Source organism: Dermochelys coriacea, chromosome 4, assembly GCF_009764565.3.
Source record: "Dermochelys coriacea isolate rDerCor1 chromosome 4, rDerCor1.pri.v4, whole genome shotgun sequence".
NCBI lineage: Eukaryota > Metazoa > Chordata > Testudines > Dermochelyidae > Dermochelys > Dermochelys coriacea.
In genome coordinates this window covers 92,821,450-93,398,165 of record NC_050071.1, presented here as the reverse complement: position 1 = coordinate 93,398,165, position 576,716 = coordinate 92,821,450, and the positions used below count along the sequence as shown (strand labels likewise).

Below are 576,716 nucleotides of genomic sequence, written 5' to 3'. Positions count from 1 at the left end.
GGAAGGACCCCTCCATCGCCTCTCTGTCACGCGTCGCCGGCGGCAGTTGAAGCTGCACTTGCCGGTGGAACGAGAGGACGTGACGGAGGGCGGGGTCTTTGCAGCCCAACGGGAGAGGGCTGATGACAGAGATGGGTTTCCCCAGGGTAGAAAGGGCGGGTAACAGGGCGGCATTGGGGAGAAAGGGAGGTCAGGACCAGGCGGACGCCCAGGTCCTCTAGCGGCTCTAAGGGGACGAACATGCCCCCAACTGCCAGGCCCTTCTCCACCGCCTCCTGGGCGGCGGCCTCCGAAGTTAAGAAGAAGACGACTTTGCCATACATTTTGGAGGCCTCCACAATGGCCGTGGGCCCCACCACCCTCACCAACGCCCGCACATAGGTCTCCACATCGGGCGAGGCGGGCACCAGGAGGCAACGGACGCCGTGCTTCCTGGTCATGGTGGGAAAGGGGCCCCGGCCGCTATAGATGGTAGTGGAGGCAGTGGGCTGGAGAAATGATGTAGCGGCAGGCGGGGGGGCTGCCGCCACCTGGGCGTATGCTCTGGGGGCCGGGGGAGGGACACCTGCAGAGCTGCTGGAGGGAACAGCGGGGAGGGGCGCCCCAGCTGGAGATGGGGCCGGGGCATTGGGGGCAGCCCCTGCCATGGAGGGCCTGGTCTTTTTAGCGGGGCCCTTCCCTTTCTTCTTCCCCTGGCCCTTCCCGCCGGCTGGGGGGATTCCCCCCGAATCTGAGGGGGTGAGAGACGTGGCAGCAGTGGAGGTCATCCCGGTGCCCATCGCTGCTGGTGCCCCAGCGGAGGCGGTGGCAGATGGTTCGGCAGCAGAGGTAGAAGCTTGGGGGGGTGACGGAGGGGTAGGCGTGGGAGGGGGAGCTCGGGCTGCTGGAGGGGTCCCACCCATCTCATCCCTGGCCATCATGAGCAGGGAGGGAAGGAGAGACACCAGAAGGAGGAGGGGAGAGGGGAAGCAGGTCGACCACTCCTCCCCGCTAGGCTGCAGGCAGGGGAGGAGGGCGCCAAAAGGGGTGGGCTGGACGGGGGGCAATCAGGGGTTAGGGTTCAGTCACCGACACAAGGTGGAATTCCGGCTCCTCTTGGTGCACTAGGGTAGGGGGGATACAACAACATTCGGGGTGCAGTGAAAAGGGTTGAAACTAAAATGGGGAGTTGCACAAGCGCATGGGAGGGGGCATGGGCACACGGAGCGAGGGGCTAAGCGGTCTGGAGGTAGAACAGGGAAACCAAGGGGCTAGCTTCAGAGGCTGGGGCGGGGCAAACAAACAAAGGCTGCAGAAGGAAATGGGCGGAACAGGCAAACAAACTGAAGCTAGTAAGGGGTCTGGGGCAAAAGAGGAGGCAAAGCTACAAGTGGCAAATGGGGCAGGTAGTAAAGGGCAAAGCTGGGGTGTAGGCAGTCCGGAGGGGGGCACATGTGCCCACGTGCACTTGCACAAGTCTTTTTTAAGCTGCCTGCTGCTTCTGGCCCAAAGGGTGGAAATAGGGCGTGGTAAGCCAAGCAAGCAGCTGAGTCCAGAGGCAGGAGCTGAGGCAGAATGTATACAGCCTGTGGGGGTGGTGGAGGAGGCAGCGGTGGTGGTGGCAGTGGTGGGGGTGGGTGGGGGACACACAGATGGATCGGGGGGCAGCTCCACGCCACACCCCCTGTGTCCCTGGAAACACAGTCAAGACCCCCCACCACAAGAGCACAGTTTGAAAATTACTCAGTCTTAGGGCACCCTCCACGGTGGTCTGCAAAGTCTCTAGGTGCTGCCCCACTGGCAGATGGTCCTCTTCTCCTCCTCAGGGCTTCAGCAGCTCCAGGCAACAGACTCCACAGCAGCAGCAGCTCCAGGAACTCCAGGTGGTGTTCCAGGCAGGCAGAAAGGACCCCCTCAGGTGATGGTGGTGGTGGTATCCACAACAGCAGTGGTTGGGGTCCCTCACTCCTCCTCTCTGGGGAGTGGGCTAGCAGCCCCCTTCCCCCCGGGGCTGCAGTTGGAGCAATAGCAGCACCCGAGAGTGGGGGGTCTAGCAACCAGGTAGCAGAGAACGGGGTGGGGGGGTGTCTGGCCCAGCCAGGGGAGCAGCTGGAGCAGCAGGGAGAGCTTAGGGCCTAGCAGCAGCAGGAGTAGCAGCTTCCCACCTCCCTCCAAGCTCGAAGGCTATGGGAGAGTCATGGGAGAGAGAGAGAGAGAGAGATTCGCTCCAGGTTAAACAAATCCCTGGTACCACGATAAGTGAAATGACAGCTGCTCCAGGTCAATTAAGACACCTGGGGCCAATTAAGAACTTTCCAGAAGGCAGGGAGAAGGCTAGGTTGATTGGGACACCTGAAGCCAATCAGGGGCTGACTGAAACTAGTTAAAAGCCTCCCAGTCAGTCAGGTGGGTGTGTATGTCAGGAGCGGTAGGAGAAAGTTGTGCTGTTGGAGAGACTGAGTAGTACACACCATATCAGGCACAAGAAAGGAGGCCCTGAGGTAAGGGTGAAGTGGAGCTTGAGGAAGTGAGGGCTGCTGTGGGGGAAGTAGCCCAGGGAATTGTACATGTCATGTTTCTAAAAGGTCAGCTACCATAGCTGATACTATTAGGGTCCCTGGGCTGGAGCCTGGAGTACAGGTGGGCCCAGGCTCCCCCTGCCTTTGCCCCCGATTAATCACTGAGACTGGGAGACAACAGAGACTGTGCAAGGAAGGATAACTTCTCCTCACCTCCGTCACTGGCTTATGATGAAAATGGCTCAGTAAACTGTGACCCTTGTCTCTAGAGAAAGAAGGGTTACATGGAGGGTCACAGTGAGTCTCTGAGGCTATTGAAATCTGCCAGGAAACGTGAGACCCATGGAGGCAAGGGCAGAGCTTTGTCACACCTATCACATTAGACCAAGACCCAGCACCAAAATCTCTGCATCTTTTACCTCTGGGAACTATTCATTTTATTCTCTTAACTGCACTGGTCACAGTACCTCAATTAGGTACTAAGCTTGTTTCTACTCAACCCACTGTGGCTTGAAAATGCTGCTAGGAAGGCCAAAAAAAACCTCCCAGGTCCTCTGCCAATTGGCCCATTGGAGAAAAATTCCTCCCTGACTCCCTAAAGAGGTGATTGGCTAGATCTGAAGCATCTGTCAGTCTGGAATCCTGCTCCTAGTTCGGGTGTGTAGGGTGGGCTGGTGGAATGGAGCTGAAAGCGGCTTCATGTTGCCCCTCCGTGGGGCTAAATCCTGAGAGCTGAGAATTGCTGGTGAATCCACACTCCTCACCCCTAGCTTGCCAATGGGTGCTATGGACTCTCAGCTAAAGGAGCTACCTATTGTCCCTTGGTGAGTGCCTCCCTCAGTTGCTACTGGGACTGTCCCTCTTTCACCGCTGACCCCATCAAGTTCCCTCACCCGTTGATGCAAGAGGGTGGCATTTCTGTTCAGTGGGAGCTGGATTTGGCCCTTAATAACTCTTTGCCTTAAGACTGATTGGTAGGAATGAAAATTGTAAGGCTGTTTCTTTTTTCTTTTTGTGCATTTTGCAGGCACAGATTTCAAGAGGTAATGAAATTTTGAAACCACTCGGAACAGGAGGAGGAGAAAAAAAACAAACAAACAAACCCCCCACCATGTTAGACTGGATAAACTGAAGTTTGAAATTATAAATGTGACAATATGCCCATAAAAAGTACAGGATCTTTTTACATGAATTTTAAAATGCAGTTCCGACATGTAGTACTCAAGCTCCTACAAACTTTACATGTCTTTTTTTCTTTTTCTTTTTCTTTTTTTTTTTAAAAGTGTGTGAAAAATCACAGGCATCCACTTTCAATAAAACAGAGCAGGAAATTTGCAATAAAACCTTAAAAATATGCACACGCAACAGGTGTCAATCTCTGCAATGATGTAAAAATACAGTAAAAAAGTTTCACTATCATCCAAAAGTGAACTGCATCTAGAACATAGCACTTGTAAACTCTTTGATGCCAGCAGCTAGCATGGATGATAAAGATGAGGAATGTTGAAAAAGAGACCAAAAAGCATGTTCTGGTTCATCTCAGTTGGCAAGTTGACTCAGTTGACCCCAGTGTGTCATTTTATTTTGTTTTGATTCCATTTCTTCTCCTCCAAAGGAAAATCTGCCCAAACTCTCGAATACAACATATGTTTTACCATAAATAGTGTGGTGTGCCAAATTCAGCCATGGTGTAGTCCCATTGGATTCAGTGGAGTTATGCCAGTGATGAGTTTGGCCTCAGTCATCTGGACTTCCTTTTGACCTATTTTAAAATGTTGAACTTGCAAGTAAAATTGGGAAAGCCAATTTATACATGCAAGAAAGTTCTCCTAGATGTCAGTGAGTCTAGAATTATTTGCAACTTGCCTACCACATTAATCAATGTTATTGATTTGTTTGAAATTATATTGCTGGATTTTCAGGACTCTTTTTACTTCCTCCCTGTTGAATTTCCCATTTGAAAAGTAAATCAGTGACATTACAATATTGAAAAGCCAGTCTATCTTATTTTAACCAACTTCAACTGAAAGCAAAGCACTGAAGGTTACACATCTTCATTTCTTGCCTTCTGTTTTTGTAGAAGCAGTGAAAGAATTGGCTGGTGATGCTGGAGAGAGGTTACTAGTTTCAATGACAGCCTGGTGACAGAAGCAAAAAGCTGCTGAACGTGGGAGAGTTGAAGTACACAGTCCACTATCGCATCCATTTGAACATCTCTATCTGAATCTTAATTAGAGTAGATGGTTCTGTTCAGCTGCCTGGGATGGCTATTGGGATGGCACCTTAAACATGCATACAATTGATTTTAAAAGGAAAACTTCATGGCAGCCACTCCTAATCCTGGCATGCTGATTACCAAAGGGACACCATTAGAAGAGGGGTTACATATGTGACTGCACTCTTTGTACAATACTAAAACATTCTTGATAATATATATTATAACTTTGACACACTAAAATAAAAATTCCTCCCCCTGAGCCCTGGCTACTCTTGGTTGACCTTGAACTTCTTTGCAAAATGCATTTTGGCTTAAGCAGTATAATATATATCCCTCATAGTGCTTTCTATATAAACTCAACCGCATTTCAGGTTGTATTGGTCAGCTACAGGCCCCTGGGCAGAGTGAGGGTTATTGGTCCAATTCCCCTCCAGCCAATGTACATTACACCTGGGGCCGTGCACTCTGGAATAGATTAGAAGAAGATGGCCTAACCCAGGGCCACATCAAGTCCCAACTGTCCAATTAACTGCCAGCCTTTTCACAAAGTCTCATTAGTATTGTGTGAAGCAGAAGTGTGGAGAGGGCTGTGTTAGCAAGCTTTGATATAATAGTACCTATGCCAAGGATTTTGCTGCGCAAGATGGAATAAATTTGTTTTTGTCTTTTAAAACTTTTTTTAATTTAACCATTATTTTCTGAGTGTGAGTAGTACTATAGAGGCTTTCCTTAAGAGTAGCAAGCAGGGAGGTGTACCAGTGTGGAACAGCTGTAAATGATTCCACCATGAAACAGACCTTGGTGGGAATCTGAAAGTTACATATGATCTGCAGCTCCTTTCTCTGGCAAGAGCTGCAATCTCACTCTCCACACTTGCCCTGTGTAGTTTTAAAAGTCCACTGTGCATATTTGAAAGGCAATAGCATTGAAAAATGCAATACATTTCACAAAACAAAACCAAAAAACTTTCATCTGATCGGTCCAACAAGCTATAAGTGAATATTTGTTCCAGCTGACTAAAAAGCTGGCACTTTTCAAAGCCAGCCAGATGGGAAATTGATGACTAGCAAGTCAGTACAGTTAATAATGGAAGACTAATACACTTCATTTTTGCAATGGGAAGTGCAGGTGATACATTATCAGAAAACAAAACAATAGTTTGAGTGGTGCATGCCTACCTCCTCTCCCTTTAGATTTCTGCTCCCCCTATCCTTCTGCTCTGCCAGCGATGCCAATTTTGACACCCTTTTCATTTCTTCCCACACACATCTGCTTCCTTTTATCTATGTTATCTCCTGCATGTGAATGCTTTCTGTTGTGATAATGGGACCAACCAAAAATGGGCTCACTTCGAGAGAGACTGAAACAGATTTTCAGGCATTTGTACAGTAATCCTAGGACTTTAAGGAAAGACCTACAATCATTACCAAAGTCATACCGAGAAAGACTTGATGTATGCTGGAAATCTTGTTTTGATATCTGTGCATTTGTTGAAACGTTTTGGACTTTTTAAGGTCATATGTTCCAAAGCTGGTAAAGCAGGCATATATTGAAAGTGTTCAAGGTTCCCCTGTTTTCATGTTAAAGGTATCAGGGTTAAAATGCCTATTGGAAACTCTAGAAGGGTTTCTATGAATAGTCCATTAGCTGTGGACTGAAACACATAAACCCCAGATTGACCTGTTCAAAGAGCGAGGATTTTGCTTGTTTGGGTTTTTTCATCTGTCTGCTTTGCTTGTGTGTGTGTGTGCGCGCGTGCACACCAAGAGGCAAGTCTGAGGGCCAAACCTGTTGAATTTTAGTTTAGAGTGAGTTACCCCTTTCCTCTTTTCTAGTATGAAGGAAAATTTAAGGACTGTTTCTAACTTTTGAAAGATAAAGAATACTAAACTTGTCCTCTGTTTGAGGAATATATTGCCCTGGTAGAATGCTGTCTTATATAAAAAGATCAAGAATCGGCTTGATAAATACAGCTTTTATGCTACCTGTACTACTCTTTGCCTTTTGTCATGCATCCACACATTTCCAGTTGAACTTGTCTCTGGCATGTCTTCCTGGATATCTCATCTCAAAGACTGATAGGATGAAAATTGAGCTCCATATTTTCACTCCTCTCATGAAAATTCCACCATACTCTCCTTGTTGCCTATACTCACAATCTGATGTTGTATTTGGTACCTTTCTCTCCCTCCCCCCGCTACATGCAGGCTGTTGCCGAACCTTGTTAGTTCATCCTCTCTAACATGATTCTAAATTCCATCTGTTCCACTCCAGGCCTATCACCAAAATGTATGTCTGTCTGCTCTAATCCTCTCTTGCTTTGAATATTGTAAATTGTAATTTGCTATGGCGTGCCTGACACTCCATCGACTATGCATCTACCAAGGTCATCTTCCTCACCTATTTCTCTAATAATTTCACTCCTCTTCTTCAATCTCTTCCATGACTTCTGTTTGCATTCTGCCTCAGGTTTAGGATCCTTGTTTTCACCGGCAAGCCAGTGCACCACTCTTGTTCAACCCACGTCTTTACCCTCATCTCTTCCTACTCTGTAAAAACAGACTCCAACGAGAGACTGCTGAATTGGAATTAATTTGCAAACTGGATACAATTAACTTAGGCTTGAATAGAGACTGGGAATGGATGAGTCATTACACAAAGTAAAACTATTTCCCCATTGGTATTTCTCCCTCCCACCCCACCCCCCACTGTTACTCTGATATTCTTGTTAACTGCTGGAATTAACCTACCTTGCTTTCAGAGTAGCAGCCGTGTTAGTCTGTATTCGCAAAAAGAAAAGGAGTACTTGTGGCACCTTAGAGACTAACAAATTTATTAGAGCATAAGCTTTCGTGAGCTACAGCTCACTTCATCGGATGCATTTGGTGGAAAAAACAGAGGAGAGATTTATATACACACACACAGAGAACATGAAACAATGGGTTTATCATACACACTGTAAGGAGAGTGATCACTTAAAATAAGCCATCACCAACAGCAGGGGGGGGAAAGGAGGAAAACCTTTCATGGTGACAAGCAGGTAGGCTAATTCCAGCAGTTAACAAGAATATCAGAAAAAAGAAAAGGAGTACTTGTGGCACCTTAGAGACTAACAAATTTATTAGAGCATAAGCTTTCGTGAGCTACAGCTCACTTCATCGGAAGCTTATGCTCTAATAAATTTGTTAGTCTCTAAGGTGCCACAAGTACTCCTTTTCTTTTTGCGAATACAGACTAACACGGCTGCTACTCTGAAGAATATCAGAGGAACAGTGGGGGGTGGGGTGGGAGGGAGAAATACCATGGGGAAATAGTTTTACTTTGTGTAATGACTCATCCATTCCCAGTCTCTATTCAAGCCTAAGTTAATTGTATCCAGTTTGCAAATTAATTCCAATTCAGCAGTCTCTCGTTGGAGTCTGTTTTTGAAGCTTTTTTGTTGAAGTATAGCCACTCTTAGGTCTGTGATCGAGTGACCAGAGAGATTGAAGTGTTCTCCAACTGGTTTTTGAATGTTATAATTCTTGACGTCTGATTTGTGTCCATTCATTCTTTTATGTAGAGACTGTCCAGTTTGGCCAATGTACATGGCAGAGGGGCATTGCTGGCACATGATGGCATATATCACATTGGTAGATGCGCAGGTGAAGGAGCCTCTGATAGTGTGGCTGATGTGATTAGGCCCTATGATGGTATCCCCTGAATAGATATGTGGACAGAGTTGGCAACGGGCTTTGTTGCAAGGATAGGTTCCTGGGTTAGTGGTTCTGTTGTGTGGTGTGTGGTTGCTGGTGAGTATTTGCTTCAGATTGGGGGGCTGTCTGTAAGCAAGGACTGGTCTGTCTCCCAAGATCTGAGAGAGCGATGGCTCGTCCTTCAGGATAGGTTGTAGATCCTTGATGATGCGTTGGAGAGGTTTTAGTTGGGGGCTGAAGGTGATGGCTAGTGGCGTTCTGTTGTTTTCTTTGTTGGGCCTGTCTTGTAGTAGGTGACTTCTGGGTACTCTTCTGGCTCTGTCAATCTGTTTCTTCACTTCAGCAGGTGGGTATTGTAGTTGTAGGAATGCATGATAGAGATCTTGTAGGTGTTTGTCTCTGTCTGAGGGGTTGGAGCAAATGCGGTTATATCGTAGCGCTTGGCTGTAGACAATGGATTGAGTGGTATGATCTGGATGAAAGCTAGAGGCATGTAGGTAGGAATAGCGGTCAGTAGGTTTCCGATATAGGGTGGTGTTTATGTGACCATCGCTTATTAGCACCGTAGTGTCCAGGAAGTGGATCTCTTGTGTGGACTGGTCCAGGCTGAGGTTGATGGTGGGATGGAAATTGTTGAAATCATGGTGGAATTCCTCAAGAGCTTCTTTTCCATGGGTCCAGATGATGAAGATGTCATCAATGTAGCGCAAGTAGAGTAGGGGCATTAGGGGACGAGAGCTGAGGAAGCGTTGTTCTAAGTCAGCCATAAAAATGTTGGCATACTGTGGGACCATGCGGGTACCCATCGCAGTGCCGCTGATTTGAAGGTATACATTGTCACCAAATGTGAAATCGTTATGGGTCAGGACAAAGTCACAAAGTTCTGCCACCAGGTTAGCCGTGACAGTATCGGGGATACTGTTCCTGACGGCTTGTAGTCCATCTTTGTGTGGAATGTTGGTGTAGAGGGCTTCTACATCCATAGTGGCTAGGATGGTGTTTTTAGGAAGATCACCAATGGACTGTAGTTTCCTCAGGAAATCGGTGGTGTCTCGAAGATAGCTGGGAGTGCTGGTAACGAAGGGCCTGAGGAGGGAGTCTACATAGCCAGACAATCCTGCTGTCAGGGTGCCAATGCCTGAGATGATGGGGCGTCCAGGATTCCAGGTTTATGGATCTTGGGTAGCAGATAGAATACCCCAGGTCGGGGCTCCAGGGGTGTGTCTGTGCGGATTTGTTCTTGTGCTTTTTCAGGGAGTTTCTTGAGCAAATGCTGTAGTTTCTTTTGGTAACTCTCAGTGGGATCAGAGGGTAAAGGCTTGTCACCATGAAAGGTTTCCCCCCCCCCCCCCGCTGCTGGTGATGGCTTATCTTAAGTGATCACTCTCCTTACAGTGTGTATGATAAACCCATTGTTTCATGTTCTCTGTGTGTGTGTGTGTATATAAATCTCTCCTCTGTTTTTTCCACCAAATGCATCCGATGAAGTGAGCTGTAGCTCACGAAAGCTTATGCTCTAATAAATTTGTTAGTCTCTAAGGTGCCACAAGTACTCCTTTTCTTTTTAAATTCTTGTGTAAATGGTGGTGTGGGGTTCTTTGAGTCCTTTATAGCAGGTGGTGTCAGGAGGGGTGGGTGGAAACCTGATGTCTGCAAGTGTTTATTCTCATGACTTATATTTGTCTTCTACTTGCATTCCCTCCCTCCCTGCAAATCATTTGTCTGATGGTTGAATAAGCAGTTTAGTGGATTTTGTTTGCTGGCAGATGGAGGTGGTTAATGATCTTTCATTAACAGATCATTAATGGGATCATTAATTAGAGATCAGTAATTAACTGATCAACTAACAGAGTAGTAATTAACAGATCATTAATTAGTGGGTAACATCCATGTGCTTAGTCTAGAAACCAGAGCAAGGAGTATTGAATGCATTTTTTATAAAAATAAATTAGTAAGTGATGGAACAATTAGTTTTTCAACATGCTTTATTCAGTACTATTCTTCCCAAATTCAATATGTCTAGCCATCTGATTATCATAATGATATTTGCATAGTTCTTTTTTCATCAAAATATCATGAATCATTCAGCAACCTATTACAAACTATCTACAGAATTCATTTTATCTGACACTGAGCACATCACTGATATGCAGTCATTGCTGGGATGGAACAGAGCGTTCTTAAAAGAATATAGTGGCACTATGCAAAACCTTAGAACAGAAAGTGAAGAATATTTTGTCCATTTGAAACTATGGGGGAATTTTAGGTAAAAATAATAATAAAAATAATAATAAACACCTAGCTAGAATTTCAGTTGGACACCAGGATTAACACATACACAAAGTTCCATGGAAGTTAAAAACAAACAAATAAACATGAATGGTCAAGTTTTGATTTTAAGCGTCAGCTAAAATACTTGACCAATTACTAAGTACTGTGTTTAAAAATACCCATATTATGATATTTTTCCAGCCAATTATGAGATGCAAAGCAAAGTCTATTCTACTGCAACTTTTTCCAGACTTTAGAAAAATTGCAAAAATCATCTTGGGTCTTATTAGTTGCCAAGTTTGTCTGAATCGCCTCACAGGGTATGACTCAGACAGCACATTTCCTACCATTTAAGCAGAGCTAGTTGAGCAGTGTGAAAATGCATTATTAAAACAATTATTTTACAAAAGCTGAAGTGATCCCCCAGTGCCCTGAGACCTTTCAGTCAAGGTGAAACTATTTAAAAATAGAGAGGGGGCACAGGCACAAACTGGAACATTGTATTCACTCCTGAATTCAGATATGGATACTTCATAATGGGCCAAGACACCTTCTTTTTGGAGAAGTTTACACCTCAGGCTGAATCCAGGTCCAAACTATCTCTGATTGAATTGGAAAGTAGTTATTTCTTTCACGAATAAGAAGGAAAGTTTGTTGACAAACCAAATCTGATTTGATTTCTTGGAAGGTCCAGAATACATTATGGAAACCACCAAATATAGTGGGTCCCCACTAGTCTTTCTGTCTTTCTTTCTTTCTCCCCATGGAGAAGGTTAATCTGACAAGAAGTTCTGAATATGTTTAAGATCAGTCTTCTCCAATCCCATGGTAGCTATGTTTTTCAAAGGATTTCTTCACCAACATCCCTCAGAGATCCAATTCCTATGGGAGGACCTTAACATGGTCTTAGCAGCCCTGATGGGTTGTCTGTTCAAGTCCCTAGCATTTTGTACCTTTCCACTCTTGTGTCAGAAAACTGCGATCCTGATAGCGATAATATCCACCAGGAGAGTATGTGAGTTGCAGGCTCTGATGGCAGAACCTCTTTATACACAATTCTTCAAAGGTAAGTTGACTTTATGACCACACTCAAAATCTTTGTCTAAAGTGATCTCTGTTTCATTTGAACCAGGCAGTATACTTACTCGTATTCTTTCCTAAGATGCATTTGTCTCTGGAGGAGCAACATCTCCATACATTAGATGTCAGGCAATGTCTAGGATCTGGATAGGACTAAACCATTTTTTGCTTCACCTCAACAGTTTGTGTCATATGCAGATCACATGAAGGGTCTCTTCAGAACATCTCTAAATGGATTAAATTCTGTATCAAGACTGTATAGGAGGCCTTGTCTACACTACGGGGGTAAGTCGACCTAAGTTATGCAACTGCAGCTATGTGAATAACGTAGCTGGAGTCGACATAACTTAGGTTGACTTACTGTGGTGTCTACACTGCGCTGGGTTGATGGGGAAACTCTCCAATCGACTTATTTTAGGCTTCTCATTCCGGTGGAATACTGGAGTCGACAAAAGAGCGATCTGTGCTCGATTTTAGTGGGTCTTCACTAGAAGAAATCGACCCCCAATGTATCAATTGCTGCAGCATCAATCCCCGGTAAGTGTAGGCGTGCCCTCTGAGAGCTTCGGCTACACTACCCTCCGCGGATTTGAGCTTATTTGACGACAGGGCAAGCAATGTCAATAGCATTCCTCAGTGACATTTCCATGTTGGACATTTGCAGGGCTGCTACATGGTTGTCCATACTTATATTTATGAACCATTATGTTATTACCGCATCTTCCAGGACAGATGCAAGCTTGGGAAGAGTGGTCCTGCAATCCTTGTAGACTCTGAGCCCCACCTCCTAGGGTGGGTACTGCTTGTGAGTCACCTAAGTGGAATAACAGCTGCATTTACTTGAAGAAGAAATGGTTACTTATGGTAACAGTGGTTCTTTGGGATGTGATGCAGACATGTATTCCATGACCCACCCTCTCTCCCCACTGCATTGGAGTCTCATTTCATGGGTGTTCCATGCAAAGGAACTGAGTGAGGTTGGGACAGCACAGCCTCATATAGCCAGGGGAGGGGCTACGGCCACGAGGCATGAATGCTGCCCCCCTAAGGGTACTGCTAGGCAAAATTCTCCAGCTCCAGCATGATTGGTGCACACACACCTAAGCAGAATACATGTCAGCATCACATCTCGAAGAACCACATTTACAGTAAGTAACCATTTCTTTTTGCCTGTGTTCCTGTCTATGCTTTTATCTTGGCTGGGATTTTCAAGACAGCCTAAAGAGAATTAGGTACCCAAATCCCATAGGCTCCCATAGCTGGGTGCTTAACTACCTCTAGGCTCCACCTATAACTCTTTTTAATCTGAAAGCCTGCTACTTTTTGAAATTATTGCTGTCCTCAATGTGCCCCTCCTCCCATTCAGCTGTAATTTCCATCCAATCCTGTACTCGTTGCAGAAATAGCTTTGTCACTAACACAGAATTATCTCTGCATCCAGTACAGGCACACAGGACCTAATCCAAAGTCTGAATCAACAGGAATCTTTTCATTTATCTCTGAGAGTTTTGAATCAGGCTATAAAGCTGGTGCATATGACAGGCCCATAGAAATCCTATGCTTTGGTTCACTCACCTTGCACTCACATTTTCTCTTTTAGTAGCTTTTATCTCTTTATAAGGCTGTTGGCCCTAATTAGAAAAGCCTTATCCTGCTTGGTACCTGAGTTACCTTTTGAAAATATATGAAAACTTGAACCTGTTTTTAAAATGTTTCCTTTCAAAGATACATTATGATTTTACTTTATCCATAGCTTGACTTTTTAATACAGTGTGTACGCACTGATCTTGTAGTTTGTCCAAATTGGAACTGCACAGGGAGGCACCCACACTGACACGTCACCAGTGACTTATAAACATGTGGCAGAAAGATGACAAGCTTTATGTATCAAGGAATATAAAATCCAAGTGATGGAAAAATCCACTTCCCTTCCTCTATTTCTTTGGATATCTTAGCTACCAAACCAATATGATGCTGGCTAGTAACTTAGAGAAATAAATTTAAAGTAACACCAACAAAATAAATTGAGCAAACTTAATGCAACATACCAAATATCTGAAAATGAACCAAGTGAAATAATTAGGTGTGTTACAGTCTATCCCTCTACTGAAGCCTTAGGCTGCTGCCTTATCAGCTAATTGTCTCATTAGGTATGCCTAATACTAACTCTGTTTCAAAAATGACAGGTTTCAGAGTAGCAGCCGTGTTAGTCTGCATTCGCAAAAAGAAAAGGAGTACCCGTCGCACCTTAGAGACTAACAAATTTATTAGAGCATAAGCTTTCGTGAGCTGTAACATAAAGCTGTAGCTCACGAAAGCTTATGCTCTAATAAATTTGTTAGTCTCTAAGGTGCGACGGGTACTCCTTTTCTTTCTGTTTCAAAAAGTATTTCATGCTAACAGGGCAAGGTGCTACATCATTATACCCTGTGGGGAAATAAAAGTAGAGGTTGTAATCTGTGCCCTGTATTACTGATTAGCCAGTACAGAATAACATCCCTGAGTCACACTGGGAGGTAACAGAAGATCTACTGTTATTGAAAACAGCCTTTTATTGTAATGAAAAAATTACTCCTACCTTCTGCATCAGATGCACTGTTCCTAAATGAGTATGATCTTTTCTCACTTTTTTGTTTCAAGGAAAGTGGAAATGTGTCACTGGATGATGTGGCACGCACATTGCATGTAATACCATAGAAAAGTACATTCCTGTCTCCAGCTCAAGATTTCATGCACTATGACCATCTAGAGTGAGCAACCAATATCTCCACTTTAACATTTCTTGTTGTAAAGCATGGCAAAGCGCAATGTGAGTGCTAATTATTATTATGAACTGTTAATTAAAGCAGCAACACCAGGAAGCCAACAGCAGGGAGAAGTCAGTCATAAAACTGTAAACCAAATGATGGTTCTTCCTTTCCCTTTTTCAGGCGAAAACAGACAAAAGTCAGATCTTCAGCTGATTGTAATTGGTGAAGTCCATTGACTTCAGTGGAGCATAATGCTAAAGCACACCAGCTGGGGAGTTGGCCCAAAGATTTCCCCATGTTGGAGCATGCTGAAATGTATCAGAGCTTTGCTGCTGTTTTCCAGGGGAGCAGTAGTGGCCCCTTGATGATTTCTGCCTGCTGTGGATGCAGGGACTGCAATACAATTGGGCTTCAGAAAAGAGCAGCTGCAATCAGAGGTTGTTGGCCCTTTCACTAGTAAGATAATCTCTAAAAAGGAGACTGCAATGAGTGGCTTTTGAGATTTGTCTTGGTGTAGAGGAGGCCTCAAATGTATCAGGAGCAGCACTGTCACTCTTGCCATTTCCACTCTGGCTTGGTAAATATTATAGTAAATAATACACATTAGGGCTTTATTCTTAAAACACTTTTTTTCAGTTGGAAAATGATTATGTTGGCACATAACTGACAACTCCTGGCAGCTTATCTGAAATGTGAACCAGCCAGTTCCCTAGCTGAAGTCAAATGTGCTCATGAAGAAGGTGAATGAAAATTGTGAGTCAGAACAAATGGTTGAATGAAAAGATCAACATAATGTGGAATGTTGACTCATCTTGTAACTGGAGAGAGCCCAAATATCAAACGTAGGCCTTTAAATAGATGAATTGACTAAAATGTTTTGAAGTAGCTGATCTGAGTATTTGAAATCCTTACCTTGAGTAGTATGAGCCCCATCTTGCAAACAGTTATGCTCCTGCACAGAGGCTTAGGATCACTCACTATACTTATGACAGAGTAAGCTTTCATCTAAGGATCTCAACGTACTTGACAAAAGTATTAGCATTTTCATTTCACAGAGAAATTGAGGCACAGAGAGGTTAAGTGACTTTCCCAAGATCACAGTGAGTCAGTGACAGAGTGGGACTAATTCACCGCCAGATACTGATGTGTCCCATTTCAATCAAAGGATTGCTGGAGAAGGTTTTGTCTTTATTTATTTATTTATTTTAAACCAGTGCTCTGAGAGCTGTTGAGTGTAATTTTACTGAACACTTGCTTTTAAATGTGCAGCAACAATGATCTAAGGCCAATGTTTAAAACAACAGCAAAACCCTAGTGATTTCTCATGCCTCAATTTTTGGGTGCCCAACTGGAGACACCTTATAGGGGCCTGACTTTCAGAAGGTGTTGATCACCTAACCTCTGAAATCATGGCAACTTTAAGGTATATGAAGTTGGCACCCAAAATAATAACAGAGGAGAAACTGTAAATGATTCTGAGTTGATTTCCATAACCTATTTTCACAGTCTCTGTTTCATGAATCAACTTTTTTCATGTCAGTAAATTAGAGCTCTAGCACAGCATAACATCAGCTCATTGAAGGATAAAAGTAAAACTGAAAGGAGGAAGCTCCTTGGTAATGAGGTGTAGAGTTGAAAGATATGCTGAATATTGGCCTTGGAGAATAAGTTCTGCTGATACCAAGTACTTGCATTTATAAGATTTACAGCATTGTTTATCATTGACCTGCTATGTCAGCAGGTCCTCTAGCAGCTGTTATTGAATCTAAGTCCAAGCACACACTGTAAAAGAATAATTGATATGCAGCTTAAAAAAGAAAAAACCTTTGGGAATCCAACATCTGGGTTGGAATGGTCCTGGCAGGCTACCCCCTGTGGGCTGGTGTAGGATAGGAAAACAGGAAGTTTTATTCATCTTGCTTTTTCAGTGTTCCGAGTTACGGTCTCCAGCTGTTTACATCAACTTTGTTTTCTGAAGAAATGACCTTTGTAAGAATCATAAGTCACAAACTTTCTTTAAAGTAGCCCTTTGTTGAAACCCATGTTGTCCTCTTTTTAATTCCTGAGTAGTCTTCCTCAATCTTTTCTTCTTTTCCCAAAACAAATATCTCTTACTCAGCTTCCTTCCAGTCTGAAAGATAGCAGAAGAAAGCAAAGAAAAGAGAGCGAGATTGGAGGAAAGTAGGTTTGTTTATATCCAAGAAATGTGAATATGTAATGCCAGACCTGGGGATTCTGCCAGATGTGACAAATGAAAACTCACTAGTGCAACATCTGTTGGCCAGCAGCGAAACTGCAGCAGATGTGTGAGGACTTTTGCCATTGGTCTAAAATTAACAACATTTTACAGACAATATGATATAACATTCCCAGATAAATACAGACTGCAGCATTTATCCTTATTACTTGAGACCATACGTTCCTTGCCTGCATAAAAATACTTAAAACCACATTGATTTTCATATGCAGAAACTGGGCTGCATTCTGTACTTGCTTCCTTTGCCCTGGGGTAGGCAAAGGCTAGAGCCAGAAACGGCTGGAAAAGCTGGGGATTTACAAGGAACCTTGTTCTGAACCCTTGTAGAGCAATTGGCTCCTGACCACTGATAGCAGTCTTTGACACCCCTGATGGAAATAGTTAATGTTGCAGTTTTCTTCCCTCTACCTGTTCCTGTTCCTGTTCCATTTTCTCATGGATCCATGTGAAATCTTTGTTTTTACAGAATATCTACAAGCATCTATGAGGTAAAAGAGCAACCTTTATAGCTACCTTCTCCTTTTGTACATCCGGTTCACTTTTTTCCCCCCCATGATTTTGTTCTCAGCTGTGCTACAGAAGATGAGGAAGAGCATGGGGGTCATCAGCTACAATACTCCACTATTTAATCATCCAGTGTTAGGGCCAAATTATAAATTCCCTTGTATGTGACTTCAATAGGAGTGCTACACATATAAGTAAAGGTGAAATTTGGCCCTTAAGGTTGTATCTGGGTTTTGATGCAGCTTATTGTCATGTCTGTTCTTACTGGAGAATGTTTAGATATTGGAGCTATCATGAAAGGATTTATGCCTTGGATTTTTATTCATATTATAGGTAGGGCTGGTAGCATTGTTCAGGTTGCCCGACACTTTCCATTATATTTGCTTATGATTTTGCCAAACTTTAATTGTTTGGGCTGAAATTTTCCATGCTGGGTACTTGCATCAGGTTGAATTATTCTGGGGAAACTTCAGCTAGAATGGTCCAACCATTTCCAAGAATGAGGCTAGGGAAAAGCATGTTTTGCCCATCTTGAAAAATGAAGATCTTTTCTTTGAAAAGCTCTAGCCCTTCCAATGCTTTGGAACAGGAAGTAGAAATCTGGCAGAGTTGGCAGCCTTAGCACAGATGTATCCCTGACATCAGGAAAATCCACCTAAATTTGGCCAAGTAATCAGCCTCTGAAAAACTGAAGTTTGTTCATATTCAGGTTAGACTTGCTAGAGCTTAATAGCTAAAAGTCTCTGAAGATTCCATCATCCCCTCCCAGCTCTTAGTGTTGACAGACTGCACATGTACCATCCCTAAGAGCAACTGAGCATGCCCCCTGCAGCACAGGGCTACAGGAATGAACCCAGACTTTCCCTGTAATTCCCTCACCCCAGGCTGGGGTGAGGCTGGGCATGGGGAACTGACAGTACAGCCTGTCTCTCCTGTATTCTCAATGATCCTCTGCTAGAACCCAGACAGCCTGGAGGAGGAAGTCATCTGGTTCAAATGCAGAGTAGATAAAAAATGGACCACCAGGGAAGAAAGGAGTAGATTGCAACAAGGAATCTGGTGTGATTCGTATTGGGGTGGGGAGAATGCTATGACTGAGAATTTAGGTGTGTGTGAGGGGGCTTAAAACCCCCACATTGGGATAGAAGAAGTTAAGGACCAGTTCGAAGTTGTGCCCCACCACACCTGTGACAGCTGGAGGAGGACTTTAAAAGAGAGTCAAACTGCTGTGGGTGGTGATGGAATAGCACATAGGGTAGGGGGATGGACCTATTCTGATAGCTCTTCAATTAGGGCACAGTAGGAGTTCTTGTTGCAGGGAAATGGTGTCTGCAAGTGGCAGCTACCCTGGGCCCTGGAGGAGAGACTAGCTTGTTCTTAAGGTTTAAGGAACTCTTTGCTGTATCTTTCCTTGGATTGTTTGTGAGATTGTGACCAGGTCGTGGACTGGGAAAATAGGTGGTAGGAATTAGCCCAGGGATGCAGCCTTAGAGCACTCCTGGGTGCTTGATATTGCTGCTACCAATAGGGCCCAGTAGAGAAGGAGGGCCAGGATGCCTCAGCCAGCCATGACAGTGCATAACTTTCCACACTTTGAGATAAAGCTACTTGAAAGCCATGAAGTAAGGATGTGAGGCCTTCAAGAGCTAGGCCAGAAACCCTCTTTTGGAGGACCCTGAACTGCTATGTTTTGTTGGACTCTTTTACCCCAGGAAAGAGACAGCTTCCATGGTAACCTGGCTGAAGGGTCTAACTACTGAAAGAGAGACCGCTACCATGCTGGAGCAACCACTGGCAAGGGACGCTGGAGATGGTGGAGAGTTGTGACCCAGGGACCTAACCATGAAGTGATACCACTGGTAAGCCTAGCTCCATCACTAGGTTGAGCAAAAAAACCAGGGCCAATGACAGAGGCAGTGGGAAGGGGAATGGGAGCCAGTTGCTTGTGGGGAGGAACACTGAGATTGGATGAATAGCTGGGGGAGAAAGAGTAGGAACCAGTGCTGGGGGAATGGAGTAGGGGGAGGGGAAATGGACCTGACATGGAGTTTTGATAAGGTGGGGGGTAAGACCTGGGTTGGCTGTGATGCTCCCCAGGGGTACCCAGGATTGTGAGACACCTCAACACCACCTGCCCTTAGTGTGAAGGGGTCCTGTCTGTGCCTGCTGTGGATCAGCTCCCTGAAACCACCAGCCTCTGGCAGCACAAGCACTGCCTTCCAGGCCTCCACAGGCCTCACCCTCTCTGTACAGGTAGCAATAGGCACACACCAATCTCCGAGTTCTCGGAGCATTCCCTGCAGTGTCCAGCCCCTTATCCACTGAACAGTCACAGAGTTACCAGGTCTCCTGTTCCAAACAGTACACACCAGGTTGTAAGATTCAACTTATGTAACTTTCTCTTTGAGATCAACTATTTGCATGAGAGTTCTACCATTTCAGGCTATATCCAACCTGAATGAAGAAAATAGATCTTTGTTTTGAATCTGACATGGAGCCAAAACCATATGGGCAGGTTTGGATCCAGGGAGTTCTATCTAAATGCCACTACTATTTGATCAGGATAATGGGGGTAAAAGTCATATGGGAAGTCCTGGTTTGGGCTATTTTCTACTTTTAACAATGATTTGAGACCATTTAAAAAAATTAATCAGCTCTGTATAATCCCCATTTAGGCAGTCTTTGCTTAAAGAAGCCCAAGAGGGGAAAAGGAGGAATGTTGAAGGTCAGGAACAAAGTACCAGAGGCAGATTACAGTTTGGTGGGGCTCTGGACCAGAGCAAGTGGGGATACCTCCCCACCCCTCTGACTGCAATGTCCTCTGCCCTCCCCCGGTACTCCTGCCAGGGAAATAGGGTCAGGGCCTGGGGGCTTCCCCCATCTGCACGGCACTTCTGCTGGGGAGCAGGATTAGGGTGCGGAAGGAGGGAGGGGCTTGCTCTGCCTGCCCTGGGCTCCTACTGGGGAATGGGGTCGAGGTACAAGGGTTCTCTAACTGGTGATTGGGACCCCTCAGAGGGTCACGAGGTTATTACATGGGGGGGGGGGGTCGCGAGGTGTCAGCCTCCACCCCAACCCGCTTTTCCTCCATCATTTATAATGGTGTTAAATATATTTTAAAAGTGTTTTTAATTCATAAGGGGGTTCTCACACACTGAGGCTTGCTATGTGAAAGGGCTCTCCAGTTCAAAAGTTTGAGAACCACTGACCTCGTGCAACCTTATGCTAATAATCCTTCATATTAAATTGCTGTACAAAACAAATTAACATTACAAAAATAATAAAACATTCTCCATAAAGTCTTTCATTTGCAAAAATATGCTACAGAAACCAGGTCTCTTGATATGGTGAGCCTTGACACATCTTCCATGTTTCCACTATCTTGTTGGACAGAAATCAAGAGTTAAACAGATTCATGACTATGATGTGTGTTTTTAGTGTGAGAGTGCTTTTGACAGGCATGTTTTTTGGTATTTCTAGTCTAATGTTTTATTGCCTCTCCATTGCTGTAAACAAATCTGGAAGGAAAAGGAGAGGCTTTAGATTTTAACTAATGGCCATGAAAGCTAAAGAAAAGAAATGAAGATGAATAGCTGGTGACCTTGCTTTATTCATGCGCTCTCTTATAAGTCAACTGTGAATTATTCAACTGATAAAACTAGTTCATTATCAATCCCAGGGTGGAATTGTACAGCAGTTGCTTGGGGACCCACTGTTTCTAGTAACTCGTGGGAGGCCGATTCATGCCCAGCAGTCAGTGTGGCTTGACTCTATCTTGGAATCTTCTGCAATAATTTTAAGAACAGACTTTGGTTAATTGCCCGTTTGGGTGAAATTGAAGGATCTCAGCACTTTGGATGATTGTGGTTTTGATATGTTTGGTTTTGAAATAGAGAAAGTGGGAGGATGAGTTCCTCAGCCAAAACACTCTCAAAAGTGGATTTTCACCTCCTGTACTGCATTACAGCTGACTTTCACCACATTATGTAGAGATATCACAACATCTTGTGTGCTTTGTCTAAATTTTATTCGCCAGCTGCTGTAACAGTATCTCCTTGTAATGTGTTGATCCAAGACCATAACCAATGCCCCTTTTAAGCTCTAACCAATAGAATAATGATTAAAGAGCGTAGGAACTAATGCTCATCTCAGTTATGCTGGTGTGAATCTAGAGCTATTCTATTGACATCAGTGGAGTAACTCCAAGTTTACACTGGAGTAAATGTGATCAGGGATTTTTTTTTGTCCAATAATTTATTAGTTTAGGTATTTTTCTGTACATAAGAACAGCTATACTGGGTCAGACCAATGGTCCATCTAGTCCAATATCTGGTCTTCCAACAGTGGCCAATGCCAGGTGCTTCAGAGAGAATTAACAGAACGTACAGTGTTGTCCAAGTGGTTTCTCTCCAGAATTTCAAACCCTTTGTGGATTAAAATGGTACTGGGATTAATTATTATTAATTATATGGCTCGACAAAACAGTAAAAATAAATAATAAATTATGCATTATTGAGGTACATTCTGTTAAATTTCTTTCCCAACTAAACAGTAGATAATGAAAAAACTGTCTCTGGGCAGCTCCCAAAACCCATTTCCCTTCTGCAAATAGTTGAAGGTCTATTAAAAAGCATTGCGGGTTTTTTTGTTTTGTTTTTTAAAGAACCAGGATTTCATAGTAGAAATTTAACAACATATCTCCTGTGTTTACTCTCTCCCTTTGCCATCAACTGTAGTTTTGTTTGCCTTTATCCAAAAGCAGTGCTGTCTCTAAGGAAATACTTGGGGTAGGCAAAGATAATATGGTACACCATAGTTTGTGACTCGGAGTGTGGAACCTATTGAGGAATTACCTTGCTATCTACAGAAGGGAAAATTCTTGTCTGTATCCTCTTAAACCAAGTACTTCCCCTTGCTAAGGAAATATTTCCAGAATCTCAGTATGGTTTCAGACCATCCTGTGGGACAATCGACATAATCTTCATTGCCCGCCAAATCCAGGAATCCAAATCTCGGGAGCAAAATCAGGACCTATACATAGCTTTAATTGATTTGCAAAGGCCTTTGTCAATCATGAAGCCCTGTGGAAGGTGCTGGTCAGATTTGGCTGCCCTCCAAAATTCATTAAGGTCCTAAGGCAGATCAGATGACTGCCATGGTTCTCTGTAATGGCCTTGAGACAGAATCTTTCATCATCAAAACTGGGGTTAAGCAAGGCTGTTGTTGTTGCCCCAACCCTGTTTTCCATCTATGTAGCAGTCATTTTGGTCCTTGTTAAAGATCACCTCCCCAATGGAGTTGACATTCAGTATAGAATGGATGGGCAGCTCTTTAATCTTCAGTGTCTCCACCTGAAGTCTAAAGTCTTCAGGGTGTCCATTACTGATCTTCAGTATGCTGATGACTGTGTCATCCTCGCACACACTGAGAATGACCTTCAATCCATTCTGGATTTTCTTGCTCGAAGCCTAGGACTCTCACTCAATATTGGGAAGACTAAAGTGCTCTATCAACCTGCTTCAGGCCTTGCACATGACCCACCACAAATCATCATCAAGGGTCAGACTTTCGATACAGTTGAGCACTTTTGCTACCTCAGTAGCCAACTTTCTCAAAATGCAAAAATCGACAGTGAGATGCAGCACAGGATCCAGTGCGCAAGTGCTTCCTTTGGGAAATTGCTCCAATGCGTTTTCACGGACCGTGACCTATGGCAGGTCACTGAGATCCAGGTCTATAAGATAATTGTTGTTCCTACACTCCTGTACGGATGTGAAACCTGGGTGACCTATCAACAGCACCTCCAGAGAGAGGTATCACCGGTGATGTTTCCGGAAGATCCTTCGCATCAAGTGGCAAGATTGCCACACTAATGCCAGCATCCTCACTGAAGCCAATGTCACCAGCATTGAAGCAATGATCCTCTGGCACCAACTTCGCTGGGCTGGACATTGTATGCGGATGCCAGACTCTCACTTCCCAAAACAAGTCCTCTACTCTCAGCTCACCCATGGTCAGACATGCTGTGGTGGTCAGAGGAAACGCTATAAAGACACCCTGAAAGCATATCTGAAGAAAACTGATGTGGACATCACAAGCTGGGAAGAGCAAGCCACCAACTGACCCCAGTGACACCATATCCTCCATCAGGCAGTGGCCCACTTCGAGGAGAAGCACCTTGCCCTCGAAGCTGAAAAGAGAAAGAGGAGGAAGGAAAAAAGAAATAACTTTTTCCCAGCAGGCCACTGGCCTGCCACAAAATATCTGTACCTACTGCGAACGGATTTGCGGTTCCAGGATCAGACTCCTGAGTCATCTCTGGACCCATATGTAAATCCATGGTGGAGATCATCCTCGAATCGAGGGATCGCCAATCAATCAATCAATCTGATCATAGTATTTAAAACATGTATAAGTAATATTGTACCTCAACACATTCTCTTTATTTGTATACATTATGAGCTCTTTTGTTGTTTTTACAGCCACCCCCTGCATTTGAGGTGGGTGTGTGGAGGCAACCTGACTCCGCTGCGTTTCCTAGGAATAGTCTGGCTTTGTATTTGAGTTTTCTGAGGGAGATACAACAGCCTCTAAAAGGGTGCAGTGTGCCTGGCCTTGGCTCAGTATCCCAGCCTCGGATCACTGGCCAGTGGCCTTGGCTCTTTTTAGGTGTCACAAGCTACCTCCTCCCCCCCCCCCCGCCCCTTAGCCTTTACATGCCAGGAGAGCAAGAGAGGAGGAGGACAACTCCTTACTCTCTATCCACCCATGTACCCACAAAAGGTTAGCTCTAATCCAGCCTGGTCTTCCAATAAAAATAAATGAATCCCAAATACAAGGAGCAAAAGGGGAAGGGAGCTGTCATAAATATAAAGGGAAGGGTAACCACCTTTCTGTATACAGTGCTATAAAATCCCTCCTGGCCATAGGCAACATCCTGTTACCTGTAAAGGGTTAAGAAGCTCAGCTAACCTGGCTGGCACCTGACCCAAAGGACCATTAAGGGAACAAGATGCTTTCAAATCTTGTGGGGGGAGGGGAAAGGTTTTTGTTTGTGCTCTTTGTTTACGTGTTTGTTCTCTCTTGGGACTGAGAGAGAGGCCAGACAGAAATCCATCTTCTCCAACCCATCCTAATCCAAGTCTCCAATATTGCAACCAGTATAGGTAAACCAGGCAAGGCAGATTAGTTTATCTTTTTGTTTTATGTGAATTTTCCCTGTGTTAAGAGGGAGGTTTATTCCTGTTTTCTGTAACTTTAAGGTTTTGCCCAAAGGGGGATCCTCTGTGTTTTGAATCTGAATACCCTGTAAAGTATTTTCCATCCTGATTTTACAGAGGTGATTCTTTTACTTTAATTAAAATTCTTCTTTTAAGAACCTGATTGATTTTTCATTGTTCTTAAGGTCCAAGGGTTTGGGTCTGTGTTCACCTGTACAAATTGGTAAGGATTATTATCAAGCCTTCCCCAGGAAAAGGGGTGTAAGGCTTGGGGGGATATTTTGGGGAAAGACGTCTCCAAATGGTCCTTTCCCTGTTCTTAGTTTAAAACGCTTGGTGGTGGCAGCATACTGTTCAAGGCCAAGGCAAAGTTTGTACCTTGGGGGATTTTTTAACCTAAGCTGGTATGAATAAGCTTAGGGGGTCTTTCATGTGGGTCCCCACATCTGTACCCTAGAGTTCAAAGTGGGGAAGAAACCCTGACAGGAGCGGAGCTTTAAATTATTCACCCACCATCCTCCTCCTTTGGACCAAATAGATCCCCAGCAATTGTAAAAAGGAAACAAATACTTTACAGTGGGCTCTTAAAAAAAGTAATTTCCTATTGGTTCCAATGGGAGGTTTCCAGCATGGTTTGTGAAACTAGATCTAGTGTTTATAAATAAGCATTTCTATTTTCTGTATTTATATAATTTCAGGAAAAAACAAAGCGATTAGTATCTTTAGTTTTGCTTGAGAGCATCTTAAGGAAAAGATCCAAGTGTTATAAAGTGATACAGTGTTCTGCTTGATGACTCGCTTCATTTCTTTATCGGTAAGATTCCAATCTGTTCAATACCATCATAGCAAGATGGACCTCCAGAATCCTGCCCAATATCTGGCCTTTCTGCATTGAAGTACACAATCTAAAGAAAAATCAGGCTTGTTCCTGAAACAATATTATCATTGGCTTTAATGTGAATTATGATACAGGATTGGCTGCATTAATAGTAACAATAAAACCCAAATGATTTTTACCCAAAAATAATTAATGCTGCTAAAAGAGCAATGGAAACAATGAATATAAAGGTTTCAGAGTAGCAGCTGTGTTAGTCTGTATTTGCAAAAAGAAAAGGAGTACTTGTGGCACCTTAGAGACTAACAAATTTATTTGAGCATAAGCTTTCATGAGCTACAGATGAAGCATCCAATGAAGTGAGCTGTAGCTCACGAAAGCTTATGCTCAAATAAATTTGTTAGTCTCTAAGGTGCCACAAGTACTCCTTTTCTTTTTTAATGGATATAAAGCAACTGATGATAATATGGGATTAGAAAAGCAAATTAAAGTACCTTAAAATATGTATTAAGGAACTTGTATGTTAAAAAGAATGATACATGAAATCACTTAAATTCTGCAGCTGTTTTATTATCCAGGTAGTAGTACCCAAAATAGATATCATGGCTAACCTCATTCTTACTCTGCAGAGGTGCATATGCCAAGAAGAGTTGGCCAAGATGAAGCAGGTCAATTCTGCACACAACTTCTCCTTAATCATAGGAAACATTCAGCCAGTGAGCAATGATGCTTGTGCAAATGTGAATTACTCTTCCAAGGATTGTAGTAGTGTTTCCAATATTCTTTAGCAAAAACTCCACTTCAGCACTTTTCATATAGTGTGTCTCATGCCTGGAAAAAAATACAGGAATGAAACCAAAAGAAAAGAGACTAACAATAACTAGGCTGGCATAACTGTATTTTTATTATGTGTTTTGGTAGTGCTGAGAGGCGAGGGCCCTATTATGCTAGGTCTCATACAAACATAACAAAAAGACTGTCTCTGTTCATAAGAATTTGGCTAGTTTGAAGCTTTAACTTTGAATGAATAAAAGGATAAAAAAATCAAAAGTCTCTAGTGAGCATGTGCAAACTGCAATTTTTCAAAGGTTTATATCTTGGATCAGTTTGGGAAAATATTCACAGGAACAATAAAAGACAAAGCTCTGAAACAAAGGCCACCCCTGGCCAAATTTCAAGTCCCTCTTCCAAAGCACGGGGGGCACTAATGGTGTTCAAAGAAAAAGTTGTAAGAATTTTTTAACATGGGCAAATGAATGCATTTTCCCCTCACCTCAGTCTTAGAAATGGCTGAACTGTTTTGTCTGAAATTCCCCAAATAAATTCAGCCTGAGGCATGCCCAGCATCAAAAATTGTAGCCCAAATGGTTAAAGATTGACAAATTAATAAGTAACTGATATCAGGGTCCTATAATGGAAACTGTCAGGCAACTTTAATGAGAGGCAGCACTAGCAGCCATTCTTATAATAAAATTAAAATAAATTATATTACAGTAATGCCTAGAAGCCACAGCTGAGGTCAGGGTCCCATTGTGCGAGGCACTGTACAAACATGTAGTAAGAGACTGCCCCTGCTTTGGAGAGCATAAATGGTGGGAGAAAAATAGTATTATCCCCATGTTACAGATGGGATGCTGAGGCACAGAGAGATTAAGTGACTTGCCCAAGGTCGCACATGAAATTGGTGATGGGAAACTGAATCCCAGTCTTCAAAATCCAAATCCAGTGCCTTAGCCACATGACCATCCTACCTAGTGCTTTTTAAATTTAAAAAAAAAAAAGTCAAGATGAAAAGTGTGTTTCATTGGCGTCCATCTAACAGGCAAAACAATAATAACTTTCTTGCAAATATTCTACACCTTTGCAAAAAAAATCTAAACATTAGAATGTCTGGGAATGAACATTTTAAGAATCTATTCAATTCTCCACTGCCATCTAATCCTTCATTCTTCACTACTACCCTACCCAATTTACACTGTCCACCCAAACATCATAAAAAATATACACGAAGGTCAAAATAATAAATTACTAGGCAAATAAGAAATGTACTTTTTTATAATCTCCTCTTGTGACCTTTTTATGTATTTGATCTTCAGGGCATGTTGTAAGATTCACCTGTTTGCCACAGTATTTTCAGTGAGTGGGGATGGTTGCCTGGTGAGAAGGTGGCGGAGGTCTTTTTCAGGAGATTCTTTCAAATATCTTCACCATGTTGTATATCTGATTATTGTCTCTATTCTGACGTATGTTTGTATATAGAAAAGCTCTGCTGTAAGCAATATATAAATCGAAACAAGCTGAATGTTGCAGGGTTGCATGTTTGTCTGGCTATGTAGACTCCCTCCTCAGGCCCTTCGTTACCAGCACTCCCAGCTATCTTCGAGACACCACTGACTTCCTGAGGAAACTACAGTCCATTGGTGATCTTCCTAAAAACACCATCCTAGCCACTATGGATGTAGAAGCCCTCTACACCAACATTCCACACAAAGATGGACTACAAGCCGTCAGGAACAGTATCCCCGATACTGTCACGGCTAACCTGGTGGCTGAACTTTGTGACTTTGTCCTCACCCATAACTATTTCACATTTGGTGACAATGTATACCTTCAAATCAGCGGCACTGCGATGGGTACCTGCATGGCCCCACAGTATGCCAACATTTTTATGGCTGACTTAGAACAACGCTTCCTCAGCTCTCGTCCCCTAATGCCCCTACTCTACTTGCGCTACATTGATGACATCTTCATCATCTGGACCCATGGAAAAGAAGCTCTTGAGGAATTCCACCATGATTTCAACAATTTCCATCCCACCATCAACCTCAGCCTGAACCAGTCCACACAAGAGATCCACTTCCTGGACACTACGGTGCTAATAAGCGATGGTCACATAAACACCACCCTATATCGGAAACCTACTGACCGCTATTCCTACCTACATGCCTCTAGCTTTCATCCAGATCATACCACTCGATCCATTGTCTACAGTCAAGCTCTACGATATAACCGCATTTGCTCCAACCCCTCAGACAGAGACAAACGCCTACAAGATCTCTATCATGCATTCCTACAACTACAATACCCACCTGCTGAAGTGAAGAAACAGATTGACAGAGCCAGAAGAGTACCCAGAAGTCACCTACTACAGGACAGGCCCAACAAAGAAAATAACAGAACGCCACTAGCCATCACCTTCAGCCCCCAACTAAAACCTCTCCAACGCATCATCAAGGATCTACAACCTATCCTGAAGGACAACCCATCACTCTCACAGATCTTGGGAGACAGGCCAGTCCTTGCTTACAGACAGCCCCCCAATCTGAAGCAAATACTCACCAGCAACCACACACCACACAACAGTACCACTAACCCAGGAACCTATCCTTGCAACAAAGCCCGTTGCCAACTCTGTCCACATATCTATTCAGGGGATACCATCATAGGGCCTAATCACATCAGCCACACTATCAGAGGCTCGTTCACCTGCGCATCTACCAATGTGATATATGCCATCATGTGCCAGCAATGCCCCTCTGCCATGTACATTGGCCAAACTGGACAGTCTCTACGTAAAAGAATGAATGGACACAAATCAGACGTCAAGAATTATAACATTCAAAAACCAGTTGGAGAACACTTCAATCTCTCTGGTCACTCGATTACAGACCTAAGAGTGGCTATCCTTCAACAAAAAAGCTTCAAAAACAGACTCCAACGAGAGACTGCTGAATTGGAATTAATTTGCAAACTGGATACAATTAACTTAGGCTTGAATAGAGACTGGGAATGGATGAGTCATTACACAAAGTAAAACTATTTCCCCATGGTATTTCTCCCCCCCATCCCACCCCCCACTGTTCCTCTGATATTCTTGTTAACTGCTGGAATTAGCCTACCTTGCTTGTCACCATGAAAGGTTTTCCTCCTTTCCCCCCTGCTGCTGGTGATGGCTTATCTTAAGTGATCACTCTCCTTACAGTGTGTATGATAAACCCATTGTTTCATGTTCTCTGTGTGTGTATATAAATCTCTCCTCTGTTTTTTCCACCAAATGCATCCGATGAAGTGAGCTGTAGCTCACGAAAGCTTATGCTCTAATAAATTTGTTAGTCTCTAAGGTGCCACAAGTACTCCTTTTAGTATTTTCACTGTTACTAAAGATTTCCACACTGCAGGTGGGCTGTGATATTTTGTAAGAGTGTGTGTTAGGGCACATTTAAAAAGTAACATTAAAAAAGTGTACTGTGAAATAACCACAGTTCTTTACACAAAGTCATTCCAGTCACCAAATTCATTATCAAAGAAATGGCTTTTGTCAGCAACAAGAGCAAGGTGGCGTCATAGTAAAGGCAAGAGAACTGACTCAACAGGCTGCTAATTGTGATTCTCTGAATGAGGCTGCCATTTCTGCTACCTCTTTGTCCTCTGCTTTGGTGCCACTGAATGCTGCCAGGTATGGCTCCAAGGGGTACACTATTTAGGGAAGGATTGCTGGTGCAGTTGGTTACAAGTATGAAAGGAGAACCCAGAATTTGATCACTAGGTGTTTAAATAGATAAATAGGTATTAAAGTAATATTATTGCATTTCACAAGTATTAGTTAATAAATACCAGAAGAAGTTTCAATTTTCCTGTGGGTATAAATTCCTGTTACTGCCTGAACCTTGTGTTTTTAGCAGGGCACATTGCTGATTTAAATCAAGCAGAAACCCATGATTTAAATTCAGTTTTAATCTTGTTTTGCATTTGTACATTTTGGTTATTTTCCTAAAGAAAGGTTGATTCTCACTGGTTGGTAACGATTAAAACAATTAAATATAGCCTTTATATGAAATATGGTGCTTTTTTCTGCTAACTGTGAATATACATTATATAAATATACATTTATGTAAGCAGTTATATAGCTTCTTACATTTATTCAGATTCTTAGTTTTCATATTTTGTATTATGTTAGAAAATGGTAAATGATGCACTTCTAAGTTAATTGATGAGGACTTTTTTTTTTTAAACTTATGACTTGGTCAGCATGTCCTTTCAGATTTTAGAATTAGTAGATCTCATCCTCTCGTTCCCAATTTTTATTCATGGTTGGAAGAGGAAAACAAAATTTCCTGCATTTATTTAACTCTCAATTGCTGTGTTTTAAGTCTGAATGAATTAGTCATTGAATTGAACTAGTTGAATAAACTGAAATGAAGAAAATATTCTTCTCACCTGCAGAAGATGCTACTGCTATCAAAAACTAGTTTAGCACTTCAACAAATGCTGATTCCAGGTGCTTAGCCAGTGACTTCAGTGATTTTACTTTTTCTTTAAAACTACTAGTAAATATGTAGTGCTTAATATTACTTTTTTAAAAATAGAATCATAGAATCATAGAATCATAGAATATCAGGGTTGGAAGGGACCCCAGAAGGTCATCTAGTCCAACCCCCTGCTCAAAGCAGGACCAAGTCCCAGTTAAATCATCCTAGCCAGGGCTTTGTCAAGCCTGACCTTAAAAACCTCTAAGGAAGGAGATTCTACCACCTCCCTAGGTAACGCATTCCAGTGTTTCACCACCCTCTTAGTGAAAAAGTTTTTCCTAATATCCAATCTAAACCTCCCCCATTGCAACTTGAGACCATTACTCCTCGTTCTGTCATCTGCTACCATTGAGAACAGTCTAGAGCCATCCTCTTTGAAACCCCCTTTCAGGTAGTTGAAAGCAGCTATCAAATCCCCCTCATTCTTCTCTTCTGCAGACTAAACAATCCCAGCTCCCTCAGCCTCTCCTCATAAGTCATGTGCTCTAGACCCCTAATCATTTTTGTTGCCCTTCGCTGTACTCTTTCCAATTTATCCACATCCTTCTTGTAGTGTGGGGCCCAAAACTGGACACAGTACTCCAGATGAGGCCTCACCAGTGTCGAATAGAGGGGAACGATCACGTCCCTCGATCTGCTCGCTATGCCCCTACTTATACATCCCAAAATGCCATTGGCCTTCTTGGCAACAAGGGCACACTGCTGACTCATATCCAGCTTCTCGTCCACTGTCACCCCTAGGTCCTTTTCCGCAGAACTGCTGCCGAGCCATTCGGTCCCTAGTCTGTAGCGGTGCATTGGATTCTTCCATCCTAAGTGCAGGACCCTGCACTTATCCTTATTGAACCTCATTAGATTTCTTTTGGCCCAATCTTCCAATTTGTCTAGGTCCTTCTGTATCCTATCCCTCCCCTCCAGCGTATCTACCACTCCTCCCAGTTTAGTATCATCTGCAAATTTGCTGAGAGTGCAATCCACACCATCCTCCAGATCATTTATGAAGATATTGAACAAAACGGGCCCCAGGACCGACCCCTGGGGCACTCCACTTGACACCGGCTGCCAACTAGACATGGAGCCATTGATCACTACCCGTTGAGCCCGACAATCTAGCCAGCTTTCTACCCACCTTATAGTGCATTCATCCAGCCCATACTTCCTTAACTTGCTGACAAGAATGCTGTGGGAGACCGTGTCAAAAGCTTTGCTAAAGTCAAGAAACAATACATCCACTGCTTTCCCTTCATCCACAGAACCAGTAATCTCATCATAAAAGGCGATTAGATTAGTCAGGCATGACCTTCCCTTGGTGAATCCATGCTGACTGTTCCTGATCACTTTCCTCTCCTCTAAGTGCTTCAGGATTGATTCTTTGAGGACCTGCTCCATGATTTTTCCAGGGACTGAGGTGAGGCTGACCGGCCTGTAGTTCCCAGGATCCTCCTTCTTCCCTTTTTTAAAGATGGGCACTACATTAGCCTTTTTCCAGTCATCCGGGACTTCCCCCGTTCGCCACGAGTTTTCAAAGATAATGGCCAAGGGCTCTGCAATCACAGCCACCAATTCCCTCAGCACTCTCGGATGCAATTCGTCCGGCCCCATGGACTTGTGCACGTCCAGCTTTTCTAAATAGTCCCTAACCACCTCTATCTCTACAGAGGGCTGGCCATCTCTTCCCCATTTTGTGATGCCCAGCACAGCAGTCTGGGAGCTGACCTTGTTAGTGAAAACAGAGGCAAAAAAAGCATTGAGTACATTAGCTTTTTCCACATCCTCTGTCACTAGCTTGCCTCCCTCATTCAGTAAGGGGCCCACACTTTCCTTGGCTTTCTTCTTGTTGCCAACATACCTGAAGAAACCCTTCTTGTTACTCTTGACATCTCTTGCTAGCTGCAGCTCCAGGTGCGATTTGGCCCTCCTGATATCTTTCCTACATGCCCGAGCAATATTTTTATACTCTTCCCTGGTCATATGTCCAACCTTCCACTTCTTGTAAGCTTCTTTTTATGTTTAAGATCCGCTAGGATTTCACCATTAAGCCAAGCTGGTCGCCTGCCATATTTACTATTCTTTCGACTCATCGGGATGGTTTGTCCCTGTAACCTCAACAGGGATTCCTTGAAATACAGCCAGCTCTCCTGGACTCCCTTCCCTTTCATGTTAGTCCCCCAGGGGATCCTGGCCATCTGTTCCCTGAGGGAGTCAAAGTCTGCTTTCCTGAAGTCCAGGGTCCGTATCCTGCTGCTTACCTTTCTTCCCTGCGTCAGGATCCTGAACTCAACCAACTCATGGTCACTGCCTCCCAGATTCCCATCCACTTTTGCTTCCCCCACTAATTCTACCCGGTTTGTGAGCAGCAGGTCAAGAAAAGCGCTCCCCCTAGTTGGCTCCCCTAGCACTTGCACCAGGAAATTGTCCCCTACGCTTTCCAAAAACTTCCTGGATTGTCTATGCACCGCTGTATTGCTCTCCCAGCAGATATCAGGAAAATTAAAGTCACCCATGAGAATCAGGGCATGCGATCTAGTAGCTTCCGTGAGTTGCCGGAAAAAAGCCTCATCCACCTCATCCCCCTGGTCCGGTGGTCTACAGCAGACTCCCACCATGACATCACTCTTGTTGCACAGACTTCTAAACTTAATCCAGAGACACTCAGGTTTTTCCACAGTTTCGTACCGGAGCTCTGAGCAGTCATACTGCTCCCTTACATACAGTGCTACTCCCCCACCTTTTCTGCCCTGCCTGTCCTTCCTGAACAGTTTATAACCATCCATGACTGTACTCCAGTCATGTGAGTTATCCCACCAAGTCTCTGTTATTCCAATCACGTCATAATTCCTTGACATCACCAGGACCTCCAGTTCTCCCTGCTTGTTTCCAAGGCTTTGTGCATTTGTATATAAGCACTTGAGATAACCTGTTGATTGCCCCTCATTCCCAGTATGAGGCAGGAGCCCTCCCCTCACAGACATTCCTGCCTGTGCTTCCTCCCGGTATCCCGCTTTCCCACTTACCTCAGGGCTTTGGTCTCCTTCCCCCGGTGAACCTAGTTTAAAGCCCTCCTCACTAGGTTAGCCAGCCTGCTGGCAAAGATGTTCTTCCCTCTCTTCGTAAGATGGAGCCCGTCTCTGCCCAGCACTCCTCCTTCATGGAACACCATCCCATGGTCAAAGAATCCAAAGCCTTCTCTCCGACACCACCTGCGTAGCCATTCGTTGACCTCCACGATTCGACGGTCCCTACCCAGGCCTTTTCCTTCCACGGGGAGGATGGACGAGAACACCACTTGCGCCTCCAACTCCTTTATCCTTCTTCCCAGAGCCACGTAGTCCGCAGTGATCCGCTCAAGGTCATTCTTGGCAGTATCATTGGTGCCCACGTGGAGAAGCAGGAAGGGGTAGCGATCCGAGGGCTTGATGAGTCTCGGCAGTCTCTCCGTCACGTCACGAATCTTAGCCCCTGGCAAGCAGCAGACTTCTCGGTTTTCCCGGTCAGGGCGGCAGATAGATGACTCAGTCCCCCGGAGGAGAGAGTCCCCGACCACCACCACCCGCCTTCTCCTCTTGGGAGTGGTGGTTCTGGAACCCCCAACCTCAGGACATCGCATCTCATGCCTCCCAACCAGCGGAGTCTCCTTCTGCTTACTCCCCCCAGACCTATCATCTGGTCCACTCTCCGCAATGGTACCTGTGGAGAGAACATGAAAGCGGTTAGTTACCTGTGTCTGTGTTACTGGAACCCGGACATTCCGCTTACCTCTTCTGGAGGTCACATGTTGCCAAGCTTCTTCACTGGCCTCTTGGCTCCTCTGTGCAACCTGCTCTATATCTTTAGAGCTTTGTGCCCTAATCTAGTCTAGTAATCTTAATCTAGTCTAGTAATTTAATTTTAAAGAGTTTATAGTAAATGTAGTCCTTATTATAGGTTGCCATAACTTCAAATTTAATTTTAAATAGGTTACATATAAAACTGTATTCAATTTAAATAAAAAGAATCTGATTTAAATAAACTGATTTTTTTTAATTTAAATAATTCATTTTTATCTGCCCTGATTTTTAGCAAGAGATGACTAATCCAAGGAGTTTAGGATGCTGAAAGAGTGCAGTTTTCAGTCTTCACATAATTATATTTGCCAAAGAAAAATAGAAAGTTATTTGAACATTTTGTACTCATGTGGTAGAAATAACTGGATTTATAGTGTTGGAAGCATTTAGAAACATTAGCTTCTTAACACAAGACTTAATCCTGCTGCAAGGATTCCTGCAAGGTGCTGAATGTCCCCTGCGAGTTCCTAAGTGGTCTTGATTCCTAATGAGCTCTCATAGGATCAGGCCTCTAGACAGCAGTGCTTGCACATTCCATGCAAAACCAAGTATTCAGCAAGAAAAGTAGTGTATGCCCACGCAGGAAAATCTTCAGAGCTATTTTATAGTAGTTGTTATTTCAAACCATTTTGCTGGCTTTAGAATGTGGTTATTATTTGGATGGACTCAAATAGTAAAGTGTGTACCTGCAAGTGAATCTGAATCCCAGCTTCCCCGAAGTTTAGTAATAGTTTAATTTGCTGTTTGGTACCGCACATTATAGAAGGCTGCTCAGAGTCAAAGTCTGGATATGGATCCAGATCCAAACTTCCCCCACACTTGAGGTTTTCCAATCTGAGCTAATTTATAAATGAATGTTCAAGTGTAGACAATATGAGTGACAGCAGAGGGCAGCAAGAGACAAAGATGACAATTTTATAAAAAAGGTCAAATTTGTTTTCTGAGTTTTGCTCGTAGAAACATTAGAATGTAATAGTTTAAAAAATTGTCCATAAATTCTGGTGCATGCTTACAGTACATTCAGGGCTCTGTATCAGTCAGGCTGAACTGTATAAACTGTGGGCCTGAGGCCAATTTATTCCCTGGTGCAACTGTTTAAATCAATGGAGAGAGTTTTTGGCTCATTGTGTTTATTATCTCAGCAAAAAGAAGTTGCACTGAAAAATAAACCATGTTGAATTCAAAGAATATAGACTTAACTCTGTTACAAAGATACCATGTGGCATTTTTTTATGTTCTCATGCTGAAAAGCTTGTAGAAATCCTAAATTAGCTATGGGTAGCATTCACCTCACAGTAAAACGTATCATTTTATTTTCCCTACAAACAAATGTTTTCTTATATAATCACAAGAGTTGCTGAATTGCGTCACCTTTCTACAATATTTTGCAAATGTCTGAAAATGTTTTTGTTTGTTTAGTAAAATGCAATCCAGGTATTGCAAAGTTGAGATGAAGGCCTGCTACTGTTCCAAGGTTTTAAATAACAAATTCCCCTGTTAAGAAAGGTTTATAGTTTGTCATAGTGCTCATGGAAACTGACATCTTCTGTTTATTTAGCTACAGATCACACATAGCACATGCAGCAGCAATGCCATTTTCCCCGGTACTGCCTATATGTGCCTTAACCCTGACCTGGAAGCATCATCTCTAAGCATAGGCACCAACTCATTGGGTGCTCCTTGGGGAAAAAAAATTAGTGGATGCTGAGGACCCATTGGCAACCAGCTCTCCCCTCCCCCACAGTGTCTCCTGCCCGCTGGCAGCCCTGTCAATCAACTTCTCCCCTTCCCTCCCAGCTCCTGCCACAATCAGCTGTTCCATGATGTGCAGGAGGTGCTGGAGGGGGAGGATGGGGGACGGGGCACGCTTCGGGGAGAACTGGATGGGAAGAGGTGGGGTGGGGGTGGAGTGGGGGCAGAAAGAGGTGGGGTAGAGGTGGGGACTGGGGGAAAGAAGGGGTGGAGTGAGGTGGGGGTGGGGCCTGGGACAGATCTGGGGATTGAGCACCCCCGGGGCCTGGAGGAAGCCGGCATCTGTGTCTCAAGTGTGACAGGTATGAAGGGTGAATCTCCATTTTCCCCATTCAGTTATTGTACTCTTTGCTGACATACTGCTAATTAAAATCAGCAGTTTTCATTTGGGATGACAATTTTTCTGATGAGGGTACCTGTCCACTAATAAATGGACTAAAACCACCAGTTTGTTTCTGCTCCACTCCCTAGCAGAGACCTTGTTAGTCTCTAAGGTGCCACAAGTACTCCTTTTCTTTTTGCGAATACAGACTAACACGGCTGCTACTCTGAAACTTGTCTTTATATCCATCTTTAAAGTGTCTAACATGTCGATGATGATATATAGATAACAATAGCACCTCCCCTTAGAGGCACATAAGCTATTTATACCAGAAAGCACCTACGATAAATGGGGTGGTTTTGTTTGTTTGGCTGATTTTTTTTTTTTAGCAGAGAGCAGGAATTTGTGCTTTTTCATTTACTTGAGAAAGGGACTAGTAAATGAAGTAGATGACTTCAACTCTTCCCATGATTAAGCTTTTTTTGCTGAAATAAATTCTTGCACTGAGCAAATATTTATTTACTTGCAAAACACAAGATAAACTGCATGTTATAGACATTGGAACTGACTGTCATCTCATTTACACCAGTGTAACTCCATGGATTAATTCCTGGTTTACGTGAATATAATGGAGAGGAGGATTCGACCTTATCCTTTCTAAAGGCCTATCTTCTTTCATTTTAAGGGAACAGATGCTTAAAGGAATAAGTTATATAAATCATAATGGAAGAAATAGAATATACAAAACCAAATATGGAATAGTGTCTTATATTCTTTAAAATAATATTGTGAAAATAAAGCTTTTGATTTTTTTTTGTATTGCCCTGCAGTGCTGGAAACTCTGACGTAATAAGACTGTACCAGTGCTTAAGCCTCTGAGTGCAATATTCTATAAGCAGAATGTGAAACTGGCTGTTCTAATTTTATTAAGCAGATTTAAATGATGTCTATGCTTGCATTTAGGGATGTGATTGCTAGTTCACAAAGACATGTACCAGCTGTCAATGAGCTAGCATGCTAAAAATAATCGTGTGGATGTGGTCACACAGGAAGCAGTGAGCATCAGCACAGGCTGGCTGCCCCAGTAACAACCCCTCTTGTGGGTATGTACTTGGGGTGGCTGCACTTGCTGCTGCCAATGCTACCCAGCTCTCCTACTATTTTTAGTGCTCTAGTTCAATGAGAGCTAGTGTGAGTATGTCTATGCAAGCCCGGATTCCCCACCCAACTCTGAGTGTTCATGTAGCCCGAGTGAAATTCAAGAAGTAAACAAACATCCCTAATCCTTAAAATCAGTATAATTTAAAAATATATTTCATTTTATGTAATTTAAGATGGCTTTTAGTATGAATTTTTTAATGTATGCCTTTTATCTCTATAGGTGCTGTCTCTTTCTAAGACATGTCACTGGCACTTTATCGAGAAGGAGTTGGAAAATGTGGACTATAAATAAGTGGATAATAAATATTATTTATGTTCCTATTAAGTGTGGTAATACCATTGTGTTGCTTTGAAAAACAGCATACCAAATCATATTGTCTGCCTTCACGGTGAACAAATACTTATTGTCTGATCCATATCTATTTTATTTTAATGTGACAGATACCAGATGTTCAATATTGAGCATTTCTGAGATCGGTCTTTGGTTTTGAAACTGCAGCAATCATATAAAACACATTAATCTCACTTTCCTTTAAACCTGAAAATTGAGTAAATGTGCAAGTATAAGACTTGGGCAAAGGCATCTTTGAACAAACAAGTGACATGCTAGAGATTCAACATGACAGAGCACACTTCAGTGATATACAGAGACTATTTTTTGTACCATTACACATGCAAAAGCCCATACACATGCTTACGTTGATTCCAGTGTATGGGGACAAATGATGTACTTACTTACCTGGGACCAGATTCTGATAACGTCACTCCTGCTAAATAGCACCTAATTCCATGAGTGATTCCATTGAAATCAATATATGTCAGTTAATACATGTTAATTAGTACCTTGGTCCACTCATGAAGAAGTATTCTTGTAATAGTACTGTATAATAACAGGACTAAAGGTCTCTGTATCTGGCCTTTAGTTTTTATTCCATTCTTACTTGGGGGAAATGCCTATTGAAGTGATGGAAGTTTGCTTAAATAAGGGGCTGTTCCAAGGCCCAGGGGAGTCTTTCCATTGACTTCAGTGGCCCTTAAGAATGGAGTAAATACTAAGTGGGATTTCAGAATCTGGTCTCTACACTTTGAATAAGAATCCATCACTAAATATTAATTCATTTCTTATACATCCACATGCAATGCTATTAATCTTTCATAAGTTTCCATATCTCGCTGTTTGTTAAAGATAGTGCATGGATGAAATTTACTTTATTAAGCTTTGCCATCAGTTGCTTCAGAGCTCCCGAAATGATATGCTGAGGTCATTACGTTCTCTGAAGAAATACCAGTTTCAGAGACTCCACTGCATTCAAGAACTATTAATAATCATAAAGGACCTCTCACAGTGCTATTTACAATACTGGTGTCAACAAAAAGTAGAACACTGGGTCCCTATCCCAAAGAGCTTGCAAGCAAAGGCAGTTTTGTCATTGATCTTATTAGGAGCAGGATTAGGCCTAAAATCTGATTGTGACTATGTGCTGCAGACACATGGTGATGATCCAATCTTTTAGCTTTAGGATATTGTGTGTACTTTTAAATGTATCTATTATTGGTAATTACCATGAAATGACTTTGCAGAACAAGTGAGTGTCACACTGTTACACTAATAAAAATGATACCAACAGGATCTTGTAAGAGGGACAAGGCAAATTGCCATGTTTATTGTAAATACAACAAAATATTCCTATATGCAATTTCTATATAGATCCCTTCACACACACAGACATTCACACACAGGTTCTGCAAAAAGGTTGTTATAGTTACCAGCCTAGACGTTGCTCGTGCCAAGTCATTGGCCAGGTGGCCTGGACACGAGAGTGGAGCTGAGTCATTGTCAGATGCGCATCCAATGCTCCTAGAAGGTGGTCGTAGGACCAGACTCAAAGAACACAGTCCCTGGACCCAATTTTTATAGGTCTCTGGTTCAATACAAGTCTATGGAAGTTGCTTCATCATGCTGAATTTACAATTGAGATGACCATCAATCAGCTCAATCGGCAGGTTGTACATTCATGACGGCTCCATGAGGGCTAGGTGTTATCTTCTTGTTCTTCATTGATGTGTTTTGGGTGAATTCCGGTTCGCCCTCCGGGGATCATCCGGTTATCTCCATTTTGAATATTCTTCAGCCCATTGATACCAAAGTTGAAATTCTTAGGATTAGGCTGGCACCATTTACTAACCAATTATTTCCCTGCTTCAGGCTCTCAAGTCCATGCAGTCATCATTCATTCTTTTACTTAACAAAACAATCTATGACTCTTGATTTATTTAACAAGTTTTATCCCACTATCTATTTTTCCCTCTTTGGAGACCAAGATTTACATAGGCATGACAAGGGGCCTCAGGGTTGCTTTAAAGAACAGCATTGTTTCCTCAAAGTTCTTATCACTTTCCAGCACAGACTCTTTGTCCTGTAGCGGCCTGAAATAATTAGCACTTTGGCCTTGCATTTGTTACAGAGTGAAATTCAACAGCATGGAACTGATGTTCATACCTTTTTACAATACCTATATATTCTTTTGTCTATCTTTATTTCTACTACTACATAATTATAATTCTATCATACTTATATAACTTTGAGGGCGACCCAACATCACACTGAAGTGTAAGGGATGTGACCTAGTGACTGGAGCAGGAGTCTAGCCTAGTGGTCAGAGCAGAATCAGAGGGCAGAACCAGAAGTGTGGTCAGGAGACAAGTCAGTGGTCAGAGCCAAGAGTTAGGAATCAAGAGGTAGGCTGGAGCAGAGCAGGCAAGGGGTAGAGCCTGGAGTGGACTGGAAGGCAATCTGGTGTAGCTGTGGGCTTAGAATGCATTAAGCAGCCACTATGCTGCTGTTGCTACTGGTCTTAAATGGTGATCTGTTGTCTCTTCTGACCAATCAGGTAGCACAGTTACTTAGTGAAGGTTTATTGGGCCCTGCTGAGCTCATTGGTAGGCACTGAGCCTGGAGGCAGCTGAGTTCCTGACAAGTTTTAAGGAAGAGGTTGAATACAGAGAGGATTGTTGCTTGGTGAATGCAGATAGGAGTTCCAAGTGTAAGTGGCTGTATTTCAACTTTTTACTCAAAAACATACTCTTCATGAAATTAACTTTTTTTAAAATCAAGAGATAGGTATTGGATATTAAGCATTGCTTATATGCTGTGATGAATAGGCTATAGAAAAACCTTTAGATGGGTAGATCAGACATTCAAGATATGGGATGAAAATAAATGAAGCGTGAAGTGAAAAAACAAATATTTAGAGTTACTGTACACTTTCAAGAGGTATTTGACATTTTCACTGTACTATATGTATCTATCAAGAAATAACAAATAGGGTGTCTATCTAATATAATGGAGACTTCCTTGCCTTGTTCAGGAACATATTTAGAATGCCAGCAGTGATGTAAGTTACAATCAATCTTACAAAGCAGTTGCTAGAATTTTATGCAGTAGTCTGCAAACAAAGGAAAGATGCACTGACTTTTTTTTAAGTTAACAACCAAGAACAAATAAGAGCTTGAACTCAAATGGATGTTAGATAAATGTCCCTGTCCTCCCCTCAAATATACAATGTGTCAGGTATATCAAGTGATCTCTCTCTCTCTCTCTCGTTCACGCACACGCACACATATTTACTATTTTTGCATGATCCTTTTCATTTTTTGAGTAAGCCTCACATCATCTTACCTATTGTATTAATATAAATTTCAATGTTCAGCAAGTTTGTGGGGTACAAAATTAATGCTGGAAAGTTAAATACTACTTTTCTATTCAGCTGCTAACAAATGAAAGGGAAAACAAACTAAAATTGTGATTTCATCTTTTTAGACACTTATGGGTGAATATTTCTCATAAATATGATCTATCTGGGCAGAGTTTCTTATACCTCTGAATAAGATACAAGAAGAAATTAAAGAATGGAACTTAGTTACTCAGAGTTTCAGGCACATTTCTGAAGGCAGCGTTTGGTCCTACGAAAATGCTCCATAGATTTTAATCCACTCTAATATTTTCCAAAAATGGATGCAAAATCCACCAATATTTCTTGCCATAATTTTCCTTTTACTAAACTTATCCCCTTAATAATGTTTTACCGAGTGATTTCCACGCCTGTCTTTTCACTGAAGTATCTTTGCATGGTGAAAGACCCTCCATACTTATTAGTGAGATGGAAGAAGTGAAGTCTTTCCCTGCCTTGAGGCATAAATGTATAATATCACTCAATGCTACTAACTGCTTACAGAATGTTCCCTGCTCTCCCTGTTCAGGCCATAGATTGCTTGCTGAACTTTGTCTTCTCACCTGAGGCAGGAATCTGCTGCTTGGTAAATCACCAGAACATGTCACCCACATATCAAAATAGACTTATGCCACTCAACTACAAAAATGCCTTTCTCCACCTGGAATTTAACAGTGATTGATTTCCTACCTAAAGCAATTAACTCCAAAGTGAATCAGAAATTTGATTGGCCTCCCTTCCAGTTAGGAACCATGTGGACTAGGCATTTTAATAACTAGCCCTTTGTGTTATGCTAACCTTCTGACAAATTCAGGTTCTCTCCCTTATTGTGCACATCCTTACCAAGCAGCAATATATTAAATGCTAAAATCTGCATTAAATCTATGTGAAAGGTCAGACTTAATACATACCAAAGCAAAAAAAATTCAGACTAAAGTCAGCCTTAACTGCTCCCATTCTGCTTATTGTAGCTCATGGAATGTGAAAAAACCTGCACTTTTCTGGTACCCCCTAGATATGGTGAGGGCACGGGGCTGTTGTACAGGAGACCTGGGCTCTAGCTTTAATTCTGCCACTCGCTCACTATGTTGGTTAGCGCAAGTCACTTAGGCTAAAAAAAGTTAGTGTCTAATTTTGAATGCCTCCAGTTTGGGTGCCTAATATGAGACACTCGGGGCCTGGTTGTCAGAGGAGTTGACCAGTGAAGCTCTAAGTGCTCAGCACCTCTGAAAATTGAGTCCTAGTAAAATTACTAACCCCTCTCCCAAGCAAGGAGGAAAATGTGCACTAGGCCATACAAAGGGCTTTTGGCAAAGCCACATGCTGTCTCACAGTGAGTTAAACTGATTTATGTAATGCAATTGTGATTTTTCTGCTGCAATCTTTTAATGTCAGATTGAAACCTGCTCTCCCTGAAAATTATTCTCCTAAAAAAAATTAATTTGCCCTTCTAGATTTAATATCTTAAATGGTGCCTAGCTACTGCAGTTTTGAGTACATTAGAAATGTCTGTTAGAGCTGGTCAAGAGAGTCTGAATCTCATTTAAAATAGTTTTGGAGATGGGTATGGGAGTTCTGCTGCTTTATCGTTATAAACATATCTTAATGGATTACAACATCTCAAGCAGGAAACATTTTGCATCTGAATTGACAATTTTTATACAAAGTTTCATTCTGATTGCATGTAAAACCGTTAAGATAGAAAACTCCTCAAACAATAATTTACAATAGAAATTATGTATTTATCTATTGGAGCTATGTGCCACAATGTGCTGGTTGTCTGCCTTATGGACAAAAAGAGTTGACAGTCTAAAGATGAACATACGGATCAGGGTTGGGATGGAGATGGATGATAGGTGAGCTCAACAGATGAGGGGAATGGGTCAAGGTGGTGCTTGGGAAAGTTCTCCAGAACTCAGCATCACAAATTCAGAACTATAATATGGTATTCACCAAGTTTTGCCCACAGTTACTACCCTTCAGGTTGCATAAGGGATAAATGAGAATGGTCTTCGGCCTGATGTCCACTCCCAGGTAAATTGCTACACATGCTGGGCCAAAATCTGATCTCATTTACATCTCTGCAACTCCATTGGAGTGAATAAACTGTGTAGCTTTTGGCCCATGATTTTTCTGTAAATGCTATACCATATCAACAATAGCAGTATTCTCTTCCTATACTGTATATCGCGTACTGTGATCTTTTTCTGTGTGTCATGCACTGCAATCACTTCTGCTTTTGTACTGGCAGATTTGAATGTATAAATAACCTTGGAGCTGAATGCTGATGGCTACAAACACTGCTATGTGTGAATTGCAAGCAGTACATTGTTTGCAATTCAGTGCTGAGGCAGTCATTCATTTCGGAGATTCTCTATACCATACATTCCTAAGCCACTATAGCATACCCTCAAGACTGATTATATAAAATAACTCCACTGATGAAGTGTGGGACTGCAAAGTGTAGGACTCCATTGCTGCCCAGCCAAGATTCCAAAGAAGTCCCTTATTAAACTAAAAGATGGATTAGAAAATTTTAGAACTGATTGGGAAATGAATTTTTTCCTGTAATTTTATTTTTCACAGGAAATTGTGGAATGAAATGAAAATGCTTCTTTCAGGGCAGTTTTTGAAAACTTTCAGGTTTTGGATTTTCAAGTTTTCACTGTACGTTTCTCTTCCTTTTTAAAATTTACTTTTTTTTTCTTTTTTAATTTTTTCCTTCCTTTGTTCTACTGTAAAAAATAAAGGGATGGGGAAAGTTTAAAAAAAGAGAAATTAGGGAAAATCATTTTCAGACATTTTTCACTTTTTTCCACTGGAAAAGTGTGAAAAGAGTTAAAATATAAAAGTGAGAGAAAGTGTCACCTTCTCTCAGTTTTAAATGATTTTATATATTTTAAAATCTGAGATAAACTAGTGCTTTCCCCTCTCATTTTTTACTTTTTGCACATTCTTGAAGTGGAGACCAGTTTTTTCCCCCCCCTTAAAGTTTGGGTTCTCCTCCCCTCCACCTCCCCCACACTGTCTCTGATTTTTACCTTTCCCATACCCATTTTGCTACTGGAAAAGGGGAAAATAAGTAAAAAAGAGAGGGTGAGGGAAGGAAAAAGCCCACCAAAAATTCCAAACCTGGACTTCAAAACCAAACAAAAAAATTAACATCAAAATGATTATTTTCTTTTCATTTAGAAATGTTATTTGTTTTTTTTTTTTTTAATTAATCCAGAAACAACATTTTCTCCACAGACAAAAAAATTGTTTAATCAAAAACTTCATATTTTGGGAACATTTTTTTAATTGAAAATTTTTGACTATCTCTTGAAAATATAGCTCAGATTCATGTTAGGCTCTGAAGGGGTGGAAGCCATAGCAGAATTTAGCACAGGACCACCAACATCAGAAAATCCAACACGAGTGGTAGGGTGGGACTAGAATGGCAAAGGTATAAACTGGGTCAGCCCAATACCATTGTAGCCTCCCCTATGGTCCTCAAGTGTAGTTTCAACTGAGTTTCCATGTGATCATCCCATTGGAGATGCAGGTGTGCAACACCAATAAACAGGCAATTTTTTACTAACCAAAATCAATTTAGAAGAAATTTTTTAGAAGAAAATTTGACAACTGAAGGATGAACTTCTGAATTATTTTATGATAACATGCAAATTAGTGTCCCCATCCTATGCAGCTTGCATTTAAAAATTACAAATTCTAGGAGTATTTTCTAACTGGTGTGAGTGTACTGTTTTGGTTCCTCTTGGTTTATAAATTCATAATTTTGATAGGTTGCATATTGCTTTAATTGAAAATGTTTGATTCTTTGCATGATATTCTAAAATAGGTAATAAACTGAGCAGAACACTTAAAATAGTAATATAAAGAAATAATACAGAAAGGAGGAAAATATGTATTTCTGGCATGATGAAAATGTAATAAATAAAATGAAAGAAGATAACTATGCATATGATCTAGATAGGCTGCATGGTGCGTAAATCACATGCCTTCACCGTGCCCTGTGGCTTGCTTCACAGCCCATACATAATATATGCGGCAACATGATGTACAGAATATGGAGTACATTTATATGTCTTTTTCAAATGGCAAAACCTCACCTTCTTGCTCTTCAACAGACAAAAAAAGTGAGTGATACCCATACTGCTAAGAGTCGCTCTCACAATATACCACATTATTTGAGTGAAGCTAATCCCTTGAAAGTAGCTTCCAATTATAAGCCTGATTTAGGGACTCTCTTCTTCTATATTTGTACAGCACCTAGCAAAATGGGGTCCCGGTCTGTGACTGGGTCAGATGTACTACTGTCTTATTAAATCTGCCTTGCAGAAAACCAGCTCCAGCCAAACAGAAACAGCAGCAAAGGTATGAACTTGCCCCATTACCTGAGTATAAGGTGGAACTCGCAAATCCTTATATGGACCGTTTCTATACTAAAGTTATTAAGCATCGGCAATTTCTCTTTGTTTAGAAAAGAACTCATGGGGGCTCCCCAGTTTAAATATAGCCTGTATCTTGTTAGATTCTATAACAGATCAGGACTGCAGATCAAGAAGCAGACTTTTGCTGCATATATTGTATGTTATTCATAGTAGTCTCAATGGGTGCTCGGTTGAACTTTGATGTTCAGACTTCTTGACTGGAAGCTTTGGTGCCATAAACTTCACATAGTCAGTAATGGTGTATTGGAGTTGATTAGCACTGTAAGTGCTCACATAAATGAATGCTATTGGGCATCATTTTTCTGGTTCAGAATAAACACACTATTTTAATGGTTTTTTTAAATGAAAAATGAAACAAACTACCTTACAAATGTATCACATTTATAGTAAATAAATATATCCCCCCTCCACCAAAATACAACTATAAGAGACAGTTATTTACAATGGCAAACATACTGGATGTGCATATGGTTGATATTTATACAATGCATAATTTTAGACTAGTTGGCCCATACTTCTCTGTCCCTTGCCCTCTCCCACACAAAATATTTTTTGCTCCTGGAAATTAATCACATCTTAGGTCTTGATATATTCTGGTACACAAATATATTAGGACTGTGTGTCAGTGCCTGTTCATCAAGCATATGACGTATAGCCTAAAGCACTCTAGGTTAATGGTATGTGAAGATTACACTGCTCTTACAGATTCATCCTGCTAACCTTGACCAGAGGGCAACATTAATGTTTTGATGAGTGACTGGAAATAAGTGTGTGTTTCTGAGAATGCTGAAGTCATACGTCATCTGCATGCTAGGCTATTGCTATGATTTGCATTCTGGAAGAGCAGTAGACAAAACTAGGTCAATAACTTATAAATGGATTTTGATTTTAAGTCAAAAAAGGACCAATGAAGACGAAATCTAGGACTCTTCAGATGTCGGCTACGTTCACTTGGCCACTGTCAATCATTTATATTTAGATTTATTTTTCCTTCAAGAGATGATGCGTTTGAAGTCAGGGAATGTTTAGAGGGTTATTTCAAAATGTTTTTTCTTTGTACATGGGTGTCCTGTTGTTTCTGATTCTGTTTTTAGTACTAAGTGTTCCAAGACTCCAATACAGAGGCAATTTGATTGCTGCTTAATGCATAAGTGTAAGTACATTTCAATGTAGTGTATGACAGATTTCATGATAGATTCAGTACAGCTGAATTAAAATTGCATGACACTGACTCCTGGATACTCAAGTAGTTTGGAACGTTACCCAATCATCCATTAAAATTCCAGCAAAACAGTGGAATCTTATTTCTAAGGCTGTGGCTATAACACATTACTGTGTATTTTTCTCAAAGGAGAGCCTTTCTTTGCAATTAGAATAAGCCTTTATCCTGAGTAGATCTGAAGATTTTTATCACAGGAGATATAAAACAGATGATCTTATATTCTACTCTTTTATTACATTACCATCTAATAATACCCTAACCAATACCTTAAATAGAGGCAACACAGTGAGCTAAAACTGGATAAAAGAGAGGTCAAATGGAAGCTAATATCACACTGAAATTCAAGATGGAGCAGACCAGTAGTTGTTCTGCACAACCAATGCTTGGGGTTGATCAGATCCAGAACCCATTTACCTGAACTGCCCAGATTTAGAGTAGTTCAGCTAAATGGTTACAGCTTTGTCCCATATCTGTTCCAATAGGTTGGGATTTTAGTTTGCAAAGCAAAAAGCAGGGGATTCTGGTCCCATTTCTTTGAATCAAAAAGTCTGAGACTGGAGAAGCTTGGGTCCATACATTTGTCCATCACTTTCAAATATAAGAGTGGCAACCTTTTAGGGGTAAGTATGTTTTTATTCAGCAACCCCTGTTAAAATTGCATGTACATTGTAATGAACTGGCTGGAGTGAGTGTGCACCACCGCTCTCTATTGAATGGAATCAAAACTGCTCAACAGTGTTTCGTAGGCACCTATACTGCTAATAGCTAACGGAGATCCTCAAGTGCTAGGGGGCCATGTTTTTGAAGCTGGTGGGTTTGGGGGCTATGATCACTGCTGCCAGGAAGTTCTGAGTGGCCATTGTGTTCATAATGATGACTGATTTTAGCTGCACACATTGGCTATGGTTCAGCCATGGGTAACTTTGCTTGAGTAGAACAGGTTTAAATGAATGAAGAAGCCTGTTTTTGGCCCTTAATGCTTTGCCCCTTGACTTTGAACATTGTTTTGATTTGAAAAACTTTTAGGTCTGCATTATACTAAAGAAATGATTTCAGCAGTTACTCCAGGAATGAATTTGGCTTAATCTCACTATGTTAAACTGCTAGTCAAAAATAAGTGAAACATCAATTTAGCAACTTTCACTCCCCTGTGCCATACATAAGTAGAGCCCTTACTGGCATGGCAAACTTCTTGTGGCATTAATGAAGAGTGGGAGGAAGAGGAGATGAGGGTTTAAATGTCCCCTCCCCCACAGTCAGTGGTGGGAGAGAAGGACCTTGAGCAGATTGATGGGGATGTAGCACAGTACCTGGAAAATAGTGGTTGGTGAGGGACATAAACATGCAGCGTGGCTAGAAAGTGCTGCCCCTACCACAGGTCTGCTGCCTTCCCATTGGTTGGGGATGTGGGACCAGGTTAGCCAATAGGCTTTTGCATGTCACTCCTCAAACCCCTGCATATTTAAACTATCCTGGGCTTTTCAAAAGCCCCTTTCTCCTTCTAACTGCCATGCCCTCCCTCCCTCCCCTTAGGTGTAGCATAGGAGCTGTGTTTTTAGGATATTGCAACTCTGATTGCCTGTTTCGGGATGAGGAAGGAATTTTTCCAGTTGGACCAAACTGGCAGAGGTCTAGTGAGGTTTTTTCCTGTATTCCACACAGTATCACTGAGGCAGAATTGGGTTGCATGCAATAGGACTTGAAAGTTGAATATTCAGAAAGATAAGAATTTTGAGCTTGTCGCAACTTGTATCCAGTGTGGATAGAAGCTAAAAAGGCCACTCACAGAGGAAAATGAGACCTGGGATTTAACTTGTAGACCCCGTGCCTATAAGAGAATGGAAGATCCGAAGTCTTCATTGTTTGAGGTCACCTCCCACCCCACCCCACCCCACCCCCGATTACCCCTAGGTGTATATTAATGCAAGAAGTATGGGGAATAAGCAGGAAGAACTCAAAATGCTAGTAAATAAACACAACTGTGACATAGTTGGCATCACAGAGACTTGTTGGGATAATATGCATGACTGGAATATTGGCATAGAAGGGTACAGCTTGCTCAGGAAGGACAGGCAGGGAAAAAAGGAAGGAGATGTTGCCTTATATATTAAAAATATATACTCTTGGACTAAGGTTGAGATGGAAATAGGAGACAGACTTGTTGAAAGTCTCTGGGTAAGGATAAAAGGGGTAAATCACAAGGGTGATGTCATGGTGGGAGTCTACTGCAGACCACCTAACCGAGAAGAAGAGGTAGATGAGGCTTTTTTTCTTTTTAAACTAACAAAATCATCCAAAGCACAGGACTTGGCGGTGATGGGGGACTTCAACTACCCAGACATTTGTCGAGAAAATAACACAGGAGGGCACAGATTATCCAACAAGTTCTTGGAATGTATTGGAGACAATTTTTTATTTCAGAAGATGGAGACAGCTACTAGGGGAGATGTTGTTCTAGATTTGATTTTGACAAAGAGGGAGGAATTGGGTGAGAATTTGAAAGTGGAAGGCAGCCTGGGTGAAAGTGATCATGAAATGGTAGAGTTCATGATTCTCAGGAATGGTAGGATGGAGAACAGCAAAATAAGACAATGGATTTCAAAAAGGCAAACTTTAGCAAACTCAGGGAGTTGGTAGGTAAGCTCTCATGGGAAGCAAGTCTAAGAAGAAAAACAATCAAAGACAGCTGGCAGTTTTTCAAAGAGACATTATTAAGGGCACAAAAGCAAACATCCCACTGCATAGGAAAGATAGGAAGTATGGCAAGAGACCACCCTGGCTTAACCAGGAGATCTTCGATGATCTAAAACTCAAAAAAGAATCCTACAAAAGTGGAAACTAGGTCAAATTACAAAGGATGAATATAAACAAATAACACAAGTATGTAGGGACAAAATTAGAAAGGCCAAGGCACAAAACAAGATCAAACTAGCTAGAGACATAATGGATAACTAGAAAATATTCTACAAATACATTAGAAGCAAGAGGAAGACCAAGGACAGGGTAGGCCTGTTACTTAATGAAGGGGTGGGAAATAATAACAGAAAATGTGGAAATGGCAGAGGTGCTTAATGACTTCTTTGTTTCGCTTTTCACCAAGAAGGTTGCTGATGTTTGGACGTCTAACATAGTGAATGCCAGTGAAAATGAGGAAGGATCAGAAGAGGGTAAAATAGGGAAAGAACAAGTTAAAAATTACTTGGACAAATTAGGTTTCAGAGTAGCAGCCGTGTTAGTCTGTATTCGCAAAAAGAAAAGGAGTACTTGTGGCACCTTAGAGACTAACAAATTTATTTGAGGATAAGCTTTCATGAGCTACAGCTCACTTCATCGGATGCATTTGGTGGAATGCATACGATGCAGTGAGCTGTAGCTCTCGAAAGCTTATGCTCAAATAAATTTGTTAGTCTCTAAGGTGCCACAAGTACTCCTTTTCTTTTTGGACAAATTAGATGTCTTCAAGTCACCAGGGCCTGATGAAATGCATCCTAGAATACACAAGGAGCTGACAGAAGAGATATCTGAGCCATTAGCGATTATCTCTGAAAAGTCATGGAAGATGAGAAAGATTCCAGAAGACTGGAAAAAGGTCAAATATAGTGCCAATCTATAAAAAGGGAAATATGAATTACAGACTAATCAGCTTAACTTCTGTACCTGGAAGGATTATGGAGCAAATAATTAAGCAATCAATTTGCAAACATCTAGAAGATAATAAGGTGAAAAGTAACAGTCAGCATGGATTTGTCAAAAACAAATATGTCAAACCAACCTGATAGCTTTCTTTGACAGGGTAACAAGCCTTGTGGATGGGGGGAATCAGAAGACATGGTATATTTTGACTTTAGTAAAGTTTTTGATACTGTCTCACATGACCTTCTCATAAACAAACTATGGAATTGCAACCTAGATGGAGCTACTATAAGGTGGGTGCAAAACTGGTTGGAAAACCATTCCCAGAGAGTAATCATCAGTGGTTCATAGTCATGCTGGAAGGGCATAATGAGTGGGGTCCCGCAGGGATGGGTTCTGGGTCAGGTTCTGTTCAATATCTTCATCAATGATTTAGATAATGGCATAGAGAGTACACTTATAAAGTTTGTGGACAATACAAAGCTGGGAGGATAGGATTAAAATTCAAAATGATCTGAACAAACTGGAGAAATGGTCTGAAGTAAATAGGGTGAAATTCAATAAGGACAAATGCAAAGTACTCCACTTAGGAAGGAACAGTCAGTTATACACATTCAACATGGGAAATGACTGTTTAGGAAGGAGTACTTTGAAAAGGGATCTTGGGGTTATAGTGGACCACAAGCTAAATATGAATCAACAGTGTAACACTAGCAAAAAAAAAAAAGCAAACCTCATTCTAAGATGTATTATTAGCAGGAGTAAGTTGTAGCAGTTGTAAGCAAGACACAAGAAGTAATTCTTCCACTCTACTCTGCATTGATTAGGCCTCAACTGGAGTATTATGTCCAGTTCTGAGCAACACATTTGAAGAAAGATGTGGACAAATTGGAGAAAGTCCAGAGAAGAGCAACAAAAATGATTTAAAAGTCTAGAAAACGTGACCTATGAGGGAAGATTGAAAAAATTGGGTTTCTTTAGTCTGGAAAAAAGACTGAGAGGGGATGTAACAGTTTTCAAGTACATAAAAGGTTATTAGAAGAAGGGGGGAGAAGACCTTGTTCTCTTTAACCTCTGAGGATAGGACAAGAAGCAATAGGTTTAAATTGCAGTAAGAGAGGTTTAGGTTGGACATTAGGAAAAACTTCCTAACTGTCAGGGTGGTTAGGCACTGGAATAAATTGTCTAGGGAGATTGTGGAATCTCCATCACTGGAGATTTTTAAGAGCAGGTTAGATGAACACCTGTCAGGAATGATCTAGATAATACTTAGTCCTTCCACGAGTGCAGGGGACTAGACTAGATGACCTCTCGAGGTCCCTTCCAGTTCTGTGAATTGTAGGGGTGGGCCTACAAAGGTCTGCACCGAGTGTTCTTGTTTATACAGTGGGAGCCTGGTAACCCCACACTGGACCCAATTAAATGCCTGTATGTGAAAGCAGGGCAAGGACACATAGGTCCCCTTCTAAGTGTTAAGTTAATAATGTTGCAGCCTGCCACTTAAATCCATTCCATATGTCTGTCATTTATTCACCTGCATGGCCTGATCAAAAGATAGAAGGGTGACTTGTCTTTTAAAGATACCAGTAGTTTTATAAGTGTTCTTTTTGTATTTTGCAAAACAGTTACAAATAACTAGCTGAGCACATTCCTCTTGCTCATTTTTCTTTATAAAATACAACCATTCATAAGGGCAAATTGTACACTTTTATACAAGTGTCACAATATGAGATAGCTTGGTGTGCCAGAAGGGATTTTAAACATGTTGCATAAGCTGTTGGTTTTTGGCAAACAAATTAGATAGAACGATCCATGTCAGAAAGGGCTACAGTCCACTTGGGTTGTAAAGTGTTATTAGTCTTACTTTTTACATATACAGCCTCCTAACAGATCATGGTGCTTTACAAAGCAATTAAACTCTGAATTCCTGTTTCAAAGAATTGACAAGAAAAGAACAAGAGAAAATAACAATACGGAGAGAGAATTATGGAAATACCCCTCCCCATCAAAGCACTTTAATATGTACCCAGTTGGTTTCAATAGGCCTACTCACATGCTTACAGTTAAGTATGTGCTTTGCTGAATCAGTACTAGTGTGAGAATGTAGTCCCTTAAGAGAATAATGCACCTATCTTAAGGGTTACATGTTTTGTTAGGTTTTTTAAAATTATTTGTGTATTCATTTTTTGTAGTTAAAATTTTTGAACCTGATTCTGATCCCTTATTATTATAAATCAAAAATAACTCCATATCAATAGGATTTTGCCTGGTTGCGAGAATCAGAATTGGGCTCAGGAGATCATAAGTCCCCTTGAACAAGCAAATCTTATTATTTAGTGGGCAAACAGCATGCCCACACATATCCAGGAATAAAATACTCTACACTTTAAAAAAAACAAACAAACAAACAAAAAAAAAACCCCAACAACTATGGGGAGTAAATACAAGCAGCTATATAAACAGCAAAATCAATGCTGGTGGCTGAAATATGAAATTGAGCTTTGTTCCATTATTTATGCAGGGCTGTTTAAAATAAATTGCAGGATTGCATACATGTTCCTTTGAAGACATAGTTAAAATGTTAATAAAGGCTTCAGATTGTGTGAAAAACATTTACATAACAAGAAGTTTACTAAGAACTGGGTTGCACAATATGTTGATGTGTTCCATTGATCTGTTCCTCTTAATCCCTTAGTGCTGGAGCTGGAAGCTTTTACAGTCCGAATGACCTTTATAAATCTTTTGAGCATTACGTCTGAGATTTTTCAAAGGAACCTAAGGTAGTTAGGTGCCCAACATCCAATGAAACTCAATGGGATTCAGGCATTTTTCAGATATGATTGTTTGCACCCTTTAAACTCGGGATTCAAATGTATCATGTTCACCCAAATGTCTTTTCATGGCACTTAACTTACACTAGTATTACTGTCCCTAGAAGGCAGTATACACATTCTTCAGCTGAAACAAGAGAAAGAAAAAGGTAACAGACACCATATCTACCTACTTGAGCAAGCTCCAGTAGCCTGGCATGACAAGCTCTGATAATAGAACCAATGTGTGATGTGACATGCATGATAAAAAATAATTGTTTGTTCTGTTTTGTATACTTCCTGAATTTGATTACAAGTCTGTGGAAAACAGGTCATGATTACCTCAGACATCCTGCTAAATTATGGGAGGATATAAATGATATAGTGATTTTTATTTTATTTATTTATTTTATTTATTTATTTTTTAACCATTTGGCCAATGGTTCAAACGTTGTCCCAGGTGGGTGGAAACTGAAAATTGTTAAAATTTGATGTTTTCTTTCATATTTAGTAGCAATTGCAAAAGGAGTTTGTGGCTTTTTTGTTTCTTGTGTGGCTTTTTTTTTTAACTCTAATTTTTAGTGGACAAGAATCCACATCACAAAAACTACTAGCGCATCTAGCACCATTGTTATGGCAAGTCTCAGCAAATAGATGGGGGTGGATAAGTGTAGAAATATGGGTATGAAATCTCCTTTGCCCCAAGAGGTGGTCATTTTATGTGAGGATTGAGGTGCATTGTTGTTCCTTTTCTGTTGCTAATTAGACAACTTCATTTTCCTGTGACATTACCTGTGTAGCTTTCATGAGCAAGGAGTTCAATGTAATTACTTTTTTTAATTAAGTAAGCTACTGTACAGCAAGAGGCAGATTCTCAGCTGGTAGAAGTTGTCATCATAGCTCCAAATGAGTTCTGACCATTTAATCAACTGATGATTTACCCCAGGCATTTCTATCTGTAATAAAAAGTAGCCTTTTAGTTTTGATGCACTTTAGACAAGTGAAATCTATAATCCCATAATGGACCACAGTGCATGACTAGCATGCAAGAGAGCTTGCTTTGGTTTATGGCTAGCATTTGATTATGTATTATTTGATGCTAGATTTCAAGATATAGAGGTCTCTCATAGATGAGAACAAGTGTAAACTAATCCAGGTCTTGTTCTCCAGTTTTATTCCTTTGATGTGACATGGCCTCCTATTGAGAGAGTCATAGCTTGTCCCAGGAGATGTGATAACATTTTTTAAAAATGTCTGAAAAGAATATTGCTTCTTGCCTTGACCTATGATTCTCAGCTTCATAGCAGGATTGCTATAATCGGAGGTTTACCGTCTTGAAACAAGTACACTATAAAGAAAGTTAAAAATGATTGAAACAAAATATGATCACCACCTGCATTGCTAATCCATTGTTTTGCCATGGAAATTGAGAGTGTTTTATACATTCTCATCTTGTAGGAGACCACCTTAGAATATCTGAGATGTAAAGCTGAAGTACAAGCCTTGCTTTCCTGAACTGCAAACTTCAAAGAGCACAGAGAAAGTCTTTGAGTATTTATTCATGTGTTTCAGATTCATACCCACAGAGTGGGAGAAGCTGATAGTTTTTGCTGCAACAGACCACTAAATGGCTTCTTTTTCTCTGTCACTAATTGTTCCTCAATCAGACTGTCCCTAAAAAATCAACTTGATATGGCAGAGACAGAGATATGATTGACATATATGGGGAAACGCTCCTCTTTTTACAAACTGGAAAAATTTGTTGTTTGGTGTTAATTGTTGACTTTCTTTCAAATAACCGACAGAAATTACTGTTTACAGTGAAAGATAACTGAAATTCCAGTTAAAATACAAAAGAGGTAAGGGAGTTTTAGGATAAGATAGTTTGTAGGAAACTACAACATTGACGTGCTTTGATTCTTTTTTTTCTCTCCAACACACTGAAAGTTTTAATTGCCTGTCAACTTGTTTTTTACTGGAGTTTGAATATTCAGATATATTTATATTTTGGATTGATTACATTAATTTGGATGGTATTTGATGCAGGCACAGATCTGAAACATGCTTAAGTATTTTGATTCCAAGTATTTATAAAGACAGATCATATCTGCAAATATGTCATTTACCTGGTACCTGTTACACAGTAGAGGGTACATGAGATGACTGTATTGACGATTTTGCAGATCAAGGAAGACTAGAGTCTAACTTTTGTTTTATGTATTTATTATTTGGTGCAAAATTTATAAAAAGTAATGGTACAGTGAAACCTACCTTCAGCAACCACGCAAACTGTCAACAAAAATTGATTGCCTAGAAGAGGTGGATTTGGTTAAACAAAATTGTGCTGGGGGTGTAGTAGGTGAGAAAGCAACTGCCTTATAAGTTAAGACAGAGCCACAAAAGTTAATGAGTTTTCTTAATATGTTGGGCAGTAGGTGGCAGTGCTGCTACAACAAGGGGTCTCTTACAGAGAGTAGAGAACCTTTAAATAGACTGATAGACAATAGCTCAGAAGCATCTCTGTGCTGTTCCTCTCTTTTTTTTTTTTTTTTTCAGAAATAATGAAAGCTCTGAACCGGCTCCACTGAAGTCAATGGGACTCCTTCCACTGACTTCACTGTGTGTTAGATTGGCTCCAGTTGTGCAAGAGAAACCTTGGATTTACTCAACTGGCTGCATAAGACAAGAGATACCTGTTAGGAAAAGCACTAGCACAAGGGCCCTTGTTCCAATTTCATTTCATTACCCTACTCCATCTATGTTCCCATATGAAGGGATCAGGTGCACATTTTGCAACCAGAGTGCAAAGACAGGAAAATGGCTGATTATTACTTAATATATTTCACATAAATCATTGCAACATTAACTGTTTTTATACAACTGTTTCTCTGATTCTTGCATTTGTGCTTTAAACTGCTATAGTAATAATAACAATAGACACAACACTGTATCCTTGACATTGATTTTTGCATAAAGCTAGGGCTGTCAAGCAATTAAAAAAATTAATCACGATTAATTGCACTGTTAATAGTAGAATTGGATATTTTCTACATTTTCAAATATATTGATTTCACATACAACACAGAATACAAAGTGTACAGTGCTCACATTATATATATTTTTGATAAATATTTGCACTGTAAAAAACAAAAGTAATAGAATTTTTCAGTGCACCTAATACAAATACTATAGTGCAATCTTTTTATCATGAAAGTTGAACTTACAAATGTAGAATTATGTGCAAAAAAAACCTGCACTCAAAAACAAAACAATGTAAAACTTTAAGGCCTACAAGTCCACTCAGTCCTACTTCTTGTTCAGCCAATCACTCAAACAAGTTCGTTTACAGTTGGTGAAGATAATGCTGCGCGCTTCTTGTTTACAATATCACCTAAAAGTGATAACAGGCATTTGCATGGCACTGTTGTAGCCAGCATCACAATATATTTATGTGCCAGATTCATATGTCCCTTCATGCTTCAACCACCATTCCAGAGGACATGCGCCCATGCTGATAATGAGTTCTGCTTGATAACCATCCAAAACAGTGCCAACCGATGCATGTTCATTTTCATCATCTAAGTCAGATGCCCCCAGCAAAAGGTTGGTTTTCTTTTTTGGTGTTTCAGGTTCTGTCGTTTCCGTGTTGGAGTGTTGCTCTTTTTGTTCGTTCTTCTCAGATTTTGGAAGGCATTTCAGATTCTTAAACCTTGGGTCAAATGCTGTAGCTATCTTTAGAAATCTCTCAGTGGCATCTTCTTTGTGTTTTGTTAAATCTGCAGTGAAAGTGTTCTTAAAACAAACAACGTGTGCTGGGTCATCATCTGAAACTGCTATAACATGAAATATATGGCAAAATGCTGGTAAAACTGAATAGGAGACACACAATTCCCCCTAAGGAGTTCAGTCACAGATTTAATTAATGCATTTTTTTTTAAAGCGAGCACTATCAGATGGAAGCATGTCCTCTGGAATAGTGGCTGAAGCATTAAGGAGCATACGAATGTTTATGAATCTGTCACATAAATACCTTGCAATACCAGCTACAAAAATGCCATGCTAACGCCTGTTCTCACTTTCAGGTGACATTGTAAATAAGAAGTGGGCAGCATTATGTCCCATAAATGTAAACAAACTTCTTTGTCTTAGCGATTGACTGAACAAGAAGTAAGACTGAATGGACTTATAGGCTCTAAAGTTTTACATTGTTTTGGTTTTGAGTGCAGTTGTGTAACAAAAATAATCTACATTTTATAAATTGCACTTTCACCATAAAGAGATTGCACTATGGTACTTGTCTGAGGTGAATTGAAAAATACTATTTCTTTTGTTTGCCATTTTTACAGTGCCAATATTTGTAATAAAAATAACAATATAAAGTGAGCACTGTCTACTTTGCATTCTGTGTTGTAATCAAAATCAATATATTTGAAAATGTATTAAATATTTTTGGATGTTTTTCTACATTTCAATTGGTATTCTATTAACAGTTTAATTAAAACTGTGGTTAATCGCGATTAATTTTTTGAGTTAATCGCGTGAGTTAACTGCAATTAATCAAAAGGCCTACATAAAGCTTCCATTGACTGTAATAGAAATTCTGCACATGACACACTGGCAGATATGGCCCTTGGTTACCTTTTTGTATTTTACACAGTATAGATCAATCATATCAGACTTTACCATTTTTATTTATTCTTACCTAAAGGCACATCAGCATTGCCTGATTAGATTACATGATGCTTACTTAATATCCCAATTTGTTTAGGAAAAATAGGAGGGTACGGATTGTCACATTTTTTGTGTGTTGCATAGAAGGATAAAATACTCCAGTCCTATGCACTGTCTACACTGAGATGATACCACTAAGGGTTAGCAATTCTGTATCTATCGTCCTGTCATTCAAGCCTATGATAAATAATCAGCTACTGACATGAAATAGCGTGTGGCTCTTACTTAGACTTTACTGCACAGGATCACAGGAAGCTGCATTCAAAATAAAACTACTTGGATCATGGCAAAAATGCAGATGTGGGAAAGTTTTATGTAAATCCCTGGAATTTCAATTATCATCAAAATCCTACAGGTAGATAACATTTTGTTCCCTCTTGAAAACAGGAACCAGTTTAGCAGACTGGGGGAAATAAATTTAATTCCTTTAAAAACATTTTTTTCTCTTTTTGAAGTGTGAAGGTTGAGAATGTGTGAGCTGTAGAACATGTGGACAGTTATCCTAGCTGTAGTTAACCTTGTGCTTTTATGCCTAACGATAGGGTGGTGCGGTAGCGTAGAGCTTTCACCTCTGGAGAGATGGGTGCACATCTTGCCTTAGACCATGTGTGAAAATGAATTTGGTGGTTCCCTCTCACTCTTCATGTGTTACTGATTGAAAGATTGTTGCTCTGCTTCCTAGATGCAGACCTGGACTAGCACAGGTGCTATAAGTCATTTCAATCCAATTCAATGGAAGTCAGTCCAATTTCCTCCCTCCATGGTCTCTTCCTCAGCCTCATGCCACCTGCTTTCTCTTTTCCTTTCCTGTCAGTGTCCCATTTCTGTTCTTGTAGTTCCTTCCCAACAAAACCCCCACACACTTTTGTTTATAAAAAAAAATATTGTTCAGCCTGCTTCTGTATGGTATCCCTTCCAGCAGCCCTTTGTCTACCTGGCGTGTTCAGACTTAGGCTCTTCAGGCCAGAAATGGTTTCTTCCGATGTGTTTGTACCTAGCACAATGGGCTCAAGCCACTGCTACTAGTTCCTCATTTCTAGAAGTATTACATTTACAGACACATCCTACTCTGTGTATGTGTGCAATTAGGCCCCGTGACTGCATAAGTCTGGACTTGCCCAGGGCAGCCTGTTGTATAGAATTCCAGATTGTTGCCCTGTCTGGGGAACAGTGTTTTGATATGTGCGTGAAGGGCTGTCACTGACAGCAGTGTAACTGGGTGGTATGGTCCCGTACGCCGTACCAGCAAGATATTTATAGCTGGTACGGTGTACCAGAAAGAGGAGGAACAGAATACAGGGCCACCGAGTGGCCCCACAACTGCAGCTTCTCTGGTCTGGCTATACCGCCCCAGCCCTTCCATGCAGGGTCTCCTCCCTCTGTACAGCAGCCCTGCCAGAGGGCAGGGGGTGGGGGGTCAGGGCTGGAGCAGGACAACTGCTGTCAGTGTTCTGCTCCTTTCCCCGCTGCCCCTCCCAGTGGGGCAAGGAGCAAACCCCTGCCTCTCTCCAGCTCCCAGCAGCAGCCCCACCAGTGGGCAGGGCTGGGGGCGGTACAGCTGCCAGAGGAGCTGCTGGCGTTTCTGCTCCTTTCCTGGGAACCACAGCCACCGGGCGGCCCCATGCCGGCAGCTCCTGCGGTGCGGCTGCTGTAGTGCCCCCAGCCCTGTTGTCTGGTGGGGCTGGCTGTTCGGATGGAGGAGACCAGTGATGAGCTGCCAAAATCTTAACAACAGGTTCCCTCCTCACCTGACGAGGGGGTTGTTGCCCACCCCCACCCCCCGGGACTCCTGCCCCATCCAACCCCCCCGCGTTCCTTGAGGCCCCTGTCCCCTGAATGCCCCTCAGAACCGGGCAGGAGGGTCTTGTGGGCCACTGTAGTGGGTGCCCACCCCACCCCTAAGAGCCAGAGGCACCTGCCAGGGGGCGAGGTGGGGAGTCCCGGCAGTGCTTACCTGGGGCAGCTCCCAGGAAGCATCTGGCAGGTCCCTCTGGCTCCTAGAGGCAGGGGAGCGTAGCTGAGGGGGAGCGGCCATTCCCCCACTGATCACATCAAAAGTGGCGCCTTAGGCGCCGACTCCCTGGGTGCTCCAGGGCTGGAGCACCCATGGGGAAAATTTGGTGGGTGCAGAGCACACACCGGCAGCCCCATACCCGGCCCCAGCTCACCACCACTCTGCCTCCGCCTCTACCCCTGAACGCGCTGCCCCGCTCTGCTTCTCCTCCCCACCCCAGCGTCCCATGAATCAGCTGTTCGGCAGGAAGCCGGGGAGAGCTGAGAAGCAGGCCGCGGCTTCCTGCTCAGGCTGAGGGTGGCAGAGGTGAGCTGGGGCAGGGAGCAATTCCCCTGCGCGCCTCCCCCGGTTACCTGCTGCAGCGCTGGCGGCCCTTCTCGCACACACACCCCACCCCTGCCCGAGCTCACCTCTGCTCTGCCTCTCTGGGCCTGAGCGGGAAGCCGCCACCTGCTTCTCAGCCTGCCCTGGCTTCCTGTGCAAACAGCTGATTCGTGGGAAGCCTGGGGGGGTGGAGAAGCAGAGCGGGGCGGTGCGTTCAGGGGAGGAGGCAGAGCGGAGGTGAGCTGGGGCTGGGGGTGGAGCGGGGAAGCTGCTGGTAGGTGCTCTGCACCCACCAAATTTTCCCCTTGGGTGCTCCAGGGTTGGAGCACCCGTGGAGTCGGCGCCTAAGGCGCCACTTTTGGCCGGTTAAATTTAGAAGCCCTTTTAGAACCGGTTGTCCCTCGCGGCTTCTAAATTTAACAACCAGTTCTAGCGAACTGGTGCGAACCGGCTCCAGCTCACCACTGGAGGAGACCCTGCATGGAAGGGCTGGGGGCGGTTCTGCTTCTTATGCCGCTGAGATATCAAAGTCTCCAGCGCAGTGGCAGGAGGACAGAGCCCCGCCTCCCCAGGTAAGGAGGTGGATCATGGGGGGGGACGGGTAGACCATGGGGGTCCCTGGCTGAGGTCAGGAAGGAGTCACATGGAGGGTCATGTGAGGAAGTCACATGCCCCCTGTGGGGGGCTAGGGGTGGCCCATACCGGTGGTAAATGGATGTGGAAGCCAGTGACTGAGTCCACTTGCAACAGATTGGTGACCATACACTGCAGTAGTGGGCCAGTCTGTAACACTCTTAAAATTTTAGAGTCACAAAAGACAATCCTGACAGGTTCCAAAAAAAGGGTCTAATCCTGTTCCCACTGAAGTCAAAACTCTGTTTATAAGGCCCCAAATAAATTATCCAGTTATTACAGTCTAAATGTAACTTATTAGCTGATAAATTACATATAGATAAAATGAGACAGAGCTTAGAACAAGATGCTTCAAAGCATAGAAGTGTATATTATTCTACACCTGGCTGGTTGGGAATAGGAGGGATTTGTCACCTCTCTCCCTTGCTTTCTCACTGCCAAACACAACACTGACTGGAGCATGCTTTGAGCCAGTCTCCTCTCCACAAACAGGAATCAGCATTCACTGTGGGGAGGAGCTCCTTAAGTGTACTATTATCCATGAAAAACCTGTTTTCCACAATGTTTTAGGAAGGGGTGTGAGGATGTCTTTCTTTGAAGCATCTGAAACCAGGCTCAAATGTAAAATAAGCAGAAAACCATCTTAAATGAAATTAAAATAGAAACATCAGTAAAAGGCACATCATAAATGGGTCAGGAGAGAGGCTAAGCAAGGAGTAAGATGAGATTCTCTGTATTTATTTTGGGATAATAGAATTAAGAATTTCTCAGAAGAGAGCAGTCAATCCGAACAGAGTCTCACTGTGGTAAGGGGAAAAGATTAGACTTTGATCCATGCCCCAGAGTTCAGATAGACCCATGCTTCCCCAAAATTTAGCTGATGTTTGGTCTGGATTTAAGTTCAACCCATAATAGAAAGAAGAGCTAGCTATAAAATTTGGATCTGGATCTAAATTTTGGGGCTGTTCATATCTGGACCATCTCTATTAAAGACAAGTCTAGATTTTCTTGGCTTTGTATTCTGAGCTCCATTATGCCTAACTGGGACAAAAGAAACTCAAAAGGATCTCCATGAAGACTAGCCATTAGTCACCATCCAGGGAAGAGGAAGGTCTCTTTTTGTCATTTATGGAAACAAATCTTATCTGGGCAGTCTCAAATGCCTATGCCACAAAATCCACACACACACACACACACACACACCTCAAATCTTCTTACAGTCCATTACATCAAGCTTTCATCTAGCTACTTTTAAAGATAATTTTTAGGGCTGTTAATTGATCGCAGTTAACTCATGTGATTAACTCAAAAAAATTAATCATGATTAAAACTGTGATTAATCTCATAGTTAAGCTATAGAATACCATGTGAAATGTATTAAATATTTTGGATGTTTTTCTACATTTTCAAATGTATTGATTTCAGTTACAACACAGAATATGAAGTGTACAGTGCTCCTTTATATAATTTTTATTGCAAATATTTGTGCTCTAAAAATGATAAAAGAAATAGTATTTTTCAATTCACCTCATACAGTAGTGCATGTAGTGCAATCTCTTTATTATGAAAGTGCAACTTACAGATGTAGGGGTATTTTTTTTATTACATAACTACACTCAAAAACAAAACAATGTAAAACTTTAGAGCCTACAAATCCTAATTCTTGTTCAGCCAATTGCAAAGACAAGTTTGTTTGCATTTATGGGACATAATGCTGCCTGCTTCTTATTTAGAATGTCACCTGAAAGTGAGAACAGGCATTCACATGGCACTTTTGTAGTTGGCATTGCAAAGTATTTACATGCCAGACATGCTAAATGTTCGTATGCCCCTTCATGCTTCGGCCCTCATTCCAGAGGACATGCTTCCATGCTGATGACACTCGATTTTAAAAAAAAAAAAAAAGGGTTAATTAAATTTAGGACTGAACTCCTTGGGGGAGAATTGTATGTCCCCTGCTCTGTTTTACAGACATATATTTCATATTGTAGCAGTCTCAGATGATGACCCAGCATATGTTTGTTTTAAGAACACTTTCACTGCAGATAGGACAAAATTCAAAGAAGGTACCAATGTGAGATTTCTAAAGATAGCTACAGCACTCAACCCAAGGTTTAAGAATCTGAAGTGTCTTCCAAAATCTGAGATGGACTAGGAGTGGAGCATGCTTTGAGAAGTCTTAAAAGAGCAACACTCCGAGGCGGAAACTACAGAACCCAAACCACCATAAAGACAATCAACCTTCTGCTGGTGGCATCTGGCTCAGGTGATGAAAATGAACGTGCATCGGTCCACCCTGCTTTGGATCATTATTGAGCAGAGGCCCTCATTAGCATGGATGCATGTCCTCTAGAATGGTGGCTGAAGCATGAAAGGACATATAAATCTTTAACGCATCTGGCACATAAATATCTTGCAACGCGAGCTACAACAATGCCATGTGAACACCTGTTCTCAGTTTCAGGTGGCATTGTAAATAAGAAGCAGGCAGCATTATCTCATGCAAATGTAAACAAAATTGTTTGAGTGACTGGCTGAACAAGAAGTAGGACTGAGTGGACTTGTAGGTTTTAAAGTTTTACATTGTTTTATTTTTGAACGAAGGGATTTTTTCATAATTCTACATTTGTAAATTCAACTTTCATGATAAAGAGATTGCACAACAGTACTTGAAAGGGGGGAATTGAAAAATACTGTTTGTTTTTACAGTGCAAATATTTGTAATCAAAAATAAATATAAACTGAGCACTGTACACTTCATATTTGTGTAATTGAAATCAATATATTAATGTAAAAATACCAATTATTTAAATACTTTTTTATTTGATTATTGTTTAACAGTTTATTTTTTTAAATCACGTGACAGCCCTAATAATTGTATGTGCCCATAAATACATTATTCCAGAGGGGAATGTTAAGTGTTATGTTATCATTTTTTAAAACTCTTTTTCAGAAGCTCAGAACACAGGAATGAAAATGAATGGGTGGTGAGGATTTTCTCCATCTGTTTCTTCCAATCAGACTTGGTGGAGTAGAGTGGATTTTTATTAACATTTTGCTGATGATACCATAACCGTTAAATAGGGCAGTGAATGCAGAATTTTGTACCAAATTCACATTACAAGGCCACTTATTAAACATGTCAGTGGCATCATTTTTCTTAAGAACAGATAATAAACATAAATCTCTTCTACTAGGATGAGAAAGCTTATAACCATATTCCCTGTAAATAAAAATAGCCCCTGATTTATGCAAGCATCGGGATGTGTCAGGTCAGGCATTCATTAATCTACTGAAAGATCAGGGGAACTTGGAGAAACCACAGATATAAGTGACAGAAGGGAGAACAAAGATCTTACCAATAGTGAGTGTTACTCTACTACACAACTTGACCTTCCCTCCTCCCCAAATGAACATTGGTGACAGCCACTTTGCATCAGTTGCATTTCACAACTTCAATGATATTGTCTTGGATTATCTACTGTGGGCCTTTGACCATAAGGCATGTAAAGGGAGCAAAATAACCATGATAAATACGTGTTTAACTGCCTCAGCATGTTGCCCAGCAGGCACTTCCGATGCATTGTGTACATTAAAATGCATGTCAATTAGTATAATAGTTTTATATTGGAATTCACCTGTGAGACAGATATTTGTACATTCAAATTTAAAGCATTAAACAAATCTGAAAATGTATTTGTAACTTTTTAAGATAATTTTGTTTTAAATGGGTATTTTCAGCTACTGCTCCTTTCCCTGGGGTCACTGCCGACATTTTTGGTCTAGAGCTGGTTCTTTAGAAATCCTGCTCTCACTTTTGCTGATGTAAATCTAGAAGCATACTACTGAATCATGGGAGTTACACCCATGTAACTAGGAGCAAAACTTGCCCAAGCCCCCACCATCACTATAGGCATTTTAGGATCACAATGAAGATTACTTGGGGGTGAAAAACCCTTTTATTTTCATTTTCATTTCTCTTTAAATATGGACTTGTGCCAGTTTAATGAGTTTCAAATGGGTCTAGGATGTGAGATGCTTTGAAGTTTGTCCCATAGCTGCACCTATATTTACATACTGGGAACATGCACATTTCAGTGGTCACACCCAGCAAGAGAACATGATGAACTGGAAGCAGGTGTATACATGGTCTTACTCCTGTATATAGCCCAGTAAATTGATATAAGGAACAGTAGGTAGTTTTATAAGATTATTACATCCTTCACAGGAAGATGTAATTGATCCGACTCTCAGAACCTGGAGCAGAATATTTTATGAGGCTGGAAAGGAGAATTAGCAGCACCAAGGGATTTTCTGAGCAACAGCAAAAAGAATGACATGGAAAAGGTATAGAGTTGAAGAAAATGAGAAAAGGAGTACTTGTGGCAGCTTAGAGACTAACAAATTTATTTGAGCATAAGCTTTCGTGAGCTACAGCTCACTTCATCAGATGTATGCAGTGGAAAATACAGTGGGGAGATTTATATACACAGAGAACATGAAACAATGGGTGTTACCATACACACTGTAACCAGAGTGATAAGGTAAGGTGAGCTATTACCAGCAGGAGAGTGGGGGGGACCTTTTGTAGTGATAATCAAGGTGGGCCATTTCCAGCAGTTGACAAGAACATCTGAGGAACAATGTGTGTGTGGGGGGGTGAGATAAACATGGGGAAATAGTTTTACTTTGTGTAATGATCCATCCACTCCCAATCTTTATTCGAGCCAAAGTTAATTGTATCCAGTTTGCAAATTAATTCCAATTCAGCAGTCTGTCGTTGGAGTCTGTTTTTGAAGTTTTTTTGTTGAACAATTGCCACTTCTAGGTTTGTAATCAAGTGACCAAACAGACTGAAGTGTTCTCCAACTGGTTTTTGAATGTTATAATTCTTGATGTCTGATTTGTGTCCATTCATTCTTTTACATAGAGACTGTCCAGTTTGGCCAATGTACATGGCAGAGGGGCATTGCTGGCACATGATGGCATACATCACATTGGTAGATGCGCAGGTGAACGAGCCTCTGATAGTGTGGCTGATGTGATTAGGCCCTATGATGGTGTCCCCTGAATAGATATGTGGATACAGTTGACAACAGGCTTTGTTGCAAGGATAGGTTCCTGGGTTAGTGGTTTTGTTGTGTGTTGTGTGGTTGCTGGTGAGTATTTGCTTCAGGTTGGGGGGCTGTCTGTAAGCAAGGACTGGCCTGTCTCTCAATCACATTCCCACACTGCTCCAAGCAGTCTGACATGCTGTATTAGTGTCTAATTTGTCCTCTTCCTTTGTTAACAACGCAACTATTAACAATAAAAACATGAATTCTAGCCAAAGCTTTCTCCCCAGGCCTGGTGGTTCTTGTAGGACTCTTCCCTCTGCCTCAGGGCCATGCCTGCCTCTCTTATATCATATCAGGGTGAGGTTAACAAGCCACACCCGCCACAGTGAGGAATCAGGAATCAATTAGCATTTTTCAGCAGGGTACCTGACCCTTCTGTAGAGGTTGGGTCAACAGAGAATCGCTGACATCTGGTACAAGGAAACAAGCTCTAACAGGTTTGGTTTTTTTTAAATGGTAAAAGCCACAGAAAATTATGGAAAGGGGAAGGCTATTGAATTGCTTGTAATAAAGATTATGAAGAGCTTGTACTATGTGGAAACATTGTAGCAAAAATGACTGTACTCATGGAGCAGATACACGGCTACATCAAATCCATGTCCTCTATAGGGGCCAGATCTTATTTAAACAGCGCTCCTATTGAAGCAGAATGGTTAGTGAGAGAATTAAGCCTGGAAAAAGAGACGGTGATTGAGTTCAATTTACAAGGGAGGAATTGTTGTTAAAGGTTAATTCTTGAATGCAAGTGTATATAGATAAGAGTGCTGCTACCTTAAATTTCACAGGCATAATCTTTGCTTACCTGACTTCATTGTTTATCAGCATTTGTTACAGTATTTAACTCCATAAAATATATTGGGATTATGTGGAAAAACTATATACCAAGCAAAGTTGTGTAGTTCTACTTACCTGAGTTATCTCAGGGAACTTGGGGGAGAAAAGGTGTCACCTGTGTTACAGTTTGATCCAACTTATTATGATGGCTGTGACCCTTTGGCTATTATTAGAATGTTGAATATTAAATAGGCACAGGGCCTTTGGGAAAACATGCTTCAGCCCAGAAGTTAGTGAGCCAAATTCACTCATAGTGTGACTACATTGATTTAATTGGATTCGGCCAAATCTGTATGAAATAATGCACCAGTTTACATACCAAATATCGTGTTCAAATTTTAAAACTTTACAATGGGTTGAGATATAAATGGTCTCGATCATCAACTTGTTTTAAAAGTTATGCCTCCTTTCCGCCTTTCTCAGCAAAACTAGTATTAATTTGTATCTTAGACACAATAAATATAGTAATTAACTCCATTATGGCATCTTCCAAGGGACTTGCTGTACCATAGTTGACCATAAAAATATTCAAATTAAGTTCACATCCACTTATTATTTAAGCAGTACAAAGCATGTCAGAAAGAATGGTTGTTAAAAGCTAGTTTTACACAGTTTCCATGGAGATTTTTCAAACAGCAAGAACAAGTCTTAGATTTGCTTTTACTTAGAACGATCTTTCAGTATGCTTATGGATTAGAACATACTGTGTTTGAACTGTAATGTGTCCCAAATGACCAAATAGCATAAAATAACTATATGTAAAATGTACAGGGCAGTGTTCAAATATTTCAAAAGACCACCAAAATAGTTCTGAACATGTTGCTCAATATTGTTTTTCAGAGTTAACACACACACTAGAAAGGAAAACTAGTTCTGCTAGTTTAATATCTCTTGTAATCTATAGGTGGTGCCACAATTTTTACATTAGGCTACCTTCTGGAATGCATTTTGGCTGTGCCATTTCATAACAAAATTAAGAAGTTTATCATGTGGCACTTAAGTCTTCCTGACAACGAAGACTATACATTGGCAACCACGCAAGAGCCCCAGGGCAAGTTGGAGTTATAAGCTTACCTACCGTGTTAAAGTGGAAAAAAACAAGGCACGCAATCATACTATTTGCTCATACTTAAGTCTGGCTAAAAAAATAATAAATCGCTTCTTATTTGAGTTCGCTAGCAACCAGCAACTTCAGGCAATAATGTTTCTGCAATTACAAACAAAGGCCAACTTGTACAGGCCACGTGTTATATATGACTTTGTAGGTTGAACTTTGAGGCCCCCGGACTTAATCCATCCAGGACAGCTATTTGTAGTACATTGCAGGACGAAGACCTTTCCACACACCCTTGTGAGTTATATGAACAAATTCTCACTATACTTGCTCTGCATGGCCTACAAAGCACTCAAGCATGTGCATAACTTTAAATGTGAGTAAACCCATTTGTGCCAAAGGAACTATGTAAGAGTTTAAAGTTATGCACATGTTTAAATGCTTTCCTGGATGAGGGCCTAAGTATTGATGGGGCTAGCGCACCATTAGTGAAGTTTATCTTTCTCTCCACTTATAACATGTTGTACTGACAGGGCTTGCTATCCCCAGTGAATCAAAAATTTGGGAGTATTTATTGCTGTGTAATCAGATTTTCACAAGTCTGATCTGTCATATAATTAGGAGATTTGGGACTTAATCCTTTAAGGGGCTAATTGTCCTTCACCTCTGCCTCAGCATCTTGCAAGATTGGGCCATTGGGCCCACATCCTCAAAGGTATTTAGGTGTCTAACTTCTATTGAAATATAATAGGAGTTAAAAGTGCCTAAATACCTGTGGAGCATCTGGGCCTTAGTTGTCAAGAATTACCTCAGGTTTGTACCCTAGGCACCAAAACCCTAGCAAGTTTCTAAAATGGAACAAAAATGTTTAGTGTTCTTTAGTTGTGAATTACAAATGCTGCAGATGGAGTTTTTTCTACAGCTAGACTGCAAGAAAAGCTACACGCATGTACTGAGATTGACATTTATTTTTGTTTTTGGCCTGTTGGTGTTAAAGCTTGCTTCTGTTGTGGGCCCCTGCGCATTCCCACTCCTTTGGAGACTGCTCCTACACAAATTGCGCTCAGAACTGTGAGTTGGCACAGAAGGTTTTCTTTTGTTGTATAGTTACTTGTTTACTTTGGATGGCTGAGGTGAGGCTAGGGAGATTACAATACTTGTATTAAAAAATTTTCTGGATGCCTTTCCTTATTGGGAAAAACATAGTATCACCTTCCAACAGAACTCTGGGGCAAATCTTAATCTATTTGGGATGAGTGCCTAAAGACATCCTCTCCACAGCAGCAGAATTGCTACACAGAAAACTCCACACTATTCTGTACTGCAGAGCAGTGCTGTGTGATGGTTTGCTCCATGGCTCCACAAAGGAGGGGCTAGAGATAGTAGTATAGCAGGGAAGGACTAGTGGGCCCATGACTACAGAGATCCTTAATCAAAAACCTCCATATAGAGGACTTTAGAGGCATCTGTGTAGGGAGGATTCTTTCCCCCTTCTGAGCCTGTAAAGATCTCCTTTTGAAAGCTCATTTACTCAGACTTCACACAGAGGGTCAACATTTGGTCCAGAACATTATGTGGGTGGTATGTAGGCCTTAAATCTGTTCAGAAGGGAAAGCCTGATTCTCTATTCCATACACCCATTTTATGGGGGTGTGTTTCTGCTGATTGCATTGGACTTGCACAAAACAGGTGTAACAGAATGGAGAAATTTTGCCAAATCGAGTGTGCAACTAGCACTTGTGTGGAAATTCCCCATTCTCACCAGGCAAATTTCAAGCAGTAAAATATGAGGATTTCACTAAAACTTTCTTTAATTTAAAAAAAAAGGGGGGGGAGGGGCACATTCTCACCCAGGAAAAGTGATGAGTGTTTGATGACCATGACTGACTTCACTTTAGTTATCTGCTCCCTCCCTCTCCTCAGTAACTAGTTGGATATAAATTTGTGCGAAGCCTGGGATTGAAAAAAAACATAAAGGAATTCATGAGACACTTTACATGTGTGCGTTGAGCCGTCCTTTGAATGCCACATCTTCGCTTTGAGCTGGCTTTACTGAAGGGCCACCCAGCATTCTGTAAATGTTGACACAATTTGTCTATTTCATCTATTCAGCTGCTTTTCTAATACTGCCATGTTCATATCAAAGTATCATATGCAGAAGTAAACATTGCATCATATGCAATCCAAAATAGTCCTAAACTCTCCATTTCTCTCTTTGTAGCTGCTCTCCTGAGATCAGCTTTGATTAAGGGAACTGATACGAAACTCTGGACTGTAAATATGTTGGTCTTAGTGGTAACCATGAGTCCATGAGCTTAAACCAATAAATAGTATATGCAGTATATGTATTTTTAGCACAATAATCTATGGCTCAGAAGAAAGGTATTGCTTAGGGTTACCATATTTGAACATTCAAAAAAGAGGACACTCGACAGGGGCGGGGAAATTGGCTCGCCCTGGCCCTGCCCCAACTCCATTCCAACCCCTTCTCTAAATCCCCATCCCAGCCCCACCTCCTCCCCTGAGTGCACCACATTCCTGCTCCTCCCCCCTCACAGCCCAGCCACACAAAACAGCAGCTTCACGGTGCAAGCGCAGGGAGCTAGGGGGAAAAAGTGGGCACTCTCTCGAGTGATCAACATTCACTTTCTTTCTCGAATGATCAACATTCACTCTCTTTCTTGAATGATCAACTCTTCTTTGGGGAAAAATAATAATGGCAAAATCCCGGACATTTTTAGATATTTAAAAATTCCTCCCAGACGGTGATTTAAGAACCAAAAAGCCGGACGTGTCCAGGAAAATACAGATGTATAGTAACCCTAGTATTGCCATAAGGAGGCCAACTGTTACTTCTAGGGGAATTCTGTGCCACTGTGCACATACAGAATTCATGTCCCCCACAGATTTCTTTGCTTCCCTGCAGAAAAATTACTTTCTGATCGGAAAGCAAAGGAACACAGCAAAAGCGGTCACATGCCCTGCCCCAGCAGTGCAGAAATGCCATTTTGCACAATCGGTGGAGTGGTAAATCATCGCAGGGGTGGGGGTGGAGCGAGGGATGCCCTGGCTGGTGGTTCCTACCCTGCGCCAGGCTCAGCTGCTAGTCCTGTCTGGGCTGGGGTTGGAGGAGGATGGGACTTCCTCTTCCCCTGCAAGGAGTGTCTGCGTCTGAATCAGACCCACCTCCAGAAACCTTCCCTGGCTGCAGGAAGCTTCGTGCTCCCCCCATCACTTCCTGCCCCCATCTCTCCTTAGCCATAGAGGGAGGGGTCCCTGAAAGGGGAGCTGATCCCCTGTCTGCCCAACCCCTACCCTAACCCCACACACCAAATGCCCTGCACTGGAATCCCCACCCTACTGAGCCTCACCCCACTGCACCTTTACCACCCCAATTAGTCCCTCGCACCTGGACCCTCACTCTGCTGAGCCGCAGCCCCCCACACCCAGATACTTTCTTCTAAGCCCCAACCATCTTCATCTGGACCCCTCTGCAGAGTCCCATTGCCCCTACACCCAGACCCCTCCCCCCACAATGAGACCCTGTGCATCCAGATCCTTTCCCCCCCCCTGGCACCCAGATCCCCACTGAGCCACCTGTACCCAGATTTCCTCTCACCCCATATCTCGATCCCCGCACACTGAGCCCCTCCACACTTGGATCCTGCTGGGCTGAGCTTGCCTGCCCACACCTGGTGCACCTGGCGTGGAGTGGCAGGGCTCTTGCGCTGTGTCAGAGTCCTCACTGTTGAGTTTCTGGCCCGGGGGGGAGGGGGCGGGAGGGCTGCAGGGTGATTTTTCCACCTCCATGCCATGCTGAAGCCTCCACATTTATTTATTGATAAATAAAATTTGCAATTTTTTTTATTTTTTTAGTGCAGAATTTTTAATTGTTTGGCACAGAATTCCCTCAGGAGTAAACTGTAGAAACACTGACATACAAATCATTGTTGGTTATTAGAGTACTTAATTTTAAAGTACAGAGGAACTCTCTTCAATTAAACACAGAAACAAGAAGCTCTGGATTGTTTATATAATGCAATATGTACAGCTGAATACTGCAGCTAAATTTACCTTGACATTACACCAATGCATAATTGTAAATAGCAGAGGCAAGTTATAATGCCCTGGCCTTGTTTCCTTACTGTCATCATAATTACATTGCAAAAGAGCCTTCTGGTTTGCTTTGCTTTGCTGTATGTCTGACACTTCAAATAAACAATGCAAAAATCTCCAAGATTAATTCTTATCCTTTTTGTTCTTATGAAGGTTTTATTATTGGCAGGCATATAGATGTTGTTACTCAGTACATGAATGTTAAAAGTTGAACAGCAAAGCAAATAAAAATAGCATTTTTTTTTTTTTGCTTCAAAGAATTGGCTCAAATTTTATTTTAAAATGTTCTGTTTGTTTTTTTACATTTGAAAGATCAGCTCTTCGCATCTTCATTTTTGCCTGAGGACCTTTGCAATTTACACAAACAGAGAATTTGACCCACTGCTTCTGATTTACTCCATTATTAAACCTGCAGCGTTGCTCTGCTTTTTTCAGTGTAAAGTGTTGTGCTACCACAGTTTGTCCAAACAATGGGCTTGATTCTCACTTACACTAATGCCCCTTTGCATTGCTGGAATGCTGTAAAGGGAATTTGCTCTTCATGAGAATCAGGCTTAGTGGCTTTACTTTTGTGCCAGTTTTTGAGAGGAGTATGTAGTACACTTACCAGTTTGGAAGACCAGGTCATAAAACAGAACTCCACAAGTAAATACGGTAAAGTCTTTAAGTAGAGGAGAACAAATAGAAATCATGTAAGTTGTAAACTATAGTCTTTATGATTTATTTTTAAGAAAAAATCTTTTTTGAGATCATTGCTACCAGGCAAACAACTTCTAGTTAATAATAAGAGAAACATATGGAAATGAGTTGGCTCATTTTAATAAAGCAGCAAAAGTTAGTGATCTCTGAAACAGATGATCGTTTTAATTTACATTAAACTCTCAGCATGATAGAGATCATTGGTTTTCTTCTGAGGACTCACACAGCTGACATTGAAATGTTAGCAGTTTTTCTGAATGTTTTGTTTTAATAATTCAACACAATAATTACAGTTCCTCTGGTGTTCCCTGGCTCAGTCTAGATTTGCAAAGGAAACAGAGGTAAAATTGGATAGACTTGTCCTTGGCTGGCTTCTGCTGTGGGCAGAAGAGATTATTTTTATATTCAAACAATTTTCAGATGATATATCCAAGTACTGAACTTGCTGAATGATCATGTTGTGCCTGGAGGGCTGTGGAGAACAGAGTTCTTAAACATTTTCAAACAAAATAAGGAAAATGTTTTTGTTTTTAAGTGACCTTGTCAAGGTTTTACAGTCCTATCACTGAACTATCTGAAAAGTGAAAAAAAATCTGACTGAAAAAGTCTTTGTTTCTATAGTAAATATCTAGGAGCAGATCTTAAGGTAGTGTAAACTGTCATCACTTTTTTGAAGTCAATGGAGTTATGAGAGTTTACACCTGCTGAAAATCTGTTTCCTAGACACTAAATCTTCCTGCAGCTGGGGGGAGAAATTTCGGGGTGGGTCTGACCTGGCCCTGGATGCCATGCAGGGGAAGAGGAAGTCCATCCTCTCCAGCCCAGCTGGGAATAGTAGCTGAGCCCAGCGCAAGGGTAGGAGCCATCAGCCAGGTCTTCCCGAGTCCGACCACCTGTCCCATAGTGATTTACCTCTCTGCCAGCTGCCCTGGGCATCCAAAACATACTGCTGTGAAGGGTCACACGACTGCTCTTGTGGCTTCCCTTTGCTTCCCTGTCAGAAAATCATTTTTCTGCGGGGAAACAAAGAAATCTGCGGGGGACATAAATTCTGCACATGTGCAGTGGCACAGAATTCCCCCAGAAGTATAGAGTGCATATGTGTATGAGAAAATCAGAAATGCAAATGATCTTTCACTTAATGTTTCTTTACACCATTCCTGAGCTGCTGTGTCTCCTGTTATTCCAGCATAGGATATCAGTTGTGTCATATTCTGCTCTATTGCTTTTATACTGTTGTCTGCTGTTAGTGTCAGATCATATTTCAATATTTCTAAAGCTTGGACCAGCATAAGATACACTTGGTAGTGAAATCATATTAAATACTTAAAAATGGAATTGACCATCTTAATCTCCAGTGGACAGACTATTGAAGAAACCTAATTTTTCACTGGCAGTATCAACTACACTATTGTTACAAGTCTTATGTATTTTAAAATGACAAATTGTTTTCTCTTTATATGTGGTGTGATTAAAACTTGCACAATATTATCGTCTTTGCTGAATCAACAGCATTTGGCTACACCTTTGTGATAATCTAAGAAATCCTTAAAGTAGCACTGCAGTTGAAGTTACAATATACTACATACATACAGCAGTTACTGCTGACATAACAGTGGCATAAAAAGATGTAAAAAAGGTATTGTGTATGGGGAAAGGGAGATAATTACAGAATTTTTAAAGGTTATAAACATGGATAAAGTTGTATCTTTAAGAAACTATTTGGTGTCATGAAGAAAAATATTTCCAAGCTCGCTTTCAAGCAAGTGGATGATGGTTCTGTAGAATTTGGACTCCATGCCTCTAAAAATTCTAGAAGGAGAGAGTAATATCACTTAGTAATTTCACTTCTAAGTAGGAGATAAGTAGGGTGACCAGATGTTCTGATTTTATAGGAACAGTCCCAATTTTTGTGTCTTTTTCTTATATAGGCTCCTATTAACCACACCCACTGTCCTGATTTTTTTATATTTGCTGTCTGGTCATGCTAGAGATGAGGAGCAAAAAGAATGACAAAGACTGTATGAAAGTGGTAACAGCAGAAGCAGAGAAGACAATCTATGGCCAGTAAATATAGTCTAGGAGACAGTGCATGTTTCATGCTGTACTAAGGCCTTGTTCCTGATCCTTGTGGGAGCAGGAGTCTGCCAGCATAAATCAGCTTGAAGGACCAGGGCCTAAGTGTTATACCTTGAAAATAAAGAAAGAGTCAAGTCTTCTCCTTTTGTGATGCTATTTTTTCCCCCTTAGTTAATATAGGTTTGGATGATTTTTTTTTTTTTTTTTTTTTTTTTTTTTGCCCCAGAAGGAAATGTTTGGGGCTTGTCACAACTGCAAGACTGCAGGCACTAACCAGGAAGAAAAAAATAGATACTCTTGGGGAAAAAAAACACTAAAATTGCATTGAATTTGCAATTGCAAACAGATGTTTAAAAAAATGGGTCGAACTTGCTCTAGAAAATCTGCAGTGTACATCACGGACCACAAGGACACTTTCATGCTAAATATTTAAGCTGAGATGAAATTTATTCTAAGCTAAGAGAGAACTTGACAGTAGGATTTGTCCTCGTACATGTATTTACTCCTTAATTTGACTCCCTATCTGATTAGTGATGTATTTCTATTATAGTAGTGCCCAAATACCCCATTGTGCTATGCATTGTATAAACACATAGACACAATCCTTTCCCAAAGCTCTTACAATCTAGACTTTTGAATTGATTTGCTGTTACTAGTCATAACCTGCGAATGCTCTCACCGCACCAATTCTGGGTTTTAATGTTTTCTTTTCCACCATCTCCAGCTTCGCTTCTTTTAGTCAGTCTTTTATACTGATCCCACCACCTTTACCACCTGTTCTCTCTCTCCCCCTCTTTTTCACTCCTCTACTTCCCCACAAATCCACATCCCACCTCCACCCCAGCCCTCCCTCCACCCCTCCCTTCTCCATCTCTCTCAACCTTCCCCAACATAACCTTTCACCCTCCCTCCAGCCCTTGCCTTTCTTTACCAGCCTTGTCCCTCCCCTTTTCCTGATCCCTCTGAAATGCTTATCCCATTTCTAGCAACCAGATCCTCCATCTCCTCCATTCTCCATTGCTAGGGGCTCACTGAAATCTGGTTCCCTTCTCTGGCAATGCCTTTGAGCTGTTTTCTCTCCTGGTGGTCTCTCCTCACACACTCCTTGCCTTGGCTTCCACTCCTGCCACTTCCAGACAGTCCTCATTTGTTCTTCTCTTTGGAACAACGTTTCATTACATATGGTTCTCCCCTCTCCCTCCATGTTGCTAACTACTGACACCTAGCTGACATCTCCCCATTCTCTTTCTTCTCTGACTTTGATACCTGACTCTTTTCTTCTCTTCACCAAGCTCTACCCTTCACATTGCAGTATGTACTGTATGTAACCAAAAAATAGGCAGTAACAAGCTGTAGAGGGGTTTGACCGGAGCTCATCCCTTTCCAGGCAGCGGGGAACCATACCGTCTCGCTACTTCCTTTCAGTTGTAACAAGGAATTAGCTTGGCTATGGGAGTCTCTCTCCACGACAACAGTAGAGGCAAAACACAAACAGTTATTCATGCCTGGTTGGTGGGCAGTAGTGAGTCACAGCTGTTATATAATCAGCAGGCCCAGGCCATAGATCTGGACAGGGAAGCAAAGAGTCAATGGCTCAGGCTCTCAGGCAGGGGCTGAACAAAGGCAGGTAAAAAGCAAGTCCAGTCTCTTGGCTCCGAAAGCCTGGGAGAGGGGAGACTGCTACCCACAAGTTGGGTGGCAGGGGAGACGCAGGCCCACCCACTCCACTGTGTCCCAGCCCGGGGCCCTAGCAGCAGCAGAAGGCCCGCTGCTGAGTCAGTGGGGATCCTGGCCACAACACACTGACATAGGCACTGGCAGTGCTGCAGCCAGGCTAGAGCCATCTGCCCCCAGGCTACGTCCTAACTCCCCCTCTAGAGGTACCTGGGTCTGGACGGTGTCCTCCGAGGGGTCAAGCACCATGGGCTCCTTAGGGTACCTGGCAAGGCGTAGGCTTGGCAGCTCCTCTAGGTAACTTGTGAGGGGCAGGTTTGACAGCTCCTCTGGGCTCCGGTCAGTGTCAGGTGCCAGCAGGTTAGGTCAGTCTCTGGGTCCACCGCTGGTTGCCAGAGTCTCCCAACCAGGAACTAGATTGCAGGCATCTGGCCTCTCTGGCAGCTGTTCCTTTAGTGAGCTCTGGGGTTGGGCTTTTATACGTCCTGTCCTGCGCCTTGACCTCTGGGGGTGGGCGCAGGATTCACTGGCTCTGCCCACTTTGGTGTCCGGAGAGGCTAGTCCCTCTCCAGGGCAGCGGGGAACCATACTGCTTCGCTATACAAGCCTAGAAGAGGACTCCGTTGAGTACATTGGTGCATCATAAATGTCACCAGAATCCCTCAATGGAATTATATTCTCCTTAGGTACATTTGGCAAAGTTCAAAAGTATTAGAAATGAAACAGGCCTGCTCAGGGAATTCAATCCAACCTTTTCTACTCCAGGATTACATCCTACAATTTCTTTTCTATTATATTAGCTGGCCTGGTCTTAAATGTCTCACACAATCACTCCCTTTGAGTCTTCCACAGACTAAAAGATCTCACTGACAGGAAAGACTTCCCAATATTCAGTTTAGGTTGCACTGTTATGGACTATTCATAATTAAGGTTGGAGTCTGTGCTTGTTTTTAGTTTGCCTTACCTAATTACCACTTGATGTCAAATTTTGCTTTTATTTTGCTTCTCTTTGTAATTTGACTTCACTCCTCTCTATTTTATAAGCTGCTCAATCAGCACCATTTTCTAGGGTTTGAACAACAGTGGCCTCTGCAGAACCAGACACTTTTGCTGTCTTGCTTAACAAAGCACTAGTTGAACAGTAATGGTATGTTTCCATTGCAAATGTCACTGTTTTTTCTCCACCCACATGATGAAAGAAGGGGGTAATTCTTCAAATCCCAACCACCGCCAGTTGCCACCGCATTTCCTTGAGGCACAGATCCATTAGCAATGGGGAAAAAATGCTTCAATGACCACAATCACTGGGGACCCCATACTAGACATTAAGGGAGACAACCAATAAATACAGTAAAAAATTTCAAATGAAATGAAATTGCAAAATGCACAGAGGGAAATAATTATTTTTAGTCATGTTTTTAGACTGGACTGACATGGCCCCTCTTGCTACAACGTCTGTTGTAGATTAAAGCTGAAGGATTTCTCTGAAACGATGCACTTACATAGTGTTCACAGCTGCAGAACTAACCACGCCTACTAGTGTTTGGTCAGTCCAAAGAGGTCTTGACTTAAGATATGTATTTTTGAATAAATATTTTAGAAATGGGGTTGAACACCAACATGCCTTTCTCCTGGTCCCACCGGTTGATGATAATATCACTGCTAACAGCAGACTTTACCACTCTGCAGTGTCAGGAAGGAGGCTGATACAAGTCTGTCTGGCTGCCTGTAAAGTGTCCTCTTACAATAAAACTGGAATGCATTGTACTTTAGCTTTTAAGCCTTTTGTTGCAGATTTTCATTTAACTACTGATGGGTCCCATCAGGTTGGTTTGTGAAAGGGACATTCAGCATGGAAAGCTGGATAAAGCTGCCTCCATGATAGCATATGCATCTTCCCCATCAAGTTCTGATATCTCAATGAATTACATTCTGGCCCTTTGCATAATACAGAAGCAAAACTATGGACTGGATCTATGAATGTTGTCGTCAAGAAGTTTAACAGTTGTTAAAAGCATATGTACAGGGATACTGTGCACCACTCAGCAATCACCATTAAAAACATCTCACAAAAGACACAGCACTGTTACCATTTCCTGTTCTATGAGGTCTGAATAGTGGCTCCCTGTTGAAAAACTGAGGTATGTCAGATACCATCATGCAGTAACTGTTAGGAAAAGCTGCCTTTATAATGCCTATTGCTCCAGGTCCAGTTCTGCTCCCATTGATTTCAATGACAAAACTGCAGGACTGAATCTCCTATGAGGAAAGGAAGTAGAGATCAGATAGGTGTATTTATTCATATGACTAGGCAGCTAGGTGCACTGCCATAGGATTCAGACTGCTGACTCAAGATACTTAAAGCCAAGTCTGAACCCAGCGGCAGTGCACTTTGTCCATCACTGACCTGAAAAAAAAATACACCATGATAACAGGGAGCCACTATTCAGACATAATTTACATGGGCCTCATTCTAATATTGTACTGTCTGCATTTCCCACCTTTGAGCCCTTATGAGTTGGCAGCTTTCTTCAAATCATCCCCAGGTGAAAGGTTTCTGAAACACCTAATGCTGTGTTGTGCCAACAGCAGGATCTTCTACACCAGAGCACTCTAGTTTGAAAATCTCTGTCTTGAAGATTTTAATGTAACTACTATAGGTGGTACCTAGTAAATGAATTACCTGCTTGGCCCAGAAGTTTCTAACAAGTCCACTTCTTTGGCTTATGAAGATTCTGCTACCTTTGTATGTAAAGAAAAATTGTTCATTTCCTATATCTTACTTTAGTTAGGCCAGTTTTCTATTGCTTTGCACTGGAAGTTCACTTTTGCTATTTGTCTGGAAATCTTTCACTGTACCTTGGTTTATGCTTTGGGTTGGAGCACAGGAAATGTCTGGACTCCAAAAAAAAGACTAAATATTTTACACTTGTCTAGAAAGCTCCTGGTCAGCATTGACTTTGTCAGTTATAAAACATCCTAATGCATCCATTGTAGTAAGAGAGCATGGTCCAGTTTATCTTTCTTAGAGGGATAAAAAGGCCCATTCCTGCAAACACTTAAGCATATGAGTAACTTTATGCATGTGTGTAGTCCCACTGAAATTAATAGAACTGCTTGTGAGCAAAATTGAGCACATGCATAAGTGTTTGCAGGATCTGGGCCAAAGTTTGGAATGCACACGTAATGTGGGGGGAACAGATAGCTGATTAGTAAGGTAGAGTCAATCGTGTGTCTGTGCTGACCGCCATGAAGCAAGCCTGTCCCCATAGGATTTTTGAAACATCCTTCCATCAGGCTGTGAGTCATGAATGAAAATGAATAACAGAATAAAGTTAATGTAGGTATATGAATGACTTTTAAAGGTTATTTAGATGCTTCAGGCAATATTTTGGATACCATTGAATGTTCATATGTATTTAATATGAAATTACTGTCTTTAAAATAGCATTTTGGCATTAACAAGGTAATTAATTTGTGGCATGATCCTCTTCTCAGTAAAGACAAAGGAAAATATTCACTGACTTCAGTGGGAGTAGAATTGGGCCCTTATAGATAAACGTGTTGAAGTTATGCCAGCCCACCATCAACATAGCCAATTTTCTGCATATCTGCATTCTCAGCATGTTCCTCCAGTGTGTGTTTCCACATTTTTCCTGTTAATTAAGGAGGAAAACAAAATATATAGGTTAGTGGATTCGCTCAACATGCCAAAGCAAAACACTAATTCTCACCCTGGAAATTCATAGGCTTCACTCATGAATGCCCTGTAATAACCAATTTTTTTTTTCATTTTACATTGTCATGTACCTGTGGTGATCTCGAACTTTTATTTGTTGTTGGATAAAATCATCTTGATTTTTCCTCTCTCTGTTTCCTGGTGTTACTTACTTCCTAATGAAAAAAATAGCACAGTTTATTGCCGATCCTTTCACATTTCCAACCATGAAGGTTAGTCATTCTAGTGTTCCGAAATTATTCTCAGATTAATCCCTTACACTTTGGATAGGACTGTATTTATTTCTTATGCATTATCAATCTTTATTATACAAATTCCATTAATTTTCCTTTTGTGTATTTGATTTCTTCCTACTCTTGCTTTTCCATGTAATTTTTTTAAAAATCTAAAATAGTTATTTGAACAGTTCTGTTATGCAGGTGGGGTTTTGAAACTCCAAACTATAAAAAAGAAGACGTATAAAAATCAGATCTTGCTTTCTGGATAAAGTAATAAGATTTAATTTAAGAACCATTTCAGAAAAAATATATAAATTTGAATGAATGAATGAATGAATGATCATAAGGCTCTCCATGGGAATGCGAGCAATTCTGTGCATCAATAAGGTGATAAAATCAACATATGGAGTAGGAGGGAGGGGGGAAAGCAGAATCCAGATTACTCCCCAGGGACCAGTAGCATCAAAGGCAGCACTGAAGGTAGCTAATTTAGTAATGACTGAGAGATGGGGAACAGCTTAACATGGAATTAATTATGAAAGAGAAAACCAGAACATGACACCCATGTTGCAGCATTTAAACAGAGACTCATTCATTCCCAGCATACACCAATATAAGCACAAAAGCAGAGCACCTAGAGCTGGTGTTTACCTTAGTCTACCTACCCCATGGATAAGTATATTTTTGCCTTGCAGACATACAGTTCTCAAAGCGTGGAGAGTTTCGTACATGAAACACTCATTTGTCAATATCTACAGAACACTATTCACTCAGAGGTGAATAAACAGAGAGAGCTGACCCTTTTTTGCAATTCTGATGAGAAGGTCTTTATCATTGAATGAATCTGGGATGAGTGTTAGCCAACGCTCAAGTTGGCAAATTAGTTTACTGCATTGCTCAGCAGAGTGGGCCCCATTTTATATTCTTCATGTAACATTATGTGTCCAAGAACTTGCTTTTACACAATTGTTTACTACCCTTGTCAGCCACACAGCAGCAGCTTTCTGGAACACATGGACTGTCTCTGAAAAGCTGCCAAAGGCGCATTTTTAAATGTCATAGGAAAAACAGAGCATGGTGGTCGCTGAAAGCAGAGTGAAAGAAATGTATGTGGGGGATTAAAGTTCTTCTCTAACAGTTCATCTATCCAGGTCTGCACAAAATCAAGGAGTGGGGTAAAAAATGCAGCTTTGTTTTTGTTTCCAGTGATTGCTTCCCATTATCTGTTAATTATCAAATGAGCATTTCCTACAGCTGGGACATTTCATTCTGTGCTTCATGGCTCAATACAGAAAAGTACCAAAGGCAAGTGATAGACTTTGGTGAGCAGACGGAGGGCACTTCTGCCATCAGATCACATAGAATATGACAGGGACAAGAGTCTGGCAAAGCCGGTGTCTTATGTCAAAGTCCTACACATGGTGTGAGGGAATGGATATCCAGGCATATGAAGTCACCTGAGAACCAGGGTGTAGTAGAAAGTACAAAAACATACTCACTCATAGGATGGTAAAATTATGACTATTTTTGGCAGCTATGAGTGGTCAGAATAATAATGTGACTCATAATATTAATTCAAGTCTCCCAAATTACCAGGAAGACAGGTATGTACAACACAGTGGTTTCTAAAAGCTGATCTTGTGAGCTCAGCAATCAGGCCCCATAAAGCTTTGTTGCAGGATGGAGTGAGGGCTGAAATGAAGGACTAAAAGAACAAACTGTGACCGAACTGAACACTGTCTAGGGTCTCTAGTCACTGCCTCAAGGAGCCAGCGGTCCGTTAGGTAATATTAATCGAAAAGATAGTTCACGATAAGACTAAGATGCCTGAGGTCACTTACCACAAAAAGTTTATTCTTCAGAATAAAATAGCTTGATACACTATATCTGACTGACTGTATCCTATTGTCCGTCATATACACCACTGTACAGTTTTAATAAAACATATATCCCTTACCCCTCCCCCAACCCAAAAAGTGCTGTTTATGTAAAGCTTCTACAACTCTTTGAAAAAGTAAAGCTATATGGGTGGATTCTAGATATCATCTAGAAATACCTAAGATATGGTACATACATTCGCTAGAAAAAGTGCATGGCGCTAGTATTGTATACATGCCATAACATAAAACACATGACATATTGTATTATATGATGTAAATTAACTTCTGATCTTTATTGCTTACTTCTGTGGCTCTGAAGATTATGTCAAAACCTAAAGTCCACCTTGTGCTCTTGTCAGTGAATGTCTTCTGCCCCAGCTTCTTTGCCATCTCAAACGTTACCTGGAACACAATACTCTTAATCACTAGTCTCTAAATGACATGTCTAATGAAAGACTTGCAGAAGCTACCATTGCTCCTCATCCTCCTCTTAAATTGCTCTGTGCATTCTTTGGATGAAGCTGAGGGTCTGGACTGCTTTCTTTTTTTTCATTTATAATAGATTTATTTGTAAAACAGTTCCTCACACCCACACACACACAACCCCTCTTTAAAATACAACAAAAGACTCGTTTAACTATCATTTTTTTAAACTTTCATGAAGAAGTCCCTAGCCGAGCTACCTATGAACACAAAATACAATGAAACCTGTCTTAAACAACTACTCAGACTAAAATGTGCTTAAAGGAGATGTCTTTCTATTAGATGTGAAAGAATTGTACGCAGAAAAATTGGGGATACGCTGGTGTTGTCAATGAAAACAGAAGAGTGCCTAATAACCATGATGATTTGTATAAGTTTCACTGTTTAAGAAAGAAGGATGAGATTGTGATTACCATATATATTTCTTTTTTCTTAACCCCAAAACAGATGGATTTTTATAAAATTTTAAATTTACAGACATAGATGTCTAATCTTGAAGTCTATACTTCAGCAAAATTCCTGCTGATCTCAGTGGAACTATTTAGATGCTTAAAGTTAACATGCTCTCAAGTGCTTAGCTGAATTGGGGTCTTAATTTTTGCTATTATATTTGCTCGTTTATCTAATTTTTCTCCTTTAATCTAAAACATTTTTTTTAACAATACTGAGCAATAAAAACTTTAATGAAATTATTTGGAATACATCTTTGTAGATCTTTTTTGAGAAGTTTCTTTGTTTATACAGTATGTTACAAAATGCCTTTCAACTCTACAAAATGTTCCTAGAAGTCTAAAATAAACCATTTGAAAGCTGTTTGACAGAATAGTGCTGAAAGGGGAGCAGAGGGTGAGGTGGAATGTCATTTATTCTAAAAATTTCCAGGCATAAAACAAAACAAAATTGTCAAGTTATATGTGACGGGTCTAATCCCCAGACAGTGTTAATCACCCAGCGTGAATTAAATCTGTTACAAAGTGCTGCTTGGTATAGGATTGTTTTTCTTCTCATTCTGATCACCCATACTGCCATTCTAGCTGGACTCTCTGCATGACACCCACCACTTTAAAGATGGTGGGAAGTATGGGCTTTTCCCTAAAAAGTCTAATTCTGGAACAGTGAAATAGTTTGGACTGTTGATAGATTTAGACAAAAGCTGCCTACAAAGCAGACATTTTAAAAATAGAAAAATCAAGTAATGGTGTGGCAGGCTTAGACTCTTGGGAGTCTCCTTATGCCAGTTATCTCTCCATATGAAGTGGAGTGTACCAACGACCATGTCACCTGAATACAAAAAAATGGAATAGGTGCACACTAGTCATAGCCCATCATCAGTATCATTCTTAGAGCTGCTTGGAAATTTTCTGACATTTTTCCATCAGAAAATACCATTTTGTCCAAATTGAAATGTTTGTGGAAACACAGCTATTTCACAAACATTTCCTAGTGGGGAAAAAAAATCAAAGCAAAGTGTTTTTAATCCTGCTGAAACATTCTGCTTTGACATTTTCCATATGGAACATTTTGATTTCTCGTTTCAAAACAACTTTTTTAAAACATTCTTTTTAATTTTAAAAACTTTTTAAAATTATTTTCAAAAGTCAAAAGAAGAACAAAAAGTTTTGATTATTATCAAAACAAAACATGCCAATTGACCAAAAACAAATTTTAATATATTTTCATTTTGCAGGAAAAAAAATTGTTTTTGTTCGAATTTGAAATGAGAATAAAATTTGAAATGTTGGAAATTCTGAGTTCTGACCAGCTCTAACCCTTCTAAAGATCTAGGTTGGTGTCTGATTTGGCATTCTGCAATTTCTGTGGGGCTCCACAGTGACGTGAGGACCTAGTATAAGAAGAGAGCAGGTGTTCTTTGGGGGCCTGTGTGAATTCCCATGGCTAGGAGTTGCCTCCTAGCAGCGACTCCTGCAACTGTGAATGCACAGAGGTGATTCTCAAAGAACCAGCAGTGGCTGGTAAGTGGCTTCTTCTGAATAGACAGAACTAAATTAACTGAATAACATACTTTTGAGGGCTGAAAATCACCCATTTTAATCTGAAGAATGAAAGTGATACAGTATGTTTACAGGAGAAGGGTTGGGATGGATGGCGGGAAGCAGGCAATCTAAGGACATGAAGTACCAATGGAGAGCACCCTGATGGATGGTTAATCCATTATAGTATGTACAGAAATATGAAAGGTGTTGGGACAGCTGAAGGATCCTTGGCCAGAATTTAGGTTTTTAGGACACAAATCAATAGTTAGCAATAGCCTGGTTAGGCTATTGGTCTCTTGTTAGCAAGTGCCAGCCAGACTTTTATGAAATTTGATCCTCCACAAAGTAGCATTCAGAGCTTTTAGCAATCTCCTTCCTATGATTTGAGTTGGTTAACAGTTTAATAATCTGTGATCAGATAATGGCTTTGGCAGGAAGCGTAGCTTCTGCATGTGTATGCAGAGGGCAGTCGTTTTTTCCTTCCGACTCACTGTAGCTCTGACCTTGATTGAACCCTGAGCTCAGAGAAATGTTCTGCTTCTGGTTCCAGGGGAAGCTTTAATCTTTCTTTCTTTTTTTAAAAAAAAAACCCACGTAATTGTTCAGTAGTTGTTGCAAGAAAAAAAGCAAAGATCAAAGAATTTCTAATGCACTTATTTTAGTTTTTAATTGCAGTTTCTCCTTACCCTGTCCACTGTTTTAAGAACAAATATAAAATAAGGATTCAAGCAGAAAATGGGAAAAACAGGTATTATCATTTCCCAGCATACCTAGAGCAAGATTTTGATTGGCCATATGTCTGCTCCTGAGATGCTGTACATGGAACTCCAACTGAAGTCACTGGGAGTTTTGCACACCAAAGCAACTTAGGATACTCCTCTTTTTCATTATTTTTGGAGGGTATTTGGTTTCATTCTCTGAGCCAAAATGGGCTAGATCCTCAGCTGCTGTTCATCAGTGCAGCTCTATTAACTTTTTGGGGCTCAGCTCTTCAGCTGATGTAAACTGGCATAGGTCAATTGGCTTCTTCGGCCAGATTCTCTGTAGCTGGTGTAAATTGGCACAGCTCCAGCAGAGCCAAGGATCTCCATTTTAAAATGCCCTCTTCTATTGACATTGGATTGCACCATCATGCCAATCCGAACATCTCAAACTGGGGGGTATTTGAAATCTGGGCCTGAATCAGAATTTTGTCCCTTGAGCCCATTCTAAATTAAACACAACTCTCTGGAAGTGAATTACTTTCCCCATAGAACCATTCCTTATTTAATTTCTGATTCTAACTCTTTGTTATTTATCAAAAAGGTCTGACCTGCAGACTTTCCAATGAAATTTCCATCTGTCTCTAATAAAGCACCAACTCCCTTCTGGGGCAGTATACATTTGGGGTTTTGAAACAGAAACTATTTGTTTTCTAAACGAGTTAAAATAAGGTATCAGAACAACAGTGCTTCCCTGCTGCCAGGTCAACACAGTTAGAACTTTATTTCTAAACTCTGTGAAAAGGCAAAACTTATTATTCTTCCAAAACCACATTACATTGAAAACAACAACAAAAGTATTGCTGACCTTGTTTAATAAAATCCAACACATTCCAGTGGAAAACATACTGAGAAGGATAGTGTGGATTAGAGGAAAGGAGCAAGGAGGGTAAATTAAAGACCTTTCATTTATACCACCTAGAGAAGGAATGTAAAAGGGTGGATTTGAAGGAGGGTTTAATTGAAGTATATGAAAATGTTAAATGGTTTAAGATAAGATCAGCAAGGATAACTACTTTCAACTTTCAACATTCCCAGAAGTCACCTACTACATTACAGGCCCAACAAAGAAAATAACAGAACGCCACTAGCTGTCACCTTCAGCCCCCAACTAAAACCTCTCCAGCGCATCATCAAAGATCTACAACCTATCCTGAAAAATGATCCCTCACTCTCACAGATCTTGGGAGACATACCAGTCCTCGCTTACAGACAGCCCCCCAACCTGAAGCAAATACTCTCCAGCAACCACACACCACACAACAAAAACACTAACCCAGGAACCTATCCTTGCAACAAAACCTGATGCCAACTCTGTCCACATATTTATTCAAGTGACACCATCATAGGACCTAATCACATTAGCCACACCATCCGGGGCTCATTCACCTGCACATCTACCAATGTGATATGTGCCAGCAATGCCCCTCTGCCATGTACATTGGCCAAACCGGACAGTCTCTACACAAAAGAATAAATGGACACAAATCTGACATCAGGAATCATAACATTCAAAAACGAGTAGGAGAACACTTCAACCTTTCTGGCCACTCAGTAAAAGACTTAAGGGTGGCAATTCTGCAACAGAAAAGCTTCAGAAACAGACTCCAGCGAGAAACTGCTGAGCTTGAATTAATATGCAAACTAGATATCATTAACTTGGGTTTGAATAGAGACTGGGAGTGGCTGGGTCATTACACATATTGAATCTATTTCCACATGTTAAGTATCCTCACACCTTCTTGTCAACTGTCTAAATGGGCCATCTTGATTATCACTACAAAAGTTTTTTTTCTCCTGCTGATAATAGCTCATCTTAATTAATTAGCCTATTACAGTTTGTATGGCAAATTTCACCTTCTCTGTATGTGTGTGTATATCTATATCTATATCTATATATATCTTCTTACTATATGTTCCATTCAATGCATCCAATGAAGTGGGCTGTAGCGCACGAAAGCTTATGCTCTAATAAATTTGTTAGTCTCTGAGGTGCCACAAGTACTCCTGATTTTTTTTTTGCAGATACAGACTAACACGGCTGCTACTCTGAATACTTTCAACAAAGAAAATATAATCAGGGGTATACACAGAAGTTCCAGAGAAACAATTCAGAACAGGCTTAGATGGGGAAGAATCCCAAGAACAGTGAAACTGTGGAATCCCTGCTGTACAAAGGATTTTAAGAGAAAAATACCAGTTGCTCAAAGAACCAACTGTCTGCTATTACATGGGAAGAAAGTGAATTTAAATGGGAGCAGAGGCCAAAAGACAAATGACTCTTTCTTAAAGAAAGAATTTAAAACACTGGGTGAAATTTATGCTATGAAGATACCTTGATTGTTGTTTAAAACCAGCCACATTAATAATGAAACTTTGCAACACTAGGAAAGATAAATACACCGCTCTCATTGAATTATAGAATATCAGGGTTGGAAGGAACCTCAGGAGGTCATCTAGTTCAACCCCCTTCTCAAAGCAGGACCAATCTCCAACTAAATCATCCCAGCCAGGGCTTTGTCAAGCCTGACCTTAAAAACCTCAAAGGAAGGAGATTCCATCATCTCCCTAGGTAACGCATTCCAATGCTTCACCACCCTCCTAGTGAAAAAGTTTTTCCTAATATCCAATCTAAACCTCCCCCACTGCAACTTGAGACCATTATTCCTTGTTCTGTCATCTGCTACCACTGAGAACAATCTAGATCCATCCTCTTTGGAACCCCCTTTCAGGTAGTTGAAAGCAGCTATCAAATCCCCCTTCATTCTTCTCTTCTGCAGATTAAACAATCCCAGTTCTCTCACGCATCTCCTCATAAATCATGTGTTCCAGTCCCTAATCATTTTTGTTGCCCTCCGCTGGACGCTTTCCAATTTTTCCACATCCATCTTGTAGTGTGGGGCCCAAAACTGGACACAGTACTCCAGATGAGGCCTCACCAAATTCGAATAGAGGGGAACAATCATGTCCCTTGATCTGCTGGCAATGCCCCTACTTATACATCCCAAAATGCCATTCGCCTTATTGGCAACAATGGCACACTGTTGACTCATATCCAGCTTTTCATCCACTGTAACCCCTAGGTCTTTTTCTGCAGAACTGCTGCCTAGCCATTCGGTCCCTAGTCTGTAACGGTGCATGGGATACTTCCGTCCTAAGTGCAGGACTCTACACTTGTCCTTGTTGAACCTCATCAGATTTGTTTTGGCCCAATCCTCTAATTTGTCTAGGGCTCTCTGTATCCTTTCCCTACCCTCCAGCATATCTTTCTCTCCTCCCAGTTTAGTGTCATCTGAAAACTTGCTGAGGGTGCAATCCGTGCCATCCTCCAGATCATTAATGAAGATATTGAACAAAACCAGCCTGAGGACCGACCCTTGGGGCACTCAGTTTCTATAACTTTAAATTACTTAGACTATACTGAATGTTTCTTTTTAACATTTACATAAAAGAGCTTTTATCGACTCAAATATGCTTTTAGTTAACTTAAATGTGAATGCAACTGGGAGGTAAAAGAAAAAACCAGGATGACTAAAATTATTTCATCTTCAAAAGAACGTACAGTTCCATTAACAACAAAAGAAGTCAAAGAGAGAGGGGTTTCTACAAAGAATATCTCTCTTTCTCACACACACACATACACTAGTCCAGACAGTTGTGCTGTCCATATACTCATGCTTCTTGTCAGGAGCACTTAGAGTGACCAGACAGCAAGTATGAAAAATCAGGACAGGGGTAGGGGATAATAGGAACCTATATAAGAAAAAGACCCCAAAATCAGAACTGTTGCTGTAAAATTGGGACATCTGGTCACCCTAGGAGCACTGGCAAATCTTTTTTTCCCTCCCTCTGACACAACAAAATAGCAATACCTATGTCCGCAACCTGCTCTGCTGGGAAACTCTCATCCAGTCCTCAGATGTGTTGGGTAGAGGAATCTATTTGAGCTTCATGCACATAGTTTAATTCAGGGTCTTGCAAAGCCAAGCACCAGTCCTTTGGCCCCAGATCCTCAAAGGTATTTAGACACCTAAGTCCCATTGATTTCAGTGGGGATTTAGTCCTAAATGCTTTTGAGGGTCTGGGACTTGGTTCCCATTTGAGCTGTTACATAGCATTTAAAAAACAAATTAACTCGACCACAGATGAGTGAGTGGCTGCAAAACCCAACATTTGTTGTGTTGTGTTTGAGACCTTTTGCGTGAGTCATAGAATAATTTCTCACAATAAATATTTTCTGATGATTCTGAAAGTGAGCAACAACCTGAACAGTTAAAAGGATTTTACCATTTGACTGACTTATTGGGGTTTTTTTTATAGATACTTAAATAATTCTGCCCTTACATTTGCCACTTACCTGATTTTGATATATAGCTGATTTTTCGATGGACACACTTTAGCATCTGAAATCTTTATCAGCTGACTGAGTGATCTTGACATCTGATTATTTCTTGCTGTGTAACTGATTCTGCCATATTAACTGATCCCCCTCCTTCTGATTGATCTACCATTTATCTTTTATTGTGTTTAACCACTTTATACACTGATTATTGGCATTTGATCTCTTTTGTCAATGAACTGATTTTGCCATCTATTCTTTAACCCTGTCATCTGCTGCTGTGATAGTCTGTGAAATTGTAGCACAAATTAGACAGTCTTTCTCTTCAACTGGTCCTATCATCAATTCCATATTCTAATCTTTCTGTTCTCACTCCAGCATACCAACTTTAACAGTCATCTTTAACAGCCAACTAGCCTGTCCCTACATTGTGCTCTTGTCTCTATATCCTCTCCTCTATCTTTACTTGCCCTATCCACCACGAACCCCTCCAATGTAGCAAAAACATTGCAGCTAATGTAATAATCTTCTTCATTCACTGCTTGGACCATGGTTGGAATCTAGACATTTCAAAGCTGGTGTGTAGGTTGCAAACAATCCCCTGGGTGATCTTGAATCACATGAGTCCTATCACTGGAAAAGAAGGGTTATTGCAGGTCACGTTTTAGGAGCATTGGTAGAACTATGTAAGGAAGGCTATATGGCGCCTGTCTGTACCATGGCTGGCTCTTTTTAGTGCACCGGGTCCATTTACTTCATTAGCACTTACAACCTCTTTTAAAGTATTTATAAATCTTTATTGGGTGTTTCCAAGAGACACACATTATATAATTGGTCTTAAAATAAATCTGCTACAATATGTTTATAAATGTTGACTTTAGCTTCTCTGGAAATTTCCTCTTGGATGACAAGAGTTTATATTGAGGTAGAAATACAAAATAAAAGAAGCCAGTTATGCGAGAAGTTCTATTTTGGCTTGAAATAAACTAAACACTGAGTGGTTTAATTAGGAAAGTATTGCTAACACAGTGTTTTCCCTTTTGATTCAAACTGTAACCTAGGCAGAAGCTTATTGATAAACATCATGTGCCTGATTGCTTGGTTTCCATTTTTTCGTCTAGTTAGGCCAATGCCTCAAGATTCACATCTGGATCCTGAAAGACCTTACCACCCTGACCATAAAGTTTAGGGGCTTAAGATCAGGGAGTTAGCATAAGCCTGTCTCTAGTTTTTTGTTCTGCAAGCCTAAAAATACACCCATTCCAAGAACATTTTAAAACAGACAGTTCTACCCAATTCCTTTTTGCCTCTATACTGATATTTTGAATAATGTTCTGAAAAGTTGTTTGGTGCAGTAGTTGACAGATAGTCTCAGTTTAAATTACAATGACAGAGGCTCTCAATTCAGTTAGCTAGCACCACCCATCACTTGAGCAGGTGGATTAGGTGGGGTGGGAAATAGGCTAAGTCTATAGCTGCTGGCCAACACACCTAAGCATGCTGGTATAGATACCAGCAGTAAACCCCACTATTGTTTCATCTTGCCTCCTCTGAGAAAGGAGGAACCAGGGGAGATATAGTGACTCAGTTTGTGTCTGAGGCACAATGCCTCCCAGGGCTACTCCTAAAGTGGTGCAATTTGTGCACCATCCTTGCTCAGGGCTGTGCCTAAAGTCAGAGTCTTTCCCAAAAGTAGTTGTAAACTGTTATTGTGTAGCTTTTCCACAGATAGGCTTGTCCTGCTATGCCCAACCATGACTGAGAGTTTCCTCATTTTCATTAATTTCTATCCCAACCTTAATGTTCTTTCACTGCCCTTTTTTTCATGGTAAATTTGTTCTTTGCTCTTGGTTAAACAGTTTCAGAAATTCAGTTCATAACTTTTTGTCTCTTTCTCAATCACTTCAAATATTCAAACAAGAGGATAATTTATATAGAGCACCAAGGGTGCATTGACTATTACAATCAGATAAAAAGACTACTCTGTGGAGTATGGTATATTCACGGTGAGTAGAGGCATCATGTCCTGGCCCTAAAATGCTGGTAATAGACATTTTATATAGATTAGCAAGATAATATGCTCCTGATCCTGCAAATTCTTATGGGCCAGATTCTGCCATGGTTACAGTGATTCTGCAACTTTAATTTCAGTGGGACTAAGTCATGTGCAAGGTACTACTCATACTCAACATGAGTAAGTGTGGCAGACTTGGCTCTGTGTGGTTAGACCTTACACCATGTAGTTCCATCAGCAATTGGGCTGAAGGAGTTAGATCAAGAGCACAGCAACAAAAATTACAAAATGCCTTGTTGAGTAGGAATAGGCAAAGAGGGTTGGGAGAGACATCTGCATATACAGTGAGCAGTGACCTGGTCTTGCAGGAGGTGTAGAGCAGATCACTTGAGGACATTAGTATCACATTTTTTGTTGGTTACTTGGTATTTTTAAATGTTTTATTTAATATAGGTTAAATAAATTTAAAATTCAGTATTTGGTGGGATTTGATTGGAAAGGCTTTATGGTATTTTAAGGGAGAGTAGCCTGAACTTGAGATGGAAAGCAAGCAGGGACCAATAAAGCAATTTGTATGTGCATGTGATATGGTCCTAGATCAGGAGAGAGAGACTGTTTTGGTAGAAACATTTTGGGTAAGCTAGAGGGGAACAAGATGAAAGAGATGATAATGACATATACAGGAAGATTATTCCAGAGTGGGGGCAGAATAGTAAAGCCAATAAAATCTGAGATTAGTGGAACTCAGAGCCTCCCACAGAGATATCCAAAGATTTACTTTTGAAGAATGAGCAGAAATGAAATCCTGGGAAGCACTATAGCAACTGTCACCAGGGATACCATCACAAATCAGAAACCTATTTATCCAGAAGAATTACAAGCTGTGGATAGGATGACAAACTCAGAAACAGTATTTTAAAAGCCAAAACATTATTACCTGGTAATACCTATGGTATGTGAATGTGATGCTTGTGTGCCAGAATTAATCAGTTATTTTTAACAAGATACTGCATTAAGCTATTACATGCCATAAAATGTGTCTGACAGAAAAACCAGGATACATATACAAAATTGCCAACGAACAGATACCATGTCTGCACTATGGGTGCTACCACAGCATAGTTGACAGTGCTGTGTATTTTCGTAGGACAGCAAAATTTAGGATTGCATGAAAAAATATAGTAATGATAAAATAAGAGGGTGCATGTACTGATATCATCTCAACTATCACTGCTAATAGCAATCTCCCTAATACAGCATCCAGACTTAAGCAAAACTGAATAATTTTTATAATTATTTTTATTTATTCATTGATTCATTTTGCAGTGTCCTTCCTGAATTATTCAAAGACAGGTTTAATCCAAGTTCAGCTGCAATTTTTTAAAAAATGAGACATCCCACTCAACAATATACACATTTATATTAGACTGTTTTCTTTTATATAAAACATAGTTATGACCTGAAAACCAACTTGGTAAGAAGAATAGTCTCATAATCAACATACTGAATGTTGTTCCCTGTGTCTTTGCTGCTTACTTGATGAACAAATATAAGTTCTTACTACGCCAGAGCCAATACAGGTATTGGAAACCAAGTGAGGTTCCGTTTTGCTAGAGCACCAGTAGATTTTGGTGATATAACAATAATACTTGACACTTTACACAGAGCCTTTCATCTGAGGATCTCAAAGCACTTTACAAAGGCATTTAAGCATTTGGTTCTCATTTTACAGATAGAAAATGGAGACACAAAGCACTTAAGTGATCAGCTTTATAGCACATGGTAACTCAGTCGCAGTTCTGGGAATAGAACCGAAGTCTCCTGACTCTTAATTTTTAGAGGTCTACTTAAGTCATGGAGATAGCCTACATTCTTCATGGGTTGGTCATGGCATAAATAGCAAATTTCACAGATGTGTTCATATCAAGCCACCCTTACTCCTGCACTGCCTTCAGAACTGGGAGGCCGGACAGCTGCAGCTGCTAGCCAGGCACGCAGCTCTGAAGGCAGCCCAGAAGTAAGGGTGGCAATACCGCAACCCCCTTACAATAGGCTTTCAACCTCCTTTTGGGTTGTGATCCCCAGTTTGAGAAACGCTGTGTACTTTTGTATACTTTTACAGCTGCACATTTGGTAGGGCTTTGCCAATTCCTTACTCTAACCCAGGGGATCAGCAATGTTTAGCCCGTGGCCTGCCAGAGTAAGCCTTCTGGCAGGCCAGGCCAATTTGTTTACCTGCCGTGTCCGCAGGTTTGGCTGATCGCAGCTCCCACTGGCTGTGGTTTGCCGCTGCAGGCCAATGGGGTTTGCGGGAAGCTGCGGCCAGCACATCCTTCGGCCCACGCCGCTTCCCGCAGCCCCCATTGGCCTGCAGCGGCAAACCGTGGGCAGTGGGAGCTGTGATCAGCCAAACCTGTGGACGTAGCAGGTAAGCAAACCGGCCCAGCCCACCAGGGGGCTTACCCTGGTGGGCCGCTTGCCAAACATTGCCGATCCCTGCTCTAACCGCTAGATGACATTGCCAATGTTTGTTAAACATTTAATCTTGAGACCTTCTATAGTAAGTTTCAACAAAAGGGGTTTAGTTTGTGTTCAGGTTATACACTTCTGATTTTAGGAGTTTATAATGAAAGTGCTGGCACAAAATATTATATCTTCTTATAGGCTTCCAACATAACTATTTCATTGCAGAGTTTAAAACTTTTCTTACCTATACTATTAAGATAATCTTTTATTTCCCTCAATTTTCCTTGAAAAACTATTTGATTTTGGCTGCATGGTCAGCTGAGATACAAGGAGAATCTAAAAGAATATTCTTTAGTTTAATAGCTTTCATTCTATTATCAAGTCATCACTAGAATAAACAAGGAATTGTCAGATTTCATTTGCAAGAGATGAAAAAGATCTAAGGTTGAGTTTCCACTGAAGAAAAAATAATCATTTGACTTTTAAACTGTGCAAAATTTGACGTGAAAATAATTGAGATAGAATAAATTTAGAATCCAAAATATTTTCTAAAGAATTGCCTTTCTGACTATAATTGCATGTTAACCTGTGATTCTCTAATATTTTAAACCAAACCATTGTTTTGGTGAAGCCCACATTTTTGTTAGTGTCTTGAACTCAATGCTGCTCTCACTGAAATCAATTGAAAGCTTGTCATTGGCTTCAGTGGAAGCACGATCAGATCTATGGTCTAGCAATTTAATAAAATTACTAGAAATGATGTGGGCAGTGTAAAGATGCTCACTGTGTAACATGGTAATACTGTTAAATAGGGAGATCCAATGATTATATTACTGTATAATGTTTTTCTGTACAAAAGTTCACTCTTGTCTCTGATATTTATGTGACTAGGATTTCTAAGCCTGTTAAAACTTTCTAAATAAAGAAATAGTTTAAAACTAAATAGTTCTGGAATATAGGAGTTCTGGGTTCTACTGCTATCTGTCACTAACTCATTATGTGACCCTCGGCAAGTCATTTATTCTGCCTGCTTCATTTTCACCATTTATCAAATACTTACTTACCTGCCAGGTCTGAGGTGGAATGAATTAATACTTGTAATATTGATGTTCCTGTAAGAAGACATGCTAATGCAATGTACCTTTAGAGGTACCATCCCTGCCCCTCAATGGTCAGTAATCTAAGGATTACATTCAGCCCAACTGCCATGGAACCTTTTTGCCTTAATCCCCTTCACTTGAGTTTAATGTGGGGTTCAGGATTTGGCCCTCACAATTTTTCTTCTAGTTGCAGAACCTGCAACAGCTGCTGCCTTTGTCAAAAAAGATAACTAATGAAAGTGACCTGCCTAATGTGCTAGCGTGTAAAAACACAGGTTTATACTGAATATACACAGTCAAAACTAAAGGTTTGTATGTTGCTATAGAGATGTATACAAAAGACTTTTGCAGAAGACATTTTTAGTGGTTAGTTTACAGGCTTGTGATTTACTTGGTAATGTGAAAATAGTTATAAAATAACCAGAAGTTAAAGAATAGACATCAATTTCAGTTTAACTATTTGGCTTTCAGATGCCACAGTAATGAAAACTGGAAATTTAAGCAACAGGAAAGAAAAATACAGGACAATAAAACAGAAGACTCAGACTAAGAAGGAATTATTTTTGAATGCATTTATGGCAGTGGAAAATAAACATACTGTCTCAGAACAGAAAGAGAGCTTTGTATATTTTGTGAAAGTTTAATGCCGATTTTCACTAAACTCTCTTCAGCCCTCCCCATCCCTAAGACCAAAGGTGATCCCTTCATTAAGCAGATTCTTGACTAAAAGATGAGCAGCTTTGCTTACATAAGATAGGTGAGAGCCAGGCACAAAATGATCCAAAAATACTGGCCTCCAAAACCAACTCCTCCATGATGAGCTGAACTGCTCTTTCAAGTGACATTTCCTCAAGTATCTTGACTTGTTTATCCTTTTCACACTCCGGTTGTCTGGAAGTTGTCATGGAATACACAGGCAGAAATGATAAAACGTTTATAACCTGCCAAAAGCCATGTTCTGCTGAGGTTCCAAAATTCTGATTGCATTGTGCGTTTCAGTTTACTACCATATACCCAGTTATGAGCTCACATAGCCAGTTCTGGCACCACAATGGGATAAGTTCTGTCCACATTTATACCATTGAAGACAGTGGGGTTGTACTGTGGTTTTGTCCCAATGTCTGTTCACTTGCATCAAATAAACATTACATGAGTGTAGGGGACTAACTGACTAATATAATTTTGGAGGTACTTGGATTTGAGGTTCTGGTTTGGCCCCTTCTTTAATCATCATGTTCTCATCAAGACTGTTAGATATATTTTGTCCCTTGATTTTGTGAAATTCAGATAACAAAGCCAGGGCAAGCTGGCTCTTGGATGGGGAAAAGAAACATTGAAAACAACCTCTGAGGTGATGAAAATACATTAACAATGTGAATTAGTTTTTGACATTGGTCTATCTCCCACTAACGAAATATGTTGCATTGGATAGATAGGACAGCAGTTTTTCCTACAACTATTGTTCTCTTTTGGTTGATATTCAGTTTTACAATCCAGAGGAAACCAAAGCAGTGTGGGAAGCTACCATTAAAACACAACTGGACATACAATAGGCTTTGAAAGTAATCTGCCGAGTATACTCTGATTAGCTCAAAAGAATATTCTACAGTGCAAGGATACATGTCTTGAGGCACATGTATTATGTAGTCATCCATCAGATCTTCCACCATTTCATCAAGTAGTTCTTGAACCTTAGAGACAGGATATTTCTTATTTGTAAAATTGCTAACCACAGTTTTAGAAAAAATATTTTTAATTCAGAGGCTCTTGTATTATATGATTTAATTATTCTTCTAAATTTACCCATTATATCACCATTTAGCAGATAAAAAAAAGCTGTCTTTTTTCTAAGTTTGATCTAGAAGGCCAATAAAACAACATTAGTCCTAAGAGCCATTCATTTAGATTCCATCTATAGTTTTGGCTTAAAGACACATGCAACAGCCTTACTAATGATTAGCTAAAGGCACAAAATTCGGATCGGGATATGAATTTTTCCAAAGTTCAGGAGTCCTCAGATGAATATTTTGGTTCAGGACCAACTCTAATTCTTAGTTTCTCAAATGGAATCAAATGCTGGTTTTCTAACAGTACAAAAAAAGTTATAAGAATCAAAGTACAAACCATTTTCATGTCTCGTAGCTGATAGGGCTCATCAACTGACAAGGACTCTGCAACGTAAGGCCTTAGCTTCTTCTGATCTTCTCTATAACACTCCTCTCTGTACAGTAACATATCATCATTTAAGCTTATTTTGCATAATCAAAAACGTAAAAAAAAAAAGTTCTTGCTACTTATGTTAAATGCCCCTTTCTGTCTTTTTAAATAAAGAACCAATTGCCCTCTAAAACCAAAAACTTTTTCCGACTAAAATGTCTATTACCAGCTATTGGAAACCTATTCCCCTGCCAATGTAGGATGGGTTACCACAGTACATTTTCTAGCATTTTCTCCAGTCCCAAGCAATAGGGCTTCTTTTGGAAGGCTATTCTACAGAGCTGGGTGGGCAATGGTTCTCCTGTCCCATGAAAATTTTCTTGAATTGGAACAAAAATTCTTTCCTGGGTATCTGGCTGGTGAATCTTACCCATATGCTCAGCGTTTAGCTGATCGCCATATTGGGGTCGGGAAGGAATTTTCTTCCAGGGCAGATTGGAAGAGGCCCTGGAGGTTTTTTGCTTTCCGCTGTAGCATGGGGCACTGGTCACTTGCTGGAGGATTCTCTGCTCCTTGAAGTCTTTAAACCATGATTTGAGGACTTCAATAGCTCAGACATTGGTGAGAGGTTTTTCGCAGGAGTGGGTGGGTGAGATTCAGTGGCCTGCATCGTGCAGGAGGTCGGACAAAATGATCACAATGGTCCCTTCTGATCTTAGTATCTATGAATCTATAAAAAGTCAAAAATTGGGGGGGGGGAATTGTGATCCTCCTCCACCCTCCAAAATTGGTCTAGGTCAATTGACGTTTCATTTCAATAACTTCAAAATGTTTCATTTTGATATTGACATTTTTTCTCTATAACTAGCTACAAATTCTATACAAAAAGTCATTTTGAACTGGAAAACCAGCATTTTTAATGTAAAAATATTGAAACAGAAAGTTTCAACAATTTAGAAACTTTTTTTTTTTAAATTTCAAGTAGAGATATTTTTCATGGGAAAGGACTGGTTTTGACAAGTTATGATTTTGACAAACCATTTTGTTTGAATAATTTCTGACCATCTTTAGTATTCTATGGCCTAATTTATATATTTCACTATCCATCTCTCGGAGACTTTAATTCTCTCATTGCCAATATTCAGCCTAAATTTTTCTTTGTAAATTTCATGCCATAGTTCTTCATTATACTCCCATATACCACATCTCTCACCCTGATGTTATCATCTTTCACATATTTACAGTCTTACTCACATTGTGACTTAGTGTATATTTTATGTGTTATAAAGAATACAACTGAGATTTATCTTTTTGAGAAATATGTGCATATTCTTAGCTACTAAGTCAATTGTGACATGACTATGAGGTGAAATGGTAAAATTAAGATATGACATGAAATCATAGATCCAGAGAGCCTGAAGGCAGATACACAATATAGCAACCATCAGTTATTTCTCAAATGAAATGGAACAAATGCTTACAGCAAATATTTCTTCAAGAGGCAACATATAACAAAGAAATGGCCCCAAGCCAAGATCCTGTAGCCGCTTGACTTGGGGAACTGCTGTTTACTTCAATTCAAGGTCTATGCACAGAGATAGCCATTGTGCAGAGGATTGGGCCATAAATTTGGAACTTGAATTAATAATTAATCAGAAACCTTCATAACTTTTAGGGAAGTTCTTAGTAAAGTAACACTCTCCATGGAGATGTAGTCTTAGAAATACTGCATGTTTGCCCCAATTCTTATTTTACATCAGTAGAGAAAGATCAAGTAGAAAGCTACCTGAGGTTCTGGACTCTGGCCTCTAGTTCAGGCAAACACTCTATTGTAGAGTGGATTCGATTCTGTAGAGTACCTTTATTTTCCATGTCTCGAGGAGACACTTTGAAATCTAAAATCACAACATGAATTGGTATAGGGAGCTTCGTCTTGTGCAGGATCCTACAAATTAACTATACACATTTTCTGAAATTTCATAAACAGGACATCACAGACTATAAGATCTCTACAGCATTCTGTGTAACTAATAGTAATAATACTAAAATAAAATCCAGCCATGAGATTTAAAAAAATTAATTTGAAGTTAATGTTTGTGAAAGGTGACAATTTAACAGCCTTAAGGCTAATGTTCTTTACTCATAGAACAGGTACAGCACTGTGCAGCTATCCAAATTTCCCTGTTGACAAACATGCTTCAGGCCTGCCCCCAAAGGAACCATTTTTGCAATGCAAGAGGATCTCTCTCTAGACTCTTCAGTCTTTGATCTCTCCACTGAAGCTGCAAACAAGCCTGCCAGTTAGTACCACTTCTGGTAGGATTTCCTGAAGAGTTTCAACTTGTCTACTCGGAAATTGGAGTGTGACCACCAAATTATTTCATCCAGGCTATCACACAGCCATGAGATGATAGCAATATGTGGAAACTATTGACCAGCTCTTGATTTCAACTGGCAGTCTAGAGGTGAAAGCTTTCTAACCCATTACAAATCCCTGGAGCCATCCAGTCCCTGCAAACTAACAATTTGATTGCAATAACCTTTGACTAAATGTATAATCAGAGTGGGCTCAGCTGTGAGTCCTGCCGCATGGCCATGCCCAGGAATAAGGGTGATTACTGCAAATCTTTAGACAGGTTAACAAGTTTGCAGAAGTACTGCGCCTGGTTTTGACTTGGTTCAGGAAGCCCAGCCGATAAAGAACTGAGCATTGTATAAAGTGGACAGCCTACTACAGAGGAGTGGTGACCTTCACTGGATGCAAGAACTGCCACAAGATGTTAACCAGCAAGGGCAAAACCCTGCTGGAAAGGTGTGAAGGACTTTGAAACCTACCAGGTTCTCTACGTGGAAGATGGGTGACACCAGCTGGGACAGGCATGCATCTAAACTGTTTATTGTTTTGATGATATGTTTTCTCTGTACTGTTTTTATCCTAAATAAATGTACTATGCTTTGTGAAATCAAGCTGGTGACTCATCTCCCTGTCATAGCTCTTAGGAGATAACAGTGCTGAAGTAACATGCTAACATGATCACTATGAAGAAGAGAAGGAATGGCAATCTAAATACCCAATCTGCAGGGAGAGGGATGCGAGTTCCCTCCCAGAGAAAGGTGGTAGCCAGAGGCCTAAATAGGGATGTTCTCAATGAGGCCAGGAAGAGGTCAGAGATGTATTTACTCTGGGACTGTGACAATGTGCATAAATGTTTGCAGGAGCAGGACATAGGGAGCCCATATATTAGCACATCAAAATGCAATCAGAAAAAGTTTTGAATTTAGGCAGAATAAACAACAGAAGAAACCTATTAACTCAGAAATCTAGATCAGGGTAATCATATTTGGTATTCAAGGGTCTATATAATGTCATGTAAGCAGAGTCTGAATGAGCTCTCCCCTGACATGTAGTGGTGAGCTGTGGAAAAAGACTTCAGAAACTGCTCTCATTTGCATGGACACACCCACCCTGCCTAAGTGCTCAGCATGATGTGATTGCTTGCCCAAATGATCATTTGTGGCTGGTGTTGGATCCCCAGTCTCCTTGTTATTGGGGCAGGAGTAATAAAAGGTTGTTATCCTAGTTGTGTGAACTGAGGACAGCAGAACTGTACCTGGCATACCCCGCTCACGCTCAATTGAACAGCACTCGCTAGGCAGGGGACATGGGTTCCAAAGCCCAATGAATTGAGAGAGGGTGGGTCCTGGTTAAGGGGCTTAGACACAATTTGATCCTTGCTCTCTCCATGGCATAATAAAAGAGCTAATTTAGATTCAATTGGGAGTCTTGTTACATGCTGCAGAGCTGAAATCACTGATACCTAGGTCTAAGTATTAGACCTACTTTGGGACAGTGTCTCTATTGCAAGAGGCTGCCCAATGTGTACCTGCAGTGAGGGTCCCCCACTAACAGCTGACATCACTGAGAGCTGTGTTAATTGGGGGGACCCTGAAGACATCTTTGTGAGCAGCCAGCAGGGTGGCTGATGGAGAGGTGTGGCTAGAAGGGTGCTGGTGGAGAGGTGAGGCAAGCAGCCAGCAGGTAGTCTGGTCGAGAGGGCCAGAGCAGAGCCCTGCGGAGGCATGGCAATCAGCCATTGGGGCAATGAGCGAGTGCCTGAGCAGCGGAGCATGTAAGTTTGGGAAAATACTGCAACTAGAGTTCATAAACACAAACCATGAGCATAAACACTACCCCCCCACCCCGCCTCCACACAGGGTGGGAGGTGAATTCTGCGGATGAACCTCTGAACTCTGGGGCTGCACTGGCCAAGGACAGCAACTGTGAGTGGGATACAGAGAAGGGACGATCACGTTAAAGGGACTTTTGGGTTGCTGGACTTAAGAATCTGAGGGGAAAAGGACACTGCCCAACTTACTTGGGGGTGGGTCTTTTGCTCATGGTTTGTGTTTATGAACCCTAGTTGCGGTATTTTCCCAAATTAATGCTGAGATACTTCCCTCCTTTTATTAAAAGGCTTTGCTACACTCAGACTCTGTGCTTGCAAGAGGGGAAGTATTGCCTCTTAGAGGGTGGTGTGTAATTTTCCCAGGTCACTGGGTGGGGGCTCGAGCCGGCTTTGTGTTGTATTCTTGAAACGGACCCCCTAGATACTGAACCCAGCCCTTGTTGCTGCTGGCTCCACCTGGCAGAAGGGTTACAGTCATGTAAATTGAGTGATACCATACCATTCCTACAGGATTTCTTTTATAATTGTAACTCCTGGAGCATTTTCTCCAAACACACTTTTTCTTCATTCAGCTTTCTGGAAAACCAAAACAGATGATATTTTCTTAAAAGGTTGCATTCTGGTTCTTTCTTAGATTTTGACTGAATACTTCCACTATGTCAAATGGACTCAGTGTTGTTGGGTTGTTTTATTTTTCCCTGTTTCTAGACTGCTGTATAGTTTTACTTTGGTAGTATTTACGACAAGACTAATATTAATCAAAAGCCATTGCTCCTACAATGCAAAAATAGAAACATTCTCATGGAAGAGATTAAAATGAAAAAGTGCACACAATATACATACTGTTGGACTCTGCTGTTAGTTTTCTAGCCCCTTCAGAGAATATTTCAAAGGGTAAAAACTAGATTAAGAGCAGCAAAACTTTGTCTTAAATTACTTCAGAGCTCCTCAGTCAGGATGCCAGTAACAGACTACACAAGTTTATTATGGGATCAAACTATTTTTTCTGATTAGCATGTGACCCATTTCTATATTTACTTGCTATGTGGGGAAAGCTTAAAATTTCTCTTTGGGCCTCCAAAAAGGTGCTTTCTTGCAAAATGGAAAACTCAATTTATTTTCATCCTTTCAAGAAAAGACTAGACTAAATAGATAAGATCTAGTATATCAAAGTTACATAAGATGTCTGTAGAGATCATAGGAATTAATTATGGGGATATCTGTAATATAAAGTGTCATAAGTAACTTTACAGAAAGCCTGACCAAAACAGAAATGTTATTACTTGATCATTTTGATAGTTTGTTTTTTCTTTTCAAGCCGTTGAATACTTCTCCTCGCCAAGATGTAATAAATCATCCTCTGGCTGGGGAGTGAAACTGCTGTATTTGACTGGTTCCCTAAAGGGAAAATATATACTAAGTAACTTTAAGTTAGTAGTGGGCCTAATGCTATTATATTTCCTTGTGCACGCAAAGCTCCTGTTGACTTTGCTGAGAATGTTGTATGCACAGACAATGCAGGATCTGGCCCCATTGGTTTGTTTACAGATCTATTTGAAAAATACAAAACAATTGATTCTGATCTTGCATTCTTAGGTGTAAATCAGGACTAACTCTGTAGAGAAGTCAGTGGAGTTACACTGGTGTAAAATCAGCACAGATGAGATCACAATCAGATACTATAACTCTACAGAGAATAAGTGCAAAACTGAAGAACAGAAAACAGAAGTTAGCACTTCTCATCCTCCAAACCCTTCCTTCCTAAAAATTAACCATTTGTTCCTCAGTACACCCCCATAAATTAGCTAATTGCTCTATTTTTACAGCTGTGGAAAGTGAAATAGAAAGATTAAGTGAACTGTACAAAGCCTCAGAGTGAAAAGCTATGCAATATTGTAATGTATTATCTTGTCCACTTTTGGCTGATTTTGTTATTGTTACAATGATTGCCCTTGAAATCTTTTCTACTGTGTAAGGTAATATTATAAGCAATACTGCAAATAACACGGAAATCTCTCATTATCTAAAGCAAAACCAGAATGCTTTTCATGGCGACCACTGAAGATTGTTGTTTAAATTAAATTCTATAGACAACTACTAAAAAGGGCATGAGCTAAGTAGAAAACATAATGGACCAGACATTACCACAAGAATAGCCCAGTGAGTTTGTGGATACAGCAACAATTAACTGCCGAGGCTTGGGAAGAAATTTCCCTCCATAATGGGGTTTCTTATCCATTCCTCTGAAGCATGTGAGCTGGCCACTGTAGGAAACAGTATGCTGGATTTGGTGGACAACTGGTCTGATCTGATAGGACAACTCCTCTATCGGATTGCCTGTTATTCCTCACTTTGGGCCTGATCCTTTCTCACTGACTTTGTTTGGAATCAAGATTAGACCATGGTGCTTAGAAACAAATTTCAATACCACTAACCTTCTAGCAAATGCTTAGAATATATTTGCCTTAGTGAGTCCACTCCTGACAGTCCATAGTGCTTTTTGATCTCTTTGTAAAGTTCGTTTCTTGTCAAGTAATGGTCAACTATCTTTGCAGGCTGTAAATCCCCATCACTGATAGCTGTGTTGTATTTATGAAAAGAAGGTATCTGAAAAGAAAAAAATAGCAATAATCTGAAAATCCCTATTTACTTTTCCCCTTGTATTACCAGACTTTTAGATTTCTCCTGCCCACAGAAACAACCTGCAGGTCCTCAAATGTTGGCTAACCACTTGGCCTAAAAATGGGTAATACTACCTTAACAATAATATCTTCCACTTATATAGTACTTTCCATCCTGAAGAATCCCTAAGTAATTTATAAACTACCATATATACAACTGTAGATTCAAATACAATGGGTGCATAGAACTTATTCAGATTAATGACATTTCAGATAAATGAGGAACTTTTCAGTGCAAATGATTCAAGGTTGAGGTTGCGGCATATTTTCAGATAGTAGTGCTTTTTGGATAAGATGTGTTTGGATAAACAAATTTATTACCACATGGGTAATAAATAGTGTGCAGTGGAATGCTTGTTTCGTCCTCCCTGTCACTTTAGAGTGAGGGATGGGTTTTAGTTCAGGAGAAGCAGAGCAACTAACCCAGTATAAGAGGAAAAGGTTTGCTCTTGGTGGATCTCTTCCCAATATAGTCTCTACTAAATTAGCACAGTAAGCCAAGCTTGTCTATTTCATTGTTCCACTTGCACATAGACCAGGTTCTCCTGCAGAAGTGAGGGATTTGGGGGGAGCTGCCTAATCTTGTGATGCTTCAATTGGCCTTCCTCACCCAGGGCCATTCTGTAATTGCATCAGTGGATGCTAATTGAGTGAGAATGCACATTAACTTTTCTAACTAAATACATGTATAATATTGCTGTCAAGTAAAACTGTCATCTTTTGTTTGCCGTCTTCTCTGGACCATAGTAATAAACACAAGAGTATAGACTTTGGTGGCGCAATTGACTGTAGTCTGCGCCACATAAAACAATCCTCTTAGCAGTCAAGATTCAATGGCAGAGAAAAGGGGGCAGAGGTGACACAATAAAAACCAAAGTGGGTAAGTAGGGAGGGGCAAAGGGGTGAGGGGCTTGGAAGGTGATGACAAGAAGCTTCAACTTCATGTAGTGGAGAAAAAGGAGCTAATGGAGGCATTCAAAGACTGTGGTGACACAATCAGGACAATGGGCAAGAAAGATCATAGCAGAAGTTTTCTGTTGATGGCAGGATGCCCTGTCGGTGTTAGGGAGGCTGGAGAGGAGGAGGTTACAGACCATAATCAGAAGATGATGCTCCCCACCCATCCAGGTCTGCACAGACTTTTTCTGCTTTCTCTAACCTTTCAGCTTCTACTCTCCACGTCCTCCTAAAAATCACTTTTTCCTCAGACACTGCAACCCCTCTTTTTTTCTCTAGCTGCCTCCAGATCTTTTAAAGATTAACTTCAGTCTAGTTTCCTCTGCACTGTATTCTGATGTGTGCTTCTCTGTGCGGCTGGCCTCCTCCTATGCTTCAAAGATAGGATCCTGAAATGACCAGGGCAAAGTCTCCCCTCGCTGAATAAGTAAATCTTTCCCCTTAAGAACAGGAAGCAACCTTTTGGCCCTCATAAGTGGAAACTCATGAAAAATGGCCCATGACTCATGGGACATCTTCTACAAATACTATTTGGGACTGGGCTGTAGCCTCTGATGATAAAATACTGCAAATGTACAGTTATCTACAGTGGAAACAACTATAAATACTGTCAGGTTACTCCAGAGTAAAATACTGCAGGGCTAGGTGTAATGTGTGTTATTACAGAACTGGTTGAAGCCCTAAGCTTAGTGCTGCAATGTAGATATGTGGTTTTGTTCAGAGAGAGCCTCCTTTATGTAACCAAATGAATTGCCAACCAGTGCTTAAACACTTAAAAAAATCCTTGCTGTAAAGGATAGTTAGTTTTAGGTTGTGCTTTGTCAGTAAGGCCAGCTTCTGATAGACGGCTTGGACTCCAGCATGGTTTGGTGGTAGTGGTTGGTCTAACTCTCTGCCTGGGTCACTCATCTAGCAGGAACTAGAGCAGTTGCTATTAAGGTCACTTTACAAGACCCCAGAATACTTGTGCAGATCTAAAAATAGAAAAAGAAACATCTAGAACTGGAAAATATAAAGAAACCAAATAAATGAGATTGCCCAGCTCAATCTAAAATGTCCATGGAGGTGCCTGTGATGTGATTGGTTATTTCAGGGGATACAGAATTCTGAACTTAGGCTTCAAAAATTAAGGGATTGTTAGTGTAAACTGCCCAGCTGACCTCAGCTGCCATGGCAGATTTTTGGGAAGAGAGGTGGTTTCTTGGATAGCCAGGGATAAAGTCACATAGTGCTAAATAGAAACACAATCAACACCTTGAACTATATCCAGAAGTGAATAGGACACCAATGAAGATGTTGAAGAACTGCTGAAATATGTCCCTCTTGGGTAATTGACAGGCAGCCACATTCTGCACTAGCTGTAGATATATTAAGACATGTTACTTTTAATACAAATGATATGGTTTCTATGGTTTTGATCAGTTTAAATGGTACATTAATTTAATTAATTACTTTGTAGGCTACGTTGAAGATGGAAAAATGCTGCATAAAAGCCAAGTATAATCATTAACTCAACCAGTGATTTAATTAAGTGTAAGGTTCTGTATAAACTCTGAGTCTTGAGTTGCATTTTCAAACTGCAGGGCTAACTCCTAGTTTCAGTTTGAAATCTATTCCAGTCCTCACAATGTTACACATATCCACAAAAAGAAAAGGAGTACTTGTGGCACCTTAGAGACTAACAAATTTATATGAGGATAAGTTTTCATGAGCTACAGCTCACTTGAAGTGAGCTGTAGCTCATGAAAGCTTATCCTCAAATAAATTTGTTAGTCTCTAAGGTGCCACAAGTACTCCTTTTCTTTTTGTGGATACAGACTAACACGGCTGCTACTCTGAAACACATATCAGTGTAATTTATAATTACATACAAATTAGAACTCTCTGTACTTAAAGCTTCATGTAGGTTTTGTAAGAAACCATGTGCTAATATCTATTCTCATTTACCTTGGTACAAATGTATAAGCGTGTATGGAGTTAGTCCAGGTTTACAGTGATGTAACTGAGAACAGAATTTGGCTCCTATCTGCAAATACATTCTCTCCTGGTGATTGATCGCTAAAGCAAGTAATGTCTAGTTTGTAGAGCTGAGCAGGCACCAGATTTTCTATTTTCCAGAAAGCAACACAATTTCAATGGAATAAAAACCAAAAATGTCAAAATGTCCCACAAAATGACATTTAAAAATTGAGGTCAGAATGTTTTGGTTTAATAACATCAAAATGTTTTATTCTAATTTTGACATTTTATATTATTATAAATTTTTTTAAAGGAAAGTAATTTCACAATGGAAAACAAAAATGTTACATTCTGAAAAAGTTCAGAACAGAACATTTTGACCTTATCACAACACTCCATTCCATAGTTTTCCAAACAAAATTTACTCAAAATTAACACAGTGTCACAAAACATTTCACTTTTGATTAACTAGCTTTTTCCAATAAAATATTTTTACATCAGAAAATTTTCAACCAGCTCTACTAGTTTGGCTATTTACTCTTTAATAATTAGACACATTGCAATCTTTCCACGCAAACTATCTCCTTCAATTGAAAGTAAATAGGCATCAGAAAAGTTCACAGTGGTTTATTTCATTATTTAGCTCAACATCTGATGACTAGGTTTTTCTCTAACAAGTATTTTGCATTACCACATCATAAAATCCCATCCTGTGTTGAAACAAGACCAAAACATATAAAAAGGAAGCAGTGATGATATGGTATTGCCATCTGTGCAAACAGAAGTGTGAAATATACATTTTTTGCCTTTTTTAAATTCCAAGCTTGAGAAGTCTGAATAAAACTGGGGATGTTGTTAAAATAAAGGCAATTAACATACACTTTGTCAGGAAGGTAATAAGTATTCTGCCTGACTGGGCAGTGTTTAGTTATGTATCGTTGCTATGGGTGTGAAATGTAACTTTGTTGAGTTAGTGTCCTTGTGGTTCTATTGCCTGAGAATATTTATTATGATTTTTTTTTCAAATGCATGTAGATTTGCAAGGAAATTAGATGTTGCCATGAGGCTCTTGGCAAATGTAGTCATCATTTCAATGTTTGGCTGGTCCTGATGTGTGATATTTTAAGTCAGATGTGTACACTTAACTGACAATACTAATACTTTCCTCAGAATTTGTTGCATTTTTTAGCAAAATAACATTTTTCAGCATTTTTAAAATTTTGCTAATATGCATGAAATAGACACCATAATCTAAAAGATTAATCTAGCTCACATCTGCAGGAAAAAAAATTAAAAAACCCTCCAAAAAACACTTGGTTAAGCATCACATCATAACCAAGGGACCAAATTCTCTTCTGGTATAAGTGAGAGCAATTCTATTTATCTCAACAGAATTGTGCCTACATACAACACCAGTGAACTTGGTCCCAGGTCATCTTGTGTGAATTGCTTGGCTAATTTATGTTTTATACTACATATTTGGCTTGTTAAAAGCGTGTTTCTCTATATTGTTGAGATTGATTCCAGTCCTCGTTCTTCATTAAACTTCAAAATCTCCTTGGCTCACTCAGTTAAGTTTTCTTTCTAAAAATCTAAAAAAGAAATTTGAGTCTGATCCTAGGTTTTTGTCTTCACAGAAATTCTGTGCCTTAGCTGTGGAGTTTCTCACTCTCCAGTCCTTTGATACTTTGATAATCCATAAATCTTGTTGCATCTTTGCTATAATTTTAATATAGTCTTACAGCAATGTTTGAATTTGGTTCTCCTGGGAGTAACAAGAATCCATGTAGACAAGGAAATTTGCCTGCCCTATAGAAGGTAAATAGTGTTTGCTAATGAATAGTTTCAAGGATACAAGCCAACTGAGAGAATCTTTCACTTCTCTGACATGATTTCAGACTTCATTAGCAAGCACTTTCCCACTCTAGCAGTCACAGGGAAATTAAGGTGTTTGGATTCTAGTTGCTCCCCTATTGATATGGGTAGCTTCATTCTGTATGGTTTTCATTCTGTTCAGTTTCAGCTGTTCTCAGCTGCAAATGTTCCTGTTGGCAAGGTCAGTCATGTGATCTGAACAGCTACTGCTAGATGATGGAACCATGTGTGTGTTCCACCAAAACAACTAAAGGGTTGCATACAAAAATTGTTCACTACAGACACTTCACAAGTTGTTAACCCAAGTGGAGTTATATTCTCTCGCAAGGAGAGCCATTTAAAAGACAACAGTACTGCTGAAGGAAATAATTTTTTTTTAAAGTCAGGTGCCTTCATATTCATAACAGTTCATAAACAATCTATATTGAGATTTGAGAAGCATGTTACATCTTGAATAAAGTCCATCTACAGACCCAGTTCTACTCCTGTTGAATTCAATGCAAGCTTTGCCACTGTCTTAAATGGAAAAAGGATCAGGTCTCTTGTTTAAACATACATGCAAGAATCCAAGCAAAACTAGCCAAGATAATCAACTTAAGGCGTTCTTTTTATTTACAAATGTAAATACAGTTAGCAAACAGAAAACACCTGATTTCCTGTGTTACTACCTTGATATCAAACCTACATGTATATCACGCCTCTGAGGATATTTGCAGGTTTGTGACACATGTGAATAACTAGAGCGAACAGACACAAAACATTAATGTTACATCAGAATTATAACTCTAATTGTTACTCCCCTGTGATGCTTCCCAGGGTTACTCAGAGTTGAGAGGTACCTTGCTGCCACCTGCCCTTAGCATGAGAAAGCCTTGTCTGTGTCTGCCATGCATCAGCTCCCCAACCCCACCAGCCACTGGCAACACAAGTGCTCCCCTCTAGGCCTTGAAGACCCTGCTGTTATGCTGCAGATTAGCGATAGGCACCTACCAGCTCTCAGGCTCTCCAAGTGTCCCCCTGGGGTGTCCACCCTCTTGTCCACTGGAAACTCATGTTCCAGAGGAACAAGACAGCACAGATTACTGGTTCCACCTCAGACCACCGCTCCGCGTAACTCACAGCACTTAGATTTGTTTATAGCGAATCAAATCTATGTTTATTTAACAAAGCCCAGAGATTCAAGTGACAGCAAGTACAAATATTGGCAACAAATGGATACAGAAAAAATCATAACACATTCTAGAGTCCGGATTTAATTAACAAGATACTCTCATGTCTAGTAGGGTATTGCTCACCCAGAATCCTTGCAGCACTTTACAGCTTTTTCTTTCATGACACATGCATGCTATTAGCTAGTCTCCTAGGTGAAAGATTCAATGTGTGTCTTTGCATTCCATATACATTGGACCAATGCTTCATCTTTATTCATAAACAGGACACACACACACTTTGTTTTGGCCTGTAGATTTCCTCTCTTAGATTTTGCCATCTTTCAATTTGCACCTGGCTCAGTATGCAAATAGGCATACAGCATGAGGTGGACAATACACAAATGGCCAGACTGGGAGATAGGGGTCAGTTACTGCTGCCTGAAAGGAACATCTCTGAAGTATGTCACCTTCTGGTGACCTGCCTAAATTCCAAGACCTTAAGAGCATAATTTGCAGAATAGATACATAAGTATGACATTGCACTCCATATGTTTATGGAAATATGCTTATGAATATGACATAACTGGAATATGCTTTACGCTGAATACCCCTTGTATGGTGTCATTAGAAAGCTTGTAATCTACTAAGTGTGTTCATTGTATTTGTTTACATGTATTATTTCTATATCTGGAGTTAGGAGAATAAGATATAAATTTGTATCATTGATGTAAACATATTAAATGGAGGCCATCAAGGGTGCTCCAGAAACAATCAGTTGTAAATGGCCTTAGTTACTTGAAAGCCTTCCTCTGTACATGTGGGCCAGCCCATGGGGAATGGAGACTAGAGGTCTTACAGTGACATGTGACCATGTCACCTGATAATGAAATCCATCTTAAATCTGGTACTTTTCCATTTAGAAGGAGGGGTGGGGACCCAGAGAGACAAAAGATTTCCGCCTTGTGCCAAAGCGATAAAAGGGGATGGAGCAGAACAAAGGGGGCTGCCAGTCATGAGAAAACCCCTGCTTATCACCTGAGATGGCTGCTGAAACTAACAAGGACTGTACCACGGGAAAAGATTGTCTAACTCAGCAAGACAGGAGTGGAGGGGCGCCTGTTCTGGCAGGAGGATTGTTCTCAGTGGTATCCCAGCTCATCTAGTGACAGTTTCGGGGGGAGTCGCTGTGACTGAACCCGTCACAATAACTCCTTCAATATTATCCATATATAGATTTTGCCGTGATTGTGACAATCAGTAGGCTACTTGCCCTCAATAGAGACCTCACACGTCACCCTTCAATGAACTATTATGCAGCTATCCGACCCAGGGATCCCTGTAAAACCCTATATACCCCCTGTACTTTTTGACATTTGACATCAAGAGGTCCCTGGGTCACATCATCCTCCTAATAATACCTAGCTTTTATATAGCACTTTTTATCAGTAGATCTCAAAGTGCTTTATTGAGAAGGCACAGAGAGGTAAAGTGACTTGCCCATGATCAACCAGCAAAGAGCCAGAAATAGAACCTGCGTGAACTGAGTCCCAGTCTAGTCTCTATCAAGTAGGCCATGTTTGGGTAATGTATGCTCCGTAGATGATATACCCACACATGAGGTCTCACCATACTATTTTTAAAGTGGATCATGACTACATGGTAGTACTTTAATACTTCATACTCCATTAATAAATTAGTCAATAAGAAAGCTATAGCATATTAAAAGTATTGTAATAACTTATAGATACTTTTCTTTTTAAAAGAAAGGAAAGCCCCAGAGGTAAATAACACAGTTTCATCCCTGCTACTTTCTTGTCTCTGGCCAGTCTGGATCATTCCCAAATTAATACTTCCCTTTTGTGGAAAATATAATTAATAAAATAAAGACAAAAATTATGAAACATAAAGAATTGAAGCAAGATCAATCTTTGAAGCAGCAGTAAATAGTCTCATGAGGGAAATTATCTATTGTTGTGTATCTCCATTAAGGATTCATCTTGATTATAAAAACTAAACCTTCCACATCATTGAAATAGTTAATTCTGAAAAGTATTTTTTCTCTTTAAGTTTGAGATGCTGAATTGTATAATTAATCCTAAAATATCACAAGTATGTTCAATGCCCCAGAGTGTACAGTTTTCTACTGTACACTCTAAGTTTGGTATATTTCCATTGTTAACATTTTTTAGTTTGTCTTTATAGTGTAACACATAGTAATGCTCATGTTCACCACTTCAGATTTGACTAGAAGTTTCCAACATTTTAAACTCATTTTCCTCATGCCTCACCTATGTGAATGATTTTGGAGTAGGAGCAGCATATATGTACCATTTTATAGCCTTCAACAATACCCTTGTCCTACCTCCCTTCTTCCTCTGTATACATACAGTGGCTGAACTCTCAAGGTCAGCTAACAAGGCAAGTTCGAATTATGTAATTTCCATTGGTCGGTATTCTCTAATAAAAGCCACCAGAACTGAAAGAGCGACTCCATGAGAAAAATCACTTGGGCCTACAATATGCAGACCTCATACTGATGCACTATTGGGGAAGAGAAGCCATCACCAATTACTAGGAGAATACTAATAAACTATATGGTGTGTGATCACAAACCATATTTAGAGTGAACCATAACAAAGTTGTAGTGTTGACAGGGCACTGCACTCAGGAATTTTTTTAAAGTACTTCTAAATTCTTTATTGTGGCTGACAAGTTGTTCTTTGGAGGACTGCAGGTATCTTCCTAAAAAACTTGCTTCTATCTCTTGGGAGTCCTCTAATGGAATACATAGGAAGCATTGCATGGTGGTTAGAGTATAGGTCTTAGTCGGGGTAGGAGTTTGCTGTGAGAGCCCTGAGTTCCAGGTCCTGCCCCAGACTTGCTAAGTTACCATAGATAAATCACTTACTCTCTTTTTAACATTAGTACATGTGCAGGAGCTGCCAACTCCAAGAATCCTTCAGCTGGAAAGAGGTGTTAGGTTATTAAATTGACAGTTGTAATTGGCCCACGGATGTTAATTTATTTTACATTGTGTGATCATCTAAGCCCTGATAGTCCAATGAAGTGGAATGATTAAAGAATTATAGTAACTAAGACCGCTAATAAAGGGAGTCAAGTTTGGTCTCATGTCTAAGCACTCAGGCAAAGCCAGCAAGCAAACCTCCTTAGGGAAAAGAATCACTAACTTGTAAAAAGACTCAAGATTAGCCCAGATGGCCATACCAGGAGGGTGAACACCTTCTAATAGGTATTACCTGACCTTATATGCAAAAGGGATATGTTTATCTAATTGTTTCCTGTAGCCAAGTTCAAATAATACCTTTGAAGTACCACTTGATAACAGGAAGGATATTAAAAGCTTGTTTGTCAAAGCTTTTTAAGCATCATTTAGCTATTGACTGCTATCTTAAATTGTGAAGAAAAAACATCATATGAAGAATTTACTTAAAGCTTTTGCAATTGAGAAATAGCCTGGTCTTTTTACTGACCACAGAGAGGACTGTCTAAAATGGTGATGAGGTTATTCTCAGCACTGGTATATACAAGTGCACTCCCATATAAGAAGAGCTTCCTTGACAAGATTGGTAGGGGGTGTGTTACAATAACCTAGAGATGCCATGGGCACTGACCTTGAAGAAATGTAAGGTGTTTACAAGATTTACCCTACCCAGTTCTCTCTTCCCTTTATATGGGCACAGCGGGTGGAAGGAGGGAGCAAAGTAGACTTATTCTCCCCCCCAACATAAGGGCCAGGGATAATTGCAGCTTGAGTATATTAAAGATTGTGAAGTGCTTGGAAGTTATGGCATGGAGGGAGAGGGGCTTACAAGAATGACTCATTGATAGGGGGAGTACAGGGACCAGTGTAATAGGGTGGGGAGGGGGTGGCAGAGGGAAGAGGTAATCCTTCATTTGGGGAAAAGAAGGAAACATTTCTGTAGCAGGTGTATTTTTTATGTGGTGGTCATTTATACTCCCAGGTAGACCAGTGGGCAGAAGAAGCTGTCAAATGTGTATGACAAATACAATTTTTCATGTAGATGCTGCAACCACATATGTGATTTCTACTGTATGTATTATTCATTTAGATTTTAGACATGAAATCAGTTTTTGATTGGCTAAGCAAACCATGATAAGCCATATGTCAAAAACTCAAATCTCTTTGTATACAATATGCAGTGTACTTGTAGCTGTGTTCAGCCCAGGCGATTAGAGAGACAAGTTGGGTGAGGAATATCTTTTATTGGACCAATTTCTATTGGTGAGAGAGACAAACTTTTGAGCTACACAGCTGACCCAGGACATACCAACTCAAAGCAGCACCAGATCCTGCCAGAACAACAGATGCAAAACCTGCAGACGTATCTCCACTGCTACGATCACCACTCCCCACAACACACCTTTCAAGATCCATGGGTCCTACATGACTGTCACAACATGTGGTGTACTCAGCTGGTGCACTAAATGCCCCAATAACAATTATGTGGGTGAAATTAGACAATCACTACGCTCTCAAACTCGCACAGTTTTTTTTTCTTTTATCATTTTCCTATCACCTGTGGGTGAACACTTTTCACAAAGCGATCACTCTATATCTGATCTCTCAGTCCTCTTACTCAAAGGAAACTTGCACAATACTTTCTAAAGACGAGCCTCAGACCTAAAATTTGTTACTCTGCTAGTCACTAAGAATTATGGATTGAACCAGAGATAGTGGATTTTGGTTTATTACAATAATTGGTAACCTACCACTTTCCTCTTTTTGTCCTATGACTGCAGAGAGGTTAACGGGCCACTCTACCTTGAATGCTCCCTTACAATATGTGCTCACTACTTATCCTAAACAATCTTTTCCACTTTGCATTTTGCTGTGATGCTGGGAGTACCTTTCCCAGATCTGAAGAAGAGATCTGTGTGGATTAAAAGCTTGTCTTTCTAAAGCTATGTCTACAGTACCGCAGTAAGTCAACCTACGCTACACAACTCCAGCTACGTGCCTTAGGTCGAGTTACTGCAGGGGGTCGACAGGAGAAAATCTCCCGTCAACTTACCTTGCTCTTCTCGTCGTGGGTAGAGTACAGGAGTCAACTGGAGAGCAATCTGCAGTCGATTTGGTGGATCTTTACTAGACCCGCTAAATTGACCGCGGGTGGATCAATCTCAGAGAGTTGATCCCTGCCATAGGGTAGACCTGCCCTCATCAACAGTAGTTGGTCCAATAACAGATATTACCTCACCCACGTTGTCTCTTTGTATACAATATTCCATAGACAATTCTCTAGATATGTTTTTGTGTGTATTTGTTCTGAAAACTTTATTTTAGAGGCAAAGTGTTAAACTGATTGAAATTTCACAAGATTAACATTATTACTTAAAGTGCTTGGATCAATTAAAAAAATCAAAGTACATGACTGTAAAAGATAAGGCTAAGCAATATTAGCTACACAAATTATAGAAATACAGTAAATAGTACAGTTATTGAGAAATAGCAGACAAATAAATTAAAACAACACTGATAAAAGGTACTAGAGTAAAATAGGTATAAAGAAAGAATCCCCTAAAATTCTAATACAAATTAAATTGTAAAAGATAGTGCTCAAACTCCTTGGCCACAAAACAGAAAACAAGAGACAAAACATTAAGGACCTGTTGCTGAGTAGTGTGGAGTCGCTGGAAGTTGCAAGTGGTCAGCACCACTCAGGATCAAGGCCCCGGTGCACACTATCATAACACATAGGGGTGCAAATGTATATGAAATGTACTGTTTGAAAATAAAAGCCATGTGTAATAAAATGCTAGAATCCATTGTAACCTTGCATAAATTCCAGTTACATCTTCATTCAAGTCTTAGGCTACGGCTACATTGCACCGCAGGATGATCTGTGGAGATACGTATTGTAAAAACATAGCATTTTGATGCAATCAACTGGTCCTTGTGGACACTGCTGATGCAAACTAAAAGGTACCGAGTTTGCATAAACTTAGTTGTCTTTCAAACAGGACTACATTAATGCAAACTAGCCTTTTAGTTTGCACCTACAGCATCCACACAGGGCGGTTAGACTGTAAACGTTTTGGTGCACTCTACAATTAACGCCCGTCGGCAGCACTGCAGTGCAGCAGCATAGACAAGCCCTTAATGTCTTTGTTAAATTCAATGCATAGGAAACATCTGCTGCTTTTTAATTTTAACTGCTAAGGGAGTCAGACGTTAAAATGTTAGTTTATTGAACCACATCTGTACCCTATTGAAATTGGATGAATATTCAGGTGGTTGTGCACATCTTATTTTCAACAAGATATTCTGCTTTCATTGATCCTTCTTCCTCACTGATCCCTTCTTTTGTCCCCATCTACTATGTTCCAAAAACAGAAAATGTATAATATGCTGACAGCTTGTTCTGTGATACATAAAATTTGGGTCTGAGGTTATCCTCCAAGATAGCTAATTTACACAGTGCACAGTAAGAGTTCCTTGGGTTTAGCGGAATACCAACAGAGAGTAAAAATGTTCTTTTCTATCCATAAGAACATGTAATAAAATGTGGAGATAAACAAGTAACAATGTTACACAGAAAATACATCTCATGCAATGGCACACAAAACAAGTAATGAATTTAAATTATTCTTGGGACTAATCCAGTTAGAGCTCAATAAACTAAAAATCACATTATACAGGAGCACAGACAATCTGCTACAATTTTTTTCTAAAACTGCTGGCTAGAAAAGTCTTGATTGTCCCAGATTTTCTCCATTCTTTTCATGATGCACTGGAAGTAAAAAGTATACAAATTTTCTGAAAAATGTACCATGCATATATTAAAAATCCAGGTAAATAAATTTACATCATCCTGCAAGGCACTGAGCACCTTGGGCCCAATCCAGCAAAGCACTTACAAATGTGCTTAACTTTAACCAAGTGTATAGATTTATGGACTTCAATGGGGCAACTCAGATATTAAAGTTGAACACATGGTTAAGAGTTTTGCTGGCTTGGAAACAGGGTGGTGGATGGAGTCTGAACTGACAATTAGGACTGTATCATGATTGCAATTTTTTTGATTGACAGACAAAACAAATACACGGTAATTTAACTGGTGCTAAAATATAGTTCATCTTGACATATGTCTTTTGTAGTATCTCCATGATTTCTCCTAAGTTGAAATCCAGCCTTTGATTTTCTACTTGTGTTACATCATTACTGTAAATCTTTTCTTGAGTTAGCAAAACACTCTGATTTAACAACCCTGCAGCACTTTCATATAACTCCTCTGGGTCCCCCTAATGTATCACAGAAATGTTGATGGACATTTTTTTTTTACCCATAAAGTATGAAAAAGCCTGCCATAATAATTGTACTGTCAAGGAACAAATTGTAATTATTTGAATTTATTATCCAACGTAAAGTCTCGTCTTCCAGCCTGGGAAAAACAAAAATGTGCATATGCTGAATCTTAGATGTTAGTGTTTAACTATTGCTGCAATACCCAAACCTTATTAACATAAAAACTATTTCCTAGAATCCGACTCATTTTAAAATAATTTCTCTATGTACAATTGTTCTTTATACAAACATCAGTCCTGAACACTCAAGTTATACATTGCTATTTTGTTTTGTTTCTCACACATCCTAAAAATGTATGGCAGCAAATTGCAAAGTACAGAATGTTTGTCTGACCTTGGTTAACTTTGATCTAAAAAGTGCATTTATTCTCAAGCAGAATACAGTCTCACTTGCCAGGCAAAAGATGGCCACATTTATTAAATGAAAAGATATGAATGTTCAGAAATATTCCATTAAAGAAGACAAGTGATTTTACTGAATTTAGGGCCTGATCCAGGCTCCATTAAAGTCAATGGACTTCAGAGATTGTTGAAGCCTCTTATTAGGCCAGTCTAAAATTAAGAAACATCATAGTCCTCAATGGTGAAACTTCCATCCCACTGTGAGTAAAAGAAAAAAGTGCACTTGTTTGGACTACAATCCTCCAACCTTTACTCATGTGAATGGTCCCATTGGAAACACTTGGACTACTCGCATAAAGAAGAGTTGTAGGATTAGATCCTGTGTCTGATCTGTTGGATCAATACAATAGCATGATAAATTCACAAATCTTTGAAGATGAAAAATCCGGTTTTGTTTTTCTTCCAAGGTAAAGTGCTATACTCCTTAGGTTTCAAAATGGTCACTGATCATTTCAAATAAATTTCAAACCATGTTATACCAGAGGCTAACATTGCATGCTCACGAAAATGTAACAAAAATAATTTCACTTTCACAGTAGATTTTAACACAAGTAAGTTTTTTTCTCCCACTCTTCCAAGAGACACGGAGCTATCAGATTCAACATTGGTTTTAAACAATATTTGTTGAAATAAAAGGCTCAGTGACAAAACTACAGTTGGACTTCTAAAAAAGTACTGAAAGTGACACTTTCTAATAAATATACAAAGTTAAAAACACGTAACAGTAAATACTGTGAGATGATGATGCTTCTTTCTAGAATTCGTCCCCCTCTCTTTCTCTCCTCTCCCCCTAATAGGGCCAAATCCTGGTTCTATTGAAGATAATAGTAGTTTTACCAATTGTCTTCAGCGAGATCAAGATTTGATCCTTTAAGTCCATACACTAAATGGTGAAATATTATTGTCAAATCCACCAAGTCAGCTGTCAGAAAATTACTCTCAACACACTATCAATCCCTTCTCATGCCCTATTGACACTTCCTCCTAACCTCTTTCCTTGCCAAGTATTTACAGTATTACTTGTATAGCAATTTATTAGCTAGAACATGACCAGTTGCCAACCAAGCTTGAAAATTAAAACATTAAAACAAGTCACATTTTGCTTTTTGATATTTCTAGAACCATGTACTTTTTAACCTTTTTGATATCACAGTGATGGAGATGTTGACAAACATGATTACTGATGCTGAGTATGGTCAATACATCACTGCAGTTATAAACTATGGATTATTATATAAGTCTTCTACCTTGATAAGTAATGGGCCTTGTCCTAGGTGCCAAGTACCTACCGTTGCTACTGATATCATTTGGAGCTGTGGGTGCTTTGCACATTGTGGGATTGAGCCCAATGATAGATATGGTATCAACATTACTTAACTAGACTATGTAAAGCTCACCCTGATGAAGGAGATGTTTTATATGCACAATATTGGAATATCCGCAAACTCAATAATCATACACACATTCTGTTGTTCTTTTTGGCAGAAACATAAGATCACTCCTTAGAAAAGTACCTCATATGAGGAACCTCTCCCTCCACTTTTCCCCACAAAACCCTCAGTGCCTCTGTAGCTTTTAGAATCAAAATGACCAGCTCAGCTGATCTGTGCTTTCTCATCAGGATAAACAGGAAAACTGGACACATTGTATCATCTTGCTCCAAAGTGATTTAAATCTCCTTATGTGAATTGTAGTCTTGAAGTTACCCATTTAAAGTTTTTAATAACCCAAAGCTCAAAGGATTTGGGAAGAATATCTTTCTAGTGGTGGGGAGTAACGTGACAAAATCTCCTATGAAACCACAATTCCAATGGTTATAAAATAGATTTTTTTCTACACCTAAAATGGATAACAATACATATTAGTACATATTTAAAGGAATGCTTCATAAAGAGATATCCCAAAGCTATTTAGAAAGTTTAAACAATTTGTCCTAAATGTAATGCACACTTCCATAGAAAATACTATTCTAGCTCAGCTGGATTTCACAGATGACCCCAAATCCTATTATCTGTAAATGTTAGTCCATATAAATTTTACTAAGAGCTGACTTTAATTCATTCTGAGTCATACTAAGAAAACCAAAGTGCTGCATGTCAGAAATGAAGGGTTATAGTCAAGAACACAGAAACCATTTAGTAGAAGAGAAGACATATCATTGTTCGACTATTCAGGATGTGCTCTGTGTAAAAGTCAGTTGACAGTGCTGATCAATTTTCTCCACTTGCAACATTTCACAGTTCTCCAAGTCATTCTCTTGACTGATAGAATAAAATATAACCAGATTCTGAATTTTTTGATATATCAGAGGTCAGACCATAGAATTCTTCAATAGCTTGAGCATCTATTTTCTGCAAAAACAAACAGAGTTGTTTAAAATGTTTACTAAGAAAAAAAATTAAGCTTGGATTAAATGAATATAAAAATGCAAAAACACGTATGTAGTTATTTGCCTCAGGGTAATGATTAGCAAGTTTTGTTAGTGATTCAAGAAGTGAATAGGCAGTTTAATAGTTTAGGAGCCAAATTCTGCTTGCTTCACTCATTGAAGTCAATGGGACTACTTCTCTGAGTAATCCAAGCAGGATTTGCCACAGGTAAATGGAGATCTTTTCTCTGTTACATAATAGCAAACACAGGTAAGATGTGATTTTAGTTTTCTATAAATGTAATGGTAGAACGGTGCTAAAATAGCGATACTGCATTTAACTTTTGCCTTCCTCCAGGGGTCCTCTACTCCCCTCCTTTTATTTTCCTCATCACTGTCTCTTTTGGGACAGATTCTGCTACCCTTATATTTAAGAAGTACCATGCTCTCGCCTTCCAAACAACGGGCATGATTCTGATCTCACACCAGTTTTACTTTGCTATAACTGCAATGAATTTACTCCTGACTTACACTAGTGTGAAATCAGAATCAGCCCCTAGTCTTGGCAACATACTGCAGCGATTTTTAGTGTCTGCTTGAGACACTACTGCACTATGAGCAGACGGCATCTGCACCAACTGTAGGCCAGATTCTGCTCTGATTTATAGACAATAGGTTGTGCTGAAAGGTGAACTTTCCGACTGGAGAGAGGTTACTAATGGAGTTGTGAGGCACCATCAACACAAAGGAGGATCTGAATATTGTACAGGAAGACCTGGATGACCTTGAAGATTGGAACAACAAAAGGGATAAAATTCAATAGTACAAAGAGCAAAGTCACACAATTAGGGTCTAATAATAAGAATTTCTGCTACAAGCCAGAGATTCATCAGTTGGAAGTGACAGAGGACGAGAGAGAACTGGGTGTGTAGGTCAATCATTGGATAACTATTAGCCACCACTGTGATGCAGCTGTGAAAAAAGGTAAATATGATCCTAGGATGCATCGGGGAGGCATTTCCACTAGAGATAGAGAAGTATTAATGCCATTGTACAAGGCACGGGTCAGACCTCATTTGGAATACTGTGCACAGGTCTGATAAGCCATGTTCAAGAAAGATTAATTCAAATTGGAACAGGTGCAGAAAAGGGCTATTAGGATGATCAGGGGACTGAAGGGCCTACCTGATGAGAGGAGACTGAAAGAGCTTGGCTTGTTTCTTTTCTTAAATTGGGGGGGGGGGAACAGGGAAGGGGGAAATCAAGTCACCATCAAAAGCTGAAGGTCTCTGAATGGTAAGCCACACCAAATGGACGTGGGAACTTACACACTAATAATCTTCTCATGATCATCAGCATACTGACCTCTACAATGTCATCATCAAACAAAAGCCAAAAACCGTGACTTTTCACAATGGTAATATAATGCCCACGATTAGGTCCACTAGAAAAAAAAGTAATTAAAAAAGTATCAGATATAAATGGGCTGGTTTTGATAAGTCATGTTAAATAGATACTATATTTCCACTGAAGCCCCTTGTAAGCCAGCTTGCAGTGTTAAGTAGACATGTGCATTCTTCTTTCTCCTATATTGGATTATCTAAAACTGGTGGTCAACTGAAAATTGAATGCCCTCTCATTATCTGCATTATGGTAGTTTATAAATCTAGCTAAAAAGTAATTGACAATTAGTTGGTGGCAGACATAAACAATGACATATTTTCAAAATTGCTCAATGGAATTTAAATTGGGAGAAAACAGGCTGATATTAAACATGGAAATGCAATTATGTATCTTCTTCCGGGTGGGGAGAACAATTGTTCACATTCTTTTTGAGCTTTAAGAATTCTTCCAGTTTTTTCTATGCTTGACAATCTCTCACATCTAAGAACTCCTATTATAGCTACGATTCTTCATTCTAAACAATCATTACCAGTCCTTAAAATCAGCCAGCTGAAGCAATCACCAGTTAGTACAGAAAAAAAAAATACAACTACTGCCTCCTGCTAGAGTCTGAATACGCTGTCTCCACATACTTCCAGCCCAACGGAAGTAAGACACAGAGGGCCAGATTCTAATCTTCGTCACACTGGTATATAAACAGAGTAACTCAGTTTAAATTACTTGGATTTACACCAGCTTACAAAAATCTGACTGAGATATAGGTATTTCATATGGCAATGCAGGATATTACTGCTATGATTCTGGGCTGGCCTATAATTATATATTTTTTTGTCCTAAGTATTTCATCATAATCCAATTTTAGGTAATCTAAAGTTGGTCTCAACTATGTAAACAACATGGCACAGGCAGACCCTGGCTTTCATATGCTATCCCATTGACTTCAATGTGACTTTGCACAGTAATGGTCTGTTTGTTCAAATTTGTTGCAAGATCAGGCCCAGAGTCAGCATTCTAGATATACATGTATTGGCAGATAGCTGAATTAGACAGCTTGATTGATCCTTTTCCATGTCTCATTTCTGTAGTCCTATGACACCAGTTTCAAGTAGAGGTGGTCAGGAAACAGAATTTGACATCCATGAACAATTTGAGGTTTTCGGAAATTGTTTTGTCTTAAATTAGGGCGAAAAGTCAAAACTTTGAAATTTTTTTGCAGAACAATGAAATGTTCCCAGGAATCTTTTTGGTGTTTCCCAAACAAGTATACTTCCTGGCTCCCGGGGAGCCCCACCTCTACAGTAGTTTATAAACTCCTCACCAGGTGGGCTGGCTGCTGAGGAGCCCGGGTAAAAAGCTCCAAAGACAAAAGAACCCAAAATGCATTTTTAAAATCTTATGATTTTTAAACCAATCTCAATATATTTTGAAGCCTGACACATGATTTTTGAATGTTCAGAATTGGCAATACCACTGATCTAATAATAGGTTGGGTTCACCTGAATGCACTTTACCTGCCACAGTGAACAACAACAGCCACCAAGTCATACATGCGATCCAAGTTGACAGCATCGCTGGATGTGTTGAAGAGACGTAGCTCCAGAGGAAATACCACACGGTAAGAGAGTTTGGTGTACCTGTGTAACTGCTCCATGTACTTGAATCTCTTGAGGTGCAATGCAAGGATCATTGGCAGTTTTTTTACTCTCATCCTGTGAAATCATTAATAAGGGTGTATATTATGAAGTGCTGCTCAGTTCAGTGTCATTCTTTTCTTGCAATCCTAGGCCTGCACATTATAAATGCACTTTGTAAATAGAGGTATTCTGTCAGCAGTAACTGGAGACCTAAGAGATGTATGTAGCAGCTGTTGTGCCACATCTAGGTTTCAAGGTCCATACGGAGGGTACGTGTGTGGGAGAGGGTTGCAGCCACCAGAGGCCAAGAAGCTGCAAACAGGTTCAGAAGGAGGTTCACTGCAGCGACAGGGGTATCACAGGCAGGAGACCGGGAATGTTGTACAAACACAGAAGTTGGAGGACTGGACTGTAGTTTAATGTATCAGTAACACACTGAGTGAAGCTACACTTCAGCAGTCATTTAAATTTATACTAAAAATATGTCTACGCTATGATTAAAAAAAAAAAAACAATCCAAGCCCCAGACAGCCTCAGACCCTTCCCCCTTGTGGGATCTCAGAGCCCAGGCTCCAGCCCAAGCCCAAATGGCTACACTGCAATTTTATAGCCCCATGAGCACAAGTCAACTGACCCAGGGCAGCTGTGTCCATGCTGCAGGTCTTTTATTGCAGGGTAGATGTATCCTAAGAGTTCAGTTTACCTGAACAGGGATTGAACTGCACTATTCTTTACCCACCTTTTCTGTGCCTCTTGTTTACTGCAGCAAGTTTCACAATAGTACTTCTGTTCACTACATAATGTTTCTGTGTTGCTGAAGTCTCTGTAAATAAATATAACTATCAGTTCTTAACGTTTCTTGAAACTTCCTCCAATATCACACTTGGACTGATGAGCTGAAAAGCCAGCAAGACACAATGGGTGAAACACTGGCCCCACTGAAATCAATAGGAGTTTCATCCAATTTCTAAAACATGCTGTTTACATCACATCTTATACTTATAAAGGCCCTGACCCAGCAAAGCACTTAAACCGTACTTAAATATCTGAGTAGTCCCATTGACTTCAGTGTAACTGCTGGTGCTTAAACTTGAGCATCTGTTAAAGTGCTTTGCTAGTGGAATGTTAAGAATTACTTTTCTTTGTGAGTACTAAGAGTTTTGTGCTGCTACTTGCTTCACTCTGGCAATTACTTCACCAAATGAGACTTTTCAACATTATTCAATTCAACACGCATGCTTCCATCCCATACATGTAACTCACACTGAAGTTCATGCCAGATGTGTGTGCATAAGGTACTCCTGAGGGAATTCCCTGCCAAAAAACGTAAAAATTCTGTGCACAAATTTTATTTGTCAATAAATAAATGTGGAGACTACAGCATGGCAATGGGGAGCAGAGGCCTCTGACTGTGCAAGGTGGGAGATCAACCTCTGCCTCTCCCCCCAACCCTGAGACACGGATAAGGACCCTGACACAACGCAAGGGCTGGGCCTGACCGAGAAACACCTCAGGGCCCTGCCCCAGGTGCACCACATGTGGGCAGGCAGGATCTAAGTGTAGAGGGGCTTAGTCTGGGGGGGATCCAAGTGTGGGCTCAAAAAGGTACTGTGTGGGGCAATCTGGGTCTGAGCAGTTCAATGGGGGGTCTGAGTGCGGGGGCATCTGGCTGCACAGGAGTTTGTTGTGGGGGCTCCAGCTGCAGCAGCAATGGGACTCTGCAGGGGGATCCGGTGAAGGTGTCTCAGCAGGGCAAGGGGATGGGTATAGGGGGATGGAGCTTGGCGGGGGGTGTCTGGGAGAGTGGAGCTCAGTGTGGTGGGGGTCCAGGTGTGGGGGGCTCATCGGGGTTGGGGGCTCAATGGATGGTAGTCTGAGTTTGGGGGTCCAGATATAGCGGGGTGGGACTCAGTGGGGAGGTCTGGGTGCAGGAAGGTTCCAATGCAGGTGGTAGGTGTGGGGGTTGGGCGGATGGGGGAGCAACTCCCCATACCCCTTTCCCTGTGGAGGAGGAGAGATGGGGGCAGGAAGTGGGGGGCGGAACTTCCTGCAGCCGGGGGAGGTTTCTAGGGGTGGGTCTGACCCAGCCAGGATGCTCCTTGCAGGGGAAGAGAAAGTCCTGTCCTCTGACACCTCCAGCCGATCTGGGACTAGCAGCTGAGCCTGGTGCAGGGTAGGAGCCACCAGCCAGGGTATCCCCAGCCCCTGCTTGGTGATTTACCTCTCTGCTGGCTGCTACGGGTACCCAAAACAATGCACCTGCACTGCAGGGGAGGGATATGTGACCGCTCTTGCGGCTTTCCTTTGCTTCCCCATCAGAAAGTCATTTTTCTATGGAGAAGCTAAGAAATCTCCAGGGGACATGAATTTTGTATGTGCACAGTGGTGCAGAATTCCTCCAGGATTAAAGAGCTCCAGGACCGGGTAAGGTATTCCCAACAGATGCAGCATTCAAGACACTCCTAATTCTCCCCCATGTGACTGAACCAAAAAAAGACTTTGAATTCTCTTTGTGTGGTTTTTCATAGGGAGCAGAGGGGAATTTTTAGAAACCTACACACTCCCCACCCCAAACAATTTCTGGATTAGCCCCATCTGGATAATTGAAAAAAAAAAAACCCAAAAAGCCTACAGGTCTCTCTGCAACATTTATCCAACGGTCAGAGAGGTGCCTTCTAAAATAGAAAGTGTGTTGGTGTTATTTAGTCATGTAACCAAAATAAATAATGTCTTTTAATGGGATAAAAAAATGGTAACAAAGAGACTGGAGTTGAAAATTGGGATCAAATGGACTGAGTCAACTGGCCTTTATAACTTGGAATGGAAATAAAAATAATTGATACATAATTAATTTTGTTGTTAGATGAATTCCTCTCCTGCTCTCTGCCAGACCTTATACTCAGGAGAGAAAGATTATGCTGGAGGCATGTATTTTTTGGAGCACTTAAACACATAAAGACCTTTTCATCTGACCAAAGACAGAAATAACTAGAAAAGTTTCATCTGTAGTGGTGAAGAAATATGTTTTATTGAAATACTGAACAATTTCTATTTACTTGTTCCTCTTTTCAGCATTACAGTATCTACATCATGAAGATGCAGAAAAAGCAGTTATAGTCATAGAAAACTGGCAATGAAATTTAGTAACATAATTTGAAGTTCCCTGCTGAAAAAGGCTGCCAGAGGCGTTTGTCCATTTTATCATGAGTGACAGTATAATAAAAGCGTCAAAGAGTCCTGTGGCACCTTACAGACTAACAGACGTATTGGAGCATAAGTTTTCGTGGGTGAATACCCACTTGCATTGCATGTATTCACCCACATGCATCCGACAAAGTGGGTATTCACCCACGAAAGCTTATGCTCCAATACGTCTGTTAGTCTATAAGGTGCCACAGGACTCTTTGATGCTTTTACAGATCCAGACTAACATGGCTACCCCTCTGATACGTAACAGTAAAATAACGCAGCTATGGAAGGCCCGTGTTCTAGCTTTACAAATGTTTAATTAAAATAGGGTTTCTCTTTCTTCCAAGGAAGGAGTTGTGGTCCTTCTAAAAGGCCATCACAAAGGATGACAACTGTGGGTTCTCTGTCTTGTGTGTTTTGTAGGTAACTATCTGTAGCCACCATCACAAAAAAGATTGGAGTATTTTCATCCTATTGTGTTCCTGAAATGGAGGATGGAAAGGCTACTTAAAAGCATGTGGCTGTTATACATACGCTGCTGGGGTTTTAGTTATGTCAGGACTGTAAACTACTGTATGTGTATGGGAGGTTGTCCAGCAGGGCTACTAAACTTTCTAGCTTCTGTTCTAGCTGAAAGACATATGATACTGGCAAAGTGTAGAAGGAAAGGAATGGATTGCACTTATTCAAATCACAGCATTAGGAAGGCTCTCAGTTCCAGACTGTACCCTTTATTGAAGAACTATGTAGCCTGGAAGATGAGGGGTCCTTTTAAACAATACATTTCTTATGAGTTTAACAACCAAGAGGTTAGATAAAATATTAAGCTGTTTAGAATATCTAGTATAACTTATTTGTGCAATTTGTTTTTTACATATGGTTGACTGTGATACAATTTTTTGTTTAAATCTCACAGGCAGGCACTCAGAAGTATATTTACTTCTTACTTTCACATACAGGTATTAGATAGTTTTCTAGAACAGCCATTCCTAACAAGTTTTCCAGATTTTGGCTGCAAAAGTCAGTGCTGCCTGCCTCCTATTTACAGTCTTTGTATACCCTTCTATTTGGAGAATCCTAAGTGCTATTGGGAGTTTGAAAGCATACAGCTGAAGGAGAGGTGATCAATGGTGGCACATTTGGGCCCAAACCAGTGACTAAGGTCAGGAACCTAAAGTATCAGTGACAAAAGACTGAAGTACAAATACCAGTGTGATTATCAGTGGTCAAGAACACTGTTCTAAAAGAATAGAAAAAAAGACATCCTGTTTTCCAAGGCAAAGTCCTTTATGATCACAAACTAGCTCCACTGGTGCAGACATATTATGTTGACGAGCATTAGTACAAAAACCTAAAATAAACTGGCCTGAAACTGAAAGGGAGAATTCTCCAGAATCCCGAGTTTTGAAATGAAATGGTAGTTACTGAGCAAAGCAAAGCATAAGTAACATTACAAAATGCAATAACAATCCCCCATCTCCAATACTCTGTGGAATGGTTCACTTGCATCTGATTCAGGAATCTGTTTATATCCTAGTTGCTGCTCTTTCGGTGTGTTTTTAGGTGTGGTATAATATGTAAGGAGGTCTCTCTGACACTCAAACTTCATTTGAAATGTATTTTTAAAACTTCTAAGTAACGTTAGACCCTGAAAGACTATTTTGCCCTTCTGATATTATTTAATTAAAATAACATTATTTTGAACATAGATACCTATCTACCGTAGTTGGTGCCAGGACTCATGATATTTTAAATCCATCCAGTCAGTCCATGTGAACCTGGAAATGGTATTTTTTAAAAAATCTTTCAGGAATAATGGTTAAAAAATTGTCAGCTTCTGGTGCACTGCAGAATTCCCTACACAATTGGAACTTGCAATAAAAGTCAAGATTCCTTTCCTGCTATAATTTTAGGATTACAAGCAGAGTAGCAGATTGCAATTTACAAAGCAGAAAATTAGATTTTTAAAACCCCTTGTTTCTAAGGTCTCTGGGACCAATTAAGCAAAGCATATGCTTAACTTTTAGTATGTACGTAAGTCCTAAAGTACTTGAGCATGGGCTTAAAGTTAAACACATACTTAAATCCCACAGAAGCAAACTGGTATTCAGCAGCAACTCTTCCAAGTGAACCAGATGATCAATTTTTTACTCCAATAGGGAACCGTATTTCTCTCTCTCTCTCTCACTCACACTCACTCACACACACACACACACACAAAATGAATTTAAAGTAAATTTCTTAGTAAAGGTTCCATTGCATCATGAACATCCAAATTATTCCCTTTTTCTTTTGCTCAGCAAAAGCTCAGTTAACACTGCACAGTTTGTCTTGCATCTCATCAATCAGGGATATTCCTAGAACTTTTACTTTCAATCTTTACTGGACTGAGAGAATCAGAAAGAAAACATGATTTAGGAGAATGGTAGAAATGTTTCCCAAACAAATGCATTTATGAATCTTCCATTCATTTACCTTAGACAGTGCGTAATAGATGTGTTCTGTTCCACGTCAACAGAGAGGTCAAGAAAATCCTCATCTTTGCTACTAACCTGTAGGAAAAAATACGTATGTAAAAGATAAACACACATCTAAATGCACCTGAATCCCATATACAAATTTTCCACTTGAATCAATTACTACAAATACAAATTGTACAAAATAACTAATTTTAATATTTTCCAGACAGATTTCTGGCTTTGTATAAATAGATTCCCCATGTTAGTCAGCAAGTCCATTAATCCACCTTTCACACCATTTCAGTTCTGTTTCTGGCACTTATCCCAACTCACTGACCATGACCAAGTGACCATCTATCTCTAGTCCTTAAAATGGCATGGCTTTTCACCACCATATATTTGGAGCAGCCAAATTTTAGTTCATTTGTGGTTTTCAGATGCTCATGCAAGAAACAGGAGAGTGAAAAATAACTGATGTAAATATAAAGAATAAGGGTATGTGTACACTACAAACCTAAGTTGACCTATATTAGTAATTACTGCAGTGGTGTATGTCTACCCTACCCTCCTTGCGTAGGCTCTGGGGCTGGAACACCCACGGAAAAAAAAATTAGTGGGTGCTCTGCACCTACCGGCAGCCCAGCTCCCTGCCCCACCCACCTCACCTCTTCCTCCACCTCCTCCCCTGAGCACCCATCGGTGCCAGTAGAAGTCAGCGCCTATGCCTGCTTGGGTCAGTGGTGTGCATGCTCACCAGGAGTGCTTTCACCAACCTAAAAGGGGCAGTGTCAGGAGCTGAGAGACCAGCCCACAGGCTCCCACTAGGCTCCCCTCCTGCCCCCTATTCCCTGCACAGAGCATGGGGGAAGCCATCCGGGACTTCTCGCGCCCTCCTCGCTCCCCCGCCCTTCCCCAGTGGGAGCTGAGGGAAGCTGCCTGGGGCTTTCCTGCTGTGAAATTGACAAGGCAGCCAATGTAAGGGGGACAGTGTCTACGCAGACATTGTGTTGCTTTCACGACACTGACATAAGCCTTATGCCTCTTGTGGCAGTGGAGTTATGATGTCGGTGTAGTAGGGCACTTACATTAGTGGCAGCAAGGCTGTAGTGTAGACACTGACATAATTAGGTTGACATAAGCTGCCTTACATCGACCTAATTGTGTAGTGTAGACCAGCCCTAAGTGTGTCACCTCTTTCCCCTTGAGATGCTCCTATAATTTATACACATTGTTCTATGATGAATTTTAAAACAATATGAAATGACCTTTGCCAGTTTTAAATGTTTTAAGTGCACATTGTACCAGAGCTTACTTGCATCTTTTACATATAATATACTGCATTATATGCATACAGCTAAAGATCTACATAATTATATTCACCTCCTGTGGATAGGACCGAAATGAAAGTGAAGTGGTTGGTATAAATCAAGAATGGGCATGCATGGAGAAATATCGTGTTCACCAAAATGGATACCATGTGATTTTGTGTTCTTTCATCTTCAGGGACAATCACAGAGGTAAGCATAGCATGTTTGTACCCAATTTCTAGTTGCTATTTTTTATCTCCAGTCTTGCACCTAGATCTCGTTGGAAAAAATTCAGTAGAATAGTTTTCCCTCAGAAAATGAAGTTCCACAGAAAGTGAAATGCTTTGCAAAATCATGCCTATTTCATCAAAATTTTATTTCAGACAAAAAAAGGGGGAGGGAGGGAGTTCTAATAATATTGGAATGTCCCATTTAATTTCAATATTTTTCCTTTAAAACAACTTTGTTTTGAATTTTTAAAATTTTGCATTATACCATACAGTGAAATTAAAATTGAAATGAAATTAATCCTGCAATTGCGCTAACATTTTTGATCAAGCTCAAACTATTTTTCCCCTGTAATTTTCTTTCACGCATAATTTTACATGTTCAGGTTTCATTCCAAGCCAAATGAAAACAAAAATTGAAATCTCACAATGCTCTGCAAAATGGAATTTTTGTTCTCTGCCCTGCTCTGTTCAGGTCCTTTATAGGCCACCTTAAAGAATTTCAGTCAATTACAGGATTCAAATTTGGGGAAATTGTTGGAGTGGGAGATGTTTAGGGCCATGGTTTTAGTTTAGCCTGTTTTAGAATTGCCAGCTGAGAAATCTGGATTGGGATCCAGACTTCTCCAAAATTCAGGTCTTAGGTTTTAATTGGGACCCATCACCAATGAACACAGAATATGGCTTAGAAGAGTCTTGAGAATGACAGACATGAATAAATCTTCCTAGAATCTAAGTTTATTGCAAATAAGAAAAAGACCCCCCGGCCTTTGATTCATCCCAGATCAGCAACCACAGACGTTCTTTTCAGTATATAAAATACATATCACATGTTGAAGATTGAAAATATGCTCTTTTCAACTGCTCTCCAATATTCATGCATTAGCCTCTTATTTCATTATAAGTACAAGAGGTTTAGGCTGGTGGCTGAGGGAAATCTTCAAAATCCAGAAATGCAGCCATGTATTAGGCAGCTCTGAAAAACACCAAGTTTGAAGCAAGATTGCCACATGAACTGATTTTGAGCATCTTCATGAAAATCAAATCCTGTTTGTTTAAAAAAAAAAAGTAGTACACACTGATTGAATACTCTAAACTGTTAGTAATACCATGTGTGTCTGCATCTCATTAGAATAACTTGAGATGGGACTGAGAAGCAAAGTTCAAATCTAGATCTGGATCCAAACTTCTCCAAAGATTGAGAGGGTTGGATCCTGTATTCTGCTGTGGATCCATATCACAGAGTTGGATCTGAGCTCAGATTCAGATCCTCAAAATCAAGGGGTTCTGGAATTAGTGTTCTGGTTTGGGTCCATTTTTAAAGTAACCACCAACCCCTGAACCCATGGGAACATGTTTTGGGATGAATTTTGATATTCTCAAAGATGTGGGTAGCCATAAAATATGTCCAAATAAAACTAACAGCAACTCTTCAAACAAAAATCCCCTCTGTGACCAACTCCATGCAAAATGACAGGAAACAACAGGACTTTTCAAGTCCCTTTTTTGTCTCTAGTGTAAACATAGAGCTAGAATTAAAAAAACAGAGGAACAAAACTTTAGAGAACATTTTGTCTCTGATGCTGAAACTAAGAGCAAACTAAAGTCTGTCTGGCTTATCAAATTTTAAAAATTCACGTAGATACCCAGTCTTTTGGCTTGATTCTGTTACCACTGAAGTCACTGGGAATTTTGCCATTGGTTTCAATGGGTGCAGTTTCAAACGATTAGCGAGACTGGGAGGAAAAAGCCTGTTGATCTGGAAGCAGAGTGATGTATACTGTACTAAAATTAACTGGAAAAGTGGATTCAATCTGCATTCATAAGTAAGAATAAGACTGCCTGTATCTGAATAACTCTATGTAGATTGTATACTTGTACCACATCTTTTAATCCATTCTATTGCTTTCCAAAAAGTATGAGAGACAGTAAATAAATAAATAATACATAAACTAGAAAAGCGTATGAATATATTTTTCCTGTAGTCACAGGAAGCTATAGGATGAACCTTCCTATAACAACAACAACAGGAATCCTCGGAAGTTAATTTTTCCACCAAATCTTGGACCAACTGCAGGGCTGATAACAGGGATGAGGGAAAGGGGGACAATTGTACCAGGATCCCAAGCTCAGGGGGCCCTTCAAAGCATCTGTAACATCTGTGTAAATAAAATTAAATGGGAGTGAGTGGGATCCCAGTGAACATGATGTTCCAGGGCCCCAAATTTCTCTCAATGGCCTGACCTACTGTAAGATTTTACAAATAGTGTATTTTGTAATTCTGCTCAGCTAGTTAGGGCAAAATCCTGGCTTAAGTGGGAATTTCCCTGAGTAAACACTGAATATAAATTTAGGATTTCATCTCAAAAGTTTAAAGGGACATTGTCAATTTAAAAACCAGACTTTGGTATTTTTTTTTAACCCACTATTGTTACTAGGGTTATTATAACTGAAATACATTAGAGCAAAACACTGTTTTTCCGTTTTTCCCATTGTTTCTTCACTTTGGGCAAGATTCTGATATTGTTATTCTGCAAGTAGTCTTATTTAGTTCAAGGAGACTTTTTAAGGAGTATAATGCTACTCCACATGAGCAGGGACAGCTGAAACTGGTCCTCTATGCATTTGCCAGCACTTTATATCAATTTCCACTGTTCTCCCAGAATAGCCACTTTCCCTGTTGTTTGCATGGATCTTTCACACAGCACTAAGGGAGAGAAAAACATTTTTAAATAGGAAAGTGTGATTGAAAAACTACAAAAATTGGCAGGAAACTCACTTTCAGGTATATTAGGTGGAACTACTTTACTCATTTTTCAAACTGACTAGTTTTCAAGTTGACATCCTTTTAAAATACTGAAAAAAAGCCTGATAATGTACAGTGTGTTGTTAGCAAATACTTTGAACGTTAATGACATTCTTAGGGATGAATTAGCACTATTTGATCTTAACTTTGCCACTTGTGAGTTATGCAGTTATCCCTAACTCATGGAATAATGAGGCAAATTCACTGTCCACAGTTGCAGCAGCATCTGTATATACACTTAACTGTTTATAAATAAGATGGCTTGAATGAAAAGGTTGTAAGATTAGTTAATGAGGTGTCTAACTATAATATATATAAACTGCAAAGTTTGGGACAGGTTAGTCATGTTTACAAAAATGTATTTTTGGAAAATAATATACTCCAAGAAGTGAAATTATACAGGAATATCCACATTTCTCAGGTGGCAGAATAGATGCACATATTTATACATATCTATCGATCTATTAGTGTGTAAAAATATCAACCACCCCAATGCTTACGGTTTCACAGTTCAAACATCTAGTTTCGTTAGTCAGTGTTCCCTGAAAAATCTCATGCACCCAGGTGAGTTCTTGTTTATTGTTCTCTTCAGCTTCATTCATGATGCCATTTTTTAGTTTCCCATTTTGCTTTTCCTGCTTCTTCTCCTCCTGCAGGATGTCTGCAATGGTGTTTAGCAAATAATTTAAAAATTCATGTGCATCTTGCTGCATGTAGTTGTCAAAGAGATCTGCAAAGGAGAGAGGCAGAATTGTCTCTTTCTAAAGTTCCTTTGCTCCATGCAAGAAAGGATATACTTAAATTCAGGTTTTGCTCCCAAATACAATTACAAGCCCCAATTCAGGAACGTACTTAAAAACGTGCCTAATTTAAACTTGTGAGTAATCCCTGACTTTGTGCTCTATGTTAGGAATGTGCTTAATTGGGGCGATAACAAACATGGGTGAGGAGCGAGGGTGGGAGAGTCTGAAAGGTGGGGTTTTTTTCAAAGGGATATTGTTTTCCCACAGTAATTTGGTGAGTGCATTGCTCCTGAAAACATTTCCTGAATCTTTGTTTCTGTCAATAAAGCTCAATAAATCATGGGCCAGATGGTATGCACACATGCACAGTCACAAACCAGAAGGAAACTCATGGGAGGCATCTCTGTGGTGATGTCATCTGAGATGCTCCCATTTCAGAATTTCCTTTGAATTTTTCCATCAGCAGCTTGGTTTGCCCCTATCCCACTCTCTGTTGAAGAAGCGGGAACTTCTGTTCCCCAGATATATGTATTTTTATCTCCTACAACCCCCTCCAGCCAAGATACATGTGAATCCCTTCCCGGGGGTTCCCTCAGGGGCACAGGGCTATCTGTGTGTAGACCCTTTGCATTGGCTCTTGGTCCACACCCACTGATATGGCTCCCATGCAGAATGAAGCTGTGTTACCAGGACTGCCTCCACCTCTGGTGCCCTGGAACCCACTTAGAAGGGAATCTCCCCAGAAGGAGTGGGCACCGTTGCTCCTGTGAAGTCACTATTTCTGGGAATGGGAAGAGCAGCAGACGCAGCTCACTGCATGCGTGCACATATGAACCCCAGGATGTTTTGGGCTAGTGGATCTGTACTATCCACAAACCTACTGGTCACACCACATTCATTCTTCCAGCTGCCCAAAATATCCATCTCCATCGTGCAGTATAGAAAGCCACTGCAGAGCACTCCTCTGCAATGTGCAGAGCCCCTCATCCATACCCAACTGCCTGTTGCTGGCTTTCTACAGCCTGTCTCTCGGTGCAGTGGAAATATCAATAGGGCAGCTGTGCACCCATAGAAGATTTGGCCCTTAATTGCAAATCCTAGTATGGTTATTGCTAACTACAACATTAGACACACACACACACACACACACACGTATATGTATACACTAAATAATTAATATTTAGGAAACAGAGAATTAAAAGCTTATTACAAATCTAACCTGATTGATTGATTAATTTGACCACACTGCTAGGCATTACATGAGTCTCTAAAAAGAATCAGAGTTTGCACTCACCGTTCTCCTTTCGTAACCTTGAAATGAACTTCTTTGGTGGAATCACTCCAACTTTTTTCTTCTGAGTAGCAATACTGTGGAAAAGGTCTGCCAGGCATGTCAAGAGGTTTTCCTTCTTTTTCTGTTGGGCCTTGTATGCCAACACATTCTCCCGAAATGGCCGGCAAAAATACAATGCCTGCAGCACAGAGTTACAGTAGCAGGTGTTCCCAAACTGCCAATGTAAAAGCAAAAATGCCCTGAATCACTGTGCAAGGTAATATAAACTAATCAGTTCATCCAGCCTCTGCAATCTGAATCCCCAGTAGAATACCCCATCAATTACCACGCAACTGTTGACTGACTATAGGTTCAATACCATTTACTGATTGTCACACAGCAAAAACAAACTATAAATATTAAAAATTCTTAACTCGCTAGGACTGAAAATAAAAGCTCCAAATGTAGGGCATTAGTTAGAAGGTATTCATTGCAACAAGAGTATCTTTGATAAGAGTTCCTATAAACGAATATGCTCTGGAATGGCCCACTCCTGTTCCCGCTGAAATCAATGGCAGAACTCCCAGTGACTGCAGTAGGAGCAGAACTTAAATCCGTTTCATTCGGGACATGTAAAACACCCCCATTAGACTGGATGCTTTCATCAGGTGAATAATGCTTTCTGACAGATACACCTAAGCCAGATGCCAAATTTTAACCATGTAAATACTCCATTCCCATTGACTTCATGCATCCTGATTTTAAAAAGTAAATATCAAAGTGGGGTTTTATAGCTAGAAAAAGATATTTAACTTTACTGAGAGTCAGGGAAAGAAGTGGTTTATAAAATGTTAAAACTATTCAGATTTCACTAAGCTGTTCTCCTCCAAGGGTAGATGTCCTAAAATGTTTGACTTAACAACAACCAACTTTCAACATATTAGCTAAAATTTCCCCTGGAACACTAGGAGCACCCTCCCAAATTCTAACCTTAAATCAGTGTTGCACTGGAGATCATTGAAATTAAAGCAACATCAAACCATAAAAGAGTCTATATGGTTCTCATCACAACCGCTCAATACAAAACAGTAAGTATATGGTTCACCTCACAGAAATGGTACTTACATTGACCAATCCAAAGTAGTGTTCATTGATTGGAAACTGCTCTGGACCAATGTCTTTTTCCAGAGCAGAGGCATTGGTGCCCTAAAAGGGGGGGAAAAAAGCCAATTATCCTCCATTTCAGATTCCAAAATAAAGTTATGAATAATCATCAGATGGAAACCATTTCCCCTTTCCTGGGAAAAACTAATCAAGCTAAAGCTGGCATTAGGAATGGACAATCTGGGAGCTGCTTAGGCCAACAAAGATATTTGCATTTCTAGATAATTGCCTGCCTGGCCTGATCCTGTAGTCTCAAGTAATGATTGATTTCAGGTGAGCAGGACACTGTATTGATAGCCTCCCCACCATAACTTCCCTGCATGAAGGAGTTCATGTGGTTTAAAGAGAGGCAGAGGAAACAATGTTCATTAGTTATATTCCCACTGAGATAAGTAAATGAAAAGCAGAGTGCAGGATCCTTTCTTTCTGAGTTGGAGTTGGAACTGACAACCACATAGAATGATCAATAGATAAGGGTAGAGGGAACTATCATCCAAAAGCCCAGTCTATTTCCCTGCTGTATATAACATGCCACTATTTTAAGGCCAGGAGGAACCACTGTGACTGTCTCATCTACCTGCATAGCACAGGCCATGGAATTTCACCAAGTGAATTCTGCATCAAGCCCATAACTACAGCATATCTTTAAGAAAGACATCCAGTCTTGATTTAAAGACTTCAAGTGATGGAGAATCCACCACATCCCTAGGCAACCTGCTGCAATACATAATAACCCTCACTGTTTAAAAATTGCACCTTATTTCTAGTCTGAATTTGTCTAGTTTCAGCTTCCAGCCATTAGATCTCATTGTGTCTTTTGCTGCTAGATTAAGCAGCCCTTTATTAGATACAGTCCTCTAATATCAGATACTTAAAGACTGTGATCAGTCACTTTTCAACCTTCTTGTGGTTAAACTAGTCTCACTATAAGGTAGATTTTGTAATTATTATTGTAGTTCTTTTCTGAATCCTTTCTAATTTGTCAACATCTTTTCTGAAAGTATGGATGCCAGAACTGGACACAGTTATTCCAACAGTGATTTATTAATGCCATATGGAGTGGTAATGCCACCTCCCTTTTTCTATTCGATATTCCTAGGTTTATAAATCCAAGGATTATGTTAGGTCTCTCAACCACTGCTTGGCACGTAGAGCTCATGTTCAACTAGTTATCCACCATGGTCCCTGAGTTACTTTCAGAGTCACTGCTTTGGAAAGTACAGACCCCGATTCTGTAAGGGTGACCTCCACGGATCTATCTTGCCTGGGATCAGTGTCAGGCTAATCAGCCTATATTTACCCGGATCATTCCCTTTACCCTTTTTAAATGTTGGCACAACAATTAGCTTTTTTCCAGGCATCTGGAGCTTCCGCAGGGTTCCAAGATTTGTTCAATACAAATATTACTGCCTCAGAGAGCTCTTCGGCCAATATCTTTAAATATGCTGATTATAGGTTTCAGTGAATTTTTTAATGTTACTTTTTTTTTTTCTAAGTCTGATCTAGATTTTTGTACTACTCCCATCATCAGCCAATTCCTTGTCATACTGGATTATTATCTCCTGTCACTCACTGAAAGAAGCTGTTTCTTTTCAGATGAATCAGCGGTCTGAAAATTGACACAGATATTGTTGGTGACCCTGAAACCTTCCAAGTAAACAACTTGCTTGAAGTTAGTAGCTTCCAATACAGTTTCAAATAACTTGCATGTCATATCCCTTTTTCAGACCTTTACACCTTCCACACCGTTCATGTTAACTCCCGGGGGGCAAGTACATGTTTGAGTGTGTTAGTATTTCCCAAATGTGCCACCTGAAAACAAAATACTTTACTTCATTTCTGTCAAGCCACAATAGGGCTCAGTTCTCCAGTTCGTTCTAGAAGAGCTCAGATGTAGAGGGTGAGTGAGTGGAGGAACAGGGAACCAATTGTGGTTCCTTGATTGTCAGCCACCTTGCCGCAGCAGAAGTTAGAGCAATAGGGGGGTTTACTCCAACTTCTGCCACTAGCATGCAGTCACATTACACCAGTAGAGGAACAAGAGAAGTGACTCCCTTTTGCCCCCCGCAATTCCAGACATGTCTCTGTATTCTCCCTATACTGTGGAGTGTTAAGAGAAGCTGGCACAGGAAATATCAAAATGAATTAAGTAGCTGCAGTGCATTCACTGTTGAGACAGACTCCTATCAGAAACTCACATTTAATCACAAAAAAAGATAAGTGTTCATATGAAATTGTTATTGGCTGCATCTCAAGGCAAAGAAAATATGACATGCTGCATACATTACAAACTCCATGTGAGGATAAGCGTACTTGCTGGGAATGACAGCCTCCCTTTCTCAACTACTACTCAACAAAGACACACTGATTTAGCAAAGCACAAAACAGCTGTTGCCGAGAGGGAGGAAAAGGTATTAATCTAAGATATATAAAAGGCTAGTAGGAAAGAAAACTGCCATCATTGTTGGTTGTAAAACTTTGCCTGATTAAAAAAAATTCTCATGAGCAAGTATGGAAGTGTAATGTTTCTTTTGGAACTAAACTGTCTTTGGGTTGATAAGTTACTCAGATCAAAGCACAGGTATAAGGGCTCAGAAAAAACTGGCAGTTTAAGTTCATCTTATTGTCCAATAGACTTTCTTCTGTTATGTGACTAGCATTCAAATCACCCCTGGACAAAGACAGTTCAGGGCATTTTTTTTAGCTTTGCAAAAAGTTTCTTGACCTACAAAAAAAAAAGTCTAAAAGGCCTTAGGAAATAATGACCTGTAATATCCCACTTTTTTTGTAACCCACTGTGTAAAGAGGGTAGGTGTATCATTAAACCTGTAGAGGGCAAATGCTATGCTTATAAATTATTCCTGTAGTGCCCACTTGTGAATTCTCAAAGACCTGGCTCCATGATTTCTTATTTGAGAGAATGCCCAATGGCTTGGACAGATCTTTCTATTATTTAAAATATCTCCTAAACATTGTGAGAAACTGCAAGAAATCAGTATTTAATAGATGAACCACCACTGAAAACCAAAGAAGTCCATGATGTGCACTATCCAGCTGTGTATTGTGCAATCTGAGCTATCCCTTTCTGTTTCAAAAGTAGGCCTTGAACATGGCAATTATACACTATACTCTACATCATCTTTGGATAAAATAAAATAGGGAGGCCAAATTTAGCCATTGGGTAAGCTAACACAACATCCACTGATTTCATGGGGAGTTGTACCAGCTTACATCAAGGGTGAATTCAGCTTGGTAGCTATTACTTTAAGGTGCCTGAGAAGATACTGTCAAAATTATATAGAGAGATTGGAGGCTGTAAACTGCTGAAAAGTCTAGAGAACTGATTTTTAACAGCAGATGCATTTCCCACACAGAGGAAGAAAGATCTATACAGCATACATTAAAAAAAAAAAAAAACCCACCCGACTTTACATTGTAAATGGTTAGTATAGGAAGGCTCCCCAATAAGCAATGGAGCTCAGAGAAGAAGGAAAGGAAAAGTTTTGACATATCCAATATAGGCCATGTCTACACTAGGAACATGTATCATGTTACAACCATTTAACCAATGTTTCAACTAACATGATGTTAAACCTGATTTCACCCCAGTGTAGAAATAGACAAGTCATGTTTAAAAAAAACATGTTAGTCATTGTGATTAACCTACCCTAGAGTTACCCATGACCAATTAATAATTTTTTTTAATCATTGCTGTCCTGGTTACATAGGGTTGCCAACTTTGGTTGGACAAATTCATGGAGGATTTCTTTAATTAAAGATTAATCTTTATTTCTTGGAGACTCCAGGAAAATCCTGGAGGGTTGGCAACCCTATGGTTATACTCAAAGCAAAATCATATTTATTAATATACTAATTAAACTGTCTAATATATTTTCCCACTGTAAACATGATCCTATGCTGTATCTCCACCAGGAATTTTGGCAAAGTTTTCCTAGTATTGCTAATCCAATTCAGTTCCATCAGAAGTAGCATGGTGGGAGTCCTAATTATAGACAAGGATCCTGCACTGACGAAGCCCTACAGAGACAGACACAGGACTGGGATTTTAGGGTGTTAATTCCCAGACAGGATTCAGAGGCAACAGATTTGGTGAGCTGAACCTATTTAGCTTAAAAGAAGAGTATGTTACAAAAGGAAATGCTAAAGGGGGCTGTGGTGACCAGAACTCAGGGCACGGAGTTCTTGGGAAAACAGACAAAGTATGCTTATAGTTTGTAGTCTGGATGAAATCCTGGCCCCAGTGAAGTCAATGAGAGTTTTGCCATTGACTTCACTAGAGTCAGGAGTTCACCTTTAGCATTTTGAATTTACTGGTCATAAACCAGCATGGAAGGAACACAACTAGAGACTTTTGTCAAGTTTGTGTCAGTTTGGGTTAAACCAAGACTTCTGCAATAGAATCATAGCCAATGAGTGTGCTTTAATCTTTTCTCTTGTTTTGTCCCTGGCCCTATTGCACTTGAGTTTGCTAAATATCAGACTAACACGGCTGCTACTCTGAAACCTAAATATCATCGTAACTCAAATGGCTGATAATGATTTTTGCACTGGAGGGCCATGTGAAACAAGAAAGAATAGCGGATTAACTAAATTATGATTGTTCATTCTCAAAATTATTGTGGAAATAATGAAGCAAAGACCAATATTTAGTTTATTGCATACATAAACCAACAGCCCCAAAAAACCCAAACTGATGAATAAGATTAAATCAGATTAGATTGTAAACTCTGCAAGGCAAGGAATCTTACATTTGTTTGCAAATACCTAGCATAGTTTTGAAAACTGTATAGTTATTTATTTGAATTATTTTGCCTCCTATTTTGATTATGAGTCTTCACATTCTACCTTTATTTTATAGACTACCCTGGAACACTATCCAAGTATGGCAAATTTTTGATATGTACTCTTTGGGAGAAGGGCTTATTAGCTACCTCCAAGGTACAAAATACTGCCTTTTGGACAATGTAGTCTCGGTGATTACTATACATAAGTGCAAGAGGCCAATTAGTTGAGAATCTCAAGAACAAGACTAAAAACTGAATTCTTCTCATGGAAGTATGTGCATAGCTCCCACTTAAAATGACTTAAATGGCAAAGAACAGCTGTCTATGGAGATACTGCAAGATTTGTGTTATGTCTGGTCTGATTCCTTCATTAATCATTTAGAATAGAGTAATACCAGTCATGACAGAAAAATGATATAAAGAATCTGATATTAAAAATATGGGCAAAATTACAATAAAATATTTGTTTTTGAAAAATATAAACTAATGTATCCTGAGTAAAATAATTAAAACCCAGATATTTATTGGGAGATAAAAAATGGAAACCAGTGAATCTGAAAAACTAGGGACAACAGAGGATGCAAATTAGATATGATTTTGTAAACTCAATATTAATGACCATGGAGAAATAAAAGGGAAGATGAGAGACAGTAATAGGGTTGCTATTGCAAGAGACATGAAAAGTACAAAAACATAAGAAAATGATCATGAAAGACACAGATAAAAGTAAACTGTGAAAACAAACATTTAAAAAATAAATATATAAGGAGCAAGAGATTAATGAAAAGAAACTGCCACTGAGAGGAACTAAGGGTCAGACATGGCTGGGAACGAAACAACACCTTTTTGCCTTACTGTTCATTAGGGAAAGTAAGCAAAACATGCTAGAAGTCAAGAAGTTTCCTGGGGGAAGAACATGAAAGCTTAAAACAAATGAAGGGTGACACCAGAACTGGAAAAAGAGAAATTATAATAAAACTAAAAATGGCTGCAGGGCCAGGCAGCCCTCATCCCAGAATTTTGAAAATGGTAGTCTATAAGAGGGGAGGAGAAAGAAAGAAAGAGATGTAGACCTTTCTTTCTGTGTGTAGCAAGCCAGCCTTGCCTGCTAACAGCAGTGCAATGAAATAGGGAGGAGAAAGAGCTATTGTGTGTAAAATCAGAGCTCAGCTCCCAGAGTCAACATGAGCAGAAAGGGAGTGCAGACAAGAGAGAGTGCACCTTACATTCCACTCAAGCTAACAGACACACAAAGTAGCACTGACAAGAGTTAGGCCTCATCTACACTCAGGAACAACTCACTTTCACGCATCAAGAAAAGGAGTACCCGTGGCACCTTAGAGACTAAGCAATCGGTAGAGCAGTAGTAGCACCAACAAGGGCAGGCTGGAGAATAGCTGTTTGAAAAACAGAATTCCCATACCACAGGAAATTCCAAGAGTTCCAGATTTTATTTCATCCTAAAATGGAATGGAAAGTTGAAATTAAGAAATTTTCATTGAACAAAAAATTTCATTTCAACTTCAGAGAAATGTTTCATTTTGATAAGATCCAAAGGTTTTGTTTTGACTTTCATTTTGACTTTTATTATATGATATTATAAAATATAAGATAAGTCAAAATAATCAAATTGAAATGAAACATTTTGATAATTTCCTATATAATATTTTGATGAAATCAACACATTCAAACAAAAGTTTTTATTTAATCAAATTAGCATTTTCTGATGGGAAAACACTCCAATGGAAAATTTTCAACCAACTCTACAACTGAGCGATTTGGGGTTTGCCCCTGCTGGAAGAATGAAAAAAGATGAGCCAAACATATTTTAAATGGGTGCAAGGAAGGAATAAGTGAACTACAGATCTATTAAGCGGGAGAACTGCAGAAGGAGCTTGATCCCAATTGGTCACAGGCAGCTGAACCGTCTTCCAAGCAGCTGCCACTGCCTGGGCTCCCCCAGCTCTGGTTCCAACAGGAGGCTGCTTCCCAACATCTCCTTCCCCATCCTTGATGCCTCTGAGCCCAACAGAAGCAGGTTCAGCTGCCTCTCCCCTCAATCACTGCTTTCTGATGCTCTGAGATCAGAGGAGAGAGTCTCCTTCTCCACTGCCTACTGCCACTGCTCAGCCTGCAGCACCAGCACCCCAGAGAATAGGCAGCAAGCAAGCTCAGAGAGGAAAGCCAACTGCCTAAAACAGGGTGGGGAAAAGGGGTGGAGAAAGAAGAGGCGTGTAAGTGTCCATAAGGAGAAGGCAAGAAATTCACAAGACAGGGCAGGGAGGGAAGGTGGTCATAGTGGGAATGCACATGCACAGAAAGGTAAGTTAATGAACAGACTGACTGACAAGGTAATTCAGCCCTCGTCACCCAATGAATTTGACACCCCTGTTTTAAACTAACTGATTAGGGACAACATAGAACATTTGCAGAGGAAAAGTATGGATCGTCTTCTTATCATATGCACAACATGCCTCAGGTGGCACATGACCAGGATTCATCACCAAATTTGATCCGCTGGTTGGATCGTTAGCTTCCCCAGCCTGGGCTGGGTACTGACAGGGAATGTGACGTGAATGCTGATCCATGCCCCCCAGTATGGCTAGTGAAAATTATTAACATGGAATTATACAAGGTCTCTTATTTTTCCCTCACCAGCATCCTTCAAGAATTTACTGGTTTTTCCATTCAGTATCTCCAAACTATATCCCTACCTAAAATGAAGGGGCTGGAGAGGGAAAAGTAAGTTTTTAAAATAAAGTTGTGTCAAAATTGAGGCCAAAGTTTCTAAATGTGGTTGCCTAAAATTAGGCACCTACTACATGTGGTTTGATTTCTCATAGGTGATGAGCATATGCAGTTCTCATTAAAGTCAATACATATTTCAATTAAAACTTTTAAAGTAATAATTGCAGATTGTAATTAAAGGGGTGTGTGTGTGTGTGTGTGTGTGTGTGTGTGTGTGTGAGAGAGAGAGAGAGAGAGAGAGACCAGAAAACTGGACAAGGAAGAAAAGATGCTTAATTATTTGTACTGTACTCTCATTTACAGAGATGGCATTCAGAATAGTGGCAGCAGAAGTATATGAGGAGTTTTTCTATCTCAGAATCAGAATTCATGACAGAGTCAAGTGGACTATATTATTTACAGTCCAGAAAAGAATATAGCAGATAGTGAAAAGAAGTTAATCAACCTTAAAAGTATATCATCCTGCTTTTTTCTAATGTTATAATAAGTGCCATAAAATGCACATATTATAATAATTGCAGCAGCAAAACAACTAACCAAAATAATGTAATTTCTTTTGGCTGATCAAAGATCATCAGAAGAAATAAGTCATATGTATAAAAATTATGCACACTTGAAATCACATTTCTAAAAACTGGAATCTAAATTGTGCCTGCAATATATTTTCACAAGTAAATGTCTACAATGCTTCATTAATCTACCCATAAATAATTTCAGAGAGCTAGTTTATTGCCTAGACAGTGATAGACTGCCGAAAGTTTTTCTTCTTAGAAGAAGTTTCCAAAATTAAAATGGTCACATAATTTGTTCTATAATAATTTTAAACCACTATCAAGTACAATGTCAATTTAAAACTCATGGTACTAACCTCTGCACCTCAAGTATACTTGTGTTGCAGAGAGTAGAATCTGGCTCAGAACCTGTGTTTATAGAAATAACTAGAATTTACATTGTTTCCAGAATCTAACATTTTTCAAACCTGTCTCTGTAGCTAAGATCCTGATATTGCTAACTCCCATCATTCAAACAATCCTGAGAGTTTTAAAAATAATAAAATATTTAGTTTTTTTTAATCTGACTTCTGAGTTTTGAGCTTTTCATGGTTTCAAGCTTTCCTCCACAACCACAAGGGCTAGAAGCTTAGTTTTTTAATGAAAACTGAGATTCTCATGCATTCACATAACTCCTGGAGCTGGCCTGGGACTTTAAGAAAAACCACCAGTTATTGTGAGACTTGATAAAATCTTGAGTTGGAAAAACTAAAGCCATGCTTATATAGAGTAGAGAACCAAATTAACTTGAAGGGTTTTTTTGTACTGTAACTTGTTAGTGAACTCATATTTATACATTGTATAGGATTACCAAACAAACATGCCAGAGTCTATTGTAACTACAATGTATGTGACATCTCTGATACGTTGTATGACAAGAGATCCTCACAAGTTGTGTCATGTTACCACTATGCATGAAACTGACACATATCATCTTTCAATGGAGATCAGATGGTTTCAAACACTATTGAAAAAATATTGGGAAGGGGATATAAAACCTGCTTTTAGCAGGACAACACAAAGATGTATTTCTCTTGTTCAGAGCAGAACAGGGCCTGTCAGGTCTCTCTATACAAAAATAAACAAGCATATACATTTAATAAATGATTACATGTAGTTCTTACACAAGACAGCAACATTCTCTTCGCTGCAGCCTGAGCTTAACTCAGAGTCCTTGGCCGAATCAGAAGGCCATCAACAGAGAAATGCACTGCAGAGGATACACTTGTTAGTCTCTAAGGTGCCACAAGTCCTCCTTTTCTTTTTGTGACTACAGACTAACACGGCTGCTACTCTGAAACCAGAGGATTTCAGTAACAGTCTAAAAATTCCAACATGCTTATTCACCTTTGGACCAAACATCTGATGCTCTAGTCACACTGGTTGTCTTCAAGGAGCTTTACAGAAGAGGATTACAATGCAAGTTTAATAGGGGTACAATATGAGTAAATACAGGTACTAAAAATAAAAGTCCCTAATTTCACCTGGACTCCCTTCAGCTGGGGTAATATTAAGGCATGGACATTCCCTAGAACCGAGTTTCTCAAATATATCATACTATTCTTCCCCAAGCAATATTGCTAATAAACACTTTTATACCACCTACCATGATTAGAGCACTGTACACACATTTGACCAACAACTTCTCACAGCATCTGTCAGGCATGTAAGAAGAGAGAGTCGGACTCCCCTACAATACATCTGAGCAGAGCGGGTGGATCCCACAGGTCACACAAGAGTCCCATTCACTTCACTGGAGCACCATGTGAATGTAGGGGTATACCTGTGCAGAACAAGTTGCAAAATCGGGGCTTTAGACCTCACCTACCAGTGATGACAATGTTGTTTCTAATTGTGGGGACAGTACAAAGAGAAAGCACATGGCCTTTATTGGTCTGTTTTGGAATTTGTGGGTTTATTTGTTTAATACCTGGACAGAGATATCCCTAAGTTCTTTTACTGGTTCACTTCTGCTCAGTTAGTGTTGCCAACTCTTTGCTTTGGGCTCAATAAATGAGGACTTATCTATTGAATATGTAGTACTAGATTTTGATTTTTTTCAAACAAGTTAAAATATTCTCCTTCACACACTTGTTTCCCTACACCTGTTTTGGCCTTCCTGGAAGAGGTCAATGCCTCGCCATAACCAGGAGACCAGACTTACAATTTGACATACTTTACCCTCAGGCAGCCAATTAAATCATAACAAGCATTCTTGCGACTCTGACTAACCCAGTTAGATCCAACCAATTTCACCCTGTTAATTCTCACTGTATTCATTTAATCTAGAGACCAGCATATAAAAATTTCCAAACAAAAAATCCTTGATTAATAGAGTACTACAATCCAAAACTTATAATCCATCATTACATGACAAATATTTATAGCAGTGTAGGTGAGCAAACACCAATTAAGCAAGGGTTTTTATTGCATGCATTCTATGTACACACCTTCAAATGGAAGGGGAACTAGAAGGATAAAGGGAAAAGAACAGAGTGAATTTTTAAAATTCCTTTCAACTAGGAAATGAACTCCAAATATATTTCTCCTTTAACTGGTTAATTCTTAGGCCAAAGAAGAATTGAGCCATTTGGTGTCAAGCACTGAGATATGGTCTGGGATTAAGACCTAGGCATTAATAGTTCTAGCTGGAATTTATAATAACTGATCTCTAAGGCTGACTTAAATCAATCTTCATTCATGCTTCTCCAATCCCACTCTTAGTGCCTTTTTCTCTCCTTTGGATTTTTTGCATTTTGTTCTTGTCTTCCCTCCATTTTATTTGTGTCAGTCTCTCTCCTCCCTACTTCTTGCTTCTCTTGCCCCTCTGTTTTGAAAGGCTTTTATGATCCATTTGCCTCCCCCTGCAACAGGCCACCCATTGCAGCAGCCCTCCCATATGGGGTTGACATAGCTTCCTCTGGAGTCCATTGATAGAGTTCCTTCGTTCAACTGAAAGTCGTTGTTAGAGAAACAAAGCATTGTTGCAACCCCAATACCATGAAAGGAGCAAGAAACCAAACTTGGTCTTGAACATGAAGTTTCACTAGACCATCCCCTTCTTCTGTTCTTGGTCCCTTTCCTGTTTGAGAGTCTAATTCTCTTTAGTCCTACATTCATAGGATGCTACTTGTACAGCTGCCTACTGATGGTGGCAAGTGCAAAGTAAAACTGATGCAAGCCTAGTTTTTGCTCTGTGGTTTTTCTAGACCTTAGGGAAAGCACATATGCATCCCTCTAAAATAATGTGGGTATGTGCGGGTGGAAACATAGGATTCTTAAGACATCATGCCAATGTTAAACTCTTGTAGCCCTCTAACAATCTCCAGCTTTATTTCATGCGGTGCTGTAGCATGTAGTCTAGGCGTGATCACACCCACCATTCATCAAACACTGAAAACTGAAGCCTGCCTATAGGGTAAGGTAAGTAACTCCAGGTTTTCTTCCCAAATACTGTATGGTTTCCTATATATTTCTTTGCAGTATACTTGCCTCCTATTCCACAGGGTTAAAAAAACAAGAACAATGAAAACTTTAGGAAACCACATTGGAGAGGGGAGGCAAGAACTCAGATTATTTTACCCTAGGGATTCTCAACCTTTTTTCATAATGTGACACCTAAATTCAGTCCTCCAGTAATGCACCTCAGAACAGGTGTTTCAAAGGTGGCAATGAGGACCTTGGAAAAGTGGGGGCGGGGACATTCCTAGCATCTGAGAATGACTGGTTGCAAGTGACTTATCAAACTGACTTCAGCATAAGACTGGAGACATTGAATGGGAGCAGACTCACAACCCTCACCCCCTTGGACAACTGCTGGTGACCCCCAAGGGAATCACGAGTCACAGGTTGAGAACCACTGCCTTACCCTATAGGCAGGCTCCATTCTCCAGTGCTGATGAATGGTGGGTGTGACATCACCAGCAAAGGGCATGCTGGGGCACCACATGGAAGGAAGCTGGCAACTGCATGTAACTGTTCTTGCAGAACCTGAAAACAAGGGGGGGAAAACATAAACTACAACAACAAAGGGTGTTGAAATGTGTTCTTACCCTATTAATTTTGGGCATTTATCACCTACCCCATAAATTGCTTTCTTTTGCAGCAGGTCCATTAAAACCTTTGAGCCCTTAAACTATAACCAAGTGAATCTTAAAAATCCAAAGGCAATGTGGTCTAATAAGCAAACCCCAAAATCTGTAGAGTCAAAATGAAAACCATATTCAAACGTGTAAAGAAATCTTCCTCTCATATCTTATTGGGGCTAAAAGCAGCAAGACCCAACACAAACTGAAATGAAACAATGTTTTAAATTTATTTTTCTAACCTTTTAGACTATGGGGAGGGGGGCTTAAGTGTTTCAAAAATATAATAGAAACATCTTGGGCCAAAGCCAATTCTCATTTACTGTATATCCCCTGCAATCCCCATTGGTGTATAAAATCAACACAGATTCTGATCCTGTGGCCATTTTCAAAAACGGGTGTCTACGGCTAGGCTCCTAAATCCACAGTCATAAGCCTAAATAAGTGGCTTGATTTTCAAAACAGCTGAGCACCACCTGCTCCTATTGACTTCAGCAGGAGTCTTCGGATGCTCCAGTGGATTTTAAAATCAGGTCACTGATTTTGGAGCCTCAGTATGGAGCTAGGAACCTACTTTTAGAAGTACTGGCTCAAGTGTTTAATTGGGGCCACAAGGTGGGGCCACAAACTGCAAAGTTGTCAGCCGGTGTAAATGTCACAGGACAAAGGATGAGACCCTCCACTGTCGTGAACTCCTTGCCAGACCTAGATCCAGTGGGGTGGCTGGACAGCCCAGCTCCGAACTGTCCCCTCGTTGGGGTTTGGGGAGACAGGACGGATGTCTCCATTCAATGCAAGGAGTCAGGAGAAGCTCTTCAAGCCATTGACTACCCTGTTTTGAATTAAATCTCATGCATATCTTTACGTGCCCCCCCCCCGATCTCCCCAGCCCCCAGCGAGGGGATTATATAGGAATAACCATAACTTGACTCCCCGGGGCACCCGGAGAGGAGTCTCCTCCCCGCCCCTTCCCTCCGCCCATTCTGATGTTGCGCCACGGGGGGTTGTGGAGTTGCGTCCCCCGCCCCTGAAGCCAGCCTGCAGGTCAGCGAGTGCTCACCATATTACAGATGGAGGCGATGTTTCTGACAGTCATTAGTCTAAAGGTTGCAGTGATCCCACACCGCCATCTTTATACGGTAAGAAGAGACATGCTCACGGTTGGAAGATCGCGGGGAGGGGAGGATCCGAGGTGGGGGCTGGGAGGAAAGTCGGCGGAGGGGGGGGGGGGGTCAACACCCGCTAAACCCCCCTCTGCAGCCGGGAGGCAACTAGCGGAAAGCGCCTCGACTCCTCCCGCTCCTGCCTCAAAGCCCAAGAGCCGCGGGCGGGCGGCGGCTCCTCCGAAGGGCGGGCCGGCAGATTTAACAGCGCCGCACTAGCAGCCGCAGCATCCCTCCCGCCCCGTCTCCGCTCGCTCCCCCTTTACTGCCTGGGGAGATCAGCCGCGCCGCTGTGCCCGCCAGGGCCGGGTTAACCCCCCCCTTCCTCCGCCTTCGCTGGCGGCCGCTGCGGCCGCTCTTCGCTCCATTGCAGCGCGGCGCCCGGTGATCAACTTTGACAGCGCCGGGGAAGGGCGGGGCAGCGCGGGTAATTGGCGTGCCCCGGCACCAACCGGCAGAGCGTGTCCCGCGGAGGCGGCTGGCGCAGCAGCCAATGCGGTGCGAGGGAGGGGAAGGCGGCTCAGGCGGGGCTTCCGGGCGTGCTGCCCGCCGCAGGCTGAAGCGGCTCAGCTCCGTGGGTGCTGGAACTAGGGGCGGGCGGTGCTGCAGCACCCCCCATTACATACAGGATGTACAGTTTGGTTCAATGGCTCAGAGCACTCCAACTATACAAATTGTTCCAGCGCCCCGCCCAGATCCGTTAGTTCGGACCAGTGCAAAAGGAAATTCCCGCTGAATTGAAAGGGACCAAAGGATCTGGCTGGGAGCCCCAGGAAGGGGAAGAGCGCCCCAGTCCCCATTTGCCTCTATGATGTAACAGCGTAAAAGCACAAGGCAGAGCTGCTGAGGGGTGTTAGCTGGGGAAAGCTCGTTTGCTTTTAGATTTCTTTGCTGCTTCAGCTCAGTTTGTGAGGTGTGCTAAGAGAAATACAAATTTTATTAAAGCTAATGTTAAAAATATATATATATATATATAATACATAGCGTGGGAAAAGTGTCTGTACATCTGGGTATAGTGCTTAGATTAGCCACAAATATAAAGTTAGTTTTTAAAAGTCATACAATACATAGAGTGCATAATCAGCAATAACCCAAATTTTAGGTGAATAGATTTAACAATACAGTTTAGATATTATAATCTGAATACTTGAGTACATCACTCGAGAGAAGTTGTACAGAGATTTGGTTGTGGAAAGCAAACTATATCAATGAGTGGAGATTGTCCCTCCGTAATTGAGAATTCGGTTGGTTGTCTATTTGGAAAATACAATCCATGCCTACTTAGCTGACCTATACAGTCCACAGATATTTGTGTGAAATACAGTAATATGTACCGATGTTTTGAAGGATTAGGGGGCAAATGTACAGATTGCAATATATAGATGTATAATGATAATTATTAGGGCTGTCAATTGCAGTTAATTTATGCCATCAATGCGAAAATAGTAATCACACTTTTAATCGCACTGTTAAACAATAGAATACCAGTTGAAATTTATTAAATATTTTTGGATGTTTTCTACATTTTAAAATATATTGATTTCAGTTGCAACACAGAATGCAAAGTGTACAGTGCCTACTTTATATTATTATTTTATAGCAAATAGTTGCACTGTAAAAGTGATAAACAAAAGAAATAATATTTTTCAATTCACCACATACAATACCATAATCCAATCTCTTTGTTGTGAAAGTGCAACATACAAAGGTAGATTTTTTTTGTTATGTAATTGCACTCAAAAACAAAACAATGTAAAACTTTAGAGCCTACAAGTCCACTCAGTCCTCCTTCTTGTTCAGCCAATCACTAAGACAAACAAGTTTGTTTACATTTATGGGAGATAATTCTGCCGGCTTCTTATTTACAATGTAACCTGAAAGTAAGAACAGGCATTCCCATGGCACTTTTGTAGCCGGCATTGCAAAGTATTTACGTGCCAGATAAGCTAAACATCTGTATGCCCCTTCATGCTTCGGCCACCATTCCAGAGGACATGCTTCCATTCTGATGACGCTCATTAAAAAAAGAATGCATTAATTAAATTTGTGACTGAACTCCTTGGGAGAGAATAGTATGTCTCCTGCTCTGTTTTACCCGCATTCTGCCATATATTTCATGTTACAGCAGTCTCAGATGATGTCCCAGCACCGGTTGTTCGTTTTAAGAACATTTTCACTGCAGATAGGACAAAATTCAAAGACGGTACCAATGTGAGATTTCTAAAGATAGCTACAGCACTCGACCCAAGGTTTACAAATCTGAAGTGCCTTCCAGAATCTGAGAGGGATGAGGTGTGGGGCATGCTTTCAGAAGTCTTAAAAGAGTAACACTCCAATTCGGAAACTACAGAACCCGAACCACCAAAAAAGAAAATCAACCTTCTGCTGGTGGCATCTGACTCAGATGATGAAAATGAACATGGATCAGTCTGCACTGCTTTGGGTCGTTATTGAGCAGAGCCCCTCATTAGCGTGGATGCATGTCCTCTAGAATGGTGGTTGAAGCAGGAAGGGACATATAAATCTTTAACTCATCTGGCACATAAATATTTTGCAATGCGGGCTACAACAATGCCATGTGAACACCTGTTCTCAGTTTCAGGTGACATTGTAAACAAGAAGTGGGCAGCATTATCTCCTGCAAATGTAAACAAACTTGTTTGAGTGACTGACTGAACAAGAAGTAGGACTGAGTGGACTTGTAAGCTCTAATGTTTTACATTGGTTTATTTTTGAATGCAGTTATTTTTTGTACATAATTCTATATGTTTTTGTACATAATTCTATATAGAATGCACAGTCAACCTGTGGAACTCCTTGCCAGAGGATGTTGTGAAGGCCATGACCATAACAGGGTTCAAAAAAGAACTATATAAATTCATGGAGGATAGGTCCATCAATGGCTATTAGCCAGAATGGGCAGGAATGGTGTCCCTAGCCTCTGTTTGCCAGAAGTTGGAAATGATCGACAAGGGATGGATCACTTAATGATTACCTGTTCTGTTCATTCCCTCTGGGGCACCTGGCACTGGCCATTGTCGGAAGACAGGATACTGGGCTAGATGGACCTTTGGTCTAACCCAGCAGGGCCATTTTTATGTTCTTATATCTGTAAGTTCAACTTTCATGATAAAGAGATTGTATTACAGTAGTTGTATGAGGTGAATTGAAAAATACCATTTATTTTGTTTTTTATAGAACAATTATTTGTAATCAAAAATAAATATAAAGTGAGCACTGTACACTGTGTTCTGTGTTGTAACTGAAATCAATATATTTGAAAATGTAGAAAACATCAAAAAATATTTAAATAAACGGTATTCTATTATTGTTTAACAGTGCAATTAATCATGATTAATTTTCTGAATAATGCGATTTATCGCGATTAAATTTTTAAAATTTCTTGACACCTCCTAATAATTATACATTCATTGTACTATATGTATAACATTTAGCTTTACAAATATTAACATTTGGTGAGCATGTATGTATATACACGTTCATATTTATATAGATATAGATAGATAGATATAAATGAAAATTAATATACAGGCTCACATACTTTATAGCACCTTCTATCCAAGGATCTCAGATCACTTTGCAAGCATCAATAAATTAAGGCTCAAAACACTCTGTGAGGGAGATTAGCACTGGTATAACAACTTTGCAGATGAAATAAAAGGTACAGGATGTTAAATTACTTGCCTAAGTCCACACATTAACTCTGTAGGAGAAGCAAGAATGGAATTCAGTTATACAGACTCCACGTCTTGGGCTTTAACTCTCATTGCCTTCCTCTCCATTTTTTTAATTAACACACATTGTATAAACAATCACCAGAAACTTATTGCCAGCTTATTGTTCCTCCTCTCTGTCGAGGGAATGGTTCAAATGAAGAAAGAGAACTTTAAAAAAGAAACCATACACTGCAAACATCACTATGCAGATGAGAGGACATGTTTTCCCTATGCCCTCATTCTCAATGATAAAGAAATAAAAATCAGGAAATTAACTATGGCAAATTTGCACTTCGGTGCCTTTTCGACCACAGCTTGATACTGGAGTATAGCACCTTCAATCTGTAGAGGCCTGAACCCTGCAGACCTTGCTTAGGCAAAACATTCTGAAGTCAAAAGGAGTTTTTCCAGAGTAATGACTTCAAGCATAGCAAGATCAGGCCTTAGATCATTAATTAAAATCTAACACCAGTCAATAGTGACTGAAAAATTAAATCTTACCATCAAAATGCCATTAGGTGGCCTAAGTAAAATAAATTGCTGGCCTTAGTCCAGTTTCTAGTGGACAGGTGCCCACGTTACAAACGTCACCATCAAAACTGGCATAAATTGGCAGTCTTAGCCTAGGCCAAGGATTGAGTAATTGTGGAGACAGAACTACCTTTTTATCCATGGTATCTTGAATTAGTCATTCCAAATCATGGTAGATTTACATTTGAAGGGCAGCGTGAGGAAACCTGCTCTTCTAATGTCCACTCTGTGGATAAAGAGCCCAGGTTTTCAGGCCACCTTCTTCCACAAGCACTAAATTAACCTCATAAATAACATCACATAAAGAAACACTGAAACAAATTAATCTTAAGTGTAATTCCATTGACTTCATGGAGTTACACTACTGATGAATTTGGCTCCATGTCTTGAAGTCCATTAAACTTTGAGAGCTGGATTCTCAGTTGCACCAGGCTCTCCTTGGCACAGCTAAGGGGAAGTGGAGGAGAAGCAGAGGTAGCATTCTACACCCCACACCTCAATCCTAGGGCAGTTGAAGCCTGAGTTAGCCTCCAACTCACATTAAAGCAGCCAGTGAGAAGTTCTAATACATACTAGCTACATAGGGGTCATTTCAGCAGCCCAGGATCATTTGTATGCTCTGTGCTTTGGCCATGCCTTCCTTCCCCAATCCTCTTTCCCCCCAAGCTGATTGAGGTAATTAGATAGTCAGGCTTGAAAGCAGGGTGAGACAGAACCAATTAGCTCATCTGCTCAGAAGGATAAAGAGACACAGGAAGGGAGTGCTGGGTGAGAGGAACAGGGCTAGCTAGTTTCAAAGGCCTCTGGGAAGAGACTTCTGCTTATCTTAGCTCCTGATGTGTGGGCCAAAAGCACATAGGCTATATTAAATAGACTGTTGTGTGGAGACTGTAGTGGTGTTGGTGGAGGGAACTCAAATAAGTGGTACTGTGAATGCACAATCAGTGGAGTCTGTGTAGTTTCTGTGGGGCAAGATGACAGGCGCAAAGGTGCACCCTATTACACACACACACATGCAAATAAAGTGCTGATTGCCACAAACATACAGCTCAGATAGGATGAAATGTCTTTAAAAACAGAAACTACTAGATACCTGTGCAATTACAGTCATACTGAGGTTAGGTTTCAGAGTGGTAGCTGTGTTAGTCTATATCAGCAAAAAGAACAAGGAGTCCTTGTGGCACCTTAGAGACTAACAAATTTATTTGGGCATAAGCTTTCGTGGGCTAAAATCCACTTCATCAGATGCATGCAGTGGAAAAAACACTAGGAAGATATATATATGCAAAGAACATGAAAAAATGGGTGTTGCTATACCAACTCTACCTAGACTAATCAATTAAGGGCTATTATCAGCAGGAGAAAAAAACTTTTGTAGTGATCATCAGGATGGCTATTTCAAACAGTTGACAGGAAGGGGTAAGTAACAGGAGGGGAAAAATTAGCTTGGGGAAATAGTTTTTAGTTTGTGTAATGACCAGGGGTGAAAGTAAGTCTAGTGACTTACCGGTACGCTGGGGCCAGCTCTGGCCCCCGGAAGGGGTGGGGTGTAGGGAGGAAGGGGCGGGACTGAGGGGGGTCAGAGCCAGCCCCAGCCCACTCTGTAAGGTAAATGCCCCCCCTTCTCCTCCTCCCCCACCGGGGTAGCAGTAGCAGCAGCAGCCCCCCCGGGGCTCTGGGAGCTATTTAAAGGGCCTGGGGCTCCCCTGCTTCTACTGCCCTGGTCCTTTAATTAGCCGCCAGAGCCCTGGGGAAGCAGCGGGGCTCCAGCGGCTATTTAAAGAGCCGGGGCAGTAGAAGCAGGGTAGCCCTGGGCCCTTTAAATAGCTGCCCTGGTGCCCCACAGCCGCTACCCCAGGGCTCCAGCAGTGGGGCTCTGGAGGCAATTTAAAGGGCCTGGGGCTCCAGTCACAGGCCCTTTAAATTGCCCCCTGGGGAAGCCAGGTTGCCCCAGTACGGTGCACTGGCTCTTGCCAGTAGGGGTGTACCGGCTTACTTTCACCTCTGGTAATGACTCATCCACTCCCAGTCTTTATTCAAGCCTAATTTAATGGTGTCCAGTTTGCAAATTAATTCCAGGTCTGCAGTTTCTCGTTGGAGTCTGTTTTTGAAGTTTTTTTGTTGAAGAATTGCGACATTTAGGTCTGTAATTGAGTGTCCAGGGAGGCTGAAGTGTTCGCCGACTGGTTATTGAATGTTACAATTCTTGACATCTGCTTTTAAAAAAACAAAGCAAAACCACAAAGCTGAATAATAGCATTGCACAACTCTTGATTTAGCTTTTAACATTCAAAAGAAAAATCCAAAGCCTGCCTCATGTTTCTCCCAATCAGAATTGTTCAGGTGAGGGGTGCTTTTCAGGAACAGGAATTAAGATGGAAATTAATATGAAACATTTCAAAATAAAAGATATTATATTGAGATAGGGCCAGTTTTATCTGAAGGTAAAGCAAGAAACATGAAAGAAATCAACCTTTAAAACTTTATATAACAGAAACAATGGGGTGAGGGAGCAGAAGGCTTGAATGAAAGATGAAAAGATCATCTAAAAAACATTTATATGACTGTAGTTGGTACCAGAGAAAAAATCATGGGGTGGCAGGACTGTGAAAGGAATTAGTGAAATGTTTATCGTTTACTAAGAAGTGATACCACAAAATGGAAGTCCTCATTATATCTGTAAATTCCTTTCAAACCAAGGCTTCCAATCAAATTCCCCTTTCTAACCTACAAGGCATATTGTTATCTGCAGTGCAGATCTCTATCGGATATTGTATAATCATTCTGTGCACCAAACTTGCAGTGACATCAAAGGGAGTCCTATGGACAGGATATAAGCAGAAAAATAAATAGCAACATTTGGAATATGATTGAGAGAGAATTGTGATTCAGTTGACTATCTCAAAGATTTTAAAGAGACATTTCACCCCACACTCGTTTCAGAGTGTAGGGTATTTATTTATTTATTGGTGGATTTAAGAAAATAAGAGAATAATACAGATGCTCTTGCTCCACTTTAGTTGCAGGGTATCACTGACTTTATTGCTTTTCAGCTAAAGATAATTTTAAACAAGAAAAAAGCAAGACAATATAGTAGTTAGAATGCTGTTTTTCTGGCAGATCTAGAAAAAATTATTCTTGTGGCTTTTTAATGATAAAAAAATGATGTGAAAAGCAGCCAAAACAAGTTCCTTAACAGTTTCGGAACAGTACAAATAAAGAACAGTGAACAATTGTTTCCACTGTATTAAAAATCAAAGTACAAACTGCTCTATCTCTTCATAATGAAAAACTAGCTTTGTTTCCTTTCTGTAGTAAAACAAAGAACTATTTATAACCCAATGTGCTTATATAATTTATAATTAAATTATTATTATCTGCATTTCCTTTAGATCAATCTTGGTCATTTGGCTACAAAACTACTAACAAAAAAGCTACTTGAAGCCTCTTTTCTGTATAAAAATAAATGCCAATAGCAAATATCCCACCGGGCTAACAATGCTTTGGATTTACGTAACACTCTCCAGATGACATTTGAAAGGTGTGTTTTACAAACGTTACATTAATCTCACTACAACCATGTGTAGCAAGTATTAGTCTATTTTACAACAAGGGAAAGTGTGGAACAGACAGATCAGTGACTTGCCCAAGATCATACAGAAAAGTCTGTGATGACAGCAGGAAAAGAACCCAGATTTCATCATGTGCTACAATCACAAGACTATCCTTATCCTCTAGAACAATGGTTTTCAACCTTTGGAAATCTCAGACAGAGTCTGCAGAACCCCAGGGGTGTGCAGACCACAGGTTGAAAACCACTGTTCTATGGTAATGACAACCTTTTGTGGACCCTTTGGACATAGTCTGCAGACCCCCAGTGGTCTGTAGACCAGAGGTTGAAAACCACTCTTCTAGAAGTATTAGAATTTTCCACTGAAGGATTTTTTTTTTAATTTTTATTACAACAAAACATGGTTCAGAAATGGGTCAGCTGTCCTGGCTAAAAATATGTGCTAAACAAGAAGCAAAATTAGCTCCTTTCATACTAAAGGATTTGTTTTCACGCTGTTAAAAGAGCATTCATTGGGAGTTAGCAGCCAAAATCATGTACAATATTTACAAATTTAAGAGTAAGAGAAAGTAGACATTGACTCGTTACACTAACAATACTGAACATGTGTTTGGATTTTTTAAAGTTTTCAGGTTTCATATCTTGTATAGAACATCAATGTAATTTCAGTTAAAATAGTCAGTGTTTTTTGGAAGGAGGGGAAATATGTATACTAACTGAAATACCAGAAGCACTAAGAATACATACATAAGATGAATTCTTTGGAATACAAAGGTTATTTATATTGGAGGCTGACTTTTTTTGCTGGGTGAGATTTTTCCAAAATCCACCTATTACTTTACTACTAATGTTCCTAAAATTTGTGTCAGAGGGACCATCATTGTTGGTGGGTCTAAGTTGGGTGTGGCTCCTATCACTCAGAGCATCAGTTGAGGGAAGTGGGAGAGGCACACTTCGGCAACACAAGCCATTCACTTATGTCCTCAAATCTAGATTTTTGTCTTGAAATAGAAAAGTATCTAATAGTCTCTTACTAGTCCAAATTAAAACAATCAAAACGTAAACCTATATGTTATATAAATATTGGACCAAATCCTTTATTGCCTCTTATTCAGGGGTGTATTATGCCATCAGTTTTTATGTACATTTCATCATTAATTTCAATGGGAAAGACTACTACAAAATTAGTGGTATGATATAGCTCATACTACTCAGTTTTTAGTCCTCGTAAAGTCAGTGGGAATTTGAGTAAAGGCTAATGTAAAAGCAGCAGATGGAAAAATATATGATGTTTTCTTCATGATGTTTCCAACAGATTGTTTTTGGGTGTTTAGTCCCACCATCGAGCAGACCGGGAATCCATTGGAGGATAGGGTCAACTTTATGGCAGTCCCTAATCTCAACTGCCTTTCTTAAAGGGTCTGAAAAGAGAACAGATATTTTCCCAGATGCAAAGGGTAGTTATCTGCTAGTGTTACATTGTCTCTCCAGCTATTGCTACAAAAAATAAGTCTTACCACCACCTCTTATAGCTGAATATGATGCATGGAGAATTAAACTCTACTGTTAGAAATATTGGCCCAAATTCATCCCTTGGTTAACTGGTGCCATAAAAATTACACTGGGTTGTAGTGAGAAAGTATTGACAGTCTTTTGAAACAAATGTTCTTTTTATTCTTTCCCTTTGAGACTGCTATTTCAGTAAGAAAACAAAACAAAGCCGAAGCACCTTAGTTTTTTGTAGTTAAAATATAACAAGATTTTTAAAAAAATGAAAGATTACAAAATGAAATAGATGCAAATATATTAACACCAAATATAACCTGGCCTGGCCAAGTCAATAAAGTGGGTTTATATTTTTATGGCAGTAGCAGTTATCAGGTTTATTCAATAAACAGTCTGTTTTGAACAGCCTTTACAATCAGTTTGATGCAATACCCTAGGGGTGCGATTATCTCATAATATATCTACTCCTGCTTCTACTTTTCTGCTTAATTACATGTCATAAAATCTTTGTTCCTTATGTAAATCAGTAATTTTGTACAAAACTTAGCAACAAGGCAGCTTTTGCATATGGAACTACGCTTCATTTGTTTACATAATATTTATCTTTAGTGGTGCTCTACTCAATTAAAAATATTCCCTGGCTTCTACCGGGTAGAAGCTTGTATACTGTTGCAAAAACAGTCTCTTCACCAGGTAGTTTATTCAACAACAAAAAAGCACTGGTGAATTGTATAAGTTTGTTTCTTAAATTTGCAAAATGTGCTTTATTAGTGCTAATTATTAGGCATTTTGCACAAAAATCTGAGCCAAACCCTTCAAAGTCACTAAAATATGCAATTTACCAAACAAGAACAAAAATAACATAAAATTAAAGTTTGAAACAAAACTGCAAAATGCTGTTTGTCTCTGGAAAAGACATACTAATGTTGTTTGCCCTCTTCTCCTCCTCCAGATTTTTTTTTACTCTAATCTGTATATGCTAATTGTAGGGAATATAACTTCTGGAAACAAAATTAAGAGGATATATTGATAGTATGTGGGCTGTAAATGGAACCTGATCTATTTTCAGCATAATTTTAAAATAACCCTGTAGTTGCATGCAAACTGTTATATAAATTCATGAAATTATTTTTTATTACAGTAGCATCTAAGGGTTCAAATCAAAATCAGGGTCCCATTGTGCTAGATAAGGAGTGGGCAAACTTTTTGGCCCAAGGGCCACATCTGGGTATGGAAACTGTATGGTGGGCCATGAATGCCCACGAAATTGGGGTTGGGGTGCAGAAAGGAGTAAGGGCTCTGTCTGGGGGTGAAGGCTCTGGGGTGGGGCCAAAAATGAGGCTTTCAGGGTGCAGCAGGGGGCTCTGGGCTGGGGCATGAGGAGGAGGAGCAGGATGGGGGACATGCCGCTGCACCTGGGAGTGCGTGTATGCATGGAGCGGTCCCCGACCCTGCTCCCCGCCTGGAGCACGGGAGCAGCTCCAGCTCCACTCCCCAGCGGGAGCTTGAGGGCCAGATTAATTCGGCTGGCGGGCTGGAAGTGGCCCGCAGACCACCCTTTGCCCACCCCTGTGCTAGATACTGTACAAACGCATATGTAATAGACAAGGTTCCTACAATGAATGTCCCAGTCCTACAAGTTATTCCAGGTGGATATATCCCTGCAGTCATCTATCTGGGCATAAGGTTTGCTCACATGGTACACCTGCCGAGACTAGGCCTAATTTGAAAAAAGATGTAACAAATGACCAAGACAAAGTAAGGAAGTGGGGAGATAATGAAAATAATACAAATAGTGACATAGTTCTTGCACAACTTGGTGGTTCCAACTCATCTGACTTTTTTTTAAAAACATAAAAGTCTGCAACACTTTCTAATCATCATTTCATGTCAGCAATTAGGACATATATGGGTAACTTTCTAATCTAACTTTTTATACCGTCACTGTAATATCTGAGTGCCTTCCAGTACTGCATTAAGCTACACGACTGCAAATCTGTCACATTGTTTGTTCTCCCAGTGGAGTAGAGTTTCTTGTTTTGGTAGTGGTTTTTTTTAAATACACCTGTTTCTGTGTGTTTATATTAGAGAAGGTAAGGTCAAAGAAATGTGCTTTGCACATGGAGCAGGAAGTGATGCAGTTTATGATAGTCCTTAATTCCCAGAAGGTTGTTTCCCACAGATAAGCTTTACTCTTATTACTAAAGTTAAGATTTTGTCATAGTTATTTTTAGTAAAAGTCATGGACAGGTCACGGGCAATAAACAAAAATTCACAGAAGCCCACAACCTGTCCATGACTTTTACTAAAAATAACAGGGAAGGGACTTCCATGAGAGGGACAGGACTGAAGCCCAAGCCCTGCAGGGGGGATAGGACTGACAGCCCGAGCCCCACCACCCGCAGGGGACTTCAGCCCCGGCTGCAACCACTTATAGCTCCAGCCCTGCCATTGCAATGGGGGCCGAAGCCAAAAAGTCATGGAGGTTCATTAGTTATGGAATCCCTGACCTCTGTGCTTAAATCATATCCTTACTTATTACTGTTCCTTTGTGCCAGAGGAACAAAGTTTTCAGTTGTCTTCATCTCAGAGCTTTAAATAACCTTTTAGGCATCCTGGGCCCAGGCCACAGAGTGCTTTGAAGATAAGGACTGAGACCTTAAAGTTGATTCAAAATTCTATGGGAAGCCCATGTAGAGAGTAGAGAACAGGTGTGATGTGCTCATGGTAGCCTGTGTTGCTGAAGAGATGCGCTGCAGCATTTTGTGCTAATCATAGTTGTGCAAATTTGAGTTTTCTAAGTGCTAAAGGTTTCATGCCCACATCTATTGCATTGTGGTAGTCCAGCTGAGAAGTGACAGCATGAATAACTGAGGCTAGATCCTTGTCCGCCAGGATGAGATGGAGTCTCCTAGCTACCCAGAGATGGTAGAAAGTGTTACTTGTGGCTGTTGTAGGGTGAGAGCTCAGCTTCAGCAAATCCACGAGTACACCTGACCGTGGACTGAACTGACCAATTGTGGATGTGAAAACTTCAATCACAAGGGACTGCAGGATGGCTGCAGACTCCTCAAAATACTTGCCTCTGCTGACCAGCCTCACTTCCTTCAGTACTGTTCAGCTGGATTCAAATCAGTGACTTTAAGGTGAAAGGTTTCAGAGTAGCAGCTGTGTGAGTCTGTATCCGCGAAGAGGAGGACTTGTGGCACCTTAGCAACTAACACATTTATTTGAGCATAAGCTTTTGTGAGCTACAGCTCACTTCATCGGATGCATTCAGCTGTAGCTCACGAAAGCTTATGCTCAAATAAACGTGTTAGTTTCTAAGATGCCACAAGTCCTCCTTCTTTTTTAAGGTGGACGTCTCTCTGCTCCACTGGGAGAGGAAGGCTCGTCCAGTAGTTCGGGCGCTAGCCTGGGCCTTAAGTTGGGAGACAGGGGTTCAATTCTCTGCTCTCCCACATGCTCCCTGAGTGACTTTGCCCGAGTCACTTAACCCCAGATCTTAAAAGGTATTTAGGTACCAAAATGCCTCGGTGGATCTGGGCCTCAGTTCCTCATGTGGGGTGAGCGAGAGCGTGTGTTGGGGAGAAGAGGTAACGGTCGTTTCCCCTTCCTACCCCCCCGGGGGCTCGGAGGATGCATACATTGGGAGCCTCCTCCAGCAATGGGGAACCATACAAGTACCCGAGATACCGATCCCCAGCTCGTTTTCAGAGCTCTTACCACCCCTACTCTAGCCTGAGGGGCGAGCGGGGCGGCAGCTGTGACCGCAGCCAGGTCTCTTACTCAGCGGCTCCCCCGGGCTGTTTGCTGCCCGCCCGCTCTCGGCAGGGAAGGGGGAAGTCCTCTTTTCCCGCCGGCTCCTGGCCCGACGTTTGTGTCACGCCATTGATGATCTGGTAGGTCCCAGGCCGAGGCCCGGCCCCTGGCTGCAGCCAGGCCCGAGCAGCATCAGCTAACGGCCTTGCCCAGCCCCCCCTCCCCCCCGGCTCGGCGGTTAGTGCCGGGAGGGGGAGGGGGGCCGAGTCTGCGCGCGCGCGCCCTCTGCAGCGGCTGGCGGGCGGGGCGATGAGTCTGGCGCCAACGAACCCCTCCCCCGCGGGTCTCGGCCGCTCAGGCTCAGCCAGCCCCGCACCCGCAGCAGCCCGAGACGCGTCGGGCGGGGAGGGGGCGGGACAAGACTCGGCGGCTCCCCCCGCTGGTTGGCTTGGACACGTGCCTCCTCTCCACCAATAGTTGCGCACTAGCGGACGGCGTCTCCCCGTGCCACGGACTCTTCCCCCCCCATGGTTGCCCCGCCCCCAGCGCGCGGAGCGACTAGAGAGAGGACGAGCGTGCGAGGTCTCGCGATAACTGCCCGCCAGTATTTAAGCTCTTAGGAGGCCTGGGCTCGGTCTCTGTCCTCTCTCCCCTTCCCGCAGGGTGAGGTGTCTCCGCGGGCCGTGCGGCCTGACTCCTCCATGGGGAGCTGGGCCCGGGCCGGCAGCAGAGCGCTCCTCGCCCCAGCCTGGCGGGGCCGTTCCGCCCGGTGGGGGCGGGGGACGCTGCTCCGGGGACTCTCCGACTCTGCCCCGTCGCCGGTAGACGCGGGAGCCCGGTGCGGGAGCGTGTCCGACGCGCTGGCGGAAGGAACGAGCTCTGGGCAGGTAGAGCCGGGTCCGCTCGCGCGTGCCGGCGCCTTGCCGCGAGAGGCCTCCATCCCGGGCCCTCTCGGGCTGGCCGACGCGTCCCGCGCCGCTGATGGCTCCCTGAAAGCGGGGGGGGGGGGGGGGGGTGGAATTACATTGTTTTAAAAGCTTGAAAATCACGGGGGGGGGGGAAGCAACTTGCACAATTACTGTTCATTTAACAAATTGCGTTTTTCCTCCACGTGGACAATTAAAATCGAGTACCGTAGCCCGTTTCATTTACTGGTTCTTGTCCATCACACTGTGGATAAATTCTTAGCCAAGCTGTCTCTTGATCGCCTTTTTTTAAAAAAAGGAAACGCTTCTGCTGTGTGTTGGGTGGGGTTTTTCTTGGGTTTCTGAAAGAATTTTGTTTACTCCCTTTAAAATAAAACCTTGAAACCTTAAATAGTGTTGGTTCTTGTGTGTAACTATTGCCACGTGCTTTAATCGTTACACTGCTTGAGTACCTCATGTATAATGTTACAATATGTATCTGATTACAGTGAAAAGTTACTAAGTTTTGAAAGCTGAAATATCACTTTTTAGATATTGAATAGCTACATTAAGTGTGAATTAAATACAAAATTATCATCTTTAGAATAAGAAATGTATTGCAGAAACATGGCTATGATTTTTTTAACATACTAGGGCTGGCCATGAATTAAATGGCTACCCGTTTAGGAAAGCAAATATTTTTTCCTAAACTGAACCATTGACTTTGTCCTTTAGAATCTGAATTGATTAATTGTATACAAGGGATTCTATAGAATAAAACATAAATTATGGCTGGCTGTTCTCACTAATTTAAAAAAGTGATCTTGTATTGCTTATCTATTGAAAATGTTGAACTTTAAATATGTTTTAAACATAACATGTCCTTTAAAATATTGTGCAGGTAAATGGTCACACCTGACTGAAATGCTTATGAAGATGCTTCTTAGGAATGAAGAAGTTCCTCTGCTGAAAAGTAAGGGATGCTAATTGAATAAAAGTTAATAGTTTGCCTTGATTGTTACTTTGTGGTAGATGGCTGGTTGATAAATTAGAGGAATCTTTATGACATGCCTACAGGTCAGCACTAAATTTCAGTGAGTTTGTTGAGAATAATATCTCTAGTAATATTTCCCCTTTTTTGCTTTGCCCTCTTAAGGCAGACTGTGCTTTAAGTGGCCAACACAGAGGGGTATAGTAATTCTCTCTAAAACCCAGAGGTGAGATTAAAACTCTTCTCTGGATCCTGTCGGGAGGAACAAACTCATGAGAAAACAATTTAATGTGTTACAAGTCCTTTTGAATAAAATTCAGAGTAGCAGCCGTGTTAGTCTGTATTCGCAAAAAGAAAAGGAGTACTTGTGGCACCTTAGTCTCTAAGGTGCCACAAGTACTCCTTTTCTTTTTGAATAAAATTGTATGTTTTCTTCAGGTTCATTGACTTGAACCATGGGTGCTAGCATCAGATTACCATGCTTCCCTTTACTTTATGGTGTTAGGGAATTACTTGTGATAACATGAAGCTTTTCCTGGTTTCAGAGTCCTCAAGAACATGTTTACAATTATCAGATGCCTAAATGTACTTCATAGAACTTGCAAGACACTAACATGAATCTCCTTGAATGTGAAACTACCCTTAAAGAGTGACAAATTCTCAGGTATGTAATGTAAATAGGAGCATCAGACTGAGGTGGGTGGGGACATATTTGTCATCAGTTGAAGTAAATTTGTGTACCTAGCCAACTTTCCAAGATGCTTTCATGGAAACTTCTCTGTACCTCGAGAATAAACATTTCAGTGTAAGATTGTCTGGGAGTCCTCTGCATCATAACTTTCTTTTGCAATGAATGTTTACTAGTAATAGCTGACAGTCTAATTCACTTTAGAGCTATAAGTCATGTCGCATGACTACTCCAATTTATTGGCATAAAGTAAGCTATAAACTTAATAGCTTGACTTTCATTCTTGGCTCTCTGAATGTTGTCATAGCACTAAAAGGCCTTGTCTACATTACAGCTAAATTTGCTGATTTGGCTCAATTTTAACATACCTTATAGTTTAAATCCTAGTGTGGACACTCTAAAATTGAAACCTGGCTTACATTGATTTAGCTGACCTCAACTTTAATTGGAAATGGCTGAGGAAAGTTTGAGGCGCATTGGAGGCATGATGACAATATATTGCAATTGTGAATTTTGCTGGTGATACTTTTTTCTTTCTACAGGGAAAAATGAACAAAATATAAGGGATTCAAACTTGCAGCTCCTGCTTTGGTGAAAGTGTGGCTGTGATTACAGAAAACAATTAAATGATCATGGATGAAATCAGTAATGTATAATGTGTAGAAAAACGGTAAGATAAGTAATGGCTAGAACAGCACAACAGTTGGTCGCTTCAGTTTGCATGATTAAACTTTTGACCTAAGCTCATGTTTCAGTTCTGAAATGGAATAAAACTAGTCATTCATCTCTGAATTAACTTTGAATAAGTTGTCGGGTTGAGACAAAATTAGTGTTTGGGGAATATCTTTTACACTATATTCAACTAATAAAGAATTTTGTAGTACAGTGTACCTGGGCATTTTTGCATACAAATGCTTCAAATCCTCTGCTGCATGAAGAGGAGGAAGTGGATGAAGCTGAAACATGATACAGTTCCTATCCCTGCATCTCATTGCAGATGACTCAGACCTTTTCAGGCATGAGTATTTCTGCTTACTCCTTGCACATCTGGGTTACAATCTAGTCAAAAGAGTGGTTTCCTACAGACACTTACATAGTAAAATAGAGAAACATTTGCATAGTGTTGTCCTTACACTTATTCCAATTGGCAAATGAAGACAACCTGTGCTTCAAGCCTCTGTTCTTTCTAGTGGCAGGCCATAGAACAGTGAGTTACAAGCCTACTCTGTCACTGTATAAAGAAAGGGGTGGAGCATGCTATTGTATTCTCTTCCTCAGTCTAAAACCTCATCTAAGGGACTCGAAATTGTCTACTGAATTGTAGTATAACCAGGCATTTGATGCCTATGACCCAACAGCTGGCGATAAGGGGTTCAGGTGTGGGAGGGAGCTGGGGGTGCAGGCTTGAGTGGAGCTGGGAATGAGGGCTTTGGGGTGCAGGAAGGGGCTCAAGGCTGGGGCAGGGGATTGGGGCATAGGCTTACTTTGAGTGGCGTGCAGTGGGGGTGCCAAGGCAGGCTTCCTGTGCCTGGGAAGTGGCCAGTAGCAGGTCCAGCTCCTAGGCACAGGGCCCACAGGCATAGAGAAAACTAAAAACTCTTTTTGCCTCCTACTGTTACCCGCACCTGCCTGTCAGCAGTTTGCAATGGACCACTGTGACTGCTGCCACAAAAATGATTTTTCCTCCTGTTGATAATAGCCCACTGTAATTGAATTGTCTCATTAGAACTGATCCCCCCACTTGGTAAGGCAACTCCCATCTTTTCATATAGTGTGTGTGTGTGTATCTTCCTACTGTTTTTTCCACTCCATGCATCTGATGAAGTGGGGTTTTAGCCCACAAAAGCTTATGCCCAAATACATTTGTTAGTCTCTAAGGTGCCACAAGTACTCCTCGTTGTTTTTGCTGATACAAACTACCATGGCTACCACTCTAAAACTTGTATTGGTAAACCCTTTCACACAGCAAGCCTCTCAGTGTGACCTTCCCTGCTTCCCCCCCCCCCCCTTATAAATTAAAAACATTTTTTTATATTTAACGGTGCTATAAATGATGGACACAAAGCAGCATTTGGGAGTGGAGACCGAGAGCTCATGATCCCCTGAGGGGTTGCCATCCCCAGTTTGAAAACCCATGCTATAGAGCAAATACAAGATATGCAGTCTTGACTTAAAGGAATGGGGAATCCACTATATCCCTTAGATAAATTGTTTCAATGACTAATTACCCCAGTTTATAAAAATTTATCTCAGATTTGCTGTGCACAGTACAGTTTTGGAGGACTTGGCTGGATTATATGTTTTTTTTTTTTTCTTCCACTTTAGCTTCTTATGTGGAGTTTCAGAAGAGGTTGTGCACCTGATGAACTGTTAATGAGGGGATAGTGCATTTTCTTTTCATGTCCACATTACATCCTAGGTTATATGCAAAAAGAAAAGACCAAATCGTGAATAGTACTTCAAAAAAAAAAAAAGTGGGGAGGGGGGGGAGGACCATTAGTAGATGGAGACCCTACTAGTAAAAATGTAAACTGTTAAAAGCAGTGTAGGAGAATCACCAAAATGTAACACTTGAGAATTAAGACCTAAATGCTCAAAAAATAACTTTAATTTTTAAGTTTCAGACTAGCAGCTGTGTTAGTCTGTATTCGCAAAAAAAGAAAAGGAGTACTTGTGGCACCTTAAAGACTAATGTATTTGAGCATAAGCTTTTGTGAGCTGTAGCTCACTTTATTGGATGATGTACCTCACGAAAGCTTATGCTTAAATAAATTTTAGTCTCTAAGGTGCCACAAGTATTCCTTTTCTCTTTAATTTTTAAGTTTTTTTGGGCCCAAAATCCAGAACCCTTCCCTACAGCACTGCTGGGAGCTTTTGGAGAAAGTATTCAGCACGTTAGCTAGCGCTGCCATATTGTGCTACAGATTACCTTTGCTGGCTATAATGAGGACTTAAAAAGGGAACTCTAGAAAATCTTGTAATATTGGGTTTTACCAGCTTGAATTAATGTCTTATAAAATCCAACAATCATGCAAGTAGTTAGAGTTGGACTTTGGAAAAAATGCCTTTAAATGTTAAACTCTAAGATACCAACTCCATAACTGAATGTATATAGACTTAAAATGCAAGTATTTTAAAACGTATATTCCTCTCCCTTTATTTACCTACCAAGACCAGAGTCTTCACCTTTTATAAAGGTTTATTCTTTTATTGTGGTGAAAGCATTTTCCACCCTGAGTTATCTGCCTCCTTTGAACCTATTTTGCTCTCGCTATAGGACTTCATTGCTACTTTGCTAATGTACAAATTTCTGTACACTAATGGAATACTTACAACAGGTGTTTCTCAGTAAGCTCCACTCTACTGCTAGCTAACTCTTACTTTTCAGTAATTACAAATGTCAAATGCAGATGTGGTATGAGAGGGGTGTGCAGAGGAATAGTAATGCAGATAAAAGGAAAACCTTTATTTCAGAACATACTCTTTCTAGAGGGGATTGTAAGGCTAAGAGTAGACAAATATTCCTTTCTAACCAAGAGAATGTAGTCACCCACAACTTAGTTTACTGCTCCACAGTCTTCAGTGCAAATGAGTATTGACTATTCTTGGAACTAATGCACATGTAAATTAAATGAAATTGGCCACTTTCTAGATATGGAAAATATCTGCCAACGTTTGTTTACGTGGAAACTAGTTTTTTTTTTTAATGCACAGCTTTTAGAATGGTTGACACGTTTTACAGTAAAATTGGTTTTACTACAAAATCAATATAGTTTTAGATTTTAAACATCAAATAGAAATATCAATTATACAGAGCACTTTTAGTGTTCTGGAAAATTAATACTTTACAATAAGTTAATATTATGTATAAATCCATTAGAGGCCTTTCTATCTTACATGCATATGGCTTATATTTTGTAAAAAGTGCTGTGCATAGATTGTGGTTTTGAATTGGTGATGTTTAAAAGTATAACAAATTGATTGTAAAAACAGCTGACTTCAGTGAACATCCAGTGTTTTAGACAATTTACTCATTTAATCTTGGAGTAATTGAGATTCATGGAAAGCTGCAAAAAATATTCTAAAAATAATGGAATGAACACACTTTTTGTTTAATTTTGAGGTACATTTACACAAACAAAAGGAGTCAATGACTTATTCCTATTCATACAAAATTATAACCCCCACTCTGATTAACTGATTGGGATTATATTTGTATGGCACCTTTAACATGTAGAGCAACAAAGTATGATATTGTGACTTGACATCCAGGAATAAGCTGGAGCAAATGCAATCAGTGAGGAAACATAAAAACTGTTGGACTATGTAGGCTGTGATTCTGCAGGCAGATCCTTCCAGTTGTATAGTGCACCAGTGACTAACTGGATAGTGTTATATATATATAAAAAATATATATATATAAACTTTCCCAAGCGCTATGGTAATACAAAAAAAATTCAATTTTTCTCAATAAGTTCACTGGAAGAGATCTAAAGGAGAGATGGAAGGCATACATTCTCAGGTGGCACTGGAAAATAGTTACTCTAAATCACAAAGAGCCGAATACTATTATCAGTCACACACATATAAATTTGAAGTAACTCAGTTGAACTTAGTAAAGTTACGTTGGTGTAACTAATGGCAGATTTGGGCTTGATATGTGTTTTCTTAAATCTTGTAGACTTTTCTAGAATGTATAGCTTGTGCACCTGAGATCGCTACTGCTCCTCTCCCTCCCCCCCCTTTTCTCTGCACTCTGCGTGTCTCCTGTTTTGAATCTGGTTGGTGATGGCAAATTTAGGTTAGCCCTGACTGACTGCTCAAGCATCAGCTCCTGCTTTGAGTGGAATTGACTGAACATACAAGATTGCTGTGAAACTTATTTAGCTGGTGTTTCTCCAAGTCCAGTTTTAGGAGCTAATTGTCAATCAAATAGACATTGAGAAAATGATAGTTGAACATCCATTCGTTTGTTTTTTGTGCTGGCAGCCCATTAATGAATGAAAGCTACTGTGTCATCTGGCCCACTTTATTTAAATCAGTGGCTATTTCCACCAGTTTGAGAACCACTGATCAAAAACACAAAAAAAGTAGATTAAGAAATTACATTTCTTTAGCCTCATTAACAATGCTCTTAATCTCTGCAGCAAACATATGGGGCAGGAAAAGAACTTTTTAAAGGAGGTAACCTAAATGGTAGTTCATCCATGCCAGAGATTTTTGCTTAATCTGGCAATATACTCGAAATTGTCTTTTGATCAACAAAAAAAATACAAAACTTTTGAACAAGTTATTTATCAGACTAACCATTCAGGCAGCCATTTAATTCAGGGCTTTGACAAATACTGTATTGACAACTCAGTTCCATAACTGGGCTCAACCTGTTTTTATTAGAGATGGCCAGAGCTGAGAAACTCAGAAACAAACTTCCTGAAGTGTGAGCTGGCTTAGGTATGGTGTCCTAGTTAAAGTCTGTCATTAGTGTTGATTTTTAATGACTATATGAAGGTAATAAAATATTTTAAATAATCAGTTGGTTTAGTTTTAAACTTTTATAACATACTGAGAAGGATGTTCCAGTTCCTCCTACAGATGTTTAAATGTTGCATGAATGTGAATTGTCTTTTTTAGACCTATAATATACAAAATTATAGGCATGCTTTCAAAAGGAAAGTATACCCCTACATACTGCATATTATGGTGTTTCTGATTTAGTCCTTACAATAATACTTTAATTAGTCCACCAATTAGTTTTCTTCACGTTGGATACTTTTTGAATTCTGGATAATGGAAATAATAGGGAACTGGTTTCCCCAAAATTTCAAATCATTCCACACATCTCCGTCCAGACTCTGCTTCTTGGATTCTTTTTTGCATTAAGGAAAAAGATACAAAGCCATGAGGCTTATGATTGTTCATGACACTACGATCATTTGGGTTTCTCACTGTCCGCATATAAACCCTCTTCAAAGCTAATGTTTTGGGGTGTTGTTGGCATCTTGACTGACTTTTGCTCCTGACCCTGATGTCAAGTTATTCTGGATGTTTTCAAAATCTGTTGCTTATACGCCATCTGCTTTGACAATGGGTGTGTCAGCCGTGAGCTTTTCTGTGTTATTGCCTGGGCATTGGGTATGTGAGCCTCAGGCCTTGAGGAGTCCAGTCCAAGTGTTGACAACTACCCATGTCATCTCTACCATTAAGATAAGCACTGGCCATGGATTGAGCCCCATTGGAAGTGGCTCTCTCTGTACCTCTTTTTAGTCCTATTCTTCCTTGGGCCTGAGTAGAGGAACCTCTTGTGTTAAAAGTGCCCAACTCCTGTTGACTTTCAGTGAGGCTTAGGCTTCTAAGTCACTTCTGAAAATTTAGCCTATACCTGAGTCCTGCAGTCTTTATTAAAGTAAGATTCCTCAGACTTTAGGTCCTGGGACTGCTTATTAATTACCTAAAGCAGGGAGCCTTGCAGGCAATACTTGAGGAAGAATGAGTGGTTACTTACCATAGTAACTCTTTATTCTTTGAGATGTTAGGGAGAATCCATGCAACCAACCTGCCATGCTTCCCCACTATTTTATAATCTTTCAAGAGATGCTTGAGTTTGTAGAAGGAACATAGTGGTAGCTGGGCTGTGAAGACATAGGCAGTTGTACAAGAGTTGTACACTTGTCTGGCCTGTACCATAGCAATGCCTGTAGAACCACTGTTTCTGTGGTTGGAAAATGTGCCTTTTGCATACATATTAGATTAAAAAAAAATGTATAATGCTTTGTTCTACATCTTTTTACATCTCATTTCAGAAGCAGCTAACAGTTGATGCTTTAACAAGTCAGTCCTTCACTTTTCTTTGTATAGACAAGCAAAGGCTAGAGGCTGAGTGACATTAACTGAAATGTACTGCTATGAAGGTTTTTCTGTTTAGAGGTCTTTGAAGTAAAGATCAGAAATTATTCTCACACATATGCTTCTGATGTTTTCAAATGGTACTGCTCTGATATAACATGTAAACACTGAACATAAAGAGTATGATTGTTTTCAGCATTATCTAATTAAATGAGAAATCTCTAGAGAATGAACAGAATGATTTGCTACTTCCAGATTAATTATGCATCTATATATATATATTTTATATCTATACATACATATCTATATCTGTATGTATTTTAAAACTCAGACAAGGTTAATTTAGCTGAAACTCATGGCATTGATCCTAATAAATACCCACTATTTTAACCTGTTCAAAATGTTGCTCATAAAGAACTTGCCCTTCTGTATCTATTGAAAAGCCGGGAGGTGGGCGGGTGCAAGCTCACCTTGCCTTGCTATAGTTGAAGGTAACATAACTATTGAAAATGCAATTTAATGGAAAATGTTAAATTAAGATATGCAAATCCTGAAGTAAGTGAAACTAACTATAGTTATATATTCCATCCAAAAGCCTATGTTAAGAATGAGAGCACATATTAATAATTTGAGTAATTGACATTCTTGGCAATGAAAGTCTGCAGATCTATTACAATGGGTTTTTCACCTGCTTGCAGTTCCTTAGAGGCAGAACCAGACCTGTAAATCAATGTAGACTGGGACTACCCACACCCCTGAAGACCTCATCCGTTCAGTCTGCTTTCAGCAGCTGTAGGCAGGCCTAACTCACCCTCCTGCTCAGAGCATCACCAAAAGGAGATCTTACTCATAAATTTCAGCTTATTGGTTCCAAGTTTTGGGCTGTGCAGCAATCTTATTGGGAACACCTCTTCAGCTACTAAAGTTGCTGGCTGCAGCAGTTTCTAGCACAGCGTTTCTAGGCAAAGCTCTCTGATGTCAGCCAGGAAACCAGAGGAATAGAGAAGTAATCAGGAAAGGCCCTAGAAACACCCAGGCTACCTTCACCCTGCCAATTACTTACCAGATTATCTAACATACACAAGCCACCATGCCCACCTACTATGCTGTCCACCTCAGCTGCTCACCACCACATCCTCTTGACTGCCTGGCCTCTGCTCACCCTATGAGCCACGATGCCCTTCTGACTGAGCTATCCACTGCACAATCCCACCGTGCTCTGCTAATGGAGCCATCCAGCCTCTGCACACTGTAAGCCACTACACCCCACCATTGGCCATAGAGAGAGGAGAGTGAGAGCAGTCCAGATCTGGAGAAACAAGCAGATGGTAAGGGACCTCTTGGTCCACCATTTACTTCCACAATAGGGGTGGGGGAACTGGATAGAGGTCTGGGTTAGCTTTTATGTAATCTATTTTGCTTTCTGTGGGATTCAGTGAGATAAAATGACTGCTCAGTGTGAAGGCTTCCCTTGCCCATCACTCTACCAAGGCCTCTGGGAGCATCTTTAAAATTCAAAGAGCCAACTAGGGTTCATCTCAAAGACTGAATGCTCTCAAGTGTTACATTTTACTGGACAAACAAAGCAAGGGCCTACACTTAACTTGATTCCATTTGTCTGTAGGCATCCGGATGCCTATCTCCCACCTACCTGCACCCAGGTGTAAATCATGCTTATCAATAATTTCTCAATACAAGGGTAGCTAGCATGTTTCTAGCACAGTTTCTTCTCCGATGAGTGTGTGGGTATATTTTTAACACCTAAGTGTCTGCAAAAACACTGTTGGAACCTGATTTGTAAGTGTGCTGGGTGGGAACTCAAGCCTTGTTACAAGCATGTTTGGCTATAATTGTTTGAAAACTGTTTCAAACAGGGTTACAAACCTCAGCATGGATAGATTCTAAAACACCTGGACGCTTTCTCTTGCTTGGTGATTGATCTGTGTTTGCTAACCTACAACTCTTCAGGATGCTTCCCAACTCACAGTGGATTCTCATCCAGTCATCAACATCCCCATACTGCATTACCATGCCTACTGGTGACCTTGTCGCCCAGTGTTGGGGTATGCGCCACCCATCCAGTGGTCTGGTTGACTCTAGGTGCATGCTTCCCAGCACCTGGTAGCCTTATGGACTCGTGGTTGCAAGCATTTCACCCTCAGATGCTCCCCAACCGGTTTTGGCAGATGCCCCACCTGTACAGTGGCCTCTGCTTCCACAAAAGAAGAATGCATCATCCCATCCTGCATTGGGAGGAATCTCACCTACCTGTTGGCCTTTGTGTCCTAGCTGTTGCTCCGCTTAACCCTTTGTAGCCTATGATACGATGTCTTCATGGATTCTGGATGGTAGGCAACCTTTGCTGGCTGTGCTGGGGCTTTGCTGATCATGATGAGTGTACCTCAGTGGTTTCTCCCTGTCCAGAGTAATCTTCCATTCCTGTCAGTGCCAGCTACAGGCTTTGTGCTGCCCCTGAAACTGCTAACTGAGGGATGGGGAGAATAAGAAGGTAGCCAGCCAGCAACTCTCATGCCTTTAAGATTCTCTGGTGCAGGGTGAGCTCCTCTCAGTTCTCTGCAATCCCAAATCTACACCAGGACAGGAAGGTCTGGAACAAAGAGTGTCCTTCTTCCCGCTGGTGACACGAGAGGTACGGCTCTTAAAGATGAGAGCCCCTCAATGCCATCAAATCCATCTTCAGCTCTGTGTTTGAGAACTCACTCCAATAAGCACTATGGAATGGGAAGTTGCAGAAGTAATAATTTCCTTGTCCCATCTCAAACTCTGGCTCTGTATTGAAAGGATGGCATAGAGAATTGACTCTCTGCTGAGCTTTACTTGGCTGCATGACCATGACTTCTGGAACAGGGGCTGAGTACTTTGTCTTCTCTTGCCATCTCTGTCTCACAGAGTTCTCCTGTCCCCAACCAGACATCTCTGGGATAAGTGGCACTTGTAAGATTCAAATACCACATTGTGGCTCTGAGCCTCATCATGGAAATGGGTTTGGGGAGCTTTCCTCCCTCTCTCTATGCACTGCATGTATACCCCTCCCCCTGTTGGGAAGTGACAGATGAATGCTGTGCATATAATCAGTCAGCACTAAGCAGAGAGATCAGAACATAGGAATTATACTGGATCTCAGTGAGCTGCTTTTTCAAGAACCAAGTTCCCCTTCACTCAGCTGCCAGTCCCCTCGCCCTCTGGAGCAGGGACAGGGAAGAAGGAGCTTGGTTTGTTTGCTTGTAAGGCTGATGGACCTTTTTTCCTCCTTTCTTCTGTGACCCAGCATGGGCTCCAGGGTCCTTCCCACCTGAGTGTGGAGCCTAGGGCACCTTGGGGTTAGCATCACTGCCATGACGCAAGTCAAATTCCCTTAGCATGTTGCCGATGAAGACCTCCCAGGAACCACTAGCCCTAGGAGGTCATGTGCCACATGTATGTAGAATTCTTGGTGGTTTGTCCCTGCTCCACGCTCTTCAGCCGGCTACAGGATTGAGGTGGCAATGTGGCAAAGAAATGACTGGGGGAGATGATGATAATCATTCACCTCAGCAAATCATAGTGCTTTAGAGAAATGTCTGCTCTAAAGTCACAGGAATCGGGACAGGGATCAGTAGACAGGGTGCATGGACCATTGGAAATGGCACCACCATCATTTTCCTGCTATGTTTTACCAGGAATGCTAGTTAAAGGAATTGCCCCATAATGAGACATATTGGTAACTTTGTGTAATCATCTTCCCTTCATTGGGGTTGCCAGAGTGATACACCAGCTTGTTTTCAGACCCAGTACTTCATAGTATGCTAGCTGTACTATGACTCAGGTTAAAGGTACTTCGGCTAGTAGGCCCCAATAAGCACTTGAACTGCCTCCAGAGATCACAATCCTCCCAGGCCCCTAAGAATCCTCATCAGCCATCTGCAGATGTTGTAATTATCCCCAAACCAAGCATTATAAAATGAGGACATTTTGAGATAAGGTTAAAAGTGTGAATGTCTTTCAAGAAGGCTTAATTCATATACTCTTTCATTTTTGGGGAGTCATCAGATGATGCTGTTGCAGAGGGTCTTGCTGCTACTAGCATTTATCTGAATGTATAGGCATTTGATCTTGGGTAATTGCTTATTGTGACTTGGGGTGCAGTTCTTTTAAGAAGCTGAGTATATTCCCTGTAAAGCTTGTTTCCTGCGTGGATTTCTCTTTCTAAATAACTTTCTAAGGACTAGAGCTGCTGCCTGCAGGTTATGCCCACACAAACAGGGCAAGCATAACATTTCATGGCCAAGTTGAAAATCAAAGTGATCACTGATGACAACACACTGTACTGAGTATTTAAGATTGGTTTTGCAAAGTGAATTGTATGGAAGTAATGTGTATAGCCACTTTCAAGATACTGTGTGTGTTTAGTGTCATTAGAGGAAAAAATAAAGAATGGTCCTCGAATCAAACCCTTTAATTGTAAGTAAAAAGCAGGCAGACCTTTTTAAAATTAAGAATAATGAAAGAAGCTCAGTTACAAGATGATGTCCTGAAGAAACTCTAAGAAAGTTCTGAGGAAGAGAAGGGGGAAAAAATCTTACCTGATAATGCACAGTCACTGTAGGGGGAGATGCTGCTATTACAGTATTATTTCAGTAGGTCTGCACATTTCTGAAGCTGGAAAACTACAAAAATTTGAATATTTTTGGCATGAACTGATGAAAGATGTTCATAGGATTGTGTGAATGATGCTAAATATTGAAACCAGAAAGCAACAAAGCAGTGACTTCACATAGTTTACAAGAATCCTGAGCACTAGATTTGGTTGCTCCTGACTTCAAAATAAAGGAATACTTCACTGACTACTGCAAACAGAATGTCTGATTCCCCCCTCTCCCCCCAGGAAAATTACCTCAAAATGGGATTACACAATCCACAGTAGCTAGTAAATTCCCATGTTTTTGCAACTGACTATAGCCCATAATTTATAGGCAGTCAGTTAGAGAGAGGTATTCTCTGTGATAATCCAAATTGCACCTTCTAGTCCACCCACAAGCTAATCATACAATGTGAATTATAACGTCAAATTCATCTTAAGAACTGATGTGGGTAATCCAAAATTTATCCAGGACTAATTTAAAAGTTACGTTTGCAAATAACAAAACCATGTATTACATCTTATAATGTGGACTAGACTCTGAATCTTCTTTATTTTTCTTACTACAAGTGTTCCATGTATAAAAAACAAATTAAACATACAAAATCACACATCTTCTTTACACTATTGAGCCCCAGTTTCACCAGTGTGTGTTTACAATAGATGGTAAATTCAGTAACAGCAAGAGATATAGGTGATCATTCCCATTCCAGGAGTGGGTTAAAGTACAGAAATAAAGAATCGTGCTTTGTTCACAGCCACAATCTAACAAAGAAATGAATTAAAATATACAATCTATATTCATCAATTTGTATGTATATAGTCCTCTTTGAACTTCTCTAAGGCATTGCATCTTTTTATTCACATAGTATGTCAAATGTAATCTCACAGTTACATCAGCTCATAAATGTATTTTTCAGGCTCTCCTGTAATTTGAAGTATGACTGAATGAACATCTCAAGTGTTAGCCCATAAGTCCTTTTCTAAGTTCATTTGGTCTTTTTGATCATGGATTTCCCACCCACCACCCAAAAATGTTTACAGTCAGCTACTCCCAGGAAATAAATTTTGATAATTTAGAGTTATTACTCTCAAATTTCCAGGTAGCAGCCAAGATAGCAGAACTGCTGCATCTTACATAAGCCATTTTCACCTAATTCGTTAATTTTTTTATCTGTTCTTGGGAAGGAAGAACAACGCCTTTGAGTTTTCAATAAGATTATTTTTCTGGCTGCCTGTGTTATGTCCTTGTCTCATTACTCAGAAGCAGTTGAAATCACAGGTCCTGATCGCCCACTCCTTACTCAGCTACAACTCCTTTTGAACATGATAGGGATTTTACCACAATTAAGAATGCAGGAACAGACTTTCCTCCCCCCCCCCCCCCCAGCATCAGTTTCCCTGAAGTAACTTGGACTGGATCTGTAATGAGCTCTGCATGAGTGGAGTCCTGCCGATTTGCAGGATTGGGTCCTGAGCAGTGTTCCTTCCAATTTTTTATGTCCATATGGGAATGAATTTGGTTATGTGCACCAATATGGAGGTGATGTGTGGCGGGGGCGGGCCAAGGGGGTTTGGCGTGTGTGGGGGGTCTCAGGTCTGGGTAGAGGGTTGGGGTGCAGGCAGGTGAGGGCTCTGGTTGGGGATGAAGGGGTCAGGGTGGGGCTGAGGATGAGGGATTTGGGGTGCAGGCTACACTGGCGAGAGAGGAATTCCCCCAGCCCTCTCTTGCCACAGCAGCTGGGGACCAGAGGAGAGCAGCTCTCTCTGGCTGTGGCAGCTCCGGCTGGGCTGAGCTGGATCGGGGAAAGTGCATCTCTCCCTGGCCACGACAGCTCCAGCGGGGCCAGGCCGGGGGAGGGGCACCTCCTTGCTGCGTGGCCCTTGATAGCCTGCTGCGTGGTCGCACAGCTTAGAGGGCACTTAGGTCCTGAATGAATAATGGATCTACTTTGAGGGATTGATATTGCTCCCACTGGTTTCTATGGTGCAGGATCAGGGCTGAAGATCCAAAGAAATAAAAGAAACATTTCCATAACCATAATGGTCTTTAGATTCTCCTTCCTTTCCAGGTTTCTCATTAGGCTTTCAAAATATTGGCATATTGTTGATTCTCAAGCATTTCAATATGCCTTTCCCATGCTAACAGATGTTTAACCATTGTAGTTTGTACACGATCCAGTATATACAATTTATATATATATAATCTCCCTCTCCCCCAACTTTTGCATTTTACTCATCCTCTTATATGGTAAGCTCTTAGGGGCAGGGACCAAGTCTTCTCTGTTTGAACAGCACTAGGACTTCTGGTTGAGACCTTTGGGTTCTCCTATAGTAAAAATACTAAATAAATAATGACAAATTTGCCAGTAGTTCCCCATTAATAATCAAACTACCCTTCACTCACTTCTGCTGCAGTTTCCTCTGCTGTTATGTCTGATTGTAATAGTTCCATATTGGGAGCATATCTGACAAGCTGTCAGTTTCCCTTTGAGAGACTCTGTGCTCCCAAGGCTCCCTCTGTGCTTTTACTTTTAGAGCTCTGTACGTATCACAGAACATTTTGATTAAAACACTAGACTGATATAAAATGAACATGGCGCACATTAAATGGATTAAAAACTGGCTAACTGATAAGTCTCAAAATGTAACTATACATGGAGTATCATCATTGAGCAGGTCTGTTTCCAGTGCGGTCCTGCAGGGATGGGTTATTGGCCTTATGCTGTTTAACATTTTTAACAATGACCCAGAGGCTGGTAGAAAACATAAAATCTTCACTGATAAAGTTTACAGGTGACACAAAAATTGGCGGAGTGATAAACAGTGAAGAGGACGGGTCACTGATTCAGAGCAATGTAGAGCACTTGATAAATTGGGTGCAACCTAGGTTATGCATTTTAATATGGTTGAATGTAAATGGATACATCTAGGAAGAAAGAATGTAGGCCACATTTATGGGATGTGGAACTCTGTCCTGGGAAGCAGTGAGTCTGAAAAAGAGTTGGGTGTCATAGTGGATAATCAGCTGAACATGAGTTCCCAGTGTGATGCTGTGGCCAAAAGACCTAATGCAATCCTGGAGCCATTGACAGGGGAATCTTCAGTGGGAGCAGAGAGGTTATTTAACCTCTGTATTGGGCACTGGTGCAACTGCTGCTGGAATTCTGTGACCAGTTCAGGTATCCACAATAACATAATCCACATAACAAACTCAATCTATTTAGCCTAACAAAGAAAATGTTAAGGAGTGCTTGTTTACAGTCTATAAAAATCTACAAGAGGAACAAATATTTAATAATGGTATCTTCAGTCTAACAGAGAAAAGCATAACACCATCCAATGGCTGGAAGTTGAAGCTACACAAATTCAGACTGAAAATAGTGTATATTCTTAACAGTGAGAGTAATTAACCATTGGAATAATTTACCAAGGATCGTGGTAGAATATCAATCACTGACAATTTTTATATTAAGATAGGATGTTTTTCTAAAAGATATGCACTAGGAATTATTTTTGGGAAAGTTCTATGGCCTCTGTTATACAGGAGGTCAGACTAGATGACCACAATAATGATCTGGCCTTAGAATCTATGAATCCATGAAATCATGGAAAGGTCCTCCTGACCATGAAGTCTGATTTCCATGTGTAACATTCATGAGACTGTATCAGTTTTATTTTTAATTTGGAATTGTGACTAGATTAATTAAAAAAAAAAGATGCTTGTATGTGGGAACTGTGGGTTTTTTTTTTTTAATACAACAGCACCCCTTCTGGCTTCGGGCAAGTGCTCCGGGTCAGAGCCCAAAACATGCTGCTTCTATGATTAGCTCCATGCCATTTTAGGGGCTTCAGCCACCACTACCCCTGCCGTGTTGTTTAATTCCTTCAATGGAGATGGAGGCAACATGGAAGCAGGTTTTGGGGATGAGGAAGACGATGATGAGGAGGCTGTAGATAGCTCACAGCAAACAAGCGGAGAAACCGGTTTTCCCGACAGCCAAGAAATGTTTCTCACCCTGGACCTGGAGCCAGGACTCCCTGAACCCACCCAAGGCTGCCTCCCGGACCCACCAGGCAGAGAAGGGACCTCTGGTGAGTGTACCTTTTAAAATACTATACAAGGTTTAAAAGTCAGCATGTTTAATGATTAATTTGCCCTGGCATTCGTGGCACTCCTGGATATACTCCCAAAGCCTTTGCAAAAGCTTTCTGGGGAGGGCAACCTTATTTCATCCACCATGGTAGGACACTTTACCACTCCAGGCCAGTAGCACATACTCGGGAATCATTGTAGAACAAAGCATTGCAGTGTATGTTTGCCGGCGTTCAAACAACATCCATTCTTTACCTCTCTGTATTATCCTTAGGACAGTGATATCATTCATGGTCACCTAGTTGAAATAGGGTGCTTTCCTTAAGGGGACATTCAGAGGTGCCCGTTCCTGCTGGGCTGTTTGCCTGTGGCTGAACAGAAATGATCCCCGCTGTTAGCCACAAGGAGGGGGGAGGGACTAGCCACACGCTGCGGGGAGGCAAATGCGACCTTGGAACACATGTGCTATGTATGTAATGTTAACAGCAAGGTTTACCGTGAAAGAGTGTACCCATTGTTCTATAAAATGTGTCTTTTTAAATACCACTGTCCCTTTTTTTTTCTCCACCAGCTGCATGTGTTTCAAGGATCACAGGATCTTCTCCTTCCCAGAGGCTAGTGAAGATTAGAAGGCAAAAAAAACGCACTCGCGATGAAATGTTCTCTGAGCTCATGCTGTCCTCCCATACTGACAGAGCACAGACGAATGCATGGAGGCAGACAATGTCAGAGTGCAGGAAAGCACAAAATGACCGGGAGGAGAGGTGGCGGGCTGAAGAGAATAAGTGGCGGGCTGAAGAGAGGGCTGAAGCTGAAAGGTGGCGGCAGTGTGATGAGAGGAGGCAGGATTCAATGCTGAGGCTGCTGGAGGATCAAACTAATATGCTCCAGCGTATGGCTGAGCTGCAGGAAAGGCAGCAGGAGCACAGATCACCGCTACAGCCCCTGTGTAACCAACCGCCCTCCTCCCCAAGTTCCATAGCCTCCTCACCCAGACGCCCAAGAACGCGTTGGGGGGGCCTCCGCCACCCAGCCACTCCAACCCAGAGGATTGCCCAAGTAACAGAAGGCTGGCATTCAATAAGTTTTAAACTTTTAAAGTGCTGTGTGGCCTTGTTCTTCCCTTCAGCACCCCTCCTAGGCTACCTTGGTAATTATCCCTCGATTTGTGTGATGAATTACTAAAGAATGCATGAATGTGAAGCAACAATGACTTTATTGCCTCTGCAAGCGGTGATCGAAGGGAGGTCGGAAGGGTGGTTAGCTTACAGGCAAGTAGAGTGAACCAAGGGGCGGGGGGTTTCATCAAGGAAAAACAAACAGAACTTTCACACCGTAGCCTGACCAGTCATGAAACTGGTTTTCAAAACTTCTCTGATGCGCACCGCACCCTCCTGTGCTCTTCTAACCGCCCTGGTGTCTGGCTGTGCATAACCAGCAGCCAAGTGATTTGGCTCAACCTCCCACCCCACCCTAAACGTCTCCCCCTTACTCTCACAGATATTGTGGAGCGCACAGCAAGCAGTAATAACAGTGGGAATATTGGTTTAGCTGAGGTCTAACCGAGTCAGTAAACTGCGCCAGCGTGCTTTTAAACATCCAAATGCACATTCTACCATTCTGCACTTGCTCAGCCTGTAGTTGAACAGCTCCTGACTACTCTCCAGGCTGCCTATGTATGGCTTCATGAGCCATCGCATTAAGGGGTAGGCTGGGTCCCCAAGGATAACTATAGGCATTTCAACATCCCCAACGGTTATTTTCTGGTCTGGGAAGAAAGTCCCTTCCTGCAGCTTTTGAAACAGACCAGAGTTCCTGAAGATGCGAGCATCATGTACCTTTCCTGGCCATCCCACGTTAATGTGGTGAAATGTCCCTTGTGATCCACCAGTGCTTGCAGCACTATTGAAAAGTACCCCTTGCGGTTTATGTACTCGCTGGCTTGGTGCTCCGGTGCCAAGATAGGGATATGGGTTCCGTCTATGGCCCCACCACAGTTAGGGAATCCCATTGCAGCAAAGCCATCTACTGTGACCTGCACATTTCCCAGGGGCAGTACCCTTGATATCAGCAGATCTTTGATTGCGTTGGCTACTTGCATCACAGCAGCCCCCTCAGTAGATTTGCCCACTCCAAATTGATTCCCGACTGACTGGTAGCGGTCTGGCATTGCAAGCTTCCACAGGGCTATTGCCACTCGCTTCTCAACTGTGAAGGCTGCTCTCATCTTGGTATTCTTGCGCCTCAGGGCAGGGGAAAGAAAGTCACAAAGTTCCATGAAAGTGCCCTTATGTATGCGAAAGTTTCGCAGCCACTGGGAATCGTCCCAGACCTGAAACATTATGCGGTCCCACGAGTCTGTGCTTGTTTCCTGAGCCCAGAATCGGCGTTCCAATGCATGAACCTGCCCCATGAGCACTATGATGCCCACATTGGCAGGGCCCATGCTTTGAGAGAAGTCTGTGTCCATGTACTCATCACTCTCGTCACCGCGCTGATGTCACCTATTTGCCCGGTTTCGCTTTGCCAGGTTCTGGTGCTGCATATACTGCTGGATAATGTGTGTGGTGTTTAATGTGCTCCTAATTGCCAAAGTGATCTGAGTGGGCTCCATGCTTGCCGTGGTATGGTGTCTGCACAGAAAAAAGGTGCAGAACGATTGTCTGCTGTTGCCCTGATGGAGGGAGGGGCGACTGATGACATGGCTTACAAGGTTGGCTTACAGGGAATTAAAATCAACAAAGGGGGTGGCTTTGTGAGAAACTGAATGGCCGCCTCAAGGATAGAACTCAAAACCTCAAGGATAGAACTCAAAACTGGGTTTAGCAGGCCGTTGATTTCACAGAGGGAGGGAGGAGAAAATGAATACAAAACAAATCTGGTCTATTTCTTGTTTTGAGCCACTTCATCTATCTTTATACATCATGCTGGCAGCAGACTGTGCAGTACGACCACTAGCCATTGTCACCTCCTGGGTGCTCGGCAGAAGACGGTGCAGTATGACTACTGGCCATCGTCTTCTGCTGGCTGCAAATTCAAAGACAGTGCACTGCCGATAGAACTCAATCGCCATGAGACGAAACAAGGGAAATGACCTGGCTGAGTCACTCCCATGTTTACCCAGGTGCCCGGTTAAAAGAGCACCCAGGACTATGTCGACGACGGCTACCAGTCATACTGCACTGTCTGCTGCCAAAAGGCAATAAACTGCTGCTGTGTAGCAATGCAGTACCATGTCCGCCAGCACCCAGGAGACATACGGTGACGGTTAGCTGAACGGGCTCCATGCTTGCCGTGGTATGGCGTCTGCACAGGTAACTCAAGAAAAAAGGTGCAAAATGATTGTCTGCCCTTGCTTTTATGGAGGGAGGGTGGGAGGGAGGGAACGGGGGCCTGACAATATATACCCAGAACCATCTGCGACAATGTTTTAGGCACTGGGATTTCTACCCAGAATTCAAATGGGTGGTGGAGACTGCCAGAACTGTGGGATAGCTAGCCACAGTGCAAAGCTCCGGAAGTCGACTGTTGCCTCGGTACTGTGGACACAGTCCGCCGACTACATGCACTTAGAGCATTTGTGTGAGGACACACACACTCAACTGTATAAAAACGCTTTCTACAAAATCGACTTCTATAAATTCGACCTAATTTCGTAGTGTAGACATACCCTTAGTGACCTGCCTCTGATACTGACTGTGGCTATTTTCTGCAGGACTCCTCAGAGTGGCCACATTGAATCTTAATAAATATTTCTTGAGTGGGTGTTGAAAGTAGAAATGCAACTTGACAATGAAATGGAGATGACCACGATTTCAGAAATAGGCTTGTGACGTTAGGCTCCTAAATCTATATTTGTAATAAATGGTCAGATTGTGGCACATCCTGCACACCTGCCCCAAAAAGTAAGGGACATAAGGCACCTCTTTATGCTCTTGCAGGGTTATCCATACCATGCGTAGCCTTTGTGAGCTGTTACATCCCTACACGAGGGAGGGAGCAGGCAGGAAAGGATGAGGAATGGGTGGAGCCCAGCTGTGCCAGTGCATCAGAGACATATGCTGTGTCACGTAGGGCCAGTGCAGGGTTCATTCTCCCCTCTGACGTCCTGGGCAGTAGGGGGGATTAGGGCTGTATATGTGTTGGGGGAAGATTAGCTTCCTGGGCTGCCATGGCAAAGCTGCAAATGAGCCCTAAGTGACTTGAATTTCTAAAGTGCTGAACACTCAGTAGCAGGAAGATACAACAACTGCGCTGTAGTGGAGACTTCAATCCTAAATACCACTGCAATTATTTTTAGTGGCTAAAGTTGCCTTAATGCAATATGTGCAAATGTGTCTCCTTATCATCCTGTCACTAAGAAGAAGTAGATTTTATCGTGATGAGCAATTCAATTTATTATTGTTGTTACATGAATACCACTGTGTAACTGTCGTGACTACCAAGAGAGGAATATACCTGTTTATTTCTAGATGCACTGTGTTCCATTTATATAGGACATCTTAAGTGTTCACTTCTCTGAGTACGATAATAAGCTGCTTCTTACCCAGAGAGTTTTTATAACTGGTTTATTATGATTTGAAGCAACATCAAAGAAGTCTTATCAGGTTCAAGGAATGTAAAATCGTGGATTTCAAGACTTAATGAACTGGAACATAAAAGCTTTTTAGCCTCTGAAAAATATATTTAGTCTATCGAATCCACCATATTCATTATATTGCCGTTGTCTTCCCTAAATAAACTGTAACACTTAAATCACAGGCTCCAAGATTTTCCTAACATTAATATATTTCTTCTGTTGTGATGACTTAACAAAAATAAGAATTAAGTTGTACATCCCTGAAGAACATTCAGCAGTTCACTTGAAAGACATTTGTGCCATAATTTATGGCAGCAAAAGGTGCCAGGTATTTAAAGAAATTCGTGCCAAGGGGTCTTATCATAGGGTTAAGAGATTGGTTATGAAGCTTATATTAAGCCATTGGATATGAATTCCAGATGTGCCTCATCTATGACCCTGTTCTTAGAGGATGGCCTAATTTAAAAGACACTGTGTAAAAGAGCATATTTTGTACTATTTCAAGCAAATCTAAAAGTGTTATTCAGTTTACATAAGCTTACACTTGCTGGAACTGAATGTTGCAGTGATGGAATGTTTGGAAAGGCCTAAGTAGTTGTGTCATGCCCCATTTCTCACCACTGCTGCCTGAAAAGGAGGATGAAAAGTGGTGGGAAGGGAAGAAAAGGGAAATAAGTGGCAAAAATAAGCTTCTGAAAATCAATGATTTTTGCCCTTAAATAGTGGAATAATAATGAATAAAAAGGGCATAAGAAGGAAGCAAAAATGTTCTACTGATTAGTTTACCAACCAAGCAAAATAAAGAGCATAATATTGATTGCTTTAACTTACTATAACATCAGTTTTAAGAGGGGAATATTTTCTTTGGAAAATTAAACTTTTAGAATAACACTTGAATTTTCAGTATTTAAAATCTTTTGTTGAGAAATACATTAGCCAAAGTACACATAGCAGCAGGGATATTTTGGAATCTAGAGAGATCCCTCGGTGGCCATAAAGCTGAAAGTGATCTATAGCATCCAACCCAACATTAAAAGCAATTTAGGATTAATAGTAGATTAGCTCAGAGTTTGCAGTGTGATATGGCAGGAAATAAGAACAATAACAAAACCCATAACCCACTCATTTTGCTGTATGTGTGTATATGCAAAAAGCAGAGAGGTGATGGCCCTTCACTCTTGCCCTGGTAAGGCTGCATGTAACTGTGTTAAGGTTTAGGGACCTCAGCACCCAAAGAGACAGATTAATTGGAAGGAATACAGAGAAGAACAATGACACTGATAAAAAGTTCTTGAGGGGTTGATTCATGAAGAAAGAGTAAGAGAATTCTATGTCCACCCCCCAAAGTCACCATTTACCCTAGCTATAAATACTTGAAGGGTATCACCACTATGAAGGGAGAAAAATTGTTTCAATTGGCACAAGGGTAATGAGATGATATAAAGGAAAGGAAAGGAAAATTTAGGCTCAATAGCGCTTCATAGCCATTGGACTGTGGAATAGCTTTCTAAAGGAAATAGTAGCAGCTTTGTCAAGACTAGACAGAGTGCTTCAATTATTAGTCTAGACAGAGTACTAGAAAACTCACAAAGGAAAGGACTTAATGGCCCTAATTCAGACCTGATTTAGGCAGATGCAGCTTCAGTGAAGTTAATGGAGTTGCAGCTGCTTCAGTTAAGTTTAAACTTGGCCCAAGTAGTCACGTCCATATCTAATTTCTATGCCTAACTCAGGGTTGTGAACATCAGGGCACCTAAACAGGCTGGATACTGCAACACTCTGCATTGCAGTGCCTGAGTCCCTTTGTGAATCTAGCTCCTAGGACACAAATGGAAGATTGACCTCTGCTCTTTCCTTATGAAATGTGCTTCCTAGAATCTTATTTTGTATGCTCTATCATCTGGGTTTGGACTCTTCCTCCCTCACACCCCTACCTGTTCTGGCTAGGCATTCCTGCATGCTGACATCCCCACTTTACCATGGTCTGATTACTCTTGGTGAGCATTGCTGCTACTAGAGACTCTTATGGGGAGGACTCCTAATGCTGCCCCCATTTAGGCATCTGATTTTAACTTAAAAATATATCCGGGAGATCTAGTACCAAGTCTGATTAAATATAAATTTTACTCTTGCATCTGCTGTCACCAGGGTTGAGTTTCACCCCTTTTGCCTTTGTTTATAGCCCATAACTGCAAGAGCTTGGGGACTGAGGTACTTGGTCAGCATGCTAAATAGTCACTAATAACAATCTTATCAGCCCCATTTTAGAACCAGTAGGGATTTTCCCTAGACCTTTGTGGTTAATTAGAGCATCCCTTTTATTATGTGTTGCTGCCCCCTGTGGACAGGCTGTCTGAATACATGGGTGCTGTTTTCCATTCTCAGTGTCCTGCAAACTCGGCTTAAAATAACCCAGGGAAAGAAGTTACATCTTCGTTCACAGAGTCCCATTTAAAAAGAGGACACAAGTCTCTAGGCCTGGCCCTTTCACTGCGTGAATTCAAGGGTCTATCCTGAGCCAACTTGAGAACTATTTTTTCCCATCTGATTATTTTTCAGTTGACATGTTGAAGTATTGAACAATGAAAGTAAGAACTGACTGAAGGGTGCCAATAAATCAGATACCCAAGTCAACCTGTTTTCAAAATTTCTAATGACTTTCCAAGTATAATTCTTCCTGGCTCATTAAAGTTCAAATTAGGATTCCATTTTAAAATGATGTCTACTTATATTTGTGACTAGAGTGCTTATAGACTCCTCTGTAAGAGAAATCTCATTTGAACATTAAGGTGAAGGATACATCAGAAGTGAACTCCCATTTGTGTTCTTGGGGCTACCTTCACAAAGGGGACTTAGGTCCTGCAATGGGGAGTGTCACAGCACTCAACCTTTTTAGAGGCCCTGATGTTCACAACCCTGAGTTAGGCACCCAGGTTTCCTATACAATTCTTGGAAAGAGTTAGTCACCTAAGAATGGGATTCGCAAAAGCCAGCCTGCTGAGTGAGGAGCCACCTAAACTACCCAGAAGAAAATACTGAGGAGATGGGTGTGGCCTAAGGCCAGTCTCTCAAAGGTGGTTAGGTGCCTCTTTCTGCCCTGGACTTAGGTGCCTATCTCCACTTGGGATTCACAGCCATGAACCCTCTCTTGGATTTGGCACCTAAGCTGTTGTTTGCAGTAAACGCTGAAGGAGGCGGTGGTGGTGCCCCTCCCACTCTTATACCTTTAGCCCAATGGTTATGGCACTCACCCAGGATGTGGGAGACACACGTTCAGTTTCCCCTTCTCCCTGATGTAGAGACAAGATTTGAGCTTACATATTTTGCCTCTCAAGTGAGTGTCCTGCCCCCTAGGCTATGGGATATTCTAGTGTGGGGCTCTCTCCCTCTCTCCTGTTGAAGCTGTTCCACTTGAAATAAACAAACATGCACAGAGCCAGAGAGAGACTCCAGTAGCTAGGTCACTACCCTGAAGATCATAAGGGGTGGAAGGCAGCACTACCTCCTTCTTTAGCCATTTTGCTGGATTCACGTGTGCTGAATACACCTACTTACTGGGCCGCAAAGGCAAGAAGGGCAGGGCAATGCCTAGTTTGTAAATCCTGCTGGGGCTTGAATGTGAGGTAGACGCTGAGTGGCTTCAGGACTTAGGTGGCTCCGCATGTTCTGCTACTGAAATTTAGGTACCTCAGGAACTTTAATGGTGGAAATGTAGGTGCCTGAGGTGTTTAAGTGCTTATAGGGTTAGGCAGTAGCTGAGGGGGGAGAGGGGGTTGTGAATCCCAGTGGACCCTAAAATGTTGGACTTAGACACTTTGTGAATCTAGCTCTTGGTGATCTATTTTTCTGTTTGAGTAACTCTTCTGTTTTTGGCATATAAATTAAGTGTTCCACAGGTCCAATTCAACACACATTCCATTCCAGTGAAGCTTCTTAGACATCTTGTACTTTTTACATTTCTTTTTATTTAAATGTTCAGTTCTTGTGAATGATGTCAGATTGTCAGTGCTGGTGTTTGAAGCCTTCTGTTTGTCCATAGAACTAGAACAATGTGAGCCTTCTCCTACTGTTCCACAAGGGTATGTGCCGAAAACCTTGACTGGGATGAAGATAAGGAGCCAGTTTGTCCAAAGTGTGTCTACTCAAACTGCTGACCAGTATGTATACTGTGGTGATTTCTATTGCTATTATTTAACTTTACTACAGTAGTGCCATAGGGACTGATTCAAGGATTGCACTAGATAATGTACAAATACTTCATAAAAAGATCAACCCAGTCCCAAAGAGCTAGGTTATGATAGAACACAACAGGTGCATGAAACAAACAAATAGGATGGTGGTGGGAAACAGATGGAGGAAGAGGAAATGTAAAAATAAACACTTTCTAGCACAATGAGCATTAGTTTTGATGTGGCCAACTGCTGGAGACTAGACTGACCACCAAATTAATATCACTTAGGCCATTAATCATCTGCTGGTAACAATTTTTGGCTTAAGCAACTGGAACTGGAAGACTTTGATTTATACTGTGTTGATCATGAATAACTCTGATTCAGTCATCAAAATAATTTTCTTGCTGGAGAACTGCTTTGAGGTTCACATGGCTGGTATCCTAAGGATTGAACTGCACCTGTGCCAAGAGACTGTCCCTTTACAGAAGAGGGGGCTTGCATGCTGAGCCCTATTTCCTCGTGCTAATAGTCAGCTGGAGGGGAAAAGATACATATTTTCTGTTAATAAAAGAACAAAATTATCTTTGGGGGGTTAGGGCAGGAATTAAGTATAAAATACAATAGCATGACAGGGTAAATCAGATCTAACTTAGTTGTAAAACATAGTTGTGGTGATGCACGGTGTGATATGCTTAATAATAATATTAATTGTAGCAATTACTAATGCGTTGTTATTGGTTCATGGTATATGTTATGACTTTCCCAACATTCAAGAAGGATGAACTCTGCTCTGAGGATCTTACAGTCCAAAGCTGGATGGACAGACAGACAATTAGACAGATGTTAAGGAGAGGGGAACAACAGTCAGCAATTTATGTACAAGTTAATATAATTCACTGAAAACAGTACAAGTGAGTCTTTAAGAGGGACTTAAATGTGGACATGGTACGTACCCCAAATTCAAGTGTCTGTCAGAAGTAGCAATGAGGTATGGTGGGAAAATAAAGTTAATTTTAAAATGATTAAGATTTTGATCTCTGCGTCTGTAAAGTAAGCTTTTTACCTACTATTTGTTTTCTCTTTGGCTACAAAGGTTTGTCTGAGAGAAAGCCAGAGGGGGAAAGGCACTACAGAAGTTCCTAGTGTGGAAAAGCATAAGGGTCTGATCCTGCAAGGAGGTATTCATGGGGGTGCAGGTTCTCTCACACGAGTCTCTATGGATCTCCATGTAGCTGTCTGCAGGATATGACAAGGGAAATAGGCTGTGTTCAAATGTGAGCACCAAAGTTTCCCCCTTAGTTTTTATTTGTAAATGTGGTTGTTTGTATCCACCCGAAGTGACAGTGAACAGTAGAACACACAAAATCCCTACTTTTAAAATTGCATTAGACACTTATAAGGATAGCACCACCTACCTCCTTAAGAACATTTTTCTGAGCACCTAACCTGTCTGCACTGAGAAAATGATTGGTTGGTAACAGTGATTCTTCCCAGACCCCCATCAGATGGTGTCAGGAATAGTTTGACTGCTAAGGCAGATGTTTTCAATGACTTCCCAGGAAGCATGCTGGACACCATGTTCCACCAAAGCTCTTGTATGCTTTTGGGTGAAAATAATTCTAGTCTGTATAATAATATAGGTAGGGCCAAACTCTGTTCAGCACTGGTTTGGGAATGGAGTGTTCCTGAGATCATTTACCTGGTTTAGACAGGCAATTAGAGCACTAGACATGCTTTACTGAGGGAATGGAAAAGAGCAAACTCGAATCCAGTCCTATTCATTATCTATCCCTATCAGGGGCCCAGCTTTTTGGGCCTCCTTGCTACCATATGAGACTTTACAGGCACTCTGCTGAGTGCTGGTGCACATGTTCCCTCTGAGCAGACCAAAAACCTCTTTCTGTCTCTCCTAAGCTATCAGCATGAGGCTTCTCTGCTCCTGGCCTGACCTTACAATGTGATCTTTCTTCTCCGGCCTTCTTGTTCCCATCCTGAGCTGCCAGCAGGTGGGGATGCCAGCCACAATAGGCATGCCATGTAGGAGAGAGTTAGAGGGTTGGATTGGGTTGAATGCTCTCCTTCCAAGAGTCCCAACATTGCCCCACCTCCCAAACAGAATTTCTTCCTATCACAACACCCATTACCCACACCCAGCAACCCAGCTGAAATAATGGGAAACTGGCTAAATCTCCTGCAGTTAAATGTCACCTGGGAAATCATGACTGTGCTAAGAATTATCAGATGTTTTTCCAAACTAATCTTTGGCAGGTTTTGTGGGTACATTTTAAATTTTGCTTTACTCTGTTGCCTTTGCATCTAATTATAAATCCTTTTTGCCATGGATTGTTCAGCGGTGGAATGTTCCTATTCAAGTCTCTTGGCAGGGCGAAGAGACGCAGTCTGAGTTGAAAATCATTTCTGTTCACCTTAGAAAATGCTTTTATTTGTGGACTTTGGATCACTCTGTTGTGTGTGTTTCTCAGCAATTGCTGTGTAAATTGGGCCATGATATGTGAGAAGAATGCTGCCCCGTCATCGCTGTAGGAGCAACATGTTCTTTTGTGCACCTGCATAATTCTTCTTGATAAGCCTGGTCTTAATTCCTTTACCCTATCGCACCTGAAGGAATGTGCATGTCAGCATGAAATCTGCAGTACAATGGTTCCACTGTAGAACTAGAATTAAGCTGTAACCAGTATATAAACAGGAAAAACTGCTTTGCCTTTTCTGTTTGTAACAAGCATGATCAATGCATGTTTAGGGTGAAATAATCCAATTTAGCAATGCACACAGGTTGAAAAGTCTGGATTTAGATTTTGAAATGTCAGGAATGTTCAGATTCAGGGGTTTGGTTCAGACTTTATAACGATGGGGACCACTGGCAAAGTTTTTATACAGATCTGGATCCAGAATTTGAGAACCCTTGGTTGTTTAGATTTGGGTTATTGCGAAGGCCCAATTCTAATAATTATTGTAAATGTTTTGTCTTCACAGTCCATAATACCGCTAATAATTAGAGCTATTAAAGATATAAAGCAAACATTCTTATGTGATTAAGACACAGCAATATTTTCCCTCCTCTATAAAAAGCCATTTTAATTTTTCAACTCAGAGCCTTATTCTTTAAATTGCTCTGTGCCTCTTCATGCTGAGAAAATACCATATTGAATTTTAATATGACTCAGAGTGACAGGGAGCTTTTCCTGTGTTTCCATACCACCACTTTGAAACATTGAAACCAGTATTCTAAAGTCCTATCACCTTTGTTATGCACACTAAAATTAATTATTTATTATTATTTGTAATATACCAGCACCAACTGAGATCAGGGCCCCATGGTGCTAGATTCTGTACATACTTGCAGTCAGAGACAGTCTCCACCTTGAGAAGTTTACAGCTTTAAATAGAACAGACATACAAAAGGTAAGGACATTTTAGAGGTGGGGAACCGAGGCTCAGAGATCCTGATTCTATAAAGTACTTGAGCACATGGGTAACTTTAAGCACCAGAGTAGTTCTGTTACATTAATGGGATTACTCTTATGCTTAACTACCTTGTTGAACTGGGGCCAAGGAAATTCAGTGACATGATGAAGATCACATAGGAAGTCTATGACAGAGCTGGATTTGAGCTCAGGTTTCCTGAGTGCCATCTTTTCTCTCTGCAGTCCTGTGAGTGGGCCTGCCCTTGCCCTAATAGAAAGGATGCTAAAAGCTCCTTTGGGCTTAGCCAGCACTAACCGGACACACCTGCAAGGCTTGCTCTGCCTGGAGGGAGGAAGTTAAAAGGGGAGAGCCCCTACAGGAAGTGGTGGTATGACTGGTTGGGCCTGGGGCAGCTGCTGGCTGTAAGCTGGGGTGTGGAAGTCAGGGGCAGTTTGGGCTGGTGGCTGATTGGCTGAACAGAGCTGGAAATACAGGCTGAGAGGGACAGGCTGGAAGTTATACTGGAAAATGAGGGAGAAGACTAAGGAATGGCTTCAGATTAGGAAGAAGGAAAAAAAGAATAGAAGTATCTGTATCTGAAGAAGAGGGAGCAGGTGGAGATGGAAAAAAAGAGTGAGGAAAAGGAATGATGTCTTATAATTATCAAATCACGGGCTGAAGATGTAAAGATAAGCAATGTTAATCCCTCAGAAACAGCAGACTGGATTAGGTGAAGTATCAGAAATATATTAAGAGCTATAAAAATGCAGGGAGGAGATTTATTAGTAGAATACATAAGGAACTGGTTGAGAAACTTCTTAAAACTACAATATAGGGAAAATAAAAGTAATTTGTCAGTTACCTAAATTTATGAAAGAAGCAAGAGGGGTAATGTATGGGGTTCCACCAGGCTTGACTGAGGGTGAAATTAAAAGGGATGTAGGTAAAGGCCTAGCGCTGTTTGTTAAGCGACAAATTAGCAGGAGAGGGGGAGAGTAAAATTATCCACAGCCATCCAAATAACATTTAAAAATGCAACACTACCCGATACGGTTACTATAGGATATCAACTCTTCTGGATTAAATCATATATGCCAACCCTGTTGAGATGCTGTAAATGTCAAAAGTTAGTGCATATGGCAGCTGTCTGTCAGGGGAAAACAAGGTGTGGTAAATGTGGAAGAGAAAACTAGTATGAGAACTGTATGGAAGGAATAGAACTAAAACGCAACAATTGTGGGGATAAGCATAGTGCAGCATACAAAGCCTGTGGGGCAGCAGCATGAGCTAGAGAGATACAGAAAATTAAAACTATCCATAAAATAGCCTATGCAGAAGCTACCGAAAGATATTCACAACTGAAAGTGGAGAAGGAGGAAAATGCCAGTGAGGAAAAAGAACAACTGGTACAACACTCAGTTCAGGGCAGGAAAGATAGTATAGGGGATGTACTGTACAACTGTTATATACAACAGATGAAGACGTACTGCTTGTAGGCAAAGAGAAATTTATAGCATGTATGAGAGACGTGATTAATTGCAATTTACAGACTAGGATGAAGACTGAAAGAATAAAAATTATAACAAAAGCAGGAGAAAAGTATTTTTCACACAACGCAGTCAGTCTGTGGAACTCTTTGCCAGAGGATGTTGTGAAGGCCAAGACTATAACAGGGTTCAAAAGAGAACTAGATAAATTCATGGAGGATAGGTCCATCAATGGCTATTAGCCAGGATGGGCAGGAATGGTGTCCCTAGCCTCCGTTTGCCAGAAGCTGGGAATGGGCGACAGGAAGTGGATCACTTGATGATTGTGTGTTCTGTTCATTCCCTCACCTGGCACCGGCAACTGTCAGCACACAGGATACTGAGCTAGATGGACCTTTGGTCTGACCCAGTATGACCATTCTTACGTTCTTAAAAGTATTTGCACATAGGCAATCTTTCAACAGATCACATTCATGCAATTTTTAACAAAAGTAATAATGTAGTTTAAACAACATGGTTCTAGCTTGTTTTTCTGGAACACAAATAGTTTAACAAGACATGGTCAGGAATTATAGAAAACTGGTTTTGAAATGGAAAGCAAACCTGTTGCAATATGTGTACAAGAAACATGATTAGTGAGAAAACTGATGTTTAGACTTCCAGGATATGATGTAATCGGACGTGACAGAGAAATAACAAGCAGAGGAGGGGTCTGTATATTTATAAAGGAAGGTCTTAGTTACATTGACATAGATGTACAGAACTTAAATTTTGAGTATAAAGCTGTTGAGATTCCTCTGCAAAATAATAGCACCTTTATACAAATCTATAATGTTTACAATCCATGTAAATAAAACTAGATCATCTAGAATTGGAAGAGTTAGTTAAGGGTGCCAAAGGCCTGTATATTATTTGTGGAGATCTTAACAGCCATAATGAAATATCAGGAAGCAGAAAAACTGATTATAATGGCAAATGCCTGGAACAGTTCATTGACATGCACAACTTGGTATTGATCTGGTGGATGGAACTTTTTTGTGTTTTGATCTGGGAATTGCAACAAGCAATACAGCAAGTAAATGCAGCTGGGAAATCTATAAAGAAGATGGAATGGAAAGTGATCACTTCCCTATGCTAATTACATATAAAGGCCTAGGTAACATTGAGAACACTAAAGGAATTCCTACCTGGAATCTTAGAAAAGCAAATTGGGGACGCTTTAAGAGTAAGTGCGCTGAGTATCAAAGCACCAATTGTATAAGTGATAATCTAGATGAATTTCATGATAATTTAATAAAGGGAATTGTATCAGCAGCCATCCTAGCTATATGTACAACATTGAATTTCCACAAACTCAAAAATCCAGTTTATACCTGGTCTTATAGTAAATAATAAAGTTGAAAGTTCTAATTTAGAAAAAGTGAACATTTTATCGAAAGAGTTCCAAAAAGTTAGTAGTGATACAATTAAAAGGAAAGAGTTTTGTGAACAAAAATTAATACTTGTTGAAGAAAATTGTGAGCTCTTACATGACTGGGTAGAACAAGCTGATGTACTGAATGAAAATTTCAGCATACAGGAACTCAAAAAAGCTATAGACAAAAGTAAAAATACATCACCAGGTAAAGATAGCATATGTAATGCAATTCTTAAGCACCTACTGGAAAGGAGTTTAGCAGTTTACCAGAAGGGAGTTTATTGAAATTATGTAATAATATATGGGGGAAAGGAATACTACTGGGAAAATGGAAGCAAGTGATGGTTATACTGACAGGAAAACCTGGCAAATTACCAACAAGACCTGATGCATATAGACCTATTGCCATCCCACTGTGTGTGGGCAAAATTATGGAAAGAATGATAAATGAGAGATTAGTAGCATGGCTGGAAAAATATTAAATTATAAACTGTGTACAAAGTGACTTCAGGAAAGAAAGATGCACAGTTGATCATATGGTAAGATTAGAAATAGAAATACAAAAAACCATGAGGAACAGAGTTTATGATAGCTGTCTTTTGGGACATTGAAAAAGTGTGTGACATGCTATGGAGGGAAGACTTGCTGTATAAACTGGTCACAATTGGAATAAGAGGAAGAATGTTCTGGTTGATAAAAGGTTTCAGAGTAGCAGCCGTGTTAGTCTGTATCCGCAAAAAGAAAAAGAGGACTTGTGGCACCTTAGCGACTAACAAATTTATTTGAGCATAAGCTTTCGTGAGCTACAGCTCACTTCATCGGATGCATGGTTGATAAAAGACAACTTAAATGATAGAACCATACAAGTCGGAGTGGGGGCAGCTTTGTCAAATATTTATAAACTTACTAATGGCACACCACAGGGGAATGTTATCAGCCCAACCCTGTTTAACATCACAATTAATGATCTCCCAGAGAGTATAAGAGCAGGAATAGGTATTACTGTATTTGCAGACGACTGTGCTGTTTGGGCCAAACACAGAAGACTTAAGATAGCTGTGGAGAGAATCAATGAGGCACTCAGGGATTTCAGAATGGGAAGATACTTGGGGATTTAAGTTCTCACCTGCTAAAACAAAGGGAATGATCTTCACAGAAAGGAAGATTGGGAAGAATGGAACTTATATCTCTATACAGGAACAAAATGCAGGTAGTTCAAAATTTTACATTCTGAGGAGTTATTTCTGGTAACAAACCGACTTGGAAGGGTCAAAACTAAATGTAAAGGTAGGATGAATCTGTTTAAAAGTTTTGCTGGGAACAACTGGGATGCAGATAAGAACAAATTGTTGATGCTGTAGAGGAAATTAATAAAACCAGTTATACATTATGGATGCCACTCCTTTAATTCAGCTTCTTAATTAACACTAAAAAAATTAGAGCTGATCCAGGCCCAAGCTCTGTAAATCACATGTGGTGAGAGTATTTTGACTCCATTGTGTGTGCTGAGGCTAGCAACTGGAGAAATGCCTATACATGTAAGGGTGAATTGGTTATGATTTAACCTTTTGGGCTAAGGTTAATGGAAATAGTGAAGATAAGAGTATTAGCCAAATATAGAAGGACTGTTGGGAATTAAGTAGACAAGAAGTAACTGGGAGCTCCTAACAGGGTCAAAAGGCGTGTAAAAGACTTGGGTGAAGAGCCAGGTCTGGAAGAAATTAAAATCTGTAGTCATGGGAAATCAAACTATAGCTGGACAGCTGTCTCTCCAGCTGTGGATCTGGAGTTATATGATAAGACAAAGAGAAGAGCAGGATTGTCAAATATGACGTCTATGATTTGTGAGTTTATATATGGCAAATGGGATCAGCATTGCCAAATGTATACTGACAGCTCTAGAGATGCCAACACAGGCCTTAAAAAATGAGAAGGTTGATATAAAGATCCTGCTGAGTGAAGAGGATTTCAAAGGTTTGGTTAAGAGAGCATTTAAGAAGGAACGGCAAAATACTATGGACCAAAGAGCAAAAAGGACAAAGGTTCTATGAAAAATGTCCTAAACATGAGGCTAATATAGTACACTTAATAGCTATGCTAGAAGAAATGACATAACTGTACTTAAAGTGCTAACAGGTCACTGTAATCTTAATGGTAATTTACATTTACTAAATAAGCACAAAGACAGGTTTTGCAACACATGCAAAATCCAAGAAACAGTTGAGCATCTGCTGTGACAATATAGGGAGCATTACACAGAAAGAAAGACTCTTTATGAGGAACTGAGACCACTCCAGTTGAAAGAAAGTAGTCTTAAAGGGTTGGCGAGAGCACCAAGAAAGGAGAGTAGCGTTAAAAAGCATTACTTCACTTTTTTAATGACACAGGATTGGCTGACAGGACAGGGATATTTACTTATGCAAAAACTGCAGTACGTGGTGGTCATAGCCTCACATGCTGAGACTGCTGTACCATGAAACAAGGAAGGAAGGAAAAGGCTGTAACTCGGGGGAAGGCTGCTGTGCCTGGGAGATCAGTGAAGATGAAAATAGTTGCAGAGCACCCCTTAGACTTCAGGGACCAGATACAGAGCAGAGGTTACCAAAAGGAGGGGGCTTAAAGACAGACCCTAGTCCTGATCAAGGACAATAAAACTTACAGATGAGCTGAGCCCTAACGGGGTGACTGAAACACTGCCTGAGATTGAACACCTTTTTTAAATTATTATTTTGATTTTCCCTGTCCCTGGGAGGCACAGAGAAAATCTCTTTTTCTTTGTTTGGAGAACATCTTGTATACCACAAGCAGGGGAAGGACTCTGTGAGTGCCAGAGGAGAGAAGCAACCCCAAATCATGTTCTGGTAGGGATGCAAGGGGGCTTCCCCCACCACAGCCCTGCTTTGGGAATGCAACCCTATTCAGGGCAGCACTTCAAGCTTTAAACCCAAGCTTTAAACATCAGCATGTGCTGAAGGATTGTCTTGACGAGGGATGGACTTAAGCACATGCCTAATTGTTTTCCTGAATCAGGGCCTTAGAACTGCTTTTGGGCCTTCATACATCTTAATAAGAGCAAATAAAAGTACAATAATTAGCATTTAGTGCAAATTCACTAAACCCAGTCCTGACCTTAAGTGCTTTCCTGAATAGAGAAGGAGGACTTGTGGCACCTTAGAGACTAACACATTTATTTGAGCATAAGCTTTCGTGAGCTACAGCTTCTGATGAAGAGAGCCGTAGCTCACGAAAGCTTATGCTCAAATAAATGTGTTAGTCTCTAAGGTGCCACAAGTCCTCCTTTTCTTTTTGAGGATACAGACTAACACGGCTGCTACTTGTGATTCCTGAATAGAGATGCTTTCCTGAGTTGGGCCCAAAGCCGTGCTGCTGCTGCTTGGTTCTCTGTTGATCTCCTTTCAACCACAGATTCTTCTGTAGCTGAGGATGCTGCTGCTAGCAGAAGAGGGGAATCTATCCCTGCAAGGGTGGAGAGTTTTGTCACAGACAGAATGAAAAGAGCGTCTGAATAAGGCTATCTAGTCTCTAATTTATCTAAGGTTCTTATAAGGCCCCCTATTATTATGGTATCGGAGAACCTCACAATCTTTAATGTATTTATCTTCACAACACCTCCGGTTGGCAGGTCGGTACTATTATTCCCATTGAGGCACAGAGAAACCAAAATGATTTGCCCAAAGTCATGCAGAAAGCCTGTGACAAAGCAGGGAACTGAACTTGCGTGTCTCAGGCTAATCATTAGGCCATCTTCCCTTTTAAAAGCAAGCGACAGCTAATACATTTTTAATCTTGTTTATCAGCATTTTACTATGGGGCTGTGTGGACTTCTGACATTTTATATTTTGACATGTCTTTGGTGTTTAAAATATGTATGTAAAAGGTTTCTCACAGTTAGAATTGAGTCCCTTGAGGCCATTTTTAGCTTGTGTTGTTGGTAGTGCTAGAGTACAATTCAAGACTCTTTTATTAATGATTTGTTCTTCTGAGTGGCCATCTAGAATAACTCATCCTTTGAATTGCAGTTATTTGTGTGCTCCCTTTGTGAATGTCTCAGGTGCTCTTTATGGCAGACACTAAAGGAAAGATTTTAAATGCTTCTGTTGTTCTTGTAGGAATCTGTGTACTGCCCAAATATCACTTTATAGGCCTTGAGCCAGGAGTAAGAAGGATACTTAGTACCTACATAATGTTTTATCTTTAAGAAAATCATAATTGATTTTTTTATTGGTCTTACAGTAGCATCCAGAAGCTCCAAAGTGGATTAAGGCCCCATTATATTAGGTGCTGCCTCAGTCACTGAGCACTATCCAAACTGTGCACTGAATGAGCCAAGAGTCCTGTGGGGTGTGTGTGTGTGTGTGTGTGTATATATATATATATATATATATATATATATATATAAAACTAGCAGAGGTGAAAGTAAGCCGGTGCGGTGTATCAGCAAGAGCCAGTATGCCGTGCCAGACTGGACCGGCTTCCCTGGCTGTGATTTAAGGGGCCTGGGGCTCCAGCTGCTGCGGGGAGCCCCAGGCCCTTTAAATCATCGCCAAGCTCCAGCAGTGGGTTTGGGCGGAGTTTTAAAGGCCCGGGGCTCCCACAGCGGCCGGAGCCCCTGGCCCTTTAAATCACTGCTGGAGCCCTTCCGCCACTACCCCGGGGCTCCGGCAGCAGGGCTCAGGTGGTGATTTAAAGGACCCGGGGCAACCCACTGCCAGAGCCCCAGGCCCTTAAAATTGCCCCCCAAGCCCGGCTGCCGGAGCCATGAGGTAGCAGCAGCAGGGTTCCAGCGGTGATTTAAAGGGCCCAGGGCTCCATTGCGGTAGTGGCGGCTGGAGCCCCGGGCGCTTTAATTGCCCCTTATCCCTGGAGCTCTCAGCCGCCTTGGCAGCTGGTAGCTCTGGTGTGATTTAAAGGCCCTGGGACTCCTAGCTACAGCCGGAGCCCCAGTTGAAGCCACTCCTCTTCCAATTGAGGCCACGCCCCCGCTCAGGACTCTGGTGGACCGGTAAGTCCTTTAAGTTTCTTTCATCCCTGATAACTAGTGACTGTATCATAATGCACAAGGCCAGAGAAATTAAGTTGTAGGAGAACCTTAATTCTGGCATTTCTTAGCTATTGAGTGCTCGACTTTGCAACTTTAACAGTGTTCTTTTAACAGATTTTTTTTGGAATGGAATTCTCTAGGTTCAAAAAAATCTGAAGAAAAAAGAAGTTCCATCATATGGCACTGTAACATCCCTCCCCTTCCCCTATGGATCATCAGCGAAGTGTTTACTAGACCCACAGCACAGACCTCTACCACTTAAGCTAAGGGAGCAGGTAGCAGTAATAGGCTGTTATCCTTTGTTTGACCCTCCTGTTAGAGAGGGGCACGACAGACATTTTGCTGTTGGGTTACATAACTATTTGCTAGGAAGCATTAGAAATATAGGAATCAGAATTCCATGTATGTTCCTGGCTCGGATAGGGGAATGTTGTCTAGTGATTAAAACGGGACTGAGTGTGAGGCCTCCTGCGTAACATTTGTGCTATTTGTTTGTTAATGATTCTTTGCAGTTGAATAGTGCGCATTCATATGTGTGCCTCAAAACAAAATGTCCGTGGATGTGCAGGAGTAGCCCCATATTACAGATGCCATAGACAAGCACATAGATTTGGAGTATTCATTCTGAGAGGCTGGATATGCAGATAAGACTTGAGTCTTCCATCACATGTGAGTATGTCTACACTGCAAATAAAAACCCACAGCTGGCCTGTTCCAGCTGACTTGGGCTCTCAGGGCTCAGGCTGTGGGGCTGTTTAATTGCAGGGTAGGCTTCCAGGCTTGGGCTGCAGCCTGAGCGCTGGGACGCTTCCACCTCACTTCCCAAGCCCGGAAGTCTACACAGCAATTAAACAGCCCTGCTGCCCAAGCCCCACAAGCCCAAGTCAGCTGGCATGGGCCAGCCGTGAGTGTCTAATTGCAGTGTAGACACACCCTAAGAAACCTTAGCTCTGCCAGAAATAGTCCATTGGCTCTGTGGGTAGGCTTGCACTGCTTTTGCCTATGGTCTATGGATAAAGAGAGCTCCTTTAGTTTCCAGGGCTGTCAGTTTGTCACCTTTCACAAGCACTAAATTCCCTTAAAAATATAATATAGTCAAATTGGTTTTAATTGACTTTCTTACCATGTGTACTTCTGTCTATATAAAATTGTGTGTATGTGGGACGGGGGTGGGTTCCCTGCTTTCCTTTTGGAAACAATATCCTTCTGTGTGTCAAAACCAAAAAACTTTCACAATACAAGTTTATCTTTAAAAAGAACTTTGAATAAAGTGGAAAAAGATGGAATATCTTTTGGCTTTTTAACAGAGAACAGGGCAGGGTTAGAAGAGTTGTGATTTAATTTGGGTCACGAGGAATTAGAAAACTGTCTTTTAATAAGAACAAATGTACAATGTTTGTATGTATTGTACTTATTTACAGTGGTATGTTGCAACATGACAAAGTATGTATTTCCTAGCCCTAATTTAAAGCTCATAATGGAGAGAGACACATCTCTCTCTCTCTTTTTCCCCCTGAATGAATGCCAGTAATCCAGCAACAACATTATGAAATTATTTTGTATACTTACTCAAAACAAAAACAGCAACATTTCCAGTTATTTCTATTCAGGGTTTTGCAAGATATGTTATCACCCCTTTTAAGTAACATGAGGTGCAAGAGATGAGAGGTGAAGCAAGACAACAGAACACATTGTTTTACAGAATGTTATTCCCCCCATTATGCAACCACAACCAGCTGTCCCAGGCTATGTTTTTTTTAAAGGGGCAGGATAAACTTTTGTTTGAAGGTGACTTTAAAGGAGTCCTGCTGTGAAATGCTCTCTAGGTCACAACCTTTGTGGCCTCAAAATGTGTAACACTGGATTGGATCAATCCAGCCCCCACAAACTTCTTGTCCAACATACACATCTCTGTGGTTATGAGAGTTCAAAGAGATATAAGTGACGGAGGAAATGACAGCAAAACTTGCATTCATATGTGACCTATAAGCCCTCCAGAAGATTCCAGCTCAAAATCAGTTTACAAGGGAGATTGGAAGAATCTTAGGGTCATTTAAAAAAAAACTGGGGAGGGACTTCCTAGAATTACAAGTCCCCTGAAGAATAGCCCATACCAGACATTTTCTTTTCTTATGATGGGCCTCTGCAATACAAATAATAATTTACATAAATTAGACTGGCTGCGGGGTTCTGAGACAGCTCTAATTTCTGCCAGAGGTTGACCCTGGACTATGAGTAAATGGAAACTCATCTTTGCACACTTCTTTTCCTGCACAACCTTAGCTTGGTTGGCACAGACATTTGGGACCCATAAATTGTAAACAAGCACATTCCTTTACCTGGGTTATTAATTACATTTTGAGTTATTAAACATAAAAATATACAATTTAAAATTTACTTGTCACCAATCATGCTATTTAGTTGTCACAGTTCTCTCAGTTTGCACAATGAACATTTACGTGAGTCAGTTTCCATTGTATTTGTATTCTGTTTCCCTTTCGTGTTCTTAGTGCTGCAATTTTGGGGCTTCAAACACTTCAGGGGAATATTTGTTTTAAAACAAATGCTTTTAAAATGGAATTTAAAACCAACCATGAAAACATTTCTACTGGGCTTAGGTTCTAAAACTTGAGCCAAAGTTAAGTTGATAAATTCCTTTAAAAGATCAAACTACAGCACATATCCTGTACATTATGTACTGTTACCCAGGGACCTGATGATATGACACCCAATATATATTCACTTTCCTGTACCATGAAGTTAAATAAACTTTTAAAAACAAATGCTCCATTAGCTCCTGACTATTAATCTTAGTGTATTAATGGAGGCTGTTTTAAGCCAGATTGACTTTTTTTCCTATTCTATTAAAATATTTACATTGTAATAACTCAGTGAGGTTCTTTTTCTAAATGGAAACCTATAAGTGGGTGAAAGTATTTTAGATCAGGGTGAGACTGAAGGGACATGACATGTTATTGAATTGAGGGCCCTAGAAGGTGAGGTCTGTGCAGTCAGAAATTCCAGGAATGCGGATGTGACTCTCTCAATGTGTATATGAAGTTGACAGCATTTGACAGCTACCATCTGTGAACAATAATGTATAAAAAAGCAAGGCTGCATGATGCAGACTGGAATGTACCTATCAGACTCTGAGGACTATAACAATTTACTACTCATTATCAGTGACCATAGTCATGATTAGCTGCAGGGCTTGGAATGAAACTTGGAAATTATGAGAACAAAGTCCCCCTTGTTAAAACAGAGTAATTAGTTTAATACATATGATGAGAAAATAGGCAGGAGACTTCCTCCCCCCCCCGTTTTATTAAGTGTTTACTATCCATGCCCTTCACAGGATCCCTAAAAAGCCTGCAGACTGAAAATGGACAGAATGTTGTTTCATTCTGGATCATAAGAAAATGGCTTTTTTGCATTTTGGGACTTAGGGCTACTGATTCAACCCTTTCCTGGCATCATGCATACCTTACAGCAGAAGATTGCAAAGAGGGACCATGATGATAAACGTATTTGTGTCACATTAGCTGATCAATGTTATTTTCCTGCTTGTCCATGCTTTCCAATGTTTTCTGTGATCAGAACATTTTGGCAGTAATGCCTGCATTGAGGATGAAGTTTTTGTAAGGACGCTCTCAATCCTATGAGTGATGAAGGGATATTTCATATTTTCTCAGTTCCTTATATTATCAATATTTCTGTGTTCATCTGCCAGATTGCCATTTAAACTGATATATATGGAGTGCTAGACACCATGGTAGTGAATGCAGCATGAGCCCCACAGAAAATTCAGCTCACTTACAGTCATGTTTGCTCAAGTGCATTTCCCACCAACACAATCACAAGGACCAGGTTCTCAGCTGGTATAAATTGGCACAGCTTCATTAAAGTTGATAGAACTTTTACACTAGCTGAGAATTGGGCCCTAAAAATTGAGGAACTCACTAGCTAGGAAACATTCAAGCCAACCACCTGCTATCGATCTTCACCCCTGAGATAATACATATGCCCATTCCCACCCTACACAGCATATGCCCTTCCTATACAAATGACCCCAACACACAAATTATACACATCTAATCGTCAATATCAGAATCAAACTCACAATCTTAACTCCAACACAAAGTGCTCACATTTTTAAGAAAGACATTTGATTTTGAAAAGTATCTATTTTGAACTACAAATCAAAAGATTTCCTGCTATTTTTTAAATAGAAAAGCTATAATACATTCTTTTTTAATTAAAAAAAAGTTAAAATTAGTTTACAGTGAATGTGTGAACAGGCAAGAAAAAGTGCAATATGATTCAGCTATTTCAGTGGTGGAGAGATAACATGTCAGACCCTGGCTACATTAGAGAAATCTGTGCTAGCATAACTTTTTCAACTGTGGAACACCAACAGACCCTGGTGGACCTCTGGAGTTAAATGCATGAGCCTCTACTGCATGAGCTAAAAGCCTTGTAGCCCTTAGCTAAGCCAGTAGGAGACTCATTAATCTCTAAGTGGTCTCGGTGCTACTAGAAGGGACAGCACACCACACCAGGAGGTGTGTTGGTTACAGTTGTAAAGCCCTTAATGTAGCCCGATGTAAAATGAGGCTTACTGGAGTAAGCCACATTACTGAAAGCCTCTTTTTCCATTGGTGTAGCACAAATCCATTAGGGATTTGCACATTGGTAGCTACCCAAGTACAAATTCCTTTTATGTAAACAGGGCTCAAGTAGTAGATAGGGCTGGCTGAAAAATTTCCACTGAAATTTGTTTTTGACTAAGGGTATGTCTCTGCAGCCTATGTTGGCAAAACTTATGTCGCTCAGGGTGCGAATATTCAACCCTTCAATATTCAATATTTCAATAATGCTTGAAATATTATTAGATCTTGAAAGAAATCAGTTCTGTCTATATCAGGCCCTGAAATGTCTCTGCTCAGATTTCACTCTCTCAGAGGGAAGCTCAGTTAAGAAGTTAGCAAGTGATTTATTTCTAAACATTGTTTGAGCAATTTCTATATTTAGACGTTAAACTTTTTCAGGCACATAGTGATTTTTAAGAGAGAATCATTTTCACAGCACTCCACTCTAATTCAGGTAATATAATGCATTCCCTCATAATTGTAAAGAAAATGGTGATGGGAACAAGATTGCCTGTAATTTTCTTCCCTCCATTTGATAGCTAGTTACATGGTTACTTTGTTGGTTTACCTCATTTTTTTAGATGGGAGCAGTTTTTGAGAGTCCAGGGTCACACATCTCTGAAAATTCCTTCCTTCTGTGCCTTAAAATATTGGTATTACACCAAAGTTTTCATTGTTTCTCACACACACTTTCTCATATACATGAAAATGTGGAAAGTTTTAATAACAAGTACTAAGGCTTCCTATTCTTATCCTGCTCCTTAACTAATTAATTGCCTTCCCTTTCCTCCCCCCTCAAACCAATCTGGGTGATCTGACCTCATTCTCTAGTTTTGCTTCTTGCATGGTTCAAAATCCATTAACTGTCAGGCAAGAATTCATCTTTTAAGTTCCTTTGCCTTCCAGTTCTTCTGGGCATTGTAGCTGTCTGGGAGTGATTATCCAACGTATAAACACAGTGGAGAGTCTTTATCATACAATAGTGCTGTCACTTATCACTGATAATGGGCTTGATCTTGAGAAATGGTGAACTCCATGGGAACTTGGGCTGCCCCACACATCTGAGCATCAACAAAATCTATAACTAACCTGCCTATTTATGTCATAAGTTTTTTGAGATAGTCATTGATTTTTTTTCTAATGTGCTTGATTGCTTTTGATTAAGTAGAAAGTCCCAATAAAGCGCATGAGATTTTCAAAAACACTCAGTATTGACCTAACTCTGCTCAGTGGTAAAAGTCCTGTTGATCTTCTGTCTTCAGTGACTTTGTTTCCCTTATGTCTTCTCACAGTAATAGGCAGTGGCTCTTGTAGTGGTTTTTCCCCCTGCTCTTAAATAGCAGCCACCAAACCATCCCTTGACCCACAAAACTAAATGGAAAGTAATGTTCAGTTTTTGTATTAATGTTCCCCTCCACTAGATATAATTAATTGAACTTTATTTCCCTTTGAGAATTGATGTTACACTCCTTCATATGCAATATCTTTAAGTACTAAAGTGTGTGTGAGTGTGTTTGTAAAGATGTATATACACAATTTTGTTCCACATAATCAACACATATTTAAAGGTGACACATTCTCATCTTTTAGATGAACAATAAAGATTAATGTTCCAAGATAAGTGTCTTGGTTCATATGAGATTAATAAACTCTGGAGACTTCTCTGGGAGCCCAGCATGTACATTCAAGAGGAGAATTTGACTCTTTGTTTTAGCAAGAACACTGACAATGAAAAAATGACCAGCCTTCAAAATAAGGGCTGCAACAGCTTTAAAAGTCCAGCTCCTTAGTTTGGCAAGCTGACACCCACAATGACAAATCCAGGGTCAGGGACACATATTAAGCATGTTGCCCTGTCCCAATGCTCTCTGTTGGCTCCATTTTCATCACTGAGAAGGGAATTGATCTTGACCTTAATCCTGCTCTCCAAGAATTTCAAAGGTCCATAACATTGCCACTTTCAATCCCATGATGGATCTTGAGAATGGAGCCAGTAGGGGAGAGAAAATTAATGGTGCAAAATGCATGTACATGCCAATAACCTAATAAATTTGGTCTCCTGCTTGGGTTATTGTTGGGTGGCTCTAGCTGGAAGAGTGAAAGTATAATATTTTAGAGCACAAAATTGATCTATAAAAGCTCTGTGTTTCTGTGTGTGTGTACATATATTTGACAGTATGCCTCTCCTCCATCCTATAAATTCCTAAGGTCAGGGACCATATCTTCTACGTGTTTGCATAGAACCCAGCACAGTATGGCTCTGGTCCTGATTGGGGTGTCTGGACACCACCACTATACAATTAAATCATAATATTATAATGATAAAAGCTGACTCAGCCTTAACTATAGAATCATTGCTATAAAAAGAGATAAGAGGCTGAATTCATCAACAGCATACAAGGCTGATATTTTTCAAGTTATGAATATAAATGCGTCATTGGCTTGTTTCTGTTCAGACTGGATTTCAGATTAGCAGCATTTACGGAATTGTTATATTTAGAGAAAATCTTGTATTTTTCAGTAAGGCAGGATTCTGCTCATGCTATTACCCTCACAGCTGGGATGAGAGATTACAGTAATCAAACTCCTGTTCTCTCAAAGGTAGGAATTGGCAAATGCCAATGGTTGTGATCTGGGTTTAGATTTAAAGGGGAAAAAGCAACTCCGTAAAACACTGCTTACAGATGGATTTTTCGTTGCTCAATATTTAATATTTCACCCATCTCAAAATGGGAACTGCAACTTCAGTAAAAGATTGATAAGGTCTATTCTATATTAGATCTTCCTGCCCTCATCACTGCCCTGATCTGAGCACCTTCCAGCAGTGCATTAAGTGATGTGACTAGCATCCTTCACATGTGGTTTGTTATCTCTCTCATCCTCACTCCAAGATGAGGATGAGGAACATTGTGCTTGTGAAGTAATGCTTTGTTTTGGTAGGGTTTTGTTTGGGGGATTTTTTTTGTTTATATGAACAAGCTGCTTCGTTTTTATATTAAAGAAGGCAGGCGCCTTGCACCTAGACTGGAATGTGATGAGGTTTGTGAAGGTCCTTACAAAACTCTGTCTCCTGCACAGATGAACTTTATCCTTATGGAAGAAAGTTCCTGTAACAGGGCAGGCTTCCTCTTTAAGGGCCAGGGAGGCGGGGGAGCAGTCACGACAGGTAGCAATTCTGGACAAGAGCTCAGCAGCCAGGTGCTGGGAATCATCTGATCCAGCTGGACATTATCAAGTGATTGGGTCTGATGATTCCTAGCTAGGGGATATAAAAGAGAGCCCCAGCACCATCTTGGAGCCTGGAACCAGGAGAGGGCTGGGAGTAGACTCTCCTGAGGCTGCAGCAGAAGACTGCAAGAGGGCATGCAGGCCCTGCAGAGTCCCTTAGACTGGTGAAGGTCTGAACCATTAAGCTGCCAGAGGGCGCTACAGCCTCAGTTGACAACAGGACTGTTGCTTTTTGTTATTGTTTCAATCCCCCACCCCGCCCAGTGTGCATGCACAAGTGTAAGTAAAGCCCAGAGATAAGGTCTACAAACTGAAGTGGGGGTGGCTGACTGTTTTCCCAGGCTGGTGGTTAGGTCCACCAGCCTACAGTTCTGTTGTGCCAGAGGAGTGAAGTTGTCAGCTGCTGCCATTATCTCTGAGTTTTAGGTGATCTTGTATATACCTTGAGCCTGGGCCATTGAACATCTCCCAAGATAAGGACCAAGACTTTGAACTTTATTAGATATGCTATAGGAAGCCTGTGTCGAGAGTGGAGGTTTGATGTGCTAGTGGTAACTTGTGTTACTGAGGGGACATGCTACAGCATTCTATACTAGATGGAGTTTCCTAAGGGCTCATGGCTTCATGCCCAGGCTGTCATTGTCCACCATGTTGATTTGGAGTCTCTTAGCCATGCATGGTAGAAGGCATTAGTCATCGATGCTCCTATATAAGAGCTTAGCATCAGTGAGGAATCCAGGAGAACTTTGAAACACAGACTGAACTGACCAATTGTATGTGGGTGTTTTAAACCAAAGGAGACTGGACTATGGCTTCAAATTCCTCAAAGTGCTTTCCTCTGCCCACCTGCATTTCCTCTTTCTTTTTTGGTCAGGGGAGGGATAGCTTGAATCAGTTGTGCTTTATCCATGAGCTGAGCTCATCCAAGCACTGGGCTGTCTTGATAGTAGTGATATGGATGTATGTGGTGAAGAATAAATAGAGCTGTGTGTCATCTGCATATTGTGGAGGTGCAATTTCCCATCATTACTCTGTGGGTTTGTCCCTTCAGGAAGGACTTATCACAGTTTAGTGTATTCCCTTGCATCCCTGCCACCTCACTCAGGCAAGACAGCAGTATCTCATAGTAGAGAGTGCTGAAAGCTGAAGAGAGGTCCAGGCGGATGAAAATGGATGTCCGATTGCTAACCCTTAACAGCAGATTATCATCCATCAGTGCCACTAAAGTGGTTTCTGTCCCATGTCCTGACCTGAATCCAGTTTGTGCCAGGTTTGAGATAGAAGCTTCAAAGAAATTAGCTTGTAGTTGGTCTCTGGGTAGCTTTTCTGTGAGATTGCTCAGGAACAGAAGGTAATATACTGGGTGACAGTTAGACAGAACCAGTGTATTCAGGGTAGATTTCTTCAGTTTCTGGTCTATTACATGTCTGAAGGAGGAAGGGAAGATTCCTTCCCTGAATTAGGCATTGGCTATTTCAGTCAGGAGTGGCTCCAGCTTTTCATGACTCTTTCACAAGCCAGGAAGGGCCTGGATTAGATTCACAGGTCTAAGGCGGAGATTTCTTGAGGGTATCCACTACTTCTTGATGAGTGAATGTGAACTGTGGAAATGCAGATGCCTGGGCTGCTTGTTGGCTGATATAGAGGGAGCAGATTCATGCTGTCTGAGAAGCCTTTCCAGTTGTGCATGATCTTTTCAGCAAGTAGGATGATAGTTGTTCATAGTTCTGGGTTCTGTTATGGCCTGCAGGCACTAAGGATTGATAAAATGGCTTACTACCCTGGGTAGCTCTGTCAGGTGGGGATTAGACAGACAAGGTGGGTGACATAATAAGGGATTGGCAGAGTCAGTGAAGGCTGATGGGAAGGTTCTCTTGGCCTGTAATACAGCCTTAGTATAGGGCTTGGAGATGTTCTTTGTTTCCACCTATTGACACAAGTTTCTGCCCCTGTCGCTTTATCGGACCATCCTCCCTCGCGCCATAGAACCTGCAGAGGGATCTCCATGGAGCCCAAGGATCATGTGGTCAAAGGGGCTGAAGCCAGGAGGCAGGATGGGTGGTAGGCTGTCAGGGGGATTGCACATCTTCCCCACACACTCTGGCCCCAAAAAATGTGTCCAAAAAGTTACTGCAGCTATAGGATGTATTCACCTTCCTGTGGATCCTCCTACCGCGGGGGGAAATTGCAGCAAGAGAGTGGCTCCACTGGAGGATGGTGCTGTTGGGGACCAGAGCCACTTCATGCTTGGTCCATGAAGATTGCCTTGTCCTCCCATGGATCCCCTGGCCTGGGCTCCAGCAGATGTGGGCTGTGGCTTTTCCACTGGGGGAAAATCCTGCCTCCCCAGTGGGATAAGGCAAGAGAATCTCTGTAAGGAAAACATGGAATTTCCCTTGCAAAAAGCCCCCCTGAAACTTTTACCCCTGGACAGACTCATCTGATCCAAAGCATACACTAAAAACCACTTATTAACTTTTAAAAATCCACCATTTTAATCATAACAATACATCACACTTAATAGTGCAGTCTCCCAATTTGCAAAGATGGGTCAGGATTAGTATCCTCAGTTTGCACATGGAGAAACTGAAGTCCAAAGCAGTTAAGCTTGCTTTTGTTATAATTGATTATTGGAAATACTACAGGATTATGGAATAAAATATTATGAATGTTTTAATACTTCAGAGCAGCTGAAGAAGTCACAAAAACGTTTTAAAGCTAAATGAACAAAAGATGGAGTGTTTGAAATGCACACTCTGCTATGGTCACAATCCACATATGCTTTTTAAAATCCAACTGCAAAATTATATGGTGCGGGGGGGGGGAAGGAGGGAGGAGAAGGAACCTTTGGAACAGTGAATAATGTGTTTCTGATTTTCCTGAGACAAGGAAATCCCTGGTTGTTCCAAATGCTTTATTTCTAATGTTATGTTCTTGTTTAGTCAGTTTCCTCTAGACTGAGTATTGGGTATTCAAGCCTCACAAAAAGACTAGCGTCTAGCAAAGATACTAGTGGTCTATATAAAGTATATTCCAGGGTGCTGAAACTGATCCAAGCATTCATATGGTTCTTGTATCATTGGTCTTGCTTGGAATTCCTTTCATTGTCTCACTTATCCCACTGTGGTTTTCTTGAAAAACAAATATATATCATGAAAAAAAAAAACCCTTGTACACAGAACTTAGTGATACAACACATGCTGTTTCTATTTGCCTATATAAAGGATCTTGTACATCTTTACCTGCAATTTGTCTTGTCTTATTACATATTCTGAAATACTTCAGAGGTCACAAGAGCTTGCATTAGTTCTGCCTCTAAAGGATGCCAGTTAAATCTGCTCTTTCTTCCCAAAGGATTGCAAGGCAGGACAAGTCAGCTGAATTGGCAGGCAAACAAAAGCTATTTGGAAACGATAAGGAACACAACTGCTATACAGCTTAAAAGCCCTTTCTGGAATGCACACTGATTCACTACATGTCCCTTACAATTTCACAACAGCTCTCTTCTTTTGAGAGCAAAATCTAATGCCGAAGCCAAAAATAAATTTTACAGTATGGGGATGTAATATTGTAACAGATTAATTTTCTAAAAATGAAGTATTCAGCCTCAAGTATTCGGCCTTCAAGACTTGTGAAGAAATTTAATTTGTACTACATTTTATATCAAATCTTGACACCCTCTGATACATAGCAGCATGGTGGCATCTCTATGCAGGAGCCACCAGTCCTGCACCCTGCTATTCCAATTTTCCAGCACAACACCATATCCCGGCAACAGCCACACTTAAATCCAGCCCTAGTATCCCCAAACCATTTGCAGTTTCTTGCAGTAATCGCAATTCCGTAACCCTGTGTGCCAAGAAACCAGGAGTGGCTTTTGTGTCGGGGGGGAGGGGGGGGGAAGAATTGAGAACCATTGGGCAAGTGAACTAAAACATAGTGCTGGGAGCTAGGCTTTCTTGGGTTCAGATCCAGAGACCACTGGCTTGCTGTGTAGCCTTTAACAGGTCATTTAATCTCCCTGAGAGCCTGATTCAAAGACCACTGAAGTTAGTGGGAAGATTCCTAATCGGAGATCATTGGGGAATTTTTTGATGAAATAGTTTTTCATTGGAAAATGCCTCTTCATCAAAACAAACTTTTTGCAGGACTATTTCAGTTTTCAATAAATCCTGAATTGGGAAGGATTTCTCAGGTCCAGTACAGAATTTCGGTCAAAAGGCAAGAAAGATCAAGCCCTCGTAGAATAGCCAATAGCCCAGTTGTTAGGCTATTCATCTGGATGGGCAGAGACCTTGGTTCCAGTCCCAGGTGTGTATCCAGAGACTTAAACCAAGGTCTCCCACCTTACAGATGAGTGTCCAATCACTAGCCTATTGGCTATTCTAGGAGGAGGGGTGTTCTCTTTGTTTTTTCATAGAAAAAAGTCAAAAGGTCTTGGTTTCACCCTGATGCAGCTGTGAAAATTTTAGTGGTACAGGAAAATCATTTCCTGCCCAGCTTCACTTTTAATGAGTTTGGTGGATTTTGGATTAGATCCTCTGGTGAGATAATATCACTGTATCTTAGAAATAATACAATGTGAAAATTATACTTATGTACCTCAATGATGTTACAACAATTAATTGGTGGTGCTTTGAGGATGTAATGCCTGGAGCAAACATTAAGTATTATCTTCCTGGTACAATATTAATTTCCATAAGAAACCTAGAGATTATAAAATGCAAACAAATATAGATTGGAACTGTCTTTTTCGGGACTCCTTATTTCTATGTATGCTATATAATTCAGACACCTCATTGTGGTCTGTCTTCCCCCGCCCCCAACCCACCCCTGTCAAATTGTTAAAGCAAGTGGATCATTCTTCCATTTGTCAAACATTAGGAAGAGTAGGAAGATACATCTACACACTAAAATGCTATTGTCCTCTCACTATGACTGCACACTTTGGCAATGTGGCATTTGGTGTGGGCACACAAGAGGAAGCTGAATGCACCAACATAGTTGAAGACGACTCTTGGGAATTCATGGGAGAGACTGTAACCAAAGTGGAAGTGGTGCGGCACACAGGTCAGCAGACTCAATAATTAGACAGACAGCTACGGTGGTTTGGCCATGTCATCAGGCTTCCCCCCGGCAGAAGCACAAGGTATGTGTTAGATTGGATTCCATGTGGAGAGAGGAGCTGTGTGGAGGACAAAGATTGACCTATCGTAGGATGATCGACAAGGATGCTGCCATCATGGAGACAATGTATGATGGAGTCAAACATCTTGCTTTAGACGAAAGCAGTAGGGAAAAACAGGTTTCCTCATGTGCTACTGGGTACAGGAGACTCTAAGTCTAAGCCCATGCTGGTCCTGGTTTGTTTTTATTGCAGAACTTTCTTTCCATTCCCCAAATTAGATTTGTTGCCTTCGTCTTCCCCAGTGTTTGAAAAGCTTATCCCTGAAAGTATTTTTGAGCACTTTTTCAAATACAGTGGGGCTACAAGCCCCAAAACAAACCAAGGCTTGCATAATCTTCATGTACTTTTTGAGTTTGCATTTGATTTAAAACAATAAAACATGATAAATAAAATATCTTGCTTAATTTTTAAACTTCCTTGCTTACTACAGGACAGTCTGTTCCTGTGTAAGGAAAGTTCATAAGTGAAGACATCATAACTTTGCTGAATATTTGCCAGGTGCTTTTGTTAAAACTCCATGGTTGCTTAATATAACTCACAACAAATCTTTCCATTTGGCAGTCAGATGATATGCTAACCAAGGAACAAAGGACAATGATTATAAACAATTCAAATGCTAATTTAGAGAATACTACATATGAATTAAAACCAGTCATATCATTTTATAATCATGCCCAATTCTTTTGTGAGTACTTTCATGCTGGACCCTGATTTTGCAGAAGTTTTTATTTTAGAGCTATAATTTTAACCTTATAATCTGCTACGAATAGGGGGCAGCAGGTAGCTGCATTGCCCTATGAGCAGGCCAGGGAATGAAGTGTAACTTGGACTCTTTTCTGGGTGTATCATACACCACAAGAGACTGTATGTCTTTTATGTATTTGGTGCCGTTTGGTATTTTGAAAGAGTACATCTTTTGAAACCACTGAGATAGCACTTACTGTTCAAATATATGTTGGAAGAGCATTCTAGCAACTTTTTAATGTTTTATTCATGGCTGCATGCAATATTAATGCAAAATATTTTTACTTCTCATTTAGAAAGCCAATTATCAGTTTATGATGTTTCAGCTATTTTAGAAATAGCTTCCTTGGAGTGAGAGACTGTGTGATTTTTAAACAGTGAGCCAGCTGTTTAGGTTCTCTAGCTGAGCTGTGTGGAATGGACAACATCTCATTCCATTGATCATCCAATTATTTTAATGCAAAATCTGTTCTCATTTGCTCCTAAAATCATTCAACAAGGCTACTGAGAATAACTGAACTGATAATTTCATATAGCTAGAAGAATCCACAGTTGGTGGCTCTTTAGCTAGCTAGCAAACAGAATCCAGGATGCTTGTATTTGTTCAATTTCAATATTGTCTACTTTGCAAGTATTGTCACCTGAGAGAAGTAGTTGGAATTGCTCTTATAACTGACTTATTGTAGGAATTCCTGCTACATAATCTCATCAAGCTTTTATTTTATAGTGCACTTAATATGACCTCGATTTTCAGTAGCTGGTATGATATGGTTTAAAATCATAGCAGGCTCAAACTTGAGATACAAGTCAGTCTGGATCAGAATTATTTTTAATGAAAAATATATTAATCCATTTTAAATATACAAGTGTCATATAATATAACTTTTTTGCCCAGCTTCATACCAAAGTAGGAAATTAATCCATAATGAAAGACTAACAATCAGGGTCTGATCCTACCATTGAAATCAATGGAATTTTGTTAGACTTCAATGGGAGCAGGATCAAGCTCAGAAAGAGAGATATTATATTGAAATAGCAATACATAATGTATTTTACTACATAATACTTTAATATAGTAATGATAGTACTTTGCACTTCTGTTGACTTTCATCTTAAACTCAAAGCTCTTTATATTTCAAGATTACATTTAATTAAGATCATAACTCTATTGTAAAGTATGCATCCCCATTTTACAGAGGACTAAAAGGAGACACAAAAATTATTTTCCCAAGGACAAATAGTGAATTAGTAATAAAGTCATTATTAGAATGTAGGAATTGTGACTCCCACAGCCACCTTACAATCTGCTCTAACCACTCAAACATACACAATAATCTCGGTGGCAGAGCATACAAAGTAGTAATTTGCTTTCATGGATGCTGAAATGAAGCTGTGACATTTGCTAACTTCATCATTCTGATTGTACTCCAGGGCACTGAATATTTTTATTACACAGCAAGGTGAATGAAGCCAATCAATCAAACCCCAAACAATTTAAAACAAAAATATTTTAATTCTCTCATCCAGGTTTGAAAGTTCTATGTTGCTGGTTTCTCTAGCAATGTTACCTTTGGGGTAGGATGAGTAACATGTTTATGGGTGGGGGCAACAAGTGAATGGTTGTCTGAAAGAGTGGCCTGCACAGAAAATATGTAACATGATTGGAAACACAGAGCTCATAAAAGTTTTAATCTTGATTGTTGGGAATGATATTTTACTTTCTGGGTTATGATTGGCTAAAATATTCCACCCGGCAGACAATCAAGCAATAGTAAGCAGATGTTCACTTCAACCTGAAGGTAAATATTACCTGAGGACAAAGTCTTTTGATGATCATTGAAATGTGAAGTCAGTACATTAATAGTGTTTATATATTCTGAATATTTTATATTTATAAATCTCTCCAAGATATTAAGTGTAAGCATTTTTTGGTTTTTGTTTTAAACTAAGATTCTAAAGAGCTAATGAAGTCAAAAGGGAAGGAAAAAATCTTTATCTCTGAGCCAGTCAGGAAGCAGAAATGTACATATACACCTTCTTGGCTCAGCAGTGAATAATAGTTTTTATTGAATTTAGTTACAGCCAATGACAGTGAAGTCACTTACATGTGGAATTGGAACGGTAAATGTTGGTCCATTGTTGTTGACCTCTGAAAAAGTAAACAGAAATTTCCTGGCTTGTCACATGACTTTTCAGCCATTCATAAACCAGGATTTTCTTTCTGTAAACTGGTGGTTAACTACAAAGTTTTTTTTTTTCTTTCATGTAACAGCCTTTGTTGCTATGGAGTATATTAAGCAAAAAATGGAAATTGAAGTTGTAAAGTCAAATTGAGATATTTACTTAAAGAGCAACTGAGGTTACTTCTATAGTTCAGTGAGTAGGGTGCTGCTCTAGTGGTCTATTCCTGCCTCTGCCAATGGTCTGCTTTGAGACCTGTGATAAGTCACTTCACAGCTCTGTGCTTCAGTTAATCCCTTGCAAATAGGGGTAATGATACTTACTTTCTTTGGCAAAGGCATTGACATATATGAATGAAAAGTGTGATGTAGAGTTGAGTGCTAACAAACCAAGGAACTGAATAATAAACTAGGGTAAATGTTAGTGACCAGGTGAGTGAGGACATATCTTTTATTAGATCAACTTCTCCTGGTGAGAGAGGCAAACTTTCAAGCTTACACAGAGCTCTTCTTGGGGTCTAGGAAACATAATCAAGCTAACTACAAGGTGTAACAGATTGTTTAGCATAAGTACAGGTTTCAGAGTAGCAGCCGTGTTAGTCTGTATTCGCAAAAAGAAAAGGAGTACTTGTGGCACCTTAGAGACTAACAAATTTATTTGAGCATAAGCTTTCGTGAGCTACAGCTCACTTCATCGGATGCATTCGGTGGAAAATACAGTGGGGAGATTTTTATATATATATATATATACACACACACAGAGAACATGAAACAATTGGTTTTATCATACACACTGTAAGGAGAGTGATCACTTAAGATGAGCCATCACCAGCAGGAGGGGGGGGAAGGAGGAAAACCTTTCATGGTGACAAGCAAGGTGGGCCATTTCCAGCAGTTAACAAGAACATCTGAGGAACAGTGGGGTGGGGGGGAGAAATAACATGGGAAAATAGTTTTACTTTCCTTTTCTTTTTAGCATAAATAGTTAACATATTTCATGGGACCATTCAAGGTGAAGTGGCCCATTAATACCCCTCCAGTCATAGAAAGAAAAGGAAAGAGGGGGAGGAAGCAACTGCGGGGGGTGGAGGTGGAGGAAAAGGAGTTATTCCGTACTGTCCTTTGCTCAGATCTCTCCAGAGGGTGTAACTTACATGAATAATTGTTTTGAGAGTAGGTTGAAAAGGGAAGAATTTTTAATGGGAGCTGCCTATGTGGAAAGAGGTAATGTGAATGGACACAGCAGGCCTTACTTGGATTGCACTCTCACCAATTTTACAGTGGTGTAAATTCAGTGATTTTTGGAGAGGCAATCCTAATTTACATTGGTGTAAGTGAGATCAGAATCAAACACAGGTTAATGTACTTGGGGGTTTCAGTGTCATTTGTGAAAATACTATTTCGGTTTTTAGACTATGAATGGCTGGAATTTCTCTTTTGTATAACTCATAGCCCTGGTCTACACTAGGAGTTGAGGTTGAATTTAGCAGTGTTAAATTGATTTAACCCTGCACCTGTCTACACGACGAAGCCCTTTTTTTTGACTTAAAGGGCTCTTAAAATCAATTTCCTTACTCCACCCCCGACAAGGGGATTAGCGCTGAAATCGGCCTTGCTGGGTCGAATTTGGGATACTGTGGACACAATTAGATGGTATTGGCCTCCGGGAGCTATCCCAGAGTGCTCCATTGTGACCGCTCTGGACAGCACTCTCAACTCAGATGCACTGGCGAGGTAGAAAGGAAAAGGCCTGCGAACACTTGAATTTCCATTTCCTGTTTGGCGAGTGTGGCAAGATGCAGGTGACCATGCAGAGCTCATCAGCAGAGGTGACCAGGATGGAGTCCCAGAATTGCAAAAGAGCTCCAGCATGGACCGAATGGGAGGTACAGGATCTGATCGCTGTTTGGGGAGAGGAATCCATGCTATCAGAACTATATTCCAGTTTTTGAAATGCCAAAACATTTGTCAAATCTCCCAGGGCATGAAGTACAGAGGCTATAACAGGGACCCGAAGCAGTGCCGGGTGAAACTTAAGGAGCTGAGGCAAGCCGACCAGAAAACCAGAGAGGCGAACGGCCACTCCGGGTCAGAGCCCAAAACATGCCACTTCTATGATGAGCTGCATGCCATTTTAGGGGGTTCAGCCACCACTACTCCAGCCGTGTTGTTTGACTCCTTCAATGGAGATGGAGGCAACATGGAAGCAGGTTTTGGGGACGAGAAAGATGATAGCTCACAGCAAGCAAGTGGAGAAACTGGTTTTCCCGACAGCCAGGAACTGTTTCTCACCCTGGATCTGGAACCAGCACCCCCCAAACCCACCCAAGGCTGCCTCCCAGACCTGCCAGCCGGAGAAGGGACCTCTGGTGAGTGTACCTTTTAAAATACTATATATGGTTTAAAAGCAAGCATGTTTAATTAATTTGCCCTGGCATTCGCGGCTCTCCTGCATGTACTCCCAAAGCCTTTGCAAAAGGTTTTTGGGAAGGGCAGCCTTATTCCATCCACCAGAGTAGGACACTTTACCACTCCAAGCCAGTAGCACATACTCGGGAATCATTGTAGAACAAAGCATTGCAATGTATGTTTGCTGGCGTTCAAACAACATCCATTCTTTATCTCTCTGTGTTATCCTCAGGAGAGTAATATCATTCATGGTCACTTGGTTGAAATAGGGTGCTTTTCCTAAGGGGACATTCAGAGGTGCCCGTTCCTGCTGGTATGTTTGCCTATGGCTGAACAGAAATGTTCCCTGCTGTTAGCCACGGGGAGGGGGGAAGGGCTAGCCATGCGCTGGGGGGAGGCAAAATGCGACCTTGTAACGAAAGCACATGTGCTATGTATGTAATGTTAACAGCAAGGTTTACCGTGAAAGAGTGTACCCATTGTTCTATAAAATGTGTCTTTTTAAACACCACTGTCCCTTTTTTTTCCTCCACCAGCTGCATGTGTTTCAAGGATCAAAGGATCTTCTCCTTCCCAGAGGCTAGCGAAGATTAGAAGGCAAAAAAAACGCACTCACGCTGAAATGTTCTCTGAGCTCATGCTATCCTCCCACACTGACAGAGCACAGACGAATGCGTGGAGGCAGACAATGTCAGAGTGCAGGAAAGCACAAAATGACAGGGGAGGAGAGGTGGCGGGCTAAAGAGAGTAAGTGGCGGGGTGAAGAGAGGGCTGAAGCTGAAAGGTGGTGGCAGCGTGATGAGAGAAGGCAGGATTCAATGCTGAGGGTCCTGGAGAATCAAACTAATATGCTCCAGCGTATGGTTGAGCTGCAGGAAAGGCAGCAGGAGCACAGACCGCTGCTACAACCCCTGTGTAACCAACCACCCTCCTCCCCAAGTTCCATAGCCTCCTCACCCAGACGCCCAAGAACGCGTTGCGGGGGCCTCTGGCCACCCAGCCACGCCACCCAAGAGGATTGCCCAAGCAACAGAAGGCTGGCATTCAATAAGTTTTAAACTTTTAAAGTGCTGTGTGGCCTTGTCCTTCCCTCCTCCACCATCCCTCCTGGGCTACCTTGGTAGTTATCCCCCTATTTGTGTGATCAATTACTAAAGAATGCATGAATGTGAAGCAACAATGACTTTATTGCCTCTGCAAGCGGTGATCAAAGGGAGAAGGGGAGGGTGGTTAGCTTACAGGGAAGAAGAGTGAACCAAGGGGCGGGGGGTTTCAACAAGGAGAAACAAACAGAATTTTCACACCATAGCCTGGCCAGTCATGAAACTGGTTTTCAAAGCTTCTCTGATGCGCACCGTGCTATCCTGTGCTCTTCTAACCGCCCTGGTGTCTGGCTGTGTGTAACCAGTAGCCAAGCGATTTGCCTCAACCTCCCACTCCGCCATAAATGTCTCCCCCTGACTATCACAGATATTGTGGAGCGCACAGCAAGCAGTAATAACAGTGGGAATATTGGTTTAGCTGAGGTCTAACGAAGTCAGTAAACTGCGTCAGCACACTTTTAAACTTCCAAATGCACATTCTACCACCATTCTGCACTTGCTCAGCCTGTAGTTGAACAGCTCCTGACTACTGTCCAGGCTGCCTGTGTATGGCTTCATGAGCTATGGCATTAAGGGGTAGGCTGGGTCCCCAAGGATAACTATAGGCATTTCAACATCCCCAACGGTTATTTTCTAGTCTGGGAAGAAAGTCCCTTCCTGCAGCTTTTGAAACTGAAGATGCGAGCGTCATGTACCTTTCCCAGCCATCCCACGTTGATGTTGGTGAAACTTCCCTTGTGATCCACCAGTGTTTGCAGCACTATTGAAAAGTACCCCTTGCAGTTTATGTACTCGCCGGCTTGGTGCTCCTGTGCCAAGCTAGGGATATGGGTTCTATCTATGGCCCCACCACAGTTAGGGAATCCCATTGCAGCAAAGCCATCCACTATGACCTGCACATTTCCCAGGGTCACTACCCTTGATATCAGCAGATCTTTGATTGCGTTGGCTACTTGCATCACAGCAGCCCCCACAGTAGATTTGCCCACTCCAAATTGATTCCCAGCTGACGGGTAGCTGTCTGGCATTGCAAGCTTCCACAGGGCTATTGCCACTCGCTTCTCAACTGTGAGGGCTGCTCGCATCTTGGTATTCTTGCACCTCAGGGTAGGGGAAAGCAAGTTACAAAGTTCCATGAAAGTGCCCTTATGCATGCAAAAGTTTTGCAGCCACTGAGAATCGTCCCAGACCTGCAACACTATGCAGTCCTACCAGTCTGTGCTTGTTTCCCGAGCCCAGAATCGGTGTTCCACCACATGAACCTGCCCCATTAGCACCATGATGCCCAGGTTGCCAGGGCACATGCTTTGAGAGAAGTCTGTGTCCATGTCCCCATCACTCTTGTCGCCGCGCTGACATCGCCTACTTGCCCGGTTTCACTTTGCCAGGTTCTGGTGCTACATATACTGGTGGATAATGCATGTGATGTTTAATGTGCTCCTAATTGCCAAAGTGATCTGAGCGGGCGCCATGCTTGCCGTGGTATGGTGTCTGCACAGAAAAAAGGCGCGGAACGATTGTCTGCCATTACCCTGACGGAGGGAGGGGCGACTGATGAAATGGCTTACAGGGAATTAAAATCAAGAAAGGGGGTGGCTTTGTGAGAAACTGAATGGTCCCCTGAAGGATAGAACTCAAAACTGGGTTTAGCAGGCTGTTGATTTCACAGAGGGAGGGAGGAGAAAATGAATACAAAACAAATCTGGTTTATTTCTTGTTTTGAGCCACTTCATCTATCTTTATACATCTTGCTGGCAGCAGACTGTGTAGTACGACCACTAGTCATCATCATCTCCTGGGTGCTTGGCAGAAGACGGTGCAGTATGACTACTGGCCATCATCTTCTGCTGGCTGCAGATTAAAAGACAGTGCACTGCCAGTAGGACTCAGTCACCATGAGATGAAACTTAAAAGGGAAATGACCTAGCTGAGTCACTCCCATGTTTGCCCAGGCGCCCCTGACCTCATCGAGGTCATTTAAAAGAGCACCCAGGACTACGTTGACTACAGCTGACAGTCATAGTGCACTGTATGCTGCCAAAAGGCAATAAACTGCTGCTGTGTAGCAATGCAGTACCACGTCTGCCAGCATCCAGGAGACATATGGTGACAGTGAGCTGAGTGGGCTCCATGCTTGCCGTGGTATGGCGTCTGCACAGGTAACTCAAGAAAAAAAGGCGCAAAACGATTGTCTGCCCTTGCGTTCACAGAGGGAGGGAGGGAGGGAAGGGGGGCCTGACAATATGTACCCAGAACCACCTGCGACATGTTTTAGCTCCACAGGCACTGGGATTTCTACCCAGAATTCAAATGGGCGGTGGAGACTGTGGGAACTGTGGGATAGCTACCCACAGTGCAATGCTCCGGAAGTCGACGGTTGCCTTGGTACTGTGGACACACTCCGCCGACTACATGCACTTACAGCATTTGTGTGGGGACACACACAATCTACTGTATAAAAATGCTTTCTACAAAACCGACTTCTATAAATTTGACCTAATTTCATAGTGTAGACATACCCTTAGATTATGTCTACACTACAGACCTTACAGCAGCACAGCTGTACTGGTACAGCTGTGCCGCTGTAAGGTCTCCTGTGTAGCCACTCTATGCTGGCGGGAGAGAGCTCTCTTGCTGGCATAATTAAACTACTCCCAACAAGTGGCAGTAGCCTTTGCTTTGATCACTCCAATGAATCCCTTCCTAGGAATATGGGAAAAGGGGAACACCTTGTTTTCAAAGATGCTGAGTATTTGGGGGAGGAGGAAGACAAGAAGAAGAGAACTACATGGAAAATGAATGGTTACGTCTTCTTGTTGTCCTTTTTTTTTTGCTCTATTTACTACTTGCTGGCAATGGAGCAGATGGGAAGATTGAGCATCCATCTGATAAGGTTATACCCTGCTTCCTAAAAGAGATAAAGACCATCTTAAAAAAAAGAAAAGAAAAGAAAATGACTAATCTCCTCTTTAAATGTGGTGTTGTAGCTGTGTTGGTCCCAGGATATTAGAAAGACAAGGTGAATTAGGTAATATCTTTTATTGGAACACCTTCTGTTGGAGAAAGGGACAAGCTTTTGATCTTACAGAGTTAAGATCTCACTCACCTTGTCTCTCTTATCTCTTTAAATATTACTAAGGCGGTTATATTTTATTTGAACTCCTACATCTTTAAAAGTCTGGAATTTAATATACGACTGCTATCATGGGGCAAAAAAGTGTGAGTTCTGAATAAGAAAATGAAGATCATAATGTTCACGAAAGTGGTATAACCAGTTAAAACTGGTTCTAGCAAACAACTGAAGTTATACATTGAGACACTTAAATCCCAAGTGGGATTCAATAGCTTTACATTCCAGATGAAATATACAATGCTTTTATACAATATTCTCAGCAGAGATGCCCTAGCATACCAACCTTTGTGTTTTTTGGTACTTGGAATTTGTAATTCGTCCAGGAGCTGCATTCTTCTAAGTGTTACTTCTATTTTTGGACTAACTCCATGCTTTATACAGAAAAACAGTGCTCTTGTCAGACCATATGAGATTATTTGAGCCATGTCTCTATATTATAGCACTGAATTACCCTTCTCTGTTATGGTATACTTCATCATAATCACAGAAGGAATTATGGAATATCAATATTTTTTACAGAGTCCAGTCTCAAGCTTACTGTGTTTAATTCCTGTTTATGTTTAACCATCTTCACAGTATGTTGTTCAAAAGTGGCTTGTTTTAGTGTGCTGGATGCTGCGGTAGCTCCAATGTCTCATTTTTTCCAATAAAACTGAATAGTGGGTTTTTTTTGGTCAATTTTTGGCTGCATATCTGTAGTCAACTGCCTGAATAATAATTGTATGAATACTAATGACTGTCTTTGATGAATAGAAACTATTTGAGGCTGTTATACAACCTTGTAGGCAGCAGTGCTGGCTCATTTACATACCGTAAACCGCATCCCTCTCAAATTATAACAATGAGGCTCTTGCCTTAGATGAAAGGGGATGAAGAGAGTTACTGAAGGAAAATGGTTCATATTCATATAAAGCACAGCCATGTTTATCCAGCCTCATTTAGCCCTATCTGGCATGTAGTTTTGTCTCCCTAGTGGGAATCACTTACCCAGTTAGTCCCTGGGTTGGCTTAACTCCTGTTTATTTGGCTGTTTTTGATTATCCTTGAAATGCTTTATGTGATCTGATTTCTGGAGGCAAAATAAGTGGGCATTTTTCCAGCCATTAATTAGAGCCAATTAGTGGTAATTTTACTAATATTTATTTTTGATACAGGATGAGATTTTTCAAAGGTTCCTACAGAGGTCAGAGTAGGTATCCAAGTCCCATTGAAACAGAATAGGAATCGGGTGCCTAATTCCTGATTCGCTTTTGAAAGTCTCGCTCAGAGAGCCATTGATGTACCTGGTGCTTTACAACCAAAGGACATGGCCCTGCTCTAAAGAGCTACAATGCATGAGCTCAACTCTGCAAACCCTTCCTCACAGGTGTAGTCTTTTCTCACATCAGTGGACCTTCCATATGTGAGTAGGCAGCAGCTGATTCCTTGCGCTGCACCCAGGTTTGTATTTTCCATCAGTGTACCTGCTGGGTTTGGGAATATTGGAATTGGTGAAGTTATGGGGGTCAAGAGTTCTAAATGTTTTGGTTTGAGCTGTTTAATGCCAGCTTCTTCCCTACTGTTAACAAATCAGCCCCTTCCCATAATACTTACAGGCCTCACAGAAGAGGGTAAAATTGGGATAATAATCCCACCTCACAGAGGTGCTGTGAATGTAAATTCATTAATGTTTGTGAAGAACTAAGATACTTCAGTGAGAACAACATAGAACCCCCCCCCCCCGAGGAAATTAATAATTCTGTATTCAGTATGGGGTTTGGATGGTGTGTAGTAAATAATGCACAGGGCCACATGTTGCGTGATGAGGATAAAAATAAACATTGAATAATTAGTTACCCTTTCGTTGAATGAAACGGGTTCTGTGGGGAAAAAATAACATAAGAACATATAATTATAGAGGGCAGGTCTACACTACAGGTTGATATTGGTATAACTACATTGCTCAGGGGTGTGGATTTTTCATCCAGTTATATTGACCTAACCCCCCATGTAGACATCGCTATGTTGATGGGAGAGCTTCTTCCATCAACATAGCTGTCTCTCAGGGGGTTGATTTGGGCTCCTAACACCCAGAGGGCAGGCCTATTCTTAAAATGTTTGCAGCTATAATGTCAGTTAAGAATGTCATTTAAAAAAAACCCACTTCCATGCCAGTAAATATCCTACTGTAGATGCAGAAACACCACCACAGAAGTGTTTTTTCCCATGTAGCCTACTTCACTTAGGGAATCAGTATAAGCTATACCACTAAAACACTCTTGCCATAGAAGCTGCATCTCCAGCTATACAAGTACACCTTTTGCAAAGTAGATTAGGCCCTTGGATTTTAAAGGAGCCTAGCCTACTTGACACCAAAAGAGATGAAACCAGACAAGGGATGGCACTCTAATGCCATAGTAATACCAGCTTATAGAGAGTTTCATGTAGATCCCAAGGCATTTTTGACATGAACAACAGAATGGACTTATTTCTAAGATAAATCCTGCTTACTGCTCACTAGTAAGTTTTGCATGAGGGATAGAATCTGGGTTTATTCAGAAGAGGCTGTCATCAGCTTCTTACTCAAACAAGCGTTCCATGCTCTGAGACTTATGTGTACTGTGAAAACACAAACAAATGCAATAAAATGAGAGGCACATGGGCTGTTCTGGATGGGAAAGGAAAAAACCTTCCATTTCACTTCTTGGCCCAGAATTTGCATGTTACCTAAGGAGGAGAAAGGAAGGGGCAATGGGCAGAAGGATGGGATCCAAAAGCATAAGAGAAGATAAAATCTGATTAAAATGCAGACTAACATAACTGCAGAACATTAGTCAGTCTTCCTTGTGGAAAGAGGAAAATGTCTGCTATTATTCAGCTATAGAAACCAAGTAGGGTATGTGGGTGAGTGAGGGTGTGAATGTATCTTTCTCTCCTCCTGCCTCCTGCATTCTTGGAATGAAGATCTTATCTTATTCAATAAGATTTGTGCTTTGTTGCTCAGATGATCATTCCCAGTATAAAGAAAAGTTGTTTATTGAATTTCTCTTAAAATCTCTGCTCTTTCCCTCTTTTGTTCTGTTATTGACAACGCTGCATCTCTGTGCCAGAAGAGCAGGTAAATTAGTCTCCATGGTTTAACTGTCTTCCCCAGTAGTTGGAACATGGGTACTCTCCCATGGAGGTACTACTGGACCTTTTGACTGTGGTTACTTGTACATAATTGTACACATGGTCAAGGATGCTTTGGAAAGTAAACACTGACCTAGCAGGAACACACATTGTCTCTGTTTCTGAACACTCTGTTCACACAGCTTTTTTTGCTTTAAAGACATATGCTAGATGTTAAATGCCACACACATTAGAAAAAAAGACAGAATCTGAGTTATAAAATTAAACTCTGCCTCATTATCGGCACTGCCAATAAATTATCATCTTTATGAAGCTGCAGAGAATTATGCATGAACTGTTACTCTGAGTAACAGCACAAAATTGTATTTAAAAGACCCTACAATGGGAAGAGTTCATAAGAACATAGGACTTGACACACTGGATTAGACCCATAGTCCATCTAATCCAGTGTCTTGGCTTTGACAGTGGCTAGTACCAGATGCTGCAGAGGAAGGTGAAAGAAACCTCACATTAGACTGGTTAATAGCTGGGATAATCTGCCTCCCTAATACTTAGAGATTGGTTTAAATCTTGAAGCATGAAGTTTCATAGCTCTTTCAAAAATCATGTTAGCATTATCTGGTATTCTTGTTATCCATAGCAATGTCTGATCCCTTTCCAGTCTGCTGAAGTATGTGGCCTCAGTGACTGTCTATGGCAACAAGTTCCAGAGTTGAACCATGTTCTGTGAAAAAGTATTTCCTTACACCAGGTTTGAATTTTCTACGGTTCAGTTTCATTGACTGTCCCCTGGACCCAGGGAGAACAGCAGCTCCTGAGCTGCCTTCTCTAGACCAATTATTATTGTGACTTTTGTCACACCCAGTGGTATTGGAACAATTTGTATAGTGGGGGAGTTGAGAGCTATTGACTAAAACCATAACCCCCATATAGGATGGAAACCATTTCAAGCCAGTGGGTGCTGCTGCATCCCCAGCACCCCTAGTTCCAGCACCCTCTGGTCACCTCCCATTTTAAGCATCCCCTTCCTAAAGGTAAACAATCCCAATCTCTTGAGGGCGGGGTGGCGGGCGGGGATGTCTTTCACTCTCACTTCTTATGAATTTTCCTAGCTCCCTTCTCAGGCTCTGAATCCTTCTCCAAACTCTCTGAGTCTGCAATATCTTTTTTGAGAAAGGGGCATCAGTACTGCACACCTTATTCTAGCTGAGGTAATGTACTGGTTTATATAATGGCATTATATTCTCTGTATTAGTCTCCATTCCATTCCTGATGCACCCTAATATTCTATTTCTTTTTTTTGACCATCGCTGCATACAGTAGAGGTCTCAAGTTAGCTGGCTACGATGATGTTCAGGTTCCTTTTCCGAGATGATACAGTACTAGAGATCCCATTTCTGAGATGATACAGAATCCTCCTGTAAGATGCTTCAGATAGTAGAGGAATGGTAGATTGCTTAATTCCCCCCCACCCCACCCAAATGTTGTACAACCCCTGAGCCTGCTCTTGCACCAGTTGAAGACAGTGGGACCAGGATTTTCAAGGTTGGCTAGATGTGTAAATATGGAGGTTTGCACCTAACCACATGTGTAAGGGGAACTGATGTAGCCATGGAATTTTCAAAAAGGCAGCAAAGCAAAGTCTGTTGACTTCAGTAGGAGTTGGCTCAGGCCCTAAGGAGGAGAAAGTGCACATTCCTGGGGGGCAGTGGGTGTGGCCATGAGGTTAAGTGTCCTATAACAGTGGTTCTCAACCAGGGGTATGTGTACTCCTGGGGGTACTCAGAGGTCTTCCAGAGGGTACTCAATGCATCTTGTTCAGTGCTTTTCAAGCTGAGGGTTGCAGCCTTGGCGGATGTCATAGCACAGGTTCAGGAGAGTTGCAAGTGCAAGACTGGCAGTAGGGGGTAGCAAGCAGGGCAGTTGCTCAGCGCCCCACGCCACTGGGGGCTGCGCAAACCTAAGGTACATGCTTCAGCCCTAGGTGGGGGGGGGAGCTCGGGATACAGACAAGGCTCACAAGTGAAAAACAGGCTCAAATATAGGGTGACCAGATGTCCCAATTTTATAGGGACAGTCCCGCTTTTGAGGTCTTGTTCTTATATAGGCTCCTATTACCCTCCACCCCCGTCCTGATTTTTCACACTTGCTATCTGGTCACCCTACTCAAATATCACACTCAAATGTATATTTATATTTCAATTGATTTATTTTATAATTATATGGTAACAATGAGAAAGTAAGCAATTTTTCAGTAACAGTATGCTGGGACACTTGTATTTTTATGTCTGATTTTGTAAGTTTTTAAGTGAGGTGAAACTTGGGTATCCACAAGTCAAATCAGACTCTGGAAAGGGACACAGTACTCTGGAAAGCTTGAGAGTACAATGACAAGAGTTAGCACCTGCACTAGTAGAGACCTTGGTTCAATTCCTTCTTGGGCCTTCTGAGATGAGATTTGAACCGTGACAACACTGATGCTTTCATGTTGAAAATATTCTACTTTAATTATCTGTTAATTGGGCCAAAGCAAAATTCCAGTGTGGAAAGCCCTCTATAGGGTTAGGAGTACTCATCTGGGATGTTAGATACTCTGGTTCAATTCCCCTGTCTGCCAGCTGGGGCAAAAAGATTTGAATAGGGAGTGCTGTCTGCTTGTCTGTTGAAGCTATTCCACTTTAACTATTTAGCCAAAGCAAAAGTTAAGTACAAGAGGCCTTCTGTAGTAGAGGGGTTAGGGTAAACACTGGTAATGTGGGAGCCCTTCGTTCAATTCTTCTCTGGGCCTAGTATGGGGAGGCATGAGACATCTATGACAGGGTTTCTATATATTCCATTGACACAGAGCTGGCACAGTGGCCTGCTGGGACCATGAGCAGTTGAGCATAAAGGATCCCTAACAATACTTTTCCACCAGGGATCAGCCTCCTCTCTAGGCAGCCCAAGAAGAAGAAGAGATGCATAAAACTGATATAAAGCCACTATTACAACCCTGCTGTCTGGAATGGTGCAACGTGCATCTTGGACAGAGCCCCTGATGTAAGCCCCCCAGTTCTATAAACCTCAGCTCCCATTTATCCTCCTGCCTCATTTTTTTCTTTCCTCCTTCTTGTCACTCCATCAAACCCTCTGCACCCCTGCCTCCCAACTGGCTCCTATTCCACAGTTATAGTTATTTTGTGGGAGTTGCCTTCTTATCATGAACCTCCAGCAGAAACATATTGTAAAGAACACAGACACTGTGTAACTAGCTCAGTATTTCACATAGCAGCAGCCAATGACATTAACAAACAAAAAATGCCTGAGGGAAATTGTGCACTTTGTTGGCTTTTTCTGCCCTCCCCATGTGAAATAAGTTGTATAGATTTAGTTCAGTTCCCAGTGGACTGATGGTCTGTATCACAAAGCCAGCTATCACTGCCACATGTTGGCAGTCTCAGCAGACAGGCCAAGAATTGAATGGGTATGGGAGAGCACTGCTTTCTCTCCTGTAGAGCTACGTCCTCCAGTTCTGGTGGGGTAGATTGGCTTCATTGTGAGGAAGCTTGTGCTGTGTTACTGCTGCTTGTCATACTCTATTCAGAGGTGGATTCAGATTGACTGGGATCCTGGGCACAAAGAAATTTTGGCCCCCCCCCCACATTCCTCTCACCACACGGCCCTACCTCCTGCTCCTTCTCTCCCCTCCCAACGCCAAGGCCCTGCCCCCTGGCCAGGCCAGGAGCCAGGCCACGGTAAGAACTGCCCAGGGCCAGCCTTGGGGAAAATGGTGCCTTGGGCAAACATGTAGTTTGTCACCCTTGATCATGTGGACATGGCCCCCATGGGTGCCTCCCATTGCCTCTGGCCCTGCAGGCTCCCCACCCCCATCACATCAGGCCACCATGGGTTCTTGCCCCCCCCAGGGCCCCACTGCCTCCCCCCAGTGCTTAATTTGTATTGAAAGAGGTGCCAGGGCTCAGCCCCAGCAAGCCCTGGTACAAATTAAACAGTGGCTGAGTGGCCGGAGAGTGGCAGCTGCTGGCTAGGGACCTAGCTCTGAAGGCAGTGCTGCTGCCAGCTGCAGTGGAGACGTAAGAGTGGCATTGTATATGGTGTATTGCCATTACTTTGTGCTGCAGTGTACCCCCTAAGCCCTTCAGCCCTAACCCCTGCACACTTCTCTTGGGCCCCAACCCCTGCACTTCTCTTCTGCACCTAGGTAGAGAAACTGACTTGGATGCACGGAATGACTGGCACTGCTGCTCCCCTATAGGTGGCTGTGGGGGAAGGGAGGGGCGAGGAGCAACATCTGGGCTTCCTGCATCCAGGTCACTTTCCCCACCTGGGCTTTGTAAGGGAAGGGCAGGAAGTGGAGAGCAGCAGCTCCTGATGCTCGCCTCAGAACACAGCCCAGGTGGGGACAGTGACATGGCTGCAGGGAGCGCTTAGTGTTGCTCCTCGCTTCCCCCCCATCCCTCTAGGGGAGGCGCAGAGGAATGGGGGGGGGGCAGAGGCCCATGGGCCCATGTGTTAATTCGCCACGGACTCTACTTGTTTAATGGGTGAAGAAATGACATTGGTCTCTGGGGCCATGTCTGACAAATGACCAGGGAAGAGTATGAAAATATTGCTCGGGCATGCAGGAGTGAAAACAAGAAGGCCAAATCACACCTGGAGTTGCAGTTAGAGTCACTGCTCCCGTCCCATTTCTCCACCAGGAAGAAGCAGGGAGAAATCTGTCCCCTGGCCCGTGCTGCCTTTACCCCTGCCATCCAGCAGTGTGCACCTCTGTGTCGCTGCATGGAGCCCCACTGACCATGGCGCCCTGGCAGTCACCCTAGTGGCCCACCCCTGAGGCTGTTCCTGGAGCTTCCCAGGGAGCCCTGGCTGCTGTGGGGAGCCCTGAACCCTCCATCTGCTCTAGCTGGTGCGCCCCAGTGAGTGGGGACATGGGCCAGGGACTGCTCTCAGGTCCTCTGGCCTCCCAGGTAGGGCAGGTGGAGGGTCCAGGGCTCACCACAACAACCCAGGTTCCCTGGGTGACTCTTACCAGGGCCTGGCTCCGGCTTCTGGTCTGGCCACCAGGAGGCAGGGCTCCAGGGGGAAGGGGACAAGAGGGGGCTGGGCCACACTTCTACCTATGTTCCAGTGTTCCTGCAGGGGCCCATGGGCCCATGTGTTAATCCGCCACTGACTCTACTTGTTTAATGGGTGAAGAAATGACGTTGGTCTCGGGGGCCGCATCTGACAAATGACCAGGGAAGAGTATGAAAATATTGCTCGGGCGTGCAGGAGTGAAATCAGGAAGGCCAAATAAGACCTGGAGTTGCAGCTAGCAAGAGATGTTAAGAGTAACAAGAAGGATTTCTTCAGGTATGTTAGCAACAAGAAGAAAGTCAAGGAAAGTGTGGGCTCCTTATTGAATGAGGGAGAGAACCTAGTGACAGAGGATGTGGAAAAAGCTAATGTACTCAATGCTTTTTTTGCCTCTGTCTTCATGAACAAGGTCAGCTCCCAGACTACTGCACTGGGCAGCACAGCATGGGGAGGAGGTGACCAGCCCTCTGTGGAGAAAGAAGTGGTTCGGGACTATTTAGAAAAGCTGGACGAGCACAAGTCCATGGGGCTGGATGCACTGCATCCGAGAGTGCTAAAGGAGTTGGCGGATGTGATTGCAGAGCCATTGGCCATTATCTTTGAAAACTCATGGTGATCGGGGGAGGTCCCGGACGACTGGAAAGGCTAATGTAGTGCCCATCTTTAAAAAAGGGAAGAAGGAGGATCCGGGTAACTACAGGCCAGTCAGCCTCACCTCAGTCCCTGGAAAAATCATGGAGCAGGTCCTCAAGGAATCAATTTTGAAGCACTTAGAGGAGAGAAAAGTGATCAGGAATAGTCAGCATGGATTCACCAAGGGAAACTCATGCCTGACGAATCTAATTGCCTTCTATGACAAGATAACTGGCTCTGTGGATGAGGGGAAAGCAGTGGATGTGTTGTTTCTTGACTTTAGCAAAGCTTTTGATACAATCTCCCACAGTATTGTTGCCAGCAAGTTAAAGAAATCTGGGCTGGATGAATGGACTATAAGGTGGATAGAAAGCTGGCTAGATTGTCGGGCTCAACGAGTAGTGATCAATGGCTCCATGTCTAGTTGGCAGCTGGTATCAAGCAGAGTGCCCCAAGGGTCGGTCCTGGGGCCAGTTTTGTTCAATATCTTCATAAATGATCTGGAGGATGGCGTGGATTGCACCCTCAGCAAGTTTGCCGATGACAGTAAAGTGGGAGGAGAGGTAGATACGCTGCAGGGTAGGAATAGGATACAGAGGGACCCAGACAAGTTAGAGGATTGGGCCAAAAGAAATCTAATGAGGTTCAACAAGGACAAGTACAGAGTCCTGCACTTAGGATGGAAAAATCCCATGCACTGCTACAGACTAGAGACCGAATGGCTAGGCAGCAGTTCTGCAGAAAAGGACCTAGGGGTTATGGTGGACGAGAAGCTGGATATGAGTCACCAGTATGCCCTTGTTGCTAAGAAGGCCCATGGCATTTTGGGATGTATAAGTAGGGGCATTGCCAGCAGATCGAGGGACGTGATCGTTCCCCTGTATTCGACATTGGTGAGGCCTCATCTGGAGTACTGTGTCCAGTTTTAGGCCCCACACTACAAGAAGGATGTGAAAAAATTGGAAAATGTCCAGCGGAGGGCAACAAAAATGATGAGGGGACTGAAACACATGACTGATGAGAAGAGGCTGAGGGAACTGAGATTGTTTAGTCTGCGGAAGAGAAGAATGAGGGGGGATTTGATAGCTGCTTTCAACTACCTGAAAAAGGGGGTTCCAAAGAGGATGGCTCTAGACTGTTCTCAGTGGTAGCAGGTGACAGAAGGAGGAGTAATGGTCTCAAGTTGCAGTGGGGGAGGTTTAGGTTGGATATTAGGGAAAACTTTTTCACTGGGAGGGTGGTGAAGCACCAGAATGGGTTACCTAGGGAGGTGGTGGAATCTCCTTTTTCGAGGTTTTTAAGGCCCGGCGTGACAAAGGCCTGGCAGGGATGATTTAGTTGGGGATTGGCCCTGCTTTGAGCAGGGGCTGGCCTAGATGGCCTGCTGCGGGCCCTTCCACCCCTGATAGTCTAGGATTCTATGATCAGCAGGAACTTCAAAAGTAACCCCCCGCAGTCACAGTGCTGGGCGGCTGGAGCAGGAGCAGGAGCCGGGCCCGGGCCCGCGCCGGCGGCGGCCAGCAGCGAGCCAGCTAGCGGCGGAGCAGCGGCGCTGCAGGCGCGGGGCGGGCGGCTCTCGGGAGCTGTGAGTGGCCGCCGGCGGAGGCGGGGCGGGGTTTGTAGCAGGGGCGAGAAAAGAGCCGGGACCGCGGCGGCAGCTCAGAGAGCGGCGGGACCGACCGAGAGACGCGTCGGGTCCTGCCGCCCGCCCGCCCGCCCGCAGCAGCAGCCTCCCTCCGTGCCGCTGCGGCTCTGCTCCCGGGGCAGCTGCGATGCGCCTGGTCCAGAACATGTGCACCATCGCCGAGTACCCCCAGGCCGGCAGCGCCAGCGGAGACGGCTGCAGCGGGGGCCCCTCCGGCCGCCCCCGCCTCATCAAGATCGCGGTGGTGGGAGCCAGCGGCGTGGGCAAAACCGGTGAGTGCTGCGCGCCTCTTAGCGCTGGCGGGGCGCGATCGCTTGGGGGTCAGCGGGGCCAGAGGCCAGGCGCAGCCCGAGGGACGGGCGATCAGCGAGACCCGTGCCTCGCCTGCCCCACTCCCCTCCTCCCGCACACTGGGCTGCTGCCGTCACTGGCCCTCTCCCGGCCCCCTACGAGCCCCGGGGCTGCGGGAGGGGGCTTGGCGCGCACGCCTCCCACGAGGAGCGGTGGTAACCGGCTTTTTCTTGGGTCCATTGCAGCCCTGGTGGTGCGATTCCTCACAAAACGCTTCATCGGAGACTATGAGAGAAACGCAGGTAAGGGGGAAGTGGCTGGGCGCCTTGAGGCTAGGGCACAGCCTCATGCTGCGCGGTGGTACATTGATAAAGGATAAATGCCCCCTTGCAGGCTCCCCCGAGCAGGCCAGGAGGTAGATTCCACTTAGAAAATGTAATTTGTGCAGTAAACAGCGAAAATCTAATACCCCTGCCCCCAGTAATCACCGGATCTGCCTGGCTAACTGTAACGGTCAGGGGCCATGCATCAGTTTATCAGGGAGGCAAACAGTATTCTTGCACAGTAGTATGCTGAATTCTGGCTAAAAGCAGCAAACTAGGAGTATCTATTCCTCCCGGTATTGTGATGGGGATAGAGGCCTTACACAAAGAGTGTTTGATCTGAAATTTGACTTGTTAATCCCATAAGGCGCCCTACTTTAGCTTGTTCAGAGTTGTGGTCCCAGTTGTGTGATGTGGGGGGAAATCCAGCCTCATTCCTTGCCCCTTTCAGGGGTGCTGTCACCCCCTTGCTTCTGGTGGTTTCTATCAATATACAGGGTTTACACTTTTGTTCAAGGACTTTCAGCACCTCCACTATAAAAACTGTTCCAACATCACTGGACCTGTTCTCATTTTTTCTTTTGAATTTAAAAGTAGTTAATGATCCAGGGAAGACAGACAAGCAAACAAGCTTAGCCAAACTAGATAAGAGGTATGAGTGATAGATGGAAACATTTAAAAAAAAAAGTGTAAATCCAGGTAATAAGATTAGAAATTGGCTATACTATAGAAATAAGGGAACAAATATATCCAAGAAAGGGGTGTTTCTAGTGACATCACAAACCAATCAGACATTGCTGTTGTTGTAGGGATACGTGACTTTAAATATCTCAAGACTATATAGATTAGAAATGCATCCAATCCAAACACACTTCAAAGAGAAAATATTTGCTCAAGTGCAGAACCCCTAATTGTCAAAGAACCTGATTTCCGATAATGAAAGGTGGTTTGTCTTTCCCGATAATTAAAACTGCCCAGTTCTCTTGAAAGGTATAATGAGCTCCAAGTCTTTTATAAAATTAAACTGAAAACTTACAAGCAAGTCAATGCAAAACTAACTCCTATGGTTCTGATAACCACAAACCACTACAACTTTCTCTCTGTCATTATGTTAAAGTTGTCAGTCTCTTACTGCAGTTGCTTACAGTTTATAAATTGAGCGGTTAGCAGTAAAACGCTTCTACTGTCCTGTGCTCGTAAGTGCTGTTGTTCATACCATCCCCTCAAGCAATTTTTGTGTCAGTTCATATAGCTGTGAGTGTATTTGTAACAAAATGTTGTTGCTGTTATTGTTAGGTAACCTGTATAGCAGGCAGATCCAAATAGATGGAGAGATGCTTGCTATTCAAGTGCAAGATACACCAGGTGTTCAGGTGAGCTACACATTCATATATCTCTTAAAATAGTAAAATAAGCTTCAATCTTTGTCTTTTGCCAGACGAGCTGTTTTACCACTTCTGAATCTTTTTAGAAAATGGTTCACTATCCATTTTAGTATCAAGTGTTTTGAATGGCAGAACTGGTAACCTCGTTTATAAACAGTGAAAGCTCTATGTAGTGTAGGTATACAGTGCATTGACAGTAAAAGTAAACAACCCACTATTTCAGTTAATCTTTTGTACTCTTGGAGATGCAAGCAATCTTGTATGGGAAGGCTGATTTATCCAGTACGGATTTACATGCTAATGTGTTAGGAACACTAGTTATGAAGAAAGAACATTTTATTTTTGTGTCAACAAAAAATACATTGGAAAAAACTTGGAAGGAAAAATGTCATTATTACAGCCTAATAAACTCTAAAATTTCACAAACGTGCACAATGGGAACTAAAAACCATAGTATTGTGGCTGCATTCATTAAGATTTGTTATGACTTAATCTTGTATTATGGAAAGTTTGAGTGTGCAGACAAGAGTAGTGCTGGATTTTGCCTTTTTGCACTGGGCAACTCTCCAGGTTTAAATGCTTCCAGCTCATATCTTTGCTTCTCTAGACTTACTGTCTAGCCAGTTAATTTCCCATTCTGTGGAACTACAAAGCTTTTCTCTGCGTGCAGAACTACTCAGGTCAATTTTCCACTGGAGTGTGGCAAACTCTAGTGTTATTTATTCCAGATTTCTGCAGCTGGATCAACATACTTTATGAAGGCGCAAAAAAAAAATATAGCTTTATTTACAATACAAAATACAAATCTATCATAACATAAAATGCATTTAGCATTACAGGCTTTAAATGAAAGTCAGATTAATTTTTTTATGTCATAACCATTTAATTTAAAACAATTCCTCTTTCTCAGATTCATGAACACAGTCTGGACTGTAATGAACAGTTGAACAGATGCATTCGATGGGCAGATGCTGTTGTGATTGTTTTCTCCATCACAGATTATAAGAGCTATGAACTACTTAGTCACCTTCACCAGCAAGTTCGACAGTTACACCCAGGAAACAGAGTCCCTGTTGTTGTTGTAGCAAACAAAGCTGATCTCCTACATATTAAAGAGGTGGAGCCACAGCATGGACTTCAACTGGCAAACATGCTAGGTTGTACTTTTTATGAAGTGTCTGTCAGTGAGAACTACAATGATGTCTTCAATGCCTTCCATGTCCTGTGTAAAGAAGTTAGTAAACAACAAATAACTAGCACCCCTGAGAAGAGAAGAACCTCTCTTATTCCAAGGCCAAAGTCACCAAACATGCAGGATCTGAAGAGAAGGTTTAAGCAAGCTTTGTCTGCTAAAGTTAGGACTGTCACTTCTGTCTGAAAGCAAAGCTAAGTGGGGGTATCTTCTCAACCTGTTGTCATAAAGTTCCAACTTTGGAATGTTAAACACTGGCACTATGGAGTCTGAGGCAATGTGAAAGAAGGATGGTTCAGAGGTTCTTTTGAACTGCTGTAGAAATAAACCATTGCTTGAAGGAGAAACAAGTATGAGGTTTGAATAAGCTCCTTAAGTGATTCTAGCAAGTGAATGGTAGAACATCTATCTTCATTTTAAAACCAAACTTTTAGTAATTGAAAAGAAAACAACCCACAAAACTTCAGTCTTGCTTTCCTAGGATGGGACACATTGGCTTGATGTACAACCACATCATTTAACTAAGTTTGGTGACCCAAAAAAATACCCTGAACTCCAGCTTACTTATTGGAAATAACCATTTGAGTCTTACAGTTGTATGCTTGTTTTTGGTATTGGATGAAGGACAGCATGTGTGTATTTTTATTGCTCAGTAGAGCTTTATCCATGTATTCGGAAGCACAAATGAGCTTGTTTTGAAAAGTCAGTGTAAAATGAGTGGCTGTGACTGGGTTTCTTGACTGTAAAAAAAATGACACTATTTTTACTTGCTACATTATTACCGAGGGTTTGACCAGAATTTTAGTACATAGAAATATTGTGCACAGGGTCTAAGTGTATTTTATCATTACAAATAACTCATTTGTTTTTTTTACTGTCTGAATAATATTGTCTAGATTAATTTTAAAATGTTACACTACTGCTGCTTTTCAGATGCAAGTCTCAAGTTGGAATGATGGTCCTTGGTAACTGCTCAGTGCAAAACCTTTTCCATTTCTCCCTTAGCCCCATTGTGTGTAGTAAGCATGGAAGGAGCTCACTTTATCAATTCAGTATTGGATGATATACACTGTTAGTTCTAGGCAGTGAAGCTGGTTGGATTTCTCTTAGCTGAGCCCTCTCTCTCTCTCCAAGTTCAGTGTGTTATTCATCTTTAATGACACATAGCAGACTTATGCATTTTTACATTGAGCCAATGGATTTTGAGAATATAGGCTAAAGGCCTTATACAAATGCACTTTAAAAAGCCACTTGTGCTTTTGCTTAAACTGTAACTTATTTATTTTGTGTACAGTAACTCCTTATGTGGAGCAGACTTTTCACTCCTGCAGTCTGTTTCAGCATTAAATTTTTTTGAACTACATATTTTCTCATGTAGTGTTTTTTGTTTTAAACAGAATTGGAAACAACCTGTGAACCTTGGGGACAAAGCATTGCTTTACAAGTATCTATTTTTCTCACAATTTCCTGTGTGGTATATACGAACCACTCTTTAAAAATCAAGAGACAGAAATATGAGTTAAGTCCTCCTCCTTTGCATATTTTTATGGATTCAATTCTTACAGGCACAAGCACCTTTGGTATTGGGGGAAGTACTCAGAACCTTTTATGTACCAGATATTGTCCTTCAATGCACTTATGCAGAAAAAAATCAAGGCCTTTCAAACGAGGGTTCAGGATCCATCCCTCCCTCTTCTGGCATAAAAATTCTAATAATGGGGCCGTAGGGATGAGGCTTGATGTTACTTAGATATGAACTTATTTATGAGCTAAATACCAGCCTCTACCACTTTCAACTCTTCTGTAGAAACTGGCAGTATTAGCACAACCTGCACTACCATTTTGCTTAGCGATAAATACAATGCCTTGAAGAATGAAAGGGAACTTGATCAGTGTATTACTGGGTAAAGTAAATCAGCACAAACCTCTGACTTCATTCTGTTCACGTAGAGAACTAGACTGCTGAGACATACTGATTGGAACAAATGGCACCTAGGTCCCAACTTTATCACACAATAATAATAATCATGGGGAAACACAAATTAATTCTTGAGAAAAGAGGTGGCTGTGGCTGATCTAACCACAGAATACCCCGCAGACCCAGCCAGCTGGCTTAGACAATAAGCCAGCAACCATTCTGCCTTCTTAAAAAGGGCTACAGTTTTCCTAGGCCAACCCCTCAGAGCTTCTAACACTGGGCTTCATTGTCCTGAAATATCAAAATTCTCTTCTTCGCTATCACCCAAGCAGGAGACAGTAACCATTTACCCCAAATTAATTTCCAATTGCTTACAAAAATGTCACCTGCAAGACTAGCCTGCCCCAAGATACTACTAGTCATTGTTTGGTGGTCACCTGGACAAAGTGTTTGCCTGCAGCCAATCTGCCAACCAGAAGGAAAGTGCTGTAATCAAAAGCCACCCCTGGGAGTCAGGCTCCCAACTCCGCTCCTGACCTAGGGCATCCCCACCTAATGCCAAGCTAAGCTATACTATCTTCCACTTATCACTTGCAGTAGGGGAGTTGCTTCCCCACCACATCTGCTGCAGTAATGTGCAATTATACCAGCCTGGCCAGAAGGATCACAGACCATAACGTAATCTAGTCTCATTTGAGCTTTAACACAGATTTGTCAACTAACTCATTGTCACCCAAGAGAGTAATGTCCACGTCAGACTGGTCAAAGTGCCATATACAAGCCAAAACCAGGTCAGGTGCTAGCAGGTTGCAAGCATCCCACCTTTTCCCTGATGCTAAATTGGAGCAGGTTCCTAGCATGGTGCTGGTATGGCAAAAGGGGTGGATGGGGGGGGGCTGATGGAAAAGGATGAGAGATGCTGGTGAACACGATGCATTACCAAACAGCTGTCTTACCAGACCGCCGCTTTCTTATTTTCAAAGACCCTCTCCCCTCCACCCACTTCTACAACTACTGAGATAGGGAAGCCTTCCAAAAGCAACGTGTCTTGTATAACATCCTTTGACCGCCACACTTCTTTGGTCAGCATCCTAGACCTCCACGTGTAAAATTCAATTCTCTACTGCAGCAGAGAACGGCCGTGTCTTGTACTATGTAGATGAGGTTTGCCTGATGAAGCAGTGGCATCTGCTGAGCTGTTCCTGCTTGTTGATGACTGGAGGGAACTCTAAGGCCCTTGAATCCTGTTGTGTGTGTGTGTGTGGCTGGAGGAAGACAAGAAAGAATCCCCCAAGGGAAAAGCAACAGACACCTGGATATCTGCTTGGCCTTTACAGAAAATTTAGGTGCTAGCCATGACCTCACTTTGGGACAGCAAACATCCTCCTGCAAGTTCACAGCATGCAGTGTCCATGCTGACCCCCACGTAGGAACCGGTTCCTTGCCTTAGCTCTCTATCTTGCCCTCCCTCAAAACTTCTGTTGCTAATACAACCAAAAACCACTCACCCTGCCCCGCCCTCCTCCCCCAAACTAGGGGACATAGTCCCCACCCTCCTTTCCAGAAATCATCCCCAAAGACTCAACATCTGCCTCGTTGCTCTTGAACTGCAGCCAATAATCTTTGTCTCTTTTCAGCCCCTGGCTGCTTGACTGCTCTCCCTGTTGCTGAAGTACAATGCTCTAGCCTGCTGTTGCATTCCACCATGGCAAACTGGCTATGAAGGTTTCCCCAAGGTGGGCATAGAAGATTCGGCACCCCCCTATACAGGGACCTGTGGAACCACAGGAGCTGTGGGAACCTCCAACACCAAAGTTTATTTAAACCCCAACCCTCACTGGTTTGCCCCACCCAATAACTCATGCAGCATGTCCTCAGATTACCAAGTCAGGGGTCTGAGAGTGTTCAGCTAAAGGGGGTGGGAAGAGGAAGAAGACAGAAACTGTCACAGCTGCAACAGCTTCTTAGGACTGGTGACCACTTCCCTGAGGGGTGGAGGGTCCTCTGTGCCAGGAGCTCCTGCCTAGAATCCCTTGGGGTGGTTGAAAGACGGAGGAAGGGCCATACAATGTGGAGGAATTGACGGCCACACAGCAGAGTGGACACATGACCTAATGCCCCTTTCCGGTTATGTTGTGTGTGGTGTGGGATGGGGTGGTGTGGTGTGGGGGAAGAGCAACAAAATGTATATAATAAGATGAGGGGTTGGTGTGTATGAAAAAGCCAGGAAGATGAGCAGTGTCTGTAATCTTTGCTTTATTGTTAAGTAATTTCCAAAACATCTACATTCTGATAATGTAAACAGTGCAGAAGAAGAAGAAGAAGAAATGTAACCACAGAGACAGGCTGTTTGCTGTCATTTCTCTAACTTGCTCAGTCAAAAAGACTTCATAAACTTTTAGCATTACATATGTGTTTTGTTTGATATGTTACTTTCCTATCAAGTACAGTGTAACAAAGTTCCATATTCATCATCTAAATCTGTTTTCATAAAGGCAACTTTGTCCATGCTTCAGTCTAACCTTTATAATCAGGCCTTTGTTCCCTTCTGGTCACCAAAGTGCACCATAAAAACAAAATGAAGAGTTTTCAGAAAAAAGGTTACATTTAACAGAACTTAAACTAGCTAGTGAGCAAAGGTTAAAGAACTAGTTTCTATTTAACCTAGTGTCTGGGCATAATAAAGAATGATAAAATGGGAGAACTTCACTGTATATATAGAAAGAGGGCTTTAAAATGTAACTGTAAATAATCTCCCAGTGTAGAATGTAGTCTTAGCATCCCTGGGATGAACAAACAGACAATATGCGGCATCTTTGTGGCACCACTATTTTATGCTGCATTTTTATTAACCTCAACGCTGAACACAGTTGGAATCCTCAAGCACTTATGTTTTTCTCCTCCAAAGATTAAAGCAAAATTAAAAAAATAAAAATTACATAACTCAGACAGCTTGCCTTGTTAAAGGCTGTTGCTTAATCATAAATTAAAATCAAAAGCTCTTCCTACTCTTGTTATTCAGAAATACAGCTTTAAACGAGCATTCTACTTTTGGAACCCTAATGTTTTTGCAAATGGGAATACGTTATTTATTTGATGTGCTTGAGAGAAGCATTCCTCTAGGATTTATAAAGTGAAACATCCAATCATCTCAGCCCACATGTTCTCCTGTGCAAAATCATGCAGAGGAGAATGTCATCAAAGAAAGTGACTTTTCTCATGGGACTATGACTGAGGCAAACAAGAGAGGAAACCAGGGACCTGTGAGAAAGTCAGTAAGTAGCTCACCACCTTGATTATGGTGGGATTCTCCATCCATGCTTCCCTCCGCCTCTACCCCATCAGCAGCGGTGGGCTTGTAGCTATTCTACTACTGGCAGCTCAGTTCAGTGCTGTGCTTCACGGCCTCTCTCTGGGGTTAGGGTCACAGAGTGCGCAGAAGGAGTTGAACACTAACTAAGGCACATGTGTTTTGCAGGGGGACAAAACAGACCAGGGCTAGGTTCTGCTACCTTTACTCCCACTTTACACTACAAGGATTCCCACTTTGGGACTACTTACAGTGGAAAGTACTACTCCATGAAGGTAAGGTTACAGAATCTGGCCCTTTGCAGCTGTTTCAGAATTACCCCCTTTCTGGGGAATTACTATAGGCAGCCATCGTTCTCTGGGCAATGCGGTGGGGAGGGCCCATGTTAGCAGTATCATTCACCAGGGAGGAGCTGAGTGTCAGCTTGATGTCACTGAAAAAATTAAGTGTTCCCCCACAATTCATTCAAGTCCCCTTGCAGCCAGCTATCAAATCACTCGACTCAGTTTTCAATTACAGCCACAATTAATTTTTAGACAAATTCATTTTTGGAAGAATACCGGAAAGGATGACAGGCAAGAGAGTGGTATTTCTAGTGAAGGCAAATCACTTATCTTCTCTGCAGATCTGCACTCTTCAGATGCCTATGTCTGGTTGTAGATGGTTTGTTGCAAACAACAACTCAGGAATGTTAAGTGGTGTCAGGAGTGTTGAGGAGAGCACAATTACCTGAAGACAGAAATAAAAGAAATACAATTCAGGAGACTAATCTTCTCTGCAATCAGAACAAGATCTCTAAACATGTACTGTTCATTTACAGAACAGCAGAGGAATCATTGGTGTCTTACGCTCTCTGTGAGGTGACACTACAGATTGTTCAATGCTACCATCTGCTCAGCTAATTATAGTTGAACCCACCAGTGGCAGTACAACGGTGATTATTATCCCACTCCTAATGCATTTGTAGTTTGACTCATTTATCCCACACACTATAGGGTAGCACAGTGATTTGTTATGACTCCCATTGCGTTTACTTGTGAAAAATAAGTTGATCAACCAGCAGTTTCCCTTGCCACAGCACTGAATTTTGTCAACAAGTGACTCAAAATTGCAGCAATTTCTTCTTTGTTTACGCTGATATGAAAATTACAGAAAGCATTGTCTGCCTTCTGTGGCTAGTCAATGAAATACAGTCAACTGTCAGAAACTTGCCATTTGAGACAAGGAACATGGTGTTCCAGCCAGCAGGATCGCAGTTCAAGCAAAGACACAGTTTGGATTATCGTTGTTACTCTTTTCATAAGGAGAAAATATGTCCCTAGTGAAAGGCAGCATCACCCATTACTACAGCTGGTCAAAACAGTTTTAATAAAATCTTTTTTCCATTGAAAAATACTGTTTTGTCAAAAGCAAAAGTGTCCTGCAGAAACGTCTTGGTTCTGACACAATATTCATTGGGAAGGTTTCTCAGGTCAAGGAGGGAATTTCTAGTCAGAGACAGAGGTGTGGGAAACCCAGATTGAAGCCTGTTTTCTGCCTGATTCAGAGCAGGAACTTCAACCTGAGTCCTCCAAAATCTCAGACAAACGCCCGAACCACCAAGCTTTAGAGTCAGCCTCTCTCTCTCTGGATCAATGAATATTTAATTCTTTACACGTATCAGTGCCAACATCCAGCAATGGAACACTTCAAAAACTAATATTTTTCACAGAGCAGAATTGTTGTTTTCATCCTTTAAGCAGCAGACCATCACAAACGGATTTTTGTACACAATGTATATTTATATATGTTTTTTCTCCTCTAGGTCCCTAACTAGATTTTATTAGCTACTAAATTCTCAATCCTGCAGATCTAATGGAGTGTCGGGCTTTACTACCATTAGCGCCAATGGGACTATTGAGTATAACAAGCACTACTCTCAGCAGTGTTTGTAAAATCAGGCCCACAGATTAAGAACAGGACAAACTAGAGGGGAGGGTTGTACCAGATTTAAGAATGAACTCGCTTTCTCAATGTAAGATTAAGGGTATCTAATTTAGAAAAATCTAAAATGAGGAGGCATAAACTATGGCAACTGTAATTTAAATGCCAGCAACATGGAGTGTGCATGTACCTATTTTCTTTTCGTAATTGATCAAATTGTGCACATACTTCATCTGAGGTAAAAAGCAACACGCATGAATGTGTTGTTATCTGAATATTCAGACATTGCAGGTGATTTAAAAAAAAAAAAGATATTAAATACCAAATGCCCCAGAGCTCAGAAGTACGACACTTAAGCCTCCCCTGGTCCACATTCTTTTCTTTCATCCTTGCTTTAAATAATGAAAAGAATCTGAACTTAAATTACTACACTTTCTTTTGTGCTAACAACCTCCAGTGCTCTCCCGCACAAAACTACATCAAATGACACTGATTATCTCTTCTTTTCCCATTGCTTAAGGCCATCTCTGTAATTTGCTGGTGCCAAAGGCTGCCACTTTCCTATTTATGTTGTGGAGGAATCAGAGTACGGTACAGTCTGTGCACTCCTCTTCCTGTGTACTCAACTTAATTCTAAGAAATATGAGGTGACATATTACTAATGTTTTTTGTCCATGAATCTACTGGCCAAACCACCAACACTCACAGATAAAAGCAATTTCATCTTCATAGTAATATCACTAAACTAGAAAGATAGATGTGCAATTGATAAAATGAGTCCACACAAACAAATGAGAGTGATGATTGTAACTTATCCTGACATTAAGACACAGTCTTGCTGTCTCCCTCCATGCACATGGATATCCATAGTGGTTTCAGATGTGGATGGAGGAGAGCATATGACCCTTTGTTTCTATGGAAAGCAGATGATCCAGTCTTTTGTACAATTGCCCATAAAATAAATGTCCAAGAAAGCCTCTTTAGGAGGATAAATTTCCTTTGCAGATCCTCACTCATCTTAACATTTGTGTCCTTGTCTGTGACACTTTAATTGAGGGTTACATTTTGTCATGACAGCCATCATAAAGTGGTCAGAGGGTCACTCCATGATCCACTACAATGTAATGAGTAGCACCAGGGTAAACTAAGAGAAGGAGAGGAGAAGGTTTGTGTAAAAAATGAAGAGAATTGTGAAACAGAAACTAATTAATTTGGGAAATTAAGCATCCCACAATGCAAACATCCCATGAGATGGTAGCTGGTAATCTTGGGTATCACCAGATATCTGGCTTGCAAGGAGGCTGAATGCACATGCTGTGACATTTCAGACTACATTGCTCAGACAATATGATGCAAGCAGCAATACTAATGAAAATGCAGTACAACAGTGGGTGAAATCCCCTGCGCAAAACTTCCTTTGACTTCAGTGGGGCCAGGATTTCACCCAATATTTCAGAGCGGCTAAAGAACACAAACCAGTCACACCCAAATGATAATCATGGTTGCCAGGGGTGATAATTGCACTTCATAAATAACCATGCTGTTTTACAGCATTTCATGTAAGGCATGTTTGAGACTTCACAGAAATAATCTGGGCCAGCAGAAGTAAATCATTGGAACTGAGTTTCTATAAACTGGGCATGTCTTTATATTTCTGTTCTCATCTGTGTCATTGTTTCACTGGCATACAGTAAACAAGGTGCAGGACACAGAGATTGTCACATGTCATCATGCTCTGCTGTAGATCAGATCTCTGGAATCTGTGTGCATGCGAACATGTACCAATATTGGTACGTGTTCAAACATTTGTGGGTAGTTAGTGATGTGACACAGGGAAGGGATTAAAACATCCACTTTTTCCTCTTTCCTCCTCTTTAGTTTCTTATTTTTTTTAAAGTCATTTTCCTCGTTAGTTCAGTTGTTTTTGCCTCTTCCCAATTTAGATGCCTCAGAGGTACCAATTCATTACACCTATGGGGTGGTATCTGCAAGGAAGCAGTAGGCAGAGCTATTCAGCTTCATCTGAAAACAAATGATGCCAGAAACACACTATTCTCTTTTGTGTCTCACAATGAGAAGAGATGAGCCAAATGTCCCCATATCGACACAAAAATATATATTTGCGTATGTGGATAAAAACATATGTTTCCAATCTCCAGACTCAATTCTCATTTGCCTAAACTCCAAACAACCGTTGGAGCAATTGGTGGGGAAACCAATCTGCTGACAGGTTGTCTGTTGTTGTTTTATAAAATTCTTTACTTTCACATCCACAGGCAACTCCGATTTAAAAGAAGTGCCAATAATTAGTGCAAATGTCAGTGTTTTGTTTAAGTGGAATGGAACAGGGAGGCCAATGTTTTCATCTTGCCCTGATGTCTGAAACTGATCGCCTGAATATCACAAAAACAGCTCTGTTAAACACTGGCTTGTGGTAGATGAATGCCTGGCTCTTTGAAAAGAGAATAATCCCAAACAGGTGGTGCATATTCACAGCTGAAATCCAGGTAAATCCAACTAACTCAGACACTTTTATATGCGAGACTCAAACAACCATTTATTTTCTTCCTTTTACCCCGCTCAGGACTCTCCTTTAAAGCCCTTTAGCCCCTAATGTAACAATTTTATACAAAGGCAAGGGGCAGTAAAAGCTGCGTCAACTCTAAATTCTTTGGGAGTCTGCCTCAAAGAGTGACCTGCCACCAGGGTCAACAAAAGCAAAGCAGCACCAGATTCCATGTCACCACTGTCAAACCTCAATCCCTTTTAGAAAGTTAGGCAAAAGAATTCTTGCATAGTTTTACACCATTTCCCTCATTAACTCTGTGCTTATCTTTCAAGCTATATTAAAACATTTAGAGTCTGGATTAACTTGTCCATCAGTACATCACAATTCAGTCCCCGTTTTGGATAGCAAAGAATTTGACTCACTGTGTTAAGGAGACAAGTGAGAAGCTAATTGGAGAAAAACATGTTATCAGATGAAGAAATGCTCTTGGAAAGGGCATTTAATCTTATAAAAATATTGAGTTCTCAACTCAAAGATGCTGTTAAAGTGTGGAAAACATGCTATCAATCAGAGGCTGCTCTGCCTTGCTTGGCTCCATTTTGCTACAGACTTTTCATTAGTCAGAGCTGTATTCTGCATGAATTAAAATGAGAGTTTACGTTCAGCTGTTGGAACAAGACTTGTTTAATGACACAGGCAGCTGGTTATGGAGTGTTTCTTTGCATCTCTTTTGCAGCTATAAGGATCACCCTCTGTGCCTGCTCCACCCTGGAGAAATCCAGCTGCTCCCATACACCTTCCTCCAAATTAACAATTATCTATATCTTAGACCCTGCCAGAAGTAACCCCTGCCCTCCCTACTCCACTGGAATGACAGTGAATGCAGCCAGGAGCCTGTCAGAGAATGAAAGAGGCAGGGACCTGTCAGATGGACTTTTTGTCCCCTCTCCCCGGAAACCCCACCACACAGAGCTACCCCGCCTCTCAGAGGCAGACAGTGTGTCCAGGAGCAGCAGACCTTCAGATGCTTGCCAACAATCTTCCCTTCCCCTTAACTGACTGAGTCCAAAGTTCTTTTGGAGGGTGGGCAGGGTCAATGAATGGCTCCTTGGTGCCAGAGGCATGTGGACAAAAGAGAGGGGAGGAAGTTGGTTTGGAGAGACAAACCTGGAGGGAATATAAGTACTATTTGACAGGTTGCCTGTGTGGTTGCTTATAGTCTTTGTCTATCTTGTTTATTCAGCTGTAAACTCTTTGAGACGGGGGTCTTTTACTCTGAGGGATAGGATGGCAGCCAGGTTGTCAACTTGAGCACAGCACACTGAACTGCAGGTGGGAGGGGGGACATTTTAACCTAGGAGGTTGGAGCAAACTCTTACAGAAAACATCCTGGGATCTGAGGTCCATACAAAGCAGCTAGGACCTTCCCAGGCTCACTATAAGAGGACTTCCCACAGTGTTCCATTCAGCCAGAATCTGCCTGTGAGTCCTGCCCCTGCTCCAGGAATCCACACTCCAGGATCAACACTCTCCTTTTGGGCTTACTTTCCCCTAACCTTCCCTTCTTTCTAGGGGCTTCTGCACAAGCTCTCCTCTATCTCATCATGGGTTCCCCTGCTTTGGCCAGTCCTCACCAACAACTTTTTGCTCTACCTCATGGCTCTCTGTAACAGCTCGCTGCTGCCCAGGTACTCTCCTTTTCTCCTCAGGCAGCTCTCATCTGCTTCTCTCAGGCAGCTCTGCCTCACTAGATCTCTCTCCCATAGGGCCCAGGTGCTCTCTTTTAAGCCCAGTTAAGAGGCAGCTGAGCAGTCACAGGTGCACTGGCCTTTTCCCTCTTAAAGGGCCAGCATCACCCTGTGACATTGACACGTAAGCCTCTAACACCATCCTCTTTCCACCTCTGAGGCCCCTAATCCGAGCCATTTTCTTTCTGGCTGAGGAGAACTGAACATTTTGGAAAGACAATCATTACTGCTCCGCTTGGTGGAATCGCTGCTTGCAGTTCAATTTGTATATGCAGATTCCCAAGCAAATGCTCATTCACAGAAAACTGCGTGTGCAAATTCTGAGGTCCTATGGAATGATCTGAGTCTCACTGAATCTACTTGCACACAACAAACTTTAAATAACTTGCATCTGAAAGCTGCTTGCCTGCAGATGTTTCACAACAGAGACCTGACACCATTATTAGCCTTATTTATTTGTTATGGTACGTATTCAATACCTGGGTAGCACTATAAAAAGCATTTTCTTTGTTACTCTTAATTTTTCCTGGCTCAGACAGAAATCACAGTACTTAAGGTTTCGTACCTGGATACCGGGTTTGTGTGCTGATATTAGGTCTCTCACCATTCTGACCTCAGAGACTGTCACTCCACCAACCATATAGAAGATCAGGAGAGGATGATCGCTGGGGTGAGGACGACTCACCTATAAAATAACAGAAAGCATTATTCACATTGCTTCAATTTATTCTGAAACACAAGTGCTCTTGACTACAAAGCCATGTGGGGCATACGATTAATAACATAATGCAATGGCTATTTATGACTGGTCAAGACAGAGTATTGAAGAACTAGGAGGAAACTCAGAAATGATTTTTTAAAATGCTGGTTTCTATGGAAGTTGGATAGAAAATTAAAGAGATGCTGGCAGGTTAAAAATCACTGGAATGATATTCAGGTGTGGCATATTAACATGTCCCACTGAGGTCAAAGGGAGTTGTGTGTGCTCAGCAGACCTGAGAATCAGGCCAATGATTTTTAATGAATTAAATGTATTTACATATATTACCATATACAGGAAAAGCTTTGTTATCCAGCATATTGGGGGAACGGGGATGCTAGTTAGTCAAAAATTCTGGTTAACTAAAAAGTTATACTTATCAATGGCGGGAGGGGTTTGGGTGTGGGAGAGGGCTCAGGGCTGGAGCTTGGGGTGCAGGAGGTGGTGTGGGCGTGGGCTCTGGGAGGGAGTTTGGGTGTGGGAGGGGACTCGGGGCAGGGGGTTCTGTTCACAAAGATGAGCAACTGTTCACAAAGAAGTAAACATGAATGTCGGCCAAAGCACTTGGGCTAGGGTACTCTTATGCAGTATAAGAACAATTAGCTTTAAGATGTCAGTCCAGAGGCTAGCTGTGAACAACCTTTACGTGGCTACTTCCCACTTTTATTTTATTTTAGTTATTTTAGTTGCCACCCAGAACAAAGGTGGTGATCAAAGGGTTAGATTTGAAGAATTTAAACTTAGATATTCACCTCAGAATGTCCTCAAGAATTTTACCAAGTGACTAAGAAACTCATTGTAAACATGTACGTATAAATCTGGAAACTTATTATAAGGTTACCTAACGTAACCTTTCATGGGTATAGAAAGGGAGAAAATATTTGACAAATCATTTCCATCAGTCAAAATAAGCCTCTATCCAAACACATGGTTCATATATAAAATGCATTATTTTTCAGAAAACTGAAATTCAAACCACAAATTCCAGAAATGCATATTAAAAAATACCAACTATTAGCTCTAAATTAAATTAAAGTTGCCATGAAAAGGGTTTGGAACTTGTAATTTTATTATGCTATGCACAAGTGTTTTGGAGGAGGACAATACTTTGGGTACAAAATATTTGGCTGTGTTAAGAATGTGGGCTTCTGCCAACATATTTCCATTTGATAATACAACCCCCCAAGGCTTTCTTACAAGGCTAGCTCCATGTGGCTAAACACAACTCAACTCTGTGTTACAGAAGAAGAATAAAAGTGAACTGTAAGAAAAAAGCAACACACATTCTGTCATGCTTCTGCAAACAATGCCTAGTTAAAATTGGAGATTTTTTTCCTTTTCCAAAATAGCACACACTTTTCACCAGTTTGTTTCACAAGGTTTTCAAGTCCTCAAAATCTCATTTTTAATATGAATTATCAGTGACCCCAAAATGTTTTGCAAATCACCTATCACTTCAAAACATCTTGATTTAGAAATTTTGCCCCAGTCTAAAAATCATTAGAAATTACCATGGTAACCATCTTTGGTAATTTAGGTTGGTGGAGAGAAGACAGGAGAAGACAAGGTAACGCACAGAAAGTCTCCATTCAGAGGCACAAGCCGAGATGCATATTTGGTGAGATGGTGACAGAAGTGGCCAGGGACACCTTTTCTTTGTCTCCACCTCCAGAAGTAGCGCAGGAATACCAGGCCCACGTCTTACAGACACCATGGACCAGACATATAACTTTACAGCACAAGTTTGGGCAGATAAAGTATGAAAAGCGAGATTGACACTGCAAGCATGATGGTTATGGTTGCTGGCATTATTGATATAGCATGGCAGCAGAGAAGCCAGCCTATGTGCCACCAGGATTCCATAGTGTACCCAATACTGCTAAAACTAATATACTATAACTACAAGGAGAACAAAATAAACATGAAAATCCCAGCATTAATGTAACTAAACCACAGATAAAGATGCAGAGTGAATCAGCTTCAATATAGCCAGACTACATATAAACGCACATTGTAAAACTACATCAACATAGCCAAGCTATCAAATAAATCTAGTGAAGCCGGAATCTTGGAGTTTGGATACTTATCTGAACTTAGCTGGTCATGAGGACCTTTGTCCCTACAATCGCCAGTCCTGGTATTTTCTCCTAGGGTCTTTAGTGGTTGGAGTGCTTTCCCTTTGGCGTGTTTTGGGGATCATCAGGCAGTGCCAATGCCCCTTGACAACACTGTACGGACCACATGAAATGGGGAGGCAAAGCAGGTTCCCAACTGCAGCAGGAAGTGTCTCAGTTGACAGGTTTGTTTTTACTAATTTAGAGGTCACAAAAATGCAGTCATTTCTTCTGAGAAAAACCAGTCAGAATGACTCGTCTAACCCAGAAGGGTCACAGCTCCGGCAACCAGGAAACTAGACCTAATAGACCACTTCTGTGACCAATCACAACAACCAACCCAGATCAAAATTGGAAAAAGTAAAATGGAAATGTGTTATAATCACTTGAAAATTTTAAAAAAAGTTTGCATTGAATTTTATCTGAAAATTTAAGACTAAGTAAAATCAATTCTTATCAACTTTGCAAAACATCCATCTATCAGGTGATTTTCCATTAAATGAATTTTAATTATAAACATTTTACCACCTCTCTATATAAGCATTTCTAATAATTTGTTATTTTTTCCTCTTCACTGAGCTATACAGTATTCGTCATCAGATACTCAACCAGTGTGAATCAGTGCAGCTCCACTGACTCCAATGAACTTCAGCTGAGGATCTGGCCCAATACCTTGGCTTGCACTGATAGTTATGCATCAGCTAGCATGGTGGAAGAGTTAATTTGTGATCTGGATATCTGAATAGCTGAGCCTCTGGTCAGGAAAAACAGAAGGCTGACAGTTATAATGCATGCCCATTTTCTGTTGATATAAAACATATGGGGCAGGCCCACTAAGAGATATTTTGGGATATGTGTAAGCCAAGAGCCTTATTTTATTGTGTCCAATGACATGGTCCCTCATACAGAATGAGCACAATTCAAGTGCCATTAAGAACTGATTAAACTGAAGTTATTGACTCTGATTACATATCTACCCATAAACAGCAGCTACTATACCATACAACATACCAAGGTAAGAAAATATCATTAATAAATTAAATAGTTTTACACAACACACCATTACTATTCAAATGAGAACAGACCTCATGCTCTGGCAGGAAACAAAGTTCTTTGAATCAACTGCTGAAAAAAAAGCAACTCTCAGAGGCAATAATTTAACACCAAGAAATATAAATGCAGAAAAGGTGGCTGTAGTGGTATACGGCAGGTCTCTGTCGAAAAAGAAACCTGTTATTCTGTCTGTCTAATAGCCTTGGGATATAAGGCTTTTCTTTCAGTGCAGCACAGAGGTAAGTTTTAGAGCTAAATCAAAAAAGCTCGCTCAGGCATCTATACAAAGGGGCAAATCCCTGCCCTTTGTGGTGTGGAGGTACCTCCTGTAGCCAAACTGGTACGGTTCTGCTGGATATGTGAGAGATGGGATTTGTAAGCCCAATTCCAAAGGGGATCCCTGTGCGCAGCTGTCCACAGAGGGGGCAGGGATGGGCTGGAGGATACATCACAACACAGATCCCCAGACATTCCCCATGACCATTCAGACAGGGGGCCTCTAACGCCATGGAGGCTATTCCAGCCACTTTCCTTTGATCTAGGAAAAGGCCTCTCCCTCCTTTTCCCAAAAAGATGCTCAACACCCAGCTGAGTAACTGGTTAGGCACTAGGGATAGGACCTCCCCTTGAAAGCTGTGACTCATGAGATGGAAGGAGGGAAAACATTTTTGAATATCCCTAATAGGAAAAAAAGATGCAGGAGAAGCTCAATTCTGAAAAGACTATCTGTAGCCTTCTGGGCAGAACAAGAGCAGAGGCAGACAGTGATATGGGATTGTCAATGCAATGGAGAGAAAAACCCACCCTGAATGGCTAAAAGGGAAAACTCCTCTGCAGGAAGTTGTGGAGTGGTTTGGCAGTTAAGAGAATGTATGGAATTGAGCTTTTTCCATCTCACACTCACTCATACCAGTCTTTAACCACCTCACTGGGGCCACACAGCCCATAGGAGTAACCCTCTTGCAAAGTTCTCTGGGAAGATATTCCCAAGTTCCAGGCCTTGGGAGTACAATTAGAATAAAGACAGCATCCATTTATTAGGGGACTCTCTCCTGCCCATGAATGAAGTAGGGAGGTAGCCAAGCACTGTTGTATAAAGCAATTGATATAAATGAAATGGGTCCTCTTTAAATCACCATTTGGTTTGGAGTACCACTAGAGAAGGAGGAATCTTGGACACAAAGGAGCCCTTCCCTGTCTCCTTGGCTGAGCTCCAGAACAGACATGTCAGCCAGAGACACAAGTATTGGGTAAGTGGCATTTTTAATCTTCTCTGGCTGAACAAATATCATTCAGCCAGGCAAGAGGATACACTGAGCATGGTAATATGTGGTTCGATCCTTCCCTAACTGACTACTATTGAGTCATCCAGCATGCTTGGCATGTCCCCAGATGTTATGTTTCTAAAAGACGCAATTGAGAAAGCAAGGTCACAGATTCCTCTATGGAAAGTAATTGTCCTAGGAAGATGTGAACTGAAAGAACTAGTCCCTTTGAGCGTGGCTGTATAGTCCAGGAGGGTGATGTATTCTACTGGACATGGGCTAGGAGAGGCTGCTTTTGGCTGGACTCTTAACACAACAACTCACCAAATTTAACTTTAATGATCAAACTTCACTTTTTTGATTTGTTTGAGTTGTCACACATTTAAGGGACAACAAATTTAAGGCTGCTTGTGAAATAATCACGGAATGTGATAGTCATGCAAAAAGGGGGAAATCTGTGAAACATCTCCTATTTGATGAATACAAATCACTGGCTGGCTCAGAATCTCTCACATTGTAATGCAGCACCCTGCCAACCAGCCACAGGTCTAAACAACACGCAGAGGAGAAAATGTGAGGGACGTGATGACAGTTTTGTGTCCATTCATACCTGCACATCTGTTATGCACTTATATTTGCTTTATATTACTAGCAGATTTAGAGGCATTTAAGGTGGTAAGTGTATGTTGCTGAAAGACCATAAAAAGAAAACTTAAAAGCTTAGAATGACTCAAATATAGCAAGGTAGAAAAAGAAAAGCAGAGGAGACAGAAATCGAAGAAAGGAGATAAAAGTGAGAGAAGACGAAGAAGAAAAGTGGTAAGATCTTCTTTTCACATATCCTTGCCTCTTTCTTCTTTTTTCACACTTTGTGAAAGTGGCCCCCTTCTGTTTGACAGGAGTGCAATCAGGAGACTGGAGGGTTAGTCTGGTAATTATATTGACCAATAATACACTAATAGGTAATTTAGTTTCTTCATCTATGGGAACTTTTTAAGAACCATGACACAGTCAAGTAAATTTTAGAAAAACATAATTTTAACAAAATCCAGACTAACTAACATGTATAGAAATATTTCCTTACTCATCATAGCTGGTTCCCATATCTGGGTGCACATAAAAAGCTCTCTCCTTTATAATTCACTTGCTTCATTCAGTGATGTCTCAGTAAAGTGTTTGTGACATCATAATTTGTTATCATGGAAGAAAGTGTGATACCATAAATGCTGAACTGTAACAGCACTCAGTGAGTCATGCAGGGGACCATATTGATTACACTGTCTTATTTGTCTGTAAAATGCCAGGCATATCTTGGTGTTGTGTAACTAACAATAATATCTTGGAGTCAAAGCAACTGCTTGTCCTACTGACATGGGTGATTCTGGCACGAGGAGAGCTTTGTTGATACAACGCATTTTGAAAGACTAACTGGTGGCTGGGTACTGGTTCTTAAAATGTTGAGCAGACAGATGAAAAATGTCCAGAGCAACCGACAGAAGAGACCCTTGGCAGAACAATAGAGAATGATTCATGACAACTACGGAGAGAGTGAACACATGTATGATTGCAAATCTCTTTTAGTGTCTCACATTTTTCAGAAAAAAACATATTTCAGGAGATGTCAACTTATAGTCAGTGACTAACTGTGCCCATAACTCCCTCCCTTTAATGCTGTTTCTCAAGGATTTCAGTCACTCCTTTTCCCCACCCCCCACTCTTTTCCCTCCCTAACCCCATTAGAATCATAGAATCATAGAATCATAGAATATCAGGGTTGGAAGGGACCCCAGAAGGTCATCTAGTCCAACCCCCTGCTCAAAGCAGGACCAAGTCCCAGTTAAATCATCCCAGCCAGGGCTTTGTCAAGCCTGACCTTAAAAACCTCTAAGGAAGGAGATTCTACCACCTCCCTAGGTAACGCATTCCAGTGTTTCACCACCCTCTTAGTGAAAAAGTTTTTCCTAATATCCAATCTAAACCTCCCCCATTGCAACTTGAGACCATTACTCCTCGTTCTGTCATCTGCTACCATTGAGAACAGTCTAGAGCCATCCTCTTTGAAACCCCCTTTCAGGTAGTTGAAAGCAGCTATCAAATCCCCCCTCATTCTTCTCTTCTGCAGACTAAACAATCCCAGCTCCCTCAGCCTCTCCTCATAAGTCATGTGCTCTAGACCCCTAATCATTTTTGTTGCCCTTCGCTGTACTCTTTCCAATTTATCCACATCCTTCCTGTAGTGTGGGGCCCAAAACTGGACACAGTACTCCAGATGAGGCCTCACCAGTGTCGAATAGAGGGGAACGATCACGTCCCTCGATCTGCTCGCTATGCCCCTACTTATACAACCCAAAATGCCATTGGCCTTCTTGGCAACAAGGGCACACTGCTGACTCATATCCAGCTTCTCGTCCACTGTCACCCCTAGGTCCTTTTCCGCAGAACTGCTGCCGAGCCATTCGGTCCCTAGTCTGTAGCGGTGCATTGGATTCTTCCATCCTAAGTGCAGGACCCTGCATTTATCCTTATTGAACCTCATTAGATTTCTTTTGGCCCAATCCTCCAATTTGTCTAGGTCCTTCTGTATCCTATCCCTCCCCTCCAGCGTATCTACCACTCCTCCCAGTTTAGTATCATCCGCAAATTTGCTGAGTGTGCAATCCACACCATCCTCCAGATCATTTATGAAGATATTGAACAAAACGGGCCCCAGGACCGACCCCTGGGGCACTCCACTTGACACCGGCTGCCAACTAGACATGGAGCCATTGATCACTACCCGTTGAGCCCGACAATCTAGCCAGCTTTCTATCCACCTTATAGTGCATTCATCCAGCCCATACTTCCTTAACTTGCTGACAAGAATGCTGTGGGAGACCGTGTCAAAAGCTTTGCTAAAGTCAAGAAACAATACATCCACTGCTTTCCCTTCATCCACAGAACCAGTAATCTCATCATAAAAGGCGATTAGATTAGTCAGGCATGACCTTCCCTTGGTGAATCCATGCTGACTGTTCCTGATCACTTTCCTCTCCTCTAAGTGCTTCAGGATTGATTCTTTGAGGACCTGCTCCATGATTTTTCCAGGGACTGAGGTGAGGCTGACCGGCCTGTAGTTCCCAGGATCCTCCTTCTTCCCTTTTTTAAAGATGGGCACTACATTAGCCTTTTTCCAGTCATCCGGGACTTCCCCCGTTCGCCACGAGTTTTCAAAGATAATGGCCAAGGGCTCTGCAATCACAGCCGCCAATTCCTTCAGCACTCTCGGATGCAATTCGTCCGGCCCCATGGACTTGTGCACGTCCAGCTTTTCTAAATAGTCCCTAACCACCTCTATCTCTACAGAGGGCTGGCCATCTCTTCCCCATTTTGTGTTGCCCAGCACAGCAGTCTGGGAGCTGACCTTGTTAGTGAAAACAGAGGCAAAAAAAGCATTGAGTACATTAGCTTTTTCCACATCCTCTGTCACTAGCTTGCCTCCCTCATTCAGTAAGGGGCCCACACTTTCCTTGGCTTTCTTCTTGTTGCCAACATACCTGAAGAAACCCTTCTTGTTACTCTTGACATCTCTTGCTAGCTGCAGCTCCAGGTGCGATTTGGCCCTCCTGATATCTTTCCTACATGCCCGAGCAATATTTTTATACTCTTCCCTGGTCATATGTCCAACCTTCCACTTCTTGTAAGCTTCTTTTTTATGTTTAAGATCCGCTAGGATTTCACCATTAAGCCAAGCTGGTCGCCTGCCATATTTACTATTCTTTCGACTCATCGGGATGGTTTGTCCCTGTAACCTCAACAGGGATTCCTTGAAATACAGCCAGCTCTCCTGGACTCCCTTCCCTTTCATGTTAGTCCCCCAGGGGATCCTGGCCATCTGTTCCCTGAGGGAGTCAAAGTCTGCTTTCCTGAAGTCCAGGGTCCGTATCCTGCTGCTTACCTTTCTTCCCTGCGTCAGGATCCTGAACTCAACCAACTCATGGTCACTGCCTCCCAGATTCCCATCCACTTTTGCTTCCCCCACTAATTCTACCCGGTTTGTGAGCAGCAGGTCAAGAAAAGCGCTCCCCCTAGTTGGCTCCCCTAGCACTTGCACCAGGAAATTGTCCCCTACGCTTTCCAAAAACTTCCTGGATTGTCTATGCACCGCTGTATTGCTCTCCCAGCAGATATCAGGAAAATTAAAGTCACCCATGAGAATCAGGGCATGCGATCTAGTAGCTTCCGTGAGTTGCCGGAAGAAAGCCTCATCCACCTCATCCCCCTGGTCCGGTGGTCTATAGCAGACTCCCACCATGACATCACTCTTGTTGCACACACTTCTAAACTTAATCCAGAGACACTCAGGTTTTTCCACAGTTTCGTACCGGAGCTCTGAGCAGTCATACTGCTCCCTTACATACAGTGCTACTCCCCCACCTTTTCTGCCCTGCCTGTCCTTCCTGAACAGTTTATAACCATCCATGACTGTACTCCAGTCATGTGAGTTATCCCCATTAGTTAGTGCCCCCTCAACAAGTTACATCTTGCCTTAAGCAATCCATAGGAATTCACCATTATGTCAGTATGGAGCAATGGGGCTCTCTGCAGGCTTCAGGATTTGCCTGCACAGGTCCAGCTGCAGGAGTGTGGTCTGAGATCATCCACCCTCTGGAGAAGAGACCGATTTTGGTATATGACTGTACAGCACCTAGCACCATGGGACGCCGACTTAGCTGGCATATAGGTGCTAGTGTAATAACAACAATTGGGTAAACCTAACAACTGGTCAATGTTGAAAATGGCTCTATCTGAATGTTATACTTTCTGGAGACCACACGTATGTTTTTAGAAAAACTAATTATTGTTCCTGCTTAAAAAACAAACAAACAAAAAACCCAAGCAAATAAAATCAAATAAATGGAGGTGTGAATTACAGGGAAATCTCCAGTAAATAAAACCAGTCATTTCAAACATCATGTGTGCACCAGCTCGTTTATACACTTTGATAGTGGAATGTCTGTTCTCTTTCTTTCTTTCTTGGAATTACAGCATGGATTATTTTTCAGACATCATGCAGGTATGGAAAGATCTTCCAGAGGCAAAGAACTGTGGGTCAGTTTTTAGATCTGCCAACCCTGACAGTGTATCTTTATACTAGGGCTGTTGATTAATCAAAGTTAACTCACAAGATAAACTCAAAAAAATGAATCGTGATTAAAAAAATTAATCATGATTAATTGCACTGTTAAAAATAGAATACCAATTTAAATTTATTAAATATTTTTGGATGTTTTCTACATTTTAAAATATATTGATTTCTATTACAACACAAAATACAAAGTGTACAGTGCTCACTTTATATTATTTTATTACAAATATTTGCACTGTAAAAATGATAAATAAAAGAAATATATTTTTCAATTCACCTCATACAAGTACTATAGTGCAATCTCTTTATTGTGAAAGTGTAACTTACAAATGTAGATTCTTTGTTTCATAACTGCACTCAAAAACAAAACAATGTAAAACTTTAGAGCCTATAAGTCCACTCAGTCCTACTTCTTGTTCAGCCAAATGCCAAGACAAACAAGTTTGTTTACATTTACGTGAAATAATGCTGCCTGCTTCTTATTTACAATGTCATTTGAAAGTGAAAACTGGCATTCGCATGGCACTTTTGTAGCTGGTGTTGCAAGGTATTTACGTGCCAGATATGCTAAACATTCGTATGCCCCTTCATGCTTCAGCCACCATTCCAGAGGACATGCTTCCATGCTGATGATGCTCATTCAAAAAATAATGCGTTAATTTGATTTGTGACTGAACTCCTTGGGGAGAATTGTATGTCTCCTGTTTTGTTTTACCCACATTCTGCCATATATTTCATGTTATAGGAGTCTCAGATGATGACCCAGCACATGGTCATTTTAAGAACACTTTCACTGCAGATTTGTCAAAATATAAAGAAGGTACCAATGTGAGATTTCTATCAGGGATCTGAGTACAGGGGAAGCTGCTGGGTGCTAAGCACTTTTGAAAATCTGGTCACTTCATTTAGGCACCCAAATGGGCTGCTGCCTCTTTTGTAAATGTAGATCCAATTGTGGGGCAGAGACATGAAAATAGGGCAAAAAAATAAAGGCATGTTACATGTTACACATGTGGCTGATAATAATTTACTCTAAACTAACACAACAAGAATCCTCTTATAAACTGATAGCAAGTACAAAGCATTTTTGGCAGAGCTTGTGAGGTCTTACACTCAACTCTGACATTTCTATTTGTCTGTATTTAACACAATAACTTTTGAATGCCACATCCAATCAATTCCAAAATTTCAGGGGATGTTCTAGGCAGGGCCGAATCTTTTGATTTTGGGGAACATTGGAAAACTGAATGAGGGAAAAATGGAAACACACGGAGCTCTGGCATTTGGTTAGCAGAGCCACAGATTAAGCACTTCTGCAATTGTGTATCGATCAAACAACTGGTTGATGGAACCCATTAATACCTTCCAGCATAATAATACCCATGCTCATCCTCCTGTCACAGATCTGATCGGGCACCCCCTGCCAACCATCCATCAGATGGCTGAGAGGGGAATCCACACCTCTAGATCAGGGATGGGCAAACTCCGGCCCGGGGGCCACATCTGGCCCTCCAGCCGGTTTAATCCGGCCCTCGAGCTCCTGCTGGGAGTGAGTCTGGGGCTTGCCCTGCTCCTGCGCTCCAGACAGGGACTGGGGTTGGAGGCCGCTCTGTGTGTGCACGCCGAGGCTCCCGGAAGCAGCAGCATGTCCCCACTCCAGTTCCTACGTTTAGGGACAGACAGGGGGCTCTGCTCACTGCCCCTGCCCCAAGCGCTACCCCGGCAGCTCCTATTGGCCAAGAACTGCGGCTAATGGGAGCTGCAGGGGCGGTGCCTGCGGACGGGGCAGCACACAGAGTTACCTGGCCACACTTCCGCATAGGAGCAGAGGGGGGACATGCCGCTGCTTCCAGGAACTATTTGAGGTAAGCGCCTCCTGGAACCTGCACCCCTGACCCCCTCCCATGCCCCAATGCCCTGACCCAGCCTGGAGCCCCCTCCCACACCCTGAACTCCTCATTTCTGGCCCCACCCCAGAACCCTCACCCCCAGCCGGAGCCCTCACCCCTCCTACACCCCAACCCCGATTTCATGAGCATTCATGGCCCTTCATACAATTTCCATACCCAGATGTGGCCCTCGGGCCAAAAAGTTTGCCCACCCCTGCTCTAGATCACTGGATGGTTTAAGACTCTTGGAGCCTGAATGGAGTCCAGACACTGCCCCAGTCTCTGGGGTCCCTAGGCACACTATTGGATTGCAGACCCTGTGTCTAACACTCCCTCCTGACAGCTGGAACCCCCGTCCAGCTGCCTTGCTCCTGGGCTCAGTGCTGACCCTTCAGCCTCCCCTATTGCTTAAACACACCCTCTCCCAGGACTACCCCCAAGATGTGAGCCTTCTGGTTTACCATATAACTCTCTCAGGAAGCACATTGTGGTAGTGAAGCATGTAACACATACACGCACCCACACACGCACCCACGCACGCACAGAGGCACTTTGCGCAGATTCTAACACCACCACTCTCTTGTACTTAATCATAGATGCCTAAGGAAGAGTACAAATCATACAGAACACAACTTCTCTAACCGCAATGTCCCTCCCTTCCTTTGGGAGTCCTTGGAGACCATCTGCGTTTAGGAAGGTAGGCAGGGTCCCCTGCCTCACCCAGGCTTCTGCAGATTGGGTTAACTCTCCCTCATCTTGAGCTGGAAAAAAATGGCCCCCAAAGAGCAGCTCTTGCCCTTTTTATAACTTTTTGCCCTCTTTGTCAGGTGACATCCTCCTCAGCTTCTCCCGTTGATCACAGCCTCTTGCCTGCTGTCTTTGTTGCCAAGACGACCTGTCCACGGCTAACCTAGTTCTCTGGGTTGGGAGCCAGTCTATTGTTTAGAGTTATTCCATTTTGATAGGAGAGCACTTAATGTCAATGGCCCTCTCTTGTTATTCTTTTGCCACCAGCCTTTTGAATTTCAGCCCAACATGTAAGTAACAGACAAGGGAGAAGGCAAAAGGCAACACCTTCAAAACTGAGTTGTTACTGCTTGGTCAAGATACATACACGGAGTTCATAATTCAGGAGCTGCTTTTCTAACATAGTTTTTAAAAACTGAAATAAATATATATGTGTAATAATATAGACACACATTTATATCGCTCCATATAGATATATACACCTATGTATATGCATTACTGGAATAATTAGGTCTTCATTTTCTTGAGCATTAATCTCATCCAGTTATTACAATGACAAAGGCAAATACAGTTGTGTACCACTTCCTGGGCACCTAGTGGAAGTGATACACAACCATATATAATATCAGTGGCTGAGATGTTAAACTATGGACAAATGCAGATTTTATATATGAACTTGGGATGGTTGCTTTACCTTCATGAACATGCTGAATCCAGTTTTCAGGAGATCAGTGAGGCCTGCAGATAGGTGCTCAATATCAACAGGGTCAGGTCGATCAGAATTGAATATCTCCTCTACCACCTGCTTCAGCAATGGCTTGTAAGTGGCCTGCAAAAGTAGAACATGTGCTGAAAATAAAATTGCCTGTACTTGTGGCTAGTTGCTTTTCTTAGCGTTTCATTACCATTAAAGGAAACAAAAGCTTTTGTCACAGAATGGAAATTGGACACATTTACAAGGTTGAAGCAACAATTGTATTTGCAACACTACATAGCAATGATGTGCACAGGATTCTCATCTAATTGAAAAGACAGATAAATGCTATATTTACCCAGGTGCTATGTGTACTCCATGTGTAAAGTGAGGCAAGGAAAAAAGCGTGAAGATTCTTGTGGAAGAAGAGGTCAAGAGGCCAGTCGAGGCTGTTATTATTAGCAGAGTAGAGCGTATGGGCTTAGGTTTCTCTCCAACCCAAAGCTCCTTTAGGGCCATACAGAGAGGGCAGCGAACAGTCACCATACCTGTAGGTTATCTTGAATCCAGAAGGCATAATTTCAAGGAGACATGTGGCTTTGTTGAACACTTAAACAGAAATGAGTACTATGATTTGTTTATTTTTAAGAGAATTTAGTGCATTTGAAACAGGCTGTCCTGGCAGCTAGAGAAGGACATATCACTTAAAGTATGAAATAATAATTCAGCCCCTACTCCTAGGCCAGGAAGAGCTATAGAAGGAATGATCATGTACCTCTAGCTCTCCATCCCTGCACAGCCAGCCACTCCTGCCTCCTAGCTACATAGGAGAACAGGGACAGATTAAGACAATCTGGGGCCCGAGGGCCATAACAACATAATGACATGCATAATAATGACATGCAGCCTCCTGTGGTTCTGTCCTCCCAGCCCAACCCTCCATTTGGAGTGATGGTGGCAGGGCCAGGGGCCTCTTTCCTCTGCAGGTGTTGCAGTAGGAGCCCCCATCCCTTTGGACGCAGCAGGGGCGACAGCAGGGGTCACTTATCCCACACAGAGTCAGGGGGCAGGGGAGGGAACCCCCATACTTCCCCTGGCAATCAGTTACTTAGGTGGGCATGTTTGCCACACACACAGGCGGGCTCGACACCTAAATCTTAGATCAACCTAGCTATGTCACTCAGGTGAAATTCACACCCATGAAAGACATAGTTAAGTTGACCTAAGCCCTGGTGTGGACATTGCTAGGTTGAGGAAAAATTCTTCCATTGACTTAGCTACTGCCTCTCGGAGAGGTAGATTTATTACAGGTTTCAGAGTAGCAGCCGTGTTAGTCTGTATCTGCAAAAAGAAAAGGAGGACTTGTGGCACCTTAGAGACTAACACATTTATTTGAGCATAAGCTTTTGTGAGGTGCAGCTCACTTCATCGGATGCATTCAGTGGAAAATACAGTGGGGAAATTTATATACACAGAGAACGTGAAACAATGGGTGTTACCATACACACTGTAACCAGAGTGATCAGGTAAGGTGAGCTATTACCAGCAGGATTTTGTAGTGATAATGAAGGTGGGCCATTTCCAGCAGTTGACAAGAACGTGTGAGAACAGTGTGGGGGGGAAATAAATATGGGGAAATAGTTTTACTTTGTGTAATGACCCATCCACTCCCAGTCTTTATTCAAGCCTAAGTTAATTGTATCCAGTTTGCAAATTAATTCCAATTCAGCAGTCTCTCGTTGGAGTCTGTTTTTGAATTTTTTTTGTTGAACAATTGCCACTTTTAGGACTGTAATCGAGTGACCTAAGAGATTGAAGTGTTCTCTGACTGGTTTTAGTCTCTAAGGTGCCACAAGTACTCCTTTTCTTTTTTGTGAATACAGACTAACACGGCTGCTACTCTGAATCCTGGTTTTTGAATGTTATAATTCTTGACATCTGATTTGTGTCCATTTATTCTTTTACGTAGAGACTGTCCGTTTGGCCAATGTACTCCCCCCCGCCCCCAGCTGTTCCTCAGACATTCTTGTCAACTGCCTGCGATCCTAGAGCTGTTCACATCCCTTAGAGCTATTATTTCAGGTTGTCTGCAAACTCATTAGTTTTATTCACAGACATGATGGCTAAAAACTTAGTTTTGTTTTTCTAAATGAAAGCGGAGATTCTGATGTTTCCCACGTGGGGAAAAGAAGGGAAAGACCCATTCATCTCTGTTATCTTCAGGGTGTGAACAGCTGGTTCTCTTCCCAGAACTTCAGGGTTACATGAGTGACATGTCCTCACTGACATCTGCTCTGCTCTGCCTTACCCTGGCCCCTACAGCAACTGCACATGGAAGCACTCCTCTTGCTTCTGCTAAGCTACATCTTTAACTCATATGGTCTACTAGGACACACAAGGTGACATTGGACCGATGGGAAACCTTATCTGTTGACTGAGTCTCTAGCACACTCTAGGATGGCCTGAACTTCCAAGTGTTAAGGGGTCAGTACAGGTGGAGTATTTAAAGATGTAAATCACTTCCTGTTCTCCCGAAGATACCTATTTAAATTTAGGGTGCAGTGAGCCTATGGTCATCCCTTGAAAAGGACAGAAAGAGGACGGGGTCTGCCAGCTGTCTTTGAAGACGCAGGAAAAGTCCAGCAAACTATCCCTGATGATCTGAGAGTAGAGGAATCCTCCCCTAAACGGAAGAGAAGTAATCTTCAGCAGAGATGGTGGGGGAAGTGCTCAGACTCAGCTCTGATATTTAGAGGTCTGAGCAGGAGAGTATCAGAGCCCTCTGAATATGAATATTATCCAAACATCAAAACACCAGACAGGAATACCATCCACACTCTGTAAACACACCCTCAAGCATTTTGAGACACTGGGTCTGATTTTCTTTTTACTTACACCAACATAGATGAGAGGAGTGGTATTTTTTGTGACATGGACAGCTGTCAATTAGTGAACGGACTGAGACCACAAATTCTTTTCATAGTACACCACATAGCTATCAAATGATAACTTTCAGTATCAATCAACCTGGGCTGAATTTGAACTGGTGATCTAGAGATGAAAGGGTCCATATTCAATTATCGATGGCTTGAGCCATCCAGTTATCCTAAAGATGATTTCTAAGGGATTGTCCTCATGACCATTTAGTTTGCAGCAAGCAGTAAATCTACCCCACACTAGCCTGCCATGCACTAACTGTCCATGTGGGTCTTGCTGACGTGCACTAACTAGTTCTTCTTTTACCGAAAAATCTACCTTACTCAATTTATAGTTGGGGATAGCATTTTTTGTTTTCATAGGTTTGCTGAAGATTAAAACATTAAAAAGTAACTGTAATAGTTTCAGGAATGAGTGTAATGATCTTAGAAAATTAGCTGGTTTCAAATCTAGTACACAATATTTTTCTACTGTGCTATTCCAGAATGTCATCTCTAGTTTTCTTAGAAGATTCATGTGCAATTTCACTCATGCTTTGCAAAGATGAATGATGACAGAAGCATCATTTATGACACATACAATAAAAAAAGTGAAAAATTAGCTATTTACTATGCAACTTGGAATTTTTCAAGTCATTACTATAATTAAAGAGATTTTTTTTGTCCAGCAGTTTACAATGTAAGAAACAAATCTTGCACTTTGGTAAGCAATCACATCAAAGAAGATTTATGTATCTCTTCTAGTTCTTCTACAACATGTGAGAATTCTTTTAAATTAAACCAAAACCGTAACAGACATTAGCTATATTCTTTCCGTAGTAGGACATTCCAAGACTTGTGTCAAAGCTAGTTATGCAATGAATGAGTGCCTGAAATACCACTCACAAGCTTGAAGTCCAGTGTAAAACTCTATATAATATCCACTTAAAGCCAATATGAGCAATAGAAATGCATAAAAAAGGAAACATTTGGAGTAGAGATCGAAACCAACGTTAAATAGAAACCTATTATATGAAATAAAGGATAGATATCATCTGAATGCCATCATAGCTGAATAATTACCAGCTAAGATTTTCAAAAGTGACTAATGAGTTTGGGTAGAGCTGGTCAAAATATTTTTGAAACTTTTTTCCAAGCAAAAAATGCCATTTTGTGGAAACCAAAATGTTTCATGGAGCATATCAGCTTACAGGAAAATTTCCCGGTGAAGGTTTCTCAGGTCCAGGATGAACAACTAGTGAGATCCACCCCAGAATTGCCAATGGCCCAGTGGAGAGGGGAGGGCACTTATTCGGAATGTGAGATACACAGGTTCAAGATTCCACTCTGCCTGATTTAGAGCAAGGACTTGAACTTGTGTCTCACACTTCCCAGAAGAGTGCCATAGCTACCAGACACTGGCTACTCCTGGGACAGATTTCCTTTCTTTCCCTTATGTTGTTCGGTGAAAAATTTCAAAGGGTCATATTTTTGTTCCACACTGGAACAAAAACAAATGTCAAAACCTCAACTTTTTTTGCAAAACAGAATTCTTGTTTTCAGGCCAGCCCTAATTTTGGGTGCCTGGACACCCATGCTCTGAAAATCAGGGCCCTTCGAGTGTCTCAGGCTGGCCACCCAAAAAATGAGAGCCATGAAATCACTAGTCATTTTTGAAAATCTTGGCCACAATATTTACAATGCTTTTCAAAAAAATAATGTAATCTCTTTTAATTTCTACATTAGACTGTCAATAACAAAGAATTTATATCCTAACGTCTACACTAAAATTTTGTCTGGAGATTTGACATTGCTAACATTTTTGTATAAAACTGTGTTTAAACACAGTTCTTGCTAGGAAGTTGCTAACCAGTGGACCTGTCCCATATAGACAGACCAGGTTACCAAAAAATGTGTATGTAATCCGGATGAGGAATGACAGGAACAGAGCAGCAGTTACAAGAGCAGGCAGAGCAGAAACATTAGTTGTGGAATCTTGTGACACACGTAACCACGAGGATAACTGATTGGCTAACTTTACATAAACATTCATTAGCTTATTTAATACAGGACACTCATGGTGATAAGAAAAGTCTTCTTAAAAGTTTCCTAGTAACTCTGTTAGCATCAGTATATTTTGGGATATGAACTCAATCAGAATAACTGCCCCAAAACTTATCAATGCTGACAAAATGTCTATGAAATATCAAGAACCCTGCATAGGTGCTAACACAGTTTCAAATCTCAGTATAGATATGGACCCTGGCAAGATGGGCTGAACACTGGGGATTTTATCTGTACATAATAGAGATTAAACTAGGGGTTTTAAGGCTAAGCTCCTGGCTCAAGAAGCCATAGGCTGGGCTCTGTTTTGTGGCTTAATCAAACCTGAGGTGGTAAACAATAGTTTTACCCAGATAAAAGCATAATGCTCAAGTAGCCACTCAGCTCCTCCCACCAGTTCATGTTTTTGTCCCACCTGGAAATGCAGTGCCTCCTGATTCCCTGCAATGGGTTTCTCCTCTCCAACTGACTGACACTGGGAGGAACATATACAAAACTGTGCACCCCTATTACATCACTCCTTGGTGGTAGCTCTGAAAAATCCCTCTACTCAGAAAACCCAGAGCACCCCAACTCATAAAACGGTAACTTTTGTTCTTTTCCATTTAAAAGGAGAGGGACCCTGAGTCCCTGCAGCTCTCTCTCTTTGTAACAGCTGTAGCATGGCAGTAAACCAACTAAACACAGGGGGAGAGGACTTGGGATCCATCCACAGAGGGATACTTGACAGAAAAGGAGAGCCTGTTTGTATGTCGCAGCCACCCCACAGCTCCTGACCACAGTGAATCTGCAGATCTCTTCCTAATCTCCTTCTGCATGATCAGCTAGCCCAGTTCAGAGCCAGGTTAGGCAGCTGTAAGGATCCTTTACCTGCACAAAGGGCATTCCAGGACTTGGCCCTAAATGAGTAGAAGTGGGCTAAAACCAAAGAAGATACTGATGCTAACTACATTTCTAGGAAACTTTGAGAAGTACTTTTTTTTTTTATCATGCTGAGTATTCTGCACAGAGCTACCTAATGAATATTTTGATGATATTAGCTATATCAGCCATCATTCTGGTCACAAGTGCCAGAAGATGTCAGGATTAGGTTTTCTGTTTTGACAGCCATTGGAATCACAGCTTGATCCCTGCCACTCTTTCACCTGCCTCTCCTACAGTTTTTCCACTGCAAGGCCCCTTCAGCAATGTTGTGTAATAGCCAAAGCTCCATTGTTACACAGCATTGTTTGACTTACCACTAGAGTAATTTTATCCATTTGTTAGTCTGCGGTACACTGAAGTTTCAAAGGAATCTTTCTGGCTAAAGACCAGGGACAAGTTTAATGGTCTTTTAAAATCTTAAATTACTACGTGTGCTTTCCATGTGGCAAATGTCCATTTTCAACTGAAGAAGTTATGTAATTTGGGGGAGGTGGGGGGAAGGGAACTAGCTTTGGCCAGGATGACCTATGCTAAAAGAAAATCACACTACTTTCAATAAACAGAAGCTGTATTATCAGGCAATTTTTACAGCAAGACTCTTGCAATTGTGGAAATCTGAGAAAAAATACTTTGAAACACAGTCCCATGTAGATACCTAGACATCATTTCAATATACAGTAGTGAATTCTGGCCCTGTGTAGTCTTGATCTAGCCCTGCCACTCACATGAAATGTATACAATATCACAACATCATTGTTAACCAAATCCTGAAGTCCTTACTCAAGCAAATTCCCACTGAAATCCAATAAAGTCAAGGGGAATTTGCTTGAGTCTGGATTGACTAAGGACTTCAGGAGGCTGCTGCTGATTAGGTCAGTTCTAAAACCTATTTCCAAAAACATTCCGTGGGGTTGCAGAATACGTTTTGTATTCATACAAAAGTAAATTAGTCACAGCTGTGAAACTGTAATTTTGACCGTATGCTTGAACAATATAACACAGATGGAAAAAGGATTATCTACTTACCTGGCAGGTATTACTTCCTGGGACATACACAGAATTAAACTGTTTCATGTGCATTCGAGCTTTTGTAACATCCCTGAGGGACTTAAAGATATTGTCCACTGCAACCGTGGCCTTCTGAAATGTCAGGTGAAGAGACGATTCACAGCCTGAAACAATACAGAAACACATGGCTATGTGAGTAAAGGTCTTTCATTTTTTGATAATGAGCAGTGGGAAAAAGATGATGAGGAAGAAATTTTAAATTAGTTTAATATTTTTAGACTTTAGAAATCAACATGTATATACAACATGCTCCCAGCAATAGAACAGCCTGGTAAAGCAATCACAAATCCTAGAGAGTAAACAAAGCCAACAAGGGATGAGTTACATGTGTATCTTGGATTATGAAACAATTTAACAGCAATACCATAAATTCTGGTTGCTACAGCAGGCAGAAAAGGTAGTTATGTCACTAGATCTTTAAGGGAAAGAACCCTTCATTTTTCAGTCTGCTCATTTGACACAATCGAGCAAGGAAGTTTACTCACAGCATAGTACCTGAACCTTTGCCTGCAGTCCAGTGACTGAGAAGGCATTTCTTAGCTGTGCAGAACTAACTGGATGACTTAGTGACAAGTATTCTGACTTGCCAAGGAAGATGCATTATCCAAAAGAAGATATGTTCCTCACTAATTCATAATTACTACATTTTTTAAAATTTATTTGCTTAGAGCAGCTCAACCTAAGATGTGAATGTTAATTTTCATAGAGGCCTTCCTTTTTAACCCAATTCTCTCTACCAGGTGGAGGCACAAAGGAGTGGATGATCAAATGATTTCCCCAAGCCATATCCTGTTGTAAGCCCATGACTTAGTAAGGAAGGATTCTAGTCCTTGGCTCTAATCACCACACCATCTGACCTATATCACAAAAAGGAATGATAACTGCACTTTCTAAACTTAAATGGCTGAAGTTAGAGAATTGTTGGACAATTCATATTGAGATATTTGTCGTTCCTGCCAAATGTCTGCACAACTGTCTCCCTGCCTTGTTTTCTGCTCTCATTTCTTCATTATTCTCCCCACCGCCCCAATAGTAAAGGATAAACAGAGTGTGAGAACAAATCCCCACTCTCATCCTCACAAATAATTTACCAGTGGGGACTCAGGGTGCATTCTGTTTTGCTGATTTACATCCCGATTCTGCAGTATGATCCACATGGGCAGGCCCTTACATCTGCCTGCAATCCCATTGGCATAAGAGGGGCTCCCTCTAGGCATGAAGGACTGCTTACATGCATCAGTCTTCTGGAATGGGCCATTCTTAGATGAAAACTCCTTGGGATGGTGTCTTGTAACAATACTTATACCAACGTCAGGAAGTTAGATGCAATTAGGATGACCTCTATATGTATGTACTATTCTCATTTTTATCTTTGTTCAGGGTTCTCTCTTGACTTGTAACAATGTCTGTCTCTGTATGTACAGATAAATGCAAATGAATTGATAAGAGAATGTATATAACTGGCCACTATGGCACCATATCTTTGAAGCTGCTTGTCAGTCTTTCCGGTACCATGAATAAACCCCCTTCAACTCTGTGCTTGCCTGATTCTGGGGAAAAGATTCTTTTGCCTAACGTCCCCTAATGCCCCTACTCTACTTGCGTTACATTGATGACATCTTCATCATCTGGACCCATGGACAAGAAGCCCTTGAGGAATTCCACCATGATTTCAACAATTTCCATCCCACCATCAACCTCAGCCTGGACCAGTCCACACAAGAGATCCACTTCCTGGACACTACGGTGCTAATAAGTGATGGTCACATAAACACCACCCTATATCGGAAACCTACTGACCGCTATTCCTACCTACATGCCTCTAGCTTTCATCCAGATCATACCACTCGATCCATTGTCTACAGCCAAGCTCTACGATATAACCGCATTTGCTCCAACCCCTCAGACAGAGACAAACACCTACAAGATCTCTATCATGCATTCCTACAACTACAATACCCACCTGCTGAAGTGAAGAAACAGATTGACAGAGCCAGAAGAGTACCCAGAAGTCACCTACTACAGGACAGGCCCAACAAAGAAAACAACAGAACGCCACTAGCCATCACCTTCAGCCCCCAACTAAAACCTCTCCAACGCATCATCAAGGATCTACAACCTATCCTGAAGGACGACCCATCACTCTCACAGATCTTGGGAGACAGGCCAGTCCTTGCTTACAGACAGCCCCCCAATCTGAAGCAAATACTCACCAGCAACCACACACCACACAACAGAACCACTAACCCAGGAACCTATCCTTGCAACAAAGCCCGTTGCCAACTCTGTCCACATATCTATTCAGGGGACACCATCATAGGGCCTAATCACATCAGCCACACTATCAGAGGCTCCTTCACCTGCGCATCTACCAATGTGATATATGCCATCATGTGCCAGCAATGCCCCTCTGCCATGTACATTGGCCAAACTGGACAGTCTCTACGTAAAAGAATGAATGGACACAAATCAGATGTCAAGAATTATAACATTCAAAAACCAGTTGGAGAACACTTCAATCTCTCTGGTCACTCGATTGCAGACCTAAGAGTAGCTATCCTTCAACAAAAAAGCTTCAAAAACAGACTCCAACGAGAGACTGCTGAATTGGAATTAATTTGCAAACTGGATACAATTAACTTAGGCTTGAATAGAGATTGGGAATGGATGAGTCATTACACAAAGTAAAATTATTTCCCCATGTTATTTCTCCCCCCACTGTTCCTCAGATATTCTTGTTAACTGCTGGAATTAGCCTACCTTGCTTGTCACCATGAAAGGTTTTCCTCCTTTTCCCCCCCTGCTGCTGGTGATGGCTTATCTTAAGTGATCACTCTCCTTACAGTGTGTATGATAAACCCATTGTTTCATGTTCTCTGTGTGTGTATATAAATCTCCCCTCTGTTTTTTCCACGAAATGCATCCGATGAAGTGAGCTGTAGCTCACGAAAGCTTATGCTCTAAAAAATTTGTTAGTCTCTAAGGTGCCACAAGTACTCCTTTTCTTTTTGCGAATACAGACTAACATGGCTGCTACTCTGAAAACTAAAGACTTTGGTTTTCTATGAATGGAATAGTGGCCAAATGTTTCTATACAGCAAATACAGACAACAAGAAAAGCAAAACTGTGTAGATTTAAAGAGATGCCTAACATTAAGGCTTTTGGAATCATTACCTGTCAAACCACTAATGACACAGCAATCTTTATATTCTGCACTGCAAACATTAAGAACTTTATAGGGCTGAAGATATTTCTACAAGATTATTATTAGATATTGGGACTGAAGGATCGGGTTCTTTATTTGTTCAAATACTAGCTGAAAAAGAATCTGGGTCAGATCCACAGCTAGTATATCAGGACAACACTCCATTGGATTTTCATTTGTACTACAGCTGAGGATCTGGCTCTAGCCATTGTGTGGTCTAGTAATGCACTGGGACTGAGACAGAGCAACTCCTGCATTCTAACCCCAACACTGACACTCACTCAGAAGTCCTTGGGCATGTCACTTGAAATCTAGTAAATTTTAAAAAAGTGAGTGAAAAGTTGTTTCAGGTACTGTGTGTTTTCAAGTCCCCCTGCAAACTATTGTGATTTTACAATAATCATTTCCTGTTCTTAAAACATGCTTATCTCTCTCGTTGCTGTGTGAACAATCTGCACAGACAAGGAAACTAATTTAGGCCCTAATCCTTCAATTGACAAGTGTACCTGCTTCCTACCAATCACAGGCCTGGGGTCCCAAACCTTCAGACAGTTATATATGTCCACATCTTTACTCAAATGAGCAGTCCCATAGACATCAGTCTACTCCTGTGGGTAAAGTTAAGAATGTGTGTGTTTGCAGGAATGGAGCCTAACTGATTCTATAGTGAAACTACCAAATACACAAATTTGTGCTACTGAATGTACAAAGTAAACTGGAAAAAAATCATTTTTTTCTCTAATATCTGTCAGCTGTAGTAAGTTTTAATATTATTTCTAACAATAGTAGCTAAAAAAATTCAGATAGGTTTTAAATTGACAATGTCCTTTTAATCTCTGTCTTGTTTTCCCAGTGAGTAAAATGAGGGTCCTAATATTCAGTGGGGTACTCAAAATGTATGTGCCTTGATGGGGGTTGTGAGGGTGGTCCCCCCTCTCTCTGCTATATTAAATTCCGTAAGAGCCAAGCTTTTTCCTGGTATGTAAACGCTAGAGGTAAGCTTTTTCTGACTAGCTCAGGTTATTTTTCCTTTGTATAGAGTGCTTTTTTCAACCCTTTATGAGAAGAAAGCCATCGCTTTTGGCCAAAACACATCTGGAATGTTTTCTTTTGCTCGTGAACCTCAGCACTCTTTGTTAAGCAAGGTCAGGTAAAGCAAAAACACATGAGGCAAAGTTTGTTGCTTTTGCTTTGGACATTTTCCTTTATTTTATTTTTTTTAAAGATTTTATCTTTTGTCATTTCAAAGTTCATTGTCTTGTTCTTATACTTACTTTTCTCATTAGCAGAGATTGCTCTGTATACAATTTCTTCCTTCTTCCATTGACAGCTTTTTTACTTCAAAAATGATCTTCAGATAAGAATTTTTAAACTTTCCACCCTCCACGTCTTCTGAAATGTAATGACCAGTCACTGAGGCCCATTGCCTTGCACTCTGTGCAGTCATTTATGCCTATGCAAAATGGGCATGAAATGCTATTACAAGTGTCTGTGAGTGCAGAGTTCTTGTTTGGCAGCATATTACAGCTCCATTGCATGGGTGCGATGATTGCACTGGGGGCAAGGCAGTGAGAATCAGGTCCTGGATGTATATGGTGCCACAGGATAGGGACTCCATATAGATACACTGAGACAGTCGCAAACACTATCAATTATCATTTTGTGTTCTTTTGCTTTTATTGAATGTTCTATTTTCATATTTTTTAGCCACAGTTCTTTTTGCTTTTTTATTTTTATTTGAGCCTGGCAATTGTTTGGTTGTTGTTCTCTGCATTTGGCATATAATCACAGCACATCTTGTTTTGCTTTCTTTGTTGAAATCAACCTTTTGTTAATGCATTTCTTGATTAACTGCATGCCCTTTAATTACTTGATTAACTACCCATCTTATTTATAGAGAAACATTGATTTTACGGGTGTACCATTATTTTTACAGTTTATGTTAACAGAGTCATAGATTTTAAGGCTATTAGATCACTTAATTTGATGTCTGGTATAACACAGGCCCTATAATTTCATTCATACTTGTATTGAGCCCAGTATATATATATATATTTACTAATGCATGCTTTCCAGAAAGGTATCTAGTCTTAATTTAAAGACTTCAAGAGATGGAGAATCCACCACTTCCATTGGTAGTTTGTTCCAATAGTTAATCACCCTCACTGTTAAAAATGTATGCCATATTTCGAATTTGATATTTGTCTAGCTTTAACTTCTACCCATTGTAAAGATGGAATTTTAAAGGACCTTATTTTATGAAATATTTATTTTAATTTGTTTAATATAAATTCCTGTGTACTTTTTAGGATTCACTGGCTTGAAAATTAAAAAGGAAGCATTAATTTTTATACTGCACTTCTGATTCCAGGAAAGGACATAAGGAATCCTTCTGTTCAGCCTAGAAACAGATTCCAAAAATTCAGCCAAGAATCTTCAAGACAATTTACAGTGACCTAATACGTATGCAATCTGAGACACCAAGAAAACCTTATATTATGAAAATACTTTACATAAGAAAAATTTACATTGTGGAGTTCAAACAGAGAAACTTGCTAATAATAAATATTCTGCTCAGGATTATGCTGAGTCAGGTTGATTACAAGTATTCAGTGAGTACTTCCATATCAAGCAATCATTTTCTTCCTCTGACCTTTTCCCATTTTAGAGCTATATTCTTTCACATTTAGAAATTCATGGCATACTGCACATCTGGGTATAGATTATAAACCACTGTAAACTCCCCTGGGATGGAATATAGTCAATTCTAGCAATTATTCTAATTGGATTAAAATGACTTTAAGGCACACAGTTATGAAAAACATCTTTCTGACATTCTTTAAACTGTTACAATAATTGTTTTTCAGATGCCACCATTTCAACCTTTAGAGTCCTGCAGACTCCATGTTACAGTCTCTAGCGTTCAATGTATCCGTGTCAGAAGCTTCTGCTGTAATCTAGAACCACAGGCATTCAAAGCTCTAGGATAATTTTTTCATTAGCATGTTGGATTCTTGAAGTGCACCATACATATTAGAGAGAGATGGAGAACTAATGTGCAAAGTGATTGATATTTGACTTGATTAGTGAGGGTAGTAGCCTCTCGTAGCTCTGTGAAGTGGGATGAAATGGAAATGGACAGTGAGGCTGAGGTAAAGGCTTGTGGGCCCTGGGAAGAAAAGAGTAATGAAAAGCATGCCTTGGGAAGGATGGGTACTGGGGGAGGTGCCTATTTTCTTCTTTCATACACAGAAGTATAAGCTGGCATTTTCCAGGTTTTGGATCCAGTTTGGAGTCTCAAGGCGCTTGGATCCAGAGTTCCAGTTCAGGGCCATCTCCAATCTCTTTCCTTCAGTATCCTCAATGGTATATATTGCTTCTGTGCCACCCGGAAAAAACTCCTTTAACATGGTAGTAAATCAGACAACTCCCATCAAGTTGGACTTTTTTCAGATCGTTCTCTCTTTGGAATCAGAGTTTGTCCTTGTTAGCGGTTTGGGCACCTTGGCACCAGCAGGCGATAGTCTTCTAGATAAAAATTGCTCATGTCACCATACTATAGAGTAACAGGAAGTGCTGCAGGGATAAGAGTGGGTGCAGGCCTGTGCTAGACAATGAATGTGCATGTACTCTTGATCTACAGTAAGGATTTGGTATTTTGTTCCACTGTTCTGCGGCAGAGCCTACAGAAAACATTTGTCTGTCATGCCTTTCTCAGTTGCCCACACAGTGGGGGAAGGAGAGAGCTCCTTTTAAGCCCCCCATGTCCATCAGAAAAGTGGCTAGTTTGGGACTCTGTTGAGCCAGAAAGCTCAAATGCCTGGGGAAATCAAGTCCTTCTTTTCTCTGTTTGGCAGCATGACAGTTACATTCTTCTCCTTTTAAATGTATTTTTAGTTTTTCAATCCCTTATACTAGGCATTAATAAAAAATCCCAGGTTCTTTGAAATTTGTTATGTATTCGCTGTACTATAATATGTCTGTAAAATGAGAGCAACTTTGCCCTGATCTGTTCAAAATCAGGAAAACAAAGGCAGTTGTGTTGTACAAATGACATGCTCTGACAAATCACGCCCTATTCACACCTTTCATGTCAGTGGGAGTTGTGTGTATGTATGGAGAGAAGAACAGAATCTTTATACTCTAGCTTTCTGATGTTATCAAGAAATATGTTCCTTTTTACAATAATGCAGAGATGGAATATATTAACTGGAGCATAGCTCATGTGTTAATTAAAACAACAAGGAGTCCAGTGGCACCCATGCATCTGAAGAAGTGGTGTTTTACCCACAAAAGCTTATGCCCAAATACATCTGTTAGTCTTTAAGGTGCCACCAGACTCCTCGTTGTTTTTGTGGATACAGACTAACACGGCTACCCCCTGATACGTGTTAATTAAAATAACCTTAGCTGTTACTGAATTTTCACTATAAAATGAAGGTAATTAACATAGCATATCAAACTTGTTACATGTGGAGGAAGGAGTGTAAAGGAGCATCTACTACGGGAAATTTTTGGATATTGCCTTATTGGCAAATATAAAATACACCACTTGCGAAAATGGGAAAATCCCTATTAATGGCTTATGGGATTGGAAATATTCAAGAAGTAGAATTTGTCTAAAAATTCTGATATTGTACAGGAAGAAGACATTCAGACTTTGTGCTAATCTGAGCCTGCTCAACTTCTACTGACTTCAATAGGGGGTTTAGAACCACACAGTCTGCATTCAGCAACTAACAGGATTCAGTCACTGGTTGGCCCATGTGCTGGCCTACTTTTAATTTTCCCTAGATCTCCTTCTGAGTCATATCATGGCTTTTCTTTCGTGAATAGCAGAACTATGAGAACTAGAACCAGTGGATTGCCACAGAAAGTTTAGAACAGAAGAAAAATTGAGATGTTCTTCTCTTTAACCTACAGTAATTACAGAAACCAAACTGTAATATGTTTGTTATTTGACAGATTTCTAAAACTGAAAAAATCAATAAAAACCTACTTTAAAAGAAGACACAAGATAAATCTGTACTGTGAATCTATCAATTTTGTTGGTAATTCTTTAAGTATGTCACTGTTTTATTTTCCTCTACGGGAATACACTCCCAACTGAGACTTTAGAGAAGAGCCATTGTGTATTTCAGAAAATCACCTTCACACATTATTACTATACTTTGTATCTGTTAATATATAGTACAGGCATTATAAGTAAGCTTTTGTTTCTTCTAAAATAATACACAATCATTGCCATTTAGCATGACGCCGATGTTCTTTCTGAGAGATGCCCTTAGTAAAGATAATGCTGTTTTCAAGGCTGCAAATTCAGGGAAAGATCAAACACTCTTTTAAAGCTCATGAGTTCACTGAGGTTCACAGTGTAGGCCATTGTTCGGAACAACTGAGGCAGAGTGCAGCTATAATCAGAATTGTGACAAGTGAACGTATAAAGTACCTGCAAAAAACAACCAACAAAATGCCCTGAAAACCACGCTACGGGGCTGGTGGGAAAGTTAAGCTGTTCTAAAAGCACAAGCAAAATGATGCGTTGAAATAAAAGTCATCACTCAGAAAAACAACAAATCCCAGCACCAGGATCTCATTATGAATGTTGCTTTTTTGTACATGTGCAAAGTTGGCTCACTTGGACTGTTATGCATCAGCAAGAGACAAAGAAAGAATAGCGGATAGAGGGCCTTGGGGGCCAAGACACTGAACACAGCACCATTTTTTAAACTAATTAAAATCTCACATTTGTTCTTTTACTCTGTAGTAGAGGAATATTATGCCTCTCATTTTCTAGCAGATTAATATAAAAACATACACACACCTCCACTCCCATATGTTTCATAATAGTTATTATTAGATATTAGAATATGAAAGCTATTAGAACATAATATTAGAACATGAAAGCTATTAAGAAAAATGTAGGGAATGTGTATCTAGGTATCCATACTACATGTACGTAGGTCTTTATACCTACGTGCTAGGAGAAAAGAGGCATAATAATCAGAACTAAAGTGGTATTAATGGGATATCACCTTCAGCCCTGAGGGATCCCAGCATGCTTTACAATCATAATTATACATAAGAATTAATTCACTCCTCGTTGGGGTCAAACCCATAAGCTGTTTAACATTGCACAATGACACTGCAGGACAATTTAGGAGAGGGCAGGGAGTGAAGAATACCGCTATATCCAAGCTGAAATTACAGGAGAAACGTAGAGTCAGAATTTAATTACACAAATTAGAACTTAGTGAATTAAGTGCTTGGAAAGGGATCAGCTTGACAGCCTGGGAGAATGAAATCATCCATTTTATCTACAGAGCACATATAGAAAATGCAAGTGTAAGCTTTTCCACACTGCTCACCCGAGCTCTGCCTCTAGAGATGAATGTTGTTCATTCTCAGAGCTCATTCAGCCCTTGGTTTCTTTGCTAAAACTGTCCACAAAGGTGCCATTTAGTGCCAGCTGTGGAAGTAATTTTTGTGCTCTTGACAGCTTTCCTCTAGGAACTAAACTGATGAAAAAGACCAAGTTACTGCCAAGATGAGCTGGACTCGGGCTGGGCTTGCTCTTCTCGTCAGCGATCAATTGTGATATGACAGCAGCCAAGCGTGGCTAGAAGGAAAAGAAAACCAAAGAGGTGGGGGAAAAGGGGAAGATTTTGGAAAACAGGATTTAGCTTTCAAGTGTGAACTTTAAATTCCCCCTACCCCCACAGCTATTCAGTAAACGAGAATCAGATCTATGAGAACACATAGATCCATGCTGTTTCAATATGCAATAATGAGAACTAGGGGTGAAATCCTGATCCTACTGAAGTCAATGGAGTTTTGCCATAGACTTCAATGGAAGATTTCACTCTGTCTGACTCCAAATGAGGGTGCCCTAACAAAACTGATCACTATATCTTGATGTAATTAGTATTTGAGCATCAATAATGAAAAGAAATCTAACAAGTTAAAATCACTAATAATTTGCTCCTATGTAACGTTTTTCATCTTAGAAACCATTTTAAACATGGTTTAATTGATCAACCCTCACAACACCGCTTTGCAGGAGATAGGTTATCTACCATTTACAGATGTGAGGCAGAAACTACCTGAGGGCTCTGAAGGGCTCAGTATCACAGTCAGAATTATAGCTCAGGAGTTCCTGGCTCTGAATCCTGTTGACAGGCCGTTCCTTTCTCGAGTATATAGACAACATTTAAATAATAACCAATAACACACTGTGAATGCCAGAAAAAGACAGATACTGTAAACAGAGTGGATAAGGAAAGGACACCAGGGTACAATGGAGAAAAAATGTCAGAAAAGAGAAAGAAACTGAGAATAGCAATAGATTTGATGTAGAAATGAAAAAGGAGAAACAGTACTTTTTTCTGTTGTGGATTACAAATGAACATTTGATATAAACATATTTAAAAACTGAAGTCTGTAAACAGGCTTATTTATAAAACGCCAGTTGAATTACAACTTTAGAAGAAATCAAATGGGATCACTTGAAAAGCCACAAAATGGAGACAGTCAACTCTACACTTCTATAAATGTCAGTTTCCAGGCTGACTAGCATTTAGAGAATGAAAACAAAGTAGCATGCAGAAACACTTTTGAGCAGTCAACAGTATCAAGGAATTCAAATTAAGGAAGGAATGTGGTTTCTGTGACTGGAGGAGGGAGCACGAGGCAGAGTTGAAACCTTGCCAAAACAAACACTGCAACTTTTTGGACTAGCAGCGTGAGCAGCAAAAACGCAGCATGTGGTTTATTTTTATCACAACAAACACCTCCCATTTGAGACGTGGGCAAGGATTTTTTAAAAATGGGTAACTAAAGCTTCTAAGTCTGTATTTATGCACCTAAATAAGTAGCCTAATTTTCAGAAGTGCTGGGCACTGAGAGGCTCTCTTTGTCACCCACTGAACAACACAACAACATGCATAACTTTAAGATTCAGGTTTCAGAGTAGCAGCCGTGTTAGTCTGTATTCGCAAAAAGAAAAGGAGTACTTGTGGCACCTTAGAGACTAACAAATTTATTAGAGCATAAGCTTTCGTGAGCTACAGCTCACTTCATCGGATGCATTTGGTGGAAAAAAAACTTTAAGATTGTGAATAGTCCCATTCACTTCAATGGAATTACTTGCATGCTTAAAGATATGCATGTTCCTAAGCACTTTGCTGATTTGGGATCTTTAAATTCAGTGGGAACTGCTGGGTGCTAAGCACTTCTGAAAATATGGCCATTTATTTAGGTATTTAAATATGGTTTTAGGAACCTGACTTTCGGGTCTGATTTTTTTAAAATCTTCATCTTAGCATTTATTTCTAACACTGTGTCTTATTACAGCAAAGTTTCATCCCCTTCCCAATTCACTGTATTTTAGTCTACCATACCATGCAAAATTAGTAGTATTGACAAATTCCATACTGGAGGCTCTTATGTTACATGAGATTAAACCTATCAATTTAATGAACAAGTACAGAAAAGACTATAGTATGTACTAGAATAAATGACAAACTTATTACAGGAGGAATTAAGTTATGCTCAAATGGGGTTTCTAAAGAAAATTATTGCAATAGTTCATTAGGGAACAACTGAGTTGTTTCCTCAAGTAGTCTATACCTTAATTTAAAAAGCACACACTTTTAGAATATAAAAAAAAGCAGCTATGGTAAATGCTTTATGTATCTAAATAAAGTTTCTTAATAAGGTTCTTGAAGGATATCAGTAAAACTCCACATACTACAAAAGGCTATAAACCCCAATGACAATGTCGCACTCCAGTTCCTGGACAATCGGTTGTTCTCAGCCTATTCCAATATAAAAAAATCCTTATTTTCTTGAAAGCTTTGGCCTTTTTGCAGCCCAGTGCATGTATGATATTTTTTTTGATATGGTTAGGCTAATCTTTCTTCATCAAGGACCCTACACTGTGGGTGAACCTGCCAGTGACAGTCAGTACTGATGATAAAGTTCTGAGGTTCTCTCTGAGATTTGTTGCCTCTGACCTACATACCATAAGGTGGCTGGGCAATATCTAGAATATTGTAGGGGCAAAATTATGCCTGGGGAAGGGGAAGAGGTGTACTAACCAATTAGCAACAGTGAAGGCAGTATGCCTTATAAGGCATAAGCCCTCTTGGGCATTGGCTGGAATGTACAAGACAGGAATACTTGATACACCTGTACAACAAGTGTAATTATTCTCTTCTGGGACAGCTCTACTGGCACAGAGGGGGCACAGCCACAATTCTGCTTTTGTCCCTCCAACTATATCCTCCCTGGGGGTATTAGCACAAAGTCTTGCACTCCACAGACCATCCAAATGCCACAATATCCAGTTCTAGCAATTATTATTATTATTATTATTATTATTATTACAGTATATCACATGACATCTGTTGAAGAAAACCTTGTGTTCAGGGAAAGAAGTGTTTCTTAGTAACTATGTTAAAAAAAAGATCTTAAGAAGGAAGACCTGTCATAGGCCTACCCAATCTTTGTATTGAAAAATCAGAACCGTAGGAAAGAAGCTTGAACAAATTTTTCATTCTGAAAAGCTTATGTATGACAGAGCCCCATCCACTTCACCTCAAAAACAATTAAAGAGACATGTCAAGAATTTCAATAAAGAGAGGCTAGTGATTTAGGTGCTTTAGACAGAACCAAATAAAGGGTCCTGATTTTCAGAAAGTGCTGAGCAACTACCTCTAAAAATCATGACCTCTTTATGTCAACTTAAAATTCATTTATCTTAAACAAACGAACTTCCTTATCTATGTTAATAACAATACTAACAGAAATTGTTAATCTAATTTATTATTAATGTTTATTTTTTGCATCTTTTTCAGTGTGGGCAATGAAAATTAATGCTGTCAATTACACCTGTGTTCATAGTCCGTTTTGATTTTACATTGTCCATGCTGCAAGGTTTGGGTTGCAAGCACAACAGGGGTATATTTATTTTTTTAAAACAACAGTTCCACTTGGATTTTTTAAAAATACATTAAATTACAGGCCTTAGACTCTGTAAAAACTCTACTGTTGTGATGGTTGTGTAGAAATACCCAAGACAGGCAAGTCTTCCATACAAATCTAAATTCTGAGCCAGATTTGAACTGACAGCATTCTTTAATTAATAATAGAGCTATGCACAATAATATAAATGTATGAAAAACATAAGTTCACATATTTTCCCACAATAAAAATAAATAATTGTAATCTATGTATAAAGTAATGAGATAAAACATTCTCAACATGAAGGCAAAAATAATATTTTAATGCAGTGCACAACTACCTATTCAAACAAGCCTCTATCCAACATGTTATACAATAAGTGAAAACCCATTTGCAAACTGACAAGTATAATAGGCACTAGGCTCCATTTAATGGGATTTATTTAATGGTAGATAATAATTGTAATTTTGAACGTTTTATTTCCCCTCATTCAGATTAATGGAATTATAACAGTTCCATGAAATACTTTTTTGTCTCTAATCCATAGCAATGCTGAGAATGCTTTTCTTGTTTTTTTTGTTTTTGTTTTTTTTAAAAGAATAAATGGCATTTTATGTGTATTCTAAAATTAAAATTTTATCTGCATGTAGAAACAGTGTAAAAGAGCTCAACATTCTCCAAACACTAGAAGGCCATTCTACAGGAGAGAGAGAGAGTACTGAAAAGGCTACAAAACTTCAATGACAGTATTGTATTCTCCTGTGCTGGATGGAAACTAACACTTGTTAACAAGTTTACAAACCTGATCACATCAAGAGGTAGGACTGTCAAATAAATAAAAACATCACAAATTACAGTATTAAAATGGTTTGAATTCAGTGTATGAAAAATCTGTTAAGTAACATGTCATTCTTGTTATGTTTTAAGTACTATTCTTAGTACCATACTTCTAAGTAGGGATAAAATGAAAGAATGAATGCCAAGTTTGCTATGATTAAAACAGAACAAAAAATATGCCTGACATTAATAAACACTAAACCTTTCAAAGTGACGCTAAAATAGTTATTCTAGCGACATTAACATTTTATAGTTTAATAAGGTATTTTCCTCCAGGTCAGATTGGTAGAAACCCTGGAGAGTTTTCACCTCTTCTGTAGAGTGGGGCACAGATCCCTTGCTGGTTTGAACTAGAATATATGGTGGATTCTCTTGAACTTGGAGTATTTAAATCAAGAGTTGAGGACTTCAGTAACTCAGCCAGAGGTTATTGGCCTACTACAGGAGTGGGTGGGTGAGGTTCTGTGGCCTGCGCTATGCAGGAGGACAGCCTAGATCACCATATTGGTCCCTTCTGCCCTTAAAGTCTATGAATTGCATAGAAAGCATTTCAGTATGTAATGTCATTCAGTGGAAAAAAGCTCTTTCTGAACATCACTGTAATGGTAAATGGTGAAAAAACTTGCTTGCTTTTTGGACCACATTCAGAACATACCTAAGAAGTTATACCGATTTATGCCAAGTGAGAATCTGGCCCATAAGCTTTAATATCTAAGATGGGATATTAGATGGATGGGATCTGAGTTACCCAGGAAAGAATTTTCTGTAGTATCTGGCTGGTGAATCTTGCCCATATGCTCAGGGTTTAGCTGATTGCCATATTTGGGGTCGGGAAGGAATTTTCCTCCAGGGCAGATTGGAGAGTCCCTGGAGGTTTTTCGCCTTCCTCTATAGCATGGGGCATGGGTGACTTGAGGGAGGCTTCTCTGCTCCTTGAAGTCTTTAAACCATGCTTTGAGGACTTCAATAGCTCAGACATAGGTGAGGTTTTTCGTAGGAGTGAGTGGGTGAGATTCTGTGGCCTGCGCTGTGCAGGAGGTCGGACTAGATGATCAGAATGGTCCCTTCTGACCTTAGTATCTATGAATCTATGAATGTTCTCAAAGGAAAAACTACTGTTTGCTCTGCATGTGCTGATTTCTGAGGCCCAATCCAGGAAGGGTGTTTAAGCAAATATTTAAGTCCCATTGAAAGCCAACTATAATAGCTTTAACTTTTTAGTAGCATTCTTAACTACACAAGAAGTAAAATCTTTGCTATTCCAATGTTGTTGCTGTCAAGTGCTGTACAGCAGTATTTTTATGAACAAAAGGGGACCCATACTAGTAATCATGACCAAAAGATACTCCCCTATTTTAAGTAACCAGTTTAGCATAATGTTTCCTACAGACATTGGTTCAAATTTTAGCTAAGGATTCCTCTCCTAGATTGTTTGCTGGTTCCCTTATGATACATGGTGCTGATATCTTTTTATTCTCAGTATAGTCAACCTGCGGAACTCACTTCCACAGGAGGCAGACTATTAATACACTATGGCTGAATTTCCCAAAGACTTAATAATTTTATGACCACTGAGTGGAAGGATAGTCTTGTGGATAAGGCAGTAGCTTGGAACTCAGAAGCCACAGATTCAACACTCAGCTGTACCACAGATTTCTTTTATGAACTTGAGCAACTCACGCAGGCCCTCACTGGGCAATGAGATATGTGCGGGCAGATTTCTGAACTTGTGTCCCATTGAGTTCCAGTATAGCTTTAAGTCAGTATCATGGGGGTGCAGGAGCCAGCCAGCATGCATCCATCTCATTATAGCATTGGGGACTCTCTGTCCCTCAGTTGCCTAATATGGGGTTACTAATGCTTCCGTCTTCCCACCCTTTGCTGTCTTATCAGTTTGGACTGTAAGCACTTGTGGGCAGGAGCTGCCCCTCTTTATGTGTTAGTAACACAGTCTACAGCATAGTGAGGCTCTGATCTCTGATAGCGTCATTAGATGCTCTGTAATCCAAGTAAATAACAACAATGCTACCTTTTGAAAAGGCTAGTGGCTTGTCCGCATGGCTGTGCAGTTCAGACTATGGGGCTGTGAACTGTAACATGCAGCGACGTGCTGCGCTGTAACTCCCCAGTGTCAACCCTGTGGACGCAAACTAAAAGGTACCTAGTCTGTGTTAGCGTAGTCCTGTTTGAAATAAGACTATGTTTACACAAACCAAGTACCTTTTAGTTCGCATCAGCAGCATCCACATAGGGCAGTTAGAGCGCACACTAATATGCATTGCAATTCACACCCCTGTATTTTGAACTGTGGGGCTATGTGGACAAAGCCCAAGAGAATGACAGGAGAAGAGAATGAGAAGGATAATGAAATATCATGCTATCAGGCATAAACTGATTGCTAGAAGAAGTCAAGTTGGAAATTCCTTCCTCATGACATACTGCACTGTGCAATGCTAAGTGCTGGACAAGAGGAGGAAGAAGGGTTTGTTTTTTCCTGAAAGATCAGGTATTTGCCAATGGACTAGATGGGCCAACTTTCTGACACGGCAGATCTTCTTATATTATTTCCTGCTAAGCTTCCATCAGAAGCCTCATCAGAATTTTCAAGCGCTACATTTATTTATATATAAATATAGATATATACACAAACAAAAATGTTGGAAAAATTCCTGAAAGCATTGCAGTAGCCAAATCAAAGAAAAGAGATGCATTGCATCTAGCTTCCTGCAAATTAAAATCACCCTCAATGAAACAGAGTAACTCTTGGGGGAAAATATTGGAAGCTTTATGGTAGGGGACTGCATTGTGTAAAAAGAAGACTATATCTAAGGCAGCCCACAGTATGGAAATAAATTCAGTAGCCACAATTTTCACACTAAAGACTTTAACTGTAGCTTAATTGTCATCTACTACAAAATAAGTCAAGTCAATATGACACATATCAAAGTGTACTGTAGCTATGTTGGATCAAGAACTTGAGTACTACAAATCTTCGACTCTACATCATGACAACTGTCGGCCCTCAGTTGAACCCACTAGCTTCAATGATGCTGCCAGAGTATAACTGACGGCAGAATTTGATGTACTGCATCTCCCGAATTCTAAATACGGAACAGGGAAAGTAGCGTACAGCTTTCTTGAGCCTTTGCATTCTATGCTTTTTGCTATTATATTTCATACCGAAGAAGAGTGATTCTCAAATTGTTTTTCATTCAGACTTTAAGAAAAACAATATTTTCTTCTTTATAACTTGAAGAGTTACAACATTGTCACATAACAGCAGAAAAAGTGCTGGCTAACGCAAACATAGCATACATTTTTAACGTATTAGTGACATCAAGTTTCTATTATTGGACCAAATGTACTTTATCTTCTGCATACAACACATAGGAAACAAAATTCTGTCTCCAGTGAGGCAACATATCGATCTGACCTGATTAAATGCAATGCCTGTGGTTCGTCATGCCTTTCTATGCACAGTACACAGAGGAAACCAGTCATCATTTTTACAACTAACTGCCTGCTTAAAAAGCAAAATATTGTACATATGGATTCCGGATGTCTGAGTCACTTTTTAAAGATAGGAATCATGAAAATTAGCTTCCAGCATGGAGGAAAGCTGAGCTGTCATTCAAGGAGAGTTTAATATTAAAGAGCTTTGTAAAAAGATAAAACGGTAGATGACACATTTCCCTAGTGCATGGGTCATTATGTGAGTTGGAGTAAACACTGCACCTTGATGAGATTACAAAAACATTTTTTGCAGGGGTGTTTACTCTTGTTTACATACATCATGAATCTCATGAAAATATCCATTTGAGAAACTTATTATGCTTTGACAGAGCATTACAAAAGAAGCGGTCTTGTGAACCTCTCTGTTGACCTTTGTCTATACCTTTATACTCTTAGTTCACTTTCAATGCAGATACTTCATTTGAATTTATCACTTTGGAATAACTGGATCTTTCCCTCACATAATATTTAAAGCGTCACAAGATAGCCTATTCTTCCTTTTTTGGGGAATTCTTCAGATCAGCAGCCAGAAAAGCATCTCATAAAAATTGCATTTATGGAAACTTTTTGTTATATATAAAATAATTGTCATTATAAAAGACTCTGATAACTCTGAAATAGCTATAGGACACTATGATTCTATGATTCTATGAATCTAAGTTCTGTGTTAATGAATCTAAGTTCTGTGCTAATTCTAAATAGAGACTAAGGCAGAACATAAGAGTGGAGGGCAATGATAAAAAGCAAGAAGAAAGAAGAAGATTTTGAGGAGAAATCTGGAGGACTGGAAGATGGGTGACATGGTCTTCTTCAATCTCAGAACATTACTGTGCTATGTTACATGTTCACATAACAGAGTGTTACAGGCATTTTAGCTGTGTGCTCATCCATTTCTAAAGACTGTACCCTTTGGTTGTCAGTCAGCGAACACAACAGTCTGTATATCCATAGCAGTTGTTTTTCCACACACACAAAATTATGATCCTTTGATCTAAATTAAAGAACAAAGACAAGCACAGAAGTGTTTTGGAACTTTATCTTTTTCCTGCAAGTTAGTGGAGAAGTCATTTTAGTACAGATTACACATCATTTTTTCATAGCATGCAAACGTCAGTTGATGAAGAAAATGAAATTTCAGTAAGTGCTGTAGACATGCATGCAGGGGAAGAAAGTGGCCAAAAGTTTTAATGGTCATAAAAGAATTAATGGAATAAGTACAAAAGACATAAAAGGTGTCAATAAAGGCCCCAATTCACCAAGGTACTTCAGCACATGCTTAAGTTAAAATATGTGAATAGTCACTGCGAATTTAAGTTAGGCCCACGCTTAAGTATCTTGATGAATCAGAGCCAAAAGTCAGAGTATAATGTCAAAAGTAATAGTGCTGATTTTATTTCTCTAATGTCTGAGATGGCTGTGAAACCAATTTATAATATTTTATTGTCTCTTGGGCGGTCTTATGAATTAATATGTTCTGGATAAAATAATCAAATATAGCTACAGAATAATGTACACCTCAGTAGAACTATTCTTTTTCAAATATGCTCAAGTAAAATAAAAAGATGGAAAATGTGCATGATTTCCAGTCACAATAATCATTTACTGTAAATTGTTAATATTTCCAGGAAAAAGTAATAATGCAAACCACTCATAATGTTGTAGTCACATTTTAACACCTGTTTGTTTGTTCTACCAGAGAGAGTAATGAATAAAAATGATTTACGCTTCAAGTATATTAGAGTAGTACAATTAAAAAATTTTTCATCAAATTGTGCTTGCATAATTCCAAAAGGCTATGTGCAGTTTCAATGTTAAAATGGATTTTCTCTGATTATGTGTAAAAAAGGTAACAACAGAGCCTGAAGTGCTGGCTATGGTCTTTTAAGGCCAGATTTTGCCCTGACTTAGACACGTACAATCCTATTGCCCTCAATGGGACAGCAAGAGTGAAACTCAGAGGAAAAACTGTCCTAGATTGTAAGGTTTTTGGGGCAGGGACTGTTATTTACAATAGATGTTTGTACAGCGCCTAGCATAAAATAAATTAACAATAATAACAATAGCAATAATAAATCTTAATGAGCAGATTTCAAAAATTATTGACGGACACAGGGCCGGCCCTAGACCAAATGGTGACCCAGGTGAGGAGCGTCTTCGGCACTCCTCCCCATTTGTTAAACTTTTGACTCCCTTAATTTTTATTGCATTTGTAGCCCATTTCATGACTTTGATGCACTATTTCCATGCATGATTTAGCCCTATAAGACACTAGGATCTGTAAATCTGTATTTATTCATGCCATATATAAGCACATAAAAATTTGCTTCCTATAAGATTATAGAAACTTTTTAATTTTAAGCATAACTGAAATGTACTAACATCAAGAAACTGAACTGTGCACCAACACCAGTATTAAAGTGTGTTACAGTAGGTGAGAACTTAGAATGTTAACCCTAGTCCTTTAGTTCAGCGGCTTTCAACCTTTCCAGACTACTGTACCCCTTTCAGGAGTCTGATTTGTCTTGTGTACCCCCAAATTTCACCTCACTTAAAAACTATTTTGCTTACAAAATCAGACGTAAAAATACAACAGTGTCACAGCACACTATTTCTGAAAAATTGCTTACTGTCTCATTTTTACTATATAATTATAAAATAAATCAATTGGAATATAAATACACCGGAACCTTGCTAGAACGTGCGTCTACGTAGCGTGAATTCGCATATAATGCGGTTGCAGCCAGGGATCCCAAATTTAATTACTTTAATTGCAATTCATTTTAACGCGCTCCCTGCGTTAACGCAGTACCGCGCATGGATCCCAAATCCCACATTCTAGCAAGGGTCCAGTGTATTGTACTTACTTATAGAGCAGTGTAAACAAGTCATTGTCTGTATGAAATTTTAGTTTGTACTGACTTCACTAGTGCTTTTTATATAGCCTATTGTAAAACTAGGCAAATATTTAGATGAGTTGATACACCCCCCTGGAAGACCTCTGCTTGTCCCTGGTTGAGAAGCATTGCTTTAGTTCAAAAAGTCACTTTTCTCACCTTTGCCCTCACAAACTGAAGCACAGCGTCAAGCGATCCAAAGACTGGCCAATGGCATTTTCAAGCAATAAATAGCAAGCAATGTCAGTCTCTCATTGGCCATCATCATTCAAATATATGTTTTAATGAGCCTGAGCTTCAAAAAGCTGCGCTCACCACTCGCAACTGTGACTGGCAGCATGAGCAGAATCCTCAAAGCTATCCATTCATTAGGAAAAGTGTCCTTCAGCTCTGCATCATGAATGAATTGGAGAACCTGGCGTGGAGAGTGCTTCCCGTGTTGCAAAATGTGACAGATGTTGTCCAATTTGACACAGAGATCTTTATCGCTGACACCCAAACATTCCCCATATGTCAGCGTCCAGTGAAGGTCTGTACAATTGTTCAAAAGTGTTTTTCTGCCTTCCAGCAGTTTACTAAGGTCATACAAAACCCTGCAGCTCTTTTCATGGTGCTTAATTTTCCAAACCGTTCTTCAATGGACACTCGAGAACTGTCAACAAGCGAGCAAAAAAACCCTCCCGCTTGAATTTTTCTTCCAAGCTTCCCATCTCTGCTGTTGTAACCCAAGTGTCTCTTCTTCCGATGAATATGAGTTTCCTTGTAGACAGGCTCAACTACTAAGTTTTCTGCCATTTCTTTGGCACCAATGATGGCATCTTCAAATCTGTTGTCCACAATGAAATCAAGACAGCTTCTCATCAAAGTAGTAGGGGTTGTGATGTCCATCGATTGAGTTTGTAATGCCTTGCTTACAATGTTTACTTGGAACAGGGATCTCATGCCAAACCACAACTGAGACCAGAAATGAGACGTTAGTGATCTGGTTTGCCAGGCTTTGCACTTTGTGTCAGATTCCGGCCTCAGCTTTACTTGACTGAGCCAGTTCCATCAGCTTGTCATAAACCTCAGTTCCTTGGTACCTCAATGGCCTTATGCTGTCAGTGTGGCTCTCCCAGCAAGTATCACTTAGCAGCTTCATCAGATTTGTAATATTGTCCATGAGGATTTTCCACCTGATAGTTGATGCTTGAAAACAGGACATATATCCTTTTAAGTACTCTGAAGAGAGATATTGAATCTAAAGAAGATGACACTGCATCTGACACAATCAGGTTGAAGGAATGGCAGCCACAAGGCACAAAGAAAGCTCTTGAATTTAGCGCAAGGATCCTTGCCTGGACGCCAGTGTTTCTTCCCTTCATGTTCCTGCCATTGTCATAGCCGCAGCAGCGCTGAAGCTTAATTTTATTCTCATTCAAAACTTTTATAAACAGTTCTGTTAGGCTTTTTCCAGTAGAGTCATCCACAGACCGGAAACAGATAAAGTGTTTCTTTACTTGGATACAGCCAACCACATTGTCAAATCTTACTGTAAATGACATCTTTTCACTGTGTCTAATGTCGAGAGAGATGTCCATTATTACAGTGCAGTCCTTTGCTTTGCCAAGCCACAACAGTATGTTACCAAGCACCTTCCTTGCCATAAGATCAGTCAATTTGTTTTGAATTGTTTTGCTGCAGTAATGGTCCATAGCTTCTTTACAAACTACTCAACGTAGTTGCTCATGCAGGACATTGTTGTATTTCCCAAGGAGCTTTATCAAACTGAGAAAATTACAGTTATGTTCCGTGAACAACTTATCTAACAAGCCTTGGAACAACAAATTATTCTTTGCAAGTGTGACGTTATTGACATAAGCTATGACTGTATAGATCATTGTTGCAACCACTGTTATATATTTGCAGCAAAAATTGTACAAAGGTCATCATGTAAGGTATCTATGGAAAGGTTATGATTTGCTGGGTATGATTATGTTATCTGTATATGTGTATCATTTTCATAGTTAAAGTTATGAATATTGGCTAGGTACTTGTATATCAATGTGTTTTGATTCTGAAGTAGCCTTAGTAAAGCATTTGGTCAGCTTCTTGAGAAAGAAATGTGCAAATTAAGTGCCCAATCAAGAAACACTTAACTGACAATGGATCTTGGAAAACTCCAATCCACATAAGAAGTCTTCCTGGGAATGTGCTAGGTAGCATGTGATCAATGGCTGCTACATGTAAAGAATTAAGTCATGCATAGACATGCGACTTGCCCACGTGACTCCAAACTCCATTTTGCTGTAATTTTCCACAGTAAGAACAAAGAGGTGTTCTTACACCTGGAAGAGACTATAAAAGGCAGCTGCCTCATCTCCATCTTGTCTTCAGTCCTGCTTCATACCTCTGGAGGGACTTTGCTACAAACTGAAGCTTTAAGCTTTGAACAAAGGACTGAATGACCCATCCCAGCTGTGGATGTACTCCAGAGACTTGATTTGAACCTGCAGTTTATTCTATCTCTGTTACAAGCCTGAACCAAGAACTTTGCCATTACTGTATGTAATTGATTCCATTTAACCAATTCTAAATCTAGTTATCATCTATATCTTTTTCCTTTTATGAATAAACCTTTAGATTTTAGATTCTAAAGGATTGGCAACAGCGTGATTTGTGGCTAAGATCTAACTTGTATATTGGGTCTGGGGCTTGGTCCTTTGGGATCTAGAGAACCTTTTTTCTTTTACTGGGGTATTGGTTTTCATAACCATCCATCCCCATAATGGGTGGCTCTGGTGGAAATATTGGGAAACTGAAGTGTCTAAGGGAATTGCTTGTGTGACTTGTGGTTAGCCAGTGGGGTAAAACCAAAGTTCTCTCTGTTTGGCTGGTTTGGTTTGCCTCAGAGGTGGAAAAACCCCAGCCTTGGGCTGTAACTGCCCTGCTTTAAGCAATTTGTCCTGAACTAGCACTCTCAGTTAGGTCCCATGAGAACCAGCATCTTTACCGCAAGGAAGAAGGTAATTGAGATCAGATGCTCGATCACATTCCTTCAATGCTGGTTTCTACATTAATAATGTGCTGGTTTTCTGCGTCTATGCATTTATTTAACTTGCGCCTGGATTCGACCTCCATCCATTTGGAGTAGGCCATAAAATGGCCAGGTGACTTTTCATATTGCTTCAGAGCATCAGCTAAATTATGCCAGTAATTGTACCCAGAAAATCAAGTAACAATTTAGCACTCTTATCAACTATTTTGCAACAGAAACAGAACACTTTGTCCGTTGATTTTGAGTAAACTAGCCAATGCCGATCCAAGTTTCTCACCATTCTTGAGCACTCTTTTGCAATGTGACTTTGAGAAGTCTCATTTCTGCTCATTTACTGAAAACATTATATATTCGATTTTGCCCAGCTCGTTCAAAATTGTACGATCAATATCGGCAGAGTTTAGGATCGCCGGCCATAAAGCAGGATCTGATATATTGATTTGTTGTGTGCAATTTTTTCCTCACTGTTGTTTCTCTCATCATGCAAGGCTGAGTCTTCTTTATCGTGTCTCTCATTTTCATTTTCAAAACCAGATTTTTCTTTGTCATCATTCTCCTTTTCACTTGAGCCACATTCTTCTTTATCATCACTCTCCTTTACGCTGTCAGGAAAGCTGGACAATTCTCCATCACTTTCCTTACATTTCCATTCCTTATCTTCAGGTAAATCTGCTAATTCCTTAGTAATAGGACTGCCAACATTTACACTTTGCTCCTCAGTTTCTTCTGCACTGGGAAGATAGCTACTGCCTACAGCCTGGTCTATGTAGTTCTGTTTCACTTATTTTCCCATCAAATTTGCCCCTTGCTGCAAACTAGATTGCCATTGAGCTTTTTGCTTCCTCTACTGAGCTCCTGAAGGCTTCTTTGGGGGCATCTTTTATTTTCTATGGGGGAAAACAGACAGTATTAGGAAGAACAAAACTCTATATTCTGCGGTCTTAGAAAGTAATCAAACATTATGTGTTATGCATGGCAGAAGAAATAATTATATTTCTTTTATATTGTTGCATAGAAACAATAGGTACATAGATACAATAGGTATCTCTGGTATCTCATTAAGTATGTCCTCTATTAGTTGCTACTTAAGCTCTTCAAGTCTTAAAACACAAGTACACTTTCACAATTACACAATAAAACAAGATTCACAATATCGCAGCTGGGCTCTCACTTCACTTTGTTCTTATATCTCACTGACTGAGTGGTGACACCCCACCCGCTACATACCTGCAAAGGCATGGCTGACAACATTCTAGGAGGTTCAAGGAAAATAGAGTTCTCAGAAAGTCTGAAAGGTTCCCTGAGATACTACAAAAATCCAGAACATTCTAGGAGGTTAGTGAAAAATGAATCCACATACAGAATACCTGAAACATTTTACTTCAAACATTCTATTTTCCCTTTTGTAACAACAAAAACAGCATCCGGAGCCGGGCGCCCCCCAAGCCTGGCACACCAGGCAGTCACCTATGTCACCTTCCCCTAAATCCAGCCCTGGACAGACAGCAACTGACATAGGCAGGCCATTTGTCCAATTTTAAACTGGATAATCTTCTTTTCGGGTAGTCTATCCCCTGTTCGCTACTGACAAAAACCTGGGCATGATTATGAAGATTCTGAAGATTTCTCTGCCCTGCCCTTGCTAGTGTGACTTGACACAGTCATGCCAGCGGAGGCGGAGTGTTGTGCTCTTCAAAATGGCATCCTCCTCCTCGTGTGTGTGAGGTCACACTGATGGGGGGAAGGAGGGATCACGCTGATGGGAGCAGGCCCACTCCATTTCCAAAAGTTCCAGAAAGTTTGGTATTCTGGGAATGCCTGAATGGCCACCCTAACCTGACATGGATAAATACAACATTAATTGAAATCATAGTGAGCTTTGCGCATGCTCAGGATGGCAGAATTAGGCTCTTGGATCTGATATACGAATATACGAAGCACCCACACTGAACTTCAGTGGGAGCGGTGTGATGCTCAGCACTTTTGAAAATCAGGCCTTCACAGTCAACTTTTCTTGTAGCAAAGTGAATGTTCATAATATGTTTCAGAACATCAACCTCTTATTTTATCTCAATTCTATCCATTACCTACACTTTCACTCTGCCTTCTTCTTCTTCTCTCTCTCTCTTTTTTTTTTTTTTTAAGGAAGGCAGAATAACTCACTGCTTCTGAATCTGAAGTCCTTACACATGCCCACTCCCACTGATGTCAATGAGAATTTGTCTGAGTAAGCACAGAATAATAATTGAAGAAGCATCTCAGGCTTATAGTCAATGGTACTGCATATACACACAGTCAAGATTGCATTTAACATAGACAGTCTTCCCCAGAGTTTAAATTCAGCTGCCAGAGTCAGGGCCAATCTTTCAGTTTTTGCAATGGTTCGCTATTACCTAATTATTTAACACTGTATTACTAAAATGCTTAATTAATTTCCCCCATAGTCCCTTCCCACATAAAAAAAAAACAGAGGATAACAAATAAATCAAAATTCCATGCAGGTTTTGAAACCAAGCTCTTGGCCTCATTCTTCCCATCTTTGCCCCTGTCTAAGGAACCACTGGAATTGCACAGAGAACAATGGGAAGGGCCAGAATAATAGCAGAGACCAGGTGTCCATGTGCAACCCTGACTACAGCCTATGTGGATGTTCTACTGTCATAGCTCCTCTGAGGCCACCTCAAGCAATGGCAGCACAGCCAGCTCCTGGCCAAGCTGCCATCTGCTGTTGACGGGCTGCTCTCCAGACCCTTCACCAGCTTCCTGAGCATGTTCCTCTGTTCCTGGACTGCTCAGACTTGCTGCAGACTTTGACAGGCTGGACCCCCATCCTCCTCCCCCATCCGGGATGCCATCTGATGTACTGGGATTTCACTGAGCCTGCCTGCTCCAGTAGCTTGGGCTCCCTCTCCCTGTTTTGCTGAATTAGGCTCTCCGGCCTCTGGCAGCGCACACACACAGGTAGTGATGCACCAACTGTAGAATCACTCAGAATCTGAAAACAGCTCTCTATGAGAAGACTCAGCTAGGAAATGGCCCAGAACTCAAGTGCAGCTCCCCCCTGGAAAGTACACCCAAAATAATATTGTCTTACCCCCCCCCTTTTGTGTTATAAATTGCACAAACTGGGTTTAATAATAAACAAAACAAGTTTATTAACTATAAAAGGCAGATTTTAAGTGATTATAAGGGATAGAAAACAGACCAAAGCAGATTACCAAGCAAATAAAACAAAACATGCATACTAAGCTTAAGATCTTAAAGAGACTGGTTTCAAGAAGTAATTTCTCACCCTAAATGTTGTTTTAGGCAAGTTGCAGAGTTTCTGTAGCTTAGGGTTCCAGTTTTTTCTCTTTACAGACTAGACTCCTGTCTTAGTCTGGACTCAGCCCTTGCCTTTTCCACCACTCAGTTCCTTTGTCTCTTCAGGTACTTTCAGCAGTCTTTCTTCTTGGGCAGGAAGGCAATGGAGAAGACTCCTGTTTGCCTTACTCCCTAGCCTTAAATAAGATTTACTAAAGGTGGGAATCTTTTGTTTCCTAGTCTTGACCTCCCCTCCTTTTAGTGGAAAATTACTAGACGGTGTTTAGTACCAGGTGACAGGACCACGTGACCTAGTAATGTCACAGCAATGTCCCAGGACACCTCTCAGGAAGGAAAGAGATTAGTATATTCAAAGTCTTATTGTTTCTTCCTAATGGCCCATCAAGGCTGATGGCCTGTTGTCTGGTGGGTGTTTCCCAAATACACACACAGTTGTAATTGTTACATAGTCAATATTCCTAACTTTAGATACAGAAATGACACACGCATACAAATTGGATAATCATATTCAGTAAATCATAACCCTTCCAATGATATCTCACATGACCTATCTTGCCTAAAACATATCTTATTTATGCCATATTCATATTATAATCATATTTCTATGAAGAATATGGGGTGTAATGTCACACAGACATCCTGTTTCCTTGATGTACCACCACACCATGACTTTTTCGTTTAACTTTGCTCTCCTGGCCGCATGCAGCAAGTGAGAAGAGGAAACATCTATCCATGTCTGTATGCATAGGTTCTCTAACTGTGCCTATCACACGGTTAGGGCCCTACCAAATTCATGGCCATGAAAAACGTGTCACGGACCATGAAATCTGGTCTCCCTCCATAAAATCTGTTCTTTTGTGCGCTTTTACTCCGTACTCTACTGATTTCCCGAGGGAGACCATAGTTTGCCAAATTGGGGGTCCTGACCCAAAAGGGAGTTGCAGGGAGGTCACGAGGTTATTTTAGGGGGGGATCATGGTATTGCTACCCTTACTTCTGTGCTGCCTTTAGAGCTGGGCGGCTGGAGAGTGGTGCTTGTTGGCCGGGTACCTGGCTCTGAAGGCAGAGCCCTGCCAGCAGCAGTGCAGAAGTAAGGGTAGCAATGCCATAGCATGCCATCCTTATTTCTGCGCTGCTGCTGGTGGTGGTTCTGCCTTCAGAGCTGGGCTCCTGGCCAGCAGCCACCACTCTCCAGCTGCCCAACTCTGAAGGCAGTGCCACTGCCTGCACCAGCACAGAAGTAATGGTAGCAGTACTGCAACCCCCCCTACAATAACCTTGCGACCCCTCCACAACACTGTGAATTTTCATATTTAACTAGCTGAAATCATGAAATTTACTATTTTTAAAATCCTATGACTGTGAAATTGACCAAAATGGACCATGGATTTGGTAGGGCCTTACACGTGATTTTTGAGTACATTTGTTATGCAGGATTTTGTGCATCATTCATTCATATTATATTGCCTACTGCTGAAAAAGTGGATCCTTTATACACTAGGCTTCCATAAGGCAAGTGGAAATGAAACAAAAAAGTGGTGCCAGGATGCTGACATACTGTAGCATCTGTTCAAAATTATTACTATTATTATTTATTATTTGTATTGCAATAGCCACGTCAGAACCCCAGGTATGGACCTTCGCCAAAGAAATATTATTGAGATGTGGCTCTGCTCTTACTCATTCTGAGTCACTGACCTGTGCTTTGTTCCAGAATTTCTGCAGTTATGATAAAAACTGACAATTTTTTTTTTAAAAAATCTGTTTTTAAATTTTTTTAAGCAAAATTGAAAACATTCTTTGACATTACATAATGAGGAAAATGACCTGAAAGATCTTCATTACATTTGACACTTTATATAAAGCACATTATATTTTACAGCATCTTCTGTGAATGGCTACTTGACACACTGCTGTAGCTCACGAAAGCTTCTGCTCAAATAAATTTGTTAGTCTCTAAGGTGCCACAAGTACTCCTTTTCTTTTTGCGAATACAGACTAACATGGCTGCTACTCTGAAACCTGATACACTGTAGTGACTCAGTAGGGAACAGTTCAGCATAGGTCATATATAAACAATTGCTTGCATGTTTCTGTTACGTGATCAAACTATTCAGTCACTGTTTGACATTCTGAATAGTAAAAAAAACCTTCCACTTTTATAGCTAGAGGATAAGAGCTTCAAAGAGATACTTTCAAGGCTGAGGGCCCAAAACTTTAATTTCAGATCTTCAGTTAGGTGACTCACCAACAACCCCCACAAGCTGCTCAGTATATTTGTAAACCCACACAAATATGCAATTCTAGCATACATCCAAAGCTTCCTCCCTGGAATTTAAAGAAATAGTGGGAGTAGAGGACATCTGGAGTTAGTAGGATTGCACTGAAATGGTTTTGGTTGTTCCCCTCAGACCATTCTGAGACAGCGGTCATGGGGACTTTCTCCTTCACCTTGACAGCCTTTACTTGCAGAGTCCTCACAGGGATCCAGATTCTTCCTCAGTAAAGATTAAAGCATGAGCAATGTCCATATAACAACTAGCTCTACATTTCCCTTACCTCAAGTGCAAACAGCACCATTTCTCAGGTCTCCAAGGGCTTGGCTGAGATCAGTAAATAGATGAAGAGCAGCTGGCTGAAGATGAAATTTGAAATAAGAAAGGTGATCCTGATGACAAAAGGGAAGCACTTTGAAGAGCTCCATACCTCATTACCAGATTGTTGAATGGCCCCACAGGGTTCCACTTGGACCTCTTTCTGATTCCGGATATCCAAATAGCCACAACTATAATAGAAAACTCTATTTTCCACTTATATCTGGAAAGAAGATGGCATCACCTTTCCCTATTGGATTCAGATTTGAACACTAGGATCCAAATATTTGTGATCTTCAGGCATAATTATTGTAATTCTCTGTGCCTAGTATGAAACCACCAACTTCAAAAAAGTCTGTACTGGTCCATAATGCAGTTGTTTGGAAATACAGGCTACCAAGAGAATATCATTCCAGTGTTCTCTGTCTTCCATGGCTCCTTGATGAACACTGGGTCAGTTTAAGGTCTTGGCATTGGTCCTCATCTTCAGCATTCTCCATGGATTGCCCCAAGTAATCTGAGGGGCAACCTCTGTTTGATTATGATCTCTCACAACAGCTATGCTCCCCTAAACCAATGGAAGAGTCAGCCTCGAGAGTGAGACTTGTGTGTGCAGGAGACAGTGCTCTCTCAGCAACAGGCCTATGCTTCCAAAGCCATGAATCTCAGCAACTTCACAATAAAAAGTAAAATCTATTTCTTCATCGCATAACAACATCACCAAAATTACAGACAGAGATAATTAAAAGCACAAGGCAATACATAGGAGGCATTCTCCAGAAACTTTTTTGCTTGATAAACCTCTCACCGTTGAGACTGTACATCTCTTTAGTTATTGGGGGTGAACAAACTGATTTCTTACATGGTAGACTAGTAGACTCTAAACCAGGGGAAGGCAAACTATGGCCCCCGGCCTGGATCCGGCCTGTCAGGCCTGTCAATCCAGACTGCAGGATTGCCAGCCCCATGGTGCAGCAGGGCTAAAGAAGGCTCCCTACCTGCCCTGACGCCATGCCACTCCCGGAAGTGGTTGGCACCACGTCCCTGCAGCCCGTTGGGGGTGAGGGGCAGAAAGTTCTGTGTGCTGCCCACACCTGCAGGCACTGATCCTCACAGCTCCCATTGGCCAGGAACGGGGAACATGGCCAATGGGAGCTTCGGGGGTGGTACCTGAACGCGAGGGCAGCGCACGGCGGAGCTATCTGTCCCACCCCACCCCAGAAGCCACTGCTAGACATGCTGGCCACTTCTGGGAGTGGCATGGGGCTAGGGCAGGCAGGGAGCCTGCCTTAGCTCCGCTGCATGCCACTGCCACCCCAGAGCTGCTCGAGGCAAGTGGTGCCGGGCTGGAGCCCACACATGGAACCCCTCCTGCACCCTGTACCCCAACCCCCTGCCCTGAGCCCCCTAACCGCCTGCCTCGATTCCCCTGCTGCTCCTCTCCATTGGGGTAACTTACAAACGGCTGTGGTAGGTTCTTGATCACCAGCAATTTTAAAATCAAGATTGGATGTTTTGCTAAAAGATATGCTCTATTTCAAACAGGAATTATTTTGGCGAGGTTTAATGGCCCGTGTTATATGGCAGGTCAAATTAGCTGTTCACAGTGGTCCCTTCTGGCCTTTGAATCTATGAATACTCATTGGCAACTACAAGTTGTCCTCTACAAGTTTGCCAACCAAGATGCGCCCAGGTAGGTGGGAGACTACCAGTTGGGCTGTGTGGCTGGGGTGCTCATGCTTACTAGATTTCCTGTGTATAGAGAGCTTTGGGGGGAAACAATGACACTGCACCATGCATGCATTCATTCTGCCCGCTTCCTCTGATCTTGCCAGCAGACAAAATATGGAAATTAACAAGAATGTTACTCATTCCAGATGGAAGTTGGTTTCTTGTCATTTTCAGTACCCTACCTGCCTGCTCATAAACATGGAGCAAACCAGGTTAGCAGACAGACAGCATGACTTGCATACGCATTTCACAACAAACCCAGTTGTGGTAACCAGATGTGCAATTGGGTAAATTTTTCAAATAAAAACACCTGGACTGTCTTTTTTAGACACTAAGGTAGAGATGCAAAATCTACAAATGAATTTAGATCAGTTTTAAAAGATGATATGCTGCAAGGCAAACTAAAACAATGCTGCCGTCTTCTGGATGACCCCAAGAGTGGGGGGTTAGGTGTAAAAGCACAGCAAAGGACAACAGAGGAATCCCCTGAATAAATAAACCTCATTGCATCTCCTAAATGGATTATAAGAAAGTGAGAGAGATGTCAACATTTCAGAACAGTCAACAGGGGACATTAAGTTCATGGACAAAGCCTCTCCCAACCCTTTATTGCTGTTGCCTCAGCCAATATCCTCAACAAAGAAGCAGCTAATAGATGGTCTACCAGTTGCACCTGCTTCTTTGGGTCATGGTCACAGCTTCTGTCAATGTTGCGGCGCCCTTCTCTGCCTGTGCACACTGAATAGATCAGTCAGTTATACTAACTCAAATGTGAAATGAGGTTTATTAACTCCATGTTTTTCAATGTAATTTGGTAGTCTTGTCTTCATGTGGAGGAACCCTGAGCCTTTAGTAAGTAGTTATTTTATTTTTAAATATTGTCAAATTAAAGTTTATAGTTAAAAAAAATAAAAGGAGTAGAATGATCATATTACTTTATTTCTTGGAATGACATATAAGGGCAGGTTCTGCTCTCATTTATGTGCATGTACCGCCATTGACGTCAGTTGAGCTGAACTGTTATAGCTGAAAGCAGAGCATGACTTTGTAGATTACTTAGAAGAGATTCTAAGACAACTAAAGGAAATATTTAAAAATACATTTTCATGTTGTCTGTTTTCAGTCCAAAGGGAAGGAAAATGAAATACGAGGGGAGAGAGCAGCAGACCTATTCCTCTATCACAGGAGTGGGCAAACTACAGCCCAGGGGCTGCATCCGGCCCTCCAGACGTTTTAATCTGGCCCTTGAGCTCCAGCTGAGGAGCAGGGTCCGGGGCTTGCCTTGCTCTGGCGCTCCAGCTGGGGAGTGGGGTCCCAGAAGCAATGGCTTGTACCCCATCCAGCTCCTATGTGTTGGGGCAGCCAGGAGTCTCCACACGCTGCCCCCACCCCAAGGGAACCGTGGCCAATGGGAGGGGGCGATGCCAGCAGACAGGGCAGCACGCAGAGCCGCTTGGCTGCGCCTCCACTGCTTGAGGTAAGCACTGCCCGGAGCCTGCACCCCTGACCCCCTCCTGCGCCCCAACCCCCTGCCCCAGCCCTGATCCCCCTCCTGCCCTCCAAATCCCACGGTCCCAGCCCGAAGCACCCTCCCGCACCCTGAACTCCTCATTTCTGGCCCCACCCCAGAGCCCGCACCCCCAGATGGAATCCTCACCCCTCCTGCATCCCAACTCCCAATTTTGTGAGCATTCATGGCCTGCCATACAATTTCCATACTCAGATGTGGCCATCAGGCCAAAAAGTTTGCCCACCCCTGCTTTATCAGAACAAGAGACAATTGACAGCTTGGAGAAGAAGAGTTCGTGGAAGAGGGACTCATACTCATTCAGGGAGAAATTTACCCCCGAGCATAGGACCAGTACAAAGCCTTTGTGCCACGTATGTCTCACTTAAGTCTTCCACAGCAGGCTTAGGTGGGACATAAGTGCTGCATGTGTTTTGCGCTGGCCCTCTGCACAGGGCACAGCACAACAGATAGTAAAGACAGAGGTACAGCCCAGAATTTCACCCTAAGAGGTACAGCGCAAGACTCACAGCCCAATGGGCGGGGGAATAGTTGGCTTTGAGTCACCTTTGCATCCTGCAGATCCAGGGCTGTTCAGGGGGCTACAGAGGCTAAGACAGTCTTGGGAGCCTGTTTGTGTTATAGCAGCCTCAATGAACTGCCCTATGGGTGCTAGTACTGCCAGGAATCGCCACAGCACTGTGCAATGGAGCCTCCCACTGATTTTCCCCACCTGTTTCCAGCACTCCCCTGAATGCTATGGCTTTCAAGGAGGTCCTTGAAAGGCAGCCTTATTGCTGTCTCCACAGTGCCAGTGCCTGAGGAATTCTCCCTCAGCTGGAACCAGGACATTTAGGGCCCCTTTACACCACTACAGTCTTTTCACTCAGCATAAAGGGGCCAGGCAAAGATCTCACCCATGGGGCCTGATCCAAAGCCCATTCTATGGGACTTTTTCCACTGACTTCATTGAGCTTTGGATCAGGCTCATGAGGTTTATATTTTTGTGCCTAATTTGCACAATGTAGTAAAACAGCAGCTGATGCTAACCAAACTGAGGCAAGATGATACAATAAAACTTGTGTCATTTCAATGTTACAGCATCATGTCACAAGTCAGCACTCTGTCCGCACTACCTGAGGCTTAATGAGATTAATATCTACAGCATACTCTTTTTTTTTTTTTTTATGGTCGAGAGCAGAGCTACACACTGGCTTATTTTAGTTACAGCAAAACCAATCTTATGAAGAAGAACATCAGAGCAGCTATACCAAACAATTTTCCCAACAGGGAACTAATAAAATAAAATCACATAATGAAAGTGATGACATTGAAGAAGAGATGTCCCTTCACATTCTGATGCCTTTAAAACATTGGAAATCACTCTGCAGAGGTTTGAAGGACAAGACGACAGCAATGCAGTGCCACCATACTAAAATGTATACACTCTACCTGCTGTAATTTTGAGGTGCTCAATTTCATGAGCTTTTCAATTTTATGAACTCCTCAAACTCCAATTAGTTTGTAAATTAGGGGGTCCTACTGTACTGGTAATTTGGGATACACAGGTGAAAGAGGGTCTATGGATTAGCTAGCAAAACATAGCTCTGTTGTACTGAAAAAAAAATCTATAAATTAGGAAAAGTATAAGGAAGTAAAAGTGAGACAAGTATTCCTCTTTTTAAAGTCAGTTATGATTAGAAAAGTCACTAGGCCCTGGTCTACACTAGGCGTTGAGGTCGAATTTAGCAGCGTTAAATCGATGCAACTCTGCACCCGTCCACATGATGAAGCCCTTTTTTTCAACTTAAAGGTCTCTTAAAATCGATTTCCTTACTCCACCTCCAACAAGGGGATTAGCGCTGAAGTTAGTTTTGCTGGGTCAAATTTGGGGTACTGTGGATGCAATTAGATGGTATTGGCCTCCGGGAGCTATCCCAGATTGCTCCATTGTGACCGCTCTGGACAGCACTCTCAACTCAGATGCACTGATCAGGTAGACAGGAAAAGGACCGCGAACTTTTGAATTTCAATTTCCTGTTTGGCCAGTGTGGCAAGCTGCAGGTGACCATGCAGAGCTCATCAGCAGAGGTGACCAGGATGGAGTCCCAGAATCGCAAAAGAGCTCCAGCATGGACCAAATGGGAGGTACGTGATCTAATCGCTGTATGGGGAGAGGAATCCATGCTATCAGAACTACGTTCCAGTTTTCAAAATGCCAAAACATTTGTCAAAATCTCCCAGGGCATGAAGGACAGAGGCCATAACTGGGACCCGAAGCAGTGCTGCGTGAAACTTAAGGAGTTGAGGCAAGCCTACCAGAAAACCAGAGAGGCGAACGGCTGCTCTGGGACAGAGCCCCAAACATGCCGCTTCTATGATGAGCTGCATGCCATTTTAGGGGGTTCAGCCACCACTACCCCAGCCGTGTTGTTTGATTCCTTCAATGGAGATGGAGGCAACACGGAAGCAGGTTTTGGGGATGAGGAAGACGATGAGGAGGAGGTTGTAGATAGCTCACAGCAAACAAGTGGAGAAACCGGTTTTCCCGACAGCCAAGAACTGTTTCTCACCCTGGACCTGGAGCCAGAACCCCCCCAAACCCACCCAAGGTTGCCTCCCGGACCTGCCAGGCGGAGAAGGGACCTCTGGTGAGTGTACCTTTTAAAATACTATACAAGGTTTAAAAGCCAGCATGTTTAATGATTAATTTGCCCTGGCATTCGTGGCACTCCTGGATATACTCCCAAAGCCTTTGCAAAAGGTTTCTGGGGAGGGCAACCTTATTTCATCCATCACGGTAGGACACTTTACCACTCCAGGCCAGTAGCACGTACTCGGGAATCATTGTAGAACAAAGCATTGCAGTGTATGTTTGCTGGCATTCGAACAACATCTGTTCTTTATCTCTCTGTATTATCCTCAGGAGAGTGATATCATTCATGGTAACCTGGTTGAAATAGGGTGCTTTCCTTAAGGGGACATTCAGAGGTGCCCGTTCCTGCTGGGCTGTTTGCCTGTGGCTGAACAGAAATGATCCCCGCTGTTAGCCATGGGGAGGGGGGAGGGGCTAGCCACACGCTGGGGGCAGGCAAAATGCAACCTTGGAACGAAAGTACATGTGCTATGTATGTAATGTTAACAGCAAGGTTTACCATGAAAGAGTGTACCCATTGTTCTATAAAATGTTGTATAAAATGTGTCTTTTTAAATACCACTGTCCCTTTTTTTTCCTCCACCAGCTGCATGTGTTTCAAGGATCACAGGATCTTCTCCTTCCCAGAGGCTAGTGAAGATCAGAAGGTGAAAAAAACGCACTCGCGATGAAATGTTCTCTGAGCTCATGCTGTCCTCCCACACTGACAGAGCACAGATGAATGCATGGAGGCAGACAATGTCAGAGTGCAGGAAAGCACAAAATGACAGGGGAGGAGAGGTGACGGGCTGAAGAGAGTAAGTGGTGGGCTGAAGAGAGGGCTGAAGCTGAAAGGTGGTGGCAGCGTGATGAGAGGAGGAAGGATTTAATGCTGAGGCTGCTGGAGGATCAAACTAATATGCTCCAGTGTATGGTTGAGCTGCAGGAAAGGCAGCAGGAGCACAGACCGCCGCTACAGCCCCTGTGTAACCAACTGCCCTCCTCCCCCAGTTCCATAGCCTCCTCACCCAGACGCCCAAGAATGTCGTGGTGGGGCCTCCGGCCATCCAGCCACTCCACCCCAGAGGATTGTCCAAGTAACAGAAGGTTGGCATTCAATAAGTTTTAAACTTTTAAAGTGCTGTGTGGCCTTGTCCTTCTCTCCTCCACCACACCTCCTGGGCTACCTTGGTAATTATCCCCCTGTTTGTGTGATGAATTACTAAAGAATGCATGAATGTGAAGCAACAATGACTTTATTGCCTCTGCAAGTAGTGATCGAAGGGAGGTGGGGAGGGTGTTTAGCTTACAGGGAAGTAGAGTGAACCAAGGGGCAGGGGGTTTCATCAAGAGAAACAAACAGAACTTTCACACCGTAGCCTGGCCAGTCATGAAACTGGTTTTCAAAGCTTCTCTGATGCGCACCACACCCTCCTGTGCTCTTCTAACCGCCCTGGTGTCTGGCTGTGCGTAACCAGCAGCCAGGTGATTTGCCTCAACCTCCCACCCCGCCATAAACATCTCCCTCTTACTCTCACAGATATTGTGGAGCGCACAGCAAGCAGTAATAACAGTGGGAATATTGGTTTTGCTGAGGTATAACTGAGTCAGTAAACTGCGCCAGCACGCTTTTAAACGTCCAAATGCACATTCTACCACCATTCTGCACTTGCTCAGCCTGTAGTTGAACAGCTCCTGACTACTCTCCAGGCTGCCTATGTATGGCTTCATGAGCCATGGCATTAAGGGATAGGCTGGGGCCCAAGGATAACTATAGGCATTTCAACATCCTCAGTGGTTATTTTCTGGTCTGGGAAGAAAGTCCCTTCCTGCAGCTTTTGAAACAGACCAGAGTTTCTGAAGATGCGAGCGTCATGTACCTTTCCCGGCCATCCCACGTTGATGTTGGTGAAACGTCTCTTGTGATCCACCAGTGCTTGCAGCACTATTGAAAAGTACCCCTTGTGGTTTATGTACTCACTGGCTTGGTGCTCTGGTGCCAAGATAGGGATATGGGTTCCGTCTATGGCCCCACCACAGTTAGGGAATCCCATTGCAGCAAAGCCATCCACTATGACCTGCACATTTCCCAGGGTCACTACCCTTGATATCAGCAGATCTTTGATTGCGTTGGCTACTTGCATCACAGCAGCCCCCACAGTAGATTTGCCCACTCCAAATTGATTCCCGACTGACCGGTAGCTATCTGGCGATGCAAGCTTCCACAGGGCTATTGCCACTCGTTTCTCAACTGTGAGGGCTACTCTCATCTTGGTATTCTTGCGCCTCAAGGCAGGGGAAAGCAAGTCACAAAGTTCCATGAAAGTGCACTTACGCATGCGAAAGTTTCGCAGCCACTGGGAATTGTCCCAGACCTGCAACACTATGCGGTCCCACCAGTCTGTGCTTGTTTCCCGAGCCCAGAATTGGCGTTCCACTGCGTGAACCTGTCCCGTTAGCACCATGATGCCCATATTGCCAGGGCCCGTGCTTTGAGAGAAGTCTGTGTCCATGTCTTCATCATTCTCGTCACTGCGCTGACGTCGCCTACTTGCCCAGTTTCGCTTTGCCAGGTTCTGGTGCTGCATATACTGCTGGATAATGCGTGTGGTGTTTAATGTGCTCCTAATTGCCAAAGTGATCTGAGCGGGCTCCATGCTTGCCATGGTATGGCGTCTGCACAGAAAAAAGGCACGGAACGATTGTCAGCTGTTGCCCTGACGGAGGGAAGGGCAATTGACGACATGGCTTACAGGGTTGGCTTACAGGGAATTAAAATCAACAAAGGGGGTGGCTTTGCGAGAAACCGAATGGCCACCTCAAGGATAGAACTCAAAAGCTCAAGGACAGAACTCAAAACTGGGTTTAGCAGGCCATTGATTTCACAGTGGGAGGGAGGGAGGGAGGGAGGAGAAAATGAATACAAAACAAATCTGGTCTATTTCTTGTTTTGAGCCACTTCATCTATCTTTATACATCATGCTGGCAGCAGACTGTGCAGTACGACCGCTAGCCATTGTCACCTCCTGGGTGCTCAGCAGAAGATGGTGCAGTATGACTACTGGCCATCGTCTTCTGCTAGCTGCAGATTAAAGGACAGTGCACTGCCGGTAGGACTCAATCGCCATGAGACAAAACAAGGGAAATGACCTGGCTGAGTCACTCCCATGTTTGCCCAGGTGCCCAGTTAAAAGAACACCCAGGACTATGTCGACAACGGCTACTAGTCATACTGCACTGTCTGCTGCCAAAAGGCAATAAACTGCTGCAATAAACTGTGTAGCAATGCAGTACCATGTCCGCCAGCACCCAGGAGACATACAGTGACAGTTAGCTGAGCAGGCTCCATGCTTGCCGTGGTATGGCGTCTGCACAGGTAACTCAAGAAAAAAGGTGCAAAATGATTGTCTGCCCTTGCTTTTACGAAGGGAGGGAGGGAACGAGATGGACCCAGAACCACCCACGACAATGTTTTAGTCCCATCAGGCACTGGGATTTCTACCCAGAATTCAAATGGGTGGTGGAGACTGCGGGGACTGTGGGATAGCTACCCACAGTGCAAAGCTCCGGAAGTCGACTGTTGCCTTGGTACTGTGTACACAGTCCGCCGACTACATGCACTTAGAGCATTTGTGTGAGGACACACACACTCGACTGTATAAAAACGCTTTCTACAAAACCGACTTCTATAAATTCGACCTAATTTCGTAGTGTAGACATACCCTAGGACAAATAGCACCTTCTGCTCCCTGGGCATATTGAAAATCAGAGTGACTTGCTTTACGGACACAAATAAACTCTGTAGAAGCAACACAGATAAAGGGAATTGTGCAGGATTCTGTTCTGCCTTGTGGATCATTAACAAAAAACTTAACTAATCTTTATGGAATATTTATTATTTGTAACATTTTATTTTATTTACCGCTTTACATAGCCCCTCTAGCAGCAATACCTACATACTGAACTGAGCACAAAACTCTTAAGTGCCTCATTCTCATAAAAATTTGCCTGGCCGAAGGCTTCCAGAGAGAAGGAACCAGAATAAAAACAAAATGAAATAATGTTCAGCCAAAAGCCTGATAGAACAAAGAAGCCTCACAACGTGATCTGAAGCTCTGATGTACAAGCCAAGAAGGACACAGCTTGACTTTCAGATCCCCAAGGGTGTTTGGAGGGCTAGCAGCTAGAACAAACATATCTGCTGTTGTAAGATGAGCAAATTTGATATGAATCATAGAGGCAATACACTTGGAACCCCCCAGTGTCATCTGCATGTCACTTTTCTAAGCATAACCACCTGAATTCATTTAAAGATCCTTGAGCTCTTTAAAACAATTTTTATATCTCAGTTACTGAAAAACAAAAAGTTTATTTAAGGACAAATAACTTGAGGTATCTCAATCTATATAAACACTGCCATAAGTCCTAATTAAACATTTTGATTATTAGAAGGAGTAGAAACATTCTGGCAGCATTTGTTTAAGTCCAGTTCAAACTAGCTGTAGGCTGCTTCTGGCCAGTTTTGTCAAGTGCATTTTTCTATCTTGACAAATGATTCCATGGACATCCGTGGGATGGGCAATCTGAAAGTTTTACAATCCATTAGTGACAAAGCGCTGAATGTTGGAAACTGGTCTCTAATAGAAATGATAATATTTTTCCCAGGAAAAGTTATTTCAAGTCTCCTTCCTTCTCTCAGGATATAAAAATAACCACTCGGTAACTTGCCTGGCCATTGGAAAAGTCTGTGAGTATCAGTAAAGATATCAGAGAGCCCAGCTATATAGCTGTTTTACTTTTTTTAAGATGCTGAACGACTTCAGGGATAAAGAAGCATTAAAAAGGTCACCAATGAAGCAATGTAATGAAAAAGTCTAGGCTGAGAGGAAAGCATAAGGCTTAAAACCTATCATGTGTTCCAGTGGTTCCCAAACTTGGGACGCCGTTTTTGCAGGGAAAGCCCCTGGTGGGCCGGGCCGGTTTGTTTACCTGCCGCTTCTGCAGGTTCAGCCGATCACGGCTCCCACTGGCCACAGTTCGCTGCTGCAGGCCAATGGGGCTGCGGGAAGTGGCGTGGGCCTTGTGCTTTCACCTCTGCAGCAGCGAACCGGCCAGTGGGAGCTGCAATCAGCCGAACCTGTGGACGCGGCAGGTAAACAAATCGGCCTGGCCCGCAAGGGGCTTCCCCTGAACAAGCGGCGTCCCAAGTTTGGGAAACACTGCTGTATTCTATTTCTAGTAGACAAAGGGAAACAAGAAGTTTCCTTGTCTGAATATGTGTCAAACATGTGATGCTGTTTGATCTGCAATATATTCTCACAGAGAAGGGTTTTCATCAGATAGTCCCATACAGCATGAAAAAGCAAATGCATCAGTTCAGAGCATTCAGAAAAAGTTAGACTGAAGAGGGAAAAATAAATCAAGCTGGTCTGATACATTGGCAGTAATACATCCTGACCAAAGGTTAAGAACGTGAGGGTCAAGACTTGAATGCCATACATCACTGCTGACCCAGCTAGCTAGGAATACTGTGGAGCAGGAACTGGGACTGGGTAGGCAAGAAGAATGGGACTGAGGAAAAGACAGGACTGACACAGGAACAAGTTTGAGGGGGATGGGTCAGAAGTGATTAAGCTTAGGGAGGAATGGACAGAAATGTGTATGACCATTAGATCACACTGACCTCCAGAGCTTGGAATGGAACCCAATATTCCTGAGTTTCACCATTTCTCTGACAGCAGATATCTGTGAAAACCACCGGGAAAGTATATGTCTTGTCCCCCCTAGTGCTGGTCCATACAGAGCAGGGGTAGGCAACCTACGGCATGCATGCCAAAGGTGGCACGCGAGCTGATATCAGTGGCACTCACACTGCCCGGGTTCTGGCCACTGGTCTGGGGGACCTTGCATTTTAATTTAATTTTAAATGAAGCTTCTTAAACATTTTAAAAACCTATTTACTTTACATACAACAATAGTTATATATTATAGACTTATAGAAAGAGACCTTCTAAAAACATTAAAATGTCTCATTGGAACACGAAACCTTAAATTAGAGTGAATAAATAAAGACTTGGCACACCACTTCTGAAAGGTTGCCAACCCCGATATAGAGAATGACAACCTACTAGTGCTACCAGTCTCTCTGTTAGCTCAAGAGGCAGAGATATGTGGATATAAAGCTTCCAACCCCGCTGATGAACCATGTGAGTGTCAATATAGTGCCACATGATGGAACTTCTGTTCTTTTGGTTTGTTTTTTTAAGAATCTCACACTGAATGAGGCAGGGGCACTGTGGAAAAATTGTATGTGACCATGTACTTAAAGACTACATCATAATGCAAACACACAAGGAGGCCAAATTAATTCTGTCTAATCATAGGATTGACTCTTTTACACACTAATCTCAGTATGCATAGGCTATTAAGAAAACAAGCTGTGTGAACAGATAAAGTCCATATAGAAAATGAGTAGCAGAAAAGTACTATTTTTTTCAATTTTTGTAGGGAGATTTATTAAAATATAGAGGAATTTAAAAAAAATAAACTCATCAACAAGTTTATGCAGTGTCAATGAACAATCCGTGGTTACAACTAAACCAGCCTGCTGTCTACCTTATTAAACTTTTTCCTCACTAGGTTAGCGTCACAAAATTTAACATCTTGTTTTTATAGAAGACTCAAGCAAACACTTCATACTTGAAATGTCTAAATGGCTCCAATCAAACTCTTTGCATTTACAAGGAATGCAAACAAAATGACACGACCTTAGCAGAAAATTGGCTTGACTGTTTCACAAACAAAGGACAATAAACATATGGAAAGAATTACAGAACAGGGGGTCAGAGGAGCCAAGAGAATGAATTAGTTCACAAGAGAAATAGATGTATTTAAAAATAAAAGATAGTTATGGCAGAAAGAGGAAAAAAAGGTAAGAGTAGCAAAATGAGACAAGCATGAAGAATGCACCTTTTCCTGTGGGCACATATTTTTATGCTCTTGCCAGAGTTTTAAGGGCAGCCACTGCAAGAATGCATATTATATTACAGAAAGCAATCATTTATATGACACATGCAAAGGCAGTGATTTTTTCAGGGCTCATTTTTATGAAAAGTCACAGCCATAGCAGAGTATAAAGGGCAAAAATCATAGAAGCATTCTAAAAATGCTGAATTCAGAGTAGCAGCCGTGTTAGTCTGTATTCGCAAAAAGAAAAGGAGTACTTGTGGCACCTTAGAGACTAACAAATTTATTAGAGCATAAGCTTTCGTGAGCTACAGCTCACTTCATCGGCATCCGATGAAGTGAGCTGTAGCTCACGAAAGCTTATGCTCTAATAAATTTGTTAGTCTCTAAGGTGCCACAAGTACTCCTTTTCTTTTTAAAAATGCTGAAGTCACAGACATACAAAACACACACAATCACTCATTTAGTTGTAAAATATTCCCCATTGGTTTGTAGAAGTCTAAGGGCCTGATTCTGCCAACACTTGCTACCAGGTGTAGCAATAGTACCATGACTAGTCTCATAGAAGTCAGTCCCCAGTGTGAGCTAGAGCAGCCTGTCACTTGTCTAACTTGTATTATCTAAGATGACTCCCTATGGGCACTGCACTTCAGTCTTCCCCAGAATGCCCTTGTGTCAAGTTTCAGGAAGGGCTGGGGCCAACACAGGGCTGGTCTGCCAGCCTTATGTCACTGGGAAATCCCTCTCAGTTTGGAGGCATTCCTGCTTGTTTTGTTGCCCACAGCACTGAGGTGCAGAGACCCTAGGAAGCCCATAATCAGAGGCACTCTTTGAGTTCTAAGCAATCCAAATAGGATGGAAGGCCTGAACCTGCAAGGTATGGTGAGCCATCAATTCCTTCTGAACTCAATGCAATATTTTAGCAGATAGCCTGTCACGCCAGTGCAATGGAAATATACTTACCAAAGGGACAAAACACATTAAATGCTATAAAACAGACTAAGAGGGCCAAGAAGGGAATAGTTATTGGATATTGTGAATTCATTTCCTCACTGGCTAGTATTAATTTGTATTAGCTTGTAATCTTTAATTAGTATCAGAATGTTATTTTTATATCTTTATGAGAAAAATTCCACACAAAGTTGACACCAATTTTTTTTAAAAGTGACAACATGTTGGATATGTTTCTGTATCACAAGATTTAGCAGTAAACCTCGGCAGCGGTTTTAAGAATCCAAAGGTTCCAGGATTGCTAAAGCCAAAGCTTTCATCCAAGTTATTTAGTGTCAAAGAACTGAATGTATCTACTCAGAAGTACAGACTTAAATCTGGACCAGTAGTAGTTTTGTCTGCAGAAAGTAGGGAAAAACAAAGTGTCTTGCTTGATGGGGAATAGATTCTTGAGGGGAACTGGTAAATGACACAGCACCCGTCACCTTTGAGTGCTGCTCTGAATCTGGTCCTGCTTATTAGTGACCAAAAGTCATTCCTACCCAACAGTTGTATGGTGCCCTGTGTAAAATGAGTTGCTGATTTCTGTTCAGCTCTTGGTGCACTGATGTCCTCCTCACAAAAAAAGACCATCATAACCAGTATGCTCAGTACAAAAGCCAAAGACTGAAGGGACACAGAGCCTAACCTGATCCCTACAGACACATTGGTGGGGCAGTGCGGTAAAGTTTGCACTGCATATGGTGCATCTATTTTTTATACGTAGAATTTTAATCTGCCATGGTTGTCAACTTGCCGCTTTCATAAAGTGTTAAAGTTACTTAAAGCAACAGAAAGACCATTTGAGAACAGCATTTATTTGCTACAATATAAATTTCAGTGTTGAAAATAGTGAGGCAGTAATTTAGCATGGAATTTTCAAAAGCTCTAATTATTGACCTAACTTTGCTTCCACTGAAGTCAATGAAAGTTTATTCAGACAAATAACTCAGAAGTAAAACTCAAAGGCCCAAAAATATGTCCCAAGGCAAGGCTCTTACCTCAGAGCCTGGGTGAGTGAAGTGTTCCTTCAGGATCTTTCTTTTAAAATTAATTCTTAGGGGGTGACCCACCCTGGGGTTCAGCTTGCAGCTGTCCTGACTCCCCTGTATCCTTCCCAGAGTCAGCCCTCTCAAACAACTGCTTCATCTCTCTCATTAGGAACCAGCTGCTTGAGTTTCCCTCCCCGCAAGAGGTGTCTCTGGTTGGTTTATTTAGCACAGTGCCTCTCAACCTTTCCAGACTACTAAATCAGGAGTCTGATTTGTCTTGTGTACCCCCAAGTTTTACCTCACTTGAAAACTACTTGCTTACAAAATCAGACATAAAAATACAAAAGTGTCATAGCACACTATTACTGAAAAAATGCTTACTTTCTCATTGTTACCATATAATTATAAAATAAATCAATTGGAATGTAAAATATTGTACTTCCATTTTAGTGTATAGCATATAGAGCAGTACAAACAAGTCATTGTCTGTATGAAATTTTAGTTTGTACTGACTTCACCAGTGCTTTTTATGTAGCCTGTTGTAAAACTAGGCAACTATCTAGATGAGTTGATGTACCTCTGTGTACTCCCAGGGGTACGTGTAACCCTGGTTGAGAACCACTGAGAACATGTCTGCTCCAGGCTTTAAGTCTCCTGCAAGGCAGCTCCATCACTCCCTCTGCTCTCTCACACACCATATCTTAACAGATAGGTTGTACACAATATTCCTCTGGTAACTGCAACAATTGCCTACCTGGTAAAGTACTATTAGGCAAAAAATTAATTTATTTTTTAGATAACTTTTAATGACGTATCGCAGGTACAAGCAAGGAAGAGGTGCCTGCAGCACATGGCCAGCCAGCTTTCCGCAGACCACCAGCATGGGCTCCAAGGACCACCAGTTCGAGAACAGAGGCCCTAGTATAGCATCTCAAAGCACCTCTTTGATGAAATCCCACTATGTAATTTAATGTAGTAATGTATATCAGTAAATCACAACAGCTATACTTATGCCTCCAACATCCCCAATGTATCTGGGAGGTTGCTAGGTTAATTATCATAACAGATAACTGCCCCCACAGCAAGCAAAAAAGGTATTTAACACAAGAATAAGTGCAAAACAACAGTGATTTCAAGCAAAATAACAATAAAAACCACAATGCCCTAATAAAAGAATAGGGTATTTTAAGGAATTCAACTGACCTGGAAAGAAGTCTATGCAATTATTAAACACTGACTTAGATTTAGTAGGGTACATACTGCTGTATGTGAGCAGATCTTACCTCAGTGTCTCTTTGTGGGGTCTGATGTTTCCATGCATGGCCTTAGAGAAAAGAGGTGAACTAATGAGAACCAGGCTTTATAACTACACCTGGGTGGCAAGGCATCTTGCTTTGGATATTACAGTGAGTACCATAAATTACTAATTGTGGTGCAACAAGAAGTTTTGGGAAAATGCAGAATAGACAGGAGAATCAGGAAGCATATGAGTTTCAGTAACAAACCCCTCTCCCCGGCCCAATGGTGCACATGGAGAGATATTTTGCAGAAAGGTCCCGAGTCAGGAGGGAAGTGCTTAACTTTTAGTTAACAGGATTTAAGCACATGCTTAAAGTTAAGCACAAATTTAACTGCTTTCCTGAATCAGGATCTCAGTGCTGTACTCTATATAACTATAAGGGGGGAAAGGCACATCCCTCGGGCCACGCCACTACCTGCAGCCCCCATTGGCCGGGGACGACAAATCACAGCCAGTAGGAGCTGCGATTAGCCGAACCTGTGGACGCTGCAGGTAAACAAACCGTCCTGGCCCTCCAGCGGATTTCCCTGATGGGCTGCGTGCCAAAGGTTGCCAATCCCTGGACTAGATGATCTAATGGTCCCATCTGTCCTTAAACTCCATGAAACTATACCTACATCACACTGAAAATGTAACTAAGGATCGTAAGACATGAAAATGTTGCCCTCAGAACTAAGGGTACGTCTACACTGCATTTAAAAAACCCCGGCACCGAGTCTCAGAGGAATCAGCTGACTAGGGCTCTCAGGGCTAAAAATAGCACTGTAGATGTTCATGCTTGGCCTAAAACCCAGGCTCTAAGACTCATCCCCCTTGTGAGGTCTCAGAGCCTCAGCTCCAGCCCACACCTGAACATCTATACTGAAGTTTTTATAGCCCCACAGCCTGAGCCACACTAGCGTAAGTCAGCCAACCTGAGCCAGCCGGTCTGTTCCAAAGGGCTTTTATTGTATTGACAACATACCCTTAGGTCCAGATTCTGGTACCCTTACTCACACTCAGTTATTCTTTGCTCTGCAAGTAGACCCATTCATTTTAATGGGATTACTTGCAGAATAAGGTGCTACTTAAAATGAGTAACAGAACCTGCCTCTACTACTATACATCTTCCAAAACACCCTCAGACTCAGAAATGCTTTAAAACTTTTAAACTATTATACACTATTCAGTAATCAACATCAGGATCAAGATAGATAAGGTGCAGACAGGAAGGTGACATGCATAACAAAAAAGCTATTACAAACAGAAAAGGGAACCACGGGACACAGTGCTGGTGCAGTGCTGGGGTAGGAGAAATATGATTATAAAAAACAAAAGCAAATGTAATAGGCATCAAATAACCGTAAGACTGAAATGAACCCTGTAATTGTTTGAAAATGGCCTGAAAATAACCAGGTACTGCTACGTACATAAAGCAAAAATCGATCAAAAGGAGATGGTCTAGGATTAGCGGGGGTGGGGATGGGAGGAAAGTAGAGATGCTATTAGCAGGATGAGCCTGGAAATCAACAAATGGATCCAATTCACTTTATGCCAGGATGCACACATACGACAAAGGTGGCTTTTTCAGAGGTATTGTTAATGGGATATTGTTCACACTCTGGACAGGACATACAATTTTTTCAGCGAATTCATAGGTCCTCTTCCAGGAACACTGGTGGAAGTGAACTAGATCAGGTGGACATGTCCAGGGTTACAGAACAGGAGTAGCTGCTATTTTGTGACATGTGTTCCTCTGACCCTGAGACCATGCAGTCCCTTTCTGCCTCATCTCTGTGGCTTATGAGCTCCACATATCAGTAAGGTTATGTCTGAGTTGACAGGTGGAAGGGCTGAGAAGCAGCTACACTCCACACTATACTAGCTATCCCATGGATCTTTGTGTGGGATTTAATGCTGCTCCAGGAAGCTGTAACTCCAGCAGAAGTTCCTCCACTGCTTGTGCTGTGCAGGTGCATGGGTAGCAAATTGTTCTAAACTTGTTCTACACTTGTTCTAAACCCGGGTCTGAGGGACCCAGGCTTGTGGACTTGCTGTTTCCAGGCCTGTGCTTGAGCGTCCATGCTACATTGTAAACCTGGGCTTACAGGTGCTGGACCTGCATTTCACAGCTGGACTAACACATCCATGCTGCACTATGCATCCATGCTGCACTTCTGATGCAGGTCTGTGGCTTGAGCTGAGTCCACACTGCAAAAATGTCAGGGCTTGGACCCAAGCCACAGCAAGACTTGGGCTCTGACTCAGCCCCTGTGGCACAGAAGCCCATTTGCAGTTCACTAATCTCTGTCAGCAACTCGTCAGACCTGACACACTCATTCCACCTCACACACGGGTGTCTTGATATTTATTTAAAAGGTGACATGTATCATTTGGAATCTAACAACACACTGTTCATTAGTGTCACTGGGAAATGTTTGTGTAACAACTCAGTAGGTGAAATTATGGATATTCACAGGTATTATGGCTTGGAGACTGTAAACAGACAAAGGTGACAAAACAGGTTCCTTTTAAATAAAGGGGAAAGAAAATACAATGGCACATGCCCTGTCCAGAAAAGAGAGCTCTGATCTGCTGTCTCTGGAACAGCCAGTGACTAACCCTGCTGCAGCTTTGTAAGGGAGGAGGTGTGACACGAAGAGCATCCCAGTGCCAGAGGGCAAGGAGCTCACTGGGATCAGATGATGAGTTGCAGCTGGCCTGGCCAATTCAGTGTACCCCAGCTTACTATGGTTATAATCTGTATCTAAAAGATGACATGTAATATGTTACTAGAAAACTAATAGCTCACTGATCATAAATATTCTTGCATGATGTACGCCCAGGCTATGTACAAAGAGTTAATGGATATATGCTGGAACTATGACTAAAATGTGTTTAAACCAAGTTTGTCAGGGGGAGTTGATAAACAGGTCTGCCCTAGATAAAAGAATGTGTTTGCTTCTCTAACCAGCTGGGTCATCAGGCAGTGACAATGAATGTCCATTTACATATTAGGTAAACAAAGCTATCAAGCTAATAAGTGGGGGAGAAGACAGCCTGGCGTCTACACCCATCAAGAAAGAGGAACATGGACTGAGTTTTAATTTTCAAATAATACATTGCAAAGGTTTATTAGTTTATAAAGCCGGGAGGCTGAACCTCAAATGATAAGCAACTGAATCAACTGATTGTATACAATATTTCTGTACTATAGAAGTGTATTGAGTGAGGTCTTTTATCAAAGTTTATGACATTGGTGATTAATATCATTGTATGTATTAACATTATATAAGGAATTATGGATACTCATTAATATTATACTTTACAGTCTGTGACAAACTGAATGGAGAAGCAGGTCTCTTCTGGACAGGACAGCTGTTTACTTGTCTCCAGTGAAATTAACCAAGGTGTGACCAGAAATAATGGAAGGCCTATTTACATAATGGGGATTGGAGCCCAGAAGATGGGGAATAAAGCATTAGGTCAGCCTGCCTCTTGAAACAAGGTCATACAGTTTTGGAAGATATAAGCAAAGACAGAAGCCATCTTTGGCATCCAACACGAGACAGACACAAGGGAACAGAATTCTTGTAAGCTGAGAAAGATGAGTCCTGCTTATGCAAAGATCTTTCACCTAAGAAGACAAGGGAAGCCAAAGGATTGTATTCTGTGCAAGACCCTGATTGAGGGAAGTCAGCCATAGAATCATGGACTTTAAGGTCAGAAGGGACCATTATGATCATCTAGTCTGACCTCCTACACAACGCAGGCCACGGAATCTCACCCACCAACTCCTGTAACAAACCTCTAACTTATGTCTGAGCTACTGAAGTCCTCAAATCGTGGTTTAAAGATTTCAAGGTGCAGAGAATCCTCCAGCAAGCGACCCGTGCCCCACGCTGCAGAGGAAGGCGAAAACCCCCGAGGGCCTCTGCCAATCTGCCCTGGGGGAAAATTCCTCCCCGACCCCAAATATGGCAGTCAGCTAAACCCTGAGCGTGTGGGCAAGACTCACCAGCCAAACACCCAGGAAAGAATTCTCTGTAGTAACTCAGATCCCACCCCATCTAACATCCTATCACAGGCCATTGGGCATATCTACCACAAGTAGTTGAAGATCAATTAATTGCCAAACTTAGGCAATCCCATCATATCATCTCCTCCATAAACTTATCAAGCTTTGTCTTGAAACCAGATATGTATTTTGCCCCCACTGCTTCCCTTGGAAGGCTGTTCCAGAACTTCACTCCTCTGCTGGTTAGAAACCTTCATCTAATTTCAAATCTAAACTTCCTGATGGCCAGTTTATATCTATTTGTTCTTGTGTCCACATTGGTACTGAGCTTAAATAAGTCTTCTCCCTCCATGGTATTTATCCCTCTGATATATTTATAGATAGCAATCATAACTCCTGGGAAGAAAGAAGACTGGTGAGAGAAATCGTCTTGAACGAAGTTCGTACCTTGCTAGATTAAGTTTTAGACTTTTAGATGAGCGTTCTCACTTTTATTTGCTTGCAACCATCTCTACTTTTATTTCTTTTAATTGGCATCACTTAACCTATGTCCTATTGCTAATAAAGTTGTTTTACTTTTACTATAAACAAGCTCAGAGCTGTGTTTGAAAGGAAGGGTATATTTACCCCCGTTAAGTGAATAAACTGTGCTGTGTTTTTGTCTCTTTAAAGCAGCAACAAACCTTATCATTTCTCTGAGCTGTCCAAATGAAGGCTGGATACTTCAGGGCACACTGTTTTGGGGAGATTCAGGACTGACCAGCTAGTTGTAATCAAGGCTGATGGAAGCCAGAGTGGGGCTGTAGACAGGCTGTTGGGGTGAGAGCTGCTGAACCAGGGCTGTCTAACACACAGACGCTCAGGGTGTAACCTGCCTGCTTGAAGGCTGACGGTGAGTGTCCCAGGCCGGGAGCTATAACAGCAAAATATTATAAGGCCTCCAGGGCAAGTGGTGACACAGCCCCGGCCCTTACTGGTCTGGTTTGCCCCCTCCAAATGTAATAATCCAACAGCAGAGTCCTAGGACCTAGGTCCTGAGCACTTGCTGACCTGAGTCAGACTGATTTGTGTGTGGACACAAGCAGGGCTTGGGCTCAAACCTGAGTTAGAGCCCAGGCTTAGTGTGCAGTATTGACATACTCTCTGTGATCAGTGTTGCCACTGAGGGCCCCACTGCACCTGATCATCTCAGATGGTCAGGCCTTCATTGGAAAGGCTCCAGAAGCCAGGGGTTAAGTATTCTTTGCATTTATCTGGGCTCTGCAAATTTGGAGGCTAAACACCTCAGCGCCTTCCACATGCCAAACCCCACTTCCCTCAGGGATGCTTTAGAAGGACACTGAAGAATTCCTTGCAAAGATTCTTCTGTCCTTCTCCACTAAACACACACACAGGTTTTTCCAGAGGAGAGTTCATGGCCCAGTGATGATTCAAAATATAGCTGGCTTTCTGAAATCTAGAAACATGTCATTGTTAAAATCAGAAATCCCTGTGTGTTTCTCATTAATTGGCTTCTGCCAGTCCTTCACATTTAAAATGTACAAAGGCCTGAATTCTGATGTAGAATATCAAGTATGTGTATATAACATGAATACAATAATAACAACAAGATTTTAGAGCAATCTTACCCATTTAAAGGGACTGAGGTGAAAAAATGATAATTATTTCAAAACTATGCCAACAGAACTTTCTATTTTAGAAGCCATTTGTATAAGTATTTTTCTGTAAGAAATACGCATAATTTTATACTTGAATATTGGAGATGTTAGCTGAACTAAGTGGTTTAATTTCTTTCCCGAAGCTTTACCCACATTGTGCCATTTGGGTTTTAAACCTTGCAACTACAGACAGCCACTGAGATTTCACACCAAGAAGCTTGAGTGTGGGTGCTTCTGGTATGCTGTCCAGTTTTACTGATTACTGGTCACCATGTCTCCTGCAGGAACCGAGCTTCCTAATGTGGCTGCTGCCACAATCCCACTGAAGATGGGTGACCTGGCCTTGGACTGTTTTGATCTTGTTTGACATGGTTTTGAGGGGAAGAATCTAGAGGAACTTCCTTCTGCTTACACCCCAGCCACCTCTATTTGTGTGGTGCTGAAACACTGGAGAGTCAACATGGAAGGGCTTCCACTGACTGGGAGGTGAGACATAGCATGAGGGAGAGGCAGAATTCCCTTCCTCTGCAGGCACAGTGTTTCCTACATGCCCTGACAGGAACATGGGCTTTAAGAACACGGGCTTTTAATTACAATGGGAAGTCGCACAAAAATCCTGGATCCTCATCAATGGGATCACCCAACAGCATATGATTATGGAACCATTACAACACCATTGTAATTCAGGGGAACCACATTAAAAGGTTCAACCATCTCCCAGTGCCTGAAGTCAAAGCTGGGCAGTACCCATTTCAGGTATAGTGTTATGATTCCAGCCACATTTAACTTTGCCTATGAAGGGATGTTCAGACCAGTCTCACTATAGAGCTACAAAGTAGCTGGTATATTTATACAGCCCCAACGTTTACTGGACACAGACATATATCTTCACGCAAGAACAAATTTTTGCCTGGTTATCCCTTTGTGGTATTATACTATACCATTACTCTGGATAGATATGCTAAGTAATTCTATTATCCTGACTTATTCTAAATTTAAACAGAAGTTACTACCACATTTTTTGCATTCCCCAAAGTCAACAAAACTCTATTAGTTAAAATAAATAAAACCAAGATATCAATATAAGTAATGGCATTCTTGACTTTTAGCCCATTAAACAATTTTGGATTCAAATTACAGCATTTCTATAAAACAAAGACCTCTATTTAATAATACAATATGGAGCTTTAAAAGCCTCTATCGCTTTTCTGATAGAAACAAAACATAGTTCCATAAGTGCCTGTATTTTATCTTTAAGTATCGTTTTTTAAAGATTTGTATGCAGTTTTGGTATTCAGAACAATTCTGCCCTCTGCTGTTCAATTCTAAACTTGCTACAGTTAGGCCAAAAATTAGCTGGAAAGGGAAATCTCTTCCTATCTAACCATGTGAAAAAGTGGCATTTAAAGTGTACTTTTAAACTGTGCTCAGATCTGGTTTAATTTAAGTATTTCTGCAACAAAACATGAAAACATATTCTGGAATATTAAAAGAACATACTGTAAAGTGCTACCCGTGTAACAAGAGTGATTAGAAACTCCTTGAAAACCTAATAAATATCACGTTCCCTATATTAGACAATATTTTCAGTCTGAATTTCCCACCCTTTCCTCCTCTCTATTTTAAGGCTCTCTCCACTTCATTTAGTGCTATTAATGCTGACTGCACAAGAGATAGTTTAGAGCCTTAGTATAAACACTGTAATTAGGATTCCTCAATAATTAACTTTACTCCCAGGATAATTTTACCATGGGATAATTAGCAATCTCTCTGCAAAATTATACTGGAGACAAGGCATGATCATTTTACTATGAGGTAAACATGGTGAGGTTAACCAAGTGCAGGGATAGTTTTGTTGTTACTTAGCTACCTGGCGTTTAGTTATCCCACTGTAAAAGCCCCCACCTTGTCTGCAGTGAAGACTGAGCCTTAGGGTACCTCTCTACTGCACACATCTTTTGGCGGTGAGTAGAGTACATACCTGCACGGTCCCCCTGGCATGGATATAAATAGCAGTATTGCTGGTGAGGTACAGCTTAGGCAAGTAGAATCAAGACACTCCTGAAGGGTGTGAGTAAATATGTGAGCACATACACTCCTCTATCTGCCCAAGCCATGCCTCTCTGTCTACACTGCTAACAGCAGTGTAGTGTCCTGCTACCAGAGCTTCTCTCCTCTGCAGGAAAAGACTCCTCCAGCAGGGAAAGGCTCCAGGTGGAAGGAAAGGCTCTGCAAGCTTACTTGCATGCTAAATAAGTAAATATGCACTTTTATCATACTTCAAAGAAAGATATTACTTTTTAAAGAGTTTTTATGAGTTTAAAGAGACTGCATCTCTAACCCAAATTCCTGTGAGTGTAGGAAAGGAGGAGGAATGGAAGAAAAAGATACGGACCTGTTAAAATGATGACTGTCATTAATTCTGTTTTAGGCAGCCTTCATTTTATAATTGTATGCTGTATCTCCTCTAGGATAGCCATTCAGGGAAACATCTGGTTTTAAACTGTTATTATGACTTCACCCACAACTCTACAGGGAGGAACATGATCGTGTCTAGGGTATACTACAGTATTTATATTCTGTTATTAAGAAATCAAGGACTGCAAAACTGCTAGTGTATCACACAGCCTTCGACACTTTTTCATAATGAAAACAGAAAAGGAGTACTTGTGGCACCTTAGAGACTAACAAGTACTCCTTTTCTTTTTGCAAATACAGACTAACACGGCTGCTACTCTGAAACCTATAATGAAAACAGTGACCTCTGCTGTTTTGTGCAAGATATACGGTTTAGAAAAGCAATAAGCACAACTTAGAGGCTTTCTCCCTTTCTCAGTAAAACAGCAGCATAATTTTACACGAATGCACTTTCTACAAAAAAGAAAAAAGGAAATAAAAGAATGCTTGTTTCAAATATTTATATGTTGTTTAGGCAGAAAATCTGGCAATTTTGTTGTGCTTGGATCCTAGTATGGTGATTCTGTTATGAGCTGCATGAGGTGATGATCTGAGAGAACCCTAATAAAACAAAGATGCACTTACTCCTTCCCGTCATATAGTGATTTTTTTTTTAACATGGATTGCAACCCTTCCACATCTCACTCACAGCAGAGGAAGAACTGGTCCTTAATTTAAATCCACTCTGGGAATCATAAACAGTTTGTTGACAGAAGTCACAGACATAGGGGAGTTCACAGTTGATTAGTTCTTCTCCACAGAGCTTTTGCAGCCAATAGGACTCACACTATGACAGAGAAGTGCCGAACTAATCAGAAACAATTTGAGATGATTGCTAATTGTTGTGTCTGCCAAGTTTCTAAATAAATGGGAAACTAATATAACCATGGATTCTGTAGCAGCTTTCAATGATTTTGGTGTATCTGATACATACAGATTTTAAACACTATCACTGATTTGCCATCACGTTGTATCTTATAAAACTGGGACTCACAACTACTAATTCAATACAAAAATGTCACTTACTTAGGAAATAATGAAAACGATCCACTTCAGTAATAAAGGGCTTAATCTGCAGCAAGACAGATTTAGGTTAGATAGTATGAAAAACTTTCTATCTATAAGGGTAGTTAAGGTCTGGACTAGGTTTCATGGGAGCTTGTGGAATCCCTATCATTGGAGGTTTTTAAGAACAGGCTGGACAAACACCTGTTGGGATGGTCTAGGTTTACTTGCTCCTGCCTCAGTGCCGGGGGCTGGACTTGATGATCTCTCTATGTCCCTTCCAACCCTACATTTCTACGAGTCTCCTAGATTTAGGCTGCAACAGTTGGAGTTTAAATTGCATCATCTCTTGATTTGATTTTTGTAAATTAAATTACACACAGACCAAATTTTGGGCCCTGACTAAGGCCATAAGGTGGTACCACAATAATAATAATAAATATAAATAAAAGCATTGAATGAGACAAACTAATTATGATACATTTGCAATTATTGAGTCATACAATCACTGATAAACCACTGCAGCCCTGACCTCAGATAGCAGCAAGTGCCTCCTAGTGGGGGGCACATTGAGCTGCATTAACCATCCAGTTTTCCAGCAGGTCTCCCTTTCAAAGGGATGGAGGGAGATTTCAGGGGCATGAAGGAGCAGATGCTAATGGTCATAACAGGGAATGTCACTTTGCTGCAAAACAAGTCTGAGTCTGAGCTCTGATTATTATTATTTGCCTGGAGTGATACACCCTAGTTCTAGAAAAAATTCTAGGCAAATATTTTGAATTAGGGAAATAAAAGTAATTTACATGAGGATGAACTTAGTGCCTGCAATTGTATTGGAGTACAGGAGATTTCAGATTGCCATTTCTTTCATCTTCTCTTCTCCCCCCTCCACTTATTTTTTTTTCTCTCTATTTTCTTTTTTCCACTACAGTTCCTAATTTTCATTGGGTTTGTTTGATTTCTTTGTACTTGTCCACCGTAATGTTGCTGTTACTGTTATACTTGTATCCTTTTGTGCAACTCTCAAAAAACAACATAAATAAACTAAATGCTTAAATGCAAGGCATTAGGAACAAACATTACATATTTTATTAAATGAATATTAAGTTACATTAAAGATGCTAAGGCAGTTAAATACTCCACTTCCCCCTGTTCTGTCAGCCTGCTTACTAACTCCTCTGCCAAAACTTGTGCATGCTTTCAGTCATTTCATCCTGACTGCTGCCATTTCTTCCTTTCCAGTCTCCTTAAATCCTAGTTCTCTAAACTTCATCCTATTCAGAACGACTTGGCTCTTCTTTTTAACCATAACCCAAAGCAGGAAAAGCTTACCTCATTGTTGAATCTCAGTTGGGTTTCCTATGCACTAACAAACAGCAAACAGTTTGGCCAATGCCTTTTGAGTGGCTCATAAAAATCAGGACTGCTTAATACCTATCAGTTGACCAAAACCATCAGTTTGTATAAAAATAGATAAATACAATTCAGGATTATTTATGAATATTTTGGCAACATGCTTTTAAAAACAATTAGAATGCAAATAGCAATATCTCCCTTGATTTGTTGTGCTTTCTCTTTCCTTGTAACCTTTTTTTACTCTTTCTTTTCTTTCCTTCTACCTACTCTTTTTTTTCTTTCTTTCTACCTACCTTTCTTTCCTTCTACCTACCTTGCAGTAGCTTTTCCTCAATGCTGGTTAGTAATCTACTTTGACTTAAGTTTTCCATAAAATGAAACAATTGTTCCCTCTTTCCTTATCTCTCCCTCAATCCCTTTCCTCCTTCTCTTCCTCCACCCTCACCCCTTTTTTGTATTTTGTTTTCTTCCTCCTGCCCCAATATTTTCTTCGGTTTCCCTCGCTAGTCTTCCTCTGTGTCCTCATGTCTTCATTTTCATCCTTACTCCCCATCCCACCTAATCTCTCTCCCTTTCTTTTATTCTCTACTTCTCAGCCTCTCTCTCCTTTTCCTGCCCACGTTTCCTCATTGCTGATCCAATAGTTCAGCATTCATTAAAGTACCCCAGGAAAGTCCTTGGACATGTCACAAGTACAGTAATTAAAGGCAGCAGCAGCAAAGATGGTCATTTATAATCTTTTAAATCAGAGTGCTGGACAAGGGACAAAATGTGAGAGACTTCCTTGAAAATCTGGGTTGCTCTGTGGTTCATGGATGTGCAGTTTTCATATCAACTGAGCTTAAAGAAACAAATGTTCACAACTCAAATACACAAACACGTATATATGAAAAGCAGGGGAAATATTAACATAAGAAATGACCTGCTATTGTATAAAAAATTTAAGCCTTCTTATTTAATTTTATATAATCTGATGGTTTAAAATTTTATGCTGGAAATTTGATTTAAAAATGCAGTTCAGTTCAGAAGAGTTGTGCCATTACTGGTGTTAGTAGAGAGGTGCTGGTGAGCTGTAGATTCATCGACATACATTATAACCATGAACATTATTTTATTTAAGTATTATTTGTTCTAACTTCTTTACAACTAAAAGTTTATTTACAAAATTTACAGAAAACTGACCAAGACCCCGATCTGACTAATTTGGGTAGACTCGGTACCAGTTGACTTCATAGAGGGTCTATATGGCTCCTGGGTCCACCCATGAACTTAAATTACCAAAATTGGGGACCGATTTAAAACATGCTGTATTTGGGTGGAACTCCTCCAGAAGTCAATGATGTGGCACCCACTTATATCAGATCTGAATTTTGTCCAGCCTTCCGAACACATCAAACTCTGAATGCAAGGAAAATGGGGTTCTACTTTATGGTGGTTCTTTACTTCCACTTTACGTTCCACTTCAACATAGCTGCAGCAGTCAGTAACAGCTACAGTTAAGGCTGCCTGCTACCATTCTATAGGCCCTTTTCCAGTTGCCCATAACTGTTAAATGTTAACTGTTGGGGCTAAAATCTTCCACAATTTATTCTTCTCAAAGGGTCAATGTTTTTGGAACACAGGACCAAAAATAGTTCAGTCACTTCTGAGAACACAGATTGTGGGAACAAAAATAGATTTTTGCTATTCTAAATTTTTTTGCAACCGTTTTTTGAATAGCTCCAGCACTGACGTGGTAATAGCTAGAAAGTTTAAACCTGGGCCTTAGGTCAGTTATATACTTTACCGTGGTCCGGTCAAAATATATTTTAAAATTGAATTTTTAGAATGTACATTGTGAAATTTTAACAGCCTAGAGTTATTTAATAAATAATATTAATAACTTGAACATCTATAGCAATTTGCATCCAATGATTTCAGAGTGCATTAAAACATTAATTAGGGAATTTAAGCTCACAGCTCTCACATGAGGTTATTATTTATGTTATACAGATTGGGTAAACCGAGGCACAGAAAGTTTAAGTGACTCGTACGATGAGTCAACGGCAGCATCGAGAAAAGAACCCAGATCTCTTGGCTGTCAGACCCTTACTTTAACCACAAGAACAGGCTGTCCCTCACATGACATTAGATGTACTCAATTTGCTAATATCAGTCTCATTTCATTCTGGCTTTTTTTTGTTTTCACATATGACACATGACTGAGGTCACTCATATTTAACACTAGCAGCCTTATTTTAATTCCTTAATTCTAGAGTTTTAAAGAGGTAACGAATATGTTTCAGGTTTATTTTAACACCAAACATATTCCCCCACAGGGGAGGGAGCAGTGTGAAATGTAGTCTCTACTAGCATGGACAGTGCAACCTGCTCCTTTCACCCTGCACCAGCCAATGGACTGGAGAAGATAAAAAAACTTTTGCTAGAACTTCCTACCATGATTCACTTCCATCCAAGGACAATAAGTATTAGAAACATTTTATTACATTTGTTCTCTCAAGTTGTCCTGATATACATAACTGCACCATGGTTTTTACATACCAGCACGGCATGTTTCATGCTCATTTTCAGGGAACTTGTTACCCATCCAAAAGGAAAAAAATAGTACAAAAAGACAGACTCTGATTAACTGAGGCCAGCTCAGCAAGAGGAGATCTATGAATTATTACACTTCTGACCCTCACAGCAATGCAGATTCTGGGGCTTGCCAAGAACAAATTAGGCTGTCTGTATTTGTTACTCCTCCCCAGGAAAAAGTCCCTCCTAGGTGGAAGAAACAAGATGCTGTGCCAATGCTAGAGAACAACAAAAACTAAAGCTAAAGGTTCCCTTTCCAAAGTCTCATTTGGAGAGTTTCATGATTTTTCAGACTGATGATATGACCCAAATATTTTTAAAAAAATAAACATGAATTAAAAACCTGCGAAACCAAGACATTAATTTTCCTCTGAGATGTCTAGGCTTTGAATTTCCATAGCTTTGTGTCAAACAGATGCCCCCTGGTGGCCCCTTAGGGCCATACTGTGAGAAGAGCTCCTACCCGACCTGCATCTGGGACCTTTTGGGCTCTGAAGGAAGGTAGCAGTCCAAATATGACTCTCAAACACTGTGCTATCTTCCCAGTATCACTTCTATTTACACATACAACTGGCTGTCCCTCCGTGTAGGAATAAGGTACAATAGGGCACAGACTCTGGGATGCTTTCCTTCTTTCCAAAAGCATCACAAAGCTTGACACATTAACAGGTTGAAACAGAGGCAAAGACAAAGCCCAAACAATTTTCTCTGAAGCTTGCACTGGAAGCCCTTCTAGAAGATTGAAATAAAATGGTCAAACTACCCTTTGTCCTGAAGGCTACCTTCTTAACAGAACACAGTTCGTGTGGCACCAGCAATGGTAGCTTAATTTTTCAAAAGTGGGTATATTATAACCCTGGAGTGAGTGATCTGATTTTCAGAGGAGATGAGCACCCACAGCTCACAATGAAAATCAAAGGGCTTGTCTTCATCGTACAGTTACCTTGAGTTATAACTCAAGTGCTACCCCTAACTCGAGTTCCATCTACACAAAAACCCCTTATCTCCAGTGTGGTGGTGCTTTTCACTTGAGTTGGCTGGCCTTTGGAATCTCCATCATTGGAGATTTTTAAGAATAGGTTAGACAAACACCTGTCGGGGTGGTCCTGCCATGAGTGCAGGGGTCTGGACAAGATGACCTCTCTAAGTTCCCTCCAGTCCTACGATTCTAAGATTAATTTCAGGATAACTGGCTCTCCTTTTGCTTCTAACATAGTTCATAAGATGAATCAGAATACGGCCTATATAATGTTTATCAATACAATAAAACCCAGATGAGGATAAGAAAAATGAGTAAATAATTGTGTAAGAATTACAGAGAGAACAGGAGAAAACTCAACAGAAAAAGTGTCATAGGCAGGTAAACCACATTTTTGTGAATTTGTCTTATTCTATGTCCCCTTATTTCTGTCTGTGATATAAAGGATGAGTCTTTCCTAAACCTTCCATTTTTAATGTTGAACAAGCAGTCACTGACTACACACCCTTCACTTAATTATTGGTTTCTCTGCACTCGCTCTGTATATAAACAAGTAGTGTTAAGGGCTTGAGTTTACTCAAGATAGGTGTGGAGTGTTGCACATACAGTACTGGCAACCCCAACCATTCAAAAATCATGAGTCAGGCTGCAAAAATCATGAGTGGCTTAAAAATTATGGGATTTATAAAATATTAAATTGTATTTACCTTGTGGTGTTGAAATATTTTGGAGTCACATTTTCAAGCTCTCCTTCGCAGCCATAAAGAATAGAAACTTCCTTAAAGAAATGCAGGTGGCAACCTGAATCCAACAACTATGTTCTAAGAAAAACCCAAAATATTGTGAGACTTGGGGAAAAATTGTGAGAGTTGGCAACACTGCGATGCATAAATGTAAGCTGTACGGTGATGAACACGACAGGGAGTCCAGGGGACCTGATCCTCCATTAATGACAGTGCTAGTGACCACCAAGTTATTCAAGCCTAGCAGCAGGGGGAGCAGGTAGCTTGTTAAGCGCCTCATTTGCATGCTGAGGATCACACTTCACGTCAGGATTCCTCAGACTTCCCCATTCTCTTGTCTCCTTTTGTGGTTTTCTTACCCTGTACAATTTAGAGATGGGAGCGTGGCTGTCCAAGGGGCTAAGAGTTGTTTCTGATCAATGAGGACGACTACGCTCAGTGCTGAACTTCGCTTTCACCCAGGCCTAGCCTCACACTCATGCAACTACCTTGCACTCCCTACTGTGTGCTCTGCAAGGCTTCGTGGCATCGTGCCCTCAGTGTATTTTTTGTACTTGCAAGAAAAGAAACCTTCAAGACTTTTACAGTAAGTAAGACGATCTCTTTCCTCTGTGAGTGGTAAACCTGCAACTATTCAATTGCACTCCATAAATATGAACCATATGACCACCAGTAAGGAAAAGCAAAGTTGTTATAGGCTACAGCTTAGGATCACTAAGCACCAGACCTTTTAAATCCTTGCACTGTGACAGCTTAGCCTGTGAACCTCAGACTTGTTCACCAGTTGGGACATTGCCATTAACTCTCCCCTTTAACCCCACCAAAAAAGTGTTTTGCCAGTGCCTCACTAGACATGGATTAACAGACGCTCATCTCTTTCTCTGTGTCCCTTCGTTCCAGGCCCTGCCATGCTTGCCACAATCTCTCTTTTTTCCTTTTGGATTTTCTCTCCCACTCTCTCTGTTTTCTACTTTATTTATCTTTATGTTTTGCTTTTACTATTTTTGCTCTTCCTTGGTTTTTGTTCTCTCCCTGCTCTCAGCTCTCCCTCTATAGGGAGGCATTTCTGCAGAACCTCTCTATTCCATTCCAAAGACTGCCAGAGGTGCTGAATAAGAAACACTAGGGACAAGACTGCAGCCAGGAAGCTCATTTCATTGGCAGCCTCATCCAAATTAGACCCAAGAGCACCCAATGGTGGCTCTGTGGAACTGGACTGCAAGTGTCCTTTCAGCTCAGCTGAATGCCAAGGGAGCAGAAAAGAGAAACGTGGGATGTCTGGCTGCTGTCTGACCGGTACATGTACAGTGTGCCCCCCAGACAGCGACATAAGGGTGGCAGCAGGAACAGGGAGGAAAGGCAAGTGTCTTTCAAGGAGTTGTCTGCAGATGTACTCCCAAAGATGCAGTGAGCACATGATGGATCTAAGATCCCTTAGCTTTCTCTGCCCAGGCCGTCCTTACCCATACGCAAACTACGCAGCTGCATAGGGCACCAGGAAATTTGGGGCACCAACTGCCCCAGATTTCCTGGTGCCCTATGCAGCTGCGTGCTGCTCCAGTCTCCAGTCCGATCCCCCGGCCGGCTGAGTCGGCCAGGAAAGCTGCCCTCACCCCACCTCTTTCCACCCAGTCCCGCCCCCACTCCACCCCTTCCTCTGACCTACATCCCGGGGGACTGCAGCAGGGGTTGGGGGTGCCCTGCACTCACTGGGTGGTGGTACGTGGAATGAGCCGGCTCCAGCCGGCCCCGCTCTGCCAGTTCCCAGCCACACTGCTGGTGAGTGCTGGGGGGCGGTTCCCGCCTGACCCCCAAGTCCCAAGGCTGGGAGCCAGGGGAGCCAAGTGGGCTGGAGCCGAGTCACTCACTTCCCGCTGCCACCGGGTAGCAGCCCTCTCTGCTCTGCCGGCTCGTGCTGGGGATACCATCATAGGGCCTAATCACATCAGCCACACTATCAGAGGCTCCTTCACCTGCGCATCTACCAATGTGATATATGCCATCATGTGCCAGCAATGCCCCTCTGCCATGTACATTGGCCAAACTGGACAGTCTCTACGTAAAAGAATGAATGGACACAAATCAGACGTCAAGAATTATAACATTCAAAAACCAGTTGGAGAACACTTCAATCTCTCTGGTCACTCGATCACAGACCTAAGAGTGGCTATACTTCAACAAAAAAGCTTCAAAAACAGACTCCAACGAGAGACTGCTGAATTGGAATTAATTTGCAAACTGGATACAATTAACTTAGGCTTGAATAGAGACTGGGAATGGATGAGTCATTACACAAAGTAAAACTATTTCCCCATGGTATTTCTCCCTCCCACCCCACTCCCCACTGTTCCTCTGATATTCTTGTTAACTGCTGGAATTAGCCTACCTTGCTTGTCACCATGAAAGGTTTTCCTCCTTCCCCCCCACCCCCCCGCTGCTGGTGATGGCTTATCTTAAGTGATCACTCTCCTTACAGTGTGTATGATAAACCCATTGTTTCATGTTCTCTGTGTGTGTGTATGTGTGTGTATATAAATCTCTCCTCTGCTTTTTCCACCAAGTGCATCCGATGAAGTGGGCTGTAGCTCACGAAAGCTTATGCTCTAATAAATTTGTTAGTCTCTAAGGTGCCACGGGTACTCCTTTTCTTTTTGCGAATACAGACTAACACGGCTGCTACTCTGAAACCAGTTTCCCTCCTGTCTCCCACAGATCTTGGGTGTAGCTCCCCCCCGCCCCGCAGAGGCCTGGGGCCCGCCCCCCTTGGGGGGCTGCGTAGGGCACCATGATGTCTTAATTATCTTTTACCCCTCTCCTGTCTATCTCCAGAGTCTATGGATTGTATAGTGTAGGCAGGAAGTGTGTGAACAGAAGGTCCTTAATCATGAAAAGTACTCTTCTTCACTAGTATATTTTTTCTCAAAAGGAGTTTGTTACTAATTCCTTTTGGAATAAAAATGGAAAAATTAAAGAAGGTAACGTAAGTTTAAAAAACAGCTAAGAGAAAAAATAGGAAAAAATAATTCTCTGGTATATTAGAATTAGAAGTACTGTTAGTCTAGCTTCAGAAGGAAAAACTCACTAGGATACTGGCAATATGTTAATTTGTTTATTATACTGGATCAGAATGTGACATAAGAGAGATGAGTAAATCTAGCGATATTTTTCAAATCTTTAAGAAGTTTCTCATCAGAAGAAAGTAAACAAGAGGAAGGGGGATCCTATTTGTTTGAGTAAATACATAGTTCAACAAGTCAAAAATAATCTTGATTGATTCTTAAGTATTATCCTGGACTTCCAAATGAATACTTTGGTTCCCTTTTAATTACAGATTACTGGATAGTTACAGAGTTCTATAAAGAGAAGCCATACTTAGACATTTAGTCTTTAGCCACAGAATGAAATCCAGCAACAATGCACATGCTCAGGACTTGCATACGGCACCTGGTAAATGATGAAACGAGTATAGGAAACTATGTGTCTGACTCAGAACTCCAAAACAAGACACCGTCCAATTCCCCTCCTGTAAATAAAGCCCTTGTGACTGAAAGTTTGGCATGAAAGAAAATATACTTATAAAAACATAAAGTGAAAAGCAACTCAACTTATACAATACTAACTGACATGCATGATCTTAAATAGCACACTTCTCAGATTCCATGTAATATAGGTCAGTTATGTTAATCTTCCACACAAGTTAGAGCAGACTGCCATTCTGACTTTACAAAACTCATATACATCTTAGGCAACTTGACAATTACACTAGGAAGTGACAGCCTTAGAAATGGTTAAACACAAAAACAACAGGAAGCAGTGCTGAGCAGGAAGTGCAACTTAAATGTATTCTTTTTTTCATGAAACAGGTAAATAAATGAATAAATACAATATGCAAGATGCTCATAATGTTAGAGCTGCCTCTGGAAGAATTAAAATGGCTCTAATGTAACGAAAACTACAGCATATGTTTCCTCAGCCTTCTCCTACTAGATATTTCTCAAGATGTTTTACAAGGCAATTAAATAAACAACAATGATGTCTTTGAGTCCCAATGGCTTCTTTAAGTAGTTTTGCTTGTGATGTATTATTGGACTACCATATTATAGCAAAGTTTCCAGGAAAAATGCTAAAACATTTTACTAACTGAATAGTGAAATAGCATGCAAACCTTATTAAACATAGGTGTTACTGACACTCTAGGGATGTTAGTGGTTCCTGACATTTCATAACACATTCCAATAAAGCAAGAGACACAATTGCAATACCCCAACAGGCAAAACACAATTGCATGTTTAAAACAGAGAAATAGTCTGGCGGTAGAGGGATGTACTACCATATGGGGATCAGAGTTTGCAATTTAACTTTAGCCGCTTGGGAAAGTTTCAGGAACAACACTGGTGGGCTCCAAGGGAGTTTGTGGAATCCCATCACTAGAGGTTTTTAAGAACAGGTTGGACAAACACCTGTCAGGGATGGTCTAGGTTTACTTGGTCCTGCCTCAATGCAGTGAGCTGGACTTGATGGCTTCTTGAGATCCCTTCCAGCCCTACATTTCTATGATTCTGTGACATTAACCAGTCTGATACACTTTCTTAGACAGTTTGTAACAGTAGAAGGAAAGAGAAAAGATACATGTAAGTAGGTTTTGAGGTTGAAGTCATACAGAGGAGTAAATAGTTACACTTGAAGAAAAAGAAATGGTGCTGGAAGATCTTGCTGTTGATATGACACCATGCCCATTAGTTATACTATTGTTAGGTGAAGCAGTAAAAGCTGATGCTGTTTCACTAAATATAAAGGCTAGTTTTAAATGTTCAAACATGATCAGACCCTCTCGCACCCAAAGAGGAATGATTTTTAACTTGTCCATATTTCATTACGATATATAATTATTCTATGTGCTTGTATAAGCCACGTGCCAATATGCATACTACCACTCCACTCTCCCCTGTTTTAAACTGGGTACACCATATACCCAGGTTTGTCGACAGAAAAATGCCAGCATGATTACAGTCCTACTTTAATTAATCAAGCCCTAAAATGTTATTAAAACAGATGAGAATAAATACTGTAATAAGTCCACCAAGAGATCTGTCTATTCAGACAGCAGAGTTACATGTATCATGGATGAATTTCTCTGAACAATCCGTTATATCTAATTTCAAGAATGAGGTTAGAACATCCTTAAAAGGCCATTCTTTTGGAAACCTATCATCTATCTCTAGACAATGTTTAATGGGTAAATATATTAAGTTAACTCAAGCATAGCTGCTGGAATTAGGGGTGCTGGAGGTGCTGCTGCTGCACCCCCTGGCTTGAAGTGGTTTCCATTAAATACAGGGTTTACCATTTACCTCAACACCTCCACTATACAAATTGTTCCAGCACCTCTGAACTCAAGTCTTCACATTCCTGTTCTAGTGAAGTCAATATTTTATCCTTTTGGTTCCATGTCTAATAACTGCATTTCAGATATCAAAGCAATACACATAAATAACTTCAGGAAAACAAAACTATATGTCAAGATTTCCAGAGCATGTCTTGACAAAACATCCATGCAGTAATTCAACAGGAACACATTTTACGACAGCACCAGAAGTCTGACCGAATTTTTAACGTTTTGAAATAGTTTGTGACTTTTTGCATTTCATTTCTCCCAAGATAGAGGAAAGGGGAGGAGAGAGGGCTATAATTTTACATGTTTGCTGTTTTGACAATTAGAACAATTCAATTTCTATTACCAGAGCAGTATTGTTATGGGCCTTGCTTGCAATAAAACCTTCATACTAAATCTCTGTGCACTTTATGAATTTCACTACATCTTTACATAAAAAATCCTCAGGTTCCTTTAATAATACCAGAAAATAGTTCCAGCTTTCTGCAGCTGCAGAAGTTTGCCCTCCCTAGAGATCTGCAATGGTGCAACTCATGCTTCCAATCAAAACAGTGACATAGTGGATATGATTTACAGTCTAGAGGGGTTTGATTGGGGAATAGTACACTACTGAGCAAATATTAAACAACTATAGAGAATTTTTAACGTGTAGTCCTTTCTATCTTCGCAACAAAACAAGCCAAAATCAATTTCCTGCCCAAAAGCTAAGGGAAATGGGAACTTGTATTTAAGGTTTCTTTTCCTCTGTTGTCGAGGTTTCAACCAGCAACTTTCACCCATAACTGAGACTGGCTCCTTAAACAACTTTAGCCTTATAATTTTAAATAGAAACCATCTGCACTTTTACACCAAAGGCAACGCAACACTTAGATTGTAACAAGGAACAATATTTATAAGGTCAGCATCAGACTAAAACTGTCTCTCAGGTAGATCTGGCAGAGTTTTCCTAACTGAATTCCTGGGGATTAACTAATGAAGGGAGCAATCAGAAAAGTGAAAGATTTATTTTGAAAGAATCAATTTGGTATGAAGATGACATTTCAATTTCTGCATGCAAGCAGAATATCTTTCTAGACTATTCTTTTCTGTCAGTACTAAGAGCATCAACTCTTTTGTGATTACTTTCGGTTGTTTGCATTAGATTTTCCTAAAGAAGAGCAAATTTGGAAACTATGTACAAAGTCTTCATAACTTTGATTGTCTAGAACTAAAAAAAGTTTAGAATGGTTTAGACTACAAGTACGTACTCAAGAATGGCAATGTGTGAATAGTCTAATTTACTGTAATAATATTGCTTTCAGCTCTCGGTATCTGGTAAAGTTTTAGCATCTTAATTTTGATAAGTGTTCCAACCTACTTTGTTTTTTGAATAGCTATCTAGCTACATACATTTGCATTTTGTGAAAGTGAACTCAGTTGTCTTTAACAAAATATATATGTACATAAAAAGAGCATAAATTGTGTATTTTAACATTGGCTTTATGGACTTCTGCCACTTTCATCTGACTGGAAAAGTGGAAAAATTATAGCAGCCTAAAGGTCAATATTACAAAACCGTCTCACGTATTCATGCATGGCGATTTAAAAAAAAACCTGAAATGCTGTTAGCTATGAGAAAACCACAATGATGCTGTAGTGATTCACCACTTGACAGAGATTTCAAGCCACAAATACAAACTGTACATGAAGTCTTTATGAATTGCAGAGTCTAACTATCAAGGGATATGTCTATCAGTGAAATATTAGCAATTGTCACTATTCCTCATTATAAAATTGCAGAGAAATATCCGGTGAAGAAAGAAGCAATATTGAAACTGTTAGTTGCAATTCTAAGTGTAAATATATGGTTAGAATCTAGTATTATCACATGTGTTACAAATTAAGTAGAAAGCCTGGGGCTATTTGTCTGGTCTACATTTAATCTGAAGTTCCTTTTATTCTTTTTTCTAAGAAACGAATTTTTAAAAAGATTTTCAGATTTTCCACCTATTTTTCTAACTCTCATGAAGCAGAATCCAATTTCTCCTATAGAATTATTTTTGTTTAGATTTTAGTTTTCAGAGATGAAGCATAGATCATGAGTCTATTTCAGTTATAGAGTTAAAACACATCTGCATTTATGGAGTTAATTGTCATCTTTTTAATTTTACTCAGACTTTTTTTTTTTTTTTAAGAAAAGCCTAATGAAAACCATGTTTATATGCTCAAAGGCACAGAGGAAATTCATTACTCTGAGGAATAACACACTCCATAAGTTAAATGAAAGTAATCTTATTTATGACAGGAAGAGGCCTTCACTAGACTGAACTCCACCACACTTGGACTGATACTAGCAGTTTGAAAGAAGCTGCAAATTCAGGAACCAGTTTCAAATGGAAACCTCATCACAGCAATAAACACACTTGCAGTTTAGTTTTGAAAACATTCAAAATCCTAAGAAGAGGACATATCCTGCTGTTATAGTCACTAAGCAAATTTACCAAAATATGCATATCAGCCAAAAACAACAATGAAATGGTAAGAATGTAATCATTTCTTCCCCCACTTTAACATAAACTTCTCTGTGTTCTACAGGCTCCTTATGTTAGTATTCACAATGACACATACCTGTGTTGACAGCCAAGCTTCCTCATTATCAGTTGGTCATTAGTACTAAGTCTAGTACCATTGCTGGGCATTGCTAGAATACCCAGCGTTCACTAATGCATTGTATACCGTCTTTGGAGTTAACTCATTTTACAATTTTATTTATTTTTAGGTAGGAGGAAGGGACTTGAACCTGTGATTTACTCTGTATGAGTGGACAATCAGTCTGCGGCCCAGCTGTGAACAACACATTGCAGGACTGGGGCATTAATTTGTAAAATAAAACTGATTTTGAAAGTCTCAGGAGGCACATATCCTACTCTGTACAACTTTTAAACAGAAGAGCAAAAAGTCTCCCTCAAACAACATTACGCATTGCCCCATCTACCCAGCGCCACATTCATAAGCCTAAAAATGAGAGGTGTCTGGCATCTGTTTGCATTTATATATGTTTTGCCTAATTTTAGATGTCAAACAAATTCTATTGGGAAGAAGGAAAAAAAAAAAAAAAAGGAGAGAGTGCCTGAAGAGCTATTTCTACAACTACTTCTGAGGAATAAGATACAGTCTTTCTTCCAGAAGAAAACAGGAAATGAGATGCTCAGCAACTCTGAAAAATCAGACGCTATGCTGAGCTTTAAAATGCATATTAAATATACTTCAAAACAATAATTTTATTAATATGAATTTGTAATGTGTGAGAGACTTCTTGGTGCACCTCTGTGTGTTTGCCACTGCTTGGTCTTTTAGCCATTTTGTCTGAGAAGAGAAAGAAAGGGGAAACAACATTTATACTAAGCAGATTTCATTTAGCAGTAAGACATTTTGTCCACAAGGCGGCACTATGTGTTAACAAATAAAAGATGTGCTGATACATTCTATGAGTTTATTATCAGTTTTTGCATTCTTGGTGACTTCTGCTAAGTGCTCACCAAAAGAAGTGTGGGCTTACCTAACAATATGAAGGACAGCTGCCTTTGTTGATATGCAGACATTTGGCCAGTTCAAGTTTAGATGTTTGAGACAATTCCTTATACAAGGCTAAAAAGCTTAACTGTTGCTGTTATGGACCTCCCGTCAAAGAGGTACTTTTACACTAGAGCAAACTTGAAAAATGAGAACATTTAGGTAGAGAAATGTATTTGGCTATACCTTTTCTATATTCCCTTTGCAAATATATCAAGTGAGTTTCTGAATAGATGCTTTCTTCCCTTGTAAGCCAAGTTCTCCTCCTGCTTGATCCCACAGCAAGACTATAATCCTTTGTTTGCAACATCACAGCTGGTTGTCATGGAAATAAATGTGATGTCACAGATTTACCATTATAACCAGTACAGGACCAAATATTAATGGAATAGGTTGGTTGTTTTAAAAATAGCTTGTTAACGACTGAACGTATCAGAGATATGCATTTTGAAAAGGTATAGAAAATTATTAAAACAGACAAAAAAGAAATGGAGTTTTAAGTTTGAATGCTGGGAAGAATTTTCAGATCTTTCTTTAAATCTTATGTATTTAATTTTTACTGAAACCTTCTCAGTCTTTTTCATCTAGACTTGAACTTGTTGATGGGGGAAGTGAGATTGAAAATCTCCTTCCCACTAGACCAATGATTTATTTACTGACAGAGACGAGCAAGCAGTTCTAAGCAGAAGATGTGATCAGTGGCAGTGATATTTTCCTTGGGCCATATCTTATACTTCCCTTTAAATAAGCATTGATGGGAAAGAGCAGCAACCTTACAAATATGCACATGAAGAGGTGGTCCCATCCTCTCAGACATTTGCACATCTCAAGTTGCTGGAAGCTGCATGGCGTGGTCTAAAATTCCCATGTGGGACAGGGCAAAATGGATGGCATGGAGCAATAGTACATATGGAGACAGCACAGCCTTGCAAGATCTGTATCTGGGGATGATGGTGTGGTGAACTGGGAAATGCAGTGCCAGTAAATGTACCTAGGCTATTAAAGAACAGGAGAAACTGCTGTCTCAACCTCACGAGCAGCATGATAGATAGCACCAGACACCCACTGAGATAGTGGAACTGCCAGACAAGCTTCAGACAGCCTAAAGATGTTCTGCAGAGAGCTACACTCCACCTTCCAGACTGAAAGCCCTCCCCCACTCCAGTGCTCTCATACAGCTCCAGTTTCACCCTGCTCGCATTAAATGACTTCCATTGGCTCAGACTCAGAGGGAGGGATGGCTCTGCTTTCTTCCTTCCATGATTTTCGAACCTATTTGAACACTACTGTCAGATTTAAATCCACTCTGTGCTGTGCACACAGGCCCCTCTGTTCAGAACTGATAAAGAAATGGAGATTATACAAAATATTTTTCAAATGTCTGCTTTGGAGGTTTTTAATCAGCATTTTCCACTATTTTCAGCTTTGTAAGAGTCAGTCTTGCTCTCTCTCTCACTCTCACATACTTTAATGTTAGGCACCTAAAATAAAATGCTGTAAAAGAAGACATTTCTAGGGAAAAAACATGAATGTTAAAATAATCTCTAGCTCCTTGTAGTGAGAAGTGGCCTCCCACTGACCCAGAGGGGGAGTGGCCACTTGCAAAACCCTGGTGGGTGGTGCCAGGCCATGTTCACCCCGCCCATCGGAAGTCAGTGGGCAGAACAGGAAGTATAAAAGGCGGGTCTGCAAGCTCATTTGGGCTGCAGCTGCTGAAGGAGCCAGATGCCTCCTACCCACTCCTGAACTGGGAGATTGCTATGGATCCCTGTGGTGCTGAGGACTGGCTGATGCTGCTGGAGCCACACACTGACCAAGCTGAGGAGGAGTTGCTGGGATTTCCACTGGCCTTCTACCTGGATGATGCAGAGGACCCTGTACAAACCCAGGTACACCCTAAGGGGGGAGAGAGGAAGTACTCCAGGGGATTAAGATGCCATCTGGTTGAGAGCTGGCCTGTGACCAGGTCAGCATGTTGTGGGAGGATCCCCACTGACCCAGTGGCAGACCCCTCCATCACTGCTAGGGCCCTGGGCTAGGACATGGTGGAGTTGGGCAGGCCTCTGTCCTCCCTACCACCCCACCCCTGGGGTGGCAGTACTCCCCTTCCATGGGCCAGAGGACTTGCATCTGCCTACAGTCTGCCGAGTGAGGACACTAGGCTGTACTCCTGCCTGAGCCCCCCTAGACTGTGTTTGGGTGCTCTACCCTGGTCTAAGCCCAGAGGACCTGTTGCCTGCCCTGACTAAGGTCCTGGGCTCTGAAGTATTTGTTTGCCACACAGCCTTAAGGGTAGGCCTGAGACTCAAACTCTGTACCACCCTGCCCTAAGGGCTTGGCTTACAAACTGCTTGTTTGCCCCTGAGTACAGGTCCAAGCCACTGACCCTTCACTGCCCTGATTCAGGGCTAGAGACCTGTACTCTACCCAGACTGCTGACCAGAGCTACAGGCCGAGAGTGACTCAGCTGATTCCCTGTGAGCAACGCCCCGTTACATAGTAAGGCAGAGTGGCCTCCCACTGACCCAGAGCGGGAGGGGCCACCACTAACCCATTACACTCCTATATAGCACTTTTCATCCATAGATCTCAAAAGTACCCTACAAAGAAGGGTCAGTGTCATTATCCCCATTTTACAGATGGGAAAACTGAGTCATGGCATGACCTTGTTCAAGGTCTCCTAGCAGGCCATTTGGCAGAGCCAGGAATTGAACCTAGGTCTCCTGAGTCCCTGTCCAGTGACTATGAGATCCTAAATTTAGGACCTACACCTAGCACTGCTGTAACCTGTTCAATATCCAAACATGAAAATGGACAATGGTCCCCAAATGAAAACAAGAAGCTCGGCACAGGGAGATATCATCTACCCACTGTATTCTCTCATTAAGGATATGTTTTGCAGGAGTTAGTCAAAAACACTTCTAAAACGTTATTTTGCTAAATAATCTAGACTAACTTCAGGACCCAGGAGGGTCTATTTTAAAATAATGATGAATCCTCCCCATAAAAACTGACTATTATATTCACATAATATTATACAGATACAGCCAAGTAGCTGCTTAGGCCAAAATGTAGGTCTTGTAATGTAGATTATAAAATCTAATCTTAGCATATCACATAAAATTACTACAAACAGATGTTTGTATGTAAGTGTACACCTGGAACAGTCATACCTCAAACACTACAGCAATATGGGTAGTCAAAGAGTAAAACTGAATATAAACAAACAAGTCTAGTTTTGCTTCTTGGGCTCCAATCCTGCTATTGGATTTGCATGGACAAACTCCTATACAGATCCAACTGTAGACTGAGGCCCAATTCTATAAAAACTTTGGGACAGGAACCTGTCAGGATCCTGACATGGGCAGTTAGGATCAAAGGTCAGAGCAGGGTCAATCCTGAGGCTGAGAATAGAGAAGAGTTTGTAATCAAGTTCCAGGTCGGGGTGGAATCCAAGGATCAGAGTCCGAGTCAGGTTTCAGGGTCTGGCTCAACAGATGAGGTCAAAATCAAGCTGAGATCAAAGCCAGGAATTCAAGAGCAGAGTTGCTCCTGGTCACAAGTGCTGGCTTCCTCCTTTCCCCAGGGCTGGGGCATCCACAGAACCTATGGACCTATGGTCCCGGTAGCTACAACACATCCACACTGTTTCCTGGAAACTTCCTGGAATACACATTGGGTTTATATAGGGCAGGAGCCATGAAGCTACTGCCCATCAGCCCCCTTGAGGCAGGACTTCCTGTGGTCTGTCTGCAGTGGGTTGTGGGTAGTGTTGCGTGAGCTGTCTACTACAGCTGCTGGGTGGCACCATGGAGGTTTACTGCCTGCCAGCTCTGCAGACCCAGGTTCAAGAGCTGTGGGGACTTACAGAACTGCACCAACCTTGATAGCCCTAATCCTACAGAAAGTTCCATGTGGGCAGACTCTTATGCCTACATGGAGTCCCAGCAAAGTCAATGGGGCTCCATTAAGGTTCACTGACTTGCAAGATCTAGGTTTCAGTTTGTAGAGCACATTGGGCCCCTGGTCCCAATCAGGGCCTCTGGGTGCTACCTTTGTATTAAATAAGACAACATGTCTAAGCGCAGTGAAATGTGTGAAAGGTAAATCAGATTTTCAAATGTGTCCAGTTTTAGTAGAGTTTGCTCTTTCTGGTAACACAGGAAAGGATGTAGGCTTTTCAGTCTATTGGCCTGGATTTTTGGCTCCCCATTTGCAGGGGAACTATCTGCCAGTGAAAACAGCTGAGGCAGCACCACCACATCCTGCACTGGCTACCCCCTCCTCTGGTGAATGGGGAAGAAGAAGTCATGTCAGGAGTGTCTGTGAGTAGGATGGGGCTTAAACTCCACTCAGCTGCAGTCAAGAATCTGGCTCATTCACTTTTTTCTTAAACATCCCTTTCAATGTTACTTCTAACTGCAAATTACAAATGCTTCAGAGGCTTCCGTCTCTGACTTCTCCAGCCACAGAGAGCTCTCATCGGGCGATGCCAGCCCAAGTCATTGACACCCTCTTGGGTAGCAATCAAATTGTTCATGCACCAGTAAAGACTTAATCCAGTCTGTGGCCAACAATTTGTATTCACAGTATTTTCTTTATAGCTAGACAGGCATTTCCTGAAAATAGATCTCTGTATTATCTATGCTTAAGATCATATATAAACTTCTCCAAGAATATCCTGGAAATATAACAAAACCGATGCCAGTCTGATCCTACTCATTAATGCATGAGCATGTAGGGATAGCATATGTTCATAAAGAACTTGTAGACTGTATGTGTACAATCAAATTAACCTTTGGACTGCTGGCATTTGGAACATAATTTGGGTTTCCAAATGTATATACTGTGCTCTGCTCAGTGCTGTTACTACTACAGAAATAATATCCTCTAAAATAAAGTAGGCTGATAAGAGTTGAATGTTTCAACTTCTAAATCTAGTTCAACATTCTTTGATGCTCAACAGAAATGTGGTTAAATTCTGTTGTGTAGCTATCAATTATTTGTGTTTACATTGAAATAATTGTTCATATTTGCAATCTTTACTAAGAAATGCCTCAGAATAACTTGGGTGGGAAGGCGAGAGCGGAGGAAGGAGGAACTTGGTACCTTCCCAGTCATTGATTTAATGTAGCTTAATGCAGTAGACTGGGCCATAGCATCACTGCCCACATCTCTGCAGCTGGTTTCACCCCCTCCTAATTATTACTTGAATGGGATGTGCAGCTCAAAAGTTAAAAGGTCAGTCTCAGACGTCTCCCTATAATTTTTATTGTCCCGCCAACCAAATAGGCGTGTCACCCCCTGGTTTGGTGAGTTAAGAGGTAGTAGTCTAGTCACACAAGACAAACATGGGCCATTGTCCCTCTGAACCCAATCTTCAATGCCAGGAATTAGCATGCAATCTCCCTTCTAGACATGGTCATCTCTAACACGTCTAATACTAGGCTGACACCAATTATTCGAACTAGACCTCTCATTTTTGAGCAGGACTGGTTTCTAGGTGCTGTGCCCACATGTTAAAATGTTAAGTCAACACAAAGGCTGTATATTACACTCATTTTTCCAGAAGTACTTATTTTAACGACCCTATAAAGACTTTCAACAGATATGTCCGAAACAAAACATTTTCTAAAAAACGTTCAAGTGGCCTTGGGTGACGGTATGAAACAATCATTCCTAACACCTGCAAAGTTAGGGCCATGTTTCCTAGTGCTTGAGCAGGGAGGTGTAAATTCTACCTCTCTGCACCAGCAAAGGCCCCTGCACCACAGAGAAATTCAACCTAAGCGTTACTATTGCTGCTGCGTCCTCCCTCAAGGATTCTGTCAGTTTCATTTTAGTTCTGTTTAGTTTGCAGCTGAGACTGAACTTTACTCAGGAGCAGGTAAAAGTGCACTAGACATACTGAGTCAAATCCTGGGGTGATGTAACTTACACACCAGTAAATTGATATAACTTAAATGCAGAAGGCGATGGAAGGGTAGGCTTCTAGCTTGAAAACCACCCATCATGTCAGAGTAAGATTAAATAGGAGGCTATTTCATCTTACAGCTTCTGATCTCCTAATGCTAGCTTTCTGTGCTCCAACCCCAGTTCAACTTCACCCTTTTGTTCCAGTGGTGTTAAGCCCACTTACAGATACACTTATTAGTGTGTAACTTACACTAGTCTTTACATAACTTCAGGATTTCAACCAATGTGTTTAGTGTGCTTTTACTGCTTCCTATGTTAGGACATTACATTTTTAAAATGTCTGCCACACATACAATATTGCCACAATGAGGAGATATTCCAATATTTCTCTGAAAAAATTTATGGTCAAATTCTGCTCTTAGTTATACTTCAACTAGGCTTGCCAGGTGTCCAGCTTTCAACTGGAATGGCTCCAGTCAGCACTGCAGACCGAACCGTTAAAAGTCCGGTTGGTGTGGGACTGGCAGGTTCCCTAACTGGCTTCGCGTGGCTCTCCGGAAGTGGTGACATGTCTCTCAGCTCCTTGACGGAGGGACGGCCAAGGGGACTCCATGTGCTGCCCCTGCCCCGAGTGCCAGCTCAGCAGCTCCCATTGGCCGGGAACCGTGGCCTAGGAGCTGAGCGACTTGTTGCCGCTTGCGGGGAGCCACCCGAGGTGAGAGCTGCCCAGAGCCCACTCCCTCTCCCTCACCCCAGACCACCACCCCGTCCTGCACCGCTGGCCCAGCCTGAGCCCCCTTCCACACCTAAACTCCCTCCCAGAGCCTACACCCCCTTCTGCACCCCTGTCCCAGCCCTCAGCCCCCTCCTACACCCAACTCCCTCCTAGAGCCCATACCCTGAATCCCCTCCTGCACTCCAACCCCTGCCCCAGCTCAGAATCCCCTCCCACACTCTGAACCCCTCAGCCCCAGCCTGGAGCTCCCTCCTGCACTCCAAACCCCTCATTCCCAACCCCACCCCATAGCCTGCACCCCCAGCCAGAGCCCTCACCCCCCCACACACACTCCAACCCCCTTTCCCAGCCCAGATCCCCAACCCTCACCCTAAAGCCCTCATTTCTGGCCCCAGCCCAGAGCCCATGCCCTCTCCCACACTCTGAAACCCTTGGTCCCAGCCTGGCGACCCCTGCCCCAGCCCAGTGAAAATGAGCGAGTGAGGGAGAGTGAGTGACAGAGGGAGGGGGATGAGTGAGAGAGGATGGGGCAGGGGGCCTTGGGAAAGGGGCAGGGCAAGGGAGTTCAGTTTTGTGCAATTAGAAAGTTGACAACCCTGACTTCCAGTGATTTCAGTGAGATTGCATAAGGATTTTGAGAGCAGATTGTGACCCTCAGAATGTAAGTACAGGACTCACAAAGGAAGGGGGGACAACTGTACTGAGGCCCCAAGCTCAGGAGGCCCCCAAAACAAGTGTAACATCTGCATAAATAAAGTTAAATAGGAGGGATGGGGGCCCAGGACCTCAAACTTCCCTCAACTGGGCTGTGTATGTAACAATACATGTGCATTATGAACTTCATATGCATTTATGGACATTTACGCTTGTATTCCTAAGGATAATATACTTTCCTTTAATATTTATCTCTTGACCAATAAATCTTAATTGCCACCTCTACAAAAGTAAAAGGCCTGTTTACTCTTTATGAATAAATTAGAATTACTGCAAAACAATGGTGGGAGTTTGCAGTACTTCCCATTCATTCAAACACTGAGCAGCACTTCCTTTAACAAATTATATCAGCTGACAGAAAAACAAAACGTTTCTGGACTCTTCAGTATTTTTATTTTTAGGGGAAGCAGTGTGGCTTGTGAATTTGGACTCCCCAGAACTAGGTTCTATTCCTACCTTTATGGCCTACTGGGTGACTTTGGGCAAATCACTTCATCGCCCCGCCTCAGTTTTCTCATCTGTAAAATGGGGATAATGATACCTCCTTTATAAAGTGCTTTGAGATCTACTGATGGAAACTGTTATACAAGATCTAGATATTTTTCAAAATATATTGATTTTTACAATTACTGCACAAGCTGAATTTGCACATTTTTTGCAAAATAAACTGCAGTTTTCCTTTAAGAAATTTTAAGGTCAGGCTAAGCATGTGGTTCTAAATATTCAACTTGTTTCAGTAATTATTTTAAAAATAGTGCCATGAACATTTTGTTTCAACATACCCAAGGACAGTATAGCATTTAAGTTTAACATATATTTAAAACAGAGAGTAAATAATACTTTATACTTCTCTTTCAAATAATATTTTAGTCCTTTGCACGGAGTAAAATGTGTTGGAGTAAAAAGTAGGGAATTTTTCTTTTCAAAACAATGCATCACTGCTTGAATGTAGTGATAATGTGATTTTTAACCTAGGCATTTGGTGCTGTTTCAGAAACACACGGTGCGTGTGCATGCGCGCGCGTGCGCACACACACACACACAAGTTCTCAGTGCAAACTTGTGAGGCCTTGGGGGTAAACCTACAATGATCTGTTTTGAGGAAGACAGCTGTTTTCTAAAGCTTAAAAGAATTCAAACTTGGACTCAAATATCATAGCTAAATTCATGCTCATGTACTGTATGGCACAACTCGGAACATGTGCACAATTGATGTTTCTCATTTTGATGAAAATGAACATAAAACATTTTTGTAGAATATCTTGCTCCTTCAGTAAAAAAAACTTTCAATAGACTTATTATTTCAAAACTGTAATCTCTCTCCTTTTACATAAATCAGCACAATCTTGTTTTGCTAAAATAAAATAAACATTGCCAGGAGATGAAATGGATAGCCTGTTCTTTTGCAAGGCCTCCAGTCTTAGCACTGTGAACAATTAGATAGGAACCAAGTGACACCTTTTGGATAATAGTGCCAAGTCAGCAGATGGAACACATTACAGAACTGGGACAATTCTGTTTAAACAACTGAATGCCAGGATCCCAGGATACCAAATAAAGAGAGGTTAAAGGACAATGCATTGGAAAACATGAATGCTAATGCCACTAGAGATGCTATTGAGTTTTTCATTTCAAAGCAATTTTGGTGGCTGTTAGAAACCCTCCTCACACTTAACTCTTTTGATACATGTTGTCCGCTGATCATTCCAAAGGATGTCGGGAGTCTGAGTGGATTGCAGAAAAAGATGAGGGACTAATGTGCTTCACAAAGAGAGTGAAGCAGAAAAGATGATGGTGATTAATCACTGGACCCAATGCAGTGAGCGTTCCCAACTCCTATGGATTTCAATGGCAAATGAGGATGCTCACAGGCAAGATCAGATCACACAGGAGGGGTTAGATTTATTTCACTTCTTGTTGAGGAGCCTCAGGCATTAAAAGATGGTCTCTCTCTGCTTTAACGTCCCAATCAGTCCAATAGGGATAGTTTAAGCTTTCCAAATATCCTATTTCTGATTTAATTTAATCTCTCATAGTCTCCTTCCAGTAACTGACCTGAATGGGAGTAGTACCTAACATCCAGCCAAGCTGCAATGTTCCATAATTTAGGCAGGAAAGGGTGGAACCATGTGTTTTCCCCCAAGAATAATGTAGTCAGCGCACTTTCCTATCAAAGCTAGTTAAAAATCTCTTGACTAGTCCTGGACAACATTTTCTGTCTGAAACTGTTTTCTTTGAGAGATACAGATATGGTGACACTGAAATGTCTTGTGAGTTCATGTTGGTTTTGCCAAATAGTACTGGTAAAAAGAAAAACTTAAAACAATTTCAGAAAAAAAATAGTGTTTCATTTCTACATTTTGTAAACAAAACACTTTTTTTTGTTCAAAATAATTTGGTTCAAAATTGGTTTTAATTTTATTAAAACAGTAAAAAAATGTTCAAAATCAAAACAGGACATTTTGATTTTGTGAAAGAGAAATGTTTGACCCGAAACAATATTTTTTGGCTTTTCAATTCACTGACAATGTAAAATAAAAATACAAAACAAATATTTTTGGTTTGACCTGAAATGAATTTTTCAGAATTGCCAGAAAACCAAAAAGTCATTATTGGCACAGCGCCACTCCAAGGGAGTGAGAGTCTGAAGGTCCCCAGAGTGAAACCATACTGTTGCTGCTGAGTCCTAACCTGGCAGTTTTCAATTGTTTTCAATAGCAATCATTTAGATTCTAACTATTGTAACGATTAGAAATACAACTTCTTACAGCAATTTAAATTAGTCATTTAAAAAAAGGTTTTGTTCCAAACATTAAAAAGAGCTTAACAATGAGAAGTTTTTAGATGACAAAGTAATGTTTGAAATGTTCTCAAAGCAATTTAAAACTCCTCCATCAGGCGATGGGAATGAAAGCAGAGTCCCTGAAAACACTCCAGCTTGTTCAGATGCAGCAGTCTGCCTGATCTGGGTTCTGCTCTTCATCTGCACAGCCCAGGCCCAAGACATGGAAGGCTATCTCCAAGACTCGCTTCTCCCTATGAGCTCAAATATTACCATGAAAATGGTAGAACTGCACTCACTAGGAGCTAAGGAACTGGCTGTTCCTAGGGTGAAGCTCACATTGCAGGCTACTGGGCATTCTCAGCAGCTCCACAATGGCTGTAGGACTCTAAGGGTGATAATCACCAGAGATCTTCCCCCAGACAGGATGAAATGCAAAACCCATCTTTTCAACCTAGATATCTCCCCAAATCAAAACTAAGACACCATAAGGAATATAAACTTTACTCGCTGAAATCTTGATACTTGAGAGATGTTTTGTTGCTTGTTTACTTTATATAATTTCTATCAGGCAATCAGATATAACAGTACAAATGCTCACAGAGATAGACAGACATTGCTGGCTACTTTGTACATGTGCATAATAAAAAAAACAAGCAGAGCAATGGAAACCTTCTGTTTTCAGGGCTCGCCAGAAATAAACCAATCCTAATGGCAATATTCCCAAATCCCCATGAATCCCACAGATTTTCAGTTTACTGGACATTTCTGGTGCTGCTGTAATAAACCTAAGTTTTAAAGTTTGACTTTTCTACAACAACAAACACTTATCCTCATTCTTATTAACCAAATATCTAGATGAGTTGATGTACCCCCTGGAAGACCTCTGCGTACCCCTAGTTGAGAACCACATACCTAGGTATTTGCCTAGTTTTACAACAGGCTACATAAAACGTACTAGTGAAGTCAGTACAAACTAAAATTTCATACAATGACTTGTTTATACTGCTCTGTATACTATATACTGAAATGTAAGTACAATATTTATATTCCAATTGATTTATTTTATAATTATATGGTAACAAGAAAGTAAGCAATTTTTCAATAATAGTGTGCTGTGATACTGTTTTTTTTTTTTTTTTTTTCTGATTTTGTAAGCAAATTTGTGAGGTGAAATTTGGGGAGTATACAAGACAAATCAGACTCCTGAAAGGGGTACAGTAGTCTGGAAAAGTTGAGAGCCACTGCTCTAAGCAACACAAGTGCAATAAACAGGATAGCCTGCACTCTGCTGCTGGGCTTCTCCTACAGCTACCTAGATTAATTATAGGGTTTTTGTTTAAATCAAGAAGTTTTGATTATAATTTAGTTTAAAGGTTTTAAAGAATGGTGTATCTCGCCCCCTTCCCACTCCCCTTCCAAACTCCCTCTCAAAACTCCCTGTTAGCGGACCCTGTTTGCAAGACTTATGTTCTTATATTAAAGGGCCTAAAATAATGACTGAAATTATTAATTGGAGAAAGAGCATAACAGGCTGGCAGTGTTGTCTGAAACACCTAGTCCTAATTGCTGGTGTTGATCCTGTTGGGGAATATTAAATATGTTCCACTGAGTCAGTGTTGCAGGTGCCTCAATACCCTATCCATATATAAGGGAGGCAGGAGAAGCTCTCATGAGAGTGAGGGGATATAATGTGTGGACTGAAATCCTGAAGGAGGAATTCTAAGAACATACAGGCCTAAGAAGATCTGAGCTAAGCTTTATGTTAGCTTGCTATTAATGTAGGTACCAGTAAAACCAAATCCAGGAAAGGGGAGAGTTTGGACTCTACATATTATGTGGACTGTGTTTGAGGGCAGTTTGGAAATGGCATCAGTTCACATATGGTGGAATTTTTTTTTAAGACCATTCTGCAGAGGAGGTATCAGAAGGGCAAGTGGCAGAGATCTGAGGTGGATGATGGAACAGCAGGCCCAACATCATCAGCAGATCCTGAAGGAAGGAACCACAGCTCTACAGGAACAGCAGGCACAGCTACCGGAGCAGATGTTCCGAGCTTTAGTCCAGGAATACCACCTACACTAGTAGTAAGAGTGTCTAAGGGTATGCTTACACCACCCACTACAGTCACACCTTCATTTGTGGGGTAGATGTACCCTAAGCAGGGACTAGACTATGACCCTGAGTCTTTCCCTGTCACCTTTCAGTGGGCAGCCAAGGCCACTTAGAGGAAGGAAGAGCCTTGGGCCATTTACTTAGCTACTTTTCATTAACAGGAGAGGCCCAAGAAGCACATTGGTGGCAGTGTCCCTGCCCACAACCCAATCACAAGGCCATCAAATCTACCGCTTTGGACTGGTTGGGAATCTCAAGAGAAAAGTACTGACAGCAGTTATAGAGATGTCCATTCCCCCTTAGGCCTATGATTGGACATTTCTGCCCAGAGACTGACTGAATGGATGACTCTCTGGCTCAAGTCTTAATCTCAGACAGTGAAAGAACGGAGCTATTTAGTTATCCTAGACCCATTTCTAGACAGTCTGACTAGGAGGGCAGACTGGTACATCAGTACCAGCTGTCTAAGCCAGCAGAAGTTGCATGACACACAGAAGGCTACATGCACAATGAGATGCCAAAGGGACTGCAATGTCTGGGCAGTAGCTACAGCCATGAAGGACTGAGAAATGAGCAGAGAGAAAACAAAGGGATTCAGGGACTCCAACAGGACATTCACCTAATCTTTGAGTTGCAGTCAGAATCTCCTATGGCTGAGTTTAAAAAGTCAAACCCCAGGGAGGACAAGTTTGGCTCTCCCTAGCGTGTGGACTGTGTTTGAGAGCAGACGAGGATGGCACCTAGTCACACAGATATCAGAGTGAGAGGAAAACCTGGATGGAAGAAAGGGAATAAAAAGATATTCACAACTCTTGTTTTTGTCATTTATATTACCTAGTCTTCTGCAGCTATGAAATGTGGTGATTACTCAGATGCTTAGCTAAGACCACTCTAGGGACCAATCCTGCTTCCAAAAAAGTAAGGAAAAAACTCACATTGAATTAAATAGGAACAGGAGCAGGTGCCTTGTTGATCATACATTACAAGTAGTTTAAATTGTTTGAAGTGAATGAACAGTTGTTTTCTCTCCAACTTTGGTTTGTTTTCTATTTTATCATTGCAAGGGAATTTTCATGAAAGTTATTGTGTAAAATAGTCATTTGCCAATAGGGAGAATTTTTCATTTCCCTATTAAAAGACAATAAAAAACAGCCTCTTTACTTTGTGGACTTATTTATTTTCTTTTTTTTTTACACTTACATAATTCACGCTTCCCTCTGACTACATTATGACACCAATTAACCAATTGTTGTTTTTGATTTATAGTATATTTTAGACTTTGGAAACAAAGGTGTTTACAATCCTGAATACTATACATTCTAAACAATGGTTACACAGCCACTGTTTTATATTGGCATGTTTATAACAAGCTGGGAGCTATGCTCCCTGGTGGAGGTGATGATCTAACTGGGAAGCAAATTTAAATTAGGGCAAGAAGTGCTGGGAATGTTTGCTTGCGTCTGTGTCAAGAACAGTTGCAATCAGATCTCACATTTCATGGATATGGTCGATGCCACACAACTCCCAGTTTACACAAGGGATGTCAAAGACACCTAATAAAATAGTATTTTCAAATGAAAGTCTTTTATTTGATTGCTCTGAAGAGTTTTTGTAGTCTTATAGGAGAGACTTTCTGGAAAATATGATTCCACACAATCTCATTTAAAATAAACCTATAGCCGAAGTCTGAAAATATTTTACTTCTTCATGGAAAAATATGCACTATCTGCCTTTTACTGCACTCATCACATCCCATGCTGTTCATAAGGATCTTCCAGATATTATATTCAAAGATTTTTTTAAAAAAATCTCTGTACTTTAATAGTACCCAAAAGAAAAATGTTGAGAATTCTCTCTCTCTATTCTGTACATCTGCAGTAAATTTAGTGGCCAAGATAGCTGGCTTCTAAGTCCTTATTTAGGCACCTAAATAAACAGTAGAAGTTTATGGATGCTCAACACTTTTGGAAATTAGGTTACTCAGTTCTAATATTTCTCCTACATTTAAAAAAAAAAGACTTCCCTCTCCCAAAAAATCGCTGTCCCTACTTGAGAACTGTTGTGCTATGTTTTTTGTCAAAGACAAAGGTAACAGACAAGTTATAAACCTGGGGAAAGAAAGCAGATTTACAGTAGGAATAAGTCAGAGTTAAGATTCTCTTCAAAGAGATCCAAAAATGTTAAGGCACAAAATGCACAGTTAAGGCACTCCAACAATATTTAATTCTGCCCTGCATGATGTCATTTGATAACTATGTAGTTAGAGTTAAGGTATTTTAGTGTTTGTGATCCCAGATTAGTTTAAATTCTTTTGTAAAGTTTTTTTTGGTCCCCTCCTCCCTTACCTCTTACTGTGTCACTACCAAGAACAGTTAAGGTTGTCTGAGAGCCTCAGCTGTGCATCTTGCCTTAATATGTCTGGACTTCTTTAAAGCAAATTTAATTCTGAATTTCTTGAGTTTATTATGCTTGATTTTGAGATAATTACATCATCCATGTAATTTTTTAATCATCCGTTTTTTTTCTTCTTAAATTACTGATATGAACACTCAACCTCAAGTCCATTTTACCATAGTTTTAGCCTGGGAATTCCCTTAGTCTTTAAAATTATTAAGAGTTCACACACAAACATTCAACAAGATAGGTATTAATAATCATAAATCATTTGTTTAAAATTAACTGTTAAGGGCAGATTCACTGGTACATCAAAGCACCATAAAGTAGCCAGAGTGCACTGGCCACTTCAACTATTTTTACAGTTGCTTGGTAGCACCAGTACAGGTGAACCCAGCCCTTAATTTGCAGACAATTTATTGGTTTCGAGGGCTATGTTAGTGAGATTAGTACTGAAGTGATGGGGGAGATAGGGAGGGCCCAGTCCCTAGGTCCCAATGTCCTTGTGATTTAAAGGATCCCCTGTGCTCCTGACTCAGTTCCCCCAACAGTGTTGCCATGAGTGCCCTAGGCAGGGCAAGTAAACCCTCTGTAGTCCTCTGTCTTGAATCCCCCTCCCCCAGCACCAAGGGCACAGAAAGGAGAGAAGGGAAAGGAGAATGGGGGCGGGGGCAGAAAGGAGAAATACAGCAGTAGGTATTTCTGTTGTGTTTGCACCTTTTCATGCACTTTTATTTGTTTTGTAAATGCTCTTTCATAACTGGTGTTTGAGTGTTGTAATGACAGCTGATCTGCTTGGCAATGGGTTACTGCTCTACTGTTTAAACATGTGTACAAATAAAGTTTTTTATGTCATTGAGAGTTTATTGCTATCACTGCATCTCATCATGCAATCAGTATTTGAAATAATAAAGCTAAGCATATGATCAGGAACAGTTAGGAATTAGTAAGCACATACTATTCCTCTATATCAGAGTGGGCAAAGTTTTTGGCCCGAGGGCCACATCTGGGTGGGGAAATTGTATGCAGGGCCATGAATGTATGGCTGGGGCAGGGGGCTGAGGTGTGGGAACGAGTGTAGGAGGGGAGGCGGTGTGCAGGAAGGGGCTCAGGGCAAGCCAGCCAGACACCCAGGAAAGAATTCTCTGTAGTAACTCAGATCCCACCCCATCTAACATCCCATCACAGGCCATTAGGCATATCTACCACAAGTAGTTGAAAATCAATGAATTGCCAAAATTAGGCTATCCCATCATATCATCTCCTCCATAAACTTATCAAGCTTTGTCTTGAAACCAGATATGTCTTTTGTCCTCACTGCTTCCCTTGGAAGGCTCTTCCAGAACTTCACTCCTCTGATGGTTAGAAACCTTCGTCTAATTTAAAGTCTAAACTTTAGACTCCCGATGGCCAGTTTATATCCATTTGTTCTTGTGTCCACATTGGTACTGAGCTTAAATAATTCTTCTCCCTCCATGGTATTTATCCCTCTGGTATATTTATAGATAGATAGCAATCATATCTCCTCTGAGCCTTCTTTTAGTTAGGCTAAACAAGCCAAGCTCATTGAGTCTCCTTTCATAAGACAAATTTTCCATTCCTCGGATCATCCTAGTAGCCCTTCTCTGTACCTGTACCAGTTTGAATTCATCCTTCTTAAACATAGGAGACCAGAACTGCACACAATATTCCAGATGAAGTCTCACCAGTGCCTTGTATAACGGTACTAACACTTCCTTATCTCTACTGGAAATACGTCGCCAGATGTATCCCAAGACCACATTAGCTTTTTTCACAGCCATATCACATTGGCGGCCCATAGTCATCCTGTGGATCAACCAATACTCCGAGGTCCTTCTCCTCCTCTGTTACTTCCAAGTAATGCGTCCCCAGTTTATAACAGAAATTCTTGTTATTAATTCCTAAATGCATGACCTTGCACTTTTCACTATTAAATTTCATCTTATTACTATTACTCCAGTTTACAAGGTCATCCAGATCTTTCAACATTCCACACAAAGATGGAACAAGCCATCAGGAACAGTATCCCTGATACTGTCACGGCAAACCTGATGGCTGAACTTTGTGCCTTTGTCCTCACCCATAACTATTTCAAATTTGGGGACAATGTATACCTTCAAATCAGCGGCACTGTTATGGGTACCCACATGGCCCCACAGTATGCCAACATTTTTATGGCTGACTTAGAACAACTCTTCCTCAGCTCTCGTCCCCTAATGCCCCTACTCTACTTGCGCTACATTGTTGACATCTTCATCATCTGGACCCATGGAAAAGAAGCCCTTGAGGAATTTCACCGAGATTTCAACAATTTCCATCCCACCATCAACCTCAGCCTGGACCAGTCCACACGAGAGAGCCACTGCCTGGACACTACAGTGCTAATAAGCGATGGTCACATAACCACCACCCTATACCGGAAACCTACTGACTGCTATACTTACCTACATGCCTCCAGCTTTCATCCAGACCACACCACACGATCCATTGTCTATAGCCAAGCTCTACGATACAACTGCATTTGCTCCAACCCCTCAGGCAGAGACAAACACTTACAAGATCTCCATCATGCATTCTTAGAACTACAATACCCACCTGTTGAAGTGAAGAAACAGATTGATAGAGCCAGAAGAGTACCCAGAAGTCACCTACTACAGGACAGGCCCAACAAAGAAAAGAACAGAACGCCACTAGCCATCACCTTCAGCCACCAACTAAAACCTCTCCAACGCATCATCAAGGATCTACAACCTATCCTGAAGGACGACCCATCACTCTCACAGATCTTGGGAGACAGGCCAGTCTTTGCTTACAGACAGCCCCCCAACCTGAAGCAAATACTCACCAGCAACCACACACCACACCACAGAACCAATGACCCAGGAACCTATCCTTGCAACAAAGCCCGTTGCCAACTGTGTCCACACATCTACCAATGTGATATATGCCATCATGTGCCAGCAATGCCCCTCTGCCATGTACATTGGTCAAACTGGACAGTCTCTACGTAAAAGAATAAATGGACACAAATCAGATGTCAGGAATTATAACATTCAAAAATCCATCTGAGAACACTTCAATCTCTTTGGTCACTCGATTACAGACCTAAAAGTTGCAATTGTTCAACAAAAAAAACTTCAAAAACAGACTCCAACGAGAGACTGCTGAATTGGAATTAATTTGCAAACTGGATACAATTAACTTAGGCTTGAATAAAGACTGGGAGTGGATGGGTCATTACACAAAGTAAAACTATTTCCCCATGTTTATCCCCCCCCACTGTTCCTCAGATGTTCTTGTCAACTGCTGGAAATGGCCCACCTGGATTATCACTACAAAAGGTTCCCTCCTGCCCAGGCCCTCCCCCCCCGCTCTCCTGCTGGTAATAGCTCACCTTACCTGATTACTCTCATTACAGTGTGTATGGTAACATCCATTGTTTCATGTTCTCTGTGTATATAAATCTCCCCACTGTTTTTTCCACTGAATGCATCCGATGAAGTGAGCTGTAGCTCACGAAAGCTTACGCTCAAATAAATTTGTTAGTCTCTAAGGTGCAACAAGTATTCCTTTTCTTTTTGCGAATACAGACTAACACGGCTGCTACTCTGAAACTCCTCTGATGGTTAGAAACTTCGTCTAAATGTGTTGATGGCCAATTTAGGTCCTTGTTGTTCAGCAGGCTGTATTGGTGGGCTGTTCAAACTTTCTGTAACATGCAGGGTGGGCAGTAAAGTTTTCCCATAGTGCATCCTGGTCAAAGGGCTAGAGCAATCACATTTCAGGAGGATGCTAGGGAATCTGAGATATGGTTGGTTTGACTTGGGTCTGTGTGCTGCAGTGTGGATGCCAGAGCCCCAGATTTGAGCCCAAGTTAGAAAATTCTTCACCTAGGATTCAGAATCAATGTAGATGTTCAAGCACCGGGTTCTCTAACAGGCCAGCTGACAAGTCCCACTTACCTTAGTTTTACATTGCAGTGTAGATGTACCCATGATGGTCCAACAGCTAAGGAAATGCACCTGTCTTGGATAAGACCTTAAGAGAGCAGGAGTATGGAACCACCAAGACTGACCAGCTAATCTATTACAGGATAATGTTAAGAAGTACTTTTAAAAATAACAAGCTCCTCATCTGGCACTTCTTTAAAGACATTAAAAAGATTTTTCTCTTCTTACAATACTATAGATAGCAGAAGCCATGTGGATAATTTCACCATATAGGAGTGCATAACAAAGAATTTAACTGAAGGTAATTTGGAAAAAATAATTGCTACATTGTTAGAAAATGTCCAGTGATTTACATTTGCATTGCTCAAGCTTTATAGCTTCCAAGGTTAAGAGCTCATAATCATGTATGCATTTAATAACTCAATTTGTGTAACTCCTAAGAGTGTTTCAGTCTACATGACCTACAATTATACTGCTGCTGTGGGTAAGTGTCTGCTAGTGTTGTCATCATAAACCCTGGTTTTCAGGGGTTTATAATGTGATTGTAACAGTTCACTTGGGGCTAATGACTGGCATACAATACAGCCTAGGAATGAACACACCAGGTGAAATCTTAGTCCTGTTGTATAGACGTTTTGCCAATGACTTCAAATCGGGCCAGGATTTCACCCACAGTTTTCAGGTATTCTGAAAAAAAACTAACTGTACGTTTTTGTTATTTTAAATGTTATGAGGATAAAAATAATTCATTGATTTTAAAATCTGATTTTGAACTTGCATGACTCAAAACTGTCTTGATTTAAGAAAAAAGAAAGCTGTACTATCATTAGTCTCTGCTATGATGGACTACGTATGTTGGAGTAAAAAAGATATTGAGCTTTACTGATGAGCTAATCAGCACCTGCAGAACATTTTCTAATGTTTCCTAAGGATTTTAACATGTGAATTCAGAGCAACACATGGACACCAGCTGTGCTGACACACAAAATACAATTCATAGTTTAGAAGGACACATTAAATGAAACCTCTGAGGCAGGAAAGCGTAAAAGTTCATGAGATTTTAATACAGCATCCTGACAAACACATTGTCAAAACTGCTAAGATTCCATGATGGATACCAATATCAGAAATTTTATGTGCGTGGAAAGAGAGGTAGAACAGACCTTGGATCGGGTCAGGAGCAACACAAAACTGTAGCCCAGGCTTTCAGAAAGAAAGATGAAGAAAGAAGCCAGAGGACTAATTGTATTACAAAGGAGAGATGCTCTTGTAAAACTTTCTGGTTGGTTAAGTAGGAAGGAGTGAGATATATGGGAAGCAGAGAAGGGAGACAAGACCTTTCAAAGGCTCAGATTTATTTAGATAAATGAACTAAATTTTTGGAGTCACTTACCTGAGTCAAACTACAAAAGCTGTTGGAGTTTATATATCACTACATAAAATTGGGGTCTGTCCATACTACATTTGAAACTGTGTTATTGAAAACTATATTTGAAAACATTTGCAGTCATGGCTTCTATGACAAATCTGGACAGGGGTTTTGTCTCTAGCTAAATAGCATGATATCGTCCTCTGCTTGGTAGTCGATGGAATGGTTTTGTAACATGATCCATTACAGGGCTCTGAGAAATCTCTGCCAATACTCATCAAGGAATCTGCATTAGAAGACTGCTTTGAGCAACTGTGTTAAAACATTCTTTTTAGCTGTTTTACCAGTAATGTGGAGAAGGTCATTGTAACTCAGTATTTCAGATTCAGATACATGGATTTACTTTTCAGCATTCATCTAAGCCAATATATGATACTAGTCTTACACATTACTTTACCCAGACAGTAATGCAGCCAAATCAGTGCTGAGTGTAAATCAACACTGTGTTGAAAAACAGAACAAAAGGACTGCCAACCAAGAGAACCTAGGAATGAAGGAAACGTATTTTCTATTATTTAAGGAAAGGACACTCCAACACAATACAGAACTACATTCAGAATGTAGCTGAGTCAGGACACATTAGATGCATTTCTCTAGATAAGAGAGTTTGATCTCCAGATGTACCAGGGCAGCGCTCAGTAGCTAGGTAGCTTGATGCCACCTTTCTGCCCCCTCCATCCTCGGCCAAGTAAGGACAGTCAGAGGTACACTTTAATGTGTGCCGGTAGATAGTAGCTAGCAGAGACCTGCTCTGTTGGCCAGAATTGCTGGAGCACTTTATGCTCCAGCCATTCCCCTTTCCAGCCCTGGAATACCCCTGTGCCGGAGAGGGAGATTGTGCAGGGCTGCCTATGCATCCGTAAAACTGAGGATTTCCTTATGATGGGAATCTTGGCTGCTGTCTTAACATGACTTTAAACAACAATTTAATACATACATTTCACCATTTCCTTCCCTGCCTTTCATTTTAAAAATACAAAGAAGAACACATGGCCAGATTCTTATTGGTTTGAAGCACCATAGCCATACTGAAGTCAATTCTAAGCCAAGGCTATGTATGCCCAGATCTTAATCAGGGACTCAAAAAGAGCTGACCACACTATCAATTCTAGAGAAGATGTAATGCTGTCCTATTTATAGGGAGAAAAACCTCTTCCATAATTACAAATGTATATTAACCATCAAACACTACTACTACCTCCAGCTCCCTTTTTCTAATATGTCAAGTCTTGGAATGATTTTGCATTACAGGAACATCCTGTTCAAAGAATTTATGGTCACTTCTCCCTTGAAGATTCTTCCTAACAAGCTGTGCCCCTCAGTATCTTTCCATTCACTGGGATGTGTCCTTGCATGTCTCAGGGAATCCCACTGATCTATAACTTAGGGGTGCCATGAAGAATGTCATAAAGACTATTCTAAAACAAATCTGTAATGGAACATCTGTGTAAAAGAAGAATACAACACTTTGGAGAGGAGCATCATACACACCAGAAAAAACAGCTTTAAAAGACGACGTCCTTTGACCCCATTCTCGAGGAATATTAATTATTCTGGGAACACTTGAAAAGCATTTTATCATTAGAACTCCAATCTCAACATTCCTATCAGTTTATAAATAAACATTCTCCCCTCTGTGAATAGTTGCAAACTTAATATTTCAAGGCTTAATTTTTATAATATTGTGGAGTGAAACATGTTGAGCGTCCTTTTTCCCTCACAGACTTTCAGTAAGATTTTAAAGGTCCATATGCTTCCATAAAGGATTTTGTTCACATTTCCAACTCTGGAAGGTTCATACGCTACATTTTTTATTGCAACATTGCAAAATTCTACTTGCCCACTCAGCTGAAACAAGTGATTTTTAATGTATTTGTGAAATATCATTAGTTTTACCATCATCATTGTCGTGATGGTAAGTAAAGACAACCAGAGTTTGTGAGTAAGTTGCTAAATTTTCATGACAATAATGTAAGGTTGATTTGTCTTTGTCAGGTCTGAGAGATCCACAAAAATATTTTAACAAACAACAGGGTCTATATGCTGCACATACCCTCTATGTATCATTGTGCAAATTAAGCTCTGTGTATTCAAATGCCTAACGGTTGAGTGAGTTTGAGACTCAGCATGCAAATCACTGCTATTAACAAAGTTTCCTAGTAGTCACTCAATTCAAACATATACTACAATTCTTAATTAAAGACTGGATTACTTTCTTGCTGTACAGTTCTTCAAAATCTGTTTCTAGCTACGTATTATCATCATTGCCAGCAGACCAGAGTCTTTCTTATGGCTTAAGTCCTTTTAAAAATACTAAGTTACAGAAAATAACTTACTGAGAATCTTTCACAGCCTTGAGTTATTAAAAAATGTGCACAAGGAGATTCTCAGGTCTACAACTTATCCTGAAGGACGACCCATCACTCTCACAGATCTTGGAAGACAGGCCAGTCCTTGCTTACAGACAGCCCCCCAACCTGAAGCAAATACTCACCAGCAACCACACACCACACAACAGAACCACTAACCCGGGAACCTATCCTTGCAACAAAGCCTGTTGCCAACTGTGTCCACACATCTATTCAGGGGACACCATCATAGGGCCTAATCACATCAGCCACACTATCAGAGGCTCGTTCACCTGCTCATCTACCAATGTGATATATGCCATCATGTGCCAGCAATGCCCCTCTGCCATATATATTGGCCAAACTGGACAGTCTCTATGTAAAAGAATAAATGGACACAAATCAGACGTCAAGAATTATAACATTCAAAAATCAGTTGGAGAACACTTCAATCTCTCTGGTTACTCGATTACAGACCTAAAAGCGGCAATACTTCAACAAAAAAACTTCAGAAACAGACTCCAGCAAGAGACTGCTGAATTGGAATTAATTTGCAAACTGGATACAATTAACTTAGGCTTGAATAGAGACTGGGACTGGATGGGTCATTACACAAAGTAAAACTATTTCCCCTTGTTTATTCCTTCCCCACCCCCCACTGTTCCTCACATGTTCTTGTCAACTGCTGGAAATGGCCCACCTTGATTATCACTACAAAAGGTTCTCCCCTCCCCCACCCCCACTCTCCTGCTGCTAATAGCTCACCTTAAGTGATCACTCTCCTTACAATGTGTATGGTGACACCCATTGTATCATGTTCTCTATGTATATAAATCTCCCCACTGTATTTTCTACTGAATGCATCCGATGAAGTGAGCTGTAGCTCACAAAAGCTTATGCTCAAATAAATTTGTTAGTCTCTAAGGTGCCACAAGTACTCCTTTTCTTTTTACAAACAGAACTGTTCCTCCTGAAGAAGCAACACAGTCCAGAGGTAAAATGGAATGTCCAAATACCTGTTTCGTCTGGAGACTGGAGCCTGTTGCTGCAATGACAGAGTTATGGCTTGTCTAGAATGAGTATCTATTTGATGGAAGGTTGACTCAGACGGAAGCCTTCTCTCATGGGTGCATAGCCATTGTTGAGACTTTTTAAAAGGACCTTTTTACTATATATGCTTCTGCAAGCTAAGCTCAACTTTATTGCCTCCAAGGGAGAAAGCATGTCAAAGAGTGCTGGATAAAGCTAATGTACATCATGCAAACAAACCTTATCAGAATAGGTGACAGAGTGAGGAAAGCACTGACCGTAGGGCTAATGGACACAGGATGCTGTTTTCAGAGTAGCAGCTGTGTTAGTCTGTATTCGCAAAAAGAAAAGGAGTACTTGTGGCACCTTAGAGACTAACAAATTTATTTGAGCATAAGCTTTCGTGAGCTACAGCTTACTTCATCGGATGCTGTTGTCAGACAAACTAAGATTATTTAGTTGAAGAGCCCAAGTGATTCACTAGGGGGCGCAGTATAAACCGCATGTAAATAATGTATCATTTTCATGTAAGTGTCCAGGGGCTGTTCAATACGTTTGTTCCCTGCATTTCTGTGTGCTTCACAAATAAATCATCATGCATTTGGGAAATGTGTCCGGCCTCTTCATTTCCCTAACTCCAAAACATTTCCATTGCCATGTTACCATATGATGAAAAAAAGCACCATCTGCCACCTTTGGATGCAGCCTCATCCTTTACCACTTATTCCTTACAATGCGCATTCCCTGCTTGCATCAACTTTGCTCCCCACCCTCCCAATTAAAATTCTCTCTTTCTTCCTTCGAAGTGCAGAAGAAGGCCACAATGCTGAAATGCCACACACCAATCTTAGTCCCAGTTCACCAAGTAAGTCATTAAACTTTCCTTCTTGCATTTATACACTTTCATGGTGTCAGATTTGAATCCAAAGAAAACCCAAAAGGACTTTTCCCCTATATTTGCAAACCAACTTTTTGCTAATTCATTTCTTTCTAAGAAGAATGGGAACAAGACATTATTTAGTTTTCCTTGAACTGAGAGGAACATATTAGCATTATTGCACCACATTTGCTCTCAGCTGTAGATTTTTCTGGCTCTCAGTTGTACAGATTTTTACAACCACAACTGGCAGCAGTGTAATTCCCTCTAAAACTGGGTGAATTCCAGAATCCGAGACACCCTTTTTGTGATGAAAAAACTGCTGCTGTGTCTGGTCAAAGCAAGCAAGAAATGAGCTTACAGCCCTCTGTCATCTCTGGAAGAGACGAACTACAGTGATTTTAAAAAAGTCTTATTTAACCTGGTTTTCTTGTGGATTTGTTTTGGGGGAGGGAGAAAAGGTCTCAGATAATGATGGCCCCAACATTTAGATGGCAAAGACACAGAGTTATTTATCTTATTTTTTATTAATGCCAAAGAAGTGGTTCACAGGTCACAATATGGAGTCAAAACTATATTTAGTTACTGGCAAATATCCGTGAAATAATGTCAAGCTTTTCTTCACGCATGCATGAGTACCACTATTATTCTATTTATAGGGTATAACACCATTTATGTAAGAGTGCTGTACCAAACAAACCATACATCCTCTGCCCCAAAGAGCTATCAGCCTTAGGAGCACAAGCTGGAACAGTACGAAGTAATACAGAATGATATAATAATAATAATAAAAAGAGTCATTTTAATGGGACTGCATTATGGAATGGGAGGACGGGTGAAGCAAGAAAGTGATGGAGTTTGCATACATTAATGGAGTGGCTATTTCAAGCACAAGGGCAGCATGACAGGAGGCACAAAATTGAGAGTGAGTAAAAGAGACAAATTTATCTAAATTTTACTTTGAGCAAACAGTGTGAAGAATGCTCCCTACCGATAACAGCATCCAATTCTTTTTTGACTGGGACACAACTAGTGCATACCTGCACATCTGGGCTTGCCAGATAACAGTACCAGACATTTTGGTAGCCTTCGTTTTGTTAGGATCAGAAGTTAGATAAAGCTACAGATATGTGGTTGGAACACAGGAACTGCCCAACTAAATTAGACACGTAAACTGGGATTTTCAGAGGAAACTGAGCGAGTTAAGCACCGGACACTCTTATAAGCACTTCTGAAAATCCCAGCATAGTCCAGTGGCTGGTCTCCTTATTCAGTATCAGATGCATTAGAGGAAGGTACAAGAAACACCTTGATGGATGATTATGAATAACCTGCCCATAAGGGAAGTTTCTTCCTAACTTCAGACAGTTTGAGTTTCCCTTATTCCCTGAAACATGAAGGTGTATTACTCTTTGAGAAGATACATTGTTAGATACATTAATACAAGTAAACTAATGCACTGATCAATATATAAATCAAGAAGTAAAAACACTATTTATTTTACATACCGCTCTCATAATCTAGCTCATTAGCATTTACTGGTGTTCTCTCCCTAGCAAGTACTGGAAGAGACAGAATTTCAGGTCATTCCTTTATGTTACGGGTGGAAAAGAACAGAACTTTCAAGCAGCCACACACTGCAGCTGGGAATCTGAGTCAGAAAGATGGCCAAACTGCACTAAATTGGAAAGGAATACAGTCATACACAGGGAAACTTATCAGATCCAGATGTGCTCCCAGTGAACTTGGGTGGTAAAAATCTGCTTAAAATTTGTTGAAGCTATAATTTGAGTTAGGGTCTTGTAGTCTAATAATTTTCACAGGGTGTTCTGGGCCTGGCCTGACATGTCTAGATGAACACGGAAATAGAACATAGGAGGTTTTCCCACCTGGACAGTGTCCAGTTGCCCGAGGCTGAAAAGAACATTTTAAACTCATATTCATAAAATGATTAAAGGATTAGATTAAACTGTGCTGCGGCTGTGTGTGCCTGAGATAGGAAAGGAGAAGAGTAAGACTAAAGTAAGGAGCCTGTGAAAGAGGGCAAAGCACAATCCAATGGTTGTAAAACTGAATTGGGAATCAGGAGATTTGGTTGCTATTCCTGGCTCTGCCATTCATCACAACCTCTCAATCATTGTGTCCCTATCTGTAAAATGGGGATGTATAGCTGCCCTCTGAGGACCCCTCACCATTTATGGGGCACGCTGGCAGCAGGGCTGGAAGAGGCAAGGCCACATCACATAGTGCTGCAGATATTGTGGGCAGCACAGTAGCTCACAGTGCAGTCCCACAGGCTATTGTAACTTACTGTAAAAGGCACCAGGCCAGGAGGCCACCTGCTATCCCAATAGCCCAGGAGAAGGAGGGTGCCACAGCAGCTTGAAACCACATTAGCTGCCTACCACCACCACCCTACAAGTTTTGTACTGCACCTCTCTACTGATGCAGAGAACTCTGGCCTGGAAAAGGTGGTCCTGATTTCCTAACATACGTGAAAGGGGGTTGCCATACATACAGAAATTAGAGATGGAAAAATCTTATAAAATCAGCTAGTCAATCTTCACTGGCAATAAATATAGCTGTGGGGAGCAGGGAGGCATGTGTGTCTAATCGTCAAGGGGCAGGACTAAGGAAGGTGAGGTGATAGATTAATGGACACCTGGGCCTTACAAAACGACTGAGTGAGATCAATCTGGAGTTGGAACCACAGGAAACAGGCAGGCTCCTTTGGACAGCCATGAGCCAGACTCTGCAAGGAAAAGTGATACGTACTATTCCAGGGTAACCAGCCTGGGGACCTAGGGTTCTATTCTAGAGCTGATAAGGACACAAGACACACAGCCCAGAAAGGGGCTGGGAACAGGACCCAGAGGACGGACTAAAGAAAATCCCAAGGGCAGAAGGACCTTTTATTGGTTGGGACTTTTTGTTTGGACCCAGAAGGGGTTATGTTTGTTGTGACTTGACAATCTCTAGCACAGATTGGTGTCTGGGAAGCTGAGCAGATCAACCTCAAAACTGGCAGGGCGTGCCAGCTGCGCCAAAGGACAGCCATACCCCTATGACAAGTGTGTACTAGAAATGGGATAACTCTGATCTAGGAGGGATTATGGGATAGAGAGGTACAGATGCTTCCTTTGACTGGGAAATCTCCACCTTCCCAGGCTGGTGTATATAGGGACAGTGTGGGTCTGATGAACCCCTGCTAGCAAAAGAGAAAGACATTTTCAGTGTGCTGGTGGCACAAGAAAAGCAGACAGAGGGAATCCTCCTGAACTTGTTGGAGGGCCAACAAAAGCAGCACTGGCATGGCGTGGCCCAGCACAGGCCAGGGAGAAATGCTCGGGTACGCTTTAGGTGCAGAAAGATGGAGCACATAAGGAAGATCTGCTCCTTGAAGAGGAGAGAGGGAAAGTTCCTTGGGAAGGAATGTTTCTCATGTGGGAAGACAGGATACATTAAAAGTCTCAGTCCCATTAAGAGCTTGAACTTTGAGGAAAAGAACTGTAGCAAGGTGTCAGTTAGGGGCCCCAAGAATTGAGATCAGATGGTGAGTCTTGGGACTCAATTGAGGAAGATGGAGGGAGAGAGAAACCACCGTAAAGAGCAGCTAACCTGAGAGACGGAGGGGTCTGGAGAACCAGATTTCTGCCATTCACTGGCAGATGGGGGCTCTGGACAAAAAGTTCAGAGGAGTGAATAGAGAAAAACTGCTAATAAAAGGCTGAACACAGAGGCAGTAGAAAGGGCAGACTCTGCAACTGTGGCAGAGATAGGAACCAAGGCAGTACAGGAGGGCACACCTGGGAAAGGCCCAACTGCTTGTAGCGGAAGGATGCCAGGGGGAATTGCAGGAGGGCACTCCTCAAAAAGGGATCAGCTAAAAAGGACCTAGAGGAGACATGTGCTGCACATGAGATACTTGTGACACAGACCAGGAAGAAAGAATGGGGAACTGGTCCAGGCAGGTTGGAACATTGAGCACTGGAGACAACAACAAGCGCTACAAAGTCATGCCCCTATGACACTAATGTAGATAGAATGTATGAACTTCTCTTTAAAGGGAGATGTATTGCAGGAGTTGGAGAAATCAATGCATCTTTCATCAAAAGCAGGAATTTTTGGTCCTTTCATTAACAAGAAGATACGACTCTCAGTTACACCCTCAATATTAGCTGCAATTTTTATTTCCAAAACAAAAAACTGAAAAAAAAAAATCATTCAACCCAAAATGATTTTTCAGTTTTTTCCATTATGTTTTGGGGTGTTTTTTACCTTTCTAAAAAATTAACAAATCTAGCTAAATTTCTAATCAAAAACATTATTTGAAATGGAAAATACTGTTCGTTCACCCAGAACTGCATTTTCAGCAAATTTACTATTTGACTGAAAACTTTTGCCCAGCTCTACATAAGTACCTAGAAAGTAGACAGAGATAATAGGGCCAGATTCTTAAACGGTGTAAATCAAGATAGCGTGCTTCAGAAGTCATAGAACTACACTGATTTACACAAGCTGGACTACTGCTCACTGATCCCAGACTGAGAGGTCTATCAACTGGTGAAGTTGTACCAAGAGTACTAAGACACCTAGATTCCTATAAGAATCTTGCTTCCTATAAGAATTTAGATAGATGGAACATGTGCAATTTATTTGAAAGATCATCAACATTATCTATTACTTATATAGCATCACTGGTATCCATTATGGGCCTGACCCAAAGTGCATTGAAGTCAATGGAAAGAAACTCACTGTGGCTAATGGACTTTGGGGCAGGCCTCAAGTTAGAGATGGTTTAATGATTGTATATTTCTACCATATAGTTAAAGCTGCAGTCTCTATTTCCAATGTTTGTGTTTACTAGTTTAATTAAATTGGGGAGCAGAACAAGGTAGGAGCATGTCACTTTTAATGCCATATGGCCCAGCTCTCTCCATTACCAACGTATGTGATACAACTAAACACACACATAGTTGCACCCTGAAGGGAACAAGCATTTCCAATACCTGCAAGAACCAACAGCCTGGCAGTGAAGAAACCACACAAGCAAAGTACAGATCAGTAAATATTTGCATTATCCACAGAATGAGAGCCAGTCAGGTTTACATGGTCCTTGTAAGAAATGTATGGTACTTATGGGAGCCACAACAGATAGAAACAATGGTTAACTTTAGATATTCTGATGGGTGGAAGTGTATCCTGTTTATTTTTGGTAAGACTAGGGAGATATGTATTTTCTGTAGCTGCCAAGAGTTCTGTTTATTAAAGTGTACCTATCTGTTTTGACTGTCTTTAAACAAATTGCAATGATAATGACTGCTGTGTGGAAAACTGACCACCATCAGAAGAACCACCACCTTCTTGGAAGCTCTTTCTGAGGTCCATTTTCAGGCCTGGTACTTAACTAAAGGGAACAATTAATGGTAAACAGAATCTAAAACATTACTGTCTATCGTATTCTAAACCTGGCACATTCACCAAATTCTTTTGCCAGATTTTGACAAAAAACACTTTCCAAAACCAACATTTTCAGGGTGTTCTCCTACTCTTAAAAATAGCTGACTTTCTAGCATGCAAATCCAAAAGGAAAAAATTTAAAGCTGACAGGACTATGAAAACAACAATGTAAAATGTGTAGGACACAATAAAGCCTTGTACTCTCACTGTTCCTCTGCATTCAGACATAACCAGTGGACTTAGATTAAATCAATGTAGTGACCTCAGGCAAGATTAAATCAATTAAGTGACCTCAGGCAAGTCCCAAAGAGAATTCAGTCTACATATCACCAGCAGTCTGGCTTTTGCACTATTTAAAACATCTGGACCTCATCTTCTCTCAGAAGCTAAACATGTAATCTGAATTACCTGCCACTCATAGAGAAGACAGCTCCTCCAAACCAAGGATGAACTTATTATTAGGTCTGCGTACCAAAGCTTGTAATACATACATTTCCATCACATGATAATAGGTTGGTTGGCAAATTTCAATTCTAAGTTCAGCTTATCTCTAAATATTTACCAACTTAACAAGACACAGTCAACTTAAAAAAATCCCACACACTTCTGTCTGAAATGTTTTACCTATTCTCACAAATGACATGGTCTCTATAACTGTAAGATAAGGGAAAAAATATTTTCTCGGCTTTTTCAATGCGTTTACTTCATGGATTTTATAGCACTTTGTGTACAGGCAGCGTCACTGATTCCCCTGTACAGTCAGTTTCCTGAGCTGATTGTGTGGGTCTTTCACACAGCAACATGGGAGGAAAAAAGATTTTGAAATAGGAAACAATTGTAAAATTCACAGAAATTGGCAAAGGATGTGAAGAAGTACAACGTAGTACTTTCACCACATTTTTTACAATGAACTAGGTAACTGATTGACAGCATCACTTTAAATGTAAAATAAGGAATGAATTGTAAACGTTATTCTGAATATGGGTAGAGGTCACATGCAAGGAATAAACTGTAGGGCCAGGGTCTAATTTACAAAAAGAACCTTGTTTTTAGAAATTAATTCATTATCATGTTGTTAAATGATTACAGGTTTCTTGATTTGCTATATCCTCCCATAATCTTCATAATTTCCTAGAGTTTATTCTACATGCACCAATGCTAAAAAGGCTGGTGTACCTTTTAATAATAGTTGACTACTGTAGCAATGGATACTGTAATTTTAGTCATACAGGCACCCTTAAATCCTTTATATTCTCCTTTTCCACTGTCACAGGAAGGGGACCGCTTCATTTTACTGCAAAGTTCAAAAGTAAGATAGAGGGGTTTGGAAATAAGGGAAAAAGGAGAAAAAAGAAAAATCAGGAATGAAGAGATGGAAGGGGTTGGGGAAGAAAAAAAGTGAGAAATTAACAGAAACATGGAGGGAAGGTCAGGAGGAAAACATTATCAATAAAGGGCAAAGAAGTAGAAAAGAAGAAATATGGAATTGCAAAAAGTGAAGCAGAAAATGTAGGTGCATGTCTTGGAGTGACTGGCCCCTTTAAAAGGAATGAGGGCCAAGTCTGCCTGTGAATGCTGTCCGAAGGTCCACATGGGGGCAACAGACTGGCCAGGTGCCAACTTAAAAGTTAATTGGTAAACAAGCACTTGGACCTAATAAAAAAAATTATCTGAGCTTAGGATAGGTAATTTTAGAGCAAAGACTCTCACAGAGAGAAGGACTGCTCCAAGGGACAGGGAGCTCTCAGGAGAGCTTGATCAGGAGAGCTCACTAAGCCTTGAAGGAGATCCCTAAAAGGAGAGCTACAGTTGGTAGGCCACAAGGAAGGAGCCAGAGAAGCGATCTCCCAACAGTGGCAGGAAACCCAGCCTGTCAGGAACTACGGGGCTGTCCCAGAAAAGAGCTACAGCTGGCAGGTCTTCCCGAGCTCTGAGGAAGAATTCTTCCCAGATAGCAACAAGAGACTGGATTCCAGGCAAGGGACCCGAGTTGAGAGAATCCTGCTAATAGAGGGCCTGGACAGAGGTGAGCAGTGGTCTTTGGATATATCAACTAAGAATGACTCTGTCTCCCAGCTAAAATGCTGGGATGAAGGTTTTGCTTATGCTATGTGCTGACTTTTTCTGTTACTAAATGAGAACTGCCAAATGGGTTGCTCTTTAGTATCTGAAGGTCTTCCTGGACTTGTTTATATCCTGGGTAAAGGGAAATCAAGGTAGATCTCACCCACGGTGCCATGCCTGACCCCAAGGGAGTATTCCGGAATGGCCAGTATTATAACAATGGACCTCTAGAAATGGAGCAACATGTGAATACAACTAAGGAACAGCAAAGGGGCTTTGCCAAATTCATCACTGCTCAATCCAGCTGAATTGCCTCAATTTTTTTTTTGCCATAAATTGCGAAGAATCACAGATTAAGATGCATGATGTCTTGTGCACTTCTAGCTCAAAAGAAAAGAATCTCTAGGGTGGCGTAGTAATATGCTGATCTGGAAAGAGCCACAAAATGCTCTTGGCTTTAACATGTACTGTATATCATGGAGGAAGACTAGGCTATCTAACTTGGCTCTAAATTGTGCATCCTCTTCCATGTGGACCCATTGCACTTACATAGAGTCCCAGTGACTTCAATGTTAATGGGTTCTGCTGTGGTGGAACAGCTTGCAGAATCAGTGTCTAAAGTGTAACTCAAGATATTGAGACTAGGATAGAAAAAGACAACCTGAAATTATTCAAGCTGTAGCAGTGAAAGAATAGTGAGTGCACACATGTACTCATGTATCTGTACAATATAGGATTAATTTGCTTTAATATTTTTTGCTTCCCCCCCTCACACAAAGAAAAGTGGAAATAACAAGCTTATAATTTTAGCACATATATCATTTAAACTGTTCCATTTATTCTGTGTTTTTACTTGAAGTCCTGGTGATGTGAAGAATCTTTACTGCACTTCTTAACAAAAAAACAAAAAGTTTACCTGTGCCTTTGCATAATACAAAATAAAAGTCTGCACCATCTGAGACTCCTCTGATATTCTAACAACAAAGGTACACCAGAATACATTTTATATTAAATATCACATATTTCTACATATAGTGTTCTACTGTGTAGTGAGAATTCCAAGGAATTTATTCCACAGCTACTGTACAGTACCTAGGGGAAAGAGGAATACTGATGGAGGTTCATTAAGTAACCTTTCAAAAATCTATGCTAACTGTGATAAACAAACAGGTTGAGAGGGTCAGGTGGTCAGATGTGAGATCACCTAACAATTTTAAATGGACAAAGAATTAGTTTCTTATAGAACACCCTAAGGTATTAGAAACATTTACTGTAGTTTTCCCAGCTGCCATCAGGTCTATTTTCTCCTGTCTAGACAACAGCTGATTTGAAAATTTCACTCCATTTCTGTCCATTTAGACCTAGCACTGTAAAGCAGGGCCACTTCCAATTCACTGTGATCTAAACTGTGAAGACCTTACTCAGACAACATTAACAATGACACCTATTGAAAGTTTTGCTTGACCAAGAAATAAATTAGGGGGAGAAAAAGAAAATGAGGGGGGAGGGAACGGATTATGCTATAACCTGTTCTCTTTGACTTTCCCCTTAGCCTTAGTGATGCCTTCCTCAATGCCTCCTATGTGTCTTTCGCTCACAAACGTCTCCAGACTTTCTTCCATGCTTCCCTTTATGCCTGGAATGTCCTTCCAAAATCTATTTGCCAAGCCTCCACCCTCATCTCATTCAAATCACTCCTAAAAGATCCATTTTGGCAGCATTACTTGTATTAGCGGCTTTTACACTTAATTTTTTTAAACCAACAAGACTGTTGGTTGCATAAAGTGACTAAACATTTTAGCATATACCCATAACCTGTGACTCCCTCTCTCCTCTGCCCCCTTCCTGTTAGTTATTTTTAGCACAAAACTACTTTCTTTTACTTTTCCACATTTGTTGCTAGAAACAACTGAGCAATACACATGTCTGAGCTAATAATTAGCACATGCAAATAGGACTATGGATGATTTATGGAACTATCATGCTTTCTATTTGTGGGTGGGCCTGACTCAATAACCACTAAGCACGCATGCCTCATGTTGAAATCTGTGGAAGTTATGTGCATGGAGCAGCTACAGAATGGAGTCCAACAAAACATGCACACATATTCATAGACTAATAAAGAAACTTCTATTGTTCTCCACTCTGTTATTTAGAAACTGAAAATACTGGTATTGTATTGTTCAAAGCCACAAAATGCTCTTTATTTTGTTTTCATGCATCAAAACTACGTAGGGTTTTCTAGATCAATATACACTATTTAGTGCAACCTTGAGGAACACAAAGATTTGAGGGGGGATGGACATCATGTTTAGACAAGGAAGGGAATTGTCAGCATAATAAATGCTTGATGGCATGACGCTGCTGTGGAACAAAGGGAGTTTCTTATAACTGAAGCATGGATAATAAATATTGGATTGTATATCTTGAATGGTGCCCCAAAAGGAAGTGGAAGCCAATGTAAAACAGGTGCACTCTGACTCAGCTCTGACCATTAAGTGAACAGTCAGACTCTGTACTAGATGATACTTCCATCTGGGCTTCACGGGTAGCCCCATGTAAAAGCATGTTGCAGCAATCCAATCTGGAGATCAAAAAGCATTTGATAACCCATCAGAGAGGAATGGTTGCAACTTAATACCTAACCACAGACGAAATAAGGCTCTTCTAGCCACAGTTACGAACAAAAAAATCAAGGAGAAGCTGGGATCCAGGAGGTCCCCCAGACTACAACGTCATTGAGAGAGTGGGCATAGACCATCTCTGCCATACCCTCTAGATATACTACCCATCTATACATTTTATTATTTTCTAATTTAATATAGCCTCTTCTGGTAGGAGACATTCTTTTTAGACTTTCCAGGGTATGAGTTCTTTTAACATACACTCGTTAGACTGTGCATGATATCCATTAAATTACTATGTTTATCTTTCATAAATCTATGGGGTCCAAGGTGCATTGTTTTATTCTAATCATAAAGTCTGCCATTTGGAACAATATAGAATCTTTGTACTACATGGGATTTTCACATGGCTTACAGAATTTAGCATAACAAGACTCAGAGGCTGTATCCTTCTTTTCTTCTCCAAATTACTCAGCTTCTAGTTATGTCACAGAACTTCTGCTGTGCCCAGAAGAAAATGCACCTCCAACATTTCCTTGGTGGGGAAAAAGCTGCTTGACATTAAAAAAAAGTGATTTAAATAAACTATGAGATGAGCAAAGTTAAGGTAAATTAATTCTTCTTTCCCATTTGTAGCAGTTACAGAGGGAAACGGAAGGGTATAACCCTCTCCACTCCTTAGGGCTTCTAAAAATGCAGATGGTAAAGAGATAATTCACTGGATCAGGGTGGCTGTGTAGTAGTTCTCATCAAGAGAGAGTAAAAGGAGTGGAAACACTGGGTTTCACAAAAGAGATCTTACATCCAGCTATGGTAATTTACATGGCATCTACGCATACATTTATCAACTAACTAAATTTGCACAGAATAAGGTCCTGAATGGAGTTTGAATTCAAGTAACGTGGAGAAAGATATAAAAAGACAGCACATACAAGCTTTAGTCTGAGAAACAGAGAGACCACAAGAGAAGCTATACAATACCACCATTATAATAGAGAGTAGGTCATACTGGAAAGAAAAATTGTATGTGCTTTGTAAATCTCCTATATTATAGAGTAAAACATTCCTAATAGTTAGAATCACTCTTCTTTGCTACCATATCATATCTTGTATATTACAGTGACCCATTCATTAAACCACATTACAATATTTTCACAGCTCATGCATTGTCCTCTCACAAAGTCTCATCTTTTTTTTGTCTGTTTCAGATTATCTTTGCCCCTTTCCAGCATGAACTGCAAAATATTCTACCTCTCTTATACTGTTATTCTCTTCGTAAGATTCTGAATAATTTTATCTTCTTATAATTTATATAAAAACATTATTTGTTTTTGTTCCTGTACAACCTTTGCCTCAATAAAGATCACTCTGGTTATTTTTTGTAAGATCCTGCTATATTCCCTTTATTTTGAATGTTTTTCATACTAAGAGTACGATTAAAATACAGATAATACTATAAATGAGTAAGATGATGAATTCAGATGTTCACAGAACTTGATTCACTAAACTCCTGAGTAAAACAACATATGTTTTTCATTTGCTTTCATGCTACTGTATTTATTTAGCTACTCTTGTAAGGATAAAATTCAAAGTAAAAGAGACTGTATGGCAAGACCAGGAAGCAAATCAAGAGAACTGGATTTTTATCTGAAAATGTTTCCTTTAACATGAGTAGCTTTAATACCACTGTTTCTTCATAAAAGAAAAACCACCACACATCAAAGCACTGACTAGGACTAACTCTTAAGTCTTGAAGCTCTTTAAGTGTAAGCATTAAAACAATGGTATAAAAACAACACTTTCATTTTCATTTAAAAAAACTATGGTGTGGTTCTGACACACTACTTCTGTGTTTTTAGTTTATAGCAAAACTAACTTCAGGTGACATTAAGTGATGCATCTTTGGGGTGAAATCATGTTAGCTGAACCAATGTGCCCTAGTTAGTTGTTACAGTTGTTAAAGCAATTTAATAACTTGAGGATGTTGCCTATCAGTCATTCTGGTAAGAACTGGCAATAGATTTTTTCCCTCCTCATGGCAATTACGGTTGCCAATCCTCCAGGATTGTCCTGGGGTCATAATGTCCTGTGATGAAACCTCCAAGAGTTCATCTACCAAAGTTGGTAACCCTAATGGCATTTCTATGAGATATTTTCAAATTCTGATACAAAATAAAACAGCTATAGTGCTAAACTTTTTCCATAAGTGATACATTAAATGTATTTAACAAGTACAGAAGATCGTGAACATAAATATAAATGTGCTGTTGCCATAACTTAAAAAATATAATGTGTATTTACAGTTTTGCTTGTATGATGGATTTTTGCTCATACATATGAGTCTGCATAAATATATTTATTTATTTTGATTTAAACGTGCATCCATTTAAAGCTCCGGGCACAAGTGCAAAATATTAATACAAATTCCATACAACACACATACCGTTCCAGTGTCTAACATTAAAATCCATCCCTACATCCCCCTGTCCAATATTCAGTCCCTCTCGCCACACCCTCAGCTCTACTCAACCCAACCCTTCACCACTGCCAACACCTGGAAAAGGCCTGGGAAAACAGCTATGTTTTGTAGAGTGACTGGAAGGTCACTAAATATGTGCTCTTGCAGAGAAAAAGGGTAATATGGGGTTGTTCCCGAGTACAATGCCCTGCTCCTAGGCACTTCTACTTTAAACAAGAGAGCTGTCAATTCAAGTGGCTTGATCAGAGTTGAAGAGAGAGACAGCCAATATCCAAACCATTTTGAGTTGACAGGCCAAAAATAACACCTGAAACTTCTGTCAGAGAGCAGCTGGCTGTGAAGGCCGATTGTAAAGCACTGGTGTCATATGCTACTTCTGCGAAATATCACTTAACAGGCATACAGTTGCATTTTGTATTTGCTGAAATTACTGAATTATTTCAAGGTGTACCGTCCTGTGGAGCACAACGCTGTAACCTAACCTCATGGTGACCAAGGCATGTTATATCTAAGTGTTGTCTTATAATTCAAATGCAAGTTCTGCGTAGCAGGGGTTGTCATTTTAAAAAGTGTCATTGCATTGCCTAGCATAATGGAGCTGGCTGGGTAGTTTTTGTTGACACATTTTTTGTTGGGAAATGATTTGACAAAATCATAACTATTTTTGGACTTGACTAAATCATCAGTTGGAAGGTTTCTGATGCCCAGGACTGAATTTTGGGTTAAAACCGGGGGCGGAGGGAGGTGGAAAGAGAGCGCGTGCATGCTCAGAATAGCCTGGTGGTTAGGACACTCACCTAGGATGCCCAACTTCAAGGCCTTGCTCTTACCGATTCAAACCAGGGATTTGAATTTGGGTCTCCCACATGCCAGATGAATGTCCCAACCATTAGGCTATTGGCTATTCAGGAGTGGGGTCTTTCTCCATTGCTGGCTTTCACAATAGAGGGGTGCTCTGCCTGATTTGAAGCAAAGACTTGAACCTGAGCCTCCCACACCCCAGGCAAATACTCTAATCCCACTGGGCTACTGGAATATTTGTGTATGGGGGGTACATTCTCTCTCTCTCAAAGATTTAGAAAGTTCTTACTTTTGTTTTGCAGAAACAGAAAATGTGCTCAAACCTTGAAATTGTTCACTAAACAGAATTCTTGTTTTCCAGCCAACAGTGACCTCTTGGTGTTCCCACAATACAAATAATAATAATAATATTGGATAACTGATGAAGTGCACAACTATTTTTTCTGTGCCAATGTAAGAGATCCTAGGGCTGTGATGTGGATTTTGGTTTCTTATTCTGATTATTCTGTTTAATAACCCATTGATCACAAGTAGCAGAATGCAAAAGTAAAATGTCTAGTTTTGTGCAATGAATAAACATTAGAAAGGGCTAATTCCCATTCTACTGTAGGAAATATCTTCAAAAGTATCCTGCACCATGGTTAACAGAATTACTTCAGGGTTTAGCTTGAAAGCATTGCCCACGGCTCTATGATCAAGTAAATCTCACACCATTTATTTTAAATTTTCACTTTATTTTCCAAGATTTAAAATGAGATTCCACAGACAGGGAGAGCCACTGATTACTCTTGCTGTCAGAAAGGGTAAGTAGAGTAAATTAGGTTGAATAGAACAGGATATTTGGACATTTTAAATAAACCTAAAATATGTATGAAAATGGTCAAAATTCTACATAAATCTTAACTGAGTTTACATGGATAATATACAATCAGCTTAAAAGCTTCCATAAAAAGTAAGTGTTAACTTAAGTCAAAATTTACTGGCTAAAAGCCACTTTTTCTCCTGAAACACAGATTGATATTAGTATTCTCTCAGTAGTTGCAAGCATCTGAGTGCAAATTATATCCCATCCACCTTCTTTTTAGAGGGCTGGGAAAATCTAATTGGTAAACACTGAACTTTTATTTTAATCTTTATACAAGATACTATCATTGGCAAAGCTAAAGAAAAGAAAACTCTTCTTATAGCCCCATTTAACTTCAGACGGATGTGCATGCTACAAAGCTAGTGAAGTGATAAATAGGTTCTGGCAGCATATTCTTCCTACCTTGAGTAGTATTACAGTTTATCATTGGTGTTGGCCATTCAGTACAGGAAACAGGGGAAGTAGTGTGGCGTTGTCTCAGTGTAAATTCACAGATACTTCATAGAATTCTTTGGCAAATACTCAGTATGGACTAAAAAAGCATAAAAAGTGGCTTTATTTAAGGAGAAGATTCATCTCAAAGGATCTGCTAGGGAACTCAGAGAAGGGGAAGCCCAGGCTTGGGTTAAAATAGCTAGTTCATTCACTTCTTCACAGGGCACAATAGCTTTACTGATTCACTCCACAAGTCATTTGCTAATTTTGCACCTTGGAAATGGTTAGATACACATACAAATTAACATCATTTACCACTCCTAACACAAAGTAGGATCTTTTCAAACCAAATCATAGATAAAATATTTTCACAAATGTTTTATAACAGCTATTTATAGCACCTTTTCCAATAATACTGTAGTCTAAGGGCCCTATTCTCCTCACTCTCAGTAATTACTCCTGCCAGCTGTGTTATTGGATGCAATGGAACAATTTACATATGTTCTACTCAACTAAGGGTTGCAGAATCAGCCCTTCGTGATTTCCAAAGCTCTTTTTTGCTAATGAAATCTATGATTCATAAAATCTCTTTTTAAATTAATCCTATACCAGATTTCAAAACTCTCAGCTATCAACAAAATATAAACTTTTAGCAAATTCTTTAGCAAATAATTCTAGAAGTAGAAGTAGAGCCCCCTCAATACACTTTCCCTAAATCCTGGGTTATTCTCTTTTACCAAAGGGTTTTAGATGACATCATTAATTTGAGAAGTTAGAAAAAAAACTGTTTGAAACTAACATTATGGGCCAAATTTATCCTGATGTAACTCTACTGAAATTAATGCAGAGGCTCCAGCAATTAATTTGGCTCTATGTGTTTAACACTTGTCATTTGATTTAAGAATAAAAAGGTGCCAAATTCCTTGACACTTTATTTATGTTTAATCCAAATAGCATGAGCATTTACATCTGCAGGATTCTTTGTGGGAAGAATAGAGTATATACACTACAGTATAATGAACATCACATGTAAGGAATATAATATGTAGCAAAATATTAAAAATGCACAACGTTTTTTGTAATGCAGAATTTATGAGCTGGCTATTACTTTTTTTTTTTGCAAGTGAACAGCACAATAAATTACAAATTTCTTACATTCAGTATACATTCTGTGCTTCAAAATATGATTAACATGAAGTAGAAGCATAGGAAAAATATTTTAATGTTTCTTACATTAAAAAAGAATAATAAATTTTAATTCCTATTAAAATCAAGGAAGAAAAATGTAAAAATCGAGCCCAATTTCATTAACATGAACAGGGTTATAAAATATATTGTATAATACTGATGTAAAATCATTCATATGACTTATGTACTTTATTCCTCTCTGTAATAGCCTTTTTGAATTTGGGACAGTGTTTTGAAGTGTATTGTTATATGGGGCGGTTTAGACAGCCAAAAAGAAGGCCATGACAGGGAAAGGTCTGGGAACCTCAGATACATAAGAATGAAGGGGAATTGTGTCTGCACTTTCAATTTGGGGCATAGTTCCAATTCTTCCCCAGTGTAATAATTCACAACTCTAGGGCCCTTTTAGATCCTCTGCTGATTCTGGATATGCAGATTGTAACTTCTCTAACATGCAAACTTTACCACAGCTATCCATTCTATCATAACCTGTAGGCTGGTTTACTGAATGAAACCAGTTCATTTTGGGGCAGTTCAGAAGCTTCATGTGGGCAGAGCACAGCAGCCTGCCTTCTGAATGGGGTAGGTCAAGGTAAGGCCATAATTAAAGCTGGCTAGAAAACAGCAGTACTGTTTCACAAAACATTTTGTTTTTGTTCCAATGCGTAATGAAAACAAGATCTTTCCAAAGTTTCACAAAACGGAGGGAGAGAGGGGAAAATGAGGTCAACAGAGGAGAAACCACTTATTATGCTTACTGTCAGAAAGGGTACGTAAATTGGGTTGAATAGAACAGGATATTTGGACATTTTAAAAAATGTAGAGCATGTCTGACCCACTTTCTGGTCAATCCTGGATTACAGAGAGTCAGAGCATGGGCAGCAGGTATCATAGGCTGGGGGAAACAAACAACCAGGTGTGGCCCCACCCACGCTTCGCCCCCAGCCCCGCTCCTGCTTCCTGTTCTGCGTGGCTCCAGTCCTTCTGTGCCATAGCCCCAGCTCAGGCTGGGGCCGCACCACCCGCCCTCTTGGCGCTCCGGGTCTGGGGAAGCTGCGGCCGCACCACCCACCCTCCTGGCGCGAGGGGCATGGCTGTGGTGGTGGGGCTCTGGGCTCTGGCGGGGATGGTGGTGCAGAAGGGGCGGGGCCTCAGGTGGATGGGGTAGGGCTGGGGCTAGCCTCCCCAAGCTGGCAATTCACATGCTACCCATGAGTCAGAGTATCTCGCTCTGAGCATATTTATTAAATGACAGCTTCAAAACTATAACCAGAAATTACAATAGGGACAGTATACAGATACAAAAAGAAAACACTCAAACCCTCCACACCTCAACACATTGTCCTGAGAACTAAAAGTGAATTTGACATCATAAGCCCCCATGCCAACTGCCATTTTGCTGAACTCATTAGTTTTTTCTCAGTTATTACTAGTAACTGAATGACTGTACAAATAGTTCAAACTAAAGTTTCAGGTGAGTCATCCTGTGCCTGAAAACAGGCCAAGTAGCAGGTCTGCCGTAGGTAATATAAAACTGCTGCATTAAGAACTGTGAGGGTCTCAAAGAAAATACTTGGCAAAAGTCTATCCTTCCTTATCAAGACAGATGCAGAATATTCTGAAAAAAATCCAAAAGCCAATTGTCCATAAGTCTTTCCATGCAACAGGGGAACTCTCAGTTTTGAGGACAGCAGATCCCTAATAATGACATTAAAGGAGCAGCAGAGTAAAAAGTGTTCCATAATCTCCTCTGATCCAGAGCAGCCTTCCTCAGGCAGCCTTTGTCTATTATGTGCATCCCTCGTAGATTGCCTCTGACATACAATTTATCATCAAATACCTGCCACCATATATCCCTATTCTTGAAGGGAGCTCTTATTTCAATGATATAAAAACAATCTTCTGGACAATTCAATACTGTTGTCTGATGTTCTGAAAAACATTCCTTAAGCAATCTCTGGGACAGCGCTATCCTCAACTGTGAGCCACCATGCTGGAGTGCTGTTATCTGAATTTGGCAATGGGAAATACATCTTAAATCAAGTTTATATAAGAAGAAGCCTGCAGGGCTGTTGTGGGCAAATATACCTTTTATGCAGCTGCATCCCTGTGATGGGGTATACAAACCCCACACCAAGCAAGAAGGGGTAAAGGATCAGTGTTGGCAAGCAGCCCTCCCCCACGGCACCTGTGAGGTGTGCCAATCTTGGGGGAAGAGCCTTGAAAAGGGAGAATCCCAAGGAGGAGCATACCAGAGAACCAAGCTATCTTAGGTTAACCGTGAGCACAGACAGCTGGAAAGTTTTTCCTGATATCTAGCCTTTCTTGCTGCAAATAAAGATGATTACTTTTTTGTCGTATCATTGGTGGACATGAAGAACAACTGATCATCATTTTGATAAAAAAAAAGAATGATAAAGAATGATACAAACCACACATTAAAAGGATTAAAAACTGGCTAACTGAGAGGTCTCAAATTATAACCTTAAATGGGGAATCATCAAGTGTTTCCAGTGGATCCTGCAATAATCAGTTCTTGGCCCTATACTATTTAATGTCTTTATCAATGACCTGGAAGAAAACATAAAATCATCACTGATAAAGTTTGCAGATGACATAAAAAGTGGGGCACTGATACAGAGAGATCTAAATTGCCTGGTAAACTGGGCACAAGAAACAACATGCATTTTAATACGGAATAAAGAATGTAGGCCATACTTACAGAATGGGGGACTCTACCCTGGGAAGCAGTCACTCTGAAAAAGATTTGGGGGTCATGATGGATATCAGCTGAACATGAGCGCCCAGTGTAATGTTGTGGTGAAAAGAGCTAGTGTGATTCAGAGATGCATAAACAGGGGAATCTTGAGTAGTAGTAGAGAGGTTATTTTACTTCTGTATTTGGCACTGATATGATTTTTGCTGGAACACTCTGTCGAGTTCTGGTGCCCATAATTCAAGAAGGATGTTGATAAACTGGAGAGGGCTCATAGAAGAGCCACAAGAACGATTAAAGGATTAGAAAACATGCCTTATAGTGATAGTAGTTTGATCAATTTAGTTTAATAAAGAGAAGATTAAAGGGTTATAGGTAAGATTTCAGTCTGTAAGTACCTACATAGGGAACAAATATTTGATAATCAGCTCTTCAATCTAGCACACAAAAGAATAACACAATCGAAAGACTGGGCATTGAAGCTAGACAACTTCAGACTGGAAGTTAGACTACATCTTTAATGGTGAGAGTAATTAATCATTGGAACAATTTCCCAGGTGTCTAGGTGGATTCTCAATCACAGACAACGTTTAAATCAAGATTGGATGTTTTTCTAAAAGATATGCTCTAGGAATTATTTTGGAGAAGTTCCGAGGCCTGTGCTATACAGAAGGTCAGATGATAATAATGATCATAATGGTTCCTTCTGGCCTTAGAATCTATGAATCTTTCAACCACCCTCTTTTTTACAACCCTTTACATATTTGAAGACTGTTATGTCCCCCTTTAGCCTATATATCTATATCAATATATCTATATCCAAAAGAGGGCTCATCATGAACTGTAAATCCTCTGGCAGAACAAAGGAGCATCCTGAAATCCCTATCCACAAAGCATTGCTCTTATTCCTGTTGACCAGTACTCTGGTTGTAGCTGAGTAACTGTTTAAGGTGTCAAAAATACATCCTTATCTTCTGTAGTGCTCACCAGCACTGTGACATCCTCTGCATGAGCAAATATTTTCACTGATGCAGTGAAATTCTTCTCCCCACAATCCATACTTTTATGATCTGAAATCCTCCATTACCATGCACTGTTCACAACAAAGGGTCATGAGGGGAAAAAATACAACAATGGACTAAAAGGACAAGAGAAGGTTACTCACCTTCTTCAGTAACTTGAGGTTCTTTGAGATGATTGTCTCTGTGGATGCTCCACTTTAGATGTCTTGGTGCCCTGTGCTTCTAGTCAGAGACTTGTGGTAGCAGTGTCCCAGTTGTCCACGCACGCACAACAGCCGTCTTGCACCACTCCGAGCAGCTACCCCACGCGCGCAGCCAACCTCCACCCAGTTCCTTCTCTATCCCAGAGGTTTGAGCCGAAACTCCGAAGCAGAGGGGAGGAGGGTGGATAGAGTGGTGTGAGTGGCATGAACTGCCTGGTCATATGTCAGTGCTTTTAGCAGGCAGTCGTTTAGACAGGCGAATATGGTCACACCTTGCTTGCGAAGATGTGCTGATACAATGGCCAGTAGTTTGGAAAAAACCCTTGGAGCCATAGAGAGGCTGAAGGAAAGTACCTTGATATTGGTAGTGTAGGTTGCACAGAGTGAATCGTAGCAATCTCCGATTCTCTGTCGGGTGGATAGTGACGTGAAAGTAAGTGCCTTGTAGGTTGAGGGCCGAGATCCAATCTCCTTTCTCCAATGCTGGAATTATGGTTGCTAGGGTTACCATCTTGAAGCGCTGTGTTCTCACAAACTTATTCAGTTTGCCTAAGTCCAGAATGGGCCTCCCTCCACCTGTTTTTTTTCCCAGAGTGAGAAAGTAATGCAAGTAGAACCCCCGACCCTTGTGCTGAACCGGTACTGGTTCCACAGCACATAATTGCAGGCGATGGTGTATTTCCTGCTGCAATAGGTACTTATGAGATGGGTCCCTGAAGAGGGACAGGGAAGGGGCGTGGGTTGGTGGAATGGAAAGAAAGGGATGGAATAGCCCTTTTGGATAACTTCCGGAACCCACTTGTCTGTGGTGATGGTTCTCCAGACTGGGTAAAAGGGTATAAGGCACTCCCCAAATGGGCTGGAAATTAGCGGTGACTCTGAAATTGGAGAATGTGAGGCTCTCATGTCCTTGACCAACACTTCAAAACATTTGTCTAGAAGTAGATGGCTGAGACATAGACGACTGCTCCTGCGTTTGAGGGTGTCTTGTCTGGCACTGCTTGTAGCATTGATCATAACGTTGTTGAGGTTGAGTGTATGGGGCAGGATGGAATTGTTGGTTGTAGAATATGCCCTTTTTCTTTTTGTTCGCAGGGATATAGATTCCAAGTGTCTTCAGTGTCGCATGGGAGTCCTTCAGGGTGAGTAAGGAGACGTCCGTGCTCTCTGCAAACAATTTTTGCCTGTCAAAAGGTAAGTCCTCTACTATCACCTGGACTTCCCTGGGAAGCCGGAGAGATGGAGCCACGAAGCCCTCCGCATGACAATGTATGTGGCGATGGAGCAGGCCACCGTGCCAGCAGAACCCAGAGAAGCCTTCAGGGAACTTCTGGTGATGCGGAAATCTTCTGCTATATCGGCTTTATAGTGTTCTTTTTTGTCAGCTGGGAGGTACTCAATAAAAGAGGACATCTGAGAAAAAATAGTGTGTGTGTACTTGGCCAGTAATGCAGAATACTTTGCTATGCAAAACTAGAGGGTCGCCAATGAATAGGTTTTCCTGCCAAAGAGGTCTGGGCGTTTCCAATCTTTATTATAGAGCATGGTTTTGGTTTGATGTTGCTTTCCCCTTTGCCAGAGCCTCGCGAACCAGCTGAGCGGCAGCGAACCAGCGGAGCAGCGGGGACAGCAGAGCAGCTCACAGCAGGAGTTTGCCTGGGACTGGTAAGTATCCGAGTGTGTGTGTTTGCTTGCTGAGGAAGTATCCGAGCGTGTGTTTGCTGGGAGAGAGCCTGAGTGAGTGTCTGATTGGCTGCTAGCCTGCAGGGGGCAGGCATTAGGGTGTCTGTGTGTTTGCGTCAGGGAAGCCTGGCTGTTTAAAAATAGCCAGAGCCTCGCGAACCAGCTGAGCGGCAGCGGAGCAGCGGGGACAGCAGAGCAGCTCACAGCAGGAGTTTGCCTGGGACTGGTAAGTATCCGAGTGTGTGTGTTTGCTTGCTGAGGAAGTATCCGAGCGTGTGTTTGCTGGGAGAGAGCCTGAGTGAGTGTCTGATTGGCTGCTAGCCTGCAGGGGGCGGGCATTAGGGTGTCTGTGTGTTTGCGTCAGGGAAGCCTGGCTGTTTAAAAATAGCCAGAGCCTCGCGAACCAGCTGAGCAGCGGGGACAGCAGAGCAGCTCACAGCAGGAGTTTGCCTGGGAGTTCGCCTGGAGTGAGCCCAGTGAGGCTTACATCTTGCCAACGTCTCTGAGGAAGCTCATAGTAGGTAGGTGATATGGAAGGGGGGGGTTCAGCTGCTGTGACCTGCACTGGATGTGCCATGTTTGTCTTTCTTCCACAGGACAGAAGCGACTTTGTCTGTACAAAGTGCAAGCTGGTCTCCATATTGGAAGAAAAGATTGAAGGTCTGGAGCAACAGTTAACGACCCTGCGTTGTATACGAGAGACTGAGGATTTTCTGGACCAAACTCAGGATAGCCTTCTAGGGGCACAAAGCTCTAAAGATGTAGAGCAGGTTGCACAGAGGAGCCAAGAGGCCAGTGAAGAAGCTTGGCAACATGTGACCTCCAGAAGAGGTAAGCGGAATGTCCGGGTTCCAGTAACACAGACACAGGTAACTAACTGCTTTCATGTTCTCTCCACAGGTACCAATGCGGAGAGTGGACCAGATGATATGTCTGGGGGGAGAAAGCAGAAGGAGACTCCGCTGGTTGGGAGGCATGAGATGCGATGTCCTGAGGTTGGGGGTTCCACGACCACCACTCCCAAGAGGAGAAGGCGGGTGGTGGTGGTCGGGGACTCTCTCCTCCGGGGGACTGAGTCATCTATCTGCCGCCCTGACCGGGAAAACCGAGAAGTCTGCTGCTTGCCAGGGGCTAAGATTCGTGATGTGACGGAGAGACTGCCGAGACTCATCAAGCCCTCGGATCGCTACCCCTTCCTGCTTCTCCACGTGGGCACCAATGATACTGCCAAGAATGACCTTGAGCGGATCACTGCGGACTACGTGGCTCTGGGAAGAAGGATAAAGGAGTTGGAGGCGCAAGTGGTGTTCTCGTCCATCCTCCCCGTGGAAGGAAAAGGCCTGGGTAGGGACCGTCGAATCGTGGAGGTCAACGAATGGCTACGCAGGTGGTGTCGGAGAGAAGGCTTTGGATTCTTTGACCATGGGATGGTGTTCCATGAAGGAGGAGTGCTGGGCAGAGACGGGCTCCATCTTACGAAGAGAGGGAAGAACATCTTTGCCAGCAGGCTGGCTAACCTAGTGAGGAGGGCTTTAAACTAGGTTCACCGGGGGAAGGAGACCAAAGCCCTGAGGTAAGTGGGAAAGCGGGATACCGGGAGGAAGCACAGGCAGGAATGTCTGTGAGGGGAGGGCTCCTGCCTCATACTGGGAATGAGGGGCGATCAACAGGTTATCTCAAGTGCTTATATACAAATGCACAAAGCCTTGGAAACAAGCAGGGAGAACTGGAGGTCCTGGTGATGTCAAGGAATTATGACGTGATTGGAATAACAGAGACTTGGTGGGATAACTCACATGACTGGAGTACAGTCATGGATGGTTATAAACTGTTCAGGAAGGACAGGCAGGGCAGAAAAGGTGGGGGAGTAGCACTATATGTAAGGGAGCAGTATGACTGCTCAGAGCTCCGGTACGAAACTGTGGAAAAACCTGAGTGTCTCTGGATTAAGTTTAGAAGTGTGTGCAACAAGAGTGATGTCATGGTGGGAGTCTGCTATAGACCACCGGACCAGGGGGATGAGGTGGATGAGGCTTTCTTCCGGCAACTCACGGAAGCTACTAGATCGCATGCCCTGATTCTCATGGGTGACTTTAATTTTCCTGATATCTGCTGGGAGAGCAATACAGCGGTGCATAGACAATCCAGGAAGTTTTTGGAAAGCGTAGGGGACAATTTCCTGGTGCAAGTGCTAGGGGAGCCAACTAGGGGGAGCGCTTTTCTTGACCTGCTGCTCACAAACCGGGTAGAATTAGTGGGGGAAGCAAAAGTGGATGGGAATCTGGGAGGCAGTGACCATGAGTTGGTTGAGTTCAGGATCCTGACCCAGGGAAGAAAGGTAAGCAGCAGGATACGGACCCTGGACTTCAGGAAAGCAGACTTTGACTCCCTCAGGGAACAGATGGCCAGGATCCCCTGGGGGACTAACATGAAAGGGAAGGGAGTCCAGGAGAGCTGGCTGTATTTCAAGGAATCCCTGTTGAGGTTACAGGGACAAACCATCCCGATGAGTCGAAAGAATAGTAAATATGGCAGGCGACCAGCTTGGCTTAATGGTGAAATCTTAGCGGATCTTAAACATAAAAAAGAAGCTTACAAGAAGTGGAAGGTTGGACATATGACCAGGGAAGAGTATAAAAATATTGCTCGGGCATGTAGGAAAGATATCAGGAGGGCCAAATCGCACCTGGAGCTGCAGCTAGCAAGAGATGTCAAGAGTAACAAGAAGGGTTTCTTCAGGTATGTTGGCAACAAGAAGAAAGCCAAGGAAAGTGTGGGCCCCTTACTGAATGAGGGAGGCAAGCTAGTGACAGAGGATGTGGAAAAAGCTAATGTACTCAATGCTTTTTTTGCCTCTGTTTTCACTAACAAGGTCAGCTCCCAGACTGCTGTGCTGGGCATCACAAAATGGGGAAGAGATGGCCAGCCCTCTGTAGAGATAGAGGTGGTTAGGGACTATTTAGAAAAGCTGGACGTGCACAAGTCCATGGGGCCGGACGAATTGCATCCGAGAGTGCTGAGGGAATTGGCGGCTGTGATTGCAGAGCCCTTGGCCATTATCTTTGAAAACTCGTGGCGAACGGGGGAAGTCCCGGATGACTGGAAAAAGGCTAATGTAGTGCCCATCTTTAAAAAAGGGAAGAAGGAGGATCCTGGGAACTACAGGCCGGTCAGCCTCACCTCAGTCCCTGGAAAAATCATGGAGCAGGTCCTCAAAGAATCAATCCTGAAGCACTTAGAGGAGAGGAAAGTGATCAGGAACAGTCAGCATGGATTCACCAAGGGAAGGTCATGCCTGACTAATCTAATCGCCTTTTATGATGAGATTACTGGTTCTGTGGATGAAGGGAAAGCAGCGGATGTATTGTTTCTTGACTTTAGCAAAGCTTTTGACACGGTCTCCCACAGCATTCTTGTCAGCAAGTTATGGAAGTATGGGCTGGATGAATGCACTATAAGGTGGGTAGAAAGCTGGCTAGATTGTCGGGCTCAACGGGTAGTGATCAATGGCTCCATGTCTAGTTGGCAGCCGGTGTCAAGTGGAGTGCCCCAGGGGTCGGTCCTGGGGCCCGTTTTGTTCAATATCTTCATAAATGATCTGGAGGATGGTGTGGATTGCACTCTCAGCAAATTTGCGGATGATACTAAACTGGGAGGAGTGGTAGATACGCTGGAGGGGAGGGATAGGATACAGAAGGACCTAGACAAATTGGAAGATTGGGCCAAAAGAAATCTAATGAGGTTCAATAAGGATAAGTGCAGGGTCCTGCACTTAGGATGGAAGAATCCAATGCACCGCTACAGACTAGGGACCGAATGGCTCGGCAGCAGTTCTGCGGAAAAGGACCTAGGGGTGACAGTGGACGAGAAGCTGGATATGAGTCAGCAGTGTGCCCTTGTTGCCAAGAAGGCCAATGGCATTTTGGGATGTATAAGTAGGGGCATAGCGAGCAGATCGAGGGACGTGATCGTTCCCCTCTATTCGACACTGGTGAGGCCTCATCTGGAGTACTGTGTCCAGTTTTGGGCCCCACACTACAAGAAGGATGTGGATAAATTGGAAAGAGTACAGCGAAGGGCAACAAAAATGATTAGGGGTCTAGAGCACATGACTTACGAGGAGAGGCTGAGGGAGCTGGGATTGTTTAGTCTGCAGAAGAGAAGAATGAGGGGGGATTTGATAGCTGCTTTCAACTACCTGAAAGGGGGTTTCAAAGAGGATGGCTCTAGACTGTTCTCAATGGTAGCAGATGACAGAACGAGGAGTAATGGTCTCAAGTTGCAATGGGGGAGGTTTAGATTGGATATTAGGAAAAACTTTTTCACTAAGAGGGTGGTGAAACACTGGAATGCGTTGCCTAGGGAGGTGGTAGAATCTCCTTCCTTGGAGGTTTTTAAGGTCAGGCTTGACAAAGCCCTGGCTAGGATGATTTAACTGGGACTTGGTCCTGCTTTGAGCAGGGGGTTGGACTAGATGACCTTCTGGGGTCCCTTCCAACCCTGATATTCTATGATTCTATGATTCTATGATTAACTGCCTTTACCACCAGTGAGTTTGGAGTAGGATGGGTAAACAATAACTTAGCCAGCACATAGTACTTCTTGTCAGATTGCTTACAAGATGGTGGGGCCATGGCTGCAGTCTGCCATACGGTTTTTGCTGGGTCCAGGATGGCAGCATTAATGGGTAGTGCTATCTTGGCTGACAGAGAAGCTTGCAATATATCTGTCAGCTTATGCCGAGTCTCTGGTAACTCAGCCAGTGAGATGTCTAATGAATCAGCTACTCTTTTAAACAAATACTGAAAGGATTTGAAGTCATCTCCCGATGTGGAGGGAGGTGGCATTATTGTTTCATCCGGAGACTAAGTCGGGATGTGGGTAGGTGGGAGGGTGTCACGCTCCGGCCTGTCCACAGATTCTTCAGCTTACTCCTCCAGCAGTTCTGGGGAAGCTGGAGCAGATGGCAAAGGCAATCTCTGTGTCCTGGACGTAGGTGCATTCGATGGCTGGGTGTTTGGGGCTCTGTATAATGCCCAGAGGTCCCAGTATGCCCACTGAGGTGGGAAGGCCATGGGAGGGGGCACCCATTGTGGGAGTTGCCAAGTCATGCCCTTGGCCGAGCGGGTCCAGGTTAGGAGAGGGATGGTGAGGTGTGCCCATTCCTGTCTCCACTTCCTCCTCTTCATCCCTTGAAAGGGGAGGGGCAAAGCCAGCAGGTGTAGTGATAAAGCTTGGCCCTGACCTGGCCAGGATGCCATCGGTGCCAAAGAGCAGAGTTCCCGGGGTGGAAGCAATGAGTAGGTCCGCATGGCTGACAAACTGTTGTGGTACTGGGAGACTCAGTGCCGACAGCGCAGGCAAGCTCAGGCTGGGAACCAGAGCGAGCATTGTCGGTGACACAGACTTGTCAGATTGTATTGGTGCAGCAGGCAGCGCCATAGTGCTGCTCTGTGCCTGAGATTTCTGTTCCCTCTATGCAGAGCTATGAGGCTTAGTTTTGCTGCTATGAGAGCGAGACTGCACAGGATCTTTTGCTCCTTGGGACATCTCGATACCAGACGGTCCCGGTGCCTCATGGTCCGGCACTCTGGGTGCCATCAGTACCGGGGCAGTTTTTGCAGTCAGGGGTTGCTCTTTTGGAGGCGAATCCCAGTGTGGCAAGGAGTGAGACCACTTTTTTATGGCTTTGGTAGGACCAGGGTCCTTAGCAGCTATTTTTGCAGAGGACCCCATATCTGAGGCAGCTGGAGGTGAGGACTGGCGAGGAGGTGTCCTGGACTCAGGGTCGGAGGCAGGTTGGAGGGATCTCTCCATCATTAAAAGTTTTAATTGGAGGTCCCTGGCCTCTCTTGTCCACGCTGTGAGTTTCTTGCAGCAGGGACACATTTGGGTAACGTGCGTCTCCCCCAGACAACGGACACACTGCAAGTGGCTGTCTGTCACTGGTATTGAGAGTCTGCAGATCAGACAGTGCTTGAAACTTGGAGAGCCAGGCATGTCCGAGAGGCTAGCTGAATGAAGAATGGGAACAGTCCCGGTTTAATGCTTCTTCAGCGGCTGCCTGCCAGAGGTGGGGAGAAAAACGGGGAAAGATATTTTTTTTTAATGTGATAGCAAAAGAAAAATGAACAAAAGATAAACAATGAGGAAAATTAACTGAGAAAAGGGCAGAGATTAAAGGAATATGAAAGTAGATAAAGGCGCTGCTGTCGTTCCAACCGAAACCAAGGGTGGTAGAGAAGGAGCTGGGTGGCGGTTGGCTGCCCACATAGGGTAGCCGCTTGGAGCAGCGCGAGACGGATGCTGCATGTGCGCAGCCAACCAGGGCACTGCAACCACAAATCTCCGACTAGAAGCGCAGGGCGCCAAGATACTTAAAGTGGAGCACCTGCAGGGACCCTCCTCAAAGAAGAACCTTTTCTTACCGCAGAATGTATCTGTGTAGCCTATCCCCTCTGTCCATATATTACAGCAGTGTATAGTACATGAACATATAAGATCTGTAGCCAGCTAATAAACTGCAGAGGAATTACACTACTGAGACTGGACCAACCATACATAAGGTAGATTCACACTATTAACACCTCTGACCTGACCCAAGGCCAAAACGTAACTCTCCCATTCTTCCTGTTGCTCAATTTCAGATACGTCCTGCAAATTACACTGTAACCCTGCACTGCATAAGACTGACTGGGATAATTTCCTTGCTATTTTCTCCAATCTCTTGACTAGAATGGAAAACAAAATTTTGTAATCCTTGCGCAAAGGGGCAATAGGCCTCCATTTCTTGATATCATCAAAATCCCCTTTTTTGACCAAAAAATATCAAAATGCCTCTAGAAAAGGAAGATCCAAATGAGCGTCTAGTTAAGGGTAGTTGCAAGCCCATGAAAGTACCACAGAAAGGGGAATCAATGAACTTCTCATAAAATTCTGATGTCAACTCATCAGTCCCAGGGAAAGTCTCCTCCTGTAATAAGTCTGTAAGTCTCCTCCTGTAACTAGATAGCTGCATGAAACTCCATCTCCTCTATTGGCCTCACAAGTTAGTCCTGTTTCTCATCTACCAAAGCTAGAAAGTCCGCTGTACAATTCAAAAACTGCTGCGGTTGAAAAGGAGGAATGGTCTGTCCCTGAAATAGCTCACTGTAACGTTCCTGAACTATCCTCAACACACCAGCAAGTCTCCTCCAGTACTAATACTACCATATCCCACTACATTCCCTTTTCCTTGCAACCTCAAAATATACCAGAGAAGGTTGCCCTACCCTTTGTCTTAAAGTCCTTGGCAAATTTAGGTGAATCCAGCTTTCTCCTTCGATACTGAACCATTTCCTTCTTAAACTTCTTTTAACACCTTCATATGTCCATGCATTCCCTAGGTTTCAATTGAGTATGAAGATCTCTCAAGTGACTTTGCAATCAGTTATATAGAGATGCCCTGAAAAGGAACATAGAGAGACCACCAGGCTCTACCTGGACAGTTCCCACCATTCCATCTGGGATGCAAAAGGGTCCTGAAATGTTTCTTGTTCCATACATATGCATACAACTTTTGTAATTTCAACTGTATTATCAAGTAAACAGGTATTCAATTTACAATAACTCTGGCCAAAAGTCTATGTCCTGTTCTCCCCAACTTCAATTTAGACCAAGCAGCAGTTAGAGAACTCTACAGGCTGCTCTCCACATTGTCCAATCATCGTCCAACCACTGACCCAATAGCCCTCTGAAAAATGTGAAATCTCCCTCTCTTCTTAAACAAGCGTGCCCCAAAATGTCCTTTAGCCCTGTGGCATCACATACTGCTTGTAAGTTTCATCAATTTGCAACCATTCTGGTTGGTTTGCTCTGTTGGTCACTAAAGCTAAACAATTAAAATCTCCTTTAAAAAAACACAGTTGTTGAGCCATCAACAAGAAAGCAACAACCTCTTTTAAAAGATTTTTCCTCAACTTCTGACATGGTGGGCTGTAGATAATTACACAATATCTTACATCCAAAAAGAAATCAATTTGTAACCCCCTTCCTGTCTGCAGTTCTACTACCCTCTGAACCAGTACTGCATAAGTATTAAACAGTACCTCTACTTCATCATAAGTATCAGGCCCAGGAGACCAAAAAAATACATGTTCTTCCTCCAATCTCATCAAGCTCCCAAAATTTTGCACCTAGATGCCCACTAGATCTAATTCATGCCCTTTCAAAAACTCAGTGATCATCTGTCTCTATTGGACACTCAGAATGGAGACCATGTTCCAAGTTGCTATTTTCAGTACCATTTTTAAAAAGGCTCAGGTCTGAATGGTCACAAATAGTTGTGATCCTCACCTACTTGACTGCCATGTTGATGCTCTTAATTCCTCCAATTTACTCCTCTCTCTCTCTCCCACTCTCTCTCTCTTTCCTTTTGCCACTTTTTTCTTGTTGACTGGTTCATTACTCTCAACTGGGGGAGCTCCCCAAGTCCCCAGATCCTGATCCCAACTCAGAGTTTTCTTTCTGAAGTTGCGCAAGCCTGGTAACCGCCACAATCCCCATCCCCCAACAGATGTGCTTCTCATGCACCCAAAGACTCCCTCGCCTAAGGCAGTACCTAATACAGAAAATCCATTACCCATGTGAAGTGTGAACATGCTGTATGGTTCAGACAATGGGGGCTGCCCGCATTTAATATAATCCCAGCATTCTCCTGGGATCCTGTCTTTCCCATTCCAATTTCATGAAACTCTCCTGTTCCTAAGGTTGGACACATTAAAACTTGCTCCCCAACTAGAAAGTATGCCATATCTGTAGCCTATCCATCCCTGGTGTATGAGATTCCTGCATAACCAACTTTGCCTACAGATGTTCCCTCTCGAGTTTCATCTTCTCCCCTGCCCCTTTGGTTCCATCTGATAGTCTCCCCCTTCTTACTAGAGACATGTCCTAATCTGACTCTCAATGGTTCTTATTTACTCTCCCTGACCCCTTCTGAATCCTCCCCTTTTGAAGGACAAAAATCAGTCCTTTCCCCAAACAGAGAGACTCAATGACACTCAAAAAAGGGCATTCATCACTTCTTGTAGGGCTGCTCAGAATCCTCTTACCCCCTGGCTCAGAGAAGAAGAAATGTTTGTACAAATGGGAATGAAATCTTTCCCTATTGTGCTATGACTCTAGGCACTGTTTATAAACACGTCCACACCTCTCCCATACACACTGCAGCTAATGAAATCCCTGTTATCCTCAGCCTTCTGGGCATGTGATCCACAGTGCACACATTGCCTCACCCCACAACCAGCACTCAGTAGAACCACAGGTAAAACAAGAATGTGGTTGCCTGGGATACTCACAGTAACTCCAGTCTCAACCTGCCCCTCCATCCTGAATCCTTCCCTGCTTCCCCTACCACAGAGTTCCCAAGCCAGCCTCCCCACTCAAGATACCTTTGACCTGGGAGCAGAAGCCCCCAGATACCATAGGAACAAGGCTCATAATATCAGCCACTAATCCTCTGCTAGCACCATAGGATCTACCAGCCTGTGCAAAGTAATTTCTGCATCAGACTCCATACAAACAGTTGATGATTCTTCCACCATTACATCCACAGGACTCACTGGAGGAACAGCACCTCTTCCAGCTCTACCACCGCAGGCTGCAGCCATCTTGGCAGGAAGAGGAAATGAAAGCTCTCTCTCATTTGACCCGTTGTTGAAATCTATACATTTCTGAGAAACATTTTGGTTTTGACAAAATGACATTTTTTGATAGAAAAGTCTTTTTTGTAAACAGTTCAATGAGCTCTATCTGTAAGGTTTGCATTACATGTGCTGCACTGGCCATCTATTCAGTTCCACTTACAAATCAAGGTGTTATTCTCAATTTAAAATTCTACATGGGTCTAGGATCCTGTGGTCGGATACTGAGTATCCCAGTATCCGACCACATTAGCTGAGGTCCTCTAGGCTGTCAGTGCCTGGAATTCAGTTTTCCCAGGTCAGCAGAAGGGCATTCTTAGCTGCAAGCCCTCAGTTTCTGAATTGATTCCTCCATGACTGCCTGTCAGAGCTTTACTTAGGCAAGAATCAGATCAGGAGGCGAGGCTTTTTTGTTCGGTCAGGCCTGTGGCTGAACAATATTTTATTTTCTATTTTTTTTGTTATGTTTTGTTCTGGTAGATTGGATCTCCTAGGTGTGTTTTACTGAAGGGCATGGTTGTACGTTTGGAGCTTTTAATAATTACTGTTTGCTGCCTTGGTACTTTTGTTTTAAACAGTATGAAAGGTATCAGATAAATAAATTAAAATGAACAACAGAATGAATTGAATGAGATAGATTCAAAACTGTAATAAAATATGCACTTAAAAGTGCCACAAATGTAACAGGAAAGGGAGTAAAATCAGAAAATAAAAGATTTTGAATATATTTTTGAAATAGGGAAATGCCTCCAGCTATCAGAAGAATACCACAACAATTTGTAAAAATGGCAGCACATTGCTCAATGCTATTAAAGTCAGACAGTAGACTAGCAGTGAGATAATAACAGCTGCAATATATATGAATTAGTGGTAACTCAGCATACATAGCAGCACTCTGTAGGGTGAGAGAGAAAAGAGCAATGCTTTTGATAAATCCTCTAACATGCAATGATTCACAAATTTCAAAATGATGACACGATTCCAGACTCCCTCAAACAGTGGAAAAAATATACAAACCCTGTCTTGGCTACAACAGCATCTATGCATATTTCAGCTGATTCTTTTGACTCTCAGGTTTCAACAGTGGTTAACATGAGAAAGAAGCAGAGTCATCCTTATCACGTTTAATTGGTCCAAAAGATGCACATGTTCCAAGAGAACAAGGAGTGCTTTCACTGGCCTCAGGACCTTTTAATATTGGCAGACAAAGAAACTATTTCATTAGCATACAAACCAAGACAGCTCCTGTAACATGAAATAAAATCATGCAGGAGTACTGCATTGAAATGTTATATAGTGTGGGTGAAATCCTGGCCCCACTAAAGTCAATGGGAGTTTTGCCATTGATTTCAATGCTGCCAGGATTTCACCCTGCATTTCTCTCTCCCTGTTTATTTTTGCAATAGCTTTTTAAAAAATTCGTTTGAATCTTTATTAGAGAAGTTAACCGACAGGGTCACTGGCTGATCAATGTACGTTCCCCCATTTTTTCTTAATACTTCAGCAATTTGTTTCAGTAACACCTCTGCATGTGACAGTTATTAGAGCACAAATCTATGTTGGATACTTGCTAGCTCATCAGGTCCAGCAGTGATGAGTCAGCTTGACAAATGGCCAGAGTTCAGAGTCTTTCCATAAATAATGACTTCGACTTGTCAGTTGTTTTGGCCTCCACTGTACAGTAATATGTTTCCAGAGCAGATGGGGCAGCTCTCGTCTGCCATTCTCTGTCTTTAGAACTTCCTGTTCAGTGGTATGGTTCTCATCAACATTGATTCTGCAGAGAACACCTACTTTATAAGACCGATTTTTATTTATTTATTTATTTATTTTTAGCCAAAAGGAAAATGGCTGAATATTTATGTAGGTTAAAAGACTTAAAAAAATTGAATTAAATTAAAAGAAATAAAGAACTCTGAGTGAAAGTTTTAACTATGATATTAGTTTCAATTGACAACAGTTAGGCCTTGTAAAAGCAGTTTTTATCAGGTCTGTATTTCATCATACATCATTAAAAACTATACGTTTTTGCTGTGCAATTGCCTTTTTATGATTTTCAACTCTTGCTCATATAAATGTATTTTCAATCACATACACCTACAAATCCTACTGTCAAAGTCATTAAGATATGTATTGGTTCCTTCTGCCATTTAATGTCTGGGCCCAATTTTCAAAGCAGACTCTAGCATTGCTCCTGCAATATTTATGAATACATCAACATGCAATCACAAAACACTACATTTATTGATGTATGTACATTTGCCTGTGCAGTTGTCCAGTCTGCATGTACAAAATGCTCACAACTCTGTAGATGCATGTTAGAGGCCTCCTTAGAAATGTGCTTCTTTGCTTCCCTATGTCCCTGAATGTGAGAGATCTGGGGAACGGATTATAACAGGAATTTCTGTGAAGTTATTCCTTAAAGCAGAATGCAGAGAGTTTTGCATTTACAATTTTTGTTGCTTATGGAAGTTTAAAATTACATGCACATAGTCAAACCTTGCGAGGACCAGGACAGAATTAACTTGAAAAAAAAAATTACAAAGATATATATATTTCTAAAAGCTTACAAACTTGGGGCTCCATGCTTGTCTCTGCTCCGCAGTGCAGAAGGGAGCAGCAGACTGGAAATAAGAGCCCAAAGAAGTCTATACCCACAAAAGGCGGAGAGCAATGTCTACATGGCAGACTACCCCTCTTCTTTCACAAGTACAGAAGCCCATTTGACAGTATATGCTCCATGGGATTTCAAGGCGCGTGCCAACGGGACAGGGGACAAAGGAACTAGAAAGCATCCTCTTGGAATCCCTGCTGGAGAGGGCTTTTTGTGGAGATGTAGGTAATGGGTCTCCTACACTAAGGGACAGGCCAAGCAGAACTGTGGAAGATGCCAGTACACAGTGTGCAGGCCCAGGAATCTACAGGATTATGCTAAAGAACCTCCAGCTCCACTGAATTTGGAGACTGTGCTCCTTTTCTGAGCCCCACAGTGATGAGTGCAGGATAAATGCATAGATAGGCAGGGCTTCAAACTCTTCCCTCTTCAGAGAAGAATCTGGCTAGAACAACACAAGTGTGAACTCAATGAGTTCCTCATTCACTTTCCCCCCACTCCTGTGAGCTGATCTGTGGAAGAAGAGAATTAGGCATGTGACGCTTCCCCTTGTTTCCTGCCCTTCCCCCTGCCCTTCAGTCTGTTACAAGCATGTGTTAGATAGTGAAAAATTATTGCATCTATGATATGAGCAATCCCAACTCTGGAGTGCTGTTAGACCTGCTGTACTCAAGCAGACCTGTTAGACCTGCACATCCTTATTTGTCAGACTTACAATGGAAGTCCCAGTGATCTAGATTTTCACTGCAAGGCTGCCTCTAAAAATCCATTACTGACTGAAGTTTGAGCCACACAGCTACTACCAGAGATCTAGCTTTGCAAGAGGGAAGTCTGTCTGCCCAACAGATCTCCTGTCTTGGGTTCATTTGGATTTGAAGTTTCAGCAAGCAACACATATTGCGGTAATCCAGTCAGGGCTTCCAGTTTCTGGGGAAGGAGCATTAGCAGCTGGCTGAAGCCATGTATTCCCAGCAAATAATGATACTATGAAATACCAAAATAAGACATTTTGCCTTGTAGTCTTACAGGTAAATTGAAGGAGAGGGGAATCTGTATGGTTTGAGAAGGCCCTTCCTGACTTCTGACTGTTTCATTTTACAACCTTAGCATTCTTGTAAAAAATATTTTAATAAATATTTCCAAAAAATGTTACAAATGGAGCACCACTCCATCTTGATTAAAAAAAAAACTATTTCACTTGTAGGGTACTAAGGAGTTGCAAATAGGAGTGTGCAAGATGTTCACAACGGAACTTGAAATAATGTGTAACTTGTCTGATTGATAAGTGTGCTAATGTTCATAAACTCACACCAGTTAGTGGATTTGCATGAAAATTCAGATAAGCCTGAACTAGAACTTCATTACTGTGTTTCTCCTCTTAAATATCAAGAGGATTCAGAGTGAAAATCACTTTTAGACTGAGATCAAGCAGGGAAAATTTCAATCCAAAAGGAGAGCTTTTGAGTAAGTTCTAAGCATCTGAAAACAGGGCTTCACAATGGAACAGCCAGTACAACCTAATTAGGTAAAATTAAGTTTGTATGGTACAGAAGTAATTCTATATTTAAAATTAAGGGCAATATGTTCCACATACATCTCCTACATTTAGCCAATTGGCTTCATAATTTCAGTTTGAGAAAGAGAAAAATTTTCCTCTCCAGTTTTTTCAATTACTATCTTGCTATCTACAGTGAACTGCGAGGCACAGAGCACAATGAACTTTTTATAATGCAGTTTAAGTTTCTAAAAATTATATTTTTGGCCCAAATAATAGAAATCTCTGTGGAAAACCAATCTTGTTTGGCAAACGGGAGAAACTTCCCATGCATATTGCCCAAAAGGATATGAAAATATTTGTCCTGTCTACTGGATAGCTAAACAGTTTCCCTGAGGAAGTTGCATGATCTGAAGTAGGGTAAACTTATAAAGCATTGATACTTAAAGATTGCTTCAGGTCCATAATGGAAAATGGCTTTCTGAAACCATCTACATTGACAGTTGGCAATCTGCAGTCCATTACAGAGGCAGAGGATATATCTGCACTGGCAGACAAACTCTTTGACTTCAAATCTACAAGTTTCTGAAAAATGAAGATGCTCAAACATATCAAAATATCCTTGAGATTTCTGGTGTTAAAGAGGGACATTCATTTCTTTGCACCTTTCAGGAAAGCTCTGTTTAGTATTTAATACCCCCAATGAGAGTTCCAGGAAAAAGTGCTGACTTTCTCACTTTCCAGGGCTAGGTACTGCAATTACCATGAACCCTAAAGTAAGGGGCAATGCCCCAGGAGCACACTGGGGACTAAGCTGTGACTAGTATCACAATTCAGTCCTTGCTTCCCCTTCCTCTAGGGGGAAAATGAGTGTAGCTTACTCCACATCACTCCATGCCATCTCAGCTGCACTGATCAGTGCATGGGGAGAGGCGGTTTGGGGCTACACACTGCCTACCTGTGCAGGAGGGGGAGCAGCAGCCCACAGAGGCTGCTGCACAGGTCACAGGCAGCTCATGGTCAATCTCTTTAGAATTTAAGACAGCCATAGGACATGTTTGCAAATGCTCTACAAGATCTCAAAACACATATGTATCTCCAGCACTGACCCAGAGGATATATTTTTTCCACACTTGCTTATGACACTCATATAGCCACTGTAAATTGCAGCATTATGTTATATATTTATATTAATGAGCACCTATCCTTATAAGTTGGCAATTTCATGCCCCAAGAGTTCTAACAAAGAAATTCCTTAGTTTACCGCATATCTGGAAATCTCTCTTTCTGCTGTGTAAGCACAACATATTCCCCTTAGTTGTTCTGTTCGCATGCGGAGACATTCTTGTGGCAATCAGCGAGAAAACACTAGGGGACCCTGGTCATTCCAGACATTGCTTCAACCCATCTCTCAGAAAAATAGTCACTAAACAGAGGCAATATTTCTTTGGAGAATTTAATTAGCTAGGATCCTTCAGAACATAATCAACTTTTGTGGCCTAGCATTTCTCATTGCCCAAACTGAAACTAGGTCAGAGTGGGCTGGGAAGCAGGCATTTATTTAACAGAGTCTAAAACCACAAGACATAGGAAGACCCCAATGGTCCTTATTCTTTCCCTTGAGGCAAAGGGAATGGAACTGTCATTGAATGTTCAGAAAACAGGAAAGGGATGTGGGAAGCTCTCATTTAACTGTCTGAAACTATTTTTGATTCTGTCAGTAGATATACCAATGTCCAGTTTTCAAACATGCTACATGAACTTACATTAGGCATATCTAGGCAATGATCTTTTAATGCAAACATTTCTCCTGAGTATATTAAAGCTGGCCCTGTGTCAAGTAAGAGACCTGGGAAACCCTTTTCTCCTCCCTGATGAATGAGTTAGCTATGTTATACCTATGTAATACCTATGGCAGTATTCTTTCATGTCCATTGATTAAATGCTATCTGTTACTGAACTAACTGGAAAGCTTTGATACATAATGTGTGCAAGACTATGATCTGCTTAACCGCCTATGAAACAGAAATTATACCCACCACTAAATCTGCACTTGAAATAATATTTCAAACTGCTATTTATCTTAAAGCAGGGAGTGGACAGAGCCTATTTATATAATAATGGTCTGTCCAGATGGAGATTTCTGGATTTAAAATTTCTTCTGATATTTTGTGGTACAGATATTTACCATCACCAGAAATTCATATAATCATCTATTTTCACTTTTTTACTAGCCCGAAGGGAAAATGCATTTTTGTGATTAATTTCTCAGTGTTTTTGTATTGGAGCAATCCCTCTTTTTGGAATGTTATAATCCAGGATATACTTTCCCCTCCTGTTGCTGGAGCTTTTATGTATATGCAGTTCTGTCACTTTGTAAGTGTGGATGTATGGTTTCCCAAATCGTGTCACATTAATTTGTAGCCACCAACATGGGATCCCTCCTTTTGAAGCAACGTGTTGCTATGGCCACTTTCAAAACTTGGTTTGGTACTGCAAAATCATATTTTTCCAATGACCAATACGGTTTTGTAAAAGAAAACCTATTAGAAAGTGCTTTAAAAAACGTCCACAAGGAGATGGCAAGAGGAATTTCATAGCTCTTCTGGAGCCCTAAAGATAATGCGCTTGGAATTCTAACACTTTTCAACTGGCAGAAATCTTCAATACCATGGGCACTTGAGAATTCATTAGGAATGCGTACGTTTGTATGGATAATCTGCTCAGTGGAAAAAACAAATACATCTATCATAAGATTTATTCAAGCTATTCCTCTCATTTATTCACATAAAACACATTTTATTGTGCTTTTTGTAAATTATGTCTTATAAGTTTATAAGGATGCAAGCTTACAAACACACTCACAAATTGTTTGCAGGCCAACCTTTTTTGTCATACATGCTTGCAAATTTCAAATAATTCTTTATCCGTGCCTTACCCCCACCCCCACCGCCCCAAATGCTTTCATGGTATCTCTCTGAAAAACAAGCAACCAGTAGAGTAGTAATCATGACCAAACTTAAAATAATAAACCAACCTTGTACATACAATGGCATATGAAGAAACTACTGTATGAGAAATAGTTTGACTAAGTATTTTTTTATTAATTATGTTATCTGAAAATCATATAGGAGAACAAGTCATTCTTTATCTAATGGATTGTCACAAATGGTACCTGAATATTCTGATTTATTTTTATATTCAGCCAACACATACAGTTTTATATAAAGCCAATGTTTTTGTAGTCAGAGAATCTCAGCAGTCATATATTTTCTTATACATCTTTAAGCCGCATGTAATAAAATACATGAAACCATGCCTCTGAAACTATAGTCTCTGCTGACAATTTCTGCATCTAGATAGAGTGACTAGTGCTACAGAAAAAAGACAAACCGACTAAGCATTTATTGCCAAAGGCCTACCAAATTTCTAATGTACATAATCTATTTTAGAAAGAAAAGGAGTACTTGTGGCACCTTAGAGACTAACAAATTTATTAGAGCATAAGCTTTCGTGAGCTACAGCTCGCTTCATCGGATGCATTTGGTGGAAAAAACAGCTGTTTTTTCCACCAAATGCATCCGATGAAGCGAGCTGTAGCTCACGAAAGCTTATGCTCTAATAAATTTGTTAGTCTCTAAGGTGCCACAAGTACTCCTTTTCTTTTTGCGAATACAGACTAACACGGCTGCTACTCTGAAACCAATCTATTTTAGGTACTTGTATGGCACTCTGACTGTAGTAGGTGAGCATGTCTCAGTCTTTAATGTACCCATCCTCAAACATCTCTGATAGATAGGGAAATACCATTATCCACATTTTAAAGATGGGGAAATGAGATACAGAAAGGCCCTGGTCGGATCCACAATGGGTTTTAGGCATTGTCATGTTGAATGTTGCCACATCTAACTTTTAGGTGCCTAGAAAATCACTGGAATCTACAAACCTGAGTTAGGCACCCATGCTCCATGTACAAAACATGGAGAGAGACAGGCACCTGAAAATGGGATTCACAAAAGCCAGCACAACAGGTGGGAGACACCTAAACTAGCCAAAGGTATAAGACAATGAGAGGGGTGTGTTCTAAGCCCCGCCTCTTACAGATTTAGATGCCTAAATCTGGGCTACAGGAAAGTACCTATTCTGCTTGCAATCCACAGCAGGGAATCCACTGATAGAGTCAGGTGCCTTAGCTGTTTCTTGAGAGAATGGTTTAGGCGCCTGCCTAACTCCACACAAAACAGCTGAGGGGGCCAGAGCTGGCATGGGGAAGAGGCAGCCTCCCTTATAACTCAGTGCTTGGGTAAACTCACCTGGGATGTGGGAGACACTGGTTCAATTCCCTCCTCTGCCTGATGAGAAGAAAGAATTTGGGATCTCCCACTTCTCAGGAGAATGCCCTAACAACTGAACTAGAGATTCATTCTCACTCTTTCCAACCCACTTAATATTTTATTATTAAATACAAAGTGGAATGCTTTCAACAAGAGAGATGGAGAGCCCCACATCAGATTACCTCATAGTTTACCAGTTAGGGCTCTAATCACCTCTGACATCAAAGGCTGTGATTTTCAAAAGCTGCCTAAATGGATGTTCTTGTTCAGAATTCACTTTGAAAGTGAATTAAGCTAAACTGAATTAAGGTCACTTTAATTCTGAATAAGAGTGTCCACACAGGGGTTTAGTGTAGTTTAATCTGCTTTAAAAACTAATTTGGATTAATTTTCTGGAGTGTCTGCATTTAGACAAACCCTAAGAAAGTTAGCTGCCTGACTCCCACTGAAGTTAAATGGAAACCGGGCACCTAATTCTTTCAAAGTCTCTTGAAAATCTAGCCCATGTCCTTAGTTCCAAAAAGACAAGCTAAATTTTTCCAATAGCAACTCTTCAAATAAAGTATCAAATGTATATTAGAATATAACTCTTCAAAATATACTATTACAACAAAATGTATTTTTAAATCACACTGGTTTTCACAAAACCATGTTTTCTTTTTCAAACACCATGTACAGATACCTCCTTTCTCTGACTGGCTTGTTGTGTAACAAAAATCACACATAAATAAGTCAAGTCTGAACAGACATGTCTATGAAGAAGCTGTCCTCAAAATAGATCTACTTAGCAGATACCAAAGAATCAATAGTACTCTGGATGGTAAAAATAAACAGAAAGGAATCCACATTTCTGGAAACTGATATAAACTAGCAGACTGCTATTAAGAAAGATGAAAGAAAGCTATCTTCTTAAGTTAAAGTCATTAAAAGAGAAACTAGAAGATAGCGGTCGATAACAAACTTAATATGAGTTCTGTTCCAACATAAACTCATTCCATTCAGTTAGCTATACAAGGAAGAATCTCTTGCAGGGCAGCTTATATTATTCCCACTTTACAGTGTGCCTGAAATACAGCCCTGAATGGTTCTGGTTTCCAAGCAGAAGTTTTATTTCACTTTGGCCCTTTCATCCTGAATGTAGAATTTTTAAAAAGACAAGATGGGGGAGGTAATATCTTCTGTTAGACCAACTTTTGGTGGTGAGGGGACAAGCTTCTCTCTCACCACCAGAAGTTGGTTCCCTAAAACAGTGGTTCTCAACCAGGGGTCCACATATTCGTGGGGATATGCAGAGGTCATCTGGGAGTACATCAACTCATCTAGATATTTGTCTAGTTTTACAACAGGCTACATAAAAACCACCATGAAGTCAGTACAAACTAAAATTTCATACAGACAATGACTTGTTTATACTGCTCTATATACTATACATTGAAATACAAGTACAATATTTATATTTCAATGGATTTATTTTATAATTATATGGCAGAAATGAGAAAGTAAACAATTTTTCAGTAATAGCGTGCGGGGATATTTTTGTATTTTTATGTCTGATTTTGTAAGCAAGTCGTTTTTAAGTGAGGTGGAACTTGGGTGTACTCAAGACAAAACAGATTCCTGAAAGGGGTACAGTAGTCTGGCAAGGTTGAGAGCCATTGCAATAACCTATCTTGTCTCTCTAATATCCTAGGACTGAAACAGCTACAACACTGCATGCAGTATTTTTAGCATGCCATTTATTATCTTTACAGTGCCTGCATGTATGCCCCGTTTTTAGGCTGTGCAAAGTGATTCTGCTATGGCAAGAGTTTACAGGAAACTGTAAGTGGGCCAGAGATAGTTAAAACTATCATTCTTTCAGATAGGTAAGATGAATTTCTGGAAAGAGTAAAGCAATACAGGGCCCATCTTATTTAAAGAAAGGGTTTGGACTGGCCAATATAAGAGACTGCAAACCTATTTTTTATTAATAGAACACTCAAAAATATGTATTTACCTACAGCCAAGGATAATACCCAATATGGGCCTGAATTGCGGTCCATGGTCAGAATTCATTGTTGGATGAATACCATAGGTTTAGTCTTTTGGCTAATAACAACTGGAACAAGGACGTAGAAATTTTATTCTCTCTACCGCTCATCCCTCCTAGGAGAGAGAATGTGCCTCTAATGTCTACATCACTCCCTCTTGGCTGCGGGTAAATTTTGGAGAAGTTTCACTCCCAATTTCTCTCCTATTATGAGTGCTAGGGGTCTAGATAACTCCACTCTCTTTTCCCCTTTTTCAAGGCTGAGTGTGAAGGAAAGAGCATCTCCATCCCCTATCTTACTTCCTGGGACAGCTGAGAGAAAGGAAAGCTCCATTCCGTCCATATCACACCTCTGCATGAAAGATAGAAATTAAAATAGTTTTGTGTTGAGCACATAATTTCATTATTACTTAGTGAGTGACATTTTTAGCTCTTGGCTAGTTCTGAATAATTTTCAGGATTAAAAAGAACAGAGTTTATTTATTTGTTTCAGCAAAGTAAACATCTTAAGGAAATAATACTTGTCTTTTTTACAGAGCTTTCCATCCATTGATCTCAAAGTGCTTCCCAAAGGGGATGTTAATAGAAAATTATCTCCATTTTACCGATGGCAAAACAGATTCAGAGAGGTGAAGTGATTTGCTCAAGGTCACACAGCAGGTCAGTGTCAGACCCAGGCATAAAACCAAGGTTTTCTGACTGCCCGTCTTCGTGCCTATTCACTGAACCATGTTCAGAGTAGAACTGCAAACAAAAATGTCTCAAGAGAACATCCTATGAAATTTTAAATTAATTGTGAAGAGGTATATTTATAAAAATAAATCTAAATGAAAGCTAATTATGACGTACTGTTCCATAAAATATCAGTGCGCTTTAACTTTTGACATGTGAAAATTACAAAACCTTAAATCTTGAATAAGTGCCTCAGTGAGGAGATTTGTAAACACTGCTAAGGTGACCTGTGATACAAAACAGAGCTAAGGATTACTACCAGAGAGGTATCCTTTGAAGTGTCTAATTGTGATATACTGCATTTTATTTCCAGTTTATCACTACCACATCACCACTACTAATAGATCATATCTCACCCATATCCAATTACTATTACTTACAATTTTCAGCTCTTTGAGTGATGCTTTGGTTTTCACTTTGCCTTTAAAAATGGAAGAGGCTGGGCAGCTAATATGTACAAGCTTCATATACACTGCAACCTTGGGTATTTGGGTCCCAGTCATTCAGAATTTCCTCAGGCAAAAGCCTGAGAAAGGAGTTCAACTTTATTTCATGCCTTTGCACCAAAACAGATTCTAGCTCTGGTAGAATGTAAGGGAAACATGCCTATACCTTCTCGGTATATCCTAAAAAACAAACTAAAATTCTGGTCTGACATCAAAAAATCAATGAAAAAGTTATGTCAGTGATACACGCTATAAGAACCCATATTAAATGTGTAGTATATTAATTTCACAGGGCATTTCCATACCAAGGATAAACAAGAACATATGACTAGATTTCTGTGTGCAATTCATATTTTATATTTCATCTCCTTTTTCCTTTCTATACGATTGTGAATAGGCCTGGTTTCTTTACATGGACTCCTATTCTAGCCCATTCCTTCAATCATTGTCACTCCTTCTCTAGATCTTTTCTATTTCCATTGTGTTTTCTTTGAGCCAAAGTGATCAACACTTAATTTAATATTCTAGGTAAGCACATTACATCATTATATAAAAAGGTACTATAATATTTCTCTCATGATTGTCTATCCTCTTCTGAATATAACCTAATATTTCTTTAACTGCTGATGTGCAAGCATAGAACAGATATTTTCAATGGACAGTCCACATTGTCTTCTAGTTCTTTCTCCTGAGAGGTTACAGATCATTTTTAAACTTACCAGTGTATATGAGTAATTTTAGGTGTTCTTTCCCATGCATATTACTTTGCACTAGTTTAAAGTGAAGTTCACAAGTTATTTTATCTCCCAGCATTTAAGTTGTATTAAATTCCTCTAGAAGTCATCACAATCCTCCCTCATCTTGGGCAACATAAATAATTCTGTGTAGTCATTACATTTGGACCCCTACTATTCATTCCCCGTTCTAGGATGGTAAGATGACCCAATATGGATTCCTGGGGCACCTCTTCCTAAGCTTTTTCCACAATAAGAACGAGCAATTTATTTATACTTCCGATTTCATCTCTCAACCCCAGTTTTTAATCCATGACAAGACTTTACATCTCATGGATACAAAGTTTTCTTAACAATCTTTTACAGGGGACTTTAAAAAGACTTTGTCAAAAGACTACATTAGATTCAATTGTGCCCAGGCCTATATGCCCATTTCTTTCCCCAACTTGCGTGCCTGCACACGGAACAAGAACATCCCCACAGGGTAGCAGGACTCTGTCTCTGCTAGCACCTCTAGTAGTGCTTCAAATTTTGATCTGGGGAAGTAATTGATTTGCAATATAATGTAGGGTATAAGAAGATCTTTTTCAGAACATTTCATACTATGTCTCTAAACTACACTTTTCAATTAACAGTTAAAAAAAAATCAACATTTTGCTGCACTGTTTCATGGGGTTGTTTGTTGCGGGGCAGTGGAGGGGTTGATCTCTTGATATACGACAGGCTTTTATACTCCAAGTTGACACTTGTATAGTTTGGTCTGAGCTCTCGTGCACAGGATACTTTGAAAACCCTTTGGAATTTTTTTCTTTTAACAAAAAGAGAAGCAACAAATAATCATCACCAAATTGATCCCTGCCCATAGATGACATTAGCTGGCATGAGAAAGAAACACTTCAGCCAGTCAGTTAGCCTATTTGTTACATAAGTCCACTTGCCTTCTACCATGCTCCCCAAAGAGTGGCATGGAGGAGCAGAGCTGTCTAGGCATAGATGTGGAGCGCATGCTGCATGTGTTGGAAGGGTAGCAGAGCTGTCATTATACCTCAGGCTACCCTGGGGCTTCCAACCGTAGCACAGTTTCTCTACACCCCTCCAACATGAGACCACAATGCAGCAGCTCACAATATCCAACAGTTCTTTCTTCTCTTCGACACTATTCAACCTTTCAAAGAATTATAATAAAGCTTGAGAAGATGCTAAACCCTTATGAAAGCTGTGCTGGTTGAGATTATATTCATGTAGATTATATTCATGTAGACCAGTGTTTTTATTTTTGTCTTCAATACTTGCCTATATTGTTCTTTCTGGTAGTAAACTAACATTTATAATTCCATCCATTTTTTGAAGCTGGGTGTGTGACACTGGCCATGCTCCATTTCTGTGCTCTAGTAGCTGTTTTTAATAAGTTACATAGTATTGTTAGTAACTCTACTTCATTCTTAAGTCCTGTCAGAAATCTTGGATGTACGCCATCCATCCCTGGTGATTTACTGCAATTGCATTTCTCCAGCTGATTTATCAACTCTTTTATGGATACCTCTGTCTCACCTTCACTACCTGTAAAGAGCAACCCAAGCGAGACACAGCACTGCTTGTGAACACAACACAAAACCTCAGTGCCTCAGACAGATCAAAAATAAAACAGACAGAGCCTTATATTAGTTAAAATATTCACACGAGAAACTCCCAGCATAAACACTGCTTCACAGAAGAAGGAAAGTTATTTTATAACATTTCATAAAATATACTCCACAGATGCCTTTGAAATTACAGACTGTACTTCAGCTGTGAATAACTACAGTTGGTCACAATAACTTGTGACAATATGGCAAGGGCTTAGCCTGGCAGACCAACACCACAGCATAGTGCAATAGAGAAGAATCCATGTCTGGAACCTCAACTCCTGAGCCCGAAATATGAAGTACATTATATCATGTCACATTGATGCATTTTGTAGATACCAGAAAAATTCCTAGTACAGTAAGGAATGTGTATTTGTATACCACAGGTGACTAGTCATCCTATGCTGTATTTCTGAGAGTATATATTGTACAATATAGTGTTTCACATTACAAAATACAACATAATTTGTTTTTAGACAACAAACAAACACAGAAGATTTTATTGTAAAGGTACATTAGAGAGATACCTCTCAAGAAGGGAAAATGATGTAGGAAGGTAGAGAAGATTAAAGTGAAATAAAGCAGAGAGTGAAATGATACAATCAAGAGCTTTTGCAGACCAATTGCACTGAGCAGAGAATGGAAAAATGTGGAGGTGGAAAAGGGAAAAGGAGTGGGATTTAGCGTTAATCATTTCATATAACTGACCATTTATAAGGAAATTAAATGAAGGTAAAATGCACAGGGTGGTGAGGACAGGAACTGGGTAACTGAAGCACCCAAATTCTGCACTCCCCTACTGATTTCCCCTGCCACAGAGAGGGTAGTCTGATACATTGTTCCACCAATGGGTTTAATGACTTGGGAGAGGACAGGCAGAAACAGAAGTATCCATGTGCACGTAGCCCATTTATTTTAAAAAGGGAAAAGCCGTGAGATCTGCTATCATTGTTTATAAAGTGCTAGTCATCTGTTATTCATAGATTCATAGATACTAAGGTCAGAAGGCACCATTCTGATCATCTAGTCCGACCTCCTGCACAGCACAGGCCACAGAATCTCACCCACCCACTCCTACGAAAAACCTCACCTATGTCTGAGCTATTGAAGTCCTTAAATCATGGTTTAAAGACTTCAAGGAGCAGAGAAGCCTCCCTCAAGTCACCCATGCCCCATGCTACAGAGGAAGGCGAAAAACCTCCAGGGCCTCTCCAATCTGCCCTGGAGGAAAATTCCTTCCCGACCCCAAATATGGCAATCAGCTAAACCCTGAGCATATGGGCAAGATTCACCAGCCAGATACTACAGAATATTCTTTCCTGGGTTACTCAGACCCCATCCATCTAATATCCCATCTTAGATATTAAAGCTTATGGGCCAGATTCTCACTTGGCATAAATCGGTATAACTTCTTAGGTATGTTCTGAATGTGGTCCAAAAAGCAAGCAAGTTTTTTCACCGTTTACCATTACAGTGATGTTCAGAAAGAGCTTTTTTCCACTGAATGACATTACATACTGAAATGCTTTCTATGCAATTCATAGACTTTAAGGGCAGAAGGGACCAATATGGTGATCTAGGCTGTCCTCCTGCATAGCGCAGGCCACAGAACCTCACCCACCCACTCCTGTAGTAGGCCAATAACCTCTGTCTGAGTTACTGAAGTCCTCAGCTCTTGATTTAAATACACCAAGTTCAAGAGAATCCACCATATATTCTAGTTCAAACCAGCAAGGGATCTGTGCCCCACTCTACAGAAGAGGTGAAAACTCTTCAGGGTTTCTACCAATCTGACCTGGAGGAAAATACCTTTCTGACCCCAAATATGGTGTTACAAAATGTTTAAGACTATTAGGCCGGAACTTTGCATTAATTTATTCATAAATATCTAAGGATCTAATTGTCAAATTGACCTGCATAATGACACTTACAAACTGCATATGTGCACATATTTGGCTGAGCAAACTGGGCAATTCTGTGTCTGATGATCATATTTTCACAAACACATGAGAGTATGTGCTGAAAGTCTGCATGCATAATTTCAGAGGTCACTTGAAATTGGCCCATACTTGGCCCATACTGTTTGAAACCATGTAAACGCCCGTAATCAAGAAAATTTTAAAAAGAATAAAAACAATATGTTCCAGGATGAATGACTTCGAGAAATATGCCATCTACTTCTTCCGTGTTCCTCAAGTGGGAAAAAGAAAAGAATAAACTTCACACTTAAAGAATTCAAAAAGAATTCCATGTAGAGGAAATGGTGAGAGAGATGAATGCTCAAGAAAACGCTCTCCTTCCCTTCTTCCTTCCATACAAAAATTCAGATAATAATTACTTCCAGTCCATAACACCCACTTCGGTGGAAAGACTATTCTTAAAAAGTACCATCTTCTTTGATAAACTGGGTTGATAAGCAAACCTGGTATTTATATTTTGTGCATCTTCTTCACTTTAATCACTGGTCATGAGCCTTACATTCCACACAGTACAGACACAAAGGAATAAAGAACATACCCTGCAGATTAACTTTTCTCTTTGAAAAATCAAAGCTTTACATTTTCTTGAAGATGCATGGTGCCTATATTGAGCCTAGTTCTAGTACAATAAGCATTCAGAAACTTGATTTAAAGTTTTCTGCTGATGTTTACGGAAAATTTCATAGCAGCAATTTCTACTGATACGGTGATTATATGCGAGTATTTTCCACACAATGGAATTGGACTACACATTGTATTGAAGTGCCCTCAATTTTAAATGATTTTTGTTTGTATCAAATGTATCATGTTCAGCTTTCTGAGGAATGGTCCCATTGTCTAAACCAGGGTGCCCGAACTGTGAGCCGTGGCCCAAAGGTGCGCCACGACACAGTCCCAGGTGGTCAGCCAGTGCAATTGCACTCTCCAGTCAAACTGTTTGGTTTCAAAGATCTTGAAGCATTTCTTTGAGTGCATATTGCTAGGGATTTCTATCATTACAATTATTTACATTAAAATGAAAAGGAAACATGTACATTACATTGTTAATTTACAGCATTACCGTTTATATGTATGTAATAATTAAAATTAATAATTTTCCTCAAGATGTGTTAATAGTGGGCCACAATGCTCATTGCAGCTGCACAGATGGGCCTCTGGGGAAAAAAGTTTAGGAGACCCTGGTCTAAACCATGACACTGATTAAAAAACTGGATTTTCAACATGGCCTAGCTCTCCTCCCATACTGAGGGTGATGGTATATGCTGAGCGCTTTTGAACATTCAACCCTATAAAGCTAATCTCACACACATCACCTACCAAGTTGTGATTTAATATAGAAATGTGATTGTCATTGCACTGTCCAATGTATAGCTAAAGGAGTTCATCTAAACAATACATTGGCAAACACTCCACATCAATCACACCCAGTTTCATACTCTTATACCTGCTGTGATTTATTGTGTTTGGTATACTCCAAAGGCAAACTGATGCAATAGAGGTGGGAGTCTTTGAAATATCTTGCTTTTGAGTGTACAGTTACATGCTGTATCTTTGGGGGAACACTGTACAAGGTTATGAATGGTGTATATATTTCACTGAGGGGCAGGGACTTTATGCAGCTCAAGGGTGGAAAAACAGTGAGGGATGATTAAGGTGAATCACTCAGGCTGTACACAGCTCCAGAGAGGTAGCACCCCCTGGGGAGGCTTGTATAAACTGGTTCAAACTGGGTTTTCCAGAGATCAATAGACAAAGAAGGGGCTTTTGCTATAAAAAGGCTAGGTTTAAACTGACTCAGGGCCTTTTTTCTGATCCAGCAAATGGACAGGACTTTCTATCCAAGAGGAGGCTCCAACCCTTGAGGAAGCAGTGGAAAGACTTTGGCCTACTAGGGCCCCATACAACTGATGGGCAACCTCTTATAAGCCTTCAGCATGCATATACGGACTTTTATTGTTTTTATGTGCTTTCTCTGTAAGGCTTTTACCTTAAGAATAAATGGGATTGCTTAGAAGGAGCTATGTGCTGACATGCAACTGCTGGCTATACACTGCTCAGGACCCTTTGAGAGAAAGTGGCCATTAGGCAGAGTGGCTTGGTGGGGATTATCACAGTACAAGGAAGGGAGCTGTGCAGCCTTAAAAATCCCTAGTCAGAAGGGAATGGGTCACAGGTCCCTGTCCAAAGACAGGTGACAGCTGGAGGTCTGAGATCAGATTGGATACTCACAGAGTGGACCATAGAGGGGAAGGGGAGTAGGTAGAAATACAGGCCCAGTTACCCTGAAACTGTGACAGCATACACCAAAGGAGAACTGATGTAATAGAGGTGGGAGTCTCTGTGCACTTAAAAGCAAGAACTAGTTCTGCCCCTCAACAGCAGCTTTGTTTTTATTAATTGAAACTCAAACATAAGAGCTGAAGAACTGCAAAATGTTTGATGTAGAAATAACAAGCTATGCCCTGTTTGTCAAGGAAATAGTTTTAGCATATTATAAAAACAAAACTGGAAAATAGACACACAGAGCTGTAGTAACAATATCTAGTTTCCTACTCCTGTTTCAAATTTTTCTTTTGATAATTCAGCAAAACAGCTCATATCTTACCAATTAATAATGTTAAATGAGCAGCTCGTGCTACTCCCAGCTGCATGGCTAAAATACAGCATCAAACAAATGGAAACCCATTACCATCTTCCACAAGCTTGGATACTGTGCTGTCATACTACACAAATGAGCAGGTTTTTTTGGTTAGTTGGTTGGTTGGCTGGGATTTATATATTACCACACTTTCAAACTTTCTGGTAAAGATCCTTCCATTCTTATTTGTGTCATCTTTCTGTTCAGACGCTTCATAATTTCTCATAAACTCTTCACAATTTCTCAGTGTTCACTCTCTAGAAATACTTTCTTAAGTGATGCTTACAAAAAGGTAAGAATAGTCCCATCAAATTGTAATATAATAGATAAAATACTGCCATTTGAAACTTTTCTCATAAGACAATCCGAAAGTTGCTTGTTCCTGTCACTCCTGAATATCAGTGTTATATGTTGCCTGTATAAAAATGTAGTAAGACATGTTAAGTGGCATATAGAAAAGGAGTACTTGTGGCACCTTAGAGACTAACAAATTTATTAGAGCATAAGCTTTCGTGAGCTACAGCTCACTTCATCGGATGCATTTGGTGGATCCAAATGCATCCGATGAAGTGAGCTGTAGCTCACGAAAGCTTATGCTCTAATAAATTTGTTAGTCTCTAAGGTGCCACAAGTACTCCTTTTCTTTTTGCGAATACAGACTAACACGGCTGCTACTCTGAAACCTGTCATTAAGTGGCATATGTTTCACAGCTTCATCACAAACTGTACCAATGATGGTGTACGTTTAGTTATACTGCATACAGTTTGCCCTGTCTTAAATACTGGCTCATTCTGAATATTTTTGATTGCAGTGGATTTTCTCTTCCTTTCTTGGGCTATTGTAGTTGATACAGTTATTTTGGAATTTGTCTGGATTACATTATTATTAATTGATGTTATGTTGAATACATTCATTCACTAAGTATTTACCACACTAATCTTCTTAATAAGATTATTAAAGAATTATTGCATTATTTTAAACAACTTATCTTTTCTCCTTTCTTCTTGTTATAGATGTTGCTTGGAGTAACAGGGGTGATTTATTAACTTTCAGCCTACTCGTCTTTCTTTTGTAATTACATTTCTTTTCGACACTTGCTTTAGGTTTTTCACTTTTTCACTAATTAATTGATGCGTTTCAAACAGACATGTAGTCCAAATATTATTTTTTCAATATAATTCAATAAAAACCCTTAAAAATAATAAATCATTTTTATTTCAAGAATGAGCCATTGTTTACCTGAAATAAATACTGAAATCCTAAATCCAAACTGTATTCTCTGTTGCAGAAGAGCAGAATATTTGTTACTTGATTGCTAATGGTGGCTGGAAACATAGAATTAGGTTCAGAATCTTTTATTAGTCGTAATTAGTCAGATCACTTTCCATATGTTCACAGAGTTTAGATGTTGTTTGTTTATATACATCACACAATTGTTATATTCTTTTCTCAGGTAGACTGCAGTGGAAGCTGTGTGCGCACTTCTGGCTATAGTTTGGCCCATTTTGTAAGTTGGATAGCAGCAATACAAACATTTAAAGCATGCTATGTTAAGGTAGGACAGCAATTGGAGTCCAAGCCAATCAACAATGGAAGGCTAGGCTAAAAAGTATACTTTCAGGAGAGATTTGAAGAACATATAAGCTTCAACCTGATAACTCCAAGCTTGCTCCAACTGAATTCAGAAACTACACCAAAGGGAAATCAGGTCTGGATGTAACACATTTCCCCATCTGAAAGAGAAGGTCAAGCATGATTGTCAAAAGAAAGAGGCCTCCATCAAGACAAATCCAGAGATTGGAATCCCAGAAAACTGGTGAGGTCACAGAAGTATTACTGTATGAAAATCTCCAGACAAGGCTTGTAAGGCAACTATGGCAGCACAGGAAAGGAAGAAAGTTTTTTCCCAATGACGTTGAAAGGTGTCTGAAAGAGGCCTCAGACCTATGCCATTCTTGGCACAGAAGTGTAGATACTTGACACTGGCCTGGGAAAAGAAGTTATTCTCTGGATAACTCTGCTTGCTGAACAGACAGCAGAGATGTGTGCTTATCAGTACTTATCAAAGGCTAGATAGTGTATTAAGGGTCATGTGGCTAAATCCATGCACAAAATTAATCTATGTTAACTTTGAACAAAAACCTAATCTAATTATAATTTGCAAAAATTGCTACTGAAAATGTACCTCTAACTTACAAAACATTGCTAAGTTATGAAAACTAAAAATGAAGGTATACAACACTAAAGTAATGTTTCCTAAGGCATGTCCTGACCCACCAGAAACACAGATAGCATGATAGATAAGTGTGTGAAGGGGGGAGGGGATCTGCACAAAACAAGGAGTCTATGTGATCTTTACCCCTTTTTTTCTCACTTTAAAAGAATTCCACATTAGTCAACCACATCAGTGTATTGTTTTTCATTATATAAACATGCCTAATCGGTTATGACTGCTGCTGCCACTGATCATCAGACAAGCATTTCCAAAACAATGTTACTGTCATGAGAAAGGAAACTAATTTTTAAAACAAGACTCATACATTTGCTTACATAAATAAGGCATGTTGCTTTCTAAAATTATGAAGTGTATAAACACTGCACTCTGTTATTCACATGAAAATGTTACATAATAGAACTGCCTCTGTCTAAATGTGCAACACTGTCACTCACGATGAGTGCCAAAAGAAAATCCAGGAAAGAAATCCTGCACTGTGGTCTGTGAACTTTTACATCTTGACAGACGCCAGCCCGCATGCCCATAAACCAGAGTAAAAGGGTCAAAGCAAGATGTATCTTGACCTGAACTTTAACTACCAGAGGTGACACTTATGCAACAGTTAAAACTAAACAGAACAAATAGGGAAGGAGGGAATGCAGGAGCCACCTAGTCCATATTGAACTAAAATACAAGACAATTTAGTATCTCTCTCAAAAGATACTCCAGAGACATTTCCTGCTCTGCAGTCTTGGGTATGGAATAGGGAAGAGAGTATATACGAAGATGTCTACAGAAAAATATTTGATTAAATCCAAATAAGAGTAGTTTATTTGATCATTTTTAATAGATTAGGAAATGGATAGCAATATTTTAAATGGTACTAAAAAACAACAGCAACACTATGTAGTATATACAAAACACCATATGCTATATTAAAGGGTGGGATAATTGTTAATTTATTGCATTTTTAGAACAGTTTTTAAATAAAGGTAGTAAAATATCAGAGCTGTACCATCAAGTTTAAGAGATCAGCTGAGGTACTAGTTTGCTAGCCTATGCTCATAGGTCTGAATAAGTTTATAGGCCATATCAGAAAGGCCAAATTTGATCTCAGCCTTTTTTTGAAATAAAGAAGCTCATCAAATGTGGATTTTTTTTGTATACGGATCCGAAACTGGCCCTTAATTACGAGGGACAGAAGCCATCTTGGCCAACACTGGGAACTAAACTGGAGTCCTCCAGAGCTAAAAGTATGAGTGGCTAAACCCTGACCTAAAGAGCTAGGGGTTTTGTCATAAGGGTCTATAACAGACTCAGACCCTCTATGGATAGAGCACAGAGGGGAACACAACACTCACTGCATGTGCAAAATTACACTTCTTTAAGTCCTAAATTATTAATAAAAAATAAAAACATATGACATTATTGATAGTCAAATATATACACCAGCTTTAAGAAATGTTCTTTTGTGTCATTTTCAGGTTCTTAAATTTTAACTCCACACATACTATTAGACTCTAAAGGCACAAATGGGCTTATGCAATAAAAATGGTTATGATCAATAATTCAGGACATTTATTTGGCTTTGCACATAACCCTGTGATTATGGACCCTTGTGATTCTTTTTTACATCTGTGCCCAGCTGTACATTGAAATATTGTATTTCAGTATACTGTATCCATAGTAAAATCTGTACAGACGGCTACCTTGCTGTAACTGCCATAAATTCAAATATTGCCCTAAATTCAAAGGATCAAATTAATCCCTGGTATAACTCCACTGAAGACACTGGAATAATACTAGGGTAAATTTGACCCAGTAATTATAAATGTCCGGTTCTGTCCAGTAATTATTCCTGTTTGCCTCAGATGATGCATTGTTTTCTACACTTGTGCATTTCCACTGAGAACAACCTGAAACAATCAAGAACACAGTGTGCAATTGTTCAGAGGCGTTCAGAGGCTTGTGCTATAAGGCTTAGCACGTACTGGTAGCACTGCTTCCTGGTTCCTAAAAATATATTAAATTTAAAAGAATGGTAAAAGAATAAGAAGATATTTGCTGAATAGTTTAGTACCTTGAAATTCTTGAAAGATGGTTACTGACACGAAACAAAGAAGCGAACTTCTATAATCATAAGCAAATATCCTAAAATTTGTTTTGATGTGCAAAAGAGAAACAAAAACAAGTGCCAGATTTATTTTATATGGGTGGTGACCACTAAGAAAACATTTTTAATCATATTATCTAACATCTCCCTGTTTTTGTTTTGCCAGGCTTGGTGTGCACTGCAAACTAGCAAGAATTTACTCATATTTTTAAAATTAGTAAGTTATATCCTACCAAAACTTGGAACCTTTGCAAGGAAGTGACTTGTATGGAAAAGAAGGAGAGAAAAAAATAAGATTTAACTTCACCACATATATTTTCACAAGTATCTTTTAAAAAATGTCACCTAATTTTAAAAAGGAGCTTTAGTTTCCATTTCACAGCTTATTTAAACAGGAATACTTGACGTCAGAATGTCCTCTATATGCTATTGCATCTGCATGCCGAAAAATAATGTAAATGGTTAATGAATATTGCACCATATCAGTTTCCTGTTCCAGTTGGCTGTCTCGTTATGTTGGCAGTGATTCAGGAGCCTGCAGAGCTGCAGGCATATGTCTCATGTTAAAAAGTCTCATGTTATAAACACTTCAATGAAAATTACCATCCAGTTTGGAGCCAACTCTGACCAGGTGCTGTAGAGAAAATAAATAGGTAACATATGAAAGCAGAATGAAAGTTGGGCTTCTATGGGGATTATATTCTATGCTACATTTAAAATGTCAGTTTGAAATCTGAACTAAAATATCTCTGCCCTGGACAAAGAAGTCTAATTCTTTTATTGTTGATACTGACCAGTTTTTCAGCTGAGTCTTCTGATATAAGACATCCAACAAAATGTTTGTAAACAAATACTTATTATTTATTTGTCAACACTAATTTTGAGTTAGGCTGAACAAAAATACAGATAAAACTGCCTCCCTGGTGGTCCCCTACAAAAATTCTCCAGGTATCCTGATTAGACAGGAGCAGAGGTTAATTCTGAATCGGCTGAGAAACTTCCCATTCTGAAGCCAGAGAAATCTGAATAGGACATTCCACACCCTCTCATTTTCAAGAGCAGAGTATTATTTCCTGATTATCATGTATAAGTAGGTTCTAGGGAACACAGTCTGGGTTCACTACTAAGAATGCTCAGGGAAACCAACCAGACATCATTATGGGGTTGGATTCTACCACAGCTGACACACAGTTTGATCCTGCACCATCCAAGTCAAAAGGAATTTTTCCATCAGCCCTTAAAAAGACCATAGCGAAAGTTACTGGGATCTTAGAAATCTGTGTGTTCCTGCAGAAAAGGCAGGGCGTCAGGAGTCCTGCATTTTGTTCCTGGCTCAGACACTGACTGAAGTAAGTCACTTCACTGCCTCAGTTTCCCCATCTGTAACAGTGGGTAAGATAACACTTAGTTACAATACAGTGTGAGGTGCAAATTAAAACTTGTCAAGTATTTTGAGATACCTGGGTTAGTATGAACTCCCAGTTGCTGCACGGCCATGAGAAGATGGACTGGAACACCCAGTCACTGAAAATGGCAGGAAGCTAATTTTTATGAGCTCTTCACCTCTCATGTAGCACCATAACTTGGCCATGAAGCAGCTTTGTTTTATGTCAGATTCACTATCTTCTGGGGTTTCTTGATCACAAATATTTTCAGCTGAATTTTGTCCAAAATATGTCAGGTAAATGATTGAAAGGTAACAGAAGATCATTTTTTATGTTTAGTTTTATATGCACACATTGCAAGGCAGAAAAAGGAGCATTTTAAGTTTTGCTAATATCAACTGGTGTAGCAGGAGAAAAACAGCATCCTGAACTGGGGTCTTGGCACCTGAAAAGCATTTCAATGCCACCTTTGAACAAAGTGATCTGGTTTTATTTGGTTCTGCTGTAACGATTTCAGCACTGTGGCAGGACAACTAATTAGCGAGATCAGCAAAGGCTATAATTTGATATTAACTATAAAAAGAGAAATCATGCCAATAAACTCTGTTATCTCTATAGAACATAAGTAGGGTCTATGCTGACCATGAACCAATCTCTTAGCTACTGAAAAAAAATTGTTATAATCTATGAAGGGCTTCAGTTTATAATTTGATTGTGGCCAGTCACTAACCAACATTTTCTTCTATTTTAATAAAATCATTATGACATTCAGAGACATCACGGCTCCATGACAATGACATCCTTCCATTCAAATCACATCAGGGTGGTCTACACAGACCTTGCCCAATGGAGTCTTCAGAGATTAGCTATCATTACAGAGGAACATTTATAGCAAGAGGCTTGTGCAATACAGTAGATTCCTGCAACAATACCGCCTGCAACTGAGCATGTTTGGAGCATAACCCAGTGGAATGAGATCTTCTTAGCAATATAAATTGATGTGCCGTCGTCTTGCTTACATCAGACAGAAAAGTAATCTTTTACTCTAATAACAGGGATTGGAGAAAGCTAATCTGTATTTGAGAGCGCACTGCTCCTGGAAATTCAAAATGTTTTACCGTTTGATGCTTTGAGGCATTATCCCACTCCGTGTAGCCATGCTATGAACTTTTAAAATAAACAGTTTAGTTTATAAATCTTAGCTCTGGCCTGAAACAGATCTGTATCTAATAACCCCATCTATAGGCAGTTGCCCACACATGCCTGAAATCAAGGAGCAACCCTCAATACCAGGCTCTTGCATCCTGGCCACTCCAAATTGCCCTGACAATAGTCTAATGGGTTATTTTTATATTCACTTTTCCAAGCAGACGATGTGAATGGGGACAGCCAAGCCCCCAGGAGTAGACAGACAAAGTGGAAGCATTTGGGGAAGGGACTGGAGGGCAGAAGACCTAATTAAGACATTCCATGAGATGCAAATGCACAGTCTAAGGATCATAACTTTGCATTTCCTGATTTCTGTGTGTTTATAATCTTAAATACTTAATACTTCAACAGGCATTTGTTCTAGTGTCCCAAATTTCTTCCTGTGTAATGTGAAAACTTAAAAAATATACTTCACCTCTAACCAGATTCATTACCAAATGGTTTAGCCTTTTCATGACTCTCACTTAGTAATGCATTGAAATAAAAGTTTCATCCACTAGAGCAGTAGCTCTCAAAGTAGGTCACAGGCTGTGAATTTTTGTTTTCTGCCCGTGACCTGTCCATGAGTTTTACTATATACCCCTGACTAAAACTTGGGGGGTGGGGCGCGGCTCAGGAGGATGGCTCGGGGCGCCATGGGTGCTGGGGAGGGCATGTCATGGCCCAGGGGGGAGCTGCGGGTGCTCACGGCAGGGGGTTGCGACGGGGGTGGGAGGGCGGGCTCCATACCCAGCTCCTAGCTCCACATGCTGCTTCTGCTCTGCCCCAAGCCCTGGTTCTCTAGCTCCCATTGGCTGGGAACTGCAGCCAGTGGGAGCTGTGAGGACAGTGCTTGCAAGCGGAGGTAGCACGTGGAGCTAGAAGCTGAGGGAGAGGAGTTGCTGTCACCCTTCTGTTGAGACTGCCTCCCCCCCAGATAAGCACCACCCCGCACCCAAACTCCTGCTTCTGGAGGACGGAGGGGCCCGAGACTCCCCCAGCAGTGGCTGGTGCATCTTGCCCAGGAGCTGCCCAAGCTGCTGAGTCCGCTCCCAGACCAGGTGCACCACCTGCTGCAGAAGTCACGGAGGTCACAGAAAGTCACGGAATCTGTGACTTCCGTGACAAACACGAAGCCTTACTCCTAACACAAGATGAGGGAACATTCAATGAAATTGAAAGGTAGCAAATTCAAAACTGATAAAAGGAAATGCCTTCTTACACAATGCATAATCAGGCACTGGAGCTCATTGCTACAGGTTGGTTGTAAGGCCAAGAATTCAGCAAGATTCAAAGAGGCCTTGGATGGTTATACGGCTAAAAAGAATAAAATAGCTAATCGTAAAAAGCTAATGGGTTCAGGGTTTATGATAATCTCTGATTGTTAGGATGATGCCTTCCTGAGGCAGAATATCCTATACCTGCCTACTCTGGGATTTTTTCTACCTTCCTCCAACACTTCTGGTTAGAGACAAGGATACTGGACTAAAGGGACCATGAGTATGATACAGTGTTATCTGTATATAACATAGGTTCCATGTTGAACGTCACACAAGACAGCAAAACAGAAAATAGTCCTGCAATCCACCATACCCCAGTCTTTTGTGGCTATAAAGAATTGTGAAGTTGGGTCACAGAGAGGCACAATAGGAAGTTTTTAGGTGCTGTGGGATAGAGCTGCTGATGTGACTGCTGGAGGAAGATGCATTAGGTGTCCTTGGTAACCCAATCACAGGTGGTAACCCACAAGTTTAGAATTACTGCACTAGTGTATCTAAATTGGCTTGCCCTTCAGTCCAACAGACCTTACAGCCTTTTGGTCTTCCAAGCGCACTATAAAGTCACATCTGTTCTCCAAGACTTTCCCTTCCAGGGTTGCACTGTGAAGCGGGGGATGGAAGAGTTGTTTGTGGAAACTGGAAGACATATTTGGAATTGTTTTGTGGGCATATTGGTATTTTTTGCACATTTTTATTGTGTACAGCTCTGGATGGGTGCTAAAAACCTAAACAAGCAAACAAATAAATTAATAAATAAAATAGTTGATTTTATATCCCATTTGTCTACATCTGCCAAAGAAAACCCATTTGTTGAAAAGCATCATTTTCCATTATAGTTTAAATCATTTCCCCCTGATTTCCAAGATTTCTGTAGGAAACAGTGATGAAGAACTTACGTCTGTTGTAAATTACACCCCTGAAAAATCTTGGAACTGTAACATTCAGTTTTATTACTCAAGGTATTAAAATAGTTCACAATCACACATATTATTGAACAGCTACATTAAAACACGCTATAATTGTATCACAGTTTAAAATGGATATCATTTAAACAAACCCTTACAACAACCAGTTCCTGTTTCTCTACCTTCTCCCCCCAGGAGCCCAGCCACGGGGCCCCCCAGCCCAGATACTTGCACCTCCTACCCCTCAGGGCCCAGCTCTGGCCCCCCCAGCTTAGACACATCCACTACCACCCAGAGCCCAGCTGCAGCCCCCCCAGCCCATAAATTTGCACCCCTTCTTCCCCCAGAGCCCAGCAGCAGGATGTCTCCCAGCCCATACTCCACACTCACACCCACTGCCCCCCAGCCCTGATACCTGCATCCGCTACCTCTCAGAGCCCAGCTGCAGGGCACCCCAGACACTCTCACCCCTCCTCCCCCAGAGCCCAGCAGCAGGGTGCCCTCCAGCCCAGAAACACCCACTCCCTACACCCCAGAGCCCAGCCACAGGGTGCCCCCCAACCCAGATACCTGCATCTGCTACCCTCCAGAGCCCAGCTGTGGGCCATGCCCCTACCCAGACACTCACATGCACCCTGTTCCTTCCCAGAGCCCAAAGATGCAGAGGGAGAAACAGCCTGATGCTGGGTCCCAGGCGTGTACAGAACTTCCGACACGCCACCTCCTTCCTTCAGGGCATGCCAGGAACTGCAGCTCCCCGGAACCCTCCAGCTCTGTCCCCCTCCTCCCAGCAATGTCTTCTATTTGCAAGCTGGGCTCTGTCAGGTCTAGTGGGCCCCAGCGACAGCCAGAAACTGCAGACCATTTCTGGGGGCGGGGGGGAGAGAAGGAAAATCCGTGCGGAACATTAATTTCTGTGCAAATTCTGCATTGTGCAGTGGCACAGAGTTCCCAAAGGAGTACCATACCAAAAGAAAGCACTGGTACAGTGCAATGTATTTGTTAGGGGTTTACTACATCATTGCAGTTATACCATTACAAATTTTGGCCTCACAATATATAATAAATGTACATTTACACCTTAAAGGGAAAATAGGAATAGACAATAGAATGACAAGAGTTACTATTGTGAGAGAATTCCAGACTTTTGATTACTTGACCTTGCAATCTAAATAAAGGACATCAACAAAATGCTTTAACACTAGATTTTGGTATTTAATTTCCCTAGTGCTTTGAAGGACAGGGAGAAGACAGAGAAAGGAAAAATGTGGCTCTCTTCAGCTTGCAGATTTTACAAGATCTGAAAGCGAAAGGAGTGAGCCAAGGAGGGTGCAGCTGGGTATCTGCTAAGGTTCAGAATCACAGTTAAGGTCTGGGTTTTGATTTCAGCGTCATCCAAACCAGAACCAGAAAATAAGCTTAGTAAAGGTTTGTATCTGGGGAGTACAGCACAATGCCCCTGAAATTCAAAGGATTCTGATTAATAATAAGAACACAGGAATGGCCATATTAGGTCGGACCAATGATCCATCTAGCCCAGAATTCTGTTTTCTGACAGTAGCCAGTCCAGATGCTTCAAAGGGAATGAACAGAACAGGGCAATTATTGAGTGATCCAACCCTGGTCATCCAGTCCCAGCAATCAGAAGTTTAGGAACACCCAGAGCATGGGGTTGCGTTCCTGACCATCTTGGCTAATAGCCATTGATCCACCTACCCTCCATGAACTTATCTAATTCTTTTTTTGAATCTAGTTATAATTTGGCTTTCACAACATCCCATGGCAACGAGTTCCACAGGTTGACTCTGTGTTGTGTCAAGAAGTACTTCCTTTTGTTTGTTTTAAATCTGCTGCCTATTAATTTCATTGGGTGACTCTTTGCTCTTGTGTTTTGTGAAGGGGTAAGTAACACTTCCTCATTCACTTTCTCCACACCAGTCATATTCTCCACAGGCCTCTGCCATATACCCCTTAGTCATCTCTTTGGTAAACTGCACAGTTCCAGTCATTTTAATCTCTTCTCATGTGGAAGTTGTTCCATACCCTTAATAATTTTTGTTGCCCTGCTCTGTACCTTTTCCAATACTAATATATCTTTTTCTGAGATGGGGAGATCAGAACTGCATGCAGTACTCAAGGTGTGGGTGTATCATGGATTTATATAGGGTATTATCATATTTTCTGTCTTATTATCTATCCTTTCCTAATGGTTCCTAACATTCTGCTAGATTTTTTGACTGCAGCTGTACATTGATCAGATGCTTGCAGAAAACTATCCACAATGACTCCAAGATCTCTTTCTTGAGTGCTGACAGCTAATTTAGACCCCATCATTTTGTGTATATATAGTTTGGATTATGTTTTCCAATGTATATTATTTTGCACTTATCAACACTGAATGTCATCTGCCATTTTGTTGCCCAGTCACCCAGTTTAGTGAAGTCCCTTAGTAACTCTTCACAGTCAACTTAAGACTTCATAATTTTGAGTAATTTTGTATCATTTGCAAGTTTTGCCACCTCACTGTTCACCCCCTTTTCTAGATCATTTATGAATATGTTGAATAGCACTGCTGCCAGGACAGATCCTTGGAGGCTCCACTATTTATCTTTATCTTTAGTCCAACCACTTGTTTCTGATCACTTAACCAGTTACTGACCCATGAGAGGACCTTCCATCTTATCTCATGATTCCTCTCTTTGCTTAAGAGCCTTTGGTGTGGGACCTTGTCAAAAGCCTTCTGAAAGTCCAAGTACACAATATCAACTGAATCACCCTTGCTGACTGCCTCAAAGAATTCAAATAGATTTCCCTTTAAAAAAGCGGTGTTGACTCTTCCCCAGCATACCATGCTCATTTATGTGTCTGATAATTCGGTTCTTTACTAGTTTCAAACAATTCTTGGTACTGAAGTCAGGCTAACTGATCTGTATTTGCCAGCATCACCCCTGGAGCCTTTTTTAAACATTGGCATTACATTAGCTATCCTCCAGTAATCTGGCACAGATGCTGATTTACGCAATATATAACAAATCTTAGCCTTCATATACTGTTTTTCATCTGTAGCTCCGAAAGTGATTCACAAAGATTGGTATCAATTCATTTTACACACTGGAAGCTGAGACACAAAGAAAGTAAGTTACTCACCCAAGGTCACACAGTAAGTCTGTAGCAGTCAGGAAGAGCACACATAAGTCTTGACCTCTAGTGCCATGCTCTGTTCACTGAAACATGCTGCCTCTCTTCTAGTTCATAGTTTTGGCCCTGTTTTACTTATAAGTAAGGCTAAGATTTTGTCAAGTTTATTTTTAGTAAAAGTCACAGCCAGGTCACAGACAATAAACAGGTTTCAGAGTAGCAGCCGTGTTAGTCTGTATTTGCAAAAAGAAAAGGAGTACTTGTGGCACCTTAGAGACTAACATTTATTTGAGCATAAGCTTTCGTGAGCTACAGCTCACTTCATCGGATGCATTCAGTGGAAAATACAGTGAGGAGATTTATATACACAGATACACAGAGAACATGAAACAATGGGTGTTACCATACACACTGTAATGAGAGTGATCACTTAAGGTGAGCTATTACCAGCAGGAGAGCGGGGGGGGGGGGGGGGATTTTTGTAGTGATAATCAAGGTGGGCCATTTCCAGCAGTTGACAAGAATGTCTGAGGAACAGGGGGCGCGGGGTGTGTGTGTGAAATAAACATGGGGAAATAGTTTTACTTTGTGTAATGACCCATCCACTCCCAGTCTCTATTCAAGCCTAAATTTTGTATCCAGTTTGCAAATTAATTCCAATTCAGCAGTCTCTCGTTGGAGTCTGTTTTTGAAGTTTTTTTTGTTGAAGAATAGCCACTCTCAGGTCTGTAATCGAGTGACCCAAGAGACTGAAGTGTTCTCCGACTGGTTTTTGAACGTTATAATTCTTGAAGTCTGATTTGTGTCCATTTATTCTTTTACGTAGAGACTGTCCAGTTTGGCCATTATACATGGCAGAGGGGCACTGCTGTCACATGATGGCATATATCACATTGGTAGATGTGCAGGTGAACGAGCCTCTGATAGTGTGGCTGATGTGATTAGGCCCTATGATGTTATCCCCTGAATAGATATGTGGACACAGTTGGCAATGGGCTTTGTTGCAAGGATAGGTTCCTGGGTTAGTGGTTCTGTTGTGTAGTTGCTGGTGAGTATAAACAAATAATTCATAAACAAATAAATAAACAAAAATTCATGGAAGCCTTGACCTGGCTGTGACTTTTGCTGCTGTGGGTCCATGGTTTCCCCTGCCACTGTAGTGACACGAAGCTGTTGCCCGTAGCTGGAACCCTGAGGAGGGCCCCTGTCACTGGAACCCTGCCAGGGCCCGGCTGGCTGTCAGTTCCAGAGTTCCGCAGTCCGTGGGGCTGAAGCAGAGAATGTCTTGGAGGTCTCTGGAAGTCACGGATTCCCCGACCTCCGTGACATAAACATAGCCTTACTTTAATTTTAAAACTAACTTTGCTGCAAACTTAGGCAGCCTATATAGGCCACCTAATTACCACTATTTATTTATAATGTTATACTTCATTGTTAGTATGTTGTATATAAATGGTTAATTCTACACTTGCCAACTCCTTTGTGCATTCATCCTGTGCACTGAATGAGGCGGTGTCCTGTGGAAAATCCAGTATGTGATCATGTAATTAAAGACTGTCTCATAATTCATACTCAAGGGAGCTGAATTAAGCTTGCACAGGCAACCTAAATACTGGCATTCCCTAACTTTCAAGTGCTTGACTTAGCAAACTTAATAACATTATTTTAACACAGCCGTTTGGTATGAAATTTCCTAGGGTTATTGTAACAAGCCTCTGATCATGAATCATCAGCAGGCTCTGAACCCTGAACCTTCAGCACTGCTACTACTTGAGCTTCAGAACTAACTTTGGTAGCTGGCAGCGGCAGAAGATTTATCTCAGAAGGTGGATGCACTGTGTGTGGGGGGGGAGCGGGGCAAGCCTAAGGGGCCGTTAGGGGAAATCTGGTCTGGTTGTACCTCCCCACCTTGGGAGTCGTAGGAATTTCGGCCCCTTCTGGTACTCCCAAGGGGATAAATGCCGCAATGTGCTGGGTCCATGTGTGTGTATGCGTAAGGTACAAGCAACCTTAACTTTGTCTTTTCCTGACTTGAATATTTAACTATGCAATTTTAATGTTCTCCCAACAATTTATTTTTCTGGAATTTTCAAATCAGAGATAAAAAGAGTTTTTCCCTTTCTTCTTCTAATGAAAACAAATTTATTAAAGCTGGTTGGAGTTTAATTAAGTTTTGCAGCCATTCAAAAGCAAAACATACTTTTTAATTTAAAAGAAAATCATGAGATATTATAATTGGAATATTCCAGATCCTCAGCTGGTGTAAACCAGCACAGCTACACCGACTTCAAGGAGAGATACCAATTTACAGAGCTAAGCATCTAGACCCATATTCTCTTTCACAATATCCTTCTATGTCTGTATGCCAATTTTTGTTCTTTTTAGTTAGTCCAATAAAATGTCACCAACAGCTTGTTGTTTTGTTTTGTTTTTCTTTGTGATTGGGCCAGCAGAACTGACACTTCTATATAAAATACAAACCACAGAATTGCACCAGGTCAAAAAACATGCCAGCAAGCAGACAATACATTATATAGTAAATCACAGACAGACAAACACACAGATTGACCAGCATTTCATCCATATTTCTTCAGGTAATTAAGAAACTGCAGGAGCATAATATAACTAATATGTGTACTAAGAAACAATTCAGCCACCTCTTTAAAAAATAGTCTTTTTCACTCACAATTTGTCTCCTAATGATGTGTTTGTAATGTTTCCTACATATCAGTAGTTCCATGGGCAACTGGCCTTCATGATCTACAATTAACTTGACTGTGAATGAAACCCTTTATCTGAAACAAAAGTCTTTATAATACATCAGCATGAACTTTTCATAACTTTTGGTAAACAGCTAAATCGCTCCAAACTAGTCAAGGTATATTATGCAGACAGAGAGCTCAGTTTTCAAATGTGCCTAAATTATGAGCTCCAACTCCATACTAGTAAAAAAATATTTAGATGATTAGGAGCACATCTCAAACTCCACTGTTCAAAGATTATGTCTGCAATGTGAAAACAAAGAATTGTTTTTTCAAAATACAACTCATTTGTACTTAGACTTTCATTTACCATTTTTTATTTGTTTGTTTCCTTGAAGATCCTGACATTTGCTTCTACTTAGCAAACGTACAGACACACAACACTGCAAAAAAGTAAGGAAATCTATGTATAAAATATGGAAATATATATAAGTTAGAATTTAACCTAACTAGGTGAATACTGTGAAGAGCTTACTCCAGTCCAGTGAGCTATGTAATCCAGTCTCTGATTGTACTAGCAACTTTGATGGACTGTGAGATTGTAGAAGGCAATGAACAAAGTTTCTGTGAAAATCAGAAAGCAGTTTCCCTGCTGAGTCTTCATGAAATTAAATGTTAAATAATTCAACACCTCCCCGTTTTCTTTCTTTGTTAGTCACAATTAAGGAAAATTATAAAACAGTGATTCGAAATGTTGATCGACAGAAGAAAAACCTAAACATGAAGATGGAGCTCTGCACAGCAGGATTCGGTCTGCACAATATCCAACAGTGAATACCATTGAGGTCATTTGGAAACATTATATGAGCACAAGACAATCAGCATGCACTGAAAAAAGTGTCATAGAAAAGGAATGCAAGAAGTATAGAACATACACATTCTCTCTCTGTTACACACACACATACCCCTACTTAGAAACTAAAGGGCAAAATGAGCAAACTACAAGCAGTACACCACTAACAGTAATATCATCGCTAATACAAGTCCCACTGAAATCAATGGAAAGGCTCTAACCATCTTAACTTGGCTTTGGAGCAGTGTTTAAGTGAATGATTCTTGTGATGTACATTAAGGTGGAACACGCACCTCCCATTCCTGCACTCACAAAAATAATCTTAAAAGCTTCTATATATGTGGAAATGTACTGGCATAATTATATTGGTATAATTATACTGCTATAGTTATAGCAATATAAATCTCTGTGTGGACACGCTTATTCCAGAATAAGAGTGTCATTTTATGGTTAATTTATACTGTTCCCAGAGTGACATAAGCTAAACATGGAGAATTACACTAGTAGAACTACAGTAGTATAATTATGCCAGAAACTTAGACAGTTAGTACTTTGGGGCAGGGACTGGCTTTTTGTTCTGTGTGTCACCTAGCACATTGGTCTATCACTGAGGCTCCTAGGCACTAATGCTGTACAAATAATAATTATACCTGCAAACAGGCAGATGAACCCATGGTACATGGTCAACGCAGCCCCCCTTCCATTCTGAAATACTACTCTTCTGCTACAGTTCTAGTGTTTACAATCTTTTTGAACAATTTTTAAGTATGTGGCAAGGACAACTGAAAGTTATTACTTGGCTATTCTACAGAAGGCACTAATAAGTTATAGTGTTGGCCAAAAAGGTCTCACTATGCTTATTATTTCAGTAAAAAATTCACTGTTAGTTTAAGACACAATTATTTTTTTTATGACAGACTGGGCAGTTCCTAGCATTCACAACCCTGTGGTTTGCTGAACATATTTCCAGGATTAATTTTGACTTTCCAAGGTCAACTTTACACAGATCAATGTAAGAAAATTGTATGAAAATGTAAGAAAATTGGGGAAAAGATTACTTTATGAAAACATACAAACTTAACTACTCTTTAACAAAAAGAACAAATTACAGAACTTTCACCAGACTCGGCACTATTCAGGATAACTCATCAGCATTTGGCTTTTGTACACATCAGTGACAGAATAATCTACAGGAAATCCTCATGCTTACTCACATACCTTAACCACCCCAAACAAGTCATGCTATTTCTATGCTTTCTTTAGGTACAAATTTCATACCTACTGTTTTTTCATTGTACTGAAATATAAACTCACGTGTTATTTTTTGCAGTAAGGAAGATAGTTCTGGTTCATCACAAAAAGTCCGGATTAGAGCCTTTTTCACTTCTTCTTCAGCTTTATCCAGCTCTTTTCCAGCTTTGATTTCCCCAACCACAGAGTAAATATACACCAGCAAGACAAGGAAGTCTTCAGAGGTATAGTCATTAGCTGTCCTCTCATTATGAGACTTGATCATAGGCAATAACTGGTTCAAAACACTGGGTATTTCTGACTCACCAATATTCTGAAAACAGAGAAGAGAAGATCTTGGTTTCCATAATATAAACAGGTCATTTTTGTCACCATCAGACAGACACTGCTGCCTATGTGTGGGAACAGCTCTACTGAGTTCTTCTGCAAGGGTGCCCATCTGTTCTCAGATTCTTCCTGAAGACCACTTCTTCCACACTACCACCAAACCAAGTAATTTATTTAAAACAAATCCAAGCACTGTCTCCTCCATTATGCCATAAACTAACCTTTATGAAGCAAGTGCATAATCTCATTGATGTTGCCCCTCTGCTTCTGTTATTCCCTTCACTGCATCAAATTTGTAAGCTCCTTGTGGCAAGGATTGTGTCCTCTCACCTGGATTGTGAGAAGCCTAGCACACTCTTGGGAGTACTTGCAGAGTAATACACTCCTCAGCATAAGTAATGGTGATGGACTCGGGCCCTAGAAGTTTTTCTGTCTACGCACTGTTACCCTATCTGAATATTTTCCAATTTTTCAATTTAGAATTTCTTTCAGAAACAATTACTATGTATTATACACACACACAATCTTAAAGAAGCATTTATTAAGGTTGCAAAGTCAAGTACTCAAAAATTAGGAAATGCCAGAATTAAAGTTGCCTGTGCTGCTTTAATCTGACTTCCTGTTGCGTAAGTGTTATGATAATCTTCCTCCCTATCCCCCGCAGCATGTTCAGTCGCTCTGTGAGGATAATGCATGTGCTATCTGGTCAGCACTATGAACTGGGAGACGTTGGAGCATACTCAGTAAGGACAAACTCTTTGGAGATTTCAACTTCTAATACTGAAGAAGTCCCTGTGTGCAAACTACAATTTTTCAAAGACTTACAACTTAGACACGTCTGAAGCTGGATCTGCCTGACTCTGTTCAGGCACAGCAGTGTACCTGGAAAGAATCTAGCCCATGGTGTTTTTTAATTATTAGCTTAGCTTTAATTTTGTATAATTCACTGTGGTTTTAGAAAGCAGTATGTTTTTGGTGACAAATTATTTCACATGGAGGTATACACTGTTATTACTTCAGATCACTATTGATCCTAAAATTGAAGACGACAAAACTGAAGAAAAACAGTTGTAAAGAGCTGCACAGAGGAAGCCATCTGCAGTGAACAACAACAATTTTTTATTGGTCCCATAAACACCGATAAAAAATCAGGAACAAATTCTCAAACAGGGTATGTTCTTTTTTGCACACACCCTGTTTAAGTGTACATGTCCTATAAAACGGATGTGTTGCTTGGGAACATACAAAATAGAGCATGCTCACCTCCTAGTTGAGAGCACACAGAGGAACCTAAAATAAGTTTGTGTGCAATGTTGCACATAAACTTGACTGAAATTTTGGCCCAGACCTTTAAAGGTATTTAGGCATTGCGGTGCTCAGCATTGCAACAGCTAACTAATTTAGGAGCCTATGTCTCATGTTCAAATGTGATTTAGGCCCCTAGAGGCCTATATCCCATTGACTGTCAATGACTAAATGCGTATAAAAACCTGAGCCTTTCCACCTATATTTACATAACATTTACTAAAGAAAGGATATAAATTAAATTTAAAACAACATGTCTTCAAAGAAAAAGGAAATAAAATAGTAATTTAAGCAGCTACAATCAACTGTTAAGTTAAAAACATGCATTTGGATTTTTGGGTTATGATCTATTTTGAAATATTTTTCTTATCTCTTGGGAAATAGTGTTACAGTGGATTTCAAATTTAAATGCCAAACTTAAGAAGCTATTTTGTGAAAACAGGCCAGCTGGACTGTAACCTCCATGAAATAAGGGCCAAGCCACCTCTTTTCCAAGCAGAATACCACAGGGAGATGGGAAATTTGTCTCAAACAAAACCCTTAGCAGTTTGTCATTATCTAACTACCTCTAATGATTAAGGAGCTTTCTGTGCCTCATTACAATCAATCAATTACGCTGATTGAACAGCTCCTAAAACACAAGTTTTAAAAATGCAACTGCCCATGACCCAGATTTCCTGCTGGCAATGTTGGCCTCAGGTTAGCCCTGTTTGTCTATCATCAAGGGAGCCAATAAAAACAGGTCAATCCTAAGCTTTCCAAAGCCTCCATAAAGAACATTCACAATGTTCAAATTGGCACCAACTTAGAATCAGATTCTGCCACCCTCTCCTCAATTGCACTGTTTGGACATTTTAAGCCTATGATTGAACTTTCTTCAGGCTCCAGAGAGAGTGAGTTAGTGATAGATTTTTTTCCCTTTCCCCTCACCCCTTCCTTTCTCTTTCTTTCTTTTTTTAAACTTAAGCTGAGCAATAATTTACTATCCCTAAAGGCAAATGAACTGATGTCAGTTTGCTGACTTCTGCTAAGGGTCTGTTTTTAACAGATAGGAGAATACAGGAGAAAGTAAGAATATAATTTTCAGTTTGTAAAGAGTGAACACGATATTATGCTTCAAAAATTACATTTAAAACTGACTTCAAGAATCTACAGTATTGAAGAGGAAGTATAAGAAATAATAATATTTTGCCCTTCTGTAGAACCTTTTAACCAAGGACAATTCTTGTAAATATTAATTAAGCCTAAGTAAATTTTGTTCAGTAGGTATCATTACACTTTTTATAGTTTGGGAAGCTGAAGTTCAGAGGGGTTCAGTGACTTACTCTGGGTCACAGAATTAAGAAGAGAACTCAGGAGCCTGAATTCCAAGTCCATGGGCTCACCAACAGACCATATTACAGCATTAAAATTATTTGGGAGGGGTAAACACAGAGATGAGAGTTTCATCTATTTTCTGTAAAAAATAGATGCATATTATTTAGATAAACTGCTTTATTATGCAAGTGGTTTTTGATTTAAGATGTAAAGAATATTTTATTCTTTTAGTGTGGCATCCAGCAAGCTTGCAGTGGCTTGAGGGCACTGGGGTGGTAGGTGCTGCTGAAGAAGGCCACTTCCAAATAGAAAGACATGAATAACTAAGAGCGAAGGCAGAGATGGCACTGTATTCTGCTGTGGAGAGGATTGGGGTTGTGACTGATCAGCTTGCTGCTCTTGGGGCCAGGAAAGAGAGAATGCTGCTCCTGGTGAAGGGCAAAGGTTCTAGCACGATCCTCAGGCTTAGCCTGACTCCTCTGTCTTTACTCTTATTGCCTTCTCCCGTGGAGGCTGCTCCTTAAATTGTCAACCTTGCTTTCCCTCCTAAAGCTGGCTGCTTACTGGCCATTTCATCCCTTTAAATGCTAGCATTTGGTAGCCATACCCTCAAAACTTCTGAGATTCGGGTTTCCCCATTCTCATCATTTCCTCTATGGTGAAACTTTGCTGGAGGCTGCCCATTCCAGCATAGTTTAGGCCTTGCCTGTCAAAAGATGCTGGTCCCTGTCTTTCTCCTGTTATCTCTTCACAGCGTCACCCCAACCCCTGATAATCCTACACACAATCTCAAATTAAACTGGCACATGGCATTTAAAATGCAAACACAATCACATCGATTGGAGGTTTACTAAAGAAGGGGAAATGTTGATTGGGGCACAAAGAAAATGTTGACACACTGTAAAAATGAGGTTTTAGTACTGAGCCAATAACTCCTGAGATCTATTCCCAGCTCTGCCACTAAATCACAGTACTATATGAAATTGAGCACGTCAATAAACTAGTTTGGGCAGAATTTTCAGAAGGGGCCAGCAGCTCCCAACGAGCACTTCTGAAAATCCAGCCACTTCTTTAGTTACCTAAATACGAGCTGAGAAGATTTAAAAATCTGGTCCCATATGCTTCAGATTCCACATAAAACAAGATACTTGTCTACAATACCTTACAAGAGTGATGTGATGATGAAACTGCTTTACAGACTTAACTAGTGGAAGATTAAAAGCTCCTTGTAATTTATAGAGCAAGCTGGAAAATGTTATTTCAAATTTTCTGTGGAAATTCAAATACTGAAATTTTTTGGCCAAACTGCAAAGAATTTCAATTAAGAAATGCTGCTATAGTGTGTTGTTGGGCTTATAGTCCAGGAACCTCATGCACCCATTCTCCTCTATAGGCTAGGCTCCTTCCATGGACTGCTCCTATTATATACCACAGTCACACTTCATGGTGAGAGGAGGCAGTTGCATCATGCGAGCCTGCAGCCAAAGTGCATCATGCAACATGCAGCCTGGCTGGGGAGCCCCAGCCCACAGAGGAGAATGGGGAAATGAAGCAACTGAATTACAGCTCCCATGAGGCACTGCAGCAGCATAGTCAAATCCAAATAGTTTGTTTCTGGCTGAAATATTTCAGTTTTCAAGTGTTTAGTTTCTCTTTAAAAAATAATGTGGAAAGCAAAAACTTTTAGCAAAAAAATGTATTTGGTAAAAGACACCATTTTCTGCCAAAAAACTGTTTTATGGAAAATTTTCAGCCAGCCCTACTAGGCACAACACTCAGCGTCTAATATAAGCAACAAAAGAGTTTTTAAAACTTCAGCTTTACTAATAAACTCTGTTCTTAACCTGCCCGGCCACATCTGAGTTTGCCACCTGACATAACTGGTGATAAATGAGTGGATTTCTATTGACTTCTATGGAGCTACACCAATTTACACCAACTGAAGATCTGGCCTGGGGTAGCTTTTTAAGGCCTGATACAGAAAAAAAAAAAAAGAATACAGAAAAGAATACCAGATCTTTTATGTTGTTGGTGTTTACTGCACAACAGAGTGATCTATCAAAAGGAAATTATAACTCATTGCACTAAGCTAAAAGCATTAAACAAACTTCTGGCCAGCAATTTTCTTGACTGTGCGTCTTCTACAATTCCAAGCACACTGTTGACACATAAATAATAGTTAACACACAAAAATAATGAAAGCGATTGAAACAAGCTGCTCAAGCCACAACGTTTTGTAACAAAAGGATGGAACAGTATTTTGAAAAAAAAGAAAAGGAGTACTTGTGGCACCTTAGAGACTAACAAATTTATTTGAGCATAAGCTTTCGTGAGCTACAGCTCACTTCATCGGAGGCATTAATCCACCGAATGCATCCGATGAAGTGAGCTGTAGCTCACGAAAGCTTATGCTCAAATAAATTTGTTAGTCTCTAAGGTGCCACAAGTACTCCTTTTCTTTTTTGCGAATACAGACTAACACGGCTGCCACTCTGAAACAGTATTTTGAGTTATTAAGGACAGATCTAGCCCATCTTCAAGTCCCGAAAAAGATTATTTTCAGATTTGGTTATGCTGCATAACCAATTATGGAAGTGTATTTCATTACTTTTTTAACCTAATTTCCAGAGGCCATACCAAACCCTTTTTGAACAGTATAATTAATACTGCCCTTTACTTCCTTCCTCTCCCACCTCGCTCTCCCTGACTCTCCTGAACTTTCCAATTGTTTAAGTGGCAATTTCCTGCTTTCATTAAACTCACATCATCTTCAATCATTTCTTGTTTCTCTTATATTATAAGTTATATGCCTGTCAGATTCAGTTGTTAATTGTTATACCATACCTGCAAGGCTTAAACATGTTTTCTAATAAAACATTAAATACCCTTAGTTGTCCAACACAAAGGCTCATAATAAACTTACAAATAACAAAACTGCTAGTGGACACAGTACAAAAATCAATCCATGTCAGGGAGTTATGCTGTCTGGCGATGTATCATTGTATCACAATGTCCAGTTTCTCTTGGTGTCTCTTTGGAAAACAATATAAGTTTACAGCTGTGTTAAGATATTTTAACGAGTTCATGGGGGCCCAATAGCAACAGGATGCTAAAAAAAAAGGAGAGATAAAATAAGTCTGGATTTTATTAGGCAAATCTCTGCTAGCATAAGAACAATTTTACTTAAAACCCTGAGGGTATGTCTACACTGCAATAAAACACGCACGGCTGGCCCATGTCAGCTGACTTGGGCTCGTGGGGATCGGGCTGCGAAGCTATAAAATTCCAGTGGAGACATCTCAGAGCAGGCTGGGGCTTGGGCTCTGGGATCCCATGAGGGGAGAGGGTCCCAGAGCCTAGGCTCCAGCCCGAACTTGGATGTCTACACTGCAACACTATAGCCCCACAAGCCCAAGTCAGCTGACAGAGGCCAGCCATGGATGTTTTAGTGAAGCGTAGACATACCCTGAATGTCCAACAGAAGAGAATCATTGACCAGGAAACAGTTAATGTGGGCTTCAGTCCAACCCTGCTAGGTCAAAAGCCTTTAGCCATGATAGCTCTCCATAGGGCACGCTTAGAATAAACATGAATCAGCAAAGTGAGCAAATCTGTAAGAAATATGGGAGGAAGCAACATGTGAACTACCAGCTGCAAGGGGGCTACAGACTTATGTGATGAGAATATGAGAGCAACAGTGAACTGCAGCCAAGGAACATTAGGCTAAGAGTAATGGGTGCTTAGATGCTACAGTACAGGCTCATTATTAGACAAAGATGGTAAAAGAGAAAGAAGAGTTGCATAAATATTTCTGTTTTGTATTTGGAAAAAAACAGGATGATGTACTTGTACCACATGAGGACAATTAATTACTTTCCAGTACATTAGTAACTGAGGAGGAGGGTAGACAACATCTATTAGGGATAATCATTTTTTAAATCATTACCCCCAGGTAACTTGCACCCAAGAGTCCTAAAACATTTGACTGAGGAGCATCTCTGGCCTACAAAGTTCATTTTTAATATATCTTGGAATACCAGGGAAACTCCAGATGACTGAAGAGTGCTAATGTTGTGCCAATATCAAAAAGGTAAAGCAGTGTGACCCGGATCACTATAGGCCAGTAAGTCTGACATCAATCCTGGGCAAAATAATGGAAAAAGCTGATACAGTATTCAACTGATAAAGAATTTAAGGATAGGAGTATAGTTAATGGCAGTCAGCACGGTTTTAAGGAAAAAGGTCTTGTTCAACAAACCTGATTTCATTCTTTGATGAGATTACACTTTCAGTTAATAAAAAGTAATTACGTAGATGAAACATTCTTAGGCGTATAAGGTGCATAAGCTGTTTGACTTAGTACTTCAAGACATTCTGATTAAAAAATAAGCACTATACAATATCAATAGAACATATATTAAATGGATTAAGAACTGGCTAACTGACCAATTATAAAAAGTAGGTGTCAACGGGGAATTATAATTGAATGGGAGTGTTTCTAGTCGGGTTCCACAGAGATCAGTCCAACTCTAGGCCCAATGCTATTCAATATTTTCACAGATGATCCTGAATTAAATATAAAACATAAGAATGGCCATACTGGCTCAGACCAATGGTCCATCTAACCCAGTATTCTGTCTTTCTACAGTAGCCAATGCCAGATGCATCAAAGGGAATGAACAGAACAGGGCAATCATCAGGTGTTCCATTCTCTGTTGTCCAGTCCCAGCATCTAGCAGTCAGAGGCTTAGGGGAACCCAGCACATGGGGTTGTGTCCTTAACCATATTGGCTAATAGCCATTGATGGTCCTATCCATCATGAACTTATCTAATTCTATCTTGAATCCAGTTATAGTTTTGTCCTTCACAACATCCCCTGGCAACAAGTTCCACATATTGACTGCATTGTGTCAAGAAGTACTTCCTTTGTTTGCTTTAAACCTGCTGCCTATCAATTTCATCAGGTGACCCAGGGGTGGGAGGGAGGGGTTCTTGCATTATGTGAAGGGGTAAATAGGTAAATAACACTTCCATATACACTTTCTCCACACCATTCATGATTTTTTTGCCCTCTATCACATCCCCCCTTGGTCGTCTCTTGTAAGATGAACAGTCCCAGTCTTTTTAATCTCTTCTCATATGGAAGTTGTTCCATGCGCCTCTATCATTTTTGTTGCCCTTCTCTATACCTTTTTCAATTCTAATATATCTTTTCTAAGATAGGGAGACCAGAACTGCATGCAGTATTCAAGGTGCGGGTGTACCATGGATTTAGATAGTGGTATTATCATATTTTCTGTCTTATTCTCTATCCCTTTCCTAATAGTTCCTAACATTTACACTGCCACTGCACAGTGAGCAGATGGTTTCAGAGAACTATCCACAATGACTCCAAGATCTCTTTCTTGAGTGGTAAAAGCTAATTTAGACCCCATCGTTTGGTATGTATCACTGGGATTATGTTTTCCAATGTGCATTACTTTGCCCTTATCAACACTGAATGTCATTTGCCATTTTGTTGTCCATTCACTAGGTTTACTGAAAGATCCTGTAGTAAATCATTGCAGTCAGCTTTAGGCTTAACTATCTTGAGTAATTTTGTATCATCTGCAAACTTTGCCACCTCACTCCCTTTTTTCAAGATTATTTATGACTATGTTGAACAACACAAGTGACAGTACAGATCCCTGGGGGCAACGATATTTACCTCTCTCCATTCTGATAACTTACCATTTATTCCTATCCGTTGTTTCCTATCTTTTAATCAGTAACTGATCTATGAGAGGACCTGCCCTCTTACTCCAGGATTGCTTAGTTTGCTTAAGAGCCTTTGGTGAGAGACCATGTCAAAGGCTTTCTGAAAGTTGAAGTGCAATATATCCATTGGACCCCCCCCTTGTCCATGCTTGTTGATGCCCTCAAACAATTCTCATAGATTGGTGAGGCATGATTTCCCTTTACAAAAGCATGTTGTCTCTTCCTCAACAAAATGTGTTCATCTATGTGTCTGATAATTGTGTTCTTTACTACAGTTTCAACCAATTGACATTCAACCAATTATCACAGCTGATAAAATTTGCGGATGAGAAAAAGATTGGCAGAGTTTCATGAAGATGATAATCATGAAGATAGGATTGCATGGTAAACAGCCATTTTAAACAAAATGTGTTTTAATACAGCCAAATGCAAAGTTACCTATCAAGGAACAAGGAACGCAGGCTGCATTTAAAGAACGAGGGACTATATTTTGGAAAGAGTTCATGATTCTAAGGAATGGTAATGGGGAAAACAGCACAATAAATACAAAGGATTTCAAGAAGGCAGACTTTTGTGAACTCAGGGAGTTGGTAGCTAAGATCTCAATGGAAGCCAGTCTAAGGGGAAAAACAATTCAAGTGAGTTGGCAGTTTTTCAGAGAGACATTATTAAGGGCACAAGAGCAAACTAACCCACTAAGTAAGAAAGATAGGTAGTATGGCAAGAGACCACTCTGGCTTAACCAGGAGATCTTCAATGATCTGAAACTCAAAAAAGAGTCCTACAAAAAGTGAAAGTTACAAAGGATGAATATAAACAAATAAGATAAGTATGTAGGGACAAAATTAGAAAGGCTAAGGCACAAAATGAGATTAAACTAATTAGAGACATAAAGGATAACAAGCAAACATTCTACAAATACATTAGTAGCAAGAGGAAGATGAAGAACAGGATAGGCCTGTTACTCAAAGAGGGGGAAAAGCAAAAACTGAAAATGTAGAAATGGAAAAAATGCTAAATGACTTTTTTTGTTTCAGTTTTCACCAAAAAGGTTAGTAGTGATTGGACATCTAACATAGTGACGGTCAGTGAAAATAAGGTAGGATCAGAGGCTCAATTAGGGAAATAAGTTAAAAATTACTTAGACAAGTGAGATGTCTTCAAGTCACCAGGGCCTGAGGAAATGCATCCTAGAATATTCAAGGAGCTGACTGAGCAGATATCTGCATCATTAGTGATTACCCTCAAAAAGTCATGGAAGATGGGAGAGATCCAGAGGACTGGAAAAGGGCAAATATATTGCCAATCTATAAAAAGGGAAATAAGGATGACCCAGGGAATTACAGACCAGTCAGTTTAGCTTCAGTACTCGGAAAGGTAATGAAGCAAATAATTAAGTAATCAATTCGTGAACACCTAGAAGATAAGAAGATAAGTAACAGTCAGCATGGATTTGTCAAGAACAAATCATGTCAAACCATCCTAATAACTTTCTTGACAAGGTAACAAGCCTTGCGGATGGGGGAAAGCAAAAGATGTGGTATATCTTGATTTTAGTAAGGCTTTTGATACTGTCTTGTATGACCTTTTCATAAACAAACTAGGGAAATACAACCTAGATGGAGCTACTATAAGGTGGGTGTGTAATTGGTTAGAAAACCATTCCCAGAGAGTAGTTATCAGTGGTTCACAGTCAAGCTGGAAGGGCATATCAAGCGGTGTCCTGCAGGGATCAGTTTTGAGTCCAGTTCTGTTCAATATCTTCATCAATGATTTAGAAGTAATGAGCTTAAATTGAGTGAGTGAAGTTTAGGTTGGACATTAGGAGAAACTTCCTAACTGTCAGGGTGGTTAAGGAAGGTCAGGAATGGTTTAGATAATACTTAGTCCTTACTTGAGTGTAGGGGACTGGACTAGATGACCCCTCGAGGTCTCTTCCTGTCCTACGATTCTATGATGATTCTATGATATACAGATCAGATTAGATGATCTTATGATCCTGATTGACCTTAAACTCTACAAATCTATGAAACTACAATAGTAAAGACCTTAGAAATATTTATTAAATATATAAAGAAAAAAATATAGCCCTGCAAGTTCACAAGCAGAATTTTAAGAAAACTTTTGTGAGTTTGCATCACTGACCCTGAATTTTTGCATACATGTATTTTAATTTAGGGTAGATCTTGAATTCACTACTGCTTCCCCAATTTATTAAGGTGGACTGTGTTTTTTGTTTCTGTTTTTAATTTTCCCTTAATATATAAGATGGGACTATGTTTTGGGCAACTTGCCATTTGGAGTTAGTTGAAGAAATCTTTCCCAAGCAAACTCATGTAGTGATGTAAGCTTCTCTCTTGTGAACTCAGCATATGTTTTCCCATTTCTATCATATGAGAAGATACTTTAAGAGGCTTATACAATTCAGCATACAGTACTGTCAGGTTACTGTTGGTTAAGGACAGAAACAAGAAAAGAGAGCATAACCTCACTAATACATGCAATACAACACTAAGCAGAAGAAGCACTTGGTGAATAAAACTGTAAACCCTTTACAGTGCTTAGTAGCGGGGGGGGGGGGGGGGGGGGGGAGAACAAAACAAAAATTGTGGACTGCACAAGGGAAATCACTTAGGAACTGCACAAAAGGACCAAGGAGGCCACTTTTGAAATATTGGAAATGACTCTTAGGGTTGTCATGCATTAATAAATTATAAGGGAGACTATTCATAAATACAAATGGCCCCACCTTTTGGCCCTACATTGTATTTCTTCATCGTGCCACCCTGTGTTGTCTCCCCCCCCCTTCCTTTCTCAGCCATCTCCACTGCATTGTCTCTCACCAATACTCCCTATCTACAGTCTCTCTCCTCTGCACCTGCCCAACCGCTAGCTTTTGGGGGATTTCTCAAACTCTCAGTAATACCTTCAGACTTTTGGCAGTCATTACTCTCAGAGCCACAAGCACCACAAACAGGAAAATGATGCTGATTAGAATAGAGAGGAATGGGAAGAGGTATTTTCTCCAAGCAGGCTGCAGACAAAATAGGTCTTGAGCCCCTCAGTTCTTTGGAAAAAGAAAAGGAGTACAAATTTGTTAGTCTCTAAGGTGCCACAAGTACTCTTTTTCTTTTTGCAGATACAGGCTAACATGGCTGCTACTCTGAAACTTGGTTCTTTGGGTTTATTAAAGCAGGTTACCTATTTGTGCAGGCTGCTGAGAGGAGAAGGGTTTGGTAGGGATTAGATCTGGGGAGAGAAGGGGAGTTTGTTATTGAAGGATCATTTTTTGGGCTGTTGGAAGGTAAGCTGCTGTTTAATAGCTAATTGTCCTGTACAGGAAAGTATGCTTGGACCATAATGAAGCTCAGGATGCTGTTTTGATCACAATCATACCAAAACAACAGGATGTCTTGGTTAATTTGCTGTTATTATTTTGGTCCCAATTTCTCAAACTAAAAAAAAAAGCACCATTCTTCCTTTTCCTTTGCAATACTCAATTGCTGTGTTTTGCTTGCCTGCTGTGTTTTACTTACCTATGTTTTCCTTATCAAACTTTTTAACAAATATACCCAAGATTAATACTTCAACCACTGAATGTTTAATGTTGCTAGATATTATATATTTCCACAAACACCAGTAACTAGCCAATTCCCATCAGAGAAATGTGTAAAGTATCATTTTATCTAAGGCAGGGCCTAATACACACTTCAAAATAAACATCAGCAGTTTCCCAGACATGACGGAACACGTTGAGCGTTATGTCATAAATGCCCATTTTTCACTCACTCACACCCCTCTTCAGTTCTACCACCTGAAACGTGGCAGGCATACAGGCAGATCGGGATCAGAACAGATTTGGGAAATACGGAGGAATTTCAAATTATACCAGTTAGGGTACAACCCAAAACAGTCCTCCCTTAAATTACTCCTCAAAGATACAACTGTGCAGGATCTGACAGCAGAATTTGGCCCATCAAGTAGGTTGCTGTCTGTAGACAATAGTATTAGCACTGCTCGTTGCAAGTTCAAACTGTAAATTTTGTAAATGGCACACAGATATCCTGAGGAATATGTAGAAAGGTTTGTCTTATCATTCTTACCATTCCCCTTCTGAAAAATACCCCAAGAAATTCAGTACAAAACCAACAAGAAAAATGAACCACCAGGAACTGTAAGAATGAACCATTACATTTGGGAACTGAAATTCACAGAACTCAGGAAATTCACAGATCTATTTCCTGTACCAATCCAGTCTCTGCACATTTCAAAGTAAGCATTTTTATGATAGCGGCTTTCATTAATTGATCACAGAACACTATGCAGTGGGATAGATGTGTCCACATTTTACAAGTATTGACTAATATTAACCAACTTTAAAATATTTTAAATACTCGCAGAAACTGTTACATGTCTACACAGTGTATCTTCTAAAATACAAAGAAAGTCTACACTGTATTTGTGAGTGCAGAAAAGTATTCTAGTTCTCCCACAGTCCCTGCTCAAACCACAGAAAGGAAAAAGAATGGTAATACAAAGACATCTTGAAGCCTCCCCTTGCAAGACGGGGAGGGTCCCAGAGCCCGGGCTCCAGCCCAAATGTCTATTCTGCAATTAAACAGCCATGTAGCCCAAGCCTCATGAGCCTGAGTCAACTGACACAGGCCAGCCATGGGTGTTTAACTGCAGTGTAGACATACACTAAAATTACCAATCCACAGTGTAGTGCCAAGCCAGTTAATTAACAAAGTAAATGTTATCACAGATTAATATTGAAATCCATAGCCTCTGTATAAGATCCACCATGCTTTAAACAGGACTTTGGCTTTCAGTGTGATTATGTATGTATCAGTAGTCAGTAATTTAAGAGCACCTAGTTCATATTTTGTCAACAGGATCCTTTACCTGTGGGACATGTTTTATTGGTGAATGCCCAGTCCAGTATGATTTTCATCAGGGAGCGTATTTTCCTTCCCCTTTCCCCAGGCTAGGAAAGATACCACCACCTATAGTATGCGTCCATATAAAATTTCATCCTGTACTTTGTATTAAGTTAAAGACCCAAATTCCCCGCCACTAAAATAAGATCAGTTTAGTAATCTTTTTGGGAGTGTGAAGGAATCTAGAGTGGTACGTCAAATGTGCTAGTATTATTCTTTTTTCACATTAAAGTAGGAAAACGACAAGAACAATAGGATACTGAGTTATGAATATAAACAAATGCAGGCATTTAAAGAATAATTATTGTTTTGCAAGGTGGTGCTTATGTTAGAGGCAGGGGTTAAATCTCCTGAGACCATCCATTTTTTTCACTTCTCACCCCATTATGGTGACACTCTCTCTAGCCAAGCCATTCTCTCTTTTCCTTAGCACAGATTAATTTGTTCAAATACACATTTTGTTTAATTATTTAACAAAGTAGAAATCCTCACCTCCATATATTTTAATATGTGGCTACAGGACAAGAATGACAATAAAAATTAAAGTTAGCCTACGTTTGGTTAAGAAAATAAATTTCTCCTTATACTTCGTGGCCAGCAAATAAATGAAGGCCATTGTTCTCCAGCCACACTCCTTCCCTGTTCGTGTCTCCAATAAGCAGCAAAAGGGATACTTTCTATAATGAGATAACTGGCTCTGTGGATATGGGGAAAGCAATGGACATGATATATCTTGACTTTAGCAAAGCTTTTGATATGGTCTCTCTCAGTATCTTGCCAGCAAGTCAAAAAGGTATGGATTGGATGAATGAACTATAAGGTGGATAGAAAACTGGCTAGATTGTCGGGCTCAGTGGGTTGCGATCAACGGCTAGATGTCTAATTGGCAGCCGGTATCAAGCGGAGTGCCCTAAAGGTCGGTCCTAGGGCCGGTTTTGTTCAACATCTTCATTAATGATCTGGATGATGGGATTGATTGCACCCTCAGCAAGTTCACCCATGACACTAAGATGGTGGGGGGGAGAGGTAGATGTACTGGAGAGTAGGAATAGGGTCCAGAGTGACCTAGACAAATTGGAGGATTGGGCCAAAAGAAATCTGATGAGGTTCAACAAGGACAAGTGCAGAGTCCTGCACTTAGGATGGAAGAATCCCATGCACCGCTACAGGCTGGGGACCGACTGGCTAAGCAGCAGTTCTGCAGAAAAAGACCCGGGTATTACAGTGGATGAGAAGCTGAATCTGAGTCACCAATGTGCCCTTGTTGCCAAGAAGGCTAACAGCATATTGGGCTGCGTTAGTAGGAGCATTGCCAGCAGATTGAGGGAAGCGATTATTCCCCTCTATTCAGCATTGGTGAGGTCACATCTGGAGTACTGTGTTCAGTTTTGGGCCCCCCATTACAGAAAGGATATGGACAAATTGGAGAGAGTCCAGTGGAGGGCAACGAAAATGATCAGGTGACTGGGGCACATGACTTTCAAGGAGAGGCTGAGGGAACTGTGCTTATTTAGTCTGCAGAAGAGAAGAATGAGGAGGGATTTGATCGCAGCCTTCAACTATCTGAAGGGGGGTTCCAAAGAGGATGGAGCTCGGCTGTTCTCAGATGACAGAACAAGGAGCGATGGTCTCAAATTGCAGTGGGGGAGGTCTGGGTTGGATATTACAAAAAAACTATTTCATTAGGAGGGTAGTGAAGCACTGGAATGGGTTACCTAGAGAGGTGGTGGAATCTCCTTCCTTAGAGGTTTTTAAGGCCTGGCTTGACAAAGCCCTGGCTGGGATGATTTAGTTGAGGATTGGTCCTGCTTTGAGCAGGGGGTTGGACTAGATGACCTCCTGAAGTCTCTTCTAACCCTAATCTTCTATGATTCTATGACACAGATACAATTATGCTGGTTCTATGCCTCCTAGAAATTTCCTCACACTCGGCTAACTACTTAAGCCCGCATTATGGCCCCTTATAGTGTCAGATTTGTGAAAACTGTCCCTAAACCACATGGTTCTGAATTATAATATTTATGTATTCAGACTTTTAACCAAACATTTATGAACACACATGTACAGTGTGCTCCATAAAAAAAAGTCAACTTTTACCCTTCGTTTCCACATGCTGGACTCTGAGATGCCAGAGTATTTCTTACACATTTTTGGTGGGAAAGTGAGGAAGGATGGTGCAGTGGTTTAGGGTGCTAGCCTGGGACAAAGGAGACCTAGGTGCGATTCCCTGCTGTGCAGCAAACTTATTGACCATGGACAACTCACTTAAACTCTCTGTGCCTCATTTCCCCATCTGTGAAAGAGGAACACTACTACTTTCTTAGCTCATAGGAGTGATGTGAGGACAAATGCACTAAGGATCGTGCCAGATATTATGGCAATGAGGGCCAGATGAATATGACCTGTAGCTAGTGCAGTAATTTCTATCTCAGACACCACAGAGTGGTAACTGTGCATAAGGGCACAGCTACACTAGAGAGTTTACAATGGTGGAGCTGCACTGCAGTAAACTCTCCAAGGCCATGTCTACACTACCCGTCGGATCGGCAGGTAGTGATTGATCTATCGGGGATCGATTTATTGCGTCTACACTAGATGTGATAAATCGATCCCTGATCGCTCTGCCGTCGACTCCGGAACTCCACCACGGCGAGAGGCAGAAGGGGACTCGACAAGGGAACGGCCGCTGTCGATCCCGTGCCACGAGGACACAAAGTAAGTGATTCTAAGTCGATCTAAGATACATTGATTTCAGCTACGCTATTCTTGTAGCTGAAGTTGTGTATCTTAGATTGAAACCTCCCCCCCCCGCAGTGTAGACCAGGCCTTAGATAGCTGCTCTAAGCTGATGGGAGAGAGCTCTCCCATTGGCTTATCTACTCCAACCCCTGCGAGTGGCCGTAGTACGCTGGCAGAAGCTCTCCCACCGATATAGCACTGTCCACACCGTAACTTACTGTTAGAGAGCTTATTCCTTTACTCTTCCACTTCCCTGGTCCTTCTCGCACGAACAGACAGCAACAATACCCGAAGTCCAAAGGTGCAAACAATTTGATGTTTATTGGGAGTGAACTTCCAGCAAACTTAAATCCAAGTTCCTTTTTCCTTATTTTTGAATCCCAACTTACTTCCTGTTTGCCCCTAATTTATAATAATAGTAATATTATTAATATAGTAACATTCTTAGCTATACCTTAACCAATCATTCTATTGAAAATGACCTAACCAATCCTAACATATTGTAACATGATTGGCTAACCAATTATATCCCACTACCTTAATTAGTTTACACCTATCAAAATTAAGTATACGGCAGACAGAAACAATCACAGAACCAGAAACCATGCAAATAAACCAATAGCAAAGTGGGAACTATAATGACAAAACAATACGGAAGTGAGGATTTTACAACTACACCTATAAAGATATAAGGGTTTCCCAGCTGTGTCTAATGATAAGTGAGTTCTTACCAAACAGAAAACTATCAAACTAAATTTCCTTTCTAGGCTCTTCCCTTTCTCTGGAGGTGATAGATCAGATCACCTTCCTAACAGCCCCGAATTGCCTTATTTCAATATAACTAGTTTGAAATATGAGGATGTGACCGTACGCTTCCCAGCTTATGGCTGCCTCTGCTGCTTAGCCAAAGGCATTAGCCTAAGAACAGGACCACAGACTGTCACAGTAAAAGAAAGCCCTTACACAGATTCTCTCTTTTATACCTCTATAACTAGCTAAATAATAAACATATACCTACATAATTAAAGTATAGGCCTTTACAGACAGACCTGAATATCTATATCCTAACACTTATGTTGGTGTAACTTATGTCAGGGAGGCGATTTATTCATACCCCTGAATGACATAAATTATGCCAACATAAGCTATAGTGTAACATTGCCTAAATATTTACTTCTGCTTGGCAATCATTAGTAAGCTCCCAGCTCGCCCCATACTAGTGAGTTTCTGACTCCTGACCAGGCCATTTTAACTCATTCTAAGGACAGAAGAATCAGATTTTAGTGCCATGCAATGATACAGCAAAATCTTTTGGGTAACCCATACTCCCTGTGGAGATTAATTACCATCAATAAGGAAGAGGCAAGAAACACTATATGGTGTCTGGGAGAATCAAGTGGATCTCAGTTATATGTTACAAAACACAATATACTTTGAGGCATTTATTTGAAATGTGCTTAGCATCTGTATTCAGGAAAGCAAGTTAGTAATATTCATGTGCTTTGAGGAACCATAGTTTATTAACATTGAAACAAAATATAAAAAAGACTTTGTTAAAACCAGGACCCAGACAACATGTTCAACAAATATATTAAATAAACAAAATAAAATGACCTAATAGCAACTCGACATTACTAAAGAGGACTGCATATTAGCTGTTAATATTTAATAAACAAGAAAAATAAATTAAATTCTGCTAGATTGACATATTATTGTATGCTTCCAAAAATAAACTTACAAACCAACATCAGCACATAATATTAGTTATTGATTTGAAAATATCTTATCAGAGTAGCTACTCTAGCCTTAAATTGTGATCTTTACATCCCAGCCTCCTTTTTTTTTTTTTTTATTGGAGCAAAATTTCCATAACTAGCTGTCAGGCTCTGATCCATGTTGTTCTACTGTTCACAACAGCAGGATTTCCACAATAGCATTTAAAAATATCAGTATGTAAAAGCAAAGAAATGAATGATATAAATTTGGTCACAGCTATTTTTCATTTTAAAAAGATGTACACTGAATTTTTACAGTAGTCTCTACAGAAAAGCAATTAGCTAAACTTGTCTCAGAACAGTAAGTTTTTCCCTCTTCTTTGCATGTTTTCCCTCACCTTGATCAATGCCAATATTTTCAGGATCCAAATAAATTACTGGCTGGTGGTCTAGTTGTTCCACACTAAGATTTACTTTAATTAGTCAGAGCATTGAAAAAAAATTATTGCACAAATACTGGAGAATCTTCAAACACAAGGTCCATTTTATTCACAATGAGAAAGCTCTTAAAGAGATTTCGATAAAGATTTGTCTGCTGCTCGTAGCCCACATTTGTAATGTTTATGTAAATGGGGGATATAAATCTTTTTCCAATGAACCCCACAGTTTTTAAACCAGACTGCTTGTTATAAACTGCCTGTTTCCGTTGTGCCTGCCTAAGCAAGCAATGCACAGCCTGCTCTGGATAGACTGGAACTAATTTAATGTGCTCCAGGTTTAATCCCCCATCTTCCCAGCTTTTACGGGTAGATTTGACACAGAGGATTACTGCTGACTTTAACAATGATTCATTTGATAAGTGGGTTTTGATTTGTTTTTCCACGTCAGACAATATGCAACAGAATTGCCACCAACTTCACTTTAATAAAACAATATTGATTCAAAGAAAAGAAAAAGAAAAAATATGTAAGGAGTTTCACATGAAAAAACTTTCACATGAAAATCACTCCCATATAGTAATCAGGACTATGAGTTTTTCCAAGTGAATTCCTAGTTTTCTTTGTGCTAATGACAGTTGTTTGCAGATTCCTACATTTGGTTTGGAAGGAAGGTAACATTTTGTTACATAGATACACTGTACCACAGGACTCGTTCTTATTATTAAAAATGATCAAAGCAGCACAGGAAAGAGACAAAAGTATCATTCTTTTTCCAGCCCGAAATGATATCCTGTGTTGTTTCCCCAAATAATACTAGGTTTCAGAGTAGCAGCCATGTTAGTCTGTATTCTCAAAAAGAAAAGGAGGACTTGTGGCACCTGAGAGACTAACAAATTTATTTGAGCATAAGCTTTCGTGAGTTACAGCTCACTTCATCGGATGCATTCAATTTCAGACTACCAAAAAAAATTCAAGGATGATGCCACAGTATCTTACTAAAAAGAAAAGGAGTACTTGTGGCACCTTAGAGACTAACAAATTTATTTGAGCATAAGCTTTCGTGAGCTACAGCTCACTTCATCGGACTCCTTTTCTTTTTGCGAATACAGACTAACACGGATGCTACTCTGAAACCTGTCATTATACAGTATCTTACTCTATGTTTATGAATTAAAAAAAATTAGTCATATACTGGAACTCTTAAGTACCCGATGTAATGGTTACAATCATTGCTAGCTATTATTAACTTCTTACAATCATACTTTGCATGTGTATATTTTATTGTGCACAGACGATACTGCAGGAAGTGAGATCTCCCAAAACACAGCATTACAGTAGGTGGCAGTATTGCACTATACTTGTTGACACAAAAACAAACTGCCATCTGAAATGATGTAATAGCCTTCAACATTACATTTCAGCCATGTCATAGTAATTTCCCCACACATAACAAAATTGCTGGTGAATTACCAGTATGAACTTATTTTGTTCTTTTTAAATTTAAAGAAAGAAAATATCAATTAACTCTTTAAAATTCAACATAGAAAAGCATGTTTTACAAAATTGGAACAAAAATGATAATTTTCATTTTCACATTACATATGGCTGAATGATGAAAGCAGCGCTGATAGATAATATTCAGAAATCATCTTCTAAAATGCAGAATTTCCCAGTGGTTTACACAAGAATTCAGATGTTTCTTATTACAAATATAATTCCTCTTAAAAAAACACCCTGCATACTTCATATCTGAAAAGATAACCTGAATACACTGAGTGGTGTTTTCAAATATTCAGAATAGGCAAATATTTGTGACAAGTGCAGCAATTTTCTTCTATTTAGCTGAACTTTTCTGTGTCTTAAAAGACCTTGGCAGGAGTGTTCAGAAAGGAAACTGAAACTGCTTGTATTACATGCAGAGCCTTCAATAGCTTCCATTTCCTTTGGGTAAGCCAAATAAAATTCTTTGCCAGGTCTTGACACTAGAATCAGTCCACTGAGGAGTCTTTATAATGGACAAAAGAGTATATGTTACACTGGGAACAGTCATTCTGAGTCTTCTTCATTTCTGTAGAAGTAACTGGCTGATGGAATCTTTTTGTCACATCTGATTCCCTGAAGGTCACTGAAGAAGCAGGAAGGAGAATGACTGATGATTTAACTATTAAAGTAACAATCTTATCTTCACAAACTTTTCGTACATGTGAACAGGCTGAAAGGACACAGGGGAATAAATAAACAACAACAGAAGGAATAACAGATTTCATATGTTTCTTTGAGCTATTAGTTGATTTTAATTTTTAGCTATTTACATAGGGAATGATCATGATCAAATTACTACATTACGTACTATGAAACACAAAAGCACAAAAATCAACATTTTAACTTTCACACTCTGGAACAGCTGATTTTATGGATGTTAGAATGGGGGCCAAGGACCTCTTATTTGCCTCCTATAAGGATGTGACATGTGATTTTTAATTCATCCTGAGACTTCTTCCACTGTAGGTGTCTTCAATCTTGCTTTATTTGTTGCTAGTAATGTGTAAACGGAGAGGCTGCCCGAAAGCCACCTACTTGATGGGGTCCATAAAAGATTATCTTCTCTATTGGAAGGATTACATTTTCTATGAGGCCCTTCTGTAAATCATCTTATTTCATTAACTTCTGAGGTCGAAACTCAAAATCAGAAAAAGAGGCGAGTCCTGACCTCAAAATGCAGGAAGCAATGATCAGGTCATGACAAGAGCAAAACTTCCAGGCTTCCAACCCCAACTGAAACACCAGAACAAGAGCATGGATTACTGGCATGAGCTGAATTTACCCTAAGCCTCCTGAGAATGTGCCATGTCTATGACGATGGCCATGAAATCCTGAGCAGAATCAGAAGTAGCAACACCTATGTGGATATTGAAGCCACCCAGCCTTGGTGACTCCAAAGACATAGTAGTTACAAATGTCATCAGTTCATGCAGTGACTTTGGGAGACAATTGGGATGCCAAAACTAGCTCTATGTAACTCCATCTTGGGACTCAACTGTCAAAGGGATATGCTGCATTCAATCAATCTTAGGTTGAAAACATTACATCATACGTAACAACACAGCACCACCACTTTCTCAACCATCCCTTTTGGTTTATGTTGCAGTGAGTTCCTGGACTGAATAAATTGAGCCCTGCAGTATCATTCAACCAATTATTCATGATACATGCACAGTGTATATATGTAAGACCTCACCCTTAATTAAGCCATACATTTTACTGGCCATCAACCTAGATTTCAAAAAACTAATCTCAGTGCCCTGTCCTCTTGAAAAGTCATTAGAAGACAGACCAGCGGCAAGAATTAAATTAGAATTAAAGAATAAGAATTTAATAAGAATTAAAACTAGCCATTTCAGCTGCGCTCTACACTTCACCCTTATCTGCGTGGTCACCTGCTGCCCACTATCATAAGAAGCAAAGGAACCAAAACATCACAGAGAACCCTCAGGCCCTGCCAGGCCTCCCTATCCTCAACATATGGCAGGATCATTTTATCCTCTTGAAGACCATAAGGTGTCCCTCCAAGTGCTGCAACTGTCACACTTAGCACCTGAATAATGACTTTGAGTTGTTTGTCACCACCCAAATTATCTATAACTCTAAAAAAAGTCCCTGAAAACTCTCATAATCTACGTCCCCCAAATTAGGATCTCAAATGCCCATATCAGGTACTCTTACCTACCCCAGTCCTCCCGTCTTTCCTTTCTCCATATGCTTTTCCACACATTCCTATGCCCCAAGATCTCCCAGCCTTTTTGATTCCCCCCCCGACCACATTGACCCTGACCTGAAAAAGACAAATCCTCAAAGTGCTGTGGGGCTCTCACTCCCCCAGGTGAAAGTAGAACATTTCTAATGCCAACCCAACCTTCCTGACTCCACAGATAAGATCTGAACATGATCATATCTAGGGGAACAAATATCACTCCCTTCCTATATCATGGGAGATCATGGGAGACTTTAACTTCCCAGATATAGACTGGAGGACCAGTGCTAGTAATAATAATAGGGCTCAGATTTTCCTAGATGCGATAGCTGATGGATTCCTTCATCAAGTAGTTGCTGAACCGACTAGAGGGGATGCCATTTTAGATTTAATTTTGGTGAGTAGCGAGGACCTCATAGAAGAAATGGTTGTAGGGGACAATCTTGGCTCAAGTGATCATGAGCTAATTCAGTTCAAACTAAATGGAAGGATTAACAAAAATAAATCTGCAACTAGAGTTTTTGATTTCAAAAGGGCTGACTCTCAAAAATTAAGGAAATTAGTTAGGGAAGTGGATTGGACTGAAGAATTTATGGATCTAAAGGTAGAGGAGGCCTGGGATTACTTTAAATCAAAGCTGCAGAAGCTATCGGAAGCCTGTATCCCAAGAAAGGGGAAAAAATTCATAGGAAGGAGTTGTAGACCAAGCTGGATGAGCAAGCATTTTAGAGAAGTGATTAAAAAGAAGCAGAAAGCATACAGGGAGTGGAAGATGGGCGAGATCAGCAAGGAAAGCTACCTAATTGAGATCAGAACATGTAGGGATAAAGTGAGACAGGCTAAAAGTCAAGTAGAGTTGGACCTTGCAAAGGGAATTAAAACCAATAGTAAAAGGTTCTATAGCCATATAAATAAGAAGAAAACTAAGAAAGAAGAAGTGGGGCCGCTAAACACTGAGGATGGAGTGGAGGTTAAAGATAATCTAGGCATGGCCCAATATCTAAACAAATACTTTGCCTCAGTCTTTAATAAAGCTAAAGAGGGTCTTAGGGATAATGGTAGCATGACAAATGGGAATGAGGATATAGAGGTAGATATTACCATATCTGAGGTAGAAGCGAAACTCAAACAGCTTAATGGGACTAAATCGGGGGGCCCCGATAATCTTCATCCAAGAATATTAAAGGAATTGGCACATGAAATTGCAAGCCCATTAGCAAGAATTTTTAATGAATCTGTAAACTCAGGAGTAGTACCGAATGATTGGAGAATTGCTAATATAGTTCCTATTTTTAAGAAAGGGAAAAAAAAGTGATCCGGGTAACTACAGGCCAGTTAGTTTGACATCTGTAGTATGCAAGGTCCTGGAAAAAAATTTTGAAGGAGAAATTAGTTAAGGACATTGAAGTCAATGGTAAATGGGACAAAATACAACATGGTTTTACAAAAGGTAGATCGTGCCAAACCAACCTAATCTCCTTTTTTGAAAAAGTAACAGATTTTTTAGATAAAGGAAATGCAGTGGATCTAATTTACCTAGATTTCAGTAAGGCATTTGATACCGTGCCACATGGGGAATTATTAGTTAAATTGGAGAAGATAGGGATCGATATGAACATCAAAAGGTGGATAAGGAATTGGTTAAAGGGGAGACTACAACGGGTCCTACTGAAAGGAGAACTGTCAGGTTGGAGGGAGGTTACCAGTGGAGTTCCTCAGGGATCGGTTTTGGGACCAATCTTATTTAATCTTTTTATTACTGACCTTGGCACAAAAAGTGGGAGTGTGCTAATAAAGTTTGCAAATGATACAAAGCTGGGAGGTATTGCCAATTCAGAGAAGGATCGGGATATTATACAGGAGGATCTGGATGACCTTGTAAACTGGAGTAATAGTAATAGGATGAAATTTAATAGTGAGAAGTGTAAGGTTATGCATTTAGGGATTAATAACAAGAATTTTAGTTATAAGCTGGGGACGCATCAATTAGAAGTAACGGAAGAGGAGAAGGACCTTGGAGTATTGGTTGATCATAGGATGACTATGAGCTGCCAATGTGATATGGCTGTGAAAAAAGCTAATGCAGTTTTGGGATGCATCAGGAGAGGCATTTCCAGTAGGGATAAGGAGGTTTTAGTACCATTATACAAGGCACTGGTGAGACCTCACCTAGAATACTGTGTGCAGTTCTGGTCTCCCATGTTTAAAAAGGATGAATTCAAACTGGAGCAGGTACAGAGAAGGGCTACTAGGATGATCCGAGGAATGGAAAACTTGTCTTATGAAAGGAGACTTAAGGAGCTTGGCTTGTTTAGCCTAACTAAAAGAAGGTTGAGGGGAGATATGATTGCTCTCTATAAATATATCAGAGGAATAAATACAGGAGAGGGAGAGGAATTATTTCAGCTCAGCACCAATGTGGACACAAGAACAAATGGGTATAAACTGGCCACCAGGAAGTTTAGACTTGAAATTAGACAAAGGTTTCTAACCATCAGAGGAGTGAAGTTTTGGAATAGCCTTCCAAGGGAAGCAGTGGGGGCAAAAGATCTATCTGGTTTTAAGATTCTACTCGATAAGTTTATGGAGGAGATGGTATGATGGGATAATGGGATTTTGGTAAGTAATTGATCTTTAAATATTCAGGGTAAATAGGACTGATCCCCTGAGATGGGATATTAGATGGATAGGATCTGAGTTACCCAGGAAAGAATTTTCTGTAGTATCTGGCTGGTGAATCTTGCCCATATGCTCAGGGTTTAGCTGATTGCCATATTTGGGGTCGGGAAGGAATTTTCTTCCAGGGCAGATTGGAGAGGCCCTGGAGGTTTTTCGCCTTCCTCTGTAGCATGGGGCATGGGTGACTTGAGGGAGGCTTCTCTGTTCCTTGAAGTCTTTAAACCATGATTTAAGGACTTCAATAGCTCAGACATAGGTGAGGTTTTTTGTAGGAGTGGGTGGGTGAGATTCTGTGGCCTGCGCTGTGCAGGAGGTCGGACTACATGATCAGAGTGGTCTCTTCTGACCTTAGTATCTATGAATCTATATCAAGAGATCTCTCAACCCTTTGTGATTCTCACCTTCCATTGGTTTGTATTTTTAAATCCAACCCTGCTCTACAGACACTAGAGAAGTGTACAGGTTTAAACGGAGAAGGAAAATACGTTTCTTTGCCTTATCCTAAACTGCTGTGAACGCGAGCCAAAAAACACTCATTCATAATCAAACTCTCATCCCCTTAAGAACTTTCACCATGAAGTAAAGGTTGCCTCATCCCAGCCTCTCCCACTGAAGCTGAATTTATTAACACAGAAGTATAGTACAGAGAAACAACCATTTATATTCTTACAAAAATCAGCCTCCCATTTCAACCGCTAATACCCACTGCAATTCACAAACTATGTATTATGCTGGGCCAGAAAGGGTTAAGCAACTAGCAGGGTAAATGACCCAAATTCTACCTTTAAAGACATATTAGGAATGTATGTAAGTGGTAATTAGGGCTGTTCCTTACAAGTAGCTAGCAAAGCAATGTTAGATACACTAGAGCTTTGAACTGCAAACCTGTACTGTTAAAGAATTAGAAAAAATAGTAATTGTATGTCTGTGTTTATCTATATCTTGTTAGAGGTTAACAATGTAACCAGACAATTCCTATCACTATATTCTATTAATTCAGAGATCAAAAGGAGATATTAACATTTAAAAGAAACTTGGGTGTAATAATACCATTGTCTATATGTCTCTTAAAAGTTTGTGGTAAACTGTCTATGAACTGCTTAATGAATAATTACCTTATGTTAATCCATGTAGTTAATTACCGGTGATGTTTAGGAAATAGGCTACTTCAAAAGCCTATTGTTCACCCAAGGACTGCATGCTGCCCAGGAACTGTAAAAAGGGCTCTTGGGACCTGATCCATTTTATCTCAAATCTGCTTATGTTTCATTCAGAGGGAGCAGGAGCTGCAAGACTGAGGTCTCCAAATTCATTTGGATCACCCTGGTATTGGACATTGGACTAAACCTATGGGCTAATTCTAAGAAATCTTTGCAACTCCAAAGCTCACCATCTCTACTATGAAATTGATCTCAGAACTGTATTCATGTCTGTATGTATAATGATCTTTTAACCATTACTCACTCTCTCTCTCTCTTTTCTTCTTTTAATAAACTTTACTTTAGTTAATAAGAACTGGTGGTAAGAATGTATTTGGGTAAGATCTGAAATATTCATTGACTTGGTGGATAATGTGTCCAATCCTTTGGGATTGGTAGAACTTTTTATATGAAAAACAAAATTTTCAGTAATCTTCATCATATTTAACTTGGCTGTCTGAGTGGAAGCCCAAGGCTGAATTGCTTTAAGGGAATGTTGTCAGTAGCTACTGGTGTGGTGCTCTGCTCTTGTTCGATGATGATAACAGTCTGCTGGGTGCATGTTTCCTCTGCGTGCTGCCCCAGCTCTGCACAGATAGCTGACACAGCAGACCCAGAGAACCCCCAAAGACTACAGACTCTAGTAAGGTACGAAGGTACCCGGCCAGGTTTATTGTCCAACGAAGCACAGTAATAGTTTCCTATAGACTCTACAGGACATACTACGAATATGTGCCCCTTGGCAATGGACACAGCTTAGTCAGTGGCGGGACACTCCACTGCCCCCTAGGCTGGACAAAGATATGCACTCTGGGACCTATTTTTACACAGTTGCAAGACAGATTACTCATCCCTACTGACGTATTGAGGTACAGCCCCTTGATTCATTAGGGTGCTGTCTCCCCTTTTGATCATGTTGGTTCAAACAAACAGATCTGTCCATCATGCTGTCCTTTTGACCCTGTCTTTGGGATGCACCTGGCTGTTCCTTGTTATCTCTGTGAAGTGTCCTCATATCGGGATGTCCAGGTGCCATCTTGGCACACATTCCTTTCATTACTACTTATATCATTAGCGCGTGCTTTCTAGGAGCCCTTTTCTTGCCAAGTTCTGCAATTAGGGCCTGCCTCTGGCTCACAGCCCAGTTTTGCTTAGCAATGCCTGGAAGTACTTTGGTTCAGGCTTTAGGCCTCAAACCAGACCTCTGATATAAGAGTTTACGTTTCAGGCCTCTTACTACAGGGAACTGTGGTTTTGGCTTCTGGGTAAAGTATTATAGAAGCTGTTTTGTTGCTGACTTGGTAAATCTAAGTATTGAAATATCCACCACTTTGGGGGATTGTCTGCCCCATTCTTTGCAGTTTGCTCTAATTAAGCAACCTCAGCATGGCTCTCCCTGGGAACCCCAGTCACACCACCTCTACTCCCAGCTTGTGGGATCACTTTAAAGGGACCATCACCTTTGCAACTAACAGACCTGGAGGGATGGGGGTGGGGAGAGAGGGGGCTGTAGAAATGGATCTAGGAAGATCAGCTCCCACTTCCAGTCCAGGCTCTGTTTTTAGAAATAAATGTTTAGTGCTTATGAAAACCAAACTGGCAGCACTGTGAAGCATACAGAAGTATTAGGGGTTAGATAGAAGGTACTTCAAACTCTCTTCCTCTTCAATCCTTGGCCTCTGTCAATTTGGCACTAATTAAACCTCTAAGAAATGGACTGATATCTGCAACTCACAGGCCACAGCACATTTGGGATATGATAATGACTTTCAATCAACAACAACCTGGGTGGAATTCAAAGCAGTCACTTAGAAGTGAAATGTTTCATGGTTGTTAGCTGTCCTGCATGTCTTTTTGGAATATTTAAAGTTTTAACGCCTCTGGTCTTTTTGGTTAGAGTTCTGTGAGCAAACCAAATTTTTGACTGCTACTTGTTGACCCATCATAACCTCTGTTTTTCAGACAATGACCAGCAGTTAGTACAACTCTTTACTCAAAATATGGGGCTTCGCCTGTTACAATGGTCTACAAAAAGATGAAAATAGACTAGCAAGGTTTGCCATCTTTTAAGCTAATTTTTCAATGTGAAGCTTTCTACTTGAAGACAGAACTCTTGCGTTCAATGTTAGTTCCACTACGTGGCATCTAACTTCCCAAGAACCTATCTTTCAAATATAAAGTTATCAGCTAATTATCAGTTATCATCCATTGATGATGAATCCCCATGATATTAATTACATTATAGAAATTATAATTTCTAGTCAATTTCCCTGTCAATATACGATTATTCCCTAAAGTACATATTTTGTGCATGGGCTAGTCAGCTTTTTAAAAGACTTGAGAAATGGAAGTCAGGAATCTACTCCACAGTCTAACAGAACTCCGTTTTAGAATGGTTTTCCTGGTATATAGCCTAAATGTAATATGCTTCTCACAATCTGAGCAAGTTGCTACATTGTTCAGCTGATGACCCTGTAAGTTTTAAGATTGTGAATACCAAAGATGTTTGGTGTTTAAATACAAAGGCTGTATAACTAAACAAAGTTTTGGGACAAAGGCTAAAGCAATTAGCTTCTCAACAAAACTTGCCAACATCTGGTTTCTGAAAAACTAAAAGCATGCTTTAGGACAGACGAGGAAGAGTAATGGAATACATCTATCACTAGTGAACAGCTCTTAGATGTACTGGAATAGAGATGGGAAGAGAACATTAGAAAGGTTATTTAGGAAGAAGATATGTGTACTGGAAAAAAATTTTGTTGAAAGTTGATTTTTACTGTGATAACTTAAGCTAAATTCAAGTTTATTTTTCTTATTCAGTTTATGATCACATTTAGTCATGTAGGATGATTAAGGAAGTTTTAGGATCTGGGCATTTGTTAGTTCCATGGAAAAGGGAGCTGTTTACTCATGTTTAGCCCTAATTTGCTGGTTTTAGTTTTATCCTTCCCCTCTCTCTTTACATCATGACACTGAAGCCACAGCTTTATTTTGCAAAAGTATAAACCTTTGTTTGAAATTGATGCTGGTGTCACTGTGAATCATCCAGTAGAGGGCACTGAGTAAACACAGTGGAAGTCACCTTACATATAAAGAGTGTGTACTTCACTTCTGAAATGTACCCAACCCTCCCACAAATGTCCACTTAGGCTCAGGTTTTGCAACTGGCATGATCATTTTTCCATGCAATAAAATTACTTTATTTAATCATTTTTTTCCAAGAAAAGTACTTTGGCCTTTGCCAGTAAGGTATAAAGATCCTGACTTTAAATGTGCATACATTTCTGGTACACGTTTATTGTGTCCGGCTGAAATAGGTCAGATTCACATACAATTAGGAAAAACAGGAAAAAGGGAAACCAAAGTAATTAAATTTTCATGTTTATTAATATCAAAGCATTTTGAATTGGCATTAAGTTTTAAATTGAAACACACAGTATCCTAAGAGGGGATGATAACTGGAAAGGGGAATGGCCTTTTCAGTGGAAAAACAAACCTTTTCACTATACAGAAATGTTTGCTTGAATGTCTCAAGTTTGGCTCCTTATAAGCCACAGTGGGGTTTTGTGCATGAACTCTTCAACCTGAGAGTTTTAGCAGAAAAGTTCCTTTACAAAGCCTAATTAAAAGCAGGTTTATGTCAGGGCCCTCCTTCACTCTGGTTTTTATTTTGGCCTTCTCTCCATGTCAAAAGTCAAGTCTCAAAAGAGAAATGAAGTTCATTATTAAGTCAGGAGCATTTTTTCTCCTTCATTCTAAGCCCAACTAAGCATGTTTTAGGTTTTGGTTTGGCATTGTGCACCTCCAAATGAGATTTTATTTTATATGCACCCAAGGGTGAAATGTAAGACGATACCGATCACAATCTGAACTTTGCCCTACACAATAAATAATCTGCGAAAAGTACAGTGCAATCCCACTTACATGCAATGGATTTGATATTGGGAACCAAATATTCTCAACAGATGGTGTTCACTCTGGAAATATTTTACAGCCATAAGAAGTTCACAATAAATTCAATGTCATCATCATACAATATGGTAAATGTTTATGTAACCACATTATAAAAATGCATGGAATTGTACCACCCAGATATGTAAGAGAACCTTTCAGTTTGGAAAACTTTCATTTCTAACTCCATGTAGCACTAATGTAGATAGTTTAACATACTGATTACTAAGTGTTCCTATTTTTCGAAGTTACTGAAATTTTATAGGTTTCAGAGTAGCAGCCGTGTTAGTCTGTATTCGCAAAAAGAAAAGGAGTACTTGTGGCACCTTAGAGACTAACAAATTTATTAGAGCATAAGCTTTTGTGAGCTCCTTTAGAGGGGAGATTGATATATACACACACAGAGAACATGAAACAATGGGTTTTATCATACACACTGTAAGGAGAGTCATCACTTAAGATGAGCCATCACCAGCAGCAGGGGGGGAGGGAGGAAAACCTTTCATGGTGACAAGCAAGGTAGGCTATTTCCAGCAGTTAACAAGAACATCTGAGGAACAGAGGGGGGTGGGGTGGGGGGAGAAATAACATGGGGAAATAGTTTTACTTTGTGCAATGACTCATCCATTCCCAGTCTCTATTCAAGCCTAAGTTAATTGTATCCAGTTTGCAAATTAATTCCAATTCAGCAGTCTCTCGTTGGAGTCTGTTTTTGAATTTTTTTTGTTGAAGAATAGCCACCCTCAGGTCTGTAATCGAGTGACCGGAGAGATTGAAGTGTTCTCCAATTGGTTTTTGAATGTTATAATTCTTGACGTCTGATTTGTGTCCATTTATTCTTTTACGTAGAGACTGTCCAGTTTGACCAATGTACATAGCAGAGGGGCATTGCTGGCACATGATGGCATACATCACATTGGTAGATGCGCAGGTGAAGGAGCCTCTGATAGTGTGGCTGATGTGATTAGGCCCTATGATGGTGTCCCCTGAATAGATATGTGGACACAGTTGGCAACGGGCTTTGTTGCAAGGATAGGTTCCTGGGTTAGTGGTTCTGTTGTGTGGTTGCTGGTGAGTATTTGCTTCAGGTTGGGGGGCTGTCTGTAAGCAAGGTCTGGCCTGTCTCCCAAGATCTGTGAGAGTGATGGGTTGTCCTTCAGGATAGATTGTAGATCCTTGATGATGCGTTGGAGAGGTTTTAGTTGGGGGTTGAAGGTGATGGCTAGTGGCGTTCTGTTATTTTCTTTGTTGGGCCTGTCCTGTAGTAGGTGACTTCTGGGTATTCTTCTGGCTCTGTCACCTACTACAGGACAGGCCCAACAAAGAAAATAACAGAACGCCACTAGCCATCTCCTTCAACCCCCAACTAAAACCTCTCCAACGCAACATCAAGGATCTACAATCTATCCTGAAGGACAACCCATCACTCTCACAGATCTTGGGAGACAGGCCAGACCTTGCTTACAGACAGCCCCCCAACCTGAAGCAAATACTCACCAGCAACCACACAACAGAACCACTAACCCAGGAACCTATCCTTGCAACAAAGCCCGTTGCCAACTGTGTCCATATATCTATTCAGGGGACACCATCATAGGGCCTAATCACATCAGCCACACTATCAGAGGCTCCTTCACCTGCGCATCTACCAATGTGATGTATGCCATCATGTGCCAGCAATGCCCCTCTGCCATGTACATTGGTCAAACTGGACAGTCTCTACGTAAAAGAATAAATGGACACAAATCAGACGTCAAGAATTATAACATTCAAAAACCAATTGGAGAACACTTCAATCTCTCCGGTCACTCGATTACAGACCTGAGGGTGGCTATTCTTCAACAAAAAAAATTCAAAAACAGACTCCAACGAGAGACTGCTGAATTGGAATTAATTTGCAAACTGGATACAATTAACTTAGGCTTGAATAGAGACTGGGAATGGATGAGTCATTGCACAAAGTAAAACTATTTCCCCATGTTATTTCTCCCCCCACCCCACCCCCCACTGTTCCTCAGATGTTCTTGTTAACTGCTGGAAATAGCCTACCTTGCTTGTCACCATGAAAGGTTTTCCTCCCTCCCCCCCTGCTGCTGGTGATGGCTCATCTTAAGTGATGATTCTCCTTACAGTGTGTATGATAAAACCCATTGTTTCATGTTCTCTGTGTGTGTGTATATATCAATCTCCCCTCTGTATTTTCCACCAAATGCATCCGATGAAGTGAGCTGTAGCTCACGAAAGCTTATGCTCAAATAAATTTGTTAGTCTAAGGTGCCACAAGTACTCCTTTTCTTTTTGAAATTTTATAGTTAATAGTTGTATCTATTTAGTTTCCTTACCTCTCTCTTTTTTTTAATATTTCATACTGTGCTAGCAGTTTTAATGGAATACCCCCATCAGAATTAATTTAGTATCAGTAATACAGGATTTACAACAAACAAAACAAAATTTAAATGAGGGGGGAAAAGCACAGATTGCTATAAACATAGCAGGATTTTTTCCCTCCATTCTTAGCCACTTAACTTATGCCTAACCTACTAGACATGGCCAGAAGGACCACATCTCCAATGCTGCCTTAAATACCAGTATAGTCATTACAATCCATTGTGATTTCAATGGAACATCAAAGAAGCATTATCATACACAGATGGAAGAAAGGAGGTCCAATAGTGAAGCAGCTAATCTCTTGAATTTATTATGGTTATCCTTGGTGGTGGTATAATTGTGCAATAGTTGCTTTAGACTTCAGTGTGCTCTGCTTGCAGCCAACAGAAGAAGCAGATTAAAAAGCATGATATTTGTAGTACTCATTTCCAAGCACAAAATGTGGCAGAGCTTTTCAGAAGGCTCCTGAATGTTCACCAGATGTGAAGCACATATGGCACTTGGACTCGAGAGAATAATGTGACAATGAAGTTTAATCTAATCAATTCAATATGTAATAGTAATTGCACAAAGATGACATGCAAGTGTTTTAAAAACAACAAAAAATATGTGAATTGTTCTATAGTTCTTCAGGCCAGAAAAACAGGTCACCTGGTCATACATAAGTTTGTGTTTCCACCCTTCTTATAGAGTTGATTTGCATGAAATATATTACTCCCTCTGTGAGATAGCTGTTTAAGATGATGTACCTCTTTTATAAAATATGGAATTTCTTCTTCATTATATACAGCAAAACCTGTATTAAAGAAAGTCATCATCTGCCCCAACAACTTTCATACAAGTGGAACCCTTTCTCACTGAACATACTGATAACACTGAAGAAAAAACAAGGCAACTTCAGTACTCACGAAGGATGCTTGACTAACAAATCTGGAGATTATAGTTCTCCTTTGATTTACTGAACAAGTACAACCTGGGAAGTAGCAGTACAAGCTTTCCCACACAGCTCCATCTATGCGTCCCAACCAGGAAGTGAAAAGGTAGTTCAGTTTCCATGACCAATCTGTCCTTAGCATCTCTGCCAAAATTGCCAGCAGAACACAAGTAGCTTTTGTTTTGTGGACAGCTGTCCAGTAGGAAACCTCCAATTTCACACAGGACACCAAACCATCTTCAGGTAGTAGTAGTATCTGTGGTCCAAATTTGATAGCCCTGTGTGGACTAAATTTGCATGGAGTTCACGAGGACTTCTGTCAGCACGATGACTACAAAACTGGTAGAAATCTGAACCTATGGCCCAGAAGCTAAAGGTGCAGTATCCCATTATTAATTTTCTCAGCTACCCAATCCCAAAAAATGCATGGCAGCTTTCTGGGGTATAAATTCACAGCTAATGTGTATATTAAACCCTTTGACAATTAAATCCAGGCAGGTACACCATCAATACAATGGTAAATCTCTGCTCCTGAAATAAGCAAAAGGGGAAACAAAAATAATATGGTATCAGCTTCCTTACCTATTTCAATCACTGATGTTCACTTCAATAGTTAGCAGCTTTTTTCCCCCTTAGGCTGCTGCTGCCATAGATGCAGTGAAAAGTAACGGATACTTTTTCAGCAACTTTTACTAGAATATCTATCTACCAAGTGTGAACCAACTGGTTGCTCTTAAAAAATCTCTTCTTTTCCTGTGGAAAAACAGAAACTCACATCCTTCAAATCCGTAAACAAGACAGGCTCTTAATAAGACAAGCTGAAACAAGTTAGATGGAGCGCCTACACAATAGGAGAGCCTCTGAATCAATGAGAATGTATTACTCCTGTGTCTTTCTTAACTATTATAGAATACAGTTTTTGCAGGGATGAAATAATTGAGGCACATGTTATCCACTAATATATATATAGGGGAGGGGGGAATCTATCTCAAAGGGTGCCTTAAGAAGTTCAGAAGAGGCTCTGGAGACATTACTACAAATAAAAGAAAAAAATATTGCTTCAAGACAATGATTCTATTGATATGTACCTTCCCTCTCTAAAGGAGAGCCATCAATATTGAAAAAGAAGTGGACAGATGAAGAATTTCTTCAGAGTTAACACTACTATATGTCTGAATGCCTTTCTACCTAAGGCCTAACAATTATGTTAATTTCTCAAGCCTTTTAGAAATAAGTATATAGACATGCTAGAAAAAGAAAATAATGGTTGAAATTAACACTATCATGCTCTGACCTTTGGTGAACAGAATTATATTTGAAGAGTTTCTCATCTCTAGCACATTGCCTTTTCCCATTCTCTTACCAATATTCTTAACTGAAGATATTCTGAAACCCTTTTTTCTCCTTCCCTAGCCAGAGAACCAGACAACAGGCTATTTACTACCATCATTTACCTAAGTTTTACTCCCATTAAGGATAAATCAAACATCAACTAAAAGCTTCTGGTGCATGGTAGTGTTTTATGGACTAACTTATCTATCTACTATCACTACAACCAGATATTTTAACCAGTCAGAAAATGACTTATCATTAGTAGTCTAAATTAGAAATGAATATAAACTAACTCTAAGGAAGCAAGATTATTACAGGAGTAATCAATAAGCTACCCTTTCACAAAAGTAGTTTGCGTAAGAGCCATGAGGATATACTAAACTTTTGTCAACTCCTATGCACTCCAATCTGTGAGTATGAGGGTATATATGCCAGTCAACTATCTTCATGATTTAACAGATACAGCTACACAAATGAACTACTGTCAGATTTCGTTAGAATATATGAATTTTACATCTCAGATTGTCGCTATATTTCCAGAGCCAACCTGGCTAATCAGAATCTTCGAACACTCAGGGAAGCACGCTGTACTTGTTCTAAAGATACTAATGCACAAAATAAACTAAGGACAATTCCTTTAGAGGTAACCTGCACAGAGGAAATTTGATTTTTTTTCCCTTTCAAATTTGTTTCATTTTGTAATTAACCAAAACATTCTTACTAAAGAACTGAACTGAAAGGTAATAGGCCAAATTTAAAAGCAGCTACAATGGCCCAATGAAGTGAGGTGGAGAAAATATCAGTAAGGTAGCATCAGCCTAAATATTAGAGGTCATATCCACGCCTAGGCTAAGTCTTCCCCTTTGTGCCCTCTGGGCTGTTATCAAGTAGCTTAGATCAGCCCTTACATTGTTCTAAGTTGCACTGGGATCACACTGGCCCCCAGTCAGCCTTAGATACAGAGCCACCTTTGTCCCCCCCGAACTGTGCTTAATGTAGTTCTCATGCATCTCAGGAGTAAGCCAGGCACAGGAGGGCTGGAGGGGCATCCTTTGCACAGCTCAGGAAAGTTCAGAGAGAAAGTCTGAATGCCTTACAGTGTTTGACTCACTATAACAAAGGAAGCTGCAAGGACAGGAGAGTCTCTAAGGAAAAGAAAGACAGACAGAAAGAAACAAAGAAACCTCTCTCCATTTCCCCAGGAAGTTCAGAAATTCTCTACTTCGGCAGATATAGAAATCAATCCATAACACTGCATGTTGTTTGGCTTGTTTTATGTATTAGCATGTGTGTGTATGTGTGTGTGTATATATATCTATATCAATTATTCGTGTACTAGCAAGAGATACATTTGTGCCTGGCCACCATTGTTTTCAGATTATTTAAATCTTCATGTTACCCCTCTCTGAGATAGAGGGTTTTCTTTTGTTTAAGCAGTGAAGCCTCTAGTAATTTGTCATGGGGAACAGAAAGTAGAAGCCTAGCTCCCCCAGAGACAGGACTCTGGCCAGACAAATTTATTTTGAAACACTACTTGCCCTGTCTACACTAACTATATTAAGCCCTGTTTAAAATCATGTTAGCTAAAATGCATTAAAATAAGACCTATTTTCCTTGTCTAGAGATGCCAAATTGAGGAATCCAGCTTGACTGAATTTGCCCTCCAGAGAAACATCACCCAAGCATAAGGGATTGATCTTTGGGAGGACTGTTGCAATGTGCACAAAGAACAGTACTGCAAAGAATGGAAATCTGGCATAGTAGGACTGAAACTCAGTCACTCTCTTTATGCTACCGTTGCTTTGTGTGGACTCTTTTTTTTTTTCTTCCTTCAGAGAACTCATTCCATAGAAAGTGTGCCTTTCCAGTCCTCTTTAGGTGTGCCTTCACTAGGAAGATAGGTGTGTTCTTAACCTGAGGTAACTAAAACACGGTAAATTCTAGCAAAGACAAGGCAGTCTGTTTTCACACAAGTTAGGAGGTCAAGGTAAATCCAAGGCTCTCCCACAGCAGCCTGAGTTTAAAACTATGGGAGAGTCTAGGGTTTATCTTGATTTCCTAACTCATGTGAAAATTACAAACTGCCTCGTCTTCTCTAGGATTTTTCCTCCAGTTAATTCAATACTGTGAAAAACTTTCCAAAATAACTGTTTGACAAAAAGAAAAGGAGTACTACTCAAAATGAAGATTAGAACGGGTGTCTTCCTTTGGACATTATGTTACCAGGAGGCAAAAGGAACAACAGGGAATACTTTATAGTTGTGTTTGTTTTTATGGGACCACAAAGGCCACATCTAAAGACACCATTTCTTTTCCATATTATACATTTACAAGATGTAGCTGGCCAGGGGTTTGGAATCCATCATTTTGTTAGCTCTGAAATATGTCCAACTCCTTTTTCTGTACATTTGGTAAGCCAAAAAACCTGGGTGGTGCATTGGACTCATTTTTCCTGTTTTCTGAAAAGTTTCTGTATTTTTGACCACTCGCTACAACTTGTGGAATTCGTTAATTTTATACTAAGAAAAACTGTGCCGAAGTTATTTAATAAAGTTTACAATAAATCTGTTTAAGAATGTAGGGATTTTGGACCAGATTCTCCCATCTTTACTCACATTGAGTAATATTTTATTCATTAAATAGAGCCATCAGTGGGATAACTCACAGAGTAAGAGACTACTGACACTGAGTAAGGGTGGCAGAATCTATGTCTTTGTGAGTAAATTAATCTCTATAAAATTCTCAGATTAATTTATATACTTAGAAAACAAATGTTTTGAAAAAGGTACATGGCAATTAGCTCCCAATATCACTAATGTTCCCATATTCCTCACCCCTGTACTTCACACAATCATAGTACTTAGCATTTGATCCCTATTAGTGAAATATTTAATAGGAAGTTAACAGTTAATAATACATCTGGGGGCGTGGGGGAAACAGAGCAAGAGTGACATGTGATTGACAGAAGTTTATAGACCTGTAACTCTCAACAGACATTCCCATTAAGCTGATGAATGTCTCCAACAAATCTCAAATGACTAATGCTCTTATAAAACTGAATCTTATATGGTACTACTATAAAGCAAGCCATATCAATTGCAATATGATTTTCTTATGTTATTCAGGGGAATACTGATAAGAAAACTATGTTAAATGCTTATTCTTATTATAAAATAATGTATGTGTTCTTAATAATTAGCTCCCCAACAATCATTTATTTAGTAAGATAGTAATATTTCAGAACGCGTGTTTTGTTTTGGTACACAGGAAATTCATGCAACAGTTCCAATTCGCTTAGTATAGTCAGTGCTCTTTTCCCAAGGCTTTTTAAGTTTTATTGCTGTAAACATTTGTTCATTTAACAAAGTTGTTTCTTCACTAGGTGTTCACTTTAAAGGCTTTGTATGAATTTTATTTGGCTGCACAACATTTCTTCTTTTAAAAGAGCGTCACAGACAGAATAACTTTCAATTTTCTCGAGAGGACTACAAAAAAGCTGCTGCTACATGGGCATAAAAGGACTTGCTAACATCTCGTTATGATTGTTCCAATGCTGCATAATGAAAGATATTTTCACCCTTTGTCAAGTAGTTTTAGAAATCCTTAAAACAGTTTTCTTTAACCCTTTTATCCATAGAAACAGCTGCACTTATGTTGGCACTAAATATGGAGGAGTTATAATTCCTACTCCTATTTTTTTTTTCTTCGAGTTCAAAAATCTAGTAAGAGAGAAAAAAAAATTCTTCAAAAGGTGGGAAATTAATTCATACCTAATAAAATTCTATCTATGGCTTAGATTTTCAAAAGTGACTAGTGATTTTGGGTGCCTCAGTTTCTGGATGTCCAACTTGAGATGCCTTGAATCAATAAATTTCTGATTTTCAGAAAGTGCGGAGTATGAGCTCTGATGCGCAAAGTTAGGCATTCAAAAATAAAGGCACTCCAAGTATATAGTGACTTCTGAAAATTTAGGCCATTATTTTATTATCTCTATTACAGAAGCACTTAAGTAGTCACAATTAACTGTTTTGCTGGATGCTGTAAAAACACATAGTAAGAGATGATTCTTGACCCAAAGAGCTTACAGTCTAAATTAACATAAGATACGACAGGTGTGTGTAATAAACAAGCAGAGGAAATCTGTGACAGGAGATGAGAGTGACAGGATTGTGTGGATCATGTACATTGGTTACTTGCATAAACTGCAAAGTTTTTTTTTAAAAATCCAGTTATAAAAAGAATAGATATCAATGATACCAATAATACTGGAAATGCAGCAGAAAGCAAAATGGTTTAACAAAACTATGCAAAATTCACAATATAAACCAATGCAAGAGTTATAGATGTAAGAACTTACAGTAAATGGCAAGGAACTTTAAGTATCTGATTGCTGTAAAGACTATTTTCTTTTCAGAAGCTATTGCCAAATTAAATTTGACAAACTTGTGCTTTTTTTAATCTCTAGTACTAGACTGAGTCAATATCAGTGCACATTATTTCTTAACCTGATTGCCCCAGTCTGCAGTTTAGCCAGCAACATGCCAAACTCCAGAAAAGGACCTTTATAATCAATATGACAGAATGTAATATTGCTGCACAGCAGATTCATTCCATATGCAGTTTCATGGTTGAAAAATTATTGATCTAATGGCTACTCTCCTCTTCTCAAAATCAAGGTCAAATCTCACATAGCTGAGACATTAAAACTACAAAGTGGATTTTTCTGAAGTGTTTTTTAGAATGGAGATATTACTAGTTAAGCTACATTTGATAAAACTTCATGGTGATTACAAGTGTAGAAGACATAGTGGGTCAGTGACCCAAATAACAGAAATCTAGACTGCTATGTTTAACCACTATGTAAGTATTGACAATCAGGTACTTGTCAAATGCAAGAATCTGGGATATTGAATTCTTTTAATCTTAAGAAATATATTTTATATTGGATTTTTATAAATCCAAAGGTCAAGTGCAATACAAGGTTATGGATTTTTTTTCCTTTAGCAGTGATATAATATTTTTAAAGATACTTATTGGTAAACATTGCAGGATATCATAAAGGCAACTTGTCACACAGAACTTTATTATATTATTACAAACTCCTTATACTGATTCTACAGAATAATAATGAAAGGCAAATAAATGTAATCCCTCCTCAATGCATCTGAGTCCTAAAAACTACTTCATTCACTAACAGAAGAAACCGGCTACTATTTTCTCATGTGTTAGCAGCAGCTTTGTGTCTATAATTGATTAATGAGCAGTGCAATGGGCCCTTTAAGGATGCCAAGAATTCTGCCCCCTGAATAGTGCTCCTGAACACAGCGCTCAGGCTTCGGATTGGTATTCGGAGTGAATACTGTCACCAGGGAATGATGAATACCACTTCCTTTAGGATGTGCGGTAACAGAGGTATGTAGGTCCCAGTCTTATAGTGAGCTGCATGTAGGTGGAATCCTACATCCATGCAGTACAACAGGCAGGATCATGCCCTTAGTTTGCAAATTCCTGGGTGCAGGGACAGTGTTTTCATATGCGTGCGTGCGTGCGTGCGCATATGCTGCGTACACAAATAAGTAATAACCATTTCACCCGTTTAAGTACTGAGACAGCCAGACCCTGTTTCATCTTACAAGAGGGGACAGAATCACAGCACCAGGTGGAATCACTGCGTACCCATACTTCAAAGTTATTATCGTTAATGTTAACTTATATTTGTTTCTGAAACATAAGAACAGCCCTACTGGGTTAGACCAATTGTCCATCTAGCCCAGTATCCTGTCTTCTGACAATGGCCAATGCCAGGTGATTCATAGGGAATCAACAGAAGAGGCAATCATCAAGTGATCCACTCCCTGTCGTCCACTCCCCGCTTCTGGCAAAATGGAGGCTAGGGACACAGAGCCTGGTGTAGCATGCATTTAAACACTAGTTGTAATGTAAAATGTTCATCTGTATCATAGTTTTTTTTCCACTCCTTTTTCCTTAGCTTGCACTATGGCATTCATGGGAGAGAGAAGGATGTCATTTTATTAACCTCAGAAGTTTCCTTTAGGAGAGGAATAAAAACACTGGAAAGACCAGCTGGCATTAAGTTTCTGTTTTCTCTTTTTCAAATATATATATATTATATATATATGCATAAAATCTTATTTTTTCAAGAAGCTTAGCAGAACAAAAAGCTCACTAATCTGCCTTTCAAAACATTTTGTGAGCTAAAGAACAAAGTAAATAAAACAAAGGTTAAAACAACTAATTATGTTGTGGACACTGAGACCATGAAAATATTGTACTCTGCCAATATTTATCCGTTTAGGTACTTCTCAGGCTCCCATCACCACGGTATTTGACTCACTCAGATTACCAGGAGACACTAAACCCTAAAACACTCTACTAAAATAACCTAATTCCTGAGCTGGCCTGGAAGTTTAACAGCCGCATAATACAGTGTCAGACATACAGAATAAGAGTTTTGATTACCGTCTTGGTCCACTGTTCCTGGTCCTCAGAGGCTGGAGGTACCTTGCCTCTCTGATGCCACACTCTTGCCAACTAAATAACTGGCATTGATAGATTTTGAAGAAAAGCGAGCTCCAAGCTCCCTGATGTCACTTCCAGCAGTGAATGGTAGGTGGGGAGAGGCCAACAGCTCTGGCACCCAGGAATCTATTATTAAATGTTATTGAATTATGGTGGACTCACAATATGCCCTCTAATGTCCACATACAGCAAGACACAATCCCAGCCCAAAGAGCTCGCAGCCTAAGTCGGGTGGTAGACTAAAGCTGGGGGAGTTTTAGTTGGTCATGGATCCTAAGGTTAGCCAAACCTATCAAAACACTTGTATCCTTGGCTATGCTAGAATTTTCAGAGTAATGAATGAATGACAGTTGTTAACATGTTGAAATAACGTCACGTTTTAAGTGTAGACGAAGCCTTAGATTACATTACTTACACAAAAAGAAAAGGAGTACTTGTGGCACCTTAGAGACTAACAAATTTATTAGAGCATAAGCTTACGTGAGCTACAGCTCACTTCATCGGATGCATTTGGTGGAAAAAACAGAGGAGAGATTTATATACACACACAGAGAACATGAAACAATGGGCTTATCACACACACTGTAAGGAGAGTGATCACTTAAGATAAGCCATCACCAGCAGCGGGGGGGGGGGGGGGGGGGGGGGGGGGAGGAGGAGGAAAACCTTTCATGGTGACAAGCAAGGTAGGCTAATTCCAGCAGTTAACAAGAATATCAGAGGAACAGTGGGGGGTGCGATGGGGGGGAGAAATACCATGGGGAAATAGTTCTACTTTGTGTAATGACTCATCCATTCCCAGTCTCTATTCAAGCCTAGAGTTAATTGTATCCAGTTTGCAAATTAATTCCAATTCAGCTGTCTCTCATTGGAGTCTGTTTTTGAAGCTTTTTTGTTGAAGGATAGCCACTCTTAGGTCTGTAATCGAGTGACCAGAGAGATTGAAGTGTTCTCCAACTGGTTTTTGAATGTTATAATTCTTGATATCTGATTTGTGTCCATTCATTCTTTTACGTAGAGACTGTCCAGTTTGGCCAATGTACATGGCAGAGGGGCATTGCTGGCACATGATGGCATATATCACATTGATAGATGTGCAGGTGAACGAGCCTCTGATAGCATGGCTGATGCAATTAGGCCCTATGATGGTGTCCCCTGAATAGATATGTGGTCAGAGTTGGCAATGGGTTTTGTTGCAAGGATAGGTTCCTGGGTTAATGGTTCTGTTGTGTGGTTGCTGGTGAGTATTTGCTTCAGGTTGGGGGGCTGTCTGTAAGCAAGGACTGGCCTGTCTCCCAAGATCTGTGAGAGTGATGGGTCATCCTTCAGGATAGGTTGTAGATCCTTGATGATGCATCGGAGAGGTTTTAGTTGGGGGCTGAAGGTGACGGCTAGTGGCGTTCTGTTATTTTCTTTGTTGGGCCTGTCCTGTAGTAGGTGACTTCTGGGTACTCTTCTGGCTCTGTCAATCTGTTTCTTCACTTCAGCAGGTGGGTATTGTAGTTGTAGGAATGCGTGATAGAGATCTTGTAGGTGTTTGTCTCTGTCTGAGGGGTTGGAGCAAATGCGGTTATATCGTAGAGCTTGGCTGTAGTCAATGGATCGTCTGGTATGATCTGGATGAAAGCTAGAGGCATGTAGGTAGGAATGGCGGTCAGTAGGTTTCTGATATAGGGTGGTGTTTATGTGACCATCGCTTATTAGCACTGTAGTGTCCGGGAAGTGGATCTCTTGTGTGGACTGGTCCAGGCTGAGGTTGATCGTGGGATGGAAATTGTTGAAATCATGGTGGAATTCCTCAAGGGCTTCTTTTCCAGGGGTCCAGATGATGAAGATGTCATTAACGTAGTGCAAGTAGAGTAGGGGCATTAGGAGACGAGAGCTGAGGAAGCGTTGTTCTAAGTCAGCCATAAAAATGTTGGCATACTGTGGGGCCATGCGGGTACCCATCGCAGTGCCGCTGATTTGAAGGTATACATTGTCCCCAAATGTGAAATAGTTATGGGTGAGGACAAAGTCACAAAGTTCAGCCACCAGGTTAGCCGTGACAGTATCGGGGATACTGTTCCTGATGGCTTGTAGTCCATCTTTGTGTGGAATGTTGGGGTAGAGGGCTTCTACATCCATAGTGGCTAGGATGGTGTTTTTAGGAAGATCACCAATGGACTGTAGTTTCCTCAGGAAGTCAGTGATTTCTCGAAGATAGCTGGGAGTGCTGGTAACGAAGGGCCTGAGGAGGGAGTCTACATAGCCAGACAATCCTGCTGTCAGGGTGCCAATGCCTGAGATGATGGGGCGTCCAGGATTTCCAGGTTTATGGATCTTGGGTAGCAGATAGAATACCCCAGGTCGGGGTTCTAGGGGTGTGTCTGTGCGGATTTGTTCTTGTGCTTTTTCAGGGAGTTTCTTGAGCAAATGCTGTAGTTTCTTTTGGTAACTCTCAGTGGGATCAGAGGGTAATGGCTTGTAGAAAGTGGTGTTGGAGAGCTGCCTGGTAGCCTCTTGTTCATACTCCGACCTATTCATGATGACGACAGCACCTCCTTTGTCAGCCTTTTTGATTATGATGTCAGAGTTGTTTCTGAGGCTGTGGATGGCACTGTGTTCTGCATGGCTGAGGTTATGGGGTAAGCGATGCTGCTTTTCCACAATTTCAGCTCGTGCACGTTGGCGGAAGCAGTCTATGTAGAAATCCAGGCTGCTGTTTCGACCTTCAGGAGGAGTCCACCCAGAATCCTTCTTTATGTAGTGTTGGCAGGAAGGTCTCTGTGGGTTAATATGTTGGTCAGAGGTGTGTTGGAAATATTCCTTGAGTCTGAGACGTCGAAAATAGGATTCTAGGTCAACACAGAACTGTATCATGTTCGTGGGGGTGGAGGGGCAAAAGGAGAGGCCCCGAGATAGGACAGATTCTTCTGCTGGGCTAAGAGTATAGTTGGATAGATTAACAATATTGCTGAGTGGGTTACGGGAACCATTGTTGTGGCCCCTTGTGGCATATAGTAGTTTAGATAGCTTAGTGTCCTTTTTCTTTTGTAGAGAAGCAAAGTGTGTGTTGTAAATGGCTTGTCTAGTTTTTGTAAAGTCCAGCCACGAGGAAGTTTGTGTGGAAGGTTGGTTCTTTATGAGAGTATCCAGTTTTGAGAGCTCATTCTTAATCTTTCCCTGTTTGCTGTAGAGGATGTTGATCAGGTGGTTCCGCAGTTTCTTTGAGAGTGTGTGGCACAAGCTGTCAGCATAGTCTGTGTGGTACGTATACCTTCAAATCAGCGGCACTGCGATGGGTACCCGCATGGCCCCACAGTATGCCAACATTTTTATGGATGATTTAGAACAACGCTTCCTCAGCTCTCGTCCCCTAATGCCCCTGCTCTACTTGCGCTACATTGATGACATCATCATCATCTGGACCCATGGAAAAGGGGCTCTTGAGGAGTTCCACCATGATTTCAACAATTTCCATCCCACGATCAACCTCAGCCTGGACCAGTTCACACAAGAGATCCACTTCCTGGACACTACGGTGCTACTAAGCGATGGTCACATAAACACCACTCTATATCGGAAACCTACTGACCGCTATTCCTACCTACATGCCTCTAGCTTTCATCCAGATCATACCACTCGATCCATTGTCTACAGCCAAGCTCTACGATATAACCGCATTTGCTCCAACCCCTCAGACAGAGACAAACACCTATAAGATCTCTATCATGCATTCCTACAACTACAATACCCACCTGCTGAAGTGAAGAAACAGATTGACAGAGCCAGAAGAGTACCCAGAAGTCACCTACTACAGGACAGGCCCAACAAAGAAAATAACAGAACGCCACTAGCCATCACCTTCAGCCCCCAACTAAAACCTCTCCAACGCATCATCAAGGATCTACAACCTATCCTGAAGGACGACCCATCACTCTCACAGATATTGGGAGACAGGCCAGTCCTTGCTTACAGACAGCCCCCAATCTGAAGCAAATACTCACCAGCAACCACACACCACACAACAGAACACTAACCCAGGAACCTATCCTTGCAACAAAGCCCGTTGCCAACTCTGTCCACATATCTATTCAGGGGATACCATCATAGGGCCTAATCACATCAGCCACGCTATCAGAGGCTCCTTCACCCGCGCATCTACCAATGTGATATATGCCATCATGTGCCAGCAATGCCCCTCTGCCATGTACATTGGTCAAACTGGACAGTCTCTACGTAAAGGAATGAATGGACACAAATCAGACGTCAAGAATTATAACATTCAAAAACCAGTTGGAGAACACTTCAATCTCTCTGGTCACTCGATTACAGACCTAAGAGTGGCTATCCTTCAACAAAAAAGCTTCAAAAACAGACTCCAATGAGAGACTGCTGAATTGGAATTAATTTGCAAACTGGATACAATTAACTTAGGCTTGAATAGAGACTGGGAATGGATGAGTCATTACACAAAGTAAAACTATTTCCCCATGGTATTTCTCCCCCCCACCCCACCCCCCACTGTTCCTCTGATATTCTTGTTAACTGCTGGAATTAGCCTACCTTGCTTGTCACCATGAAAGGTTTTCCTCCTTTCCCCCCCCCTGCTGCTGGTGATGGCTTATCTTAAGTGATCACTCTCCTTACAGTGTGTATGATAAACCCATTGTTTCATGTTCTCTGTGTGTGTATATAAATCTCTCCTCTGTTTTTTCCACCAAATGCATCCGATGAAGTGAGCTGTAGCTCACGAAAGCTTATGCTCTAATAAATTTGTTAGTCTCTGAGGTGCCACAAGTACTCCTTTTCTTTTTGTGAATACAGATTAACACGGCTGCTACTCTGAAACCTGTCATTACTTACACAGTAGTACACAACAAAACCACTGACAGAACTGAGATCAGACCACAGGAGTAATGGCCCCCTAGTCCAGGGTTGAGCCTACTAATCCATGTTGACTTTCCAAGTGCTTTGCAAAACAATATTATTGCACTTTTAACTATTTTGTTCCCCATTTTACAATAGAATAAAGCATATAACAAGGCCCAGTATTATGTAGTGATTCTTAGACAAAATAACTGGGTTAAGGGAACTTCCTTTCCTTGTTTTGGGCAGTTTAGCTCTAAATGTAATATTTTTTTTAGTTTAACAGTTTTGTTATGTTGAATTTTACACTTCTTACCATGAGTTTATCCCAAAGCTATTATAATAGAGAACAACCACCTCCTACTAAAGAGGGATCTTCCTTTAAAAAACAAAAAAAATTGTGAAAACAGCTGGTTGCTTTCAGCATCTATGTCTGCCATCTTTGAAAAAAAATTCAATAATCTCCCGCTAATAAAATGTTTCCTTCCAAAGAGTAACACAAAAATATCAGTGATATGTTGTAGAAATAAGAAGATTTGCTTTTCCAATTTATTTTCCAAGCCTTATATTTTTAAACATCATAGATAATCTGTCTTTTCCACTATATGAGTCCAAATATGGGAAAACAATCATAGGTGAGATAGGTATCAATTTAAATCCACTTTATTTACTAGATATATCTACATAATAAAATCTGCACTGGATATTTTTGGCTCAGGAGAAAGTGTGAAGAACAACTATATGTCATACAATGTCAGTAGATTAAATGCATTTAACCTGCTGTTAGACAGAAATTACGCTAGTAGGAGTAAAACTATTTTTATGACTCAACAAAATTTGTCAAGCCAATCTATATTAATTTGTGGTCAAATTACATCTGCCTTTTTCTAAACTTTGTTCTAAATACAGCAGTACAATTTTAAATGCTACCAGGACTGTATCCTAGGACTCTATTCTTTGCAGGAAAAAATAGATATTTTAAGCCGTCTAAATGTATTTATCCACCTATGATATTTTAGAACAAGTTTCTGCAACCCTTACTCATCGTGAACAATCCTTCCCTAGAACAATCTCATTGAAACAGATGGGACTACTCATGATTAAAAGTGCTAGTCACTGTGAATAAGGGTGGCAGATTCTGGCCACTAATACAGACTTTAGAACCTTTTGGGCTAGATTGTGCCAGATGAACACAGCCCATAGTAAGGGGTAGTGTTCAGCTCTACTGCCCCAGGGGCATCCCACAGAAAGAATTAATAGAATCAAAGAAATGTAGAGCTGAAAAGGACATTGAGAAGTCATGTGCTGAGGCAGGACCAAGTAAACCCTAGACCATCCCTGACAGATGGTTGTCCAACCTATTCTTAAAATCCTGCAATGATGGAGATTCCACAATCTCTCTTGGAAGCCTGTTCCAGAGTTTAACTACCCTTATAATTTAAAAGTTTGTCCTAATATCTAACCTAAATGTCCCTTGCTGCAGATTAAGCCCATTACTCCTTGTCCTACCGTCAGTGGACGTGGAGAACAACTGATCACCATCCTTTTTAAATCAGTTCTTAACATATTGGAAAACTGTTATCAAGTCCCCACTCAGTCTTCTTTTCTCAAGACCTACCATACCCAACTTTGTTAACTTTTCCTCATAGGTCAGGTTTTCTAAACCTTTTATCATTTTTGTGGATCTCCTCTGGACTCTCTCCAATTTATCCACATCTTTCCTAAAGTGAAGCACCCGGAATTGGACACAGTACTCCAGTTGAGGTCTTCAGGGCCGAGCAGACTGGGACAATTACACCTCAGAACAATATTAGCCTCTTGAGCAACTGCATCACATTATTGACTCATATTCAGTTTGTGATCCACCATAACTCCCCCCCACACACACACCCTTTTCAGCAGTACTACCACCTAGCCAGTTATTCCCATTTTGTAGCTGTACATTTGATTTTTCCTTCTGAAACGTAGTATTTTGTGCTTGTCTTAATTGATTTTCATCTTGTTGATTTCAGATCAATTCTCCAATTTGTTAAAGTCATTTTGAATTCTAATCCTGTCCTCCCAGGTGCTTCCAACCCCTCATCTGAAAATTTTATAAGCATAGTCTCCACTCCATTATCCAAGACATTAATTGTGTGCTCACTCTGCAGTGCTCCAGAGAGTGATAATTTGCAGAGGGCCTGTATGAATTAAGCCACCCACTTTACACTGCCAGCTGTTGCTGGATACTTTTATGCTGAATTTAAGAGACACAAATTCCTGTCCTATAAACATATATTTAAAAAGGCAAGCTAAGGGCTCATCTACATGGTGCATTAGTGCACACCAGCTGGGGTGTAAATTCTAGTATGTCATGCACTAATTGTCCATGTGGACCTTGTTGATGCACACTAAAACTTCCCTACAGCACTTTGACATACTATTGTTTGAAACGGGACTATGTCAGTGCATACTAGGAAATGTTTATGGTGCACCAGCAGGGTTCACATGGACAGTCAGTGCACAACATGCTGGTGCACAGTACATTTACACCCCAGTTGATGAGCACTAATATACTGTGTAGACAAGCCCTAAGTTTCACATGAAGTGTTTTTCTCTTTCAGTTTTCCAAAAAATACACTTTGTTTAAGCTCTGTAGAGTGCTCCTTTTCCTGTGTTTTGCTTCTACTGCTTGAAAAGCCTCTAGGTATGGGCATAATGGGGATATGTCTGAACCCAGGATGAAAACTGGGGAGACACACAACACTGTTTTTCACCCTCTCTCCCTGCATGTTTAAGCCCTCACTTGGAGGGAAAGGAGGCAGCAGAGTATGGAGCAGCAGGGAGTTCGAAGCCTGGTCTACACTTAAAAGTTTTGCCCACATAGCTATGTCAATTAGGAGTGTGAAAAATATTCATACCCTTAACTGACATAACTATGCTGGCAAAAGTCATAGTGGAGATTCAGTTAAAACAATCCTTTTGCCAGGATTTTTTATTTTGTTCAGAAAACTGGCATAAGCCATATTAGCAAAAGCACTTTTTTACAGTGTAAAATGAGTCTACACTAGGAGGGTTTCCTGTACACCTGTTTGCCTGTATAACTACACCAAGAAACAATTTCTAGTATGGACAAGGCCTGAGACTGCTTAGTGCACACCAGTGCTTGGCACTCCCTCCCATCCCAGCAATCCACCTTAGGGAGGTGGGGTATAAAAGGAAGGAGGGAACTTACACGTTGGGGAGCCTCTGAGGATCTGTGACCTCCTTCACTTTGCTTCTAGGATATGTAGTTTAAATTGACAGCACATACTAAACACATATACTGAACAATGATAGTTCTCAGTTCTGTTTAACGCACTACCTGTCAGAAAAGCAGCACAACACAACACAGTAAAAGGAGTCACACTTATAATACAGGAACATTACCCTATTCTGAATCAAGGGCTTGATCCTCTTTGCATTGAAGTCAAGGGCAAAATTGCCACTGGACTCTAATTCTCTTATAGTATTTTAAGCACACCAAGCCATCATAAATAAAAAAGGCCAAATGCAGCGTGGACTGGTTTCAGCAGAATTCAGCAACTCATACCAAAGATGAAAGTGGCCTAAAGACTGATAAGAAAAAGTGCCATGATACTGTAAATCTAACAACAGCAGTTAATGCAATTTAATTAAGAATTGTGCTCAAAATAAACTACACATCTCAGTCTCTGACTTCAGAATATACAATCTGTACAGATGTGCACGCATTATGGATTGTGTAATTCAAAATGATTGTTATTTGAAGTGCAGAAAATGAGTATGTGCTTAAACAGTGGTTATAATATTGATTTGTATAGCCACAACTATTTTACCCAAGTCATGTTACTTATTGGGAGAAGATATGTTATTGAATACTTCAGACAATGGGCACAAGTAAAAAATAATCAAACGTTAAGAAGAGTGAATAGTTCAGTTAACTGCTAGCACATACTTGCCTACACTAATTATTTTTTGTCCTTTTACCCTCCAGGAAACATTTGTTGGTATAAATGATAGCAATCTGCATAGGCTTGGATTTTCAGATGAGTCGAAGACTAGATATTCACCACCCAATAAACGTGAAGTTTTATTTGGTTTGTTTTTTTTATACCAAGGGAAGTGGAGACAAGCCACAGTTAGCTCTCACTTTGATGCAGGTAGCTGAGGCTACAGTATGCTTCCTCCCCTACCCAGGGTTGATCTTGACTAGCTACATTAAGATAAAACTACAGAGCCTTGTGTCAGCTAGGATTTTACAGTGAAACTACTAACTCATCTTCTGAAAGGTAAGCTGTCTTCACTGTCAAAATAGGTGTTTAGCTAAAGGAGTGAGTGCCCAGCTCCCACTGAATTTCCATGGGATTTTGTCACCATTTTGAACTCCCAACACTTTTGAAAACCCCTGCTGTATCCAAGCTAAGCAGGATACAGTCTGTTCACTATACCATCTACTCTTAAAGTTCAGTGGTAGCATAGATAAAAATATAAATTACATGCTGGTTAGATTTCAGAGTAGCAGCCATGTTAATCTGTATTCACAAAAAGAAAAGGAGTACTTGTGGCACCTTAGAGACTAACAAATTTATTAGAGCATAAGCTTTCGTGAGCTACAGCTCACTTCATTGGATGCATTTGGTGGAAAATACAGAGGGGAGATTGATATACACACACAGAGAACATGAAACAATGGGTTTATCATACACACTGTAAGGAGAGTGATGACTTAAGATAAGCCATCACCAGCAGCGGGGGGGGTGGGGAGGAGGAAAACCTTTCATGGTGACAAGCAAGGTAGGCTATTTCCAGCAGTTAACAAGAATATCTGAGGAACAGTGGGGGGTAGGGTGGGGGGAGAAATAACATGGGGAAATAGTTTTACTTTGTGTAACGACTCATCCATTCCCAGTCTCTATTCAAGCCTAAATTAATTGTATCCAGTTTGTAAATTAATTCCAATTCAGCAGTCTCTCGTTGGAGTCTGTTTTTGAAGCTTTTTTGTTGAAGGATAGCCACTCTTAGGTCTGTAATCGAGTGACCAGAGAGATTGAAGTGTTCTCCAACTGGTTTTTGAATGTTATAATTCTTGACGTCTGATTTGTGTCCATTCATTCTTTTACGTAGAGACTGTCTAGTTTGACCAATGTATATGGCAGAGGGGCATTGCTGGCACATGATGGCATATATCACATTGGTAGATGCGCAGGTGAAGGAGCCTCTGATAGTGTGGCTGATGTGATTAGGCCCTATGATGGTGTCCCCTGAATAGATATGTGGACAGAGTTGGCAACGGGCTTGGTTGCAAGGATAGGTTCCTGGGTTAGTGGTTCTGTTGTGTTGTGTGTGGTTGCTGGTGAGTATTTGCTTCAGATTGGGGGGCTGTCTGTAAGCAAGGACTGGCCTGTCTCCCAAGATCTGTGAGAGTGATGGGTCGTGCTTCAGGATAGGTTGTAGATCCTTGATGATGCGTTGGAGAGGTTGTAGTTGGGGGTTGAAGGTGATGGCTAGTGGCGTTCTGTTATTTTCTTTGTTGGGCCTGTCCTGTAGTAGGTGACTTCTGGGTACTCTTCTGGCTCTGTCAATCCGTTTCTTCACTTCAGCAGGTGGGTATTGTAGTTGTAGGAATGCATGATAGAGATCTTGTAGGTGTTTGTCTCTGTCTGAGGGGTTGGAGCAAATGCGGTTATATCGTAGAGCTTGGCTGTAGACAATGGATCGTGTGGTATGATCTGGATGAAAGCTAGAGGCATGTAGGTAGGAATGGCGGTCAGTAGGTTTCCGATATAGGGTGGTGTTTATGTGACCATCGCTTATTAGCACTGTAGTGTCCGGGAAGTGGATCTCTTGTGTGGACTGGTCCAGGCTGAGGTTGATCGTGGGATGGAAATCGTTGAAATCATGGTGGAATTCCTCAAGGGCTTCTTTTCCAGGGGTCCAGATGATGAAGATGTCATCAATGTAGCGCAAGTAGAGTAGGGGCATTAGGAGACGAGAGCTGAGGAAGCGTTGTTCTAAGTCAGCCATAAAAATGTTGGCATACTGTGGGGCCATGCGGGTACCCATCGCAGTGCCGCTGATTTGAAGGTATACATTGTCCCCAAATGTGAAATAGTTATGGGTGAGGACAAAGTCACAAAGTTCAGCCACCAGGTTAGCCGTGACAGTATCGGGGATACTGTTCCTGATGGCTTGTAGTCCATCTTTGTGTGGAATGTTGGGGTAGAGGGCTTCTACATCCATGGTGGCTAGGATGGTGTTTTTAGGAAGATCACCAATGGACTGTAGTTTCCTCAGGAAGTCAGTGATTTCTCGAAGATAGCTGGGAGTGCTGGTAACGTAGGGCCTGAGGAGGGAGTCTACATAGCCAGACAATCCTGCTGTCAGGGTGCCAATGCCTGAGATGATGGGGCGTCCAGGATTTCCAGGTTTATGGATCTTGGGTAGCAGATAGAATACCCCAGGTCGGGGTTCTAGGGGTGTGTCTGTGCGGATTTGTACTTGTGCTTTTTCAGGGAGTTTCTTGAGCGAATGCTGTAGTTTCTTTCGGTAACTCTCAGTGGGATCAGAGGGTAATGGCTTGTAGAAAGTGGTGTTGGAGAGCTGCCTAGTAGCTAATGTTGGTTAGAGTGTCACTTCCAACAGGAAGTTGTAAGAAGTTGTCAGTGAGCGTATAAATGTGTGAGGGAACAAATTAATATCACATTCTCCTAATGGTGGCTTTCCCTATTAAATCTCACCCATTCAATATGTAAATCAGAGAAGCTTACACTCACATAAAGATATATAAAACTTACCACTTTAAGTCATCTCTGAATCTGACCATGTCTTGGCTCCAGAAGCCTATTATTTATCATAATTATTTTAAAGCTTAATAGTGATCCTAACCAGTGATTTAGTATGCAAATATTCCAACCCCAATTCAGATTTTATGTACCTTCATCTGTAATATTTAATTTTGTGTCTAAAATTATTAGATTAAAAGCTACAAAAATATTAACTGTGTAGTTTCCCATTCTTTTAAATAGCTTGAAATGTATGAAAAACAAAAGTTCAGGAGGTAGCTTTTTAACAATATCATATAGCCCAAACAATTTACGCAAAATAAAATTGCACAAAAATATTTAAAACTAACTACTTAAAAATAACAGTGTTTACTTAATATAAAGTTAAGTAGGCTCATATAATATTGTACCTGCAAAAGTAGCCTTTCAAAGGCTAAGAAGCTGTCCCATTTGGCATTCTGGGGGTGTTTTAAAGCCTGGATTGTGGCCAGCACAAGCTGTAGAAGTCCACAGTGGTTCCTGAGAGCTTTGAAATTGTTTTTGAAAAGCTTGATGTGTGAACCGAGCTGTTCTGGGGTGACTCTACCTGTTAAAAGAAAAACAGGGCATATTATCAATATTTCACAACACTGAATAATCATAAATATCTGAACAAACATTTTTAATAACGATGGATTATATTTATGCAGTGCTTTTCATTCAGAAAATAAGCTTCACAACTATGAGCCTGTTCCTGATTCCATTGCAGTCAATGGGAGTTTTGCGCCTCATGTTAACACCAGCAAGTTTGGACTGCACAGTTCTTTTCTACAGGAGTCACTTCAACCATGATTGAAGTGCAGTCATTTTAGATAAGGAATGTGGCTGATATTTAACAACATACAGGAAAGCCAAAGAGCAATTTAAGACACAAAGTGAAAAGTAACTTCTCTCATTCAAAGATATGGGGAAATTTAGACAAGCTACCAAAATTACTCCAATACCTCTCCCGGACACTGGGCTAACATTTTAACTCTTGGGAAAATTATGGTGGGGATTTTAATGCACACATGCAGAGGGCTCCTTAGTCTTACACCTTGTCCATAACACTGTACGCTCCAGCAGCACAGAGTCCCATGACACCTGGCTAGGATGACATTTGGTTCAGTATTGACTCAGAAGAAGAGTAAAACTTACTAAATCACCAGTATCACTTCCTGAAACACATCACAGAAGAGAAACCTCTAAGGCAGGGGCAAGCAAATTTTTTGGCCTGAGGGCCGCATCGGGTTTTGAAAATTGTATGGAGGGCCAGTTAGGGGAGGGGCAGCGGGGCCGGATGGGGTGGGGCAAAACTCTTGTTTTGCTGACAAAAAAATCCTACCTCAACAAGAGGCAAAATCTTTCAGCAACAAAGTTAAAGCAACAAAGCGTCAGTGTAGACGCTGCCATTTGTTATGTCGCCATCACTGGCTTCCCCCAGTATCCCACAATGCCCACCATGACCACTCTGCTCACTATTTTGAACTTGGCTGCCCTGCATTCCAGCTACACAGGCTCATGCCCCTCCCCTTTAAAGCTTTGGGAAGTTCTGACAGCTGAGCATGCGGCAGCAAACAGCAAATCATTAACATGGAATCCTGCTCTCTCTGGCACTAGGATCACAGTGGCAGGTAGGCAGGGATTGCGTGTGTGGGGGTGTGCTTCCAGCTGCTGTCCAAATTTAAAGAGACAGCATGCCAATACACTCCTCCTTCCCCAACACACATTCTATCTCTTCCCCCCTCCCCCCCCACACACACTCCCTGTCACACACTCCCCCCCTACACTTCAGTGGAAAAACACCTGGCAATATAGTAAGAGGCCTATGGAATGATGGGATTAAGAACACTGCATCATGTGATGCTGAACCTGCCCCATGAGGCATTGCAAACCCTTCCCAAAACTCCCTGCATCTAGTTGCACAGTGGAATAGCTACCCACAGTGCACTGTTCTCTGTGTCGATGCAAGAGCTGCTAATGTGGATGCACTCTGTCGCACAAGGAACACAGTGTAGACAGTGGTTTAATTAAAGCGGTTACTGTATGTCAGCATAACTTTTGTTGACAAAACTCTGTAGTGCAGACAAGGCCTCAGATTTCTTTACAAAAATACAATCTTTTAATCCCAGTGATTCTAAAGAACAAGCTGTCATAAATATAAAGGGAAGGGTAAACACCTTTAAAATTCCTCCTGGCCAGAGGAAAAACCCTTTCACCTGTAAAGGGAAAGGAAGCTAGGATAACCTGCTGGCACCTGACCAAAACAACCAATGAGGAGACAAGATACTTTCAAAGCTGGAGGGAGGGAGAAACAATGGGTCTGTGTCTGTCTGTGTGATGCATTTACTGGGAACAGAACAGGAATGGAATCTTAGAATTTAGTAAGTAATCTAGCTAGATATGCGTTAGATTATGATTTCTTTAAATGGCTGAGGAAATAGGCTGTGCTGAATAGAATGGATATTCCTGTCTTTGTGTCTTTTTTGTAACTTAAGGTTTTGCCTAGAGGGATTCTCTATGTTTTGAATCTAATTACCCTGTAAGGTATTTACCATCCTGATTTTACAGAGGTGATTCTTTTTACCTTTTCTTATATTAAAATTCTTCTTGTAAGAAAGTGAATGCTTTTTTCATTGTTCTTAAGATCCAAGGGTTTGGGTCTGTGGTCACCTATGCAAATTGGTGAGGATTTTTATCAAGCCTTCCCCACGCAGGGGGGTGCAAGGTTTAGGTGAGGATTTTGGGGGGGAAAGACGTTCCCAAACAATGCTTTCCCAGTAAACCCAGTCAAACGTTTGGTGTTGGCAGTGGAAGGGCAAAGGGTAAAATAGTTTGTACTTTGGGGAAGTTTTAACCTAAGCTGGTAAAAGTAAGCTTAGGAGGTTTTCATGCAGGTCCCCACATCTGTACCCTAGAGTTCAGAGTGGGGAAGGAACCTTGACACAAACATTGGAGATACAGCTCTCCAAATGTACCTTTAAAATATGGAAAGCCATTAAAACAAAAAAATACAAACTCTTTATAGGAAACTTAACTCAAAGCATCAAGGCAAAAAGTCAGCAAATTAACACATTACTCATGCTGACAAAGCTTTAGTGGGATGAAAAGCTGACAAGACTTCTACAGCTTTAGTTCACATAGCCTAAAACAGCAACCTCAGCCATATGTGTTTTTAGACTAAACACTGGAACTTTTATTTGTGTTTTATTTCTTTTAAAGCGGTGTCAGGCAGATTTAGATAGTGATTGGAAAATATCACCCCATAATGCTTTGCAACATACCTTTGATAAAGAATGCATTTTTACCTTTAGCAGTCATGATATATAGTAGCTCATTCAAAATCTGATAACTTGCTACAATTGAGAAAACATGAAGCTGCAAGTCCTCCTCTCCTCCCCCACAATATAGTCAAATATGGGGATCATCAAGACCTCTGATTTCAAGTTAGAAAAAATAATTTCATCTCATTCTATTATTTATACTATTCTTTATAACAAATGAATCCAGATGCATTATTGGGTCTGTTCCTTTGCGATCCATTCAGCATTTGTTATGTATAATATCTCTGTTAGCTCTAGAATAGTAAAAAGGGAAAGTTCCATGGCACATGAAATCGTAGGGTGAAATCCTGGCCCCATTAACTCAATGGCAAGAGTTCGATTGAATTCAACGGAGCTGGGATTTCACCTGTAATATTTACAATTTCCATACATTTTTCTCTATACCTGCCTAAAGTGTGTGCATCCCCCTCTGACTCACCCTCCCCCCGCTTCCCTTTCTGCTCTTTTTTGTCCATACTCAGCTCCAGAACACTGGACCTATGCAGAACCTCGCTGGTTTTTTGAAGGGGTTCTGTATGGACTCAGGGGTCTGACCACAAGGAATGAATTGCAGATTCAGGGCCTATATTAGGTTAGCAAAGTAGCTGCCTAATTCTAAAGTCCTCCTATACAACGGAGGTAGCGGCCATACTGTCTTTCTAAGGGATACAAATAAATTAAGAATATCCTTTCTTGCACAAGAGTTAAAAACTAAGTAGAGATTAGGAAGTGAACTTTGACAAGGGATACAGCAGGAGGCAACCATTTATTTATTGTAAAACGAACAAGCACTCATCTCAGACTCTGGCCGCCGCTACATTCAGATATTTATTATGAAAATTAATAGACCAGATTAAATCCCACTCCAGCAATAAATATACAAACATGCCCTAGTAAACATGGTAATAAATGAAAACGTCTCTGCAGAAGGCAAAATAACAAAGACAATACCTCCAAACCTCAGCCCACCCACCTCCCAAATGCCTGGGAAGAAAAAAAAGGGGGGGGGGTTGCAATATGTCTGAAATGTTAACAGATCCGAGCTGTGGCAGAACAGGGGGAGTGAATTCCAATCTGAGGACCCCTCTCAAAGAACATCTTAACAGCAATTTTGTCGTTTGGAGTGAAGGAGAATCAGCTCAAGAACCTCTGCTGATCTCAGCTTTGGCTGTATGTCCAAAGAAAAGAAACTATTTCCCACAAAACTGGGCCCCAAAACTTTTAGGACCATGCAGGCTAAAACCAACATCTTGAATTTTACCTGGAAATTACTGCACATCAAATAAAAATCCCAAAACTACAAGTTATACAAGCCTCATATACAAACAATAACTTCTGTTGAAATAATTGATTTTTTTGTTTATCAGAGTTGTGTTCAAATAACTTTATAACGGCTTTGAAAACTATAGATGCAAGAAATACACATTAAAGATAAGAGTATTAAATGCACAAATAACGACCTACATTAGCTTGAGGTGGAGTGAAAAGGGGGATGTGACTTGTCTTCCAGGAATAAATCCTTGTACATATTTTTTAAAAGCGTTATATTAAAATATTTGGGCAAAAACTTTTAGGCAGTACAAATAAAGTAATGACAATGTTGGAGGCTTGATCTAAAGTTTATGGTGAAGAAAGCCTAGTGGAAGGGTAGCAGATGATTCAGGGAACTGATAATGGAACAGAAAGACTTTCACTTCAAAGTTAATGGTTTGAATCCAGTTCAGCTTAACAACAATGAAAGTCGTAACTTCTTAGCTGTTCTGTGAATAGTCTGTGTGAAGTTAGTTCATGTATTCTAGAAATATCTACCAGGTCTCTACAGAGGCACCTCGGCTTATCGGCCTTCCATCAATTAAACAAAATATAACAAACCCTTCTGCTCACTTAAAAACCCCCTCCTATTCTATATTACTGCTTAAAGGTCAATCAAAAATACCCAAGTAATTCTTATATTGCCCTCAAACTCTGGCTCTTCTAGAGCTATAGTGGGAGTAGGCTCCAGAGAAGTACACTCTGAAGTCCCTAAGAATACTTTCCTGCTGAGGAAAATCTCTCTCTTCCCCCGTAACAACAGTGCTCCATCAGATACAGGAACACAGGAAGGGAGACAATCCCTCGGATAACATGTTCCCATACCAAATGGAGGATTAGAACTAGAACCCCAAGTTCCCTCACAAGTTAGCAGGAATCCAGTACAGAAAATGGAGCACTGATGTTCCGTGCTCAGAACTCCTTACTCAATCTGCACTGACTGACAATTCTGAATCCTCGTCAAGGTTTGTCCTTAAAGTGCAATGCAGCAATTTAGCCTTAAAGTTACAAACACATGGCCAGGTGGCAAGGTCCCAATGAAAAAGGCAGTCACAAGTTTTGTCCCATCAAAAGAAGCACTGTACACCCCAAATGTCATCCAAAATGTCTAGACGCAGCAATGGGCCCAATAGCAACAGAGCCTATGGGACACAGAGTTGATCTCAGTTGGTGTAGTTGTAGTGGATCTCAGTGTGATTCCTAGCAGAAGGCATGTATATCAAAAATCACCATCACAACAGGCATTTGTTCTGCCATCTCAGCAGAAAGACCACGAAGTGACAGGGCAGAGGGACTGTACTACTCTTTCTTATCACTCAGATGAGTGTCTGAAGCACAGAGCTGAAGCACATTGGCAGGGCAGAGTGGGAAAAGATGCAACTTTACAAATTTAAAAAAAAATCAAGTTATACTGCTCCATTCAGGAGTATGGAGAGATATACAAAGTAAATCAGGGCATGCATTAATGGGCAATAAGTACACAACTTAAAATTCTGAGACATGAAGCTGAAGCTCACGTCTTCAATCATATTAAAAGTACACAAATGATTTATTTAACAGAAAGTCCTATCTTAAAAGTGGTTTCAGAGTAGCAACCGTGTTAGTCTGTATTCGCAAAAAGAAAAGGAGTACTTGTGGCACCTTAGAGTCTAACAAATTTGTTTGAGCATAAGCTTTCGTGAGCTACAGCTCACTTCATCGGATGCATTTGGTGGAAAATACAGTGGGGAGATTTATATACACACACACACACACACAGAGAACATGAAACAATGGGTTTTATCATATACACTGTAAGGACAGTGATCACTTAAGATGAGCCATCACCAGCAGCGGGGGGGAAAGGAGAAACACCTTTCATGGTGACAACCAAGGTAGGCCATTTCCAGCAGTTAACAAGAACATCTGAGGAACAGTGGGGAGTGCGGTGGGGGGGAGAAATAACATGGGGAAATAGTTTTACTTTGTGTAATGACTCATCCATTCCCAGTCACTATTCAAGCCTATGTTAATTGTATCCAGTTTGCAAATTAATTCCAATTCCGCAGTCTCTTGTTGGAGTCTGTTTTTGAAGCTTTTTTGTTGAAGGATAGCCACCCTCAGGTCTGTAATCGAGTGACCGGAGAGATTGAAGTGTTCTCTGACTGGTTTTTGAATGTTATAATTCTTGATGCCTGATTTGTGTCCATTCATTCTTTTACGTAGAGACTGTCCAGTTTGGCCAATGTACATGGCAGAGGAGCATTGCTGGCACATATCACATTGATAGATGTGCAGGTGAACGAGCCTCTGATAGCATGGCTGATGCAATTAGGCCCTATGATGGTGTCCCCTGAATAGATATGTGGACAGAGTTGGCAATGGGTTTTGTTGCAAGGATAGGTTCCTGGGTTAATGGTTCTGTTGTGTGGTTGCTGGTGAGTATTTGCTTCAGGTTGGGGGGCTGTCTGTAAGCAAGGACTGGCCTGTCTCCCAAGATCTGTGAGAGTGATGGGTCATCCTTCAGGATAGGTTGTAGATCCTTGATGATGCATTGGAGAGGTTTTAGTTGGGGGCTGAAGGTGATGGCTAGTGGCGTTCTGTTATTTTCTTTGTTGGGCCTGTCCTGTAGTAGGTGACTTCTGGGTACTCTTCTGGCTCTGTCAATCTGTTTCTTCACTTCAGCAGGTGGGTATTGTAGTTGTAAGAACGCTTGATAGAGATCTTGTTGGTGTTTGTCTCTGTCTGAGGGGTTGGAGCAAACACGGTTGCATCGTAGAGCTTGGCTGTAGACAATGGATCGTGTGGTGTGGTCTGGATGAAAGCTGGAGGCATGTAGGTAGGAATAGTGGTCAGCAGGTTTCCGGTATAGGGTGGTGTTTATGTGACCATCACTTATTAGCACCATAGTGTCCAGGAAGTGGATCTCTTGTGTGGACTGGTCCAGGCCGAGGTTGATGGTGGGATGGAAATTGTTGAAATCATGGTGGAATTCCTCAAGGGCTTCTTTTCCATGGGTCCAGAGGATGAAGATGTCATCAATGTAGCGCAAGTAGAGTTTTATATCTACTATTGGTTAGTGGATAATCAGTAAAGATTGATAGAGGTATTTTTGGGCACATCTTGCCTGTCTTATATCTCAAGATGCATGGCCTCAACACGTTATATGACGACCTGGGGGGTCAGAAGTCTCTTGCAGATATTGTCATGTGTTACCCCTCTCCTAAACATTATGAAGCGTCATCCTAATTATAAGGGGTTGAAACTATGTATTTCTGATCATCCAGAACCAAAAATTTCATTATTTTTAAGTAAGCAGTCTAATACACTATTTTTGTCATTTCTCATACCACAAAATCATGATCCTCCCAGTTTTAAAGCTAATCCAAGTTTCAAAGGAATTACATGAAAACATTTACAATACGTGAAAGATAATGCAAGTTTAGTTTAAACCCTTGGACTTCCTGAAGCTAAAATGTGATAAATATGCATCAGTGCATTAATGTTTACCATAACTGATCATAGCAAAACAGGCCACTAATTATGTAAAGTAAGAGCAAATTAATAAAGAGCTAATACAATTTTATTTTATTAGCAGACGGACTTCTGGCCTTAAAGTCTGAGTCTCTGATGAAGTTGATATTCACTATTTGCAATTTTACAACAACAATAATAAAACTGGATTTAATTGTAGCATTCTTACAAGATCAACAAACTTCTGTTTTCTTTTAACTTTTTAGAATTACCTTTAAGCTGTAATAACAACCAGACATATAAAGAGACCTGCCCATGAATTCAAATCTAGTACTTTGAGTTTTCTGTCTACAACAAAAAATGAGATTAAAAATATGAGAGCTTTATCCAAAAAACTCCAGACTCACAAAGAGGCTATTGTCAGCAAACTCCCTTGTTACAAGGAATAACAGTAAGGTTAGCCAAATAGTACTGTTTCCATGTGCCAACTATAATTTAATCAAAGATAACATATACCAGTATATTGCTGTTTCACATCACTACACTGGATTCCAATAACGTCTCACTTCCATCTGCTAACAGTTTTACAGCAATAAAGTGCAAAGTGAGTGAGCTAGGAGGCACAAGTATGATATGCCTTACAATTTTATTAGGGCTTGAACTGTTACCCATCTTACACCACTGAGATTATAGATGCTGTAAGGTTATTCACTGAGTAAAGACAGGATTAAAATAGTTTATCTGAAACCCTGAAATACAGTTTAGCCTATGAGCTCTGCAAAAGACTTGAAGCAGCACAATAAATTATATAGGCTATATATATAGTATGCACTTCTTGTAATACAAGCACAGAACTGGAATGTTATTGTAAACTGAATTTTTGTATCTTATTTTCTTATAAATTATTATGGACCTTAATATCTCCTCCTCCAAGGTAAATAAACACAGTTAAGCAACTATTAAACATACTTACAAAATAAATCATTATTCAGCTGTTACATAAGATGAAGAAAAAAGGCAACCCCAATATTTACCTACTACAGTAATATCCTAAAATATCAGGGACCAAATTCTGCTCTCACCTATGCGTCTTCAACTACATTTAGCCTATGAAGATTTTATAAAGATTTTAATGTTCAAGATACATATTTTCCTGAACAGGCTGAATTCATTCAGTCTTTGGTTCAACACCACCTCTTCTAAAATGTTCCTGCTAACCTGCACTGGTTAACATAATTTCATTCAATTATGAATACATTTTCCCTTTACCCATTTCAGCCTCCCTGCTAAATAGGGCAAATTTCCTTAAATAGCCTCTTCTCTGTAGTTAATTTTTTTTAATTGGTGAGAACATTTCCAGAACTATTTCCACCACCTCCCATATGACCTATATCTGTTGCCCCATTAACAGAACACAGTGGCTGTGTTGCCAACTCAGGACCAGCACTCTGCTTAATACCACAGCACTTAGATATATTATAGTGAAAACAAGAATAAATTTATTATCAAAGAATAAATATTCAAGTGTTAGTGAGTGAAAATATTAGAAACAAATGTCTACACATAAACCAAAATTATAACACATTTTCTAGAGACTAAACTCAACTAATCGGTTAACCTACTATCTAAAGAAGTTTCTCACCCAAAGTTCTCTGCAGCATTTCCAGCCAACCCTGTTGGAATCCCCACTTTCATGAAGCAGATTTGCTGTCCAGTTGCTTCTGAGGTGAGCGATACCAGGGTATCTTTACCCCCAAACATAGTAGAGCAAATCTTTGAAGTGTTCTCCCCTCCCACTGTTTCTCTCTGAAGTTTCTTTAGTTCTTTCTCTTCTTTAGTTTCTTTCTGAAGTTCTTACAATCTTTCATTTGCATTTAGTTCAGAGTGGTGACAGGATATCCACTGTGAATGAGACTATATTCAATTTACATGTAAGTCCTCCAATTCAGATTTGCTTTCTTAATATCAAGACACTTACCAAGTTTCAACCAAGCCAATCACAATGTGCTAAAGCCTTGATTGAGGGAGAGCTAGCTAGTCAATATTAGAATTCAGCTCTCCTTTCTTCTGTAACTACCACAACTTTCCACCATTTTTGATGCAGAGAACTAAGAGACAATCTCCTTCACAAACAGCTTTGGAGTAGAAATTTGAATCTTCATATTTAAATGCCCGTAGACAAGGAAGAATCTTAGAATCATGTTCCAATAGCCATCTTTCAGCCTTTTCTTCTTGTTCTGGGCTCAACCTATGAACTTTGGAGAAGAAAGAAGCCATGTTGGCTATGTAATAGAAGTGTAAAAATGTGTTTTGTGTTCTGATCGAAGCCCTTATTATCAGAGTATATTTTAAGACAGTTTTCCAATCCAACTTTTTGAATTAAAATCAACAAACCAACCAACCAAGCAACCGACTGACCATTAGTCTGATGGTATCTGCAAACAAAATTCTGAACTTCCACAATGTGTTTTTTTAGGCATTGCTTTTTTCTCATGACATTTAAACAGTGTGCCAAACTTCTACCCATACTAAAGTTATTTAGACTAAAAACTCTTCGAGGCTACTATTTTTTTGTGTTTGTAGGGTGCCTATCACAACGGGGCCCCAATTTCTGGTTGGCATCTAGGCAACACCATAACAAACATTAACCATAAATAATAAAGATAATTGCACTCAAGAAATCCTCTCATCTTTTTTATTTATTTTCACTGTTTGAGCAAATGGCAAGGTCCTTATTGTTATATTTTTCTCTGCAATATTGAGTAGCACCTTCTACATCTTGGACACAATATTCTGTAGAATCAACACATTCTTCCCTGTCTGGATGTTTGTAGCTATAATCTGGTCATTTCTCATGTTTGAGCTACCATCTTGTTGATCCTTTTAGTACTTTTAATTTTTCCTGTGTTTCTTCATTTGCTGCATCTAGTAAGGGACCTGTGAGTTTAAATCCATTTAAAGTAGTATATTCAAGATGAAACATTTCAATCCAATTTTTTAACACTTCCCATTTTATGCTATACTGAAGACAGTCATCATAAAGGAAGGTTGCAAATTTATTATCAAGTTCAAAGTCTTTGCTTTTTCAGTTGTCTTTATGGCAGGATCACTGGTTGATCTTCGTCTTTCAGTCCTATGCTCAACCCACTAGCCCACCCTGCCTCTGACTACAAGACATAAAACAGGAAAGAAAGAAAACGAGTACTTGTGGCACCTTAGAGACTAACAAATTTATTTGAGCATAAGCTTCGTGAGCTACAACTCACTCACGAAAGCTTATGCTCAAATAAATTTGTTAGTCTCTAAGGTGCCACAAGTACTCGTTTTCTTTTTTGCGAATACAGACTAACACAGCTGCTACTCTAAAACAGGAAAGCTACATCTACAATTTCCAGTCACCTCTGATAGGAACTCTAGGGAGCAAAACACGAAGTAACCTACTAACAGAAATAGTGGTGTATGTCTACCTAGAGTTTAAGGTCAGAAGGGACTATCGGCTCATCCATTCCAACCCCCCGCACATCACAGGCCCCCAACAACATCCAACTCCTGCCCAGTAAACCCAACGAACAAAATTAGACCAAAGCATTACAGCCCACAAGAGACTAAACTATTATATGCCACACTCAGAGACCAGGAAAGACCAATATGCAAGGCCCCTGCAATGGCAGGAAAATGATTAAGTGAGATATCTCCAGGTAATCCTCGCAAGTGTCCCCAACACTGCAGTGAAAGATTGAAAAAAAAAAAAAACAAAAAACCTAAGGTCACTGTCAAGCCAACCGGGGAAAGTTCCTTCCCAACCCCAAGTACAGTGATCAGTTAGATATTGAGCATATGAGCAGGAATCAGCCAGCTAAGCTCATGGTAAAGAGAATGCTCAGTGCCAACTCAGACCACTGCCCAAACCCATCTCCCACCATGGCCATCTCTGCTGCTTCAGATGAATGAGACCAAAAAACCTCTCACCCTAGAATACACTGCGGGGAGAAGAGAGAAATCCTTTGCTGACCCTTGTAGATGATCACCCGAAGCATAAGCTTTAGGACAACCTGGAAGGGATCCCCAGGGCTGCTGAGCCCTGCCCCCACAATCACAAACAATACCGCCATATAATCCCACTCATAAATTTGTTCAGCTTTGTCTTAAAACTAATTACGTTGTTTGCCCGCACAACTCCCATGGGGAGACTGTTCCAGAATCTCACTCTTCTGACCACTAGAAACCTCCTTTTGGTTTCCAGCCTGAATTTGTCCATTGACAGTTTATTCCCATTTGTTCTTATGCCAACGTTGTCCTTTAGCTTAAATAGCTCTTCACTGGAAATGCCTTGCCTGGATTACAGCTGCCTTTTTCACAGCCACATGACATTGATGGCTCATCGTCATCCTGCAATCGACCAACACACTCAGGTCTCTTTCCTCCTCTGTCATTTCCAACTAAGTAGCCTGGAGTTTGTAACAGAAATTCTTATTATTAGATCCTATGTGCATGACCTTATACTTCATACTATTGAGTTTCATCCCTACCTGAACTTTTCTAAGCTTTTCATGAAAACATAATAAAAATTACAATAGCAGCTTGAAACTGAATGAAGCTAAGAGAGAAGCCTGACATAATGATCTCTGCTTTTTAAACCCTGAAGTTTCTAATAAACCCACCTTTTAAAAAGAAATTGATAGTAGGGCTTTTCTTTTCACAATAATTTTTAATAAAGTCTCGATTAAAATAATACATTTCAAGCAATTGAAAGATCCAGTATAAATTCCTGAAATCAGTTTTGACAGATTATCATGCACTGATTCTGAAAAGCACCAATAATTTCCTTTTATACGCATATGTGAAAATTACTTCTTAGTTCTTATGCTCCTCTAGAGGGCACTGGTAATTTATCAAGCCAACTATCAACATGCAATAAGTCGTCACTGGAATACATACCAAAACAGGGCACACATTCCAAGGGAAACCTTTACAAAAATAAATACTTCTGTGTTTTTAAAATTAATAAAATAGAGTCCAACCACACCAGTGACAAAGAAGGGCAGCCTCACTAAATTGCTAGGAAGGGGCCAGTGGGATAGGAAGGGCACAATGGATCTGGGAAGCCAGGCTGTGTAGATTTTTGTTGGGCTGCACGCATTAGTACATTTGACTTTTGTTTAACACAAACAAACAAACTAAAGCAGATGCTGCTTTAGTGTAAAAATGGCTACAGGACCTGCACAGATCAGGCTGTGAAATTACAAAGAAAAAACAGGGGCATTTTAAGTAGGAAAAAAAATTATATTTCAGGGAAAGAAAGACTAAGATTAGTGTTTTAAGCTCCAAGTGAGCCTCACAAATTGTAGACTTTGAGACAGTGCGTGTAACCTTAATACGAAAGAACAGATTAAAAAAATACTTGATCATTTTGCTTCCCATACTTTTTACTTTCAATTCTCTACAAATCGTTAAAGTAAGCACTTCAAGTTTAAACTGTCCTTTACTGAAGAAATGAGCTGTTCTTTGCCTTATATATATGAGCTACTCAGGAGAACTGTACATTTATAGGTATATGAATGTATGTCTACGAAAGTGTGACCATATATATTTTGGCTATACAAGAAAACCATTAGTGAAGAAATATATACGAAGTCTTATGTACAAAGGCTACCAGAAGCATAAGAAAAAGATCAACTGAAAAAAAATAGAATATTTGTGTGGAAAAGCCTTTAGAGAAAGGCATAGACAAAATCTACCAGTGATTGGGGAAATGAATTATTAAGGCTAAGGCACTCTAAATTCTATTTCCATATGTATCTTGGGTCGGGAAGGAAGCACTGTTTATATTTATATAATCACCAACTTCAAATGGGAGGAGATGATGACTAAGATTCCATGTATGTACTAACATTCTCAAAGAACATTGTATCTTTCGTAAATCTCTTCCAAAAGGGACCTCTGCAAGGGGATCCTTTTGGAGATTTCTTGCCCCAGAGTCCACTTCAATGAGTTTTAACACAGAAAGGAACAATTTGACCCTAAAAATAGTTGTGTCTCTGCCACCTTAAAGGAAACAAGGAAAGGCGCCAGCCACTTGCATGGAGAAGGCTGCCATAATCACTCTAGAACTGTGCCAAAGAAGGTACTGCTGTGGTCCGAATTAGCACAAGGCCACACGGGATAAATATAAATGCTGAAGCTAAGAAATATAACAGAAAAGGAGCGGTGTATTTGTGAACAGTTATATATTGCATGCAAAGCTAAGTCAACACTGTTAAGGTTTAGATTTTAGGCAGAAGGGTGCCAGGCAACCAGAATTCCCCTTCACAAGAATAATTTGCAATAGGGTTGTAATGGCTATGATACAGTAATCAGGTAATTTTTGTGAAAAGTATTTAGATATTTCTGAAGTTTATTTGATCCCTCCACTTGATAGTATTGAGTCTTTAATACTTTTGGACTGATGCTGTCTCTAGAAATAGCACATTAATAAATGTATTATTTATAATATCATGCAAGTGATTTTTTTAAAGTCTGCTTCCTATTCTATATCTGCTTCAGATTTCAGATACTGCATTCCCCCAGCATATGGAAAAGTTGTTGGTCTTCTCTCTATAAACAGTATTCAAGATCAATTTTCCATAGGAAAAAAATCGTCCAGGCTAATGCCCATCCCCAACCTTCTCTAAAATACTTCACAGGCTATTCTTTCATGCTTCCTAAAGCCAGGCCAAATCTTCAGGCACACCCCGGCTCCTACCCAAAATTTGGAAGTTCAGTTCAAACTTTACTCAGGGAGTTACCACTCTACTCTAGGGAGTTACAGTGTTCTTACCCCACCATCTTTTACAAAACCTGATGCTGGGCTAGGTAGTTAGTGTAAGTCTCTCCTGGGATCTTTAAAAATTTAAAGACTAAGACTTTCAAGCTGCATTTTGTATACTTTAATAGAAGAAACCGAGAAGGCTTTCTTCCCATAAATGAGGATTAAAGTAACAGCAGAGAGCACTTTGTCTCTGTTACTGTACAGGTGTTTTAACTTTGATCATTCACTACATCAATAAGGGAACATAATAAAGGAATTCAGACTCAACCTAGATTTACCATTCTCTGTTAAAACTGCCAAACAAGTCTGTTTTTAAGACAACAGAAAGCTATTTGTAGCAAGGTTTCTATTACTGCCAGGTAATATGTTAATAGCACAGCTTTCAACAACAGAATCAGGGACCGTCACATTCAGAGGATCACTAAGAGATACACAAGATTAGTAATGGAGTCAGAGGGGAAGTCAGGACTGGACAAGCAGCAGCACTTCTACTGAAGCTGAAACAGCAGCAACATTTCTCCTCTGGTTTAAGTGGGTCCCTAACTCCAAAATGGAACTCATAAAATCCAGTGCACCTAAGTTATTGATCATGAATAATACTCTCAAAGTCCGTTAAAAACAATTTGACTTTAATTGAGCAAAAAGCAAGTTGCATCACACATCCATTCCTAAATGACTTCATTCTCCTTGAATATCACAAAGATCTTGAAATAACTGTACCTCCAAAATGGTCTCAGCAAAAGGTTTGTTGAAAACAGACTATTTTTTAACTGTTTAATTTAACTGAATGATTTTCTATAAAAGATACAATGTGTTTAATGCACCAAAATACAAAAATAATGGCTAAGTTATCTACACACTGCCAAATCAGAGTTTCACTGAACAAATATTTATCTTCTCTTGGTATTTAAGGCTATTTCTACTCTACAGCAACTACAGTGGTGCAGCTGCACCGATGCAGCTGTGCTGCTGAAGCACTTCTAGTGAAGATACTCTAAGCTGACAGGAGAGAGCTCTCCCATTGGCTTAATAACTCCTGCCTCCGCAAGAGGCGGTAGCTATGCCGGTGGGAGAAGCTCTTCCGCCGACATAGCACTGTTCACACCAGCACTTAGGTCAGTACAACTTACTTCACTCAGGGGCATGGATTATACACACCCCGGAGCAAAGTACGTTATACCAAAAGTAGTTTGTAGCGTAGACATAGCCTAACAGTACTACTATACACATACAGTTGTTTGAAAGGCAGGATGGAGCTATTTCATTTTCATTTATTACTTTAAATAATAAAGTATCATAGTATTCCAAGTATCTCGATATAAATGGTTCTCAAATATTTATGGAACTCTAACAAAAACAGACCAACCAACCAAAACGAAAAATCCAGTGTTGCACCTGGACTTTACAGACTAGCTGGAGCTGATCTGGGAAATACATCCAATCAGAAGGAACTAATTAGAGCAACTCCCACAATCCTCTGATCTATTGCCACAACAACAATCTCGACCCCATGGCTTTGGTTCCACCCTTTGAAACACTCTCAGTATTGAGTGTATTGCAATAAATAGTACGCACAATGAACAAGTAATTCACAACAAGAAATACAAATGGTAAAAAAATATTACTGAACACCACAGCAAATTAAATCTTCAAAAACCAAATAACTACTTTTGCGTATGGATTGTAAAATAATTTAAGATTAAATTTTAGTATTAAATGCCAAAGCATTGTTGTGCAAGTTCGAAAGCTTGTCTCTCTCACCAACAGAAGTTGGTCCAATATAAGATATTACCTCACCCACCTTCTCTCTCTAAAACCATTGATAAATAATCCAAATATAGCATAAAGATTAAAAAATAATACAATGGTCCCAATGTAAAATAGTACCTAGAATTTAGTCTGCCTCCTTCAAGTATCATCTTAGATCTGAGTCTTAGGAATTCAAATATGCTCTTTAATTGAGACGCAGAGTCATGTGGATGAAAGGAAATCCCTTTTCCCTGATCTAGCAGTTCCTAAAAAACACATTTGGCTCTCCTATGGAGAAGGGAGGCCAACTCGTACTTTTGGCCTCTAGTAGGCCTTCGAGTTTAGTCTAGTTCTTTATCTAGTTCTTTGAGATTGTTCCCCAGGCCCTCAAGTTTTCCTTTGACAAAATTATTTCAAGTTCATCCAGATGCTACTTTGAAGCACCAGTAGGTTTGATAAACATTTCTGAAGTGTCTTCTAGCAAGTCAGCTGGACAGGAATCTCACACTGAGATTGTAAAATTATGGCACCACATCTGTGTCTTTGACCATGTTGCTGTTACCAGCAGCTTAAAGAGGACAATTTTCCTTTTGACATCTTTGGGGGGGGAAAAATCATCTGAAAATGGCACACTCTCCACAGAACTCTTATCCTCACCTGGAAACCACAGCACAAGCTGACTGAAGAATTCAGAGGAGAAAACAGCACACTCTCAGCAAAATTCCTCCTCAGTAGACATCAGGGAGATCTTGCCACCTTGGAATTGTATTTATTTCTTAGCTCCCAGAAAATTCAGCCAGTGCTGCTCTCCCCATCCTGCTGCACTTTCCTTGACATCCAGGTCTCTCACAACAGCCTCCAGCTGTTCCAGAAGCTCTCTCATCAAATCTGATGATAGTTTTGCCAGCAATAATGTTACACGGCCTAAAAGAACCTTAGAGCAACACTCCACACCTTGCCTACTCAGCTCAGCATCACCTCAAAAGTTGTTTCTCACCACTTCTCTAAAGCATTAGTCCCTACAGTCCTGTTAAAATGGATGAGGGGGGATTTAACCTACCCCTCCACTCCTTTCAACTAACAAACCACTGTAATTCACTCAACTGAAGCCTGGGGTCAGTTTGTACAGGTGAGTCAGAATTCCCTACAATTAGGGATTTGTAATGGAACCATAGTCAAACCCTGAACAGGAAGGGACCAGCCATTTAGCTCAGTCCAGTTTTGAGAGTTCAGAAGGTAAAAGTCACCATGAATTTTTAAATGAAAGCTTAAAGGGACAGTAATGAGTCTCCTGCAGCTGGTGAACCTTTTGCTGAAAAACGACATCATTTGGGACATTGGCAGCACAGGGGCCCTATGTCTGCAACTGAAAAGTAGTTTCCAAAGTTCTCCAATACGAGTCACACAGAAGGGACCACCAGATAATCTAGTCTGACCTCCTGTATATAACCAGACACCAACACCACATAGCACTTGCACAATTAACCTAACAACTGAAATTAGACCAGATTACAGCCCACAGCTTAGCCTATTGTGTGCCACAGACAGAGAATAGCAGGAACTGAGTCCCACCAATGCCCAAGGCACCCCAATGTCAGGGAATTGATATGCAGTAGGTGCACAACACAGCAAGGTTAGCAAGAAGGGGTTTACCTGACAGCTAATAGGAAGATATTCAGTGGTTAATAAGGCATGAATACAATTCCACGTGTATTTATGAATTGTGATTTGTATATAGCCTTAAAATGGTGCTACTGCTTCCTGGGCTTCTCCTAACCAATCTTCCTCTTTACTATTCATTGAATATGTTAATGCTTAACACTTCATTTGGGTTTAAATATTAAAATGAAACTCGAAGTTGCATACTAGTGAAGGCTGACCACAGAAACAGATCCCAGCACCAGTGAGGTTCAAAGGCAGTGCCCAAGTGGTGAGATCAGACTTCTGTCTTACTCACAACCCCCTCTTGGCTGCTGGAAGGGCAAGGAGCACCTGTTCCCTTTCTATCTCTCCTGGCAGCTACTCAGAATTCTCTCCCTTTATTCATCCTTGCAGCTTGAAGACTGGAGGAAATGGAGCTGCCAGCAAATGTGAGGAGAACAGTTACAATGACGACTTTTCTTCTTCTACAGCTGGTATCATAAGCTCTCTCACTCTCCTCCCACCCCAGGGTGGGAGAGCTGATACATTCTTCAACACCACACAGAGGTGCTGAGCACTCTGCAGGATACATGGGTATCGCACTGAATAAGGTGTGCTCCTATGACAGGTGCTCTGCTCCCGTTACATAAGACCATCAAAGAAAGGAAAAAGCTGGTCCTTAGTATTTGTCTGTCTGGGAAAAACATACACCACACACATACGCATGCACACACACACACACACACTGGGGAAGGAGAGTGATTTGACTCATTGCAGTGAGTGGTCAAGGATATTTTAGTATACTGAAAGAAGCAGAAGTTTTTTTTAAACTTTCTTTACACATACTACAGGAGGATAGAATATGGTTTATAAACTCTGAGACAGGACCCCCATGCTGCCACTGTCCAAGATGATGCAGTTTTTCAGCCAGCTGCCCACAACAGGAGGTCTCAGAAATACCAACTGGAATTTTAATCTTTGCTTCCAAATGCATTTCACTCCTTATGTCAAGCATAAAAACAGTTTTTACCTTGTGACAGCTGACTTTAGTAAAAGTGTTAGAGATTTTCTTCATGTTGGAAAATGATGCCTATGATATTTAACGAGGCAGGGCCTAAAAGTCCTCAAAACAGTCCCTCTAAATATTGGAGAGACCGAGGTGCTACTCCTAAGCAGCACAAGACAGTGCACTATCCACTGAAATACACCAATATCTGCGGAGCCCAAACTATGACAGTTCAAAGTTAACCTAGGCAGAGAGTGTGGAGACTCAAATCACCTCCATCTTCTCTCCAGTCTGTACTGCCCCATATCTCAATCATATTGGAAGCAGGTGGCCTTTTGACTAAATAAAGGCATCTGTCAGAAAAGAGGTAGCTAGAATTGTTTTGTCCCAGGCAAAGGAAGCAACTGATAGGCAACATGCTACTTAATTTCTTGCTGTCTTAAGGGGCTTTAAGTGTTCTGTAGCATAATAGATTTGGCACTGCACACTCAAAAGACAGTACAGTTTTAAAGTTTCATTCAACAGATATGCATCATTGCACAATTTTAGTTCCTGACATTAGGAGCAGCTTCCTGCATTTATTAGCCAATGAGAAGCTATGGTTTCTAGAAAACCAGAAACATACACTTCTGCCTCATTTCTAGCTTTTGCTTCTTATTTCTCCCTTTTTTCATTTGCAAGACTATCCCAAAGCTTTTCTTTGTTGCTTTTCTAGTTATGGGTTGATGAATCTACAGTTTAAAAAATAAATGAGAGATGTACAAATAATAGTAATTTATATCTGTGCTTCAAACAGTATTTCAAGCACAAATAGCATTTCACACACCTCCACTGCCAAAACAAAAAAAAAAAAAACAAACAATAAAAGCAAATACTATGGACTCAACAGAAATCACTTTTAACACCAATTCTTAAGGAGGAAGAGTTGTTGTGGCACTACTTTGGCCTAAATCCAGAAAATGCATCTCCTTGCCACTACTCTCATTAAAGTTTTTGCTCACCTGAGTAAGAGTCTACAGCACTGGACCCTTAATTTGAAACCATGGGAATGGAGAACGGAGCACAGGATGGAGGGTTATTGGTTTATTAGTAATACAAAGCAGCAAAAAAACATTTTTAAAAGCAAAAATTAAATCCATTAAAAAATTTAATACTTTCTATCACACAAAAATGAACAAGTCATCCTGAGGGATGCTCTCACACACATCATTTGAGGTTATTTAAGCAAATATTCCCAATTTACTGTACCCTTTTTCTTCTGGATAGATTTGTGACAACAGCCCTGCAACACTTGTCATCTTCCCACTTTTTCAAAACATCCAAGACTGCGATGTACTGTTGGTATCACCAACACTCACAAAACAGTAACTCTGTTTAAGGGTTCAGAGTAGCAGCCGTGTTAGTCTGTATCCGCAAAAAGAAAAGGAGGACTTGTGGCACCTTAGAGACTAATAAATTTATTTGAGCATAAACTTTCGTGAAGTGAGCTGTAGCTCACGAAAGCTTATGCTCAAATACATTTGTTAGGCTCTAAGGTGCCACAAGTACTCCTCTTCTGTTTAAGGGGTAAAGCAAGTCTGTTTTTATTCCCTATTCAGTGTTTTCTATTCTTGATTTACACACAAGAGAATAAAAAAAATACAAATTTTGCTTTTTAAAAACAAACACTGAGGGAAAAAAAATCTAAATATTTTTCTTGTAAACAGGTTTGCTGCTTCATTTGTAGCTACTTGTGTTAATAGCACATTGCATGTCAGGATGTCTTGGAGCAGGAAATCTGACTGGAGCAGAGCTGTGTCATGGTCCTGAAAAAGATACATTAGAAAAAAAAAATACATCAATGGTTTATTACAGCTCATCCAACAACTTCTATTGAAAGAGATCTGTTTTTTCCATCTCTGATTAGCACACTGATCAAAATACATTAAGTTCACTGAAGAGCAAAACACACATTTTTAAACTAAAAAGTTGTTCAGGAATGTTTTAACTTCAGATCAGATCAAAATGGAAAAAAAAATCACATCCATCCTTAGACACGGTTCAGTGTAAACATTTTGGAAAATATGAATATAAACAATGAAGCGATCAGACATTTGAAAAAAGTGTCACTGCCAGGTACACACAACAGGAGAGTCTTATTATATAACTGAAACACCCAGCAACAGCATAAAGCCATGCAAAGACACAGGTCTAACACTTTATAGTTTCACTACTATCTAATGTATTGATCAGATGCCCTGAGATATTTCATTCATTCTGTGCTTTCCCTCCAGCCTCGGGGAAGATTTTTGGACCGTCATAGGTCTTCACCTCCTTGATCTAGGATCTGATAATATCTTCTCTTGTCCTCTGCACTGGAGCTGTTCCCCACAACTCCCCACCTAGGTTCCAACCCCTTCCCACCTAGGCCGGCTGGAGATAGGATGGAGATTCCAGTGCCCTTCCTCCCCCTCCCACAGAATGGTCAGATGGCTACCAATGGTGCTTCTCCTACATATCTTCAGGAACTTTAAGGAAGTCCTCAAGACATGAAGGTTTTCTTTAACATCCCTAAAATATGTCCATGTGTTCAGAATTAATGAGGTGTGTGTAAAGAATCTCTAGCTGCTTCCCAACCTCTCCAAGAACTGGAAAAGGACTTAGATCAGTCTCCTCCATTTGCTGTCTTCACCTGTTCTATTTTTCCCTAATCTCTTTCTTTTCTTTAAAACAAAAACAAAAAACACAACTAAGTATGTTAGTAAAATGTTAAACATATATTAAACATGAAGTGAGAATGTTAATATTTGCATATTAACATTGCCTCTCAACATAAATATAGAATTTCTGATTACTAGTCTATTAATGTAGACTTTAAGTATATCAGGTGCATAAAGAATATAATAGGTAAGATGAGTGAGTTAATACTATCACAAGAATCTTCCTTTTTTTTTTGTATTTCATGACTTGTCTAAATGTGTAAGCCTACCATTAACTTCTTGCATTTCAATGTATTTTTGTTTTGTTTTTTGTCCAATTAGAACAACATACTCAAAAAGCTGTCCCGCAGCTAGCATATTTCTAAGGACTCTGATTCTAAAAACATATTAAATATTGGTTTCAGCTTTTTGTGAGGTGGCTTGCTTCACAAAAAACTCAGTTAAAAAAAAGAGAGAGAGAGAGAGAGAGAGAGATCAGCACAGATTCCAATAGTTCCGCTACTAGCTAGACTGTCTGCTTGTCGAGAACAGAAGCTCAGCAGACTACTCTCTGTAAACATGCCCCAAAAACTGTCATACTTCATAGTACAAAGGAAAGAGGCAACACTAAGCACTTGCATCAGTGTATTTATCATCCTCCACGTAACACTACCACTTGATAGGCTTTTGAATCTTAAAAAAAAAAAAAAGCAAGCTCCAAAAACACAACTGCATCATGCTTGAGCAGAAATTGTTCTCATCTAGCCTCAAAGTTCACCAGAGGCCAACTAACTATAGTGGGATAAGAATTAGAGAATAATGTAAATGCTTTAAATTAGTGGTCTCCAAACATGGGACGTGCCCCCCTGAGAGTGGGTGTGGAGAAATGTCTGGGAGCTTGCAGTAGGACACAGGCCAGCCTGCGCAGGGGAGCAGGGGGGGAGCAGGGAAGGAGCACCACCCAGCCCTGCTCTGCCCACAGCTCCAGCCCCTGGCCACAACTACAGCCCCAGCTCCACTCCTGGCCCTAGGCCGCCAGCCCCCAGTCCCTAGGCTACAGCTCCCGGCCCCCGGGCTGCCGATTTCACTCCCAGCCCAGGGGAGCATGGACACATGCCATTACTGTTAAGGCGGGGCATGAGAGGAAAAGTTTGGACATCACTGCTTTAAATGCTTGGGACTGAAGGAAGTATGGATGCTGAAATATTCCACATTATAGCCCCGGTGAAGGGTATATTATAATGCTTACCCATGTTCATCTTAATGGGCAAGTTTTCTCTACTTGCAGCCTCCACTAGGTGTCTCCTAACTTCCATCACAGCCTCCTTTTGTCTGAGATTCATTAAGGACTCCCAGAGTGCTTTGGCAGCTGGATCACTGTAAAAAAACAAAAACAAAAACAAGAGGGTTACACTAAACATCTGTTGCATAATTAAATAAGTTTAAGGCAACATTTACAGTTTAAAATGCGTGTTCATATGTAGTAACTTCTATGAGGTGGACAGTATACAGACTGGTTTCAGAGTAGCAGTCGTGTTAGTCTATATTTGCAAAAAGAAAAGAAGTACTTGTGGCACCTTAGAGACTAACAAATTTATTTGAGCATAAGCTTTTGTGAGCTACAGCTCACTTCATCGGATGCATTCAGTGTTAACTTTTAAAAATGGATACTGTGATTCTATATTAAAAGCTCATATTAGCTTGTTACAAACTGGCATTGCAAGTAACACACCAACATTTTCACAGATACTAACATAAACTAAAACAAACAAGACAGCCCAGATGTAACCACTAGTGTTCACTTCGGAAATATCAACAATACTCTGAAGTTTTTCAAATATTGCAACTGAAGCACAGATAGGCTCGAACTCCAAAGTTTGGGTCTGGATCTTGGTGCAAACATTCCTAAAATTTGGGAGCTGGTGTGCTGATTTGATACAAATGGGGCTTTGTTTATTGTCCTCATATTTACATATAAGAAATGAACAATCTGCAATAAATCTTAACAGTTCTTACGTTTTTGGTATCTACAGAACATAAACATTATTTACAGTTAGCTTTTAATAAAAGACGCCTAGTATTTTATTTGGCTCATCTGCATTCATTTCCTCATCAGTATTCTCTCTCACCCAAGACACTGTATTTTATATAATGAATGGCTCCGGTGTTTTCTCTGGAACAAACCTGCCTTAAGCTAAGTCCACGCATATTTGATTCACTGGGTTGGTTTTTTGGCTTGTTTGTTTTTTTAAAATAGCTTCCTTCTGTTTTCTCTCAGATTTTTTCCTCCTATTTTTCCTCTAGAGACCGTACCACAAGTTTACCGTATGCCAGAAATAACGGTTTTGTTTTATGAAATACTCGTAATTGAGTTGATACCTGTGTTGTGCTCTCTCCACTGATATGGTCTGGTTATGTTAAGTCCACCATATCATCCTCCAGTGCATGCGAGCGTGCTTTCCAAGCCCCTCTATTAGTAGCCCAAGATTCCCATAATCTCTATTTGGATTTGGCAGGAGCCATGGGGAGAAGTGGAGGATGGGAAGGAAATTAAACACCTCCCTCAGCTAACCAGGTTGGAGGAGGGAGTGTATATTTTATGTGTGTATGAATGAGAGCGCAAGCATTTCATCCCATTAATGTGCTCTGAGAAAGACAATCCAAGCTAAATAGCAGAGAAAATTTGTAGTAAATTGGGGAATAGTCTCCCCAGGGAAATGGCAGGAGACCCATCACTTGAGACATTTAAAAATTAGCCTTGATAAAGTACTAGAAAAATATCCTGTACAGCACGATCCTGCATCAACAGAGGAACTGACTAGATGACCTAAAGAGTCTCTTCATTTCTAATTTCAAGCACACTTATTACATCTCTCTCAGGCCAATGAGGCCTGGGGGGACAGCTCCTTCTAGAGACCACCCAGCCCACTTGTGATGCAGCCACAAGCAATACCAGTCACTCCACTTGCAAGGATGGTCTGAGTGCACTGTCATAATGGCCAGCCCAGCATCAGACTAATCTCTTTTAACACAAAATGGAGTATTAAAAACTTTAATATGTTTTTAGAATCAGAGTCCTTAGAAATATGCTAGCTGCGGGACAGCTTTTTGAGTATGTTGTTCTAATTGGACAAAAGACAAAGCAGAGGTTCCAAGGGTAACTGTATGCTTCAACACAACTTACTTGAATTAATGCACTGCTGTGTTACTTTACATTTATGAGTCTTGGATTGTTTGGGTTTACTGCTTAAATTCCTTTCTAGTTATCATCATCATTCAAAAATGTAACTAACTGACCCTACTCAGACCACTCTTATAGGGCATTGTCTACACTATCATTTTAAAATGTGTCTGAGGGTTAGGTTCCTATATAGTTATCCCTTGTTCTAGGTGCAACACTCGTACACTCTGCAGCATACATGGGATCCTAACCAACTTCCCAAACCATGGTATAGCCTTGGATGTGATTTGCTCAAGACTGTCTGGACCTTAGCTGTATCCCCATCACACTACACAATGAAACCATTCTGTAACTGGGTCCCCGACACATAGCATTATGGGGAATCTTCCGCAGTGATAATTTACAATGGTGCTTCGAGGGTGAGGGGGAAGGAGTAGCCCTGGTTGGCTCTCATCTCTCTCCTCCCCTCCTCTGAATGTTTTCCCACTGTCCACCACCCCACTCCCTGCCACTGCTTTTTCTCATGTCTGTTTCTCCCTTATGCCTCAGTTTTCTATGGACCCATCTAGAGAGTACATCATCAGATGGTTTTACTCAATTTTTATTCTGAACATTCTTTCTCCTCTGCTGATTGACTGTTTTCTCCAGTAATCCCCATCCTCACATTCTCTTCACTGGAGCACCCTCTCCCATGCTCTTCCATTCTTTGTCCCCCATTCTCTTATCTCCCTTTCTTTGTTTTTATTCCTTTAGCTAATCCCTTTCAGACTCTCTATTACCAACTCCAAATTCGCAATTATTATTAATCTGGCTCAAAATATTAGGAAATTGCCTTAAGATCATCTATTTTTTAAAGAAGCTAATAAATTTTGACTGGTTTCAGAGTAGCAGCCGTGTTAGTCTGTATCTGTAAAAAGAAAAGGAGTACTTGTGGCACCTTAGAGACTGACAAATTTATTTGAGCATAAGCTTTCGTGAGCTACAGCTCACTTCATCGGATGCATGCAGTGGAAAATACAGTAGGGGGATTTTATACACACAGAGAACATGAAACAATGGGTGTTACTATACACACTGTAATGAGAGTGATCAGGTGAGGTGAGCTAATACCAGCTGGAGAGAAAAAAATCTTTTGTAGTGATAATCAAGGTGGGCCATTTCCAGCAGTTGACAAGAACGTGTGAGGAACAGTAGGGGGGGGGGGGGGAAATAAATATGGAGAAATAGTTTTACTTTGTGTAATGATACATCCACTCCCAGTTTTTATTCAAGCCTAATTTAATGGTGTCCAGTTTGCAAATTAATTCCAATTCAGCAGTCTCTCGGAGTCTGTTTTTGAAGTTTTTTTTATTGTAATATTGCCACTTTTAGGTCTGTCATCGAGTGACCAGAGAGGTTGAACTGTTCGCTGACTGGTTTTTGAATGTTATAATTCGTGATATCTGATTTGTATCCATTTATTCTTTTACGTAGAGACTGTCTGGTTTGGCCAATGAATTTTGACTGTCTTTTTGGCCTTCTGGTTTTTGAGAATTCGGAGTTCACATTTTCCTGCTTTTCTCCACAACCATGAGGCTAGAAACTTTTTTTTTTTAAATGAAAGTAAGCTGAGGTTTTCACACACATGCCTCCAGGAGCTGGGGCTTTAAGAAAAGCACTAAATATAGCAGTGCTTCTGACAAAATTCTGAGAGTTAGAAGAACAGCTGTCTTTCCTTCTCTCCCACCCTGGGCCTACAGCATATTATATTTAAACATAAATAATCAAATTTAGAAAACCCACCAAAAAGTATATACATTAAAACAGCAAAACATGGAATTTCTGTTATATGTTTTTCCCTCACCCTCTGTCTATCTTTACAGCAGTGTGGTCTAGTGGATAGAGCACAGGACTGGAACTCGGGAGACCTGGGTTCTATTCAGGGGTCAGCACCACCATGCTGCACAACAGACACTTGACAAAATTACCGGACTTAGTGACGGACATTGGCGGAGGGAGCTCTGGGCTGAGGCAGGGGTTGGTGTGTGGGAAGGGGTGTTTGGGCTCTGGGCTGGAGGTGTGGGTTCTGGTGTGGGGCCAGAAATGAGGGGTTCAGGGTGTGGTAAAAGCTAGATATTATTACTTAGATAACAGATTTTTTTAAAAAAAACAAAACAAAAAAAACCACCCAGATTTATGGCTGAGGCAGACTGATGTACTAAAACAAACAAAGCTCTACTTTTTTCAGCTATTTCTCATAACTTTTGACCCAGTGGGTTTTCTTTACTCTTACTGGCTTACGTTGTGGGACTGAGGGTTGTTTTAATGTGCTAAAACAGCAAAAAAAGACAAGTATGGTGAAGTCTTAGAGCTGACTGGGGCCTGCCATATTCCCATGTGCCTGTAGATTTGCACAAATTACAATGAATATTTCCAGACAAAATTCTGGTTGCTTAAGAAAGAAAAACAGCAAGAAGGGTAAACAACAATAGAGATACCACAGATATTTTTCTTTCTGCAAATGTAAGAAACAAATACCCCAAGCTCTAGGTCTCTGTATACAACTATTTTAAAATACAAAAAATGAAATAAGAATCCATAATGCAAAATACTTGATTGCTCAAGGCCAACGCTCTCAAAAATAATCCACTTAACAATTCAGAATGTCTCATCAATAATACTCCACAAGCAGCAATCCCCAATCCCTCATGTCACCCCTTCCTGAAAAGCCTGAGAAAGCAGATAAGCCGTGCAGCATGCCCTGACAGTGAACAAATATGGACACTATGGGTATAAGCCTGGATCTGAGCCCAGGCTCAAGCCAAACCCCATTTACAACCGCACAGCAAATGTGCTAACCTCGGGCTCATACCCAGGGTCCCGGGACCCTGCAGGGCTGGAGAGTTCAAGCCCATGATAAGTTGGGATCTAAGGTCTGAGCCCTATTGCTTTCCTGTGTGCAAACAGCCCCAGCTTCACATGGGTCCTGAAAGTCTCCAGATGTATCCCAGAATACATGGCAGCAAAGGAGCAGTGCTGTAGGCAGTCAGCCCAGTGTCTGAGTACCATTACTGCCTGGCTGAGAGTGCTACCCTTTCCTGCTCCAGCTCCTCCTCACTGCTATGTGGAGTTTGCCCCAAGCAGGGAACAGAGCTGACAGGCGGGAGGAGACTCCCAGGCAGCGGGATGTTGGGGGAGGGTCATCCCTCCCCTGGGCATGCTGAGCCGGGAGCCCTGCCACTCCCCCTCCCGGCAGGGTGGTGCTTGGTTCTCACTCTGTTCTCTGGCCCTTACTCCTGGGACCCGCCTACCTTCCATGGGGCTGCGTGCACTGTCACGCTGGCGAGTGGGAGCCAGCCCCAAAACTTCCCTGCAGCCTCCTGCAGCAGTGGCCCTGGTACCTCCTCAGTGCAGGGAAGTTTTGGAGCTGGCTCCCACTCACTGTCCTCACAGTGCACACAGCCCAAAGAGAGTGGGATCAAGTGGCTGCCCTGCAGGAAAGGGGGCAGCAGAGCTCCCACTCAATACAGCTGTGGGAGGGATGACTCCCAACACCCCAGCCACTCCCCACCCCTATAGAACCCTACCCTCACCGGGGCTGCATCTGAAGGGGCACCTGGGCAGTGTGCACTGTGAGGTCAGTGAGTGGGAACCAGCCCCCAAACTTCCCCATAGACTCCCAGGGATCCCGATCCCTGCCTCCCAGGGTGCGGCAGGGGCAGGGATAAGGGATCCCTGGAAGGTGCAGGAGCACACAGCACCCTAAGCTCAGGGGTGCACTTTTCCACTTCATAGCTGGCAACAGCCAGGCTGGGGAGGGGGAAGTGTTTTTCCTCTGATGCCTTCATTTTATGTCAAACTTCAAAACAAACAGAAAAAAATTAATAAAAACCAACCAAAAACACCTGCATTGAATATTCCATCTTAAACATTAAGAATTGTCAAGTTTCACTTTAATAGTTTGAAAGCCCTGGAGACCGATGTCCTAATTATCCTCATAATGGGGGCATTTTCGTGCCAATGTGACTCAACCTAGAGGTGTGGAGCCCAATTCTCAGATTAGAGGATAGTTCAGTATAAAACCTTCTCAAGCTGCTGTCATTCTACTGAGACAGCCAACAGAGGAGCTAATTATGTGATCATCTATTCATGTGCTCCTTATGGGCACCTGAGTCCTATCAATACCATCATCACAGCTGGGAAACAGGGAGGGCAGTAGAGATTTCCCACAGTGGCAACATATTCCTAGGGTGAAAGTGTTGATGTTGGGGGATGGGAGGAGGCGCTAGGCACTTTGGGATACGTTTACTTAGAGTTGGGTTTATGCACTGCAGTGTGTACGCCAGAGCCCTAGGTTTGAGCACAGGTTAGAAAATTCTTAACCTAGGGTTAAAATGCATGGTAGACATTCAAGCCCAGAGTTCCCTGGCACGGGTCAGCTGACTCGAGTCCCACTAACCCTGGACTTATACGGCTGTGTTGACAAAGCCTATGAGACTAAGGGTGCAGGGGGAAGTCAGCTCCAGACCCTAGGATTTCTGCAAAGAAAACTCCTCAGCAAGCAGCCCCTTCCATTTTAACCAAACAGCAATTAGCTCAGGCACTTCCGCTGATCACAACTGTCCTAATATTACACATGATGAGTGGCTGTCTTTCAGGGCCTCCAACCAGTTAGGGCTTTCTATGTCAAAAGCAAATTCTTAAATTCCATTAGGAAGCTATCCTTGATCTGATGTGAATTTTGGATCACTAATGTAATATGCTTCTCAGGGTAAACACTGTTTAATAAGTAGGTAAATATATGCGGCATGAACTTAACATTTCCCAATGATGTTAAGGTGCATCCTCATGCAAAGCATGTTGAAACAATCAAACCTCAAAGAGATATCATCAGTCGTCTCAAAATGTGTGAAACCAAAACCAGGAAGGCAGAGTCTTTTCCATTCCAGTTCTCTGGGCTCGTCAACCCAATCTCCTGGTTTCAACCAAAACCTCTCAGTGTTTTGGATAGCAAACAGGATAATTCAATTTACATATCTAGAGATGCTAAATACAAGAAATCAAGTATTTGCAGTAGGCCCTGTATTTCCCTATATAGAGAGAATACTGCAAAATCTGAGGTAAAGTAATTTAATTATTTACAGTAAAATTGGCAAATTTTTAAGGGTGAGCAGTGTATTCTTTCTCCCCCCTTAAAGAGAGATTAAAATATTACCCGATATCCAAAAAGGGAACAAAACAAAACAACAGCATGCAAGAGTAAAAACTTTGAAGGACAGAGGCGAAACTGAGCAGATTTGAGAGATTTTGGCCCAGATCCACAAAGATATTTAGGTTCCTTACTTCCCAGTGAAATCAATAGAAGTTAGGAGCCTAATAAACTCTCAGGATCTGGGTCTTTGTGATTAGAAAATTTTAGGGACGAAAAAAAGCAACTGTAATGTTTGCTACTGAAAACTGGAGTACGCTGTGCTGCTTTCCTAATTAACAGTTATGCTTTATGGCTGAAAAGCTAATGAAACAATTAACCAGGAAAGCTAGCAGAGGCAAATGTGCACACAGCAAAAATGTACCAGTTTTTAAAAATTATATGATCAGCAAAAGAATTTTCTCTCTCTCAAAATACCATCCCTTCAGCCATACATAAAACTATACGGGGCATTGCCCCTGGGGCAACTTTGCATGAAGTGAAATACTACATTTTTACAGTGTTCTCTTACAGCTGTAAAATTCATAGATATACCAGCAAACTGGCATCATCCTGGGAAAGTGGACTCCACCCAGAATGCATAGCTTTACTATGTCAAAAGGCTCTTCAAGATTTTAAACTAGACTTCTATAGATTAAGGATGTTCTATCAGCAAACAGCCTGGCACCAAGAGTAAATCCTGTCTTTCACCAGTGCTACTTCAATCTGGATAAAGCACTTGAAATAGTTATGGCATGCAATAAATATCAACTGGAGTTTGCTAGAAAATAACAGGAAATACTAATCATAAGATAAAATGTGAGTCTGTTTTCATTTATAAGAAGGTTGTTAAGTAGTGAATCATGGGAATAACTCAATGAAGTGCAAAGTAGAAAAATGGAGTGAGTAGAGGGAGAAAAAAAAACACATATCCCATGGGTCAGCCATACCTGATCTTTCAAAATGAATCTGCTAATATGTATTGTTTATTCATGGCACAAGATCAGTTTACTCACATATGCTTTAGTAGGTCACATCACTTTTTGTTAGCACAACCTAGTGTCCTAGTGTTAGGACAACTAGTTATTAAAATAATTTAAACAGAACAACACAGTCGCAATTGCCAAAACCATGAAAAATAGCCTGTTTTTGCATTGTGCATCATATTGCAGCAAGGGCTAGCAGCTGATTGATTTAAAGAGTAACACAAAAATGTTCAGATGTACTCTTCTGCAGTTCCTCTCTCCCCTCCATTGCAGCTCTAGAGAATGGTTTCAATTTAAAAAAGAATTAGCTCCATAATTTGTCCAGTGAATATACATGTAATGAGTACAATAGTAAATGGATTAGAACAACATAGAGAAGGGTCTTTCTTTGCTGCCTGCCCCCTTTGTAACTCTGACAAAGTTACTACGTTGTGTTTTAGAATCCCAAACTAAATGAAACACAGAGATAGGATCACCTTATTTGCCACTATTATTCAAAGCAAAGAATGGAAGAGAAAGTCCCTCTCCGCTCACTGTCTTCCTATTCCCTCCCACAGTGCTCTTCCCCTCCTCCTTTTTCATCTTTGGTTCCTGTACTCTCACCCCAAGTAGTTTATTCTGATCACACAGACACTGATTTTACACTTCTGTACCTCTACTGACTTATATACAGTTCTCTCCTCCAGCTCCTCTTTCCCGCCATCTCCTGCTGCTTTACATATCTGTATATGTTATCAGAGGCATTTTGTGAACCACAATATTCACAATGCACTTATCTGTTGCTACAATGGATTTTACTTTTAATTTTTTATTACAAAAGCAAAACAAAATATAAACCATTACATTTTAATATTCTTAAAACTAACAAAATTCTTTACACTCATAGAACCTTACATTCAAGAAACCCTAAATCACATTAATAATATTAACTTTCACAACACCCTTAGGTATTACAACACATATTTTACACAGAGGAAAATGGGAGGCACAGAAGTTAAGCAACTTGCCCAAGGCCAGAACGAGAGCCTGACAAAAGCAAAGAATAGAACTCAGGGTTGAAATCTTGGCCACCTCTGACATCTATCAGTGTTTTGCCAGGGATTTCACCACAGATTTTTAAGGCTTGCATCTTATTTTTACCATGTAGTCTCGCTACCTAATAAACCAGCACAACCACGAGGTATTGCTAATGTGCTACAATTCCACGTTTGTGCTTTTTAAAAAAGTTGTACGCCCAACAAGTATGGAACATCACATTCATCATTAAGGTTAAAAAAGACAGACATATATAACAAGACTTCTCAGTAAGAGCAATGCCATTTGATCCTTGTAGAATAAGATTTTTTTTTTTTAATGACACCCAATTTACTGCAGATTCCTCTTTCTTTCGTAAAGGGCTTCAAACATTTCATAGAAATGAAGTGGAAAACATCATTCTGTATTCTAAATTTTTGATTGCCTATCCAGTGTAATTTTACAAGTAAACAAGTTTTGTTTAAATCAGAAAACTCTTGGATGTGACACTATATCCATGAAAACAGGGTGGTTTGTAACAGAAGTTAAGCTGCAACTTTTATACTTCATGCCAGGGGATGCTATTGTTATCCTCTAAGTTGGGGGCTCCTCACATTTGAAGTAGCAACATGAACTTAGAAGCTGACATGTAATTAGACAAGGAAACTTATTACCAAGGTAACAGGGGGCATATACAGAAGGTATTGTACTGAAACATACTCTCCCTCATCCCGATTACCCCTGCTTAGAAAGGATTGGCCTGTATGTAAATTTACATATTTTACAAATATATTTTTTAAATTCCTTTCCCATTTGAAAGAGCATTTGTCCCTGTTCTTAGATTATGAAGGACCCGACAGGACCATTGTGATCATCTAATGTCTCTGGTATGCTCTCCTGCATAACACAGGACATAAGGACAGGTTGCATCCGATGAAGTGAGCTGTAGCTCACGAAAGCTTATGCTCAAATAAATTTGTTAGTCTCTAAGGTGCCACAAGTACTCCTTTTCTTTTTACAGGACATAAGGGTTCCCTAAATTAATTCCTGTTTGAACTACAAAAAGAAATGAGGACTTGTGGCACCTTAGAGACTAACAAATTTATTTGAGCATAAGCTTTCAGGAGCTACAGCTCACTTCATCGGATGCACAGTATATCTTATAGAAAAACATCCATTCTTGACTTAAAAATTTCCTTGATGGCGAATCCATCACAACCCTTGGAGAATTGTTTCAATGGTTCATTAACCCCATTGTTTTAAAAGTTACACCTTACTTCTAGCCTAAATTTGACTAGCATCCACTTCCAGCTAGTGGAATAAGATCCACTTGGATCTTATACCTTTGTAAGCTAGATTGAAGAGCCCTCTATTACCAAATTTCTGTCCTCCATGCAGATACTTACAGATTGTGATCAAGTCACTCCTAAAGATTCTTTCTGATAGATTGAGCTCCTCGAGTCTATCACTATAAGACCTATGTGACAGAGGACTGAGAGCCAGGAGCTGACTGAGCGCACTGATCACTTCAGCATTAATTAGTACCCCCAGATCGGATTGGGGTCTGATGAACTACAAAGTTAATTATCTGTTACCTGAGAGGGTAGTTAAAAAGCACTGGAAGAGGCTGTAGAGTCCAGAGGAAGTAAGAGCTCAGGGCAGTAAGATCTCTTTATTTCCTTTCCTGGAGAAAGGGTGGACCAAAGAAAACTGCAGCATTGCTGCACGGGATAATGATTGTGGTTTGGTGGAGGTAATATAAATAAAACTCAAAGAACTATTAAACAGAAAATAGAACTTGCCCCGTTACAGCATGTTTTCCAATTCTTTATTCATCCTCGTGGCTCTTCGCTCAACCCTCTCCAAATTATCAACATCCTTCTTCAAGTGCGGACACCAGAACTGGAGACAATATTCCAGCAGCAGTTACCCTAGTGCAGTGGCTTTCAAATTTTTTTTTTTTTTTACTGGTGACCCCTTTCACACAGCAAGCCTCTGAGTATGATCCCCCCCTTATAAATTAAAAACACTTTTTTATATATTTAACACCATTATAAATGACGGAGGAAAAGCAGGTTTGTGGTGGAGGTTGACAGCTCACGACTCCCCATGTAATAACCTCCCGACCCCCTGAGGGGTCCTGACCCCCCAGTTTGAGAACCCCTGCCCTAGCGTCTAACACAGCAGTAATGTAATCTTCCTACTCCTTCTCAGTGTTCCCTTTTTTATAACACACCATAACACCTATATCCTTTTCAGAATCACTACTTCCCAGGATAGATTCCCCTATCCTATTAGTATGTCCTACATTCTTTGTTCCTTTAGATGTATGACTTTACATTTGGCTGTAGTGAAACGCATAGTTTGCTTGCACCCAGTTTACCAAATAATCCCGAGCACTCTGTATCAGTGAGCTGTCCTCATCTTTATTTACCAGCCCTCCTATCTTTGTGTCACCTGCAAACTCTGGCAATGATGATTTTGTTTTTTTCCAGGTCATTAATAAAATGTTAAGTAGCATACAGCTAAGAACCAACCCCTGTGCAATCCCACTATAAACATACCTGCTCAGTGATGATTCCCCATTTACAATTTTGAGACCTATCATTTAGCCAGTTTTTAAATCCATTGAATGTGTGCCATGTTTATTTTGTATACTTCTAGTTTCTTAATCAAAATGTTGTGTGGTACCAAGTCAAATGCCTAACAGAAGACAAAGTATATAACATTACATCAACACCATGATCTTTATCAACTAAACATGTAGTCTCATCAAAAATAATCATCAAGTTAGTTTGACAGGATCTATTCTCCATAAACCCAGGATGACTGGTATTAATTATATTAACCTCCTTTAATCCTTTATTAATCCATTCTGTATCAGCAGTTTCATCAATTTTGCCCAGTATCGACATTAGGCTGACAGGCCTATAATTATCCAAGTCAACCCATTTACCCTTTTTAAGTGTTGGCACAACATTAGCTTTCTTCCAGTCCACTGGAACCTCCTCACTGTTCCAGGACTTATTGGAAAATCAACTGTAACAGTCCCGCCAGCTCCTCGGAGAGCTCTTTTAAAACTAAATTAGGAGACAGTACCTGTGACTCTTGTTTCCACATCGGAGCTCTTGTTACTCAAGTGGAAGAAGAAGGGGAAGTTTTAACTTTTTTTTTTTTTTTACTGTTTAAATTGCTTATTGTGCACAGGAGCAAGGAGAAGTGGAGAAGAGGGTATGTGGAGTAGTATGAGTGAAAAATGATGGGGAAGAATGGCAAGCAAGTGGCACTCATGTCTGCTCCTGGAATCCTGAAGGCAACAGCTGAAATATAGGGGTTTGCATAAGTGAGAAAACATCTGAACCATTGGGAGTCAGTAACTGTACAGCATTCCTGCCCAGATTATCTGACACAATTGCATTTCAATATAACTGAAGTAACCATTTACCACTTTTTAATCATTTATTTTATATTTAAAAATGGAAGGACCATGAAACATATTGCACAGATTCTGTGGTTTCTAGGTCAGCAGAACTACTTCACTTGACATCTATGATGCTCAGTTAAATTGTGTATATTTTTGCAAAAAGGAAAAAAGTCAGTACGGATTAAATTAGAGCTTCATTAATTCTTCATTGCTGCCCAAGACCGAGTGATTGCTCAGAAAATGAGCAGGTAGCCAGAGTACCTTTCACTCTGATGCATTAACTCCCAAGTTTGTTTTAAAAAGGAGGAAGCAACTTCCACATTAATTGCTAAGTAGTTCAAAAAATAATAATGTGATTGTTAGATTTTTTTTTCCTTGCTGTAACGATCTTCTATGATCAACAATGTGTCATTTGAACCCTGATGAACTGTGATAAGCCCAAAACTGTGACAGGAGGTATAAAGTTTGACTACAAGCCGTAATCAAGGGCCAGTGCACTGAGAGTCACAATTTCCCTCCTAGTTCCCTTGCTACTTCAGGGAGCAGTAACTGTGCTCAAATCTAAATCTAGTGTAGCATATATTCCAAAAAAGCGCAGCAAAAGCCCTCCATGACGCAACAAAGAAGCAGACCGGCAGAGTCCCCTCCAACCAACACACCGCCAGATTCCCAAGCGGTTCTCTGGATGGCGAATTTGGACGGGACGGTGGTGACATCGCTTCACTGTGGTCCCACGCTCACAATGCTATGCGTCGCCTGGGGAAGCGCATCAGCTGCCGCTGGGAGTGGTGCGAGGAGTGCCAGGAGCTGGGAGTCCTGGTACCGCAGATCAGCTCTGACGACAACACCATCGTCACCCTGAGCGCCAGGGGCATGCTGGAGAGGACCCTGAAGGCGGCCATCCACTTGCTGTACATGGAAACCCTGAAGCGTAAACCAGACCAGGGTAAAGTCTTCGAACTGACCAGCAAGTGGGACGCCAGCAACCACTTCCTCACCGGGGGCAGCTTCACCCATTTCGCCGACTGGCGGTTCATCCACCGCGCCTGACTCAACTGTGTCCCACTCAATGGAGCCGTCCGCCACGGGAACTGAGACATGCGTTGCAGGAAGTGCGGCTACTCCAACGAGACCCTGCCCCACTGTGCAGCTGCAAGCCCCACTCCAGAGCCTGGCAGCTGTGCCACAACGCCATCCAGAACCGCCTGGTGAAACCCATCGCACCGCGCCTGGGGGAGGTAGCCGTGAACTCCACCATCCCTGGGACGGACAGCCAGTTGCGACCTGATGTGGTAGTCACCGACGAGGACCCAGAAAAAGATCATCCTCATTGACATCATGGTCTCCTTTGAGAACAGGACCCCGGCCTTCCGCGAATCCCGAGCTCATAAGATGGAAAAATACACCCCCCTGGCCGACACCCTGAGAGCGAAGAGCTACGAGTTGCAGATGGATGCCCTGATTGTCAGAGCCCTGGGCGCTTGGGACCCCTGCAACAAGCGTGTGCTGCAGACCTACGGGATCGGTCAACGGTAGGCACGGCTCATGCGGCGCCTCATGGTCTTGGACACAATCCGATGGTCCAGGGACATCTACATCGAACACATCACCGGCCATCGACAATACCAGGAGGAGTGAGCCAGTACGACATCATGCATCAACTATGGGAAAGGGACTGAGAGACTTTTTCCATTGGACCATATGAACTGGAACCATAAACTCACTGAATATTAAATCCCAGCAAATGAGGGTAGATCCATCCTCATCATCGTATCCGTTCATTATACTCCACAATGAACATAGCCACTATATGGACAACATACCCCCATATCTCAATGTCTGTACTTTGACTCGTTAAACTTTTACCCCCAATCAGGGAGATTGCAGATTATGTATTCCTTACGCCACCCGCTCCTAAACTGAATTTCGCACCCCTTGATAATCTGTACTTCATTCCCGGATAACTAGAAACTTCTATGCCTAAACTCTGTACCATTTTCTTTTTACTTCAACTTTATCTTAATAAAATTATATTCCAAAAAAGTGGCAAAGAGTCCTGTAGCAGAGGTATTGGAGCATGAGCTTTCGTGGGTGAATACCCTATGCAAGGCTCTCATCCTCCCAAGTGCATGATGTGGGAACATATCAGCTCTGCAGAACCCACTTGCCTTATCATGCAGACAGCCATGATGCTGGTAGTTGGCACAGGAGTGTAACAGAGGTCCTGGAAAAAGAAAAGGAGTACTTGTGGCACCTTAGAGACTAACAAATTTATTTGAGCATAAGCTTTCGTGAGCTACAGCTCACTTCATCGGAGGCATTAATCCACCGAATGCATCCGATGAAATGAGCTGTAGCTCACGAAAGCTTATGCTCAAATAAATTTGTTAGTCTCTAAGGTGCCACAAGTACTCCTTTTCTTTTTGCGAATACAGACTAACACGGCTGCTACTCTGAAACCTGTCATTATGCAGGGGTCCTGAGTCATTGCATTATCCAGGTCACAATTTGGCCCTGACTTAGCTGCACTCTTTTATTTCATATTTATGAAAGTGACAATGTGGCTCTCATACATATATAATGTAACTGGCTCCAGAGAGGGGCAAGTGTTAATGTTTTTAGATTTTGTTTTTCAAAAATAAATCCCTGGCATTACTGTATATGCATCAAGAGGACAAATGTACACTTTGCTAGATACAATACAATTAACTAAAAATTATTTAACTGAGTGCATGGCAGTGATTTCGCCTAAAGAAGCTAAAAATAAGAACAAAACATTTAATTCCCGAACTAACATAATGGCTAATCCAGGGTTTGTAATACTAATGGGACTATTTCTAAAATAATCAAAGACAACTTTTTAAAACCACTAAGATGGCTCATGTTAGTTGGCTGAACTTTTAACTCGAGGGAAAAGTCCACTCATGATGATTCACCTCGTCGATTACAGGAAGAGTTAATAGCTAGAGGCTCAGTTGAGCTATTAACTACAACATGTAACACTTATTAACAACATCTGTCTCAATCATAGAATTACAGTACAGGACTTTATCTTCATTTGGATTTAATGTGTTTAAATGCCCTCAATACATGGATTTTTCTAAAATCACCACATGCAAATGGACATTTGGAAAAAAAACAGATATCCAATATTAAAGAATATATATGTTTTCTTGAATAAATTAAGCTTATTTACCAGTCATTCCAAACCCTCAAGCCACTTGGTTGGTGTAATCTGCTCTAGACTCAACTGTGCCTGTGTATTTTGGCATAGTCTCAAAACTTTGAGGTTATTGTTTGATTTATGTGCCAAAAGTCCACAGATAAAGAACTAGTGACAGGCTGCTAGCTTCAGCCTTTACATGGGCTGTTTAGACAGACTTGCCCCTCACCCGCTTTCTGCATTTACTCAAGGAAGACTGTGTCACATCAAGATCAAGTTATCCAATTAGCCTATTGTTAGCATAACTTGATTGATAAGTCTAGCAATTCATTGAAAAAGTCACTGAAAGTGCTCTTGCCTCTGTTAAAAACATAACTTTTCTGTGTCTGAATAACGTGAAACATTTTTCTGAAATTTGCATTTTTCTACAGAGTGAAAAGCAATGTTTAAGCAATAATCACATGGTAGAAGACTGAAGGTAAGAGTCAGCAGAAGAAATCACAAGTTTATTTTTAATCAAAATGAAATAGGAGCACATCAGAAAAACAGCAACAGATTTTGTATGAAAAAACTAAAATGGTTTAACATAGGCCAATGCAAAGCGAATGAGCCCTATAGTCTTGTTTTTTTTAAATGAAAATTTATCTGAAATGCATCCGATGAAGTGAGCTGTAGCTCACGAAAGCTTATGCTCAAATAAATTTGTTATTCTCTAAGGTGCCACAAGCACTCCTTTTCTTTTTGCGGATACAGACTAACATGGCTGCTATTCTGAAACTTATAAAAGGCTCTTACTTTCAGATAAGATGACTTTGATTAAAGTGGAAAGTCCGATAGTTCTGAATCTTCAGCCAATGTGTTATAGAATGAAATTAAAGAAAAAGAAAATTCATGCTGAATATCCAGAAAGTTTCCTGAGAGCGAGGTCTATTAAACTGTGGAATGTCTCTTAAGAGAAATGGTCGAAGCATCTTTTGCTTGAATCTTTTAAAACTAGACTGCCTAATACTTTAGTGAATACACAGTAAAGGACCATTCTTGAATTGACAGGGAGTGAATTAATGTAGATGAACTCATAGATCTTTTCCAACACTGGCTTCTATGAGGTACAGAAGAGACTTATTAGGTAATTAGGAATTGCCAGAGTTGTTGGGCAAATGGTCTTTGTGCAGTTCTAGTTTCTAGAATGTTTTGATATCCTTTTATATTAAAAGGCATTATATAAATGTAATGTTATTATTTGATTCGGTTACATTCATTATGTTATATGTCAAATGAGAATATCATTTGAAAATTAAACTAACATGCTGGCTCTATTGGTTAGTGTAGTTTAATTCCAGTTTAAATATCCATAATAGCGAAGAGCTTATACTGAGAAAATTCAATAAATCTTATTTCCAGGAAAGATAACAACTAACAGATCTGTAATAAGCTGACTCACGCCAGTGTATCAGTTTGATGAAGGACTTTAAGGAGGACCTTGCATTTTAGCTCCTCTTACTGCTGCACCACTGTGCTGCTGAAGGGTGGCCAAAAAAGAAGAAATATGCCTCAATTTCTTTAAGAGAATAAGTTTTTTGGTACAAATGGATTAACTGGTTTAGGCATAAATTTCAGGGGCATGGTGTGGTGGAGACAGTGGTTTTTCAATTGGAAACAGCTGTGAATAACCCAAGGCTGTAACATTCTTGGAATTCTTCCAAATTCTAGTGGTGACCAGGAGTTGGAGGTTTGAGACCAACTAGTAAGAATATTGTTTTATTCAGTTAATTGATGATGGAAGAAGGGTTTTGGGGGGGGGGGAGGAAACAATCTATCAGCTAAAGTGTGTTATGAAGTTTTCAAGATATGTTGTGCTACAATATTTTTCAAAACACCACAGTCTTAAAGCAAACAGGAAAAGTCACTCAGAAGAGCCACTACTTCCTCTCACCAGTGGTGCCAGTTCCATTCAAGATACTCAAAGTCATTCTCATCTGATTGAGAAACTTGAAGAAGAGAAACTTAACTCAATAGTTATGTGCAAGGAGTAAATGGTACCTATACATTTTTTAAACACAAAAGAACAGCTACAAATTTCCCCAAAACAAAAACCTATATATTTTTACCAGCCTGGGGTTCACAAGCTTGATTATTAGTAAATATTATTCCAAGTATTCTTTAACAAGACAAATCCAGATCCAGCATATATTTTAGCTTTCTGTTCCAGAAAGCACTGGAAAGACGAACCAAGATCTGAATTATGGGATTCTTAAAGATCCAGTAGAGATCATTTACTTTAAAATGTATTCATAGCATTTAGCAGATAAAATCAGGGCTTTGGAGCTGTGCTCCAGCTCTGCTCCAGCTCCAGGCAAAAACTTGCAGCTCCACTGCTCCGGAGCTCTTCCACGGGCTCTGCTCCAAACCCCTGGATAAAATACAAAAAATTATAATACAGGCTGCCTGTCAGGCTTCTCTTGGGTACCCACAGCTTTAGAGGTAGCTGAAATAACAAGAAAGCCTTTTAGAAAAAGTTCTGTATTATGGTCAAACATGAGCTTGCACATAGGTCTGCACTATGACTCTCTCCAAATGAAAAGGAGTATTTACAAATGTATGCTGGTTAAGAATAAACAAGCAAATTTTCAAATGACCAGTAGTGGTAATTTATTGTAAGAATCTTGTTATCCATATACCAAGAGAGTATAGGAATGCAGGTAATCAGACAGACTTTCATCATTTGACTAAAGAATAGCATCTTTCCTCTTGGCTGTTCTGCTTGCATTACCTTTAGCTGCATGTTCCGAGAACCTATACACACTGGGAAGTGCCAGCCACCATCAGAGAATTTGAACTTTAAAGTAATTTATACCACATTTTTTAATTGTTTTATTACATCAATATTTTGAAGGAGTTAATTTTGTAACTAACTAACTGTCATGCATAATGGTGAAAATGTACATGTATGGAGAAGCATGTACATTAAAACATACAATGTACTTAATCTTAAAAGAATTAGGCACGATAAAGGGGAAATTATTTGCTTAGGAGCTAAGAAAAAAATATTAAATTTCATAAGATGTAGTTAAAGATAACTGCACTGAGGGTGAAATCCTGGGCCCGCTGAAGTCAATGGAAGTTTTGCCAATTTGCCACTTCTACTGAGCCAGGATTCATCTCCAGTCTTTTAAACAGGGAAGTTATTTACCTTTGTAACTGGAGTTCTTTGAGATGTGTGGTCCCTATGTATATTCCAGTGTGAGGTCCGCATGCATGCGCTCGAGACTGGAATTCTTGCAAGCAGTCTCAGTTGGTCTGTGCCTTGCCCCTGCTCTCCTTGTACTCTACACAGAGTGTACAAAAGGTGAGGAGGACCGACGGCTTCTTCAGTTCCTTCTCTACTGCAAATCTAGCCAAGATGCAAATCAGAGGGGAAGGACGACGGGTAGTGGAACACAGATAGGGTACATACATCTCAAAGAACTCTGGTTACAAAGGTAAGTAACTTCCCTTTCTTCTTTGAGTGCTGGTTCCTATGTCTATCTATTCCACTGTGAATGACTGACGAGCAATACTCAGAGAGAAGGAAGGTGCAAGGATGCAGATAGTATAGCTAATTGTAAAACCGCTGCCCCAAAGGATGCGTCAGCAGGGAGTCTTGAACTAAGGCTTAATGTCTCAAGAATGTGTGGTTGGAACTCCAAGTAGCTGCCCTGGAAATGTCAAACAGGGTTAGCTCTTGAAATAAAACCACTAAAGCCGCTTCTGCCTTTAGAGAGTGAGCCCTCATCCCATGTAGGGGAGAAAGCCGTGTCAACTGATAACAGTATAGGATACAGCCAGAGATCCACTCAAAGATCTTCTGAGATGTGATAGTCTGACCTCAGACTTGTTCTGTCACAGCAATGAAAAACCTACGCGACATTCTGATCGGTTTTGTTCTTTGCAGATAGAATGTCAATGCTCGTCACACATCAAGAAAATGAAGTCTCCTCTCCTCACTAGAGGTATGGGGCTTTAGAAAAAATACAGGTACTTGACTGGTTTATGTGAAATTCCAAAACCATCTTAGAATATGTCTACACTATGAAATTAGGTCGAATTTATAGAAGTCGGTTTTGTAGAAAGCGTTTTTATACAGTTGAGAGTGTGTGTCCCCAAACAAATGCTCTAAGTGCATGTAGTCGGCGGACTGCGTCCACAATAACGAGGCAACAGTCGACTTCTGGAGCTTTACAGTGTGGGTAGCTATCCCACAGTTCCCACAGTCTCCACCGCCCATTTGAATTCTGGGTAGAAATCCCAGTACCTGATGGGGCTAAAACATTGTCGCAGGTGGTTCTGGGTACATATCGTCAGGCCCCCATTCCTTCCCTTCCTCCGTAAAAGCAAGGGCAGACAATCGTTTTGCGCCTTTTTTCTTGAGTTACCTGTGCAGACGCCATACCATGGCAAGCATTGAGCCCGCTCAGATCACTTTGGCAATTAGGAGCACATTAAACACCACACGCATTATCCAGCAGTATAAGCAGCACCAGAACCTGGCAAAGTGAAACCGGGCGAGTAGGCAATGTCAGCGCGGTGACGAAAGTGATGAGGACATGGACACAGACTTTTCTCAAAGCACGGGCCCTGGCAATGTGGGCATCATGGTGCTAATGGGGCAGGTATATGCGGTGGAACACCGATTCTGGGCTCAGGAAACAAGCACAGACTGGTGGGACCGCATAGTGTTGCAGGTCCGGGATGATTCCCAGTGGTTGCAAAACTTTCGCATGAGTAAGGGCACTTTCATGGAACTTTGTGACTAGCTTTCCCCTGCCCTGAGGCGCGAGAATACCAAGATGAGAGCAGCCCTCACAGTTGAGAAGCGAGTGGCAATAGCCCTCTGGAAGCTTGCAACGCCAGACAGCTACCGGTCAGTCAGGAATCAATTTGGAGTGGGCAAAGCTAAGGTGAGGGCTGCTGTGATGTAAGTAGCCAACACAATCAAAGATCTGCTGATATCAAGGGTACTGCCCCTGGGAAATGTGCAGGTCATAGTGGATGGCTTTGCTGCAATGGGATTCCTTAACTGTGGTGGGGCCATAGACGGAACCCATATCCCTATCTTGGCACCGGAGCACCAAGCCAGCGAGTACATAAACCACAAGGGGTACTTTTCAATAGTGCTGCAAGCACTGGTGGATCACAAGGGATGTTTCACCAACATCAACATGGGATGGCCGGGAAAGGTACATGATGCTCGCATCTTCAGGAACTCTGGTCTGTTTCAAAAGCTGCAGGAAGGGACTTTCTTCCCAGACCAGAAAATAACCGTTGGGGATGTTGAAATGCCTATAGTTATCCTTGGGGACCCAGCCTACCCCTTAATGCCATGGCTCATGAAGCTATACATAGGCAGCCTGGACAGTAGTCAGGAGCTGTTCAACTACAGGCTGAGCAAGCGCAGAATGGTGGTAGAATGTGCATTTGGACGTTTAAAAGTGTGCTGGCGCAGTTTACTGACTCAGTTAGACCTCAGCAAAACCAATATTCCCACTGTTATTACTGCTTGCTGTGCGCTCCACAATATCTGTGAGAGCAAGGGGGAGACGTTTATGGCGGGGTGGGAGGTTGAGGCAAATCACCTGGCTGCTGGTTACGCACAGCCAGACACCAGGGCGGTTAGAAGAGCACAGGAGGGTACGGTGCGCATCAGAGAAGCTTTGAAAACCAGTTTCATGACTGGCCAGGCTACGGTGTGAAAGTTCTGTTTGTTTCTCTTTGATGAAACCCCCTGCCTCTTGGTTCACTCTACTTCCCTGTAAGCTAACCACCCTCCCTTTGATCACCGCTTGCAGAGGCAATAAAGTCATTGTTGCTTCACATTCATGCATTCTTTAGTAATTCATCACACAAACAGAGGGATTATTACCAAGGTAGCCCAGGAGGGGTGGTGGAGGAGGGAAGGACAAGGCCACACAGCACTTTAAAAGTTTAAAACTTATTGAATGCCAGCCTTCTGTTACTTGGGCAATCCTCTGGGGTGGAGTGGCTGGGTGGCCGGAGGCACCCCAACGCATTCTTGGGCATCTGGGTGAGGAGGCTATGGAACTTGGGGAGGAGGGTGGTTGGTTACACAGGGGCTGTAGCGGTGGTCTGTGCGCCTGCTGCCTTTCCTGCAGCTCAACCATACTCTGGAGCATATTAGTTTGATCCTCCAGCAGCCTCAGCATTGAATCCTGCCTCCTCTCATCACTCTGCCGCCACCTTTCAGTTTCAGCCCTCTCTTCAGCCCACCACCTCTCCTCCCGGTCATTTTATGCTTTCCTGCACTCTGACATTGTCTGCCTCCATGCATTCGTCTGTGCTCTGTCAGTATAGGAGGACAGCATGAGCTCAGAGAACATTTCATTGCGAGTGCGTTTTTTTCGCCTTCTAATCTTCGCTAGCCTCTGGGAAGGAGAAGATCCTGTGATCCTTGAAACACATACAGCTGGTGGAGAAAAAAAAAAAGGGACAGTGGTATTTGAAAAAACACATTTTATAGAACAATGGGTACACTCTTTCACGGTAAACCTTGCTCTTAACATTATATACATAGCACATGTGCTTTCGTTCCAAGGTTGCATTTTGCCTGCCCCCAGCGTGTGGCTAGCCCCTCCCCCCTCCCCATGGCTAACAGCAAGGATCATTTCTGTTCAGCCACAGGCAAACAGCCCAGCAGAAACGGGCACCTCTGAATGTCCCCTTAAGGAAAGCACCCTATTTCAACCAGGTGACCATGAATGATATCACTCTCCTGAGGAAAATACAGAGAGATAAAGAACGGATGTTGTTTGAACGCCAACCAACTTACACTGCAATGCTTAGTTCTACAATGATTCCCGAGTACGTGCAACTGCCCTGGAGTGGTAAATTGTCCTACCATGGTGGATGGAATAAGGCTGCCCTCCCCAGAAACCTTTTGCAAAGGCTTTGGGAGTATATCCAGGAGAGCCACGAATGCCAGGGAAAATTAATCATTAAACATGCTGGCTTTTAAACCTTGTATAGTATTTTAAAAGGCATCAGAGGTCCCTTCTCCACCTGGTGAGTCCGGGAGGCAGCCTTGGGTGGGTTCAGGGGGTACAGGCTCCAGGTCCAGGGTGAGAAACAGTTCTCGGCTGTTGGGAAAACTGGTTTCTCCATTTGTTTGCTGTGATCTATCTACAACCTCCTCATCATCGTCTTCCTCGTCCCCAAAACCTGCTTCCGTGTTGCCTCCATCTCCACTGAAGGAGTCAAACAACACGGCTGGGGTAGTGGTGGCTGAACCCCCTAAAATGGCATGCAGTTCATCATAGAAGCAGCATGTTTGGGGCTCTGACCTGGAGCGGCTGTTCGCCTTTCTGGTAGGTTTGTCTCAGCTCCTTAAGTTTCCCGTGGCACTGCTTCGGGTCCCTGTTATAGCCTCTGTCCTTCATGCCCTGGGAGATTTTGACAAATATTTTGGCATTTCGAAAACTGGAACGTAGTTCTGATAGCACAAATTTCTCTCCCCATACAGTGATTAGATCACATACCTCCCTTTCGGTCCATGCTGGAGCTCTTTTGCAATTCTGGGACTCCATCATAGTCACCTCTTGCTGATGAGCTCTGTGTGGTCACCTGCAGCTTGCCACGCTGGCCAAACAGGAGACTGAAATTCAAAAGTTCGCGGTCCTTTTCCTGTCTACCTGGTCAGTGCATCTGAGTTGAGAGTGCTGTCCAGAGCGGTCACAATGGAGCACTCTGGGATACCTCCCGGAGACCAATACCATCTAATTGCGTCCACAGTACCCCAAATTCGACCCAGCAAAACCGATTTTAGCACTAAACCCCTTGTCGGGGGTGGAGTAAGGAAATTGATTTTAAGAGCCCTTTAATTCGAAAAAAGGGCTTCGTCATGTGGACAGGTGCAGGGTTACATCGATTTAATACTGCTAAATTCAACCTCAACGCCTAGTGTAGACCAGGACTTAGGCATGAATCTCAGGTGTAGGCAAAGTGAGACTTTGTCCTTATGGAATATTGCATATGGTCATTCAGTCACTAGTGCCTTGAGTCCACCTACTTTTCTGGCTGAGGTGACAGTACCGAGGAAGGCATTCTTCAGTGACAAGAGGGACATGGAACATGTAGCTTGTTGGTCAAAGGGTGACTTAATGAGTGCTGAAAGCACTAAGTTAAGGTTTGCAATGGGGGAGTTGGTTTCTTTACTGGCAGAAAAGTTCTGATCAAACCTTCTAAGAAGCAGGCTGTTATTGGGTAAGTAAAGATCGAGTGACTGTCTGACAGACGCTGATTGCCACTAGGTGAACCTCTACAGAACTAAGGGAAAGACTCTCAAGAGGGCAGGTAAGGGAGTCGTGCTGCAGTTGGAGGCCTGGGCCCCGCCACTCCTCCCTGAACGTTCCTCCTCTAGTGGGGCACGCCGCACAGTTTGGGGACCATTGAGGTAGACTTTTCCATGTTCAAACAGGGCATGTCTACACTGCAATTAAATGCCCATTGCTGGCCTATGTCAACTGACTCAGGCTTGTGAGGCTCGGGTTTCATTACAGTGTAGAGGTTCGGCTTGAGCTGGAGCCAGGCTCTAGGATCTTGTGAAGTGGGAGGGTTCCAGAGTTCCAGAGTCTGGCTGCAGCCCAAGTCTGAGTCAGCTGCGGGTTTTAATTGCAGTGTAGACATACTCATGGACTCCTAGGGATGATATATGATGAAACAACAAGAGTGCAAGGGCTTCTAAACATGTCCTGCCCATGAGAAGTCAGCCATCTAAATACAGGAAGATGGTGAAGTGCTCCATATGAATTCTGCTGCTACTATTAGAAATATTTTGAAGACGACTCTGGCCGCAGTTGCTAAACCAAATGGATGCACCCTGTATTGACAGTGGTTGGGCTCCACCATAAATCTGAGGAATTTTCTGTGGGCAGGGTGAATCTCCATGTGAAAGTATGTATCTTTCATACTGAGAGCAGTGAACCATATGCTCTTTTCCAGGGATTGTATTATCAATGACAATGTAACCATACAGAATTTTAATTTATGGGGAAAAAAAGTTGAATTGTCACAGGTGAAGAATAAGCCTCCATCCTCACTTCTTGGGAACTAGGAAATATTTTGTATAGAACCCTTTTCCTTGATGTTGAAGAGGCACTCACTCTATAGCTCCCCATTGGAGGACAGATTCCACCTCTTGGAAAAGGATCTCCTTGTGAGAATGGTCCCTGAAGTGGGATGTGGAAGGGGTTTTTTGAGGGAACAGGGTGAGGAACTTGATGGAATAACCATAATGAATTATATCCAACACCAACTTGTCCATTGTTATTGCAATCCAGCTGTGAGAAAAAAGAGTAGACAGACACAAAAGGATATGGGAAGATTGGGTGGAAACAGCATCAACAGTGGTTCACAACTCCCGAATGCTGATGGCATTGCTACCAACCTCAATGCAGTGTCAGCTGCAGACTGCAATGAAGGTCTAGCCACCAACATGCCTTCATTGATAAGGGTCTGAAATTGAGCCCAGTCTTGATGAGGTAACTTGTTCTTAAAATTTTGGAATTTTGAGTAGTTTAGAAAATTGTATTTAGTCAACAGCATTGGATAGTTCTACCTTCTAAAGTGGAGGCTAGAACATGTAAACACCTTTGTTGGTATTGGCAGATCCAGTGCACAGTCTTCCTCTTCTGTTGGGTCAGGAGGAAGCTCTGGTGGCTCTCTTGGTGGGCAGAGATGGTATGACTCCTTATTAGATCACACAGAACCTGGCTCTGACTGAAGCCTGATAGCTTTTCCATGAGGTGCTTTTTAAAGGAGGAATTCCTGTGCCTGTCTATTCCAGCTAAGGAAGGAGCGACAGATACGCACTTCCCCAAAGCAGTATAAGCACCACTGATCGAGAAGGTTCAAGAGCAGGAGACACTGTTTTTGAAGCCCGATGTTCTGGGCATAATCTAATTCCCATATCAGGAACCAGAGGGGTTCCCCGGTGTGAAAAAATCTAACCACTAAGTTTACCACTAAAACTATTAACAATATAATTAAAGATAAAACTTTGAAATATTTATGGGTGAGAAGGCTGGAGAAAAGGGAGGTGACCTGGACACTGGAGGTTCAAATGCAGGCTGTGTGGCGGTAAGAAAGAACAGGAGCAGGGGATGGTCTGCCCCTTCCCTTATGCCCTCAGTGCAGAGCATAAGGAGAGCAGGTGTGCAGGCACAGACTAACGGACACTGCTTGCAATAATTTTCCAGTCTGAGGCGCATGGAGCACAGGTGTACTGCACAGCATAATACACATAGGACCAGCTCAAAGAAGTAGCGTATGCTCAACACTAAGGCACCCTTCCCCCTCATATATTATTGTACTAAATTTATTTATTTTGTATAATCTTTAAAATTGGCTTAAATATAGACCCAGTTAAAATGGTTTCTATCACAGTTTGGCCAGAAAATATGAATGGAGTCAAAAAGTTTTAAAACTATGCTCTAGATTAGTTATGACAACAGCCTTCCAAATAGCCATAAAAAGTGTTTTAGGTAGAATGCCTTCAAATACCTTTCCTAGATACAGTAAAATATATAGTGAAGATGGGGGCCTTACATAAATTAGTTTTATTGGCATGTTTAGTCACTAATCTCAAAGATGATTGATGGAATTAACTTTCTTTATTTTCCCCAAATCATCTCTACTGTTAGACGAAGATCACATAGGCTGCTGAATATCATTGGAGGGAGAGTGGGGAAGATCACACACTCCATGGGTGGGGCCAGTGACTTTTTTTTTTTAAGAAGTAAAAGGCAAATATTGTCTCACTTTGTTGAGGATCCTCTACGAAGACTTAGGTCCACCTTGTTATAAGCAGAGTAGCCAGAGACCACTCATACTAGCTGAAGAGATACATTTTCCACAGAGGTACACTCAAAACATTTAAGTGATGCCGAGAATGCATAAACCACAATTGTGTTTCAGCCAGATAAGGACTATGCAAAGAGTTATGGTGTTGTTTTAATGTTACTTTGAGATAACATTAAGTTACAAGATTGTTCTGTTTTGTGTAAAATATTGTGTTCCAATAAAACTGACCAGTGCACTCCAAAAAAATGCATTCCCTGTCATCTATGGAGCGTGGGAGAACTTGAAAACAAACAGAATTCAAAAGGTTCTTCCAAGCACAGCAGAGCGAGAAATCCTGAAACGCCCTAGAAACATCTCTGATTAACACAAACCCCACAGCAAAACACCAATAATTTCCTTAATTCTTGCTTTACAGGTAACCATTAATGAAGTAATTTTACTCCATTTGGCATATTTTTGTCCAGAGAGTGAACTGGAATGTAATAAAGTAAAAACTGAAGTTTTAACGATACAAAAAGATTGGCTATGATTCTATGCATATCAGAGATGACCCCAGAGGGGAAAAAAACGTATCACATAGCATGGTAAGTTCTTAGAAAACTGATTGTATCAGCTGCCTCTCAAATCTGTATTACAGATAGATGCATGTATGAGGTAGAACGTGTGTGCCGTCTCGTCTGCTGTGGTCAACCAACATTCTAAGAGAGTTCATAATTTGCCAAACCACCAACAAAAACAGTATCTGAAGTTTTAATCAATCATTTCCTGCAACCCAGCATCTTGTAAATTTGCTAGGACAAGCATCTTAACCACAGTCCTACTTAATGCTGATCTAGAAGCGTGTGCTCAGACATACCAACACACATGAAGTTCCTAGGCTTTAGAATGTCAAAGTTTAAGATATATTTTAGTCTCTGTGACATAGAACAACTTTACATGTTAATCGCTGTATGTGCAAGATATAACCCAGCTGTCTAGGGAACAACAATATATTTCAACTCAGCTCACTGTATCATCCAACTTCAATAGTAACAGTGTGAGACTCAATGTAGTTGGTCTGTGCTAACCCACAATAAGAAAAATAACCAAGAATCCTAGAAAAATTATCTTTGGAACCATATTATACATTCTAAAAGTAGTCAAAAATGCATATTATTCCTAAAATGAAAGGGCAGGCACAAAGTAAAAGCTAGAATTTGGTTATAAATCTGTGATTATAAACCTCTTTATTTGGACAGATAAATAAAGCATTTCTGTTCAGGAAAAACACTTCATTGTTCAAATCTAACCACAAACATTAAAAAAAAAATGCATAACACACACTGAATGCTGTTTGAAATATTTCTTAAAGGAGTATCCAAACTTATTTGTATACTTTTTTTTTTTTTTTAAAAAGAGAGGCGTGATCAAGTTTCCGCAATTCCTTAAATAAAAGGTGAAACACTGTAGACAATATAGTATTTCACTATGTTAAACAAAAATGAAATTGTACAGTTTAATGACACCATATGTCATACAGTAGTTTAGTGAACTATGAGCTCTCGCTGCCTTTCTATTCTGTTTAGTTTAGCTGTTCCCAAGGCCATTAATATTCACTTGAACCTGTAAACTTCGAGGTCAAACGAAGGTGAAACATAAGCAAACCATATGATGTGAAGCACTTAACACATGAGCCATTTTGGCAGTATTTGTGGTCTTTTATATTCTTCCCTTTCAGGAATGTCGAGAGACAAGGAAGAAGACAGCATACAGTAACTGAAGCAGAATTTGTAATTCAGAGGATTTGGAGTGTGTTACTGGCACCTTTTAGATAGGTACATTTTGGACAGATGACAGTAGCTCCCTAAAGAAATTAGACTATTCAGTGTGGTTCTATATCAGAGCAAATGGGTATAGTTCTTAAAGAATTCTAGCAACAGAACTATATTTTATAGGAAGAAATATAGAAACAACAGTGAAAATATGTATAATGGGGTACGAATGTTCTTATTTTTTGCACGCAAAACACCATATTTGGCTGTAGTGCAATACAAGTAACAACAATGAAGTTGATCTGTCAAACAAACACCAATGACCAACGTACTACCAATTAGCAGTAGTTCGTTACTAACAGTAATTAATACAATCCTCCAGCTGAAAAGAACAAATTGCTATGCTTAAAGAATAATCTGGACTGAGTGTCACAAGAACCTTCCTGCTTACCAAAGGCTGTGTACATATTTTTAAATGATTGCAAAGGAGATTATAAGCTCTCTAGGGCAGGGACTGTCTCTTATTATGCATTTGTAAATGACTAATATAACAGGACTCCCTTCTCAGTTGGGGCCTCAAGGCAACAGTGTAATATAAACAAAGTACAGTATAAAAAAAGAATCAATTACAAGGAAATATTATACTTTAACTCTAATTTTAATGTCAGGAGCCTAGGAACATTTAATATTAGGGCTTTTAGGATCTTGTGATATTCAGTGGAGACAGGGAGAGGGAAGGGCTTTGTTTGTTTATACATCTGAGCGTCTCTTCTTCATCTGCAGTCAAGAAGTAAGTCTTCATTGAGTAGCAAGAAAACAACAACAACGAATGCTAGAAATAAGGAATGATCTTCACTTGAGACTGAAATGCTTTCCACATCGGAACCTCAAAATGAAAACTCCTCAGAGAAGTCTGACAGATACTGCTAGTTGGCATTTTTTGGAATTTCAGTAGAAACCAGTCATTAAGATGCTTTTTGTATAAAATACCAGTTGGAGGATACAACTCATCTTTGACAGTACACAGAGTTATTTAAAAGTGAACTTTAAAGGAAGAGAATGTTAGGGTTTTTAATTTGCACCCTTTATGGATGTAAAAAAATGGCCTTGGAGATTTTAAAAATAATTTTTTAACCTTAGAGAGACACCTCCCTACTTATCCATTCTTTTCTTTTATCTTGTCTATTCCGCACATATCCACTGCTCTACTAATATTGCTTACCTTGATTTATCTGCTTCTTTCACAACCATCTTTGCACCTCCTTCTGTGCTGTCTCATGCATGGAACACCCTTCTGAACTGATCCATAAAGCCACTACCTTCTCGTCCTCCAAAACTACGTTCTCATCCTCCAAATTCTTCCTTGAGACTCACTTCTATGATAACTAAAAGAAAATGACTAACTAATAACCAGTGGACTGAAGGGCACTCAGATACAGGTGATGTTTATTTGTTTTAATAATGTATATAAAAGTTATGTTCAAGCCCTGCTTGTCTTCTTATATGGTAAACTGACCAGAGGCAGGGACTAAGTCTTCCTGTGTGAGGGGAAGGTGCCTTCCACATTATGGGCAGTACAGACATACTAATAATTTTTTAAATCGACTTTCCTGTTTCTACTGGAGTTCTGAAGTGCAAAGTGAGAAACGTTCTAACCTCTCAACTGAATCTTCAGCAAAGAAAGCTTTACTCTCAAGTGTTCATCAGGCATCTGAATTAAACTGGTATAAGCAAAAATGGATAGAACAAAAAGCTTAAAAAAACTGGACTAAAAATTCCTTCTTTTCTCAGATGTCAATCACTTCTGATGTCATAAAATCCACTAGTTCTCTAGACCATGGAATTCTCCCTCAAAAAGAGGAAGTGTAGATAGGATATTTCTAATGTTTAAAAACAAACAAACTGTAAAAATCCTGAGGCCTACATTATTCAGTAGAGAGTATACAGCTATTGCAGTCCCTCCCCACTCCCCCACCTTTGCAATATCTTTCAGGACTATATGGTATTATGTTTATTTATCACTGTGGGACAGCGACTGTATGCAACTCCAGGAGGGAGGGTTACCCACAGCTCCTCCAGAAACCAAAAACACTAATGGGGGGTTAAGGTGAATCACTTAGGTTGTAAAAGACCGCCAGAGACGTACCACCCTATGGAGATGCTTCTATATACTGGTTCAAACTTTCCAGACCAACAACAAAGAAAGGGGGTTTGTTTAAAAAAAAAAAAAAAAAAAAAAAAAAGATTGGGTTTAAACTGATTCAGGGCCTTCTTTCTGATCCAGCAAATGGATAGGACTTTCTGTCCAAGGGAGGCCCCAACCGTTGCGGAAGGCTTAGACTGACTGACTATGACTACTAGGCCCCATAAAATTGATAGGTAACCCTTGGTATGTTCTGCATAGTTTTAAAACTGTTTATTGTTTTTACTGTTTTCTTTGTAGTGCTTGCTCAAAAAGAGTTGTGTGGTAACTTGTAACTGCTGGCAATACACTCTGTTTGTAGTCCTTGGAGGGAAAGCAAAGCACAGGCACTAGCCATTAGGCAGTCACTGGGTTGCTGGGGATATCAAGGCGTAAGGCCGGGAGCTGTGCAGCCTTAAACCCAGTCAGAAGGGAGTGGGACAAGGGTCCCTGCCCAGAGACAGGCAACGCCTGGAGACCCGAGAGGCAACTCCTCTCCTGGAACGGACCACAGAGAGGTCCGTGAAAGTGGGACAGCCTATTTTATTCACTATGTAGCGGAAAAAGCCAAGGGCACAAACCATCATCATTGTTTAAGTACTGCACTTCACCTTTAAATGAGTTAACAAAAAACACAAAAATTGCCACACCAAATCAATAGCCCACTTCTCTGTTCTCAACAGTGGACTGTACCAGATACTTGAGGGGGGAATGCAAGAAACCCCCCACTGGATGATTATGGAATATCCTGCCCACACCTGATTTTTTTCCCCCCCGATGTCAATTTGGCAATGAGTGTATACTGCGACAGTAGTCATAACAGATTCCCCTTCCTCCTACTCTGAGGAGCAAGTGAGCAGCTTTTTTCTACAACAGTTAGGCTGGAGGCTACAATTTGACAGACATTAAGCAATCTAGTCCAAATGTGACTAAACATGGTGAAGTCCACATGCAAGAGAAATGGGCACATTTTCTAGATAAGCAGAACATAATAGCCACTCTTACCCACTATAACAATACAATATGGGCTTTAATATGAGAGATCATGCCAGCATAACTCCAAAATGCCACACCTGTTTCTTTAGTTATGGCCAAACTCCCTAAAAAACAGTATGCATGAGCACCTCAGCAAAACCCCTTACTCATAAGCATTGTTTCAGACCTGTCCGAGTTTCAACTAGTTGCCTCTTATCCAGTGAAATTATTCTGTAAACATTTTACTCATACAAGCTGCGAGAGAATTTTATAGAGAACACCAGACTGAGTTATAATTGTAGGAGTCTAGTTAACCAAAAGCTAACAAGTCAGATATTTTGCACAATACAAGACGTATTAAAACTCTTGCCAAGTAACTCTTCATAAAGTGCATATTAAAGAGTCACTTGTCAGGGATTTTTGCACAAAGCAAATGAATTATGCTAAAAATAAATGTTGATCCTTACAACATATGTATTACTTGGGAATTCTACATGTAACATAATAATGATTTAAAATAACCTCTGTTCTGTTTTAACACTGTCACAGAAGGTTATTTTAATAAAAACAATTCCAATGAAAGAGCAGTTAATAATGAGGTGCTGACAACTGAATCTACATTCAGGGATTATATTCAGAGTGCCAAGTCCATTTTTACAGATGCACTAGCTAGTTATCCAATAGATGTCCTTGATACATGTAAAAATAATATTTTGGATCACTATTTGCAGGAGACCTGGATAATATGACTGAATGTTCATCAAATACTAAAATTGTATTTTCTTCTATTTGTATAAAACAAGAAATGGAAATTCTGATACATGGAATGCCAGGAATCCCCTTGCCTCTGAATGTTTTCTATTTGCAAGGCCACCTTTTGGTACATGATCCTCTGACCTCTCTCTAGTTCTCTGGCCTTAAATGCAGTTACCGAAGCAACCTCCCAGCTAGGAATTCATTCCACTGTAGGCTGTGAAGCTGCTGTGTGTGTAAATGCAAGGGGATGTTTTTTCATCACAGAAGGCGAAATGATCCTTTAACTAAATGACACAGCAGCCACAAACTTTATATGAATTTTGATGATACCGATCTGTTACAACACTTTTTCTGCCAATCCAGCTATTCTAGTAACAGAGACTTAGAGCCCCCAAAATTAAATAAATAGATGCATTAATCTAAGTCAGGTTCCACATTACAAAGTTCTACTATTTTAAATTTGTTAAGCATCAGTGTAGCTCCCCACTGACTTCAATGGAGCTATGCCGATTTACACAAGTTGAGGACCTGGTCCTGTTGGCATAGAATGTTTGATATTTATTTTCTTTCCTTACTTCGAAGTTGTATATGTCATTACCTCGGTACAAACCAGGACTGCAAAGCAAACCATGGTCTTATTTTTGCAGACCTCACGCAAGCCTAATCTGGCTGATTGTACCCATTCAAACTGAACTGAGACCCACTCTAATAAAGCCTAAATCACTAACTTCAGATTCTGTTTCCATACTCAGAGTGATCTGCCAACAAGACAGAGGTAACCATTACTGCATTGCACAAGATCATCCACTATTCCAGAGTTCCTATCACAAAGGACCAGATGTATAGTGCCTACCACAGGTTGACTAAAAGACAGAATTTTGACCTATACCAAGATATTTGGATTTTATTTGGGTTTATGCAAGTCTTCAACACTGGCAATCTACGTTGGAGGAGGTATTTCCTATTTGAGCAATTGTCTCCTGTGCCACCCCCATGCATATCTGCTTGCATGCATGTACAGACAGACAAGAAAAGGGAATGGCTTTCACACAAAAAAGACAACTGAGGGATGTTGCTATTTAGCCTCATATCCACTCTCTCATTGCTATGACTAAAGCATAGCTCCTTTTAATCAGCATTTTTGTATTTTCTAGCCTCTGTAAGAAGTTTTTGAAGCCGGGACATGGCCCCTTGTCGGTAGTATGACCTACAAGTTTCACTGTCAAGTTTCATTTCCTTCTTCTCAATGGTAAATCTACAGCTTGGACTAAAAGTTGAACTACCAACATTTTATATTCTGTTGCTGTTTCTAATAATTAAAAATGGCTTAACACTTTTTTTTTAAATAAATACATTAGGGGAACAACTTAAGTAAGGCCTGAAATATCCACTCTCCCACAGTGAATTGGAATCTTTCCTGGTTGAGTACCAAACTTCTCCAGAATCTATGTTAAAAAAAAAATATGAAGAGATTAGCAAATATCATCCAGAGATGGGACACTGGATGTGGAGGGATCTGAGCTACTACACAGAATTCTTTCCCTGGTGTTTGGCTGGTGGGTCTCTCCCTTTTGCTCAGAGTCTAACTGATCATCCTTTTTGGGGTGAAGAAGGCATTTTCCCCAGGTCAAATTGGCAGACATCATGGTGGGTGGAGGAAGATTCGCCTTCCTTGCAGAGTGGAGCAGGGGTCATTTGCTGATTTGAACTAGAGCAAATAGTGAAGTAAATCTTTAAAACAAGATTTCAGGACTTCAGTAACCTCGCCTATTACAGGAGTGAGTGGGTAATGTTCTGCGGCCTGCCATGTGCTGAAAGTCAGACTGCATTATCTTGATGGTCTCATCTAGCCTTAAAGTCCATGAGACTAAAATTCTATTCTTCATGGATCCAATTAAAACCTTCCAGACAAGAACTGAGTACAAACCAATGCAAAGCTGTCTTCCAAAATCTGAAGACAGACAGGTCTTGTATTTCTGCTGCTGCTCAGAGCTTTGCAAGCAAGTGAAAACTGACCCACTTTGTTAATTTTCACTACTGTTACTGGGATCTGGCAGAGCAGCTATGAAATTGACAAAAATCATGTCAACGGGTATGTCTACACTACCCGCCGGATCGGCAGGCAGCGATCGATCCAGTGGGGATCGATTTATCACATCTAGTCTAGATGCAATAAAATTGACCCCCGAGTGCTCTCCCGTCGACTCTGTACTCCACTCCATGACAGGCGCAGGTGGAGTTGACGGTGAAGACACCATGGTGAGTCGATCTAAGTACGTCAACTTCAGCTACATTATTCACGTAGCTGAAGTTGCATACCTTAGATCGATTCCCACCCCCTCCCAAGTGTAGACCAGAGCTCAGTCACCCTGGTATATCTTAGGAAAGTAACCAGCACCACCAGTAGAGCAGGTACTGGAGCTACTGACTAGGAATTAGAACCTGAAGGACAGTTAAAGAAAGGTCCACAGCCATCATCATTCTCACAGAACTGGGGTGCGAATGTGGTGAAAGAGAGAGGGAAAACGTTCCTTCTCCTTCCAGCAGACAGAGGGGATTGGGGTTTCAAACTGAACAAAAACCTACTAGCCAGAGGCTACAAAAGATGGTATCCCTGAGAAATGTCAAGAGGCAGCTTCCCAGTAGGAAGCCCACAATGCAGCCCACTCCTAGAGGGTGGGAATGGGGAAATGACCTGACTTGTCACTGGACAAAGGGACCCCTCATTTTATAAAACAGAGGATTAAATTAGGTGCCTAGTAAAAAGGGTATGAGGTTCAGAGAAGGCAGGAAAAGAGAAAGACCAATTATTAAGTATTTTATAGTACCCGCTAGTGTGCTAAGCACTTCACAGCATACAAGTACTTGCCCCTTACAAGAGTCTTACAAATTAGAAATGGGAAGTAAGGAGAAATGAAAAATGGGAAGTAAGGAGAAAATACAAAGGATGAGGCAGAAGAAAAAAATATGGGGAGTAAAGAAGATAAAAGAATGTAAGGAAAAAGAAAAAAAAAGAGGCACACTGAAAATATCACTTTGATATATTACAGGAACATAAAAAGAAAAAAAAAGTGTGATGCTACAGAGAGAAAGAAGACCTAACAAAAACATGATAGACATAGTAAGCTATGTATTAAACAGAAAGGGATTGCCAATGCTTTAAAATTAAATAATTTTTTAAATGTAGGAGTTGTGGCATTACAGTATTTTGCAGCCTGGCTAGTAGACTTAGTTTTCAAACCACTAAAGTGCCAGATAAATGTTTCACGCCTTGAACTTAAGTTTTAGCCTGTATAATTTGCAACAGCAGACACTGAAGCTTTGGTTTGTAAACAAAAAAACCACCCCCCTGACAGACTCTTAACTATACTTCAAAAAACTGCAACAAAATGAGTTGCCAACCGTGAGGAAGACCCTTGTTTTCCTTCCCAAATATTGCTCCCTCATCAAAATAAGATGCTTTCATGTGTTCTTCCCATTACTTTATTATATCATCTTTTTCTCTTTTGAGAGAAAGCAGGTTTATTCTACTGTACTGGCTTCTGAATCACACTTCCACTCATACACAGGCTACTCTGGTACCTAGCAGAAGAGCCAAGGAGTAATCCACCGTGTGCAATAAGGCTGATATGTACAACTGCATTTTGGAATTTTCATGTCAACCTGAAGGCAGCATACAAAGTACAGTGGAAACTAGTCTTCGAAGAGTACCTTACAATATCAGCCAAAATTACACAGATAGTAACATTACACAAACACTAGTGCCCATGTTGGCTGCTTAAAGGAATTTTCTAAGGGTATGAACCCCTCCTGCTCCCTAAAAATTATGAAGCAGTAAAGGAAAATGTTGCCACAACTGAGCAACAACTGAAAATATAAAATATCTAAGGGAAGAACCCTAAAGAACTGACAAACGAAACAGAATTTTCAAGTCAGGTTTACTAGTAATAAAGAAGGTTGAGGCTGGTTAAAGATGGATGAACAGAACTGGATCTTTTCCATAGCTCTAGAAGAAATGCTGCTACAGTCCACACACTGTAAGAAGAGTCTTTAAAAGCTTACCACTTCTTTGAGGATAGATCAATAAACAGGCTTTTAGGAGAGACATCATTTTTCTTTATTTTAAGTCAGAAAGGCAATTCCATGACATGCATTTTATCAAATGCGGAGGAAACGAGGGACCACCCTTTCCTCAGAGTGACCAGATAATTCCTCCTGGAAAGCATCTGACTTCTGATAATTGGAGAGGCAGGAGAAGTTGACAGAGAAATCCTAAAAAACCAAGTCCTATCTCTGGAAAAGAACCCCAAATGGTCCAGAGAGTCATCCTCCTGCAGGCAGAAAGGCGGGAGGGAGAAAGGAGTTGCAGGAACATAGATCCGAAAGGGAAAGCACCTTTGATTTTAAGTACTGGATCTGCTGCAACGTCTGTTACTGCTAGGAAGAAAGAGCTAAGGGAATTTTCTGCCTTCTATCAATCCTTCAATAAACACCCACATGCACTTACCAGAACTGTTTTTCAGCTAGTATAGGGACGGCGGCTAAAAAGCCCATTATCATGTCTGGAATCAGGATAGTCCTGAACTCAAGAAAAACCTTAAAATTGAGGCAGGACACTGGTTTCCAAACACGAGTGCAATACCTCAAACCTTACAGCAGGGGGAACTGTCAAACAACTGAAAGAGTCGCAAGAGGAATCTCAACATGCCAATGCATGGGACAAAGGCAGAAAATCCAAGCAGCAATGAACTGATGAAGTGCAAGTCTGCACAATGGATAAAAGAGGAAGAGCTCCATACAGAGAGAGATACAAGAATACACATACACATATATTTTACATTTAAAGGAGCCTCACCCTCCATCATTCTGGGATATTTTCCCCCAGTCCTTCAACAATACTATTCAATTAAGCACGATCTGGATTTTATTATACTATCATCTAAGGAAACAAGATATCATCAGCTTGCTATGGGTTATTCTAATTATGAAACACAAGTTTTCATTAAAAAACACAACCATTCTGATTTACCTTCTGAAAACCAAAGTTTTCTCACATGCCAAAAAAGAAAAAAAAATACAAAAAGAATTATTCAATATGACTATTACAGTTCAGTGTGTCATATTTATTCAGCATTAAAGAGAAACATTGCTTCATATTTTTTAAACTGTGTTCAAGAACATATGTCAAAAGGACAAAGCATGTATGTACAATATCTGAAACAATGCCCTGCCACTGGAAATAAACTTTCCCTCCACCCCCGTTTCATTTTTCCAATACAGGTAGGTTTTTTTTTTCCCCTTTTAATGGTTGTGCTGGTTGCTCTTTTTCTTCACCATGCAAGAACAATTAAGCCTATCTTCATTAATTTGCATTATGTACGATTGTTGGATGCTTACATTTAAGTATCACAGTAGCTCTAATATAGTCTTTTTCATCCTTCCAGCAACAATAAGAAGTCTAATGCATTAAAAAACAGCATACAACTAAGATATGCAGGTGATGCAATGTTAAAATAAAGTGAAAAAATAAACATAGGCAAAGAGAGTTTCAATAACTTACTGTTAACTATGTTCCTTAGTACTATTATTTATTAAACCCCAATTGAGATCAGGGACCCTTTTTGCTATGCACTGGACAATCGCATAGACAGTCCCTGTCCCAGAGAGCTTACCATCCAAACAGACAAGACAGACAGTGAGGGGAAACAGGCACAAAGAGACAAAGTGACTTGCCCAAGGTCACATAACAAGTTGATGACACAACTGGAAGTAGTACCCAGGTCACCTCATGCCCAGACCAGAATCCTATTGACAAGGACTATCATCCTTATTGTGCTCAAAGCTTTTAACAAGACACTTAAAAACCACCACCACCAATACTGACCATAAGCCTCTAGGATATTTTGGAGCCACATGCTGCCCCAGATCTGCACTCAAACTGCCTCTGAGATCATGGGGAGTTCCATATGTATTCTGCATGACTCTTATAACCACATCATCTGCAAGGATGTAAATATAATGGAAGAGTTGGATTTTTTTCTTCCTAGTTTAAATTGTAACAAGTCAAGTATTTTCTGAAATGTGAAGATCTACAATTACAGTAAGATCAGAGTACATATCCAAACAAAAATGCTAACTGTTTAAGACCAAATGAACATGCATGTGTGCACCCACACACCATTCAACGATAGTATGTGCCTAAAGTTAAACAGGTGCATTACTGTTTTTAGGACTGAGGAAGAGACATGCTTTCAGCTTCAGCGTATTCTTTGAGTATGAGGCACCGACTAAAAAAAAAAAAAAAAAATCTACCAAAGTTTCTCAATGGATGATTAAGTTTCCATTGCCAATGTTTTATATGGAGGAAAATAATAGAAAGTTTTGTCGTGTATGTATTTTAAACATCTGATCTGCACGTCAAGGTTTACTGAATCACACACCAATGAACAAGATAACAAGCTGAAAATGTGGTTATTTTTACCAGTGCAAACCCAGATGATTTAATGACTAATTGCTTTGTCAAAAATGTCTAGACACCTTAGCTACTATTGCCTATTGAACTGCTTTAGGCACAGCAACCCAAATGTGAAATTTATTAGAGTATGTTTTTGCTTTTTCATGGACAAAATGTTTACAGTAAGTAGCTAATGGCCCATTTCATGTTTTATAAAAACTGTTTATCTTCTACATACATGTCCGGTCCTTTACTGAGTTGTATATTACCACAAAGCTGGTCCAAAATGTATACATAGGAGATATTTACAAGCTCCCAAGTGTTTTGGAGGTATAAGAAAAACAAGCTATATTCCGGAAGTCACTTATATATGTATAACCAACATGATTATAATTTGTCTAATTTGATACTGAAAACACATGATATAAGATATGGTTGAATAATAAAAGGTACCATTTAAATTTCCCACATTTCAGCACCATGTTAGTCAGTATTCTTTGTTCTTATTTATCATGGTCCGGTGATTAGGGCATTAGCCTAGGACTTGTGAAACCTGGGTGCAAGTCCCTGCTTTCCCACATACTCCGTGTGACCTTGAACAAATCACTGAGCCTCTCTGTGCCTCATAATACAGCTCAGGATGTTGTGAGAATGAATAAATGTAAAACTGTGAGGTGTTCAGATACCACGGTAATGGTGAGCCACAGACAGACTGACACTTTTTTTATTGAGATAAATAGCCAAATTCTGCCATCAAGTGGACAAATGGTTCACAAGTCAACAGAATCCCAGATATTCATCCAAAGAGGGCATAAAGCGCCCCCCAAAGAACTGCCATTGTCTTTAATGAGAAAAGTAATTGAAATTATTTGAATACAAACTTGACTCCAAAAATATTCTACAACTCATCTAAATGCTAAGACCAAGGTGCCATCAATATCAGCCGTTCATTTTTAAGTGTCTACAACTGTTTCCATCATACCATTATTTCGCTCGTATTATACATTCTTTGTTTGAAAGAGCAAGGTTTTTCTGCTTAATAAATATGGAGAAGCACACAATACTGATCCAACATGGATGTCTTTAGTTCTCATTCCATAAACGGTTTCATTCTTTAAATCATAACAGAATCTTGGGCTCTTTTCAAATATTTCTTGATTAGCAACCATTCATGCTGGAACAGCAATGTGTCCGTAATTATAGTAATGCAACATTTGTTCCTCCAACTTTTTTTTGTATTACTAATACTATTAAAATGGAAAATTCTAGAAAAGCAATTCTTGAACTTTTTTCCTCATCAAGAGATCACCTTCAAAGTATAACAACTTAAGCAGCATATGGCATTTAAATTTTCATTTAAATCTTTAAAGAAGCCCATTATTTCCTTAGGTTTAAGAAAAGAACCCTGCTTTATTTCACCACACCAGCCATAAATTATTCATTAATTCTGTTTGCTAACCCCGTAACTGAGCCCAGATGTTTCTGTTAGAGAAACATTCCTTTAAAATGTTAAAAAGACAGCAAGCTGTGTGGATAGAACTGACATTTCTCCTCCTCCCCCACTACGATAAATTTTAATATTAACTCAGGGGAAAAAAATATTTTTAAGTATTTGAAAATATTCTGAACATAGAAATCAGCATTTGTGAAATGCCGTTGCATTTGGCACCGTTCCAAAGCCATTGTATAAAGTGCCACTCTGTCCACTGCTGTGCCACATTAAATTACTAGTCCTTTCCCTGACAGAGGTCCTGCTACCTTCACTCTATACAGTAATTGGAAAATTTACAAGCAGAGAAACACTTCTTGCCATGCATAAACTGTACTTTATATCTGTATGCTAAAGTTTTTAATTACAACTAGCATTTTTGAGCTTGCTACCACTGGCAACAGCCATTTTAATGAAGCATGAGATCACTCACAGCATCATCAGTATGGAAGCTCATTGTAGGGATTATAAATCAATTTCAGTATTGCAAATGAATTTAGGCATTTCACACTGGTCAATGTTTGTAATGTGACAGTTAAAACAGACTTGTGTTGAAGAAGAATGGAAACTGGTTTACAATAGTTAGACTTCCATTCTGATAATGTCACAGATTCTGCTACTTTCAGCATAATGGAAATGCCAACAGTAATTGAAAACTGTTTTCAAACATTTCATAGTTTATAGAAATGATTAAATAAATTGGGCCTGAATGATCCAGAACAGCAATCTGATTTGGGGATGTAAACTTTTTCAGGCTATGTAGTACTTCTCCAGTTGTGAGTGATGTGGAGATATAAACATGGCTGTACAAATAACACAAGCACATCTAGCAAGCCAAAGAACAAAGACAGCGTGAAAGGTACTAACAGTCACTCTAGAATCTGCTTTACAATAACTCAGCAGAGTGGAGCTGTTTCCTAGGGCTTGTCTACACTGGCAACGTTAAAGCACTGCCGTGGCAGCTCTTTAACGTGGCTTGTGTAGTCCTGGCAGAGTGCTGGGAGAGAGCTCTCCCAGAGCTCTAAAGAAACCCACCTCTACAAGGGATGTGGCTCCCAGCGCTAGTGCACTGTCTACACTGGCACTTTACAACGCTGAAACTTGCTGCACTCAGGGGGGTGTTTTTTCACACCCCCGAGCGAGAAAGTTGCAGCACTGTAAAGTGCCAGTGTAGACAAGCCCCTAGAGTCTGAGGAGACCGTATTCTTAAAGCGAGACTCAAAAGACCAATTAGCACCTTGGAAAATGGTTGGTGAAGATCCAACAAATGGTTTATTTTTGCTAACCCAGTCATCAGAGCAGTAAAGGTAAAGTTCACTTAGCTGAGCATATGTATCCCCCTCCATCCCCAGAAGAACAGACTGAAGAAATATACAGCTGTACATTGCTTTAGAAGCAGGACCCAGCAGCACGTAGGTAGTCTGGGGTAGGAGTGGGGAGAGGGTAATGGGCACAGAGGACCCCTATAAAATAAAGGTTATAGGATGAAGTGTAGGAGATCAAGAAATTTTCTGCAAAATCTCAGGGGCGGGAGGAGGCAGGAGCCAAAAGTTGTCAGCCCAGAAGGAACAAAACACACTTGATAGCCTCTCCCAGAAAATCATATTCCAACATGAGCTGGGGATGTGGTGGGAAAGGGAAATAACCTAACATACTGGTTCCCTACCCTAGGACTTTCAGAGCACTATGCTGAGCAAGACTGGTATAACTCTAACATAAAAACAGTTAATGAGCTTGTATTTATTTATTTATTTGTTTGTTTATTTTTAAACGATTAGATAGATATTTTATGTTCTATTTTCATACTGTAACGGAAGCTGTCGTAACACAGCAATTCACAGACACACAACTACATCTTAAAATTGAAATTTCAAGTTAGGTGCACTGTGTACACAAAAATAAAATATTAGTTCTGAATTAAACACAGGCAAAGCAAAGTTATTTCTTTTAAATGTCACTGTTATTTGTGTGTTATCATCACAGAGTGGGATGGCCTTTAAAGAAAGGTGATCTTAGCCCCACCTGTGCCTAATTAGCTCCCTCTGCCAGTGAGGTGTTTGAAGCCAGGGATATGGTGACAGGCTGCAAGTCACCTGGTCCTCCCGTAGAAGGCCAGAAAGCAGCTCAGTTAGAGAGAGACCTACAGGAGCAGGAAGGTTCCTGTAAGAGACGGGACCTGGAATCAGGCTCTCCACCCCAGCTAGCTGGAACACCTGGCTAGAGATACTAACTATGCGGGAGCAGAAGTCTTGTGAAGTAGAGGCTTTAGGAGGGGCCAGGCCGCAGGACCCGGCTTATCTGTTCCGATTTATTTTGGAATGTTTTAGTTTTAAAAAATAAACTTAACCTGAACAACTGAAATCCTGCCTGTATCAGGAGCTTATCTCACCCACCGCTGTACATGTGTATGTATGGATTATTATTTCAGAATTTATTTCAATAGCACTAAAACCATAATCTTCCTTTTTTCTGGACATAAAGTTATTGTTCTCTTCTCCTGTACCACAAAAAAAGTCTGTAATTTAAAAAGAAAAGAAAAAAAGCAGTTTTACTTTGGTTGTGCCAAGCAGCCAGGTGCTACAATACTGCAAGTTTCATCTTTAGTCTGCAGTGCAGTGAGTTCCACCATATTAACCATCACATCGTTTGTGTGGCCAGGAAGTCGGGGAAGCACAGAGAATATCTTCTCTGCTAGACTGTCACCATGATGACCAACTGCCCCTAGGAAAAGATAAGGAAATAAGGAGTCAGATACAAACATGGAAAAAAACCAGAGTATTGAGAACAAAAACCCATTAGATGACTGGGGAGAGGAGATTGTTAGTCTTGTTTTAAAAGATAGCACACACATTTTTAAAGTTACTTTGCTATAAGAATCTGGGGGTATCCAATGTTAAATTAGAAAGAACAATACGTTTTTGAAGAACTTATTTTAAAAAGTAGGATTTAAATGGACTTTTATGATTTTAGAGATGCTTGAGATTTTTTTCAAACAAGAATCTAAATTCCTTATCTAAGCAGAAAAGTGGACAAGAAGACTTCCAGTGGTTATTTAAGAAACAAAAACAAACAAAAAAACCCAAAACACTCACCACACTTTTCTTACCTAAATGAACAGTGATAAACTAAAATTTCTCCTCTTATACTGTCCATATGCCTCCTCCAGGAGTGTGGCTTTGCATAACTCCTAATGTGGGCCTGTCTCTTTCTGGCATATTGTGGCTCTGAATGTCTTTTCTTGCGTTATTTCTGACCAGTTATATTAGCTTGCATTTGTCCAGAAATAATCTCATTTTATTATTCCCTGGCCAGGTTCCTAATTTTCTTTTTTCCCTCCCTTTAGATTATTTGTGTTCTTTCTCGTATTAGTAGCATCTCTCAATTTAGTACCATCTGCGTATTAGTACATATTTGGAGGGAAAATGTATAATTTCATATAGAAAGGGCAAGGATCCTGTCTCCTTGGACATGTGATACAAACTATGATTTGTAACTCAATGTTGTAATCATCCCCTTATTCTGACAGATAGTTGCCAAAGAGAAGCCACCTCACAGTTAAATTATTACAGTTAGTAAGTAGTTTTAGACTTCTACTGTAGTTATTGACAGCAGCTGAAAATATTTCAGACAGGATCAAACACAGTACTGTCTGACAAGGTGTGGGCTGTGTTCAGATATAGTTTGTGAGGAATCTGGAACTTATTAATTAAGCAAGCTGCTATATGTAGAGCTTTATGGTGGCATTTGTGAATTCTTCAGCAGTTAGTTACAAAGTGCTATAGCAGTTTCAGAAGGTCATCAAAATATGATGGAATAATTTGAATGTTCTCTTGATGCTTAAAAGAAAGCAGCACGCAGTTAGCTTAGTTCAGGAATTTGACAATTCCCATGCTTGGAAGCAAACAAATAATAGCTCAAACCTTTCCCATCATCCAACATACTGTATATATTTGATCTACACTGCTAGCTCACAATGCCATATAAACAAATAAGGAGAGTTGCTAGCTCTTTATATATGAGAGACTACAGCTGTTAAGGACACATTTTGAAACAGAATGCATAGTTCATCTTGCATAGGTAGTCATAGATTTTAAGGACAGAAGGGATCATTAAATCAGCTATTCTAATCGACTGTACATCACAAGCCATTAAATTTCACCCAGGTACCACTGCATTGAGCCCCAATAATTTGTGTTTGTCATGGAAAGGCTTTGCTGGACAAATACGTGTTTGTTTTTAAAAGGTGATGATTTGTTGCATAAGGAAAATGGTAACCATTCCAAGAGTAGGGCAAGCCACGAAAAAATGGAGCAAAGTTACCTTGCAGAAAAGTGGCATCATTATGGTGGGAATCTCATGTCAGACTATACATTAGCTTTCTTTTCTGCTTATAACCAGACCCTATTTTCTTGGTTCTACCTCCTTTCTCTTTGAGTAATGCTACATTTTAGTCATTGGTATTTTTAGTAAGAGTCATGGACAGGTCACAGCCAATAAACAAAAATTCACTCCCTGTGACCTGTCCATGACTTTTACTATACAGGCAGTTCTCAACTTTCCGAGGTTCGACTTAAGACAAACAGCACTTATGATGTTTCTGAATTGACACCCTGGTTCAACTTACGACCATTGGTTTTGACTTTACAACACTCGGTCCTGCAATGGAGTGTATTGCAGTTCCAAGTTACAACGTTTCGACTTATGACAAAATGTTCAGGAACCAACTGTGTCGTAAGTCCAAGGGCTGCCTGTATACTCCTGACTACAAGTTGGGGGAGGGGTGCCTCTGGAAGGGGGACCTGGGGGCACCACAGGGCTGGACGGCTTGGGCCACCCCCCCCCCACACAGGTACTCAGGGGAGGAGGGTGGTCCAGGGGGGCATCATGGGTACTTGGGGGGACACTGCTTCAGGGGGCACCATGGGTACTCGGGGGTGGGGGAGTCGCAGCCTTGGGGGCACCACGGGTGCTGAGTGGGGAGAGGCCTCAGTGCTCGAGGGGGAGGGGGAGGTTGGTGGGGCTGGGGCAGATTCTCTACCCGGCTCCTGGAAAGTGGCAACCTCCAGCTCTTAGCTCCATGTGCTGCCTCCACTCCATCCCAAACCCCATTTCTGCAGCACCCACTGCCTGGGAACCACGGCCAATGGGAGCTTCGGGGGCAGTGCCTGTGGGTCGAAGACGCACGGGGAGCTGAGGGAGGGGAGTTCCTGTTGCCCTTCCGGGGAGCCCCCCCAGGTAAGCACCGCCCCACACCCCAATCCCCAGCTCTGAGCCCCCCAATGCCCAAACTCCTGCTGCTGGAGAGCGAGGGGGCCTGAGACTGCCCCAACAGCAGCCGGTGCGACTCACTCAAGGGTTGCCCGAGCTGCTCAGGTAGCTCCTGGGCCAACTGCACGGGCCGCTGCAGAAGTCACAGAATCAGTGACTTCTGTGACCTCCATGACAAACACAGAGCCTCAGGCATGAGCAGTGTGTTCTCAATTCAAACATCCAAGTGAGGAGCAGGCCTCAAATGTATTACAGAAGAGACCAGGATGCAAGCTCAAAATTAAATAGTAACTAATTTGGAACAAAAAACCATTCATAACCACATAATATTAATACATATGTTTTTTCTGTCTTAACTGTTAGTTGACAAGGGAAGAGTTGTGAAGGGGTGGAAGAAGAAGGAACTCTGAAAGCCACTTTAGGTTGCCATCACTGCATGTTACTTGGCTTTGAGACTCTCCTCTTGATTCCAACCACCATGCCCCTCTCACCCTCTCCAATCCCCATCAGTATAATTAGTAGGGCAAGTATCCTTCCGACAACTGTGATATCACCTTCCTCAGCTTGTTCAAAGTTGACTATGAGTAAATTGGATTTTGGATGACACCTTGGGCAAGATACCTGACTTTGCTTGTTACCAAGACCTGGTTTAATGTACCACCAATCCTCTGCTAATCAGTTAGTCCCCACAGACTAGTTAAGACAGCTCACACCAGAAAATATTCAACAATCCAAAATAGCGGTCCTGTCCTGTCCTCACACATCAAATGCAAGAGACTCCCCACAGCAGAAGAATTATTTTGAATGGCCTTTGGTTCATTTTGATTAATGCAAGATCAGTGGTCAATAAATTACAACAGCTCATGACTTGATTCACGGCTCCAACTTTGCACAGATTTCTGAGATCTGATCATCAGATTTGTTTTGGGTGCCGGGATAATTTAATCCAACCTGCTTGTGTTCAGTGGCTGATCTTAAGTTCTTGCTACTGTGAGAATTCTTATTTTGCAGATTTTGTTCAGATGGAGGCAGAGATGTCTGCTTCTGTGGAGACAGGGAAATGTATTTAGGGGACAAATGCCAATTCTTCTGCTTTTGCGTCAGCCACTGTTGCTATCTGAAGTACTGGAGGTGGTGGGAGAACTTGGTTTGAAAACTTCTGACTGTGACCTAAGCTGTACCTGGCTCGTGGAAAGACAGTGAAGAATCATCATTGGCGGAGATTGTTTTTGGAGCAGCAGCCACATATGTACTTTAAAAAAAAAAAAAAAAAAAAAAAAAAAAAAAAAAGAGCAGCCACTAATCTCTCTCTCTCTCTCTCTCTAGAAAGCATTGGCAATCACTTGACTTTGACAATATGGACAACTATAGCTCTATACTAATCTCTCTTTTTTCTTTTTTTTTAAGCTTATTGAAAAGGTGGTAACAAAACAACTCTTGGTACCTTGTTGCCTCAAATCTCCTTGATGCTTGGTAGGCAGGGTGCTAAACTGTCACAGACCTAACTATTTGCATTGGTAGTTGATTTTCTTCTTCCAATGGATGCACATCAAGTACCATGCCAATACTGTTAAATATGTATACTGCCTTTGATTATTAGATGTTGCTGAATTGCAATGGGAACCATGGTCAGAGTGTATGGGGCTGCTCTTGTATAACTTTGTTCTTTTCTCTTCTTGGCCAGTCTCAAAATGTGGTAATAAGCAATTGCTCCTTTTTTCTTTCTGAATGTGCTCTCATGCAGTTCTTTGAGATGGTAAAAATATAGATGAAGTATTCTGATACCTGCTGTCTTTTTAGTTATCCATCAGAGCTTCAAAAATTCAATGGCAAGTAGGAAACTTTCCCTAGAAAGTACGGGACTTCTACAGAAATTGATAGTTTAATCTAAACTTTTATTAAAGAATATTAAGTTTAGCACATGGTTAAGCATATGGTCTACTCATTGTGAACCAGTGAACTGCTAGCAGATTTCCCAAACATCAGCATGACATTAATATCACTCAGGTCAGTTTCACATTTGCTGTTCAGCACCCTGTGAACAGAGCTATGAAACTGACCATAGTCAAGCAAGGATACAATTCTGTGTCCTTCTAAGAGTACTTAAAATATTATATCATAATGTATATCTATGGTGTACCGTCACCTTGGATACTGAATTAAGTTTTGATGTAACAGAATTAAGATGTATAGAGAAGACTAAGGAAAATTATTGCTAGCACAGAAAGAGCTCCATAAATGGAGAGCTTTGAAAGATCAGCGTTATGTAGTTTAGCGATGAATAAAAGGGTAGACTTCAGAAGTTTACAACATAATAAATAGCATAGAGAAGGTAAATTATTTGCTTCTATGTACGCTTCAGAATACAAGAGTGAGAGGGCAATTAAATTAATAGGTAAATGTCAAACATATAAAAGAAAATCCTTTTTAAAGATCCCATAAAATTAATGTGTGAAACTCATACTGAGCCAAAGATCTTAGCAGGACTAAAAAAATTAAACATTTATAGTTATGATACTTAGGATATAAGGGTCAGATTTTCAAAAGTGCCTGAATGATTTAGGAACATGAGTCCCATTGAAGTCAAATAAGGACTTGTTCTCCTAAACTCATAAGCCAAGCACAAACTGCCTAGAAACAGGAAGAAACATCGCCTCAGAGACATTTTATCATAAAAATATCCATTAAAGGGAGTGGGTTGTATATACCTTCCACAAAGCCACTAGTACAGGCAGCTACTGTCAGAGACATGATTCTGAATGTTGATCAGATTCAATATGGCAGCTTATCCTCTGCTGCTTCTTGGGAAAGTTCTGGGATCCACTGAAGCTATTTATGGGGAAGGAAAATTCTCATCAGCAGCCAGGCTGCTGTGAGGTGGATAGGTCCTACTCTCTTCCTAGCTTTCTTCCCCCTCATTTTCCTTTCCGTCTCCCAAGGGGTGAGGGCTAGCGTATCGCTGTACCTCTCCATAATAATCCCAAAACCTTGAGATAAAATGGAGTGGGGGAGAAAAAGAGAAACATCCTTCCCTTTCCATCTCTGGTGGGAAGCATTCAAACTTATGAGACACACAACCTGCAGATCCTGATATAAAAGATGCAAGTTTGGCCTTCTCACGGGTTATTGTCCCTAGAGCTTGCGGGTGACTCCCCTACTCAAGTCTTTCATGTCTGCCTATCAATATCATTTTTTCCAACATCTAGCTAGAAAATGTCTTGTAAATTTTTCAAGCATTGGGCATTTTATTCTTGTTCTGTTCTTTCCCATACAGGTTCTTATACTGCCCTCATCACTGTAATATTTAAGCACCTTCCAGGAGTGCGTTAAGTGACATGCCTAACATACAGCATGTATGGTTCATTATTTCATCCTCTCCCCAAGGTGAGAGTTGTGTTTTGTTTTGCTACTGTATTTGCTAAAATAGCTTCTGTCAGGACAACTGACATACAAAACCTGAAAACTAAAAGTTAAATAAGATACAACTCAGGTTCATTCTCATTATAAAAAAACTGTTTTCCCTTATGTTGGCATTTGAAAGTACTTTACAAACCCTGATAAAATAAACTTCACAGCACGTTTCTCTCTCCCTTCCACACTCCTCTCCCAGGATTGGGAACCGTGAGCCACACAGATGTACACAGACTCTCTCTAGGTCACAGGGTCAGTGGCAGAACCTGGAACTTATGAATCAGTCTCCTGCTTTAAACACCAGCCCATGCCTTTGTCGTCACATCTCTTATTTCCACCACTCTCAATGGGCCACTATCGCCAGATTTATACAGGAGCACCTATCTGCACAGGCACTTCGAAATCCACCGATCACCATAATAATGTCAATGAAGCATGTCTCACAATTGTGATATTGATATTAAGCTTCTTACCGGTCAGATCCAGTGTCCTGTCTATGAAGATGACAGAGGCTCGGTTTTGTGCCGTCTTCCTCCTGTTTTTGGCCTGTGAGTAGTTCGCCAAAACCCCTGCGATAATCTTGCTCAGGGTCCCAATTGCAAAGCACTCCTCTCTCACATTTAGGCACTCAAACAAGGAGTTCAAGCCAGACACCAGGGTTCGGATCTGAAGCTGCAGCTCAGGAGGCAGAGAGGAGAAGTCCAGGTCGTTCAAGCTGCCCAACTTTTTCTTCTCAGGCCTGGAGGAGTTGATGCGAGCCAGGTCCTGGGGCGTCATGGGGAAGAGCGAAGCAAAGGCCGGGGTCACGAAGAGATGAGGCGAGATGGGCGCCAGGAGCAGGGGGGCATGGCGCACCTCGGCGGTGTAGTTCATGTTGCCCATCCACTGGCAGAGCTTCTCCTCGAACTGCTCGAAGACCGCCTGGCTGCCCCCCTCCGGCTCGGCGCCGCCGGGCGCCCCATGGGCCAGCAGGTGCACGGCGTGGCTGACGGCCGTGAACACCACGCAGTACTGGAAGCGGCTGAGGCTGACGATGTCGCGAATGATGTCCACCGCCCTGCCCTTCAGCAGGCTGCTCACCACGAACACCGCCTTGGGCTGCTCCGCCGCGCCCGCCTCAAAGCTGGAGAACTCCTGGACGTTGAGGGCGCCGGCCTCCAGCAGCCGGCCCGCGCCGCCGCCCGCCCAGTGCAGGCCCTCCGCGCACGCCGCGTCCACGAACACCACGGCCCGCTTGGCCTTGGCCAACACCTGCTCCCAGGCCTGGCGGCAGGCGGCGAGCGCGGCAGCGGCGGGGCAGCCGGACATGCTGGGGCGAGGGGCGCGCGCGTGCGCGGCGGAGGGCAGCCCAGTCCCCGCGGAGCGCGCCAGGCCCAGGAAGAGCCGCGGCGGGACAGGTACTGTCGGGGGGGCTGTGACAGGCACAACACAGCACACGTGCCCGGGGAGGAGGGGCTGGCCGCAGGAATGTGACGCGCCGAACGGGCGAAGGGCGCTGATTGGCTGCTTGAAGGCGGGGGGGGTGGGGCGATGCGCTGTGATGCGCCGGTTCCGGCGTCGTGGCGCTGTCCCGAGCTCGTCTGGCTGGCAGCCGCGAGCCGCGCTCGGGAAGAAGCCGGGGCGGGTGTGTGCTGCGGGGCGGAGCCCCCGCGGTGACTTTGCTTCGAGTCCCGCCCAGCTCAAGGGGGCCCTAGATGGCTTTTTATTGCGTGCTCTGTGTGTGGAGCCCACCCATCCCCCCTATTAATGTTTATGGGCCCCAATGGGATAGTATAAAGAACAGGCGTACTTGTGGCACCTTAGAGACTAACACATTTATTAGAGCATAAGCTTTTGTGGGCTACAGCCAACTGCATCGGATGCATACATAGCATGGACCATATAGTAAGAAGATATTCTGCCTGTGCCCACGTTTTCAATCCTCTGTAGGGTTCACATTTTGAAGCGTTTCTGTGCAACAGGAAGGGGAAGAGAGTGTTTTAAAAAAAACATGGCATGCACGTGTAATCACAGGACTCCAAGAGCTGCTGCTTTGTGACTTGGACTACCTTAACCCTGCCAACATAACCCTGTAGCCTAGCCACAGTCAACAGCTTGGGGGTATGTCTACACTGGAGCTGGAAGGTGCAATTTGCAGCTCCCTAGACGTATTGGCACTAGCTGTAATTGAGTTAATGTGCTAAACACAAGTGTAGCCTCAGCAGTGCTGCCTGAGTACTTGGGGTGGCTAGCGACGCACAGCTACACTTCTCTTTAGTGCACTAGCTTAATAAGAGCTAGCACAGGTATGTCCACTCAAACTGGAAATTACACCTTCCAGCTCCAATGCAGGCATACCCTAAATAGTGTGAGACTTGTGATAAAAGGCAGAATAAGATATAATGATGTGCAGGGGCTTCAGCTAGATGGTCAAGCTAGTTCATTCGGGTCTAAGCATCTGAGTCCCCCTGTTCATCCCCTTCTGTCATGGGCACAGTGTGACCTTGTTGCCAAGAAGGCTAATGGTATATTGGGCTGCATTAGTAGGAGTATTGCCAGCAGATCGAGGGAAAAGATTATTCCCCTCTATTTGGCACTGGTGAGGCCACACCTGGAGTATTGCATCCAGCTTTGGGGCCCCACTACAGAAGGGATGTGGACAAATTGGAGAGAGTCCAGTGAAGAGCAACGAAAATGATTAGGGGGCCTGGGCACATGACTTACGAGGAGAGGCTGAGGGAACTGGGTTTATTTAGTCTGCAGAAGAGAAGAGTGAGGGGGGATTTGATAGCTGCTTTCAACTACCTGAAGGGGGGTTCCAAAGAGGATGGAGCTAGGCTGTTCTCAGTGGTAGCAGATGACAGAACAAGAAGAAATGGTCTCAAGTGGCAGTGGGGAAGATCTAGGTTGGATATTCGGAAAAACTATTTCACTAGGAGGGTGGTGAAGCACTGGATTTGGTTACCTAGGGAGATGGTGGAATCTCCATCCTTCAAGGATTTTAAAGCCTGGCTTGACAAAGCCCTGGCTGGGATGATTTAGTTGGACTAGATGACCTCTTGAGGTCTCTTTCAACCCTAATCTTCTATGAGTCTATGGGGAGAATAGGACTGCATACATTACCCTCTACATGCTCATAATACTTGCAACTGTCTTGCCATCAAGTTTGGTGGAACACATGGTTGGTTACTGTGTGTGTTGTGTTTTGAAATTTAGTTTTGATAGCTGATTGTCCTGCAGTTAGGTGAGTTAGCAGGACTCTTTGAAGAGCTCTAGCAGGAAACTCTGAAATCTGAGCAGTACAGTTTTTGTTTTAATAGGCCAGTGATTAGAGGAGACTGAGTAAGAGAGTTTGAGTCACCCATTCCAACTGGGTGTGGGGCCCAGACTTTAAAAAGCACGCAGATGCCCAGTTGCTGGTAAGACGAAAGCAACTGAAAGACTCAGCCTTGGTCTACACCTAAAACTTAGGTTGACATAGCTGTGTCACTCATGGGGATAAAAAATTCACAACCCTGAGAGATGTGGTTGTCAACCTAAGCCGCAGTATAGACACTGCTAAGTCAATGGAAGAATTCTTCCATTGACCTAGTTAAAGCCTCTTGAGGGGGGACTTACTGCATCAACAAACGGGATTTTTCTGTCCACACAGATAATCCATCTTTCCAAAAGGTGGTAGTTAGGTCTATGGAAGAATTGTGTCAGCTGGGCTGCATCTACACCAGGGATTAGGGTGACCTAACTACAGTGCTCAGGACATGAAATTTTGACAGTTCTGAGCAACCCATGTAGCCAGTTCGATATAATTTTTAAGTGTAGATCAGGCCTTAGGACAGTGGTCTCCAAAGTTTTCATGGTCACGCCCCTGTTTATCCCTGTCCGCATCCTCCCCACAAGCTGGGGCCAGGAGTGGGGTCGCAGCACTAGGATGCAGGGGAGAGGGACATGGGCAGGGGTAAGAGGGCTGAGACTGAGGCCACAGCTGGGGGTAGGGCCAGGAGCAGAGCCCCAGCTGAGGCCAGGAGCCGGGGCCCTTGTCCCGGAGGTGAGGCCCCAGCTCCAAGGCTGGGAGCAGAGCCCCGGGCGCGGGGCCGGCAGCCAAGGCTGTGAACGGACCCTTGGGGCCGGCAGCTGGGGCCGGAAGCGGAGATCTGGGGCCAGCAGCCAGGGCCAGGGCCAGGAGTGGAGCTGTGTGGTGCTTCCTCCATGCCTCCCCCGAACAGTCCTCCATGCCCCTCTAGGGGGGTGCACCCCACAGTTTGGGGACGTCTGTCTTAGGGAGTTAGCCAATGGAGTTCACCAGTAGAGGAAGGCAGAGACAGGATTTTGAACTTCCTTAATTTGCAGGTACCCTACAAGGAAGACCTGACAATGGGAGGGAAATGACATGCCAACATCACTGCTAATATACCTGTGCGCCACCCCCTCTGCCCCCCATCAGCCAGGCATCCTGACCCTGGAGGCTTCCACCCTGGTCTTGACTTGCTAGGAGTGTGGCCTTCATGTCTCTGTCAATGAAAATCAGGCAGGGGGAACCACCTTCTATGAGAGATGTTTGTTGATGGAGTCCCTCAGGAAGCTGGTAACAGAGCAGCAGGAGGATGAAGACTTCCCTTTGTCTGTTGTTGTGGTTCGGGGAAGAGGAGAACAGGGCAGCAGTTATGCTCTGAGAAGCTGAAGGCCAGGTATGAAAATCATCAGAATCATACCTAGAAATTGCTTATTTGGAAACCCAGATATGTAAGTAGATCAGAAAATGTGTAGGAAAACATGATTAGGTTTATTTTGTTTATTTCTTATGGCTTGTGGACTCCTCTGTGCTAACCCAAATGCTTTTGTTTTGCTTGTAACCTTTAAGCTGGACCTCAAAAAGCTTATTCTTGATATTTAATTTTTGTAAGTGGGTTTTTAAATTCTAGCAAAAGTCTAAGTTCCAGATGTATTTTCTTTCTTTTTGTTTTTAATAAAATTTACCTTTTTAAGGACCGGATTGGATTTTTGGTGTCCTAAGAGGTTTGTGCATATGTAGTTTAATTAGCTGTTGGCAACAGATGATTTCATTTGTTTTCTTTTTCAGCTCTTCCCTGGAAGGGGGGTGAAAGGGCTTGAGGGTACCCCACAGGAAGGAATTCCCAAGTGCTCCTTCCAGGGTTCTCAAAACGGGAGGAGGTTTGCACTTGGGTGGTGGCAGCATCTACCCATCCAAGGTCAGAGAGAAGCTGTGTCCTTGGGAGTTTAATACCAGCCTGTAGTGGCCAGTATTAATTTTTAGAATCCTTGCAAGCCTCCACTTCTGCACTCAAAGTCCCAGAGTGCGGAATCATCCCTGATAGAGCCTCTTGAGTTGAATAGGGCCTCTACACGAATCTTGTCATTTACCAGAAGTTGAATCAATAGAGGTATTCGGAGTTGCATAGGAAACTGACTTGGGAGTCCTGCTATGCCAGCTGTGGCTCGTGGGTGCTGGGAACTACTGGAGTGGGGAAGACCAGCTCTGCCCTTGGGGCTGAGGAGCTGGCATTTCCTGGCCCCAGTTCCGCCTGAGTCTTTGCTGAACACATCAAGGCAAGATGGCCAGGTTACCCACAATACAAACACAAACCTAACACCAGATGTCAGTGTTTCTTTGAGTCACAGAATCAAACTAGTTGGCTTGCAAGAGTTCAAATGACAGGGAAGACCCGTACGGATGGGGTATTGCGGACAGGATGGCTGGCAACCGCCAGAGAATCAAGGTATGCTTGCAGTGCTACTCCTTGAGGGGTTATATGATTTTGATGTACAAGTTGATCAGCTCGTTCAAACTGGGCAGAGGCTCCACCCATGTGAGCTCATCCTTTATAACCTTGTTAACCCCAGGCAGAAATAGTGGTGCTCTGCCATCTCACTCTAGCCAATGTCAGAAGCCAAATAATGAAATTCAGTGGTGTATTTGGTGAAGGGCCCTGCCATAAGGCTTGAAGGATTGTCTTGGTCGCCTGTGCATTGTTGGGGTCATCAAAGATAATGCATATGGCTTGAATGAATTTGTCTAATTGTTACAAGAGCAGGCTGGACTGTTCCAGGACAAAGCTTAAGATGAGCCCCACATTGGCTTGTTCTGGGGGGAATGATCTAAGGCATAGTAAGAACAGGAGCCAATGTTGGTTCAAGGACCCCCGAAACTTGTCCTGATCGCCATCAAATTAATCAGGCAGTCGAGTCTTCAGCTCTGGGAGGGATGGAGGCAGAATTCAGATAAGCCAGCAGAACAACGTGCACCTGCAGATCCACATTCTGTGATTGCAGAATGGTTAATTGCACCCACAGATTCTGGACAGTGTCCACCAATCCTGATGGGACCTTGCTCTGAAGACCCCTGTCCTTAATTTTTTGAGACTGCTCAATCTGTCAGGCAACTGGGATGAGGGCGATCTAGCCTAGTGCTCAGAGCAGGCATCAGGCCTAGTGGTTGGAACAGGCACTGGGAAGCATGGATTAGAATCAGAACCAGAGTCAGTAGTTGGAAGCTGAAGTCAAGGGTCAAACCAGAGGAACTAGAGCAAGCAGGTTGTAGGCAAAGAGGGTGTCACAGTCTGGGATGCAATCCAGACTAGTGAGGAGTTGTGTCACCATTAGCTCCGTAATCTTGGGTGCCTCACAATGCTTTGCTGTTGTAGCTGCCAACCTTTGCCACTGACAACCAGACTATGAGCATGCAGGTCACACCTTGATTGTCTGTGTGCTAGACAGCCCTGGTTCAGCAGATCTGACCCCTGTGATCTGTGCACAGCCCCACAACACTACTTTGGCTTCTACCAGCCTTAGTTACTACTAGCAGGATGACCCCAACACACTCCCAGTCCCATATTTTCCCCAAACTATGTGCTCTGCGTTTTCCAGCCCTCTCCTGGTCAGTTGAGAGAAATAATATGGTTTGTTTGCTCCTTTAAAGACACAAAAACACATCACAGCACATTAACTTAACCGGGAGTGAATACACCCTTTCTTTTAAACACAGAACTGAGTTGATTTACGGTAAAACACATTTATTAACAATAGGACATAGGTTAAGTGATGGTAAGTAACAGGAATAAAGTCAGAAAGGGTTACAAACAAATAAAAGTGAAAACATGTATCTAAAAGTCTAAAACTTAATCTAGCAAGACACAGGCTTTGCTCAAGGTAGTTCTTCTTACCAGTCATTCTTTTGCCTAGCCATGGCTGACTTTCCCTCATGGAGAACCTTCCACAAAAGTACAAGGTACAGGCTTCCCTTGTCTTCTTAGGTAAAAGATTTTTACCTAAGCAGGTTTCTCACCTATATTCAGTTCCAGAGTCTTCAACCTTCCTTTGGTTGAAGGACCCATCTTTCTCAGCTTGCAAGAGCTCTGGCCTCTTGTTTGTTTAGTGCAGGGGTTGGCAACCTGTGGCTCCAGAGCAGCATGTGGTTCTTGGCCTGCAAAGGGGCAACCAGCCGTTTTTTGAGGGGGTGTGAGGTGCAGGCTCTGGCCGGAAAGCACTTACCACAGGCAGCTCCCAGCCGGCGGCACAGCAGGGCTCCAGCAGGCTGCCTGCCTGCCCTGGAGCCACAGCCACTCCCAGAAGCGGCTGGCTGCTGGCACGTCTGTGCGCGCCCCTTGGGGGTAGGGGGGCAGCAGGTCACCATGTACTGCCTGCCCCTGCAACACCGTCCCCTCAGCTCCCATTGGCTGTGAGGATGGTGCTGGGGGTGGGGGCAGTGTGTGGAGCCACCCCCCCACCAGGGGCGTGCACAGATGTGCCAGCAGCCAGCCGCTTCCGGGAGCGGCGTGGGGCCAGGGCAGGCAGGCAGTCTTCCTGAGCCCTGCTGCCCTGCTGGCTGGGAGCCTCCTGTTGTAAGTGCCTTCCAGCCAGAGCCTGCACCTTGCACCCCCTCCCGCACCCCAACCCCTGCCCCAGGTCAGAACCCCCTCCTGCACCCAAACTCCTTCCCAGACTCCGCACCCTCTCCTGCACCCCAATCCCCTGCCCCAGCCCAGAGCCGCCTCCTGTTTCTATTCAAATTCAATTGGCTTATTACCAAGAAGAAAAGCAGTACTTGTGGCACCTTAGAGACTAACAAATTTATTTGCGCATAAGCTTTCGTGAGCTACAGCTCACTTCATCGGATGCATTTGGTGGAAAATACAGGGAGATTTATATACACACACAGAGAACATGAAACAATGGGTTTTATCATACACACTGTAAGGAGAGTGATCACTGAAGATGAGCCATCACCAGCAGGAGGGTGGGGGAAGGAGGAAAACCTTTCATGGTGACAAGCAAGGTGGGCCATTTCCAGCAGTTAACAAGAATGTCTGAGGAACTGTAGCTCACGAAAGCTTATGCTCAAATAAATTTGTTAGTCTCTAAGGTGCCACAAGTACTCCTTTTCTCTTTTAGAATACAGACTAACACGGCTGCTACTCTGAAACCTCTTATTACCATGGTAACTGTTGTCTACTAATAAAACTCTTGGAATTTCTTGTGAAAAGGAAGTGGATGTGCTCTGTCTTTATTAGTATGTTCCAATGTCCAACAGTTTGAAAAAGTCTAAAATCAGAAATAAAATAGATCAGATAAATACCTTCAATCAAAAAAATGACAACCAAAAAGAGAAAGATAGAAGATGAACATCAAGAATTTCGAAATGATTGGAGTGAGTCTTACGCTTTTATATATTCAGCCGGACTCCTGTTGTGCCTCATTTGCAACGAGAAACTATCCAACAATCAGAAATCAAAGCTAGAAAGATATTTTGAAAAGAAACATTGGAGATTTGCTGAAACCTGTCCAGCTGGTGATGCAAGGAAAAAAGCAGTAGGGGAGCTCCAACGCAAAGCAGAGCAAACAAGATGTACGTTTCCTAAATGGATGAAGGTGCCAAGTGGAACTGCTACTGCTAGTTTCGTGGCAGCTCAAGAAATCGTCAATCGAGGGAAGACATTCACAGATGGAGAATATGTGAAAGAATGTTTCATTAAAACATCTAAGTACCTCTTCGGCGATTTTAAAACAAAGATGAAATCATTAAGAAAATTAGAGAAATGCCATTATCTGCAAGAGCGTAAAGGAAAGAACTATTACAATGGCCACAGACGTAATCAGCCAGGAGGTTAGTGACATTAGATCAGCACCAGGTTTTTCTATTGCCTGCGATGAGACATGCGATGTGGATGACATCACTCAGGTTGCCTTACTCGGCTGATACATTAATGATCAAGGTCTTCAAGAAGAGTTGATCACGTTATTGTCACTGAAAGGACAAACTCAGGGTGAAGATATTGCATCTGCTGTCACTGCATGTCTGAAACAAAAAGATATTGACATCAACAGAATAATTTCTATTGCTACAGATGGAGCACTGAGCATGAAGGGGGCACACAAAGGTTTTGTTTCTTTACTTAAAATAAGTATGGAGAATGATGTAATTTCATTTCACTGCATAATCCACCAGGAGGCACTGTGTGCACAAACCTTTCCAGGGGAAATCTCGAAAGTAATGAAAATGGTCATGCAGATTGTTAACAAAATAATGGCAAGTGCACTCAATCATCCGCAGTTTTGCGAGATTCTTCAAGAAGTTAATAGCCAATATGCTGATCTTCTCATGTATAACAAGGTAAGATGGCTTTCCAGAGGTGCAGTCCTGGTGAGGTTTGCATCATGTCTTGAGGAAATTAGGGTGTTCCTCCGAGAAAAGGGCCTTAAATATGTGGGGCTAACAAATCCTCACTGACTGCAGAAATTCAGTTTCTTGGGAGATTTAACTTCTCATTTAAATGTCTTGAATCGGAAGCTACAGGGAAAAGGAAATACTGCAATTTCGCTTTTGGAAGAAGTTCTTTCATTTAAACGAAAACTGTCTTTGTAAAGGACATTGAGACGAGCATGTTAGTGCATTTCCCAACACTGAAGCAATACAAACAAACAAATGACTGTGACATCGACATTAGGTTCCTTGCAGAAACAGTCATCAGAATGCAAGCTGCATTTGTTGTCCGATTTCAAGAGTACAGAAGGGAAAAGGCCACTTCGTCATTTCTGTTGAAACTGCTTGTAGCTGATACTTCTGCACTGAATTTTTCAGCAGTTGCGGGAATCGATTGAGCGCAATTTGAACTTAAATTAGCGGACTTGCAAGACAAGGATTTATGGAATTCAAAATTGAAAGATCTTGTCATTGAACTTGAAAATCTGGAAAGGCAGAAATCCACCCTGGGGCTACAACACAAGTGGTCTGAAATGGACGACCTTAAATGGCAAGACCAGATTATATTCCATGTTTGGAATTGTCCACTGGATATGTACAGTCAGCTGAAGAAATACACATTTGGCCTTCTCTCAATCTCAGTTCAACGTACTTCTGTGAACAAGTGTTTTCCAACATGAATTTCATCAAAAACAAACTGAGGAGCCAACTGCAAGATGTTAGTCTTGAGTCCTGCTTGAAAATGAAAATCACTGCATATTCACCAAACATTGAGCAACTCTCTAAAGCTATCCAACAGCAGAAGTCGCATTAAAGGTATTGGACAGTAGTAATAATTTTATTATGTTCAATTATTATTAGTTGATAAATTCTAATTCTACCAAGTAGCTTTGCATGTGATGTGGATTTCTAAATATTTTGGTCAAAGAAAAAACAAAAAAGTGGCTCTTCTTCTTTGAAAGGTCACCGACCCCTGGTCTAGTGAGAGATGCCAAAGATGGCTTCTTTTCTTGCTTATATCTCCTAAAGTTCAATGAACTTGTTTCAAGTGGCAGGATGACTTTGTGCTGTTCTTCCCTTTCTGTAGGCGTCCCATCCCCTGTATGATTTCTATGTAAATGGGGTTTCCCTTGCTTGATTCCATCATGCTTAATTTATATAGGAGACAGGTAGAGAGCTGTGACATTCACTCTTGCCTGGGCAGACCGTAGAGCCCTAATATCAATAAGAATCTATAATTCCTTACATAGTGTTAATACATACTTTTTCACAATGATATTAATCACCAGTGTGTCACTAGCTTTCAGAAAGACCTCACTCTATACACTTTTATAATACAGTTGATTCAGTTGCTTACCACTTGAGGTTCAGCCCCCCTGTCTTTATAGACCACTAAAACTTTGAAATGGATTATTTGAAAAGTGAAATCCAGACCAACCTTCTCTCCCTGGCTGGGTATAGATGCCATGCTGTCTTCTCTTCTTGTTAGCATGAGGTTTGCTTCCACCCCTGATTAATTTGATGGGTCTCTTTATTGCTTATATGTAAAGTGAGGTAAACACACATTCCTTTGTTTAGGATAGATTTGTTTAACAATTCCCCTGACATACCTGGTTTGAACATATCTTAGTTATCATTCCAGCATATATCCATTACTCTTAATACTCACCACATACATTCATGATGGAAGATTATTAATGATCAGTGAGTTATTAGTTTTCAAATGATATCTCACAAGGCCTATGTTGTACAAAGTTTATTACAATAGTGTGTAAGATGTGAATACAGGGGTGCTTAATGTCACAGGGATCTACGGGTGGGGGCAGGACAGAGGCAAGGCTGGGTACAAGGCAGGAACAACAGGGACAAGGTAATACAGAAGCAATCACAGTGGTAGGCATGAGCATTGTATAGCCATTGAGATACTATTGCTGCTGGCCCCTCCATCCAATCAGGCAGTCTGCTGCAGGTCACCTGTACTGATAAGGCTACCTGGAAACTAGCTCTGCTGCAGGCCCTGGTTCCTGACATTTACCATTAAGGTCCCAAGACTGCAAACACAACACATGCAAGTATTCCTATTGGAATGTAAGTAGGTCTAAGGGAGTCACAATGACTTTAAGGTAGCCTAAATTGGTAAACTTAGGCCTTGTCTATACTGGAAAGTTCTTGTGCAGTAAAGCGGCTTTCTGCGCTGTAACTCCTGAGGTGTACACACTGCCAAGCCACTTAGTGTGCAGAAACTGCGCCGCTGAGCACTCTAAAAAAAGCACCCCCAACGAGAGGTGTAGAGGTGTAGAGCTTTCTGTGCTGGGGCTACAGTGCTGTGGTGCCAGTGTAGACACCGTGGTGATTACAGCACTGCGATTGGCTTCCAGGAGGTGTCCCACAATGCCTGCTATCACCTCTCTGGTCATCGGTTTGAACTCTACTGCCCTGCCCTCAGGTGACCAACCGTCATCCCCACCCCGTACATTCCTTTGCAGATTTGAAAGTCCCCTTCCTGTTTCCTCGGTGATGCGTGCAGTGGTCTCAGCACATCTTTCCAGGTGGCCAAGCCTGCTCCACGCACCAGGCGATCCCCCACTTAGATCAATGCTGAGCTGCTGGACCTCATCAGCATTTGGGGAGAGGAGGCTGTGCAGTCCCAGCTGCAGGATACCTATGGACAGATTTCACGATGCATGACAGAAAGGGGCCATGATCGGGACACATTGCAGTGTAGGGTAAAAGTGAAGAAGCTGTGGAATGCCTACCACAAGGCGAGGGAGGCAAACCACCGCTCCAGTGCTGTGCCCACAAGCTGCCGGTTCTACAAAGAGCTGGATGCAATACTCGGTGACGGCCCTGTGGATACTTCATTGGCTCACGTGCCAGTCGAGAGTGGACTGAACCAGGAGGAGGAAATCTTGGATGAAGAAGGGGAGGGAGACCTAGAGGCAGAGGATGACTCAGAGGCCAGAAATGCATGCAGTCAGGAGCTCTTTTCTCCCCTGGAGGAGCCTAGCTAGTCACAGCATTCGGATTTTGGCGAAGTGCAAACAGGAGAGGAAGCCCCTGGTAATTAGATCTCATTTTGTGAATTGCTGAAGCAAGTTGTTGGGGGCAGGAGGGTTGCAGAAAGCAGGCTTGTTTCCCACTGTATGCCTAGCCTGAGCAGCAGAACAGGCTGTTGATACACTCCCTCACTTCACAGGAATCTCCCTCAGAGATCTCCAGGAAACTCTTGTGGAGATACCGGGCATTCCACTGCCACAGGTTCCTTGGCAGAGCTGCTTTGTTTCTTGCCCCATTAACGGTAATTTTCCCACGCCACTTTGCCATCACAAGGCGGGGGAAGAGGAGGTGAGTATAGCTGAACACAGGCAAGCCACATACTGCTTCTGTAAAATGTTGCATTTAAACTTCACAGAGATGACCTTGGGAACCCAGCCTCCCTCTTTGTTATTGGCGGCAGAACGGCTGCACAGAATTAGAAAGCGGCCAAGAAGAACTAAGGAGGGCTTTCTTCATGAGGTTATGAAGCACTCCGCCGCCGAGAACCAGGAATTGAAGGAGTGGTGGGACATAGAGAAGAGGTACCATAAGGAGAACACGGCACACCAGAAAGAAGCCATGGAGCGGCTCTTAATCATTATGGATCACCAAGTGGATACGCTCCAGGTGATACTAGCTCTTCAAACCGAGCAGCTCCGCGCCTGTCCTCCCCTGCAGCCGCTGTTGCAAAACTCTTTCCCATGCACCACCCACACACCGCCAATACACGGTTATCAACCTCCTGGCTCCGCTCTCTACCAGCAGCATTCCACTCCTCCTTCCTCACAGTCCAACACTGTGGACTCCCAGTACCCACTGCACTCAACACCCATCCCTCTGCAGTTTGGCCCTGCTAAAGTACAGCACCCTCTGCATTGTATTTCAAAGGAGAAGGTTGGGCATGATCCCTGGACATATACAAATCTGATAACTGTACCTGATACCTGTCCTCCTCCTGATACCTTTCCTTCCCCCATCCCCCTCCCTGCTGATGAATTTTTTCATTTAACTTTCTCCTCCGGTTGTTGTCTTTTAATAAAAGAATTGTGTTGGTTTGAAAGCAATCTATTCTGCCAAGTGAAAGTAAAAAGGACACCGCAAAACAACATACAATTATGGTAAGCCTCCTTCTTGCATCATGTGCACCAATCACCTCCTATCATTGCAAACACTGCAATCCCAAGCATAGCAAGAAATATTAGTGGTTTTTAGCTTCAAATTGCTGCCTCAAGGCATCCCTGATCCTTATGGTCCCACGCTGTGCCCCCCTAATAGCCCTGGTTTCTGGCTGCCTCCAGGCTCAGAGCCTCTGCAGTCCAGCCCTGAGTGAAGTTTTCACTCTTCCCTTCACAAATATTATGGAGTCTACAGCTGCTATAAGTATAGGAATATTGTCATCTGCAAGGTCCAGCTTCCCATACAGGTATCACCAGCGGGCTTTAAAATGGCCAAATGCACACACAACAGTCATTCTGCACTGTCATTCTCAGCCTGTTGCTGAACCTCTCCTTGCTGCTGTCAAGTTGCCCCGTGTATGGCTTCATAAGCCACGGTATTAAGGGGTAGGCGGGGTCTCCCAGTATCACAATGGGCATTTTGACTTCCCTTATGGTGATCTTCTGGTCCGGGAAGAAAGTCTCTGCTTGCAACTTCTTGAACAGGCCAGTGTTCCGAAAGATGCGTGCGTCATGCACCTTTCCAGACAAGCCTCCATTAATGTCTGTGAAACGCCCAGAGTGATCCACAGGTACCTGGAGAACCATTGAGAAATGTCCCTTGCAATTAATGTACTTGGTGACTAGGTGGTCTGGTGCCAGAATTGGAATGTGCATTCCATCTATCACCCCTCCGCAGTTAGGGAAGCCATTTGTGCAAAGCCATCCACAACGTCATGCACGTTTCCCAGAGTCACGGTCTTTCGGAGCAGGATGCGATTAATGGTCCTGCACACTTCCATCAACACGACTCCAACAGTCGACTTTCCCACTCCAAACTGGTTTGCGACTGATCGGTAGCAGTCTGGAGCCAGCTTCCACAGTGACAGGGCAGCTCTCATTCTCGTGTCCTTGCACTGCAGGGCTGGGGTAAGCTCATCACATAGTCCCATGAATGTGGCTTTCCTCATGCGAAAGTTCTGCAGCCATTGCTTGTCATCCCAGACGTGCATCACGATGTAATCCTACCACTCAGTGCGTTTCCCAAGCCCAAAAGCAGCATTCCACAGTGGTCAGCACCTCCTTGAAAGCCACAAGCAATCTCGTGTCATAACTACTACATGAGTGAGATCAACATGTGGCGCACGCCTCTTGTCTTTGTAGTTTAAGGAATAACTCTACTGCCACTCGTGACATGTTGGTCAGAGCAAGCAGCATACTGGTCAGCAGTTCAGGATCCATTCCTGCTGCCCAAAAGATGCAAGGTGTGCAGTACACAAACTGTTGAAAAATGGTGACAAATGCGGACAGAAGCAGAGGGATTGCTAGGATGCGAAGCAATGCATCGTGGGGCATAGGGACAGGACCCAGGATTCCCTACAACACCCCACCCACACCTTCCCACAAGTCTTAGCAGCAAAAGAGAAAGAGGTTCTCTGTGGGATAGCTGCCCAGAGCGCACTGCTCCGAATACTGCTGCAAATGCTGCAAGTGTGAACATGCTATTGCGTAGGCAGTTGTCATTGTGAACACACAACAGCAGTTTCCCTTCTGCGCTCTCTGAGTGGCACTGTAACTGCCGGTGCTGCAACTTTGCTAGTGTAGACATGCCCTCAGATGCTGAAGAGACAGAAAGTGTAAGTAACAGGTGACATATTTTGGCTTGCATATTCTAATACCCTCCTGCGAATTGCTTTTTCTGCTACACTTCCCTCAACTCCTTGACCTTGAATTAAACAATCCTAAACTCTCTTAGACTCAGGACTTGCCTACAAGGAACACAGCTGCATGGTAGGGTGCAAATCTACAGAGCAACAGCTTGTTGCATAGTAATGTCCCATATGGACACTGGTATAGCGAATTGAAAGTATGTCAAATGACTAATGATGGAACTTTTAGTGTACTGTACCAGTTTCTGCATTGGATGTTACTGCACAGCAAGCTAATGTGCTGTAGATTTACATCCTCACTTGCTGTGCATCTACATCACATGTAGATAATCCCTCAGCTGATTAATTCAGAGATAGGGCCAACCCTTGCTCCCAATATTCAGCGGGAGCAAGATCGGGCCCACGGTAAGGGTCATTTATTAAATCTTGATTAGTGGATGAGTCTCAGAGGGCAAAAGAGGTTGTAAATTATCTCTCTGACGTTGGATTTGAATTTGAAGCCTGCCTCCTCTTGTCCTGCTGTGAAAGCAGTTTTTTCCCCTGTCCTAGTGGATACTTTTCCACTTGCCAATACTTATAGGATCCCAAGTGGAAAACCAGACTGAACCTGCTACAGCATCCAGAGTATCATCTATTCATGATAATTGATAAGAATCCTTCAAAGTTACTTAATTTAGTATTCTATAGTCCACACAGAATCTGGTGCTACCATCTTCTTCTTTTGCCAGAACTATGGGGGAGGTCCAACGACTGATTGAACGCTCATGGAGATCAGCTTGCATTTTCCTCACTAGCATCTGCTATATTTTCTGCATCCGATGAAGTGGGTGTTCACCCACAAAAGCTTATGCTCCAATATGTCTGTTAGTCTATAAGGTGCTACAGGATTCTTTACTGCTTTTACATTTTCTGGTGGGCTGCTGCAAGGAAAGATTCAAGTTCTGTGGCAAATTCCAGTCTCTCAGAGTATTCTTGGCCTCCTTTCACTGATCTTGATCTGCAAGCCCAGTTGATCATCTATAAATTGGTCCATTGCTAATATATCACTGGTGTCTAGTTATGCCAGGAGCACAAATTTCCTCAGGGCTTCTGCCAGTTCAGGTGGGGTCTCTTCTTTCCATCTCCTTGCTCTCAGCTACATCCTGTGCAGCTTTTATTGATGGATGACCCCAAAATGCATAGCAACGCCTAGTACCAAATCTAGATGATTGATTTAGACTCTTTTCTTGGGGTAAGTTCTGAAGACCTGCTCCATTCAAGTTGGCTGCTAGAAACTCCCTTCTCTGTTCATCTGGACTATGTTAAATTGAGCCAAATAAGCCTCCCAAGAAATTAATCCTTCAAAAAAAAGTTGGCTTTTGTATTACTTGACTTGCAATAATCAGATCTCTTCCCCTCTGAGCCTCTGTTATAAAGGGGGGGTAGAAATGTTTTGCAAATGTCTTGTTTTATCCAAGTGCTTTGACTAGCCCAACCAAATGGATTCATCCTCAACCAAATGGATTACTTCCACTCTGGGCAATGACATTCTGATTTATTTTGAAGCTGATTTTTTATTTTTTTAGATCCTTAAGTCTTTGCAGCAGTTCACCTCTGTTAGGAAGTTTCAAATTGGAAAAAGTTTTCCTGTTCTCTTCTATTTCCTGGAAAGGCTTATCCATGATAATCAAGTTTCTGGTTACTTCATCAATCCATCTTGCCATTCCAGGTTGGGAGTTTTGTAGCTGGGTTTCCAAATCTGTCCAGACAAAGATTTGTATCTCCAACCAAAGGTCTCTCAGTTCTTTCTGGGAAACCTCTAGATGTTTCTTTAATTTCTTTTCCAAGATCCTCAGCTCCTGTTTTAAATTATTTTGAGAAGTCTCCGGTTCATGTTGTAAACCTTGTTTTAATTCTGTTTTGGGCATCTTTGTATTCTCCGAGCACCTCCGTTATGGCTCAACAAGAATGCCAGCTCCCAATTTCCCTCCTTGGAAACGCTATCCTACTACTAGCAGCGTTGCTGCCCCTTGGTCAAAGTAGTTAGCCAATATTTGATGCAGGGTGGATTTGATTTAAATCAAATTGATTTAAATCACTAGTCAGGAAGGCTAGTTCTAATCATGGATTTCTACATAAAAGTGCATTCTTGTTGGTTGTTACAACCTTAATACATATTCTTCACAAGTCAGAGACAGATGTAGGAGTCATTTTTAGAAGATACACACTATACATTTTTAAAGTAATTTATTTTGAAAACTTTTCAGATTCATTTTACAGCTATACCAGAAAACGAATGATTGTTTGGTTATTACATTTACCAAAGGTAACTGAAGCAAATATTTATGAAGTCTTTGGGAGGCGAACTATCTCCAATTCAACAGGTTAATCATTAATATTTGGAGGATTTTCTTGCTATGCTGTATTAGGAGGAGAACATCACCAGAGAGACATTAAATTGTTTTATTTAACTAAAACAACAACATTATGTATTCTGGATTTTTTTCTTCAACAGCAAACATAATATTTTAACAGAACAAGCATATGAATTTTTGAATTTAGTTAAACATTCAAATTTGTAAAATCAGGTTTGTTTTTGTTAACATTGTTTTTAACTAAAATAGTTAAATGATTTTTTTTTTAAATTAAATCGACTATGTCAGCCAGGACAACATGAGAAACTTAAAATATTGGCTTCTGCTGCTAACTCAGTCATCTTCACTTTCATTTTCCTGTTTGTTCATAATCTGGAAAAGAAAAACAAGTTTTCCTGCTTTTTCAGGTCCTAAACAATTTCTCAATTTGGAATGAATTAGTTCAGAGGAAGAAAATATTCTTTCTACACCAGCAGAAGAAGTTACTGCTGTTAAAAGTGAGATTATCACTTCAACAGTCTCAGAATCCAAGTTCACTGGTGTGAACCAGTTCACTGGTGTGACTTTCTTTAAAACATCATCAGCAAACATGTATTTCTTGAATGGTTCTTACTCCCATAGTGGGTCTCTTTTAGGGCCTACTGCCATTATAGGTTTTCCCTTCTAGTGAGAGAATGGTATGGTCAGGGCCTGCTCTAGGATTTTTGCCACCCCAAGCAAAAAAAATTTTTGGCCGCCCCCCGCTTTTTTCCATGCCTGGCTCCGCCCCAACTCTGCTCCTTCCCAACCCTTTCCCCAAATTCCTGGCCCCGCCTCCTCCCCCGGGCGTGCCGCATTCCTTCCCCATTGCTTCCTGCGGCTCCCCCCCTCGGCAACCCCTCCACCGTAACTCACCTCCGCTCCGGCTGTTCCCCTGAACACGCCACCGCTCTGCTTCTCCCTCCTCCCTCTCAGGCGACAGAGAGGCAGTGTGTTCAGGGGAACAGGCAGAGTGGAGGTAAGCGAGGATGGGGGGAGCGCAGGAAGTAACAGGTGGGTAGAGGAACCACTCCCCGCCCCAGCTTGCCTCCACTCCACCACCACCGCTTCCCCCGAGCGCGCTGTCACTCAGCTTCTCCTCCCTCCCTCCCAGGCTTGCCGCGCAAAAGCCTGGGAGGGAGGGAGAGAGGAGGGAGAAGCAGAGCAGCAGCAGCGCGCTCAGGGGAGCAGGCGGAGGCGGAGCAGAGGTGAGCTGGGGAGGCGGGGGCACATTTCTAGGGATGGCATGGCTGGCGCTGGAATGCCACCCCTAGAAATGTGCCACCCCAAGCACCTGCTTATTTTGCTGGTGCCTAGAGCCGGCCCTGGGTATGGTAGATCTCAAATCAATAAAGGCTACTCTAAGAAAGACCTCAAGACTTCTGGAATATGCTGCTCAGACAGTTTCACTTTTGTTTCTATTGCCTGTCCCTCCCTTCTCACATTTATCTCCAGACTTTTTCTTCTTATCCAGAGCTATTCCACCCCAACAATCTTCTATTCATTGAACTTTCTGAAACTTTGCACTTTTAGAGAGAGGTAAGGGATTGACTCTGTGTACACAAATTTGCATAGGGACAATAGGGTTGAGGTCTGTTATTTCTCACCTCTATATATTATTTATTTATTTGAAACCATTTTTGCTGTTACAAGCATGTTATCTCTGGAGACACAAATCCACATTTGAGAACTGCAAAACTAAGCATCTCTGATGGTATCGTCTAGACTGAGGACTGAGTCCCATTGGATAGATAGAAAGATTAACCTAAGTAATCTGTACAGAAACCCTGGAACCCCATAAAATTGGGTCCCTAATCCATGAACTATTGGAACTCATTTACAAAACTTTTCTTAACATTACATGAATATATTGTCTCATACTATAGAATTAGAATTTATAATCCCTATTCCATGACGAGATATCTTTGAGCTATAATGTATCTTAATTAAAACTATGTTTAGATAGGTTTTTTCCTCAAAAAGCATTTTATTAAAAAAATCTGATTTAAATAAAAAATCCGATTTTTTTGATTTTTTTAAAAAAAATCATTGATTTTTATCCACCCTGATTTGATGTCTTGTCGTGTTTTTGTTAGGAGGAGAAATTAATGATATGTGGCAGGTATTTCTTTGGTGAAATCCTATTTACAAAGAATTTACACTCTCCTATTTCCCAGAACACAATAGGAACAACTACAGGCAGTTTCTTTGCTCACAATTTCTAAGCCTGCCTTTCCTATACCTGAAGGGGATCTGACTGCTCCCTCTCAGGACTGTGTTCATGACTGTTTCTCAGCTTTTCTGATGGCATTCTGATGGCTTTCACAGGGACACACCATTTGCAGCCACTCAATGCTCCAGTCCCTGTGTTTCCAATCAGTCCCCAAGGAAAATCCACAGCCTGCATGGCTCAGCTGTTTATCAGCTTTGCATGTGCCCTAATGCCTTGGGGGTGGCTTCCATTGTCTCCAGCTGTCTTATTCCATAAAAGAGCTTAATTACTTCTTCTGTTTAGTCTGAATGGAAGGTGGCTAGCATGACCATAAGTTTTAAAGGGGCTGTGGTTGCCTATAGATCAATGACACTGTTTGATGGCAGCCATAACCACAATACCTTGCTCTTATATCTCAAAACAGATGATTGTTCTTTTACACCATCCAACTTAATATTGCACAATAAATTATTGAAAGGTAAGTCATTCAAAAATTATTCCACATGTTGCTTAATTACAAGAAATAAATACTTAGAATTTGTAAAGTAGTTGAAAATCAGTCCTACAGAAACCATTAAAAATAACTCTGGCCACAGGCAACTTTAAAAAAAAATTCTCAAAAATATCTATCACTTTATTTGAAAAAAGCTACAAAATACCATATTTCATCTAATGACATTCAATTCTCAAACCTGACAATAAACACTCCTGATCTTCTGTATGATGAATGGCAGGGGAATGTTCTCTTAATTCCAGCTTTGATGTGTCTCCCTCCTATTCCCACTATGTTCCATCTTTTTCTCCATTCTCTGCTTTTATTTGTATCTTTGTTTATTTCAGCTCTGACATATTATTTTAACCTACTAGCTGTGGTGCAAAACTTTACAGTGCAGAACAATATGAAAAATGAAAATTCATCTGGAAAACTATTTGATATGAACAATTAATGCCAAAAGGGATTGGTGATAGTTGATCACCAAGCCGCTG

General features: G+C 41.2%; 3 protein-coding genes, 3 long non-coding RNA genes and 1 other non-coding gene across 15 annotated transcripts; 4 read left to right on the top strand and 3 right to left on the bottom strand.

Moving 5' to 3' along the window:
• Positions 1-118,146: 118,146 nt before the first annotated feature.
• USP46 (ubiquitin specific peptidase 46) lies at positions 118,147-150,867 on the bottom strand. 5 transcript variants are annotated; one of them, XM_043513830.1, is made up of 10 exons: positions 150,724-150,867; positions 150,355-150,424; positions 137,067-137,147; positions 135,963-136,176; positions 134,426-134,655; positions 129,602-129,678; positions 124,677-124,760; positions 123,815-124,012; positions 122,265-122,343; positions 118,147-120,882 (listed from the first exon to the last, which is right to left on the bottom strand). In XM_043513830.1, the coding sequence occupies exons 2-10, from the start codon at positions 150,388-150,390 to the stop codon at positions 120,781-120,783; spliced, it is 1,101 nt and encodes a 366-aa protein (XP_043369765.1). In that variant the 5' UTR covers positions 150,391-150,424; positions 150,724-150,867; the 3' UTR covers positions 118,147-120,780. The 5 variants fall into 5 exon arrangements, with proteins under 5 accessions (XP_043369765.1, XP_038255559.1, XP_038255560.1 ...); XM_038399631.2 differs by adding an exon at positions 149,078-149,199 and having other exon boundaries at positions 150,355-150,863; XM_038399632.2 differs by lacking the exon at positions 150,724-150,867 and adding an exon at positions 146,816-146,992 and having other exon boundaries at positions 150,355-150,487.
• Positions 150,415-167,033, top strand: LOC119854703. Of its 3 annotated transcripts, none has more exons than XR_006281080.1 (4): positions 150,415-150,433; positions 165,371-165,442; positions 166,006-166,124; positions 166,691-167,033. It is a non-coding gene; the product is annotated as an uncharacterized LOC119854703 (long non-coding RNA). The 3 variants fall into 3 exon arrangements; XR_005292573.2 differs by lacking the exon at positions 150,415-150,433 and adding an exon at positions 164,159-164,451; XR_006281079.1 differs by lacking the exon at positions 150,415-150,433 and adding an exon at positions 164,209-164,227.
• On the top strand, positions 165,613-165,730 carry LOC119855341. The gene has a single exon (XR_005292842.1). It is a non-coding gene; the product is annotated as a small nucleolar RNA SNORA26 (small nucleolar RNA).
• A 2,563-nt stretch (positions 167,034-169,596) lies between the features above and the next one.
• LOC122460034 lies at positions 169,597-182,825 on the top strand. Its single transcript, XR_006281081.1, has 3 exons — positions 169,597-170,539; positions 180,310-180,313; positions 182,812-182,825. It is a non-coding gene; the product is annotated as an uncharacterized LOC122460034 (long non-coding RNA).
• LOC122460035 lies at positions 178,150-199,960 on the bottom strand. Its single transcript, XR_006281082.1, has 3 exons — positions 199,937-199,960; positions 180,288-180,386; positions 178,150-178,395 (listed from the first exon to the last, which is right to left on the bottom strand). It is a non-coding gene; the product is annotated as an uncharacterized LOC122460035 (long non-coding RNA).
• A 34,985-nt stretch (positions 199,961-234,945) lies between these two features.
• On the top strand, positions 234,946-238,698 carry RASL11B (RAS like family 11 member B). Its single transcript, XM_038398195.2, has 4 exons — positions 234,946-235,243; positions 235,508-235,564; positions 236,882-236,958; positions 237,881-238,698. The coding sequence occupies exons 1-4, from the start codon at positions 235,099-235,101 to the stop codon at positions 238,346-238,348; spliced, it is 747 nt and encodes a 248-aa protein (XP_038254123.1). The 5' UTR covers positions 234,946-235,098; the 3' UTR covers positions 238,349-238,698.
• A 3,623-nt stretch (positions 238,699-242,321) lies between these two features.
• On the bottom strand, positions 242,322-557,299 carry SCFD2 (sec1 family domain containing 2). Of its 3 annotated transcripts, XM_038398194.2 has the most exons (9): positions 556,065-557,299; positions 549,465-549,633; positions 506,769-506,896; positions 483,943-484,118; positions 430,648-430,897; positions 270,147-270,292; positions 263,218-263,352; positions 250,136-250,255; positions 242,322-244,119 (listed from the first exon to the last, which is right to left on the bottom strand). In XM_038398194.2, the coding sequence occupies exons 1-9, from the start codon at positions 556,897-556,899 to the stop codon at positions 244,027-244,029; spliced, it is 2,052 nt and encodes a 683-aa protein (XP_038254122.1). In that variant the 5' UTR covers positions 556,900-557,299; the 3' UTR covers positions 242,322-244,026. The 3 variants fall into 3 exon arrangements, 2 of the variants coding, with proteins under 2 accessions (XP_038254122.1, XP_043369763.1); XR_006281078.1 differs by lacking the exons at positions 242,322-244,119; positions 250,136-250,255; positions 263,218-263,352; positions 270,147-270,292 and adding exons at positions 325,818-326,418; positions 326,460-330,527 and having other exon boundaries at positions 556,065-557,253; XM_043513828.1 differs by lacking the exons at positions 242,322-244,119; positions 250,136-250,255; positions 263,218-263,352; positions 270,147-270,292 and adding an exon at positions 326,380-330,527 and having other exon boundaries at positions 556,065-557,253.
• Positions 557,300-576,716: the final 19,417 nt, after the last annotated feature.

Bases quoted from the DNA above. Each gene is read 5' to 3' on its own strand.
- SCFD2 (XM_038398194.2), bottom strand. From the start codon at position 556,899: ATGTCCGGCTGCCCCGCCGCTGCCGCGCTCGCCGCCTGCCGCCAGGCC. The intron at 484,119-506,768 runs GTAAGCATTATA...TTCTTTTAACAG, and splicing joins GCCCATTAAGATGAACATGG to GTAGAGTCACCCCAGAACAG. The intron at 244,120-250,135 runs GTACGAAACCTT...TTCTGTCTTCAG, and splicing joins CACACAAACCCGGTATCCAG to GTAATTGTGCTCTCCTCAAC.
- USP46 (XM_038399631.2), bottom strand. From the start codon at position 149,158: ATGTGGTGCCCCAGCATGCCCTTTGCTGGTGATGTCACACCCACCATT. The intron at 137,148-149,077 runs GTAAGGCAGTGG...CCCCCCTTTTAG, and splicing joins GAATGGAGCCTGCCTATAGG to GGCACCAATGCCTCTGCTCT. The intron at 134,656-135,962 runs GTGAGTGCAAAC...TCTCCTTTGCAG, and splicing joins AAGGTTACGAAAGGAGAACG to ATCTCTTTGACAACTACATG.
- RASL11B (XM_038398195.2), top strand. From the start codon at position 235,099: ATGCGCCTGGTCCAGAACATGTGCACCATCGCCGAGTACCCCCAGGCC. The intron at 235,565-236,881 runs GTAAGGGGGAAG...TGTTATTGTTAG, and splicing joins AGACTATGAGAGAAACGCAG to GTAACCTGTATAGCAGGCAG. The intron at 236,959-237,880 runs GTGAGCTACACA...CCTCTTTCTCAG, and splicing joins AAGATACACCAGGTGTTCAG to ATTCATGAACACAGTCTGGA.